Raw genomic sequence first — 576,716 nt, forward strand, 5'->3', positions numbered from 1 at the left:
TTCAATTTTTAACACAGTTGATTGAATTTGATTTTAATTAGTAGTAGTGAGATGCATAAAAATAAAACAGGAAACATCAACACAGACACATAATCACCATTTGTAGAACTGCTAGAAATGTGTCTCCTATTACACAGAAAATTCTGATATATGCCATTTGTAAAATTCCCATCAAAATAAAAATAATGTAGAGTACATTTGAATTTTTTAAAATGCATTACTGAGTATATTCATGATAGGTGAGAACTTTCATTTGACTGAGTGTTGATATTCATTGAACTTCCACTTACAAATTTAAACATCTAATGACTGGAAATATTTTCTATAAATCACCTTCTAGATATATATGCTTCAGATCTTGTTTCTCATCCTCTACCCATATATTTCTGGTGCTGACCACTCTAAGACATTCATATTGTGGTAAGACCTATGACCCTGCACCTAGAGAAATCGCCCAATGGCATTTAGAGTATTCCAACTTTACTTGGATAGCCAGTAACTTAATTAACAGAGAGATTAAAACCATGTAAATGTACACCACTAATCCCAGGTTTACTGTATCCACAATTCACCAATCCCTTGGCCTGATCTGAGACATGCCCCCACCATTCCAGGGCAATGTGACAAAAAAGAGTTGTGAATGAAGAGAAGTGACAGTGGGCAGAGACATCACACCTCACGTTAGCAAACTATCAAACTGCATGACCCATGGACACGTTGCTAGGGCATCTCCTATTACCTTCGAAGTAACTGAAGTTCCATTAGCTTCAAGGTGAAGTCCTCTGCAGAGTTCAAAGATCTGGTAGAGTTTTTGCCTCTCAAAATTCCATGATTTGAGGCACACATATATATGTGTAGAAATGTTAATACTTTTAGCCCTGGCCTATTTGGATCAGTGGTTAGAGCGTCGACCCACAGAGCAAAGAATCTCTGGTTTGATTCCATTCAAGAGCAGGTGCCTGGGTTGCAGGTTTGATCCCCAGCCCCAGTTAGGGTCGTGTGGGAGGCGACCAATCAATGTGAGACACCTTGATGTTTCTCTCTCTCTCTCTCTCTCTCTCTCTCTCTCTCTCTCTCTCCCTCCTAACCTTTCACTCTATATAAAAAGCAGTGGAAAAATACCCTCAGGTAAAGATTTAAAAAAAAAAAAAAAGATTTAAAATTAAAATAAAAGCATAAAATAAAAAATTTGGTAAACTCACATAGAGAATATACTCAAATGAACTGTTAAAATTAACCCATAAAAATCTGTAAAAAGAGGGGCCAATATTAACTTCAGTTTCAGCATCCTATGACCCTAGAATTTCAGGGTTAGATCCAATTTATTGGTACTCAGGCATCATTTTCTGCTTTGATTTTTTATTTACATAATTATCTCCTTGCTTTTCAGTTATTTGCTAACATGTAAGCTCTGTCTCTGCTTCCTACAGTTCTATATGCATCCTTTAATGGGGCAGTTTAAAAGCAAAATACATAATTCTTCCACCAAACTAGTAGGAGTGAATCAAATGTATAACACTCGAGAGTTCCTGCTCTGCTGCTATTTGATGAAAGCTTTCAGGCTGATCCTCTCGTCCCCAGAAGAGGGAAGGGAGCCAAGGGCTGAACTGCTAGACAGAGGGCCCGACTGCCCACTTGGCTTCTCCTGCTCCAAGCTCAGCTTTCCCGAACCCCTAGCCTTTCTTCTCTGGGCACAGCCACCTCTGCCATCCCGGCCCTTCTCTCTACAGCAGTAGCTCAATAGCTGATCTCTCGTGACTATGTCATCCAATGCATATAAGACTATTTCCAAATGGAACTTTAATGATTAAAACTTGGATATTGTGTTTTATTAAGCACTTAACATCGTTGCTTTAATGAGATAGCTCAACACCGAGTAGCTGATACGTGAATTGCGTGAGGCAAGCCGCGTCCAGGCAGCATGTTACTTCCACAATCGCATCCCTCTGCACTCTGCTGCCGGTCTCAGCCTTGCCAGGGGATGGACACGGCTTGGAATCAACATGCTGGGAAGACCAGGATGGGAGGGCAGGGGCAGGAATCTGTAAGGCCAACACTTGGTCTCAAAGATATGAGGCATTTGGGCAAAGAGGCTGTTTGTTTGATAGGATTCTTCCTTTAAAAGGATTGAAATTATCCAACTAGACTGAATCCATTTATTTTTTCCCCACAACTTGGGAAGCCTCACAATTTGGGACTTCATCATGGAACTCAGGGTGGCTATAAAGAAGTAAAGAAGTTCTAATTTCTTGCACATATTAAGGATAATAGAAATAAACCTGCAAACAGACTCTAAACAATTGAAAGGAGAAAGGGAGGGAGGAAGGAAAAGGAGAAGGGGAGAAAAGGGAAAATGGAGGAAGGAGAAGGTAGGAGGAGGGAAAGTGAAACAAAAGAGAAAAGTCTATCACACTTTCATAGAACAGAGAACAAGGAAGGCATTCCAAAATCTGATGACACCATGAATCTTAAAGAAAACCTTCCCAGGGGAAACCCAATTACAGAGCAATTGTCCCCAAAATATCTTAATTATTAATACTATCCTATTTTTTGAGCTAGAAGTCATGAGGTAATAAATCTAAATATTTTTAGCTTTTAATGGTTGACTTTCTTTGTTTGATGTTTCTTTGTTATAAAGACAGAATTTGGCTCCTGAAGAGGTTCATGTACAACAATTTATTTCTCATCACATCTTTTCTTCAGTAGACCCTTTGCAGTAGCAGATTTCTCCCACACCGAGTGGTATCATGTAACTGGTCCATTCAATGAGCAGCTTGAATGTGAATGAAGTCGTCCATAAATAGCAACTAAAAACTATTATAATGTTATCACTATATTCAAAATACACAAGATTATTACTAAGCCAAAGGAAATATTTTAAAGGCTAAAAACCTCAAACGGTTATTGAATCTAACTCCATATAACCAATTCTTCAGTTAGATATTTGGATGTTATCAAAAATCTCTGTAAACGAAGTTGAGGAGACATATTAATTTACATTTCATTCATTCACCTTTTCAATATATCTAATTCACATTTTACTTATCTATTTACATATTCATTGAGAGCATGGTATGTGCCCAGCATTGTTCTAGGAGATGAGTGAATTATATCAATGAACAAAACTGACATTCACAGCCCTTATGGTTTTACATTCTACTAAGACAGTCTAGTTGTACCATCTGAGAATTTTACTTCAAAAAATGGGAAGCATTTAAACATCACATCATTTGTATTAATCAGACATTGAATGCAAAAAACCTTGAGAAGTCTATGTCAGGTAAACCTATGTAAAGAATATATCGGTGGCTCTGGCCAGTTGCTCAGTGGTTAGAGCATTGGCCTGCAGACTGAAGGGTCGCAGGTTTGATTCCTGGTCAAGGGCATGGACCAGGGTTGCTCTGGTTGGGGTCATGCGGGAAGCAACCAATCGATGTGTCTCTTTCACATCTTTCTCTCTCTGGCCCTCTCCCACCTCCCCTCCCTCCCTTTCAGTCTATCTGAAAAGTCAATAGAAAAATATCCTCAGGCAAGGATTAAAACAACAAAAGAGAATGTATGGGTGATTTTAAGGATTTTCTGACCATTATTAAAGAAGGAAAGTGTGTTGTTTGTTTTTTTCAAGAGTAAAAAAGTATTTCCAAGGGTAATTTTGACAATATGCAATTTCAAATTCTTGTTTTATTCGCTGGTTTAAGTGCTGAATCCTTTGAGGAACATAACACTTTTTTGTGATTTTGGTACAAGAATCAGGAATTACATTTACAAGCTCTTCCAAAATGGAGTTAGTTAAGTATTGGGAAAGTTGTTCTCATTGTTTTTAAAGATAAACACGCTGTTTTAGAAAAAGTACTGAACATGTCTGACATGAGACCAGGGTTTAAATTCCAGCAGGAGCACTAAGTGACCACTCACAGTGTGATTTCTCTGGTTCTGATACAGGTCAGATTAGATGATCTATTTTAGCAAGTATTTAAACTCAACTGAATACATTTGAATACCTTCAACGACTTATTTTATATTTGTGAAAAGCCTCCTAAAATTCAATTGCATAGTATGTGCATCACCAAAGTAGCTTTAATAATAACCATCTATAGTTGCTCTAGATATGTTATGGATTTTACATTTAAACAGCTCATTTTAATGTGCTCGAAAATAAAATTTGATTGCTCTGTAATAAATACCTTATATTACTATTCATACTCAATATTCAAACAATGTTAATAACTACAATTCAGTAGTCCTTTGAATCGTTCAAAATTATATTTGTTTCATCCCTTTCATATTTCACAACAAAACAACCACTGGAGATTTTGAAAGCTAAATTTAAAGGGCAATTTTTAAAATTCCTGGTAGACATTATTATTTGGTGAGAAGAATCCTAGGAAACTTTCGTAGAAGACATAAGTCCAGGTGTGTAAGTTCCTGACGTACACACCAGATTTCACATTTTACCCATGATAGTTATGGGCTTCTCATTCGATGTTAATGAAATTGTAATCTCTTCCTCTTCCATTTTCCCATCTAGAAAAAGACTAAAATTTTACCTACCTCCAAGAAATTGGCACTGATAAGTGAGAAAATGACCCAAGGCTCCCATGGCAAACATCATACCCTGGAAATAAATTAAGCACATCTGGAAGCAACATTAAAACTTTCAAGCCCCGTGGGTACAGCTGCAATCATTTGTTAGTAAATGATACTCTAGCAGCGTAGATGAATGCACTTTTAAGAACCCATTTTACTCCCAAGGAGAAACTGAAACCTTAGGAGATTCCCACTGACTATTCAAAATATAATGAGATTTAAATCACATTTGGAATAGACGTGTTTTGTGTTTTGTTTCACTTTGCAGTTCTGCATTGATACATTGTTTTTGCATCAGCTCTACCTAGGTTATCTTCAGAAGTCAAAAATTAATCTCTATTTTCATACCCTTTAATACCCAGCACCAGCAGCTGTATGAACTCTTACTGTTTTCCATTTCTACTGGTTTTGTGGTAATTATAGTTCAGGTAATCTGAACCATTCTCAGATTCTTTTAAAAATACTTTAGATTGTTTTCACTGCTAATACATCAGAGTTTTCATTTAAAGCCAGAGGATGCCCACTTAATTTGTCACAATTTTAACAACAATCACTGGACAGACAAGTGGTCACATCATTGACAAATGGGCTACGAGGCATTGGAAAGATGTCTAGGCAGTTTCCTGTTGCTGTGGTGCTGTGTTGCAGAAAGAGTCCTGGGTTACTATGAAATTTCTCAGGAAAGGAAAGGAGCGAGAGAGGCAAAATAGATACCATTTCAGAATACCAATACAATGTAACAGCTTCCAGCTTATCCGTAGGTTCTTCCCTTTTTTTTTTTTTTTTTTTTAATTTGGTCACAATAGCAAAGGTAAAATGACAAAAAATAATCTCAGCAAAGACACTCCAACTCTGAAAGAGACCAGTAATAATGATTCTGTCATAACCTTTTTTACTTTAAAACAAGAAGTAGTTATTTGGCAAAGTTAATATGGAATGCTGCATTTTACAAACATACCTTATCAAAGCATGTATTATTCAAGTATGTTTTTTAATTGTAGAAAATTATCACCTGTCTCAGAATACCCATGTCATTGTGGTCTTCTGCCTATCACTGGACTTTTTTTTTTATCCTCACCCGAGGAAATTTTTCCACTTATGATCAGATAGACTGGGGGAGAGAGAGAGACAGAGAGCAACATCAACATGATAGAGCCACATCGACTGGCTGCCACCGTACGACCGACCAGGGCTGGGGAATAACCACAACTGAGGCACGTGCCCTTGACCGGAATCGAACCCGGGACTCACTGGTCTGCAGGTCAATACTCTAACCACTGAGCCAAACCAGCCAAGGCCTATCACTGGACTTTTAACTGAAAAACACTTTTATGTCCTGTGAGTGACAGTTTTTAAATTAACAACACCTTCATGCTATTGAGAAAAGAGTACAGGGAAAGAAACACACAAGCATGCTTCTCACGGGAAAGCTGGGCCATGTTGTCATTCAAGAGAGAACTGTGGAACTTGTATGCCCTACAGGCCTCAGAAAATATGCCAGTTCTCACTTTCTAAGCCTTCACTGCTATAACTCACAGCTTAATGCGAGACAGTCACAGGCTTCTACACATGAAATTTGGCACTGGATCCTAAAATATTGAATTTGTCTATTTTGGGCTTTCAACCTGCTGAACACCAAAATTCCTATCAGATCCCAAAATATGAAGGGAAGCAATATATTTTTTCCTTTAACTTTAATGACTTTGGTCTCTGACAGAAGCCTTAATTTATTATAACTACTACAAGAGACTACATTTTAGCATCAAGTACTGAAGTCCGCTCCAGACACACAGGGCTGCCAACTCTAATTCATTTGGAATGAGGTGAGATTCGATCATTTATTTTCCCACTGGGAAGATTTGTGTTGCCTTTAAAGCAAAAGAACTCAATATACCTTCAGAAGCTGTTGAGGATTCATTGAAATTTTGTTGACAATCGAGCTTTTAGGAATAAGTAAATAGAGTATGGACTAGAATAATCAGATGTTACAGCCAAAAACATCTTTCATTCCTCTGACACTTACCTCAGTGACCCAGTCAATGACCTAGAAAAGCTGACTGTGTAGAAGTGTCAGCCCACAGTCTCCTGGAAGAGACAAAAGGGTGCTGGGGAGGTAGGGAGTCAATCATAAATGAAGGTAAAGGATACAATACAAAAAATAATTAAAACCTATGGACTCAAAAAATATTTAGAACTTTCTGAAAATACTCAGATCACCAAACTAAGAATTACTTAAAGTCAGGTAATATTTTCTCTAATAAAAATTAATCAAAATTAAAATGTCAGTTGAATTTCTTTAAAACTGCAAAGTAAAGCTCTTTATTAAATGTGCATAGAAGCATTTATAGTATATTTGAAGACAACATGAAAAGCACAAAATAAATAACATTCTAAACAACAAAAGAAAATAGGCAGAAAATTATATATAAATAATAAATGAATTTTGTAGTCAATAAATGCTAAAAGGCTAGGGAGGAAAGAAAGCTATAAAATGTAAGAAGCAAAATAGCTTTAGAATTTGAGGAAAAAAAGGAAAATAAAAATAGAATCCTTGTAAATATCTTTATTTTATTTTTTTTTAATTATTTTTTATTCATTTGTTTTTGTTACAGATATTTCTTCTTTTTTCCCCCATTGACACCTTCCTCCCCATCCCCAGCTTTGTTGTCTATGTTCATTGGTTATGCACACATGCATATAAGTTCTGTGGTTTATCTCTTCCTCCTCAACACCCCCTTTTCTGAGGTTTGTTAGTCTGTACTCTACCTCTATGTCTCTGGGTCAAATTTTTCATTAGATTGTTTAGTTCATTATATTCCACAAATAAGTGAGATCATGTGATATTGGTCTTTCTCTGCTTGGCTTGTTTCACTTAGCATAATACTCTCCAGGTCCCTCCATGTCATCGCAAGGGATAAGAAATCTTTCTTTCTTACAGTTGCATAGTACTCCATGTGTACATGTACCAAAACTTTTTTATCCACTCATCTACTAATGGACATTGGGCTGTTTCCAGATCTTAGCTATTGTAAATAGTGCTGCTATAAACACAGAGGTACATATATCCTTTATGATTGGTGTTTCAGGCTTCTTAGGCTATATTCCTAGGAGTGGGATAACTGGGTCAAATGGAAGTTCAATTTTTAACATTTTGAGGTAACACCATAGTGTTTTCCATAGTGGCTACACCAGTCTGCATTTCCACGAGCAGTGTACTGGAGTCCCCTTTTCTCCACACCCTCGCCAACACTCATTGTTTGATCATTTGCTGATGCTAGCCATTCTGACAGGTGTGAGATGATACCTCATAGTTGTTTTAATTTGCATCTCTCTGATGATTAGTGACGTTGAGCATTTTTTTATATGTCTCTTGGCCATTTGTATGTCCTATTTGGAGAGGTGTCTACTTAGGTCCTCTGCCCATTTTTTAATTGGGTTCTTTGTCTTCTATTTGTTGAATTGTATGAGCACTCTATATATATTGGAAATTAACCCCTTATCTGATATATCATTGGCAATTATGAGTTCCCTTTCCATTTTGATGGTTGTTTTTTCTGCTGTGCAGAAGCCTTTTAGTTTGATGTAGTCCCATGTGTTCATTTTTTCCTTTGTTTTTCTTGCTTTAGGTGTTGTATCAGTGAAAATTCTGTTGTGTATGATATCTAAAATTTTGTTGCCTACATTTTCATCTAGAATGTTTATGGATTCACGAGTTACATTGTAAATATCTTTAAAAATAAGTGTTGCCAATGTCCAGAGACCATAATTCTTCTATCTTTCTCTTTATGAAGTTTTGAAAAGTAATCTATAGAAAAAAGTACTTTTATTAGGAAAAATAGCATTAAGATTAGCTTGCTGGCAAAATATACAAATAGACAGTGGAAGAAATTACTTATGAATATAGGTGCTAAAATCCTAAACAAAATATTAGCAAAATGAATCCTCCAAAGTTTCAAAGAAAAATTAAAATTTAGCTAGGTTTATTTTAAGTATTCAAGAATGGCTTAACTTAAGAAAATGTTTCATTACAATTTACTCATATTTAAAAATTAAATCTGGCCCTGCCAGTGTGGCTCAGTGGATTGAGTGTCAGTCCCATGAACTGAGAGATCCCAGTTCAATTCCCAGTCAGGACATATGTCTGGGTTGCGGGCATGATCCCCAATAGGCAGTGTGCGGGAGGCAGCCAATTGATATTTCTCTCTCACATCAATGTTTCTATCTCTCTCCCCCTTCCTCTCTAAAAAAATCATTAGGAACATATTTTAAAAAATAAAAATTAAATCTGAAAAACATATTTATCTTAGAAAATTATTTATTAAAATTTAACTCTCATTCATGAAAACTTCTTAATGATAACAGAGCATTTCTAATCTGATGAAGTATAGGTACCAAAAATTTGCTGCAAATATGATTTTCAATTGTAAAACTTGAGCAAAATTTTTATTTAATTCAGGAGTAACAAAAGAATGCCAATAACAATGAATTATATATTTTTTAAAAACTTTAAAATTTTTTATTTACAAAAATATCAAAAACAATAAAATGCCTAGGAGTAAATTTAACCAAGGAGATGAAAGATCTCTACATTGAACACTGTAAAACATTGATAAAAGAAATTGAGGAAGACAAATAAAAAGATAACCCATGTTTATGGTTTGGAAGAATTAATATTATTAAAATGTCCATACTAACCAAACCACCTTAGATTCCATGCAATCCCTATTAGATATTCCAATATCGCTTTTTATGGAAATAGAAAAAAAAAATCCTAAATTGCACATGGAATCTTGAAAGACTTGAATATCCAAAGCAACCCTGAAAACAAAGAACAAAGAGAGAGGTATCACATGTCTTGATTTCAAACTATGTTACAAAGTTATAATAATCAAAACAATGTGGTATTGGCATAAAACCAGACACAAAGATCAATGAAATGGGATAGAGAGCCCAGAAATAAAACTTTGCATACACAGGCAACTAATATTTGTCAAAGGCGTCAAGAATACTCAGTGGAAAAGATGATGCTGGGAAAATTGGATATCTACATGCAAAAGAATGAAACTAGACCTCTATCTTAGACCGCTCACAAAAATCAACTTGAAATGGATTAAACACTTAAATATAAAACCTGAAACCATAGGCCCCTAAAGGAAAACATAAAGCTCCTTGCTATTGGGCTTGGACATTAATTATTGGATATGACACCTAAAGCACAAGCAACAAAAACAAAAATAAACAAGTAGGACCAGCTCAAATAAAAGCCTTCTGCACAGCACAAGAAATGATCAATAAAATGAAAAGTCAACCTTGAAAATGGGACAAAATATTGCCACCAAATATCTGATAACTCATACAACTCAATAGCAAAATAATAATAATAGTAATTCCATTTAAAAATGGACAAAGGGCCTGAATAGACATTTTTTTCCAATGAAGATATTCAGATCATCAGGGAAATGCAAATCAAAATTATAATGAGATATTACCTCAAACTTGTTAGAATGGCTGTCTGTTATCAAAAGGACAGAGATAACAAATGCTGGTGAGGATGTGAAAAAAAGGGAATTCTTGCACACTATACTGGAAATGTAAATCAGTACATTCACTATGCAAAAGAATATAGAAGTTCCTAAATACACACACACACACACACACACACACAAACCCACACACATATATATATGATTCAGCTATTCTACTTCTGAGTATATATCAAAAGAAAATGAAATCACTATCTCAAAGAGATATCTGCATGTTGTGTTCATTGCAGTATTATTTGCAATCATTAAGATATAAAGCATGGAACAAGACACTGCATTAGCCAATACAAAAAAAAATAAATAAACCTAATTATCCATTAATGGATAAATGGATAAATTACTGTCGTACATCTAAACAATGGAATATTTTTCAGTGCTGCAAAGAAATGAACTAACAAGCCATAGAAAGACACGGAGAAAACTTAAATGCATATTACTAAGTGAAAGAAACCAATCTGAAAAGTGCCAGTAACACACTATCTTGATTACTGTAGCTTTATAGTAACTCTAGAAGTCAGGGAGTATCAGTCCTCCAACTTTTGCCTCTACATATAAATTTTAGAATTAGATTGTTGATATTCATAAAATAAGTTGCTGAGATTTTTACTGGGATGTCATTGAATCTATAGATCAAGTAGGGAAAAAGTGAGATATTGGCACTATTGAGTCTTCCTCTCCATGAACATAAAATATCTCTATATTCATTTAGTTATTTAATATTCTTCATTGGACATTGGTATTTTTTCCATATATGGATCTCATACTTGTTTTGTTAGATTTATGCCAGAGTATTCCTTTTTTGGTGCTATTGTAAATTATATTATTTTTTAATTTCATATTACATTTGTTCATTGTGGGTATATAGCAAAGCAATTGACTTTTTATATTAACATTGTTATAATTACTTATTACCTCCAGGAATTTTTGTCAGTTCTTTTAGATTTCCTACATAGATAATCTGCCATCTGTGAACAAAGAGAGTTTTATTTCTTTCTTCCCAATCTGTACACTTTTTTTCTCCTTTTTCTTGTCTTATTCCACTTGTTAGAATGCCAATATAATGTTGATAATCAGTGGGGAGAGAGGGCATCCTTGCCTTTTGCTGATCTTAGTGAAAAAGTTCAATTTTCTCCCATTAAGTATGATATTCTCTAGGTTTTGAAGATATTCTTTACTAAATTGAGGAAGTTCTCTTCCATTCCTACTTATTTCATGATAACAATGATTGCATGGGTGTATATATATAATAAAACTTTTCAAATTGTACACCCTAAATACTTATAGGTTATTACATGTCAATTATACCTCAATAAAGGTTTTTTTTTTTAATAGTTCCAAATAAAAAAATATGGACTCCCACTTTTTTTTAGATAACCCCATACTGACAACTTTGTCTTTCTTTATTCCTGGGGAAAGGAAGCTCTGCTTTAGTATAGACAATATTGTCAAGCAATGAAGGCTGTTCCATCTGTGACAACAGGAACACTGGCTAGAAAAACCAATCCCCACACTACAGGAGCTCCATCCTCTCTGTCTTAATTTCCTGCCTCTCCAGCAATGGATTTGAGATGTGCAACCCAAAAAGACTAGGTAAATCCAAAATAACTTTAGATTATTTGCTGACAATGACCTCAGCTATAGGAAATACACATACTGGGGGTTCTGTGATTTCTCAGAATCATAGTCACTCGGACATTTGTGGTTGCACTTTTACAAGAGGCATATTCCATCTGATTTGCTTCAGGCTCTTCTATTCCATCTTCACTTGTTCATTTTCCAGAGTTCTTCCCTTCCTCGTGTAAATCTGAGTCTTTTACTTATATCATTTTCCTTTTCTCTAAATAACTACTTTTAACAGTTATATTGGCAACAAATTCCCTCATTTTTGGTCTAAAAAAAATCTTTACTTTTGAAGGATAATTTCACAGGGTACACAATCTTAAATTGGTAGGATTTTTTTCTCTCTCTCTCAATATTTTAAATATTTCACTCTACACTCTACTTGCTATGGTTTCTAAAGAGAAGTCACAGGATCTATCTTTGCTCCTCAGTAGGAAAGATGTCTTCCTACTCTGGCTTCTTTCAGAATTTTTTTCTTTATGTTTGATTTTCTGTAATTTGTTTGGCACTTATCTTGCTTTGTATTCTCTGAGCTTCCTGGATCTGTGGTGTAATTATGACATTAATTTGGGGGAACTCTTAGTAATTATTATTTCCAGTATTTCTTCTCTTACTTTTCCTCTTCTTCTGGTATTCCCATTATGTGTATGTTACACCATTTTTTCAGTTGTACACAATTCTTGGATGTTCTCTTCTCATTTTTTTTAGTATAGTTTTTTCTTTTTGTTTTTCAATATGGGGGTTTTCTATTGAGTAATCCTCAAGCTCAGACATTCTTTACACAGCTGTGTCCAGTACTGTCCAACAAAAGCATTCTTCATTTCTGTTACAGTGTTTTTTATCTCTAGCACTTCTTTTGGGGTCTTTATAGAACTTTCATCCACACTCACATTGCCAATCTCTTCTTTTGTGCTGTTTCCTTTATTCATTAGAACTCTTAGCATATTAATCATAATTGTGTTAAATTCCAGGTCTGATCATTCCAACATCTCTGCCATGTCTGACTCTGGTTCTCGTGCTTGCTTTGTCTTTTCAAACTGTGTCATTTGCCTTTTAGTATGTCTTATAATTTTTTCATGATACCCAAACTTGATGTGTGAGATAACTGCTATCAATGGGTTCTAAGTAATGTTGTGGTAAGGTATGGGAGAGACACAAGTGTTCTGTGGCCCTGTGATCATGTTTCAGTCTTTCGTAAGCCTTTGTCTCTGGACTGTGGACTTCACGCACGCTTCTCAGTGTTCCCGTCTCTTAGGCGGGACAGAATGGCTTGCATGGGCTGGAGTTGGGTATTTCTCTTCCTCCATGTGGATGGCTAGAGCCAGCTGGAATTGGGTATTTTCCTTCCCCTAGAATGGGTAAGCTCTGGTAAAATCCCAGCATGTTAAGATCTGGTTGAATAGTTTCTCCTAAGGGAGGGCCTTGTTAAGAGGAACAGAATGCTTTGGCATATATCAAAATGGGTTCTTTTTCCACTGGAAGCAGAAGGGGATTTGTCTCCCATATTCACTGTAGAGTTTCAGGAGGTAAAACTTACAAGGTATGGGGGCCCCTCAATGACTAGTTCCCTCTAGAATTTTTATCTTTCAGACTTACCTACACTACATCCCAAGCAATTCATCAATTACGGTGTAGGTTTTTCTATCCTGGCACTGGTTCCTCAAAATATTTCTGCTTTAATGGGTTGTGATTCTCCATATTCGCCTTGTCTGTTTCTCCATTTTGGGTGGCAGTTTGTTCAGTTTGATACCTGCTGTGAGGATGGAATGGCAACTTCCAAGCTCTTTACATGCTAGACCAGAAACAGAAATCCCAGATAAGATTTTTAAAGAAAAAAATTCATAAATTCAGTGCCTAGAGATAACTTCTGGCTGTATATCATTCCAAGTAGTATTCTGTGTGTGTGTATGTACATTCATGCATGTAGATGTGAGTATATATGCATATACATAAATATGGATATATACATATACACTTGTTTTTCCACTAAAATAGGATCACTCTTCTTTGGGAACAAAACAGAGCATGAAAAGCATCAAACAATGAGACATGGACCAGGAAAAGGTATAGGTAACACATGTAACTACAAATGTAACATAGCTTTTTTAAAATTTACAAATTAAGAAAGAAAAGATAAAGAGCACAAATAAAAGTAAGCAAACACTATTAGCTAAACAATTTAAAGAAGAAATATGAGTAATCAATTAATATATAAAACATTGGCTCATCCTTTTATAGCATATGGAAAGCACCACTTAAAACACCAATGAACTAATATTCTAGCCTAATCAGATTAAGAACAAAGTAATCTGACAATATCAAGAGTTGACAAGAATATAGAAAAGTAGAAAATATTATTCACTGCTAAAAATCAATTTGGCAATTTATAATGAAGCTGAAAATAGAATTTGGCAATTTATAATCATAGAAAATTCTATGACCTGGCAATTCTACTTTTTTGTATCCTGGACATACTAGAGAAACTTTTATGAATAATACAAGGGTAGTAATATAAGACTGCTCATGGTGGCAATCTTATTTGTTTGTAATACTGAAAAAATAAATACAGTTTATGTCCACGTATAGGAAAGGAGATACATAAGTGACGTACCTTTATCAAATGCACAGAAAATGAGTAGAGTAGACTCATTATGAACATGGATGAACATCAAATATTTATATCAAACAATAAAAGCAAGAAGTAGAAGTGTGCATCAATTTAGAACCATATACATAAAACTTAATCATATTTATAATATAAAATTCTAAGAACGCACTGGAACTTTAACTATTAGATTCAGAAGAGTGGTGTCCTCAGGGAAGGACAGAGGTGAAGGTCGGTAGAATTGGAGGGGATGCTTTTTAGCATTAATTGTATAAATAATGTATTATAGTCTTAAGTTGTGAGGTAGGTGCATTGGCATAATGATTTTTATTTATTTCTGAATGCCTTAGATATTTCTAATTAAATTTTTAAAGAAAACAAAACATATGAAAGTAGGTTCTTATGGTTGTGATATAAATCAGGAGATAAAAAATAATATTTAGAGTAGAATGATTAAGAATTAAAATCTAGCATTTGAGTAAAATGTTGTCTGCTGGCAAGTTGGAAATTTGTGGTATTGTAAATATTTTTTATTGTTTTTGTAAGCATAGTGTTACGTGCTGATAGTTATTCACTATAATCACTGACTTGTACACTTCTCCCTGGTTTAAAAAATTCTTGTTCACATTCCCCTCTGTCCCAAAGACATGTAGAGAAATATTACTAAGATTTTGATGTTCCTAGTCAAATCTCAATATCTTATGAATAAAGAACAGAAAAATAAAGAGAGGAAGCTGGGTATAATGGGCAGAGGATTTTTGAACTGAAAGTGTAGTTAATATTATTTTTAACATATTGTTAATCAGAAAGATTCGTATCACTTCCATGCCTTAGATAAACAAAATGAGTCAATATCTATTCAAAGTCCCATCCACCATCCTTGCCTGCCTAGTTCTCACATTTCCTTAGAAACATACACAAATATTGGCACATTCAATTTCTTCTCTGACAAATATGAAATTGATTGTTATTTTTATTTACTTTTCACTGCATTCATTGTGCCTGATATGGTTAATAACATAAAATAACAATGTTCTTGTGCCAGAAAAGAAAATCTTGTGTAAGTGTGCAAAAAATAACAATAATAATAATGTAAGCACAAGTGAATATTTCCAGTGTAAAACATAAAATAGAACAGATGAGGACGTTCTAATTGTCTATTAGTAGAAAAGATGGGGAATTCACAATCCGTGTTTATACATAGCCACTGAATTTTCTGAACATCTGAATGAATTCTCAAAAAAACAGATTATATTCTTTAGAGAACATGAGCCATTTGGGTCATAGTCATTGCCAAAGAAACATTCAGCAATTTTTATACTTACACTTAAATATGAACAATTGATTATTGCTTTTATAAATTGTGTCCATAAATTGTGTGACTTCCTAATTATCGATCCTTTTTTTCTGAGAAAGTATGGTGTAGAACCTAGGCTAAAGTGTCTCATGTAGTTACACTCAGGGTCAGCCGAATGGCAGAACAGTGGCAGGGAACCTTTCAGTTCAATCTGTTCTGGAAATTGTTCATTGTGCCTGGAAGAGTTACATGGTGTGTCAAATCAGGCGTAAAGTACCCTAGAGTCTCTCTGCCAGCAGTATGCATAAATATTTCGGTTTGGTTGCCTCACCTCTTCTTTCAAGGATAGAAGGAGACACATTTTCATACCCCTATTTTTCTGTCCATTCCCAGAACAGATATTCTCTATGTGCAAATCGGCTGCAAAGCAGGGTCTGCTTCACTTGTCACCTTCTCCACACACAGTGTCCTTAAGGCAAGATTTGGGTGACCGGTGTCTTAGCAAAACTGACTCTTTAAGGACTAAAAAACTAAAGTCACGAGCCTTTGCTAGATCCATTTCATCAAACTTGCTGACATCTGACTGAACATTTAATTTAAAAGTGGGGTAACAACCTTATACTGTTGTCAAAGATTTCTATATCATTCATATTATGTGGGGATATTTAGATTTTAATTTTCTTGGCAGCTCAATGAAACATCACCCTTTTTGTTTTAATCCTCACCAGAAGGTATGTTTACTGATTTGAGGGAGAAACATTGATGTGAGAGAGAAACATGGATTGGTTGCCTCCTGTAAGTGCCCCATTAGGAACTTGAACCTGCAACCTAGGTATATGCTCTGACCAGGAATGGAACCTGCAACTTTTTTTGGTGCACGGGATGATGCTCCCACCAACTTAGCCACCCAGCCAGGAACAAAACATCACTCTTAAAGTTAGCTGGTGACTGTTATCTTTAAATTTTAGTATTCTTATTTCCATTTATTTATTGTACAAGCTTTTATAAAAGACATAGGCTGTGTACTTCAAGCAAATGCAATCATTTTTGAATTTCACAAGAAGCACCTTGTTGGTTACACCTGATGACTCATCAGAAAAAGAAATATACCCAAGAAAACGTCGTAAAGTTCTGACTCGGGGCACTGACCCACTTGAAATTTCAACCAACTAGCTTCAGTTTTTCCTGCAGTGTTAATAACAGATTATTGTAGCTATTTCTGTTTTCACTCTTGTCATGATGTGTATCACCAAGCACATTTCCCAAATTATACATTTTTTTTCTGAGGATATCTGAGATCATTATCCAAGTCATTCACGACAAAAATTGCTTTTCTATAAAATATATACAAATATAAAAATAAAGACTCCAGATGTATAATTATGAATCATCTAGCTGTTACCAGCCTGACTGCTTTATATCAGTCATGCCTCTCTTGCCTTTTTCAATGAAATAATCATTTAATAACTGGAGGTGCTTTGTTCTAAATCAGTTGATCTACCACCCAAGTTTCAAGCTAGAGCATATGCAAAAAAGTAATGTCGAGTTCAAAGAGATTTATTTATTTATTTATTTATTTATTTCCTCACCTGAGGACATTTTTCCATTTTTAGTTCAGATAGAGTGGAAGGGAGAGAGAGAGAAAAAATCATTGACGTGAAAGGGACACACTGAGTGGCTGCCTCTCGCATGACCCAACCAGGGCCAGGGACAAACCGCAACTGAGATACGTGCCCTTAGCAGGAACTGAACCTGGGTCTCTCTGGGTGCAGACTGATGCTTTAACTGCTGAGCCAAACCAGCCAGGGTGAAACTCATTGATTTATTAAGTTCATAAACAAATCTTAGAATGAATTATCTCAATTTTTTAAAATAGTTTTTCTTTAATGATTTTAGAGAGAGAATAAGAGAGAGGGAGAGAGAGAGAAACATCAATGAGAGAGAACATCAATTGGCCGCCTCCTGCATGACCCCCCACTGGGGATTTGGCCCACAACCTGGGCATGTGCCCTGATTAAGAATCAGACTGGTGACCTCCTGGTGCGTGGGTCAATGCTCAACCAGTGAGCCACACCAGCCTGGCGAATTATCTCAGTTTTCCATACATGTATACCTCAGCCTCACAGGCAGGGTGATACTGTCAATTCCACCCTGAATTTGTTCCTCCACTCCAAAGAGAGCATCGTTTTTTTAAAATAAATAATTAGAATGACACAACCACACCCCAAAAAATAAAAATAAAAAGATTTATGGACCAGAAAGTAGGTTCAGATGTAGAGGATGAATCTGTGGGCCTGTGTAGATTCCTGGAAACAGGTGAGGCATCCTTACACCGGCTGCTGGCCAGCGAAAGGATGCTGACAAGTTTCCACTGCCCGAGGCTCTCCTTAAAGAAAGCTGGGACCCATCAGCGGTCAGAAGGTCAGGGGCTTTCCTTAGGCACGACCTGGGCTGTGCTGTTCACCAGCTCAGTGGTGGGATCTGGGTCAGGATCCCAGGGCAGGGAAAACCACCCTGAAACTAGAGGGCAGGTAGTAATGAGTCTGGGGGGCAGGGGAAGGCAGGCAGGCAAGAAAGACAACTCACTTATGATAAACTTAGGAAGGATTCTTCCAAAGCTCCTAGGGATTAGCACTAAGAAAAAGAACCACACAATCAATAGTTGACTTATTCACTACTAATAAAATGGAATTATTTTTAAAAATTTTAAATATAATAAAAAGTCTTTGAGTTCTTTATAAAAATACTTTCACCTTTAAAAAGTGAAAAAGTAAGAATAAAACCAAAATAGATATAAACAAATCAAGAATAGATGAGATATAGAACCAAGTAGAAATTTAAGACAAAAGTACTTATTGAATTTTTTAAATCTCTGCACTAACACAGATTCAATCAACTAGAAGATAAAATTAACCAGCCCACTCAGAATGCAGCACAAAAGGCAAATAAATTAATACGGTCCACCAAATGCCAATCAAAGATATACTGTATTTAAAAGAGATAATAGCTGAGTATTTTTCAAGATTTAAAGTGCAAAACTGTAAAGAAAAATAGATCCAACCTAGGCATGATATGTTTTTTTTAAAAAAGTACAATAAGGAAAAAGAGAATATTAACGCTCAGTGAGAGAAGACAGATAATTTTTCAAAAGAATAAAAATTGACATGCACCTTACCTGAAAGGGTACTTTACTTAGATTGTTAAATATTCTTCCCAGTTTTTCAGTTTATTTGTGAACACATCCTACAGACAACTGTATATGTTAATGTAGCCAGTTTTGTTTTGATTTTATAGCCAACGGATATAGATAAGAATAACACTAGTACCTTGACAAAAATAAACAAACAAACTTTTACCACAACTACAATAATTTAAAGTTGAATATAGATTGTCAAATACGCTTCATCAAAGGTAGCAATATTTTGAATGTATTTCTGAACTATGGTCACTAGGAACTCAAACATAACAACCTGGATGGCATAGGAGCCCGAAGATGTGCTCCTGTGGTGTGAAGTCCATCAACTCTTTGTTACTTGTGAGCCAATGATTTACTAATGTGAGCCCAACCATGAACTATATTATAGCTACAGTCTAGTGACAGAATAGTTATAGATGAGAAAGTATTTCCAGCCAAAGCCTGAATATTCAGATGTATATAAATTAGAAAAAATTACCCCCTTAGATTCAAAAGCTCCCATGTTTAATATTTTTTTAAGGATTGTAATAGATCTTTCTTCTTCCAGTCCTAGAACTTGTAATCATTAATGTTTATATTCTTCAGCAATGAGTAAATGCTTCACAATTTTTCTCGAAGATAAGATAACCATAATTAAATTTCTCTTCTTGACAAAACTATGAACCCACTAATCAGCAGTTTCTTAATATGACTAATTACAAAAGTAACTTTTCTGAGGAGAGAGGGAGTAACTGTTATTTAATGGGTACAGACTTTCAGTTTAGGATGACGAAAAGTTTGGGAGATGTACAATGATGATGCCTGTACAACACTGTAAATGTAGTTACTGCCACTGACCTGTACATTTAAAAGTGGTTAAAATTGGCCAGGTCAGTGTGGCTCTGGTTGAGTGTCGACCCATGCACCAAGAGGTCATTGGTTCAATTCCCAGTGAGGGCACATGCCCAGGTTGTGGGCCTGATCCCCAGTGGGGGGCACGCAGGAGGCGGCCAGTCGATGTTCTCTCTCATCAGTGTTTCGCTCTCTTCCTCTCCCTTCCACTCTCTCTCAAATCAATAAAGAAAAAAAATAAAATAAAAATGGTTAAATTTTTAAGTTGTATGCTATGTGTATTTTACCCCAATTAAAAAAAATAACTTTGGGGAGAAAGTAACTTTATCGATGTTTTAAAAGAACCAGGAAATCAGTATTCACAGAAATGACAGTTCGTCCACATGGATAGAAATGAGGATGAAGATTGTTTAGCAGGTTCCTGGACTGTGACTGCCCTGACCGGTATTGTCAGCCTTGTCGCTCTTCCCAGGCTACGTGGCACTTGGCCAGCGGGAACCTTACCTCAGAGCAGTCCATGTCACCAGTCTTCCTACAGCTCTAGCCTTTCTGCTCCAAGTTAAACTGAAAACCGCCCTGCCTTTCTTTTAGGCTTTGAGTCTGAGACAGTTCTGAGAACTTCTTTGACAGCAATTGTCTGTCCCTCCTGCACACCAGACAACTAGGCCTCACCATAGAATACTGGGGTTGAGGAAGCTTCCAGGCACTGTGACCTTTCCAACACTGGCCACAGCCCCTCAAACACCACCGCAACAAACATAAAGGTCGTGTAGCCTTTTATTTTATTTTTTTTATCCTCACCCGGGGATATTTTTCCATTTTTTGTACAGATAGAGTGGGAGGGAGAGAGAGGAAGAGAGAGAGAGTGAGAGAAACATCGACGTGAAGGGACACATCGAGTGGCTGCCACCCGCACGACAAACCAGGGCCGGGGACAAACTGCAACCGAGGTACGTGCCCTTAGCGGGAACCGAACCTGGGTCTCTCCGGACCGCAGGCCGACGCTCTAACTGCTGAGCCAAACCGGCCAGGGCTCGTGTAGCCTTTTAAAGCTACATAATTCTGTTCTTTAGGATTCATTCTTCTAGAAACATCGACTTCTGATGCAAATCTATCAGACTTCATATTTAAGCGCATTTCCCCTTGTGCTTGCGAAAATTTAATGAGGACAAAAAATAATGACCTTCTTATTAAATTTTATATTCAGTTTTTGGGGGCCGTTACTAAATTGAAATCAGATCCCAACCGTCTCTTCTACAACTAAGTAACTTTAAACTTTATTCTTTGAACTTCAACATGTACGGTCAGATTTCTGTTCTTACAAAGTCTGTGACCATTTCTTTTTTCTCTTGCATAGTTTCGTTTTCCGTAAAATAGGGAGGGTGTAACACTCAAATTCAGGTCTGGACATTCTTTTGATTCTTGCATTTTTCTTATAATGTAGGAGCATGCCAATTTTTTATGAGACATTCTATTACAGAGTTATATACAGGGCAGGGCAAAAGTAGGTCTATAGTTGTTTGTATGAAAAAGAATACGATAATGAATAAATAATAATACAGTCATCCCTGGTTTACTGAGGTTAATCTATTCCAGACTCTAGCAGTTGCATCTGGCGTTGAAGGATTCCTGGGGTGCTCGAATACATAGGCCTACGGTCCATACGTACAGTAATTATCATTTTAATTTTAATACAGGTGTGTATAATTGACTCAGTCAACCGAGCGCGCACTGTATCATTTTCATTGTCTCGATCAACTTTTTAACAAATATATTTGAAAAAAAAACCGCGATACAGTGAAGCCGCGTAAGTCGAAGCGGGAAGTGAGGGGGAACAACTGTATAAGAACAAACTGTTTTGTGTATTCACAACTGTAAACCTACTTTTCCCTCATTCTGTATAGCTTACGATCCACTGTATCTCTAAGGTGGCCGCTGCTACACTCGCTGTCCATGTTCACATTTGCCAGTCATTTCTCATATTTATATCAATTAGATTCATCCCGTTACTACATATTTAACCACTAGCAATCATCTTTTTCCAGATGATACCAAGTAACTTTTCAGTGTAACACTGATCTGAAAGGAGAAGGTGGTATGGGCAACATTCATTGATCTCACCTACATGTCAGGATCGCTTAAAGTAAAAAAAAAAAAAGCTTGTTTCTGTTTGTTTGTTTTTGTTTTTTACTATCTTGATGAATTGTAACTTTTGAACATAACCTACTGCCAGTAATTATCCAAATGATGGGTACTTGCAACCTATGAATCTCTGTGTATCCGTTTGCTACTCTATTTTTAAAATCAAGTTACTAAATAAAGACATTCTGAGTATATATCATTTATCAATAATACATTTGATACAATAGCACAACATTTATTTTATTAAACACCTTTATTTCCCTTAAGATACTAAAGCTATGCAGAAGTTGAAACTCCCCATTATGCAGGTAGAGTGAAATGCACCCTGTAGAGAGCCAGCCCTGTGCAGCCAGGGGCAGGAATGGATTTTTGAGGCATAAAAGCCCAGCAAGGGAGAGCAGAGTCATGGTGATCATCACAATAGTGATTACTTTAATAGTAGAAAGGTTCAGAGATGAGTGTTTTTACAGGAGGTAGACTCAGTACACCCTGCAGCTCGTACATTATCTCTGACCTGGTCTGGGCTCCAAACATCCCCAGTCAGGAACAGCAAACACTCGTTGCCAAGCCAGACCTACAAGATTGCTAGGCAGTGATGACAACGAGGAACGGAGAGGGCAGGGCACTCAGGCCACAGGAAAACTACCTTGCCCAGTCCCCCAAGGTGATGAAATGTGCGACTGTCACAAGACTCAGTAATACTATTATAATTGGGATGTACGGGGAATAGATGCCAGCTGCAGAAACAGTATGTGTGCTTTGACAAGGAGTGTGTTGCAAGCCGCTGCCAACCTGTGCCTGCTGCCAACTCCACTCAGCTACAAATAGAAATGACGACGCACAGTGGGCCACATCTCTCGCAGCAGCCTTCACCAAGCACTGCTTCCGGACCACGGCAGATCTGGAATTCCAGAGTGGTCATGGCAGTCTTCAAATTAGTTACACATCAAAGAGCGATACTTCTCCAAGGGTGTCCACAGGTCACCTGCACCGGCATCAACAGAAAAGTTTATTTAAAAATGCAGCTTCATCCCTTCCCACCCCCACCCTAGACCTATTAAATCAGAATCTTGGAGGATGAGGCCCAAGAAACTACATTTTTTAAGGTCCCTGGTGTTTCTTTTGAATACTTTGGTTTGCGAGCCAAGGTCAAGTGAGCCAAATAAAAGATACCAAAAGCATAAGTCAAAAAAGCATATAAAGTAGGAGAAAATATCATCTTGCATTCTTATTATGCTTTCTAATTTAACAAGTGTTTTTATAGTAACCTCATTTCTCCATAAGTGTATCTTACAGAAAAGATAATACCTAGGAGATCTGAGTTGCCCAAGATTAGAAATATAGTTTTAAAATGTTTTAAAGGATCGGGAATACTGATACTTTAGTAATGTCTAGAGTTCTTTCCATTCTACTCTTCTGAATCACTGTAATAATAACCATAGTGACATAAATAATGATAAAAAGAAAACAAAAAAGATAGCACCCCTTTCTGTGTGCCAGGTATTGTGCTAAGTTGTGTTCATTACCACATTTAATTTCCATAACAACCCCTGAGATATTAAAGCCTCCACTTATACAGTTGAGGAGGTTAAGGATCAGGAAAATTAGATTAGATTGCCTGAGATCATAGAGCAAGTGAGTGTGGTGCCAAGATCCAAATGTTCTGCTTGACTTGAAAGCATGTGCTCCAACCCCTGGCCACAGCCTCTCTGGTCTGACTCACTCTAGCTACAAAATTGCTCCATTGTTCAAAGATTAAACCTGGCTTTACTTTCTCACACTAACCAGTGTCGTGGGATCTAGCCTGACGAAATGAATGAACTTCTCATTGACTCCCTGAGCACCATATCCTCATATGTTCATTCATTAGCGGTCCCATTGGGTGCCATAGATTGTGATTGGTGATGGGAATACAATGGTGAGCAAACTGAGGTTGGTGCTCTCATGGAACTTACAGCGAGGTGTCGATTTAGGGCTTTACTGGTTCAAACTAGGCTATACTTCCCCTGACCGGAAACAAACGGAACCCTCTCTTCTCAGTTGTCTTCCCTTCAAGCTCCTGTGTTCTCCGGGTGGGGGGTGGGGGGTGGGGGGGTGACAATGTAAAAGCATTCTCACTCACTGCGATAAATAGATTTCCAAAGGTTACTCCTAGAACAGACAAAGTCTTACTCCCAAAGAATGACTACTTGATAGGTGCAATTTCAGGAACAAGGACAGGAAGAAAAGGGAGAGATTTTGGATCAGTGAACATTCCTGGCTGCCTTGAAGTCAGCCAGCATAATTTGCCTTTTTACGTCCGCAAGCTTAGAAACCATATTTGTTCCTTCTCACTATTCATGGCACCTTTGGAGCGAGACTGCAGGCTTGTACTTATTTCCCCTCAAACCTCACCCCATAAGCTCATGTCTACTGCACCTATGCTCAAGGTAGCCCTTGTCTCTGTCAGACAGCTCTTCTCATTTACCTCCGAAGTACATCAATGGACATGAAAACTGCCAATTCTCTAGAATGCCATCTGAGGCACTCTGTGAGTTCTGACATGCTGCAGAATGGCCACAGATGGCCACCCAGGGACAACCATACGACGGCATAGATTTCTGCAGAGAGCAATATGTGCCGGGAAGTATAGCCAAGGTCCACGTCTACATGCCCACACTGGAATCGAATAATTGTGCCGCTGCCAGAAGCTTCCTGAGGAGGGAGGAGATGAAGCAGGTGTCCATTTTGAAAAGTCCCTCCCCTTCTGTGACAAAGAGATTAAGGCCTGGGCCCACGTAGAAACCGCTTCTGAATCTCAGTCGTTTATTTAGAACACAGCACGGCAGCACAATCTTCCCTCCTCGTCGCCACGATTTTCTACCTATTAGCATTTTTATATCCTCTTTTCTTAACAGGTTAATGGAGCTTTCCTCCCTCGTAATGCCACCAGAAATGCAATGCTACCTGTAATAAATTCTGCCCAAATACACATTCCAACCAGGTTCTTAGTAATCGTTCCCTAATAGATTGTGCCGGAGCACTGATCACAAGCTTCGTGCCTTGGAAACCTCATCCCTGTCTACAGAGCCACAGAAGGATCTTGTTCTCATAATGTGAAGGCAGACATTGGGAAGGTTATGGCATGATTCTAAATGTATTTGCTTGTGTGGTCAAAATCATATATTTTAACATTCTTTTATAAAATGAATAATCAGATACCTTATCGCAAGCTGAAGTATTACTTTGCCATGTCTTTTTAGTGTTCTAGACGCTACAAATAAATCTTTTTTTTATCTGCCTCATTATTTCTGGTGCTGATCACTAAGGCAGTTAATGGCTCCAAACTATCTTTACTATAACATTTCATTCTCTTTAGCTTTTTCTTTCATTCAGTTTTTTAAATCTATTTATAACTACTTTACCATCTACCTGGCAGGTTTATTTAACTCATAAATGGACTCATATTTTCTTGTTTCATTTGGATTAGATAAATGAAATACATTGTGATCTTTTACTCATCAAATTTACCTATATTATCTCCTGTTTAATTATTTAAAATATTAAGAAAAATTAAAAAGTATGTGTCCAATAATACAATATTTTTTTAAAAGTAGTTATATTTAACTAGCTTTACCATTAAAAAGTAAAGAACTAAGATATTTAATATTCATTTTACATATGATTGTTTAAATGCTATAGGAAACCTGAAAATATGTTTTTTGTTATTTTAAACTATCTGAATAGTCATATGGATAATGTTTAAGCTCATATTTCTTATAAAGGTTACCAATCACTTCAAGAGAGGTGTAATTTTAAGTTCAAAATGTAGCTCTGGAATTCTTTTTTTTAACAAGTCCTTCACTCATTAGAGCCACAACTTCTATAGGTATAACAACAACATTTATATGTAAAAAAGCAAGATATTTTATGTATCCTTTAGAATTTGAGGGCATTTCTTGAATGTCTCATTAATATTGTTAGGTTTATCCCAGGGAATAAAATGCAGCATGATGACGCACATCATTTGCTTTTGAAGTACTGACGTGAATCACAGAAGATTCCCTGTTAATTGGAGTGTGCTTATTCAGCACTTTATGTGCCAGTGCAGCCTGCTCTGAGTTCATTACATTGTTGCATAGGTTTTGAAACATTAGTAATATTACACAAGTCAACTCTTGTGCAACAGTGAAGGAACTGTAGAAAAAAATCATGCTAAAATGAGATTGCTCCATTGGAGATGGTATACCTATTAGGTCATGCTAATTAGGTCATTTCTGAAACAAGAGGTATTTGTTTGAACTAAAATAGGTGTTATTTTACACTGGCACTGTGAATTCTGAACTTGAATCTTATAGTGAGCAACTTCGGATGATAGCTAAGAGGATAGACACATTTTCATCCATCACAAAAGAATCTGTGTCTGGTACTATGGGGCGTCTATTCTTAAGAAGTTCCAGGTGCTTTAAGGGAACACTACTTCAAGCTAAAATATTTATCTTAAGCTATCACTTTTAGGTTAGGTTTTATTTTCAATGTGTATATCCTCTTTTACTGAGAAAATAATATTATAGCAGCAACATAAACTTTTCATGTTTTTGAATGGAGAGGATCAGAAATAGCATAACATGACCACCCTGTTGTTATAGTTTATTTACTTTTCTCTTCTTACATTTTAAATTTCTAGTAATGTGAATATCAGAATTTAAAATTTTAAACTGAAGAAAAGAATCCAGAGCAATCATCTAATTGGTAACTACTATTTCAATACAAATAAAGTAAGTATTCTGACACCCAATGAATAGTGCATAGTGAAAAGAAAAATATCACCCATAACACATTTAAAGTTGTGGTTCTTATAAAAAATGTAGCAACAATAACATCTCATTTTTATGCCATCTATATTTGTTAGCACTAAGAGAAAATCAATTTGAAGAATAATATATTAACCTCAATTTAAAGCAAAAAAAAAAGTAAATCACCAAAAACCAAGAGTTCAATATAAACTATAAGTATATAGACTATAACAATTTGAAGTCCTATTCTAATCTTATATAGTGTTAAACTAGTTTTTGGAATTTGAAATTTGATTTATAAAATACCTGTTACATATTTCAGCTAAACATATTTCCCATAGGTTTATGATTGAAATGGAAAGAGAGAACAAGGAAAAAGAGAAATAGTTCTAAATGATATTTTATCATAAAACTCTCTCCTCATATAACTCGTTAGATAAATCTACAGAGTAGAGTTAGAGTTAAAAATAAGGATGCTTCCTATTCTTCACTTTGCCCCTTCTGGCAAATGTACCAGTTATTTTAACAACAGAGCCTTCCGGTACTCTAACCTTGGTTCTTGAACCTTTCCTGACTTTGCCTTCTGCTCTGTTTATAAATCTGCCTAAGGTCACTTACATTATCTTTACCATTTACTAGATTTATACCACTTAAAAGCTGTTTGGCTTTGCCTATGTCAGCTTCCTCAAGTAAAACAGGAATAACAGCAATACGAACTCTTGGGACAATTGTGATGACTAAATGACTTGATACAGTGGCAGGCATAGGTACATGTTTGATAAATGTCAACTACTGTTATTTCTATCAAAAGAAAGATAGACTCTGTCATTCCCATATAAATTTTTAAATGAAATGTATCCTAAATATGCCCAAGTATTCTGCTTTTTGTCTTTTCTCCCAGTTCTCCCAGTCTTATCCTCCACGCTGCCCCCTACCCTGCCCCACAGTGTTGGCACTCTGCAAGAAACTCAATTACACAATCGGGGACTCAGGCTGGGAAATGTGGGGGAGCAGATGGAACATTGGGTAAGCATCAAAATGTTTGCCACAGTCTGCCTTTCTGAGCACCAAACATTCCTTTGCTCCCTCCTTTCTACACATGGATCCCATTCAAGCCCTCCTCACAGGAGAACGCCGGAAGGCCCATCCTCTTGGCATCCTCATCAAAGTCCATTATCTGTGAGCGATTCGTAGTCATCTCTAAATCACTTTCAAATGTGAATCCATCTGTCTTACAGCCACTCAGTGCACAGTGATGGAACAGTAACCACAGATTCTATTGGCAATAGGCTGGTTGAGAGACACACAGAACCTGCTGACCTGTAGCAATTCTGCAATCCTCCTACGCAAATATTACAAGGCCTTTCAGTCAAGAGTATGAGGATATTTCTTAATTAGGTACTAATTCCACACCTCAGGAAGATATCCCTGGCTTCCTCCTCTAAGATATTTTGTTTTTCCTTTTCAGTATCCTCTTTAGCTTCAACTGAAGTAGTCCTTAGAATAAGCCCCCAAGGGGCTGCACAGATTCTCAGTCACCAGCATGAGAATGGAGTCCCAAGACTCGTTTTAAATCTTGAGCTATCATAGGCCTTTAGTCCAGAGTCACTGATTCTTTAGCAACAGTTTTTTCTCAAAAAAACTGATAGGTTTCTTTAATGGAATGAACTGTGGTCTCACATTTCCTTTGGTTCATTGTTTTAGTTTTTGTTTCTGTTTCTTGCTTTCTCCATGCCGCCTCCATCATCGCCTCCCTCTGCTGCACACACACGCACACACAGACACACACACACAGACACACAAGCAGCCTATGTTTTCCCTTCAATTGAAGGGCACTTCTTGAGATGGCAGCCTTTTCCTGTAGAAAGCTAAATCTCTCACCTGCTTTTTCCCATGAGCCATTTTGTCCAACTGAATGGTTTTTCTGGGTCCATATACTTAGTCTGAGCTTCTCCCAGATGCAATTGAATTAACTGAAAGATTTTACTGGGGATTTTCCCACTGCAGGCTGGGTGCTGAGGACATTCCTCGTGTTCTAGGAGATTACGTATCCATGAGATAATAGAAACCTCGATCCCTGAATCACTCCCTGGAGGAAAGATGCCTGCAGATCAGAAACACCTGCATCAGACTGTTTCATGAGTATGGAGTAATTGATATTATTTATAGCCACAGAACTATAGGGGTTTATTTCTTACTACAGTTAGAAATATCCCACTTCATACAATCAGCTACTCAGGAATAATGTAAAAAATTATATTTTATTGATCTAATAGGTGGAATTGTTGCTCAATGGATAGTAATTGAGATAGTATTTTTGTAGAGTACATGTAATGCATTCAATAATAAACAAAATGAAAATTAATTATTGCTAGGCTTTGCTAAGAAATGTAATTTGTTTGCCATTCATCTGGTTTTCTGGTTATCAAATTGAAAACTGAATCATAATAGACATTCCTAAAATGCATGCAAAGCTTTATAACATGCAACATATAAATTTAGTAGCTAAAATGAGCCTAAACTATATAGGAAACAAAATATGTCACATAAAAGAAATATCAATGTATGCTTTCCAAGTTTCACTGAACAGTATGTACAGATTAAGCATAATGATTTTTTTTAACATAGCAATGATTGCCACTAGGCCCTATATTTAGTCTTTGAATCATTGACGGCATCAGTGTCTGGCTATAAAGCATTTTTTTGTGTGTTACCCACTTTTTGTGTCTAAAAAGAACAGTTTATCACTAGATATGAAGTTAAAAAGAAGAAATTCAAATTCGCTTTAAATGTAAAATACAACTCTCAACATGGATATCTTCAAAGTTTAGTACTCGGACACTGGTAGAAAACATTGTGTTCACTTTAATTATTCCCCGTTTACCTTACTTGATTTATCTGTGCCATTTGACCTTTGGGCTTGTTTTAATACTTAAGCATTCTCCTCTATGATGGAGTAGTTGTAACAAAACCCTGGAAATGAAAGATGAAGCTGGGTTCCCAGAACTGGCTCTGTTTCTTTTTCTTTTAAATCAGTGGTTGAACGAGGGGACTGGTGGCAGCCTGGATATTGTGTGTGGGAATAGGTTTGGACATCCCAAATTCGCATTAGTGTCTTCCAAGAGATAAAATATACACTGCTGGATTAAAATATTAGGGCAAAGAAATGATCCACCTTACTGATGACCAAGGAAATGCAAGTTAAAACTCCACACGATGCCTGGCTGGTGTGGCTCAGTCCCGTGGACTGAGAGGTCCCGGTTAGATTCCCCGTCAGGTCACATGCCTGGGTTGTAGGCTTGATCCCCAGTAGGGGGCGTGCAAGAGGCAGCTGATAGATGTATCTCCCTTTCTCTCTCTCTAAAAAATCAATAAAAACATATAAAAAATAAAACTCCACACAACTATTTTTTTTACACCTCTCACAATGGCAAAATTTTGAAAGATTGCTCATTTGGGGGGTTGAAATGGATGTAGGGATTAGGCACTAGATTTTCTGGTGTTGGCTAAGCATCACTACCCCACCCCCTTTTAAAGTCCTTTCATCACAGAACAGAAACCAGGAATTGCCTTTCTCCAAATCCCCTTCATTGCATTCCAGGTACCATGCTAATGAGACACACTTGTGCCAGGTCGGGGTAGACAAAGGGAGGGGAGAACCATCATTCTTCAGAGGTTATTGCACCCAGATGAGTGTGCAGATGTGAGATTTCAACTAGTTCTAGAGACCCACCCATTCTCCTTCTGCTGGCTGAGGTAGTTGGTCAGGGCTTCCCAGAATCTCTTAGAGATTTTAGCAATTTGCTGGCAAGTTCTGAAGAGCCACCCACATTGTTGGTACAGCCAGAATTCATTGCTGGCCGTTAGGGTCTGGATCTGCTTCCAAGGTTGTAAACACTTCTCATTTAAGTGCTTAAATTTCTAATTTATGGAATTCGTAAAGTGACCTCTGTTTTCCTGACAAAACCCTGACTGATAAAGGCCTCCTCGAAAACGTTGGTGAGTCGTATCGGTTATTATAACCCTCTTTAAAATGCTGTGGTACAAGGAATTCTAACATGGCCTGTAATGGCCCATGCCTGTGTATACTCCCCTCACATTTAGTGTGGATGAGACCTGGAACTTGTTTCTAATCAATAGAATATAGCAAAAATGATGGGATGCCATTCCCATGATTATATTACATAAAAGAGCAAAGGTCAAATAACTTGCAGGTGTAATTGATCGGTCAACTTTAAGTTAATTTTAAAAACATTATCTTAGGTAGGCCTGATCTAAACAGATAAGCCCTTTAAGAGAAGCTCTAGAGTTCAGAGTCAGAAGAACTAGAGAATCTCTCCTTACAGTCTTGCAGAAGCAAGACAGCCTGAGTTCTAGAATTGCAAAGAAATTAATTCTACCAACAGCTCAGTGAGCTTGGAAGAGGGCCCGAGCCTCAGATGAGACCTCAGCCGCATCTGGCTCCTGATTGCAACCTTATAAGACCCTGAGCAAAGGACCTACCTAAACAATGCCTGGTGTCTTGGACTATAATAACTATAAAAAAAAAAAAAAAAAACTTAAATTGTTTAAGCCACTACATTTGTTATACAACATTCAAAAACTAATATAAATATCATTTGATAAGTCACGTTAAAACTTAAAATGTGCCCTGGCCTGTTTGGCTCAGTAGTTAGAGCATAAGCCTGTGGACTAGAGGGTCACGGGTCCGATTCCCAGTCAAGGGCACGTACCTGGGTTGTAGATTTGCTACCCAGCCTTGATTGGGGTCATGTGGGAGGCAACCAATCGATAGGTCTCTCTGACATCGATGTTTCTCTCTGTATATCCTTCCTTCCCTCCCACTCTATCTAAAAATCAATGGAAACATATCCTTGGGTGAGGATTAACAAGAACAACAAAAAAAATTTAAAATGTATCTGGTTTTTACCTAGTAATTCTAATGCAAGAATTTTTTAGGATTTATCATATATAAATATTAACAAAAGAGTGTCAGATTATATGTATAACTACATCCACTATACTGTTGTAAATAGCATCAAAAAAATTAAGGTAAGTTAATGTCTACTAATAAGAGACTATCTGCTAATAAGAATGAGATAATTGGCATGTACAAATATTCTATATTTACAGAAATTTAAAAGCACATTGCTAAACAATGCATTTAATGTTGTTCCTGTTTATTATACTAATTTATGAAATTTTTTCTATATGTATATGTGTATTCTTATACATGCATTGAGAACTATCTAGAAGTATACCATTGAATATCTGAAAAATGGTTAACCCTGGGAAATTGCATACAAGCAGTGTAAGGTGAGGAAAACCCTTTATTTTCCCCTTCCAACAATTGCGCATTGTGTAATTTTTTGTACCAGTGTGAATAATTCACTCCTGTAAATGTTTTAAATAAAAAAAGTTGTTCCAACTGAATGATGGAATCCGTAATGGCTTTATTTGCATTAAGTTCCCAGAACAATGCTCTACCCGAGGTAGGCTCTCAATAAACAGTTGTTAAATGAATAAATCAAGCTGTTACATTCCGAACATATCTGTCATGAGAGAGGGAAGAGTTAGCTAATGTTGGATTTCACCCATAAAAAGATCTGAGTTGAGATAGAATTGACAGCTGACAGTTGCTTTCCAGGGACAAATCATTAAAAAGCTTTGTTCATATTGTACTTGAAAGCTGATAATAAAATTAAGCTAACTATGATCAAAATAGTTTTAATTATTAGGTGGAGGAATTTTTTTAATATTCCTTGGAAAATACTAAAGATATTAAGATTTTAAAGCAAAGACTATGCAACCTGTTCAATTTTATACAAAGAAGTTTTAGCTCTACCATATTTTTCTTAAAATCTCTCAAATAAAATTTCGAAGAAAGGGCAATATATGTTCAATGAAAAAAGTTCTTACAAGTAGTGTCTCAGTAAAGAATCAGATTCTAGCCCTGGCCAGTTTGGCTCAGCGGTTGGAGCGTCCGCCTGCAGTACAGAGAGACCCGGGTTCGGTTCCCGCTAAGGGCATGTACCTCGGTTGCAGTTTGTCCCTGGCCCTGGTTGGTCGTGCGGGTGGCAGCCACTCGATGTGTCCCTTCACATCGATGTTTCTCTCTCTCTCTCTTCCTCTCTCTCCCTCCCGCTCTATCTGAACAAAAAATGGAAAAATGTCCTCGGTCGAGGATTAAAAAAAAAAAGAAAAGAATCAGATTCTGTGTTAGACTGGAAATATACATTAGCTAAATCTGTATAGATCAGAAGGAAAGAGGCTCATTTGAGATACCTTGGGTTTGGGCAGTATAAAATTTTAATACAAACAAAAAACAAAAAACCCATGAAATCAGAAAAGATGTAGCAATTACAAAGTGAGCCTGTGGACTAGTGAAATGCCTACCTTCAGGGTCTATCAATTTTACTTTAATAAAAATTCTTACCCAACAGGTACCAGCATTTCTAAACACATTTTCTAAAAATTTAATTTTCATTTTAGGCCTATTAATGATGTGTTCACTCTGAAAGCAACTTTGAGGGAGTAAGCAATATCAAATAAAGGAACTCATGGTCAAGCCATGTCAATAAATACTAACACCACTTGCAGTGCTTGCTCAAGAGTCCAGGTGCAATCTTGTACAGTACATCCAAGAGTTACAAATAAGGGCATTTACATCTGTGTATGTCTATTTGTCCTGAAAGAGATCTTAGAAGTAGTAACTTGTCAAAAGCATTCCTGCTGTTTGATTTGATTCTTTGTACTTTCAATTGGTGAGATCTTGAATTTTAAAGGGTATGTAGAACACTTTTGCTGGCTATTTTTACTGACTTGTTCTAATGCCCTAGTACTCGATTATTGGCATCATACTACTTCTATGTGAAAATTTCTCAAAGGGCATTCTGGAGCCATCTGCATTAGAACCTGGCAGGAGACTGCTTGAAAGGCAGACCCAGACTGTGACCCAGTCACACCTGCAGAATCAAATTCTGGATGGTGAGGCCTAGGAATCTGTATTTTGAAAAAAAGATACCTTGAGAACATTTACATCTTAAAACCTTTACACGTGCAGTGAGTGTTTTTGCAAAGAAATCTTTAGTTACATGAAAGAGCAAAAAGAGAGGGAAAGGTGGCCGGAAGCAACCAAGGTGTCCTTTAAGGGGGTAAGTGGGTGAAGAAATTGTGGTATCCAAAAAAATGGAATATTTGTATGTGCTGTAAAGAAATGAGCTATGAAGCCATGAAAAGATGGGGGGGGGTGAATATTAATAAGTGAAAGAAGCCAATCAGAAAAAGGCCATATACTGTATGATGCCAACTATCTGACACCCTGGAAAAGGCAATACTATGGAAACAGTGAAAAGATCAGTGGTTGCCAGGTGTTAGAGAGAGAGGGAAGGATGAATAGGAGGGACACAGAGAATTTTTACGGCAGTGAAAGTATTTTGAATGATGCTACAGTAACGGATACATGTCATTACAAATTTGTCCAAACCCATGGAATATACAACACCAAGATAAACCCTATGGACTTCGAGTGATAATAATGTCAATGTAGGTTCACTGATTGTAACGAATGTACATCCCAGTGTGTAGGAACACTCTACTTTCTGCTCAATTTTACTGTTAACCTAAAATTGCTCTATAAAATAAAGTCTATCTTTAAATAAAGGCAAACGGGGTCTGAATATGGAAATAACAAAAATGTTTTACCCCCAAATCCTCTATAACTAATTTTCTTAAACTCTTAGAGTAATGCATTTGAGACATTTAAACATAGGTCTTTCCAGGGCTCTGTTATCATGGATTAATCAGTTCTTTCTCAGCTTAGACTCAATGCCTGTTATTAAATCAACACAAAACCAGATTAGAAGGACCCTAAATCATGTGATTAGAACACTATTTTAATTTAGAAGAATATTTTATTTTTCCTTCTCAAGACTTGATGTTTCAGCCTCAAACCTAAATCAGCCTGACAATATTGTATAAAAACCATTTGCCCATTCTCATTCAAATTTACTCACCACAGATTCCCCATCCCTTAATTTTTTTTTTTTCCCTGAACCATCATGGTGCTTATATTAGCTAAAATATAATTAAGTGCTAATAATTTAAATATTTTGGGGGTAAGAGTTCTTGGGAAATGATGCTTTGTTCCCTGGGAGAAAGAAGAATGTCAGACTGTTGTCAAGCACTGAGTTCACTGTCGGTTACCACCGCAACTGAATATGTCCCCGGGGAGTTGCCACACATGTTTGTTATATAGTTTGTGTTCAGCATAGCAATCTCTGGTAGTTTCATTCATTTGATAAGTGGAATGTATTTGATATGTTCTGATGAGTCTCAGACATTCTAGCATGATGAGCTGAGAAGTTTTTATCAGGTAGAAAATAGCTTTGGTATGTTTCTGAAAAGCAGACTTAGCCATATTTAAGAAGACATTGTTATAAAAGGTTGTAGATTGAAACTATATTACAAAACATTTTTTCTATTCATTTCATGAATATCCATTTTTCAATTCCAGCATTAAGCTTTTACAGTCTCTGTCATTTTGTACTAAGAAGTGAGAAGTAGAGGAAACTCCAAAGATGGTACTAAGTCTATTTTTAACTTTCCAGTGACTTTTTCTTGAAAGGCCAATTATTTAAGCCCTCAATTTTTTTTTTTGTTTGTTTGTTTCCACTTATTGAAAAAAACATAATCATTCAGATTATCCTGATCACACAATTCTTTAACTGTGTTAACAGAAAGCCTTATCAATGAAAGTTTTAGATTTAATTATGGTATGTTTTATGTTTCTCTTCTTTGCAGAGAACCAGTAAAAATAGGTGTAATTCTTTAGAAAATTAAGGTAAAATATTAACTTCCTCTCATTCTCTTTCTAAATTTGTAGATTGAAAGCCACTTTGGGAGATTCCCCCACTGCCCTCACTGCACACTTCTCTACTTGTTGAAACCTGCCCATCCTAAAAGATGTTTCCCTCGGAGCACCATGGATTTCCCCTACCAGTTGTGTCCTCGCCATGCCTTGAACCCCACTGTGGTTTTTTTACTTTTTATGTGGCACTTTACACATTCTACCTCCTACTAACGCTGTGGCCATATCTGCCTGTTCCTTATTAAGAAGACCTTCCTTGTAAAGCTGGGGCTCAGTTTCAGGTCTCGTTGGCCTCCTCTACGCTGTAGACATATTAAGCATAAATTAAGTATGTGTCTAAATGACTTGGTTTTTTTGGATTGGGGGAAGGCGTGGGAGCAATTTAAAATAAAGTAATTGTCTTGAACTGTTTCAAACTCTTAATCATATGCACCAAAATTGCTTTTTGAGTTTCATTTCCTTGTTGACCACGGCATGTGCTTTCACAATGCTTCTCCCTGGAGGAGCTAATTCTTCTCCGATGACCTCAGCTACTACTTATGAACCAGATTCTTCCAAAGTATTACTTCTAGCCCTTCAAGACTCCCTAGCAATTACTTATTAAATTAATTCATCAAAGAAAAGTTAATTTGCTTTTATATTTTCTTGTCTTTAAGAGAAATGTTAATGATATTTTTTAAGCACATACATACTACATTAGAACATTCCATTGTTTGTCCTAGGAAAAGTGCTAGTCTCTCTAAAAGAAATGAGTTGATTAACAGGTAACAAGCCTAAAGTAGAAACCTGGAATTTGGTCCAGTCTGTCACAGATTTTTTTTTTTTTTTATGAGACCCCCATACAAGCCATTTAATTGTTTGTGCACCTTATTTTCAAAGTAGGAATAGTTGTGTTTATTGCCCTCCTCACAGTGCTGAGACGCCCAAATGAGATAAAGGGTGTGGCAGGCAGCACGTGAGAAGGTGCGCAGAGGTGGCAAAACCTAGGTGAGTGGCTGGGCACGGGCTCCAGAGTCAGACTTCCTGGGTTTGAACTTTGCTGTTGCCCTTGCTCCCTATGTGTGTCTGTCTCTGATGTTGTCTGTAAAATGGGAGAATAATAGTAGGTATCTCTAGAATTCATGGGAGGAGTGAGTGAGAAAATCATAGAAAAGCGCTTAGCACTATATCTATTATTAAATTAATGGTGCAGTTTCCATTGTGAATTGGTTAAAATCTCTTCATTACCCAAAGAACTTTCACCTATGTCCCATGACCCAAGCAAATGAGTAGTATATAAATTTCCTGAAAGGACCTAAATGAATTAACAGTTTTACAAAAGAGAGTTTGTCTGTGTCTATCATACACCCACAATCTCTTAAATATTGGTGAGTGTAGAAATAATACAACTACCTTTCATACTCTAAATACCTACCATTAAAAGCAAATATGATTTCAGCTCCAGCAGTGAAATTTGACTTTCAACCTGTTTCTGTATTTCAATTTATGAAACACTCTCCTCTAGACCTCAATCCATTGACTTTCAAAGAGGATTCAACTTCCTTCGCATATGTTAATTACTCATCTCGTGTGTACATCCCCCGAGCAAGAGTGGCCTATATGTATAATACAACACTCTACACATTTTTGGTTAGCTAACTCTAGAGCAAAAAAACCTCCTGGTAGCCTGTTCTGACAATTCTTGTAATTTGCGGCGATGTTTTCATTCCAGTGTGTCACACAGGAAGCCACAAAAGGATTAGGCACAGACCAACTTGTCCACATTTCTTCCAGCCAGTAATCAGGTTGCTGCCCGCCAGCAACCCAGACTTCCTTGGTGCTAGCTCTTCCATTTACCGGAGTGTGGCCCCTGATTTCATTAAGAAATGGATGCACCACATAAGCAAAAAAATGCCATTATCTGTGTTTTAGTAGGCTCCATGATTTGATCTTCCAGAAATATATGAGCCCACAACCAGACAAATGTCAAATACTACAAAAATATGCCAGTGGGATTTTGAAAACCACAGAGAAACTCTATAGGAAATACTAGGAAAGAGGAGGGCAAGAAACAAGCGACCTGAATAAAATAGAGAGATAGCATAAAATTGGACCCATGCTATACTCTCTTATGGTTGTATACGGTAGGTGTTGAAAATCCAGAAATCATGTGGACTTTATCCAACCCCGAACACCTGAAAAGCCACAGCTTTTATTGGAGTAATAAAAACTAGGTAATATGTTTGCTGACACAATGGAAAGACCACATTGGAAACTTTATATTTGATTATTATTTTTTCTATAGCTGCTGAATTACTCTTTGTAGGTATGACGGTACCTACTATTCTAAAGAAGAATAAAACCACTTTAAAACTTTGAGTCTAGCTACCATTTAGAGAAGCTATGTATAATGTTGTCTTTTATTATTAATACTTCATTTTAGTCATTCCATTTGATGTTATGAAACTTTTGACAGGATTGGGATTTCTTCAAATTTTCCCTTCTGGATATTTAAAATGGGTCTCTAGGCTTGATTCCAACTCCCTACATGTTTGCCCACCATTTGTGTCACAGACTTCTCTTCCAGCATCCACCCTTAAACATGTGCATGTGTACACACACACACACACATCATATGTACATAAAGTATTGGACCCTCTTCTTTCTCTATACTCTCTAAGTAATCTTGTTCACTTCCATAGCTTTATTATCTATAAATCAATAATATAAAAATGTTGGTTTCTAGTCCTAGGCTCTGCCCTGAACTTCAGATTCAAATGTTCAACAGCTGAACACAGAGTCATCTACAAGGATTCTGCATCATTCATAAACTCAGCTCTCAATCTGATTAGTATAATGCAAAGTTATACTTTCACATATTCATTTTTATATTTTATGTTACTATAAGGCCATACACACACACACACACACACACACACACACACATATGTATACACACACACATATATATGCACAAGTCCACATATACTGCTTTTTCTTCTCACAGTTACATACTGGATACCACAAACAAAAGGCCTTTGTGATTGGATGTTTTCTTCTCACTGCTTCTCATAGCATCTTTTGTAGAACTCTATCATAACATTTTATACAATAAAGTAATTCTTTGTTTTGCTGGCTGTATCCCTGATTACAGTGAGAATTTTATCAGCAGTGAGCATTATTTTTTTTAACCTCACATCCCTGCCATCCAGGGCAGTGTCTAGCACAAAGGAAAAATTCGATGTTGACAAATGGATGAACCAGTCATACAATTCATAAGACTGACTTTATCTTCACCTTTTTAACAGTTGCGATTCTTCAGTCCGGACATCACACAACTATAAGGTTTTTTTTTTGTTTTTTGTTTTTTGTTTTTTATTGATTAATTTTTGTTACAAATGATTCTCCTTTTTTCCCCCAGTGGTTCCCCCCTCCCCCTTCCCTCCCTGCCCCTTCCCCCGATTGTTGTCCATGTCCACTGTTCATGCCTACATGCATATAAATTCTGTTGTTCATCCCTCTTTCAGCTCCCCACTCCTTAGGGGATTGTCCTCAAACTGTTATGTTCATTATATTCCAGAAATCAGTGAGATCATATGAAATTTGTCTTTCTCTGCTTGGCTTGTTTCACTTAGGATGATACTTTCCAGGTCCCTCCATGTAGTCTCAAAGGATAAGAGATCTTTCTTTCTTACCGCTGCGTAGTACTCCATTGTGTATATGTACCACAGCTTTTTAATCCATTCGTCTACTGATGGGCACTTGGGCTGTTTCCAGATCTTAGCGATTGTAAATAGTGCTGCTACAAAGATGGGGGTACATATATTCTTTCTGATTGGTGTTTCAGGCTTCTTAGGGTATATTCCTAGAAGTGGGATCACTGGGTCAAATGGGAGTTCAATTTTTAATTTTTTGAGGTGACACCATATTGTTTTCCATAGTGGCTGCACCAGTCTGCATTCCCACCAACAGTGTACTAGAGTCCCCTTTTCTCCACACCCTCGCCAACACTTGTTGTTTGATGATTTGTTGATGGCGGCCATTCTGACCGGTGTGAGGTGATACCTCATTGTTGTTTTGATTTGCATCTCTCTGATGATTAGTGATGATGAACATTTCTTCATATGTCTCTTAGCCATTTGTATGTCCTGTTTGGAGAGGTGTCTATTTAGTTCCTCTGCCCATTTTTTAATTGGATTCTTTGTCTTCCTTTTGTGGAGTTGTATGAGCACTCTATATGTATTGGAAATTAACCCCTTATCTGATATATCATTGGCAATTATGCTCTCCCATACAGTGGGTAGCCTTTCCGTTTTGATGATTGTATCTTTCGCTGTGCAGAAGCTTTTGAGTTTGATGTAGTCCCATGTGTTCATTTTCTCCTTTGTTTCTATTGCCTTAGGTGATGTGTCAGTAAAAATTCTGCTGCGTATGATGTCTGAGATTTTGTTGCCCACAGTCTCCTCTAGGATTTTTATGGATTCATGAGTTACATTTAAGTCTTTTATCCATTTTGAGTTTATTTTGGTGTAGGGTGTAAGTTGATGGTCTAGTTTCATTTTTCGGCAAGTAGCTGTCCAATTTTCCCAGCACCATTTATTAAAGAGGCTGTCCTTACTCCACTGTATGCTCTTGCCACCTTTGTCAAATATTAATTGAGCATATTGCCTAGGGTCCATTTCTGGGTTCTCTATTCTGTTCCACTGGTCTATATACCTGTTCTTGTGCCAGTACCAGGCTGTTTTGATTATGGTGGCTTTGTAGTATAACCTGAAATCTGGTATTGTGATCCCTCCAACTTTGTTCTTCCTTTTCAAGATTGCTGTGGCTATTCGAGGCCTTTTTTGGTTCCATATGAACTTTTGAAGTAATTGTTCTAATTCTTTGAAGTATGCCGTTGGTATTTTGATGGGGATTGCGTTGAATCTATAGATTGCCCAGGCCCAGATGGCTTCACAGGGGAGTTTTACCGAACATTCAAAGAAGAACTAATACCCATTCTCCTCAAACTATTTCAAAAAATTCAAGAAGAAGGAAGACTGCCAAACTCGTTTTATGAAGCCAGCATAACTCTAATTCCAAAACCAGAAAAAGACACAACAAAGAAAGAAAACTACAGGCCAATATCCCTGATGAACATAGATGCCAAAATCCTGAACAAAATACTAGCAAATCGAATCCAGCAATACACCAGAAAAATTATCCACCATGACCAGGTGGGATTCATCCCAGGGATGCAAGGCTGGTACAATATTCGCAAATCCATAAATGTGATACACCACATAAATAAATTGAAGAATAAAAACCACATGATCATATCGATAGATGCTGAAAAAGCCTTTGACAAAATCCAGCATCCATTTCTGATAAAAACGCTCAGCAGTGTGGGAATTGAGGGATCATACCTAGACATAATAAAGGCCATATATGAAAGACCTACAGCCAACATCATACTCAATGGGCAAAAACTAAAAGCATTTCCCTTAAGAACAGGAACAAGGCAAGGATGTCCACTTTCGCCACTCCTATTTAACATAGTACTGGAAGTCTTAGCCACAGCAATCAGACAGGAAGAAAAAATAAAAGGGATCCAAATTGGAAAGGAGGAAGTGAAATTGTCATTATTTGCAGATGACATGATACTGTACATAGAAAATCCCAAAGACTCCACCAAAAGCTTACTAGACTTAATAAATGAATTTGGCAAAGTAGCAGGATACAAAATTAACGTCAAGAAATCGATGGCATTCTTATACACCAATGATGAACTCACAGAAAGAGAAACTAGGCAAACAATCCCATTTACCATTGCGGCAAAAAAATTAAGATACCTAGGAATAAACTTAACCAAAGAGATAAAGGACCTATTCGCAGAAAACTACAGATCTTTGAAAAATGAAATAGAGCAAGATGTAAAAAAGTGGAAGAACATACCCTGTTCATGGATTGGGAGAATTAACATCATTAAAATGTCCATATTACACAACTATAAGGTTTTTAACCTACACTTCATTCATTGTGCGAGACACATTTCCCTAAAGCTTGCAGTTCATGGTCACATCACTGGTGAATTCTTTGGAAACGTAAGGAGAGTGATGACGTATGTTGTCATATGATTTTCAATGTAAGGGTTTAGAGTGCAAAATAGACAAGAATTAATTCCTTTTTTCTGTCTCGAAGAAGAATAAATATAAGTAGATCTTTGAGCCCTTTAATAGTTTGCAAGCTCTTATCACCTTCTGCAACCAGCTTCCCAATGCAGACGTGGAATTCAGAGATGGCAGGAGGGTCAGGGACCACGCTGTGTTTCAGGGCCATACTTCTTCTGCTACCTTCTCCTGGAGCCTCCCTGTAACCCCAGTTTTTTAATCAACAATAACTAATGTCTTATTATTAATTTATTACTTAGGTAATGAATTTTCAATGTTTAACCGCATTTCGACAAAGTAATGAATAACACTGTTGGCTAATGAAGATCTTAGAGTATTTCTCAATGTGTTGATTCTTACGAAAATAGTTTTCCCCATTTTATCCTTTTTGTTATAGGTTGTAGTTCCCTGAAACTTGTATTCTTTCAACAAATATTGATCAATGGCTATGTGTCAACCACTCTTCAATATAGCATAAGATTTTTTTAAATTTCACCTTTCACAAAGTTTACATTCTAGTGAGGAAAACACACAATAAATAAGATAATTACATTTAAAAGCAAGTATATTAGACAATGAAAAGTGCTCAGAATCAAAGCAAGCAGAGAAGAGGAAGGAGTCATGCTTACTTTATGCAGAATTGCCAGAGAAGCCCTCTTTGCGAATATGACACTTGAGTGAAGACCTAAAAAAAAGTGAGCGCGTGGAACCATGCAGATTTCCAAGAGAGGGCCTTCTCAGCAGAGACAAAAGCAAATGCAAAGGACATGAGGCAGAAGTATACCTGGTGTATTATAGGAAATACAAAGAAGCCAACAATGCTGGAGCTGAGGGTGGTGGATAAAGGGTCATGAGTGTGGATGTGTGGATGAGAGAGGAACTGGGGATGGCAGATTGGAGAATCCCTTGTAGATCATGTGAGAATTTTGACTTTACTCTGAGAGAGGTCTAAAGCAATTGAAAGATATTGAGGAGAGGCTTGTCCTTATATTTTAGCAGGGTAATTTTGGCTGCTGCATTGAGACTAGTATACAGAAAGCAAAGGATAGAAGCAGAAACACTAGAAGGCATTGTAACAATCCAGGCAAGAGGGGCCAGCAGCTTGGTATAGAGAGAGTACTAGAGGAGGAAGTCATGAGAAGCAGTTGGATTCTGGATATTTTTTGAGGGTGAAGGCAATTTTCCCCCCAGATTGGATTTGGTGAATAATAATCTAGATATATAATACAAATTCCCCGTGCCCTGCACCTGTATGGCTTCCTCAAATCTAAGCAGCATTGCTGAATTTTTCTTAAACCTTCCAATCATATCTATATCCAGTCTGTCAGAGAATTTACCATTTCCAATTCTAAAGTAGTGTCAAATCTGTTCCCTCCTTCCTTCCCATGCCTAGTGTTCTACTTACTGACCCTCACTATTTCTCACCTGATAATTGTTACAATCTTTTAATGGGCCTCTACTTTCCAGTTTTTCCCATCTCTAATCCGTCCTCCCTGAGGTTGATAGAACTGTATTTCCAAAGCCCAGGGGAATCGAGTCCCTCCTTTGTGTGCCATCATCAGCAGAACCACAACGCTACAGAACAAGTTCCAAAGGCCCTCCTTTTCCAGCCTCATCACCCAGAAATCCAGGCACCCATGACTTCCTGCCATTCCTCAATCCTTTCCTGTCCATGTGTTTATTTGCCTTTGCTTATTCTTTACTCTGAAAATCACTTTGCTTTGACATCACCTTCTTTCTGATTCTTCTCCACAGGACTGAAAAAAACTTCATCACACCCCCTTGTCATATCGCACTTGTCTCATATCAGGGTACCCATGACTCAGTATTACAGCTAGTAGTATAACCATCTCCCATTCTCTCCATTTTATTTAAGGCTTAGTATATAAAAGATGCTCAAAGAAAATATCTAACAGATATTTATACATATACTAAATCTAAAATGTGTCATGTCTTTCCAAGCTCCCTTTGTCCTGGGCTTACATGGGGCCAGCCCAGCGATCACCCTTTAAAATTATATGGCAGCAATATATACATATGTAGGTCCATCACGGTCATAGTGAGGGACGTCCCTGGAAGAGAGCCTTAAAAATTCAGAGTAAATAGCCCTGTCTTACTCCCTGTAGTTTTTGATTACCTGAATCATTTGTCAATGTTAAAAAAATTACTTCATATTCTTTTCTGCCAATACATTGCTCTTTTATTTTCATTTGTCTAGTGGTTATTTTTCTGTCTTCTTGACCGATGTCTCTTTCTTTCTAACAGTAGTATCCTCATCTGTGCTACCATCACACTTCTCATCTACCATTCCTCTTTTTTCTCTGCAGACGTTCATGACTCATAAATCTAGAGCTATACCTGAGCTCTCACCCAGCTTGTGTCCAGTATTTCCAACTCCTTATATTACTCATGTGATGAACGCCATCCACTGCATCCACTTGGTAGTCACCTCCACATCAGTTCTTCTTCCCAATTATCCCTTTTCGTCTGAGGTGACTACTATTCTAATTTCTCAGCTTAAAACATGGAGGTTATCACTTTTAATTCATCTTTTACATCTGAAATAATAAATATTTCTTCATAATTTTTTTTAGTCTTTATTGTCTCAACTCCAGAGTCAGCCGATATTACTTTAATCTCTTCAAGAGCAGCCCAGTTGGTCCTATTGGCTCCGGAGGCTTCTCCTCCCTGTTCCCCTTGCCTATGGCTAAAAAGCTCATTAGGGTAGTCATACTAGTTGTTTGCAAGTAAATCCCAAAACCTCAATTGCTTAACACACCCACACACACTCAGGTTACACTCCAATACAGGTGTTTCTGGTCAAGTAATCTTTATTCAGGAATTTAACATCTTCCTGTCTCATGGCCTCACCCATATCTAGGTCCTCAGAATGCCTCCGTTCAGCTGGCAGATGAGGAGGACACACCCACTTTTTAATCGTTCTGACAAAGAAGTGACACACAACACTTCCATTAAAATTTTATTGGTCAAAACTCTGTCATGTAGCTTTACCTAACCACAGAAAGACTGGGATATGAGTCTAGCTGTGTCCCTAGGGAGCGCAGAAAATGACTTCTGGTAAATGCATGACAGTTTAGGTTGCATTCCTCTTCCTAAAACAGGACTCAGAACCTTGCACAGGGACACAATCTTTCCTGAAAGAATGAAGTCCTCGTTGCCGGTCCAAATGTCAAGACCTTCATAATATCATACTGCTCTTGTGTGGCTAACGATAAGTTGTCTGAGCCCTAACCCAGGTGTGCCAGGAAAAGAGATACCTTTTCTACCTACTCCAAGATCGGATCCTGAAGAATGGCAAGTCTCCCCAAATTTTAAGAGGTGTTGAACCAACCAAAGCAACTATACTGCTACTAACCTGGGTCAGTGGCAATGTAGATGTTTTCACTTAACATCACAGGACACTTGAGAGAAAAAAAACAGCCCTGCTAAATGCTCCTAAAAAAAATATCAGTTCATTGAGTATCACCTGTGGCCAATTAACCAGGCCCCTTCATTTTCAAGCTCATCCTGGTCCCTGTCCTGACCCCCAGTAATATCAAATGAGAATTATAGTCAAGTCAATCACACAGTGATCTCCACTCTGAGTGAGATGACAGATAGAATCAAGTTAGCACAGCCATAGTTGTATTCTTTTCATTCAACTGAGTTAATATAGAAATGTTATTGAGGAATTAGATCCAAATCTTAGAACAAGATAAATCCTGTCCTTACAGACCATGTGAATCTGCTTTTCCTTTTATAGAAAAACAAAAGCACAAATACCAATTACCTATCACTTTTTCATTTTATTTTTTAAAAAGAGGAATTATGTCTCTATTGGCCATGGATATAAACACTGCAGCTGGGGATATGCCTCAACTTGCAAACGCTCAGTGCTCTCTGTATTATACAACCCTTCCCTTGCAGCATCAACTCCAGTACGCAGTCAAAACATTGGAGGTTGAGAGGAGATATTCTGAAGGCAAAATGACACACAGCCTCACAACCACTTCATTGAATGAACAGAGTTACAGTTTTTGCAAACTGGAAGACTGTCACTCAAAGTGACACCTGGACTTTTTGCTCATAGGACAGTCCGTGAGTATATGTAATAGCTCCCCTAATTGTTGGTAAGAAAAGAGCAGGTGGTGAAGCAGTTTTTGCCTGAATTCCAAACAGCAGGAACATTTTAGTGTTGGGTTCTGTGGTTTGCAATACCAGTGGTGTCACAAGTGGAAATGAAAAGCAAATAATTATAAACACTAAAGTAAAGCAATCATACTTCTATTTTTTCCAGCTCTGCCAAGGCATTCTCCATTATTTGGGGTGCGGAGTGGGGAGATAAGAACCAAGATGATTTTCCTAACTACACATCCTCGAAGATGTCACCCTGAACATTTAGGATGGCAGAAGCTAAGATCTATATATGTATATGCATGTGCATGTCAAATATTTGAAATCAGCTTTGCAAATGAACTGAAGTTCCCTCATAGCATGCAGGCATACCTGTTGACTAAGTTCCTCAAGGCTGTAGTAATTGATAGAGTGAGGTACCCAAACTGTGTCTAATTTATAAGGAGTAAACTAATTTTTCATTTATTCAACCAGTGACTATTGAATATCATGTTGCTCAGGGGCTCTTTTTACCATTTACCGAAACTGGACCCCCATTCTAACACTGGAGATATAGCAGTGGTCATAACAGCACCAAGTGTTGCCCAGATGAAGCTTAAATACTCCAGTTGGGCAGATGTTAGACAAAATAAATAATTTAATCTTAGACAAAATTAGTAATTTACTATATTAATAGATGATAATTGCTCTGCATAAAAACAATACAGTCAAATGTCTTAGTCTAATTTAACTTCATGGGGAAAGATGGGATAATTAGGGGTTACCACTGCAAGTTTTCAAGGAAGAGAGAAAAACCAGTGCAAATGCTCTGAGAAAAGAGTGAGCTTGAGCTACTCAAGAAGAGCAAGGAAACCACTGTGGGTAGAGAGAGAGTGTGAAATGGAGAAACGTTATAAAAGTCGAAGGGAGCCCTCACTGATGTGCTCAGTTGTTTGGGTATTGTCTGGTACACAGGAAGGTTGCTTGTTTGATTCCTGGTTAGGGCATATGCCTGGGTTGTGAGCTCAATCCGTGGTATGGGGTGTGCAGGAAGCAGATTTTCCACTCTCACATTGATCTCTCCTCCCCCTGCCCCATTTCTCTCTCTCTCTCTCTCTCTCTCTCTAAAAGTCAGTTTAAAATACCTAGGAATAAACTTAACCAAAGAAGTAAAGGACCTCTTCACAGAAAACTACAGGTCAGTGAGAAAAGAAATAGAGAAAGGTATAAAAAAGTGGAAGCAATCTATGTTCATAGATTGGAAGAATTGACATCATTAAAATGTCCATACTATGCAAAGCAATCTATAGATTCAATGCAACCCCCATAAAAATACCAACAACATATTTCAGGAACTAGAACAAACACTCCACAAGTTTATATGGAACTAAAAAGACCCCAAATAGTCACAACAATCTTGAAAAAGAAGAACAAAGTAGGAGGGATCACATTACCAGATATCAGGTTATACTACAAAGCCACTGTAATCAAAACAGCCTGGTACTGGCACAAGAACAGGCAGATAAATCAATGAAACAGAACCCAGAAATTGAGCCTAGACAATATGCTCAATTAATATTTGACAAAGGTGGGAAGAGCATACAGTGGAGTCAAGACAGACTCTTCAATAAATGGTGTTGGAAAAATTAAACTACTTGCAAAAAAAATGAAGCTAGACCACCAACTTACACCACACATAAGTATAAACTCAAAATGAATAAAAGGCTTAAATGTGACTCATGAATCCATAAAAATCCTAGAAGAAAATGTAGGCAACAAAATTTCAGACATCATACGCAACAGAATTTTCACTGATACAACACCTAAGGCAAGAGAAACAAAAAAAGAAATGAACACATGGGACTACATCAAACTAAAAGACTTCTGCACAGCCAAAGAAACAATCATCAAAATGGAAAGGGAACCCACTTTATGAGAGACCATAATTGCAAATGATGCATCAGATAAGGGGTTACTTTCCAATACATATAGAGTGTTCATATTACTCAACAAAAGGAAGACAAAGAACCCAATTAAAAAATGGGCAGAAGACCTAAGTAGACACCACTCCAAACAAGACATACAAATGGCCGAGAGACATATAAAGAAATGCTCAACACCACTAATCATCAGAGAGATGCAAATTAAAACAACAATGAGGTATCACTTCACACCTGTCAGAATGGCTGCCATCAACAAATCATCAAACAAGTGTTGGCGAGGGTGTGGAGAAAAGCGGACTCTAGTACACTGCTGGTGGGAATGCAGACTGGTGCAGCCACTATGGAAAACACTTTGGTGTTACCTCAAAAAGTTAAAAATTGAACTGCCATTTGACCCAGGGATCCCTCTTCTCAGAATATACCCTAAAAAGCCTGAAACACCAATCAGAAAGAATATATGTACCCCTATGTTCATAGCAGCACTATTTACATCACTAAGATCTGGAAACAACCCAAGTGTCCATCAGTAGATGAGTGGATAAAAATGCTGAGGTACAGTACACAATGGAATACTATGCAGCTATAAGAAAGAAAGCTCTCTTATCTTTGAGATGACATGGAGGGACCTGGAGAGTATTATGCTAAGCAAAACAAGCCAAGCAGAGAAAGACAAATATCACATGATTTCACTTATTTGTAGAAAATAATGAACTAAACAAACTGATGAACGAAATTGACCCAGAGACATAGAGGTAGGGTACAGACTGACAAACCTCAGAAGAGGGGGTGTTGAGGGGAAAGAGATAAACCACAGAACTTATATGCATGTGTGCATAACCAATGGACAGAGACGACAAAGCTGGGGTGCAGCGGGGGGGATGGGGGGAGGACGTCAGTGGGGGAAAAAGAAACATCTCTAACAAAAACAAATTAATAAAAATAATTTAAAACAATAAAATTTTTATTTAAAAAATAATTTTAAAAAATATTTTCAGAAAAGAAGAAAAGTAGAGGGAAAAGGGACGAGACTGTACAGAGTTTTGTAGATTAGATAGATGATAGATAGATAGACAGACAGATAGAATTTGTCATTGGTCTGAGTGACGTTGGATGTGGACAGTGGATCACTCTCTACTGTGTTGAGAACAGATGGGAGAAGGCCAAGGTGGGAACAGTGAAGCCAGTTAGGAGGCAGTTGTAAGAGTGAAAACAAGAGGTGGTAGCAGCTTGGACTTGGACGATAGCAGAGGAGTTAGTGAGAAGCCGTAAGATTCTGGAAATAGTTTAAAGGTGGCATCAATAGCATTTCCCGACAGAATGGAATAGATGTGGAACAAGAGGGGAAGGGAACCAGAATGGTTTCAGGTTTTCTGGCATTTTTTGTTCTTTGCTTTTGTAGTAACTGAAAATAGGGAAGACTGTGGACAGAGTAAGTTTTAAAAGAAAAGCCAAAGATTCTATTTTGAGCATGATTAGTTTGATATGTGTATTAGACATCTAAGTGGAGGTGTTAATAAGCAATCGAATATATGAGTCTAAAATGAGTTCTAGTTTGGAGCATGAGTGCAGAAAAAGAAGAGGAAAGTTCCAAGCACGAGGCCTTGGCACACCTCAAAATTAAGAAGATGGAAAGATAAACAGAATCTAGGAAAGAAGATAAGACAAGTGGCGAATGTTTAGGAGAGACATCGGAAGCCAGGTAAAAAAACTTACTTCAAAAATGAGGTTTATTGATATATTGATAGCTATTCCTGACTATAGCAGTTGGTTCTCACAGTCAAATCACAGGGTGTCCAGTCTAACTTCATGTGTTCTGCAACTCAGGCTAAAGCTGATATTAGCAATCAGGAAAAAGGTATGCAAATAATAGTAATATGTTACATTATATTCTTACTATATGCCAAGCATTTTACAACCACAATCTCATTGACTGCTCTCAAAAACTCGATTAAATACAAATTATTTTCCCCCTTTTACAGAAGACTATTCTCATGCTCAGAGAGTCCTTGTGATTTTCTTGTGGTCACATAACTCTTAAGAAGAGGAACTGGGACCCAAAACAGAATAATGCAGAAACATTAAGTATAATTTCTGCATATTGTAACATACTCAAAAAGTTTTTAAATTTTAGACTGAATTTAGACATATTGTATAGATTTAAAAATTGATGATAAGCAGGTAAACTTTAAAGAATCACATGTCTTGGTTTTGCCAGGATGACAGAGGAAACAATTTTACTAAAAATGTCATCAACATTATAATAATAATTGTCGAGCATCTACTATATTTTTACCAATATTGCCTATTTAATCCTCATGACAACCAGGATAGGTAACCAAAATTTACCTGTAAAAATTACAGGTAAAAAATAAAATTATTATTTTTATTATTTTTAAATTAATTTATTTTTCTTACAGCTTTTTCTTCTTTTTCCCCCACTGACACCCTCCTCCTATCCTGTCCCCTCCCCTCACAGCTTTGTTGTCTATGTCCATTGGTTATGCATATATGCATGTAAGTTCTTTGGCTTATCTCTTCCCTCCACCCCGCCCCCCTCCTCTGAGATTTGTCAGTCTGAACCCTACTTCTATGTCTCTGGGTCTATTTTGTTCATCAGCTATTTTATTTATTATATTCCACAAATAAGTAAAATTGTCTTTCTCTGACTGGCTTGTCTCACTTAGCAACAAGTAGATGGCCTACATTTTCTTCTAGGATTTTTATGGATTCACAAGTCACATTTAAGTATTTTATCTATTTTGACTTTATTCTTGTGTGTGGTATAAGTTGGTGGTCTAGTTTTGTTTTGGTTTTGTTTTTGTTTTTTTGCATGTAGCTGTCCAATTTTCCAAACACCATTTATTAAAGAGGCTGTCTTTACTCCATTGTATGCTTTTGCCACCTTTGTCAAATATTAATTGAGCATATTGTCTTGGGTCAATTTCTGGGTTCTCTGTTCTATTCCATTGATCTATATGCCTGTTCTTGTGCCAATGCCAGGCTATTTTGATTATAATGGCTTTGCAGTATAACCTGATATCCAGTATTGTGATTCCTCCTATTTTGTTCTTCTTTTCCAAGATTGCTGTGGCAATCAGGGTCTTTTTTGGTTCCATATAAACTTTTGGAGTATGTTTTCTAGCTCTGTGAAATATGTCATTGATATTTTAATGGGGATTGCATGGAATATATAAATTGCTTTGGGTAGTATGGACATTTTAATTATGTTAATTCTTCCAATACATGAACAAAATATATACGTCCACTTTTTTTTATCTTCCTCTATTTCTTGTTTCAGTGTCCTGTAGTTTTCTGCAAACAGGTCCTTTACTTCTTTGGTTAAGTTTATTTCTAACAATCTTATTTTATTTTTGCTGCAATGGTAAATGGGCTTTTTTTTAGTTTCTCCTTCTGTGAGTTCATTATTGATGTATAAGAATGCCATCGATTTCTTGGAGTTAATTTTGTATCCTGCTACTTTGTCAAATTCATAAATCTAGTAGATTCCTGATGGAGTCTTTAAGATTTTCTATGTACAATATTATGTCATCTGCAAATAATGACAGTTTCACTTCCTCCTTTCCAATTTGGATCCCTTTTATCTTTTTCTCCATGTCTAATTGCTGTGGCTAAGACTTCCAGTACTATGTTAAATAAGAGTGACAAAAGTGGGCATCCCTGTCTTGTTCCTGTTCTTAAGGGAAATGCTTTTAGTGTTTGCCCATTGAGTATGATATTGGCTGTAGGTTTTTCATATATGGTCTTTATATGTGTCAAGATATGATCCCTCTATTCCCACATTGCTGAGCATTTTTATCATAAATGGGTGCTGGATTTTGTCAAATATTTTTTCAGCTTCTATTGATATGATCATGTGGTTTTTGTCTTTCATTTTGTTTGTGTGGTGTATCACATTTATTGATTTGCGAATATTGTACCAGCCTTGCATCCCTCGGATAAATCCCACTTGGTTATGGTGAATAATTTTTTTTTTTTTTTTTTTGATGTATTGCCTGATCCGATTTGCTAGTATTTTGTTAAGGATTTTGGCATCTGTGTTCATCAGGGATATTGGCCTGTAGTTTTCTTTCTTTGTAGTGTCTTTATCTGGTTTTGGAACGAGAATTATACTGGCCTCATAAAATGAGTTTGGAAGTCTTCCTTCTTTTGGGATTTTTGGGAATAGTTTGAAAAGAATGGGTGTTAGTTCTTTGAATGTTCAGTAAAACTCCCTTGTAAAGCCGCCTGGCCCAGGCTTTTGTTTGCTGGAAGTTTCTTGATTACATCTTCAATCTCCTTAGTTGTTATTGATCTGTTCAAGTTTTCTCTCTCTTCCCGGTTTCAGTTTTGGGAGACTGTGTGATTCTAGAAATTTGCCCATTTCACCTAGATTATCTAATTTGTTGGTGTATAATTGTTCATAGTATTCTTTAACGATCCTTTGTATTTCTTTGGTGTCAGTTGTTAATTTCTCTTTCATTTCTGATTTTGTTTACTTGAGTCCTTCTCTTTGTTTCTTGTTGAGTCTGGCTAAGGGTCCATCATTCTTGTTTATCTTTTTAAAAACCAGCTTTTTTTTTATTGATCTCTTAATTTTTTTTTTTTTTTTTTTTTTTGTCTTTATGTCATTTATTTCTTCTCTGACCTTTACTATTTCTTTTCTTCCACTTGCTCTGGGTTTTTCTTTTTGTTTACTTTCTAGTTCTTTAAGTTGTAAGGTTAGATAATCAATTAGAAATTTTTCTTGTTTCTTGAGGGAGGCCTGTAGTGCTATGAACTTCCCTCTCAGAAATGCTTTCACTGCATCCCATAGATTTTGTGGTGTTGTGTGTTCATTTTCATTGGTTTCCAGGAATTTTATAATTTCTTCCTTGATCTCCTTGGTAACCCAATTACTATTTAATAACATGCTATTTAGCCTCCATGTGTTTAAATGTTTTTGCGTGTTTTTGTTGTAATCGGTTTCTAGTTTTATGCCATTGTGATCTGAGAAGATGCTTGATATGAGTTCAATCTTCTTGAACATGTAGAGACTTAGTTTGTGTCCTAATGTTTGGTCTGTCTTTGAGAATGTCCCATGTACACCTGAGAAGAATGTGAATTCTACAATTTTGGAGTATATTTCTCTTTATGTATCTATTAAATCCATTTGATCTAGTGCATTATTTCACTCTGCCACCATTTTTTCTCCTCCCATTACCACCATTTTAGAGATGAGGAAAGTAAGATGCCAAAGCAATTAGGTTATTTAAGTGGTAGGAGTGGAATTCAAACTGAGGTATTTGTGACTCTAAAGACTTTTTTCTTTGCATCACCCTACAGTGTTCCTTTACTTTAAACACATACAGAATTAGTTTTGTTTTCTGTCAGGCTGCTCTATGTTCTCAGTAGACACTAATTCTTTTTAGGTTCTATTTATTTGTCTTGGTGGATTTCTCAAAATTAATTGAAAGTTACTTGCTGTTTCTACCTTTCCATGTGTTAGATAGCTTTTTGATTCAATATATACTATTTCCAAATATAAATATTGAATATTAATAGAATAAGAATATACATCTGAAGGTATTTTTTTAAAAAGCAAAATAATGCCATGCACTGCTTATAACGAGTATGCCAGAGTGATACCACCTCACATTGCAGTTTTATTATTCTGAATTTCCAACTTTTAAAGAGCTTTAAAAACTTTGAGAAAAGACCTTTTGTAAAAGACAAAGAAAGAGAGCACTGCCCATCGAACAATAACATTTCTTCAAAACTATACCAACTATTGCAACCTGCATGTAGCTGCTCACTCTCATAGACTTCATATATAGTACTGCATTCAAAGGTAGAGAAGTTCAGTTACAGAAATCTTGAATAACAACATCAATTTTTACCCACAATTTCTTAAAACTAAAGTCTGGGGGTGTCACAGACAGGGGATACATAGCAATCAACATAAAATGCTTTCTAAATATCTTATTTGATGTGTTTCCCCCTTCCCCAAAAGTAGAAATACCTTTCTCATAATAATCAATTGTGGTACTGTGCCCACTGAAACTCTGCTGAATAAAATTGTCTGCTTCATTTGTAAAGCAGAACAGCATGGTAAAAACACAGGCTGAGTTGCTGAGCCCTACTGTGGGATATTAACTTCTCTGTGCCTTGGTTTCTTCACCTACAAAATACAATGTTACTATGTCACTCTGGGTTATTATGTGGATTAAATAACTTGGTATATGTAAGCATTTAGAACAGTGCTTGACACATGGCAGATAAAATAAATGTTACTAGCATGTATTGTTGCAGCATCTGGTTATGTCTTGGTAGTGTTTTGGGATGACTAGCATGATCTCTCTCGGTGCCACCCTGGGACTCCTCCTATTCGTGTTACGGAATCTCGTACTCAGGTTCCTTCGCCTTCCTTGATTCTTTTCAGGCAGTATGACCTTTCAAAGCTCCTCTTAGCAAGTCCAGGAACACAACTTTTCAGCTTTCTAAGGTGACATCAACCTCCTGCAGAGTCTGTGTGGCTGGTAATGAAAGGAAAAAGGTGTTTTCACTTAATTATTTCCCTCATGGTCTGAGAGCCACTAGAAGCCCTCATAAAAACAGCAAAAGCAAAGATGGTATCATCTGTTTCCCCCAAATTTCTGAGCAGCCTGAGCATGGTGAGGTCTGCAAAACCCTAAAGAATGGGTAGCTAGAGAACCAAAGTAATTCTGCTTATGGTCACCATGCCACTCCTGAAACGAATAAGAGGGCATTTCTCCAATTTAACATAACCAGCCCCTTCAGGGTTTGCAATCTGTTTGTCCCTGTCTAGGAGACCTTGTTTGCAAGGGATTAGACTGAAACTGAAGCAGAACCATATTCCAGCTGTCCAGGTCATGCCAGCATCTCAGGCCTAAACTTAAATAGTTGTTTGTGGTGCTGGAGGTTTGCTAGAGTTGCCTCGTTTCCCTCCAAAAAGAATTGTGATGGGTCCTTGGTTTGGTAATAAAATTGGGAAGGTTGCCTATAAATAGTAAAACTGTTTCAAGTTCCCGGTGGACCGTGCTTCAATTTACTGCCCCCTGGTGGATGGCCCACGGTTCCAGCTGCTTTGATCTGAACACTCAGGTTCAAATATGTTGATTCATAGTGTCAGCTCAAAACATGAATCTCAGCTATTCTCCACGGCAGTTCCTGGTGAGTTTGAATCTATGGATGGTCTGAATGCCTGTCAACTCGCAATTAGTAGGTGGCATTTCCCTGATCCTAGGCTATTTGTCTTTGTTTCATTTCAGTGGCATTTCTAATCACATTTAGAGACCTTTACTCCAGGCCCTGGCATAGCACCTCCTACTAATTTCTCAAGTTTCTACCAGAGTTGGCCTCTACCCGTGGACTCAAAGCCTGCTTAATTCCAGTCCCAACGCTGCAACCAGCTCCCCAGGTGTTTGTTCCTGTCCCGGGAAGTAATGCAAGGCATTGAAGGGAGCCAAGAATGGCTGTCACTGAGCTCTTCTCCCTTTCCATGAACAACCCCAATTTCCTTAGTAAATGGGTGCTCATTGAGTCTGCGTTAAAAATCAATTTTCAGTCTGTTTGTTCTCAAGTGAATTTTTAAGACTTCTATGCTGATCCGTGGCCATTAATCTCAAACCAGCCAACATGATGCTACAGGACAAAGACTGATAGCACCAGGTCCACCCACCAGACACTATTCCCCAGCAAGCCAGAAGCAGCACCCATCTCCCCACTTAAGAAATTGAAGGCAACTCACAGCCTGCCTTAGCTTTATCTCACTGGAGAGCTTTATCTTTAAAAACAATCCTTAGTTAGAGTCGGCCCAAGAATCAATGACACAGAGAGTGATCCGGCTTACACATAATACAAAGAAATTGTTCTCTTCTCCTCTCTCTCCTTTTCCACCTCAGTTTCTCCCCCAGCAACTCACCACTTATCCCCATGACCTTGAGTTCTAGCGATCGGATACACCCTCTTACTTTACTGTTTTCTTATTGATGTCCCATGACCTGCTCATCCAGAGACTTTATCTTCTAGAAAAAGTCAGCTCTTTTCAGTCAGCTCTTGTCCTGCTACTTTTGGATAACCCATTATCTAATAACATACTGTTGAATCTAAGGTATAGCTGGACATTGTGTGTATTGATACTAATCAGTTCCTCCTGTTTTGTTCCTATTTTAGAACTATATGACTTTCCCCTAAATCTCTCCCAAACCTCTGCATCTGTCTTTTCCTATTATAGAAATATTCTGTAGTCAGGTAAATGCATAATAGGAAAAATTTCTATATGTCTGTATTTTGTAAAATTGTATAATACTACATTATGCAATTTCTTCCATTGAAATAATTATCATATCCAACTTTCAAAGTACTTATTTCCATATAATTTCAAAACATAGATGGTCATAGTGAAAGTACACTTTTAACTCAGTTCTAGGGTAATGATTTAGATACAAAATCTTATATGTAGCCCAGATATAGCCTGCTCCCACTTGGACCAGTCTCTGTATAGTGCTACATTTAATGAAACGGCCTGGCCACAGAGGGCCTGAAATATTATGTTGATATTGATTGTGAATTGCCATTAATGGGAAATGTGGGTAATTTACACAAAATTTCACAGAAATTCTTCCTTAAAATTAGAGTGGGACATCTCTCTTTCACCCTAGATCTCTCTCTCTCATGGAAGTTGCCTCTTACTGGCTCTCCAGGCTCACCCACTGCCATGTTCCTATCTCCCGTACTCTGTCCAGCACAGCGTGTACACTAGAGGCCCCAGGGTTAGACTCCACACCGCCTGCAGTCTCCATGCGGCCGAGGTTGCCTTCTGCTCAGAATGCTCTTCGCAAAGCCAATAGACCTCACGGGAATTATTTTGAACAAAAATACAAATTATCCACCTTGTTACACTTTCAGTATATGATGTGTACGGTCATTCACCCAACTGCTGAAATTATTCTACAAATAGAAATTATTTTCAATCACTTCCTCTGGATGTCTTTTCTTATTTTAAGCTACAAAATCAATTTAAGATGACCCTTTGTGGGGAAAAAATCATGACAAATAGGTGGCAACGGGCATACTCTATCATTGAAATTATCAATGAATTCAAAAACTATTTTAGATGAACAGATGATATTGGAGTATGATATTTACATCTTTCTTAGATTGTGTGTATGTGTATGTATTTTATCAATATAGAGCTTCTCTTTCTGTACTGATATCCACATTTCTAGTTGTTCATTTACATCTTCACATTTGGCAATACTTATGCCTGATGCTGTATTTCTGACTCTATATAGGATTTTATGGCCCTGAGGGCCAATTTTTAGAGACCAACACATCTTGTCAGACTAGACTTGAGACTAAGGTCTGAGAAGAATACTAAGGACTTTGATGGGTTATCACTAAAACTGAACTGTGCTGAAAAGTTATAAATCGTCAACTTCCCTCAGGCTTAAATGGGACTGATTGCTAGAAGGATCATCAAAGTCACCAAGCTGTCCTGAGCCCTAAAAAATACATTAGAAAGGGCGTCATCTACCAAAAATGTAAACAAGCATAACACATTCCAGGCACATGAAGTTCAGGCACTAATCATCTCAGATAAATGATAAACAAATGATGAGTTACATGTAAATCAACAATGTTGTCAAAACATTGCCCTTTTAATCCCAGATAAATGATGAAGTTTATAAAAGGAGATTTTTGAGGGTCGTGGAAGATTGTTTAAACATACGTGGAGAGTGGTTTAAGTGCTAATCCATTGCCATTTATGTAAACTGTGTTTCTATCATCAGTCTCGGCTTCATAAAATTGCCTCATCATTTTATAAATCCGTAGACCTAGTTGAAACTGGTCCCTGCTGAGAACAAATTTTTCACATTAAGCTTGAAAGTTTTAAACTCCCTTCTACATACACATAGTGACACAGTCTTGAAAACCTCGGCTCAAGACACAACCAAGTTAAAAAGCACTTCACAACTTTTATAGGGTGTCACCCTCTATTCAGCTCTAAAAGATCTAACACTATAGAAATGCACCCTCTTTCCAACTCTAAAAGATCTAACAACACATCAAGATGTTTCACAAGATGCTTTATAAATGAGTCTGGATTCTACTGAAGATGTTCCACATCTGCTTTACTTTACCAGTGGAGAACACAAACATGCTGATGGTTTCAGACCAAACCCTTTTTGCAAGTGAGAAGGAAATGCAGAATGTTCAGCTAATTGCTAAGAGGAAATCCATATGTGTTATTTGCTTTCCATGAAAGGACAGGTCCTCTTGCTATGTAATTGATGAAATGTTGTACACAAAACTGACAGTGATTAATACCATTCTAAGATACCATTTTAAGAGCTGTAAGTATAATGCACTGGAATATGTTCTTTGACATTTACATTGCTATTTGCTAGGTATAAAAACTAGTTCTTGCCGTAAGCATTTATATTGGGGGGTGGGGTGTTAATAATTTCAAATGGCAATGTCTTCCTGGGGAGCCAATGTTTTAAAAAGCTGAGAATTGATCACTTTTCATCCCCAATTTCCTTATTGAAAACAGCCATTGGGCTACTAATTCATCTTGAAATATTTATCAAGCATCCAGAGGATAGTTTACGTGATTTCCCCTTGATCTGTCTCTTCCCACAAAGAGGCTGGATGAGTACAGAATGCCCCAAATTCAAGGGCATATAGTAAAGTGAACAAATTTTTGTCAGGTTCTTCCATCCATGGTCCTCTTCCCACATACACACATAAAACTCATCTGGGCAGTCTGTACTCCAGTGAGCCTCAAGACAATGGACAATGGCTCCCACATTTCCTTCTTTGATACAGTCTCGAAAGGAGGTAAGGTTCAAGCCTAGGTTTTCCTTTGTAATCTCCAGCATAGAGAAGGATATGAAGGGCTTGATTTTTCTTCAAAGGATTCACAGTTCATTATACTTGAGCTTTCCACAGTTCCATGACCTCTCAGATCCCTTCCTGCCCTGGTGCATTACCTCCATCCTGAATCACTTACATCTAACAGAGATAAGAGATTCTCTTTTGCATCTGCCTTAGACATTACTTCTGACACCACAAGCATTCCAACCCCAGAATTTTACAGAAATGAACCATACAAAATAAATCCTAACAGATTATAGTCCCTGAGTGTCTTAATACGAGGACACCATGGTTTTCTGCTCTGTAATTCCTGAGCCTTGGAGAGAGATGAAGGCAGGCACCAAAAATGCAAATATTTTTAGGAGTCGAGCAGGTAAATATAAGGGAGAAGAGGACAGTGATACGGGCACAATATTTAAGGTTTCTAATGCTCCCTTTAAAAAAGCACAATTACGCCCTGGTCGGTTTGGCTCAGTGTTTAGAACGATGGCCCGTGGACCAAAGAGTTGCGGGTTCGATTCCGGTCAAGGGCATGTACTTGGTTGCAGTTCCGTCCCTGGCCCTGGTCAGGGTTGTGCGGGAGGCAACCAATCGATGTGTCTCTCTCATTGGCGTTTCTCTCTCTCTCTCTCTCTCTCTCTCTCTCTCTCTCTCTCTCCTTCCCTCCCTCCCACACTATCTAAAATCAATAAAAAAATATTCTCAGATGAGGATTGTTTTTAGAAAAGCAAAATTACAAATAGGATGAGTGCACTTAATGCTGCCTCAGTGACTGTCATTCATGGAGCCCGTGGCAAACTTGCCCATCTCAAAGGGTCGGTGGTTATTAACCTCCGTCCAAGTATTTTGCAGGTAAGAAAAAGTATTGCCCAACCTTATGGTTTCCCAAGGAGCTAGAATTCAAGAATCAAAATTCTTTCAATTTTTATGTTTTTAAATGATGACAGGGAAGCCCACCGAAAGGGCGTTGGGGAAGCCGTCACTTGGTGAAGTGTAACTGTTCAGGTCAAACAAAATCTCCTCTGCGGACTTATAAAAACCTAGAGGAAGCTGTCTCTTGCCACCTGTCATTTATCTTGAACATCAGAGGATGGAATTTATCATAACCAATATAAATACCAATAATCAATTACAGATCAATTCAACTTCCATCCACTAATCTCTTCAGATATCCGGAAGTTCTTTAAGACAAAGAACAAATCGTAAGAAAAGATGAAACACGGTTGGGTTTAGTGATCATAAAACTCAGAACTGGCAGCGTAAGCCCACTGTGTGTTTTGGAAATTGGAGAAACAGAGGGATTAGTGTAGGCGAATGAAAGCAGGCTATGGTGGCAGTGTCAGCAACTGAGCAACCATACAGCCCGGATGGGACTCCAGTGCTCCCACGGGCCACCAACCAACCGAAAACTCCTCCTCCTCCGATGTCATGTGTACAGGACTGTGTATCCACAGTGTGTGTGTGTTTCCTACCATGTCCTGCTTTACTGGTCTACAGTCCCCGCTGCTGGCACACACACACACACTCATCTGCACCCACATGCACTCTGAGTTCAGGGACCGAGCAATAACATTCCAAAAGCCAAACAGAAGCCTTCTATGCCCGTTTCAGCTATACTCTGAAGATGCTGACCAGGGGGGAAAAAATCCTCCATCCCAAACCCTCTCCTTGCTAATGGGAGGGCCAGCTGTCTTGTGCCAGCCCCTTTATGGTTTATCTTTGACAGATCAGTATCAAACCAAATAGCTATAGGCCAACCCATTAAAAAAAAAAAATGTGGAGACCAAGAGATTCATGCCTGCTGCTGAAAACTTAAGCAGGCATGTGGGTAATATGAGTATGACAAGCTGGCAGCCCACAGTCTTTTTGAAGTGAAGAGCAAACAAGTTGAGGATTTTTATAATGCAGGCTTTGTCCGGTAATTCAGCCAGAAGCCTTACCAATACAGCTGCTTCCAAAAACTAAAACACATGGGGCCTAAAGCATTGCGACTTAAAGCAAACAAGATTCGCAGCCAGGACCAGCACCCTCAACAGCTGAAGAGTAGACACGCTCTGCCACTAAAAATAAAGCAGTGGCTAGATTTTGAATGTTTCCCAGACAGACCAGAAGTAAATGATGATGGACAATTATAAACTGTAAAAAGAACAACTGAAGGAGACCGTGATCAATGTTTGAAGTAACCGCTACAGAGAGCTCTCTCAGGGTGGAAATGTGAGGGTCAGAGGGCATCTGGGAAAAAGAGGACTGTTAGGAAAATAATGCTTGAAGTAAGAGAATAAAGGTTCCATAATTATTTTCTTGTTACATATATAGCACCTAAAACCTTCTCCCCCTACTCTCAGAAACTATTTTATATATCTTACAATTTAGCAAAGATAAATGGACTTGCATAGTCTAAGCATATGCAATTCTAAAGTCCACATTCTAGGTAAAGGTCACCTACCTCCATTTTTGTGTTGCTCCTCACAGATTTGTTCATCCCTCCAGGGCCTTTTCAAGGGAACACAACTCCCAATGCCACAGCAGCCTGTGGCCCAACGGAATTGGGCCTTCAGTGGCATAGGTAACATAAGAGGCCCTATAATTTCCATTGAAGACAAAAATGTTGCTGTCCTAACACTAGATCACAAATACTACAAATCAATCAATATGTTCTCAAATGGTATGTTGCAACTGACTAAAACCCAAAATACTAGAGAAAAACTAGACTGAGAAAGAGCTTGAGTTCCTACTGCAAAATGGGTCAGTCATGTCTGTCTTCAAAAGGAGAAACTCTTGGGCTTCCAATCGGCAGCCTGATAAAGCTTTAAATCTGCTGGGCAGCTAAGGGATGTGCACTAAGGGGTAGGTAGACTAGGAGGGCGTGAAAGGCTATCTCAGCCAGAAATGCATTCTTCTGGGGGTGTAATTTGTGTTCACATATCTATCTATACAATAGATTCCCCGTTACAGTACTTATTATGAATTATAGATAAGCACTCTGTGTGTAATGCTCTGCTCTCCATTTCCTACAAATCAAATTACATAGGGTTATATTGGATTGTGGACATATTTAGAAAATCCTTTTATGGTGTTTAAGCTTCCTTCTGCCAAGGGCTCCAATCTGTCCTTTGACCAGATGCCCCTAAAGTGCCTGCCTTGTACAGGACCAGGCACTGCAGTGGGAGGCTGGTGCAGGGTGGGGCTGAGCAGGCCCCAGATCCTTCATCCAGACCAACATGGGGCTGATGAAGCCATCTTGACTGGGAAACAGTGGAAGCACCATAAAGTTGGGCACATAGTAGGTGTTCAGGAATTACTTGAATGTTCACACTGGTTATTATCCCAAAGAGGCTGCCAACAGAGATCGCCTTTGCAGTGTGACCCTGGAACCAGAACACTTAACCACTTTCTTCTTTTTTTTCCTTTTCTTTTTAATTTTTTTCTTTATTGATTTTAGAGAGAGAGAGAGGAAGGGAGAAGGAGAAAGAGAGAGAGAAACATCGATGAGAGAGAACATCGATTGGCCGCCTCCTGCATGCCCCCCACTGGGGATCAGGCCCACAACCTGGGCATGTGCCCTGACTGGGAATCAAACCGGTGACCTCCTAGTGCATGGGTCGATTCTCAACCACCAAGCCACACCTGCCGGGCTTAACCACTTTCATATGACAATTGACACTTTATAACATAAAAATAGACATTATTTGCATCATTCTCTAAATGTTATTATCCTGGACCAGTAGCTCTTGAACTCCCCCTGTTCCTCATCTGTAAAACTAAGGGATTTTAACCATCTCAGTTGTTTTCAAGGTTTGGAAAAACTCCCTTTGGACTTAGTTGGGGTGGAAGTAGAAGATGAGGGTAGCAAGGTCCTGTTTCCTCATCTAATCTCAACCCCAATTCTTCTGCTTCTGTCTTTTTATCATTTAGATTTAGGCATGAAATTTCATTTGCAGGAAGGTTCTGAATCTTTAAACAGGTTGAAACCTACTAGTCTAGAACAGAAACCATATGCTGCTGACCCATGTTGCAAAAACAACCTGCAGATTTTTGTTTGTTTGTTTGGCTCCAAAGATTTTTGTATTATTTTGTTTTAACTTGAAATATACACCAAAATTTAAAACTTAGGGTGTTTTACATAAAATTGAGCCTCTCTTGAAAATGTTGATGTATAAGCATTGGGCACGTCTTGTGCCCAGAGACCATCGTGGGACTGGCCTTCTGGATGGTGTGCGCTTTCTGCAGTTCATCACAGCTCCGGCTCAGCCCACTGAACCCAACACTCTGCTTACCCGACCCCTGTAGACATTTGAGTTTACAATCCGGGATCTAGATTATTTTTAAAGTTCTTTTTAGTCCTGAATATATCCCACGGAAACTTCGAAGGGAAGGGGCTTTGTCTTATGCATATTCCATATTCCTCAGCACTGCCTACCTCTGTCCCCCTTAACCCCACCTCAATCCTAGCGCACACGTGCATGTGTACACATACACACATCACAGGGTCAATGCATGATAGAGGTTCAGTAATTGTGCTTTATGTTGAAAAGTGGCCTTCTGTACCACCCAGTAATATTTACATTTACCAAAGAATCTTGAGCCCCCAATTTCTTAGCCCAAAGGAATTCGTTTCTCATGGTGTATTTCATCATGTTGTGATGTCAGGCAAGCCCAGTAGAAATTTGGGGATTAAAGGATTGTTAGGAAAGCAATTTGTTTCCAATAAATATAGACTCACTCTGGTTACCTTAATTAGATCTTATTATAAGAATATTCAAGGACCAAAAAGAGTACCATGGAACACTTTTACAGATGATAATATTTGGGAATGAGAAAAATCCAACATGATTCCCGTGGCCACTAAACTTATTGGCCGTTTAGTAGCAGGGTATTGTTGATCACAAGTCTTTATGGTGGTCACTTAGCTCCTTTCTGGCTATATCTGTTCCTTCCACTGGTTAGTCACCTTACCCTCTACTCTCTGTCATTTCTGTTTCTGTTTCTGCTTAGTCATAAATTTAGTTTACTTACACCATCAGTTTATTCATTTCTCTTGCTGCCACAAAGCCTCTTCTTGTGGTTCTTTTAGCTTATACTACTTCCCAAAACCAACTAATTGACTCCCTCCCCAGATGCCCTAGTTCAAATTCCTGAACTAGAACATCTGACCCAACTAATCACCATTTTGCCTGTTTGGGCAGTTTTTTATGCCAAACCATCTCATAGCACACTGGTCAGCCGAGGGATCGGTTAAGGGTAGGACCACCCTGGTCCAGTCAGATAGGTCTGTAAGAAGGGAACTCTCGGCCACCCAAGGCGGCTCCCACAGCCCACTGTGGGTAAGGCCCTTTCCCTTAGAAGGAAGCTATTGGCATGGCTGGCACTAGAATGGACTTGTCTAATAGGATCTTTAGACTGTAATTTAAATCATGCTAGTGTCTCCATCTTTGAGAATGGCTTTCGTCTGAGACATAAACCAAAGCAAAGATCAAATTTTGATAACATTCCTATTCATGTGGACCTTGAAGCAGCAGCCATCAGAGGACCTCAGTGGTTCTTACATGCTCTTTGATGACAACCTACTTTAACTCAATAAGGCGTAGTCCCTCAGAGCATGGACCTCAATTGCTTTGGAGGCCTCTGAACCAACTTTTTTGCCCAGTATTACCCAGGCTTAAGCTCCAGTGAATTAAACTGACCTTCAAAACTCTTTATCGAGTCTATCCATGACTTCAAATATGGATTATATGCTGAAGAAACCCAGCAATGTAAGTCTAACCCAGATCTTTCTCCTGAACTACATGTTGATCTAACCCATCTCCACCTAAATGTCCCGTAGTTATTTTATGTTTCTTCAATGTTGCTAAAATTCATCACGTCCAAACTAATTTTCCCTGCCTTGTGCACAATGAACCTATTTTTCTTCAACCATCCATTTGCTCCTATAATAAATTAGGGTGTCATCCTTCATGTTTACCTCTCCCAGGCTCGTATCCAATTAATAATTACATTTTTGTTGAATATTACTTCTTAAATATCTTTTAACTATCTTTCTAGTGCTTCACCTCCCCTACTGCCACTAAAAAATTTTAATTTTTCAGAAAATAATACTCTCTGTCACCTTTAGTCTTTTGTATAACAAAGCTGTTCCCTCTGACTAGAATAATGTCTTCCCATTCATTCTCCTCATCCAAATCCAAACTCCTTTTGGATGACTAATTTCTATTTCTCCTTCAGGTCTCAAGTTGGAGTCACTTCCTCCTGGAAGCCCTCTCTTACTGACCATTTCTGGGGTAGATACCCTACCCTGTGTGCCTCGATGCTGCCACCTGTGCATCACCACGTCATGTTTGTGATTGCCTCTTTGCTCCTCTGCAACCTGCACTAAACTATTTGCTCTCTGGAACAGGACCACATCTGCCTTGTTTATATCTGCGTTCCGAGTGCCCAGTACAGTAAGTGACACATAGCAGTTACTTGATAAATATTTGTTAAGAAGGAATAACCGCCCTACTGTATAAGACCTATATGCCTTTAATATATATTCTTTTTAAAATCCACTCAGAGAATAAGGTTGTGATTTTGATAAAGTTTCAAAGACAGTTGGAAACAGCCAAAGACATGCACAACCCCAGACACAAAACAGAATGAATAACATAAAAATAAAAAGATGTAAAAATCAAATAAAGATGCGAGTCACACGCAGTCATGTAAATCACTAAGATAAGCAGAATACAAATTCTGTACCTAAATGGGTTTCCCAGCCCATATTTCTAAGGACGGTAGCACACCATACCCCTGAGAATGACAGAATACCTTTTTACTTTTTCCACCATTCATACACTGATTTATACTTCTGAAACTCAGATATTCAGATAACAAATAACCAAGTGTTTGAAGGAAAGTTACAAATTATAGTCATATGTCACAGTCCAAGCAAATGGCAGCTAAATTTCACTATATAAATTGCAGAATTCTCTTATGATTTCACAAGATGTATTGAAAAGAAAAACAGTAAAAAAGAAATTCATTTTTACTCAGCTAATATAGTATATGGGTAAAGGGTTCATGTTTAAACTGTTACAGATGAGTGAGTTTTTCCAGAAATGCAATTTTAACAAAGCATAATACCACTGAGATATTAAAGGTGAATTTAATTTTTTTTAAATTAGGTTAACACCCTCAGAGCAAATAACACTTATATCATATGCTTTAAATAATGCTTTGTTTTATTTAAATAAATTACTTAGCAACAAGAAAACAGATTTCAAAAAAAAAGACAATAGAAAAATAGAGCTGGTCAAACTTTAGGTGTAAGCTAATAATAAAGAAGTTTTTACTTAGGTGTGCCTTTTGTTTTTTTCATGATGTTTTTGCTATGGCTATTGCTGCTAATTATTAAGTCCAAAGTTAGCACTTTGAGAGCGAGACAATAGTAAACAACCCGTATTTTTCAGGTCAAATTGTTAGAATTTATTGCTGAGGGAAAAAATACAATATTTAAGGCAAAAGTCTTGTTTGTTTTAAAAGTGGCAATTAATTATTGCTAATTCTCATTATCCTGCCAACATAATTATGTAAAAGAACCCGAGTGAAATACTGATGAGGGACCACCTCAAAGAAAACATATGAGAAGCCAAAATCTGCAACCTGAGGCTTCTATAAGTAGGTGAACGCAACAGTTTTGCCTTCGGCCAACTAAAGGGTAATTATTTGCAGGTCAGCAAGATTTAAGATTTTCTGTCACCCTCAGCCCTACCTCCCCAGGTCAGGCGCCTGCCGCGACACAATACGCATCCCCAAATGCTCCATTTCTCAGCCTCTGGAAGCACAAATCCTCCAGCAGCTCCTACTGAAAGGCTACATCTGTTCTGATCATTCAAAGACGTGAGTTTTGTCATTTGCATATTGTTCTGCCCTGATCTCAAGTTAAAAAAATAAAATAAAATGTATTTTGCCTCATCCTCATGTAGAAACACTAAATGTTCCAGAAAAAGAAGAAAAGAAAAAAAAAACACTTGTTCTGGCAAGGCCATTTGGAGATTATTAGTTGGCATCTTTCGGTTGTAGTCAGAAATAAGCGAGCATCCATTCGTAGCAATTCTTATAACATTATCTCTGTTTGCATTGTTATTATGTTTATAAGCGCTTTTGGAATTCATGCTAGTCTTTTAAAAGAAAGATCAAAGATCTCTTTTTTCTGTCAAGAAAGCAAAATTCCAAAAGTAACATGTTTTCATAGACTATATAAGGGACATGAAAAAAAAAAATATGAGTATAAGTCCTTGTGAAATGTATTTGTGATCAGTGAAATTAGACCTCTTCCTAGTGTCCCAGTGACTATCAAAACAGATGTGTGATACCTGTGTCGGTCAAGTGCCTCTTTAAAGCCTTACATGGTCGGCTTGTCCTTGTACAGCTCAGTCATTTAAAAAATATTTTGAAAGCTAGCCATGAGAATTACAAATCATTTTTCAAAGGTATGTACAGCTCTGCAAATTACAATGAGTTTACAGGTGCCGTCTTATTCTGTGTAACCTAGAGATGAAAGAGTTATCAAGGACACTGATGCTCATTGCTGCATCAATGAATCCTCATAAATTCAAAAATCCTGGCAATAATCTCTTTTGTGGAAATAGATCTGTGGAGTTTTCAAGCAGATGGCATCTGATTTCCTCCCAAATGAAAAGGCCTTGTAAAATAGGGTAAGGCCTCCAACAGCAAAAGCAGAACATAAAGATTGCAATAGTCCTCGATCCCTTCATGACCTGCTGGAAACAGGAGGGCTGAAGTGGGGCAGACACAGTGCTGGTCACTTTCACACACATCGGCTCACGTAAAGCTCATAGCCACCTAGTCGGGTATTATTCTGTTCTGTAATTTAAAGTTGAGGAAGCTTAAATAAAAAAGGTTAGGTGACTTTCCCAAGAAGATCAAGCTCACAAATATCACAGCAGATTCTCACACAAAGGGAACTAAAAAGGAAGAGGCACCTGCCCTCATGGTGCACACACACACACATTTGTACAATCAACACATTCTCAGGGCTCTAAGGCTGGTTATTATGCTTCCCATCCATCCCCTCCGTGCATGTGCTGTTCTCTTCTGATACTGCCGTTCCTCCTTTTCTTTTCCAGGATTTTCTGTATGTAGATGTGAGCATGAATTTCTCTTTATCTGCTCCCCAAAGCTGACCCTGGCGGTGGACAGTAGGCATGTGTGTGTTTCTCATTCTCTCTAACCTCCCATTTCATCAGCTTCGCCACTGTCTGTACTTCGGTGCCGTGCTGATGAGCTAAGCACTGTTAATGAAAACCCAGGAACCCAGCTGACCTAGTCTAATAAATTCTACATCATCACACTGTCTTGCTTACTGAAAAGCAACATAACTACTACTCCCTGACCACAGATGGCTCTCCGATCAATATCTGAGGTCTTGACCCCTGACCCTCTTTCTAATGACATATTTTGTGCTGTCTGAAAAATAACTCTCCTTGGTGAACTGCCAAGATCTAAAACTAATTATGACAAAACTGAACCCAGAGTCCTCTCCCTCAAACCCCTGCCCCATTGAAGTTGCCCACTGTGACCAAGGGGCACCGTTGCCCATCTGGGCACACAGCCGTGTACTTATGGGGTGTCCTCTTCAGACCCTTCTCTCTCACCTGACTCCAGGTCCCGGCATCAGTTCATCCTAACTCGTTTGAGGTCCATATGCTCACCTCTCCACCTCTTTGTTCCCACAGCTAAACTACAATCACCAGCATTAGTACTGGAAACCCACAAACACATGTCTGCGTTTCCAGATTCTCCTGATCCTTTCTGCCCAGCACACAGACACACCTGCTATTTCCTCATGTCTAAAATATCCCACGCGATTGGGGCTGGGCCCCACTTATTTCTCCAGCCTCAACTCACGCCACTTACGCTCACATGCTCTGTCCTTTTTCTTCCTTTCATGTACCCCGACTTGGCATGCTCTTCCTTCCTCGGAGCCTTTGAACATTGTCACTTTTTCTGGATTGTTTTTACTCCACACTTGCCAATACCTGCTCAGCAGCTTCCTCCAGTCTCCATTCTAATGAGGTCCCCTTACTGCTCCCTGTACTTTTCTTTCAACACACTTATCATGGTCTGTAAGCATCTATTTATTTCTGAAGGAATGAATACTCCCAATTGTTTCTCCAAGTAAAGGAAACAGCATTTGCAAAAGGTCAGAGAAGAAAAGGACGGCGGCTGGTCTGGGACACTGGAAGGAGTCCTGTGTGGTAGCTGCAGCGGGGACTGGGCGGCAGCACTGCACCAGGTGAGGGTGAGGGGCTGGTGGGGCCAGAGTGGGAAGCAACCGCATAAATCCATGTAAGTTTCGGTCGACCTTGTACAATGGAAAGACAGCCGTTTTACACAGAGTAGTAATCTGCTCAGACTTGCATTTGTAAATCACTCTAGGTAAAAGGTTAAAAATGAACTAGAGGGCATAAGAGCAATTATATAAAGACACAGTTGGAGGTTAATGTAGGTAGCTTGAGCTAGAAACATGGCTGTGAGGTTGGAGAGGTGTAGATAACAGGAGTTTCCTGCAGTAAATGTGATAGGATGTATCCACTGATTGGAAGTAGGAGTGAGGGTGTAAGAGTATAAAGAATGAGTCACAAATTTATTCCTTAAAGGGATGGATGGATGGTAATATCCCACACTGGGAGGCAGTATGGAAGAGGGGTAGAAGGGAGGATATTGATGAGTTTTGTTTTATTTTTATTTTATTTAATCCTCACCTGAGGATATTTTTTTCATTTATCTTCAGATAGAGTGGGAGGGAGGGGAAGAAAGGGGGAGAGAGAGAGAGAGAGAGAGAGAGAGAGAGACAGAGATGTTGATGTGAGAGGGACACATTGACCGGTTGTCCCCAGCGCATGACCCTGACCAGGGCCAGGGAGAAACTGCAACCGAGGTACATGCCCTTGACCTGAATTGAACCCACGACTCTTTGGTCCTCGGGCCGATGCTCTAACAGTTGAGCCAAACTAGCCAGGGTGATGAGTTTTATTTTAGATAGATTATGTTTAGGTATCCTCTGGAGAAGCCAAATAAATGCATCAGTAGACAATTAGATCAACTGGGTTGTATACTCAAATTTAGGAATATTCAACATATAAAAAATGTTCAAAGTTGTGATGTGGCCTAGCAATGTAGAAAGGGTGTAACATGAGAACAAGAGATTGCCTAGGACATTCTCATTGCCTGTGTTGCCCAAAAACAATCTTTCTGCCAAGACTTGTGCCTTCAAAACATTTAAAACCGTATTCAAAACTCACATTTTCCATGAAGCCTTCCCAGATTCATGTTGCCTTTATCCTATCATTCTAATAACACTCATTACCCTTGAAAAAGTTATCATTGGCTACACATATATGTTTATGGGACTCTCCTCACGCCAATATTGTGTTGCAAGCTCCCAGAGGACAATCTTCTTGCTTCTTCTTTCATTAAATATTTACACTATTTAGTTGATATTCTTGACAAGCCAACTCTCTATCTGCTAGTAATAAATACCTACTTGAGTTTTATAAATTTTGATTTCTCTATTGTCACAGAGCAATTTTAGTAATTTATGTAAATATTTTTGTTTTGGCCAAGTGATGTATGTAACTAAAGAAGATATAATCATATAATTTACTCAAAATAGAGGGTTGGCATTATAGCTAGCCAACACATTGACCAAAGAAGAACACGAAGGCAAAAATGCTATCAGAACATAAAGCCAGCCAACATCTTCTGGTTCCATTTCCAACTTCATCCCATTGACATGGTTCGGTGCTTAGAATTGTCATTTATAGCCCTGTTTGTGATCCTACATAATGTAATCTACACAGAGAGTTCCCCATTCATTCAGGTTTCCCTAAGAATTGACAGCTGTCGAAAAGCATTACCAACAAAGTCATGCTGAGCACCCCTGTGAGCCACAGGATGTCTTCTGGAGCACACCACCAGAGCACGTCACTGAGGCAGTGCCCACTGGCGGCTTGGCAGAGAGAGATGGCGCTGGGGCTGTGGTGGCAGACCACCAGGCCAGCCTTCCACTCAGACTGTTAAGTTCCCCTTGGCTGGATGGTTGGAAATAGCAAAAGAAAGGATGGGCACCTCTAAAGTTGTTGTATTTTTTTTTATGAGATTTTCATATCCTCCAACATCATGTCAATTAATTATCCTTTCTTTCTGAATAGCACATAGCAAGTTTTCAAAAAATATGTGTTGAATGATTTAAAGAACAAAATTATCATTAATTGAGTACATACATATATGTTAGGCAATGCACTATGTGTTTGGTGTTGTGTTTTGTTTTGTTTTGTTTTAAACAATACCAGGATTTTTCATCAGTATGTTAAGATGAAGGAACTGAAATTCCAAGAAGTTGGTTAACCCGCTCAAGTCTCACAGTTAGTAAGTAACAAAGTGAGAATTTGAACACAAGTGAAAATTTTTCTTCAGTAAGATTTTCCATATTGGTAAGGTGAGGTTCTTGTTCCAACCATTAGAAAAATATACCAACTAAGAGACCTTCAATGTCTGGAAGTAAAAGGCTCCCACACTCTCATCTTTGAGCTATTCAGCATTGATCAGTGCAGCCACAGATCACGTTATGTCTCTGGCAGCCCACACTACACCATCGGCATAATTTCTCTAAGCCCCTGCCTCTGTATAGAAACAGACAATGTCCTGTAGAAACATGTATAAGGCTTCAGTAAATAGGAGATAGCTATTCCATTAAACTGTACAGTCAGCCAGATCACTGAATCAGATTTCAATTTTCCATCTGTTTCAAGTGAGTTGTGTCCTACGGATCCAGGGTCAACCTTTTGTGTGTGCATGGTAAGCACTTTCATGTCCTAGATTGGCTTTAATTCAAGAGGAATGTCCTCAAAATACCGTCCCCTATTAGGAGTTCTGTTATGAGTGCTTCATGCCCAGACACTTTTTCAAAACTAAATGTCTCCCTTGGGGAAATATTACATTACATTTTTAACCAATTAAAATGAATGGGTTTTTCAAGTCACTTTCCATAACTAATAAAAGGGACATAGCAGCATCTACCACATGGATTATGGCATCTTGGTTAAGAGCACAGAATAGTTAGACAGGTGCCTACTAGTGCTAGGGATTCTGTGGGTTACTTTGTTTCTGTGAGCCTCCATTTTCTCACTTGTGTTATTAGCAAAAATGCTAACCTTGTATTCTTGTATTAAATAGTGAAAATTATTGTTTCATTACAACTTATTGCTAAATCTATTTAAACGTCCCCTTATGCACAGTGAAAAGTGGAACCCATTCAGAATAATAATTGATACATTTATTTTAAAGAAGAAAAATCTATAAAAGTAGGAATCACTGATAGAAAAAGAGTTTTATCTCAGCAAAAAAAAAGTGGTAATTGTGTGTGTGGCGATGATAATGAGTATCACAACATAGTGATGTATATTCTGAATTAGTAATGTTAGGATTTTACATATATAATTTTTTTAAAATCCTCATCCAAGGATATTTATCCATTGATCTTCAGATAGAGTGGGAGGAAGAGAGAGGGAGAGAAACACTGATGTGAGAGAGACAAATCAATTGACTGCCTTCCGCACAACCAGACCAGGGCCGGTGACAAACCGCAACCAAGGTATGTTCCTTGACCAGAATTGAACCCACAACCCTTTGGTCCACGGGCCAACACTGAGCCAAACTGGCCAGGGCATATACACACAATTTTTTTTAATGATATGAACATATTTATACTAAAAAGTTGCTGAAAAATTTAAAATTTAAAATGCTAGTCTTCCAGAACGTAGAAACTTTGAACGTCTTTAGGACCAGAGTTCACACTGCTGTATTAGTTTCCTGAAGCTTTTGTAACACATTAACACAAACGGAATGAATTGAAACAACAGAAATTGGTTCTCTCGCAGTCCTGGAGGCCAGAATTCCGCAATCAAGGTGTCGTCGTGGCCCCAGTCCCTCTGGAAGTTCTGGGGAGAAGTTCCTTGTCCCTTCGAGCATGTGGTGGCTGCCAGCATTCCCGAGGCTGCAGCGCCCCCGTCTCTGCCTCCACTTTCACATGGTCCTCTCCTCTGTGTGCCACGCGAACTGGGATGCTCTCCACTCCAGAGTCTTAATTACATTCCGCAGGGGCCCTTTTTCCAAATAAAGTCACATTCACAGGCTCTGGGAATTAGGACATGGACAGACAGACTTCTTTAGGGTCCTTCATTCAACCCACTGTACCAATCACAAATTATGGTATAATCTTATCATTTTAATAATAGTAAGTTATAAAGTGTGGCAACTCTTACCTATTAAATAAGTCTATTCTTTCACCTAACTAAGTGCCCTTTTCATGCAGACAGTGTTTTTGGCAACAGATTGGAAACCAAGCAGCCATGATCCATGCTACCTTCATGGAAGTTACAAGTTAGTCTGAGAGACATTCAATAAACAACTGAATATAGGTACACACGACACACTATGGCCACTCCTATGGGGAAAAAGAACATGGCACTATTCAGAGGATAACTCTAGGTCTAGTATTCAGGGGAGGCTGCACTTACTGGAAGGTCTGAGCTAAGACTTTGGAATATGAAGGACCCAGGCACACAAAGAATGAGGAGGTAAGGGACCGCGCAGAGAAACAAATTATCAAAGTCCTTGAAGGAGTGAAGAGTGTGGCAGTTTCCAAGAACTAAAACAGATAGCAGTGTTGGAGAGGGGAGAGCGAGTGAGTGAGAGAGTGGGTGAGTATAGGGAAAGAGGCAAGAGATGTGTTCGGAGGGGTCTACAGGGACCAGAGCATGCATGACCTTGTAAGTAATGGTAAGAAATTAATTTTTATTCTTAGAGAAATAAGCAACTTTTGAAGACTCTTTAAGTAGAAACCTGGATGTTTAAAGATGACTGTTTGCCAGGTTTAGAATGCATTGGACAAGGCAAGAGTGGAAACAGAGCAGTAGTTCAGATTAGAGGCCGGGGCGGCTTGGGCAAGGGTTGTCACAGTGCGTGAGAGGAGGGTAGATTGGGTAGAAAGTGAGATACACACAACTTCCTGAAAGATCTGATAAGAAGACCTTAACAGTTCCAGGTGTCTGGCTTGTACAGCTGGTTAGTGCTAGACGTGAGACGGGGCAAGTTGCAAAAATCATCGATTAGGGAGTAAGAAGTCATTTCACTAGCAATTAGCACACACACACATTTATTGTGATGGTTAATTTTGTATCATGGCTAGGTCATAGTCCCCAGATATTTGGTCAATACCAATTTAGATGTTGCCATGAAGGAATGTTGTAGATGAGATTAACACTTAATTCAGTCAAATTCAAACAAAGCAGATTACCCTCCATAATACAAGAGAGTATTATCTAATCAGCTGAAGGCCTGGAGAGAAAGAGACTGAGATCTCTGAGGAAGAGAGAATTCTGCCTCCAGACTGTCTTCAGACTCAACCTGCAACACCAGTTCTTCCCCAAGTCTCCAGGCTGCCAAATTGCCCTGAAAATAATGAACTAGCCAGATGACACATGAACCAATTACATGAACCAATTACTTAAAATATTTAGAGAGAGAGAGAGAGAGAGGAAGGAAGGAAGGAAGGAAGGAAGGAAGGAAGGAAGGAAGGAAGGAAGGAAGGAAGGAAGGAAGGAAGGAAGGAAGGAAGGAAGGAAGGAAGAAAATATTCTATTACTCTGGAGAACCCCAAAATACATTTAATAATGATATAACTTTGTCAGAAAATATATTTGCATATGTGCATGAAAACAATACTTATAGAATTTATAACAAATATTAGGATTTTGAAAGCTTTAAGACTAGGGTGCTTGCCCTGGCCAATTTGGCTCAGCAGTTAAAGCGTCGGCCTGCGGTCTGGAGAGACCCGGGTTCGGTTCCCACTAAGGGCATGTACCTCGGTTGCAGTTTCTCCCCAGCCCTGGTTGGGTCGTGTGGGTGGCAACCACTCAATGTGTTCCTTTCACATCGATGTTTCTCTCTCCCCCCCCCCCCACTCTATCTGAACAAAATATAAAAGAAAAGAAAAGACTAGGGTGCCTGGGAGACATCAAAATCGAGATGTCAAGTAGGAAAATGGATTTGCCACTCAGGAACTCAGCAGTCAGTTCTGAGCAGGGCTATGTTGTTGTGATTTGTCAGTATGCAAATAAATGTTAAAGCCATGAGAATGGGTGAGACAGTCAGAAATTTCCAGAAATTGTTTCGATTGTTTTATATACCTCATTTTATTCAAAGCCTACAGCAACTCTATAAAATAGGCATTATAATCCCCAACTTACGAATGTGGAATTGAAATTCAGAAATTAATTATTTGCCTGAAATCATGTAAAATTCAAACCTGGGAATGAGTAACTAAAACTCTTAATCGTTGTGGTATTATTTTATTTTTTCTTTGGTTTCAGGTTATTTGGCCAGGAGTTTTAAATTTTTAAACTGTTTTAACTTTGTAGATAAAAGAGAACAAATAAGTAAAACAGCAAAACCTTTTTGGAAACTAAATTTTGTACCCATACAAATAGCCTAGATTATTTGAATGCCGTTTGACACAGTCGTTCCACTTCTAAAATGCACTCTAAGGAAATAGAGAGCAAGAGAAAGGTGCTTTGCGTAGGAATGGTCATTACGAGATTACTAATAATCCTGGAAACCTGGAATAACCTAAACATCTATGAGTACGTGAATAAACAATTGTCTATTCACCTAGTATTCATTATATAGTAATTTAAAAAACTAAGTTCCAAAATATTTTACATTTGAAAATGTTTTAAATATAACATTAGCTGAATATACACATACATGTAAGAATAATATTGTAAAAATATATTTGTATATGTGCATTTAAAGAGGATTTGAAGAAAATATAGCAAATATTAAGAGTGCTTCTATGTTATAGGAGTGTCGGTAATTGTTATATTCTTCTTGACACTTTAAGTACTTCCCAGATTTTTCTACAATGAATATATATTACTCTGTACTCAAAAAAAAAAAGAGATTCTTTGTTTTATTTTTAATAAACACTGAATTTCAAAATCCAGTAGCAAAAACTGTAACAGTTTCTATTCTCTAAAAAACTAAGCCATTTAATAAGTTAGCTCCAGCTATAGCAAGGATTTATATTTTTATTAAAAATTTTAATGAGTTTTAAAATACTGATCTTCTAGAGAATTTTTAAGAATTAATATTTATATTGAGTATTGGGATCACTGGATAAAAGGTGCTACATTAATGCAATGTATTATTATTAAGTGTTATTAAAGTAAATTGAAGGCAAAGCATGTAATAAAATTTTCCCTGTGGCAAATATCTGAGGTCCCTATGTGGTCCCATAGTGCTTAGATCACATTTAACTGTGAAAGTACCAACATTAACATGAAAATGTTTTTGCTCCGTCTGGGATCAGCAATGAATACACACTATGTGGCATTCCATTTTTAATTACATATCATATTTCATAGTCAATATTAGAATTATAGTCCACAGAATTTTATATTACTTAATAGGTGCCAAGATTAGAAAAATGAAAATATTTTTTTTATTTCATAGAACTCACAAAGCTAAAGTTTTATTTGGTAAAAGTAATATTAAGGACATATTGATGGCAATGGAATTTTTAAATCTCAAACTACCATCAAACCTTCCATGTGTACAGTCATATTTTCAGTCATGTCCTAATTATTTGCATGGGAAGTGAGTAAGAGAGAGCGTCTGCCTATCTGGTCCTCAGATGTCCTGACCTACAATCATCTAGAGATTAGTGAGATGCAAGTGAGGAGAAAAGGGGGTGGTATCTACAGAAACTATGACCATCTAAATAATAGAAAGAATTAAGATAGAATGCGAATTTAGAATTTATGCTTTGGGATGCTTAGTAACAGCCTCAGGGTAGCAGGGAAACTGGAGAATTTAAGAAGGAATTTTAAAAACCTAATCAAGGGATTCCCCTTTAACATGCTATGAAGGAGGTGGGTAGACACTGGAATTTATTTTTAATAGCATTTGTAGGTTGAACACTTTTGAAAAATATGTTTTTATTGATTTTGGGGAGAGAGAGATAGAAACCAATGTGAGAAAGAAATATCTAGCAGCTGCCTCCTGCACGCCCTCTACTGGGGACCAAGCCCGCAACCCAGGCATGTGCCCTGACCCGGAATCGAACCAGGACCTCTCAGTCCATGGGACATCACTCACTACACTGAGCCATACTGGCCAGGCCAGGACACTTTTTTAAAAATATGATTTGCTCTGGAAACTGTGCTATCTGAAACTCCAAGATTCATTTGCGTTACAAAGGAATGTAATTGGCTAAAAAACAGATGACTTATACCGTATAATCACTCTAGTCAAATGTATATATTAAAGCTCCTTTCCCTTTTATTATACAAATCAAAGGAAAATAGTTCCATGTTTTAAGAGCTTAATTCTAGTATTGGTTTACAAAACCATACTTGCAAATTGAATTATTAGAATTAGTCAACCTTGGGAAAATATGGGTGAAGTGAGGCAGCCATTCTTCATATCATGTGAACTATCCTGTAAGACGTAGAAAGCCTTCCAGAATGTATATATTTTTTAATTCTTTTAGTAGTCTAAACTGAAGTTAACATTTTTTTTTTTTTTTATGAATTTTTATTTATTTTTTTGTTACAGATATTTTACCTTTTTACCCCATTGGCACCCCTCACCCCACCTCCCCTCCACCCTGTCCCCGGCTTAGTTGTCCATGTCCATTGGTCATGCATACATGCATATAAGTTCTGTGGTTTATCTCTTCCCACCCCCCCACCTCTCATCCCCTCTTCTGAGGGATGTCGGTCTGTGCCCTACTTCCATGTGTCTGGGTTTACTGTATTCCTCAGACTGTTATGTTCATTATATTCCGTATATAAGTGAGATCATGTGGTATTTGTCTTTTTCTGCTTGGTGAAGTTAACATTTTTTAAAAATTAATAAAATTATGTAAATTATATATAAGCTCAACGATAGTTTCAAACAGCAGCAAATTAAGTATCTTAAGACATGATGAGGGTAAGAGAAGCGTTCTGAATTGTAGTGTGTATTAGACTCATCTGGACAGTTTATGTCAAGTGTAGATTCCAGGATTTTGTACAGCGGTGAAGATTCTGATTCAAAAGTTCTGACATGGACCTCGGTTATCTGGCCAAGTGTTTCAGAAACAGAAGACTCGAAAATCACAATCTGAGAATCACTGAGTTAGGTTTAATTTTAAATAACTGGAGACTGGGGTACACGAAGCTATATATGATATTTTCAGCAATATTTTACACATATAACATCCTAAAAATTATTAATTGTAAGCCAGTTCCAAATTCTTATACATAATTTCAGAACCACATAAAATTCCCATGCAAATTTTGGTCAGCTCATTCTTAAACTTGGCTCTGCATTTTTAATTTCAGAAACCAATGTTCATGTGAACTGTTTTTATAGCATATTTATTATGGTAAGTTATTGGCATAGTGTTGAATAATAAAACTGAGGTTATGAAAAAGGTTGTTATTTACAGTAGAAAAATTGAAACTCATTTTCCTCTGCCTTCTCAACATTTTCTCATTGGTTTTGTCCATCTGCATAAAGCGAAAGAGAAATGTGTGTAATTATTCTGTAAATCTGAGTAATGGGCCCTTGAGTCTGAGTAAGAAAACCTCAGATTTTTTCTTGACAACATCCTTTTCTTCTACATTGTCTGGGTAATTTCCTTGACTCTCCAGTTTACATAGTATAGTACAAACAACCATTATATTTATTACTGACTGGACCTGTGTGTTTCAGAAAAATAATATCAGAATCATCAAGTTTTGTCAGAAAATTTGACCATAAGTTATCTACATATGCATCAAAGAAGTTCAGTTGGAATTCAAAAATTCAAATCTCAAAATACTTAATAAGCATTTCTTAAAGCATTGCGTAGATTACTATTTCATTAATGAGTCCAGATGTTTGGTCATATTTCAATTGGAAAAGATTAACACCCAGCTCCGAGCACCTCCCACACTGGAATCTGATCCTAGTCACTGCTCTATCTCAGTTACCTAGACTAGGTCTGACAAATAGTGGGAGTTCAATGTGTATTTGTAAGAGCATAGGCTGTATTGGTAAATTTTTCTAGATCAAGGTCAAAGACTGTCCTGCTTGGAAGGGTCAAGCAGATTCATTCTTTTATGTGCAAGGGCTGCCTTATCGGTGGTTTGTGAATAGAAGATGGCAAATCATGTCAAGATGTTATGTAATGTCTGCAGTCACAAAAGTAGTTCAGGGTATGGTTTACTTGTCTTTCTGCTTTCATTGCACGTAATCTGGAGCTGGTTAATAGTAATTTGAAATCTTTGTCAGAAGTATCACAGTAAACTCTCGGCAATATAACAGTCAAATCTATGATGCATTAGTCGCTTTGTGCGTTGTTCACAGAGGATATTTGAGTTATATGTTCTGCTGACTTAATCTACATATAACCTCTGCAAGATTTTAGAACATTTCTCTCTCTTTCTTCTTCCTAAGGTCAGACATTGCATAAAGCCATGGAAGCCAAACACATCATTACCTTCTAATATGCTCCTTAAGGAAGATGTGAGTCAGACCATGGATTAGCTTAGAAAGAGATAAGGTGAGTTCCAGATGTTGTGAATCAGTCAGAACCAATTCAGCATCTCTCTTGAGCATGGGATCAGTAACAGGGAAGACTTGGCAAGTGATAAAACAGAACTGGAAGCAAGGGAATTTTCCAAATCACATATTCAGAATATGTTTTTATCATTTGAATGGAAATGGTGTAAACTCCCAACATATCAAACACCTGGATTAAATAGAGTACAGAAATATAGAGCAAAGCAAAATATAAATTGTTTGCAATTTACCATTCTTTCATTGTCCTTGTCAATATTCCCCACCATTAGAATGAATAATTCAAACTTTCAAAAATAATTTGTGCCCCAGTATTTAATTGTAAAATAATTGACTATATTATGCAATATTTAAAAATTGGGCTATGCGTAAAATTTAATTGTGCTATTATGTATTTAGATAAACTGGATGTATATTTGAAAGAACATTGTTGGATTCGAGTTACTCTTCTATGTATATTAGTAATCATTTTAATTTGGTAGGATATCTAAATATACTTCTCACCAAAGTCTTGATCAAATGGTCACATTTGGATTTTCTTTGAAGTTTGGCATCAACAAAAATTTTAATTTTCTCTTTAAAAAATAATTTTGGGAACTCCATTAAAACAGTTATTCAATGACAACTCTCTGTCACAATCCAAACATGCAAAAATGATACACAAAATGGAATAAGAGAAAGATGAAATTTTACAACTAAGCTCAGAATAAGGCGGTCGTCACCATGGACTAGAAGCACCAAGAAGGTGGTGGGACAGAAGTGGCTGTCGTGTTGGGTTCTGTGTCTAGTCCCAGCCAGGGGCAGTCGGGAATCTGTTACCTGAAGAATAACTGTACTACAGAATGTGGGGACTGGCACCTGTTTCTCTTTGAAAACAGGGCCAATATAAGTTTCTATGCCCATGAAAGGAAGCTGAAAAAAGCTGAAATTTAATCTTTTCCGAGGTTACAACTTATATCAAATGTCATGCCTGTAATGAGCTGAATGTATTTTCCCCGAATTCATACACTGAAGGCTTAACCCACAGTACCTCAGAAAGTGTTTCGAGAGAGGGCCTTTAAACAAGTAATTAAGGTTAAATGAGATCATTGGAGTAGGTCCTAATCCAACTTGACCATTGCATTTATAAGAAGAGATAAAGACACGCGCACACACACACACACACACACAGTGAGAAGACCATGTGAAGACATATGGAGAAGATGTCCATGTAGAAGCCAAGAGGAGAAGCTTCAGAAATAACCAACGCAGCTAACACATTGATCTTGGGCTTCTAGCCTACAAAACTGTAAGAAAACCCTTTGTCTCATATGGTCTTCTGTCATGTACATCTGTATCCCAGTCTTCTCTTCTAAACACACCAGTCTTATTGGTTTAGAGCTCACCCTAATGACCTCATTTTTACCCTAATTACTTCTTTAAAGGCTCCTTCTCCAGTTACAATCACTGGGGGTTAGGCCTTCAATGTATGAATTTTGGGGGCACCCAGTCCAGCCCATTACACCAGATTTATCTTTAAATATCAGAACTATCCTAAACCAGTTTCCAGCAATGACAATGAAACTGTCTTGTAGTGACATCAGAAAAGAGGCACTGAGGAAGCTAGGCAAGCCTTGGGAGGAGACTCTCCATATTTCAGCAACTATAGAGACCTGACCCTATGAGTGTATCAAAGGCCGGTTGGAGGAGCCCTAAATCACAAACTTGGTTAAGTTGTACCTTAAAAAAATTTGGGAAGAGGGTTGGTAGGAAACATGCATTTCCTGTTAATTTGAATAAATGGAAGCTCAAATGAAACACCCCCCAAAAAAGTGACTTTTGTCCCAAGGCGGGAAAGTGAAACATGTCAATCATCTCAGAATGTGAATGCAACATTTTTTTTTTATCCTCACCTGAGGACACTTTTTTATTTTTTTGCTTTTATCTTCAGATAGAGTGGGAGGGAGAGAGGGAGGAGGGGAAGAAGAGAAAGACAGAGAAACATCGATGTGAGAGAGACACCCACACGACCCCAACCGGGGCCGGGGACAAACTGCAACCAAGGTACATGCCCTTAGCGGAAACCGAACCCGGGACTCTCTGTTCCGCAGGCCGACGCTCTAACCGCTGAGCAAACTGACCAGGGTGTGAATGCAACTTCTATTGCTGAAGGAGAAAAAAGTGAGAGGTGGAGAGGCTGAGAGGACAACTAAAAAGAATAGGGTTTAGAAGCTGTAGCCCGACTACTTCCTGCACACTGCTGGCAAATCGATGCTGCAGGGTCTGCTTGTGTCTAAGGATGATTTGGCATGTGAGGGGAATGTTAAAAACAAGTGTTTGTCGTATTGCAATTCCTATGTCATATTTTAAAAATTCCATATAACTTTAAGAATTTGAAAGTAAATATAATCAAAAGGGACAGGGCCTTCATTCTTAGATAAAGTTAACCACAGGGAGCCCACCATTGCTCACACAGTGTTTCCTGATAACTAATCAACATCTTTAGGTCAAGTGTACAAATGTTGCCAAGGAAGAAGAGGCTCAAACATTTATTTATTTGCTTATTCAGGAAATATCAATGAATATACAACAGCAAGTGAGAGAGATGGGGTTCTTGTTCTCACAGTATTTCTATTTATGCCAAATAACAATAATCTAAGAAGAGCTGTTAATAAAGGACTACTTACAAAATCATGGGCAGAGTGGAGGGAAACTATAAGCAATAATGCTGTACTCTGGGTCCAGCAATACACAGCTGTTGCCATTCTCAATCTGGTGAAGGGGAAGATACTGGAGGGGGGAATAGATGTCTGGCCAGGCATCCTATCTCTGTAGTTCATCTGCGTGAATCAAGTGTACAAAGAAACTCATTCCCTTTTACACACACCATGCTGGACCCCACCTCAATTAATAACCTGTCCAAATATTTGATGTTTTATAGTAATGGCAAAGAACTTCACTCTCAAGGAATTTGGACACTCATAAATGAGATCAACACTTACAAATTTCAAAGCATTTGCTTCAAACACTCCCAAAGGGTCTCGAATGAAAGTCTGGGAGTTCTTTCTGGCAAGAATCAGCGATAATAACAGCTTAGTCAGGGGTGGCTCCCACAGCCTGTGCCTGGGTAAGAAACTTCAAAAACATGGATTATGAGTTGAAATTTAGGCTCCCACTAGAAAAGAAAGCCTTTAAAAATTATCAAGGCCAGTAAAATGAACCAATATAAACTTTTTGTGTCGTTTTTTTTTCAAAGCATCTAAAGGAAACACGCCAACACGGAGCCGCCCTCACCACCACCTCTGTTCTTGCGCAGCAGTATCTGCCCTTGTTCTGAGACAATTACTGAAACTTTTTAGAATAGCCATTTATTCCCTTTGTATATTTTAAATGTCTTGAATACCCTTTAATTCATGGGCCTCAAAGTGTTTTATAAACATTAATTTTCCCAACAAATATGTGAGGTTAAAACATAGTCATCCCTTTCCTCCCGATTGTTTAAATATGAGAAAGTCAACAACGATACGAAACCACACTCCCGGTCTCCGAGCAAGCCTGCTGCAGAATGGGATTCCGTTTGCCCGATGCTAGCAATCCTTGCAGTTCTCATACCGGAAAGAATGTCAGTCTTCCATTTTTCATTACCCTACTCTGATCGTTGAGGAGCCTCCTAAGGGAACTCATGACTGTGGAGCGCATAACATGAGTCAGGCACTGTGCTTTAAACCAGCGACTCTCAAACGCACTGCCTGTTCAGAGCACTGGGGAGCTTTACCGGGTCCTGATGCCCCAGCTGCACCCTACGCCAATCTAATCAGGAACTTGGGGGTGGGGCCCAGGCATCAGAATTTTTAATTTTAATTTTTCATGTGACTCCAATGTGCAGTCAAATTTGAGAACCAGTGTTTTAAATCCTTACCACATCAAGTGTGGAAGGCAGACCAAGCGCGTCAACATCGTCTGGGAGCTCCTTGAACACTCAGAATGCCATGTGCCACCCCAGGCCGAATGAAACGGTGGTCACTTTAACAAGCTCCCACGTAGTGAACACGCACATTGTAGTTTGAAAAACAAACAAACAAGCACTGCTTTAAATAATCAGATAAGCCAATGAAGTCAGTGACACTATCCCTATAAGTGAAGAAATGTGTTCAAAAAGATCAAATACAGCAGGTGCGCTTAAATGATATTGTTTCATTCAACGTCGTTTTGTTATAAGGTTGATGAGGAGAAAAAGTGTATTCCCAGCTGGGGCTACTGTCCGTGTGGATTTGCACCTTCTGCTCACGTGTGCGTGGGATTTCTCCACATATTCCATTTCCTCCCACATCCCAGAGACGTGCAGTGGAGGTTCCCTGCGTATCTAAATCATCCTAGTCTGCGTGAGTGGGTGTGGGTGTGGGTGTGAGTGGCCCTGTGATGGAAAGGTGTCCTGTGCAGTCGGAGTCCCAGCTCGTGCCCTGAGCTGTGTGTGGGACAGGCTTCCGTAACCCGCAACTGCAACCCTGAACTGGAATGAGCAAGTTGCAAAATAATGATCTTAATTGTTTTAATTAATCTTTCTTAAATGTATATATAGCTCGCGTTTATTTCAGTGTTTAATATTAAAAGTGTTTTGGTTCTTTATTTAGAAATTTGGGGATGTTTTTGTGACCAGAAATACTCTATAAGAACTAAACTCCCACTTATATCTATTAGCCTGTGGTAAAATTGGTTTTGTTATAAATTGTTAAGCTTAAAGTTGTAGTTTCCAAGAATCTATCGACGACGTTAAGTGAGGACTTACTAAAATAATGCAGAGAGCTGAACACAGGTCTGATCGACTTAGAAGTTCATGAGTTTTTGACAGTATCAGTTTAAAACTGGGGAGAGGAGTCACCGACTCTTTGAAAAACCTCATGAAAGCTTTGAAACCTTGCCCAAGAATTAATGCCAATAATAATAATAAGACTTCTTTTTTTTGGTTATTGTTTCAGTACTTTTTATTTTATTTTTTTATCACCATTTGTCCCCTCTATGGCCTCTTCCACCTCCACACCCCCCATCACCATGCTGTTGTCCATGAGTGCTCTGTCTTTATTTCTTTTTTGCTCAACACCCCCCAACACCCACCCCCTCTGAGCTGTCTGCCTACTCTTTATCTATGAGTCTGTCTCAGTTTTTCTTGGTAGTAGAGTTTGTTCATTAAATCCCACATATGAGTGAGATCATATGGTATTTGTCTTTCTCTGACTGGCTTATTTCACTGAGCATAATGTTCTCAGGTCCATCCATGCTGTCACAAAGGGTGAAATTTTCTTCCTTTTTACAGCAGAGTAGCATTCCATTGTGTAAATGTCCCACTGCTTTTTTATCTGCTCATCCACTGATGGACACCTGGGCTGCTTCCAAATCTTGGCTGTTGTAAATAACGCTGCAATGAACTTAGGGGTGTATATATTCTTTTGAATTTGTGTTTCAACTTTCTTCAGATAAATTCCCAGTATGGAGCTACCTCAAAAAAAAAATTAAAAATGGAACTGCCTTATGACCCAGTAATTCTACTTTGGGGTGGGGGGCACTTTGAAGAGTTTATCATCCCAGAAGCCCTCCATGCAAACCTGTAGGTCCCCGGACCACAGTTTGTGAATACCAGTACTTCTATTCCCCTTCACCCATGACACCATGGCCTCTGTAATATGAATACTTAATTTCTGTTCACTTTAAAAGGAGATGTATAAAAAGGGTCAGCTTTATCTTAGATGGACACACACATACACATGCACACGCGCGCTCACACACACACACAGCATCTCCTCCTAACAGCCCAAATACTCTGAGAATTTTACAATCAAAAGTCCTTTCAAAGGCACATTGAAGAACAGTAACATTACACGTGGACTCTTCCACACACCTGTTAGTAGTTGAGCCTAACTGTTCAGCAGATGGTACTGGTTTGGGATTCTTTCACTATATCTCATTATTTCTTTTCCATGATATTTTCTGTCTTGGAGCTGTGGTTGCAGTTTCTGCACAATGTACATATATTTAAATCTAAAAAGACATACTTTCAAAGGACTCTGGAGAGAGACATAGAAGTTACTTCTTTGTGTTCCATTTTGTAGTTGAATTTATTTGAACTGACAGTGCTGATTATTAGGTGTGGAAAAATCTAAGGGCAAGCAAAGAAGTAGCTAGTCAGCTATCCTTCATTTTTAGGTCTCTTTCGAAACTTGAGATAGTTTGGCTAAATTCATATATATCTGATTTGCAGATAGTTGTGGATTAGAAAACAAAGGAATATTGTCATGGGGAGAGAAAGATGCTTTTCCTCGTTAGAAACCATCTGAAGCAGAAGTACATGTGCCCAATGATTGCAAGATGCCCTTGATGGAACATTCCAGAGAGTAAACCTTTACAGAAGAAATATGAGGAAATGATAAAAGCAAGAGATTTTAAATGTATAGAATAAAAAGAAATAGTTGCATACAAGAAAATTCAAACACACAATTGAGATGACCGCATATCAAGGAAATACTGAAGAGTATATTTGCAAGTTTGACATGGCTCTCTTGAGTGTGCATTTGCAGAAGCAAGACCAGTGACTACTCCGAAACCAGAATGCCACCTGGATTGGACAAATAGAGATACACACAGACCGAAGCATGAAACAATCATGAATCACATCTTTTATTTTTTTCTTTATTGATTTTTAGGGAGAGGGAGAAAGAGAGAAACATTGATGAGAGAGAACATTGATTGGCTGCTTCCTGCATGCCCCACACTGGGGATCGGGCCCACAACCTGGGCGCGTGCCCTGACTGAGAATCCAACTGGCGACCTCTTGGAGTCTGGGTCAATGCTCAACCACAGAGCCACCCCAGCCAGGCATGGATCACATCTTAATAAATAAAATAAAAATAGAAGTCTTCAATTATATTTAAAATAATCCACAGAGAAAGAAAATAAGCCATCAAGTAATTTTATCTATGTAAAAAACTATTCTTAAAAGCACATAATTAATGAATTTGCTTCTTTAAAAAAACTGAAAAATATGCCCTGGACAGTTTGGCTCAGCAGTTAGAACATAGGCCCCGGATCAAAGAGTCGAGGGTTTGATTCCGGTCAAGGGCACATACCTCGGTTGTGGTTTGTCCCCAGCCCGGTCTCTCTCTCTCTCTCTCTCTCTCTCTTTCTCCATTCCTCTTTTCCTCCCTCCCTTTCTCCTTCCCACTCTATCTGAAAATAAATAGAAAAATATCCTCGGGTGAGGATTAAAAATAATTATAAATAAAAAACCTGGAAAATAAAGTAGTTTCTCCTAATTATTCTGATTTGGAAAGCATATTAATTATTTGCAGACTCATAGTGCAACAGAATGCATGTTTGAAATAAATACTTCAGAACACAAACGTGGTACTGGAATTAAGTTAAAATATCAGGCATGTGCTCATTTTCATCTAAATGAATTTTCATATTTAAGGGCCACAGAGACCTAATAATAAGGTAATGTTTTATCAAACAGGACCTCCAAGGAGAGCTGTAAAGTAAGATATTCATAAAAAAATATTTTGAAATGACTTGGATTTTTTAAATCACTCAATGGCAAAGTTCACTAAGATATTCAGTGCCATGATCACGAACTTTTATAGTGTGGACTCAGATTCACTCTGCCTACACAGAACTCTCTCCCTTCAGACACCTACTGAATGTTGATTAATCATGCGCCACGATACATTTTTCCGGTTTCTCTATGCCTGAACTACTCTCCAGTATCATTTTTTAGTCTCCTCACTCTTCGCCAAATGACTGCTCCTCTGAACCCAGCAGATGGTCTTACAAGTACTGCTCGGGCTGCTGACAAAGACTGTGGGTCAATGGCACTGAAAGGTGTTGGAAAACATTCTAACTGTCTGTCCTTAAATCTCTAGTTGGTAGTACACATTTCTCTTCAACGAGAAAAGCAGGTGTGTCGCTGGAGGTTATCAGTTTAACTGAGATCAGAATACTTACTCTGTAGCTGATAGTTTGCTTTTGTCATGCTATCAACATATACATCATGTTCTTCTGCAGACATTTAAAACATGTAGTCTGTGTTCATTATAGTAGACAATTTGCATGAATATTTATAACTCCAAGTTGAATAGTTAGAATTACATTAATTTGCATCACTTTTGATGGAGTTAGGTTTGGATTTACCTATTAGTGTTCTTATAAATCTCATTAATAGATGTAATAGAGGTCCCCTTAGCAATGTGCCCTCAAGTAATTCTGCAACCATAGCAATAGAAGCATTAAAGTGTCTTGAGACAATTTTCTTTTAAAATAGTGTCTCTCTGCCTTGCTAGATATTTATTACAACACTGTGTTTTATGTCTTTATCTTTCTTAATGCGGAATTAGCAATGATATTGGCTTCAGAAGGGTATTGTGTTGAAAGAATGCCCAAATGATGAAGAAAGAACATATTTACACACTCTTATTAAGGTGAATAGCATATTATAATAACTTATCATAGTAAATACATGCTTGCTTAAAGATTATGATCTTCAATAGAATTAGGTAAACATCTCATTCATAGTCTAAGTTGTATTTTTGGCTGACACTTGAGCCGTTGCTAGCATAGAGGAGGACATCTTTTGAGAGACTGAATGAAAACAGAAGGTTGATGACCAAATTAAAAATTTGTATCCATACTTTCTTAATTTTATAAGTTTTACCACTTTCTCCTCCAAAATCAATATCTGAATGCTGATGATCCTGGCCGCAGCAAAGAGGCAGTGAAGTTGTGGAAAGAGTCTGAGTCAGACTAGATTCCAGTCCTGCTTCTACTACCATCTAGTCGCTGTGACCTTGGACAGGAACCGTAGCTGTTGCGGAATTCTGTTTCCTTGTTGTAAAGCCATGCTTGTAGGACAAGATGATCTCTTCAGTCCCTTCCAGTTGTGTCCTTCAAGGCATCAGCGACTTTGTAAAGCCTTAAGAGAAGAGAACCAGGTAGCAGCTATTCTGCCCCACTTCCTTACCTGGTTACTCACTGTGTTAATGTAAAGCTTATATTGTAATTGGTACAAGTGGGGTTCTTGGGGCACCACTTGAAGAAGCATTTCCAGAGGCCCCATGGTAGAAAGTTTTATTTTCATGGAATTGCACCCCTGGGTTTCCTAAGTCCCATTTCCCTTAGTCCAGTCATAGAAGTGTAGCTGGGGTTGCAATAGAGCTAGAACCAAAGCCAGTGTTCAGAGTTTCCTTTCTGAACTGGAGCTGGATCCAGTTCAGCATCAGGTTAGTTACAGTCTCTCAGTCCATTGGGTGGGGGGTACACATGGCCATGAGCCACGTGGTGAATGTAAGGACGCAGAAGGAAAAGAGTCCTATAAGCCTAGAGTCACTTGAGTCCCAAGAGTGCCAAAAGAGAACGCTTCTTTGTTCAGGGAACTAAGTATCCCAAATCTTTGTGCCCTTGCAGTGGCCACATCTATTCTGACCAACCATCTCTGTCCCCGGGTGTGACTGACCTCACATACCTTCACTAGTCCCTCCAACTTTACCAGGCCTGAATCTATCTTTCCTCTGTTGGACCCCTGGGGAGTGTAAAGTTGTACCTTCCTGGTGAAGCTGCACAAATGACATGCCTGTAATAGCTGGCCTTCCTTTTGCTCCTTTCCGATTATTAATAACTAGTTCATTACAACAGTATCAACATGAGACAAGGCTCATTAGAATTTTTGGAAATGTAAGGAGTATGGAGCAATGCAAGACAACAAGAGACAACATTCCACAGTTAATTATCTCTTAACCCATCGGTCTTTGTACCCTGCTGCCTTCTACTCTGGGTCTATATTCTTTATCTTATTTATCTTTCATTTATTGACCCACACTCAGAGTCTCAACCTCAACCCAAAGGAGGACACCTTTTTAATGTTATACAATTTCAAGAGGCAGCACATGATATTTGTAATTTCTCAACCTATTGGTTGAGAAAATATACTTAATCAACATTTAACAAACGGTTTTTTGAGTACCCAGGAGCTTAATAGAGTGTAAAAGCAGATTCATGGAGTTTACACTGTAGTCGGGAGACATATAGTAAAATAATCACACAGGCACAAGTAAAATACAAAATGATAAAGAGACACAATGACTTTAATAACTTTTGTATTTTATTAATCACAACACCTCCCACATGCATTTAAAAACAGCATGTATAAGTATGTACAAGCATGTCATTTGTTCAGACTATATTTGGTGTATCATCGCAGCCCCTTAATAATAGAAGTTCTGCCCCAGGTTAGGAATGTCTACATTGTGTGACCGCTGTGTCCCAGAATGTAAGCTGATTGAGGACAAAGATCTTGCATATTAATTATTCACTCTATTAAATATTTGCCAAAAACTTGTACTGTGACAAACTGCCTGCTGCTACCTCTGACAAACCCCATATTAATTATTCACTCTATTCTCTTCATTATGCTGAGTGCTGACCAGAGGCAGGGGAGAGTAGGGCTGAAGAATGTGTTCTGCATTGGTCAAGCCAACAGAACTGCCACCATTTGATATCTGTACCCTCTGGGATACATGCCTTCTGCCAGGTAAGGGGACGCAGGTATGAAGGAAGTATTCCAGTTTTAACTACCTCGGCACAGAACTGTATGATCATGTAAAATAAACCATCCATTGCCTCAGACTTCCCAACCTCACTGGCATATCTTTAGTGCCTAGCATGGTGCCCACCCAATGAAATCTTATTCAATGAACCAATGAAATGTATAAAAGCAAGTTCTTTGCAAGCCAGCATTACAAAGGGATGTTTAGTCCTTTCTACCATGACACAACAGACTCTACACCACTGGCAAAAACAACATTTTGTATCAGTCACCACCTGGAAATGTTGCAAACAGGCCTGGGAACCTCAAATTGGTTGTCTGTGAAGTGTTCCCATGACGCTGGAAAAGGAGGTGACTGGTGGCAGTCCAATGGCAGCTACCTCACTGTGTCCCTGTAATAAAACTCGGTCATATTGTTTCTCTGCCTTTTGGCTATGATCTTATCAGTTTAAAACTCAGTCCTGTTCTCGGTTCTTGAAGGAGTAAGAGAAGCCTGCTATTTCTTGGCAACACTGAGTTTATCTCCTGCCATTTGAAAAGAAAGGTAACAGAAGTCCTTTCGACAGAGGGAAATATTCACACCGACACCCAACACACAAAAAAGGGGAATATTATTTTTGCAAAGTAAATAGTTCTGTTACTGGTCAAAATTCTGGAGTTTGGAATGAAACTGTCTTATATTTCCAAAAGTCTTTGAGTTTTCAAAGCCCTTTTCTATTAGTGATTGAATTGGATCATGAAAACACCATGCAGGAGTTTATTCGAGAAGTGAGGAGAGTCGCCATGGGTCACACTGCATTGAAGAGCTGGAGCTAGGGAGAAATTGGGCTTCTGACTTCGAACCAATGCTCTTTCAACATCACATCGTGATTCTTATCTCCAAATCGACGACGATCCTTTTGACCCTGGGTTGTGGTTTGGGCACAATTGCTTCCACCTTTGCGATTACTGTCAGACTTGGTTATTGTCTCCAATGCTGGCTATTTAAAATGGCCACAGATGGCTAAATTTAAAGGGAACAGTTAATAAAAAGGCGGCTGAGAGAAGACCTCTATCTTTCTACATTCCCTCCTATAAAGTCAAGATCAGTTTCAGACAGTGGACAGACATCCAGTCTTTTCAAGCTATAATGCAAGATACCTACAAAATAAACAAAGAAACAACTTGTTTATTTCTTTTCAGGGGAAATTAACATTATAACTGTTTCCTTCTAAATCTGAATGTTCCCAACCTCTTATTCACCATGTAGCTGGTTCTGAGAATGGCTTTAATTTCCAATATTTTTTTTCACAAACACTAAAACTCACCCTGTCTCTTTTTATTCCAAAACATTTATAACAAATTCACAACTCAGCACAATAAACAGGTGGCGTTCTTCCTGTCTTCCCTAAAATGACACTCTGTGCATTATAGGACTACCAATTTTTTTTTGGTTTTACTTCTTCAATTCTTAGGAAAAGGACATAGAATTTTTAGTGGTTAATAATAATTAATCCTGTTTAGTTTGCATTTAAATCAGGCTACGTATATTAGTTTTGCAGCGGCACAGTGCCATGCTTACATGGGTGCTCAATAAATATTTGGTGAATGATTGATGCAATGCTCTGTGAGTACTCATTGTCTTTGTCCTGCTGTATATCTTTCAGTAGAGAATATAAAAAGAGAATTATAAAGCATAGAGTAGAGAATTAGGCCTTTGAAGACAAAGATTCTAGTCATTAGCACTATATAATGAAATGACTTAGGGCAAACTGCTTGACTCATCAGGCCTTTGGATTTCTTAACAATAGAATAAGAGTACAAATAAGAATTTAGATGGTCTCTAAGGTTACTTCTAGTGCTAGTATTTTCTAATTGCAGATTGAAAAACCATCAGACAGAGCAAAATATTGCTCTCACCAGAAAATAAATGTGGAATGAAAGGGGATCCCAGAAAAAGCTTTTAGCTTTCTAAGTTTAAATGTGCCTGAGTGGGGGTGGGGAGGGTAAGAATTTTAGAGTCTAATTGAAGACAAAAAGAACTTCCCAGAGTCTGATCGAAATTGCTTTTAGCACATTACTATCCACTACAGAGCCTTAAAAATGATTGTCGAGGAAGGAGCTACGTGCAGACTCTAAGGACAAAGGAAGGGTGCTGAGGAGAGCTGAAGTTTCTTTTTCTTTAACAAAGTAGAGGAGGGGAAGGTCTATGATGAACTGTTCTGAAGTCTCAGAACTTGGGGAATGACTAATAGACACCCGTAGGAGTACCAAATAGAAGACAACACGAGAAAATGCCATTCGTGGAACGTGAACCCAACACAGGGCTTTTAATTTTTTAACAAACTGGCACTTCAAATGAGTTTCAACCATTCACAAAAAGCTACATCTGGGATCCCAACAAGAAAGGACTGTGCTCTTACAAAGGCCACAAAGAAGCTGAAGAAGTTACCTCAGCCTTAGAGGAGAGGATGGAAAGAGACTGCTAGCTGCCCCCCTAACCCTGGAGAACAGCACCTTGAAGCTCAGAGAGTAAGTAACAACCATCTGGAAGGAGCTGAATCTTTAGCCCAGCACCAGGCTGTGCAGGTTTTATCTGCTTCAGCCTGCGATCCTGACAGTGCCGACTTTTCTCCCTCTGTGCTAGAACACTTGAAGCAACCATGCAGCTGTGTGTGTGAGAATTCTGTGGGCAGGAGCACCGCAGGAGAAGAGAAGAAGCAGAGAAGAATGTGACTCCGCAATATGATCTTGGAAGGAGACATTCTCTTTCTTTCTCCACCTCCCATCACAGCCCTTCTCCTTCCTTTGTTTCCTCAGGATGGCAGAGAAAGTGGGATGGTATATAGGCCAGAGATCACTTAGGCCTATCAAGGACCCTTGGCTCTGTCTCTGGGGTGGGCGTCTCGCTAGCTCATAAAGTTGCCCATCAAGAAAATCATAGATCCCACTCAGACACCCACTGTGTTTAAAGTTAGGTTTTTTTAGGGGATAAAAATATGAGCGGGACATTATAATTACTATAAAAGACTTCCAATCCAGCGGAGAAAATAAAACAATGAACAACTAAGAATAAGTAAACAATGTGCCCTGTGTGTGAGGTTGAAACAAAGACCTAGTACAGGAAGGGTCAAGGTCAGGTCCAGGGTGACTGGAAGGGTAGGGTCCCAAGGAGAGGTGTGAGAGCCAAGCTTGGAAGGATCATCTAGGTCCCTCCATTCTCGGCCACCACCTTCTTCTAAGCTCTAGTCTTTTCATCTCTTGACTGGGTTGTTATGTCCCACATTTGTTTCTACTGCCTCCTATCAATTCTCTTCTCAGGGGGCCAGAGTGACCTTTTTAAAATGCAAGTCTCATACCAGTCCACTGTTTTCAAACTTTCCAGTGGTACCAGGCATACAGTTCTAGGTTCATAACTTGGCTTCAAAGGAGGCCTTCCCCAGTCTGGCTTCTGTGTACTTCTGTCAGCCTCATTTGAGCCCCCTTTCCCAGTGCAGTCTAGCTCAGCCATGCTGGTCTTCCTTATGCCTTCCAATCTACCCTAGGCCTTTCTGTTTTCCATGTTCTCTGCCCGGAATGTGATTCTCCCCTCCCCCTTGCTTAGTTAACTCCTGCGCCATGCCCTCACGCCTCCCACATTCTTTTCTTGACATAGCCACCTCCCCTGCTCCCACCGGGTCAGGATCTCCTGTGAACTGTTCCCGTGGCACTCTGTGCTTTTCCTTCCTTGCACTTATAATTGATAAATACATGTTTATTTGTGGAGTTATTCATTGACAGCAGATACCCCCATACACCATAAGCTCCTAAGGGCAGAAACTATGTCTTTGTTCTCACCATTTTATCCAGAGCACCTAGCTCAGTGCAGGCATAAAGCAGGCACTCTTTGGCTACTTCTTGAATGAATTAATGGGCATCACAGGTCAATCATCCAGCTCTTTATTAGAAGAAAGGACTGAGGCTCAGATAGGCAAACAGACTTGTCCGAAGTCCCACGTTGCTGAACCAGAAAAGTATTCTTGCTTCCAGACTCTCGATCCACAGCTCTCTTCCAGTTCTACCACGTGGCCCCGAAGCTTGTTCAAAGGCCAAGTCACAGCCTCCAATTTTATTGCTGGGACAAAAGGTGATTGAGAAGAAAGACAAAAGGAATTATTCACTAGGTCACGTGAGCAGTTGAACATAAGTGAGAAATTGAGAAATAAAAGACTGAAACTCAAAAGAAAATGTGATGAGTGGGTGGTGTGGTTAAGGTATTGACACACAGATGAGAGATTGATCTGGCTGACTAGTCTATGATGTATACATGTAGAGGCGCAGCGCATGAGGCCGCACCAAGACAATGCATATACCTGGCCAGCACCTAATTAAGAGGAGAGATCTTCAGGGGAACAAGTGGGAGTGCTGGGAAGTACAAGGTCAGGTTTTCTTTAACCCATTTTGGATCATGAATTCTTCGCGGGTGCTGGGGAAGAGGCGATACAGGACTAGAGGACCAAGGTTGAAAATAGGCGATCTATTGATGTTTTTATATTTGAGAAATTGTATTTAATAAGTAATGAGGATGATGCTGAGTTTTTAAAATGCCAAGTCTAAAGAATGATGGGAGGATTGGGAGCCAAAGAAATAGCTATGTCTGATGAAGTGATGGGGGCTGTGGATGAGAGAGGGGCTCCATGCTGGCACCACACCCTTCTGTTCAGCCAGATCACATCTTGGCCATAATCCTTCCTTTCAACCAGTGCCAGTCATGAGGAGGAGGTGTGAATACGGGGCCAAGGCTGAAGTGTAAGGTTGATGAGCCCACAAAGTGTAGGGCCGCCTCTGCCTGGGCAGGGAAGGCCAGTGTTCTTTCATATTTCCGCTGAAAGAAGCACAATGCTTTAACTCAAAACTGGAGGGTTATTAGTTTCCTGACCAAAAGAAAGAGAGTCTCAAATGTGGGATTCCACATAGCAGGGCTGCTTTTGAACTCCCCAGCCCTCAACATCTGCAGCCATTTCCATTCTTCAGTGGTTGCCAACTTCTGAGCTAAGGACTGATATGTGCACAGACACATGGGTTCTGGCAGCCTCCGTCCAGTGCAACAGGCTGGGGGAAGCAGAGTCAGCAAAGAGGGGCAAGGAACTCTTAAAGCATGGCCCGAAATCTCCACCCACAGCACAGCTTCAGATCACATGGACGCAATGCCCAGGCTATCAGCACATGGAGCCTCCCGTCCGTAAGTCTGCTGCCAGACTTACATACGGTGCTTAAATAACAGGTGTTAAACACAACAAACTGTCTCAGGGCACTGTAGGTAAAACCAGCTTTAGATTCTAGAAGAAGAAGAATCCATTTTTAAATTAATTTTTACACAGAGAAAAATCAGAGTGGAATAGTGGGAAAAGGACAGACTTTGGACTTAAGCCCAGTTCTGATTGTGGGCTGGGTAACCATGAAGAAGTTGTTGAACCTCTCTGAGACTCGGGGCTCCTCCTTCTCCTGCTGTCCAGAGAGAACCGCAGCACCCACTTTAGAGATTCGGGGGAAGACTGGAGACGATATTGAAAGCACATACACAGAGCCTAGAATGTAACAGGCACTCATTAAGCGGCAGCTGCATTTACACAGAACTTTGAAAAAAAGAAAAACAATGAAGTATTTTTCCTTGTTAGTGTTTTTAACAATTGTTAATGCAGTTGTAAAGCTTCAGTTTATAAAAACCAGCTTAACCTAGGTATGCCAAGATGGGCTCCGACGCCACAGTCTTCATTTTCATTCCAGTTTCCAATGATCAGCTTTATCCCCAGTATCCCTTCGTTCATACAGGGCTGGTGAAGAGAGGTTCAATATCCTTCGAAAAGTATGAGGTTTTCTAAGGTGTGCTTTCAGTCACCGCAGAGTGAAGGCCTCCGAGTTCTTGCATCACCCGCCTTGACGGGGTTTGCTCACCTGCTGCACTTACAGTTGCTGAAAAATCTACCTTAGAAGAGGAGTGTATTTGGCTTCATGCTTCAGATTCTGTGTAAGCACCAACACTTGCATATTGTTAGCTCTCACTTTTCTGAAGAGGAGTCCCCAAATCACATCTCTCTCCTACGTGCCAGCCACACGCCTTCAGCTTCCCGAAAGGCAGTCATGCCAGCGCACTCAGGTTTTTAGCCTTGAGCGACTAATGAGAAATTATAAAGTGCTTAGAAACTATACAGTTCTGTGGATAGAAACACATTGAAGCATTTTTTGTTTGTTTGTTTGTTTTTATTAAAGAGTTGCAGGTCCTTTGCTTAGTCACAGATTTACTCATTTTTCAGGAACACAGGTAATCATTCTTCCTTGTAACTCTTCCATAGAATGTCTTTTTCCACCAGCTTTATTGAGGTATAATTGACAAATAAAATTGTATATATTTAAAGTGTATAACATGATAATTCGATATATATTGTGAGATGATTACCATAATTAAGTTAATTAACACATTCATCACCTCACATAGTTACCATTTGTGTGTGTGTGTGTGTGTGTGTGTAACATTTAAGATCTCTCTTACCAAATCAAGTATACAATACAGTATTATTAATTATGCTGTACATTAGATATCCAGAATTTACTCATCTTGTAAGTGAAAGTTCACAAAGCATTTTTTAAATCCTATCTCTTTAACAATCCCTAAACCTGAACCAAGAGTCAGCTCAACAATTACAACATCCACCATTTCGGAGACTTTGCAACCATTCTAACCCTCAGTGACATCTGCTTCCTGAGAATTCACTCACAAATATTTCTTAAATACCTACAGTGTGCCGGGTGAGGCCCATGGTATTCACTACCTGCCATTCTCCTTTGACATTTAATCATCTGCTTTGAAACACTTTTTCTATCATAGTTTCTCTAGTTATATAAATGGTCACTGTGTCTGTTGCCTATTTGTTAGATTTTATTTTTTATCCTCACCCGAGGACATTTTAGCATTTATCTTCAGATAGAGCAGAAGGGAGAGAGGGAGGAAGAGAGAGAGAGAAACATCAATGTGAGAGAGACACATCGAGTGGTTGCCACCCACATGAACCCATCTGGGGCCGGGGACAAACTGGAACTGAGGTGTGTGCCCTTGGCGGAAACCAAACCCAGGACTCTGGTCTGCGGGCCAATGGTCTAACCACTGAGCAAAATCAGCCAGGGCTACTTGTTAGATTTTAAATATACTTCTATTCTCCATAATCCTAGCATAATTCAGTATGGTAAAGAAGATACTTATTAATGTTTTGAATAAAAGAAGCAATGAATTTCCCACCAGATACTTCTTCAATATGTCATTACTTACTCTTTTGCCCAAATAAATTGCGCATACTTATTCAATATGGCTTTTACCAGGTGTGGTGAAAGAGTCAGAACTAGAGTGGTTAGAAGCCAAGTACAGGTGACTCTTGAACACTGCAGGGTTTAGGGGTGCCAACACCACCACTCCTAGCACAGCCAAAAACCGACATGTGACTTTTGATTCTCCAAAAATTAAGTTGTCTCTTGGTGTCCGTGGAGGCAATAGGTTCCAGGACCTCCTCATAGATTCCAAAATCTGTAGATGCTCAAGTACCTTACAAATAATGGTGTAGATCAGTGCATATAGACTGCCCTCTATATCTGCACTCCCAACCACAGATCGAAAACAGTACAGGTATTGAAACAATTCTACACATAAGTAGATTCATGCGATTCAAACACCTGTTGGGTCAACTGTGTTTATATGAGAAAATTCTCACTCTGACTAATGCCAGTTCTGGCTCCGTTTCTTCCCATCCCCTCAATTAAGTGAAGCTCACATTTTTCAGAGAGATGTCTAGTTCCTATCACTTGAGACATTTCTACTTCTATTCTTCACTGTTGCAACTTTTTAAAGTAAAAAATATGCCCTCCACTTATTCTGACTTAGAGGTTTTGTGTTAAAAGTAGAGATACAATTTGAGAGTATATATATATGTAAAAGTGGGGTCTCTCCACATAGACAGAGGAAAACTTGCCCAAGAATATCTGTGGCGAGAACGTAGACCTGCAAACAAGGAGTTTTGGTCTCATGAAAAGGAACAGAATCTATCAAGGAGCATCATATAAACAAGTTTTACATGCTTAGGAAGGTGAACGGAGAGCCAATGTGCCTCCTCTTCTTTTCAATAAATATAGAAAGAATTTATGAAAAAGGGAGTTGTTTGTAGTCATTTTAAACACCATATCCATAAAACAGATACAAGTTATTTGGAGAGAGGATACTTCCTTTAAACCAAGGAATGTACACTGATTGAATGAGGAAGGTAAAAGAGAGAGGTGCACGCCCATTATTAATAATAACAAAAGGACTTTGAACTTCTCCAGACCCATTCATCTTAGAATTTTTATTTGTTTATATTAACTAATTAAACCTCACTTTTCCTTTATCACCTCCTATAGGAGAATAAGACTACAAGACTTAGAATTCCCACATTCTCTTGTAGTTAAGTACTTTGTAATCATTCATTTGTTGTTCAAGACTACATCCTACTGAGTAAGCTAGTATTGTAATTACTCCCTTTTATACAGGTAGGAAAACTGAGACAAAAACAGAATATCTTGCCAAGACCACACAGTGCGTTCTTGGCAGAGCCAGAATCCAAGCCAACTAATGCTTGAATCCAGGGTTTCTGTTGAAGAAACTAAGTCAGTGAGTTCTCAGCACTCTCCCTCCTAAATAGCTTCCATTTCACACGCAGTAGCCTTAGCAGGAGGAACTTCAGAAGTTTTAAAAATCAACTTAGAAGTAATAGAGGAATGTTAAATCTTCTAAACACTTCAGTTCGGGAAGACTGGAGAAAGTGTGAGTAACTCACAGTGGACAGGAGGAGAAAAAGAGCATGTGGGTATAGCATTCATTGTTTTTGGTTTGGGGTTTTGTTTTGTTTTGTTTTTTAAAGATTTGCTCCTCATTTTCATAATGGAAAATAGAAGACAATAACCTATGACCATTATTTTATATATACCTTGATATTTCTTGGTCCTGGCTCAGATCGGCTTCTATCCCAACCCACCAGGTATTGGGGAGACCCTCCCATTTAAGTGCCAGTGGCAGCATCAGTAACAAGTCTTGGAGAGCACTGAGCTTTTCTAGCCCCTTGGAACCTACTCGTTTGAAGTTAGTGAACTTCTGAAGAATAATTACTTTAAATACCATATTTTAAAATTCAAATATTGTACTAAAAAAAAAAAGCAAATACTTTATCAGGCATTTGTGGTCACTTGACCTTTTTCAAACCAAGAATATTAGCCTTATTTAAATCCACAGCTTTTCTCTCTCTCGCTCCATTGGGAAAGGGGCGAGAGAGCGACCTAACCCATAGACAAGTATTTTATTTAACTTCAGAGGCAACTGAAGTGCTTTATTTCCCTTGCAAACTTTCCAAGTTCCTTCTGATCCAGGCAACAAGCAAGGGGCGGATTTAAGAAGCAATGAAACCAAAAGCGGCTTGGCTGCTCCTGTCAAAAAATAAAAATCAACATGTCCAGCAGTTGGGATAAATAAATACCCTCCAAACTTGCATCTTCTACATTAAGCAGGGTCAGATCAGGCCAGGCCATCACTAAATGGAAGTTATTGCTGGGGAAGCACTTCACAGGCAAAGAGCAATGGACCAGATAGGGCCCCTTGCGTCTCATATCTCCAGAGGCAGACAGTGCAGTTGGGCAGCGTCTTCAGGCTATCTACAGAAACACAAAATCAACCAATCGCCCACCCCTTGACGACGAATCTCAGACTGTAGGCAGCGTATGAATGAGATGCCGTGAATGCACACCGAATGGCACATTCCTCAGCATCAACCTTGCATCGCTTGAACTTCTATTAATTTAACATGGTGATAGAAAGACTAACATCAGAAGCCAGGAGACTAATTTTCTGTAAAGTACAATCAGAACATGTCTACTGTGTATTAGCCTATTCTGCAACGTCAACAGTAGAAAGATGTTCTCTTTCTGGTTTTTAATTTGGCTTTCTGCAGAGACTGTCGACTTTGCCAATGATGAAGCTGTGATTTCCCCCTTTCCAAAAACAAAAAACAAAATAACTCTGCAAAACAACAGTTGTAGACTTGACAAGGGCATTGCAAAAGGAGTCAGAGGAAGTTGGTGGTAGAAATAGGAAATTATTTAAAGCATTGAAGTAAACATCCCTGAAGCATTTAAAAAATATGCACACACTTCCAATTCAAAGGATACTTGAAAACTTCTCTTAAGGAAATATAATTTAGCAAGTGACTGCCTGGTAGAAATTTATACTGCTGGTAAAAGTTATTCACTGGATGCAGAACAGCTAAACGGCAAGTTCATAGGAGAAGCCAGCTCTTGAAATCTCAATAAAAAAGTTAGAAGGCTGTTGCCTGTTGGCTTAGCTTTAAATCTGCCAAGCTGGCCTGAAGGCAGCTCAATTTTTTTTTAAATACTAGTCTTCATTCAAACACAAATTGGACCTAACTGTCCCTTGCAATTACATTTCAGTGGCTCAAGCTGGGTGTTTGTGTTTTTTCTAGGTGATTAATAGCGCTCACATTTAAATGGTCACAGTCAGCTTCTACAGTCATTAACACCCCATTAAGATGGATGAGAAGAACTTCGCACCTTTTGTTTCAGTCCACTGGGCCATGGACTTAACAAAACAGCAAGGCATTGATTTAGGGAGGGAAGATTATCTGCACAACCAGACAGGCTAAAACTTCCTTTAAAAACAAACAGATTTTTAACAGCCCTTATAAAACCCTATTTTTGGAAACATGCTTCAAATATCATTTTAAGACTGCTAAACCTAGAGTTCCCCCATACCTGAACTTATGCACGTATTTGACCTGGTTCCTCAGTAATGTTTACAGAGCTCTGGGTTTCTTCCCTACTGTTTCCTTTGCTCTAAGCCTATAATTATGATTGGGAGACTTCTGTTTCTAGGGAAAAGTGGTAGTAACATGAAGATCGAGTTACCTTTGAGGATAAATACTTCAGTGGAAGTCAATGTGTGACAATCTAAACACTGGCTCCATTTCTTCCAAATGGTAGCAGAAACCTCATGTTTTGGGAAAATTCAAGTAAGAGTTAATTGATTCTATTTAAATAGGAAATGAAAAAAATTTAAAAGTTACGCATGCTGCCTGCAACTGTTTAACCAGTAGAGTGGCCAATGACAGTATTTTTAATCTCTCTTCAAAAAGCATCCCCTTAAGAGAATCCTGAGGAATCACAGCAGTGATTTTTGTAGCAAAATCACTTGTTTACAAACTTGCAAAACACTGTACATCTTTTGGAGTTGAAGTTTTCACAGACAGGGCAAGGAACAGGCTCCTTTTGGAATCAACCTACACTCAGCTACGGGGGTAGGTCTTATGTGAACAGGTGCTTGTCAATCAATCAACATGGTATCACCATTATTATCATTTATACTTAGCAGTTAAAGTGACTTTATTGAATCAAAAGTCACTTATTACTATCATCTTTGTTATCTTCCGAAAGAAACAGAAAACTTTCAAATTATGCCACAAAATGTAAATTTTGAAAAATAACGGACAACATGATTACTTTAACCCGGTCATGTCAGATCCATAATCTATGAACATTTCACACCCTTCACACCCTTCACACACACACACACACACACACACACACACACACACACACTCCTCTGACATTCTTTGTTCTATTCAGGGTGGGGCAAAAGTAGGTTTACAGCTGTAAGTACGAAGAACAGTGTGTTCTTGTATTATGATTTATTCATTATTATATTATTTTCCATGTGAACAACTGTAGACCTACTTTTGCCCCAGCCTGGATTCTGAAGAAAGTCTTTCCCCAGGGGCACATGGAGCAACCTCCCTCCAGCATGCTGACAAGTAATTTGCATCCAATTTTAACAGAAAGCAAAACTATTTCCTTCTAGCTATTGGAAGATCCCAATAGTTTTAAAAATTGCTAGGCCTATATTTTTCCCACCTCTAAAATGACAAAGTTATCCATTTCTCTCTTCTCTCTTACTTCATTAGAAGGTCTGCCCTGTTGCTATGAAGGGCCAATCTCTACTAGTGCTATACAATGCTTTCCCTACATCCCCTGTAGGGTTTAGTGCTCATTTTTACTACATCATCATTTCTTCCTCTCTATTGGGTTTTTCCCTTTAATATATAGGCATGCTTCAGTTGTGTTTATTTTATTTTTTAAATATATCTCTTTAGATCTCATATTCCCCTTCAACTGTTACTTCATTTCTTTGCTTTAATTCACAGGAAAAAATTTTTCAAACAAAATTCTTACATTCTTATCTCCCATTTACTGCCCCCAACCACCAAATTCCACATTGTTAATTCTTTGAACACTTTTCTGACCTCTTCTTCATCGGGGTCTCGGTAGCATTGACGATGATTGCCTGTGCCCCTGTTCCTGAAACATGCTTTCTGCTCTCCATTCTGCGGTAGGTTTCCTCCTCCCTCCCTCCCTAGCCGGTCCTCAGACTCCTTTCTTGGTTCCTAGGCATCTAGTTGACCTCGGATTTTGGAACACTCCAGAGCTTATTTCTGTGTTCATATATCATCTTCCAGCGGGAGCAATAGATAATAACATACGAGGTGAAACAGGGAAGTCGTCCAGAAGAAATAGAACATTCTGCTCGTTTCCCGTCTTCTCGGCCTGGGGAGCCAGCCAAGAAGGCCAAGACAGCGCAGTGGGGCAGGAAGAAACCTGTAGTGTGTGGTATTAAGAAGGTGGAAGTGACCAACAGTGCTAAATGCAAGCAGAAGGTAAGTGAAATGAGGAAAGAGATGTATGCACTGGCTTTTTGACACGAAGGTTATTAATGACCTTAGAGAGAACCAGGTCATTGGACATGAAAGTGGAGGACAGCTGAAATTGGGTTGAGCTGTGAGTGGCGAAGGAGCAGAAATAGGGAGGAGAGACCACTATTAGACAACTAGGTACTAATATACTTTAAAATGCTTCAGAATAAGTGGTGTGATTTATGTGTATATGTACGTTAACTTTAATCAGACCCTAATGGGAGGTTAGTTAGCACTTATGGGAGGAATTCATTAGCAATCTAGACTACAGAGGCAAACGCTTCAAATATTATCTTCATCTGCCCTTGTGTAATTAATCAGTGTAATGGATCTTAGAAATAAATTTTCTTTTGTTTAATGAGTAGTATTCATGATATTATGGCGAACAAAAAGGATTGCATGGGTTCTGCCATCTCCACCTGAAAAACACTAAAAACTCCAGCAAACCCAATAGCCTGATGCCTTGCAGCTAGACCCTGGTCTCCAGCTCCACGTGTTCCTCCATCCTCCCCCATGGGGATGCGATGCCTAATCCAGCTAGAAATCCTGCAGATTATCTTGGTGTCTGCTTTAGTGTCGATTTTCATACAAGTGCCGAAGGACAGCAATTAAGGACTTACATGAACTGGGTGAATAAATTTTTTGCTAGTTTTCTAATAAATATTTGTATAAGTAGCAGATTCCAGACTGAGACCAGCATTCAGTGAAGCACACCAGCTGGAAGTGAGGCTATCAGGGGAGCCACGAAGCCCTATGTATCAGAGCCTGCCTTGGTTTGCCAAAGTAACCTCGCCATGGTTGAGGTGCAAGTGTGGCTTGAGGTCCCCTGCTAACAACTGCTTAAAGAAGTGTAGCTATGAATGGAAGCGAAAGGTAGGCAGTACAGGGAGGGAGAGGAAGCCATAATTAAGAAAGTTTTTATGTTTGTTTATTCATGTTTTGAAATGGAAGAGATACAGCATGTTTAAACATTGGTGAAAGGGGCCTGGAGAAGGCCAAAGATTTATGATAAAGAATAAAAGATAGCCTGGCCGGTGTGGCTCAGCGGTTGAGAGCATTGAGCCATGCCCCTGGAGGTCACTGGTTCAATTCCCAGTCAGGGCACATGCCCAGGTTGTGGGCCTGATCCCCAGTGGGGGCATGCAGGAGGCGGCCAATCGATGTTCTCTCTCATCTATGTTTCTCTCTCTCTCTCCCTCTCCCCTCCTCTCTCTCTAAAAATCAATAAACAAAAAAAAAAAAAAAAAAAAAAGAAGAAGAAGAAAAGATAGCCACCTGGGCAGTGTGGCTCAGTGCATTGAGTGTGGTCTCATGAACTGAGAGGTCTGAGTTCGATTCCTGAGAGGTCCAGGTTGGATTCCATGCCCGGGTTGTGGGCTCAGTCCCCGGTGGGGGGCATGCCGATGGATGTTTCTCTCTCACATCAATGTTTCTCTCTCTCTCTCCCTTCCTCTTTCTGCAAAAGCAATTAAAAACATATTTTAAAAATAAATAAAAAAGAAAGAACAGTACACGGCAGCCAAGAAGCAGAGGAAGAAGGGATTAAAGCGAAGGCCAGGGAAGCCTTAGAAGTCACAGGTTCACTATTTTGAACAGGGAAGGAAAGGAGGATGGGTCAGTATTGGGCGGCTTGGAAGGTTTTATGGCAAGGATTTGAAAGCAACCTTATCTATTTCTCCCTCAGGTGAAATACAAGGTACAGTCATTCTCTGGGGTTGAGGGGGATGATAGATAATTCACAAATCTTAAATTGCCCAAATATAGAATTGATCAATGGCAATTTGGTTTAATCTTTAGAGTATCTGGTTATTCTGGAGATATCAGTACTGTGTTTGGATAAGAAAAGAAAAGGAAAATCTGGCCCTCGCCGGTTTGGCTCAGCGGTTGGAGCGTCAGCCTGCGGTACTGAGAGACCTGGGTTCGGTTCCCGCTAAGGGCACGTACCTCGGTTGCAGTTTGTCCCCTGCCCTGGTTGGTCGTGCGGGTGGCAGCCACTCGATGTGTCCCTTTCACATCGATGTTTCCCTCTTTCTCTCTTCCTCTCTCTCCCTCCCACTCTATCTGAACAACAAAAAAAGAAAAAGAAAATCTGTAAATTCATAGTGGCAATTTTACTTTTTCCTACAGTTTTGTTGTTTCTAGTGCTCAAAATGGAGAAGGTCATTTAATCAGTGCATTTGGGAATTAGGTCCCTGCCTTGTGTCAATGTTCACTACCACACAAATACACAGTAAAGGTAAAGGCACTGGCTTCCGGTGGGGAGGGGCGGGGAGGGGGGAAGGTCAGCAGGAAGAGTCTAGTTAATTTTATTTCTTTTTGCTTTGCTTTTCTTATTGCATTTCTTAAGTAAAGTAATTTGGGAAAAGGAGCTTGCTTGCTTTTACTTGATTTTGAATATGTGTCAGTCTAGCTTTGGAGTATGGTTTGTTTTACAGCTGTCATTCTAGCTTCTATTATATTCCATTTCAAAACCAATATTTTAAATCACTGTCTTTGAGTTACCAGTCATGTGGGAAAGTACCTGCTCTACATTGCTGGACAGCAAACTTTTTTGTTTCTATAACCACAACTATTTCTTTTCCTTAACATTGAATGGACATGGTGCTAAGCTTTGTTATTTTTTCTAACTTTTTGTTCTATTGGAAGCTTCAGAAAAGCAGCGTTTGACAGGGAGGTTATTTGCAAAGCGCAAAGGTTAGAAGGTATATGAATTACCCGTCCATATGGTCTGGGGTTTGGGTGTTATTGAGACTTAGAAATCTGGAGTGTTTCATCTTGATTACAGAGCTCTGCGGAGCGCTCCGGGTGTCTCTGCGCAGGGTGGGAGCCGAGAACGCGGGCCGAGGCGCTCTCTCCTCACCCAGGTTAGCCGGCTGCACCGGGCAGTTATGCTGGGAAAGCCTGCCGGCCACGTGCGGGGCTCAGCTTGCTCCTCTGTGCCTTGCTGAGAGGAAGGGCTGTTGGAAGCGAATCAAGGCATGAAACTTTTGCTGCTCCAGCTTAAAGCTCATGAAAGCAAATGATCTCCAGGGCACTAATCCTTTCACCTTGGTAAACACGCAACAAATCTACAGGAAAGAAAGGCTGAAAGACATCCCATTTCTCCTCCTGCAGCAACCCCGACACCTGTAGGCTCCAGACTGACTAATAGGTGTCTCCTGAGCCTCCACGGGAGGAGAAACGTCCTAAGAAAACAGAAAAGACAGAAGTCTGAGGGTAAAAAATTCACAGATGCCCATAAAGCCAAACTTACTCTGACAAGAAGCCCTGTGTTATTTCTCTGTCCTTACTGCAGGAAAAAAAGAGGGAGTTTGACAGAAATCAACATGGGTTGCTAATAGTCATTTTGCTTTATTTATTTATTTCCAAACTCACAGCAGGGTGTCAGGTTTTGCGTTGTTTTACTTTTCAGTCAGCCCCGTTCTTTCCCAGTTACTGGCACGACCGCCCCTCAATGTGCTGTATCCGGGACTGACTCCCAGAGGCGATCTATTGAACTCGAACTGAAGGATGTTTCTTCCCCTGCAGATCTGTTTACCCTTTTAAATTATTGATTGAAAATTGTTTGCAATGGATAAAAATACACACTGAAGGTAGGGGGTATAAACGAAGCACACACCCAGGCCGAAAGATTTTTTTACCCCTGAGTCATACATTTCTTTTAAAATATCAGCACAGACCATCAGTGTATCTGAGGACACTTGGCAGTCAGTACCAGGGCTTCCATCTCCGGAAATCTAATATCAGGGCAAAGCAGTGGTTTTATCAAGCCCTTATCAGCAAACAGGAACATGAAAAATAGCATTTGATATAGAGTCCCTGGCGAAAATGGTGAGGCCACCTGGCACCAAATTACAGGAAAACTCCAATTATGGATGTTATATCAGGATTTTAATCAATAAAGCCGTGACTTTTGTCCACCAGGGACACATCACCTGATGAAATATCTGAGCTTGCTTTAAAAACCGGGATTTGGGGCAGTGGGGAAAGGAGAGAGAAGGGCTCGCTCTACATGTAATCCTAACATCTTTAAAGAAAATAAGGGAAATTCACTCTGGGGACAAGCTAGGAAACCTTCAGAATAAAAGTGCCCTTATTGAGTAATAGAAATAAAAGACACCCCCTGCCCCCACTGCCCCAAAATAAAGATTTCGCCAGAGTAACAACAGTTTTATGCCCCTGCCCCTTCTACCCCCTTTCCTCCAGGATAATGATGAGAGATCCTTTGACAACTGTTATTACCTACTAGAAACCATTAGTGGCAATGATGTGAATTTTTTGTTATTTGCAAATGAAACAGTGTAGCTGGAGAATTGAGTTTTTCCCTTTGCTTCTCTGGAGACAGACTGAGACACTGAGAACCCTCGATTTAAAATGTAATGAGGACTGGACAGGCTGTCATTCCAAAGTCATGGGAATGGGTCTTTGTCTTACAGAAGGGAAGGGGTAAGGGCGACTAGGAAGATGGAATGGGAGATCAGACCACACAGTACACATAGAGGGTAGGGTTCCCTGAAAGCTGGTGGCATGGTCAAGAGTAGACATATAAAGCACCCAGTTTTGCCAAGAGACCTGAAGAGAAGATCGCAAATATTTATATAAGAAGATTTTCTTGAGGGACCCTGGACACTATTATACAAGAGCTTCGGATGTCCCCCTACGGAGCTGTCACTATCTTTTGTCAACTCAGTCCATCTTAACAGCAGGCATGCCTCGTCCTCATGTGGCCGTGGTGTGGAGAACAAAGGGATGGGGTGGCAAAGAGATGTGTGGGCGTTGCACAGCCAGGCTGTGTTGCCAAAGAGTAGGCTGTCATCAAGTCACGATGGGGCCTGATTGTAGGAGTACAAGAGGGCAACCCCAGAAAAGGAAGTGCTGGCCCAGCGGAAAGGGGAGTGACAGAGAGGAGCTCTGGGTGCTGCGGAGGACAGAGAGGCCTAAGATGAACCCACCTGCTTTCTCATTATGGCCAAAATGTGACTCACGAAAGCAAACATGGGACAGCTGGATGCTTGGGTTCCCGACTATCTCCTTTCAGAGCTTTCTTCGCTGGAGATTGGACAGCATCTTCCAAGTTATTCAGTTTCTAGCCAAAATGTTCAGCCTGGAGATGTTCTAAGACCGTGACTGTCCGCCCACCAGTGGTACGAGGACCCCGAGGTGGAACCTAGAAGAAATGCTTGAGTTGAAAAGACCTCCCCAGCCCAAACCTTGATAGTCTCTTCTGTTCCCGCTCATTACTCATTCATTCCATAAATATTTATTTATAATGAGACTGGAATGTAGCAAGATAATTTTTTGGAGTATTTGTGTTTTCCTTCTGAATCTTGCAATTTCCCCCGAGTCAGCCAGAGGCAAGCACATTGCCTTGAGGAGAAGTCAATTTGGGGTATTTGTTTTTAATTTTTAAAACAGTCCCTAGAGAATCAGAAGAGAGGGCCTGAGGGAAGCAAATAATGAAGTTCAGGCCCCAAAAATAGGACAGATAAAAGAACAAAGGCATGAGGAAAACAGGCAGGAGGGAGGCAAGGCGGAACAGGCCTGGAGGCCCCAGGAAGGAGGGGGTACAGTGGCTGCAGACAGCCACTTTGGCCAGTGGCAGAGGCCTCATGGAAAGCTGAAGCCCACCTCCCAGGATCCCAGGAGCGCTGCACAGACGCTGGGACGAGGAGTGCGGGGGATGTTCGTCGTGATGCTGTGAGGCCAGGACCTCCGCTCAGCAGCTGCCTGCACAGTCCCGTGACTCCTCCGCGGAGGGGCCCGCACCGTGCCTGGGACTTTCAAAGTTCATCTGGGCTGACTTGCATGAACTACTCTCCCCTTTGCTTTTGCATAAACCCCACACATGCATAGCCCTCAAAACAGAAAATAAGGTTGTCCATCACCAGTCAACAGTGGTGGCTTCGAAATATAGAGGGAACCCTCAGGGCAAGATGACAGTGGCAAAAGAAGCATTACAATCCTCCTGAGCCTGTGTGTCAGGCATTTTTCTGCCTGGGACTCAGAGAACATCAGACACATTATAGCTCCCAAGCTGGGTGTAACTGGGCGAGTGCAGTGTGAGGAAGAGAGAATAAATAGACAACCACAATGAAGTAGAAGGAATATTGTGTTAGCTGTAGAAACATAGAGGAGACTCCCCTACACCAAAAGTGTTTCTTTAGCTGAGTCTTAAAACAATTAATAGAATTTAGCCACAGGGGAGATGTATTAGTTTCCTACTGCTGTTATATAAAATTACAACAAATTTAATGATTTAAAATAACAAAAATGTATTATTTTAAAGTTCTGCACTTCAACTTCTCTTGGTACATACTCTTCCCATTAAAAGTGTCATTTTGATGATTACCAGAGGGGAAAAGGATGGGGGAGGTAGAAGAGGGTAAAGGGGGACAAATGGTGACAGATGGAGACTTGACTTTGGGTGGCAAACATACAGTACACTATACAGATGATGTATTACAAAACTATGCACCTGAAACCTATGTAATTTTGTTAACTAAGGTCACCCCCAATAAATTTAATAAAACATTTTTTAAAAATGTCATTCCCAGGTATTTTACTATTTTTGAAGCAGTTTTTAAAGAGATTGTTTTCTTACTTCCCCTTTATAATAGTTCATTATTGGTGTATAAAAATGCAACTGATGTCTGGATATTTATTTTATATCCTGCTATTTATCAGTTCTACTAGTTTTTTGGTGGAATCTTCAGGGTTCTCTATATACGGTATCATGTCAGCTGCAGATAATGACAGTTTTACTTTTTCCTTTCAAATTTAGATACCTATATGTTTTCTTCTTGTCTGATTCCTGTGATTAGGACTTCTTGTACTATGTTGAATAAGAAACTGTGAACATGGACATCCCTCTCTTGTGCCTGATATTAAGGGAAATGCTTGTAGATTTTGCCCACTGTGTATGATGGCTATGGGTTTGTCATATATGGCCTTTATTAGGTTGAGGTATGCTCCCTCTATTCCCACTTTGCTGAGAATTTTTATCATAAATGGGTGCTAGATTTTACTGACTGTGTCTCTCTGCATCTATTGATATGATCATGTGGTTTTTATCCATCATTTTGTTTATGTGGGGTAGCATATTTATTGATTTGTGGATATTGTACCAACCTTGCATTCCTGGAATAAATCCCACTTGATCATGGTATATGATCTTTTAGAGTATTGCTGGATTCTGTTAGCTAATATTTTGTTGAGGATTTTTAGAATCTCTGTTCATCAGGGATATTGGTCTATAACTTTCTTTCTTTGTTGTGTCTTTATCTGGCTTTGAGATTAGGAAAATGCTGGCTTTGTAAAAAGAGCTTGGGAGTCTTCCCTCCTCTTGAATTTTTTGGGATAGCTTGAAAGGATACGTGTTACTTGTTCTTTAAGTGTTTGATAAAATTCACTTATGAAGCCATCTTATCCAGGACTTTTGTTTGTTGGGAGTTTTTATTTATTTATTATTACTGCTTCAATTTTGCTAGTTGTAATCTGTCTCTTCAGAGTCTCTGATTCTCCCTGATTTAGTTTTGGAAGATAGCATGTTTCTAGGAATTTATGCATTTCATCTAGATTGCCTAACTTGTTGGCATGTAGAGAGCAGGCTGACATTTGTGTGTGGCGGGGGTGAAGAATGGTGGCAGGATTAAGCAAAAAAGAGAGAGAACTCATTAACAGGGACAGTAGTCTGTGATTGTGGGGGTGGGGGTGAGGGGTTGGAGGTAAAAGAGGGTATAGGGAAAAAATGGTGATGGAAAAAAAATAATAATAAAATAAATAAATAAATAAATAAGTGTCATTTCCAAGACCACTCCCAATAAGCCAGCTGCACAAAAATCTCCACTGCAGAGTCAGTTTCCTGTGGAACCAAAACTGTCACAATTGACTGTTTTGTTTGTGTATTTATTTATTTGTTTTTGTTTTTGGCATGACTCAATCCATAATAAAGCCTTCTGTACATTTACAGCACTATATAAATAAGAGCTCTGGTATCCACAGTTGCATACATTTGAATACCTCATACTTTTGGTATTTTAAACAATATCAGGTCACTACTGAGCCTCATTGTTCGCTCTTGTTAGGTAAAACTAAAGCTATTTACACATTAACAAAATATAATACACCTGCAAGAATTCTAAAGAATGTGATATATTCTGTCTGAACCAAAGCTAACATGTTTTAGAAAGAACTTATTGCACACATGTATGCTTGCATATATTTATCAGAGTATAATCTGTTACATTTTTGTTCATCATTCTTTTTCTTGTGTGTGTGGTACGTGCCCCTAGTGGGAACCGAACCCGGGACTCTCTGGTCTGCAGGCCGACGCTCAACAGCTGAGCCAGACTGGCCAGGGAGATTTTTGTTCATCATTCTTTAGCTACATTCAGGGCTTGCAATACCATTTGGTCTACAGACAGTAGCTGAACTGCCATTATTATAGAAGAAATTATTTTCTTTTGTAAATTTCTACCATTTTCTTATAAACATTTCTTAAAACAGATCTTTAAAATGTGCTTTGCTATATAAAGCCCTATCAGTACAGAACAATATTTTACATTGAGCTCTTAAAGATAATTCAGACACCAGACATGGTATCTAGGATCAACTTGCTAGATAATTCTGAGTCTCAATAATCTTAGTTTCTTCATTTTAAATATCCCATGTTTTAAAAGGTGACAAAACATTAGCATTTTTATACTATCTGTTTGCTTTGTGTTGTTTCTATGACTACTTGGATTTCTATTTAAATGTATCATAGGCTTTTCTTAAAACTATCGTGATCAAAACAAAGTCTTGACTTCTCTCCTGTGTCAAAAACACTATTCTTCCCTAATTTCAGGAAGTAGCGTCACCACCCACCCTGTTAATCCAGTCAAAATTCCATGTGATTCCTCATTTCCTCATTCCAAAAAACAATCCATCAGCAACTTCTTTCACCTCTATCTTGAAAACATATCCTAAATCTACTTCTTACTACCTGTCATCACCTCTCTCACCCTTGTCAGCCACCATTGTTTCTATCCTGCAATAACCTCCAAACAGGTCTTCTTACCTCTATTCCCACTCCCTTTAGAACACATTAATAATCAGGAAAATAAAACAAAAACGTTTTAATGTAAAGCAAAACATGTTATGATTCTGTTTAGTTCCAAAATGTTCCCCATCAATCATAGAATAAAACAAAAACTCCTTCTCATTGCCAATAAGCCACTCTACCATATCTACCCTTCCCACCATCCTGAGCTCATATCATATCATCTCCTCCACACTCTCTTTGGCTTTAGTTGTTTTTGTAGTTGTTCAAATGTGCCAGTTTCCTTCCCACCTTGGAACTCCTGCTCTGTTTCTTCTGCCTGGACCATTCTGCCCTACGTGAAGGTCTCAGCTCTACTGTCATCCCTTCAGAGGTTTCCCTGACCTCTGACCTCATTGGAGCGAACTTCAAAGTAGATTGCTCCTCTTCCCAGGCACCTGTTAACAGATTACCTTGTTTTATATTTTGTGGTCTTTTCACTATCATTTATTTTAATTTTATATTCACTGTTGCTGCCTTAGTGGTGAATGAATACAGGGAGTTTATCTGACGTTCTGCTGTTGAATATCTTTACCACACTTAGACAGGACTTGCTGCTCCACTGATATTGCCGAATGACTATATAAATATGGTAAATAACAATATAACTATATTTATATGTATGCATACACTTATGTGCATGTATATATTATAATCATAAAATACATAATAATATATAAATATAATATATAGTTAAAATAATACAAGCATATACTATATAAATGAATGAATAATAGCTCCGTACATAGGGCAAGCAGTTTAATCTCATATAGAAAATAAGGTTTAGATTTAATGAAATGTGCATAAATTAAAGGTGTCTCTATCAAAAATACAAAATATATACATCTGTGTTGTTTTCTTATAACAGCAAGGGGTTATACTTCAAACCGTATTTTCTAAGTTCTAAGACAAAATATGTTCTCACATTTTAAATTTCTATATATATTTGTAATCCATGGGTTTATTTCATTTAATAGGTTTCTTTTACTTACAATATTAAAGTGATGGTGCATCTTATCAACGGTGTCTTTGAGTTGAGGGAATAATAATAATGAGAGTTTAATAAGTATTGTAAAACTGAATGCATGAATGAAGCCCCTACCTTGCAAACAACTGGCCACATGCATAGGATAGATAACCAAAATCACAGTAGAGTCAGTGATTCCAGAATAGCCTTCTCTGTGTTGATCTAACTTACTCTGACAGGAAGACAGGGAACTGAACCACTGACTATGATCTTGTTAATGCCAAGCTTCAACCAACCAATTTAAATGATACCTGGCTCAGAAAGAGAAAAATGCAACTTCAATATTACAAATTAAATCTCACTACATTGTAAAAAAAAATCAAGATTTTCTAATAATAGGAGCTTTCTCCTATAAATGTTTTTGATAACCTCAGTGTCTTTGAGGTTTTCCATATATATAAATTTTATTTTATTTTATTTTATTGTGGTTTTTTAAAAGTGAGAGAAAGCAGTAGTACTTAATTTTCATATTTAGGCAATGTTAACACCTAAGGAGTATAGAGTGAATTCAAGTTTACACCTCTTCTGTTGCTATTGGTCAGGTGAAAAACATTCAATTAAAGCAGCGAGATTTAATAATTTCTCATATTCTTTCTATCTGTGATCTGAACACACCTTACCCACTAACAGATAAAACAAAGTCCCACGTTTCATGGGAAGAAATCAGGAACAGCAGACCTTATTTTTCTCATCCCTGTCACTTCTGAGTGGCCAGTAAGAAGCAGGGACAGGTAAGTCATCCAGATGAATATGGAATGGTAACCAAACTTTATATATATATCAGTCCTAGAACCAATATATTCCCTAGACCTTAGGATGGTAATTGGATTTTGCTTTGTATGCTTATTCTGATCCATGTCGTCATCCTAAAATACTGGTTGGAGAAGGATTTCTAAGGGTCAGCCAGATTTAAGAAGAAAGAATATTATTATCAATTAACAAATTAGAGCAATTTCATGGACTATAGTAACCAGAACTGGGAAACTCCAGGCATAAGTAAATGTGACTTTTAACCATGGAATTATGACTTAAAGAAGTGGTACGGGAAACAGTAAAGGAAATTGGAAAAGCTTACTCTCTAATTCCTACTGTCAATATAATTTTTTAAAGGATATTTTATTTTATTTTATTTATTTTTTTATTTTTTTATCCTCACCCGAGGATATTTTTCCATTTTTTGTACAGATAGAATGGGAGAGAGAAAGAGGAAGGGAGAGAGAGAGAGAAACATAGACGTGAAGGGACACATCGAGTGGCTGCCACCCGCACGACCAACCAGGGCCGGGGACAAACTGCAACCGAGGTACATGCCCTTAGCGGGAACCGAACCCGGGTCTCTCCGGACCGCAGGCCGACGCTTTAACCACTGAGCCAAACTGGCCAGGGCTTAAAGGATATTTTAAACAATTTTCTCAACATTAGATTTTGAGTGCCAACAATGAACTACATATTGTTCTAGGTTCTAAGAATTCTCAATAAACAAAATAACAAAATTCTGCCCTCATGGTGCTTATATTCTAATGAAAAAAAATCAAATATTTGTATAGTGTGCATCATGTGCCAAACTTTGTTCTAAGTGAAAATTTTTAATGTATTAGCTCATTTAATTTTCATAAGAACCCTACAACATGGGTGATATTGCTTCCTATAGTCATGCAGCTATTAGGTGATAGTGAGGCAGGACAGCGAGTAGGAAACAGAGACCCTGGGCTGTACCCCTCCCCTCCCCTCCCTTTTTGGGTTAAGGCACTGCACATATGACTTCTGGCTATACACCTGTCCCCCCATTACCACCCTGCCAATTTTCTGGGGTAAGAAATAGTTGAGACAAGTAAGAATCGGTCTCAGCCAGAGTTGACAGCCATGTTGACTTAATCATGGTTTTGAAGCCTCTTCACCCTCCAAAAAAGGAGCCACCACTGGGGGAGGAGCAACCGAGATGAGCAGTGTCAGAGACCATGCATCGCCCCCATTCCCACAGTTGATAAGAACCTCCACCCAGACAATCCACCCGCCCCCACTGGGCGACTCACTTCCTGAATTTGCCAGCACTTCCCTCCTCCTTGAGTGTATACTGTCACTTTAATAAATCTGCTGTGCTTTGCTGAATCAGTCTGTCTTGCTCTCAGATCCTTTCTTGGGACCTCCCTAGGCCTCCTTGTGAGCCCTGCATCATCAATAGTACCGAGCTTCTAACACAATTTTCTAACTCTAGAGCCTGCATATTAACCACTACTCCATATTGCCTCCTCCACCCTGTGCTGCTTCTCATGCTTTTAAGTACTGGGTACCGTGGTGAATAAGCCAGAAAAAGTCCCTGTTCTCACAAACTCACATTCTTGAGGAAAGAGACAGACCATAAACAAATGATAAAATTATTATTATTATTATTTTTTTTTTTTTTGATACATGCCCTTAGTGGGAACCGAACCTGGGACTCTCTGGTCCGCAGGCTGATGCTCCAACCACTGAGCCAAACCAGCCAGGCCGATGAAATTATTTCACAGAGTTATTAGAGCTTTGGATAAACCAAAGACTGCCTGAAAGGAGGACAGTATCAGACAGGACAACCAGCAAACAGTTCTCCAAGGAGATAAGAACTAATGATAGCCAGGATCATACAGACGATATTCGGAACAGAGACAGTGACACGGGCAAAGGCCCTAAGGCAAGGCAGTGTATCTTTGGAAGGCCAGCGCCAGGTACAGAGTGAAAACAGGGAGGGACAGTATGAGATCAGATCAGAAAGGAAGGCCATGGCCAGATCTTAGAGCCTTACAGGTCATAATTATGGTTGAGGATTTTACTCTCAGAGCAAAGGGAAGCTACTGAGTGTCATAAACCAGTGGAGACACAATATAATTTAGGCTTATAAAAGATTCTAGGTGACAGAAAAGAGAAAATAGCATCCATTAGAAATGGATGCTATTTGGCATTTTCCTTCATTTGCTCATTAATTAATTTTTATTTTCTAATGTTTTCATCTTCTAAAATAAGCTTAAAAGTGGGTGGGCTGTTAACATTCTACCCACACTTTCCGGCATATGCTCATTAGCAGGAATGCTCTACCGTGGAACTTGAGAGCAATTGCTATAAGCTCTGAGAAGGACTGTAAACAAAGCCGCTTCCAAAAGTGGAGGCAGAAAGAATGAAGAAGGACAAACTAAATCACGTTCAATGTCAAAACTGTCCTTAAAGAAGCATGGGGATCTGAAGGCTACCCGATTTCCTTCCAGGGTCCCTATTCTCTGGCTTGATTACTGTCATTATCCTGAGGTTTGGGGTCTTCAACTGATGTGCTGAAATGACATTTCCCTAGCTTTTTGTCAGGGTGTTAGTCAATAAATTCAAGACCCAGAAGCACTCAGGCACTGGCCCATCAGCACAGAAGCTACAGCACCAGAGCAGAGGGCCTCTGTTCTACCAGGAATTATGTCTTGAATTGCTGTATCATGGAGGATGTAGGGGTCTAAGGTCTAGGAAAAGGTGTACAGGGGTTGTGGTGAGGAAGGCTACTCAGGACAGTGGCTATATATCAGACTAGTACAGAAGTAATTCAACATTTTAACAACTCTCATGGCCGTATGATACTACTGTCTGCATTGCCTTCTCTCCCAGAACCTGGGTAATTTAACAGAGAGTATTCTGAACTGGGTGTGAACAGCAGAAACAGGCAGGAGCCAGTTTCACATAAAATTATGTCAGTTCTCTTCTACTACTTGGGCTGTTTACACAAGAACAGTCAAATGTATTGGCTGGAAAATTCTCCTCACTCTGAGAGAACAGACTGATTCTCATAATACATTTTTGCTGGAGTAGCTAGCTGGGCCAAACCAGCTCTGTTAAGAAAACACCACCCACCTCAGTCTGGTCAGCCTTGAACCAGACTGTTGTCCTCACGCAGACACCAAGTCATAGTACAATAGAGGATAGTTTGCCAATGAATGTTAGTTGGTTGGCCAACAATTTAGTAATAAAGGCATTGTATCAGACATACTCCCGGTTATTATTCTTGAATGCCAAGCAACACAGCATCTACTTTGAATAACATGTAAGAAGCATATATCTTTCTTTCAAGGAGTTTTTATAAATAACCACACCCAATTGAAATAATCAATAACAAATTTTCTGATAAAAGTCAAAGACATCTATCTTTAAAATCCTTAAACCATATAACTTTTCAAGTGTTCTTAAGCGATTACTTTATAATTCATATAAATGAACATATCAAATACAATAAAACATGTAGATCCATGGAACACAAAGTAAACTGTTGTATTACTAGATGATTCTCATAGATGTTTGGGGACAAATTTTTGCTGGAAATGCCCCATACTTCAATGTAATATCTGGCTCTGTACTTTCTTCAGAGACTTTTTTGCTTCTACTATATTGCTTGTGTATTTCCCTTACAGAGAAGAACTAGGAAAACCATTTACATTAGCCTAAATTTAAGGTTTTCGTAACATTTTTTCAGCAGCTATCGAATCCTTTTACATTGAGTCTATTTTGTCTCTAAAGAGAAGTAATGTAGTAAAACACGATTTGTTTTTAGTATAGTGTGTAAACTTTGGCACCATATATTTCTTTCTTTATATTCATTATATTTATGTATATGTCATTGTAGTCCCTTTTTTAAATGATAGTTTATAAAGTCCATAGTAACTAATGTGAGTTTCTATAACTTTTAATCATAAAAATATAGATCTACACTTTTTTATTTAAATTATAATTATTTTTTAGCTGCCAAGCTCAGCTTTTAATCAATTTAAATATCTGCTTCCTATTACATTAACACTAATATAACACAAATTCAAGAATGAAAACATTTTAAAAGATCAAAGCCAACATTCATGTCCAAACCACTTGAAAAACTGATTTTAAACATTTCAATCTATCATATTTAAATTAAAAATTTAACAATGTTTCATTGTATTTTGATATGTTATAGACAAGAAGCATTCATAAGGTTTATCTAAATATCCTTTCAATTCTGTGACTAAATTGAATCCAAATTTTGCAATGAGAAAGAATAAAGGTGGTCATATTCGCAATCATTACCTCATCCAAACCCACATAAAGCAATCAGTAGCTAGATGCCTAAAATTAAGAGTTGTATTTGTAATAACTCAAGGTACATCATCTCCTAGCACTAGCCCAGAATAAAATCTATGCTTCCATCCTATACAATTTTCTTATAATTAGTTCAATAGATAATCATGTCAAGGGGATTTTAAGCAACTGTCCATGATGCATGGGTCTTCAATGGGTATTTGATACTTGCTTTGCCAACAGCATCCACCCTCCCTTCTTCAACAACAGCCCTAAATTTTACTTGGCTTCTACCTTTCCTTTAATCTCACTCTCTAAACTACTCGAAGGCAATCAGCACATCATCCATCCCTGGCCACAGTAATTGGTTCAAGGATGAGGTATGACCACAATTGCTAAATCAGTGAAATTTAGATCTGTTGTGGGGCTGTTATTCTTTTTTTTCAATCTTCACCCAAGGATATGGTTTTATTGATTTTCAGTGACAGAGGAAGGGGGGTAGAGAGAGAGAGAAAAACATCGATCAGTTGCCTCTCCTGTCTATGCTCTGACTGGGGATTGAATCTGCAACCTTTTGGTGTATCAGACGATGCTCCAACCAACTGAGCTACCTGACCAGGGCTGTCATTCTTTTTCTACTGAATTAATCTTGAAATGATGAAGACTCTGAAATCAATGCCGCTCTTTGGCACTGACAGAACTGAGACAGGAGATAGCAGAGAAGAGGTAAAGCTAGGAGATGGAGAGAAACCATTGACTTTTTTAAAAATTGAATGCATTGGGGTGACATTGGTTAATAAAATTACACAGGTTTCAGGTATATAATTTTACAATATATCATCTCTATATTGTATTGTGTGTTTACCATTCCAAGTCAAGTCTCCTTCCATCACCACTTACATTATTTAGGTACTAAATTCAGTTATTTTCCCCTTGCTTAAGCTGGTTTCAGTGGGGTTATGTCCTACTTCCAATAGAAAATATCCTGACTGACTGTTTAAACAATTTCCCATTTATGACTAATCAAGTGATTATTAAATGTTAAACTCAACAAGATTCACAAATTATGTGTGAGACTCAAAGAATAAAATAAAACTTTTGACAATTTCAATAATAGAAAAATATATTGTCTTTAAAGCTGAAGACCTTAGGCTCACAATCATCACGTAAAGTCTCTTCTCTTTTTGTACTCTTCCAGCTAAGGTAGGCCTCAGCTTCCTAATCTGTAAAAATGCCAGTGAGCAGTACTGAAACCCACAAAAATGATTGGTCCTACCACATATGGAGTCCATGAGTTCAATCTTAGCTAGGTACACAACAGTCTGGTAATGTTTTTAAAGCAATCTTTTGTTTGTCCTTCAATTTCTTAATAACTCACTACATTGAATATTTTTAATATTCACTGACTCTCCTCAGGTCACCACTACACTCTCACCTTCATCTAATTCTGTGTGTCCTTCTTCCGATTCTATCCTCCACTCCCTACCACCCATAAACCTCCAAACTTTTAGAGCTACATAGATTGTTTGTGTCCAGTTATGTTGCATATATAAACTAACATCCTGTATTTCATTGTATTCTAAATAATATATGTTCCAGGCACTTATTGGGGAGAACTGAGCTCCAGAATGTTTGTTAATTATCATCTTCAATTTATAAACTTGTAAAATCCTCTTGACAATCTTGGAAGTCTTCATTTTACATATAAGTAAACAGAGGCACAGAGTAGTCAAGATCACACCTTAGTATATGGTGGAGTTGAAATTCTAAGTCAGTTTTATTAAGAACCTATGTTCTTTGCCTCTTAAAGTCTCCAAGAAGACATTGTTCAGAAATAAATTCTTACGTTTGTGTATACAACATTACAGTGTATAAACAGCTGTTATATTAAAATGTTTTATAAAATTAATAGTTAAGTTACAATTATTTCTATTTTACAAATGCAGAAAAAATTCAAAGATTAATGGGCTTATTTACCCAAGATCATTAAACTAATGAATGGTGATTCCACCTCTTCTACACAAAGGAAATTTAGATCAGAAAATTGTTTTCCCTTGGGCTCTTTCTATAGAGATGTTTGAAATTTCAATGAAAATATCTGGTCAAACTCATTCTCTGTAACTTTATAGCATAAATGGCACCCTCTGGGCTATCCGAGTGCCATCAGCATTAATGATCAATTAATATTGTAATTTATTTTCACTCTTCACATTGATACCCTAGCCTCTGCTGAAACCATTTTCTTCTTCCTTAAGCATATTTTGATTTTCAATATCATTGTTTCTGAGTCTGGTCTGACTCCACAACTGGTTGGGTGAGACAATGAGGAGACTGCAGCACAGTGAGAAAGTCAAGATAGAAGGTAGATTTCACCGATTCTTCAACTGACCTCTGCCTTTCCTTTTCAAGTCACAAGTAATAAAGAGAGAAACCCAGTCTTGGCTGCTTTTTATCTGTAAAAACAAAAGGTCTGGCTTTATATGACTCTTGATTGTATAAAGTTTGACACTCCCCACCAAGCAAACAAACAAAACAAAACATCTCCTTGTTATGGGTTAAATTATGTTCCCCGAAAAGATATATGAAAGTTCTAACCCCAGTACCTCAGAATGTGATGGTATCTGGAAATATGGAGGTTGCAGGAGCTGGGAGGGGCAAGGAAGAAACTTCCTCCAGACACTTAGCAGAGGGCATGGGCCAGCCAACACCTTCAGTTCAGACTTTAGCCTCCAGAACCAGGAAAGAAGACATTTCTACTGTTTAGAGCTATTCCCTTTGTGGCACTTAGTTACAGCAACCCTAGGAAACCAACACACTTCTCTTCACTCCTCTTATTTCTGCATTCAAAATTTATTCAGGATATGTAAGTATATATAATAAATACACAAGATGCATTATATATTTTAAATGTATCATATATTTTATAAAACATAGGATTTCAGTGAGAAGCTTTGAATTCAGACATAGAGAAAACAATGAAGATTAGGAGAAATGGTTATTTGTCATTTGACTTTTGACAGAGAATTAATAGAAGCAGAAATATGCATTTAATTTCACACAACTATCTCCATATTTTATAGAATATAAGACAATAGCCAATAACAGCATGTAAGACAAAGTGCTAGATAAATCACTTTAGTGATTTTATGACACCCACTCCTGCCCCCAAAACTATTTCCAAACTATTCTTAGCATGTTCTTATCCCTATAAAATTAGAGATCTAGGTCCTTCATCATAGCCACTAGTTACAAGTGGACACTCTTTGTGATCTTAATTTTAGCTGCTGGATCTGTTGGGCATGCCCTTTAAGCTCAAGCTGCAAACTGATTTCTAGCAGCATTGTTTAACTTTCAGTGTCTTGATCCTGCCGCCCTCTTAGCTCACCCATCTTTCTTCAGTCTGTGGGACAAACAGCCCAAACTTGATGTGGTCATTTGACCAGAGTGAATGAGTGGGCATGTGCATCATGGCAAGCACTGGTCTGGTTTTACACTGGTCTCCAAGAGTGCTGCCTGCTAGTCTCACTGCTTTCGTTTTTTATTTGTTTTGTTAATCCTCACCTGAGGATATTTTTCCATTGGTCCTTTAGAGGGAGTGGAAGAGAGGAAGGAAAAGGGGAAGAGTGGAGGAGAGAGAGAAAGAGAAACATTGATGTGATAGCAACACATTGATTGGTTGCTTCCTGCACAACCCTGACCAGGGCTGGGGATAGAACCTGCAACCCAGGTACAAGCCTTTGACCGGAATCGAACATGCAACCCTTAGATCCTGGGACTGATGCTCTAATCCCTGAGCCATACTGGCCAGGGCTACTTTCATTTTTTTAACTACACAAAATGGTAAACCTATTTAATGAAGAAGCTGTATTCCCTCCCGCTACAACAAACAATACCAAAATCCTCCTTTATGTTAGACAAACAGTTGAGTTTTCTCAGTTGAAATGAGATTGTAAAAATCAAAAGAGGTCACTTCGTCTCATTTCCATCAAAATTGATAACATCTGGTAGTCATCCTCTAACATTTAAGAAGATATTTTCAAATAATACCATTAAACAGATCTAGTTCTGTTGTACATATTTTGCAGCTCATTCTTCCTGGCAGGGTTATCAAAATGTTCTGCTTAGAAACTGGACTTTGCACAGGTAAGATAAACATTTTTCTGGCTAATTCAGATCCATCATGCTCTACGATTGCAAGAGCTGGGAAAATAGGAAAGTTTGGGAAGCGTGTTGGCCCTATCTTCAAGCATCAGAGCTGCCCGTGACTGTGCTAAAACACACAGTGCTTTCTGGGTGAGCGAGAATGCAAGTTGGACTTTCATAATAGAACAATTGTTCTTCATCCCACCTGTGGGTTTCTGGTTAGAACTGACTGTGCTCCAGTACTTACTAAAGGCCTGCTTAAAGCATCTGAAATTTGAGAGAGACTGCCCAGGGGACTTGAAAGCACTTCCTCCTTCTGAATTCTCTCAGCTCTATCCCTGTATTAAGCCAGATCTTCAACGAGTGGAATACTTACATTTATTATCTAAGCCCCTTAAGGATGCCTTCACTGAGTAATGGCTTAATATCTTATCCTCAGCCTTCAAAAGGACTGATTTAAGAAGGGTCAGTTTGAACAATGTTTCTATAAGATGAAGCTGGAGTTGAAGATATTGTTTACATTATTATTAAACTCTACAAAGAGTCACATAAAAATTGTCTTTGAATTTACGTCCTGAATTAAGTTTTTCTGCACAGACTAATGCATATACTTGCTTTTGGATTAGACAGTGAAGGTTGTGTAGTCAATCTATTTCCATTATGCCTCAGATGCTAAAAATTTCATATCAATTCAGTTCAGTAAATATGTTTACGATACTCAGAGACGTAGCACCTCTGTTTCTTTCTACATTTATTTTATATTGCTGCTTATATTTGTCTTGTTACATGTTATGATTCCACTTTACAAGGACTTATAAACGTTTTGGATGTAGGATGATAATTAATCCTAAAAACTAAAATACTTCTATATAATTTTCTTTATTTTTTTCTTAGAAGGGGAATTCAAAAATCCCTTCAGGGAACCACAAGTAACAAATACTAGTCTGCCTTGAAAGTACAGTTGACAATGGAAGAAGAAAAATTATCACACTACTGTATATACTAGCAAAGTGACTGATAACTCTTCGTACCCTGCCTTTTTTTAAATCTTTTTTTTTTTTTTGTCTTGGTGATTCCCAGAGACATACAGAATTCAAAAGAAACTGAAGATAAATGTATGCTTTTGCTCTCTTCCACAGAGCATGAATAGCTTTTGGAATTGAAATTGTTTTATTAATTTGATTAGGTTGAAGGAAAATCCAAGGCTTTTATGAATAATTCAAGTTTCTGTCAGATCCCAGAAAGCCTTATGGAAAGTACTGTTAAACCTCAAAAATGCCCTCACAGTAGACTATACATTTAATTTTCAATAACACTGATTTATAGTTTTATAAAGAAAAATAATAAATATAATGAATTACCTCCATATTTCCTGATCTCAGTCACTATAAAATAACTGCTGTAGTTTTACATTTCCAGTGTGAAATATTAAATGCATAAATCAAAACAAAATTATTTTTCATCTTAGAGAGAGAGACTGGATCCTGAGACTGACAAATTCATTTTAGTTTAAAATTAATGTTTTAAGAAAAAAATCTCCATTGACTCCCTACCAACTTTTAAAAGAAAAGAAAAGAGCTTGAGTTTTACCCTTTTGCTTATGATGTCTTCCACAACAGGGACTGTGTGTAAAAAAATTACTGAGGTCCCTACAACTGCAAACTTATCAGGAGCCGAATTATACTTCCTTACATGAATCATTTTCCTTTCCCACTTCCTTGTTCATGGTATTTCCTTTTTCCACAATTGTTTTACCCCGAGTGGCTACCCAGAGATAAGCGTCACCTACAATATGTTTCTCTAATACTACCAGACTGGTATTTTTGTAATTTAAATATTCCCTTACAGCTACAACTAAAGTAATCATGTAATGAGAGGAACGTTATCAAATAAGAACAATTCAAGAGAGATACAGATTGTCAAATAGGCAGAAACAGATGCGTTTACTTTTACATTTTCTCAACTTCATCCCCTAAATTTCATTGAGAACAAGAAACAGTATTTTGCATCCTTGATTAAAAAGAGTGAATCTAATTATGAGAATTCATTTTCAGATTTAAATACCTCTCAGCTTTTGTGAGTGTTCAACATTCAGCTACAAGAAGCCTTCAGAAGGGAGTAACAAAGGTTGAATACTAAAAGGTGCCAAATCCTTGAACAAATGGGCAAACGCTAAGCTAACAGGCCAAGAAGAAAAACTAAATCACCTAAAGACCATGACATTGGAAACCTGGAAACAACGTAAGTGAATTATTGTCTCTAAGGTTTAGTTTACATGCTAAAAACAGATAAATTTAAATGACCCTCTTTTGTGAGTTTATCTCAGGGCTTAAATGGTTCCTTAAACTATCCTATACATTTTTTTTGTTAATTATGAATACAACCCACTCAATGTTTATAAAACCAAATAAGCTTATTTAAAAAAGAATTCTGTTTGTCATGTGGTTAAGTACAAACTAACTGCTATTATAAGACAATTAATGTGAATAAGACAAGGAACCAATGCCTTTTCTTTAGTCTTCACAGTAACTCAGTATAGTTAAGAGGTGGTGTTTTCTAGGGGAGTTTTCATAAAGAATCTCTGGAGTCCTGAAATAACCGTCTGGCAAAGATCTGAGCAGGCCTCTCTAAAAATAACCACGGCTGTGGACTTCATAAACATTTTTAGAAATTAAATAGCTGCTAACTTGTTCCATATGGAAGCAAATTCACAGAATCCAACATGTTCATTGAGATCATCAGAACACATATACCAAAGGAAGAGGCAAAATTGTCCACAGTCCTTCACGAGAAGCCAGAGGAAACAGATGATCCTGAAACCTCTTTAAAAAAATAAAATAAAAAAGCAAAGGGCTCTAAAAACCACATGATACTCTTGCCCTGAGACTTCCTAGAGTTTCTAAGGTCAGAGTTTCGAAGATCTCCGAATAATAATGATCACTCATTAAACAAGGGCAATAACAAAATCGTTAAAATTTTGGACAATAGTTATAAATAGAACAATATCAATAGTTATATAGTTTATTACTAGATCAAGGGTTATATATAGTTTATGTTAAACCATAAATGAATTTAATTTTTTTTATTCAGACCCACAGGATGAAACAGAGATTTTAAAAGGCTGATTAATTGATGATATGCGTAGAGAGACATATTCAGTTATATTCAAAATGCCCCACTTGTCCTTTTACTCAGAATTCTAAGTAGTCCCAAGTCATCTTCCCAAACGCTGTTTTGTGGTTTTTATAAATTCTTCTCATATAATACAAGAGAATGAGAAGACGGAAAACGAACAGCACACTGTCCCATCTGTTAGTCTGTTTACCAACGTTTCAGCACCAGCTTACGCACGCCGAGGGTTTATTCGTCCCAGCGTTGGTGAGTAAATTGGGAAAATTGGTTTCCTCTGGTAAAAAACACTTACACTTCAAAGTATTTTTCCTACATTCATACTCCTAATTTTCCCTTTTTGATCTCTACATCTGTTGTTGTATAGATCCAAAGACCCAGGGTTGCCTACCTCCCCTCCAGCCCTCCCAAACACATGGTTAGTATTTAACATCCAGAACTTCATTTTCGTTTGCGATTTTTTTCCCCCTACTTATAATTTTGAACGAAACTGTCACAAGAAATGAAATTCAAAGAAAAGATAACATCAAATACATCTTTAAGACTAAATTTATCCGGGGTTTTATATTCAGATCAAATTGGTTTTTCTAAATAAAACGAGGGTTAAATTTCTGGGGCCGTTGCCATAGAAAAAAGTAATAGGAAAATCTATAGGAAAGAAATGTAGGAAGTCTGGTACCGCTGATTGGATTCGCGCTGGGGAAACACAGCAGGGCTGTGATATTATTACCTATGTGATCTTTACAGCATGTTTGTTCTTGGATACCAGCCGAAGGATAGGAAACATGTCTGAGGAGAAGGGATAAGATAAATACGTAATCTTTGTCACATGTTACATAGATTAAAATTGCTCAGAATCAAAATTTGCTATGAGTTAATAGTTGGGTGTTTATCTCAGCAACAAAGAGCTTAAATTAAACTCTTTTAATCTGATGGCATGGAAATCAAGTGGTTGCTCTTAGATTGGTGGTGGGGTGCTGGGCGGAGGCCGTTTCTCAATGTTTTCTCAATTTTAGGACCATTTTGCAATAGTTGGAATAAAAGACCACAACACTGTGAAAGTGTATAATTTAAAGAGAGCATTCGCTGTCTTAAAATCTCTCCCACCTGCTATTGGGAGTTTTGTCATTAAAGCTTGCTTTTACATAAAAGCCTAGTAAAAGTGTTTATTTGGAGGAGGTGGAGGAGGTGATACAGAATGTATACAGGTTTTTTTCAGTGTATATTAGTTTCCTTTTGACCCCTGTGAATATATTACCATGCATTATCTATAAAAAAAAAAAAAAAAAACTTATTTTCAGATTAAAAAAATAATTTTCTTGAAATGATAGCAATCCTCTAGAAGTGCCAATTGAAATGTAAATGCTTCTACAAAAAGAGGCACATTTTAGCTGATAGCCAACTGGGAAGGAGAGGAACCCTCGACCCAGCATGATCCTTCCTTATCTGTGAATTCTTCTCTTTTTTGCAGAGTTTTCCCAGCAACCCTGGCTATCTGTGCTTAGGACTATCAATGTCATAAACAACACAATTTTATAAGTGAGAAAAAAAGGGATTGGTACTGGGCAAATAGAACATGGAGGGGTCATTGCAAGGAGAGTTCAGCAAGGAGGCCGAACGCTCCACTGTACTACCTATGCTGGCCCTGCCTGTGTGCTCCTCATGTAGATAGCTACTGTGGGTACACACACACACACACACACACACACACACACACACGCACGTGCACGTGCACACTCAGATACCATGTCTAAGGCTATAGAGACCAGGGCAGATCCAAGAGTCACTCCCAGGCAGAAATGTATAGGCTATTTTTGGCATCTTCTGGTTTCTTTCAGAAACAGTCTGTCCCCTGCTAAATGTTCACTGATCCCATCATGGTCCAGCTGCCTTCTCCTCCATCGAAGCATGTTCTAAGCAGATCTTAGAAAAAGAGAATAAAGACATTAATATGTATGTCTCTCTGACTCTTCATGAGTTATGCTAGCTACGATGACAATTCCAAAAAATCTCAGTGGCTTAACAAAATAAAGGTTTATTTGTTGCTCACATCACAGTACAAAAAGGTTGGGAACATCCCTGAGCAAGTCTCCTCTGAATAGTGACTCGGGAAAATAAGTTCCTTCCATCTTTGTTATGCCACCCTCTTCCACAGATGGCCTTCATTTTCACCAAGAAAAGGGAAGAGAGAGCATAGACAGTAATATGGGAGATTTTATGGCCAGAGCTGGAAGTTGCAAACATTACATTTGCTCTCATTCCATGGCCCATAAATAACTTCAAGGGAAGTTAGAAAATGTATTTGTGCTCAGGAGAAGGAAACGGGATTGATGAACATCTAGTGAGTCTGTTACACAAATCGCCCTTCTGGACATCAAATATCCATTTCAATCTCCTCGCAATATCCTCTGGTCATTGCACCAAAAGTAAAATTCTGTATCTCTGGGAGAAACACAGTCCTCTCCCCAAGGCTGGATATGACAAATCTAGTTGCTGCTACATAGGAACTAAAAAGACAAGTTTTCTGTTTCTCACAGGCACATTCCCTGCACAGTGGTGGGACGGGGGCAGGAGAACTGCACTGAGCACTCCGTTTAGAAAAAGGAAGCAGAGGAATCGTAAGAAGCAGAGGAATCACAAAGGAGTCGATGGTCCTTTCCAGTTCCAAAGTGATGCTAGACAGATGGGGCCATTCCTCCACTTGGCTTTGATTCTGTTCATTGGGAGAAACTGCTTTGCCAGCTGCTCTCCACGGACCTGATTCCATCTTCTGGGCAACCTGTACTTGCCCATTGTCCTCCTTGGTGACGTCTGATGGAAGTGTCCAAGGGCACGGCCTCTTTGGGGGCCATGGAGCATTTGAAGCCCTGCCTGCTGTCCATGGAAGGCAGAGACCTGTCTTAATGTGTTCCCTAAAAACAAGACCCTGGAACAAGGATTTAGGGGCAGGCACTTTATCTGAGAAGAGATCCTGAGAAGTACTAGGTGGTCGTGGAGAAGACATGAAAGGAAGAAAAGGTGGTAGAAGAAGCGTTCATGAGCAGGTTACCACTAGAGATTTTTTATTAGAAAATGGGAGCTCAAAACCTCTGGGGACCCTCTCGGAGACGGTGTGGAACACAGTTTCCATAAGCAGAACCTCGTTGGTTTAAGATCGCTCCTGAGACACTGCTAATTCCAAACAGTCCTGCAGGTAAAAGTCCCCGAGAGCAGGGATCTGGGCACAGGATGTGTGAATTGTGCTCTGGAACAGGTTGAGGAGGTAGAAAGAGACAGTGCCAGCCAGCATCTACTCTGGGGCCCAAGAGTTACTTAACATTCAAACAGCCAAGGGGTTTTTTAGTCTGGAGTCATTGTTTCTTTGGCAATACATTTCCCTCAACAATTTACTAGGCTTCCAATATATTTGCCATGAGCAGGTAAACACTTCTAACTTGCTTTCTGGGATACAATTATTAAATGAAATTTGTTACTTTGTTTTCTCTCTCTCAGACCTCTCTCCTCCAATTTAATGATAGCTGTCTTGAGGCTATGGGCACCCGCAAGGGTGAGGTAATCCTCCTTATCAGTAAACCGCCAGCAAGAATTAGTTGATAGTCAGCTAAGGAAAGCACACTCCCTTAATGTAATCTTTGCCCTGAGTTACTTGATTCAACTTTTCCTGTTTAGGCTTTAGAAACAACTTTTCCAAGCAAACACTTCTGGTTTAGCTTTTTAATGGCAGTTCTTCGCTTCTGACATAAATGTCCCTATTAGGAGAAATAGCCTTAGCTACTATAACAAACAACCTCAGATTCTCAAAGGCTTAACAATGAAAAGGTATGTTTGTCTTTTGCACGTAGTCTGCTGTGAGTGGAAAGCTCTCCTGGAAGGCTTTCCTCCAATAGGTCTCCGGGGTTCGGGCTACTTCCACTTTGTCATGGCACCATTTCCAATAGAACTGTCTCGATCATCGAGCGAGGAAAGAGAGCTTGGAAGAAGCAGGGCTTTTCAATCCAGGCCGGGAAGGACAGTCATTGTTTCCACTGACATTCCCTTAGTGTAAACCTAACTGCAAGGTGTACATCACTCATAGAGAAGAAATGGGCGTTTCTCCAGCTTGACTCCAGCACAGAGACGGGCAAGTCTAATGTGTTACCACTCTAAGGCAGGTCTAACCTGGAAACAAAGAAATTAATCTCCTGTAATAAAATTCCATATTGATTATAGACTAGATTAGGGTGGGGGATGGGGTCCCTGATATCCTATCAATCATACCACAGTCATTAGGTTTCTCATTCAGTATTTAAATCCATTCCCATACAGACTATCTCTGTGCTTCCTAGGAAGTAACGCACCAAGAAGAATTGAACAAAGATGCTCACTCATTTTGGTGACCTATGTTGAAATGATGGCATGTTTTCTTCTTTCCACTAATCTCCTGAGAAGTATGGACACGAGAAGTTCTTGTTTTGCTTCCCTATCTGTACCTTTGTTAAAACTAGTATCCAACTGCCTATAGCAGTGGTTCTCAACCTTCCTCATGCCGCGACCCTTTAATACAGTTCCTCATGTTGTGGTGACCCCCAACCATAAAATTATTTTCATTGCTACTTCATAACTGTAATTTTGCTACTGTTATGTCTTAGGCGACCCCTGTGAAAGGGTCGTTTGACCACCAGAGAGGTCGCGACCCACAGGTTGAGAACTGCTGGCCTATAGTATTATAAATCTTGGAGAACAAAGTATCCACGTGTTATATCACCTTTCACCAACTGCCTTTTTTTCTGAAAAAATACTTTAGACTTTAGGTGTCAATATGCATTAAAAAGTAGGCAAGCTAAGAAAAATGGTAGAAGAGAGTACACTGCCCAGAGAATAAAAATTAGCCCGGGGCCCAACCACCGTTTTAAGAATAACATAAGGGCATTTTACTTAAGTAGATATAAGTATCCAGGGTCAATATTCAGTTTTAAGTACTATGAAGTGCTATAAAACTACATTTTGTGTTTGTACTTTTTAATACATTATTTAATTTTATATATATTACATATACTATGTAGAGTGGTATCTACAAAAACGTCTATATTGTAGTTCATGAGGGCTAAAAAGGATTTTCTTAAAGGTCCTTTGAACTGTGTAATTTTTACAGATGTGGGCTTTTGCATCAAACTGCCCTGAGAAGATACAATTCCACAGTAACTTTGTTTCTGCACACAACCTGCCTCCCTGCACTCTGAACTTGTTTTCTCTTCGCTGGACATCTTCTGTCCTAGTCCTGAGTCCACCTCCAACTTTGTAACAAACATCACTCTTTTGTATGATGGCCTGGCTTTAGCATTCTGTTAAACAATATCCTAGTGAAGACTTGAACTTTGTCAATGTTTTCTAAGCCAGTTATTTCCTACCAAATGACAAGATATTGATAATGCAATATACACATCACACAGAGGCCCAGACTCAAAAGCAATGGAGGTCAGCTGAGGCTAGCACTTGCTGATAAAGGAGAAACAACTTCTTTTGCTGCAGCTGCTGGGTTCTCATCGTCAGTCAGTTCTCGTCCATTTGCTTTCTGCCACACTTTTCTGTGCCCTCAATACATTGCACCATAAGCTTTGCTAGAAACAGCCTTAGTCTTCAGCAGCAAGAATGCACTTGACCAATGTTTTCCAGCTCCTGGTTCCAGCTTCACGTAGGAGTCTGAAAGGTTTGTCTCTTTGAATGAAGAAAGACTCACAATATTAATTTTTTTTAAAAAAAAGTACCATTTATTGAGTGCTTACTATGTGCCAGACACTATACTAAGAGATGCATGTATAGCAGCCCATTTAATCATCACAACAAACCTGTGAGGTAGTACTATTATTAGCTCCATTTTATGAATGAGGACATCAAGGAAAAAGTTCAGTAATTTGCCCAAGGATGCAGTGGAGCTGGGATTTGAACTCAAACATTTTGGCTCTAGGGTCTATGCTGTTACACGTTTCTTCCCTTGTAGAAGACTAGTTTTATCTGCCAATAAACGGTTGCTTGCTTGTAGTAGTCCCAGGATTGCTGTCAGCCATGACAAAAAATAGAAGGAAATTAGCATTTTACCTAAAAAAAAACAACCACCTTCCTTTCAAGATTGATACCTTCTGGATGTTAGACCTAAATAAGTTTTAGGATGTTTTCACATTGATTAACTGAGGATGATCACTTAGTCCAGCATTATTATTTTAAAAATTACTTACAGCTATTTACCCTGGCAGAAAATCAATAGGAGTTGTCATTATTTAAATCTGTTTCTGAGGAACCACAGTCATGGAACTATTTCCTGAGTGGGTGCTCAATGAGGGAAGACAGATATTCAATCACCTAGACCCCAGAAAACAGGAGCAAAAATGCAGTTATGTAAGAGTAGGTCACATTAGATAAGCAATTAGCTTTGGGCATCTGTCCCTTGAATTGGGCCGTGTCTGTACAATGGCAGAAAAAAACCATCTGTTAATTTGCTCGTTCAAATTAGTAAAAAATTATAGACGATTTAGTAGCACATAAGTATAAAATAAATGGATAAGTGTGCATGTATATATACACACCCCAAAAATGTTTACTAATAAGACTTTGTGGCTATTTATTTGAATGTTGATGAATTAAAGAAACCTACAGTATAATTGCATTTGGAGGTAGAGGGAAGCACCTCACAGAAGACCAATTTTGCAAAAAAATAAAAGCATCCAATTATGGAGAAAGTAAGATAGAAACAGCACAAGGACCGTGAACTGACTTTAAGCTCTTACTGTTTAGGAGGCAATTATCCCACTGTGATCTATTTAGGCTCCTGGACACTTCTTCCTGTAGCCTGCCCTTGGGATAATACTTGAACTCCCACCAACAGAGTTCAAAAACAGGGGACAGTAGGCGGTTGGCTGTGTGATATAACCTGAAGGATATGACAGGTGTGTTTGCCCCAAGATATCTGCCCTCTCATTCACCCACAAACTCCCCATCATGAAATTTCCACTTCTGGCTTCTTTTTTTTCCCTGCCAGTCATGCATAAAGATGGACTGTGTTCAAACAAATTCATTACTTGTGAGACATTCCATCTTTAACTCAGTAATGGTCGCTTATACAGTGTCCCAACTTACTTAGCAGATGAAATAACGTCTTTCCTGGCAGAGCGCAAGGTTCTGAAGCAACATGAGACTGGGCAGGTCTGTGTGATAGCGAGAGGTGGAAGGAGGAGAAAGGAAGTCATGGGACCATTCTGAGTGTGCACTATTGAGCACGGGCCCTGAGCAGGGACAGGGCGATCAGGGTCTAGAAGACAGCTCCAGAAGGGGCCCCTGGAAGGGGGCCAAGTAATTCAGGTAGTTGGGGTTTGTGGGAAGAAAGATTTTGTTCCTTTCTCCCAGATGCTAGACAAAGAAAGGGAAAAAGCATATATGATTTGTGAAACTCATTCAAAAGTTTTATTGGGAAAGAGATCAGAATATAATGACTAAGACGGTTAGAATTCATCCTTTGGCCATCCACGTTTTTACCATCGTAAATGCCATAACAAATCTCCACAAGCAGGATGACTTAAAACAACAGACACTTCTTCTCACAGTTTTGGAGGCCAGAAGTCCAAAATCAAAAGGTTGCTTAGGGTCTTGCTCTCTCTGAGACTCTAAGGGGTAGTCTAGGTAGCAGTAGATATGCAGTTAACTTTTGGCATCTGTCCCTTGAATTGGGCCTGGTCTACAGAATGGCCATATTTTGTTCCTTCCTCCTATCTTTTGGTGTTGCCAGCAGTCCTTGTCATCGCTGGGTTTATAGACAAATCAGTCCAATCCTCTGCCTCTGTCATCACATGACATTCTCCCTGAGTGTCTCTTTTTCTCTTGTCCTCTTATAAAGACACCAGTTGTTGGATTAGGGCCCACCAAATGGAGCATGACCTCATCTTAACTTAATTACTTCTTCAAAGTTTCTATTCACAGGTAACCAGGTTTAGAAATTCAACACATGTCTTGGGGGACACAATTTAACCCATAATAATGGTGTTTTTCCGAAGAGCAACAACGCTAACGTGTTGGTTCTCAGTCTTCCCAAAGCCTTCCTGCAGTTTAGATGGGACCATTCACAGGGGAGTAGTGGCCACTGCATGGAAGGAGGCACTTGAGGAAAACTGTATCACTGTCATTATGAGACTGAACAGCTCTTAGAAATTTAAGACTATATTCTTATTATGTTCTTCCATTTGGAGCTTTACTGGCGTCAGGACTTCCATAAAGTTTTCAGAGTTTCACCCTTGGCCACAATCCAGTTCATGAGCACAGCAGGAAGATGTTGGCATAGATACATAAAGGGCCATTGTTAGGAGGGGAGTGGCAGCCCAGGAATAAGGAAGAAAGCGAGGAGCTAATCTCAGGGGCAAAGTAAACTGCACACTAAATCATTGATATCCATACTATCAAGTGAAGGGAGGCTAAAAAGACAGGTTCTTGTTTTTAAAAGAGAAAAAGAAGAGGGCTTGAACAGGATCAGAATTTGGAGTAGCAACTGGATGTAGTTAACGTGTAAATATAGTTTTGATTCTATAATGTTTCCCATCTTTAATCTTTACTATACACACACCTAGGTTCCAAGTAAAGCAAAGAAACTCATTAATAGGTTATTCATTGAATAAATAAAACTCAGGTTAACCGATGGCATCCATTGAAAATGGGCCAGCATTAACACACCTATACATCCATGCCAACTACAGTCAGCTGAGATGAATCAGTCGACTGTCCCTCGATGTTTAGGGTGTTAGCATTAATAATGGAAGTTTCAGAATAACACTTTTACTTAACTTTATTATTATTGTTTACACTATTATAGATGTCCCCACCTCCCTCCACCTTTGCCCACCCCCACACAGCCCCCACCACTCCCTTCCCTCTGGTCATCACCACACTGTTGTCTGTGCCCATGGGTTATGCATATAAGTTGTTTCGCTAATCCCCTCACCTTCTTTCATCCGGTTCCCACCACCACCACCACCCTCTGACAGCTGTCAATCTGTTCCATGTATCCATGCCTCTGGTTCTATTTTGTTCTAGAGTTTATTTTGTTCATTAGATTCCACATATAAATGAGATCATATAGTATTTGTCTTTCTCTGACTGGCTTATTTTATTTAGCATAATAATTTTCAGGTCCATCCATGCTGCTGCAAAAGGTAAGAGTTCTTTTTTTTGTACAGTTAAGTAGTATTCCATTGTGTAAATGTACCACTTTTTTTTTTAATCCTCACACAAGGACATTTTTTTGCACTTATCTTCAGATAGAGTGGGAGGGAGAGAGGGATGAAGAGAGAGAGAGAGAGAGAGAGAAACCTCGACATGAGAGAGACACATCGAGTGGTTGCCACCCACACGACCCCAACCAGGGCCAGGGACAAACTGCAACCGAGGTACGTGCCCTTAGCGGGAACCAAACCTGGGACTCTCTAGTCCACGGGCTAGCACTCTAACCACTGAGCCAAACCGGCCAGAGCATGCTTTTTTATTCATTCATCTACTAATGGGCACTTAGGCTGGGCTATTTCCAAATCTAGAGACACTATTACAATCAAGATTAGCCATTAATAATACACACCTGAGTTAAAAAACTTTAGTGATTTTAGGGGTAAGAGTATTCTCTCAACTATTAAAATTTGATAGCAAATGACTTTGAGATCTGAATCTGTAAGAACTTAGACTGAAGCCCCCTGCCCCCGATTTGCAACAAAGCTAGGCTGAAAAGCTTTCTGTTTATGAACCCATCTAAGCTAAGGCCCCCGGAAATTAAGGCATCATTGCCAAAATGACAACAAAATGGGATTGAATACCTACTGTGTGCTACACACTGTCCTAGAAGCTGGTGATTCAAAAGTAAACAGAGTCCTTATTGCATGGAGATTACATACTAGTGGTGAGACAGACCAGGACTTTGTTTCAGAAACAGGTATTCAATTGGGTGTAAAATAGATTTTAGGCTGTTTTCCTACAACTTAAGTCTTTTTATATAAGCTACTTCTAGTAACTGGAAGTTTATTCCAGATTTTAACTTTTTTTTTGACACCATAAAAATAAATGTAAAGATGTTACGAGGTATTTCCCAAACTATATTAGGAGGCCCAATAATTAATTTTATCAGGTCAAAAATTTCGACAGACTGTTGTTATTTGTTACTAAGAAAACAATTGCAGCGTGCAAAGTGTAGTCACAAGCCACAAGATAAGCAGACCCATGTTTTCATCCAAGACCTCCTCTGTCTTCCCAAGGTCTCTCACTGGGCTTTCATTTCACAACGTGTGGCGCTGATTCATCGTCTGTAATGAATTGTTCAGATAGCACTGGAATTCCTCAGAGAAGCTTTGGGTCTTGCAAAATTTTGACTTAAAAAGTTAACTTTGCAAATAACTTTAAAGCTATATTTAAATACAGTAAAGCAGATCCCATAGCCAAATAATGTTTTATACTAAACGTTAGCCCACTGGAAACTAACTACCAACATGATAATTTATGCACTCAGGTTAACAAATGTTTGTACAGGCCTCATAATGATCTCTGGGCATACATTTGAACTTCTTGAAATTGAATTATTGATCAAGTAGGTTGTAACTCTGACCTGGTCTTTCAATAAATGTGTTTCTTCCTACACACACTTTGTGAAGAACGATTCGAGGAAGTACCTGCTGCGGCACCAGCCAGCTGTGCTCTGCCCATGCGGTCCAGGCTCAGCCACATCCGGTGGGTGTACTTTCTAGCCACAGCGAAACAGCTCTAACAAAAAAGCATGCCACACATCCTGCGACACCGTTCATGTAAGTAGCTTTAACATTTTGTAAGTGTGTTTCCTTGCTTTCCTACTCGTTATAAAGGATGCAAGTATGTTAAATACAAGAATCCAATTTTAAAGACAATTAATCATTGCTCCACTTTCAAGTTTCTAGATCAGCTTACCTGAAAAAAAACCCTGTGATTTCAAGGTGAGCTGTTAAAATCATTTATCATTCACATCTATTTGTGTGAATCGGGGTTTTTTACAATATTATGCAATTCCAAATATAAAAATAAAATTGAAGATGGAAACTGCATCTCTCCTCTAGAACCCAGAGTTCACATTTTTTTTTTTTTTTTAATCCTCACCTGAGGATATTTTTCCATTTTTTGTACAGATAGAATGGGAGGGAGAGAGAGGAAGGGAGAGAGAGAGAGAAACATCGATGTGAAGGGACACATCGAGTGGCTGCCACCCGCACGACCAACCAGGGCCAGGGACAAACTGCAACCGAAGTATATACCCTTAGCGGGAACCGAACCTGGGTCTCTCCGGACCGCAGGCCGACGCTCTAACCACTGAGCCAAACTGGCCAGGGCCAGAGTTCAAATTTTTTGTGCTCATTAAAACAATGTCCTTTTTCTCATTACTTTGGCTTCATAGTAATCAAATGTCTCAAATATGAACTTTTATAATAAGTTTTTAATAATAACACTGCTCTCATCTCTTTCATATGTGAGAGATTTTACATGATCTTAGATTAGAAAAAAAATGATTCTCTTATGAAAAATGTTTTATAATTGTTCTAGTCAGGGGTTGTTTGTTTTCAAGAAATAGAAACCTGCTCAAGCTAGCTGTAAGTGAATAGTCACAGTTATCAGACCATTATTACTGGAAAACACAAGCACTTTGAATTCATCTGTTCAGAGTGTCTTCAGCATGGCCTTCAAGGTCTTACATCTGCAACCTACTTATCCCTCCGATCTCAAGGTCTACAGAGCTCCTCCTGCATCTCCTCTGCTCCAGCCACACCGACTTGCTTTCTGTCCTCCAGCACCACCCGTCTTGGCATTCTCTGATCTCTCTCCGTGGAACCCTCTCTTCCCAACTATTACAGTAAGCTACTTTCTCACTCTTCAATGGTCAAAGGTCATTGCAGAGACTCAGACCTTGGTCAGGCAGTAAAAATACATCATCTACATTTCTGGGTCACTCCTCCATTTTGATCCTTCTCCATTTTTTTCCCCCAAAGTACTTCTTATATTCGTATTCTCTCTTTTTCTCCATATATGTGTAGGTTTCCTTCATTCTTTTCTTACTGTGTTCCTCCCTCCTTTCCTTCCTTTTTCCTTTCTTCCTATTTTCTTATCTAAATTATAAGCGCCATGACAAAGGTAGTGACTTTACTTGTACTCTTTACCACTATCTGTAGAACCTAAAACATACAACACAGAGCTCCGAAACGGTTGCTCAATGATTATTGTTAAGTGGATAAATAAAAAGTGAATGGATGGCCCTGGCCGGTTTGGCTCAGCGGTTAGAGCGTCGGCCTGTGGTCCCAAGAGACCCGGGTTCAGTTCCCGCTAAGGCGGTTGCGGTTTGTCCCCGGCCCTGGTTGGGTTGTGCGGGTGGCAGCCACTCGGTGTGTCCCTTTCACGTCAATGTTTCTCTCTCTCTCTTTCTCTCTCTCTCTCTCTCTCCCCCTCCCACTCTATCTAAACAAAATAAACAAAATATCAAAAAGTGTCCTCGGGTGAGGATAAAAAAAGAAAAAGAAAAAGAAAAGTGGATGGATGAAAGAGAGGAAGGAAGGAAGGAAGGAAGGAAGGAAGGAAGGAAGGAAGGAAGGAAGGAAGGGAAATTACAGATGGAGTGAAACTGGGAAGTCAGTAATTTAGATAATTTCTTTCATCTATTGTAGAACTCCACATTTCTCTCTCTCTCTCTCTCTCTCTCTCTCTCTCTCTCTCGCGCGCGCGCGCGCGCGCACGCGCACACACACACACACACACACACACACTTTTTCTTATCAATTGAAGTCTCCTGCTCCTTTTTTCAAACTTGTTCTTTCTGCCTATTAGTCAATTTGCCCATAGATGAAAATTGCCTCCAGACTAAACATGACCTGAAGTTCAGGTGCTCTTTCTCCAGATGGAATCCTGTCTTCCAGTGCAAATACTCAAATGAGATAAAGCATGTGGCTCAGCTTGACCTCAAGATTGACCCACTCTTTGTCAGGTCCCCAGAAACAGATGACATGGAGCTCAATATCACATGGAACCAACATGGCCTAGGTTTACCACTTTAGCAGGTGCCATCAAAGATATTGATGACAACCTAAAAGGGGGGCTTCTGCGAGGCCAAAATAGTGTCTACTAAAAAAACACAACCACCACCACTGAGGAAGATGACTTCACATGGTCCTACCTAATTTTAATACCTTAATATAATAATAGAAAAATTAAATATAGTTTAAGAAGTATATTGCTTTGTTTCCTTTTCCACTTCTTTTTGTTTTTATATTTACAGTTCTTTCCATTGCAAATCATTGAAACCTTAATTCAACTTTGCTTAAACAAACAAAAAATATACCTACTGACTTGAATAATTGAACAAGAAAGAGGTCTTTCTGGATTTAAGTAAGGAATGATCCAGAGCTTGGATGGTTTTATCTATGCTTTTGTGTTGTTAGTGTTGTTTGTATCATTTCTCAACTCAGTGTCTTCATTGCGGACTCCAAACTGGCTCTAGAAGCTCTCATGGCTCCACCTTCAAAAGTACAGGTCCTAAATGTACTGACTTTGGCCACACAGATTAATTATGCTAAAGGAATGTGATATGTTGATTGGCTTAGGCTTTGACCACATGTTTCACCCCTAGAACCGGAAATAGAGTCAACTGTATCAGGTTCCTGTGAGCTAAGACTCGGGGAGAAGAGGTTCTACCAATGCACAACCTGAATGCTAAGCAGTAGAATAATACATGTCCCCCATAGCTTTGACATAGTACTCAACTAGATGCCTGGAAATAATTGCACACCAGACAAGAAAATCTTCTAATCTTCTGATTTTGCTCTACTAACCTTACATGAACACATACTATCAAAACCAAATTGTTTTTTCAATGGTATTTAGCTAAAACACTATATACTTGATATTCATGCTTTACCCTTTACTTTTGACTAAATAACTAATTTTACCAATCAACCCACAGAAAAGTATCCACAAGGCCCTACTCTCTAGACATGTACATCAGGAAGGAAAGTGAACATTTAATCAATTAATATTTGCTGGCTAATGCTTTGACATTTACAAAGGCTGGACACATCTGCATGAAACTCTAAAATAAAATTAGGGAAGTGATCCAGAATAAGACTTGATGAAAAGCAGCCAATTGAACCCTCCCAAATAGATGCATTTTTTAATGGTTATGGGATTTCAAATGACACTCATTGTCTCTCCATCGTGAGAAAACTATTTGTCAGTTCATTCCACTCACGACTAACCAAACAAATAGCTCCATTTCATGGACTCATGGTCAAATGATTTGGTGAAATATTTTAATGTTCAATAGATTGTCTAGCATTTTGTGGATGTATGCCTAAACAGACAGAATGTTCAAGCTCCAATTCACTTTGTGTTATGACTATTTTAAAAGAGCAATCAGGAATGTTTAGATAGAAAACATACTATAGCGGTTTGAAGTTGGACTCTGGTGTCAGGCTGCCTGGGTTTAAATTGTAAATCTGTACTTAACTCACTGTTCCTCAATTTCCTCATCAGAAAAAGTCAAGATAATAATAGTAGCTGTCTCGGGGTTATTGTGAGGATTAAATGAGTCAATACATACGAAGCTCTCACAGGCTCCTGGCAAACAGGCAGTACCCAAAGAGTGTTAGCTATAATCTCTTTTTACTTCTTTTGCCTCTCTCTCTCTCTCTCTCTCTCTCTCTCTCTCTCTCTCTCTCTCTCTCTCTCTCCCCCTTCCTCCCTCCCTCATTCTCTCCATTTTTTTCACATGTAGAAATGCTATTAAATAATTTTATGAACACCTCTCATCTCTATAATGCATACTGCAAACTGTTCCAGCCATGATTGATATATAATCACCAAAAAGATGCGTTTGACAGAGATGGAGTAGCTGGCAAGTTGCTAAACACAACGTTAAATTGTTTGTTATTATTGAGGAGTGGGAAGCTTCTCTTTTAAAAGACTCCCAAGTTTAAAGCCAAAATGATTAATATTCTCAGCGGACAGACTGGTTTATATAGCCAGAGACACTGAGGTCAGTGTGGATGATGAGAAAGCATGCTGGTTCCTGAGCCTGTAGTGACACATACTTCCATCTCTACCAAGCTCAGGCACCTCGGGCTTGTCAAAAAGAGGTGTGCCTATAAGGTTGTAAGAATTTGAACCTTACAAATGAGCATCATGTAGTCATAAGCATCCAGATGAGTCATGGCTTATTTTATGGGTGTAGCTCATCTTCAAAGAAAGATTGAACTGACCATAAACATCAGATCATGGAACATCAGCTTCCCAAAGGCTCCTCATAAAAAATATAATAAAAATAAATACAGTTTTTGCTTCAAATTCAAAGTCTCACATAGATTTATTGTGACTCAGATGCGTCATTGCTCATCTTCTCTTTTTGGATAATATCTATCTCACTGAACTGAGTTTCTAAAATGTTGATAAAGCTATTTCTGCTAATGCACGTAATCAGTTATAGGAGACAGCCTCAATACAGCATGGGATATGAGAGAGTTTGAAACACTGCATTTTGACTATGTTTTCTCATTTTCATCTGGCTATCAGGAATCTTGTTGACATATATCAGTTCTCAGCCTCTCATCCTATAATTTGACATGACCTCAATAATACCCACACTTAGAGTGGCCAAAATGCCAAAGATTTTGAGGTAAAAACAAAATTATATTTGTGTAACTTTCTGAGGGCTCTCAAATGTCACAGAAATTAGAAAATTTTGTCTCATCACATTTGCATTTGTCCCATACATTTGCATCCTCAGGTGTTAGCCCACCCTGAATTTTTTGAAACTAGACATGAGAATCATTTTCATGGAAAACATAAACGATGTTTGTGTTAGATTTCAGTAAATGTGAAATCAATTTACACATACTGCTTTAGCGTACCTATTACTTCCCCAGCACTACCTAGGTTCTGGAGGAAATTTAGAATAACTATCAGAGGCAATCTCAGCATTTCAATGGGGACGATACTGTGTGCAAATAACATCAAACATAATAAGGCAGGCAATAATGTAGGGGGGGTTGGGTGTAAATTGACTATTGTCAAGGTTTAGAGGAGAGCAAGTGTGTAAGTTTGGGTAAAATTCAGCCAAATTACATGGAAAAATAAGTCTTGAACTGATCCTTAATAGATTCATAGAACCCAGAGGAAAGATAACCAGTGAATGAAATCTCTTGATATGAGATGCTAATAGGTTATTTAAGACATTGCCCTAATAACAATAACATAATAATAAAAGAAAAAAGAGTAAAGAATACAGCTGGCTCATAGAAAAATTCCCACATTTTCTTGATAAAACAAAGGCATAAATGAGGGATAACTCCAAGATTTCAAATTTGGGTAATAGAGATCTTTGTCGGAGATCTGCGGAGTTAGAAAACAAAGCTCAAAAGCAAGAAAAGTTCCATTTAAAAGATATTTCAGTTGAGATGACACCAAAATGTGTCATTGTTGACACCTGGCAAACAAAAGGAAGTGATACTGAGAGTACAGTTTGGAAAATAAATCTGGAAATGATAGTACTAAAATTATAACGTCACTGAAATTCTCCTTATGCAGCTTCCTCAATAATGTCCAACCTCTGCTGCCTCCACCCCTGGGAACAGTATTAGTGTGCTGTTTTTGTTTGTTTGTTTTTGTTTTAATGAGCTCCATCCTATCACTCTAGAATTATTACAATTTTATCTACATCAATAATTATTTAACTCTAATGGATCATAGCCAATTGAGCCATATTTGCTAAATATACCCCCCAGAACCCATGGAATTTATCAGTATCATGCATTAGATATGCCATATTTTTTTATGATATCCTTCATGCTACTATCAGCTGACTGCTGTGATTCTGAAGCATTAATATTTTACACACACTATTATTTCATGTGAGTGTTTTGAAGCATAAGAAAATTTCATTTTCATTTTCATGTTTTCATTTTTTTATTCCCATTACTTGAATCTCAGCAATTACACTGAAGTCATTTTATAACACCCTTATTAAAATCTAGAATGTATACCCTAAAATGAATGGACAATTATTTAAAACTATATTGTATTTTCCAATCCTAGTCAAATTATTTGAACTTTCATTGAACACTCTCAAGAATCAGAGATGGATACCCTAGGTGGATAAAAGCAGGGCTGAGAGACTTATAGGATGAGAGACTTGGGGATTGGGGGAAGAATGTTCTATATGTGAAACATAAGTAAAGCATTTTGGCAAATAGGATCTCCCCACATGCTTCATCATGGAATCTTCGACCTCTTAGTTGAAGAGTACCTTGGAGATCCTCTACTGCTCATATTTCTTAGGAGGATTAGGGCTGGGGCAAATGCAGAGGGATTCTGTCAGGGGAGTCTCTTTCTTGTGCTGTTCTGCTCCCGCTTGGAGTATAAATTTAAGCTTTGTCTTTGAGTATTTGTAAAAAGTAACATTCAAAAATTACAAGACCCTGGTTATTAAACTTAACCACGCTTCTCCCTGAAGAAACTTTGAAGGATTATTTAATAGAAAAAGGTCAGTCCTGGCTGGATGGCTCAGTTGAAGCATCTTCCCATTCACCTAAAGGTTGTGGGTTCAATTCTTGGTCAGGATACATGCCTAGGTTGCAGGTTCAATCCTTGGCCATGCTCATATGGAAGGCAAACAATCCATGGTTGTCTCTCACCTCTCTCTCTCTCTCTCTCTCATTCTCTCTCTCTCACACACACCCTCCTTCCCTTTCTCATGTCCCTTCCTCTTCCTCTAAAAAAAATTAATAAAAACATATCCTTGGGTGAGGATTTTTTAAAGAGGTCACAAAAAATAGCAACAAAATCACTAAGATCATTGCCTTTCATAGCTGACACTCCGAGGCGGCCTTGGAGAGAATTCTAGCTACAGGTAATGGGGGCAGCTCTGTCCAGCTGCCTGCTCAGCTTCACCAGACCTGTCTCCCTTTAGTTGAGCTGGATGCTCAAAGTTCATATCCAGCCCCATCATTCTATAATTGCAGGCATATTCTCATATAGTCTCATGAAGCCTGTCAAAAGGGTTCATGATGGAAGAGTCCAGATTCCATTTACAGGTGAGATCACATTTGGCAATTTTATGAACCTGTAAACTCTTGTTAATGCCTTGAAGATAACTCCTTAAATGTAGAGAAGCTGCTATCCAAAGCACTTACTTAACATTTGATCAATTCATGAGCATAATATAACAATCCATGAAAATAATGTGAACACTAATTTTTCAGAGAGATAAACATAAGAAAAAATTAAGTCTACTTATTCACCTACAGAGGCAATTTTGATCAATGGCATAGTCCTCTGCAGACTTAGAAGAAACTTATTGCCATGATATTTTCCTTTTACCTCAGGTCAGGCAATTTGCTCCAATATCCAAAACTGTGTCACTAACTACAGCTTCCTGGTTTCCAGGCTTTTTTTTTTTTTTTTTTGCATTGAAGAAAGAAACAAATTGTGAATATATGCAATCATTCTATTTCTAGTTATTTTTCATAAACAGAAACATTTTGTAATTGTTAAATAAATACCTTTCTCCCCTCCATCTGCTCATATATTGTTGAAAGTTATAGAAATCGGGGCTGGTAATCATCACTAGAGATTTTTATTTATTCATCTTATTACATGGAAAATCAGATTGCCAAATTAGACCATTGAAATGTATTCTTACATGTGTCAGACCAAATAAACGTTTGAAAATGAGACTCTGTCTCCCTCCCTTAAGTGGTACCCAATGGCAAGCTTTTGGACCTGCCGGGTGGCAGCTAAGCCTGCGGAAACAGCAAGGAGTAGGGAAGCCTGTGCGAGCCCTGGAAGGCGACGCCTGTCCACACTGTCCACACCGGGAGCAGGGCAGAGAAGGCTGGGAGAGTGTTTTACCACAAGCTGTAGTTAGCCCTGCTAAACACAGGTCAGCTTTCACCGCCTCATCTTCTGAGCCACAGGCCTGGCCTATTGTACCCAGATTGCAGTTTTTCATTGGTCACAGTCCCTTGCATTCCAGAATGCTCCCTTGGATTCCAATCCTTTTTTTCCTTTTTTTTTTTATCCTCTCCTCACCGGAGGACATTTTTTCCCGATATTTTGTTCGATAGAGTGGGAGGGGGGTGGGGGAAAGAGAGAGAGAGAAACATCGACGTGTGAGGGACACATCGAGTGGCTGCCACCCGCACGACCCAACCAACCAGACCAGGGTCGGGGACAAACTGCAGCGGAGGTACGTGCCCTTAGCAGGAACCGAACCCGGGTCTCTCTGGACTGCAGGCCAACGCTCTAACCGCTGAGCCAAACCGGCCAGGGCTTGCAGCACTTCTTCATCTGGACAGACAAGCACTGTCCTTCTACCTGAGTTTTCATTTCAGCTCAGGGAGTCAATTTCCTCCTCAATACACTTTCCACATTTTTCTGACTGATTTCTCCTCACTTAATGGAACTTTCAATTACTGCAACCCCTCATCTGTCCACACCAAAGTCAGGGAGGGGCGGGTTCAAACGAGCATCTCCCCCACAAAATCGTCCTTCTTCAGTGCTGAGCAAGAACGAATAAAGCAGAGGGGCGTCCAGGCTCCGAACCCCTGTCTGACAGGGACAAGGCTGCTCCAGCTCAGCCAGATGATGATGCACGCGGGCTCAACGTTGCAGACTCTTAAATCTGGAAAACAACTCAGCTGAAATTTATCTACAGCGTGTAATGTGAAGCTTGGCAGAAAGCAAAGCTGCCCTTGGAAAAAGACGATTTTAAACAAGACGAACTTAAAAATCCAAATCAAAGATAGATCAGCTCTCCGAACGTAAGGGGGGGGGGGCGGGGGCTCCGAAGCAGAGGTCCGCAAGGCCGTCCAGCGGAGGAGTCTCCCTCCCTCCAGGCCAAGGACACAGCCGGCGGCTGGGGGGACCCCTCTGCCAGCGAGCCCTGCATGGGGAGAGCCGGGCGGGCCCTCAGAAGGGCATCAATCACACATGCTTCCTCCTACCTGAGAAAAATAGCTATCTATGGGATCTGATTTTTTTGTGTTTCAAACTGGAGAAAGCTTTTATGATGTCTCTTGATGAAATATAACCACTCTCTCATTCTAAGCAGCCTCTAAATTCTTAAATGTGTGTAAATGGAAAACATGCTATGGGTCTTTATTCCACTGAGCAGCAAGAAATAAATCAGAATCCTCCCCCCTTCTCACGCCCCCACTCATCTCTCCCCTGATACCTCCCAGATGTGTAGCGTTAGAGGGAAGGGCAGAAATGTTTTATAAAATTAATATGTGGACACTGGTTTATTTACCATTAATGCCCAGCCCGGGGCTTCCTCTACAGTGCCCAGCCAAGGTGTCAGGCGGAGTCTTTGCCATCTGCCTTCCAAAAGTCCTCCCCCATTTCCATCAGACAGGATGGTCTCCACTTGCCACAGTTGGTGGTGTCCTGATCTTTTTGTTGTTGTTGTAAATCCTCACCAAAGGATTTCCATTGATTTTTAGAGAGAGTGGAAGGGAGGGAAGGAGAGAGAAAGAGAAAATCACCCATGTGAGAGAGACACATCAATCGGCTGCCTCCCGCATGACCCCAGCCAGGGCCAGGGGTCGAAACTGCAACCCAGGGAGGTGCCCTTGATCAGAATCGAACCCGCAACTCGTCTCGGTTTGGGCAGATGCTCCAATCACTGAGCCAAATGGGCCAGGGTGGTGGTGTGACCTTCACGTCAGAGGTGAGGTAGCTACAGGTTAGTGGTAAACAAAACATTTCATCCATCACGTATAAAATGTGCAAATCATTTTAGGATCCTGCTGGGTTCAAAGTCCTAAATAAATATTTATTATTACTATAATTGATATTAAACTGGATGCTAGAGGTCCAGCAGATGAATACAGATGCTAGAACTTGTCTCCATGGTTCATGCATATCTAAAAATATGTAGAAGATATACCACAGAGCTCGTGAAAGGCTTTTAACTGATTTTAAGAGCAGTCATTACATTAGAAAATGAGACTTCCCCTTGTAACAGAGTTGAACTGGGGAGAAACAAAGGAGGAGAGGTAACCAGTGCAGCACCCCAGAATTACTGTTGATCGTTCTTGCTTTCAGTGGTGTGGACATAAAAGGGACCACATACTAAACCTGACAAGCTCAGGGGAGGCCTGTCTGGCGGCCCTACAAACTCAGAGACCGAAAGGCACCACATAGGGTGGTCTGAAATTATATCCTAGGCTGGTGTCTTTCCTGACAAAGGTCAGTCTTGACCTTAACTGAACCTATTGTCTTTTTGCATCTAAAATAATGCAAAGGAATGTCAGGGTAATTTCCTCTTCCCAGACTCTTTGGGGCACAATGGCTGCACAGGAGCAGGTGCCCTCAGAGCCCCTTATTGTTATCATGTTAATTGTTAACTGTCTTATACTCACAAATGTAAAAAAGTATGTTTCTATTCCTTTCACTTTTTATCCAGTCCCAGAGATGCTCCCCTTTGCTTTCTCCCGCCTCCCTAATCTGTCCCCAATGGATTTCATGTAACCCTTCACTCCTCCTCCTTTGATTCTAATGCATAAAATAAGGTGCAAAACTGCCATTCTCTGGGGCATTTTCTCAATCCATTGAGATTTTTGCTTCCCAGCAAGTGTCATCAGTTTGGCTCAAAGAAACTCATAACACATTCTCTACAGGTTCAGATGTTTCTTACTTGAACAGCAGTTAGCCAGCTCGTTTTGTCAAAGACTACCACCATCTAATGAAACAATTAGGGCTGGACAGTTTGAATATGCGTGTTTTGTTCTTTTCCAGCGATAAGTGCCAGCCACTAAGACAAACTATACCCACCACCTTCCTTATCAGCAGAGCCATTGTTATCCCAGATAGAATGCCCTAAAAATAAAATTCATTTTGTATGTGAAGCTTCATCAAGTCAGGTCATGTCTGCTCCTCGGGGCAGACTGCAGTGTACTAATTTCATTATGCTATTTTTAACCGTGGCCTCTTTGGATCTCTTAGTATGGCCTACATAGCTCAACAAGGCCCTGAGTTAATGTTTAGGGCTTTCTTGCTAATCATCGCTGCCCACCCACCCTGCCCTCAATCCTAACCTTTCCAGGCCTAGATGGTTAACAAGAAATAGGCACACTAATGAGGAATGTGTTCACACTTAGATCAGCATCACCTACCAGACACTGTCCACCATGTGAGCTATTAGAAGTTCAAATTGACACTGGTTTCTTGAATTCATTACTAAAGTTACTACAGCTTAAAAAAAAAAAATCTACAAAGAAGGAAAGTGGCTTTCTAAGATATTATTTTAAGCTATAGTTGAGTCTTCTTTGAATCTATTTCTGTTTTGCCTCTTGTATTTTTATTTTTATTTTTTTATTTTTTCTTTATTGATTTTAGAGAGAGAGGAAGGGAGAGGAAGAGAGGATGGAAACATCGATGAGAGAGAACATCAATTGGCCGCCTCCCGCATGCCCTCCACTGAGGATCTGGCCCATAGCCTGGGCATGTGTCCTGACTGGGAATCGAACCAGTGACCTCTTGGTGCATGGTTGATGCTCAACCACTGAGCCACACCAGCTGGGCTCAAGTTCTTGTTTTTTCCAGTTGTAGAGTTAACACGCATAGGTATGTGAGAAGTGTAGAGGAAAAGCATATCATTATTCACAACTCCTAGTTGAGACTGATAGAAACCCAACTCAAACTTGTTATGCAAAATAGGATATATTGTTCATGCAATCAGAAGTGGCTGTGGGCACAATTGAATTCATTATGGCTCAAATTAATGCCATAAGAACAAGATGTTTCTCTCTTAATCTCTGCTTTAGTTTTTCCTGTTTCAACCTACATCTCTAGCAGGCTATTTCCTTCTGGTGGCCTGTGACACCCCCTGGCTTACACCCTACCAGCTGGGTTATGCTGATGAAATAGCATCTTCTCAGTTGTTCTACTCTGAGGCCCCAAATTGAGTCTCATTAGCATGGCTTGAGTATGTGCCCATCCCTGGCCTTTCGGGGTTCAATGTGGCCAGAGGAAACCCCTGATTGAGCAGGTTTCTATTGCATGCCCACCCATAAAGCCAGAATTTTAGCTCAGCGTCACATAAACCATATGAACTGAGAAGGAGTAAGGGACGGTTCCCCAAAGGACACCAGGTATATCATCATAAGAAGAAAGAACAGATGTAGAGCAAATAACAGATGTCCATGATGGAGAACTATGCCCTCACACCTGAAACCAGAATCCAAGATACATACTTCATCCTAGTAAAGGTGGAAGGTCCAGGGGTATCTTTGATAACTTGGATGAATTTGTATTAATTGAAGTAGTAAAATATTTTCTATACAAAGATTTTAAACCATCAGGAGAGAACACTGGAGAATAATGAAAAAAAATTATGCAGGATAGAGAAAAACAAATGATGGACTCACTGGAGAATAACCTCCACAAATTTCTCTTTCCTGTTGCACAGTCACACAGTTTGATGAGAAGTTATTAATCTTGTTGGAGTTCCTTTGTAAATGATGTGTCGTTTTACTTGCTGCTTTCTAGATTTTCTTTTTACCTTTGGCTTCTGACACTTTGATTATAATGTGTCTAGGTATGTATCTCTGTGTTTTTCCTACTTGGAATTTGAAGGAAAAAAAATGGCTGCAAACCTCCAACTCTGATGAAAAATATTATATGTCGAAAGAGTGCAACATTTCTCCTCCTCCTCATTGTATTCTCCCTTTTACACATACGTTGGTATGTTAATGTCGTCGCACATTTCTGTGAGGCTCTGTTTAAGTTTTTTCATGCTTTTTTGTTCTGTTCTTCAAATTGCATCCTCTCTATTGACCTATCTTAAAGTTTACTGATTCTTCTACCAGTTCAAACCTACTTTTGAGCTCTTCCAATGAATTTTTCACTTTGGTATTTTCGTTGATTCAGAATTCCCATTTGGATCTTTTTAACTTTTCAGTGTCTGCACTGACATTCTCTATTTGATAAGACAGTGTCATCATACTTTCCTTAATTCTTTAGACATGGCTTTCTGGAGTTCTTTGAACATAGTTTTAATAGATGCTTTGAAGTCTGTGTCTGCTAACTCCAAATTTTGGCCCCTTAAAGGCAGTTGCTGTTGCATGATGTTTTTCCTGGGTATGTGCCACACTTTCCTGTTTCTGTGCAGAGGTTGCAAGTTTTTATTGAAAACTGGATGTTTTAGATGATATATTATAGCAACACCAGATACCAGTATCCCCCAGGGGGTTGTTGTCATTGTTTACTTGATCATTTGTTTATGTTTTTTCAGTTATGTAGTTGAACTAACTCTGTGGTGTCTATTTCCCCTGTAAGACTCTTCTCCAATGTCTCTTCAGATTATTTTTCCCTGGCTCTCTAGGGGTTGCCCTTGAGCCTACTTGTTGGTCAAAGGTTGTTGTAAGCCCCCATGGTCAGTCAGATTTTAGCCTTTATCACTGGATGTCCACGTGGCTTGGAGGCTGCTATCACAGTTTTTGCCTCACAATCAGCCTTGAATAACTTGCCTCATAATAACTTGGAAGTCCCCTCTCCGACTGCTCCTGAAAGGGTGCAGTTTGGGGCACGCACACAGTCTGTCAAACTGCCAGGGATGAATGTGATTTTATTTTTAAGCCTGGTTTCCTAGGAGTTGCCCCTGGGCTAGAGCAGTTTATTGTTTAGCCAGTGTTTGGTCAGAAGTTGTGCTTAAATCTCCTGTACCAGTGAGGCTTCCTCCCTGTGTTGATGGATCTGTGTGCAGCTTGGGAAATGATTTCAAAACAGCCAAAGCTCCTGCTCTGATTGCTGTGGAGTAGGTTGCCTAGAACATGGGCACAGCCTTCCCAACCCAGAGCTGATTTTGATTCCAGGAGGGTTATTCTTGGCTGTCTCTATGGTTCTCTCTGTTAAACTCCTGGCTCTTCTGCTGTTTCACTTGTTGCTACCAGTTTCATGGAGCTACCAAACCCTCTTCAATACTCTCCGCCAAGATCACCGTTGTTTTCAACAATACCCTTAGGCCTGGAATTCTCCAAACTCTGTTTCAAATATAGTCAGACCCTTTCCACAGAGCTGTTTACAGCTTGCCTCCTCCCTGAGCAGGACCTCTACACTGCTGCACAGGAGCTAGGATCAGGAACAGTGGCCTGCCTCTCCTGAGTGCGGTAGCCCCTGGTCTTCTCCGTCTGCTCCCCCTACACACTGCTTGTGGAAGGGCATTCGAATCCCCTGTAGTTCTGGTCTGCCACACCTGGAGAGAGCTTTTGTCCTATGAAAAAGGGCTGGTTGGGGTGGGAACCTCAGCCCTTTCAGCCATGCCTGCTCTCAATAGTTTCTGTAACACGGGAAGTGGGCCAGGGAGATGGTAGCACCTGCAGCCTGCTCCGTGCAGACTAGAGAGATAGTCTTGACTGGGTGGGAGCTTGGAGGAGAGGTTGCTCTCTTCCCTGCCCCTACACAGCCCCGTGTCTTCTTGGCCACAGTGCCCAGAGTAGAATTCCCAGAAAAGTTTCCCAAACAGAAAGCTGATGGGGTTAGGGAGGGGGCCCATGACTCAGATGCCAAGGGCTCTCACAGTTCTTACTAAGATTTAGTAGATTTTCTTGAATGAATGTTTCTCCGTTTGCTCTATACCCTTAGGACAATTTCCAGGGCTTTAAAATGGTTATTTTTCATAATTTTCATCAGTGAGAGGTGGTTTTGCTGGGAAAGGGGTCTGCCAGGCTCCTCACTCTGTCATTCTGGAAGTCCTTCCACACTCAAATTTAACTACCATTGCTGTTCGTTACAAATCCATGAGTCAGAAGCCATCCAAGAGCTTAAAAAGTTATCTAGTCTATTTCCTCTGCCTTTGAGCAGGATAATACCTTAGCCAGCCTAGATAGATGAGAATCTATACTGGTTTTGAAAACCTCCGGAGAAAAAAATTTCACAGCCTTCTTTAATAACCTAAATCAGTGCTTAACAACTTTCACTGCAAGGAATTCCTTTCTTGCATTTAACCGAAAGCCCACGTGGTAGAGTTTAATGGCCTTCGCTCTTCATCTGCCCTGGAGGTGATTTAGGAACAGCTGGTCACCAACAGCACACTTCCTCTTTAAAAAAAAAAAAAAAAAATCCTCCTTTGGCTCTGTCATTGGAATAAATAATCTTAATATTTCCTCATACTATTTTTCAATCCATAAATATTCTTTGTGCTCTCGTCTGAATTCTTTTCACTGGAGAGGTTCCTCCAAGTGAGGTCTAAGCGCTCAGCGCCGTCGGAGCACTTATTAACTATGCAGATTCCTTGGCCTCACCCCGAGTCCGTGAATCCTAACCCTGGCTCTGCATCTGGGCATCAGCAGGCCAAACACATCCCCTGGGTAATTCTGATGCACTGACGTTCAAAGCCCTCCAGGTGAGATTGTAGCCTGTTTGCTACCACGGGATCACAGGTCGCAACACTTTTCCTGCGTGGAAGAATCATGTGGGAGCTGTTAAAAACCCTCATGACCAAGCTGTACCCTAGCCCAGTTAAATAAGTCTCTAGGCATGGCGCCTTGGCCAGCACTCTTTTTGAAGCTCCCTAGCTGAGTACCAAGGTAGACAGAGTCTCCAAGGAGGACTGATAGACAGGCTTTGTGTCCCAGCACCTCCTAACACAGAGCCTAATTCGTGGGATATTTCATTATAAGCATGAACTTGTCTTTGTCGTGCTGAAGATCACTCTTTTAGCTGCCGTTTGTTCTGGAGAAGAGCTCACCTTGAAGAGAGGGCGGTGAAGACTTCTGGTTTGGAAACCTGTAAGGTCAGCCATGCTGGGCGGCGCCTGCGTGAAGATTCCTGCTAGCCATTGTGGGCATTGGAAATCTGGATGGTGGATGTTAAAATCTTCCCATGGGATCATCTCAAGACTCCTTTCAGGCACCACCTCAGACACACGTGGCCCATCCTGACTCTCATTCCATTGTCTTACTGGGGAACAGCCTACAAGTTGTATGGCACACAACCTGCCTTCGCCATGTGCCTCCTCCTCTGACAGAGCTTCCCTGAGGACACAGGGTGAGGTAAGACAGACGCCCAGGTGCTCACTTGTGGGCAGCGCCTAAGGGTGAAGGGGTTAGTGCTCCAAGGAGCAAAGCTACAACCAGGGAGAGAAAGAAGCTGATAGATAACGTTGTCATCCGTTCTCTATAGCCTTCCAGTCCCTACCCTGTAATGTTCTGAAACTAAGGTTGTAAAGCTTGTAGAGCGTGGTTCTAAGAGATCCTCTGTTAGTAGCACTTAATGTTAGCCAGCTCAGTATTGCTTCCTCTTATTTCTCTGCCTCCTTCCCTGCTTCCCTGCCCTCATCCTTCATTCCTAATCCCAGGGATCATATTCCCTCATGAGAGTGGCCTGAAAGGACTATAACCCTTCTAGGGAACCCAAGGTAAGTAGATGGTATTGGGGTGTAATTCATTTTCATATCCTTTACCATCACCGAGCCTAGCACAAATTAGGTACCAAATAAATATAAACTAACATGAACATAGAGCAGAAAACTGAACAGAGGAAGGGTTGTAAATTATCCATGATGAGAGAGTATTGATAGAATAACCAAAAAAAATGTGACTCAATTTACCCATTTAATAGCCCTGGGATCATAGGCCAGCTGGCAGCCTTTGGAATATTTAGCTACTTTACTTTATAAAATGGGATTCAGACTGGAATCTGAACCCCATGAGGCTCAAGTAAAAAATTGCATATAGCAGTGTTCTCAAAATTATAAAAGCAGAGTGTTAAGTTATTGCTTTAGTTAAGCATTGCTTACATGGTGGCATTTTTTTCCTTCAGATTTTGAAAGTAGTTCCATATATTTGCAATTAACACTTTGAGAAAGCATTAGGAACCACTGTGTGAGATAAGATAACCATAATCAAGAATTGTGAGTCGTCATCTGAAGTGAACATTTTCATTGTTGCTTCATGTTATATTTCTTTTTTAAAAAAAACATGTAATACACTATAAACTATAGTTACCATGCTGTACATTACATCCACAGTACTTATTTTATAATTAGAAGTTTGTATGTTTTGACCACCTTCACACTTTCACCTACCCCACCTCTGGCAATCATCCATCTGTTCTCTGTATCTGTGCACTCAGGATTTTGTGGGGGGAGGGGTTGTTTTAGATTTTGCAATGAGATCATGCAGTATTTTGCTCAGTGTAATGCCCTTAAGGTCTAGACATGTTGCCACATATAGCAGGATATCTTTTTTATGGCTGAGTAATACTCCATTGTATATATACCACATTTTCTTTTCCTTTCATCCATCTGTAGACATTTGGGTTGTTTTTATGTCTTGGCTATTATAAATAATGTTGCAATAAACATGGGAGTGCAGATACATTTTTGAGTTCATATTTTCCATTCTCCTTGGATAAATACCCAAAATTGGAATTGCTGCATCACATGGTAGTTCTATTTTTAATTTTTTGAGAAACCTCCATAATGTTTTTCATAGTGGCTACACTGATTTACATCCCTACCAACAGTGCAAATGGTTTCCTTTCTTCCACATCCTCACCAACACATTTCTTATTTCTTTGATAATAGTCATTCTAACAGGTGTGAAGTGACATCTCATAGTTTTGATTTGCATTTTCGTGATGATCAGTGATGTCGAGAACCTTTTCATGGATCTGTTGGTCATTTGTATGTCTTCTTTGGCATATATCTATTCAGATCATCTGCCCATTTTTAATGGAATTGTTTGATTGTTTTTTATTTGTTTGTGTGATTGTTTTTGCCATAGAGTTGTATGAATTCTTTATATATTTTTAATATCAACCCTTTTATCAGATATATGATTTGCAAATATTCAGTAAATTGTTGTTTCTTTTTTCTTTTTCTTTTTTGATGGTTTCCTTTGCTGTGCAGATTTTTAGTTTGATTTAGTCCCATTTGTTTACTTTTATTTTTGTTGCTTTTACTTTCATGTCAAATCCAAAAGATCATCACTTAGGGTGATGTCAAGGAGCTTATCCCCTATGTTTTCTTCTAAGAAGTTTTATGGTTTCATGTCTTACAGTCAAGTCTTGAATTCATTTCAAGTTGATTTTTATGTATGGTATAAGATAGTGGTCCAGTTTAATTATTTTATATGTGGTTGTCCAGTATTCCCAGTATCATTTATTGAGGAGACTGTCCTTTCCCCATTGTATGTTCCTGTGTTTTAATTAATGGATTATATATGTGTTTTTGTTTTCAGGTCTCTCTTCCCTATTCCACTTATCTATTTGTCTGCTTTTATGCTAATACCATACTATTTTGATCACTGTAGCTTTGTGATATACTTTGAGAACAGAGAGTGTGATGCCTCCAGCTTTGTTCTTCTCAAAACTGCTTTGCATATTTAGGGTCTGTTATGGTTTCACATAAATTGTAATATTTTTTTTGCTTTTATTTATGTGAAAAATGCCATTAGAATTCTGATAGTGATTGCAGTGGATCTGTAGATTGCTTTGGGTAATATGGATTTAATAATAGTAATTCTTTCAATCCATGAGCATGGAATATCTTTCCATTTATTTGTGTCTTTGATTTCTCTCATTAATGTTTTATAGTTTCTGGTGTGCAGGTCTTTCACCTACATAGTTAAATTTTTCCTATGTATTTCATTCTTTTTTATTAAATTGTAAACAAGATTTTTAGTGATACATAATTGATATATAACATTATACTAAGAGTTTCATTGTACAACATAATGATTTGATATTTGTATATATTGAGCAGTAACCACAGTAAGTCCAGTTATCCATCACCATACATAGTTACAAATATTTTTTCATGTTACAACTTTTAAGATCTACTGTTGTAGCAACTTTCAAATATACAATCCAGTATTATTAACTTAATGACCATGCTATACATTACATCCCCAGGGCATTTATTTTATAATAGAAAATTTGTTTTGACCCCCTCTGGCCACCCTTCACCCATTTTGCCAACACCCATACCCTGCCTCTGGCAACCACCAATCTGTCATCTGAATCTTATAAACTTGTTTTTCATTTTTTGTTTTGTTTTCATTTCAAATACAAATGCGATCATATAGAATTCTCCTTTGTCAGACTTATTTCACTTAGTGTAATACCCTTAAGGTCTATGTTGTTGCAAATGGCAAGGTTTTCTTCTATTCCATGGCTAAATAATATTCCGTTATATGTACGTGTGTGTATATGAATATATATGTATATATATATATTTTTTCTTTTATTTTCACATTTTCTTCATTCATTCACCTATGGACACTTAGGTTATTTCCATATCCTGGTTATTGAAAATAATGCTGCAATAAACATGGGGGCAGTACAGATAACTTTTCAATTAGTGTTTTTGTTTTCTTTAGATAACAAATAGAATTATTGGATCATATGATAGTTCTACTTTTTATTTCATGAGCATCTTTCATAATGTTTTCCATAGTGGCTAAACCAATTTATATTCCCACCAGCAGTGCACAAGGGTTTCCTTTTCTTCCCATCCTTGCCAGCATTTATTATGTCCAGCATTTTTTTATAATAGCCATTCTAACAGTTGTGACATCTCATTCTAGTTTTGATTTGCATTTCTCTGATAATTATAGATGTTGAGCATTTTTTGTGCACCTGTTTGGCTATGTGTCTGTCTTATCTGGAAAAATGTTCAGATCTTCTGCCCATTTTTAAATTGGTTTGTTTGGTTTTTACTTATTGAGTTGTACGAGTTCTTTATATATTTTAGATATTAACTCCTCAGAAATAGATTAACAAACATATTTCTCCATTTAGTAAGTTGCCTTTTCATTTTTTTTCAATCCTCACCTGAGGATATGTTTCTTTGTTTTCATTTTGTTGTGTGTGTGTGTTTTATTGGCATGAGAGACAGAGAAAGAGAGAGATGTGAGAGAGAAACATTGATTGATTGCCTCCCACATGCACCTGAACAGGGATGAGACCTGAAACCTAGGTATGGATTCTGATTGAGAATCAAACCTGCAAACTTTTTGGTGTATGGGACGATGCTCCAACCAACGGAGCCACCCAGTCAGGGCACCTTTTCATTTTTTAAATTTCCTTTATTTAGAAGATGTTGACCCACTTTTTTTTTTTTAATATATATATATTATTGATTTTTTAGAAAGAGAAGAAGTGAGAGGGAGAGAGAGAGATAGAAACAACAATTAGAGAGAACATCGATTGGCTGCCTCTGCATGCCCCCCACTAGGTATCAGACCCACAACCCTGGCATATGCCCTGACCGGGAATTGAACCGGTGACCTCTAGTGCATGGGTTGATGCACAACCACTGAGCCACACCGGCCGGGTTTAACCCACCTTTTAATTTTTGGTTTTGGTGCCTTTGCTTTTAGTGTCAAATTCAAAAAAATCATCACTAAAATTGTGTTAAAAATTTACCAACTAGGTTTTCTTCTAGGGATTTTCTGATTTCAGGTCTGATATTCAAGCCTTTGAGTTGATTTTTGTGTATAGTGTATAATAATGGTCCAGCTTAATTGTCTTGCATTATCTTAATTATCTTGACTGTGCAGCTTCCCCAGCATCATTTATTAGAGAAACTACTTTTTCCCTATTGTATCTTTTTGGCTTCTTTATTGTAAATTAATTAACCATACATGGATGTATTTATTTCTGTTTGTATGCTGTTACCTTGAAATCAGGAAGTATGACACCTCCAGCTTTTTTTCAGATTGCTTTGGCTTTTGAGGGTCTTTTGTGGTTTTATACAAAATTTGGGTTTCTTTGTTCTATTTCTGTGGGGAAAAATGCTATTGTAATTTAAATAGGGATTGCATTGAATCTGTAGATTGCTTTAGAATATATGGACATTTTAACGATATTAATTGTTCCAATCCATAGCACAGAATATCTTTCCATTTATTTGTGTCTTTTTCAATTTCTTTTACCAATGTCTTACAGTTTCCAGTGTGCAGACTTTTATCTCCTTGGTTAAATGTATTCCCAGGAATTTTATTATTTTTTTATACAGTTTAAATGGTATTGTTTTCCTAATTTCTCTTCTTGATAGTTACTATTATATAAAAATGTAACTGAGTTTGTAAATTGATTTTTGGATCCTGCAACTTGACTGAATTTACTTAGTTCTAACAGTTCTTTGATGAGTTCTTAGGGTTCCCATATAGAATATCATGTCATCTGTAAATTTTGACAGCTTTACTTCTTCCTTTCCAATTTGTATGCCTTTAATTTCTTTTTATTGCATAATTGCTCTGCCTAGGACTCAACTGTGGTGCCAAAGCATGGATATCCTTTTCTTGTATCAGATCTTAGAGGAAAAATTTGAGGTTTTCACTGTTGAGGATGATGTTAGTAGTGGGCTTGTCATATATGGTCTTTATCATATTGACATATGTTCCCTCTATTCCCAATTTCTGAGAGTTTTTATCATAAATGAATGTTGAATTTTGGCAAGTGCTTTTTCTACACCTGTTGAGATAATTATATGATTTTTACCTTTTATTCACTTAATAGGATATATCACATCCATTGATTTGTGGATGTTAACCATACTTGCACTTAGGAAATAAACCCTACTTGATCACGGTGTATGATCCTTTTAATATATTGTTGATTTTGATTTACAAATATTATGTTGAGGATTTTCTCATCTCTGTTCATCAGGGATACTTGCCTGTAATTTTCTTTTCCTGTGGTGTCCTAGTCTGGTTTTAGTAACAAGGTATTGCTTGTTTGCTTTGTAAAATGAGTTTGGAACTGTTTCCTCCTCTTATATTTTTGGGTTTTTTTTTTTAAGAGTTTGAGAAGAATTGGTATTAATCCTTTCTTAAATGTTTGATATAATTCAACAGTGAGGCAATCTAGTCCTGATGTTTTGTTTGTTGGGAGGTTTTAATTACTGATTAGTAATCAGTCTGTTCAGTTTCTCTATTCATGATTCAGTCGTGGTAGGTTATATGTTTTTAGGAATTTATCCACTTCTTCAAAGTTGTCCAATATGTTGGCGTACAATTATTATAGCAGTCTCTTACAATCTTCTGTATTTCTATGGCATCAATTGTAACATCTCCTTTTTCATTTCTACTTTTATTTATTTGAGTCCCCCGCCCCCTTTGCTGGGACTAGGTAAAGGTTTGTCAATTTTATTTATCTTTTCAAAAAATAGCTCTATTCTCATTGATCTTTTCTGTTGTCTTTTTAGTCTCTATTTCATTTCTTTCCACTCTGACCTTTATTTTTTCCTTCTTTTAACTGTAGGCTTTATTTGTTCATTTTTTTTCCTAGTTATTTAAGGTGTAAAGTTAGGTGATTTTTGAGGCTTTTCTTGTTTCAAGATATAGGCATTTATTGCAATAAACTTCACTCTTAGAACTTCTTTTGCTGCATCCTACACACTTTATGTTTTATTTCTATTTTCATTTGTTTATAGGTATTTTTTATTTCTCTTTCAATTTCTCCTTTGACCCATTATTCAGTAGCATGTTGTCTAATTACCACACATTTGAATTTTTCAGTTTTCTTCTTGTAATTGATTTCTAGTTTTATAGTATTGTGGGGGGGGGGAAGACGCTTGATATGAAGTCAATCTTTTAAAACATTAAGATTGTTTTGTGGCCTAACATATGGTCTATCCTGGAGAGTGTTGAGAAGAATGTGTGTTTTTAAGCTTCACAGTAGAATGTTCTTGTATAAATATTTTAAGTGTATCTGGTCTAATGTGTCATATGAGGCCAATGTTTCCATAGTAATTTTCTGCCTGGATGATTTATCCTTTTGTGAAAGTAGAGTATTAAAGTACCCAAATATTACTGTTGTCTATTTCTTCCTCTAGATTTGTTAATATTTACTATATATATTTAGGTGCTCCTATGTTGGGTTCATAAATATTTACAAGTGTTATGTCTTCTTGTTGGAATGATGCATGTATCTTTATTTGATGACCTTTCTTGTCTCTTATTAAAGTATCTGTCTTATATTATATTTTGTGTAATATGCAGGGTGGGACAAAAGTAGGTTTATAGTTGTGAATATGCAAAAAAAAGTTTATTTTTGTAATATTATTTATTAATTATTGAATTATTTTCCCTATAAAAACTGTAAATCTACTTTGCCTCACTCTGTATTAATCTCTAATCAGATGTATGGTTTGCAAACATTTTTTCCCATTGAGTAGGTTGTCTTTTCACATTGTTGATGGTTTCTTTTGCACTGGGAAGCTTTTTAGTTTAATATATTCCCATTTGTGCATTTTTTATTTTTTTATTTTATTGCTTGTGCTTTATGAGTTATACCCAAATATCATAGCCAAGATCCATTTCAAGGAGCATTTTTACTGTTTTCTTCTAGGAGTTCTATGATTTTCAGTGTTACATTTAAGTTCCTTAATTCATTTCAAGTTAATTCTGTGAGTGGTGTAAGTTAGGGGTCTAGGATTATTTTATTTTATTTTTTACATGGGAATATCCAATTTTCCCTGCATCATTTACTGAAGAGCCTGTCTTTTCTCCATTGAGTATTTTTGGCTTTCTTATTAAATATTAGTTGACCTTATATGAATGGATTTTTTTCTGGGCTCTCGATTCTGTTCCATTGGTCTGTGTGTCTGTTTTTATGCCAATATAAACTAATGTGACTACTAGAACTTTACAATACAGCTTTAAACTAGGAAGCATGATGATGCATCCAGCTTTGTTCCTCTTAGGATTGCTTTGGCTATTTGGGGTCTTCTGTGATTCTATGTAAATTTTATAATTGTGTTTTCTACTACTGTAAAAAAAAAAATGCCATTGGATCTTAATAAAATTGCATTGAATTTCTTGGTGTCTTTGGGTACATTTTAATATTTTGGGACATTTTACAATATTAATTCTTTTGACCCATGAACATGGGATAACTTTTTGTTAGTTTTTGTCTTCTTTAAATTTTGTTGTCTTCTTTAAATTCTTTCATGAATGACTTATAATTTTTAGTGTAGAGATCTTTCACTTCCTTGGTTAAATTTATTCGTAAGTAATTTTTGTTTGTTTTTCATGTTATTGTAAATGGGATTGTTTTCTTTATTTTTTCAGATAATTTTTGATACTATAAAGATATGCTGCTGATTATTGCATATTAATTTTATATTTTGCAACTTTACTGAATTTGTTGTTTAGATCTAGTAGTTTTAGTGGAATCTTTATAATTTTCTGTATATAAAATGGTGTTATCTGAAAATAGAGCCTAATGTACTTCTTTCTTTCCAATTCTGATAACTTTTACTTTTTTTTTTTTAAATAAACCAATTCTTAGGTTTGTTAAATTTTTTTGTTGTTTTGTTTTTCTGTTATATATTTACTTGTCTACTCTAATCTATTTTCTTTCTTCCAGCTTTGGCCTCAAGTTGTTCTTCCTTTAATTCCTTGAGTTAGGTTATTTATTTGAGATCTTTATTTCTCAACATAGGTGTTTATCGCTATACACTTTTCTCTTAGAACTTTTTTGACCACATCCCATACATTTTGTTATGTTGTGTTTTCATTTGTCTCAAGATATTTTTTATTTTCCTTTTAATTTCTTCTTTAATCTATTGATTGTTCAGCTGTGTTTTTTTAATTTCCAAGGGTTTGTAAATTTCCCAGTTTTCTTCCTGTTATTCATTTCTGACTTCATACCAGTGTGGTCAAAGAAGATACTTGGTACCTTTTTAAATTTGCTAAGACTAGTTTTGTCCTAACATATGGTCCATCCTAGAAAATGTTCTACATATACTTGAGAAGAATGTGTGTTCTGCTGTTGTCAAATAGAATGTTTTATTTATGTATTTATTTTATTTAATCTATGGGGGTGACACTGGTTAACAAAATTATACAAGTTTCAGGTGCACAATTCCACAATATATTATTACCTGTACAATGGATTGTGTGTTCACCACCCCAATTCAGGTCTCTCTCTATCACTCTTTATTACCCCTATACTCTCCTACACCTTTCTTCATACCCCTCTCCCCAGCAATCACCACACTGTTGTTTTTGTCCGTGAGTTTTTTCTCTTTTTTTTCCCCACTCACTCCCTCCAACCCCCCCCCCCCAATGCAGCCTGCATGGATTGACCTCTTGATTATTTTTGACTCCTTTGTTAATAAGTAATTTTCTTTGTCTCTTTTTATAATTTTAAGTTTAAAGTCTATTTGATATCATTATAGCTATATCTGCATTTATTTTGTTTGTTTATTGTTTTCCTATTTGCTTGAAATATCCTTTTTCATTTATCCACTCTCAAGCTATGTATGTCTTTAAGGATGAAGTTAGTCTTACAGGCATCATGTCATTGTATCTTGTTCTTTTATTCATTCCACCATTCTATGTCCTTTGATTGGAGCACTTAATTTATTTACATTTAAAGTAATTATTGATAGGTAAGGACTTAGTATTGCATTTTGTTAATTGTCTATTTTGTAGATTCATTGTTTTTTTGTCACTTATTTTTGCTCTCTCTCTCGTGTGTTTTAATATATTGGTATCAGCATGCTTTGACTTTTCATAATGTCCTTTTGCGTAACTACTACCAGTTTGTCCCTTCTGGTTACCATCAGGGTTACATAAACATCTTAAAATTAAAACAGCCAATTTTAAACTGATAACCTCAGAGAAGGAGAGCGGGGAGGGCTGAGATAAACCAAAAGACTTATATGCACTTGTGTAACCAATGGACATAGACAGCGATGTTTGGGATGGGGGCAAGATAGGGAGAAGGGTATTGGTGGGAGGGGGGAAACATCTGTAACAAAAATAAATTAATAAAATAAATAAACAGACAACTTTTTTTTTTTTTTTAAATCTTTATTGTTGGATGTAAAATGTATTACAGATGTTCCACATTTTTTCCCCATTGACCAGCCTCCTCCCCACTCCCGCCCCCCTCCCGCCTTTTCCCACACTATTGTCTCTGTACATTGGTTATGCATATAAGTTCTTTGGTTTATTTCTTCCCACCCCCCCAACCCCTTTCCCTTTGAGGTTTGTTAGTCTAGCAATGAATTTGTACTTCTTAATCCCTTCACCTTTTTCACCCATTCCCCCAACCCCCCTCCCATCCGGCAACCAACAAAATGTTCTCTGTATCTATGAGAATGTTTCTGTTCTACCTGTTCATTTTGTTTGTAGATTCCATTGTTGATAGATATGTATTCATTGCTATTTTGTTTGTTCATATATTTTATCTTTTTCTTCAAAAAGATCCTTCATCATTTCATATAATAACGGTTTGGTAGTGATGAACTCCTTTAACTTTTTCTTGTCTGGGAAAGTCTTTATATGGCCATCGATTCTAAATGACAGCTTTGCAGGATAGAGTAATTTTGGTTGTAGGTTCTTGCTTTTCATCACTCTGAATATTTCTTGCCACTCCCTTCTGGCCTGCAAAGTTTCTTTTGAGAAATCAGCTGACGGCCTTATGGGAACTCTCTTGTAGGTAACTAGCTGCCTTTCTCTTGATGCTTTTTAGATTCTCTCTTTGTCTTGAACCTTTTGCATTTTGATGATGATGTGTCTTGGTGTGGGCCTTTTGGGGTTCATCTTGTTTGGGACTCTCTGTGCTTCCTGGACTTGTATGTCTGTTTCCTTCACCAAGTTAGGAAAGTTTTCTGCCATTATTGTTTCAAACAGGTTTTCGATTTCTTGTTCTCGCTCTTCTCCTTCTGGCACCCCCAAGATGCGAATGTTGGCATGCTTGAAGTTGTCCCAGAGGCTCCTTACACTATCCTCATTTTTTTTAATTCTTTTTTCTTTCTGCTGTTCTGATTGGGCTTTTTTTGCTTCCTTATATTCCAAATCGATGGTTTGCTCCTTGGATTTACGTACTCTATTATTGAAGCTGTGTAAATTATTCTTTATTTCGGTTAATGCCTCCTTCAATTCTAACTGTGTATCCATGATTTCTAACTGGTCCTTTTTTATGCTCTTGAGGCCCTCACTAAGTTCACTGAGATTCTCACTAAGTTCATTGAGCATCCTTCGAAGCAGTATTTTGAACTCAGCATCTGTTAGGTTGCTTATCTCCATTTCACTTAGTTCTTTTCTTGGGGTTTTGTTCTGTTCTTTCATTTGAGACCTGTTTCTTTGTCTCCTCATTTTGGCTGCCTCCCTGTGTTTGTTTCAGTGTATTACTTAACGCGAGTTATGGGGCTAGCTGAGACCAGATGCTGCTCGTTTGAAAGAATTTAGGAAAAACCTGAAGCAGGATCCAAGACAGGCCAATCCTATCGTTAAGCAAGTGGCAACAGCTTGGGTGGGCTTGAAAGTAGGGCGGGGCGGGGCAGGGCCTCAGGGAGTCAGCAGGGCGGGGCTACCAGTGTGAGCCAGGTTGCTGGAGTCCCAGATATGGCTTCTGTCTGATGCCCCCGGGAAGGGCTCACCAAAGGAACAAAGGCCTCTGACAGCACGTTTGTCCCGGAGAAAGCCCCCTCTCCAGCCCTTGCTCCAGTGCCAAACAGCTCAGTTCTTCCCTGTATGTCTCTGGCGCCCCTCGAGCTGCCTCCCCTCCAAGCTTGGAGGGAGAGAGTCCAACAAGTTTGTGCGCGGGCCCTTTAAAGAGCTGCCTGGGGCTCCAGCTGCCTCAGCTTCCCTGAGCCTCAGTTCCTGCTGGTTTTTCCAGCCAGAAGTTATGGGGATTCTCTTCCTGGCACTGGAACCCTGAGTGGGGCACCTGGTGTGGGACAGGGACCCCTCAGTCCTCACAGAAGACCTTCCCAGCGGAGGTGTCCTCCTGATTTTTATCCGCCACACTTGGGTGTGGGACCAGCCCATCGCACAGCTGCCACCGCTGCTGCCGCCCTTCCTACCAGTCTGGATGTGGCTGCTGCTTTAATTCCATAGTTGTAGGACTTCCATTCAGCTTGATTTCTGGCAGTTTTGAAAGATGGTTGTTCTGTAGTTTAGTTGTAACTTTGATGTGGTTGTGGGAGGACGTGATACCGCATTTACCTACCAGCCATCTTGACCGGAATTCTGGAGACAACTTAATTTTGATAGCATTCCTAAACTTTACACTTTTATGCCCTCTCCCCCTCACATTTTAGGTTATTGGAGTTAGAGTTTACATATTTTTATATTGTGTATCCAATAACAGGTTACTATAGTTTATGGTTATTTTTACGAGTATTTTTTTTTTTTTTAATTTTCAAGCTAGAGTTGTAAGTGAATGAACATTACCACGTTACAGAATCTTTTACTATATATTTACTATTATCAATGAGTTTTACTCTACCTCTTATGTGTTTATGATGCTAATTAGCATCTTTTGACTTTTACTCAAAGAACCTCTTAGCATTTCTTGTATGGTCTAATGAGGATGAATTCCCTCAGCTTTTATTTATTTAGAAAAGTCTTTATCTCTCCTTCATTTCTGATGGACAGCTTTGCCAGGTATAGAATTATTGGCTGACAGATTTCCCCCACCCCAATATTTTAAATATATTATCCCAGTCTCTCCTGGCCTGAGAAGTTTCTGTTGAGAAAACTCCCTATAGGCTTATGGGAGTTCCCTTTTATGTAAGGTTTCTTGCTGCGCTCAAAGTTCTTTTTCAGTCTTTGACTTTTGACAATTTAATTATAATGTGTCATGGTGCAGCACTTTCCAGGTACAACCTATTTGGAGTTTTTTGGGTCTCATGAATATGGATGCCCTTTTCTCTCCCCAGGTGTGGGAGGTTCTCAATCATTGTTTTAAGTATACTTTCTGTCTCTTTTTCTTTCTCGTCTCCTGAATGTCCCATAGTGGTGATATTGTTTTGTTTTGTTTTTTATTGTGTCCTATAAGACCCATAGGTTACTTCATACTTTTTTTGCTCTTCTAACAGGATAATTTCAAATATCCTGCATCCTAGATCACTAGTTTTTCCTTCTGCATACTCAAGTCTGTTTTTGAAGCTCTCTATTGAGTTATTTAGATCTCTGTTGAGTGATTGCATTTTTCAGCTCTAGGATTTCTGTTTGAGGGTTTTGTATTGGATAATTTTTATTTCTTTGTTGAACATTTCATTTTGTTTATGCATTGTTATCCTACTTTAATTTAGCTATCTGAGTTTTTTGTAGTTTACCAAACCTTTAAGAGGATTGTTTTGAATTCTTTGTCTGATATTTCTTTTTTATTGTGTATCCATTAATAAATAATTGTAGTTATAGTTATTTTTACTACTTTTGTCTTTTACCCTTTATACTAGCTTTATAAGTGATTAATTTACCACCTTTACAACATTAAATTATCCTGAATTTTGCTATATAGTTACCTTTACCACTGAGGTAAAGGTAAGGTAACTATATAGTAAATTTTTCTATTACTAATTAGGAAATAATTATTTTCCTATTACTAATTAGGCAAGTCCCTTTAACATTTCTTATGAGGCCTTTAGATGTGTGTTAAATTAGAAGCCTGCCCCTCAGGCTGGAGCTTTAAGATGAGCTAATTGACCTCTTCCACAGAACAAGGAACACATTTAAGGCTGCTGCTTCTGCACTGTGCCTTGGGGGCAGCCAGTTCTGAAATGTTTCTCCATTTGTTACAGGTGTGTGGAATTTTTGAAAGTATGCTCCCGGTGGGGGGTGGGGGGCACTAGAGTCAGACAATCAAGGGATAGCCCCTGATAGGCATCTGCACAAACTGGGATGCCAGATGTGTGCGCAGTCTCCTTTCTGCAAGGTACCAGTGACCTGGAGTGAGGTAGAGAAATACTGTAAGGGGTGTCAGCTAGCCTTTACTCTCTTTAGGGAATATTTCAGTAGACCCCCTAGATGTATGTTAAATTAGATGTCAGTGCCCCAAGCTGAAGCTTTTTGAAATAAGCAAATAGTTTTGGGGTTTTTTCCACAGAAAGATGACATATTTCATCCAGCTGCCTCTGCACTGTGTCCTGGGGCATTGGCCACAGTGAGTCCATGGAAGCCATTTAAGAGCTGTTTCTCAGTTTATTGTAGCCTTCTGTGGTTTGTGGACATAAGCTCCATTGACTTTCAAATCTAGATGTTTTGGGAATCTGTCTCTAGGTACAAGTCTTAAAAATTGGAGCTTCAGATGTGTAGTTCAAACCCTTTGCTTCTCAGAGAAAAGCTGGCATTTGTGAGTTTTTTCCTGATTTTGGCTCACTGCAAAAGGGTTGGGCTTTATGGAAAACTGTGTTTCAGGCTCTCTTATACTAGATGTATAGAAGTTGGTCAGCTAGATTATTATTTCTTCAGAGGGAATTATTCTGTATGTAGCTTGCTGTGGATTCAGTGTGTCCATAGGAGGAGGTGGGTTCAGGATCCTCCTACATCACCATCTTTAACTGGAACCTGTCTTTTTTTTTAGGAGACAGAAGAAAAGCCTAACAAAAAATATCAGGACATGCAAAACTTATTCTTTCTTCATTTTTAAGTAATAATTCTAAAATATTGTGTAATAGTCGTTCACTGAATTACATAACAAATGACTGGTACTGAATCTTTACAATCATACCAGCTAGCACTATGCTTGCCTTAGTTTGTCTAACTAAGCATATGAATAAACATATTTAGTAATTATGCTATGATATTTGTTAGCTATTACCAAAAGCTTTTCACAATCTGGGAACATTTCATTAGGTGGCAAAGAGATGGTAAACTTGCCGAGTCAGAAGTTTGCAGAAGGGCACCCCAATGATGGTAGAAATCTATGCCCAATCTTTCCAAAAGTTTGGGACTCATACCCCTATATTAAAGATGGATGATAATTTAAGTGTTAGATAAACATGACATTAAATAACTTCAAATGTCATATGAAGAAATGTTCTTCCCTTTCAAAAGTTTTTAGAAAAACTCAGATGGTACTAAAATGTCTCCTCTAAGCTTGCCAGTATCTCTTTCTCCCTCCCCTGACCTCTCTACTGTCCTCTGGTCTCTCTCTCTTTGTTTAAAAATAAATAGCAAGGTTAGGGCCCAGAGCATTTGAGCGAAACACTTCCCAGCTAAAATGGACTAAAATTGGTTTATTTTTTATCATTTTTATTTTTAGTTAATAAGTCAAGTCTCTTTATCATAGTAACAAAATTTTCTTTAAAAAATACATATAAGGCCCTAGCCAGTTTGGCTCAGCGGTTAGAGCATCAGCCTGCAGTCCAGAGAGACCTGGGTTCGGTTCCTGCTAAGGGCACGTACCTCGGTTGCAGTTTGTCCCCGGCCCTGGTTGGGTTGTGCGGGTAGCAGCACTCAATGTGTTGCTTCCACAATGATGTTTCTCTCTCTCTCTCTCCCTCTCTCTCCCTCCCACTCTATCTAAAAAAGAAAAAGGAAAAATGTCCTCAGGTGAGGATAAAAAAACAAAAACACAAAAAAACATATAGGGCCTGGCCAGTATGGCTCAGTGGTTGAGCATCAACCCATGTACCAAGAAGTTGCTGGTTCAATTCCTGGTTAGGGCATATGCCCAGATTGTGGGCCAAATCCCCAGTGGGAGGCATGCAGGAGGGGCCAATCAATGTTCTCTCTCATTGATATTTCTATCTCTTTCTCCCTCTCCCTTCCTCTCTCTCTAAAAAAGCCAATAAAAAAAAAATTTTTTTTTAAATACATAGAGTTTGTTTTTTTAAAAAAGTGAGCTATTTGCCCTGGCTCATCTGCTCATGGTTAGAGCATGGGTCATGGGTTCAATTCCAGTTAAGGGCACATACCTGGGTTGCAGGTTCGATCCCCGGCCCTGGTACAGGTTGTGCAGAAAGCAACCTGTTGCTTTATCTCCCTCTCATCAATGTTTTTTTCCCTCCCTCTGTCTCCCTCCCTCCCACCTTCCATGCCTTCTACTCTGTCTAAAAAACAATGAAAAAATATCCTAAGGTGAGGATTTTTAAAAATTCTATATATAAAGAAAAGTGAGCTATGTAAAGAAATATGTAAGCAAACAATATAGATACTATACAGATTTTGTTTTTTAACTATAAGAGAAAGCTTATTTAGAAAGTCACTGAGTTAGAAGAAGTGAGAAGAAGAAATGGGTTCAGGGGACAAGTTACAAAGGCAAAAGAAGGGCCCATGGAGCTCAGGAGAGAGGAAGGCGAAGGGGATGCTCCCAGAAGGCAGAGGAGACAGACAGGAAGGGCATCCGCGTGTTCCCAGGGAGAACTCCTTACACAGATTTTTAGAGTGAAAATATGAACATGGTCCAGAACTAAAGCTGAAGAATCATTATCTAGGCCTCTGCAGAATACATGAGATCTCTTGTTCTCTGGCCTAGACAATCAATTAATGCAATCTTTCTTGTTTTGTATGGTTGCTTCAAATTTTAATGAGTAGTAGAAGAAAACTCTAGGTTCTTTTTTTTTTTTGTCTTTCAATCCTCACCTGAAGATATGTTTGTATTGATTTTTAAAGACAGGGAGGGAGAGGAAAGAAAGATCAATGTTTTGTTTTGTTTTAAATCCTCACCCGAGGATATTTTTTGCATTTATCTTCAGATAGAGTGAGAGGGAGGGAGGGAGTGAGAGGGAGAGAGAGAAAAATATCAATGTGAGAGGGATAACATCTGTTGGTTGCAACCGAGGTACATGCCCCTGACCGAATCTAACTGGCGACTCTGCTCCGTGGGCTGATGCTCCAACTGCTGAACCAAACCAACCAGGGTTCTACTGGTAAAGTTTTGTTTTTTTCCTCAAAACAGTCCTAGAGCAGCTTGAGCTAGAGCTTCATGGAACTCAGTTATTAAGCATAGCTCCTGATCAATGCTCATCAGAGACATTTTCGAATGGGAATTTTTTTCCAATTTTTATTAATTTATTTTTGTTACAGATGTTTCTCCTTTTCCCCCTCTAGATACCCTGCTCCACATTCCACCCCACCCCCCAGCATTGTTGTCTATGTCCATTGGTTATGCATACATGCATATAAGTTTTTTGGTTCATCTCATCTACCCCCACCCCCACCCCCTACTCTGAGGTCTGTTAGTCTGAACCATACTCCTTTCTATGTCTCTGGGTCTATTTCATTCATCAGCACATCTTGTTCATTATATTCCACAAATAAGTGAGATCATGTGGTATTTATCTTTCTCTGGTTGGCTTATTTCACTTAGCATAATACTCTTGTGGACCCTCCATGTTGTCTCAAAGGATAAGAGATCTTTCTTTCTTACAGCTGCATAGTATTCCATTGTGTATATGTACCACAACTTTTTTATCTACTCATCTATTGGTGGACACTTGGGCTGTTTCCAGATCTTGGTGATTGTAAGTAGGGCTGCTATGAACATAGGGGTACATATATTCTTCTGATTGGATAGGAATTTAATTGCTTTAAATTGAAGGAGGACCTCAGTCATATCCTTTTACATGTAAGATTGTGATTATAATATATACATCTATATTCATGTTATCTTTGTTCTTCTGTATATGTCTTAGCTACACTCTAACAGTGTATGTACAGAGACCTAGAATGGCTAATACAAAGTAATCTTTAAGAGAAAGTTTCACATGCTGCAAAACTGACGACATTAAAACTTGTTAGAGGGAGGAGATTAATTTAAATACAATTTTTTTCAGAGCACTAAAGAAATAGCTATGTGCAAGGTACACATATTAAATAAAAATGTATGTTCTAAACCATATATAATTATTTTGTTTTATTACCTTACCTTATCTATTGTTTTCTCTCTGTCTCCTGGTTTGAAATCTACATTATTTATTTGTCATGTGTTTTCTGTCTGGTCATTTAAATATGCCAGATGTCTTTAAACATATCAGAATGAATAATGGCAAATAAAGCTATTTACATAGCAAATAATTGCACAAACAGATTTTTATAAAGTATAACATCTCTCTGAACCAAACAATTTTTCTATCAATAAGTATTCCAGACAACTCTATGAATGAAGAGCTTGGTCAGTGTTAGAAATAAACTCAGAGATGGCAAGATTGAAGGACTGGCTGATTACTTGAAAAAGCGAAGTGTACAGTTGAAATACTTATTTAAGAGTTTTGATAAAATAAAATAACAAGAAACCTGCTGTAACATAAGAGAAGGTGATGATGGGAGAGAGAATGTGATTTTGGCCTAGTTATTGTAATCAATTGTTCACAATGATCAAACTCATTGGATAAGTGTTGACACTTTTTGTCTGGTACCGATATAATCACAAATTCAATGAATTTGTAAGACAGAAGATATAAATATACCCTGAACCGGAACTGACTTGGATAACCACTAGTAGTGTTAACAATCCCCTTTGTTACAGTTATTGCGGGATTAACATTTTGAGTGAAATGATTCCAGTTTATATCCCACAGGAGCTTATTTAAAATTGTGGAATTGTGGGAAGGAGCTCCCTCCTAGGAAGTAGTTCTCTGTGAGACCAAACCACATTTACATCAGCTTGCAAAGTCAGACTGAGGACTTTCATGAGCTCCTAGAGTGCCCTTTTGCCAACTGGGAGAGGTGCTTCCTTTGGGCTGGTGCAGCCGTGAGCACCCAGTTTAGCAGATGGGGTGTAGGCTGGATTTCAGTCAGTACTTAGCCCCTCCCTTAGCCAGTAACCTGCACAACTATGGAGTGGTCCCACACAGAATCAAAAGATTTCTAAAGCATCATCAGGAATATAGCTTTTTGAACATTTTCTTGACAATTTATTTGAATGTTGAACACCAACATTATCAGGTCTTTTCAATAGTTGATCAACTACCTTGACAAACTAGGTCACTTACTTCTATGTACTACAAACCTTTCTATTTTTTTTTAACAAGAAACCCACTGCTGGTCTCATTTGTGAAAGAGATGCCCTGTTATAGCAATAATCATTGAAATTTTCCTCAAGGAAAGCATTGATTTAAGACTTTCATCATTGACCCAGTGCCCCGGGAGCAGGAAGCCTCAGACAAGAACAGAACTTATATGACAACTCAATTTCTATCAGGCGGATCTGTACCATAAACCCAACAGACAATAATGGTTAGATCCACTGCATTAACATCTGTGACAATAAATATAATAAAAACATTTTCATGCAATTTGCTCTGCCAGTCCAGGATTCAAATGTGATTGATTTTTAAATTGAAAACTTCTTTAAAATTAGATTTTTAGCATTAAATTCTATAGTTCTGTGAAAGACAAGTGGGGGAAAACATATTTAAAATATTTTCAGCTGGTTTAGATGTCACTGAGTATATAATGTGTATATTTTTTTCTTCCAGATCATTAGGATTCTCAAAAGCATTTTTTCTTAATGGGGGTGGGGGGGTGGGCAACAACACAGAATCAGTAAAGGAAGTGACCTTTACTTTAAGAAGGCTAGAATTACTATATCATGTGGTATATTAAACTTGGAAAAATACAACATTCTCATCTGGCTTGCTTTTGGGAACCGAGTAATCTATAAATTTGATATTATTTGTATAAAATACATTAAAACAAAAAAATGCAAGCTGAATTGTTAATAAATTTGTGCACATGCAGTCACTAACTTATAACTGAAGCATTATTATGCAAATTACATCTAATGTTACAATATCCCTATTTAATTGTTTACAGTGCAGTAAAATTATGGCACCGTTAAGCAGGACAGAATGTTGTGTGAAAGAGTATGTTTTTAATCACAGAAGTAAAAGTGGTTTGATTTACTTATTTCTTTCTCTATTTTAGTTGTAGTAAGCGTGGAAGAGGAATTTGGCATGGAGAAAACAAGGGCAGATGTCTCCTGCAATGTGTACTCAAGGACTTGGCTAATTAATATTTTCCATGTGCTTCAGACTCAGAGTTGGAGACAGGTCCTTTGCAGAGGTGCACAAGCTTTCCTCAGCCTTTATGAGATGTCAGTTAGAACAGCCTACAAAGATTCCCTCCAAGGAATATTTTTAAGAGATTGTTTTGAGATGAAGGGCGTGCACTTGAGTGTGAGGCGCACCCTAAGTGGCCCTGAGCCTCCAGCTGTGATTCTCAGCAGTGGGTTAGAGGGGGCTGCTGGGATGTGACCGGGCAGAGTTAGGTTGTAAACGTCACTTAAGGAAAGGTGTGGAGAAGAAGACAAGACCGCTTTCCATCCCGTGGAAAAAGCACATTGAATAAACATTTTGAGCCAGAGGTTAATGAAGGCTATGTCACAGGAAAGACGCATCTTTTTGGAGAGGCGATAGTCAGGATCTGCGATGTGTTTGTGGAGGGCGCTCTGCTTTCTGTTTCTCCTACAATCCTCATTTCATCCTTCATGTTACTCAGCGATTTCATGTAAGTTAAACTGTCAGCATATGAGAAACCTCTCTGCCAATGAGATTACTTTTTTTTTCCCCTCCAGAAAGCCTTGCCAAGTTTATGAGCCAAGAAATAGCTGAATTATAATGGCTGGAACTTCAAAGAGAAAGAAGAGGGAAAGGTATTAAAATATTTTTGTAAAAATCCCTGACTCTTAAAATCAGCAGGGGCTGATGGATATGAGAATAACATAGTAAATTTTATGGATGGGACAGGGAGGGGGCTGACTATCTGGTGATAAGGAGGAGCCCCCAGGTGGGGCCCCCTTGCCTAGTTATTCTCCATCTCCAGAAGGAGAAATGTGACTATAAAATTCAAAGAAGAAACGTGTCAGGTGAACAGAATTGCATTGTTATTGCTTTAGGCTTAGCACAAGTTGCCCTGCTGATATGATTCACTTTTTTTTCTTTGTTTTGGAATCTTCCAAAAACCTCAATACCAACTCTCCTGACCACTCCTCCATTTAAATTAGAATGCGCTAATTTTTTAATAATCTTTTTAGTTGTTTATGAAGTATGCCTTCCATGACAGCTATAAGTACCTTTCTTTCTTTATTGATTTTAGCAAGAGAGGAAGGGAGAGGGAGAGAGAAATAGAAACATTGATGAGAGAGAACATTGATTGGCTGCCTCCTGCATGCCCCTGACTGGGGATTGGGCCCACAAACTGGGCATGTGCCCTGACCGGGAACCAAACCAGGACCTCTTGGTGCATGAGTCGATCAATGCTCAGCCACTGAGCCACACCAGACGGGCTTCTATAAGTACTTTCCCCCACTGTATAACCTTCTGTTTCTACTTTGCTCTCTTTGCAAAGCCTTCTTTACAGATATGACCTTAAACTCAATAGTGTTACTGCTACCAGGAGACTGCACTGCAACAAAGATCCAAGTTTAAGACTAATAAGACCCATTGTCTTCTAAATTTAGACAGTAGTGAGTATTTTACTAGAGACATCAATGAGGAATTGTGTTTGACTGCCAGTTACAGACTAGAAATAACAATGGCTTAATTGAGCGGGTTTCTCTCACATAAAGGACACCCAGTGATAGGCGTTTCAGGGCTCTGGGTCCTCCTTGGTCATCAGGGATGTAGCCCTTTTATTTTTCTGCCTCTTTATGCTATAACTTATTTTTGAATTCACCCTGTGGTCTAAGATGAGTGCTGTCATTATGTCCACATCCAGGCAGGAAAGAGAGTACAGGGAATGTGATGTTGTGATTTATAATAACATGTATATAAATGATCTTCATCCTATTGCTGGCTGAGCTTCTGAAACCCTTGAAATTTTCTAAGTGGTGAATTTGTCTAAGTGATGAAGTGATCAAGGTGTCTTTTGCTATGTTAATGCAGACATGGGTTACCTTTTTTCTGCCAAGGGCCATTTGGATATTGATAACATCGTTCTGGGGCCATACAAAATTATCTAATTAAAAATTAGCCTGCAATATTTGGTCAAACATGTAATTAGCTCACCCCTAATCTGATGACTGAAACTGCTCCTCTTTGGTGAGGCAGGTGATGTTAGCTGGTATGGATGGTGTTGCCACTCGCAACTGCTTTTCCAGGGTTTTGTCGGTCAGTCTGGAGCGCAGTCAATTCTGTGATGCTAAGTTTTGAAAAGAACTGCTCACAACAATAAGTTGTTTGTAACACAGATGCATATTTCAATGCATGTCTCCTCTAAGTGGGAAATTTGTCACTGCTTATGTAACGTTTACAGAACTCAAGCAGTGGGAGGTTGTTGTACCTCGCTTTCAGCTCATCATTGCTTTGCAGATGAATGACTTCATGGTGTAGGTTATCAGGCACATCATCTGGTTTCACATTGAATGGTGTAGCAGAGATGCTCAATTCCATTTGTTTCCTTTTCACGTCCTTGAATCTTTCATTAAATGCCTGAATGAGTTTTACACATCACCAGCATATTCAAGTGACGTAGAAGGCTTTTGTCCTTCTAGAGTGGGGAAATGCACTGTATTATTCCTTTCAAGTTTCACTTTCCACAGCCTTAATTTAGCTTCAAATGATTTCATGTTTCAAAGCAGGGAGCCGAGAAGCTGGTTGGGGCCCTTCAGCTTGACATTCAGTTCTAAGAGGGACTTGGTAATGTCCACCATGAACAGTAAATCACACAGCCACTTGCTATCATTGAGTTCCCTGACAGGTTTTCCCTTCATCTCCATGAGCTACTTGACTTCATCCCACAGTTTATAAAACCTCATGAGCATGTTCCCACAACTCAGCCACCGTACTTCACAGTGATAAACAAGATCACCATTCTCAGAGTCAAGATCATTCAGTAACTCCTTAAACTGGCGGCTGTTAAACCCTCTGCTTTTGACAAAATTTATATATGACACTACTGTTGACATCACATTGTTGAGCCGCAACAACTGTGCCCAGAGACTTTCCTGGTGTATGATGCAGTGGCATATAATTAAATCACTTGGATCAAGACTGAGATGATTCAGTTCTTTCTTGACAAATGCAATTAACCCTTTTTGCAAGCCAACCATGGCTGGAGCTCCATCTGTAGTATGGCCAGTTAACTTTTCAAATGTTTGCTCAAGCTTTTCATTGATAAGACAAGTCTCTCAAACAAGTCCTCACCTATTATAGTGCCTGCATAGCTTCCAGTGACAGCAGTTTCTCTCACGTGTCAAACTCTGCAGTTATCCCAAGAATGACAATGGCCAATTAGGCAGTATTTGTTATGCCCATTGTCTCATCACAAGCCAGAGAGAAAACTTGGAAATCTGCAGAATCCTTCAGTGTTTTTTTTTTCAATATCTTGTGCTAAATCGGTAATCTGATCAGAGACGGTTCTCTGAGATAACTAACACTCTGAAACAATTTTGCTCTGCCTGGTGCTACCAAGTCCACAGCAGCCACCATGCGCTCTTTCTCAAACTCTCCCTCTATGTGAGGCCTCAGCTTCTTTGCGATTAGCTTGCTTATTACGTAAATCATCTGGAAAACATTGTCTCTGTCACAATGAGGCCTACTGAAAGTGGCTTGTGATTCCAAACTGCTGAAGAGCACTGAGTTTATCTAGATATATTTGGCCTCTCAATTTACTGAATTTAGCATGTTTTGAGCTGTAATGATGCTCCAGATTGCCTTTTTTCATTACTGCTAATGCATCGCCACAAACTAGGCACACAGGTTTACCTTTGACTAAAACAAAAAAAAAGTAATCATTTGGCCTTTTGTGGAAAGATCAACACTCTGCATCAACTTTTCTGTTCTTTTAAGTTGCCATTTGTAGGATGTCACACCACTTAAGTTTTAATAACCATCCAATGTGTGTGTTGCCAGCAATGTAATTATTTTGCTTTGATTGCTATTCTAATCCTGCATCTTGGATTTGGACCATATCCAACGTTTGTATTATCAACTCTGAGGTCTTTTCTGTGCACTGTAATTTCCTTAGTCTTCATCTGAGATTCCATTTTGAGGAAGATTGTTGATCATGGACATGTGGATAAAGGTTGGATTGGAGTTATCATCATCAATCATTGGAAGCAAGGTCATCAATATCTCAAGAAATTATCTCATCACATCTCTTCTCATCGTCACCAGAGCACCATAGTTTTGCCACAGTGTGTTAACACTTAAGCAGCTTATACACTCCCAGCTTGCCAAGTACTGACTGTCCTTGAAGTCATTGCAATACAGGCAGACGGGCCATGGGCAGTCAGCGAGAAATATATGTGTCTGTCTCCATCATGTATTTGTATGTGTCCTGTCTATCCAGTAATGGATGTTCCTTGCTTGTCCCTCAAAATTTACTTTATTATGATGATTCACTTAATATAAATTTATGTTGCTATGAAAAAAGCTCCTAGATTTATTGAATTTATTGGATTTTGTGTCTCACCTGCAGTTGCCTGGGCAGGGCCAGACCAAAGGGTTTCACTCAGGGGCCAGATGTTTCCCCTCTCCTGTGTTAATAGGATGACTTTTGACCACCCCTAAGAAGGGGGGCTGGTTGACAAAAGATGCAACCAGGTGTTTAGAGAGTTGGAAGTCTCATAACTCCACCCCCAACCCCAAGGGTAATTTTAGTGGTCTAGAAGTTGAATCAAGTACCAATGGCCAATTGGTAAGAAATCTTCATAAAACCCTAAGAGCTTCTGGGTTGGTGAACACATGGTGATTTGGGGAGAGTAGCATACCTGGAGAGGACATGGAAGCTTCCAACTCTTTTGCAATACATTGCCCTATGCTTCTCTGACGTCTGGCTGTTTCTGAGTTATATCTTTCATAATAAACTAGGGATTTAGTAATTAATATGTTTTTCTGAGTTCTGTGAGCCACTCTAGCAAATTATTCTAAACCTAAGGAGAAAATCATGAGAATCTCTGATTTATAGTCAGAAGAACAGGTAACAGCCTGGCTTGTGATTGGCATTTGAAGTACTGGGGCGAAAGATTTAGGACTGAACTATTAAGCTGTAGGATCTGATAGTGTCAACATTTAGTTGAATTCTTAGATACCCTTCTGGTGTCTGAGAATTGCTTGTTAGAGGTGTGGGGGATGCCCCTTCCACATTGAAAACTAAGTCTCAGGATATCAATTCAGGTGGTATAAATGAATCCTAGCTGGTTGTCTCCCTTTTATGGTGTTTCCTCAGAAGTTCTCCAAACAATTTGGCTTACGTCTTATTGATCATAACTTTTTGCTTAGGAATATCTCAGTACTAAATAATGTCAGGGATTTTTGTCTGTTTGTTTCTTTTTAATATTTTTATTCTTTTAAACTTTTTTTTATTATTGAATGTATTACAGATCTTCCTTTTTCCCTATTAACCCCCTGCTCCTCCCTCCTGCCTTTCCCCACACTGTTGTCTGTGTCCATTGGTTATGCATATAAGCTCTTTGGTTTATTTCTTCCCACCCACCCACACCTTTCCTTTGAGGTTTGTCAGTCTAACAACCAATTTGTATTTCTTAATCCCTTCACCTTTTTCACCCATTCCTTCAACCCCCTCCCATCTGACAACCAACAACATGTTCTCTGTATCTGAGTCTGTTTCTGTTCTGCTTATTCATTTTGTTTGTAGATTCATTTGTCTAGATATATATTTATTACCATTTTATTCATGTTTTTTATCTTCTTCCTCTTTAAGAGGAAAAAACACACAACAGAGAACCTGGAAATTGACCCACGATAGTATGCTCAATTAATATTTGACAAAGGTGATAGGAGCATACAATGAAGTAAAGACAGCCTCTTTAATACATGGTGTTGGGAAAATTAGACAACTACATGCAAAAAAATTTAACTAGAACACCAACTTACAACATACACAAGAATAAACTCAAAATGGATAAAAGACTTAAACGTGACTTGTAAACCCATAAAAATCCTAGAAGAAATTGTCGGCAAGAAATCTCAGACATCACACGCAGCAGAATTTTCACAGATACTTCACCTAAGGCAAAGGAAACAAAAGAAAAAAATGAACACATGGCACTACATCAAACTAAAAAGCTTCTGCACAGTAAAAGACACAACCATCAAAATGGAAAGGAAACCCACTCTATGGGAGAGTGTAACTGCCAAATATACATCAGATAAAGAGTTAATTTCCAAAATAAATATAGAGTACTCATATAATTCAACAAAAGGAAGACAAAGAACCCAATTAAAAAAATGGACAGAGGACCTAAATAGACACCTCTCCAAACAGGATATACAAATGGCCAAGAGACATATGAAGAAATGCTCAAAGTTACTAATCATCAGATAGATGCATATTAAAATGACTATGAGGTATCACCTCACACCTGGCAGAATAGCTGCCATCAATAAATCATCAAACAATAAGTGCTGGTGAAGGTGTGGAGAAAAGGGGACTCTAGTACACTGTTGGTGGGAATGCAGACTGGGGCAGCCACTATGGAAAACAATATGGTGTTTCCTCAAAAAATTAAGAATTGACCTGCCATTTGACCCAGTGATCCCACTTTTAGGAATATATCCTAAGAAGCCTGAAACACCAATCATAAAGACTATATGTACCCCTGTGTTCATAGCAGCACTATTTACAATTACTAAGGTCTGGAAACAGCCCAAGTATCCATCAATAGATGAGCTGATAAAAAATATGTAGTACATATACACAATGGAACACTATGCAGCTGTAAGAAAGATAGATCTCTTATCTTTTGAGATGACATGGAGGGACCTGGAGAGTATTATGCTAAGCAAAATAAATCAGAGAAAGACAAATATCACATGATCTCACTTATTTGTGGAATATAATGAACAAAATAAGCTGATGAACAAAATAGACCCAGAGACATAGAAAGGAGTACGGTTCAGACTGACAAACCTCAGAGGAAGGGGGAGTGGTGGGGGGAGGGATGAGATAAACCGAAGAACTCATATGCATGTATGTGTAACCAATGGACATAGACAACAGTGCTTGGGGCAGGGGGGATAGGGAGGAGGGTTTCTGGGGCGGGGGGGGGGGGAGAAACATCTGTAACAAAAATTAATTAATGAAAAAAAAAAAAAATGAGAGAATACTTTTAGATAAGGGCTAGAAGTTCCTGCTGTAATTCTCAATGCACACTCTCTGACAGTTACCCACCTACTTTGATTATGTCCAAGCCCAGTGTTCTTTGTTAGCCCTTTCCACCACTTTTTTTTAAAGAACTAAATTATAGTTAATATATGGAATGAAACACGTGGTCCCATAATCATGAATATAGTTCATTCTTCATTCTCAGCTGTATTAAAAATAGCCAATTGAGCATGTTTGTTGCTCATTAGTCTCTCATGATTAGGCAACCCTTAATTTTTCACAGTAATGGGACACTAGATTATCATGGATAACAACAAACAAAGGAAGCTGGCAAAATGCCCAAATTAAACACCAATTTTCAGAGTTAAAAAAAATCCCCATTTAAATTGTCAATTGAGTTTTACACAAATGAAAGTAAATGGAGAAACTGAGTACTTTTCTAAATAATCAAATTCTGTGCTTGTAGACAAACCCACACAGAGAAGAAAATTATAGTTTGTGTAAGTGAAAAAGATAAGGAATTCTTGTTATTTAAAGAAGGTTGTCAAAATAAGTGTCTTAATATTTAGTGTATTGGTGTAAATTGTATAATATTTAGGGATAAATAGGTAGTATCTTTTCAGTTTCTCTCTCTCACATTTCCCTGCTCAAATTGGGGTTAATGAAGAACCAAGTGGTAAACTTGAAAGAAATCCGAATGTCAAGACGGCCAGAAATGCACCTGTGATGCTACCTGAAGGAGAAAGGGGAGGGAGGACCTACTCAAATTCACAGAGCATGTTATTTAAGCCTTGAAATTCTTGGATTGGTTGTATACTAGAGCCTCTTCCCCTTGTTCAGTTGTGACTTCGGCAGAGGCCAATTCATGGCTTTTGCTCAACCCAGTTTGAGTTGAGGGCCTCTTTATTCACACACAGCTGGCTTTAGACCTTGCTCTACTCCTTCCATGTCAGAAGGCTCTGGGCAAAGGACCAGACTTTTGGAGCTCAGTTCCACCTCTGTCATGTTGTTATAAAGGTGATGGAGAGAACATGAGGGAGAGACCTGGCACCTTGTAGTGGCTCAAACCTTAGTTGATGCCAGGGAAACAAGGGGAGAACTAAAGGCCACTTGGAAACTTGTAGAGAAAATATGTTTTTGCTCCTTTATGGTTCCCTGGTGGGATACAAGAGGCAAGTGCAATGATTGAAATTTGCTGTATATACTGTACATAAATCATCAACATGAATGATCAATTTTGAAAATATATAATTATAAAAAATATATAGCTAATACCACAACTATAATAAACATAATTTAAGTGAGTTATAATTGACAGGGAACATTGGTTTCAGGTGTACAGTATAACATTTCGACATTTGTGTGTGTGTGTGTGTGTGTGTATTTAAATGATCACCCAATAAGTCTAGTTAACATCCCTCACCACACAGTTATACATTTTTTATCTTGTAATAAGAACTTTTAACATCTACTCTCTTAACAACTTTCAAATATAGAATGCTATGTATATTATATCCCCAGTACGTACTTATTTTATAAATGGAAGATTATACATTTTGACTACTTTCACACCTTTTCCCCACTTTTCACATACCTGCCTCTGGCAATCCTCTCTATCTATGAATTGGGGGTAGAGGTGGTGAGATGATTGATGATTTTTTTTTTTTTTTAGATTCCATATATAAGTGAGATCACATGGTATTTGTGGTATTCATTTACATTTTCTTGATGATTAGAGATGTTGAGCACCTTTTGATGTCCCTGTTGCCCATCTGTAGGTCTTCTTTTTAAAAATAAATGTTCATATCCTCTACCCATTTTTTTTTAATTGAATTGCTTACGTTTTTTGCTATTATGAGTTTTTATATTTTAAAAATATTAGCCCCGTATCAATTATATGATTTGCAACTATTTATTCTCATCCCAGAGATTGCATTTTCATTTTCTTGATAGTTTCTTTTGCTGTGCAAAAGCTTTTTGGTTTGATGTAGTCCCACTTGGTTATTTTTGCTTTTTGTTGCCTTCACTTTGGTGTCAAAGCCAAAACAAAACAAAAAAATCATCACTAAGACTTATGTCAAGAAGCTTATTCCCTATCTTTTCCTCAAGGAGTTTTATGGTTTCGAGTCATATATTCACATTTTTAATCCATTTTGAGTTAACTTTTGTGTACAATGTAAGATAGTAGCAGAATTTCATTGTTTTGTATGCAGCTGTATAGTTTTCCCAACATAATATATTGATTAGATAGTCCTTTCCCCTTTGAATATTCTTGTTTGCTTTGTTGTAAGTTAATTGACCATATATGTGTGAATTTATTTCTAGGCTCTCTATTGTATTGATTCATGTGTGTGTGTGTGTTTATGCCACTACCACTGTTTTGATTACTATAGCTTTGCAATATAATTTGAAATGAGGATGCATGATGCCTCTACCTTTATTTGTCTTTCGCAAGAATGCCTTAACTATTCAGGGTCTTTTTGTGGTTTTAAACCAACTTTAATATTTTTTTGTACTGTTTCTGTGAAAAATGCCATTGGAATTTTGATAGAGGTTTTATTGAATCTGTAGATTGTTTTGTGTACTATGGACATTGTAACATTAGTCTTCCAATCCATATGCATGGAATATCTTCCCATATTTTAAGTTGTCTTCTATTTGTTTCATCGCTGTCATAGTTGTCAGTGTACAGGTCTTTCATCTCCTTGGTTAATTTTTTTCCTAGGTATTTAATTCTATTCTTTTTGATGCAACTTAAATGGGTTTGTTTTCTTAACTTCTTTTTCTCTTGGTTTGTTATTAGTGTATTGAAACACAACAGATTTTTGAAAATTGATTTTTGTCTCCTTCAACTATTTGGAACTTGTTCATTAGTTCTAACACTTTTTGGTGGGTTATCTAAGGTTTTCTATATGTGATATTATGTTATCTGCAACCAGTGACTTTTATTTTTTTTTCTTACTTTTAAATTTGAATTACTTTTATTTATTTTTCTTGCTTAATTACTCTAGCTAGGACATCCAGAACTGTGTTGAATAAAATTGCCAGTGGTGGACATCCTTGTCTTGTTCTTGATTTTAGAGGGAAAGTTTTTAGCTTTTCACCATTGAATATGATATTAGCTGTAGGCTTGTCACATATGGCCTTTATTATGTTGAGATACGTTTTATTATACTCATTTTGTTGAATTTTTATCATAAATACATGAAATTTTCTCAAATGCTTTGTCTATTGAAATGATCACATAAGTTTTCATTTATTTTAATGTGATGTATCACAATAATTGATTTGAGGATGATGAACCATCTTTGGATCCTAGGAATAAATCTCACTTGATCATGGTGTAGGATTCTTTTAATGTATTGTTGAATTTTGTTTGCTAACATTTTGTTGAGGATTTTTGCATCTAGGTTTATCAGGAAAATTGGTCTGTAATTTTTTTTCGTATGGTGTCTTTGTTTGCTTCTGGTATTAGGGTGATGTTGGCCTCATAAAATGAGTTTTAAGTATTTCTTTATTTTCTGTTTTTTGAAAGGGTTTGAGAAGAATTGATATTAGTTCTTTGAATCTGCTAGAATTCAACAGTGAAGCCATCTGGTCCTGGACTTTTCTGTGCTGGGAGGTTATTGATTACTGATTCAGTCTCCACACTGGTAATTAGTCTGTTCAGATGTTTTATTTTTTCATGATTCAGTCTTGATAAGTTGTATGTTTCTAGTAATCTATCTATTTCTTCTAGGTTGTTCAATTTGTTGGAGTATAATTGTTCATAGTAGTCTCTTATAATCCTTTGTATTTCTGTGATAGCAGCTGTAATGTATTCTTTAATTTCTGCTTTTTATTTATTTTAATTTTCTCTTTTTTTTCTTGGTGAGTCTAGTTAATTTTGCATATATTAAAAAAAGAGCTTTTAGCTTTATTGATCTTTTCTATTATCTTTTTGGTCTCTATTTCATTTATTTCTGCCCCTGTATTTCTTTCTTTCTATCTACCAGCTTTGGGCTTTGTTTGTTCTTTTTTTAGTTCCTTTAGGTATAAAGTGAGGTGGTTTATTTCAGATCATTTTTATAACTTGATGTAGGAATTTCTTGCTATGACTATCTCTATTAAAACAGCTTTGGCTGGATTCCATAAGTTTTGATATGTTGTATTTCCATTTTTATTTGTTGCAAGATAGTGTTTGATTCCTCTTTAGATTTTTTATTTGACTTATTATTCATTCAGTAGCATGTAGTTTAATCTTCAGTTTTTGTGAATTTTCCAGTTTTCTTCTTGTAATTGGTTTCTAGCTTCATACAACTGTGGTCAAAAAAGAGGTTTAATGATTTCCATCTTCTTAAATTTATTAAGACTTGTTTTGTGGACTGTCCAAAAGAATGTCTCATGTGTATTTGAAAAAAAAAAAAAAAAAAAATGTGTGTTCTGTTGCTTTTGGGTCAGATGTTCTGTATATGTCCAAGTTCATCTGGTCTAATGTGTCATGTAAGGCCAATGCTTTTATATAGGTTTTCTGCCTGAATAATCTATTTTTGTACTGCTGTCTGTTTCTTTATTAGGTCTGTTAATATTTGCTTAATATATTTGGTTTTCTTATGATGGGTGCATAAAAATTTACAACTATTATAACCTCCTGTTGGAGTGACCCCTTTATCATTACATAATGATCTTCTTTGTCTTAAAGTTGTTTTGTCTGATGTAAGTATAACTACACAAATATTCTTAGTTTCTATTTCATGGAATATCTCTTTCAATCCCTTCACTTATAGTCTGTGTATATCCTTATATCTGAAGTGAATCTCTTGTAGGCAGCATATAGATGGGTCTTATTTTATTGGTTGTTTTTGTTTGTTAGTTTTTTAGTCCATTCAGCCATTCTGTCTTTTGATTGAATAATTTAGTCTATTTACATATAAATTATTATGTATTGAATTATCATTTTGTTCATTATTTTCTTGCTGGTTTGTAATTCTTCTGTTTTTTCTTCTCTTCCTGTCTTCCTTTATATTTTAAAAACAATTTACACCTTTTTTTTAAATATTTTTTTCTTTATTGATTTTTTTTAGAGAGAGAGAGGAATGGAGAGAGAGATAGAAACATTAATAAGATAGAACATCGATTGGCCGCCTCTTGCATGCCCCCCCCCCCCCCCCGGGGACTGGGCTCACAACCTGAACATGTGGCCTGAGCAGGAATCAAACCAGTGACCTCTTGGTGCATGGATCAATGCTCAATGACTGAGCCACACCAACTGGGCAACAATTTAGATCTTTTGTTTTGTGTATTCCTCAACAAATATTTGCCTTACATTTTTTTTTTTTTTTTTTTGCTTCATTGTCTTTTAACCTTTATGCTAGCTTTACAAGTTATTAACCTACACCTTTTACAACAAAGGGAATTTTACTATATATTTCCCTTTACCTGTGAGATTTATATGTTTATAGGTTTTCCTGTTACTAATTACTATTTTGCTACTTAAAGAAGTCCCTTTAACTTTTCTTTTAGGCCAGTATAGTGGTTATGAACTATTTTCATTTTTGCTTGTCTAGAAAACTTTCTATCTCACCTTCACTTCTGAAGAACAACCCTCCCACAGAGATTATTCTTGGTTAATAGTGTTTTTCTTTCAGCACTTTGAATACATCACACCACTTCCTTTTGGCCTGCAAAATTTCTGCTAAAAAATGTGTTCATTGTCTTATGGGGATCCCTTGTATGTAACAAGTTGGGTGTTGTGGGTTTTTGCCTTCACTTTCTCATTATTTTTTATTAAAGTATAGTTGGTATACAATATTATATTAGTTTCAGGTATACAACATAGTGATTCCACATTTATATACCTCATAATGTGATCACCATGATAAGTCTAGTAACCATCTGGCACCACACAAAGTTATTACAATATTATTGACTAAATTCTCTGTGTTGTACATTACATTCCCATGACTTTTAATATTACTTTTTTTTAAATTTACCATTTGTTTTGTTTCAATCATTTTTAAGTGCACAGTTGAGTGGCATTGAGTACATTAACATGGTTGTGTGACCATCACTACCATCCAGCTCTGGAACTTTTCACCTATCCAGATTGAAACTTCTGTACCCATTAAACTATGACTCCCCCAGCCCCTGGCCACCACCCTTCTACTTTCTGTCTCTATGAATTTGACTACTTGAGAGACCTCATAGAAGTGGGGTCGTGCCATATTTGCCCTTTTGTGTCTGGTTTATTTTACTGTGTGTGATGTCCTCAAGGTTTACCATGTTGCAGCCTGTGTCAGATTTTGTTCCCTCTTAGGCTGAATATTATCCTATTGTATGGATAGACCCTATTTTATTTATATATTCATCCATCCATGGACACATGTTTTCACATTCTGGTTATTATGAATATGGTTGTGCACTATGTCTAATTTATTTTATAAATGGAAGTTAGTACCTCTTATTCCCTTTCAACTTTTTTACCCATCCCCCATCACCCTCTCTGGCAACCATCTGTTCTCTGTATCTATGAGTCAGTTTCTGTTTTGTTTTGTTGGTTTGTTTGTTTTGTTTTAGATTCCACATATGTAAAATCATATAGCATTTGTCTTTTTCTAACATTTCACTTATAATAATACTCCATAGGTCCATCCATGTTGTCGCAAATGGCAATATTTCTTTCTTATTTTTTGCTGAGTAATATTTCATTGACACATCTTTACACATTCAACTATTTAGCAACACATAGCTTGCATCCATATTTTGGCTATTGTAAATAATGCTGCAATAAACATTGGGATGCATATTTATTTTCATTTTTCTTTTCTAATAATTCAGAGGGCCGTTTAGCTTGGACCCCTGAGGAGCAGGGCTGTACTATGCTGGTAATACTTAAAAAAAAATTTTTTTTCTTAATTGATTTTAGACAGAGAGGAAAGGAGAGGGAGAGAGAGATAGAAACATCAATGAGAGAAAACATTGATTGGCTGCCTCCTGCATGTCCCCCACAGGGGGTTTGGCCCACAATCTGGGCATATGCCTTGACCAGGAATTGAACTGGCAAACTCTTGGTGCATAGTCAGTGCTCAACCACTGGGCCACACCGGCTGGGCTCTTTTTTCAAATTAATATTTTTGTTTTCTCAGATAAATACCCAAAACTGGTATTGTTGGATTGTATGGCAGCTTTATTTTTGACTTTTTATGGAATCTTCATACTCTATTTTATAGTAGCTTCAAAAATTTTCAGTCCCACCAACAGTGTATGGGGATTCCCTTTTCTACAAATTCTTGCTGACATTTGGTTTTTGTTGATGTTTTTGGATAGTCATTCTAAAAAATGTGAGGTGATATCTCATTGTGGTTTTGCTTTTTATTTCTCTGATTATTAATGATGTTGCACATCTTTTCATATGTCTTTTGACTATCTGTAGAGTCTTTGGAGAAATATCTATTCCTATCCTCTAACCATTTTTTTATTATTGTTGTTTATCCTCTCCCAAGGATATTTTTCCATTAATTTCTAGATAGACCAGAAGAGAGGGAAAGAGAGAGAAACATCAATGTGAGAGCGATACATCAATTGGTTGCCTTCTGCATGGCCTGATCGGGGTCAAGGATCAAACTTAAAACCCAGGCATGCACCTTTGACCAGGAATCAAACCCCTAACCCTTTGGTACTCATGCCTACACTCTAACCACTGAGCCAAACCGGTCAGGGCACCTCTACCCGTTTTTTAGTCAGATTGTTTTATTTATGTTGAGTTGGTATGAGTTCTGTATGTATTTTAGATGTTAACTCCCCATTGCATGTATTATTTGCAAGTATCATCTCACATGAAAGGCTGTCCTTTAATTATGTTGATTGTTTCCATCACTGTGCAATAGCTTTTAATTTTAATATGGTCCTGATTATTTATTTTATCTGTTATTGCTGTTGCCTGGGGAGAGACATATACAAAAAGACATTACTAAAACTTATGTCACAGAGTTTGCTGTCTATGTTTTCTTCTAGTTATTTTATGTTTTCATGTCTTATATTTACATCTATAATTCATTTTGAGTTTATTTTTGTATATAGTGTCCAGTTTTATTTTTTTGCAAGTATTTGTCTAGTTTTTCTAACACTACTTGAAGAACTGTCATTTCCCATTGTTTATTTTTTGTCGAAGCTTAATTGATCATATAATTGTGGATTTATTTCTAGGCTGTCTATTTAGCTACACTGCTCTATGATTTTATGCCAGTACCATACTGTTTTGATTACTAGAGCTTTGTAGTATAATTTAACATCAGAGAGCATGATAACTCTCTTTCAAGATTTCTTTTGCTGTTCAGGGTCTTTTGTGGTTCCATGTAATTTTAAGATTATTTGTTTTAGTTCTATAAACATTGCTATTGGTATATTGATAGGTTTTACAGTGAATCTATAGATTCCATTATGTGATGTTGTTACTGAAGGGATGAGTGTGCCAGAGTTTTTGACACTTGTGGGAGTGGGGTGGCCTTTGTGATATCTTCAGAAAATTAATTTTCTAAGACTCGCAAGAAAGAATAAATGGATTTTATTGGCATGGAATAATATTCTTGGGGTTGTAATGTCTCAGCTCCCTTAACCTAGTTCCCTGGAAAAGGGGCAACTGTAGAGTCAGTAGAATTAGAAACAAGGCCAGCATCCAGTGTCTGTTCCATGATGAAACTGGGTCCAGATCAGCATCAGTCTAGATTCAGTCCATTAATCCATTGTGTGGGGTCCACATGGCCATGAGCCAGGTTGGCAAATGCAGGAGAATGTTCCCCTGCAACAGGAGTCCCAAGAGAGCAGGAGGTCCAAAGACTGAGAGAGAGAGAGAGAGACAGAGAGAGAGACAGAGAGAGAGACAGAGAGAGAGACAGAGAGAGAGACAGAGAGAGAGAGAGAACACACATGAGAGCACTGCACTGCTTTCCCTTGTCTAGGAGAGTAAATATTCAGGTTTCACTTGCAGTGGCTATGTCTATTCTGACCAATGACTCTCTTGCAGGTGTGATAGACAGGCAGGTAAGCACTTTCCCACATCATCCAGACTTAACTGGGCATGTGTCTAAATTGCCTTTGTCCAATTCCTTCCCCTATTGATCAGCAAGGAACAGACCTGAAATGTTAAACTGCTATATCCCCCTTTACTCTTTTCCTGGTAAATAATAACCGAATTATTGCGATGGCATCAATGTGGACAATTTTTTTAATCCTCACCTGAGGATATTTTTCCATTGATTTTTAGATAGAGTGGGAGAGGGAAAGGGGGAGAGAGAGACAGAGAGAGAGAGACAGATTGATGTGAGAGAGACACATCGATTGGTTGCCTCCTGCACAACCCCCACTGGAGCCAGGGATTGAACCATCAACAGAGGTACATGCCTTTGACCAGGAATTGAACCCTCAACCCCTTGGTCTGCAGGCCAATACTCCAACCTCTCAGACCTACTGGCCAGTGCAATGTGGATATTTTAATCCTTCCGATCCATGAGCAAATTATATTCATCTATTTGCTTATGTTATATTCAATTTTTTAATCAGTGTGTATTTAGTGTACAGTTTGTTTTTACCTCCTTGGTTAAATTTACTCTTATGTATTTTATTATTTTTATGCTATTGCAAATGGAATTGTTTCTTTCTCTTCTTGATAATTTGTCATTAGTGCATAGAAATATGACAGACTTCTGCATATTAATTTTGTATTCTGCAACTTTAATGAATTCATTTATTAGTTCTGATAGTTTTTTTGGTAAGTCTTAGGTTCTCTATATAATATCATGTCAGTTGCAAATAGCGACAGTTTTAAGACTTTTATTTTCCATTTGGATACCTTTTATTTTTGTTGTTGTTTGTTTTGTTTGTTTTTTGTCTGATTATTGTGGCCAGGGCTTTCTATTTGGATACCTTTTATTTTTGTTGTTGTTTGTTTTGTTTGTTTTTGTCTGATTATTGTGGCTAGGGCTTTCTGATTATTGTGGCTAGGGCTTTATTGTTGAATACAAGTGTTAAGAGTGAATATTCTTGTCTTTTTCCTGATCTTAGAGGAAAAGCTTTTAGCTTTTCACCATTGAGTATACTGGTGTCTTATATAGCTTTTATTATATTGATGAATAATTCTTCCACAGTCACTTTTATTATGAGTTTTTATTATAAATGGATTTTAATTTTGTCAAATAATTTTTCTGTATCTATTGATATAATCATATGATTTTTATCCTTACTTTTGTTAATGTGCTGCATCACGTTGATTGATTTAAGGGTATGGAACCATCCTTGCATCCCTGGAATAAATCCCTCTTGATCATGGTGAATTCATTTTGTTAACATTTTGTTGAAATTTTTTGGACCTATATTCATCAGAAATATTGGCCTATATTCTTCTTTAGTCTTCTCTCTTTTGTGTGTGGTCTTTTGTTGTCTGGAGCATACACAGGGTGAGGTGGCCCCAGGGCACACAGCTCTAGGGGTGCCCAGATGTGTTTGCTAGCCATGTCTGGACTGGGCATGGTGTAAGGTAGCCTGGTGCATGCTGAAGCAGCCTTACAAGCCAGCTACAGTATTTGGACTGAGCCCACATTTATGCATCTAGGTGGAGGAGAATGTAAACAATGGAGCTCACTGGCACCTCCAATCCTAGAGAGTGTCCACTATTCCACATTTGTTTGACAGGCACCTTGAAGTTAAGAAGGGGATTTTTTTTAAAACATATGGCCTAGGTGCCTTGTAAATTACTTTTTTTATTTCTGTGTTTCCACCAGGCAAGTATGGATGTAGGTCCCTCCCTCAGAGCCTTTCTATTGCATGTTGTTCCACAGGTTAGGGTTCCTATGGTTACCGCATCTCCATCTCTCCTGCATTTCTCCATATAGTCCTTCTCTCATTTCTTTTGCAGAAGCTATTCAATCTGCCCTCAGTTGTTCTTCAGGAGGAATTGTTTTATGTGTAGGTGTATATTTAGTGTGTTTGTAGGAAGAGGTCATTTTAGGGTCTTCATATTCCACCATCTTGGACCCTTCATTTATAGCAAGTTGTTTTTCTCTTAACTGCTTTTAAGATACTCTTTAGGCCTTCAACTTTAGACACTTTAATGATCATATACCTTGATGTGGTTCTCTTTTGGTTCCTCTTGTTTGTAACTCTCTGTGCTTCCTGGATAAATGTATGTTTCCTTCACTAGGTTAATACGTATTTATTTATTATTTCTTCTAATAATGTTCTGCCCCTTTCTCTCTCTATTCTCTGTCTGGAATTCCTATAGTGCAAAGGTTGGTCACTTGAGGTACCATAACCCCCTTAAGCCATCTTTACTCTTTTTTTCTTTTTGTTGCTCTAATCAGATGTTTCACCACTGTGTCTTTGAGTTCACATTTCTTTCTTCTGCTTCAACTAGTCTGCTATCGAACCCTTCTATTGTTTTTTAGTTTAATTATTGTGTTCCTCAGTTCTCAGACTTTTGTTTAGTACTTTTTTATAGTTTCTATGTCTATTGAAATGTCCACTTTATTCATATATTCTTATTCTGAGCTTGTGAGCATCTTTATGACTGTTTTTTGTGTGTGTGTGTTTGTTTGTTTTTACATTTTGTCAGGTAAATCACTTTTCTTCATTTCATTAAAGACCTTTTCTGAGGCTTTAGCTTATTTTGGAACATATTGCTCTCTTTCTTCATTTTACTTGACTTTTTTCATTGGTTTCCATGAATTAGATTACAGCCACCTTTCTCTGTCTTTAAATTTTAGCATTATATAGGGAATAAACCTTATTGTTCAACCCTGCCATATTTCAAACCCTTATGATTGTCCAGTCAGCCTACTTTATTTTTAATGTCTCCCAATAATTGAGCTTATACCAATACCTGTCAGTGACTTAAAGGGAAGGATCTCAGTCAGCACCTAGATTCAGGCTTATTGGAAACCGGACTATCAGGATGCAGCTTTTAACACCTGCAAATATACCTCTTTCAGGAAAGACTTGGAGATAAGCATTTTTGTCTGTTTCCTCTGCACTGAACTATAGGGTGATCACCAAATAAGAACTGTTTTATTCCCTCTGTTACCATCCTATTGAACTCATGAACACAGCCCTCGTTAGCCATTTGAGCCAGGTGATCAGAGGCATACCTTGGGCAGCAACCACAAAAACTAGGGCACCAGATGTAAAATCTGAGTTATATGTACAGGTGCGTGTACAAGCTCCCCTCCAGGAGTTACTGGCACTCTGGAATATATCAGAGAGGGAGCACAAAGCAAGTGACCACCCTCCTAGGATTCTAGTCAGCCCTTAAGTGTGTGTTTAATTAGAACAACTGTGAAAAAAGCTAATAGGTCTCTTTCACTAAAAGACTGTGCCACAGTCTGTTGGCTCTCTGCTGTGTCCTTTCTCTGGTTAGATCTCTTTCTCTGTAGCTGGTTAGATCTCTTTCTCTGTTTCTCTGTTACAGTCCTGTGGGACCCACCAGGCAAAGCCCCGCTGGTTGGCAGAGCCAGATGATCTGGAGGTGTCCCCTGGGTAGCAGTAAGCAAAAATTGGGGTGCCAGATGAAGATACAAGCTTCTTTTCCACACATACTGGTGAGCTGAAGCAAGGCAAATGGAGAGCTAAAAGATGTCACCTGCTGGCCCCTGTCTTTGGAGAACATTTTAGTAGGCTACAAGATGTGTGTTAAATTAGAAGCCTGCCCCTCAGGCCAGCACTTGGAGATAAGCAAATAAGCCTCATTCACCTGTCTGGACACTTTTCAGTCAGCTGCCTCTGCATTGTGTCCTGGGCTGGATGAGTTCACATGTACTGGCCTTTTAAGAACTGTTTCTTCATTCACTGTACCCTTCTGGATCTCATGAACATAAGCCCTATTGGCTTAAAAATCTAGATGTTTTGGGAGCCCATATCTCAGGTACAGGTCTTAAAAATTGGTGTGTCAGATATGGGCTTCAAAGCCTTTACTCCTCAGAGAGAAGTTTGGGGTTTTAAGGTCTCTCCTGATTGTGGGTCACAGAGCTGGTGGTGGGATTTATGATAAGAGTGTGTCTCCTCCTCTCCTATCTACTATGTGGGGGTTTTTTTTGTTTGTCTGATAGGTAGGAGTTGTTTGGCCGGAGTTTTTGTTTGCTTGTTCCATTTAAAAGAAATTGAAGTCCCTTATGTAGCTGTAGATTCAGTGTGTCCATGGGAGGAATCGTGTTGAGAACTCCTAAGTTGTCATCTCGATCAAGAACTTATATCAATGTTTTTGATGATTTTTAAAGACACTATCCTGTACAACCTTGGGATGACCATGATTTTAGGATATTTTCATTGTAGTGCCCCAAATTATTGGTTAATCAGATGCCCAGGAACAGAAGTTTGCTGTGCTTAACTCTACTACCTTCTCATGCCTTGCAAGTATCAGCCTGTTTCTTGACCAAGATGTTTCCACTTTCCTACAACATGTAAAATGCACTTCTTGAGCTGATGGAAATAAAAGGTGTCTGATCCACTCCATAGTGAGCATTCTAATTGTTAAATTTTTCTCACATTTTTTATTTCTTGGTATATTATAGATGTAGGAAATGTTACCCTCTCTGGGTTATCAGGGGTGTCTATAAAATGATGACTGATGACTGTATTTTAAACAAGCACAAAGGGAGGAAAACAGCCAAAATAGTTGTCCTTCAAAGTAATAACTTTAGAAACCCATATTTATTCCAGAAATTCTGAATTTATTCAAAATATCTTTGGACTTTACCTCAGAAATGCTTAAAATTCATGAAAGAAAATTACATTGATGCTTTACAAATTACATCTCACTTGTGCTTAGAAACAGTACTACCCACATAGATCACCCTCTCTGCTTATCCGTTTTGCTTTCGAGGACTTTCGGCTATTTCTCAGAATTATATGCACCTTCAAAGTACAAAAATGGATCATCACTGAGGACATTGAAAAGATTCTTAAAACAATTACAAAAAGGGAGTGTTTTACAAAGTTTTTTTACACAAAGGTAGCAATGTTGGGAGTACGTGTATGGCCTCCAGAGGACTGTTCAGAAGCAAGAGACTAATCTGGAGGGACACGTTCTGATAGATTTCTTTTTACAAAGCTGTCATCTCAGGTGTATCATTTGCAGAGCCTTCCTGATTCTGTCAGACAAGGACATTTTCATCATTTCCTCCATTCTTAGGGAGTATGACAAGTGATCGGGATCAGGGTAGAATTTGGGAAAGCTAAACATTTGCGGCTTTGGCAGAGGAAAGAGAAAACGGGAAGATAGGCACTAAAAGGCAATGTAGGAAGAGAAGTCATGTGTTCAAATATTTCCTAGGTATTGTTTCAAGTGTTCTTGTTGGTGCCAGTTATCACTGAGCGTTTACCATGAGCCAATTGCAATGCTTGTTACTTAACATACAATGTCTCATAAACTCTTCTAATGACTGTATCTAAGGGAGGTGTCCTTGCCAGTCCTTTATCAGTAAAGAGGCAGAGGATTTTTTTCTTCTGTTAGTAAATGGCCTAGACAGGATTCAAACTCATGTTTCTCTGATTCCAAGGCCAGTGATCTCTTAAATCATACCAAGAAGCTAACAGAAACCAGCGTTTCACCCTTGATTTTTAGGAAGATGGCAAGTTCAGATACAATTAAGATGCTTTCTTAAGAAATTAGGACAAACTGTCTCTTTGAGCTGTCTCATGTGATTCCTGTGGGTTCCAACAGATACCTTTATTTCACATCTTTCAGGACCTCAAAGCTCGTGCTTGGGATCAAGGGAACCATGATTAGCCATTATGGTACTACTTGGTACTGTTTTATTTAATTAATTAACTTTCCCTTTAAAATTGTATTAATTTTTTTTCTACATAGGTTGTTGGTCCATGTCTGTTTTCACTGTGACCTTAATAATTTTTTGCCCTGGTAGGCCACCATTAGGAATTAATTACCTTAATTAAATATCTGTTGAATGGAAATAGTTGACATAGACTAATATTGATATCTCTACAGATCATCATTGCCTTAGGTTTTCTATGCTCTTCGTCCCCCCCCCCCCCCACCTCCATCTCATCCCACATACCACTTTCCACTCTTCCTTTATGAGCTGACATACAGGGAGCAAACAAGCAGGAAGATGTCTGACCACACATAACCTCACAGCCTATTTTAATTGGTCAATTTCCTCCAATCTCTGTCACAGATGTTTTATCTGTGGATTTAGGGCATCAAATCCTTGATGGGACATAGAAATCATCCAGCTAAGTGTTAATCACAGCTCTTGACAAAATGCAAGAACCTCCAACTGACCAACTGGAACCATGTTGCACTACTTAGAAGCAAATGCCAAGCCTGGACACCTGCTCTTTGTCTTTACATTGTATGTTTTCCACATCCTGTCTACTATTACTGGACATGGTACATAAGTATATTGTTAGGGCTCCTGGCCCTTTGGAATGAGGTGTATTAGAATGACAATGTACCTGCATGGATTACAGCTTTTGGGGTGGGGGTAATTAAGCTTTTTGTTTTGTATAATAAAAAAATAGAAGTCTGCTTATTTCATCTAAGAGACTTGTGTTTTTTCTGTTAGTTGGATGGCATGGGTAGAGAAAGAAAGAGGGAGAGAGAGATAGAAACATCAATGAGAGAGAACATCGACTGGCCACATCCTGTATGCCCCCCACTGGGGATCAGGCCCACAGCCCTGACCGGGAATCAATATGGCAACCTCCTGGTACACGGGTTGATACTCAGCCACTGAGCTACACCGGCCAGGCTCCTTTCTATTGGGCTTTCCTTTCTCTTCCTTCCTCTCTTCTGCCCCTTCCCTTTTTGCTTCCCTCTTCTAGCGCTTTTTATAATCCCTGGGGAGGCGATCCAGGCCCTGTCTTCTGGGAGTCCCATTCTCAGTTATACTTTTTCTCTATGAAACGCCTATCATTAGTTTCCTAGGTTTGGTTTCTAGGCAGATGCGTGTGCCCCACTACGGGAGAGGTGCTGTGGAATGTGGTGTGCTGTGTGCCAAGGCCAGTCTGTTCCTGGGATATGGGTACTCCCTTCGTCTTGGTTGACTGGAAAAGTTCCATGTAACTTTTGCTTAATGTCTGAGTAATTGGAGGGAGAAGGCCTTTGGTCTGTCTTTCTCCTTTTGTGACTTCCTCTTCTTGTACTTTATTTGAGATTATGAGTGAGTGTGATTTCAGATGAGGAACACTTAATACTGAGGCAGGGAGATGAAATTTCACTGAGATGCAGAACACAGGAAGAAAAAATGTGTGAAAAATCACGTTAACGGGGTTGTCTTGGTAGCTAGTGCAGCAGAGAAAGGAAGTCCCCTCACAGCAGGGTTTAATAAAGTTGGCAGGCAAGGATGTTGGACTGTGTGAGAATGCTGGTGAGGAATACAGAGATGGAGAGCAAGGAAAGGAATCACAGGGGCCTTTTGGACATTCTTTCTCTGCACCTAATTTATTCTTTGAATGAATTTCCAGATGAGAATTGTTTTCCCATAAGTTTGCATCAGTCGATTTAAGACCACGGTCGTGCACTTCCAGCACGGGGTTAACCAAATATTTGGCAATATTATGGTTTGATACTAAAGATTTCCAATCCTAGGGATAGCTCAACAAGAGTGGACATTTATATCTGTGTACCCCAGACTTTGTATTTGGCAATTCCAATTCCCAAAGGAGACAAAGCAGAACATGGTCATTATTTAAGGAAGAGATTCGCCATGCGATTTTATTAAAGACACACACACTCACAGTACACACTCCTCGGGACTTTAAAAATATTGCTTGATTTTCATACAACTTTACTGGAATTTTTATATTTATCCAGTTAAACAAGCCTATTACCAAGATAAATATAGAAGTCCTATTTTCTTGTTGCCTGAGTCACTTGATCAAGGATCTACCATTCATTTATTTGTTTTATTTTTTATATTTCCTCCACCTACCAGTTTTTAAGATTCTTGAGAATAGAATCCTGTTTCTTTTATTCATAGATGTATCATACATGCCCAGAACATTTGGGGCACATAATAGGTTCCCAATAAACTTTTACTGAATGAATGAATGATGTTGACATATCAGGGAAAGTCTGCCTCTCATGAGTAGATCACCTAAGCCAAAGGTGGCAGCTGGCCCAGAGCCCCTTGACTCTGTCATGTCTGTGTCTGTAATTTGGGTCACTGCCAGGGCTGTCATGTGAGAGGGCAGTGCATGCCCAGGGCTGTCTGCGGGAAAGACAACAAACAAACTGGGTCATAGTGTGTCCCTACATGCCACCTTCATGAAATATTGGTGGAGATAACAACTTTACCATTTATGTTTTAGAAACTTCTGCTGAAAGGCTCTCTTCAACTTGAGGTTGGTGCCTGAGAGATTTTCAGCAGCTTCCAGAGCAAGGGACCAGCAACGCGAGCATCCACCAAGTGCTATTTAACTAGCTCAGAACGGGAAAAGCAGCACATGCTGGTGGCTCAAGGCTGAAATAGATACACTCCTTAGAAGTGGAAAGTCACTTTACAAGGGTGTCCCTCACTCTGAGCTTCCTTTACCTCCACGGGGGGACCGTGAGCTTAGGCACAGGGTAGGGATAAAATGCCTATTTTAGCTGAAGATATCTATGAAAAGGGAGGGGGAGTAGGCTAACCCCTGTGCCCTGCTTTGTACTTGGTTCTGGTAGAGGGAGGAGAGGCCCTCCGTTCCTGCTGTTCTCAGTGGGGTCTCTCTGAGAGCAGTTCTTGTATTAACCACTTTACTGTTTTGTCCCCATCTCATTATCTGTTCTTGTTAGAATGTTTATTATTCATGGATGCAAAAAAAAAAAAAAATCCCATCATTAAACCATCATAAATATTCATAACACTTTGCAATTGTGTGCATTTCATTAGCCACTTGGCAAAACTTCCCTGAAGTACCAGAGTTTTAAGAAAATCTGGTTAATGAGACCAGAGCCTAGGAAATGCGGGGTGGCTTCCCTACTTTACGATATTTGATTTTAACCTGAAAACAAATGCAGACTATAAATAATAATTAAAGGAGACAAGCAGGGGAGGCACCCCTCGCAGTGAGGGCCACGGTTCCTCGGCTGGGTCTGGGTTCTGCTTCTGTGTCGGGCAGCAGATCGGATAAGCACGGCACCACAGGACGGGGTCAGCAGGCTGCCTTGCTGATGGAGTCACCCGGGAACCTACAAAGGCCAGATAAACCCCTGCTTTCGTTAACAGGGACTTCTCACGTTCAGTATAATTACTGACGTCAGGTTGGAGTTGAGATAAGCATGGTCCCTTTGTTGGACGTATTATAGCAGACGGATGTCCCATCTTTAGAGTCTAAGAAAGAATTGTATCCAGCTCTGTCTCGTCTTATAATCCAGTTTATCTGAATGGCGCACCCCCCATCAGCACTGGGATCCTTTCACAGGAGAGAGGGCCCAGGAACGTCTGCGGGGCCAAGTAGAATCAGAATCCTGTGCTTCCCAACTGCCGCCCCCATCAGGGTACGCCGGTTTAACCAGTGGGGGCGTTTTGTTTCGTTTTGTACCACACATTTGTACCTTGAGACATTTCTTTCACCTTCAGGATTCTCAATACTGAAAAGGAATTTTTTAACGGCCTGAGCGTGAAGCCAGAGAGTATGCGCACCAGTGTGTTCTGTGGCTCTGGCCTGTGCTCCTTCCCGATGCCGCCACGCCGTTGCTGACGGCACTTTGGTTCGGTAACCGCCTTCCCTACCGCTAGCAGGTGCAGGAAATGCTGGTAACATCCGAGACGGCTCAGCGAGCTCTGCTTTTCCTGAGGCCAAGCAGAAACGAGTGACCACCCATCCAAGTGTTAGACTGGCTGCTAGAAACATCATTCTGTTAGGAAATGTCACACGTTACGGGAGCGCCCGCCAGATTCCCAGGCAGAGGACCAATGATGGAAGGTTCTCCTTGGTCTGCTCCTGTGGAAGAGGGGGGTCCTTTTGACCACGTTTGATTCTTGAGCTCACTGGTGGTGGTGGTTAGCGTTCATCTCATTGTTTGCTCTCTCATTAGTCTTATTCTGGTAACTCCTCCCCGGGCCAACAGATGTGGGCTATCAGCAGAGAGAAGGGGCTCTTTTCACTATTTATTTTATATTTTACCCATCAAAAAAAAAAAGTCTGAATCTTCAAGAAAATCAAGTGTGTCATTTTATATAATTTACTGTGTCAATTTAGAGGTAGTAACCTTTGAAATATGGCAAATTCCTTCAGTACCGTAACATTGAAATTCAAACTTGGGTTTTAAAATTCCAGCAGTGTTAATTACTCCCTCTGCGCTCCCACCGCACTGTCTTCATCGCCCTCTTATCCCAGAATATTTGTTTAATAGACTGTTTTGCTTGCAAGGAACTGTGATTCACTCAGGCTAACTCAAATAATGAGGGCTTATTTTAAGGATGCCTATGCTAGTCATGGAGTCACAATCTCACGAAAACCTCAAAGCAGAAACCAGGTAATGACCGGGCATCACAGTGGCTGGAGCTCGGAAATGATTCTGGGTTTCGGGAAGCAGTTCTGTGCTTCCGAGCAGGCCGAAGTGAGGGCTTTTCTGTGCACCTGCCCCTTCAGGTTTATATGACCCTTCTCTTCTGACTCATTCTATTTATATGAGCTCTCAAGAGGGACTTCCTAATTGTCCTGGGTAATTACTCAATGGCAAGCAAGGGCAGAGAGGTGTCTTCCTTGCCACAACACATGCATAAAGGACTCCGCCTAGCCTGTGGATGGGCCACAGCCAGCTCCGGCCCTCGGAGGTGTGATGTGGCATATCATGTGGTTTTCCATATTTCCTTGGAAGAAACTGTGGCTGTGACGAGCCCCATGACTGATGTGTATAACCCCATCTTGGCTGGGAGCGTGACCTGAACGAAGCCAGTGTCCCATTTACAACACCCAGAGGGCTGACCTAGCATAGGTTCTGGCCAATAGCAGGCGCTCCATGCATTTATATAAGTGACTCGGTGAATCTTTCTATTCTTCTTCCTGGGGCTAGTTCTGGATGAAGTGGAGTAACTTGCAGGCTGCATGTGATTTTATACCATTTATTTGCCAACAATGGGGAATTATAGAGGATTCTGGATTCTAAAACATGATATATCTCACTTTTCCTCTGTCCTGTCCAGATTTTTTTTTTTTTCTTGATTTATAAGAGTCAAGCCATTGTGGTCGAGTCAGCAAGTCAGTAACCTATGACTATGGGTTGCTGTCGCACATGCGTAGACTGGGTGATTTAAACAATGAAAATGTATTTCTCGTTGTTCTGGAGGCTGGGACATCTGAGATTAAGGTGCCAGGCAGCATGGCCAGGTCCTGGGGAGACTCTCCTGGTGCGCTGACAGCCTTCTTCTCACTGTGCCCTCATGTGGTGGAGCATGCTCTCTTGGGTTTCTTCTTATAAGGACACTAATCCCATCAATGACTCCACCCTTGTGATCTGATCATCTCCCAGAGGCCCTGTCTCCAAATATCCTCACACTGGAGATCGAGTTCAAACTTAAGAATGTTGGAGGGATACACTCAGGCCCTAAGGAGGCCAGACCTCATTTTAAGATGAGGAGCTTGCTGTGATTCCAGCTGCTCTCTCTAGTGCCCCAGAGCCCCTTTGCCCTAGGAAACTATCGCTGAGCCCCCACTATCATCCACAGGAATAGCTGTTTTGAAAAATATAAACTGCATTCCAGTATCGAGGGGGTCTGGGCCTATTCCTTTAGGGGGAAGGCTGGAGATGCCTCCTCAGAATGTGAGCACCTCCCACTAAACTGTGTGTTCCTCAGGGCGGTGGACAGACAGCCCCCTCCTGGGGGTGGCAGGCATGTTACATAACTGTGCTCGACTCCCTTGTACAGATTTTCCTTTGGGATTGTCTCCAAAGGAGACACAGTGGGCGACACAGTGGGCAGCACAGTAATGTGGCACCAAGTTCAAAATTAGGCTGGGCAAAGGCTTCTTCTTGCCTGGGCGAGCCTCCCGTCACAGTCATCATTCAGCTTTTCCTGCTTGTACATCTGTAACCTTGATCAGGGCAGAGAGGGGGTTAGGAGCAAAAATACTGTACTGATGGGAAAAATCAATCTTCCTTTTTGCAGATCTCCCACCAAAACAATGCGCAATTTTTTTTGAGGTCTGTTCTTGGTTCTTTCCATATGGCTTGGAAGGGAAACTCGAGTACTTGGGGGACTGCTTCTGAACATCTGTGTATACCTGCTGCATACCATGAGTCGGTGTCCTGATGACAGTGACCTTTGCTTCCTTCTCTGCTGTCTCGTGCTTTCCCGTAGCGTTCGGGGAAGTACGCGTCAGTCTCTGTGAAAACAGTACTCATCTGCTCTTTCTTCCTCCTCTCCACGGAGCTGTCCAAGTTTGGGCCAGAGCAGTGTGGTGTCTGAGCCTGCTGTGAACAGCTCAGCCTAGGAGCCTGGTGTCCTCAGTAGACAGAGTAGATAATAAGGCTTGCGAGCAGGATCGATGATAAAAGGAAGAAAAAAAACCCAGAACTAAGTGATGAGGACAGCCAAACAGATTCCAGCAAAGCTGATTCAGCTTGCTAATGACTCCACCAGCGAGTCTTGAATTCTTGAGCCTCTTCTCACTTCTCAAATCAAGTTTAAAAATTGATTCCATGCCAGTTGCAAGGGGCAGCGCTGTCACTTACCAGGGAGATTAACTGGCTCTGTTGAATACTGACGGGGACCAGAGAAGGGCAAGACCCACACAGAATGCAGGGTGCTCTAATTCATGGCCACTGCAGAATTCGAAGGGAGAGGAAGTTGGTTTGTAATTTGCACCAGTGTACCGTCCACCGAACGAGGGGATTTAAGGAAGTCACAAACCAACATGCATTTTGATCATCTTGGTGGAAACTTGTGCCCAGACTGGTCATCCTCGGAGGCTCAGACCCCACTCTGTAGTGCTCAGTCTGTACGCTCCTGCTCAGCCAGCTAGACCACTGAGCAGAGTGTGGGGTACACACATTGTCATGATGGTTCTGCCTGATTTCAGAACATTGGGGGACTCTGTGGGTAGGAAAGTCAGGTGAATTGAGAAAAGACAAAGATCCCAAATGCCAAGCGCTGTTCCCTGCCAGTGGAGAGTTTTCCATTTACATCTGGGGCTCTGGGGAATTCTCTGCACTGTGGTCAGATCGGAAAACACCACAGTGCCTGGCAGGCCACCCCCTAGCAGGACTTCTTTTAACCATCACATGTGTGCCCTGTGGCTTTAGATGTTTCCAGATGATGCTTAAATGTATCTGAAGTGAACCCCACTCCCCTTTCTAACACCACCCTGATCGGCACAGACAATGCCAAGGGAAAAGGTGCCGTGAATCCACGGTCAGAAGACAACGCGGAGTGTGAGTGGAGGACAGGGAAGCGACGGAAAGAAGTGACAATACAAACGATTTTCTCTTCAATTCTTCCCAATTTGTTCACAAGTTCAAATAGGCACACACACTGGGGATGTCCCGAGACATTACAAAATTAAAGTTACGTTTAAAAAGTCCACTTTTATAACGAAACCACTGACTCGTGGGCAAGGAAATTTGGGAAGCTGCCTGGTGCCCCTCTCCCAGTCACAGTGCTTTGGAAACTCCCGACGAAGGGATGAACGTGTCATTTGTCCTCCTCCGGCTGGAGCTCTTAGTTGGGTTCTGAGAATGAAGAGGAAGAGAAATGGGGGCTTCTGTCCAGATGCCGGATCCACGTGACGCCAGCTCTTCCCTAGGCCACCTGAGGTCAGGTCCTTTCGGCTCTGCTTCTCCAGGACAGAAGGATGACACTCTCCTTTCCCTTCAGTTCTTCCCCAACTTGTTGGAAAGAGCTATTAGTTTATGTTTTATTCTCTATGCCTGTATGATCTCGGGATGAAATACTCTCGATACACCACAAAGCCTATTACTATTTTAAGTACCTGCATCTTTCAGGAGAAGGAACACACTGGCTCCCTGCAGGAGAAATAAATGGAGTCAGCTTTCCGGCTGGCACACTGTCTTTAGGAAGAAATTTAAAAAGACACAGATATTCTTGTTCTGTCTACTGCAGAAAACGTGTCCAGAGCTAGTAAAGCCACACACAGAATTCGGAGGCGTTAACGTGTTCCGCACTCTGTGCTACACAAATGTATTGGGTTTTTTTGTTTGTTTTTTTGTCAAAAAGAACAAGCTCTGAACACAAAAAAAGTAGAAGATACTAGAGTGTTGATAAAATGCATTTTCTAAGATGTGTGTAAGAGGAGACATGTTCTTTCTCTTATTTTAGTGTCTTGCTCATGGCTATGAAGGAAATGACTTGGGGGTACCTGCATTTCAAATGATCTGTGCAGTTTGAGGGGATACCTGGACCTGGTGAAGAAATGGCATGCAGAAATATTTTGTTCTTTCCCCATTGTAATCTTAGAGATTTTTTTTTTTTTGGTCCCTTTTTTTGTCAAGACTGACACACATCCGTGTGTTACCGAGTGACATGAAGTTCTTGCTTGAATAGTCTTTACTAAAATCCAGGATTTTCAAAGCACGTTGTTGACTCAGAGAGCCACCCACTGGGCTGGATTCTTCTGAGTTAACTCTGACTGACAGCATCCATGAGGGGTGCTTTTACCCCAAGGGGTCCGGTGCCCCCTGCTGCCGCCGCCACCATGGCTCTGGGGTTGGAATCCTCGTCTCAGGGTGTGGTTAGTTGTACTGCTAAAAAGTTTTCTTTTATTAATGTTACAAAACACCCCACATTTAGGAATTAAACAGAGTCAAGAGGCAGACAGTAAGAAGAGAAAATGCAAGTTCTTATCTGAAGTGAGCAGCACTGTCTTGTTGACCTCTAGGCTGGAGCCTACGTCAGGCCACTGCCTGGAGACAGAGGGCAAAGCGCATGGGCGCTTAGAATGTAGGCAGAGGTGGTTTTAATGAAAAGTAATGGAATCAGGTTGGACTCTCAGCACATCCTGAGGTTCCTGGGAAGAGAGTGAGACAATCTCTAATGGAAATCGTCAAAGGGGTTCTTATGTTGGTATATGATGACCAGGAGGCCTTGGGTCCTTTTTCTTCTGCCTACTGCTAAGGGGTGGCTCTAAAAATTCTACAGGAAGGACTTGGAAGCTGCATTCTGTTTAGAAGGGGGAAGGGAGGCAGGGACTTGCCTGGAAGCAGCATTCATACAAGCCCGCTGTTTTCACTGAGATGCTGTGTTTTTTTGTTGTTGTTTTTAAAGTGGTTTTGGCTAATCACCTCTCCCAAGCCAATGGTGATGCTTTTGACCAATTCTTTTGGCAATGCAATTCCCTGCCCCCCCCCCTTTTTAATCTTGTGCATTCATGTATCGTTTATATAAACAAAGGACATGCAGTGATTGCAAATTTACTGCTCACAGGGTCCATCAGCTGTTGCAACTCCATTTTTAAAATATGCACACATGTGTATTTAACTACTGAATGGCCCTGGCCGGTTTGGCTCAGCGGTTAGAGCGTCGGCCTGCGGTCCTGAGAGACCCGGGTTCGGTTCCCGCTAACTACTGAATGACTTGGAAAACAGAGCAGACTATGTCAAACTAAAAACTGATAGATAATATTGGTTTGATTAGTTATTTGTAATAATTTCGGAAGCACTTGTTTTCTGGAGAGACTGTGCAAAATCATAATGCTTTTCACAGCCGTTTTGCCAATGCTCTGATGAAAGATACTCATGTTATCAGCAAAATATGAAACTAAGCTTTGCAAACAATCTCTAAGACATGATTTTGCAAACAATTCCTAAGAAACTGTTAGACTTTAGAATGGTCAATTTATCAGAATTTTCTAATGACACCTCTATACATTTTTCTATAATGGGATCAAAGATTTGAATCATCACTGGGATAAGTACATATATGCGTTTTAGTAACCAAAATTCCCTCTATGGTTCTTTTCATATAGCACTTTAGATGACTCAGGCATTCCAAACACTGTTACCAAGCAAATGGTGTGGTTCATGCAACACTCCTCATAGTGCCCCCTCTGGTCTGGCCTGCCTTCCCATTAGAGTGTAACACTATCTATATGAAGCTGGCTTTTTAATCACAGTCACCTTGAAATCATCTTAGTCCCCAGTTGTGCATGTTTTGCACTGTATTCCTTTTCTCTAAGTGTGTGTTGGGTCGCCTCCACCCTGGTAAGGCCCGGACCTCACGATTCGGTGTACGTGAAGATGCAGCTTCAGAAGTATTTACCTGATTGTCCTTTACAGCAACATCTGAAATGTCATCTTTTCAGCAATCCCCCTGCTTCCTTAGGGCACTCCGGTGATTTCTCTGGACCAGTCTTCAAATTTGTGTCAGTGACAATCAGATGTTGTCTTGAGTTTTTTCATTTCTACAGTTACCTTTGTAGCTGCTATGACATTTATTCCAGGCATTACCTCGTTCTCTTACAGCCTACAGTGGTCCTTAACTAACCATTTTCTATTTTGTCAGAGGCTCTTAACCCCATTTCAACTATTTGTAAAGATCATTTCCTTTAACTGTTAGCTTCTTACTCTTAAAATCCCAAACTTCCCCCCAACTCACTCTGTGTGTGTGTGTGTGTTTATACACACACACACACACACACACACACACACACATATACATATTTTTTTAAATCTTTACCCGAGAATATTTTCCCATTTATCTTCAGATAGAGTGGGAGAGAGAGAGAAAAAAACATTGATGTGAGAGCGAAACATCGATTGGTTGCCTCCCAAACAACCTCGACCAGGGCTGGGGACCAAACCACAACCGAGGTACGTGCCCTTGATCAGAATCAAACCTGAGACTCTGGTCCATGGGCTGACGTTCCAACTGCTGAGCCAAATTAGCCAGGACTCACTTTTTATTAAAAAAAAAAATCTATCTCACCTCTTATTTATGCATAATATAAATGCTTGAATAAATATTTTTCTGCTTTATCAATCATTACTATATTATGCTCATGTCTGTCTTACATTGTAAACTTTCAAAGTACAGGTTATAAACAGAAACTTGATTCTGCACAGCACTGGGCACAATGTCATGATCACTTAAATGCTTTTGATGGCGATGGTGATGATGATGACAATGTCATGCTGTTCTGGTTTGAAACTATCACATAGGTGGTCCAGTACATTTTTTTAAAAAATATGAGTTGTTCCTCATTCTATAAAGCTGTCATTCTTTATTAGCAAAAAAATGGTTATAGTAAGTTATAATTACTATTTAGCACCCTGTCAAATAATTAAAAATAAAAACTTTCAATGAATTTAATGTTAACATGGTATAATTAAAGCAAAGTCTTGAAATGCATTAGGTGTCTATATGTCAGATATGTGAGGCTTTTTCCCTCTACATATGCAGTTTTCAAAATGTGTGTAATGTCATCCTCAGAGACAAAAACTCACATCACTAAGATGCAAAATGGGCTTGACAGTAAGCAGCAAGGACAATATTCAGAAAATCAAATTAGTTATACAACCCTGTTATTTACTGATGAGGAAACTAAGTCCTGGAGATAATGTGTGACTTGCCCAAGGTCACACGGTGCTAAGTTATTTCTTCCTTGATAATAAGAACTGAGTTGTGGGTTGCACTGAAGGGATTATTATTATAATTCATTATTTCTTTCAGAAGTTTAAGATGTTTGCTGGGGGAAAAAATAGTTTATTATGTCTTTTCTTGATGGATGAAAAATATAGGCCAAATAAAAGAACGTAATTCATATTTAGCTCTCGTACTTAATACTCATTGTAGGTTGCAGGGCTTGTCATAGCACCTATTTTAGGGCTGAAATACGGAGAAAGGCTGAAAGCTCACCATTCTTCTCATCAGAATACCTGCAATGTGCCTAGATACGGGGCCACTTCTCACCCTGCACTCTTTGAGCTTCTGAGGCCTTCTCTTGTGCATGTCCTATTATCTTTTCTGTCCACACAGATTTTGAAAAATCAGAGTACAAGTAGCCCCCGAAATAAAGGCGTCATTCAAGGAACAAAGAAGTAGAAGGAGGGCTCCAATTAAAATGATGAAAATCTTTCATTTTTATTTAGGTATACTTGTACGGACACGTGTATATACAAATACAGATCGTATGGGTTTGTTTGTGTGTGGATTTTTGATGATGATGATTATTTTTTTTACATTTTCTTTTCTGTTTATATAATGTCAGCATTTCAAAACAGCACTCGATGAGGAAGTGCAAAGGAGCTGCAGAGCAGGGCATACAAGCACGGGACCACACGGAGCTGGACTGCACACCCAGACGCACACACAATGAGTGGCTTCAATGGGGTGTCGAGAGGAAGCATGGAAAGCGGATTTTGACTCATGGGTAACCTCCAACATGCCAGCATCTATTAAACTGTACAGACAATGGGCGCAAGCCCATTGTAGGGAGATTTGTCTCACATCCGAGCAGCTCTGGGACAAGGCATGGGAAAAACTCATTGATGCCAAACCAGAGACAGACCTGCCCATTCACAGCGCTGAGGGGAAATAAAACGTGGGAGGAAGGCGAGAGACCAGAAAATAAACATAAGAAATAAAGGGGGTTGTAGGCAAATGGAGTGTTGGTGGAGGTGGTTTTCAAAAGAAAAACTAATGACCACAGCTCTGAGAGCAATGCATGGAGGGGCGGCATTTAAACTGTTCCTCTGATTTGGGAGAAATAATAAATATGGCTGCTGCCGCTGCTAAGGCACCAGAGACAAAGAAAGTTCCTGGGAATTCACAGGCCCTGTGCAACTTCTTCCACAGTGACACGGGAAACATTTAACCTTCCTGAAGGGATGGTTTGCCACCTTTCCCACACCTGGGCTGCGTGATACTGGTCAGACTTCCTGGGGGAAAATGAAACTCTGGAAACCACCGCAAACCAAACCAAACCAAGTACAGACTGTTTCTCAATTCCCTAAACCTTTTCAAACCAACACACCGGGGCGGAAAACACGCACACGCGCGTACACGCACACGCACACACACTACAGGGCTCCAACATCAGAGCTTGAAAACAATGAGGACAAAATAGTTATCCAAAAAGTCACATTGTTCCAGGCCCCAACACGGTGGAGTCTCAGGAGCGGGAGCATGAAGACCACACGTGAGGCCCGCGTGGGGCAGTGTCTCGGTCACTTGTGACTCTCCTGAGGCAAGGACACACTGGAAGTTTCAAAGCCTCATTGCATGTTTTGTATCCTGAAAGACTATTGTTCTCACTTACAAAAGACATAGAATCAAATTAATACTTTATTATCAAACACTATATACAACAGAGGTTGCTAATAATACAGAATTTAAAGAACGCAGTTTTTTTTTGTTTTTTTTTAATGTTTTACTTTTCTTTCCTCTGCCACCCAAGAAAGTACAGTACAAAACAATAGTCTAAGCTAACACAAACTGTTACCTGGTCTATTAAAGGATACACGGTATCCACTAAACAGACAGATCCTTATTTCCCTGCTTCATGTTGCAAAGCCCTAGGCAACCAGGTGCAAAGGTCGCTGGGGTTTGACTAACTGGGGCTGAGAGGCAGCTAAGGCTGCCCTTCAGACTTTTGAATTGTTTTTGAAATTAAAAGCTGCTACAAAGTTGCATCGACATCTTCCTACGCGAGGGTTGTAACACCACCACAAAAGGCCACCAGCACTTTTTAGGCAAGATGAAAACTGTCTGATACCAATCATCTTCTTGAAAACTCTGCGGCAAGCGTTACCTACAATGACATCACTTATAGGTAGAGAAGCACACTGTCTACTGTGTGGATAGTTTTGCTACTTTTTTCTTTAAAATTGGTAGTGGCACAATGGTGAAGGAAAGGGGTCTACTTCCACTGTGAAAAATGAAAGAGTGGCAGAGGGGGCCATGAGTAATTATTTCATCATTTGTTAGAGACAAATGCTAGAAAAACCACAGAAGTCACCATTTCTACAATGAAATTAGCACTGCTAATGTAGTTATGACTAACTGGAATCATTACAGGATCACCTGATTTCCTTGTGGTTACAGAACATGCAGTACTATTTTGGTTCTGACTATTGATCCATTTTAGAAGGTATCTCTTTCCCCCGCTACTCAAATCACGCTGGACCAACAAGCCTGTAACTATTAATAAAAAGAAGTATTACTGGACATTACTGAGAGTACTGAGCATATAAATAGTTAAAAGAAAAAGGAATCCAATGCTGTGAACTTTTGTTTCAGCGAAATGGTGGCTGCCTTCTGTGATAAGACTCTGCCACTCCAGAGAAGGTCCTGAGTCTGGGGGAATAGGACTGATGGGATCTGTGAGGCTGGCAGCCCCATTCACTTGGTCCAAGTGCTGCGAACAGACCCTGCAGTAACTTCCACTCCAGACGGACCAGGTAAGCCCACGTGTACCACTCTCCAGGGTGCAGTACCTTCTCAGCTGCCTTTCGTTCACACACTCTTCTAATTCCGAACTGCTCATAATTCTTAAGTTCCCATTCATGAAATCTGTCCGTAATACGACCCCCGCCCACTTTTTCTTACACATACATTTAAAAAAATGTATTAAAAAAATCCTTATTTTGCTGGAATTCTTCCAATTGTTCACATCTTACATGATCATTGCATTTATTTTCTGTTTTGTTCAGAAAGGCATGGTTTCTGTTGATATGTCGTGCAATAGCAAAAAAAGGCAAGTTTTCTTTTCCGTTGGGCTGACGCTTTTCCCTGTCTAGACTTCGCAGTTCAAAGTTCGAGACAGCCTCGCCAGCAGAACCCCCCAAGGCTTGCTCTTCCTGGTACCTGACAGGAAACATCCCTTGCTGGTCAGGCTGCGATTCCTTAAACAGGTCTTCCTGCACGTATTCTCCTTCCACCCCACCCCCACAATGAAACAAGATAGCCCCCCATATTTCTAAATGTATCAAGGGATACCACTTTTTCTCACAAGTTTAAATAGGACAAGCATATATACTCACTCTCAGCATAAAGTATATCTAAATAATGTATTTTCTATTCTAGTGGATTTTTAAAAAAATATTTTGTTAAAGTCTTTGGGACTCCATCTTGTTTATCTCCCACAGATAAACACATGTTCCCCCTACGCTTCAGGCTGTGTCAGAAAGGGAAAGAATATAAAATCAACACTTGAACTTCTTTAATTCCACACTTTGGAATTTTTATTCCAAATTTCCCTTTAGCCCTCCCAAGTAGTGCTGACTGACTCTCCAGGGGACAGGGGTCGGGCCCCTGGAGGCGCGGAGTGTGGAGCGGAGCGCGGGCACCGGGGCGGGACTCGGGGGAAGGCCACAGCACACTGGTACTCCAGCAAAGCCAAAGCACGTCTCCTCTGGCCACGGACATCTTTTCCTTGGTACAGATTGTGCCCCAGAGGAGTATCCAAAGCTATTCCATTATGCACTCATCAACCCTGGCTTGTCAGCCTTGGGGAAGGTCACTTTATTCATAAAAATGCCTCTTTGAGTTTCTTTAAAAAAAAAAAAAAAGTTGTAGCACCATGGTGATCTGTATTCAAAGGGAAAAAAATCTGGTGTACACTGCCCAGTCACCAAAAAAATTAGAGGCACTCACACATACACACCCCCACCAAACTTTTCTCTGATGTCACACTTGCTCTGTGCTAGCATCCCGGCACCCTACCCGCCACCTGGGAAAAAAGGCTTCTTTCACGAAGCGTGAGAGTCGCTGTCAAAAATGCTTTAAGACAGTCATCTAAAAACAAACAAACAAACAAACAAAGTGTCTCAACCTTTTAGAAGCCTGTTCATTTACACACCCTAGAGGAAATGGTGTAATATTATATCTGTTCTTAATATCTCCCCTCTGGACTTGACATGATGCCCTGCATGGTTCTCTTCCAGTCCTGAATGAAAAGGCATCAATATTGTATGGGAGAGGAACCCTCCTGGGCCTCGCCATCCCTGGCTGCATCTGCCACTGTCTTCCCTCGTCCACATACTGCTGACACAGCGCGCTAGCAGAGGTGAGCTCTTAGAGGAGAATGCTCAGGAGCTGATGACCACTGGTGTCACTACGACAATTTGGCATTTTCATCTGGAGTCCATTTAATTTGGAAGGGGTGAGAAGAGTCAAGGGCAAGGGCTGGGAGTGGGGTGAGGGAGGCAGCAACTACTTTAGCACCCCTCCCTGGCCCCAAGTTGTTGCTTAGAATTCAGGCTGAAAGAAAGAAAACAAAAATCTGACATCTGCCATAAAAACCAATAACAAGTCCCTTCTTAGGATGAGCAGTTAGGTGGATCTCTGGTGTTCCAAGACCCTGACGTTTTCTGTGACAGGTGACGGGAGGAAACTGTGCTATAATGTCAAAAGCATCGCCAGGAGGAACAGTAGGATTGCCAAAAGGCGGCTGGGTATCCTTGGTGTCTGTGCCGCGTTCTCGCCGCGGGATGGCTCGGCTGACTCATGTACGGTGTCATCTGTTCGAACAGAAAGCACACATTCCAATGAGATTTCACATCCGTAATAACTCTCTTGCTGCAGCCTGCTGTTAACAGACCTCGCCACCCACTGCAAAGTAAGGTAATGAACCTTGTGCCACCATTGACTTTCATGTCTGCATAATCACTCATTATTTACAGCAAACAAAGGAGAGGCAGAGCAAATTGCACTTTCTCAGCAATATTAATAGTTTCCTTGAAAACTGAGGTGGGGGTGGATTATGCACACACTGTAACCTTTGGCACGTGAGCTCCTCTGGTTTGCCAGCTGTCAGACACCTTGCACAAAGCTGAGATGTCTGAATGTAACTTTTAAACTCAAGATGCCATGGAGAAGCAAGTAACATGTTCGGGGTGGGGGCACTTCTGTTGGCATATTAGCAGTTAACCGGAATGGGCTGACGACTTCCCTCATTCTAAGCAGTTTCATAGGATTAGTGTTGCATGCCTGGTTGTTGGAAGCCTAGATGAATTTTCAAATATGAAAAATAAAATGCCAAAACAAAAGCTTTTAAAATAAACTATACTTGTGCCCACTAAACCTCAATACACCAATGCCCACTGGTTTGCTTACAATTAGGCATCAATTACTGTGCTATTTCCATGACAAACCCTGTAGCTCCAGGATTAAATTACTTGAACTTAAACTATTTTTATCAGGCTGATGCTTGGCACATAAAAATTAATGCAAAATTTCCTCTAAATAAAACGGATTAGGTGAGGTAAGCTGCTTTTATTTAACTATAAAGTGTTCTCTGAGGCTGCCTCTGACTTTCCAGAGCCTTCCTGATTGGCATGATTAGCAGGCTTAACTTTGAAACAGGAACTTTGCAGCAATTAGTACCCAAAGATAGAGCGGAGGCTTGCCTCGGAGCCGTGCTGTGCTCTGGGTCGCACATCCCCTTCCTTCCACCTGGCCTGGCTTACGCTTTTAGACTCAGCCATCTATGCACTGCACGTTCTTGGGCCCTACAGTGGGGTTCTGTGGTCGATCTTATTTCAGCACCAGGGGCCCTTCCTGTGGGAACTCGGCCATTGTCATCCTGGCTTCTCTCAACAGTCATTCAGAAAGAACGATGACAAGTGACACTCTAGTGGTTGTTCTCAGTGTTTTAGACCTCAAAGGATAATCCCTAAATGACCACCCCTCAAACCCCTTAATGGATTAACTATCTGTTGTTTTAAATTTGCTTACATTTTCATACCACACAACATGTCACAATCAGGCTGCTTCATCTTCACTAGGTGGAGTCACACAGCCTATTGTTTGTCTTAAAGTGACCCCCTTCAGCCTATCACACTCATTCCCAGTTTGAACTGAGATGTGTTTTCTCGGCTTTGCATCTTCTGCCCTGGAGGGCTCTTAGTTCAGCCCGTCCTGTGTAGAACCTGCTGCATCCCTAAGCCCGAGTGGCTCCTCTCTGCTGGCCCTTCGCAAACCTGCAGAGTGGCTATTAGCATAGGAGACTGGAAAAGGTTAGAAGGAAGAGTGGGAAGTTAGATGGATGCAGAGGAAACTATAAAGCCCCACATAGGTTAGCCAGGTACTTGAGGACGCTTCTTTTTTCCTCTGCTCTTTCTCAGCTTTGCAAAGGTATTACATCTGTAGTTAACAGGAGGTAGAAGTAAATGCCTTTAATAGCCCTGGAATTAAAATCCAAATAATTTCTTAAGAGCACCAATATGCTGTCAATCAAAATAACAGAGTATTACAGTCGTAACTGTGGGGAAAAAACCATCAACCCTGAGGATTGAAGAGTTCTTTTGAAATACCGCTTATTTCATACACCTGAAATTACATCAGCTATTGGGTTCTTCTCCACCATATTTTGACTAAGCTCAAGGTTGGACGTGTACTGCTTAAAGGTACTCAAGTAACAGGCACTCAGTGTGAGCTTGAAGGGGGCAGCCCTGTCTGTCCCTCCAGGGTGCTCAGCAAGGGCTGTCCATTGCTCCAGGCCCACAGGACACGAAGAGGAAAGCATTGGGTTTTTTTTGGTATAAGGGAAGCATGAGGTTAAAGGTGCTTTTCAGACCTGCAGCCATGTACCGTCCTGCTCCTACTGCAGCTGGCTGGTCCTGGCTCAGGATTCGACCAAGCATTTAAAACAGAGCCTCACCGTTGGGAGATCCTACGGCCCCCAAGAAGCGGAATGAGAAATGCACTGCCATGTGGGTAAATCAGAACAACGGCAGAATTCTACGCGAATTCATAAGCAAAATCTATCCCAATGGAAATTACACCTAAACCTGAAAGAACGTCTAACACCTCAAGAAGCCAAATCAAGTCTTGCTTCCTGGCTACAGGATTCCGCCACCTGGGGTTTCAATGGTTAACTGGGAGGACGCTAGCAATATTTTGGAGCATATTATGTGGCGTATGTCTGCCCTGAGATCATCCTGTATCCCTGATGATAGGAAACTGGCAGGCAGAGTGTGCAAGCAAACATCAAAGACAAATACATTCCAAAGACAGGTGAATTAGTACACGTTGCTGAGAACATGCAGTGGAACCCTTTCAGGCCTGACAGATCCATCAAGTCCGGGCCTACACTCAACCATTCAACACTGTGTTGCAGAGCTGCAAAGCTGACTGGATTTTCTAGGGAATAAGGTGAAGTCCTCAAATCTAGCACTGCATTTATACAGCCAGGGACGGTAGTGCAACCTTGTCTTATGTTTTCAGTGAAGATGCTCAGCAGATAAGCCCTTAAGCACAGTCATGGCTGACAGAAGGAGCAGGACCTGTGCAGGTCCACCTGCATGTCCTCTCCTCCCCTCCCCCTTTCTCTGACTGCATTCTGTCCAACTTCCATCAGCTATATGTGCAGGGACTGGGGGGCCACCATGGATTTTTAAATGCTCAGTGAAAAAAAAAAGCCTGTTTCCCCAAAGACAGTGTAATATGCTCATGTATGAATGCATCCTAGTATGTTGCATTTTCCAGAGTAGTCCTCAGTAGCAGAGAAAAACACACTATCTGCTATGTTTCTAAACAGCCTCTTGCTTCCTTGATAGGCAATGGAATTTACCTGGAAAAAGAGTATTGGAAAGAGATGCCTACATCTAAGAGTGAACATCAGAAAATCCTAATTCTACGTCACTTTTGTTAACATGGCTAACTTTGCTGGTCATTCTGCACATGACAAAAGGAAGAGGGTAGATTCTGGTCCTTCCAAGAGATCCCATCGCCCAGATCCTGTGATGGCCCGAGTCCTGGAGCTTGGGGGGACTCTGGTACCTTGAAAAGCCAGAGTGATGTTTCCGGGTTTCCAGGACACAGTTATACTGTCTCCACATCAGCACTCATTCCTTGCCACTTTTTAAAGCGGCTAGCTGACCCCTCGGGAGCCACCAGGGACTCTGAGAGCTCACTGTACACACTGTACACACTTCTCACTTGTGCTCTGGCTAAGATACCTGCCTTAGAAAAACAAGGACACTTGGGGAGTAAACCTGACTCCTCCTGTCAGTTACACTGAGAAAGCCATTGTATGTCCCGAGGCACCACATTTACTCAGGCTAGGTTTCCCTAAGGCTCACTGCCTGTCCCAGTAATAGTACTCAGAGGATAATTTCTAGGAGGACAAGAAAGAAATCCTACTGCAAATAGGACTGTTTACCTAAGGCAGGGAGCTCACAGCTTTCTATGGAGAGGAAATAATTTTGTTTCCCTTAAGCTTGGAGCTGACCATAGGAGATGGGTGAGTAAAGGAGTCAAGGTCTCGAGCAAGTAGGGCGAGGAAGAGAAACCACAGGAAGTGAGCACAGGGCACTGAGGCACACACCTCACCATCAGTCTCGAGTTGCAGTAAGTAGCCAGATTGAATTTATAACCAAATGGACAGTTTACATTATCTATAGTAGTCTACGGTATAAATGCTTCAATGAGTGCTTTCGTGGGTTTTATTTTTCTTCACAGTGATGGGAAAGTTTGAGTGCGTACAAGTTAGTAATAGGGAAAAAGTCTATTTATCCTGAGTACTTATTTTGCCTCAGTGATCAAGGATCACATTTGGCTCGACAGACTAATACATTTGTGGGAGCAGCAGGTGTATGAATGTGTGGTGTTAGGAGGCAACATGATAATACTTCTCCAAATCAATTACTATCAACAATAGCACAAATAATATTTGAAATAGGATAAAGTTCTTTAAGATCACTTCAGTGATGCATGTGAATTTCTAGAGAAAACTAAAGATGTTGAATTAGTGGCTATTTTATGCGATAGTCTTACTACTTTTATCCACAGATTTGGACATAATATCAAAGTTTATAAGCATATACAATAGAAATGTTGTTGTTGTTTTTGTCTTATATGAAAACAGATCCATTAATATTCACAGCGACTCACCAGCATGCTCCGAGGACATGGTGAAAAAAGTAGTGAGATTTTTAGCATTCGGATGGGGTTCTACATTAGGATACTGCATTATATCAAACACATGCCCCAAAAAGAAAAGTCGTTGTATCTAACATGCACTACACAGAGGTACTGGAGGAATGAGGAAGGATATAAGTAAGATTAGCACCGCTAGCAATGAGCAACTCTAACATGCACACATGCGGAGAGGAAGAAAGGAAAAAAGCACTGACGCACCGGAGAGATGCACTTGTTAAAAGAGATTCTCTAAGCATACTAACCTGCTGGTTCTAATGAATTTTCTACTTTGTCGTTAACATCGAAAACACGATCATGAACACCTATAGTTTTCATACAGCTATCTATAACAAAAATAGAGATAACAGCCAAATATGTTAGTGCAGACACCCTTAAACTCCCGATTCTTTCTTCATTTCTTTCTCTCTATTTTTTCCTTTTATTGATGTAGAGATTGCTTAACAATCACTGGCATGTATCCAGATGCCAATCTTGTCCCCATTTGTTGTGACATACAACAGTCTAAGAAACAACAAGTTAGCCACTGCTGCGTACTTCAAAATAAAAGCATCATGAAGAAGGATGAGAAAAAACCTGATGAAAACTAAAACGTGAATGTTGATATACAAAACAGATACCACACAGAATTTAACAGTAAAAAACAAAAACAAAAAAAGTTTTACCGCCGTGAACCAGACCACACAATAAAGCATGCGCAGTGAAGCCACCCTCTGAAGCTCAGTCTGGGGGACTTACTTGTCGGTCTCACAAAGACTTTGAGCTTTAGACAGGACCTTCTTCCATTATCTGGGATTGCAGAGGCTGTGGATAAAGCAGAAAGAGAGCGAGAGAGGAGAGAACAACAGATTACTCTTCATTTTCAAATGCAAATGGTCTGCAATCAATGCCTTCTGAATTAAGAGGAGCACACTGGAGTTCTCCCCAGAAGTTAAAACACAAATACTTTTCAGATTGACACAGACTCTTACAGAAAGGGCTTCTTTCCTACCCCTGTTCTCTTCTCAGTAAGATCAAGAATCGTGCAAGAATGTTGGTAATCCACAGAAAATACTTTGGATTTTTATTTCAAAGGCTCTTTCACTTAACTCGATCTGTTATCAATTTTCTCTAAAAGAAGAAGATAATGCTCGAGCCCCTCCCCCTCCACCGCAGGCAGAGGGGCCCAGGTGAAATGCTGGCAAGAACCAGTCACAGACAGTTACAAGGCCAACTTAAACACGACCTATTTCTGCTGGGGAAAGCCACGCTTTGTCTGTCCTGAAAGACTGTCTGTCAGTGCTTTGCAGGTAATTCAATTAGAGGGTCTGCTCAGAACTTGGCTCCGCATTCTCTCTGACTAAACGGAGCCCAGCAACTTCCATCACGCCATTATAAATACAATATGCTATTGAGACAGGACTATGCGGTGGTACGTTTATTTTTTTTAAAAATTTGCCACAGAGAAGGATGGAATTAATAAAGTAGGCTTACCAAAACATGACAACATGTTTCAAGTTATAAATCATTTGAGGAAGAAACTTTCTTCTCCTCTTCAGGATAATAAGACCATAAACTCGCCCTGCGTTTGAAAGATTATCTCCCCTCAGAACACACAGCGTAACGTCAAAGGGATTTGCAAGGGTGGCCGGACCCTTAGCAATCACATGTGTTTACCAATGCATTCTAGAAATGACAAAAATTACAGAAATGAGTGCCGCACACTTTCCTCCCTGTGTGCTTGCTTCAAGTGGTTTCTTTGTTCAGACAGAGCAGATGACATCAATCAAAACACACATGGCTTGCAGTTCGTCCTGCGATGCCCTCGGTGACAAAGAGACGGCTTCTCTCCCCTTGATTTCCACCCTTTGCTGTTCGACGCAGAGGCGGGGCCCAGAAAACAAAAATGCTTATTTTGTAGGTGAGAGGATTCAAGATTCAAATCCCAAACTAATTTCACACGAATCTCCTCCTGTCATTCCAGATCCCGTCCCAGAGGAGAATTTGTACGTTCACCACCTAACAGACATCACGCCGCAGAGAACCCAGGCGTTGCTATTCAACACCCGTAGAAAACTCTTAATTCTCAGACAGAAGTGCACAGAAAAGATGTTTTCAGCCCTTCCCATCTCCCCCGTTCGTTCTGACAAGCAGTTAAGAAGTGTTAACAGCTGGCTTTGCTGTGGGCTTTCATTAAATCAAAGTCGGAAAAACTCCCTCTACTGACATTTACAGTAACTGGTGTGTTATTTAGGGCACAATATTTGCACTCTGTGGTTTGATCCAGGAAATGGTGTCCTTCCTGTGGACCCCAGCTACAAATGTGTGTCACAAACACAGCACACACAGGTGACTCCAATTCATTAGAAAAGCCAGCAGTTCTGGAGATCATGCCTTATTCATGAGAGGCGGTGTGAAAAGGGGCACACGATACCCACACTGCCGCTGTATGGGTTTCGGAGATTCCTGAGCTGGCTACCAACCTTGTGAACTGGATTTGCCACGGGCACGAACTGATTTTCTCAACAACACTGCAAGAAGGAACAGGCTCAGGGTAGCATCAAATGTTTCAGTGGGGGAACTTGGAATTAGTAGAGGTCTTTCTGATTTACATGTAGGAGAAATCCTTTAAGTCCAGGACATGAAAATCACTAATAACTAAACAGCAACAGATGATAAGCTGTCCAGGAAAAACGGAACAGTTCTCCCACCAACTCTCCAAGAGGGACAATTAGCCTTAGCTACTAGATGAGTTACATTCTTCTGCAAATTAGGAATATAAAATGTACTTGTACTTATACTTATATAAAATAAAAACCTGTTTCCCATCAGACTTCTCCACTAGTTCCTCATCTCCTCCCTGTCATCAGAAAGGCTGTAGGGATGTAAGCATGACTGACACCCTATGGCCCTGTTGGACTGTTATCCTCTAATCCTTAGAAAAAATGGTGAACAAAGAATATAAACACATACTGTGAGTACACAATGCAGATCACATCGAATCAATGGACTCTACAGTCTCTGACCTGAGCTCATAAAGTAAATTCTTAACCTTCAGAACCAACCTCAGTGGGTGCGCCTTGCTCGGTCAGTTTAACTCAGGTTCCTTATTTACCATGCTGAAAAACAAAAAGCTTAAAACCTTTTCCCACATATCATCTAAACTCATTTTTTTACGCAAAGCTTAAGAGTGATAGCATGGCTTTATTCCATGTCACGTTCCAGGTTTCCGAACCTCAGCCCTTGGCTGACTAATGAAAGATGCCTTTATATCATTTAGAAATATATATGATTAGTTATCAGTGATATTTGAAGCTATGAGGTAACATCAAAGTGCTTTACTAGTCACAATAAAAAGCCAAGGATTAAGCATGAAAAACCCAAAATAACAGAGAAATTGAAAAATATAATATGCATACAGTAAGTTTACAAAAAAAAAAAAAATCCTCTTGGGATCAATTACGAGGAAAAGAATTGAAGATGAATGTAAGGGAGAAAAAACTTAAAATGTGGCTGTTTTTTGTCAGGAGGCAGGTAATATTAATCCCTATGATTCCAGAGACATCGCTGTATAATGGCCAACATTATCTTTATCTTTGTTCAAATAAAATTAAAGTTTTTATGCTGCTTTCCTTAGAAAATTAATAGTGAGCATTTGAAAACTGATAGTAAATAGTTACCAACATGCATTATATATTCCTGCAGCTTCATCCATCCATTCAAAGGCTTTTAAAATCCCTACCATGTGCTAGTTTCCTTATTAGGTGCTGCGGATGCAAAGATGTACAAGACAAACTCCCTACCCTTCCTTGTTCTGTGCTTTTCCCAGCGGGAGCCATAGATCTCAAGCACAGCTTGGGCATCAGGAGGGTCTGTGTGGTAACTAGGTCTGCAAGTATTGCCAACACAGCTGGGCAGGGAAAGTTAGCTTTGTTTGGGGGTGTGAGGTGTCCCAGACATGTATCTCAGGGGGAAATTTATCAAGGCTTCTCAGGTCCTCAGGAAGCTAACCAGAAGCTACGGGTAGAATGAAAACAATTTGTCCCCAAGTTCCCAAATGGGAGGTTTGAGCAACCAAGAAGAGGTATTAACAGATGAAGAAAACCTAGACCTGAACTCCTCCTATAAAGATAGATGGCTTTTCTAACAGAATTTGCCAAATTAAAATAAGAAATTCAACTCATGTCTTAAACATGTGTCACATAATCCCAAATCCTCTCCTTTACTCAGTTTTCTGCTGAAAATGTACACTTGGAGTCAGGAAGCCAAGTGGAAGGGGGACCATTAAAACAAGGACAACCTCCTACTCCACGATCTTAATAGCAACTTTATAAATCAAACCATAGAGGCCCTTCCTCCTAATGATCTGCAAAGTACCAATCAAAACCTTATAACACACAATGAAACATTCCCCCGGGGCCCTCTGGGTCTGTGTTTAGAGCAACACGCTCACCCGGCAGTGAGGGCTGCTTATCTTCCCTCTGCCATGACCTCAGACCCGCCCCACCTTCAGCGATTCCCGAACACCCACTCCCGAACACCCACTTCCTAGTCTCCCTGGGCCCAGGTGAGCCCTGCTCAGCACTCGGCAGCCAATTGGATACATAAAAGGAATCGCAGCCAATGCCCCCAAGCCAGTATTCCCAAAGGCTGCATTTGGCATGGCTCAGGTATGTGATATTCACCTCACAATTCACTAAGGCCTCCCGGTCTGACCTGCCAGAGAACACTGGCATCCTTGTGGCAGGCAGCGTCTGACCTGGCTCCAGTGACCCCTCCTCCTTGTATGCCCCTCCCCCGAGTGGGCTGGACCCAGGGTCCTGCTGTTCTAACAGAATATGGCCAAAGTCATGGATGTCACTTGTGTGATTATGGTGCAAAAGACGGTGACTTCCTTCTGGCTAGCGCGCTCGCTCTCTCGCTGTCCCTCCTGCTCATGAGGCAAAGTGCCATAATGTGACATTCTCCACGGAGAGGCCCGCGTGTCCCGTCGTGAGTAAGCTGGAATGAGAATCCTCGCTGAGGCACGAACGGACTCTCGCCTAGTGAGAGACTCGGACCCAGAGGACCCAGCTCATTTGCTCCTGGATTCCTCACAGAAACTGTGAAAGAGTAAACGTTGTCTTAGCCACAAATTGGGGAGTAACTTGTTTCTCAAGAGCTAACCGATTCCATGCCATCGAAGGCTCCCCACAGCTGACTTGCGACCTCAGGACGCAGACCCCGGAGCTCTCTGCCCAAGGCCCCTGGCCCGTGCCCCCAGGAGCAGCGTCCCTCGACCTCAGGACGCAGACCCCGGAGCTCTCTGCCCAAGGCCCCTGGCCCGTGCCCCGAGGAGCAGCGTCCCTCGACCTCAGGACGCAGACCCCGGAGCTCTCTGCCCAAGGCCCCTGGCCCGTGCCCCCAGGAGCAGCGTCCCTCGACCTCAGGACGCAGACCCCGCGAGCTCTCTGCCCAAGGCCCCTGGCCCGTGCCCCCAGGAGCAGCGTCCCTCGACCTCAGGACGCAGACCCCGCGAGCTCTCTGCCCAAGGCCCCTGGCCCGTGCCCCCAGGAGCAGCGTCCCTCGACCTCAGGACGCAGACCCCGGAGCTCTCTGCCCAAGGCCCCTGGCCCGTGCCCCCAGGAGCAGCTCCCTCGACCTCAGGACGCAGACCCCGGAGCTCTCTGCCCAAGGCCCCTGGCCCGTGCCCCCAGGAGCAGCTCCCTCGACCTCAGGACGCAGACCCCGGAGCTCTCTGCCCAAGGCCCCTGGCCCGTGCCCCCAGGAGCAGCTCCCTCGACCTCAGGACGCAGACCCCGGAGCTCTCTGCCCAAGGCCCCTGGCCCGTGCCCCCAGGAGCAGCGTCCCTCGCTCTGCCGCCCTGTCTGAGCACCTGGGTCCTTCACCAGTTCGCTTCACAGGCCACTGTTCCCACTTCACTTAAAACACGCCTTGAAGAGGGGTAATGGTCAACTGCTGTGGAAGAAATACTAGGGGACGTATCTATTTCTTTCCACTCCGGCATTTAAACTGGTTTTCATTTGCGTCCCATGCCACTTAGCTTGTTTCTGCTAATGGCGCCAACCTACGCTGCTCCTTGCAGTTAGCGTGATGTCTCAGTCACCCCACACTGCTGGGTGACCCCCACTGCTCTCTCATACAAAATGGACACTGAAGTCACAAGGAGGGGTGCCTTTCCTCAAACAGGAGAAAGAGAATGTGAGCACAAAAATACCTGAAATAAAAGAGCTTTAATAATAAGTTAAAACCTCTCTTCATATCAAAAAACTCCTCTGAGTTTTCCTTTTTTTTAAATCCTCACCCGAGGATATTTTTCTGTTTACCATCAGACAGAGTGTGTGTGGGGGGGGGAGGATACACCCTCACATCGCCTCTCTCCTGGAGGCACAGTGACTGGTTGCCGACCCAACCAAGGCCGGGACAAACCGCAACCTAGGTGCGTGCCCTTGACCAGAATCGAACCCATGACTCATTAGTCCATGGGCCAATGCTCTAACCGCTGAACCAAAACGGCCAGGGCCTCACAGTCACCTTTTCCACAGGCTATCACATTATGAGATTGCTCTGCTGCACTAAGAAGCTGCTGTCAAATGAGATACAAACACATGAGATTTCAAGCAACTCAAAGGTAATCAAGGTGACCATCTTCTTCAAGAACCACGGGAAGTTAACAGGAGGGGGTGAGACTCTTATAGTATATATGTTTACATTTTCAGGCCCAATACTGCATGCGTTCGTGAGCTCTACTATCTCTGCCTCACCGTATTCATCTCAAATCTTAATTCCAAAAGTACAAATTCTGCTCCTTTTCTGTGTCCCTTGTGCATCTGGGTACTTTGAGAAGTTTTATTTTTAAGGATAGCTACTTTCTTTCCTTTTTTTTTTTTTTTTAAAGAAATGAGTGTGTGGAAGCATTAAAAATTGCAGTTTTCCATTATGTTTGCCACAGGCAACATTTCTCCATTTGTGAATGTCAGAGGAAAAGATAGGCTATTCGTTGTTAACAGAGCCCAGTTTTCCCTCAGTAGGTCTTCATGGGGTTCAACATACAACACACATATGTGCCAGTTAGACAGGTGATGGCAGAATTAAGCATTAATATTCCTTTCACAATAAATGCTGAAAAAGTAAAACCCATGTGAATAAATGGTACTATTTGAAAATGTCTTCCAGAATATAATGAATCAATAAAATCCATTCTGTGTATGTGGGCAGAGGGTGGGAACAGGAGAGAGTAACTGAAGCCAAGCGACTGCTCGGGAAATGGTGACCACACTCTCAGAAGCAAGTCTTCCAAGTCAGGCCTCCGGGAGGCAAGAAGACCCCAGCAACCGCTTGCAACGCGCTGCCTGCCCCTTTTAAACCGAGCACAACACGTATTCTCACACGAAGGACAAACTCACCAGTCATGACGGAATGCATCTGCCCATTCTACCTTTGAAGATTTAAAAGTCCCCTGTGTTAATAACCTGCTCTTGGCCCCAGGTTTATCAAAGTTGCACCCAAGGGCACCCACAAAGGCTGGCTCCATCTGCCCACGCATTTCATCTCCTGCAGCCCCAAGTGTCTCAAGACTTCAATCACTGGCAGGTTAAGGTCAAAGTCCCAGATGTAAAGCTTGAAAATGAGGTTACTAAGTGAGGGTGGAAGCCTTGGAGAAATGTAAAATATCATGTAAATATTAGATACTTTGATATGGCTCTGGGGACGTTTCTTTTTAAGAAATTAGAAAAGGAAGAGGGGTGTGTTTCCAACAGTAAAATGGGGGTAAAACAATGTACTCTGCAAACTAAAACTTGGTTACAACACGAGGGAACTGTAACAGGGACAAATAATTAGAGGAAAGTTCAGGGCAAGGGAAGTAAAATGAGTTCCAGCTGTGCAGCCCCAGACAAAAGAGAAAACAGGAGGTAGCACCCTGCACCCATTGCCCCCAGCCCTCTGCTCCCTCAGGCACAGTTCTCACTGCAAATGCTAACTTAAGTGTTATTTAAATTCCTGCAGCTAAGCCTCAGTAGATCGATTACTTTTTCTTAGCAACCTCAAATAAAAGGCTGAGGACAAGTTTCTTTCCACTGATTTGTAGGAATAAACAAATAGGATATTATCATGCTTTTCATGCTTTTATACACATGTATTTGAAGTGTGAGCAAACTTTTCCTTGTTTTTTAAAGCTCAGCGTTGGCAAACTTGTTTCTCCTGCTTCCTGAATAAGCATATGATCTGTCCCATATACTTTGATATCCATTAAGTCATGAGCAAAAAAATAACCTGGATTTCAGAGAATGCTTTTAAAATATCCTCTATAAGAAGAATTTCTAATTCTAGTTAAAGAAAATTTAAAGTCAGCTTAAATCTCAGATTCTGAATCTAGTTTTGATTGCACCCTTCCATGATGGGACTGGAGAAATCCAGTCCACATAGGCACAGAAAGCGAGCTAACATTAGATGTCATTTTAATTGTTAACCAAACCCTAAACACAAAGAGCTTTATGGGATATTTTACTATTAAAAAAAAAATCACTGAATATCTTTAAACAGTTAAGAAAAAATGAGTTTCTTACTATTAACTAGTGTTGTAACTATTTTCTGAGACCTGGGCTGGCCTGAGACCACACTATGGAAACGGCAGTCCCAGACCATTAAGGTCAGATAGTTCTTTTCTCTTGTTTGTGGTAACAGATGAATTTCACCTGCTGTCCCAGACAGGTACGATCTCTCAGAAGCAGACAAAGAAGCAGAATGATGGGTTTGCAAAAACTCCCCTTCACCTAAAAACCACATATAAAAATATCAACAACAAAAACAAAAACTCAGACAAAGGGCAGAATTCCTAAAATCCCAGAGAGGAACTTCTCCACAGGCTCTTGTGCCACCTCTGTGACATGCTGTTGGGGTGACTATTAACTGGTAAGCACAGAAAGCCATGAATCCTATTACTCATTGATACAGTATTAACAGAAACAATGTTATCATATCGCACTAATGTAGCATGACAGGAAATTACTAATAAATCATCAAGTTAATACAATTCAAAGACGTTAATATTTCTCTGAATCTTTCATAACCACTTACATCCTTATCTTCCTGGGTGAGGGGCCTTGGAAGGGACATGGTTTAGTGACCTGAACTTGTTCTTGCTTCACTCATTCTGACTTATTTTGTACCTTTCAGTCGGCTGCTTAACCCACCTAAGACTTACAGTTTCCCTGTAAGTCTTCCCCTTTGGGAAAAAATAATTAAGCATAACGTACTTTCGAGGGGCCCTCAACTTTACTTTTCTTAAAATGTTTTTCTTAATTTGTTTTTATTACAAATGTTTCTCCTTTTTCTCCCATTGACACCCTCTTCCCCATCCCCCACCCCACCCCTACCCCAGCTTTGTTGTCCATGTCCATTGGTCATGCATATAAGTTCTGTGGTTTATCTCTTCCCCCCAAACCCCCCTCCTCTGAGGTTTGTCAGTCTGTACCCCACTTCTATGTCTCTGGGTCAATTTTGTTCATCAGTTTGTTTAGTTCATTATATTCCACAAGTAAGTGAGATCATGTGATATTTTTCTTTCTCTGCTTGGCTTGTTTCACTTAGCATAATACTCTCCAGGTCGTTCCATGTCATCTCAAAAGATAAGAGATCTTTCTTTCTTGCAGCTGCATAGTATTCCATTATATACATGTACCACAGCCTTTTTATCCACTCATCTACTGATGGGCACTTGGGTTGTTTCCAGATCTTAACGATTGTAAATAGTGCTGCTATGAACGTAGGGGTACTTATATTCTTTCTGATTGGTGTTTCAGGTTTCTTAGGGTATATTCCTAGCAGTGGGATCATTGAGTCAAATGGCAGTTCAATTTTTAACTTTTTGAGGTAACACCATATTGTTTTCCGTAGTGGCTGCATCAGTCTGCATTCCCACCAGCAGTGTACTAGAGTCCCCTTTACTCCACACCTTCCCCAACACTTGTTTGATGATTTGTTGATGGCGGCCATTCTGACAGGTGTGAGGTGATACTTCATAGTTGTTTTAATTTGCATCTCTCTGATGATTAGTGATGTAGAGCATTTCTTCATATGTCTCTTGGCCAAGGGGCCCTAAACTTTTATTCTGCACTCGGGAACTCAGGTGATGGGTCCCAATAGATCTAGAATATCATTCCCGACTACACAGATTAATGTCCTCAGCTGTCCAGGCTGCTCCATCAGCAAGCAGGCTCTAGTTCTGACTGTGACTCTGCAGCAGGCAGGGGGACTTCTGGTTAAATAGTTGGGATAAAAAGGTATGACTGAGTCATCAGGAAAACCAATGGGACAAGTGGGACCCTTCATTTCTAGCCTAAATTAGAAAAATGAGATTCTACCAGAGTTTTTGTGTTTTAAGGGCGGAGGGGGGAGATACGGGGTGGTGGTGAAAGGGTTTATAATGTGAGGATGTGAACTGAGGCTGGGGTGAGAATTTAGAGAATTAGAAAGGGCACTGGAAAATCCATTCCTTTTGAAAAGCATGCTAAGGTTCTGGGAGTTGTTTTTTTCCATCCACTTGAAGAATATGAGCATGCTGTGACATCCGAGGGATGCTGACCACAGGTGAGGACGGAGGTGCTGCAGACAGGCAGCGCGGATGGCAGCTGGCAGGGGGCCGCCTCTGCAGCTGCACAGACTTGCTCCAGCCTCGGCCCTCGGTAAAGCCAGCCCAGAGGTGATGCCAACACTGCACCATGCCCACACCTGTCCATGGGTATGGTTTCTATTCCTATCTTCAATATTCCTTTGCATCATATTTGGGTAGTTATTAATTTACACAAATCAATTATTTCTTTGGTTGTTTCTCTTGGCCAGTAGGCCACATTCTCCGCAGTGTTGCCATTTCTGGTGGTAAGTATCCAGGCAGGAGAAGCCACTCCTTTGCACAGCAGGCCCTTAATGGAACCCTAGAGACCCGAACAAATTAATGTCTTTCTTTTCTTTCTTTAGAGGACGAAGTCCTACCAAGGAGGGAGTCATTTAGGTACCGGGATTATACAATATGTCTCACACCAGAAATCTTTTCCTAAGAGAAGATTATTCACAGAGTGATAAAGCCAGTGACACGGCCACATTCTAGTTTGCTCTGGTGGTCTTTGAGTGGGGCCATTTCCCCCAAAGCTGACGGCTGTGCAGTGTAGGGCGTCACCCCGCAGAACAGCAGTGAGTGTCTACCATAATCTCCTCCAACGTTCATTCCCTTCTGTGTCTCTCCCGCCCTTCTCCCCGCTTCAGGCCACATGAATAGCTACTCTCAACACTGTTTCCTCCCAGGAACTGCCTCCTCTCCCTTTTCTAACGTGGCCTCTCCTTTGCCTCTCGAGGTCCCAGCTGGCTCTGGCCCCTTGAGCAATTTCCCATTTCTCCAACACAGGAACTGTCTTCTGGGACCTCGCTCCAATCTTGCTGCCCCTTGACGGCGTGTGCCCCATCCGTGTTGCTGTGACATAGCACTTGGCAGCTAGAGTTCAGGTTCCCCGTGATCAGGAGCTGGCAGGGTTCTCGGTTCTGAGGGTTCCCACGGCTTTGTTCATAGCATGTTCAATAAAGATCGGAAGAACGAGACCAGAGGTGGAAAAAAAATCTGTGTAGCTGCATCATGATTTGTTGACAAACATGAACCAAAACTCAGGTTTAGAATGAACAGGGAACACGAAGAGAGGTGTAATGGCGAAGGTCAAAGACATTTTTGTTGTTGTTGTTCAGAGTGGGAGGGAGAGAGAGGAAGAGAGAGAGAGAGAGAGAGAGAGAGAGAGAGAGAGAAACATGGATGTGAAAGGGACACATCGAGTGGTTGCCACCCACATGACCAACCAGGGCCAGGACAAACTGCAACTGAGGTACGTGCCCTTAGCAGGAACCCAACCCGGGTCTCTCTGGACCGCAGGCCGATGCTGTAACTGCTGAGCCAAACTGGCCAGGGTGACCTTTTTTTTTTTTAAATCCCCCTTTTTTGGAATGGTCCTCTCCCCTCTCTGCTGGCTCCTTCTTATGAAAGGATCTCAGAAACTGTGACCTGCTGGTCAGCCAAAGCTCGCAGTGACACAGAAAATTCAAACATATATCATTTTCATATCTGTGAGTGTGTGGTCCCAAGAGATAAGAAGTAAATGGAACGAATGTGGGTATGTTTAGAGCAGAAATATGCAGAATCTCCTCAGATGATCAGCCTGCCCCTCCAGTAAGCAGGAGAATAAAGGCAAGAGGATGCTAGAATCTGAGTGCTCTGGGGTGACGATGATCGGAGGGGAGGGAGGAGCCCCCTGGCTGAAACCCTCTGCTCATTCCGAAGCCTCAAACACGACCCAAGAAGATAACCCCTTCAACTGCAGTGACGGGTATACCTCTACCTTAGCCAGAGCTGAGGCCAAAAACTAACTGCAGGCATTTTTATACGAATCAAAACCACACAGCTAGTTTCTTTGGGTGTTAAATAAGTATCTGAGAATATGAAACTAATACTTTTAAAGTGTAGGAAAACTTCAGCCATTGAGCGTAATAGGTCAGACATATAACTCCAATTTAAAATATATAATTGGAACAGTTGATTCAGACTTGTGACTAAGTGAAATCTTAGGTTTACGCAGTTTGAAAACATTTAAATAACTAAAACTTCACATTTTTAAATTAAAATTCTTACGATGTTAAGAATTAAGTATTTGGAAGGTTTTACGGTCAATGTAAGTACTTAAAAAGAATATGTTAAATCTTTAACGGTTAAAGGAGTTTAATTAAGCAAGTTTGTAAATGGAGCCAAATATTTAAACCTACTCGTCTTAGATACAGAATCATAAGATGTAAAACTAATTTGAATAGGCTAAATTTGACATTTTAAGGAAGACATATTTTTTTTTTAATTTTAATAAGTCAAATATCAAATTTTAAATCCAAACTAACCCTTTAAATAATCTTTCCTAGGGACAAAAACCATCCTCTGTGCACCAGAAATTCACACTGATACATCCTTTCCTGTCGTGGTTTCAAATGCTGCCTCCCCAGGGCGGCCTTCCATGATCACGACATCGAAGGCTGCCTGCCTTCTACTCTCCATATGTCTGTCACCACCTCTGACTACTTTTATAGGTCCTGGCATAACTGGCAGTTTCAGAGATTTGTTTGTTTGCTGGTTTATTGTCTCTTTCCCATTTGAACTGTAAGCTCCAGAAGCAGGAACAATTTTTTATAATACACCAACATGTGTCTAAAACCTAACACAGTGCTTGGTGCAAAGCAGGCACACAAAAACTATTTTTGAAGAAATGAATAAATAAACAAAGTAAAAACGGAATAAGCCAGAAATATTCAGGCCCATATATTACAAAAAAATAACCAGAGACCAAGGCGTTCCAGAAACCTGAGATCTCCTGGGACGCTGGGCTGCGCTTGTCACTCTCTGTGCACTTTACTTTGATGTTTCCTCTTGCTGGCGGATAACCTCAGCCAGATGAAAACGGTGCCCACTTTATTGCTGCAGCAAACTTTTTATGAGACTTGTTTACGGTTTGATTTGCCAAAGCTCTGGTTTAGCAAGCAGATAATGCACAGATGGTACCAAAATGGATAATAAAAGGTTGATGAATTACAATTATAAATTTAACATGAAGCATATTAAATAAATCAATGATGTATTTTTAGGAGCTTATAGTATTTGAAAAGTCCACAGAATGAAGAAAAAGATAACCACCCTTCAAAATATGTTCCTGTTTCTTAAGAAATTTGTGAAGCCAGCATATAAATGCAGGTATTCTAGCCACTAGCCATAGATTAATACTGATGTCCTATTTAAGTTTTAAGAAATTATTTACATTTGAGTGCTGACTCTACATGTCATACAAATAGAAAGTTTTTTTGCATAGCTTTGCACTTCGGGCAAAATAATTAATTCTATTTCTCTTCTGCTTTTAGTGGAAGAAGAAGTACAGACTCCTGGGTCAACTTATCTTTTTAATCGAAGAGGTCTCAGTTGAAATTGGCTTTGGGTTTGCTAATTACAAGACTCAACAGGGGGTTTTCCTTATTTGGTGTAACTCATATTTCTATTCATTAACCCCAGTTTTAAAAAGATTAAAAAGGTCTGAAGAGAAACAACTTAAAAGTTTAAAGAATATCCTTTCCCCTGTGATACCGTCAGATACTTCAAAGTGCAAATTTCCCCCCATACTATCTGATTACAAATCTCTCCTGGTTGCCATACATTTTGAACTTCCCAACTACACTGTGCTGTGGGCAGATGAGAAATTGGTCTTTTTTTTTTTTCATTCTATAGATTGGGAAATTTTCCGTCAACCTGAGTTATAAGGAAATCGGGGTTCTGAAGGGCAATCCTGCTAGCTGCTTTTCGTGGGGCCGGGCCACTGGGTTCAGATGCTTTCATTCTGGTGAAAAGATCATTCCCAGGGGCTCTGGGAAGTCAGCCCCCCTGTAAGTGTGCTCCTTTGTTATGAATATGGAACAGATGGAGCCAAATCTATCTGCTCCGTAGGAACAAAAACACTTACAACCCAGCTCTCTCTATTAAAGACTCTACTTAGCTCCTTTATACCATCGGCTTTCTGTGCACTGCTGTGAGGTTTTGACTTTATAGAAAAAGGCACTTCATAAAAGCAACAGTTCTTACTCTTAAACCAAAGTGGCCTAAGAACTAAAGAAGATGAATACATGGTTTCACCCACAGGACTCCTCAGAGATATGCAGATATTCAATTAGGGAGTGTGTGAGTGTGTGTGTGTGTGTGAGTGTGTGTGTGTGTGTGTGTGTGTACATGGGCACGTATAGGAGGAAGACTGTTATTAAGTCTGGTAAATGTGTGCATTAAAACAACATGAAAATATAGAGGAGAGCGATGAAGATGTCATGTCTCGCATTACGAGGATGGCATTTAATTGCTGTGGCACAATAAAATGCCAGGGTTTAATTTTGTATGTGTCTGGAAGGCTAGTGGGGGTTTTCTTGAACAAAATATATGACTATACACAACAAAATCATGTGGGTAAATATAATTAGTAATCGGGATTCTACAAAACAAAGGCTATATGATGGTTCCTCACTATGAAAAGTAGTAATAATTATATGCAGCTTCATGCCAATTTGCTTTCCTAATCTGAAAGATGTAAACACTGCAGCTAAAACCACATGGTGTTTGTTTACCACATCGATGGGCCGAAATACAACCAAAGGCCATACCTACAATGGCCTGTTGCCAAGACAGGTGTGCGGGCAGGTAGGTAGGTGAGTTTCACAGGCTTCCCGGGGTGGGTGCGCAGCCGTATAGGGACCCCTCCTGGTTATGAGCAACAGGGGAAAGGAGTTGTCTGCCTTGTTTCATTGCATTTATGATACTGATACATTTAAAGTCTGGTTGCCTCTTCGGAGATAATTGAGAAAAGAAATTCTGTGGCAGGATGCTTTGATTCTGACTAAATCAAGTCTTCGGGCAAATTTCCTCCTGCCAGCGGAAGCACAGCTTGCCTGAAGTCGTAACCTTTGTGGGAGGAAAGGAACTGGCCTTGAAGCAGATGTTTTATGCCAAATCAGAGTCTGGGGATACGTAGGCTACTGCAAATAAGACTCTTCTTCTGTCTGTTCAATCATTTCAATTCCCCGCAGTGTGAAATATGAACTTGCCAACAAATGGCCAGCGTGCTGTGCCTCCCAGCAGGGGGGGTAAAGTGCCACAGCTGTGCCAGAGACCTGAAAACTCGAGACGCGCATGACATGTTCATTAGTTCTCCTGTCCCGTCAGGGCCCGAACCAGGCCGTTCTCCAGAACCCATAGGCGGGGCAGGAGCCAGGACTGCTTGCTATACCCAAGAGCCAAAGACATGATTTCTACCAAACGAGGTGCACAACTTATACTCATATCTTGGATGACCCCAGAAGGTTAGTCTTTAAAACAAGAAACCATAGAACAGATCCTCTCTGGGTACAAATGGATTGAAAAAATGCATCTGCTGCTCTGGCCAGGTAGTTCAGTTGGTTAGAGCATTGTTCTGATCTGCCAAGGTTACAGGTTTGATCCTGGTCAAGGCACATACAAGAATCAACCAATGAATGCATAAATAAGTGGAACAACAAATCAACTCTTTCTCCCTCTTTCCCTACCCTCTCTTAAATCAATAAATAAACCTTATATATATATAAAAAAAATATGCCCTGGCCGGTTTGGCTCAGCAGTTAGAGCATTGGCCTGCAGTCCAGAGAGACCCGGGTTTGGTTCCTGCTAAGGGCACGTACCTCAGTTGCAGTGTGTCCCCGGCCCTGGTTGGGTCGTGTGGGTGGCAACCACTTCATGTGTCCCTTCATATCAATGTTTCTCTCTCTCTCTCCCTCCCACTCTATCTGAACAGAATATAGAAAAGAAAAAATGTCCTCCGGTGAGGATAAAAAAAAAAAAAGAAAGAAAAAAACACATATGTCTGCCAAAGATGACAGCTTTTCCCTTACTTTATTATCAGCCTGCTCTATGAGCAATAAGAAAATGAAATAGTGAGCCCTGGCCAGTGTGGTTCTGTTGATCACAGGTTCAATTCCCAGTCAGGGCACACACCCAGGTTTCAGGTCGGATCCCCAGTCCTATGGGAAGCAATCAGTGTTTCTACCTCTCTCTCCCTCTCCCTTCCTCTCTTTCTAAAGCAAATAAGAACATATTCTCAGGGGAGGATTTTTAAAAAAGAAAGAACAAAATGAAATATTCTTTGAGTCTCAAAGCATCCTGAGGAGTTTGAAATGGTCCAGGGAAGAACTCATCGGAAGGATTATCTTGCCTTTATCAGAAAGATGCAACTGCAGAAGGATCTGGCTCACCTGTGACCGGCACGTGGGGCACTAGCTCCTACCAGTGCACTGGCCTTTTAGTTCCTTCCCATTACAGTTACCCGATAATGAAAGTTAATTTATCTAAATTGAAGAAAAGTAAAATTAGACTAACAAGTTTCCATGTGAGGTCTTTTGCAGCTCCTTAGACATACATAGTCACACGCACCCGTCTATCTGTAATCCTAGATTTAAAACATCCCAGATTCAGTTCTACTGTGAGATCTTTCAAAGGTTATTCAATGCTTTCTAGCACCACATTCTTTCACGTTTTAATCGAGCTCCTTAAATAGAAGTCATTTGCATCTGTAAACATTCCCTCGCAGTAGTATTCAGCAGTACATTCTCTGTGTACAGCTATTTTAAAAGGAAAAATAAACCTTAATATAGAATAACAATCAAGCATATAGGCATCAAAAGCTAAATTAGAGGCTTGAGAAGCCTCCGTGACCCCTTTATGCAAGTTCAAAAAAAGATGTTTGAAGTTTCTCAATTTTAAAATAGCCCAGAATCCTCTAGTTTATTTTAGACAATGGATTATAGGAATACTACTCTGATAATCCAAAGCATGACCTAAATCATAAGGACACTTTCAAGAAATGAAATGAGTTTGAAATAATTCATTATTTTGAAATGAGGCCAAATAAGTACACATGGTACATGCTCCAAATGATAGGCCATTATCACAACTAATGGCCAAGTTCTCATTAGCCCAACATTTCCAAACGAATGCTGCAGTCAATAAATCTCTCACAGAACGGTTACACAGGATTGTTTTAAGGGATTAATAAAAAGACCTATATTTTTATATTTTAGGATTTTTTGGCACCAATTACTCTAGAATATTATTTTGCCATAATGTTTCTTTTTCTCTATTTAACCTGACCAAATACAAATTAGAAACATGAAATTATTTCTTAATTGATGTGGAGCTTGGTGGGAGGGAACTTCATTTCAGGATGCATAATAATATTACCATAATAGCTTCCATTTATCTACTATTTCTATATACTAGGCACTGTGCCAGGTTTATTAAATTTAATCCTCAGCACAGTTCTGCCAGGCAGGTAGTATTATCCTCATTTCAGAGACAAGGAAACTGAGGCTTAGAGGGATAAGTAGTTACTGATGACATACACAGCTAGTGTATGGCAGAACGGATCTTCAAATCCAAGTCTTTCTGATGCCAAAATTCTACAACCTCAGTTTACGGTATAAATCATACTTTTCTTCATGACTGCCATACTTCAAAAATCTGTTTCACAATTTCCCAGAAGCTTTTAAGAATCCTTCCAAAAAAGTCTGGGGATACGTTACAACTTGGTAGAACTTGACTGCCCAATCTTAAGCACGCACGGTAGGTTTCAGTAAGAAAACCGAGCTGGGATTTTGCCTGCAGGGACATGCCTTATGCATCTGTCCTAATCAGGTGCAGGTCAAGAGAATGTTGTTTCATATTTGTAATCACATTGCATTGCTGTAACGGTTGGCGTACTCCTCAGTACCCATATGCACGGCTGTAGGAGGAAACAGGAGACAAAACAGTAACCCGATGTTCCAAAGAGAAAACAGGGACCGGCAGTGTCCTCAGCACACACTCCCCTGTGGAAGGAGAGATTTCGCGGCGGGGCGGTGCTGTCCCTGACCTCAGGGCATCCCTCGGGATCTGAGCAGCTCTTGCCTGCTCCTGCCTCTGTGGGATCTTGGCCGGGAGAAGAAGCGAAGTAGCTGACAACTTTATGGCACAAGAACTTAAATTATCATGTAAAGCAGAAATTCCCTTGTCCAAAATCCAACGTAGAGTGTTCTGTCAGGGCGAAGGACTTGCTGAGCCCGTTCCACCTTCCTGTTTACATATAGACAGAGCCAAGGCTTTTTCTGATGTCTCAGAAAAACAACAGACGCAGCAGATGACCTTAAATTCAATAATTACATAGGTTCCCAAATAAGGTACACCAAGGGCTACTTTGTATATTCTTTTTCTTTTTCTCTCATTATGTAGATATCTGATCTATAAATGTCCGATTCACCAGCACATAGAACATTTTCCTGCACCGTCTGCTTTCCTAAAATTCTTCCCCTTAATCACCAGAATCCACAGGATTCCATCCAGAGAAACAAAGGCTTCTGCTCCACTCTGGACAGATGGACAAGAGTCGAGAGTGATCCTGGTGGAACCTGAGTGCGATCATCCTCTGCTCAGAACCCTCCAGCGTTGCCATCTTCCATCTCGCTCCGAGTGAAATCCCGGGTCTTTATTATGACCCCCCCCTTACACATTCACAGAGCTCTCCATTCATCTGCCCCAACCACCGGGGCACACACCTGTCCTCACACCCTTGGCTTTCTGTTTCCTCTGCCCGGGAAGCCCTTCTGACAGACAGACACATGACTTCCTTCCTCAGTCCTTTCAGCTCCCGTATGTGTTAGAGGAAGGCCTTCCCGTTGTGCATATATATATATATATATAGAGAGAGAGAGAGAGAGAATCACCCTGTATCATTATATGAGTAAACTGATCACCCTATGTTATATATAATGATATAGATAGAGCACCCTATAACTATATATTTAAGTATATTTATATATTTATATATTATATATTAAATATATACAGTCGCCCCTCATTTATTGCGGTTAATCCATTCCAGACTCTAGCGGTTGCACCTGGCATTGAAGGATTCCTGGGGTGCTCGAATATGTAGGCCTACAGTCCACACGTATAGTAATTGTAATTGTAATTGTAATTGTAATTGTAATTGTAATACAGGGGTGTATAATTGACTCAGACAACTGAGAGCACGCTGTATCATTTTCACTATCTCGATCAACTTTTTAATGAACATATTTGAAAAACCACGATAGAGTGAAACCACGACAGTCGAAGCGTGAAGTGGCGAGGGATGACTGTATATAAAATAGCAATTTCCCCACCTTTATATTCTCTAGTCTCCTTACTGTTTCATTTTTTCATCATAGCATTTACCAACTACCTGGCATGTTTCACATTTATTTATGTGTTTGTTCATCCCCCTCCCCAGCCCTGCTATTCCAGAAGAGTGTAGGTTCTATCAAAGCAGGGCTTTTGCCTACATTTTTCCTACTGTATTCACAGGGTTGAAAATACTATCTAGGCAGCAGTATGTACTCAATAAACATCTGCTGAATGAAGGAAGGAAAGAAGGATCAGTGAATGAAACACAAGGTCACTCTAAGAAAATACATGTTTGCTCGCTGATAAATGCCCACAAATCATAAGTTAGGAGTAGAAAAAGAAAAAGAAAAAGAAAAAGAAAAAGAAAAAGAAATCAGCCGATGACCGAGTAGGCATGTGTGTTCCCTACATTGTAAGTAGGTCCTCAAGCTTGCTATAAATGTGGGCAAGTGGCTTATTTTTCCACAGAGAGTGGGGTTATTTCTCCCAATTCAATTAAGATGCACTAAAACATATTTGCATAAAGGAAGAAGATTTTAAAGGACCTTTGAAAAAGGTGCTACTAATAACCTGGTGGTTGTTTTCAAGGCATTTCTGTGAAGAGTGAAGGCAGGTGACACAAAATATAAGCCACGTATGAGGCCCAAGAGGGAGGTCAGGTGTTGGTGGTCCTTATTTGGAGTAAGGCTGAAGGCAGCCCTGAGTACCTGAGAATGCACACAGGGGTGATGCCGACCTGGAGGTGCATCTCTTCACCATCAGCATCAAGAGCTGAACACCAGGCACTTTTGCTTCCTTACAACAATCTGTGAACTTCAACCACTGACTCACAAAACTCAAGGCTGTGAACCTTAGGGACCATCTAATTCGGTCTCATTCTTAACAAGTCGAAGAAACTGAGCTTCAGCATTTCAGAGAGGCCAAGCAACCCCTAAAAGTTCAGCTGAATTAAGAGAAGCATATTGAACAAGCTGATTTGGCCCAAGGACAGTTAGCCAAAAAAGAAACAGTTTGCCCAAACTACTGAGGACAGAGCTAGGGCCAAGAAATTATCCCCAAAGCTCCTCTTAAATACAAAGAACCAAATTATCACACATTAAATATTTAATGAATTTATAGTGTAGCTAGTTCTGCTAAAATTTATGAAACAGTTTAGTTGAACTTTTCATTTGCTGAACATATTCTTTAGAGTGCATGTAAAATCAATGTGTATAATACATTTATGTCCCTTTTATAGGAAAGAGTAGAATTTTACTATTTTAAATGACTGTGGAAGGTTATGGCTACTGCATCTCTGTAAGGCTGGTCATAGTTATGATTTATTTTTTCTCAAATACATGGTCAGAGACACCGTCTCAAGTAAGGTATTAACTCCTGCAAGAAAAAGGAAGGCACTTTACAACTCTCTGCTTTATGGTTCTATTTCTAGAAAGCACAGTAGAGAAAAGTAGGAGCTGTCTGTATACTAATTTGAAGAACTAATGAAGTTGTAGAGCTGTTATTTCTCATAAGCGGCTACCAGCCCCTATTCTCTACACAGTGTAGGACCACAGTCTACACGTACAACTTCGGCCCGGCCAGAGTGGCTGCCCCCACCGCCCTCAGCAACGCTACACACGCATTCCCACCCCACCCCTGCCCCCACCGCCGCTGCCATCTTGTAAGAAAGAGGTTTGTAAAATTGTATTTCGATCCGCAGGCACAGAGAATGTCATCCACTCTCGGAGAAATGTTCTTCCACTCACCAACAGCTATCTTTTCACACATTTCAACTACTTTTGTTTCTTGCAACCAATTTGATCCCGAATGGTAAATGTAGACTGGATTTCCAGAAATCAAGTCATTTAAAAAATGCTCCAGGGCTATTGAAAAAATAATTCATTTCTATAAATGGAATTATCATTCTGTACCTTATGTTTCTTAAAATCTTAATTTTCATATGCCATGCTTGTTTAAAATGATATAGACCTGTTCATAGTTCCTCAAGGGGATAAAATCAACATTCATTTTTTTTTTCTTCTATTCCATTTCAGTTGAAAAGTTCCTCTAGCCTAGAAAGTATAATTTAAAAAATACTTAGTATCTGCCTTGTCATTTTCTTTAAGTCTGTGCAGATTAAAAAATAAATAAATAAACAAACAAACAAACAAACAAACAAACAGAAGGCCGGAATCCTCACCGCCAAAGCTTTGGTGGGCTCTGTTGGAACCCTTTACCCACTCCTGCTCCCCTTCCTTGTGCCCCTATGTTTACAAACAGAAGGAGGAGAGGCACAGCCTCTGCCCTCAGGAGCCTACATTTTAGAGAGTAAGATTCAAAATGTGAAGAAGCAGGGAGCCTGATAGGCAGATCGAGGTTGGCGGCTCTGGGGTGGATGGTTCCATCAACTCTGAATCAAAGGGCCTAGTCCAAGGTGCTAAATTCTATATAAAATTTGGCACAAAGACATTAGAGGCCCCCAAGGGGGCAGGTTCAATTAGGGCCTTTGGCAATCTGGATATACTTGCTAATTAGAAGAGAGTACCAGACGCGAGGCAGTTAAAAAAGCATTCTTTGAAAACCCAGCCATGTTCACCCAAGAAGCTGAGCTCATGGGGTTAGGGACTATGCCTCACCTTTCGTTTTGGATTACCAGCACAGGAAGCTCCTACATAACTCCATGCTAGAGTGGCTTCCAATGACATCAGGTTTTGGGGACCCTTTGGGACCAGCAGGCACAATTGAATAACCCAAAGCACCAGAACCACTTTCCACACAGGCCTGTGGGAGAGCAGAAGCAGGCCTGAGGGGCAGTGGGGACACGCCCTGGAGCAGCTATGTAGGCAGCAGGATGCCTTTTGTAAAACAACGAGAAGCCAGAGGAGACTAGTACACAGTACTGGGGAGCATGGAACTGGCCAGTTATTCTTTGCAAGAACAGAGTTTTCAACGTAGAGGACCAACTCTGAAGGTATGTTGTGAGTGCCTCCCTTCTCTAGCACCCACCCAGCTCAATACTTCTTACATTATTACTTAACATTTGCCTCAAAGGATGTGAGATGGACTTGAGAATAGGTTTGTAAGTGGTACTATTTGGGTGGGATCACTAGTCCTGGAAGACACCTAGTAAAACAAACTCACAAGGGCGGTGAAGTTCAGCAAAGCACAGAAGGTGGCAGAGGATGCACAGGTGTATCTCGGGGAAAACACAACCCAGCAGACCACCAGCTGGACGTGCGTCATAGTGGTCAGTTTATTGGTCAGATATAATCTGAGTGTTGTGTTCATGTTTTAGATCTACATTCAAAATAAGACCAGAAAAGTGACCCAAGTTATTTTAATGACTTAAAACAGCTCTCACAGGATCAGCCCAAGAAATATAAGTGGCATAATTCACTACAAACACATAACTCTTTGAAAGAAGCAACAACAAGCCTATATTTGTTGCTCATCTCAAATGAGGAGTAGATGCAAGGGTGTAAGTTCAACTATTCAGAAAGTCTGGTTATGCTGACCAGACAGAAAGGGCTGGATCAAGGATGATGTTCAAATACATTTCAGATTTTTCATGACTCAGAGAAGTATATACTTAGTATATTTTAAAGCCGAATAGGATTTTATAAATAACCAACCTCATCCCATGGAAACAATGTCTCTCAAGATGCTCCAATGAAAAATGGGTTTCAAAGTCTAGCAAGTTTGGTAAACAAAACATACTGTATTACTCTCTTCAGCGCGGTTCAATGCATAGTATCACAAGAAGTCTTTCAGGGGAAAAATTAACTTTATTTAATTCAGAATTTCCCAAAGTTAACTTGAACTTAACATCAGAAATTGTAACATCTTAATAATTTCCTTGTTCCTTGGAACCACCTTGGGATCCCCAATCTAGCCCAACCTCCTCATTTTTAATTAAAAAAAAAAAAAAAAAACTATGTTTTTTATGGATTTTAGCGAGAGACAAAGGGAGAGGGAGAGAAACAATGAGAGATGGGCTACCCCCTGCACGCCCCGTGCTGGGGATCGAGCCCAAAACCCTATCACATGTCCAGACTGGGAATTGCACCTGCAACCTCTTGGTCATGAGTAGATGCTCAACCACTGAGCCACACTGGTCGGGTCCAACCCACCATTTTAACTTTGAAAAAAACAGATACAATTATATGACTGATCCCAGGTCCGACCAGAGTTGGAGAGTAGCAGAAATGGGACGTAAATCATTCCAGAGCATTTCTTGTATTCTGTTGACATCGATGAAATAAAAGTGGGAACAAATAAATAGATTATTTTCTTCTATTTGTCTGGAGTCTTTGCTTTTTCTTATTATCTCCATTAAAAGAAAAAAAATCAATTAAATGTGAGAGGAATATTAACTGAAAAATGAGTCATATTCTTTAACCTGTTGGAATACAGCAAAGCCTGCAAAAGTACTAGACAAAGATAAAACATTACTATACAACAAAATAGAAATATAAACATTAAACTGATGCTCTGGCCCTATTGTAATTAAAGGATTTATTACAGATTTTTTTTTGTTTTACACATTTTTCCCTTGTTTTAAACAATTTCTCATATTCTATACTACTATTCATCATTGAAATACACCCTTGTTTTGGCTAGTGGTTATTTTTGCCTACTCAGCATCACTGCCTATCTTCCTTAGGCTAAAAACCTAAAAAAAACTACAAAAACTTTGACGAGCTCTTTCTTTATTCCATGCAGACTTGGTGGGGTTGTCAATCAAGGTGCTCTTTATCCTTTCCAAAGGATAGGCATCTACGCCAATCAAATCCTTCTCCCAGAAACTTGAATCCTGAATAGAGTGACATAGGAATGAAGAAATGCAAGAGTGGAGATCAAATGGCTGGGTCCTGATGAGATCATTTTAACTATCCACTTGTTTCTATGCTCTAGATACCCAGCATTGTCAAGGCTCCTGTCCGTCCTAAGCTCTTCAGTTAAAAAAAAAAAAAAAATCAATGTCTATCATAGGTACAAAGTTCTTTATTTTATTTATTTTTTTGTTTCAGTTGGCTAGAAGAGATAAATCTTGTTTACAAGTAAATGTAGTACTTATCTATGGTGTACTTGGCAAATGAATGGGACATTATCAAGTACTCCTAATTATTATAAGGGTCACACAGCTGGCAATGAATTATTACTGAAAGATAGCTGAAAAGTAATATTAAAGTAATTTAAGTGTGATGGATAAAGATATAGCTACTAAAATACCAGGATAAGATAGGCATTTTGGTTATTTTATCTATAAACAAGGCTTGTCAAAATTTTAAAAATATGAGGCAAGTGATATGAACATTGGGCTGCTTATTCGTTAATCTATTTCTGATGATGGCAAAATTATATTACCTGTGTCTTTATTTTATAAGGGAGGTGACAAGCCATGCTTTCAGATATGCCTTGAACTGAAGTAGAATGTACAGTAAAATATGGATTTCCTCAAACGAATTGCCAAAACCATTCATCTTTATCTAAGGACCCATAATCATAGTTTGTTCTGAGTAGCAGGTGGGGGAGGGAGAGATGTGTCTTCCAGAAAGCACTTTGGCAGGCACTCTGGCTGATAATAAAACTTGATGAAACATCTGTGATTAATATTAATTCTAATTCTCCCTTTAATGGATAATTGTGAAAAAGATCATTTATCCCATTCAGTCTATAGCTGAGTTTTTTCAATTTAGAAAAGAAAATTTCTCCACGTTTCTCAGGTATGAGCTTCTTTGGGGAGAAAACAGGTGCATAAAACTTGCCAACAGTGAAGCAGTTTTCGAGTTAGCCCTAAAAAATATTTTGTACACGCCTAGCTGGTGTGGCTCATTGGTTGAGCATCGATCCGTGTACCAAGAGGTCACCAGTTCAATTCCTGGTCAAGGCACATGCCCAAGTTGTGGTCCTGATTCTCAGTGGGGGGCATGCAGGAGGTGGCCAATCAATTGATGTTTCTCTCTCTCTCTCTCTCTCTCTCTCCCCCCCCTTCCTCTCTCTCTAAAATCAATAAGGAAAAAAAATTTTCAAAAATATATATTATACAAATTCAACTGACCCCTGCAATCTTGGGTGTGACCCAAAAAACGACTCTCCAAGTGACAGGCTGGCATTTTTGCATCTTCACCACCATAGAACATTCTAAATGAAACATAGCGAACTGACTTAATATATTTTGGTCATATGTGATTCATCAAAGAATGTGAGAAAATGTCCGTGTGAATGAATGACAGTGAGCTATTTCAGACCACCAGTATATTCAAATAGTTGGTGATAGGAACTATTTTTGACATATGCAAATGTATAATTTAAAGTACCCATAAAAATTTGTCATGGAAGCTATCATTAATTTTGACAGAAACTAGAAAAGTAACTAATTGCCTTTCAAATATCAATATTAAGAATACCATTTATTAAACTAGCATTTTAACTCATTTTTATATGAAAAACTTGAAACCTCCTGCCCAAATTAACACACTTAATAAATGAGGGAGAAGACCCAGCTCCTCTCATTCTCATCTCATCTTTTTCTCTAAACGTATTATTATTTTTAAACCTATTAAATAATGGTCTAATTTTCTGGGAATCAGGACATATTATTTGGTTAGATACATAGTGCTGTCTAACCCAATGCATCAGTAATAAATAGTGATTAAATATACATCTCTGTTGACCTTTAATCATAACCCAATCATGGCTTCATTCAGATATACTCCTTTTTCATCAGACTCTAACTAAGCAGCAGGGAAAAGAGACCGTGAACTGACGAGCACGAAAGGTCACGGACAACAGGCACTCACTTCTTCAGTGTACCTTCCCACAGCCGTGTGCTACAGAAAGAGAGTATTACAGGAACACTGTTCTTTTCATTTCTCCCAAGCACGCATCTTCCTTCTGCACTGTTGGTCCAAAATTAGTATTTCTTATCACTAAATATCTTGCCTGTTTCCTCTGTTTTTATGTGGCTTTCTGATTCTTATCCTCACATAGTATACCATTTTGTAAAAGGAATTCATTTTATTACCAAAAATTAAAAATTGTATAAAAAATACAAAAACCCCAGAGGATTACCTAACTTTGTTTGCATGAGCCTGGTGAAGTTGTATCTCATTTATGGATGAAGCAAATAAGGCAGTTTGGTTAGTGAGGCAAAAGGAAGGACCTGTTATCACCATCATGAAGGAACCGAGTCCCAGAACCTTCGTCTACTTAGGCTTTATCTTAAGACGAGTTTGGTCTCTATCTAACCAGAGTTCCCTGGGTTAGATGAACATTCGTGTAATAAAGGCTGCCCTTGCTCGGCACCCATGATGCTGTTCCATTCCTGCAGAGATTCCAGCACCCAATTCCTCCTTGTCTTGATCTCAGACCCACCTATACCCATTTTAAGCCATGGTTCCCATAGTATGGAAAAGCGAACCTATAGAAGAAATTGCCGGAGAGCTTGTTAAATATGAAGATCCCGACTGCAACCTCATAAAATGTAATGAATCAAACCTTCTGGAACTGGGTTCTATGAATCCCCTTTTCAGGTGAGCTGCTGAGATTAGGACTATCTGAATTCCACTTCGCCCTCATGCCAGCCCTTCCGATCTCTAATGCCTGCTATCTGAAGCGCTCTTCTCTCCCTCTTTGCTATGAGCAGTGTCAACCTTGTAATTTACTTTATTTCTCTTTTTGTTATTCTTCTCATGCATCTATTTTTCTCAGACTGGGAGCTCCTGGGGGACAAAGATGACAAGGAGTATTTTCTAGTGTCCCTCTGTGGTGTCTGCCACATTGGCCTGATGGGTACACATAGCTCAGGGATAGATGAACAACAGATGGATGGTTTGCCTAATGAGAAAATGATAGGTAATGCTGAAGTGTATCTGTCTATAGCCACTGCGGGTTTTCTACAAATTTAATAATGCACAAGTACCAACAGCCCAAGCAGAATTTAAGAAACACATTTATATAGCATGTTAAATATAACCATTTCAGGCAATAACCGCAATAAACCTTCTCAAATGAACTTTAATAATAAACTAACACTTCATATCAAAAGGTCAGAAATTCTGCTATTTGATTGAATTAATAATCCAGCACACCTTATTAACTTAGCAATTTCACTTAATAAAAACATCTGAAAAGCTATGCAAAACAAAACAAAAACAAAAGCAAATACAACTCTGCAGCCATGGCAAAGAAACTGAAGGCTATACAGAAACAATAGGAATTCAGCTAAAGGGTATTACTATCTCTGAGAATAATTTCTCCATAAATACCAGTACTATTTATAGAATGAGTCTGAACATTACTTGCTGTACGTGAAAAACAGCTAAGAGCATGAACTTTGGAGTCGGAATGCCTTTGTTCAGCTGGACTCCACCACACGGGAACAGTGTGATTTTAGACAAATTATTTGACCTGACTGTGTGTCAGTTTCCTCATCTGTGAAGTGGGAACAATGACAGTGCCTAACACAGAGTTGCACTAAAGCATGGATGAGATAATATATGGAAACTGGTGTAATAGAAAAGTGTTCACTACATGTTAGCTATTATTATATAACCAGTCCGCATCTAGCCCTAAAATAATTTATTTCAATGTATTTATAGATAAGAACCAAACTGGCACCACCTTCAAAAACATACTACTTCCTATCGCCTGCTAGAAAAGTTCCAAACTCTTCAGACCAGAAGTAATGGCCCTCCACAATCCGGCCCAACCTATACAGTGTTGTTTTCCAAAGAGTCTCTTTCCAGGCGAGTCAGACCTGTCTTCTCATTGGCCCCCGAGTCTGTGCTCTTCCAATTTTTATCAGCAGAGGGGAGGCAGGTGGGAGAGGAAATGCGTGGGAACTGTGTGAAGCTTGTTCTCTGGGGGGCTGCTTGGAGTGGGGGGCAGTCTCCCCAACTCTGCCAACCACCCCCATGGCCCCTCCTGTGTAAAATGGGGGCAGCTGCACAGGCTGCCATAGTTCCCGAACTTCATTCTAAAGATTTCAAATGCTGTAAGTTCTCCAATGTGGCGCTCCCCTTTGTAGAATCTCTACTCGTCTTCCTTGAATTTGTAAAGATGTGTGATACCCTCAAGTCTGTGAAATACTGGTGGATCTTAAAGAACAAGAACAGCAGCGACAAGAACTGGAATAATTGAAACAATCGTTTGCGGCCGCTGTGCGGCTGAAGGACAAGGTAAGGCAGTCCCCAACGTGTCATATTAACAAGCTGCGGTCCTGAGACAGCGGGGCACGAGGTTTGCAATATATCCACCAATGCCTGTCCTGTGCTGCTGCTTCTATTCATCGAATTTAAACCTGAAAAAATGACTCAGGTACCGAAGACATGTATTGCTATCCAGTAGTCTTGCTATTCACTAAATGTCTTTGTCACAGTTGAAGGAGGGGCAGTGTAGTACCCATTCTATTGTGCCATCACGTCTGACCCCACACACCATTCAGCAGTGCTCCACTTTGTCTTAGAGACCCATACACCTCCTAGGGCGTGCATCTCAGGGATCAGCGAGCACGAAGCGTTCCTCTTCGTGTCACGGTCGCCATGTCTTGAACTGGGTCTGCCTTAAATTCTAGGGTGTAGATGGGACTTACATAATGACTTGTCAAGGGTGCTTGAAGTCTGTCTCCTTTTAAGTTCTTTTAAAATATGCATTATGAAGTAAGTGAATAAGGAGCTTAGATTTGAAGTCAAACTGCATGGGTTCGAATCCTGACTCCATTGCAAACTACATCATCTCAGGCAAGTTACGTATCCTCTCTCAGCCTCAGGTTTCTCATCTATACAGTAAGGATAATCCTCACAGATGAGGATTCAATGAGTTGAAACAAGTATAATGCTTGATACAGTGCTTGGCACATAGTAAACTTGCAATAAATGCTAAATCTCTATAATTATGATGATCACAACAAATGTTAGGGGAGGAATTATTGACCAAAGTCTGAGCAAGCCTTTACAACAATAATACCTAAACTTCTAAGTCATTGCAGTATTTATTACGTGGTCTCAAAATTCATTGAACTGCCCTGGGTGTATATAGCAAGAACTTTAAGCAATCTGTTTTTTAAAAATTGCTTATTCATATTGTTGGCCTCTATGTTATATATTTGTTTACATTTCTGCCTTTAAAATTAGGCCTAAAATGGAGGAAGAAGTGACAAAATCAAGGTTGAGGACCGACTAAAACTGTTAAAGCGACACATAAAGGAATCCCTGGCCGGATGGCTCAGGTGGCTGGAGCATCGTCCTGTACACCAGAAAGGTTGCAAATTCAATTCCCAGTCAGGGCACATACCTAGGTTGCAGGTTCAATCCCCTACTGGGGCACATATGGGAGGCAACCTACAAATGTTTCTCTCTCTAAGAAAAAAAAAAATCAATAAAAATATATCCTTGTGTGACAATAAAAAAAATAAAATATGGGAAAACTTCAACTCAAATTTTAGTCAGAGCCTATAATGGACTTAAAGGAGAAAATAAGCTTTATAAAATGTTTGTAAAAAAAAAATTTAGATAAAGCTAATTTACATTAGAAGCCAGATATTGGAGCTACTAAAATCTGGACAAGTTTAAATGAACAACAACATGTATTATTTTTTAATGATTCAGAGACATTATATATTTTTAAACATTTGGAAGCAAAAGGCAGTGTTAACTGTAAACTAAATCTCACCTAACATTCAGTAGATAGACTCGCTGGAAATACTGTCCATATCTGAAAATGTCTAATTTTCAACAATTTATAATTCCACTTTCTAACAGCAATAGACTGGCTGGCTATTCTCCAATTCATGATTATTTTACTTTGGGAGCTCAGAATGAATTTATATTTTGTAAAGCTTTAAATTTTAAAAACAAACCTGGACATAGCATGTATATTAAAGCTCTGTCCCTGACATGAGTGTTCTTTGATCTGTCTGAAAATATTCAGCGGAAAAGCAGCCTGTTGCCCAAGCCCACGTATTTCCCCTATTACACGGAGATAAGCCGTGTCCCCAGAAACCATATTTCAAGCCCACAGGACACTCATGAACTAAAATAATGAATGATAATGCCTTGTCCTCTGCATTAATATTAAAGAAAAGAGAAAATAAAAAACCTTATAGCCACGATCAGCACCCTGGACCATAAATCTCAAGTTTTGAGAACGGATTCCCAAAAGAGTAGGGAGCAGGGATGAGTTGTGAGAGACCCTTGGAGCCTAGAGATATTTTTCAGCCAGCCAGCAAAGCCCTGACACAAATTTCTACATATCTCTGGCTGTGAAAAGTCTCATTTGTGGTGATTTATATTTCCTCATAAAGAACTCTGTAGATAATATAAGCCTGCTGTGAGGCTGTATGACAACTTTCAGACTAAGAGTTACACAACCATTCTGTTAAAATAGAGCACGATTAGATGAAGGGAGGGATCTGTAGAAATAGTATTTCTTCTGATGAAAGGCTAGAGACTCTTCTTCCGGCACGCACAAGGCTCGGGGAGTCGCCCGTCACTCTGTGCACGTCTCACGGATGGTATTTTGGTCGTCTTCGTAGGAAGTGTTTTTTTCTCAAGATTGACTATGCGTTTGGTGTGTGCACGCTTGTGTAATTTATAACAAATGACACGTAGACAGCATCACACTGGAGTTCAGTTGCCTTAATAAGTTACTAAGGGAAACCCAGAGAATAGCACGCTGACAACCTGAAGTCAGTGAAGTATAAACAGTTATTCCAAGTGTCACCAGTGCGTTCGTTCCCCTTCTCTCGGCACCTGCTCTGGTAACACCGCACATGCACACCCGTACACAGCTCATTAAACTGTTTGCAGTTACCTCTGAAATCAAATTAGTCCGGTACATGTTTATGAGGCTGAGAATTACTGCTTCCCAGTGACATTACACAATTAATCAGGTGCGTTATTGCTCTAGGAGATGGGGCCACTTTTGACATTTAGGGATGAAAAAGAACAATCCTTTAATTTGTTTCCATTTCAGCATTTAGTCTCCATGGGGGAACAGGAAGCCGAAGGTGACATAATTCCTTCTTCCTCCTTAGGAGGTCAGAACACCGCATGTTTCCTCGGTCTCGCAATAGCATTTTAAATTTATAAAAGGAGCACCAATAAAAACCATTTGGCTTTTGAGCTTCTTATCCGAGCATCACAGCCTTTGAAAAATGCAAACAATGGGAAGAATACTTAGGAGTCTTCAGTTTCTTATGACCGATGCCATGGATTTCCAACAAGCCCCAGTTATTCAGTAGCTTTTAAGGCTCCCTTTGTGAACTTCAGGAAAGCTCCCAACATCAAGGAAGCAGTGATGTCTGCTCCATTCTCCTTCTCACAGATGTGTCTACCCTTCATTTCTCTGGTTCTCTTTAATAGAACCTCCTCCTTTCGTCAAGTCATTCAACGGGGCATGCATTTCTTAGGACAATTCTCCCCACGTGACCAAATAATAGTGTCCCAAATTTACAAAATAATAAAGCATTTTCAAATAACCTGTGTTCCTTTCTACTGCCTCTTCCCCCTTTGGTTTGACCCCGACCATCTGAAATGCGCCATCTGAAATGCACCCGGGGATGGGGGACGAGTCGGCCCCAGCCGCCTGAGCAGAGCGTTCCTGTAAGAAGGCCACAGGGCACCTGGCTGTAAACAACCGCTTGCAGAAGAGAAACTTAGAATTAACACAGGAAAATATCCTGAGCTGCCTAAATATCCTCTTTCTTGTTCTTTATTTAACCTTCATTTAAGAGCCCTTGAAATCCATTCATGCTTCCCTAAAAGACGGCTAGGGACAACTTGAAAAAGACACAATTCTCTAAAACCCATTCTTTAAATAAAAAGGTGCATTCTTGCAGGTTCACGAAAGACCATGGGAAATATATAAAGGGAACAGAATGACTATTTTCAGGAAGAAATCTGATATAGTCCCAAACTTCCAGTGTCCAAGTGGGGAGAAACTGTTCCATTATGTGTTCAAAATAAAATAAAACAACAACAAAAAACCCTTCAAAGATTTTAGTGACCAAGATACGCTCTGTATCTATATCTGAGCGATTACTATTTGATGTTTGTGCCATATTCATTCTTTTTCACTATAAAAATATTAAAATTTATAAATTTCCTAACATTGCCCTTCAACTCCCTTCTGAATTAATACAAACATGCCGTGCTGAATACCATGGCCTGAGTCCACACACCCGAAAATCACACGGGTGAACACAGTCTTCACAGAAATTTCTGTTATAAACCCTTGAATCTCAGCAGAAGTATATGCTAGCGCATTTAAGGCCAAAATAAGATTCCAGTCATCAAAAAACAGTTTTCAATAATGAAATAAAAGTGCACACACACTCTGAAGCAAATATTGAGTGGTTCATTTTAAGAAAGTAATTGTATTTACAGGTCACCTCCCCTGAAAGAGTAAAAGACTTTGAAAGATGGAAAAGATTACCTCCTGCTTTGATAAATGTGCTGTTTTGACACTCTTCTATTTCAATAAGAAAACCCAGGAAAAAAAGGTGGATTGGAGTGAATTGTCAGGCCACAAATAATCATTAATGTAGATTATCACTACAAAAAGCTGCTGAAGAATCAGACTTCTAAAAAGGAATGGAGACTCCCTTTAGCATCTATAATCCTAGCATGTAATTCTTTCAGAAGATAGGGCATGGACTTAAAATGTGAATCTCTACTAGGCATTTATGAACTTTTTTACTAAACTAAAATATCAATCAGACTAAACAAGTTGCCTTGACTTTTTGCAGGATGCAAACATTTTTGGATGTGGATAATTGAAGTTATCTATTTGGTAGTCAACTGGTCCTTGAAAAAATACGTCTTTAATTATGTCCTAGAAATAAAAATTGTGACAATAAACTATTACCATATACACATTTTACAGATGAAAAAAGTGAGGTTTGATGACGATGCCACCCCAAAGCCACACAGCTATTAAGAGTACGTAAGGAGGAGCTCAAGGCTGCATTTACCAGGGTAGGTGCCTTGAAAAAGCATGTGCATTCTCTATCCCCAGCATATGATAAAAAAAAAAAATATATTAAGACCCTAGGGGACTGATGCAGTAAAACCTGGGGCTTCTGCCCTGGTCAGTTTGGCTCAGCGGTTGAGCGTCGGTCTGCAGACCAGAGAGTCCTGGGTTCAGTTCCCGCAAGGGGCACATACTACCAAAAAAAACACAAAAAAACAAAAACCTGGGGCTTCTAATTTATCTGCTTTTCTCAAACACCAGCATTTAAGAAATAAAAAAAATAAATTTGCTTTTTTGTTCTATTTATTATACTAATATGGCATTTATTCATTCAACAAATATTTATTGAACTATACATTTTTTACAACTTTTTATTAAAAATATAGTTTTAAATAAATATGGTTAAGTAGGTTCCCCACACTATGGTGGGTTTACCTGATTCTAGAAACACTTCTATGAGAAACTACATTCTAAGTTCTAAAAAACTCACCTGCAAATAAGCTTTTGGAACATATCTAGTTGGCAAGTGGAGGACTTTCTTTATGTTAGTAGTTTCTGGATTTGCTTGAGTATTCTTATACATTTTAATGAATAATCAATAACTGTACTGTACAAACAAATGATTTCTGAAGCTAATCTTGATCAATAAGATATCTCTTAAGAATTTAGGTTACTTATTCTGTCAGTTTCAAAAATTGTATAGTACATATTAAAATTGCCTCACGACTTATGACTATAAACCTTTTAATTAAAGTATATAAAGCCGAGCATGAGCAGTTAATTACTGTGAATTCAAGTTGTTGAATGCTATGGATTTAGGAATGATGCTCACAGTAACATAGATTGTTCCCATGATTTTATTTCTAATTTTGAAAAATATGCATCTCAAGAAGACTGGAGCAGAATTCTCCAGCTCCCTAAAAGTTCTTTTCATTAATGAGATTTTCGGGATTCTAGTATCAAAAAATCTGACATTTTCCAGCTCTGTATTTCTATCACCATACTGATATAAAGGGATAAACCAATAATTTTAGGAAGGATGCATTCCCTAACAATCTCCCAGAAACCCTGGCTTCCATCTGGGTGTTGTGATGATAACCCATCTTTACTCTGAGTATCTTCTGAACAACATCAGCTATACCTCAGGTACAGCAAATGCTCAAATAAGTATCTGTTGTTTTAGTATCATCTTCAGAAAATGGCATTTGTCCTCTTATTGTAGGTCTCTCATTAGAACTTATTCCTAAATCAAGTGTGGAATCATGATGCCACATGCTGAATATCTAGTGGATTTAAAAATAATTTATTTGAAAACACAACTTTTCTGCCTTCTGAAGTTATCATATTAAAAGGGTCAATCATCACCTGGCCGGGATGGCTCAGTGGTTGAGCATCGACCCATACACCAAGAGGTTGCCTGTCAAGGCACATGCCCAGGTTGTGGGCCTGATCCCCTGTGGGGAGCATGTAGGAGGCGGCCAATCAGTGTTTTCTCTCATTGATGTTTCTATCTCTCTCTCCTTCTCCCTTCCCTTCTCTCTAAAATCAATAAGGAAAATATTAAAATAATAATAACAAATAAATAAAAGGGTCAACCATCTAGGAAGATACCACTGAAATTTCTTTTGGGGATGGAAAAGTATCCTTCGGAGAGCTAAAAATGCATAAATGTGTTTAAAATGTATTTTGTGACTTATCTGATTTGGGTTTCTAGCAGTTTGTAAAGTAGTATTTTCCAAACAATAGTGCTAATTGTTCCTAATATTTTTAAATATAGTATAAAGTATGCCCCCGCCCCCCTTTAAGCATTTGATACCTAGGACTTTTATCTCTTCATCTCTTTTTAGTTGCTCACTCACTTCATTTCCTCCCAGGTCAGCTACTTCTTATCTGTATAAACCTGTTTCAAGTTACCTAAGTTTTCTGTGCCTCAATTTCTTTATCTGCAAAATGGGAAGAACAGTACCTCGTGGTGCTGTTTTGAGAATTGAAGGGTGCATAGAACAGTGCCTGCAACAGAGTAAGTGCTATGTAAACACTAGTTATCACATGCCAAACGACATAACACAGGGCACAGAGCAGAAACAGTTGTGAACAAACAACCATAAATATCTAATGCCAGGGGTGCTGACTGCTTGAGCAAAAATAAAGCTGGGTAAAAGCGTAGAGAAACACAGAGGTGTTCTCTTTAGACAGGGAGGGCAGGAGAGCCTGTCTGATAACAACATTTTTTTTCTCTTAGTGTAGACTTAAGAAGTGAGAGCCGAGGACAAGGATGCCTGGAGCAGCGAGGTCCCCAGGCAGACAGACGAGGAAGTACCAAGGCCTGCTGTCCGGGGTGCGGACAGGTATGCGGAACAAGGAGGAGGCAGGCGCTGGAGCAGAGACAACAGGGCGGAGGGAGTGGTAAGAGAAGTCCAAGAGGCCGAAGGTGGGGGAGAGGAGTACCTGCCAAGGAGAACCTTGCTGGCCAGGTCAGAGACTTTGGATTCTGTCTTGGTGAGACAGGAAGTCAGTCACTGGAGGGCTTGGAGATGGTGACTCCAGTGAGGATAACAGACAGGTGTCGCTGCACTAGTGGAGCCACAGGTAACGCTGGTTTAAACAGGGTGGCAGGGCTTTTATACTTCCGATACCAAATAGGTCTCTCTGCTCTGCATTTCCCTAATGATATCCCTTTAACTGGTGTTTACTGAACACCTACTAAGTAAGGAAAAGGCATTAGGCTGGGCCATCTTACAGATGTCCTTTTGTACTCTAGTGGTGCAGACCCTTTGGTAAAATGGAGTTAAGTCAAGAGAAGGACCCAGGACTCAGGTTATTTTACTTACAAAGGAGGACATTCAAAATCGGTGTTTCTTCTGACTTACAAAAACAACTTATTGCCCTGGCCAGTTTGGCTCAGCGGTTAGAGAGTCGGCCTGTGGTCCGGAGAGACCCTGGTTCGGTTCCCGCTAAGGGCATGTACTTCCGTTACAGTTTGTCCCGGGCCCTGGTTGGTCTGCGGGTGGCAGCCACTCGATGTGTCCCTTCACGTCGATGTTTCTCTCTCTCCCTCCCTCCCACTCTATCTGTACAAAAAATGGAAAAATATCCTCCGGTGAGGATAAAAAAAAACAAAAAACAAAAAAAACTTATTGTGCCTTATTTATTTAATCCTCACCTGAGGACATTTTTGCATTTATCTTCAGATAGAGTGGGAGGGAGGGAGGGAGAAACATCGATGTGAGAGAGACACATCGACCATTGATCGGTTGCCACCCATACAACCCCAACCAGGGCCGGGGACAGACTGCAACCAAGGTACGTGCCCTTAGTGGGAACTGAACCCAAGACTCTCTGGTCCACGGGCCAATGCTCTAACCACTGAGTCAAACCGGCCAGGGTTTATTGTGCCTTATTTAAGTTATTTTCATTTGCCTCTTCTAATTTAAAAACAGCAACAGCAAAACTTCTTTCAAACCTCTTCTCATAGGTTAATGTTTATGAGAATCATTTCTAAAATGAGTATTTTTGAAGTTTCTAAAATAACTCTTTGCCTTAGGAAGTCTATGACTATTGCCATAACCTATTGGTGGGCAGCAGTTCTGCAAATCTATCACTGATAGACATACCACCACCTTTCTCTAATTTAGTATGCCAATCATTTACCCAAATAACTCCTGTTGATTAAAAACAGTCTATGTCAGATTTGAGAATGGGCTCAGTCTGCCTTAGCAATAATCAGTTATTATAACAACACAATATATTGCCTGTTCCCAAGGAAAGGAGGATATAGCATAGAGTCATTTTGGGACAAATAAAAAATCTAGAAATGTAAAGAATATTTTATTATTATTTTTAAAATTATCACTCAAGGATATTTTTCCATTGATTTTCAGATAGAGTGTGAGGAAGGGTGGGAGAGAGAGAAAAACATTGATGTGAAAGAGACACATCAATTGGTTGCATCCCGCATAACCCCAACCAGGGCTGGGAACTGAACTGCAACAGAGGTACGTGCCCTTGACCAGAATTGAACCTGAGACTCTGGTCTGCGGGCCAGTGCTGTAACCAATGAGCCAAACCAGCCAGGGCAAGAATATATATATATTCATATATATACTTTTTTTTTTTCTCACCCTAGGACATTTTTGCATTTATCTGCAGATAGAGCAGTAGGGGGAGGGGAGGAAGAGAGAGCAAGAAACATCAATGTGAGAGAGACACCTCCAGTGGTTGCCACCCACAGGACCCCAACTGGGGCTGGGGACAAACTGGGACCGAGGTACGTGCCCTTAGCGGGAACCGAACCTGGGCCTCTCTGGTCTGCAGGCCGATGCTCTAACTGCTGAGCCAAAGCAGCCAGGGCAAGATTATTTTATTTTTAAAGTAAATTGGAAACTTCATGAGATATTCCCAACTACTGTATTTCTTAGTCGTGCAGACCGCATTGGAACGAGAAGTGAATCTCGTGGAGGATCAAGCTGACCTTGATGAGAACGCTCCGGTTTGCGTCCTGGTGTGATGAGGAGGTGGACATCCTTTGGTGAACTACTCCTCTCCCCACAAATCCCAGTGTACATTCCAACCGGTTCAGGCGCCACCAAATGTAACGCTGCCTCCAGCGCCCCAGAGCAGGACCGCCTGCCTTGGGCAACAGCTTTCCTGTTTCTCTTGGCAAACGTGGAAGAGATTTTAAGGCCGTGAAGAGCTGAACTAGACCCCCGGCCTAGTAAGAACATTTTATAAAACCGACCGGGGGGCAGTCAGCCTGTTCCCGAGATGAGCAACGGATCTTCTGGTGACATAGTAAGTGTGAGACGAGCTACTTCCCAATCATCTGGTTCCTTCCACACATGTTAGGAGAGAGAAGAATTCAACTGAGGGCCAAGTCTCCTCTAGGAATTCTTTAGTTTAATTATGACCACGGCATATTAAACGTCTTTAAGACGTCCACAGGAGCGGGCCACTCCAGCTCTGTGCAGGGAGAGAGGAAACCCCTCCGCCACTAACACAGGGGAGGGTACACGGTTCAACTTTCAATTTAACTGACTACAGGCCACTGTGCTTGCTTCTTATAAATGAGCATCTCCTCACTGCTCATTTTGTGCTATTTTACCTTTCATTAAAAAATGTAATTCAGGTTAAACTCAGCTGAACAGCAAAAAGCTCTTGATATTTTGAAGCATTTTGGAACAATTACTTTGACAGGAACCCTTGACAGTTAAATGACTCCGTTAAATGAATGTTATAGAAGACACATAATGGTTTTTAGTGAAATATTGAATTTAACCATAAATGAGGAAAAAACGAGTCATAAGCACTATGGGTATATTTGAATAATAACATCTTGCTTATGAACCTCAATGGATTCTATAATTTTTAATAATCATGCAATCAACCAGTTAGCTGGTGAGTATGTTTCCCATCATAGTGCTCTCTGTTCATTTCTGGGTTTTGCTCTTCTTGTTTTTGCAGCCTGAGAAACCAATATCAAAACTTGGAAATGCGATGATTTCCTCCTGTGTCGGTATAATATTTTAGAGTGAGACAATTAATGAGTTGCTGTCCCACACTGAAGTCTTTCTCTTTCCTTTTGTTCATTTGCCAAATGAGATTCTTTCACAAAGTAAAAAAAAATCAGCCAAGGGCAAGAGCCGGCTGCCTGAGAACGTGTGAGCTCACTGTGCCCGCGTTTCCTCCAGCCGTGGGACTCAATATTCCTTTTCTTCCTTTATGGATCGAACGTGAGATCGTATCAAGGCTTTCGCATGTTTTCTCATGACTAACGACTGAAATATGCACTGAAATAATAAAACGGGTACTGTTCAATTTCCTTTTTAAATTCAATTCCAATATAAGCGAGAGTGCTCTTGTGATGATGAAATCGGGCTTATTATAAAATTCTGTTTTCTGAAGAAGGGAGCTAGAAATCCTTCTAGACCTAAAGCATGTGGGTTAAGGGTAGGTGGGGACACTGGAACTGAAGCCATGAGTCAGCACAGGAATGTTCTTCATCGTGTTGGTCTGGCAGGTGGGGTGGAAAGTCATGCTAAGCACACTGGGTGGTATAGCTTGGACCTCTACACACGTGTGCAGCTGCGTGTCCTGCTTCTTCGGGCAGGTGAGGTACGTCCTCCACCAGGGCCCACTGCTCCCTGCATTCATCTTGACTCAGCAATTGTCTGTTTACACTTTAACTGCCTATGGACATGTCTGCTCCCGGCTAGACAGTCCTCGAGGACAGGGAGTGTCTTTCCATCTCATGTCCCCCAACACTTCCGACAGGATCCTCTATTCAATAAGTATACTTTAAAAAAAACATTTAATTCGTTTAGCTGACAGTGAAAACAGGTGGGAAGGGCCAAATTGCTTACACATTTGATATTCATTCAAGGAAAGTCCAGATAGAGACCCAGCAAGCTACCTAAATTAGGTAGGACCTGTAACCTTGCTAACTCAAGGTGTGATCTGTGGACCAGCAGCATCACCACCCAGGAGCTTTATAAACACTGAATCTCGGACCCCAGAGCCAGAATCTGCATTATAACATGATCCCACAACTCATGCACAGAGGTTTGGAATCTATGACTAGTCTGAGGACTAAAGAAGTGATGGTGTACATGACGTGGAAACAGAGGCCATGGCCATGTGGTTACAGCAGAGGTCCACGCAGGAAGCATAGAGCTCTCTCAGCACAGGGTCCCCCATGCTCACAGGTGGGAAACGCACTTACACCAGCTCCCTGGGAACCCCTCCTAGATCCTTCGTCATGCTCTTGCCTGTTTAAAACCACAGCTGCTCTTAATAATTGTCTTTTCTCCTCGGTGCAAAGAGAGTATTTATCGTCAGCATGCTGACATTTGCAGGAGTTTTAGCTTTCTCCACTGAAAATGTGGATGATTGAAAAGATATTGCTGACACCTGAATAAGAAATTCAGTGACTCTAAGCTATGTAAATTTAATTATTTCCATTATTTTTTTTTTCTTTCAGGAATCTCTTTTTCTTTTCCTCAGCTTTGGAGAAGTCCTAGCAATTTTCATTTAAAAGAAATACAAGTCAGCAGTGGTTCACCGAACAGGGGGAGAGGCACGGTGCCTTTAATCTAATCTGTGCTCTCAATTCCCAGCTAATGTGTCTGGGGACCCTGATGTATGCATTTGCGAGGAGACATCTGTGATGCAGAGTCCCGCTCGCTGCAATTCTCTGGAACACGGGTAAAAAATTACTCCGGATTCCCCCAGCTCCCCCACAACATGAGAGATCTGCATATACTCACAGATATAGAAATATTCCCGGCCTGGCCTGAACTCAAATCCTAGAGAAAAGGGCGTGAAGAGCTGGAATTTCTCAGAGAACTTCAGTGGTCCATTTGGAGAGTGAGGCCGGTTACATTCCCATCTCTTGAACCCTTTGGAAGTGTGGTCACAGGCACTGTAGCCATCAAAGTTCACCATGTAGAGGACATAACGCTCCGTCTTGTCTTCCGGGACCGAGTCCTCGTAGTGAGGGCAGAACACATCCAGGTAGTCATTGATGCAGACGTCAATGTGGTAGTCACCCCTCTGGAATCTATGGGAAGAAGGAAAAGCGGACATTATTCATACCGGAAAAGCTTTCTGTTTGGAACCAGAGGTTGAACCTGTAATGAGGCCAGGACTAAAAGATTTATTATAACTTGTTTTTGTCGCATGCCATTGTGATTCGTGGCCTGGTTTGAAATGTTACTGTTCAAAATCAAAGACACGACAAGCCGTGTTACAGAGAAATTCTATTATTTTTGTTTTAAAATATCCTCCTAATGGAATCCTTCACATTCATTTTAAGCATCAAAGATACCGATGTGCTGTTTTCCTTTCATTCTGAACATCACATACACTGAAGCAAAGTTTTATTTCTAAAGTAGTGTTTCATTTACTAAATATTTTTGAATAAATGAATAATTTAAAGAACAAATAAATGACTGAATTGTTTTTTGTTATAATTGAGACCATTCTCAATTTTCTATGCAAACTGAGAGAATTAGAGCCATCAAATTGAAAGAACTGGAATCGTAAGATTTAAAAGCAGGAATGAAAACTAGAACAACATGTACACTTTAGAGGAAGGAAAACCTAGGGCATAAGGGTGAAGCTGTGAGTGACAGCTAGACCTGGAATGCAGACTTCTGATTCCAGTTAGGTGCTTCCCTTAGTCAATCTGTGTAGGTCACAAACTTATTTTAGTCCATCTCTTTTTCTGATGCCCTGTCCCTTTCTATAATAAGAAAACTGAAACCATCTCATTGGAATGATTTTCTGGCCATTTCTTTTAATCGCATAGGTCTTGTTCTAGGGCTGGACTGACGAGTAGAGAAAGTAACAAGCCAGGTGAAAAGAACAAAAACCAGGGCTACTTCATCCCGAAATAGTTAAAATGCACACACGCACATGTGTGTGCACACAAACACACACCACTGCACACAACACACTGTCTGCTCCAAATCTTACCTAACAAAAGTACTGCTTATCTGTTTTAACTAATATGCCTTTCCCATCAACTGGACGGTATTTCTCAGGACCCAGTAATGTGTAAAACAGGAACTGTTATGGGTACATCTTACACTTTTCTAAAACCAGGGTGGAAAAACTAGGGGAAAAAAACTGTTTTTACCTAGTGAGGAAATTCTCTGAGCTCTTACAAATTTCATCATAAAACTGTGTTACTGCTGAAATACAACACCCATAAAGTCATATAATCTTGAAGTCAGACAGTCTCAGTGTGAACACTTCCCAGTGAGGGTGAGCTAGTCTATTCCATTTTTGGACATCTCCAAATGTTAGAAAGTCTCCTCTTATATTGAGTATAAATGGGCTTCTGTATAATTTCTATCCAGTGATCCTACTTCTGCTGCCTGAAATTACAAGAACAAATCGAATTCTTCTTCCACCAGGTAGTCCATAAAACACCTGGAGATGTCATTTATATCACTCTGTAACCTCCTTTCTCCAGCCTCGAAAATCCTGATTCCTTTGGTTATTTCTGGTATAGTTCCCAGGCTCCTCACATTCTAGTTTATTGACACTCATGTCCTCCAGTTTCCCAGGGCTCTCCTTAAAATACCCAAATGTAACAAAGACCTTCCACAGGCTGTTGTGACCAATGTTCAATCCTGTAGAAATACTACCACCTTCACTCCAGATGCTAAATCTTCATTGACAAAGTCGAGATTCTTCTGAAATACAACATGATAAAAGTGGAGGCACTAGTTTTAAGTGAGTAGACCCATCTTAGGCACTGGTTTCTGCTGCAGGTTGAGTGGGAGAGTCAGACACCATCCTGAGCCTCGGTTTCCTCCTATGTAATCTGGGATAATAGTAAGAATCTGCCTTGCTACCCTCACATGGCTGCTTCGGGTCTCGGATGAGGAAATGTATGAAAAGCGCCATGTGGATATGAAGCACTGTTATTACCATCAGGATAGATTAAAGCATATTCAAATGGGTAATAATAGTCCTGGCTGATGTTACTCAGTGGTTAGAGTGTCGGCCCTCACACTAAAGGGTCACAGATTCAATTCCCAGTCAAGCAGTTTCAATCCGCAGCCCTGGTCAAAATGCATGCAGCAGGCAGCTAATCAATGTGTCTCTCTCACATCACTTTTTTTTTTCCCTCTCTTTCTCTTTCCCTCCCCCTTTCCACTCTCTTTGAAGATCAATGGAAAAATTTTCCTTGGGTGAAGTTAATAAACAAAACAAAAACAAATGGGTAATAATAAACTATTAACTTTTAAACATCAGTAAGAGCATATAACACAAATAAAAATATCCTTATGTTTCCCTTGTTAAAAATCCTAAATCTGTCCTCAAATATCAAATGGTCTAAAAAAAACTCCATTTGATCCATACTTTTGAAAATCAGCATGCTGCTTTATACAGGGGAAATTAGAAAAGATGATCAGATTACTTTTCAGTGAGAAGATCTCAAAATACTAACAACTTTTAAAAAACAAACCAAAAAAAAAAAAAAGGAAGTATCTATTTGTGTATATTTACAATGATCACAGAACCAAGTTTATTTTTCTTCATTACTGGAAGACAACGATTTGTCAAGATGCAAGCAAAGTCTGTGCTGCTTTTAAAAGATTTTTGAACATCAAGGTAACATCACTGCCAAAGTACAAAGAAAAGCCACTGCTACGTTCAGATAAAAGGGTGCTGGGCTATGAATCATCAGCACTCAAGAGTAGCCTGACAAGTTCTGGATGAGAGCCAGACAAGAACGGCAGCAGAAGGCAATGCCCAGATGCACTTTGTATTATTATATTATTATTATAGATTTTAAAGACATTCAAGGGGATGTTTTTCCTTTCCCTAAGTGTCACTCATCTTAGCTTCGACTAGCACTCGACACTGCTTAAAAGTGAAAATAAAAATTAAAACCGCCATTGGCCGGATCCATTCCATTATTGCTCTATTCTACAAATTGTCATAGTTATTTGATGCCTCATATTTAGCTTTTTCTGAATTTTATCCTTTAGTCCTGTTAAACTTGCTAACATTTTAATAAAACAGACCATGAGATTGAAGACCTGGTTTACATTGGGTTGACCAGTTATCCCTTCTGGGTGACATTTTACTTTGTGCAGGGTGTTAAGTAAATTATTGTGGAACCTATTTTTAAAATGGGTTTGCCAAGGAATTAGGATTTCTACTCTTCTATTCACATGACAAAATAAATATGGTGATTCAGCATAGAACTTACACTTATGTTTCAGATCTTTTATTTATACAAGTCAGTTCAGTAATGTAAACTTCATAGAAGGGCCAATATAAACAAAAACCATGATAAACTGAAACTCATAAAAAGCATCTGTATAATGTACCAAGTACAATCCAAAGAAAAATTTAGGGTTAAATATTCTAATACTATCCCAAATCATGCTCTCTGGCTACAAAGTAGCAATGAACCATTATTTTCTGGCTTTACTCTGAAAAAGCACATATGTATGGCAAATATTATTGAATGTTTATTGTGTTACATTCATTATCTCAATTTAACTTCCATCTCCAGTCCCACAGAATAGACATTACTTGCACAACCTTTAAAGGTGAGAAAATTGAGATTAAAAGTCAAGCTCTCTGCTCAGTGTTACACAACTGAGGAAAAGATGGAAGCAGAATTCAAACCTAAGCAACTTAAGTTCTGACCTCCGAACTGAAGCTCTCCACTATTCCACTTCCTGAGAGAGCACGTTGCTAACGTCAAGCTCTTAGGTCTACTCTGCTTTCCCTGCAGGGAGTATTCTCATTCTTGATGGGTTTCGGTTCTCTTCTCCATTCACTGGTGCAGCAAATATCTTCCACATCCAGGAGATACTATGCTATGGCTTTACAAATGTTACATATGAAATACTTATTGAGTGGGTATAATTAGTTTCATTTTACTGAGAAGTTGTTATCCTCTTAGTTTAATTTTTTCCCCACAGGAAATAAATAGCAGTGTTAGGATTTCAACCCAAGTCTTAAATGGTTCTGAAGCATATTCTCTTTCCTGCTCACCACAATGGCTGTAAAGCTTTACCAGTTGTAAATGCCCTCACCCAACTTTCACTGTTCATCTAGGAAAGCCTGCTGCAAGGTTGAGTGGGTTGATCCCAAACTCCTAAACTGGAGGCCAAAGGGTGCATCAACATTAGAATACGTCTCAGATCACAGGGGTAACACCCAAACACACACATCATTTCAGTCTTTCCTAGAATAAAGTGCTGTTAGGCACACGAAGGGATCTTTTTTCCATCAGGAAACAGCTTTAGCTCATTTTAAAAGAGCAAATTCACATCAAGAAAGAATGATTCTACATGCCAATATTGACAAATACCATGGGTAGTACGGCCTATTTTAAAACACGGGTAAATTTCTTGGATATACGTCCTTTTCACTCCTCATCCTTAATTTCTATCCACTGTATCTATGGAGCTCTACCTCTCTGAGATCACTGCATATTATGAACATATTCCCAACAAGCCAACAATAATTATAATATAATCTCTACTAGATTATCACAGTGGTTTATAATGCAAAAGCATGCATAGTCACCACACTTAGAAAAGTGATTGTGTTGGAGTGAAATGAATACTGCCCTGGCTGTGTTCTCACAGTTCAAGTCTCAAGTGCCAGGAAACATCTCCTAGGCATAGAATAATGGCCCTTGTTCTTGCTGGGTATTCAGGTCAGTGCTCCTTATAGCACATAATAAATAGTATATGTACTCTGTTATGGCAAGAATACATTGTACACATTAATCAAAATTTGGCAGAAGACTGGTTGAGAATGTCATACATATTACAAAAGGGTCATTTTAGTTAATTAAGAAGAATAAAATTCTGCATGGAAACTTGTTCTTTGTAATCAACTCAATTACCAAAACTGAGTTATGTACTTTATGATAGTTCTTGATGACCCAGAGGCTGCCTGGAGGATTGGGGGAGGCGGGGGGACCCACAACACATTTCAGGGCTATTAATAGCACAAAATAACAACCAAAGTTGGGATTTGAGCTAGAAAGCCTTTCTGCGGATGTGTGTTTATCTTAGTTTGTCTTCATATTTATCTGATTTCCTAGGTAAATACAATTTTGATTATAAACGTAAAACTATTATGATTGCTCTCCTTATTTAACTTGTCTGGAGAAAGTGAATTATGACTTGAGTCTCGAAAATCAAATGAAATAAAGACAACAGAGGTGAGGTAACAGTTGATCATTTGCCTTTTCCTTGCATTATCAACAACGGAGCCGCAAGGTTCTACTGAGATGGGGCCCAAAACATTGTTTCATGATCCCCGTTAACCCAAACTATAAGGACTTTGCTCCTCCTCACTAAATAATTTATTTTGAAACATGGGTCCCTCCACTGAGGACGGTCGTATTAGAGCGTTCTAGTCCTTTACTTCAAGCGGGAGTTCTCAACGCACTCAGTGTCCTTGGTTCTTCTCAGCTACGGCAAATAGACACCACCTTGCTTTCTTCCTCAGTGGCTGGTTTTCATGTCAGTGACCTTCCTTCCCCTTCTACCACCATATGGTCTTGTGTTGTGGGATTGACAACAGGAGAGGCCACGTCCAGAGGACACACAGGCAAGGCGTGGGGTTCCGGCTGCAGGGCAGCCGCCTCCCATGGTCCCCTGGAGTCCATCTTCAGCCACTTTGCCCTGCCGTGTTCCTGCCCTCATCTCATCACATTTGCTGAAGCCAAATGCATTTTCAGGAGCTGGGAGGGGAAGGGAATGGTGCATATTTAAAATGTTCTAAACTGGCCTTTGGCTACGTTGCTGGAGAAGCAGACAGACTGCTTCCAGGAGAATACGTACAGAGTTGTGTTTTGTTTTTTATCCTCACCCGAGAACATCTTTCCATTTTTTGTTCAGGTAGAGTGGGAGGGAGGGAGGGAGGGAGAGAGAGGAAGAAAGAGAGAGAGAGTGAAACATTGACGTGAAAGGGACACATCGGGTGGCTGCCTCCTGCACACACGACCCAACCAGGGCCGGGGACAAACTGCAACCAAGGTACGTGCCCTTAGCAGGAACCAAACCCATGTCTCTCCGGACCGCAGGGTGTGTACTGAAGTATTTTTATCAGGCAGCTCCTGAGTGAAGTTTTTCTACTCCATAAAGTTAGAAACAGTCTTACCGACAGGAGACACAGTGCTTATTAGAAGTGAGGAAGCCGTGCGACACTTTATCCCCCTTCCATGTAACATTTTAAAGGGTTCAATAAGGAAGATGTTATTTATCATGAACTGGATAGTTGATTTTTACATTTTCAATGTATTTTAATCTGTCAAAGTGGTGACTGTTTTAATATCCCTATTTGAACAGAATGACAATGTCACTTCTTTAATTGCAAGGTGACTTAATATATTACATTCTGGAATTGAAATGCAGAAGGATATGATTCATGGTCCAAGATTAAGCACATTTATCAGCGAAGGGTTCCTCCCAAATTTTTAACTAAATCTAGGGTGAATATCTTGGCAGCATTGTCTTTGGATTCTACTGTTATTGATTTAAAGGCTAATTCCAGAAGAAGAGGTCTCTTTTTGAACCAGCAGGGTTCCTCATTTGTCCTGAGGGCCGACGGGCCCCGCAGCAGACATGGGTTCGGTTCATGAATATGTTTTGTGAGGAGTGAGCAGAATGGCAGCCTCCGTTGCGCAACACATCTCTTCTTGTCTCCTGTTCTTCCTTCGAAACGCAAGCCTTAGGGCTTTCGTACCCTACAGCCGAAGATGCTCTTTTTCTGTTGTTTCCTTGCAGGGGTTAAAGCATGGAATGTAAATAGCAAATCAAACTTTGGGTAGATAAATAATATTAGCATCCATGGGGGGAGGTGGCTGAAGAAAGATTTCCTGTACTGATTGTAACTGCGCCCCCCTGTCATGGGCTAAAACGTGTCTGTCTTTCAAGTGTGTCGGCAACTGACCTTCATTTCTCAGCTCTGAGAGAGTCCGTATGGACAGTCTCACTGTCACCAGGCCAGCTGTTAAGGCTGAAGGAGGCATATAGTACATGATGAATGCAACACATCATTTCAGGAAGTCTAATCCAGCTCTTCCAGGCTCTAGAACACACCAACCACAACTGAAATCCCCACAGAAGTGAAGAGTTACATAAGGGGAAAAAAAAAAAAAAGCTACACAAGGATGAATTTCAGAGATATTTCCTACGTACTCTTGCAGTTGAAACGTTGTATGCTACAACGCACACATTTTTTTCCCAATGAAGCACAAGACACTGACAAAATATTTAGAGCCCAGAGCTGGTGCTCTATTTATCCATTAATGAACATTCCAGTTAAGTTCTTACGCATACATGTTTTGATAATTATGAATTCTGCAGCATGAGAGATTTGCTTTGAATTCAGTAACGGTTGGCAGTGGGAATAAGACATATTTCACTTGGTCCGATATTTAGAATTCATTAGTGGTTAGGATACTAACCTGTCGTCCCCCCCACCCCCCACCCCGCATACGTGAATACGCACAATAAGCTTAAGCAAGTGATTTAAAAATCCCGCATTTAATACTAATTCTTTGTATCAAATAGATGGATAAAAATCTCAAATAGCTTTCACTTGTTGCTTTTCAAATACAAGACACATCAGTCCGAAAGACTTTTTAAAACTGATGTGTCCCAGGAGTAATACCTGTTTCAAATACAGGGCCCACACATTGTGCTCTCCTCCAGTGTTTTAACTCATTTGGAGTTTGTTTTATTAGCTTGACGGAGGCACTCCAAAGGAAACAAAGCATTAAATTGGCAGAGCCTAAACAAGACTTTCCTTCAGGAAGGGACTGGGAGCTCGGGGTGACAGTCTAATTGCTTCTAAGCCCCCACCGAGGCCTTGGGCACGGAGTAGGAATGTGTCAACGTCAATAGGCCAAGTCAGCCAAAGAATTAACCAGGCAGAGTTCTACAGACCCAACAATCACAGATCACTTCCAATGGTTTTGAAAAGGGGATTAAAGTAAAATAAAGAAGTATCGTCTGGCAATCGGCATATGTCCTAAGAGGTCACTTCCACAATGCAAAACAGGCATCTCTCGACTTCTGCTGGCCAGGAGCTTCCTGACAAAGCTGCCCTCCATGCCCTAAGTTCTCCCGAGTTTTACATCGTGCTAAGCACACAGAACAGAGTACCTGCCACATACACACAGATCCAAAGCCAGACATAGGAAATCATTGCACAGGTTATCCAGCCGCTGTCCCGGGAGAAAAGGATTAAACAAACTGATTCTGTTCAGTGGACTCAGGAGTCAGTCAAACAAATACGCCCCCTGCCAAAGAGCTGACACACAGGTAGTCCTTCTGCGTCCTATTGGGATGGCGTTACCCAGTGGAGTTCCAGGCTATTTCTAGTTTCAATAATAAAAACATAGCCAAAGCGCACTAATAAATGTCCTTCCTGTTAACCAGCTCATATAATGATTTAATAGTTCTTAAGTGCTGGTGGGTAAACAGTGAAATAAATATTTGTATTATGGTTTGATGATAACTTATTGGAATCATAACCAACTAAGTCTGAAATTTGGCCCTGACTTTTCAAAAATCAGGCTAGGGTATTTGAGACCTACGTGGCAAGGAACTGAACTCTATTAACCTATCATTCAACAAAGAAACAACAACACCCTGGAAGAAAGAAAATACTTGTTCATGGCTTTGTTGGGTTTGCTGGACACAATAACAACAAAAGTGCTCCATACAGAGTTGAGGATGCAAAGCAGGCATTGGTTGCTGTTTCTATGTAAATCAGCATGTGAAAAGTAGTTCGTTTCATCCCTGCGGTTAGAGCCCTGTGAGCAGCTGGAAGCAATTCTGGGACCAGGAAAAAGGCGAAGGTGGGAAAGAAGAAATCTGGGGTCATCAGAAATCAGGTGGTGGGTGCAGTCATAAAACGCACGGAATTTATTCAAGGTAAATGCATCGACTTACAAGAAAACTGGGACTGTGCTGAAAGCAAACCACAGAAGTTACTCTGTACTTTTACGTAGACCTCTATTTATTAGTACAGTACCGAGCCTCTTGAAAACAGGGCTGGTGTGGACCCCTCTGAGTATCTCCAGCACTTAGCACAGTGCCTGCCCACTGCGGTGACTGACAGGTGTCTAAGAAAGGGAAAGTGTAGCTGGAGGATTTTAGACGTAAGGCTTATAAAACAGAAAAACTGTGTAAAGTGCCCAATAATCTCCTTCTGTGTTCTGGGTCCCATGTCAAATTCTGAGTGCTGCCCAACGGTGTTATAAACAAAGGTCAGGAAAGAGGAACAAAATAATGGCCGACCGCAAAGAGGAAAAGGATCATCAGGACCGCTGTTCGAGCGATGCTAGAAAACGATGCCTAGCCGAGTAGACAACTTAAGCACCTAAGGCAGAATGAAAGTTTCTCTCTTGTCATTAAGTCCTCTATTCAATTACCATTTATCGGGGTAATTAAACACTGGAAAGTGATGCCAGGCTAATTGTTAGATTATGATAATTACATGTCTTTGCTATGCTACAGCTGATCAAAATAAGATGTGGTCCCATGCACTTCGCTAAAGCTGCTCTATAATCGTCAGACTTTCATAGAGCGCTAGGCCATTTATTACTAATTCATTACAAATCAGGCGGAGAAGCTGATTATTTGTAATGCTTCTTTCTGCCCCCTCCTCCTGCCCCCCACACAGTCTCTTGGAACAAAACTCCCAAAAGGTTAAGCACAAACTGCTGCCTCTCATTGGCCCATTTCCATCCCAATTACACAGCCGAGCGGCCTAAGGTGCCTCTATTTGAGAGGGTTCATCAGCCTGCTTCACAAAACCCTGCAACCGCCTATCACATTGGCAGGAAGATCCAAGGCTCCCTTTCAGCCTCTGCCAACCACTGTTCTGCTCTGAGCTGTGTCCCAGCAACCACGAGCTGGCTGCCCAGAGGATCTTTTGGTTCTGAGGCCCCCTTCTGCCCAGGTCAGGCCTAGGCTAGGCTGGGATGTGCCCAGAGCTGGGATATCCCCTCAGCAAGCGACATGGGGAGTGCAGACTGCACCCCTCCTACCAGGACATCCAGTCTCTGTTCCCCAAGCCAGGGTCAGCAGAGAAAAGCTCCTTCCTCGGGAACAGGCCAGAGTCACCTCAAGGACACCACACAGAGACAGACCCTTGCAGAGAAAGACGAGAAGCAGTCCTTTGTCCTTAGGCACTTCTGGGGGCGAGCAATCCCTCCTTCCATCCCTCAACTAGCCTCTCCAGCTCCCTGCTGAAAGATGGGAAAGCAAACAGGTATTTGAGATGCTTCATTTGGCTTTTTCCTGCGACGTCTCAAGCTCTCCCTGCAACCCTCCTCAGAATGTGTTTGCATGGGCTATTGCTAGGTGGAGGAAGCACAGAACACCCTGCTCAATGTTTAATAGCGGCTACAAAGTTCGGGGTGGTATGGTTTTTCTATTTTAGGATGTCTTTTCTCCTGTGGTTTGGGCAGTGTTATGGACTGAATGTTTGTGTCTCCACTTCCCAAATTACTATGTTGAAGCCTTAATCCCCAAAGTGACTGTATTTGGGGACAGGGCATCTGTGGAGGTAATTAAACTCAAATGAGGCCATAAAGGGTGGGCCCTTGATCCAATGGCATTAGTGTCCTTCTATGAAGAGACATACGAGAGTGTCTCCTTTCTTCTCTTCCTTTATGTGCCTCTGTAAGCCAGGAAGAGAACTCTTACCAGAGACTGACCCTGGAGAACTTTAATCTGGGACTTCTAACCTCCAGAACTGTGAGATAAGTAATTTCTGTTGTCTAAGCCACCAGGTCTATGTTATGTTGTTATGGCAGCCTGAGCACTTACACAGGCAGTTTAAAATTTAATTAATGGTCAAGTTGGGGGCGGGGCAATACTGAATTACTTTACTGCCATGGACAACAGATATATAAAGAATCAATGGGAGCCCGGCCAGTGTGCTCAATGGACTGAGCATTGTCCCATGGCCTGAGAGGTCCTTGTTTGATTCCCACTCAGGGCACATGCCCAGGTTTCGGGTTCGATCCCTGGTAGGGGGCGTGCGGGAGGCAGCTGATCATGTTTCTCCCTCACATTGATGTTTCTATCTCTCGCCCTTCCTCTCTCTCTAAAAAAATCAATAAAAACATATTTTAAAAAAGAATCATTGGGAAATAATGGCCAGGAAGGAAGAGAATAAGGAGGAGGGAAGGAAGCAGAGTTAAGCCAATGCCGGTACTCCAATACCCTGAACGTGGGAGATACTCAATGGCCATCCACTAATCTGAGCAAATGGCTGGTCTAAGGGGAGAATGCACGTTATTTTCCTAAGTAAGGATAGCTCCACCTCTGAAATTAACTCACAGCACCATGAAAATGACTGTATTATCACCCTGCAACTGTGTTATCTCACTGTTCAACAAGGCTTTCACCCAAAGATAGAGTGGAGAGTGTTACAGAAAAGTCACATACTGCATGGTACCCTTCCGTGACCCTGTAAATTAAAATAGAACATGCCACTGCCTTTCAAAAATCATATTAATTGCATTCTGGGGACAAAACAAACTGCGAGGTACCTCTGTTAACACCAGAATACATAAAACTGTCATTTTACACACACATTTACTGGTGGCCTGTGGCTTAGGACTGGGGAGCAGGGGAGCAAAGGTACTTTGGTTCATCACATAAAAATAGTTTTGCCATACTTAGTATTATTATTTCCTCCCCACACTCACTAAAGGGATATTCATTCATTCAGCTGGATCCTCTATTTACTTTTATAGCCTGTACCACAGAAAAGATATACGCAAGAATAATGCAATCATAAAAAATAAGTAACCAATTGTTCTGTCTCAGGGAAAAGTGAGGCAGGGAAAGAAATAAACAATTCACTATTTATTTTTTAGAAATCAATCTCAGCACTTCGGGGACCCCCGAGTGCTCTAATATCTCTATGTACTTAAATGCTTATCTATGGTAATGGCAGAGAGCATAGCTGTTGTTTTCCCCTTTTTATGTTAATCAGTTCTCCGTTCAAAATGTCTACCTTGGAAAAGAACTCGAGTTCAAAGCAAATGCACATGACCTTCCTCTTGAACTTTCAGAAATTTGGTGGCGCGACAAGCTCTGAACGAGCCACTTGTGGGGACCATGAGGTTTCAGAGGGATGGTTAGTGCCAAGACACAAAGATGATGAAATAAGAGGGTGATAATGGGCTCTCCACACTGAGTGACAACTCAGCACCCTGAGCCTTGAGAGTCAGGGTCACAACTGGCTTTCTGTAGCACTCAGAAGTACAACCCCAGATCCCAAATCTTCTTTTACACGCACCTCAACATTTTATTTCTGTTCAAATGGTTCAAGTCCAAGAGAGAGAGACAGCATGAACTACTGTGCAGTTACAGACTCAAGTGTTGAGGAGCTGGGTAGAAAACCACAAAGGCACGTATGAAATGTACTAAAGGAGCTGGGGCTTAGCACAGAATCTTACCCGGTTGAGGACAACTGTAACTCAGTGATTGATGTATTTACAGGATAGGGCAATTTCATTTATTGGTATTTTAATTTGACATCTGTGTATCTACTCTGGGCACATCAAATATTTAATTTAAATCATAACCCCTTTTGCAGTCTAAAATGTAAACTGAGATTTTTTTCCCCCGAATCCACACATATCAAATATACTTTTCAACCATATCTCTGGAGGTGATGATATAGGCAAAAAGGAAAGTCGTCTTGGTCCTCCGGATTTTCTGTCTTAGAACAACCTATAGCTCACAAATTCACAACAGCAAGTGCCACCCAAGGATGATTTAATGAATCGAGTCATTGATTGAAAAGCTCCAGTCTTGCCCTCGCTGTTTTGGCTCAGCGGTTAGAGCGTCGACCTGCGGTCCGGAGAGACCCGGGTTCGGTTCCCGCTAAGGGCACGTACCTCGGTTGCAGTTTGTCCCCGGCCCTGGTTGGTCGTGCGGGTGGCAGCCACTCGATGTGTCCCTTCACGTCGATGTTTCTCTCTCTCTCTCCCTCCCGCTCTATCTGAACAAAAAATGTCCTCGGGTGAGGATAAAAAAAAAAGCTCCAGTCTTGGTCGCTAAAGGTGCTGGTTACTATGGATTTATGAGCATGATCAGAAAAGATAACATATGACATGCACAAGCCAACTGGGCAGCATAGAAGCCCCATCTATGAGGCCAATGAAGAGTATAGCCACTGTGGGTGCCGCTGACCACCTGAAACATGCATGGACATGCAGACGATATTAGAAGGAGAGGAGAACGGTGTCCTGGCTGCAGAAACTCCTTTTCCTTCTGCCGGGCGGACAGACAGTAAGGCTGAGCTGGAGCTGCGTTTACTACGGGATTGGGCGTGGTGTGCAGTGTCCACACCTCAGCTCAGGGTCTGAATCCTGAGAGGCACTGAACTATTCTCACCCCCAAGAGGAAATAAACTAAAAACTGGGAACCACGGGAAGTGCTTTTTGTTTTACTCTAAATATGAATTTCTGGCAAAAAAAAAAAAAAATACGGAAGCAATACACATATATTCATAGCAGTACTTTCTGGTAGAGTATTAAATTTAGGTGTGTGTTTTTTAAAAAAAACAATCAGGGTGGTGTCTTCAAGATTAATTAATATCTCTAAAATGTCAGAGATGTTTGGAAGTCTATGGGAACATGAAAAACTGCTCTTTTCTGTTAGACAATTAGGACATTTACAAATTCATATCACACCAGAGGAAAACGTTGGTTCTAATGACTAGGAAAATTTATAGGGCAACTCAAAGTTAGACACATCACTCCTGTGTTTCGTAATGGTAAATCGCAACCCAACATCCCCAAGCACTCGCTGAATTAAGAATGGGATTCTCGGCACCCTACTTGCAGCTGAGTATTTATGTGCACTATGGAATCTACGAATTTCGCTCACATAAAACTTCCTGTAATTGGCTTTGATGCAACCACCACCACAACCAAGCTACTAGAGTCGAGAGGGACAAACTCCCAACTCACCCCTACTGAAAAACACCAGGTCATTTGCCTTTGTCATCCTAGACACTACACGTGTTTTCCAGTGTAACCCTACGGTAATTACCAGTTCTTCCCTGCACACAGCACGCGTGGCCGAGGCTGGGGAAGACACAGCCTCTCGTTTTCCCTCGGCTCCCGGGACTCGATAATCACTTCACAGGAACCCTACCTCTGCAGAATGACTGCAGAGAGACACACTAGTGGAAGGAAGTTGGGGGCACCATCTCAACCAGCTGTTTCCTTTCAGGACTGTTAATTATCTAGGCTCTTTTTTAAAACCTCCAGGGAAAATTTGAATCTTAAATAGTAGCTCTTCCCAGGACCTGTAGATGTCATTCAAAATTCAGTGAATAAAGAAATTCTCTATTCAGGGACATCCAGCCTTCCAGTGTTGTTCAGGGCATTTCCGTCACCCCCGCCCTATAACTAGGTTTGAGAGAAAAATAGAGGAAATTTAGCTCATGTTTTCCTAGGAAAGCCGAGCTGATTGTATTATCGACTGTCTACTGCATAAGCAATTTCCAACTGAATTACAAACTGTTTCCCTGCATTATATTGCTATTGTTCAATACCATTTTCATTGCCCTAATGAAACAAAGCTATATAATATAACCATAAAGTACTGATTACAGTTAACCATAATGGAAGAGAGCGAAGGAAAGACCTATTTTTAAAATATGCAAAGAAAAAGATAAGAAATGCTGATACTCAGCAGACATCGTCGTTTTTTAAAACTCCTTTGGCTTTCTGGATTGAGATCCAAACAACACTGATAAATTAATTCTTCTTTCTGTTCCAACAATACAGATGCTATTTCCCCGAGGATAGTATTTCTACAAGATTTCCCAAAGAGCAAAAGTTGTCCAGGTGCCAAACAAACAAACAAACAAAGAACAATGTGAATTTTGTACATGTCTTTTAAAGTGCCTACTCCAAACCAAAGTATTCCCTAAAATCATGAAAGAGGGTATCTGAGTTCCCCCTGGCGGCAGGCCTCTCTCTGCCTAGGGGTGAGCTCCTCCAGGGAGGGCCACTAGGAAACCACTAGGGTATTTCTTACTGGCCTCCATTAAATCAACCAGCAACACAAATGATCAGTTGCTGTGCTGGTCTGAGGCAGCCCAAGGGAGACGGCAAATCCATGGCCGAGATTTCTGCCTTTTAGCGAAGGCAGCGAAGGTCACGTGGCAGCCCCTTAAATGCTCAGATGAAAGCAGGAAAGAAAGGGATGGAGGGAACAGGAAGAAGTGGTAGAGAAAATTCTTTGGTATTGCTAATTACATCATGGCTAGAAGCTACAGTGCCAGACACTTGCTACCCTCTGACATTCACACCATATCTACTACCCCTCACTCCCAGATCCCCCCAAAACAGTACAATTGGTACAGTCGACCCTTGAACAATGTGGGAGTTAGGAGCACTGACCCTCCATGCAGTTGAAAATCCACATGTAACTTTTGACTCCCCCAAAACTTGACTACAGTCAGCCTTTCCCATCCGTGGGTTCAAACCAACAGCAGATCAAAAACACTATTTTTTATATGCAGATAGAAAACCACAGATGAAGGGCTGACTGTATATATCGGGAAAAAAACAAACAAAAAACCCTCCACATATAAGTGGACCCGCACAATTCAAACCCATGTTGTTCAAGGGTCAGCTGTATAATGGGGAACAGAGCACACCGCTCACTCCTCAAGAATTCCTTGGGTTGCGATGGGGATGGTAATAAAAACACTGTAGGAGGTGCAGTGGCAGATGATGACCTGTGGCTGCCCAGGTCCCAGACATCTGACAAGCCTGCCTGCCGCCTCCCCTGTGGATATGGTGTAAATGTGGAGAACGCTGGAAAAGTCCAAATGTCAGGATCAGAGACAGTTCCTCCAAGATCAACTCTGGTCACAGAACAAACCTTCCCCTGAAGATCTCTGTTTGTATTTCTAGGAGCAGTGCTGACGACAGTGTCATCCATGTGGACACAACATGCTGAGCTCTACACACTGCATTTGACACATTGATCTGATCTCAGTGGTTCAGAACAGTCACCTCAATGCTCAATTGACTTGTATTTTCTAGTATTTGTACCCCTGTAAAAAGGTAAAAAAAATAAAATAAATCAGGGTGTTGTGTTAGACCTCTTTCAATCAGATGTATTACGTGAAAGATGAGAGAATATGCATTTCTCTTTTCCTATTAGAGTGCTAATTTATGCAAGTTCATTTGCCTTTTGCGGCTATTGATTGGATTTCTGTTGTCTCATCTCCCACACTCCATTAGAATCCTTGCTGACTTAACAATAATGCAAAGCCGGACACATTTATACAGATTTTTATATGCTCTTGCATCCACAGCCTGTTTAAAAGTTTGCATAAGCAAGACAGTGGGTGACATGAAGAAGTATTTCACTCTATCACATCAAAGCAAAATTCTCAGAGAAGAGGAGAATGCTCAATGGTTGAACTTCTCTTTTCAATTTTGGATAGTCATATGTAAACATCTGAAAGGAATCCTGTGTTTTGGGTACGCTGAAATGAGAACAGAACAGCAAACTGAGGTTACGGATTGTAAAACCAGTAAGCACAGCTGCCCGATGCCAGGCAGGAATGGTTCTCCATTTCCAGGTTCATTTGTGTGAGCCGGGCAACCACAGAAGTCAGTCAACTCTCCTGTTCGGTAAAAACCAGAGAGGGGCTAACCCCCAGGAGAACGATTTGCAGACATAGTTCGCTATGTATTTGCTCCCTGTCTCAAATAATGCTTTTATTTAGTGCTTCATTCTGGAGAAGAAAACAAAATATATATGTAATATCCCCCATGTGTTTCAATATTTATTAGTTTACATGCTTTCTGTTTATGAGCTCCAGTAAACAAATCTAATTTTAGTCTCAGGACTAATGACTAATGATAAATAACTTATGAAGTGATCCAAAAGCTGCTGATCACAAGACAAAAGACACGAGACACTGCCATCCTGAGATATGATTTTCAACCCCAAAGGTTTTCATCCAGTTGGCGCAGAGCACACAAGTGCTCTGTTGAAGGGGTGGTTACTTTCCCCTTGTTTTCACTGCACTAATTAACCTAGCTCCAAAAGGAAGAGGGGAAACGTCCAGTGAAAATCTGCCCTTGGTTACTGGCACCATAGATCTGACCACGGAGAAGTCACAAGATGTAGAGCCTACCAGTGGGGAGACTTCTCAGCTTGTTGGGCATCCCAGAACTCAGGCACGGATGTTCCACAGGGGCAGAGGGACACCTGGCAGGTGTGGCGTTCAGCCACCCAGCCCTCTCTGAGGATGTTTGCAAACCGTACAAGATGTCCAGGAACACTAATAGGCATTCCCTGAACCACTTGGGAGGTGTCACTAATAAAAAGTGGAAATGAGTGGAGAGAGAATGTCATTCCCAATTCTCCTCGTGGCACCTGGCTTTTCAGCACATATGGTTTGTTAAGTTTGCGAATGTCTGGTGGTTATCAAGGAGATCGGAGTTGATTCAAGATATTTCAACTTTATCTTCATTTCCCAGACTTTGTAGACACCCATCTGATCACTGAGAAGAAACAACCAGCCTTATCGGTTGTGGCAGGCAACATAAGAACAAACTCAGAGAAAGGGACAGGGAGCCACCTGCCTGGCTTCGTGTCTGGGCTCTGCTACGACAAACTGTGTAGACTTGGCCTCAGTCCCTCATCTGTCACATTGGAATAATAATAATGCCTCGATAATGCCTCGCTGCTCGGACATTTGTGTTAGAATTAAAGAAATTAATTGAATGAGTAAATATAAAGAGCTTAGTGCTTGACAAATAGTACAGGTAAAAGAAATAGGTGCAATTATATTATTTACCCCAAAAAAAATTTTGACCACTAAAGACAAAGAATTTTACGACTTTGAAAAATATCTTGAGAATCTCAAAGATCTTTAGAGATAAAAATTGATAGTCATTGCAACATCACTTGATGATAGAGTGTAATTGTAACCAATTTTTGTTTATAAAAGGAAAGTGATTTCTAAAAGAAGTTTATAAAATGGAGAGGAGACTATGTTGACTCATGGGAAGGACTGCCTATGATACAAAAAGACAATTCAGTGGTCTTCTAGAAGTGTGATGAATATATAAATACATGGAGGACAGATACGCAGTTGCCTATGTGGTGTGATTTTTGGGACACAAAATCTATCTTAAAAAAAAAAAAAAAGCCAAAAAGTGAATTTCAGTTCTTAAATATGTGTCAAGTGTTATTCTGCCTGGGAGGGAAATTATACCTGCCAGCTAACGAGTTAACATAGTTTCATTTCTCTGACTCATTAGTACCTGTCATCTAGCAGAGTTAAGAACTGTGGGAGACTAAGGAGCCAGGTGAGTGAATCCATTTTGATGCGAAAAAGTAAGTGCTCTGCAGGGTTGGGAGAACAGGCAAAGGTCACGGGACAGAATGACCGAGATGCAGGGTGAGACACTAGAGAAATACTGGAGATGTCGCGATTCTGCCGAGGTCAGCTCTACAGATTAAGTGTCATCACAGTGAGTTAAAATAAATGACATTACTCTACAAGAAGGTCTACTTTACTTAAACCTTAAAATTACTCTTCACTTAAGCAATATGATATTAGATTGACCTTCCATTGTTACTTAATTTGATTGACTTTTCACATATTTATGTCCTGTCTCTCTTTGTTAATTAATTCATTCATTCAATACAAGTATATTGATTGCCTCCTGTGGCTCAGGCATTGTACTGAAGGTAGAGAAACCAAAATGAAGCAAGACATAGTCCTGGCCTAGAGGAACTGACAGTCTAGTCGGGGGACAGTCACACAATAAATCAGTGCAGTAAAACATGATCAAGGTGGTAAGAGAAATTCATACCAAATCCTTGTGGAAAAGAGGAACCAGCAACAGGCTTTCAAAGGGTTCATGAAGACCTCACAGAGGAGCCAGGCCTTGCAAGATGGACAGAACTAGCCCCAAGAGAAGGGGAGGAAGGGAGCTTTCTGGGCGAGGGGGAGAGGTACAAATCCCAGAAGGCTTGAAAGCAAGGAGTTTGTTCAGAGGGCAAATGAGGCTACCACAGGAGGTGAAAACTTTATTTTGAAAAAGGAGTTAGGCAGGCAATGAAGAAACCAGAGAACAGTTTGGAGAAGGTACAGGGCATGATTGGATTTGTATCTCAAAGTGATCACTCTTAGCCCTCAAGAAGACAGACGGGGTGGGGAGAAAGCCTGGAGAAGGAAGATCACAGGGAGTCAACTGCAATCGTCCTGGCAAACACACACACAGACACCGCAGGCTGGAGCTGAGGATACTTCCCCCCTGCACCTGACAATCAGCTTTTCACTTACTCATCCACTCAGCAGTTATCTGTAGGGCCCTATTTTGTGCAAGACACTTTGTGTCATGGAAGCTACAAAATAAGACACCCAAACTCTATACTTCAGCTCCTCATGACTGTCTGGATATGATGAGCTTGAGTAGGGCATTCACGGGATTGAAGAAAAGGACATGAGTAAGAGAAGTTAGAGAGAGGCAGAAACATCAGATGAGGCTTAAAAGTAATCCCTAACATTTTGTTCATTATCTTGCAGCACTTAGATGACCTCATGTGCTAACAGTTAAAGTGCAGTGCCCAAAAGAATAATGAATATGAAGTTAAAAGTCTTGGGTTAAAATATTGTCTCTGCTTATATATGGTGAGAATAGGGCCAGTCATTTAATCTCTCTGTATGTTAGGGTTTTTAAAATATGTTTTTATTGATTTTAGAGAGGGAGGGAGGGGGGGAGGGGAGAGAGAGAGAGAGAACAACATTGGCTGCCTCCTGAATCCCCCCTAGTGGGGATTGAGCTCGAAACCCAGAAATTGAACCAGCAACTTCTCGGTGCACGGGACGACACCCAAACAACTGAGCCACACCAGCCAGGGCTCTCAGTTTTAATAATAAAAAACTAGGTGTCCTGGCCCTGGCCAGTTTGGCTCAGTGGTTGGAGCTTCGGCCTGCAGACCAGAGAGTCCCGGGTTCGGTTCCCGCTAGGGGCATGTACCAAAAAAAGAAAAACTAGGTGTCCCACAATGCTATTTCAGCTTAGCACAGGGACCATGTAGAACAGTACTGTTTTTGGCGACTGGTTTATTTTAGAAACTGAATGATAAGACACTGTAACACACAGAGGTTACACATAATTCCACTCCATGGTGTCCATTCATTACATCTCTCTCATTGGCCTGAGGAACAGCTCAAAGCTGGCATAGCATCATCGCATCTAGCACTCAGGGGCACAAGGAGGTCATGATGATTGAGAGTTTAGTGTCTGGTATGGAAGGTTGGAAGGACAAAAATACAGCTAAAATCATGAAAACAATTCCACTTTTCCCACAGGGACAGTGGCAGACCTAGGGACCATTTAAGTGGTGACAACTGATAGAAATGTCACCACTGATTAAAAGCTACAAGAGAAGTTGTAGTTACAGTTTATTACATCATCATTTCCCCCCGCACCTGCTCTCAACCCTACCGAGGGCCGAAGCAGCCCAACAGGAAATGGTGAGCAAAAGGATGAGAAAAATCAGTGAGGTCACCATTCAGAAATTTCCTCCCAAGTATCTTCTGAATTGCTTCATAGAGTCTCTTAACAACTACAGTCCTTGAGGAGCTCTCCAGGTTCCAACATCCCCATTACAGGGATATAAATATATAACGTGCACTTAATCAAAAATGCTTTACACCTGTTCCCTCCTACTAAAACCGATAGGAAAAAAAATCTGTATTACTCTCTCTGGACAGATAAAACTTCTCTTCCAAAGTCTTTCGGAAGGTAATTAGGTACCTTAAGTGTGGGGGTAATTTAAGATTTTGTCCATCTCCAAAACTGTTGACAATATGTTAAGCAGATGGAGGTCATTTCTTTTATTTCTCTAACTTCCCCTTTTGGCTCCCAGGTGAAGGATATGCTGACATTCATGTTGTGTTGTTATGCATGGTAGATAGACCGGCAGGTCCCAAAGGTGAGGCAAATCATGTCCTTTCAAATGATCTGTTATTTTTGGCAATACATTTGGATTAACTATGACAGAAAATCTTGAAATATTTTATATGCCTCAACTTTAGCATTAGGATGAAGGGTGGGGGTGGCTTAAAAGACATGAAATGAGATATGCCAAACAAAAATATTTTTTGGTCATTTTGACTCCCTGTAATAAAATGGCTTTTTGAGCACCCTGGGACCTCTATGTCTTTGGGCTTAGGATTACAAAGGCAAAGCTCTTGGCGTCTCTAGATGGTAGAAAATATTCAGTTCCTGGAAAACTGGTGCTATCAGCCTCGTTGTGACTGGATCTAAAATCACAGATCTTGAATTGTGAAATGCCTTCTGCCAAAACCCCTTTCGTCTTCCCTGCAGTTTTGCTGACTAAAATGTTTTCTCCTCCTGATGTCTTTAAGCATGTTTAAAGCTATAATTCATACATCAAATTCATGAAAGCCTAATGCCTGAAAGTATTGCTCAGTAACTCAAATGTTTTTTCTACTTTTGCTCCTTAAATGTTGCTTATAATGATAAACGCATGAAATGCTGAACAATTAGAGGGCTAAGGGTGAACACCAGGGCACTGGATGGATGTGGTTCATCTACTAAATCCTCCAACAAAGTAGTCATTATTTCACATGAACTGGACTCTGTTTTGTAGAAGACACTGGGGGGTGTTTAGAATGCTAAAATTATATAGTATTTTTGAGGTCAACCAGAGACCACTCAAACCAATGAGGATGTGAAAGTTTTGCTTATATGTGGCAACTCATAAGAAATATTTTAAAGGTCTCAATGTTTTATCATTCATCACGTTTCTTAAGAGAACAAAGGTAATAACGATTTTGGAGGCTTTGCATGTTCTCTAGACAACTGCAGGAAACTGAGAGCTGCTTGGTCTTGGCATTTGATCCCTTGGTGTTAACCCCTTGGGAAGCCAGGGAGCTTTCTTCACAATGCATAGAGGACCACACTGTTCTAGGCATGCAAGCTGTGGGTCTCACCAAGACGGAAAACCTCAAATATTAAAAGTGTATGCCATCACTTCTCTATTCTCTGGTATTCATCAGTACACCCCCATGGCTCCCTCCAAGAATCTTAACACAGCTTCCTGTATAGTAATACCTATGTGCTCAAGCTGCAAAGATCCATTTACCACACATGTGTAACATGCCCACTTATCCCTGCTGAGATAATGCTCCTGGTTTAATTGCCCAGAGAGCAACTGCATGAATCAGCAATGTTAGCTTGTATTACCTGTCTCTGCATATGTGTAAAGCAAGGGGGAAAAAAAGGCAAGATTATTCAAGCTATAAACTATAAGAATTGGGACCAAAAAAAAAAAAATTGTTCCCATGAATCACAAATAAACCCAACAAATATTTCTAAATTTTGCAAAATAGAAAAAAAATCCTTAGAAATACACTTGGAGATATCCACTCTTTCGGAGGTGAAGAATAAATATTCTTAATATATGCTTATATAGATGTAGATTTATGTATATATAAAGAGAGAATGAATGATGGTGAATGAATTAACAAATAAATAACTAACGATGTAAATTAATATATAAATGCATAGAGAAACATAGATTACTCGAATGTGGATCCACTTAAGAAACATCAGATTTATGAAGCTGACATGTGCTTGTAAAAAGGCAGGTCTATACTCACGTAATAATCAGAACTTTTATGAAAGAAAAATCTCTTCATATAAAGCAAATTATTATCTCTATGTAGTAAACCCTTAAAGGGTCATTTTCTAATGGATCTTGCTTGTTCAGGTCATTAGTGAAATACAGAAACTACACTGCATTCACTTAGGAAAACTCATGCACACACAGACATGCACACACATAACCACCTAACTCAGAAACATAATATTTCAGTAAAACATCTTCCTCCTTCAAATAAGAAAAAGAGAATGCTTGCCTGGTTTTCCCATTCTTCCTTTTTCAAATTTATATGAACCTCATAAGAGCTTCTTATATGTGTCCGCATAAGACAGACGATCCCCACGTTGTTTTAAATAAATCCCTATTTGATCTTCTGGCTTCCTTCTAAAAACGTGTTCCTTCTAAATGATACTATACTATTAAAATGGATATTGAGTAAATGGTATACATGTGACTACAAAACCCTAGAACATAGTTACATTCTAGCTTGATTACTACAACTGGCAGAATTTGCAACTAGAAAGATGTAAAGTCTGTTCAGACATATTAGATATTGAAAGAATTGATTCAAGAAAAAAAAAAAAAAAAGCAAGAAATGCCTTTTATTTAAAAACATGTAGCCCGGCCAGTTTGGCTCACTGGTTGAGCATCGACCCATGCACCAAGAGGTCCCGGTCAGGGCACATGCCCAGGTTGTGGGCCCGATCCCCAGTGAGGGGCATGCAGGAGGCAGCCAATTGATGTTCTCTCTCATCAATGTTTCTATCTCTCCCTCTCCCTTTCTCTCTCTCTAAATCAATAAAAAATGTTTAAAAAACAAAAACAAAACATCTAGTATCTGGTAAAATCAGACAATAACCAGACCAATAAATAAATGTTATATTCAGAACAAAATTTCTTTCATAGGAAAAAGGTATTATTGCCAAATGGGTTTTATGTCATTCTGATTGCAGTGAGACCTAAAATATGCTAGGCCTGCCATACGTGGAGCTGTCGTGTGCACTGTGTGTATATGTAGAAATAAAATTCTAAAATTGAGTTCTATAAGTACATAAGTACAGAATCAAATAGAAACCTATATATAGATTATTGATTTCAAGATTTCTAGAGCTGTTAACTAGGTGATTTTAAAATGTTGCTAGGTTTCTACTTTTGAAGATTTCGTACCTTGCGGTTCAGTGTAAAATCTACAAGAGCCCACAAACTCAAGCAACTCCAGAGATAAAAGGCAGGCCCAACGGCTGCAGGTGGAGTGGAGTAGGTATTATTGAAATACTTGTTGATAGGATTTAAGAGTGCTCAAGGCCAACGGATGCTATGGGCTACGGGCGAAATCAGCAGAGGCCTAACCTGGCTAATTGCTCACGTGGTTGTGACAGCTTTGTTTAGAAGAATAACCAGCTCTCAGCAGCCTGTGGGCAAAAATGCCAGCTGGGGGGTGTGTGTGTGATGGATGCACAAGTGAATGAATATAGGTCGTGTGTGTGTGTGTGTGTGTGTGTGTGAGAGAGATGGATGCACAAATGAATGAATATAGGTCGCCATTAACCCACTCTTCAAACATTAAAGGGTTCCAATATGAATGAAGCCGACAATTGCCTTCATCATTAGCATGAATGTTTTCTTCCTGTCCCTTTGCAACTGCTTTTATACAAACTCAAGCTAACACTGATATTGGGGCTTTCTATAAGAAAAAATATATTCATATTTTGTCACTAAAATTTTAAAGACTGAAAATCAAAGTCATAACCCATTCTATAACCCACTTGAGTACTTCCTTTAAAGTAGTTTATACTAAATTCAATGAGAAATCATTTTAAGATAAATAAAACTTTTCCTTAACTGTTTCTCCTTATTTTCATCTAAATATTGGTGAAAACATATAAAAACACAGCTTTATTTCAGAAATTAAGAATAAACATTGAACCACGCAAAACACTACTTAAAATCAGTTCATCTCTTTGTAACCTGATTTTTGCAATTGCAGATTTAAATGACTTCAGCCTCTTACTAGGTCTGTGCAAGAATTTTATTGAGAATGGTAATACTTTAACTACTATTCCTATATAAGAGATATTTTTAACCTCCAAATTTAGAAATAGAAAACTTCCAGAAGTTATTAAGCTCTTAAAAGTGAAAACTAAGGGAAATTTTGTAATATGCAAATACTAACATTTTAAGTACCTATAATAAATGTAAGGTCATTTTGTTAGTATGAGAATGTAAAATGTATTATGTATATCTTTATGTGCTCATAAATTTATCATGTTTAGTATATTTAGAGATGGAACAAGGCAGAAAATATTCCAGGACAATATTTTTTATAAATGTTTTGTAAATATAGTTTTTACTTTTTAAACTTTCTTCCCAGGTTGGCTACAAAAATCAGAGAGTGAGAACACAAGTGAGCCAGTGAAAGAGAGTGAACCATTTAGGTTATTTTAAGTTCAATTCCATGGACCGGGGTGGTTTTATCTCCAGTTAAGTGTTTGGCATGTGATAACATTAAATGCAGATTTCCATCTACTTGGTGGACTTGACAAAATCTCAAACCCTCAAATGGTGCCTCCAAATGTAACTGTCAGTCAGCTGATGTCAAAACCTAATGTCTGTTCCATGGCCTTACACATCTGGTCCCTGTCAGTGTCAGCAGGTCTGCTGGATGTGGTGTCGTGGCAGCCATGATGATTTACACACAGACCCACAGATCTCAGAGCTCATTTGGAGGATGCATTTCATCTGATCTACGTGCCATCAACAAGTGATTGACTGAAATTAAACAAAATCTCATATCCTGAAATCTGAGCAGTCTCTGCTCCTCCCCTCACTCAGATCATGAATATATTTAGCCAGGGAATTCACAAAAGACCCATGTCAACAGTCTATTAGTGAGAGAGAAAAGCATGCACATTAAACACCTCCATGTTTTAGCCTCTGACCTCCTTAAGCTGGCACATTTTAAAAATTCTTTATGGGATAAAGAATTACTAACCAGCCACATGGGGTAGCTCATGAATATGTAGTGTTCAAATCTGACCTGCATTTTCCTTGAAAATCTTTGATGAAAGACCAGACAATATATATATATATGAAGTGGGCATTACCTTTATCAAATATATTATTTAAAATACTACATCAGCCCTGGCTAGTTTGGCTCAGCGGTTAGAGCTTCAGCCCGCGGACCAATGAGTTGCGGTTTCGATTCCAGTCAAGGGCACGTCTCTCGGTTGTGGTTCGACCCGGCCCTGGTCAGGGTTGTGTGGGAGGCAATCAGTCAATGTGTCTCTCTGACATCGATGTTTCTCTCTCTCTCCTCCTCTCCCCCCTCCCGCCCCCCCAACTGAACAAAAATGGAAAAATATCCTCAGGTGAGGATTAAAAAAATAAATAAAATACTGTAGCACATTAGGATGGAAAGTTCCTCACTCTCTGCCTTTAACCTCTCTTGAGTCCATCTCCCCAGGACAACCCACAGGCGTGTAATACATGACATCCAAAGAGTCTGTTTTTTTGTTGTTAAAGCTCATCACTGCAATCTGGTAATGGATCCTTCTCTCTACTTTAATCAGTGTGAATTATTCTTTTTCACCAGCCTTGCGATGATCTGTAAAACTAACACTTTGGTCCAGTTCACATTAGCATACATTCAGAACAACTTTACTGCACAGCTGCCCTGATTAGGTGCAACCAAACTTCTGATTCTGAGTACTTCCTGCCGAGAAATGCCATCCACCGGCCAGGGGATGCTTCAACCTCCGTGATTGTTTGATTAGCACCGTTTTAGTTTTGATAGGCATAATACAAACTAAAGATGTTAACTGTCCTTTTAACTTAGAACCCGTAATTGAAAAAGAATGAGGACCCAGTGAATGGCTGCAGCCCCATATTCCACGTGGAGAAGGCTAATTAAGAGCTCTGGGGTGCTGAGTGTGCTTCGGCTCCTAAAAGGAGGTGTCCATACGTATCAATCTAAAGTTAATTTAACCACCCGGCGGGTGTGGTTCAGTGGTGAGCGTCCACACATGCACCAAGATGTCGCCAGTTCGATTCCGGTCAGGGCACAGGCCCAGGTTGTGGGCCAAATCCCCAGTGGGGAACATGCAGGAGGCGGCCAATCGATGTTCTCTCTCATCGATGTTTCTATCTCTCCCTCTCCCTTCCTCTCTCTCTAAAATCAATAAAAAAGTATATATTTTTACTAAATAAATAAATAAGTTAATTTAACCGAAGCGAACCAGGGTATGACATATATTTTTAGCCTGGTGCTCTAGGCCATTCCCCGCGTATCTCTTTTCTAACATGCTAAAACTTGCTTAAGCATTGAAGGAAGCAAAAAAGTAAGTAATGATTGTTTAGGTAGCGTCAGGGCAGCGCAAATCAGCGCCTGAAGAAGCCAGCTGTTCCCGCGCTGTCACCCATCCAAGCAGGCTTGTTCGAACACGCGAAGCAGTGGGTTACAGGGCTTCCCGTCTAGGTAAAGGTGTATAAAGTGGCATGCGTGGCAGCCAGCATGAGAAGCAAAAGCTTTTCAGATCTTGCTAAGTCTCTAGAGAGCGGAAAAATACTCCCTTTTAAGAAAAGATGTTCAGAAACCAAGTGCTGCCGCAACCATGCGGTAGCTGGGGTATCCATCTGCCAGCGGAACACACGGTGCCTGGCCCAGCGAATCAATCTGGCCTCTCTCCTGCTTCGGACAGCGCTGATCCACCCCTCTCTGGCTTCCTGCCCTGCTCCCTGGCGGTTCTAGCTTTCCCCTTGCTCAAGAGTGCCCTGCAAGAACTCTGTTTGGGGTTTTAGAATCCATTTTCTTTAAGGACAAATGCGTCTATATTCAGAAAGCTTCTCAAGAATCTGCATGACCCTGAAGGTCCATTTTGACTCCGTGCAGTGGCCCGACCCTTGTACTATGCGTCCCTTCGCACTCACTCTGGGTTCCCCACTGGGGAGCCTCTTGGCAAGTCAACGGCTCCACACCCCTCTCCTCTCCTTTTGGGGTCTGCTACAGGCCCTCCAACCAACCAACCAGTGGAAAGCCTCAATGGCCCGCTCAATTCTACTTGAAAACTCTTCTTTTTAAAAACAGATTTACAGTGTATAAATTCAAATTTCAAAATGTTCACGACTTTTCTTGCTTAATTTTTATTGCTGACCTGTTATGATCTAAGGCAGCGGTTTTCAACCTGTTTCATCTCACAGTACACATAAACTACTAAAATTCTGCAGTACACTCAATAAATATCTACATAATTTTTGCCAATCTGACAACAGTATACAGGTATAATTTTGACTCGTTCACACCTGATGACTATTGTTCTATTGGCTGTTGTCGGTTTTGTTCACAGCCTAAGGGAAAAGAGGTCAGCACCTCTGACTAAGCAGTCAGGTATTGCATGTTTTAAAAATTCTCACTGCGCACCACATGCCTGCCTCGGCACACCGGGCAAAACTCACTGGTCTAAAGTTTCCTTCTCCAAAAGAAAGTTCATTTGCCACAGAGAGGCGAAAGAAAATGGCAAACTAGCCTTTTTATTTATTTATTTATTTAATCCTCACCTGAGGACATTTTTCCATTTTTTTGTTCAGATAGAGTGGGAGGGAGAGAGAGAAAGAGAAACATTGACGTGAAGGGACACATCAAGAAGCTGCCACCCACACGACCAACCCAGGCCGGGGACAAACTGCAACCGAGGTACGTGTGCCCTTAGCAGGAACCGAACCCGGGTCTCTCCAGACCGCAGGCTGATGCTCTAACCGCTGAGCCAAACCGGCCAGGGCGGCAAACTAGCCTTTAAAGATGAAGGCACTTCCCTGGCCTCTGACCCTAGTAGTTCTATATTTACCACATGCTTTAAATGCATTACCTAGTTCACAACAATAACAATAAAACAACAGTGGACCAGGGGAAAGTGGGCGCGGGAGAAGGAAGGCTTATGGGAACTCTGTACCATCCGCTCAGTTTCCATAGACCTAAAGCTGGCGTTTTCCGAATGCGGAGGAGTTGAAGACCCTGGCGCACAAGTACCGAGTGATCAACTGAGCTGTCCAGCGTGGGCACAGACAGAAGGACGTTCTGAGCTTCAGTGAGCTGGGTGCGTTTATGTGACTTCCTCAGCGGGAACACACCTGCATCTCACATGGTGACACTGGATGACAATGAAGGACCTTTCACTGGGGGGAGTTTTCATGGCCACCCCTCTGTCTCCAGCTGCCAACAGATACCAGAACCTGGCTGACCTGGGCAGCGACAGGTGGTGCCAACCATTTCCTATTCTTTCTTCTACTCTGATGCGACTCAAATGCTTGTCCTTAGAAACTGTTTAGCCACTGCCAAGGTAATATTTTTGTGTGCAGTTTTGGCTTTTCTGGCTCGTGCTGTCTTTCAAATTGGGAAAGGCTTCTGTCCCACACAGACGTCTATGAAGGCCAATGAGGAACCGCAGGCAGGAAGGGCCTGCTCTGCGCATCGGAAGAGACAGACACCCTCTCTGTCCCCTTATTCAACAGTCTGCATTAGATCAAAGCAGAATGACTTTTAAAGGCTTGCAAAGTATCTGTGCGTTTTTTATTTGTTTGTTTTTTTCCGGAGGCTGTCCTCATGTTGATGGGACCAGAATTAAAAAGCACAAAAAATGAATTTTAAAAATGCACCCAACGCCACGGAACAAAGGATTATGGGCCCCCTCCATTTGTGCTCTATGTCTTCTATTATTGCCTGCTGACTATTTCTGCTCATAAGGGACCGTGAACTATCCATGAGTGCAAAATGGATACAGCACAAATTGATTCAGTAACATCACACAGACATGTATGAATAATGAGGCTCAGATGCAGTCTGTCACACAGCAAGCATATCAGTGTAACTGATTTATCGAAAACTTGACTGGGTAAAGCCTCATTCTTTAGAGAAGGTATCAGCTGTTTCTTTACTTTATTGGTTTAAAAAAAAAAAAAAACCCACACATTTGAGCAAACTCAGACCCTTTGAAATTTAAAATGTACAAAAAGCTGAAACTGGCATAGAGCTGACCTACTTCCTCTCTCTTAACCAAAAAGGAAGAAAGGAGGAGGAAGAGGAGGAAATGATACCAACATTACCATAAAGCTTGAAGTCTCCTCGAAGATGCTAATCAATTTCAAATTCCCTAAGGAGAGCTGTGTCTTCCTATGGGTGCCTGTACCCAGCAGAGGAACATGGCTAAGTCATTAAAACAAGAGAAAATGAGCTTCTCCTTAACCCTCCTTTAGAAATATCCTCGGATAGTCAGTGAGAAAAAACAAAAGGACACCTGCCTTCACTCTCCATTTTTCAGGCAGAGGTGGGGACGCCAAGCACCTCAGCAGGACAGCCCTCTAGCTCCACAACTTGCTCCTATTCCTTTGTTTTCAGAGTACAGAAATGTCACCTTCTGACCATCTGTCCATTTAACAGACAGAGGTAGGAACCAGGTGGCCTGACTCCTAAGGTTTCTTGCAATTCTCAGTTCTAGGAGACCTTGAGATTTAAAAAATAAAGACAGAACAAGGAAGGTTAAGATTTTCTGGAGCGAGAGATCAAAAGTAGAAGCAAGGGCTGAAATAGCCATACTTAGACCATAGTTCCACACAATTTTCACATGAATCAGGGACAGAGTATATAGAAGACTGAACTTGCCAACAAGCAGAGAAAAAGCGACTCAACAGAATTCTCGAAGGGTACAAAGGTACCACTTACTAAGTCACTGAGTTCAAGCCCCAAATAGCATCTTTGTGAAACCAGTCGATGCCCCCCTAAAGGGAGGCCCTCTGTGCCAGGTATTAAATACAGAGAAAAAGACTCTTTCTAATGGCTGTAATGTAGGCAGAGAGTCCAGGGGAGGAAGGCCCACTCAACCAAACAGACCTGAACAGCTCAGAGACGCAGCACTTCTTCTATAGGTCAAAAGTGTTCAATTTTATACAATAATAACAAAGAACCTTAGAATTACCTCTTTAAACATGGCATTCTGAAAAGGGGGGTGGGGTGGGATTAAGCAAATCCAGCAATAACTTGATTAACCTATTTAGTCATATTGGTTCATAAAAATCAATTATTTAATATAGGCATTAAGTAAAAAAAATTTTAAAAAGCCTCTGTAATTTATTCACGGGCCCTAGGCATATCTTTAGAATCAAAGACAGCTTAACTGAGTTCTGAAGTTCTCACCAAGTACTTGTACAGATTTTCAAAGGGCCTTGAAAGCAGCCAGGCACTTTCTGCTTCAGGCTACACATTAACTAAATTCCAATGTGCCCTGCACAGAGCAAGCTCTTAATCAATTATTTCCTGCAACTCTTCAGAAGGCTCTTTTTGCAGAGTATGTGGTTAGACCCTGGGATCTCCGCAGAGATCTTAGCAGACATCCACACTCTGAAACTCCATGGTCCTAAAACTCATGCACTTCTCATCCTCACAGCAGAGTGAAGAGCTGAGAGAATTCGGAAGAGATAAGGAGGATAGAAAGTGTGGGGCAGGGTGTGCAGAGAGGAAGAATCACAGGGGAGAAAGAGAGGGGAAAGGGAGAGAGAAGGAGGAATCAAAGAAAACAAAGAGGACATCTTTTGTTTATAGAAGCATTTTCTGGAATGAGATCTAATGTTGAGAAATCAAGTGAACAAATGGAACCAATGCTATAGTCAGGAACTGATATCACCATTCCAAATAGAAACTTGCTCCACAACAAACACCCACAATGCAGAAAGGTCCATAGTAAATGGCCCCAAGTGCATGGCTGGATCTGAAGCCTCACGCACAGCTAGTATCTTTCCGAATTCCAGAATTTAAGTCACCAGTGCAATGAAAATGCCATCCCTACCAATATTTGTGACGATCAGAAAATGAGACTAAAGATGAAAACACCTGGCAAAGAATAAACCGTGTCCTGCTGCAAGGAAGGGTACCGCCCAGGTGCCTGCTTCCCACACCTGAGGGGCACTGCCATCGCCCAATAAGCAACTCCATAGCCTCAGCTCAACCAAGTTTGATTCCCTTTTCTTCCCTCTGCTCCCTAATCTGTTGTATAAATGGTTCACATCTTTTATGTGTCGAGATTCGAAAGGTTCATGAATCTGTAAGTCCATACATGCAAGGAAAGAAAAATACCATACAAAGACTTGTACTGGAGGGAAAACAGCTGACTGTGAGGCTGGAGACCTGTGTCCAGTCCCCATTTTGTATGACCTTGAATACTGCAGACACTCCCCAGGGCTCGGTTTCCATACGGATGAAGAGAGGATGCTGAAATGAGCTGGGGGTGGGGGGCAGGGGCTCTAGTTCTACATTCTTTAATTCTGAAGTAGCAAACTTTTTATGTTACTGAAAATAAAACCACGCTAATTCTCAAAAAATTTTGAGGGAGTTCAGTTTGGTCATTCTCCACTAAAACAAGTAATTGTCATATATCGCTAAATAAAAAAGCAGATCACAGTGTAATATATAAAGTAATTTTGATTACGTTCATGCGCATTCTAGAAGATGGTAGTATTACAAATAAAGTATATATTTTCATCAGTGCACTTCAAAATATTTCTAATTTACTTCAATGACAATGTATTTCTTTTCTAATCACAAAACAGTATTAGAAGTAAAAAGCTAAGCAATTACACCTAGTTATTTTCAGGGCTATCTTCCAAGATTTTCCCAACAAACATTTGTGATATACATGTGTGTGTGTGTGTGTGTAAAGAGATTTTATTTATTTATACACACACACACACACATATTGATTTTTATTTTAGAGAGACAGGAAGGGAAAGAGATAGAAACACTGACATGAGAAATATTGATCGGTTGCCTCCTGCACGCCCCCTACTGGGGATGGAGCCCACGACCCAGGCAAGTGCCCTGACCAGGAATCGAACTGGGACCTCTCAGTTCATGGGACAACACTCAATCCACTGAGCCACACCAGCTGGGCTGAGTGTGAGATTTATAGGGCACTGAGAATTCAGTGAAAAGATTTGGGTAAAAACAATTAACCTAAAATTTTAGAAAGCAAATAAAAATCTGTTAGAAGGCTTAGGAGAATTTTGATAATCAATGGAATGATCAACTCAGATACAAAGAAAATTAAAACTATTGCTTGAATTAATTGGGGGAAGCTGTATCTATAAGAATTTTCTTGTAATGCCCTGGCTGGTTTGGCTCAGGGGTTGGAGCATCGGCCTGTAGACCAGAGAGTCCTGGGTTCGGTTCCTGCTAGGGGCACATACAAAAAAAAAAAAAAAAGAATTTTCTTGTAATCAATAAAATGTATTAAGATTGAGCTTTCCTATATTCTTTCATATGCTTCCATATCCTCTCTTTTCATAAAACCTATGCACTTGCTTCCTTGTGAGGATGACTGGCAGTTACTGCTGTTGACTTCAAAGGCAGAAAGTCACACCTACCCATCTGGACAGTAGCACCCAATTTTGAGCCCCTTGCATGTAGCATCAACTACCTCACATTAGATCAAGATTTACTCGGTCTGAGAGCAGCAAGGTAAGTGGGCTGAAAGCACTAAGGAAAGAATTTTAGAACTCAGGACAGCTTTTAGAAAGTCTTAACATCAATCTTTGAACCAGAAGCAATGACTACAGAGAAAGGCTAATAGAAACTTTGTGCGCTTTAAATAGGAGGCAGGGGAATAACTCTGGCACTCTCTGCGCCGGCTTCCTCACCTGGGAGACTGGGCTGGCTTCCGTTCAGCCCCACGGCCAGCACACTTGGAACCAAGACACGCTTGGTCCATTCTATCGTCCTCAGCCTATGCCCACACTCTCCATCACCCGTCACCACTCAGGCCCTGGGATGCCTTTTGATGAAGATGAAACAGAGTCCCACCATTCCTTCCCCAGGACAGAGCAGAGCGGGGCTGTGCTCGAGCAAAGGTGGGGGCAAAACACAGAGGTGATGCTGCTTCCCAATCTATTGTCTCCTGTCCTAGGGGGACAAAAGGCAGACATTCTGCACATAACTGTCCAGAGAAACAGCGTATCACAGGGGATTCCAGGTCCCAACATTCTCCTTCCCGGCTGCAACTCCTTTCTCTGGGGTGGTGAACAGTTTCATTTCCTGCCGAGCTTTCCACAATGAACTCTAATAACTCAGCCCTCTGCCTTCCTGACAGTTTAGTTAAACCCACTGAGCAAACTGTTACAAATAGAATCCTAGGCAAAAGGGGAGTTGTCCATAGGCTCAAATTAAGTACCAGTCCTCATGCAGCTAGCCTTCACTTATCACACAGAAAGAACTCTGAAGCAACACCAACCCCATGAGCAACATTTATCATGCCAGGGAAGAGGAGAGGGGAAAATAAACACCTCAAGTCCATAGCTACTGTTTCCAACTCTGTCTCCTCACTCCAGGTCCTGACAGAGACCACATTCATAGCCGCCCCTCAGCCTGGAGAGGCAAACCTGTTTTTAATGCAAAACTTCTTTTTTTCTTTCTCATTTTTGTCCTTGAGACCAGCACTGAGCTCACTGAGGAAGCAGGGCCTAAGGGTTTACACCTGTGACCCAAACTTGCCATTCTGAGTATTTTAAAGAAAAACAAGTTTCTGAACCACTGCCTTTCCTTAGGCCAATGGTTACCAACAGCAACAGTGCAGTGTTTTGTTTTTTTTTTCAAATGTGACCCAAATTATGACTTATAATACACCAGACTTCACCTTGACTTCTTTCCAAGTTCCTCCCAAGGCCATCTTTTCCTACATACCTGGGGAGAGGGATCAGCAACAGTTAACTTCTAAAGATAATGGCTGAAGATTACCTTAGATGACAACCCGACGTGATTTCATTGTTTCCTAGATCTTGTTCTGTCATAACTTATGCAGAACACTAGAAGAATTAGTATGGCCAGGTACACCCTAGAAACAAGTCATGGGCTGCTCCTACAAGGGCAGAGCACCAAGGTTTTATTTACACCAAGGACACCACAAAAGATTTGTGGCTTTGCCTCATAGTGTGAGCCAATGATAGTAATGCCAGCGTGGTGTTCATGAAGTCATGGCCATCAGTGTGTGAGAACCTCAGTCCAACACAACTGAGAATCAAATAAATAGGTGGTTAAATAATTATGAGGTTTTAAATAGGAGGCAGGGGAATAACTCTGGCACTCTCTGCGCCTGGCTTCCTAGCCTGGGAGACTGGGCCAGCACACTTCTAGAACCAAGACACGCTCGGTCCATTCTATCGTCCTCAGCCTATGCCCACACTGTAGGGGGTGGGGGTAGGCATTCCCAGCAATACACATGCTCCAAGCAAAACAAAGCCTGAGATCCTTAAAGAAAAATCAAGAGAAGGAAAGTGAGCTAGGTTTCATACCTGCTAACGTCAGACACAGTGCTGTGTGCTCTGTAACCACCCTGCCTTCCCTGGGCTACTCAGTAACACCTGAAGTAGGAACTATGATCTCATCATCATCTCCGGCTTACATGAGAAAAGTCTGGAGCACCAGGAAGCTGACTAACTCACATCAAGTCATCCAGCTTCTAACTGTGGGACTAGGATTCAACTCCAGGTGTCTCTGACCCAAAGGACATTTTATGAGACTATGATTCCAAAGATGGTGCCCGGGGTTATTTAAAGATGCATCCTTTCACGATGCCAGTTTGCCCTCGCACTGCCAATACTCCACTATGATACCAAAGTCCCACTGTGGATTTAGAGACAATAAGCAGCTCATAAATCCTAGTAAGCCATAGTCTAAGTCAAAGGTGCAGGTATTAATGCTGAGTCACTGCTATGCTTTGCAGAGATAATACCTGATCTTCCTTGTCCACAAATGCTAGCCAGTCAGCTACACTTGGAAAAAGAGTTCAAGTGGAGCTGGGCACCTGAGCTGAAATGATAGAAATGGCTTCTCTGTCCCAAATTCCCTTCCCCACTCCCACCCTCAGCACACCTCAGTGCCTGCCAGTTCTGATGAATCATACTCACAGGAACCCAGCTGGTTAACTGGGTGACTGGAATACTGCCCTACCCAGCTGTGCTGCATGAGGACGATTCTTGCAAAATCAGCCTAGAGAAATGTGCTTTGTGACACCCACTTTCTGACACCATCCATGAAGTCAGGTCTCCTGTCCTGACACCACTGCGATGGTATCTACTAGACAGAGGGGATAAGGTGAGCTGGAAACCAGCTCTGATGTAAGCTAGTGTGGTGACTTATGTCAGATGTGCACAGCCTTGAACACCTGAGGCGGGCCACCAGGGAAGGGCGCGGAGGTGCTGGCATTTGAGCCAAGTGGTTGTAGAAAGTAGGACATCCAGAGTTGAGGGAAACAGAGAGACAATCCTAGCCTGAGAGAAATGCCTAAAAAGACACTACAACCCTAACTTGACGGAGAAGAGTATGTTTGTCTGAAGATTTTTATTCTCCCCAGCCTGAATCTCTAACCTGTGTCCTTCTTTGGGGGAGCCTAGTCTTAATAAGGGAAACCAATCTTTAGAAGACTACTAAGAGGTTACAGAGTAATTTACATTTAAATAGGTAATTACTGAACAAAATCGAAATATAAGTCTAAGGGAATGATTATAATGGTGGAATTGAGACAACATGACAAGTGAGGGCCCCCGCCCCCCCAGAATCTATCAAATCTCATCACTTAAGGCAGTGTTTTCCAAGCAAATGAGCTAGACTTCTTGCAGTATTACGAGAAGTACAGGTGATATGTGGATATAGCATTAACAAACAATGGGTCACAGAATGAGAAAAGGATTCCTTTATGGGCCTCCTCCTTTTAAGTTCAAGGAGAAAATCTCAGTGTGGTGCTAAGAGGTCTTCAGCACCTACAGTCTCCTCTCTACATGAACAAGAGAGTAGGCTTCAGAAACAGACCCTCCCCTCGTTTGCTTACTTCTGACAAGTAATATTACTCATGGCAAGTAATATTTAGGAGAAGAATATAAAGTTTTCATTCAAAAATATTAGGTCTATATATTTTTTAATTTTAATTTTTTTCAATAATTTTTCTTTATTAACTTGAGAGAGAGAGAGGAAGGTAGAGGGAGAAAGACAAGAAACATCAATGAGAGAGGACATCTACTGGTTGCCTCCTGCATGCCCCCCACTGGGGACTGGGCCCACAACCTGGGCATGTGCCCTGACCGGGAATCGAACTGGTGGCCTCTTGGTGCATGGGTCGACACCCAGCCACTGAGCCACACCAGATGGGCTAGGTCTATATTTTTAAAAAAAATTAAATAAACCCTGGCACATAGATGATCAAAGTTTGAGAAACTGGGTCATCTAAGCAGCTTTACCTTTAGGCTTCAATGACCCAGAAGTGAAATCTAAGAGGGAGAGCCAGCAAGAGCAGCCAGCCCTGAGCACTGACGGCAGCACCTAGAGGCAGCGAATGGAATGCAGGACACTTCACAGGCAGGAGCAGGAAAGAGATCTGGGATCCACTGCCCAGGGTCCTTCCCTTTGCACAGCAGATCAAAAACAATCAGAAAGGTAGCAAATGTACGTACGCATACATGCTGACATCAAAATCAGGTTTCCATGCAGTTTGCTTTTTTTTTTTTTATGGTAAATTCACAATCACATTATAGTTACAGGAATGAACCATTTAAATCCAAATTTTCAAATGCAACACAGCATTTTGTTCTCTTTTCATGACCTATTTACGCTTCATTTAATGCTCAACATCACTGACATCCTTGTAGAACTAATAACACATAAAGCCATATAGCTTTCTTTTTTTAAAAAGCAGAGTTATGTAAAACGTGCTTTAAAACATGTGCAGAGAAATGTGAAATCACAATGTTTTAGAAGGGAAGAAATCTTGACTGTCTTTTGTTTTGGCAGAAAGTTAGTTGAGTACCCAATAAAAAAGAAATTATACTTACAGCTTTAAACAGGCAAGACTCACATTGTCACAATGCACATATTTTGTTGAAAACAGTCTCCCTTAGGCAGGGAAAACAAAATTGCTGTTAATGACAGAACTTTTTAGATTGTACTTGCAAGGGAAGTGTGTTTATGAGAAATAAAGCTAATGAGTCACAGAGCAAAATAAAACGGAGTAGTTCCTCACTTGGTGCAGAACTTGATAAGGCAGCGTTCAAGGTCCATGCTGCACAACCCCACTGGCAGGTGACCTTCCTGAGAAGGTGCTTTTGAAATCTTCCAGGTCTAAATAATCCCACCCTTCGAACTAAGGAATGTGCCCCAGGGTGTTGGAGTGTTAAAACCTCACCATTTTTTTGCTATTCCACCAGCTTTAACAGTTCTTTTGGTTGAAGTGTGCATTAAAACGTGTATGAAACTAAACTAATTAATCTGTCCTTATTTCAACATGAATCCGTAGTCTACATCGGCTGTAGAAATACCCAGCTGAAAAGTTAAAAAATATTTAGGTCAAACAGGTTATTTGGGATCATGTAAGCATTAAGGAAATACAGCTGCTTAACTAAAGGACATTTTCAAAGGAACAAGCTTTCAAAGTTGTCAAACCTGTTTGTGTGTTGATAAGAGTGCAGAATTTAATTACTCATGGGTGGCTGAGGAGAACCTGGCTTCTAGCACATTTGGTGAAATTTAAACCACATCTGCTCCGGCGACCAAGGAGTGCTCAGCAGGACCAACTACACAGTGTGCAGGGCCCATCGTAAAATTAAAATGTGGGACTTCTTGTTCTAAAATTATTAAGAATTTCAAGACAGCAGTGGCATAACATTAAATCAAATGCCAGGCTTTGTGAGACGGACCCGTCAAATGTCCATGGAGCCCGTTATTCCTTTTCCAGCCCCTGAAAAACTCTCTTTCCAACCCAGTGTCACAGAGGTGCCCGCCCTGCATTCAAATTAAAATAGATCCTCAAATCCCCCGAACAATATTCCCCTTAACAGATTCAAAGATTGATATAATTCTGGTATTTCCTCTTTCTCTTGATTTTTTTTTTTTTTTTTTTTTGCACGTCTGAATCAAGACTTCTCAAAATATTTCAGTTCCTGCTGCGAAGCTAAGCCAATGATTCGCTCAGTTATAAACAACAGGCAGTTCAGTATATTGTGAAGGAAGAGGTTAACAATCATCTGGAAGCCAAAGCCTGGAGCCCACCGCTTTCGGGCTGACCTTGCCACAGTGGCCGCTTTCTTTTCTTGTTAATGTGTCTTTCAACACTCAAACAGGATGTCAGCTCTCAGAGAAAGTTCCTGCCCTTTTCCTACCCTGAACCCAGAGCCGTTTCCACGCCACACAGGAATCCCTGTTACTTTCCAGTGATCGGCTGTGCATTGAGGCTTAACTTCAAAATGAGGCAGGCGTACAATGCATTAGGAGTAAACACACACACACACACCAGAAAGAGAAGTCACTCGACAAAGTCTGCCTCTGAAATTCTAGCATCTTTTCTCATTTCTCCATTTGGATGCTTCAAACGATCCTTTTTGAATTTAACAGCTCTTCCTGGCAATGAAATATGAAGAGGTGATGATTTCCTCCCAATCAGGAGGACATGAACAATTAAGTGTTAATGCGAACACCCGTTAACAGTAATGCAATTATAACCGTATTCCACAAAGGGCAATAGGAAATAATTACTCTGATTCTCAAGTGATAGTTCTAGGAGAATGAGATTCTCAGTCTAAAATTCATTGGAGGCGCTCTGAAACGCAGAAGCGCACCTCCAGCTGGAGGAGAGCCTCTCCTTCCCTGTCAAGCAACCCTCTCGCTGACAATGCAGGCACGTGCTGGCCACCTGCTTCTGCGGCAGTGGTCCTGGGACCACACTCCCTTGCTGCTCCTGAGCTGCCATACTGTCCTGAAAAAGGCTTATCTGAATAGCCAGAGATGCCGTTTTAAGCCTCCACGTTGGACCAAAAGCGAATGACATCCAATCATCGTATGGCTTCTAAGGGTGATGAAGTATATCCCAGGATATGACTGATCTCCAATTGCCATGTGCGTGTCAGCAGTGAGCCTGCACCATTAAGAGTGGTATAATAGCAGATAAACCATTAATGCCGATCTCAGTCTTATTGGATTAAAATTGGAGGACTGACCGGAGAAGCTCATAGAATCAGTCAGTTGCTAATGTTTTCTCCTAATGATGCATAGATGGAAGTTTAAAGTGTCTCAATTCCATAGCAACCCTCAATTGTAGCAGTTCTTCAACAATCCATAAATCCGTCTCCCCTTTCATTCATCAAAGATTAACATTGCGAATAATGGCTAAAATGAACTTTTTGAAATTTTGTTTCTCTATTTCCCTGCTCTCTGATGAAGGTCCACAGAAGAATGATAAAATGAAATCAGGAGAAAGATACCCACCCCCCATTTCTTTTCTTCAACAGAAGCCTGTCTGTTAACCAATTCTGATGAGTTCTTGCTTTGCTATCTGCTCCGAACTATCAGGATCTATTCTAATACCACAGGCTCTTTGGGGCCTTACGTCACAGGTGTGGATTAGCATCATGAGCTCTGGAAGTGTTCTCCCTCATGTCCTTCCTTTCTCCTCTCCTAACCCATCAGGCTTTCCTGGGTGAAGAACCCACGTGACTCCCTTTCTACAAAAGCAGACCTAACTCATGTTTGGTCCTTCAGTTTGGGTCCCCTGCCCCTATCCAACCACAATGTCAGGACTCCCTCGTCAACCTGGTCTTCTCACCTGCCCGTGAACTCCCAGCCCAGGCCTCTGTTGATCCTCCCTTGGCCTAGCCTTCCCTAATGCTTCCGCTGGGCTCTTCCCAATGGTTAAGCTCCTCTTTGAAGCTTTCACCACCTTCTCGGCCCACAAAGAACTCTTCCTTTTCTGAGATCCAACTGGACTGAGAATGTTATTACACTAGAGCATGTATTTATAGAGATAATCTTTTGTAAATCTGGGACATGATCCCAATTGCATTTCCTATTCCTAGGCATTGATGAGGACCACGTCTCCATAATCTCGCTCTCTCTTTTATAAAAATACGTTTTTATTGATTTTTTTTTTTAAGAGAGAGAAAGGGAGAGATAGAAACATCAAAGTGAGAGAGAAACACTGATTGACTGCCTCTTGCATGCCCCCTACTGGGGATCGAGCCCGAAACCCGGACATGTGCCCTGATGTGGTATCAAACCAGGACCTCTCAGTACATGGGACAACACTCAATCCACTGGGCCACATCGACTGGGCTCCATCATCTCTTTATCCTTCATTTTGCGGTACATGGCCTAGAAATTCATGCTAGTCAGTTGAGGACAGACATACCAATCCTCTGATCGAATAATGCAGCCTGGATAATTGATAATGAACTTCTTTTTCTAGTAGGTTAATCCACTTGCAAATTATGGTCAAGGCACTGTTGCTTAGGATGCTGAACCACAGATTGTGAAGATTCATGCTGGTAAGCCTTCTACTGAATGGTGCCAAAAGTATGCATTTGATAATTGGTTCAGATATAAACAGTAACCAATGAAAACAGAACTTAAAAGTAAAAAAAGTAAAAGAATGTAGTACTCTCCTTCACTGCTTGACATTATACCTGTAGGGAATAATAAAGTCACTAATATTACACATATAGTTCCTATATGTAGTTGAAGATTTCTCTATTGTTTCTTTCAACATTTAGTAAGTGATTTCTGTGTGAGGATATTTTAGAAATAACTGCTATAGGATATTCTTGCAGAGAGTCAAAATAAATAGCCCTAAGTCTTGACTGGTAATACAAAAGATCTGGAAATTCTAGAAAAACCTATAGCTATTCAAAGAAAACACATGCACACACGTGAAAACAACAACAACAACAACATACACGCAAAATACAAAATGTAACTGAATAATTTATTACTACCGAATAAATGAAGATGTTGAGGGAAATAAAAACAAAGCCAATCTTTACCGGGCTCAGAGTCAGTTTCAACTACAGTAATGGGACAGCTTACAGATTTCAGAACTAGCAAAACCAGTACCTCCAAACACTTGCTTTATCATAATAGAATCACTGAAGGGTCTATGTTTACAATGAGTTAAGACCATGTTTCTCTTAGCTGCTACAAATAACAATGTTAATAGTATTAGTCATGACAAAAACTGTAACATTTTGGATGTTAAAACACTAGAAGTTAGTAAAGGTCTCTTGAGATTTTTTTTCTCAGAACCTAAAGGAGAACATGAGATAGTTTTTACAATCCTGGTTGCTCATTAGCAACCATCACTCCACAGCTTACATATTAAAAGCATGGGCACTTGAAGACTTTAGTTCTTAATAAACTTTGCCCAAAGGACATTAGCAAGAAGTATGCATCAGGTGACAGGATAGTGCCTCCCAGGACAGGGGTCTTGTCAGACTGTGCAACAGGATCCCACGGACCTGTCTCAATCAAGTTAATTAGAGACATCTGCAGCACAGAGATCAAGCAAGGCTAGCTCTGGTAGCTTATTTGCACCAAAAAGGTACAACTCATGTGGGAGGTAAGAGGGCTAGAATGACAAACAGATAGCAATCAGTAACATGAGCCAGCTCAGTCATCTGAGCACACTCACTGCTGAAATAAAGCTGGTAGGACCAAGGGATGCAAATGTCAAGCCGATGAAAAGGCTCAAGGATATCTGAACAAACCTTTGATATTCTTAGCCCCTGCAGGAATCTCAACACTGTAAATGGAGCCCCCTCCGTCCCCAACCCCAGCACCTGCTTGAACTCTTCATTCACCTATGCATTACCTCCTCGGGCTGTTCACACTCATTCCAGGGATCCTGACCACTGTTTTTCTGCAAACAACTCTGCCCTCTTCCAAGATGTTGTTACTGATGGAGATTCAGCTCAGCAACACACTGTTTGAAGTTATAGCCTTTGTACAGCTGACACTTTGAGACTTTGCCTCTGGAACTCCCACTCCACAACTCAAATTTTGGCTCAAGTAAGCCACATCATTCCCCAGTGCTACATTCCAGACCTGGGTTTTAGCAGTCTAACACGACTGAAGTTAGTAGGGTTTGAGTCTTCAAAGTATTTCCTTTATTCATCCTCTTTTTTGGATAGCATTCTGTTTTTTTTTTAATTTTTTTTTTCTTCATTGATTTTAGAGAAAGAGAGGAAGGGAGAGGGAGAGAGATAGAAACATTGATGACAGAGAACATTGATTGGCCGCCTCCTGCGTGCCCCTCACAGGGGATCGGGCCCACAACTTGGGCATGTGCCCTGACAGGGAATTGAACTGGTGACCTCTTGGTGCATGGGTCAACACTCAACCACAGGCCGAGCTGGATAGCATTCTTAATTTTCTCAAAAATGACCAGCCAGCTTCTCACGGATTCCCCTGATTCTCTTTGCAACATACACTGAGAAGACCTAGCTCTTTCACCAATGACACGCAGGCTGCTCTCCAGGTTATTACTATGGATGCTGTCTTGTGTACACATGTTAACTACAGCTCACTGGAGAGGCTGACAGAACTATGCCCAAAGTCAGGAACTGTGGCTGTGATAGACCCAATTCTCAAAGCTGAGTGGATCTGAAAATATGGTTAGCTTAGTCATCTCTAATTTGGTGCGGAATGGACGTCATACCATGACACACTTCTTTAGCTCTGGAACACATTTTGGTTCAGTGTTCTAATTCATTAACAATTATGTTTTCCTGTGATTTTAATATCCACGTGGTCAGTTCACTACTTTCGTGGTTTAGCTACAGAGCTCCATAAATGACTGCCTGTCAGCCAGTGGCCTATGGCCCGATTTCAGCTCCATATGTGTTCAGTTTTGGCCAGCCTGGTGTTTCAGAATAATCTGAACAACATTTGAAAATCCAGAGGTTCCATGTAAAGCACCGATTTCTGCCTTCTTGTGAAAAATGAGCCCTGGCTGGTTTGGCTCAACGGTTAGAGCGTCGGCCTGCGGTCCAGAGAGACCCCGGTTCAGTTCCCACTGAGGGCGCGTGCCTCGGTTGCAGTTTGTCCCTGGCCCTGGTTGGGTTGTGCGGGAGGCGGCCACTCGATGTGTCCCTTTCACTTCGATGTTTCTTTCTCTCTCTCTCTCTCCCTCCCACTCTATCTGAACAAAAAATGGAAAAATGTCCTCGGGTAAGGATAAAAAATACATTAAAAAAAATAAGAAAAATGAGAGGATCTGGCATCACTGGGTCCATATTCACCTCCCATGGAAATATTCTGCTGGAATAGGTAGCAGACATCCCGTTCAGCAGGGCCCTGACCACCACCACCACCACCACACACACACACACACACACACACACACACACGCACGCACCAGGCCTGCATTTCTCACGTAGGCACCTGCCTGGTAGCAGTAGCATGGACGTTCACCTCCCATGCCAAAGAACCTCTCTCTTTGTCACTTCACAGAGTTTGCACATAATATTTTATAGATTGTTTTCTACTTTAAGAAATATTTATCAACACAGAACAGCCTGAATCAAGTTTTCAAGGATTCCAGACAGTCTGACTTTGAATGTAGAACTTTCCCAGAGGATCAGAAACGCCCGCTGAGTTTCGCTGCAAGCGTGACTGAGGGAAGGCGCGAGGCGTGGTCCTGCAGCCGCGTCTCTGCTCTGCAATGAGGGACGGCTCAACTGCGAGTCACCACCCAGGCATCCTGGGATGGCTTTACCCTGTGGGGGAGCCTGTCTCCAGGCCACCAACTTTCTAGCCTGTTGCTATCAAATATTGGCTAATATGGGGGACACTACTTCAATCTTGTTAAGTCTGTTTTGGAATGAAAATCACTAATATTCAGCCACCGTGTTTCAGCCAAGAGTCGCTCATTTTGAAGATGGGGTAGATAGACCAGCAACTGTTTCAGAATGATGCTGGCTGACCAGCCAGGGGTAGGGAGCCAGGAGAAGCCATGAAGATCAGACAAGGTAGACACATGATTATTCAAGGCCATTCTCAGTGAAAGGGCAAAGGATGTAACTCAAAGCCCATTCAAGGGCTATTACATTTCCATAAAAATCACTGCCTATTAGAAGAATAATGACTGCCCCTCGGTTCAGATAGTGATTATGCACTTTGAGCTTCCTTCCTGCGTCTACCTGAGGAGTGCACCACACCAAGTCAACTTCTGGCCTAGGATGTTTGCCTGTCCAGGAAGTGGTGACTACTAAGTTATCACAGACGTATCCTCAAGTTACCACCTGTGGCATTTGGAACACGGTCCCTGTTGAACAGAGGTGTCAGAGTGGCATGATGAATAAACAATCCTTTTCTCTCCCTGTAAGTTATACAGCATTACATGTTAATAATTAATTTGTCTCTGTGAATTAACACACGATCTATTCAAACAGGTACTGGTACGCACCCCCCCCCCCCCGCCCCGCTCTTGTGAGGTGGCTAATCATTTCATACACTTCACACCTACCTCGTTATCAGTATCGTCAACTTCAGCTGGCTAAGTGTGAACCGGCAGATGGTCTGCAGGGCTCATTAATGCCCTATGGAAATTTAGCATGGGAAACTGTATCAGGGTTTTGGTGGAGGATGGTGGTTTATGTGAAATTTCCTAGAAACTCAAGAGAAAAATGCTACTGCTGTCCATGACAAAGGACATGGTGAGGATCCAGGAAGAAAAATGTCAAGAAATTTTAAGGCTTTCAGTAGCACAATATTTTCAAAGTGCTTTGGAAGTTATTTTAATCTGTAGCATTGATAAAAGAGGACCGAGGCCTGAAAAGCCAGTAATAATGTTGAGGGCTGCTCACGGACTATGCCAACAACACCATAACCCTGCATATCTATCTGTAGATAGATTTTTCTAGGGAACTGACAACCTTGTTGCATATTTCTCATGAGGATGTCCCAATTATACCACCCAAAGTGAGAATGCCCTCTGGATTGTTCTATCTGAGATTACACAACTTCAGAGTCTGAAAATGCCCAGGCTGAACTGTTACTGGAGCAACGGGAAGTTGTTAATTAATATCAACACTTCCCAGATCCTTTTAAAATGTCTAATGTCGAAATATTTTACAAGGGTGAATTTCCGACTGTGTTCATGTTTTTCACAGCATGGCACCTGTTTGAAATGGTATAGTCTGAAAATCAATAAAACATGAGATGGGAGATACCCGGGTGGCTTGAGAGTTTATGAAGAACTACACTCTTGAGAGCAAAGCTGCAGTACATAACACTTGGAATGAAAACATGTGAACCTTTACCAGTCTATGTTTTCAAAGCTCCCACACGGAGCACGGATCCAGTGCTGCTTTGCTGATAAACAAAGCGATCAGCTGGCTTGTTTACAGTTTCAAAGCAGACCCCACTCTTCCTGTGTTTCTCCCCTCTGGTTCAATTAACTATAAAATAAATGACAATGACCAGTTCAGTGAGAATATCTGAGTAGAATTGGGGTTGGGGGGAGGGAATACATTATTACCTTTTCATCAAGTCCAATTCCTAGAATTTTATGTGTCAGAATTCTTCAACTCTAATTCCCTAAAGAAATGTTTTCTTCTTAGTCCATTTTATTATATTTAAAATGCTTTTTACACACACACACCATGTTGCTACTATGTACAACAGAAGCATATTCCTTTCATGTTTATTCTATCCCGACTCCCACATGAAATTATTTGTTGTGGTTCACAAACAAGAATCAAACCTAATGAGACCATTACATCTTAGCTTAAAAACAAAACAAAACAGAAGGCAAAAATAAAGAGGATGGGAAGTCAGTTATAATGAAAAATGACTTTAAGTCATACATTTGCTGCCTGAGTATTTATTTAGCCTGTATGACTATGTGCTAGGTCTGCTGGGTTTGTGCAGGGAACAAGAGAGGCTGTGTGGCCACTGAACACAAAACCTAACTGAGCTTCCTAGTGGCTGAAGCAAAAATAAACACAACGCATCACACAGTTTCAAAGGGGAGACACAGGCTTATAGAGAAAGAAAGTTCCCCTTGGTAAGAATACAAAGAAACATTTAATGAATAGGTCAATGTATATAAAGAAGATACTACACAGAATAGTGAAGAGTATTAAAATATGGATATTTGCACACCTACCCTTAAGGCTTTATCTTCTCCTAAAATAGATTAGATAATAAATACCTAATTTTCTGAACTAGGCGATCAGTACAGTAACCCCTGGAGAAACCCTCATCTTTCTGGAGTGTTTACAGGTATAAATCTAGACCTAAAATGGCATGTGCAACTATAAAAGAACAGAAAGGTATTCCTGCTCTAGAAAATTTTCTATGTTGTATTTGTGGCAATTACACTGATTATATTCCTTTGCTTTTCAGGTGTTTGTTTTTTTCAAAATATGTTTTTATTGATTTTTTCCAGAGATGAAGGGAGAGGGATGGGGGGGGAGGGAAGGGAGAGAGACAGAGACTTGTGAGGAGGGGATCATGCACCCCAACCAGGCATCCAACCAGCAACCTGTTGGTGCATGGGATGACACTCAATCAACCGAGCCCCAATGGCCAGGCTGTTATAAGTTTGCTTTAAATTCTCTATATAATCCTACTTTTTTTGTGTATGGACCTGATATTAATAACCAAACTACCAAAGGTGTGGCTTGACTGATTTCTACCTGCCCGGGATGGCACCCATGACCGATCTAGGTCACAAACGAATGTCTTCTTCTGTTTCAATTTAGGTAAGAGTAAATATCTCCCGGCCTTTAACTGCACAGTACTTTATTTGCTAAATTATGTAAATCAATACACCCTAAATCAAATACATACCTACTCCAAAGAGAGTTCCCCTTGGTTTTGAAACTCACTTTAACAAGCTATCAATCAGAGGATGATTTTAGAGGTAGCATAACTGATTGGTAGCAGTGGGATTTCTGGCCATTTTTAGTGATAACCACTGCGATATAGGGGCAGGTTTTCAAGCCTTAGGAAGGATAAAGCTTAACAAAAACAAACACATAAAAAAAAAAAAAACTTAACAGATATGTAAATATATAACTCCATGATCGAAATACTACTCATTATGTCATACCTAATAATCCACATGTGCCTCATCGCACAGCTGTTCGTTACACCCCATTGCCAAAGAAAACGCCTCTGTTCTCTTCCTCAGCCAGCAATTAATATGCTCATCAAGCACAACAGCCAGCCATCTATGGAAGAAGGACGGGCAGGCAGGGGATCTATAGGCATAAAGACCTAGGCAAGTAATATTCTCAGCATTATTCAGCAATGTTTAGTTGCTTGCTCAAATTCATCATTAACAAAGGGCCGATTTCCCAAAGGTTTGCACTGTGTAATTAGCAGCAACAAACACTGCCCCTGCTCAGGTCAACCTATGGGATTAGTTACAAAGGTTTTGTAAATTTCAGAAGCTATCTACACAGATGTCTGAGAAAAAACACACAAACACACAGAACAGCATAATGGATGCAGCCAGAGCCATTAAGTAGTTTAGGATTTGTGAGACTCAGACAACCAATACATTTTATGGGGGAAGTCATAAAAGTCAGACAGGAAAAAATATATAGCATGAAAGTTGCAAACTTCTAGACAGCATGTAAAAAATGCTGAAAAGTGGCAGGGCAAAGGAATAAACATACCAACTAGAGCTCATCGGTCTTAATAAATAAGACAGGGTCACCTGAGTTTACTTCTGGAACCAATAAAGTCTCTTAGTATCTAATTATTTTTGTAAAGGGATTGAATTTTTTCATGCCTCCATTTACTATTGTCATTAGATTGGTTCATACTTCATTAGTCTGCTTTCTAAAAGGAAACTTCCATTTATTTATGGGAGTTTTTATACTTCCCTAAGGAATATATGCTCCAAAACATAATTATGTTTTATATATAAATATATAACATATATGCTCCAAAAACATATAATTAAGCAATGCTAACCTTTCAATCACAAAGCTAATACTATATTAAAAGAGATGCAAAATACAGGTTGATAATTAATACTGATTAAAAGTTCTCTAATTAAATCATCACATTGTACATTTTAAATATCTTACAGTTTTGTCGATTATACCCAAATAAAGCTAAAAACATAAATAAAAGTCCTTGATCCAAGAAGGGAATTTTATTTGAGATTTTAAAAATAATTTATAAGTGAAGGGATCCAGAATAACACTGTGAATAAATGAAGGCTAATGGCCTCATCTTAACGATGAATTACTCTAGTTTGTAAAGATGTGTACAAGTTTAGGAAATAGCACTCTCATATTTTTGGTCATTATTGTTTAATAAACAAGTTGGCAATTTGTAATTCCAAAGTCAAAACTATTGTCTTGGTTGCCAACAAAAATAATAATAATAATAATAATAATAACAATAAAAACACCTCTAACCCCGGGATAAATGTGTAAGCAAGTGCATGATAATGGATAATAAAAATAGCACTTCTTCTACAACTAGTGCTAATTAAAATCTGAGCAGAGTAATAATTGAGCAGTGCCCAGGCTACCCTTGATTTTTCTTGTCAGGTTTCATTGTTCGACACAAATGCACTGACCTCAATAAATGAAAACATATTTTTACAAAACCTAAATTATAGCTACCCTTATTCAGGACAAAAAGTGATTTACTGGCACCCCGGGGTTCTGAGGTTACTGGAGACATACGTGTTCTAGGGAGTCACTCCCTGCCACTTCTGTTCATGAACTAGCAAGTACCAGAAAAGTCCATGAGACTTGTCTCCAGAGGTTCCCCTCCAAACACACAGCTCCCTCCCTATACAAAGCCAATGGGAACAGAAGGATAACATGACCTAACCACATCTGAGTGTGTGCCGGACACGCTGCTGAGCGCTTTACAGGCGCTATCTCAGATCTTCCCCGTTTCCCGATGAACAGGATTATTATTGCCCCATTTTACAGACTAGGGAACCAAATCTCAGGGAACTTTGACTCCAGAGCCCTCACTGTTAATTTCCTACACACACACACACAAAAAAATGCATACCAGTATATTTTGCAAAACAAAATAAAGTAAATAGGGCTTCCAGAATATAATACTTGGCAATCTGAAAATATTCTTTCATAATAAAGGTAAAATACTCAAATTTAGTTAAATAGTACTGCTTTAATTCTACAATGTAATGTCCAAAAAACCTACAAGTACCTGTTTCTATGGGTTTTTTAGGAAGTCATTAGAAAATATAGTATACGTATGCCCAAGTGCCCCACTGATATGCTCCACAGCTACAAGGCTCTACTGAAATGGGAAAACCTAACATATTATTTTGATATGACTACTAAAATGCTCAAATTGAAGAATTTTTTCCATAAATCAACATATGGCTAGAATTGTCTGCATTTTTACCCAGTTGAATCTACTCTTTTTACTTAACATTAAATTCAAGCACATTGTGTGTGCACCTTCTTGCCCCATGAAAGGGTACAAAGATGTATGAAGATGCTCTCTGCCCCTAAGGAGTTCAGTGACAGGGACCAAGAAATGCCAACTACCAATTATGAATTATAATATATGGTAGAGTATAGTAGAGGTGAGAATTCCTTTTTTTTTTCTTCAATGTAATGCACCAGTCTACATGTTAACGTTGTCCTGGGTGATATCAAGTCTAATGACACAGACTCTGCCCTCCAAAGCTTTTGTGTTGGAAAAGGAAGGTGTTCAATAATCCAGCCACGTGAACACCTGGTTCCCTTTGATAAGTGCGTAAAAGGCAAACACCTTAAAGGAGGGCTTCACAGGGCCTTCTCAGAAGCCACAGTGGAAGCAGAACCAAGCTGCTGAGACACTGGAAGACCAGGCTTGAGTGTTGAAGGCAGAAACAGGAAGGAGTGAAGTGAGGAATATAAACAAGGGCCAGACTGAAAGATGCTTTGGATGCTATGAATCATGAACCGTCTTGACTTTGTTATGACCAGGAGTGATCTTAGGTTTTTCAATATATTCGGATTTGAGGTTGGGGAAGTGGTTCTGATGGAAGTCAAGGAAGGCACTTGCGGCCTCTTGGAGGAAGCAGGCCGGGAAAGACTAACTGAAGGCTTGCACAAGGGCGGTGAGGGGCTGAAGAGGCGTGGAAGGACTGAGATGGGGGAGCAACCTCACAGGACAGGTGACTGCTTAGAAGGGAGCAGAAGGAACTTGGAAATGACCAAAATCGGATTCAAGGGAAGGAGGTGAGGTAGCCCTTCATGACAGAACACACGAGAAGTAGATGTGGCAGACAAGAGAAATAGTTTGAGGAGCTGACCGGGGAGCCTCCTGGGAAGTCATACATTTCATTCATTCAGCATGTATGTACTGAACTCCTATAATGGCAGGCACTGGAGTCTGGAGATACAACAATGAACAAAACAGACCTGAGAGGTGTGCAGCAGGGAACAGGGAATTCATATCTCCTGCTGAGAGGCAAAAGCCAGGAATGAGGACTGAGATGTGTCCATGTGTCCACCCCATGGTTCTCCCGGATTCAGGAGCGTTTCAAACAGGGAGAAGATAGGCTACAGCGCTGAATGCGGGGCGGGCAGGAGCGACAGCTAGCTCTGTGAGAACTGGCATCTGACCATGAGGACGTTCCCAGTTCCCGGAGACAGCCTTCTCCATAGGGTTGGGCCAGGATCCAGTGAGGAAGAAATAATAGCAAGTGCCTTTAAGATGTTTGATGGAAAAATACAAAGAGGATGGTACTTTTATGCATGGTTTTATACCTACTTCTCTAGAATTCAGAGGAAGTGGTGATTCCTCCTGAACTGGAGATCTGGGAATGCTTATGGTAGCAGGGAGTGAGGATGGATCCTGTTTTTGCAGAATATACGCAGAAAGATGAAGAATCAGGGGAAAAGAGTTCACCCACTGTCCTAATAATATAATTTAAATTTCTGAAAAAGACAAAATGTGCTACATTAAAAAAAAAAGAAAAAGCAAACCGTTCTATTTTAAAGAAATATACTTATCTATTATTTTAGAAATAAAAATAGCCTCAGCTGGTCCTCCACCTAGAAAATATCCCATGTTAGAACAAGAAAACAATAAAGCTCTCGTTCCAACGAGGGCATGGGAAACTGAGGAGGGTGGGCCCCTGGCCCCGCCCTCCCTCTGGGTCCTCTTCATCTGCTCTCAGCAAAACCCCGCTCCTGGGACCCCAGTGAAGGACGCATCAGCTGGATTGGGCCTGTCTGCGCTGGTAGCTGCCCGCGCTCCGAGCAGCAGGAATTCCTCCGGGCCTTGTCATGACATCATTTGCGCAATGTAGCCTGTGATGGCAGAAAATGAAGCTGGTATTTATACAGGTTATTGGAGGTGGGCCCTCCCGTGCCAGGCTTAAGATGACAAAATGTCAGCCTCCATCATCTGACAGGCTCTGGTCTCCCTCTGTAACCTCTTTCTTTTCGGCTGCTCTTTTCTTATATACATATGACACTAACAGAAAAATAAATTGAAAAGAGCACTGAGGCAGAGTGTATTTCACGCACTGGTGCCAATGTTTCATATCTCATGAACCTCGGAAAACAATTCGTAGAGCTAATTAGTTTACAGTGTTTAAGCAGCTTGTTCCTGCCTTTAATCTCCTTTATGTAATACTGTGAACAAAGCCATATTATCTTTCTGATTTTTTTTTATACAGTTTAACAAATATAATCTCCCTTTTCTTTCTAGAGATTACTTCATTTAGACATCAAACTATGTTGTTGTTGTTTTCCTGGGGAGAAGGGATATAAATAGATTGACATCTACTCACACAGGTCCCAATGGTGGGCCAGATCCACCCAGGCCCTAATCCTCTTTGTTGTCATGGAAGCTACCTGGCTTAATTATATTTACAGTTTGCAACTTTACCTCGTGGCATGTAGGTTTTCCTAAACTCTGCACATATTCCTCAATCCCAGCCATACTTCACACCTAGGCTGCTGTCTCGGCTCAGATTCGGGGTGATGACAAGGCAATCTTATGTTGCCTGAAACCGAGCACCTGGTCTTGAAGAATGGAGGTCCCTGAACATATTTTTATAGCCCACCAAAAGGGCAGGATTTAAGGACCCTCATGACTTGAACTCGAGTGAATAGAAAGAGATACATGGGTGCACAAATTAGTCGGGGGGGGGGGGGCAAGAAAGAACGGAAAATTTAACCTGGGAAAGTTTTATCTTAAAATATGGCTCATCAAGTATGACTTTTAAGAGAAACTCAACTTTTTGTGCGTTCCTATTCTAGATAGCTATTTAATTGCTCAGCTGCTCTCTGACTAGGACATATCAGTCAAAACCCAGGCATCCGAGAAGGGAGAATACATTTGTTAAGGCTAGTGTTGGAATAAGTATGTATCCGGCGGGCGGTGCAGCACACATGTAACTACGTGCTAAGCATCTGAAGCAGTGTGACTCCCTGAGAGCCCTTTTCAAGGGGCAGAAAACCTACTTTAGACTTTTCTATACATTTGAATTCACATTCTTTTTTCTTTAGTGATTTTAGAGAGAAAGGAAGGGAGAAGGAAAGAGAGAGAGAGAAACATCGATGAGAGAGAATATCGATTGGCTGCCTCCTGCATGCCTCCCAGTGGGGATCAGGCCCAAAACCTGGGCATGTGCCCTGACCGGAAATCGACCAGCGACCTCTTGGTGCATGGGTCGACGCTCAACCACTGAGCCACACCAGCCGGGCTGAATTCACATTATCAAAGAAATTTTATAGTCTCAGTAAAACACTACCCAATGCAAATTTTTATTTCACTTGCCTGAGAACTATTTCCTGTCCCATGGTACCCATCCGCTTTAAAATTCACTCTGTCCTTAATTGTCAAGCAGATTCATGGTAACTCCTAATTAGTGCAAAACAGGTAACAGAGCTTCGACTCTGCAACTGCTCAACACCTTTAGCCTTTAGCATCTCTATCAAGCTGAGCTCAGGCGCTCTCTCGGCTCCCCTGCCAAGGTTAATGGTTCCGAGTCTTCTGAGAATCATGGAGCAAGGTGCCCACATTAAGAGGTCCCGGCTGGTTCTCCAAATCGCTGCGTCTACTACTCCTGGAGTCAGCATAAAAAGTTGCCAGGTTTTAGCAATGATAACACAGGAGAAATTTCTTTCTCACTGCACACTCTCCAACTCACGTGAAGCTTTGATCACTACCAAGAGGGAAGATTTAAATAGAACTAATGCATCGGATGTTGTGTATGTAGTCTGCTGAAATTAGAAGAACTGATCCAAAAGCTAGGATGGTATCAGATGATCTCTTGAGAAGTTGTCTGAGTTTCAAATGTATGAGTCAATGACACAAACTATAATTGCCCCAGGATTTTATTCTAAGAGCACTGGCACTGGGAGTAAGGCCAGTAGGAAACCCAGGGCTGCCACTTTCCAACCCTGTGACCTCAGACAAATTAATTACATAGGACAGTGGTAAAGGATTACAAAGAAAGTACATCAAAAGCCCAGGGCAGCTGGTAGGACACAAGGAAAATGTTGTTGTGTCAGTTACGGTTCTTCTGCATTTGCACAATTCTGAGAGGCAGCAGTGTTTGCAAGCAAATGCAGTAATGACCCAACTGAGGTATATATAGAAAAGGAAATCATATCTTAAAAATAAAGGTGCCGCGCGGTTGGTATGGCTTAGTGGTTGAGCATTGACCCCTGCACCAAGAGGTCACTGGTTCGATTCCCAGTCAGGGCACATGCCCATGTTGTGGGCCCAATCCCCAGTGGGGGACATGCAGGAGGCAGCCAATCGATGTTCTCTCTTATCGATGTTTCCATTTCTCTCTTTCCCTCTTCCTTCTTCTCTCTCTAAAATCAATAAAAGTTCAAAAAAATAAGAATAAGAATAAAGGTGCCAGCAAGAACCAAGAAGTAGAAAAATGGAAGATGAGAAAGCAAAAAAAGTTCAAAGAAAAAAAATCTTTTTCATGACAAGGCAAAAGGTAAAAGGCAAGAAATAAATATTTACGAGGAGGGTCGGCATTCCTCATCCTGTCCTTGGACTTCTGGTCAAATCTTTCCTGCATCTTGACTCTATCTGCCCCGTCTGGCGCAGTTTCAGCCCAGATTCAACGTGTAGCCGTCCCAAGGCAGAAATGAGTAGAGAAAAGAAAGTTCCCCCTTAGCAGTAAAAACTAAAAGTGTTAAAATGTAAATTCAATGTAAAAAAACCAGCAAGACTATGCACACATTTCATATGAGAGAATTCTCAGGCAGACATGAAAGCCGGCAAGTAACCCCCCAAGGTGAGCTGGAATAATGTGAGTGTTTCAAGTTTGCGGGATGACGGATAAACAGCTAGCCCTGCTCCTACTGAATGAATCTCCCTTTTTTCAGGGCAGAAAATGTTTGCGGTAGAATTGGCCCTTGAGAAAGAGCGAATTGATCTGTGAGCTTTTTGTGTTGGCCCAGAAATAATTATTGCCATACCCACTTCCTATGGATTATGTTCAAAAGCTACAGATACTCATTTATTCTGTCTTTACTGTAATCTATAGGGAGCTAATCGGAACTGGGGTTTGCTTCACTGACTCTCACTTATTTTAAAAGTCAGGCTTAGTAGGGAAGAAAAAGTCAGAGAGATTGACCAAGAAAGGATGAAATATGCAGGCTGGGTTAGCAAGCACTGTTTCAGATAAAGTGCTCCATGTCTCGACCTCACCTTCTCAGCGTATGAATTTATCTCGCAATATTCCTTTTATAAGTGCGATTTTTGTGTGCTCACTTTCACCAGGGGATGGCAATTGATTTGTTTTCGGTGGAACACTGCCCACCAGATGCTGAAGAGAGGATGGCATAGTTAGATGCCCTTAAACTCTCAGATTCGCCTTAAAATGTGCCAAGGCTGTGTCACATTCAGGGTAAATGTTGTGCAATTTTTGCTAGATCAAGACGAGAAACAAGGGTCTCACAGGCGAAATGACATTAAAGGCTTTTCAGTAAAACAGAGTCCAACCTCTATTGATTCATTTTAGTCGAATCAGATTCCAATCATCTGATGGACATGCAATCCCAAACAAAACGAAAAACAAGTCAGATGCTTTCAGAGTGTGTGTACAGGAGCACCTAAGCCCAGACAGCAAACAAGCCGAACCTGCCAAACTCAATCCAATGTGTTTTCACGAGCACCCACTCAGCTTCCTGGCTTGTCCTTTGGTATCAGGACCCGTGAGAGATGATAAAAGTGAAAGGATGTAGAAGACACGACCTATCCTTGAGAACATACCAAGTTCAGGTAGCTAGAGAAACAAGACATAACAAGATGATAAGTCTAAGGATATGCATAACTACATAGTAAAGAATAGGTCAGGTCAAACTTAGAAATCCTGAGAAAATTAAAGAAATAAATGCCAGTAGATATGGAGTGATAAGGATTTCTAAAGTTCACCCCTATTCACTTCTCTTTCTGAGCACATGACATTATTACCCACCCACCCAACCCCCTGCCACACACACACTATAGTTAGGCAGAGTTGTGAGCAGAAAGAAGGTGAGTTGCTTGTGAGTTAAAGCAAAACCCTTAGCATTCTTTACATGGAGGCTGTGTTGAGATGACAAAGCCACAGTATTAAAGCAGCCTTAGAGGTTGCTTGGAGAACAGGGACAGGCAATCATCAGCTTTGTCATGCTCCCGAGATCCTGGGGCTGTTTGTTACTGAAGCACAACCCATCCTGTCCTCGAAATTATATGTATACCACAGCAGGGAAGACCCAGGGGATGTAACTCTGAAAACGCCTGTAGGAGCTCCTGCTGCCTTTCCCATTCTGCTGGGAGTAGTCCAACACTCTGGCCTGTCTGCCTCCAGCAGCACGCAAATCTCCTCACCGCTGCCAGAGCATTCTAGGACCAACATCTGTTCACATCTGTGTTCGAAGCTCCCGGTGGGTTTCCTTGATACGAAAGATAAAGAACAAACTCCGTGGCATAAGAGTCAAGGCCCGTGAGAGTCCGGCTCCCAGATTTGCTGGTGTTCTTTTTGCCCACGAGCTCCCACGCTCTGTTCCTGCCACGAGCATCCGCATCGAGCCACATTCTGCGGAGCCTCCATGTACCACCCGCTTCTGTGGGTCATGTGCTCCCCTCCGTATTCTTGGTGAGCCTGTTGTCAACTTCTGGCAACATCCCCTTCCTCCGTGAGGCCTTCATCTCTGCCTTGCTCAGCACTGTGTGCATTCTCTTACCACACAACACGCCGTTCCTTGAAAAGTTTCCTTGTCTGCCTCCTCCCACTAGATGGTGAGTTGCTCCAGCAGGGATGGATTCATTTTTGTTTCTCTCAAAGTACCCAGCCCAGTATCGGACAAACAGCTGGCATTTGCATAAATAATGAAGGAATACAGGAAGGAAGGTGTGGCTGGATGTGCTCATGACAGTATCACTGAGAGGGGCAGGAGTGGAGTAATGCTGGACAGTAGTATCACACGTATTTAAGCAGCTACATGGGATCCAGTTATGAATATTGAGAATTTTTTATTTGAGCCAAAAGGCGATGGGGAGTCATTGCAACTTCTTGAGCAGGGAAAAGATGAAATCTGTTCAGCCTCATGGCACCCGGTGACCTGAATGAGCGTTCATGTACTGCCCTTATACCCCTGCGACTAGAAAATCTCCCTGACAACAGGGGCTATGTCTTAATCATATTTGTATCCCCTACAGCTACAAGCACAGTGTTTGTATAATAGGTGCCAACAAATATTTGCTAAATTTAATTCTAGAAAAATTACTCCCTACGCCGTGAGGTTGGAGAGACGGGCTAGCAGACTACTGTGTTATATACAACATTAGATGGGAAATAGATTTGAAGGGGGTAGTGCCTATGGAAATATAAAAGTAGAAACCCAGGGCAGTCTAATAGTCCCTTTCAGGGTCTCTAAAAAATATTAATGTTTGAGCCCGCGGTCCTGCAAAAATGGTGGTATACTTAGAACACAAATGTCTGGAGGAAGGTCTGTCTTCCCCACGGAGTCAATGAGCTTGGTGCTGGAGATGCGGCACAGAAAGAAAACATACTCTAGTCACGAGCAGCTAGGATGCTAATTACTATACACAAGTTTTATGCCCCGTCCGGGGATGTGGTTAGATTTCACATTCATTAATCGAATCGTCTTGTCACTCGTTCATTTATTTAATATTTACATATTGCATACATTGTGCAAGTCAGTGGTGTTTTCAGAGCTTATTCAGAAGTCTATTTGGATTTATCGTCTGTTTCACCTCGACCTTTGTCACTTTATTCCACAAAGGCAGGCATAGAAGTAAATGAGGCATAGAAATGATGTGCCTGTTCCTTCTCATACTTGGTGACCAAATGTCTCTGGTTATTCATTCCCATACGGGGTTTGCAGAGGCCTCCTCTTGTTGAAGTATTATTTAAAAAAAGGGGGGGGCTACGGTTGTCAACATGTAGTTCTAAAGACATCTACTTATTTTGTGAATCCCAACTCAACACAGAATTCCATTCAGAGCTATGTCGGGTTTCATGGTCTCAGCCTCTTTGGAAGACACACACACAGAGATCTGGGAAAAGGATATCCTTAAAAGAAATATTAAGAGTGAAAAACAGGAAATATCTTTTTAAAAAATTGTCCAAAACTAGAATCTCAGGGACTCAGTCTTAAATCTCCCCAAAGCAGAATATGTGTTGGAAAGAGAATCCAAGGTATACATAGCACAGGGTGGGGCAAAGGTAGGTTTGCAGTTGTGAGTACATGAAAGACATTCTCATGTTATTGTCCATAAGAACAACGGCAAACCTACTTTTGCCTATTCCTATATATCAACAATATAAGCATTATCATTGTTACTGACGTATTCAATATACCATTTCATCTATAGCAAACTCACGTATTGAGCCAAACAACATTTAAAGAAAACGTCACAGATTTAAATTTGCCTTGGGTTGATCTTAAAAGAATACCCGAGAAAGCATGACTCCAGTGTGGCCTGAGAAGGTACTTAGAACTTATTTCATTGGACCCTGAAACTTCTGAGCATTTCTTGCTGACATGACTCACACCTACCACCCATGCGTTCCAACATCAATGTTTTAGTCCTACAGCGGAACACAATCAGTTTTTCTAATCATTTATTTGTAACAAAAGGAGAAGAAGACGCACATGCTTATGGGGAAGACCACGCCTTCCCAGTATATTTGTTTTTAAGCCATCCCACCTACACTTTCAATTACACAAGTATTCTTTCTCCATGAATCACACTGCACTTTATAATAAAGAAACCCCAAATCAATCATTTCACAGGCATTTCTTGCATGGTCACCCTGCCGTACAGAGAAGCCAGTGGGGAATACACACGTCACCTCACCTGCAGGGTAAGGCCAGCCACCACCTGCATTCCAGAGTTACTGACATGGGAGTTGCCTGGGGGCAGAGGGGCACTAACTGTTACCTCCTGTCTGTCACTATACAGGTGAAGAAAGCTGTACAGGTAACAAAGTCAGCATGTGCTCACACAAGGCCAACATGTTATAGTGGAGCCAAAATTCATCCATACTTGCTGGGCCACCCACCATTCATCGAGGACAAGAAACACTGTATTAATCCCAGTTGCACAAATTCCATCGTGATGTTATTTTAATCATTCCAGCAGCATTATGGTACCTTTCAGAGAGGCTACTCATATACATTTGAAAACAGAATGAGATTTCATTCACTCTTTTACTCGATAATCCTAAACCCCAGCTCCAAGTCAGCAAACGCAGCTTCCAGGCTGCTTAGGACTGAAGAACACGTTTTACCTTTATTCTCATTCAAGCCATAGCTGGGCATGATTTATGAATTAGGGAGCACAAGTGTTATCAGAATTCAGTTATAAATGTTCAGGGCCCCTTGGCTTTGTCACCACTAGGGACAGGACAAATGCTGGCTCTCCAAGGTCTAGCTAAACTGCCTCCTGGGTAGTGGTTAGAGGACAAGGCTCTGTCTCTGGGTACATTAAAATTATGGGATGGGATGTGCTCCAAGTGGCAATTCTAGTATTTTCTCAATGGCAATGCAGAACGCTTCCACTATGCTCTCCACCCCCGCCTCCTTCTTGGGGAGTGGAACAAGGAAAGCTTGGAATTTTTATGATTTATGTGTGTACCCACAGAATCTATGAACAAAAGTTGCCAACTGAGAGAGGAGCTGGATAATTGGAGAACGGGAGTGGGAAGGAGACATAGTTTTTGCTGTGCGCAAAAGTTTTTTATAGCTTTTGAATTTGTTCTGTGCCACGTATTCCAGTAAAAAAACCATACTTAATTTTAAAGGAATTAAAAGCATAAAACTTTCCTAAACTATATTTAAAGGAAATCATCTAGTCTTACAAAGTTATACAAAAATTTTTTTTTTAAATCTTAAAAACAAACCAATATTTATGACTGATTTTGGAAAAATGCTTCAGAGAATTTATATCTAAACCACTGCACTTGGGCAGACATCATATTTTAAAAGAGTCATGTCACCATTTTATTATAATTACTATTCAGCTAGAAACACCATTACCTACTTCAATATTATAAAAGTTCAAGATTTTAAAAAATAATGTTTTTAAAGCCAAGCATGTTATTTTTCCCTCTAGGTATTCTTGACACATATTCAGCATTTCAAGCAATACCCATTACTTCGTTTGCCTATTGTAATCATCTTATTTAGTCACCACAAACTTCCAAGACTGTGTTTGCACATCATCCATTCTCACACACTGCAACCTGTTACAGAAGGAAGCCACCTCTAGTCCTTATAGAACATCAGGCTGATGATAAGTTAGATCCCTTAATTTGCCCTGAAAGAAAAAGTAGCCTTAAGGCTTATTCTTGTGTTTGCTTTTCAACTGGGAACCATAAAAATGCTAATAACAACAACAACAACAACAACAATAATGATGTCAAGATTTGAAGCTACCAACTAAGGAAAAGTAAAATATATCTTATTTCTTACTTACTGCCTCTCTGCAATAATTACCTTTATTTGTTTGTTTTCTGGAGCAGACACAATAGTTTTGCAGTTATCTTTTACAACCAAACACTTTTTAGTAAACAGGAGATAAAAGACCAATAAAAGCCTTTGTTCTCGCTCCCTTCAGCCAAATGTTAAGTCTCATTTTATCTCCACAGTTGTTATCTGAAGTGAATTACTGATAAGAGAAATTGAAGGGCCAGAAGCTCAAAGTGTGTGATAACTGCACAGTGTTGTCCACACCTTGCTTCTGGCCCTGGGGCTGGCGGAGACTCCTGCATCCCCACCAGCCTGCTTTGCAGGCAATGCAAGAAAATTGCCTGAGTGCAAGGGCCCCAAGGCCTAAATTCCTTTCCCAAGAAAAACCAAGGAAATAACAAGACTTTGGAAAACCAAAGTCATACACTTACATTGTACTTATTTGAATTTGCGAAGTGGTAGGAGAATAATACCAACTTGTACTTTTAAGGGACCATCAAGTGCAACTAGGTTAATAACCACCTGCACAAACTTTATGAGAAGCTATTGGTCCTTTTTTCCCCCGACTCCCCTGGTCATAACTGGTATCCTTTGCCTTTAGGATACTAGCAATCGTGTATGTTTATTGAACACAGGCAGTTTTAAGTGCTTTACATGTATTAACTCATTTAATATTCACAACAACCCCTGGGGTTCATATGATTACTGTCCTCATTTCATAGATGAGGACAGGAGGCAGACACCTCCCGAGGTTGTATCGCTAGTCAATGTTAGTGCTGAGACCGAAACCAGGCAGTCCTGCGCCACAGCCTGCATCTGAACACTAGTTTGCAATGAGTTTAATTATGCTGAAATGCCCAGCAACGAAGTAGAAAACAACCTATTTATTTTTCACCTCAGTAATCTTTTTTATGATGTCATTGACTCAGGCAGCAAACATCCATGAATTCCTAATCTATTAATATTATTCATTTTAGTAAATAATTTATTGACTCTCTGGAACATGCAAAATGGCAGGCATGTGAGAGGGAGGAATGTGAGGAGGTTTGACAAATACCGCGTGTTCTCAAGCAGTTTGAAACTCTTGACTTCTTCTCACCCCCAAAAAGGGCAGGAGGGGGGACATTAAAAAAAAACCCACATATTTCGAATGATCTCTTGAAGCCAGGCTCTTTTAATACCCATGGTCTTGGCTATAAAAAGGCTCCGGGCCAGGCGCTGACTGACTGCTGGGTCCAGTCAGGCAGAGTGAATTCTAGGACAGCCTGGGTCACCTCCAGTCCTGGCCTGAAATGAGACCAAGAAGTTGACCTCCTGGCTGCCTGCTAACATATCTCTTCTCTCCTCTTCCAACCTCAATACAACCTTGTTTTCCCCAGACTGATTTTGAAAATAAAACCAGCCCTGGCCGGTTTGGCTCAGCGGTTAGAGCGTCGGCCTGCAGTCCTGAGAGACCCGGGTTCGGTTCCCGCTAAGGGCGCGTACCTCGGTTGCAGTTTGTCCCCGGCCCTGGTCGGTCGTGCGGGTGGCAGCCACTCGATGTGTCCCTTTCACATCGATGTTTCTCTCTCTCTCTCTGTTCCTCCCCACCCCCACCCCCCCCCCCACCTGAACAAAAAATGGAAAAATGTCCTCGGGTGAGGATAAAAAAAAAAAAGAAAATAAAACCAAAACATACTCCACTCTGCAGATCTTTGCCACAGATAAGATGCGAGCGTCTGGTGCAAATCAAGTTTCTGAGGGGTCACTTCCATTTTAGGCTACTTCCATGTCAAAAGAGGATGATATTTGGCCTAAGGAGGGGAACCTACCTTATCACCACCCTACTTACAGGACAGACACGTGGGTACTACCTGTTCCCACAGAAAGATTACAGCAGAAGGAGAAAAATATGTCTTTTGTGGGAAAACGTTACTCTTGCTCCTTGCAAAGATTTAATACAGTCTGTTTGGGGCTTGCTAAGCAAGAGAGTGTACTTAAAAAAAAATAACTGCAACTTCCTTAAATGCCTAATTCCTAGGAAAAATAGGCTGGAAAAGATATTGAGGTCAGGAAACCTATGACAAAAAACAGATCAAGGGTAGGGCTTTTGGCTTCTTCTCACCCTGGGCCACAATCCCTCCTGCTGAGATAAAATGGTTTTAGCAAAGTATCAAGTAGACCCTTCATGGGGTTGGCTCCCGAGAGCAACTCATTTGGAATTTAGAGTCTCGGTTTTAATGTTAAACTCTGGGAGACAATGCCCCCTGGACTCCTTTGGCGTGGCTCGCTGCCTGCCCTCCTCCTGACCAGCGCTCTCCCTGGCCCAAAGCAGGGACCTGTGGTTTTAGACCAGCTCCTGGAGGTTACTTACATGTACTAACACAGTTTGGATCCAGAAGCTGGTTCATAAGTCACCTTGGGCCAGGGTGTCATACGGGCTTAGGTGATACCATGAGGGAAGCATTTGTCCAGCTGTGTTTCTGTCTATGGTAGTAGGCCTGCTTCTATCAGAACGGTTGATGTTCTCCAGGGCAAATAAAGCAACCCACTCCCATCTCCTAACTCATTTGCAGAAACAAGTCGACATTCTGCTGAAAACAGAACAGTCAAGAGAGGGGCAGAGGCGGAGGGATGGCAGGATGAGCTATTTAATAACATTTCTAGGCTGCTACAAAATCCCTCTTTTTGCCAACCACAACTACAAAGTAAAAGGACCCTGACACATTATTGGAGAAAATAACAGTCATAAAAAGAGGTTGCCTGGACATAAGTCTGCAAACATTTCTTTGAAAAGGTAGAAACTTTGAAATACGGTGGAAACTAATGAAATGGGAACCTGTCTGGTCGATCCTTTGCCTCAGCTCACCCCTAAAGAAGGTGCAGATGAGTATCTGTTTGGTGTCTGCATGCCACAGGCCACCTGGGGAGCATCAGGAGACCTTAGCACCCTTTTCAATTTGATGTGACCCAGTTATCTCTGAACCTATGACCACCTGAGTGGGGTCCGTGACATAATTTGCACGTCCTGGTACAAAACAAGAGAAGGGTCCCTTTCTCTAACAGCAGGAGTAAAGTGCCATTAAGGGCACTAGAGTATAAAGCTTTATGTCTTCCATGGTCTCTCACTCTCAATTTCTCACGATTTTGGTTTATTTATTTATATATTTTTTGCCATTTAATTTTCTAAATAAAAACTAAATATTTTATTGTTAGCATGAATTTTATTACTCATCTTTCTATGACACAATGATAGGTTTAATTGCAAATATAAGAGAACTTAAGTTGTATGTGAAATCGTCAAAATCACGCAACCTGCATATTATAGCTTGTACATGCATGCATCTTTTATTCTTACTAGGACAGTGGAAACTCAAGTTTTTAAATTTTGCTTCCTGATGTACGCCTATTCTACCAACACTATGAAAATCGGCGCTTCTACGACATGCCTGTGTTGTCCCACCTTGCAGTCTCCTCAAACTCCGGAACAACGTGGTCTGTGTTACGTAGCACTGTGCACACTATATGCAAATTGTCCCCCAACAGGTGAACACATATTTTATACCACTTCCGCTCATGTACATGCTCACTTACAAAACACTGGTTCAAAGGTAAAATGGATAATTTGGAGATGGTGACAGCAGAGACTTAAAACAAGTGCAGGGTGCTTCTGAGTGACTGTGTCACTGAACTGGTTGCAGGCCCAGGAGGCTGGTCCTGTACTCCAGACCCCTGGCCTTTATTGTGAGAGGGCCTATTCCTGATCACCAACAGTACCTTCCAAGAACAGGTTTGATGGCAACAAAAGGCATTGTGGTAAGACTGCAGGGGATAGATTACACGTGGTGATTACCTTGTAAATTACCTGTTCATACAGTTTCCCAGGGTTGTGTGCTTGGGGCTATAATTATATGAGGCTCTTCTCCTTAAGGAGGCTCCATCTCATTGCTAGCCCAGGAAACTATCCAGAAAAGTATTTACAGCAGCCGAAGGAATCTTATTTTTCTTCCTGTGAGCTCTTCTCTCACATTGGAAGCAAAGACAAACACATACGTCCTCAATGTCCTGAATAGGTTTTGCAACCTTAAGCGAAACAACATAACGAAACCAGTTTTACCAAAGCTAAGGGGTATACACAAGAGTTAAGTTCCTATGGCATCTCATCAGCGTTGACATTTGAACGTCATTATCGGAGGACCTGCTGCACTTTGCTTTCTTCTCTTTGTTTTCAATAGGCCATAACCAAACAGCAAGCGCACAGATTTCAGTCCGTCATTCTTAATCAAACAAGACACAGAAAAATATGTAGGAAGATATCGAAATAATCGAAGGCAAAGAAAGATGAATAATATCATAAGAAATCAGGAGAAAGTCAAGCACACCCTAGACAATAAATCCCCCACAAATGGGCAACAAGAAGCTCCCCCTGCTATGGGCGGTGCCAGAGGTACATTCTCCTCCTCCTGGTCTGAACAGCAACGGGTTTCAGCTAGTTTGAATTAAGGAGCCAGGCTGCTTCAGCAGCCAACAGCTGGAATTCAGCAACTGTTGTTAATCCACCTTAATTGCTTATTATTCTATCAGTTCTTGTTTGTGCTTTTGTTATTCAAAGTAATTTTCCCTACACACACAACCAAGCATGGTTTCTGCAAGCTCTGGCCAAAGAATTCTGTGTTTCAATCCTAGGGCTGTTATTGTTTTGTTCTGAAACAAAAACACATTGACACTGGATTAAAAAAATAATAATAAAGTTAGCAGTGATGCCCACAGATGAATTAACGTTGGCCTACACGTACACAGAGGTGCAAGTATTAGCCACCTCTAAATAAGAACAAGTCTTCTTTTGGTGTTTTAATTAGAGTTGCAGTTAGCAGGGTTGCTATTTTCCTTAAACAATTCTTCCCCTCCTTGCTTTAGGGAGGAGAGTTCACTCCACCACTTTATTGCACTAGTGAATAAATGAGATCCCAGGGTTCCAGGGAGAAAAAGAAATCACCAATATAAATGCATCAGGTACAAATTACCAAGGTAAATAGGCCCATGGAGACTGTAAAGCTGGCAACATCAACTGGAATATCGGAAAGGGGCCAGCAGGAGAAAGCCCACGGGTCACAGTCCCAGTTCTGCAGTGTACTGTGTGAGCTTCAGCCCCGATCACTCACACTGCAGCCCGCAGGAAGGAATCCCTTGCACAAGGCAGCTGTGACTTGGCATCGACAATATTCTTACTAAAGCACCAGTTCTAGTTCTCTCTCCCTCTCTCTTTTTAATCCTCCCAAATGCCACTCTTGGGTAGCATCTCTCCAAGCAGAGCCCCCATCCCGGGAGACCACTTCAATATAATTTCCATCTATAAATTGATGCCGAGGAATAATTTGTTTTGTGGGGCTTTGTTTCTAATCTGCAATAAGGCAAAACTAACACAAATGTATGATTAGTAACTGTGATCCGTAGGGCATGAAGGCTGATCTTTTTATACCTTCCCTGCAACTTAAACATGTATGCCCTAAAGAATGTATCCATGGCTTTGCAGATTCTTCTCACCGTAGTACTTTATTGCAAAGTCTTTCTTGTTCTTTAATGATTTCGTCAGCACAAGCCGAGTCCCCCTGTAAGCTTCTTACAAAGCAGAGATCTATCATATACTTGTCTCCCCCACAGTGCCTCACCATTTACTGAACTGAATTCAATTTTCTCTACATGAGAAGAGACAAGGTTCTCTGTTGGCCCTGTGTCCACCCAGCACTGTCCTCCTAAGGTGTGGTTGTCTTGCTTCTCACCATCTTCTAGATCTGTCCTGAACACTTGTTAGTCGTATTCATTTCTCTTTTTGTGTCGCTGAATCATGTTTCTTAAAAACCAGCCTGCTCTGCCCCGACTAGAGCATGACACACTGCAGGCAACTGAGCACGTGTTCAAATATGATAAAAGAGCTATAGTATGACAAAGGTCTTTCAGGGATATTCGCCTGGCCCTTAAATCACCTTGACTCTGTTTCTTCACACAGCAGGAGCCTGAAAAGTATTCCTTAAAAAAGTCTTTCCTGGGAACGTTTTGGCCAGGATCATTCATCCTGAAGCCTGCAGGCAGGAACCCGTGAGTCAGTGGAAAGAATTCAGTGCAGTCCCTTTAAGTTCCAACTGAACTATTTATTCATACCTGGTGTGGTCTAAGTTTTATGCTTCCTGTTTTAGAACATGCACCAGGCTAGGTAAAAAGATACTGTATGCATAATATAAACTAACGTGAGGACAATTTCTACAATCCTTCTTTAGCATATCCATCAAGTGTCATTTCCTAAAGACCACAGACCTTTGTTAAAACAATTTATTTGTATGGGTTAAGCCTCATTCACAGAGCACTTTGGCATATGATTTTAAGATGTCTTTACAAATACTCTTGTTCATTCAGGATATTTCTTACTGCCTTCATAAAAACTACATAACCAACAAAATAGAGCCTTTATCTGTAAATTAAGCTTCTTATTCTGTTTGTATAACAATTATGTGGTTGGAGGATGATCTACAGTTTTAAATACATTATATCCTGTTATATCAGTTATGACATGTAAATGCAACTATTACAGATTATTAAGTCAACCTCTCATTCTTCAGTTCGGTGGCAAAGAATCAAATTACCCTGATTAGCAAAGGAATCCCCAGAAACTATTTTTCTATTCAAAATTGATCATTTTAACCCTTTAAAAAATATTTCAGTATTTTGCACAGTCACTTGCTATTTCTTTGAAAATTTTTAAATTATAATATTTTAATAGTTATTATTAGCTAAAATTTAAGGTATATACCATAGACTCCATTTCTGTGGTGGTACCTTAACCTTCGACTTGGCTGAACCTGCAATGAGGTTCATAACCTGAATTAAAGAATGCTGACTTTATATGAGAGATAGGGATGGCGTGAAATGCCCCATTTATTTGATGATGCTCAAAAAAAAAAAGACCATAACATCAATATGATGAGTGGCATCTAGGTGAAAAAAGTAGTGGATCTAGAATTCAGTGAAATTTTATCAAATTTAAACTCTTTTTTTTTTTTGACCTTAAAGAAAAGTACTGCAGCTGGGATGCAGCTACACTCAAGGAGAAATACTCCATATGATGAGGACCCTGGGCATTTCTTACTGAAACCGGTTTATTACCAGTTAATTACACGAGTCTCTGCTGTTGGCACTGAGACACTGTTCCCTTTCCCCAAACACAGGGTGGAAGCCAGTCCTCACTTCACGGATCTAGTTTCAGCTTTCAAGCACACTGGCAATCCACTGCCTCCTCCAAGTCTCCCAGAAAACGAGATGAAGCTAATTTATGTTCATTTTCTCCACTTCCCCTCATGCCTCACTGCAACAGGAAGTTGCTGCCTCGGCTGGTTTAGCCCCGTCTCATCTCGGCAATGCGCTGAGGATACCATCATCATTTAGAAAGAACCCTCATCATACGCAGTCAGCATCGAAACTGTTCCTCAACATGCTCAGTTTTTCTAGCACATCTTCCCATCTGATGCAAATGAGCAGGCAATAATTTTAGTCGAGGAAGCAGCGCTTCAAAGAACCGTGAGCCTGACACGGAGGAGCTGAGGCAGTGCCTTGCGGAGCCCAGCTGTGTCCTGCTGTGTGGTCTGTGGGCTTTTGCTCGCACCTGACCATCGCTGCTGGAAGGCATGTTGGGATGCGAACACATCCATACTCGGGACAGCCCAAGGAGAATGTGGCTGTGCTTTAAGTGTATCAAACTATGACTTCTAAATTCTTTTCCATCAAATGCCAGCAGAACCACTTGATAAATGGCCCCTAGGAGAGCACTTCATACTGCCTCAGGATGGAATGACTCGCAGGCACACGACACTCCATCAAGATAGAGAGGCGGCAGATTGAAAGGCGGGAAGAGCTGTTCGTGATACGGTGCATCTGCTTACTAATAGCAGCCGCGCTCCAATCCTCTTCCCATTCCTCGCCGACAGAAACCACTCCTGCGAGAGGCACGCCAGTCAACAGATGGTCTCTGGCTAAGGTGTAATCAGGAGCAGCTTGCTAAATTTACCCAAAACAAATAGAATTACAGGCTTTTGCCCGAGCCTGAAATTGAATTGAGAACTTGGGTGGTGGATAATGGAAACTAAAATGGAACAGCTCGAAATGTATCACAGCGCGTTGGAAAGGGCCGGCATGGGAACAGACCTCCGCTGCGAACTTCACTGTTGACTACGAGGTCACCTACTTCCCCAAATCTCGTCTCCTAAGCAGGACCCGTTTGCCCTATCAACGTTTCCAAAATGGGTCCAATTGTCACCAGCAAATGAAGTCATCTGCCTTTACCTGATGTGTAGCGAACAAACGACTGCCCAATGTTTTGAATATGTTTTGCCCAGTGGCAATGCCTTCAACTTCAGGATCACTGTCAAATGGCAGCAGTTTTAACCATTTTTGCATTCTGGAGGTAAGGGTCATTAGGGCATTGATCTTCAATGCCCCTGGTGTTCTTAAGTCTATCCCCAGAATCCTTCCCTGTGTCGACTTATACACTGCTTAGAATAACGTCTATGTAAAGCCTTAGAAATCGCTGGGGGGGAAAAAAGCATAAAATTAAGAGTAAATCATTCAACCTATGTCTGGGTGTCACTGCCTACAGAGTAAGAACTGTGCTCTTCATGCTAATCGCGGGGTAAGGGCACAGTTAACGTAAATGGGGCAAAATATGTAAAGATACAAGATACAAGTTCTAAAGAGATAAGGTCTTAAGAAGTTAAGACTATTTTTAACCCAAACTATCAGCAGTCATTTTAAAATTATTATCCTCATAGATATTAATATTTATCACTAGAGAAACTCGTTCACCCATTAAAAAAAAAAAAACTAAAAACCTTAGCAAGCACATGCAGGAAACTAACTACCTTTAACCTAATAATCAGACAGAAGAATCTGCTCATTCTTCATGATTAAAAATATCACATTATGGAAAATTTAATTTTCGTACATCAGTGAGACTAACATTTTCAAACATCAGTTATATGAAAAGTGTCTTAAGAGCGTTCTGATTCCTGTAAGTATTTTGGATGTAAGGAACGCTCTGCGTGCCAGGAACGGAATCCCCGAAGAAAGGTCTTCCTTGTGACAGTCAATGTATTTGGGGAGAGGATATTTTAAAAATCATCTGAATAAGAGCTTCATTTTCCAGGTTTGCATTACAGACTGATGTGTTAAAATGTCTTTTAGCATAACTGTTTCAGAAGGTAGCTGATTTGAAATGAAACTAACTTTCTTGTTAAATGTGTGCCATTAGGTGAATAGGACAGAATGTGTCCCTACTCTCAGGGAGGGCACATTTTTAGTGCTATGTTACAAAAACAACTAGATGCTAGACCCACTTTACTCAAAAATGTACGCTCTCTATAGAGAACTTTATCTGCTATCTTCTCTTACCTTCTCATACAGAACAAAGAAATGAATTCTGGGAGTACAAATAATATCTATGCTTATAGGAATAAACATTTGAGCAGAATAATCTAATGGAAAGAACACAGATACAGATATCTAATTACTACATAACCCTGGGCAAATCATTTAACTGCTCTGTGATTCAGTTTACCCATCTGTAAAATCAGGAGAACAGGCTCACTACCTGTCCCCAAGGTAACTGGTGACAGCCCATGAAAAGATGTTGATGAAGTCTATTTAGACACCAAGCCTAAAATGTCTGGCACATGTTTGTGGAAGTACAGTTATAATGATTTTCATTACAATTCTAGTAGACTCTGAATTTTAAACTTTAAGAATAATTTTTACTATTTTATCCTAAAATGCTTAAAATATATAGCTATAACAGATAAAACCTGCCATACAATTCTCAGTAAAATTATGACACTCTAATATTGTCATGTTTACTATTCAATTATTGCTTCAATAAGCTATTATATGCATAAAAAAGTAACATTTGTTTTCTGTATTTTTAAGGCAGTTTATCCTGCAAAACTACTGTGACATTAATAATAAAAGACAAATACTATAGAAGAAAGCACCTAATAAGTACTTGGCACTAATCTCAGTTTAAGGCAAAAATGCTATTAATTTTAAGATATGGTACCTGTTATTTACTAAGTAAATATTCATAGTTTTTGATTTGTGAAGCAGTAGGCATTGTTTATCTGTGGGGGAAAATACTGTTCATTATAAGAAAGGCAATTTTAAATAATATTAAATGATTCAAGTTAAAATGACTGAGGAGAGCTTCATGGCACCCCCATGTTATTAATTTCATGTACGTATCATTAGAGAGAGAACCGAGTCCTACACAAAAGATGTGAAACTATAAAGTGCACTGTGTACTGATTCTCTATGCAACAAATCTGCAAACACCGCCTACGGCACGCTGTATCCGAAATCCAGGCAGCTGGAAATCACAGCAGACAAGGAGTTTCAGGTCATTGATCTCAGAATTGGAAAATTTCCCCTAGTGAGACAAAATGAATCCAGCACATATCACTCACACACACACACACACACACAAGCACACGCGCACGCACACACATATCTCCCATATCCTCAAAAAAGTAGCACACTACTGAGAGATACCATTGGAAAATGTATGTGTCTGTTAACTGGTGGCAATGTTCAATCATTCAGAAAATATCCACTGAACACATCCTATGTACATGGCACTGTGAGAATCAATAGTAAGAGATATAAAAATAACTAGCATTAAGCACTTGCTATTCTAAATTCTTTGCTTCATTTAACTCATTTAAAACCTCCTTCCTAATTTTCCCTCTCCCTCTCTCATGTTCTTTATCTTTCTCCAAAGTAAATTATCATCCCTATATTCCATTTGAAGCATAAAACAACTAAGTAACTTGCCCGCATTCATACAGCTAAAAGTGGCAGAGCCAAGACTTGAACCCAGGCTGCACACTCAATCACCACAGCATACTGCTATAAAGCAGAACCATGAAGGAGGCACAGAAAATGCTGAGCTCTTGGGCATTCATGCTTTATTGGTGTAGTTCCCACTGTACACAATGATTCCCAGCTTAGGATTTACCTGCCCCATGGACCCTCCCCAGATTACCCTCAGTAACACTACTACATCTTTTGGTCCATCAAGGTGCCTTGTACATATTTCAATTTTTATACTTATCAGATCTATCTTCTCATTGCTTGTCCACATATTTGCCCTTTTTATGTTTGCGGTCTGGTCAAGAATCCAGAATCCAATAGAGGCAGTAAATGAAAGATTAACTTGAACTCAGAACATAAAAACTTAGTTGGAGAACTTGTCCAAATCTATAGGGATAAATGGTTGTGTTTCTTAATGGTAGCATGTGATAATGACAAATAAGAAAAAGCTATTTCAGCACAGGTTGCTAAATTATGGATTGGTTGAAGACAGGGCTCAGAGCTGACTCTGACTGGCCTTAAACAACAAGAATGATTCCAGTAATTGGAGGAGAAGAGAGGCTGTGTGTGGGGGAAGGGGAGGGCTGAGCAGGGGCAATGGCATAGAAAAGGACGGCTCTAACACGTGTCTAGGTGGGATGGACAGAGCAACCTGCAGGCAGAAATGGCTGATTCATGCATGGACTCAGTGCAAAGGAAAATGAGGAAGGCAGGCCAAGGAACCAGAATGAGCATCTAGTCAGTCCCTCTGATGCCAAGATAAGGGGCCTCAAATATATTCTTTGGACACTGAAGAGTTTTGAGTAAGAAAGTAACATGATCAGAAGAGCAAGATGGGAAAAAATATTTGGGTTTCAGGAAAAACAAAGATGAATAAAGAAAAATGTGCAGTATCTAGTTTTTGAGGGTCAAAATCTACTCAGAATCTCTCTTTGGTAATTAAAAAAAAAAAAGCAGATAAAACGTTCACCATTTGCTGACATATCCCAACTTTCTCCACCAAGCAAACTATAACCAATAGTTTTTAATGTAAGTAAAACTTCATTTAACATTCATTGCTGCCTTGTTATCCTGTGTGCTAAGGGTACATAAATAATTCCATCATCTTCCGGGATAAGAATTTCAATTTTTGAAAATAAACATAATATGAAATACAAAAGAAATTCATAGAAATGATTGCATATTTGTTTGCAAAGGTCAGCAAAAGAGAGCTATTATTCTTCTGTAATATAATCTGTCAAAAGAAAAAATATGCATTTGTTCTAAAACAAATTATACCATCAGAGAATGGGAAGGATGTTAGAAGTAATGTAATCCCACAGAATTTAACAGGAGATTAGATTGAGAGGACCAGAGAAGTTAAGCAACTTGCTCAAGGTCACACAGAAACTCACTAGTATAATATGGATTCTAAGTCTAGTCTCTCAACCCTACTTTACCTCTGCTGTGTTTTACAACTACAACATTACTATATTAGAAAAACAATGTGTAGTACATATTGGCTCAAAACAAACTGTAACTCTAGTAATGTCTACGTGAACTTTAAACGATTAAAACAATAGGGCCAATGAAAATCATTCATTTCATTCAGCAGCGCACATTAATTAAGAACCTAGTGAGGCAATGTGGGAGCAGAGAAAGGATTCAGATTAAATATGCAAACATTTGAAACCCTACACTCCATATGCTCACAGTCTATAAGTTGTGTTTTAAACTTTGAAAAATGTAGTTATTAGAAAACTGTGAATTACATATGTGGTTCCCATTCTATTTCTATTAGACAATGTTGCTCTGGAGAAGGAGCAAGGAGACTAAGCTGTGGGCTCTGGCGTGCCTAAGAAGGCTGGGAAGGGAGAAAAATGGAGGCTGATCATTACAGAGATAAGGATCTGGCCCTGGCCGATTTGACTCAGCGGTTAGAGCATCGCCCTGCAGACCAGAGAGTCCCGGGTTTGGTGTCCACTAGGGGCACTACTTCAGTTGCAGTTTGTCCCCAGCCCCAGTTGGGGTCATGTGGGTGGCATCTGGTTGGTGTGTGTCTCTCACATCGATGTTTCTCACCTCCTCCCTACTCCCTCCCACTCTATCTGAAGATAAATGCAAGTGTCCTTGGGTGAGGATAAAAAAAAGAGAGAGAGAGATAAGGATCTGAAGAAGGGCAAAAAGACTAGTCTTCAGGGCATTATGTTATCTCATAGGAAAAAAATCTGGGGAGTTACCCAAGAGAAAGGAACCTCTCCCACCATCTTCGAATAGGATGCCTTTGGGCAAATCAGGTTTCCTCCTTCCTCCCACTGAACTAAGCCTTTCTGTGTGTTCTTGAGGAAACATGAGCCAAGTGAAGTGCAGGTGATGGCTTCTTAGAATATAACTGAACACACTCCAGTCTTTATATTAGAAAAGCATCTGTCTTCAGTGGCCACTGTTACCATACGAACATTCTTGGTCCTCAAGCAAGAAGTCACCAGATTACAGAAGTAACGCACGTGCTCGCTCGCTCTCCCCCCCCCCCCATCTCCCTCTCTCTCTCTCACACATACACACACATCACAGAGTTGTTAGGTATAAAGCACTATTTCCATGCATGTCTTATGCTGCATAGTTTATTCAATTCCTTAATATGCTTTTTAAATATAAATGTGGGCCTCATCTATATTACACCAACCTCAAATACATGAAATCGTAGACACACTTTCAGAGTGGCTCCATGGTTATCAAACTAGCAAGTGTTGAATTATCAAGGTCAGTTTTACCATTTTCTAACCCTGTTTGACTATTGAGATATAGTGATAACCTTAATTTAGTAGATTCCTCTCAAAACTAAGGGTGAATAAATCAAACTTGAACCAACACTATTTTCAAACAGAAAATTATATACTAAAAGCTAATGACATAAATATATACAGTGAATAAATCCAGTTTTCCTATTGAAAAAATTCTAGAAGTTAATTTGACATAAAGGTGTTTCACTAATTTTAATAATTAAACTTGTTTTAAGAATTAAAATAAATTTTAATAATTACATTAGTCTAGTATTATTTAAAAATTAGGCTTATTCAGCCCTGGCCAGTTTGGCTCAGCAATTAGAGTGTTGGCCCAAGGACCAAAGGGTCGCAGGTTTGATTCCTGGTCAAGGGCATGTGGCTGGGTTGCAGGGTCTATCTTCAGCCCTGGTTGAGGTTGTGCAGGAAGCAACCAATCAGTGAGCTTCTCTCTCACATCTATGTTTCTCTCTCTCTCTCTCTCACTCTTTCTCTCTCCCCCTCCTCCCTCTCTCCCTCCTTCCTTCCCTCCCATTCTATCTAAAAAGTACTTTGGTTATTGTAGTCTAAATTATCTAGGAGCAAACTTCAACTTCTTATTGTATTTGGAATAGTGCTATTCTTAGAAATTTATTTATAGGGTGACTTTGTTCTTGAGCTAATCAGAATTTGTGTCACTTATATAACAATGTTAACTAGCACGACACCTTAGTCTTCAGTGCAATTTTGTCTAAAATTTTCTTATGTCCCCTTAAAACACAGATAGCTTTAGAGACCCCTTTCGGACTCTGCAACTACCAATTCTGAACCAACACAAAATAATAGACATGGTGCCAATTCTTTCCACATTCATTAAAAACACACTTATATATTCATATGAATGGATGTCAAATGACATTAAAATGTAGACGAAAAACACTGAAATGTGTCTTCACTGCAGGCAAAACATTTTGCCTGTTATATTCATTGCTATATCCCTGGAACCCAGAAGACTTGACACAGTAGATGCTCAGTAAATATTTGTGTATTGAGTGGCACATAATAAGCAGTCGAAATATAAATATTTAATGACTGAATGATTCATGCTAATGGTGAGGGCATTAGTTATTATCAATGTGCTACCATTTCACTGTATGTTACAATGTGAACATTTTAAATGGTAGCTGTCAGAAATTATTAAATGTAATGACAAGAAGGTACTTAATAAGTTTTCTTGGATAAATGGATGAATAAATAAACTTCGAAGACTGGGTCAGGGTTTAAAAAAATGAGTCATTGAGACATCATGATTTCAAAACTACATGGTTCTGTTGAAAAGCTATTTAAGACCAGAAGAACTGCCCAGTCTTTCTTATAAAGCTCCCGGGATACAAGCTTTAACAGGGTGTCAAAGACAGTTGTGAGAATTTCTCCAAAATTTGATATAAAGTCTAGGATGACAATGAGCCATCCAGTTAGGAATCTGTCAGGATCAGTAATCTCTTCTTGACTTAGAATGTTCTCAGATACAAAAAAATTTAAACTAAACTGGTAAATTCAACCATGTGGGCTGGAAGGTCATCAAAATGATTACATAATTATTTCAACATAATTACATGCCTGGATATAATCTTCTTACACAATCCGAAAATATAGTGTTGAGATCAGGACATTTTGTTCACTTATTTTTTTTTTTTCCAAGTAAATGGTATAATCCATCTTGCAAAATACATTTTCTTTTGAAGTATTTTGATGTGGTAACTCCCCAGGCATATCCATTTAAAAAGGGTTGTATCCCAACCTGACACAAAAAAGTACAAAATCCCTTTAAATAAAAATCTATAAATTGCCTTAAATAGTCTGAGAGCACAGCTCTAAATTCATCCTTACCACCCCTGACTATTAATATCAAAACTGTCCATTAAAAGCAAACTCAAAAACTCAGTTATTATCTATCAATGTATATACATATTACTTTTCTTAAAAAAAAAAAAAGAAATTAAAAAAAACTAATAACGAGGCTTAGGAACATGTTATGTGCAGATGTGATCTGTTCAAAGGGCAGAGAAACAATTATAGCCTCATCCACTCACAATGCGTTCCCCACAGTTTCCATTAGCTTACATCATAGTACGACTTTACCAAATTTTCATTTGAAAAGACCCACTTTCCTTAAGATCTTGTGCACAAAACATCCAAAAGGTGCATTTGAGGGAAAAGGAGAAAACGCCATGATGCTATCCATGGCTGCTGCAAGACTGGTTTCACTTCCTTTTGTAAGAAGTAGAAAGTCAAAGGAGATTTCAAACGGTGGGCAGATGTAAATGGCATTTGGCTGAAAAGACATAAAGCAGCATTCAACAGGGAAGTCCCACCCCACTGAGCCTGTATAAGCGCTCACTCCATCTCTGTTGTAGTTGAAGACAGCGGCTGTCAATCAATCCATGCTCTGTGGTTAAAGAACTCTACTCTGCTCCTCAGTAGGGTGTAAATTGCTCCAACAGTCTAGGTAGAAGCAACTGATTTGCAAGCTGAGGGGCAAAAAAACGGGTTTATTCTCACATATTCTGAAGTCAATACTCTTGCCTGTTTTCTAGCTTCCCTAGGAGCTTAAGGCTTTCGTAGGAGCCACGGAGGGCACGAAGCTGGAGCATCTCACTCAGGTTAAGAAGGTAAGGACATCATGCAGATTTTCAAGATTGTTGCCAGTAAAATAGAGCCACGAGATAAAGTTTTACCAGCACACTGCAAACACTATGGTGTTTTCCCGGAAGTTCACACAGGGAGGCAGCGACATCCTGTAGTCAACATCAAGAATGATGCTCTGAATTCAAAGGTAACCTTGCCAACCTCTACTTCTGAGTAAGTCACTTAACCTTCCACACCTCAGGTTGTTCATTCTGTACTACCTCCACATGGGTTGCTCATCAAGAAAAAGTAATAACAATAATTACAGAGCTCTTTGATGACCTAAGACTGTTGTAGAGAAAATCAACTGTGAATTGAAGTCTAAGCTTTTTGGTGAAGAAGCCGCAGAGTGAACTGGTTTGGATGAGGTCTGGACTTGAGGCTGTTCAGCTGTTAGAGGTACTTCCCCTTGCTATTGGGTACTCATGTGTGCAGTAGCCTGCAGCCAAACCAGGACCCAAGGGAGACTGGAGGCAGGCTGGGCTGGGGGCACTTGCGCCCCAGGGTGATGTGTACCTCGTCTCTGTTTGCTTGGGACCCCACCTCGGCAGCACAAGTGCCCCAGCTGGAGGACGAAGAACATGCTCCAGGTCCAGCTGCTGTGCGTGAGCCCAAATGTGCTCAGAGCTCTGGACTGGGAAGAAGGGAGGTGGTTTTTTCCAGAGAGGCTGCTTGGTACCCTTCTGCGCCAAGAGGAGAAAGTGTGTGTTAAACTTGATAAAAACAAAATGCCTATTGAGATTTACAAGGAAACACTTACTTGTAGCTCAATTAATAATAAAATGTGACGAGGGTGTTGATTCTATTGATTGTTTCCAATGTGATTTCATAACACTTGCTCACCCACCTACCTCTGACCTCAGATCATTCCAGAAACAAGTACTGTCCCATTGCAGAGATGGGGAAATTAGCCAAAGTGTCTCTATTTTAAAGCAAGTAGAAGGCAGATGTCAGAAGCCATATGCTGGGCAGATGTTAGAGTTTTAAAATGAGAACTACCTGAGCAGCCCCAGATAATAACCTGGCATTCTAAAAATAGGACGCTGACACCCCACTGAAATCCACTGTTCATTTATTTATTCTACATGGCGGGTGCTGTGGGGCACTGGCTTCTTGAAGCCTGCAAAACTGCCCTCATTTATTCATAAGATGCTTCTAAACAGAGAGGCCTGTTGAAAACAGACGCGCCGCTGGGACAGATACAGAGCTCCATGTTGTTTTTCCTTGAATTCCAAAAATTCAAATGGAGGGACAGAAAAGCAGGCTGGATTGCTATGGGTGGACGAGCAACGGGGAGAGGGAATGAGTGCCACGTGAAAGCTGGTCAGTAGGGGGAGAGGAGGTTGCAAGACAGGCCCAGGTCAGCGTCACACAGGTGCCGGGCTGGAATTCGTTTCCTGAACATCTGTGCCGAGCACGGAGCAGGACCAGGGGAGTAAAAGAACAAATCTCGCACCGCCTTCACAGAAACATTAAAATAAAGCATATTCCTGTTTTCTGCTCTGTCTGTCATACTAAATGACACCCTTGTCCCAAGTTTAGCCATGTGTGTTGCTACCTCGTAAAACCCAATCAACCCGCGCCTCTCTCCCAGCACCGAGGTACGAACACCCCTGATCTCAGCGCTAAAGAAAGGAGCACTGAGACCAGCTGCCACCCCCAAACTGTGGGGGAGGTTTCCTTTTTCTCATAATTTGAGACGAAAATACAGATTGGGGTATTCAAGTGGGAATTCAACAGAGATCCGTCTTAAGGAAAATTCCAAATGCACAATCGGAAAGAAAGCATTTGTATGCTTTTCTGCGTGCAGACGAGTGTGGAAAGGAAGGGTCACTGTTTCAGCAGAAGCGACTTCCCCTCCGTGTGGGAGGCCGAGATCGCATCACCCCACCTGGAATGGGAGTCATTTGTGAAATACACGTCTTTAATCCAGACTTCTTTTACAACCTGGGACCCAATGAAGCGGACGTAAAAGGGCAGATTTATTTTCCGCCAGAAAGGAACTCTCAGTGCAGTGGCTAATGGTAACCCTAAAAACTGGAACGTGCCAACATTTTTTATTGTTGAGCAACAAAACAAAACAAAACAAAAAAATGCCTCCAAACCCATCACTCTTCAAAAGGAAGAGAAACAAATGCTCAGAAGCCTCCCATGGATTTCAGCCTCTCTCACTGTAAAAGCCCAGTTCTTCCTTACCTCTGACGATCTTCTACTCTTCCTCCTGGAAGCTGTTTCAGTCCAACCACACTAGGAACATGCTTCAGCCTTAAAACTTTTTTAGGGTGTGTGTGTGTGTGTGTGTGTGTGTGTGTGTGTGTGTGATTTTGAGAGAGAGGAAGGGAGAGGGGGAGAAAGACATCAATGTGAGAGGGAGCCACCTACTGGCCGCCTCCTGCACACCCCCTACGAGGAACAGAGCCCCGCTATCTGGGCATGTGCCCTGACCGGAATCAAACCAGCAACCTTTCGGTGCACAGGATGATGCTCACCACACTGTCCAGGGCTCAGGGCACTTTACTCTACCAGTGCCTGCCACTGTCTTCCCCAGAAGTCACCATGGCTTTCGTGGTCCTGGCTTACTCTGAGACTGCCCAGGTTTCCTGCCCAGGAGCTTAAGTTAACTCCCCCGTACCTCCCCCGTCTCCCCATCCCTGCTTTGTGGCTCTCAGGCTCACTCGCGGCTGTATCCCAGCGCCGAGGACAGTGCCCAACTCCGAAGAGGTATGCCATTAGTTGTTCTTTTTGAATGGAAATTTACTCTCTCATGAAGAGGCCATCTTCCCAAATAGTATGCAAGGTAAAATGTAATTCTCCTTCCACATGAGCACAAGACGTGGGCAGCGGCTTTCAGAGTGCTCTGTTTTATCCACTCAAGGCCTGGACTCCACAAATCAAATCAATGAATTATAATATAGAACTCTGGGTACTTCCTAATCTCATAACCTCTTCCTAATCATGCTCCTGCCCCAAAGGTATCTATCTTCTTTTGAGATATATTGTATACAGGAGAACCTGACACCAGGAAAATTATGGCAAAGTAGTTTTTAAATGAACAAAGTTGATTTCACTATAAGCTTGTTATAATCCTTCATTTGTCGAATTACCCCTTATGTTGCGTTACTCATCCTTACAATGCAAATGACCTATAGTTCTAGACACTGCAGAGTTGTGTTTATTTAGGCAGCTATAACATACAGGAAGCAAGAGAGCATAATTCTCAAAAGTCAAACAAACAAACAAAAAAGTATAGGGATGGGATGATTCGGCATGCATCTACATAATGCAGCCCTCCCCCAAAAAACACCTGTTAGTCTGCTAATCTGTTAAACAAGTTTTTAACTTTTTATAAGAAATAGCCACCTCCAAGCGTTTCTTTCACAGTATCGACAGCGTCTGTTCCTCTCAAACCGCCCATGTGACCCAGTGCACACGCAGCTATAAAATGGGAGGATGCTTTAAGGAGCATGAAGCCCGCATAGGAGCCCCTATTTAATGATCTGGGAAGCTCATGATGATGGTGATGTTTCCCCCCCAATGGTAAACTCCTCCGGACTCTGGGAGGCCCACCCACACCTGGGGTGACAGCTACAAGCCACAGTGTTAGTGAACAGACCAGGGCTCCTTTGCTTCCATGGAGGCACGCTTAAAAGACATAGGAAAAATGACTGAACATCACAAAACAGTCCACATAAAAGTCCAGTATCTAGGACCTCAAAAACACTGTGCTCAGTGAAATAAGGCAAACATAAAAGAACACATGTTGTAGGTTCCATTAATATGAAATGTCCAAAAAAGGCCAGTAGAGAGACAGTAGATTAGGGGTTGCCTAGAGCCGGGGTGGGAATGAGGATGACTGTAAATAGGCACAGGGCTTCTTATTAGGATGATGGAAACATTATAAAATTAGATTGTGGTGATTAGATTGTATGACTGTACACATACTAAGATTTATCAAATTACACTCTTAAACCCCTTGAATTTTATGGTATGTACAGTACATCTCAAAAGAACTGATTTTTTTAAAGAGTGAAAAATAATTACAGCATCTATAAAAGCTTATAACTTATGATGGGAGGTGGGGTTCATCATGCACATTATGGCTTCTGTTCTCCTCACTCCTGTGCACTGGTGACGGGCCACGCGATGGTGATGGGCCACGCGAGGGTGACAGGGGTGTTAAGAACTGTACAGGCAAAAGCTGCCTTGTCCAACGGGAGTAGACCACCTTGCTCGGTGACCTCAGGGAAAGTCACTTTAAGGCCCTTGCTGTACTTCAGTTGCCTTGTCTGTAAACAAAAATACTAATAGTGTGTGCTCATAGGGTTGGAGCAAATACTAAATTTGGGATTTGAAAAAATGTTTCAATTGTCAGATACTTCTTAAGTGTTTGCTGTTATCATTATCTTTTTAGTTTCTTCCAGTGTGCTCTATAAATACTACAATTTTCTGTGTATGCCATGGCACGAGGAACACTGGGAAGCACGGCTCACGAACAAACTGCTCATGCATCAAACTGCATTATGTCTGAGTTATTTTCTGGGACAGCCATATTGTAAGTGGTACCATTATATTATTCAGTGAACGTGATAACGTGAGAAAAAAGTTAGTGGGCTGCATAAAATAGTTTTTACAAAATTAAGAAGGTTGAAATTCACTTAGAAATCCATTTCTAAGGATCTACTAAATTCATATTTTCATTATAAACTAGTAAGTATGAGCCTTATAAAAGTACCTTGTCTACTCAACCGTCAGGGTCAGAGTAGAACTGGGTTGGGTTTACTGGCATGTCTTTTAAGATGACTGTATTTTTTTCCTTCTTGCAATGAAGTGTACCCAGCAGGGATCCAAACTATATATGTAGCAACAAAACACGATTAAAAGCTTTTTAATGAAGGCACTGTAAACAACATTTTCCTTCTGTTGTAGAATATTTCACATACAAAATTAGCAAGCCCCAGAGACTGGAATTTCTGCTACAAGAGAGATGAAAGGTTAACTGTTTAAAAGAGAAAGAATATGTTTGACATATTCTATTTAGAAAATAAAAGGGTTTCCCAATAAAAGCAGAACCCCACTTGATGCATCTAATGCTCCTTCAGTGTTTGCATACACAACTGAGTAATTAGAAAGCCCCACTCCAAAAAAAAAAAAAAAGTGAATAAAGAGCTATTGCAGACATCGGTCCCTTGTTTACCAGGCTTGCTGGAGGCCCCTGGAGGTCACTGTGATTGACAGGATTTTGGTGCTGGTAGGAGAGTTGATAATGCACACACATCTCTTGAGAGGAGAGCTCCCAAGTCCTGGCCATGCTTAACAGAAGGGCAGCTACTATGGAGAACAATGTAACAGGCAAAACCCGGGGGAGTACTGGGCGGAAGGATGTTCAAGGATTGCAAATGACATTCCCAGTCAATTAGTACCCATTGGGAAGCCGAGGTACACCGTGCCAAATAAAAAGAAAACTAAAAATTCCCAGGGCAAGGATCTTCTTTTGCCAAAGGCAAGGCGTCCCATATCCATTAGGTACAGTTCAGTAACCCCAGCTTCCAAAAGCATCCTTCTGAGCTGCTGAAGCTAAGTCATTTCGGAGAAGCAACACTGGTTTTTATAACACATGGCAATATTATTTTCATCAGGCATGTCTGAAAGGCAGAACACCACAGCTTCAAGTCACAACGCCAACTGAACTCTACCTCTTTGTCATAATTGAATTCCTAGAAACTCAATGAAAATATTTTCTATATTTCCATTTGTTGAGATGAACGATGCCAATTATTCCCAAGGTTCTTACACTTGAAGATCCCGGTGATCCAAATTTAGCAAGCACATCCACCCTGTTTTGTTGGCTATAATGATGCTTGGGGTACGTGATTACACAGAATGAATCCATTTCTTTTTAAAAAAATTTTTTCTTTATTTATTTTAGAGAGAGAGGAAGGGAGAGGGAGAGAGACAGAATCATCGACGAGAGAGAACATCGATTGGCCGCCTCTTGCATGCCCCCCACTGGGGATTGGGCCCACAACCTGGGCATGTGCCCTGACCAGGCGTCGATTCGGTGACCTCTTGGTACATGGGTTGACGCTCAATCACTGAGCCACACAGGCCGGGAGAGAATGAATCTATTTCCATGATATGTTATTAAATTAGTTTAGTAAATGCAACTTCAGTCAAGGAGGATGTCACCCTTCGAGATACACAAAGACAGTTGCATAAGAACTTGCGTTTTTCTGTCACTGTGCTAGACTTCCCCTTATTAATGAGACCACCTATCAGTGGCTGCCCACACAAATTGTCAAACCATCACAAAACCGTCTCTCTAAAAGTCAAAGCTTGACGAGCAGAATCACAGTCCAATTGCTGATTCTGCTTCACAGAACATCAATTAAAACTACAGAAGTATCTATGCTGAAGTGTAGATTTTTCCACAATTGGAAATGTACCTTTTCATGACTCTTTCACCCCAAAGCACAAGCCATTTCTGGAGGCGAAGAAATAAAAATAATCTTGTCTTGACAAGGTCACACCAGGTTTTTCCTAGCTTAATCCTTTTGGAAAACTTCTCACATAATCCACTTCATCCTGTAGAAAGCCCTGTTCAGAGTTTCTATATGATATTGAAACAATAAACAGACATGTAGGGTGTCAAAGTTCTAAGCGAAATATATACAGAGGTTTTTAAAAGAGTGTTTTCTCTTCCAAAATATATATTAAAAAAAAAAAAAAAGAGTGTTCTTTCTTTCTTTGGATTACTATGTGCTCCCCTTAAAAAAACACACACTGCAGAAAAATATAAAATGGGGCACCTAGCAGAACACCATCAATAAGCCACCAAGCAGGAATTCTAAAGATATTCAAATTTTTTAAAATGCCACTTAGATTAAGTGAATTTATTTGAATATTTTCACTTGGAAAAAGAAAGTAATTTTAAGGAAAGAGAGGACTGTTAAAGCATTTTCATTCTGATCGTCAACACTGAAACTCAATCTCTGAATGAAGCCTCCTTTCTCCTTTGAACTCTCAGCACTGCTCGGGCGGCGAGGTGTGACGGAGTGCATGCCACAGTGACACGCACGGGGACTCACTTCCCGGTTCTCTCCTGATTTCTCATTCATAGCTTGTTCCCCTCCTTAAAAGGGGGGAAAGGACCCTCCACCATCCATTTGCCACAGGTCCACAGAACTGTTCCAGGGCTTATGGGGACAGTGTGTCACCAGGACAACTGAAATAAACACAAAAGACAGATGTGAAGGCCAGAATTCTTCAAAGGCAAGAGGGTCTGACACTTCATAAATCACCGTGTCACTCTGGTATAACAAAAGCTGTTCTCATGTACTGTACTCGAGGCTGGCTCTCTCGCTGCACTTGCTGGGGGAGTCTGTTTGCATACCACATCTGGCTTGTCCCTAGAAGCGCTATAAACGCAGCAAATCAATGAGAGTGCGAAATGGGTGAGGTCTTTGTTCTTCATACAATAAAGCCCTGTTTAATAAAGGACTCAGGAAACCAGTTATGAAATAATTAGAAAGCTAAAATTTGCTCAGGTATGAATGAAAATACTTCCAGTTTTAACGTATATTTAAAAAGCATATACACGGTAAGTTTTATGGTCTTGGTTGTCTGGCTACTTTTAGTGTGCTCTGCTACTTTCAAGTCCATAGGTACAAAATACTGAGCATCTGTTGGTACCTGGATTCAGGTTGGTCCCAATCAACTATTCTGTCTTTCATCTGGTAGGCAGCTGAAAACTCCTATTGAGCTTTTAAAGAATTCAATAGACGTTAGACTGAACTGAATAATTCTTCCATCTTAAGATTTTCCTCTGAACAGGCCACAGTACAAGAAGAGCTGGTCTTCAGACTGTAATTAGCAAGTTTTCAGGACTGTGTGAGATCATGTTTCTGTCTGCTAGGTACCAGTCAGGTCTGCCGAAAGCAGAGTGAATTGATAGTCATGATTACAGATCACAATGTTTTTGCTATTTCTTTTAATAAATTATCTATACAGCAATTGCTCAGGGTAGCTGGTAGTTATTCATATCTTGGTCATATAGTCATACACAATATTTAAATGAATCATACTGAATAACACACCCTTTTTGTCTACTTTCCAAGCTTCCACCCATTTAAGTCAGTCTAGAAATATCAATGATCATATGCTGTAACAGGATTTGAATCGAAGTGGAAGAGGAATGGGTGCCATTTTCTCATTAGGCCTCCATGTTAGTTCACGCGCCCTCGTTCTGCTGAAGAATGGGCAGGACACCCCGTGCAGCAGAAACGCACCTCCCGGTAACTACGATACGGCAGTGGTCCCCCCGCCCCTTCAAGAATGAAAACTCCTACATGAAACAAGTATTTCTTTTTCCTGAACTTTAAAAAGTGCAAACTGACAAAAAATACTCTAAGGGAAAGTCGCATTTTCATATGAATGTGTATTTTGTTATTCCCAACAGTGGGCATATTGGTCTGAAAAATAACGGTACCTATGTACACAGACTCCATGGTCCAACATCAAATTCTGTGACGCAAGGTTGTGACCACCCCCTTGAGACAGCCACAGGTCACTCAGAACTCTATGCTCCAGAGCCACCTATGTCCCTGGCTCTTTGTCATCTTTCCGGTCGCAGTTCAGATACTCCCACCCCGGAGTCGTCATCTCCATTGACCACCCGTGCCATTTTACCAGCTCTCCTACACCTCTTGGTCCCCGTCACAGCTCTGGTTCTTATTTACTGTATCTTTCGTTCACATCATCATCATCTCCACTTCTCTTGTTTATTCATTTATTTGAAAGTTGTCTATATCTCCCTATCCAAATAAAGCTCCATGAGAGCAGGAACCCTGACTTGCTAACAAACAGAAGGGTATCTCCAACCCCTCAAGAGGGCTCACCAAAATTAAAGTAATTTCCACTGCTATAGGTTCCATAAGACAAAGAGACAAAATAATTTAATTTACTAAGTTAGTGTTTTAAGCTCCATTACTACTGTTTAAAAAAATAATAAAAATAAAAAAAAATAACAAAGGCAAGTCTTTACCTAGCCTGAGAAATATTGTGGGTTGGGTTTTTTTGGCCTTTGCTTTTGAAACATTTTACATATGCCAGACCCCTAGGGAGGGGCTGCTATCCTAGTGTTATCTAGAGTTGGGAAACAGCCACGATCTCAAAGCAATCAGGAAATGTGTGCTGCTTCTTTTTTTTAAAGAAATAGTCTCAGATACTGAGCTTGTTTGCCTTCCATCCGTGTACGCACAACACGATCTGCGATGTGTTTAGGGCGCCTGCCCTCCCACGGCTCCGCAGCAGGCACAGCGCGCGCGAACGGGCCTGGCCCTTTGTGCGAATACCCAAAAGGCTACATCACTCAAAAGCTCTGGTTCACAAGGGGGACCAGCAGGTGGAGAGCAAAAGAATCAGCAATGAGTCTGTGCCTCCTGCCTGCTAAGAAGCAAAGAAGTGGCATAAAGAGAGGATTATGGTCCCAGGCACATCAGTCGGACCAAGAGGCTCTATCATTAACAGAGAATAGAGAGATCATATTCAGTACCCCTATTCTACAAGCTTACTGTACCGCTCAGAAGGTTTAAGTGCACTTATCAGACATCCCTTCACTTTATTTCTTTACAGAAATAAATCCCTTTGTAATAACAAATGAGAGTCTCCTTGTCCTATGCAGAGGAGCGACACGTGGGTGCTTTCACATTTGGTTGGTCGGGAAGGAGACAACAGGTATCAGAGGGGACTGTGGATTACTATAGGCAATTAACAAGCACAGATATTTCTTCACATTCCTTTGTCTCCTAACAGGACTTAATTAAATTGTATGTCCATGTAAAGTTAACAGGTTGGTTTCTGAATATCTTGAAGGTGGTATAAGATAGCTATTTAAAGGTTCTATTTCAATGCCAGTGTTTTGGATCTTGAAAACCATTCTCTTGGGTTCTTCTGTTTGGTAATTCAGGTAGTTAATCAACCAAAAGAATACTGTTTAACCTCTTTCTGCCCACGTCAATCTTTGCTGTGGATGTGGTCGCTGAGCCATGCCTACTTGAACTTAAAATTACTATGGGTGACTCTTTAACTTGAAGTTATTCACCTGTGTTCCTGGCGGACCAGATCTGTGAGCACCAAATTCACTGGAGGTAGTATAAAAGCTGTTCTTGGCACCAGCCGCATCAGTAGAAACAATTACTCAATAGGTGGGAAGGGATATTAATCGTGGCAAAACGACATTAGCCTGGTCACAAAGAAGGGCCCTGAGCACAAGCTGAGTGAGTCACAGCAGAGCAGAAAGTGCCTTGAAATAGCCGGGCCCAAGTCCATTAACAATGCAGCCTCAGTTTAAGGTTGGTGAATACAAAGGACGTTCTGTATTATTTACTCATCACCTACCACCTACTTCATTAATGTAAGCTAAATGCATGTCTAATGACATTGCATATACAGTGAAGCTAGAGAAAAACCCCAAAATTATCAGCTTCACTAAGCCTGGGTTTTTATACATTGGGTACAGTCAGACCTCATGATGAAATCCGAGGAGAGGTAACTTCACTTGGTGTCCTCTCAGGCCTATGGTGAACCAGCAGAACACTCCTCAGTGCAGAAGGGACTTTGGTGCTACCTGTATCGCCTGCCTGTGCCTACAGTGACGCCACTTCACGTCTTTAACAACTGTTTGAATAGTGGTTTCATCCTCATAAGACACGCACCCTAGAAATTTTTATTGTAGTTAAATAAATTTATAGAAAGTAGTATCATGTAAGCTTACAGTTTCAAATTACATTCATAGTTATGCCTACGTGTGTGTGGCATTGCACAAATAGTATTATTTCTTAATCCCAGAGTGGTAGCGCAGCGTTAGAGAGAGGAGCGTGAGCTGTGGAGTCTGAGACCACCGAAAGGGGGTGCTTCACATCCAGCATTGCCTCAGGGGCCTTAGAAAAGTTAACGTCTCCGAGCCTCTGTTTCTCCTGTAAATATGAATATAATTATAGTAGAACTTGAGACTGTGAGGTTAATGAGCAAACGCAAGGGAGGAAGCACAGTTCCTGGCACTCGGGATATGTGGACAGCACATTCATAGTGCATAAAACACGGATAGCGTGGCATAGTCATACGTTAATGTCATATGTTAATGTGCATATTTCAAGAGTTTTTTTGAGCAACAAGCACCTCACTTAAATTTGAAACAATGGGTAGTGCTCTGATTTTCCTAAAACCTACTTCTGAATTTTCATTCAAAAGTTTCATTTATTTAGCAATCAAATTTATATTGCCCTTCAGAAGATGTTCAGGGGGGGATATGCAAAAGGACCAGAAATTGCTCCAAAAAGCCCATTGAAAGGAGACACAATGACATTTTGCTGACAACCACCAATGCAGGATCACAGGAGAACAACTTCACTCGGGAAGTTAAGAGAATCAAGACCTTGTAACTTCATTCTGGAATGATTCTAGATTCTAGAATTTAGAATGACATTGGTTTTTGAAGAACAGCTGATTTCACCTTGAAGACTCGAGGACCCAGGAGGGAAGCCTGGTCCTGGTTCTAGATTGTGAGTCTTCAGCCAGAGCTGCACTTTCTCTGCCTCAGTTCACCCCAACATAAGACTGACACGGAAATATTCTTCCGGAAGTGAGGACTGGGCTTCACATGTGAGTTCTGCTCATTCTGACGGGAAAGCAAGACTTGGTTGGATCTGAACATAGATACTTTCTGCTATGGGTGACTCTGTTATATTCCATAAGGCAAAAGCGATTTGAACGCCTCTCTAGAAATCATCTTTTTTGTGCTGTTATATTCAATCACGGGTTATAAATAGAGTCTCTGATTAAACAGTTTCCCAAGTGAAAAGTGTATAGAGAAGAGTTCACTTCTGAATGTGCAAGTACATTATATTATTCCAGCAACGACATCAGTGGAGTAGCAAGTCATCCCAAGGAGATCAGGAAAGCAAATTTCTAAATAATAAGGCATCACTGTAAAAAGGGGAGTATGAAAAAAACTGTAAATACAATGGGAAATTCTAGTTTCTTCATTTATAGTAATACAGTAGCTTAGAGAAGCAGAAAAATACTGGCAAGCCATTAGAAAAGTCTACAAGTTACGACAAGATGGTTTAAAATGAATAGAAAGGGGCACTACCTATGCTGTTCTTTCAATATAATGACTACAGATATCACAAGGAGTTACATTTTTATATAGAATACCCAACTATATTCACTAGAAAAATGCCAAACTCAACTTTATTTTCTCCTGGGTTAATCAGAAGACAATACTTTTGTGTTGGGAAAAATTATTTGTGCTTTTTCCCCTGTAAGTTTATGGCCTATAAATATGGCCTTACTTAAATTGTATCTAAGACCCAGAAAACTCAAACATCCCATATTCTTGTTTTATTTGCAAATTCATCATTCATATGAACTTTATTTGCTTTTAAAATGACTAAGATTCACCCTGGCCGTTTTTGCTCAGCAGTTAGAGAGTCGGCCTGCGGTCCGGAGAGACCCAGGTTCGGTTCACACTAAGGGCACGTACCTCGGTTGCAGTTTGTCTCTGGCCCTTGTCGGTCGTGCGGGTGGCAGCCACTCAATGTGTTCCCTTCATATCGATGTTTCTCTCTCTCTCTCTCTCTCTGTTCCTCTCTCTCCCTCCCACTCTACCTGAACAAAAAATAGAAAAATGTCCTCAGGTGAGTATAAAAATGAATAAATAAATAAAATGACTAAGATTCTTCTAGGTTGGTGAGTGTGTGTGTACGTGCACAAGCGCGCAAAAATGGGATGAGAGAAAATAACAATCCTAATACTATTCTATTGCTAAAATTAATGTACCTTTTCAGGGCATTCTCCAGTACATTGTTTTATTTCGGGTACATAGCAGCCATAAGCAGCAGGTAAGGAAGTTTTACAATAACCTCATTTAACATGTGAAGACTAAGGTAGAAGCACGTGAAAGGGTAGAACGGTCCTATAATGACTCACAAGGACCACGTCAGGCCACCCAGTTTGACATCCAGGCCTTCTCTCCACCCTTAGAACCTGAGAAATGCCACAACTTTCTCCTCCTAGGTAAACCTGCAGAACATTCTCCACAGATGTTATTTCAGAAACTAGGAAATAAAATGATTTGCGGGAAACAGAGCTTGGTGGGTAGACAGACTACAGGAAATAGTGTTGTCACTGTTAACATACAATTCTGACTGTAAATTGACACAGAGCTGGGAATTTACAGGAAGGGCAGAGGGTGGTACTCTTCACTTAGTGGTACCCACCCTATTCACCTCACGGGGCGGCTGGGACAACGGACGAGGTGACAAAGGGAAACATCCTTCTTTAACCACAGAGCTCCTATCGAAACTAAGCCTGAAACAGGATGTCTGGTCCTTACTCGACAGGACGTCAGTTATTTTGAGAAAAAATAACAATGGCTTTTACTGAACACACAACTTACTCGTGATGAGGAAACAGGTTTTTGTTTGTTGTTTTTATTGCCATCATAATCAATATCAATTTAATATACTCAGAGAATCTCCTAAGTGCACTTAAAATTCCACAATACAAAAAACAAAGAAAAATTCAGAATTTAATAAACATGGAGGGGCGCAATGTGTTTGACTACTCAAGCCATAGTTAAACTCCAGTAGCCTTATTTATGTGTGCAGTGAGTCTAAAGGGAGTCTCAAGAATGAGAAACCCTCTGGCTAACTTCCATATACTTCTATTCTTGCTTGTATTAATAGTTCATTAATTTTTTCTATCTTCTCACAGCTGGAATGTTCTTCCTAAATACAACAACAAAAACCACTGGAAAATTCAATGTTTAGCATTTCTTTCAGTGATGTCATTATGGTTGAAAGTATTGCAAATAGAATTTAATATTTTAATTATACCATACACACAGATTTAGGTGTAAGAAGGTTACATTATCACTTACAATAAATTGTTATAGACAAATAAATAGATATGTGCTAGGCTTTTCAAACTGTGGGTTATGACCAATTAGTGGGTATTAGCTTATTTTTTAATAAAACTGAATAGAACACATCACGGTTACATGTGGTAAGGGAAGTAGTCTTCCATAAAATTCTTATTTCAATTACGTGCATATGTGTTTTCTCGATTGTTATAAAACCAATTTCTTACTATGGATCATTGTAAAAAAAAAAAAAAGAAGAAGTCTTTAACAAATACTCTCTAGGATAAAATTTCATCATTTTTTAAAACTGTTCAAGGTTCAAGTTATTTTTGTTTTCTCAACAATTAAATCAGCTGACTGATGATCTCAGTATTGGTAGACAAATGGTTGGTACAATCTGGAAACTGCTCTAAAGCATCAGATTGTTAGAAATAATGAAGTCTTTCAAACCATAGTCCAATGTACTCTGTTCAGGGGTGTGGAAACAGAAGTCCTCAGGAGTGATGGCACCTCAGACCAGGTTGGTTTCTGTCTGTACCAGACCCAATTTAAGTGCCAGGCCAGATAAACTCTGGCTGCCACCACTCACTACACCACAGCCCAAGGCAACCACCAGGAAGGGGAGCCCACCGTGCCTGGCATTGTGCAGACGGTACCCTCGGAGACTCTGGCTGCCTGGGAGGAGGCACACGTGGCAGGACTGGAAACATGTGGGATTTTGACCAGAGAGACAGGAACAGGCAGAGACCCAGCAGATGGTTTGCTCGCCTTTTGTCTCTCTGATGGATTGGTCCAAGGCACCAAGGTTTTGAAATGCAGCCTCTCCGATGCCATTCCACGGGACCACGGGACCACTTTTGCTTGGTGCTGAAGCTACGGGCAGCTTAGCAACATCACCTTGTACTGCTCTCCCGCTTTCCTGACTCGAGTCGTTTCCCTCGCTCCTCTTCCTGCAATTAATCACCTGCTCAACTCCCCACCCCCAACAAAGTGTTAGCACCTAAGCTGTTGATTCATACTCTGCCTCCTAGAGAGCCCAGGCTAAGACAGGGTCCAATAACTAATGCAGAGTCCACTGTGCATTACCACAGATAGTAAGAAAATAGAGGTTTTAGGTATTGCCTATACATAGGATTGCCTTATGTGTTTTTATATCAGGAAAGTATTTAGGCAAGTGCACATTTTCTACCTTTTAGGCTTAAGCAAGTATTAGGATTCATTATAAGTACCTCTTCCATGTTCTAGCTATGGTAAACTAGTCGTAATAATCATAGTAAATTAGATTATGAAGGAGTAACAACCAAGTCCCAAATTTCAGTGGCCTAAAGCAATAAGGATTTCCTTCTTGCTCATACTGGAACCCACTGCATTCAGCAGGAGCTCTGCTCGCTGTAGACAGACCGCTCCTGTCTGAGAAAACAGCGTGTCCAGCACAGCAAAGCACATACCGCTTCTTAGTGCTCCTGCCTACAGGTGACACGGGTGATGCCCACTCACATCAGCCTGACCACGGCTAGTCACGTCGCCACGCCAAACTTCAAGTCGGCAGAGAAGTGCGATTCAACCGTTTGTCTGCAAGGTAAGAGAACCCCAACCTTTGTAGAAAGTCCGAATGACTACCCTCGGTGGTGTACAGGGAACACAGATACCTTCTATTCTTGGTCTCTAATCCACTGACTTGATGTGGTTTGTTGCCAGGCCGAGAGATAAAGTGTGAGGTTGTTCCTCACAGGGCGGCGTACCCAGTCAGAGGCTCCGAGGACAGGGAGCTGGTGTGGGTGGTGGTTTACCAGGAGCTGGGCAATGCTTCTCCTGTACAGAAAGTACCCAGGGGTGTTATTCCCTTTTGCCTGACTTGTATACCCTACTAGTACAGAGGCACCACTTCAGGAAGAAAATTTTAAAAATTAAATTTGTCAATGGACCAAAACTATAAAAGAGGACAGATAGAGAATTCAATAAGATGCTCTTTCATAAAGATATTTTTTCAAGTCCTGCACTCAGGTTTAAAGGAGTCAGCTGCACCAGAACCACAGGGCGGTGAGTCTCTATGTTCACTAAGTTTGTGGGAATTAGTCTGAGGGACTTTGAGAAACGGTCATTTCACCATGAGCCAGTGAGACAGGGTTGTGCCCTAAACCCTAGTAATCTTGGCCACTTTAATCAAAACTTAGAGTCTGGATTAAGAGATATATCTACACCTTGTACAGCCAGATACCCCCCTTGTGAACCTCTGCTGACAAATGAAGGGGGCAGCCAGGATGGTGGGCTGCAGAGAGCATGACAGATGAAAAATGCCTGAAAAACGAGAAATGTTTAGACTGGAGGAGAGTCTGTCTCGGGAAACCCGATGCCCACCATCAATACCTGAAGAGTTGTCGTGCAGAATAGATGTCCTCTGTGCTTCTCTAGGGAGCAGGAGGATGAGGCCGTAGGAATCACCCCTTGTCGGCTGCTGAGATCACAGCCAAGCAGAGGCAAGCCGCTGGCCTGCTGAGACGGGGCAGTTCCAAATGGGAAGGAGCAGGAGCTCAGGCCGACTCACGTGCTTTATTTCCAACCCTAAGAATCTATCAGCTTGTGGACATGTTGGACTTGTCCTACACAGGCATCCTCTCTTTTCCTTTTTTAATAAAGACATTATAAAAATAATAATGTAATATGCAGGAATTCATTTACACTGCTTACGCTACAGAAATCTTGATTTAGTACTCATCCTTTCGGGTTACGATTTCTGCTGCCGGCTGCAATATAATAAAGATGCTGACAGTTGTGAATTACTTTACTGAGTTCTACAAATTATCAACTGCAATGGTAAATAGGAGAGAAATCAAAGGTAAAGTAGGTGGCTGGGTCAACGGGGCGATGCCTCACTTTTCTGCATCATTCAAGAGCTCCTGCAATGACGGCAAAGAGATGCCACTTCTGAGGAAGAAGAGCAGCACAATACGACTTTCCGTTTCAGGACATAGAGGTTAATGGAAAGTGGGAACGCTTTGTTTTATGGGCCCTGCGGAAGATGGATGACCAGGGAGACGGGCAAGAGGAATTATTTCTTATCCAGAAGAAGCTGAGGTTAAGAGATGAGGCAATGGCGTGTGAACACTGCCTGGCACAATTATTAGCGGAGAGCTTGGACTAAAGGTGAACAGCCTGCTGGGAGATGGGAGACATCTGATAGGTAAAGTCAGTCTCGCCCTGAGGCCGTGACCTCATTAATAGTTAACAACAGCCCTGAGAATTAATGACCCACACCTGACTGCCCAGGGAAATGGCACTCCTCTTCCCCACCATCCGGAAACCTTCACCAGCACACTCCAGCAGGGAGGCTGGCCCGTGCTTGCAGCAGGCCCCTTGGGGACTCGCCGGCTTCCAGGAGTAGTGGCCAGACAGCTGAAGGAACAGCCCCTATCCATGATCCAATGCGGGACAGAGGAGACCTGGCGTTTTTAAGAAGTCGAGACTGACCATATTGAAGGTATTTAGAAAGGAAACACCATGTACAGTCCTCTGTCAGAATTGGACGTGTGGACCAAATGGCACTAATCTGAGGGAGGGGAGCTGGGCACCACGGTGACCTCCATCCCATCTGCCATATGGCTGTCTGACAAAAGCGATTCGTCAAGCTTCCTGGTTGCCAAATATGCTGGCTTTAAATCACCAGGTGGAGGAAAGTACATTTTAAGAGAGCAATTTAAACAACCTCCAAATTTTTAACATCAGAAGACTTTTCTCTTCGCCACCCACAAGGTAACCTATGGGGCTCACACCACCTTTAAGGACTGAGAAAACAAAAACCAGCCCCTAGTCTCCAGGTTGCCTTTCCGCTTTCTGTACAGATTTTTGAAAATAGAGTACAATAAATTCCATGCACGACAGCTTACTGCAGCTCACGAGTGAGCTCCTGAGATGCACCTTTTTATTTATTGGGGTTGGGGAAGGGAGGTGGTAATGTTTCCTGTATTGGATGCCTTATACTTTGCAGACCTTTGGGGACTCATCTCCGCTGAATTCTTTAACAGCTGAGATGACAGGGATGTCCATTACCCAAATGGGCAGCACTCTCTATTGATCAGGGCTCCACTTAGCCATCTCATTTGTCATGCTATTGTCTCTCATCTTCTCTGCTCTCTATATGAAGGGGGGCTCTTTTTTCAGGTGTTCGACAGTTAATCTACATTCCAGGCACAACTGAGCAATTAAAACATATAATGAGCAGAACACTTTAGCTCTTGCTTTACCTACAGAGAAGCCTGAACTGGGTTTCTCCCTGTCTCCTCTACACAGGCCATAGGAAGTTAAAGAGGCAATCCACTCCTGGAAAAGCCCAGAAGAATAACTATAACGCTCTTCAAATCTAAGCTGTGTCAAGTGCTTGCTTTGCCTCTATTTCTGCCTTCAAAAACTCATTTTAAAGGATAAAAAGGAATATTATAGAAAGAAAGCTCAAATCCCAACAAAACAAAGGAAGGTCTACCTAATCTTGCCAGTTAATCATTTGGGGAAAGTGTTGCTCTGCATCTAATTAGATCTATGCAGTTAAACATCCATCAAGAATTCTCCCACAAAGAGGATGTTTTATGTAGTTCTCATATGAGGGATTAAATTGGGTATGTGGAGAGCAGTGTTGATCCATTTAATGGACACCCCCAAAATATACATCAGCATCCGTGTCATGGAACTGGACAGCTTCTTTATCCTTTCGCCAAAATGCAAGCACAGAAATAATTAAACATCTCTCAGGCCTTAACTATGCAGTCATTAGCCAGCAGTCAGTGACTGGAACAGCTCGAGAGCCTGAACCCACTGTACCCTGGCTTTGCTAGCCATTTCTATTCAGAAAGCTTTCCATCTCCGGATTTCCCCTGAGAACCAGTTTATGATGCTATAAAGACTGTCAACCAGAGGCAGGAGCTCCCCAACACCTGAGCCACATATACAACTATCAAATAACATTTAATTGCTAGATGACACTGTGTGTCAGGGCTTGAATTCTGATCCCCAAATATTATCCATGCAGCTTTCTGCAGAGATAAGTTGTTATAACAGCAGACAAAACCAATTAAACTTGGGAGTGGCAAACATATCGAGATTTTGACTTAAACCATCAATAGAGTTTGAGGATACATAAAGTATAAGAGGTCTCGTGCTATCTCCTTTATGTAAGGAATATTACTTGAGGCCTCTTCCCTTCTGTGTATGTGGATGTATCCATGTAAACACATGAGCTAAGAGAGAGCAATGCATGCAAACTGCATGAGCTATTAATTACTTTCATATCTGGTGTTAAAGAACTAATCATGGCCCTGGCCAGTTTGGTTCAGCAGTTGGAGGGTTGGCCCACGGACTGGAGAGTCTTGGGTTTGGTTCCTGCTAAGGGCATGCACCTCGGTTGCAGTTTGTCCCTGGCCCCTGTTGGGGTTGTGTGGGTGGCAGTCAGTGGATGTGTCTCTCTCTCTCTCTCCCCTCCCCCCTCCCTCCCACTCTATCTAAAGATAAATGCAAAAGAGGTCCTTGGGTAAGGATTCAAAAAAAAAAAAAAGAGCTAATCATGATAAAGACTATAAATCTAGTTCGTTTTAAATACACAATACTAGTTGTGTTTTCACTGACAAACTCAAGCATGCCATCATAAATGCACTCAGCACAATTTTCTCCTTTTCAGATTTCAGAAACTTTCTTGCTTTTTAGCCGGCAAAGTTCTACTGGTGTCACTACCTCTTTGTACACACATTTTGTCTGTTTTGTGATATGTTTGCAGCGCCAAAGCCAGAACACCAGGAGAAAAGTGCCAAACCTTAACCCAAGTTACTTCTGGTAGACCACAGATAAGGAAAACAGCATTGAATTGGGGTGAAATGAACAGTGCATGTGAGCTCCCCAGAAAGCTTATCAATATCTGACAGCTAAACAGGATACCAGGAAATTTATCAACCAAATGATGTTCTAAGGAACACAAAATTGATAGAAAGGGGAATGGTATAGCTTCAAAGGGAGCCTGATTCTATAAAGCATGAATTTCTTTCATGAAAAAAATAAATAAAAGCATAATGGAAGCTTGTCACTAAGGAAAATATTCCATTTTCTTTGTAAAAATGACTTTCTATACTTTCATGAAAAAAATATGATATACCCTCCTACATGTATGCTTTTCTGAGGAAAAAAAGAAAAAAACTGTAGGACCTATTTCATTTAGCTCTCCCTTATACCTGGGGTATAAATAGAGGATAATAACCTGTATTGTCCAAGAGAGAAGAGGAATAGCAGAATGGCACTCAATAGTGGTGGGTAGGTAGGCAGACAGAGGACTATAAATTTAGAAAGCAAAAATAAATGTCACATACACCAGATGAACAATGACTATTTGTAGATACAGGAGGATAGAGATCAGAGAGCTCATGACCCCCACCTAACAAACAACACAGTGTGCAGTTTAAAAAGCAAGTAATTTACCAGTAGCATCAGACAGTAAATAGTACTGAAAATCTTCAATGTAATAGTCTTACAATATGTGGGCCTGATTGCATCCTTACTAAAACTATGATGATCCTAAAGGAAAAATACAAAAACAGTGGAGTCAAGACTGAATAACAATTTTCAAAGACTACAAAATAAAACTGATAAATTAGTAAAATTATAATCAAGTTTGAAAAGAAAAAACATACTGGTCTTCATTACATGAAAGAATATTTTATAGAGAGAACATAAACTAAGAATTCTTAAATTCAGGATGGACTACAGAGTTCTCTCATAGCAGCACAAATAATGTTTACTGGCTATAAGAAGGAATTTCCAGATTTGGAGAAATCATATGCAAAGAATGTAGTGTCTGGTTACATTTTTTACAAATGACGTCCTTTGGGTCCTTTTGGACTAAAGAATTAGCAATTAATTTTTGTCATGAAGATCATTACTATCATTACGCATAATTAATATTTATGAAACAGCCACTGTGTGCAAGGTCTAAAGGAAATGCTAGCACTGCTTGTTTTTGCAAATAGAATTCCTCACCCATCGTCTAGTCTACACTTTTGTCTACCTGGAAAGTTCCTATAGTATTCTCTACAGCCTTTCCTTATTCTTTCATGGCACACTGTGCCCTGTCTTCCCTTCTGATTTCATAGCATAGTCCACATTCCCTCATCCCAGCAGCCAAACACTCATCACTGGCAGAGACGATTACGTGAACAAGTTTGCACACTTAGCACAGTGTACCTCTCAATGGAGGAGGTATTCACCGACAACACCGTTTTCAACTCTCCTTGTTCTATCCAGTTCTTTGCAACAGAGAAGCAGCTATGTTTCTTACCACCTTATATGATAGCACAGGGAAACCTTCAACCAACCTGCTCGTTTCATACCACTTACCTGGAGCAACAGTGGGCTGACTTTCTACACAAAAAAAGATATCCTGATTTAATTGGGGTAGAGCCCAAGAATCTGATTATTTTTAGGCAACTCAGAGGTAACTCTTGGGTAGAAAATGACTGACAAAGAATTATAACTACTTTGTAAAAATCCTCTCCTCTTCTCTTGCCACAAGCCATTCCATTCACCTGCATCTTTATTTTGCTTATGGTCATATATATTATTAATATAAATTATTCAATCTTTTAACATTTATTCCCAGGACATCTTTGAACACTGTGTATAATCTATTATTTCTAACGAATGGTCAACATACCAGCCTTGAGATGAATAGACAATATGCCCAAATTCTTAAGTCAGAAAGTATTTTGTAGTATGAAATATGAAAAGAAATATGTAAAACAGAAGCTTGTATCTTTTCCAATCAGTCTACGATTATGTCAGTTAAAAAAAAATTTTTTTCCAGTACTCACATGTGCCAGGCATGATTCTTAGCTTGGAGATACAGAGAACAGACCATTTCCTCAAGGAACTTGCACTCAGTGTAATAAAAAACCAATTTCTTTGTCAAGTTAATCAACAAGGTAGGACAAAAAATATTTTCCATTAATATGTTGGTTTACAGTTTAAGATCGCTTGCTCAACCATAATCTTATTTAATCTTCACGACATTGCTGAGAGAGATTATGATCATTTTTTGAATGAGAAAACTTAGGTTCAGAGAGGTAGAGTGATTTGTTCACTCACACAGTTATTAGGTGAAAGAGTCATGTAAACCAAATTTCCGATGCTTTTCCCTAAATCCAGGGGCAAACATTACGCTAATTACTGTGCTATATGCAGAAGGATTAAACTAGGGTCTCGAGACCTCGGAGGAGGCTGCTATCTAGTTATGGAAGGAAGCCAGATACACACAGATGATTAGAATATCATATCCTCTAGTGTTTACAAATACTAAATAAATGATGGCGGAAAGTCAGCTGTTTCCCAGGGATGCAAAGAAGGAGCAGATTGAGATGACAAAAATGGAGTTGGCCACAGGGCTGAGTCTTAAAAGGATGGGTAACGCTAGACAAGCAGGAAAAGGGGAGCTAGAAGCTCTACATAGAATGTGTCTCATTATAGTCAATTTGGAAAGTTCGAGCTAAAAATAGTTCTGCAAAGTATGCAGCAATGTTCATTTACTACGTAACTTGAAGCCAAGAAAATTTCACCACTATCGACAAATTCGGTCAATATAGAGGAGGCACTTGGATTCTCTCTCAGACCTATCCATTCAAATTCATTTTCTTCCAGAAAATAATTAATGAACTAGTCGTCGAGGTATTTACTGAGTCTCTACTATGTGCAAAGTACTGTGCCTGCCACAAACGGAAGCCACGCCTTTACTCTCTAATAGTTTACAATCTCACTGAGCACAGACACAGAAATTCAGATGCTCACGTTTAGTATCACGTGACTAATAAGAAACCAGGAACGGTGAAGGAGTAGGGGCACTGATGTGAGCCGGATGCTGGATGGTAGTCCCGGCCAGTTAAGAGCACAAGCAAAGGTGACAGGGAATGGGTGAGCAACATGTATTCAGTGAACTCATCTGATGGACTGTGTAGGGTCTACTCTGCGTGGGAACTGTGGGAGACACTGCAGATCAAATTCCACCAGAGACGTAGAGGAGGAATAGAAGGTTCAAGGAGAAATGAAACCACTAGCCTATGTTACATTCATAATTTTGTATTTTATCAGGAAAGTCTTGGCTCAGTGGCAATGACAGCACCTGAGCATCGGGGTCTGGGTGTAGGGGTTGGGGAGAGCGTGTACCCCTCTCTGCAGCCGTCCCTTTGAGGCACTCAGCGCTCTCTGTTGTTAAGGCTGCCTTCCTTGACATGGTTTCTGCTTTTCCGGCTTAGACAATTAACAACTGTACACATGGGGACAAAAGCCACCATCACAACCCTCACAGCTTTCAAAGCATACTACACAGCATGTACACTAGTATACTAATGAAAAGGCAGATTTTAAAATCCCACTTGTGCCCAGAAAGGTCACGCCACACCATGTCCTTGAGAGCTGCCTGGAGACACTGAGTTCTTTGAGTGTGCCCTGATCACTTTCTCAGAAAGATAATCATGCCTTCCACGCCTGGACTGTTTTAAGGCCTCATGTGCTAATTTATGGCATTAAGAAGAGCTGCCCCATTTGGGAGGGAGTGGAATGTGAAGGGCTATTCCCGGCTCCATACCCACAAGGGATTCCCCTGCTTCCCTGAACACGAGGGAAGAGAGTAATGAGAAACACTAACCAGACACTGACCGCGGCCCAGTGGCCGGTAATGCACTTACTCCATGACCACCGCAGGCATGGAGACGAGGCTTCCCGGGGAAGGGAGATTTCTTGTGGGAGCAGGGAGTCACCTGACTTAGAAAGCTCTTAAAAATATTTAAACCAGCCAGCATAGCATGGGAAGAGAACTCTGGTTAGAAGGAAAAGTGTGTGTGTGTGTGTGTGGGGGGGGGTGTCACTGAAAGAATCATTGGTTCCAGAAGCAGAGGTGGGAATAGGCTTCTGGGTGTGGTTTTTGGAATCACACCTTGGCGGATGGCTTTCTGCCTCAGACTACACACAGGGACGGCTAAGGAGATGTGTCTGCCTTTCAGGTATAGATGCTCATCGGCTCGTCTTTAACCATGGACTCTCTGTTCTGGATGATTCTGAGAGGGCAAGGGAATGCTACCTCCTTAGACAGAGGACCTGGGGATGGGCTCAAGGAAGGCAAGGATCTCCTGGGCGGGCGGTGCGGGAGGAACCAAGTCAAAAAGCAGACAAGAAAAACACAGAGAGCATGCTACTCTTTAAGCTTTATGAACATATATAATTATGCCTATGACTAAAATACACAGTCAAGACAAAAGAAGCACAAAGTAGTTATTCTAATGTGTAATCTAAAACCAGATTGAGAACGCATGACAAAACCTCTTATGTAAGTTTGCTACTATAAAAAGAATCCAATTTATTTTTCACATATTTAAGAAAGGAAAAGTCTTATTGAAATGAAAATGATGTCACTGAAAAAAGTTGATTATCCACAATCTTTTTGCCCTAACCTTGTGAAGATATCATTGCAAAGCCTGTGAGCAGATTGAAGAAATAATGCAAATGAAAATGCCCCCTCTTATCGTTGCGAGCATCAAAGATGTGAAAAGTTAGTCACTTTTGCTACAAATTATTAAAGCTAATGAAAAGCTCACTCAACACTTTAGATGCTTTCAGACTATAAATCTGAAGGAGCTTTATTAAAAGCAATTAGGCAATATACATTTAAAATCTTCAATTGTTCATAGGTTTTGACCAAAAAAAGTCTAACTCTGGGAATCTTCCTAAGGAAATCATTAAAATATGGATAAAGACTTCTGTTTAAAATTTTTAATTATGAAAACAACTTTATAAAGATTTTAATGGCTGTGAAAATAATTAAGTGAGAAAAATTAAGTCACAGAATATGTATACAGAAAAAAATACTGGAAGTTAATGCACCAAAACTCTAATAGCAATTATCTATGGTTTCTTATTTAACTTGTAATTTGTTAGAATTTAATAAATATATTACAAATGATAAATATTATAATCAGAAAAGTGAAATCAAAATCTACAACTCCAAAAATAGCAATAAAAATTACCAAAGCTACTCCATGAATTATTTATGAAGGAGTAACAAAAATATTAGATTAGAGCCGATATGGTCAATTTCCTTTCACACACCATTGCCCTAGGACTTGTTCTGGTTTATAGATGGTCGAGAGAGGGCCCGGTGGTTATACCTCACCTTTTGTCTATACACACATACAGATTATGGCAGGTACACCTCAACCTCAAGCCCAATAAACTGTAATGAGGGAAAAAATAATTTTCTAAGTATCCAGAAGCCAACTCTATAGATTTTGTACTTGATAAGAGGATAGGGAAACATTAAGAGCTATCTTTTGGGAACCTCACTGACTTAAACGTGCGGAATTTTCTACAGGTCGGCCAACATTTTAATTATTTTCTCTGTTCTACTGATATCTTCAGACACCTAAATTATTTGTGTATTATAAATATTTGGTAGATACACTACAATTTTACATATATTTATATTTTACATACTCTGTTGATACAGTACTGAGTGAACATCCTTCGAAGTCACATGTTCCAAGCAAATGACAGGAAAAAATAACTTTCCAAAAAGCTGCTGGCATTCTATTAAAATCTGACCACCTGCAACCCTTTCATTTCCAGTATACTCAAATAATTGAACACACAATGGGACCCCACTTTTTAAGGGGGAAAAACAACACATTGCCACAGCATGTCTTCCTAAGTCTTGCCTAATATAAAAGGGTTTAATGTCATAAGACCGCTTATAAAAAGTTGGTCTTAAACAACACGAGAACCTTCCTGCCCCCAAAACTGTACAGAAAGGAAATTGCCCAAGAGAACATAAAGTCAACTCAGATAAGAGCTCCATTTTCAATAGTGCTGCAGACACAGGGAGAATTTCCTGTGGAAGGGACAAGCACAGCTGGTGTGAAATTAGTAAAAGATGGGGATGAGGGGATAGAGTTATTTAGGGTCTGTCCTGTGAATATAGAAGTGATAAACTCCGATTTTCAGTACAATGAGTGCTGCTTGCGTGCAGGCTGCTCATAAAACCCCATTTCACTTTCCTTTTTAAATCTGTGTTGTTGTGGGATATGGGTGGGGTGGGGGGCACCAGGTCACAGCTTTTCTGTTCTGTAAATATGACTAATGTGTGTCCTGAAAGGAGGAAGAAACCACTCACCTGTTACCGGCCAGCCTGACTCATGCCTCTGCATTTGAGAACACCACGTATCCAGAAACTCTGGTTGGTGTTTAAAGAGATATCTATCAGCTTTCACAATATCTGAGCAATGAATGTGCTACTAATCTCGTGTGGAATAAACATTAGTTCACTTGCTGGAAGTGGTTTTAATCACCTGAGCAGCAGTAAACAGGTTCGCTTTACAACCGAACAGGAAGCGCATTGGTGACTTCATGCTGTCTATCCTGACCTGCCTGGCTCAAGCTCTCATGGGGAGTGTGGACTGTCACAAATGAAAATAAAAGTGATGGCCTAACACCAGGCCCACTGCTGTACTTCACACTATTGCTCACAACTTGGCAGCACCCGGAGCTGGTGCTCCCAGGAACTGGAAGAGGCCAGCAGGGAGGTACCCGAAGGCCCGTCCAAGCCCATCTGGGCTGGGCTGCCCGGCAGAGTTGCACAATATTTGACGCATGTGATGTACATTCCCGGAGCCTCCATTCGGGGAAGCCAAACTCACTTCTCACCTATCAGTCTACAAGAACAAAGTATAAGAAAAAATAAGTTAAGGATGCCAGGTTAAAAAAAAAAAAAAAGAGACAGATTTCAAAGTAACTTCTTCAAAGGAACTTTTATATTTCTTTTAAAGGAGACATTTGAATTTAAGTGACACTGTCAATCATTTCCTTTTTCAAATATGACAAAGCTATTCTACCACCAACTCTTTCTCATGGCTTGATGAAAATGGGGGAGGGGGATTATTTTCCATACCCAGAAATTCACACAAAGAATATCTTGGCAGGGGCAAATAACTCAAATATTGTTTGGTGTTCTTTTTAATTTCACCCTTTTCCATTGATTTAGGATTAAACAATATTTATAGAGAGAGTATACAAAACTTTCTGAGGCTATCACTGGGGACTACAACAGACTAAAAGAAATGAAGAAATGAAGAGAGTCACCAAATGATAAATACTACAGAGTATAACCATTTCTTTCTTAGGACTTCCAACTTTTAGAAGCTACTAAGCCAACATATCCACTACAACTACAAATTTCATACCCTAAATGTCACCGTGTGTGAGACTTTCACTTACATGGTTTTAAAAAGAGGTAAAAACGCCTACCACATAACTTCTGTTCATTCTACAGATTCTGAAAATTTAAACAAAAATCAAAAAGTACAGGGAGGCAGCTCTGGCTCCCTGACCCCATATGCGGGCAGGAAATCGGACCGGTCAGGGCGGCTGTGGGTTCTGGACAGTGCAGGTATCTGAGAGACAAGAAGCTTGTCAGGTGGGCCCCAGAGAGAAACCCATTATATCTGCGGGGGTCCTGACATTTGGAGTAATCTAAACCTTGTTACTGTGCAGATCACCCCTGGTGGGTCGGAGATTTAAAATGGATGCCTCTTTACCCAAGCAATTAAGATCATTTAGAAAACAGGGAAAATGGGCAATAAGACTCTCCCTCCTAGAGAGCCCTTGCTGGTGTTCAATCAGACAGCTCCAACACGACGGCTCAGTGGCGGAGACAGGACGTCTGCTGAATAAAACACCCACGTAAAGGAGGGGGCTCGGCCCCACGAGGGATTTGAAAATCTCTTAAAGGGCCCTGCACAGCGCATCAGAGGGCCGTCACCTCGCGCCGATGATGTCCCTGGGCACCTGAGAACCGGGCGGAGCAAGGGCGGGTTCTCTGTGTCCACCACGGAGCCTCCTCGCAGACGAGGAGCAAGGCGGTTCTTGGGGAGAGGTTGTGCTCTGTGTGTGACTATGAAACTTTGAACTTCGAATCACACAGAAGCATCACTTGGAAAGAGCATTTATTACCTTCAGAGCCCACTTAAACAACCTGAAGGGAGAAGCGGAGTTCGAGGGCTGGTCCCACAGAAGGAGCCACCCCCCAGTACTTGGAGTATTCTCGGTTTCGGCCCTCACCCAGGGCTGTAATCACTTACTGGCTTGCCACCCTCCCTGAGGGCCTCCAGGGAACGTTGAGCACTGCACCTGGCACATTTTAATTGCTAGATAAATAGATGGCGAAAGAACTCTGAAGAATTTTCTCAGATATGTGGTAAATAAACCCCATAAAACGACCATCATCTCTGATTATTTTTTCATCTCGTAAAATGTCTACACGTCATTGTAGTTACTGCTGTCCACCTCTCTATCCTTGACGTTGTCTCTGAAGCCATGTAACTCATAAAAAATCACCAATGACCAGCATAACTGACAACTTCAAAAAGGTGAATGACAAGCGAAAACGCGTGTCCTTCTCTACCTCCTGAAGCCCTGCCCAGGTCTCAGCTAACTGAGGCAATAAAAGTCACACATCAAGCCTTTTACTTTCCCTCATTCACCAAACCCGCATCTTTCACAAACGTCACCTGCCTGTCGTAGTCAGGGCTTGGCCAAAGGCCTTGGTGTTGGTTCAGTGACAGTAAAACAGAGGCTACAGCCCTGGCAGGTTTGGCTCAGCAGTTAGAGCATCAGCCTGCGGTCCAGAGAGATCCGGGTTCGGTTCCCGCTAAGGGCGCGTACCTCGGTTGCAGTTTGTCCTTGACCCTGGTTGGTCATGTGGGTGGCAGCCACTCGATGTGTCCCTTTCACTCGATGTTTCTCTCTCTCTCTCTCTTCCTCTCTCTCCCTCCCACTCTATCTGAACAAAAAATGGAAAAATGTCCTCGGGTGAGGATAAAAAGAAAACAGAGGCCACAGGAGCATAACAAAACTGTTTCATCTCCCTCTGGGCTTTAGCATGTCAGTCCTAGCCCTGCCCCAGAAGCTAGCTCTGCTTCTATATTCACCTCAGTTCATTAAAGAGGAAGATGCACTTTCTTCCCAGATGCCCACAGAGGACGATGTGGCTCCTAGACAGTTAATTACTTCAGGCCAAGGTCAAGAACCTGTGGTCAGAAAGCCACGCGGCGCTCCTCAGCAACTTGTGTTCAGCTCTTCAATCTGCTGGCATCAGACAGTCATTTTCAACAGTACACAGTGCAAAGGAGCTCTGTTGGCCAGAAGGGCCTTTGATGGCTCTGTAATCAACTCGGCTTCAATAGGCCTTTTGCACAGACTGAAAGCAAGTCAAACTTTTGGAAAGCGATTCGTTTTCTCCAAGTGAAACACTCTCTCTTGCCCCCTAATGTTGTCCTTGTGGAAATGACTTCTATGGACTAAGAGAAAAATTTGTTCATAGCAGTTTGCCGACAGAACAGATTACCCTTCAGGAATCCTGACATTCGTGTTTTCTTCTAAATTGAAATTGAACAAGTAACATGTTTGTGATCAGGAGAGGAGAGTGAACCTTCGGAAAAACTGATGTTCACTTGATTTTGCTAGGCAGAGAGACTGCGGATGTTTTCCCCTTCCATTCAGCTACCACCAAGTGCGCCGTACTTTCAAATGTGGAAGTGAAAAGCAGAAAAAGACAGCCTTCCTTGTCATCCCACAGTACAGAACAGAGCGAGTAGCCAACAGTCTCCAAAGATAATACAATTTGCAGGGCGGCCCTCTAGCACTACTGCTGCTCTGCTCATCCTCGTGGATCAATCTGGCCGTCTCCAGCACATCTGCTTGTGAACTGACAAATGATGAATTCCATCGCCGAATCCGTAAGCAGAAAGAGGCGGCTGATAAACAGCTATGAGCGGAAATGTATGCACCTTTCATAAGCAAGACAAATCACTCATTCTCACCAAATGCTTCTAACAGGAACACTAATTTTGTATTTATTTGCATGGCATATGTACTGCGTCCGAAGCAGTGCATTAAAAAAGATCTCAGGCAGCCAACTGCTCTGATTACATTTATCCATCGCAGTATTACAAGGGCTCGATGGCACAGCAATTAAACAGGAAGCTAGTGAAGATTGAAAACACCTCATCAATGGCTTGTCAGGGTTGGGGATTTTCTGGTGCATTAACACACATACACACACACATCCCTGATGTAGGGAAGAATTTTCTTTTTAAAGAACAAAATACTGTAGCCATACATCTTAAATCTGCCATATGCCTTTCCTGTCACCCAGCAGTTATTTTTATTAATAACTTCAAGAACATATTGTGGAATTCTTTTTTGTTTTCAGATCCGGTCATGTGACTCCTTTGGCACCAGGGAACACTGGGTAAATTGTAATGTTCTAACATGCCAATGAATGGGCCTTTTTAAAGTCAAGCTGGTGATGAATTGATATTTGCTGAGGCCTAAGCAAGCATGGGGCACTATATATCCTCCTCCTCTGTGCTCTCTGCAATGATGGATGGAAGTGAGAGGCAGAGAAGAAGTCACAGGGACGAGCTCAAGCTGACAACCAAGCAACTACAAGTGGATTGTTTTAATCAAGCCGCAGAAGAAGTAGCTTTTTGTACTCCTTACTGTGGCTTCATTCTCTTACCATATACATAGATCGTGGAGAGCCTGCACCACACTGGCCTGGCTGAAAATTGGAATGCAGTTACAAAAGCAGAGAAGATCCAGCTTCCTTCAGGTCCCCAGAGGAAGGTCACTGAAGCAAGGCATTTTCCCAGAGATGCCTGAAGTGGAAATTCACACTTTAACTTCCGGAGAGAGCTGACTTTCTAGATGGGTTTGCCATTTTCCTTTAAGAACATTCGTTCCTCCCTGCAACAGAAATCTCTTGAGTGATACAGGTGTGAGGGCGTCACACAGCATCCTCCAAGCCATATAACAACAAAGCTCCTTTGGTTGGGGGTTTTCGATTTACAGTTTAAAATGTTGGGGCAAAGAAACAGAAGTCGACCTCATAAAACCAATGCATGCTGTGCAAATAAACACAGAGTTCGTGTTCACCCTTTGCAGGGCGTTTTTGGTGGAGTTGGTTGCAGAGCATTGAAAAGGACATTAAGTGATTATATAATCATAAAGTCCCCTGTGATTTTTAACCATAAAAAAAAAAAAAATTTTTCTTTTTGATGATGCACACTAATTGTGAAGCTTTCAAGAGGTGATTGTGTAATTGCATATTTTTCCCCTCTCAGAAAGTGTGTGGTGATATAACTTTGGCAAAATCATTCAAAAGAATCTTATTAAAATAAGTGTTTTGGCTTAGATGGAATCACTATTTTTTGAACAAACAAAAAAACAGCATTCCATTTTAAATACGGTGGTTAGTCCCCTTTATGTAGTAGGCTCCAATTTCCTACAAAGGTCTCTATAAAATTCTGTGATGATACTTGTCTAACTTCAGAGCCATATAAAATAAATTTAAAAACTGATCTAAACTTTTAATTTTCCAATGAGGAAAATGAAAAATAGTGAGGCACAGTAAACTACCCAAGGAAACACAGCTAGCAGAGCTGAAATTAGATTTCAAGTTCAACCTCAGAATGCAATTCATTATTTAAGTTGGGGTAGAGTTGGGTAAAGCTAGCCGTATTTTCTTTCCTTTTAAACTTTTTGAAGTTTAGAACCAACATAAACCCTTTGAAACAATGAACTTCTAAAGTAATCTCTTCCTTTCCCACACTTGGAGTGTATGGGAAAATCGGATACTGCATACCCACATGCTCATTAATGATCAAAATAGTTCTTCCTACAATTTAGCCTCACATATTTAACATAAGATGACTACTTTTATCAAAGCAGCAGCAAAAAATAACAGAATGTTGCAAAAATACCTTAAACCTTTTTTTTTTTGTAGGGAGAATAAGTTTCTGAAAAGACCAACAGGTAAAGATTGAAACTTGGGAAACACCTGCTTTGATTCCTGTTAGACAAAGGGCTAGAAGACACTGTCACATAAATAACCTCGTGCTGAGAGGCACAGCTGATGTGAGATGTGAGCACAAGTCTCTAGTAGAGGTAAAGAGACGGATGCCGAGTATCTGTGAATCGGCCCTTTGTTTTAGAACCAGATGTGCAAAATGTGAGACCACCTGTCAATTTCCTCTTCTGTAGGAAGCAGTCCTCACAAAATGTGTTGGCTTTAGTGGATTATGGTGGTAGGACTAATGCTCCAACTTCGACAGTGCAAAATGGAATCTGGTCCAGACCTAGCCAACGAAAGTCTTTGAGAGAAATTTGCTCCAGATAAGATAAAGATCTCCAAACCCTTCAAGTGTCTGAATTAACTAGAATAATATAATTCACACACCAAACAGGAAGACTACACAAAACATACACACTTGCACATATGCATTTTTGCATGCTGGATATTTTGTTTTATACAATCAAACTCAAGGAGAGAAAAAATTTCATTTAAAGTTTGTTTTCTAAAATAGTGATTCTGATAAATCTTAGAGTAAGAAAAAAAAAATAAGTCCAAATTATACTTGGCTTACATGATAGTTTCAAGAATGTTTATTTTCTTATTGATTAGCTCCTATCAGTGATCAAAAGTGCTAAGGTTTTCAAATATACAGGCATCTCACCAATCTCAATCTTCCTGGTAATTAATCAAGAAATAATTGTATGCCATAATCCTTCTACTTAGATAGAGCACACATTATTTCACTTGATCCTGACAAAGTCTTTATGACAGGCAAGGCAAGAATGATTCCCATTTTACAGGTAAGGGAATGGATATTCATAGTTTGCCAAACTCATAGAACTAATAAGTGGAAACTCTCCAGTCTCCTCGAGAAGATGGAAAATAAAAGGTAACTATATAGTTCCTAAGAGTAAACTGAGGTTTTTGTGAACAGATGGGCCTGAGCTATCACTTGCATACTCACCCAAACTTGGCACCTTCAGCTTTTAGTATCTCACACCAAATTCAGTCTTTTCAGACATCATCGGAACAGGATGAATCCCAGGTTCTGCCAGTGGCAAGAAGGAAGAGGTGGCCCTGTGTGACTCCTTGTGGTGGCCCTGGGCTAAGGTGTGGCCTCCCTGAGCCCTGTGCTCTCTAGCCATGAGGAAGGAGCAGCCACACTTCTTTCTAGGCCAACGATACTGTCACAAATCTCACCACCCACAGGGCTGCCTGACCCAGAAGAAAACACTGCCTATCTCAAACGTCAATAGGGATTGGTTAGTACTTGCAGCTCTCTGGAAATGAAGTCATCCTTATAAGGTACATGTCTACCTTTCAGCTTTTAGACTTCTGCTTCTTAGACACATTCTTGGGATGGGAAGCTATACTCAAGTACGGGACTGCTTGTTAGAGGGTCTTCTTACAACAGAAAAGACATTAGCAAAGAATCCTCTAAAACAGCTCTCATCATGAGTCAAGGGCTCTCATGCTTCTACCAAATGCAGAGATGCTTTTAAAATGCACTCTGGACTCTGATGGGTACACAACTTTATACGAAAGCAAGAACTCTTGTCAGAAATAGTCTCAAGAGACATGAAACATCAATTTCACATCAAAATATTGTTATAACCCAGCAATTTACAATGTTTATTTTTAGTATGTAAATTAAATAATACTAATAATGTGTCACCATTTATCGCATCGATCAGGGTTTCTTGTGTTTATATGTATGAGAGGTCGTGCTGGGACTTGAATATGGGAAGCTGAAGCTTGTTCCCCTGTGATGGTATTGTATAGAACAATGATTGCATGTGCTAACTATCTCCACTTCAGGTGAACTGACTGATCTTTCTAAGCTTCGATTTCTCCCCCAACTTCTCAAATGGAAAGAAAAGCACAGGCCTTGTGGTACAGGCATGAGAGCTGAGTGATGAAATGTAGGTGGTGTACCTTGATTATAAAACACAATCTTTGCTGTTTTCTCTATTGGAATAAAATGTATACATTGTCTTAGACATCTCGACTCACACACCGAACGTTGCAGTTTTTTGTTTTGTTTTGTTTTGTTTTTTTAATCCTCACCTGAGGACATTTTTCTATTCTTTGTTCAGGTAGAGTGGGAGGGGTAGAGAGGAAGAGAGAGAGAAACATCGATGTGAAAAGGACACATGGAGTAGCTGCCACCCGCACGACCCACCAGGGCTGGGGACAAACTGCAACCGAGGTACATGCCCTTAGCGGGAACCGAACCCGGGTCTCTCAGGACCACAGGCCGACGCTCTAACCGCTGAGCCAAACCGGCCAGGGCCCGAACGTTGCAGTTGTAAACAATTTGTTCATCATCATCACAGGGGAACTTGATCTCAGTGAAGCCACCTCAAATGTCATTACTTGGTAATCTTCAGTGTGACTCCCACAGTTCCTAGAATGCTTCTGGCCAGGCCAGTACTCTAGTATTCTAGGAAGACGATCACAGCCTTTTAGTAGGAGCCCTGCTACGTACAGTGGAAAGTACATATAACTGTCAATATAGCAAGTCTAAAAAGCTTTAGTGTGTAAATAGCAATTGTTATAGAATCAGAGTCCTATAAAAATGTCACCCTAGATTTACAAATGTACTTTAATAAATACCACATAAACTTTATATAGCATATGCTAAGAGCTCTTTACGTGTGTAATTATGTCTATTAACTCATTGGCTACCCTATGACATTGGTCCTGTCCTTACCTTCATTTTACAGATAAAGAGACTGAGCTACAGAAGTTAATTCAGCAGCCAAGGGCTTCGTGGGTGGCAGAGCCAGGATTCAAACCCAGGCCGACTGGCATCAGAGTCCGTGCTCTACAGCCGGGGTCTGCCAGAAAGTAAATACTTCAGGCCTTGTGGGCCACTTACTGCTGTAGAGAATCCATAACAAAGTTTATCCTCTCCTGCTCAAAACTACTACCCTAGTGCCTGTCGGGAGCTTTATAATTTACATGTAACCCATTTGATTCTCTCCACAGTCTTCTGTGGTAATGACATGTTCTATTGTTTCCCTTGGGTCAGCAAGAACACTGACCACAGTGTTTATCTCCCTTAAAGCTGTAGCAAAGACTAGATGAGACCCATGTGCCTGGACCCTGGATGGAGGGATTCACCCAAGGAGTTGGTCTACTCTAGCAATGCCCTACAAACCTCATATTCTCCTCCAACAGTACACTTACAAAAACAAGATGATCCAAGTAGGAGGCCGGCATTATTCTAGATGTATCTTAAAGCATTTGATCTTCAAGCAAACCCCAAGGGAGGTACTCTCATCCACCCCCATTAAACAGGGGAGGAAATCGAGGCAGAGAAAAGTCAGCTAACTCATGAGAAGGAAGCTGGGAGTGAGGCTCAGCTGTGCCTGCCGGCTCCCAGGTCTGTGTTAACCAAGCTCGCTGCTAATGAAACGGTATCTGGGGTCTTCTTAGAGCGAGGCTGTGAACATGCTAATAACTCAAACTATATTGGTCCCAAAACCATATATAGGAATGGGCTAAATCTTATCACAGAACCCAATATATTCATAAAGCTCTCTATTTTTACAAAAGCAAAGCAATAAAGATTTTTAAAAATCCAGAAAAGAGTATGTTCTGATGCTGTCCACGTGGACTAGATACTGCAAACAGCCAGGATTGCCATGGAGATGTGGAAAGACCAGCCCATGTCGTGGAAAAGGGTTTCTGGGTCCAGTTCTGCCTCTTTGAGCCCCAATTTCTATAAGCTGGAACACAGAGACAGTAATAATTTACCTCTGAGAGTTAAGAGAATGTCTATGGGGATACGTTGTAAACTGTGAAAAGATAAATAAATGCAACCTGTTGTTTTGTTATTACACTTCTCCTCAAAGGAATTCGGTTTTAGATATAAATTTCCCTCCAGAGGGGAAATCCTGACTATGAGGCAATACAGATACACCAAGAAAGAAAGCGTGATGGAGAAAGGAACAGTATTGCCTCTAATCCATTACCTACCCCGGAACTTAAGGTCTTCACTTGGCTGCCCAGAGGCCCTGTGAAGCTGTGGTCCAGGAGCAGCTACCACTAGAATGAGGTGAGCTCTAAATGCTGCCTCCCTAATAACTAACTGGTGGCCCTGCTGTGGTTTAGAAGAGTCTGTGACACATGAAGGAGAAAGACGGGAGCGAGGAAAGATCTCATCCCTACGCCACCAATGAGTGCCCTGCAGGTTGCTGCATTCAAAGCTTGGTGACAGCAAACTACTCCAAAAGGTCAAGGTCATTGTAAGCTAGGGAAGATAGATTTTATATCTTTAAAGGGGAGAACCCATTTCCATTTCGCATCACCCCAAGGGACAATTGTTTTAACATTCAAAGGAGACCTTGACCTTGAACAGAATCTTTCATTGGCCTAACACAGACTGTCTTCTCCTGGTGGTAGAGCAATTATCTGGCAGGACACTATACTTTGTGGCCATTGCTACTGACATTAATGTATCTTCAGCATCCAATGGGAATTCCACAGAACTCACTAAATAGATAAGAGAAAAATTGATTCCACTTATGATTTCCTTCTACTAAATGAAGTATATTGAAAAAATTTTTAAATGGTATATACATCAGAATCATTCTGTGGGATGCTTTATTGAGTCAGTGAAAAAGTATTTGTTTAAAAATAAAATTCTACACCTACTAGGTTCTTCCACACACCATTATATTTTCTATCGATCTTTGCAGTTGTTGTTTTTTTTTTTATTACTATTTTACCTAATATAGATGCAAAAATATCTTTTATGACATTTTATAAAAGAAAATTAACACTTAGAGTTGAGAAATAATTCTTTTAAAAAGTAAAATAATTTTATGATACATTCTATATGTAGAATAAAGAGTTATTTCAAAAGACAGGCAAGTTGCAGCTGCCGTCCAGGATGTTAGTGGATCACTCCCTCGTCTGTTAGCACTGTTTTAAAAATGGTACTGACAGCCCTGGCCGGTTTGGCTCAGCGGTTAGAGCGTCGGCCTGCAGTACAGAGAGACCCGGGTTCGGTTCCCGCTAAGGGCATGTACCTCGGTTGCAGTTTGTCCCCGGCCCTGGTTGGTCGTGCGGGTGGCAGCCACTCGATGTGTCCCTTCACATCGATGTTTCTCTCTCTCTCTCTCCCTCCCGCTCTATCTGAACAAAAAAATGGAAAAATGTCCTCGGGTGAGGATAAAAAAAAAAAAAAAAAAAAAAAAAAAAAAAGGTACTGACAATAACAGCTCATTTAATGAAGCATTTAATTGTTTTCATATAAAATATTTCAAAACTAACAATTGTAGAAAGGGATAAATTAATTACTCTAGAATATAAACAGATGTATATTTAAAGCACACATTTAATTTATATTAGAAAGAAAAATACTTAAAGCTTTGAGCACCTTTTTAAGAATCCTACCATTTTGGTGCTCTAGTTGAATCTTGTACCAAAATAAAGTATTACTACCAGTGATTTTTCTATGTCATTGATATGGGGATAATTAATATTTGCATAATACATATAAGATCCTAAGAAAACAAAAACATGCTAATAGTAATCGTGAGGTTTCTCTATTTATCCTCATGGAAACAATAAGTTAAAGAAGGAAACAATTAATAATCACACCTCCACCCCCAAATAAAAGGTAGTGGAAGAAACTAATTGATAGGCAAATAAAAATATCAGTGATGTGCACAGACTCCTCCATCTCACCCTTGGATTATACCTTCCAAGAATTATGTGCCAAAATACTGTGAGATAAATTTTAGGCACTCCCAATCACCCTATGAATTAGGCACTATTATCTATACTTTGCAGATAGAAAAACTGAGTCTCACAAAGGTTATGTATCTTGACCAAGGTCAAAGTGCTACTACACACAGAGCCAAGACTCAGAAGTCTACACTGTGCACACCTTTGGAGGGCACGTGCCAGGAGACTCAGCAACAGCAGCAGCTGGCAGCGGGGAGGTACTGAGGTCGGCGTGCTGTCTCCCAAGCAGCTGTGTGTTTCTCTAGCTGAGCTCTGAACAGTGGGAAAATGCTTAACAATCTGGAGCCGGGCTGAAGCCACTGTCTGCAACCTGGGCCCTCTCATGGTCCCCCATCCTTTTCTCTGCACTGGACACTTCATCTGACGTATCCGGCACAGGCAGATGTGCTGAGGAGAGCAGCTTAAAAAATAATGAGTCTTGGCAAACTCTTGGCTTATTAGCCCACACACCAGTTCACAGATGACTGGAATCCTCAAATCAGATTACCTGACAGGCAATTTTATTATCTTGCTCTGGTGCACCTTCAGAACCATGAGATAGCCAGATATCCATCACCCATTAGTCTGTCTGGTCAGGCAACATGCAGCTTTGTAATCCTGTTTGTGCAGTTCCCCAAGTTCAAGGCTGTGTCTGCTGTTATATGTTATTTCAGGTATAGAAAAGGAATGGAGATTTTCTTGTAGTTTCTTTTGTTTACATACTTAAATGCGTTATTCTTTAATTCTACAATTGAGTCTTAAAGTCACTGAGTTCCTACCCCTGTGCTTCTCAGCTAGCCATCTTAAAACTGAATGTTAAACACTCTGCCATAGAAAGTAAACTCTGACCACAACATGAGTTTAATTAACCTGTGACAGAAGAAAGGAATGCAAGGAATGGCTAATAGCTTCGAGTTAGATGTAAGATATACACATTCTTCTATAATGGGAGTATATGCAGCTAATCTGATTTTACTACAACTCTTCATTAAATCTCAGCCTAAAAATAATGGAAAGGAACTTCTTCACAAGATACCAACTTACTGCAAAGCTCCACTCGAGAAAAAAAATAAAAATAGTGTTCTTTCTGTTTTGCCATCTTCCATGAAGGAGCTGAGAGAACAAGGGAAGCTTCCTCCGTGGTGTAGGGCGGAATGTCCTGGCCCCTGTGAGTGTCGCCCTCCAGTTCACCACTCAGCCCTGCCCTACAAGGACCAGGCATTCAGGAAACTGAGCAACTTAGTCTGTCTGCTGGTCATAGCTATGTTTTCTCTTCACCACACTTTTATTCCCCCCTAGAATATCCCTCTCCTGAGGCCCTATGCCACTTATTGACTATTTGGTAAGTCACCCCAATAGCCACTTTTTGGCCAACATATATTATAAACTGCCCTTTCGGTGGATATATAGCATATCTCTACTGAGGCTGCCCATGCCTGGTATGCAATGTCTTATCCACCTTGGCTTCTCCCACACCAACTACCAACAAGGAGAAATAAATGTAATCAGCACTCACTATGTGCCAGGCACTATGGGGAGTATTATATGTGCACCTGCTTTATTGATTGTCACAAGAGTCTTCTTAGAGTTTACCCCAAAAAAGTTATTTGGTGACAGAGAGCAAAATAAAATTCATACTTTCCTTCTGGTCCCTTCCCCACAATTGTCTTCTTAAATAAATGTCTCAAATTGGTGGTCAGCAGCAAGAGGAAGTTCACCTGAATCACGTCCCTCAGGAAGCCAATTCATCACTCGCCTCCACATTCTACTAATGAAGATCCACAGGAAGGCAGTTTTTGATCAACATTTTTTATCTTATTTAGATCTCTTCAGCACATCTCATCTGCCCTAAATTATTCACTATGTGGGAGACTGTTCATAACAAGGTTGGCACACTTAGGAGAAATTAAATGACTGCCTTGGCCCAAACCTCAGGCTCTTGGCCCAAATCTCCCTCCTTTCACTACCTGCATCTCTCTCTTTTATTACTATCAGTATTCTTATAATTGTATGTCCCTTTGTGTGATTATTTCCCTAACATCCCCCTCCTTCACTGAACAGTAAGCTACAAAGGGGCAGCAGCCAAGTCTTTTATCAGTCCCCTTTTAGCCCTGGTGCCTGATATGTGGTAGGTGCCCAGGAAATATTTGTCAAATAAGAAGGGGTGAGAGAGTCAAGGATGGAAGTCAGGTGACAGGCATCCTAGCACGAATCTGAACCAATTGTTACCTTAAAAATTTCACAGCCCAGTAGCTAATACTAAGCCCAAAGAGGCCCACACCCAGACACATCTTAAACAAAATGCAAAAAAATGAAAGAGAAAGAGAATCTTAAAAGCAGCAAGAGAAAAGCAGTCTGTTACCTACAAGGGAGCTCCCATTAGACTGTCAGATGATTTCTCAAAAGAAACTTTGCAGGCCAGAAGGGAGTGGCAAGAAATATTCAAAGTGATGAAAAGCAAGGATTTACAACCAAGATTCCTGTATCCTGAAAAGCTATCGTTTAGAATCAATGGGCATATAAAGAGTTTCCCAGACAAGAAAAAGCTAAAGGAGTTCATCACCACCAAACCAGTATTATATGAAATGCTGACTGGTCTTCATGAAGATCATCAAATATATGAACAATAAAATGGCAATAAATACATATCTATTAACCACTGAATCTACAAACAAAATTAACAAGCAGAACAGAAACAGATTTATAGATAACAGAGAACTTTTTGTTGGTTGCCAGATGGGTGAAAAAGGGGGAGGGATTAAGAAGTACAAATTGATTGTTAGACTGACAAACCTCAGAGGGAGCAAGGTTGTGCAGGAAGAGATAAACTAAAGAATTTATATGCATATATGCATAACCAATGGACACAAATAATAGTGTGAGGAAGGCAGGAGTGGGGTAGGAGTGGTGAGGAGGGGGTCAATGGGAGAAAGAGGCAGGGACATCTGTAATACTTTCAACAATAAAGATAACGTTTAAAAAATGCTGAGGATGGACAGGAATTTAGAGACTATGGTGCCTAGGGCAATATGGTAAAATTTATTTTTGCTTTCTCAATTCTAAATGATATTGGTCACATGATATATACAGAATTGAACTCAGTCCTGGTTGGTTATGAGGTTCTTCTATGTTTTGCCAGGACTTTATTCTTCTCTCTGTGCGCTATGGTTCTCTATACAATGGGGATTTTTAAAACAGTCTTCCAATTTTTCTGAGTTCCTTTAAAGTCAAACAGTTTGTGTATCAAAGTTTTGTTACTATTGTATATATTTAGAAATGTATTCACCTTTGAATAACTGAAATATTCTGCCTCATAATAATGATGTAAAAAAAAAACGAGGCAGTAAAGCATAGGAGTTCAAAGCGTTGAAGCATTGAATTACAATTGAAGAGACTTGGGTTCAAATAATTTAACTGAAGTGTTAGATAAGATAAACCAAGAACTAAATTGCAATCAGATGACAGTAGCATTGTTGGGAGGATTAGGTGATCAGATGTGGAGGGTTTAGAATAGTGCGTGGCACACGGTAAATACAAATGCTTGCTATTATTATTATGCATTAAAAAATCTGAACCCCCTAAAAGACTAAATGACTCATCCAAGCTTATACTGCAAGAGTCATAGACAAGTGTAAAATTCAGGCTTCAGCACCCACCTTTGACTCCATCACACCCCCGTGGATTATGCTGGTAAAAAAATAAAAATGTAGCTCGCTTATTTTTTTTCTTTTTTCCTTAATTCTTTTGCCATTTTACACTGAGCAAACAATTTCCTGGCTTTCAGAAAATAGTAATTTTTAAATGCTTACTACCTGGTTAGATTCATTTAAAATTTCCAAATGGTCCCGAGTCTAGCAAAGTAGAAATTATACCATGATTATATTGTTACAGAGCTGAAGGAAGAGAATATATTTCTCTTTCAAAGTTTCTTTGAGAGTCAATATAATTCCCATTATATTTTCCCCACTATTTTATTATCCCTTTCTTTATTAGAGGTTTAGATTGGAAGCTGCTCTTAGAAAAAGAATAGGAAAAGAAAGAGATTTAAATTGCTCTTTGTCCAAATCAAGGCCAAAGAAGCTTCAGTAGATAAGGGCAAAGGGAAGGTTAAGTCACAATGGTCAAATGCTATGACCTAATTATGTCTTGACTTATTTTCTTATCCTTTCATTAATGAAAATCATCCAATTCAGACTCAGTTATTATGCAACAATGAAAGCCATATATGTACAGATGTCTCTTGATGTAATTTCATTCCAAATGGGGCATATTTAGGGAGCAGAAGAATCTAGGCTGAATCTAAGGACAGAGAACAAAAGAAAGTTGGTTTATATGAGGGTCATTTTTTTTTTTCTTGTACATGTTCTGGTACTTTTATGTTTAAGCAAAAACACTGAAGGTCGAAATAAAGAGAATTTTACAGCCAGATAATAATTATCTCTATTATTAGAGATAATTTTACATTTGGAAGAACTGACACAGAAAAGGTTCAGTAAATCACTGGATCATGAACGACCAGGGCTGGGTCAAGTGCTGGGACTCCCCAGCATTCCTTCCCCTCGGCCTCTCCAAACGGCATCACCTTGGCGGCCACACGCAATCCACCTCCTCCAGAATCCTTCTTCATGGTGATTTCTGCTGTCAGGGAATTTATTTTGTGATCATTTATTTATTTTTTAAATTTGTTTTTCTTTATTGGTTAGAGAGAGAGGAAGAGAGGAAGGGAGAGGAAGAGAGAGATAGAAACATCGATGAGAGAGAACATTGACTGGCGCCCCCTGCACGCCCCCCACTGGAATTGGGCCCACAACCTGGGCATGTGCCCTGACGGAAATCAAATCAATGACCTCTTGGTGCATGGGTCGATGCTCAACCACTGAGCCACACCGGCTGGGCTCTGATCATTTACTTAGACTCCTCTTAAACCATCATTTAACTCTTGCCTATATATCTGTCTCATTGAACAGAAAAATAATTTATACATATTTTGAAGGTGTCTTATTAATTTGCAACCCTCTTGGGATATCGTAGAATGGTAGGCCCATAAGAAGCACTGCGTGTTGACTGATCCAGTAAGAGGATGGAATGACGGGTTCCTCTTGACAAGAACGATGTCTGTGCACAGTACTCTTTAAAGGCCCCTTCACAGTAGTTTTCTCCCACTGTATATTTCATGACAGAAGGTTAACTTTAAATTTAACAAAGACAAGATTACATTTGTTTGTAAGTCTATTTCACTACACAGATAAAATTTTTAAGTAATATATACAATCCAAAGAATACTAATGTTCTCACCAAAGGAAAACATGGTCCAAATAGAGCTGTTTAAGGTCAATCATTCATCTCTGGAAGGAGTCCTCCTGCAGCCTTGCTGAAGCTAGGAGTAAAGTTACTGAAAGAAAGAAGAAATGTACTACACTACAAAGATAAATATTAAAATATACATTGATGCCTCTAGAAGAGCGATTATCCTTTAGAGAGTTTATATGCTTTAAAAAAATACTTCTAAATGCCTCCCCCCTCCAAATCTGAGAACATTGGATTTTCTTTGAAACAAGGATTGTGCATATATTGCTTTGCTTAATATGTGTTCTGAAATTGACTAAAGGAACAGGCTTGCTGTGAGGATAATATATTCATATTGAATTCTATCTCAAACTTGTTACTGTAAAACACGACAGTATTCTAAGAGTATTAGAGTAGTTATATAAAACTAGTGCTCAATTTTCTCAAATGTCCCAACACTAAAGATTCAAGCATCTTAATGCTACAAGTTTATTTTTAAAAGATTGCTTTTACACTGAAAAATGAATTCCTTCCAACTCCAAATTTTATATAATGCTTATCAGCCAATATATGAAGATTTTCCATTTTCACTCAAAAGATAGTCATTCCTCTTCTGTTTAGGTATTGTATATTCCAATATTGTGACTTACAAGAAAAATATATGTTTGGTCATTTCTCATATAGATTTGGTTTTCCTCCATGGTTCCTGGCTCATAGCTCACCAAACCCTTGCAGTTTCCAAAGGGTTGAGAGTGATTAAAAATAGTTTTTGTAATGTTAATTAGGTGACTTTTGGAAAGTACCTAGAAATGGGGGCTGGTTGCCAGTGTAGCCCAATGTATGATGAGAGGGTTGGAACCCAGAACTCCTGGGAGGGGAGAGGAGCTAGAGATTGAGTTCAATCAGCAATGGTCAATGATTTCATCAATCATGTGTTTGTAATGAAGCCTTCATAAAAGTCCAAAAGAATGAGGTTCATAAAGCTTCTAGGCTGGTGAACACTGAAAGATTTGGGAGAGAATGGTATGTCCAAAGAGCTCTGAAGCGCCTGCCCTTTCCTCCTACCATGCCCTGCCCATCTCTTCCACCAGGCTTTTCCTACATGATATCCTTTTATGATAAACAGGTGATGTCAGTAAAATGTTTCTCTGAGCTCTGTGGCCACTCTAGCAAATTAGCTGAACCTAAGGAAGAGGTGACAGGGATCTCTGGTTTATAGTCAATCAGAAGAAAGTCAGGTAACAACCTGGGCTTCAACTGGCATGGGACATGGGGGTGGGAGGTGGTGGTAATCCACTGAGCCCTCCGCCTGTGGAATCTGATATTGTCACCAGGTAGACACTCTGAGAACTGAGTCAAATTGTAGGCCACTCAGCAGGTGTCTGAGAATCGCTTGTTGGTGGTATGAAGGAACCACCATCCTCTACACATTGGAATTAGGTTCAGGAACCCCCAAAAATGTAGTGTCTATCATAAAGAGCAGGTAAATTTTGCTCTGTGTAAAAACATGCGAAAATACCCTATTCCTCAATTTTACATTACTCAAATAGTCACACCTTTGTTATTACCCACTTGTCCTTCTTTCTACTGAACTATTTGAGTGTCTCCAACCTGCCTTTGGAAGAGGACTCGCTGCCTGGCTGGCCAGAAATAGAAGTCAAGCTATTTATTTTTATTCATTCTAGTTTCACATATGCTGCTACCTAGATGGGGGCATGGATGTGTGCCTCAGTGCCCTTGAATATCTGATTCTTCGTCTGTCAAAACAGAGGTTAGATGAGAAGTGGGCTCCTCTCCTTGTCTGCCCACGTCCCCAACCACCTTCCCTCTACATAATACTGCAGGGACAGACCACATCCCTCCTAACAGCTGCTGGCCGCGGGGAGGCTCCTGGAAGTCAGAATCTTAAATGTGAGGCAGCAGCCTTGCTCTGAGGAGCCTAGTTGGGTCTGCAGTTCGGTACACGAGTATGGCCTCTACATTAGCTTCTAAGACTGTGCGCTTTTCCAGCCAATAGAGAACTGTTTTAAGCACCTAAGAAAATGTAACTGTCTGTTAACTACTCCTTGGTGAAACATTAGATGGCAGATGAATGAAGTACAAGAGAGATAATCCCTGTTCCCTCTTCTAGGTTCATCCTAAACTCTATCCCTTTTCAGGCCAGAGGATCAAATTAAGCACACCTGGACATTCTCGGCGCATTAAAAAACTGCAACCAACCTGCCTACTAAAATGTGTTGTTCTCTGAGTTATGATTCAAAGCCATGAATTTGGTCTTAAGAGGGTCATTAATAAGATATAGCCATAAAATACAATTTACCAAACTCGAAGTAAATTCTGCTCTCCTACCTGGTACTATTTATATTAAGAGTCATGTGACCAGTGCCTTTTGGTCTTTAGAAAGTGACAACTATATAAATAATCAGGTTTCCCTTTTCCTATACCAACAGGAAACTAAAAGCCGAATTTAATCCTTAAATAGATACTCTGGATTTCTCCACTACATTCTTCCTAAAGTATTCTCATCAGGTTTTTTTACCTCTTTTATAATCTTAATTTCAACTGACCCTTTTTCGAGATATTTTTCACCTACAGCTTCAAAATATAACTGGAAGTAAGTTAGGATATATAAGTATATGCCTCAGCTGATCCTCTGCCCAGGATGCAGACAGGTCATGCGGGCCAGAAAGGTAACGGAAGCACCAGGAACCTAAGGCCGTGTGGACCACAGCCTCTTTCCCACCCAGGTCTCTGCGTCTTGCCATCCGTGGCAGCTGTGGCCTGGCCACGTGAGGGGACCACAGCCTCTTTCCCACCCAGGTCTCTGCGTCTTGCCATCCGTGGCAGCTGTGGCCTGGCCACAGGAGGGGAAGTTCCCCACGTCTAGAAACAAAGTCCTGTGGACTCACGGTGGAATTTCATTAACCACACCGGTGCTTCAGACCTAACTGGATTCAGCTAAGAATGTTCTTTGAGCTCAGCAACGTTGCTTCTTGATCCCTTGACAAAATTAATGATGGAGCAATTCATTACTGACAGGGCAAAAAATTTTGCCGCAATGTTTACACGCGCTAATAAATTATGGATAATTTACCAAGTTAATACCAGGGAAACGAAGCCTGCCTTTTTAGATTTTTATTTATCATTCTAGCTAGCTCCCCTTTCTCTCTCTCACATCTCTTTCCCCCTCCCCCTCTTCCACTCTAATAAAAAAGAAAAAGAAAAAGAAAAAATTGGATTATAGTATAATTGTTGTGTTCTACTCTGGCCTCATGGCTAATAATTGGAATTATACCAAGTTATGAATGGATTCTATAGCAAGTGAGCATCCATGTTTTAAAAAAACAAATAATTTTCAAAATGCACAGTAGACTCCCCAGAGCACAGTAACGACAACCTTGGCTGCCTACCCGCTGTACAGAAGCCTGGCTCCTCCATCAAGATATTTTTAATCTAGTATAAGACATAAAATTGAAAGAAGAGCTTTCCTTCATTTTTTTTTTTTTATGTTTTGGTTTGGAAAGAATATATTGGTGTATGACCTTATAAAGCCAAATTATTCTTAGCATCCAGATAATTTCTTGTGGTAATAATGGGAAATTATACCCATAATGTAATATTTACATTGGAAGAACCAGCATTAAATTACTGGGCTGACTGTGCTGTAAAATGTGAGGGGAAAGGCCTCATTTTCAGCGGATTCACAAACCAACAGAAAAGTCAGTGGGATATGAAAATAATTGCCCTCTGGCTCTGCAACTGTGTGATGATGTCATGTGATGAACGCAGATGTTTTCTTAAAGAGGTACCCCAATCTTTGTGGAAAAAACAGTTTCAAACTCCTTTGACAAAATGGGCCTTAATAATTCATTCTCTTAATGATGAAATCTTTTAACGAGAGATGATTTCTATTCTATTTTGAATTAATTCCACACCAACACCTCACCCCCAGCTCCCTGTCTGAATAGTCTGACATTTTCCAAACACCCCACTATTAAAATGTCGGTGTCACCACCTGCTCCTTTGGTGCCCACTCCTGTGGCCACGTGCCTTCTCTTCCAAGCTTTTGGACACACTTTCTTTTTCTTTCCCAGAGGTTACTTGTATCCACACGCACATCCCTTTCTTGTACTGTTGAAGCAGCCTCCTAACTAGGCTTTCTACATCCCAACTCACCCTACAAGATCCCTCTTTCTCAAGCGCAATTCTAAAAATATCACAGTCCTGCTGCCAAGCCATCGGCACTCCCCACTCTGTGCCTGGTACAGACAATTTCTCAGTCTGTTGTGTGAGGACTTCCTCAGTGGCCACTGTTTACCTCCTCCACCTCCAGCCAGAGCATCCCAACCACCATGCTCCAAAAGCATTACTCTTCTGAAGACAGATTTCTCTCCCCTGCTGCAGACAGGGGGTAGGACAGGGGCTGAGAGGCCCCAGGGGACTGGAGAAGGACACTCTGCAGGACTAGTTGCTCCCCACTTGAATAGCTGTGTCTTTTACCCAAGTGTCCTGTGTACATTACTTTCAGGAAGATGCTCCAGGCAAAGCAGCCTGACAAATTCCAGTTGCGGGCAGATCTTTGAGTCTGTCTTGGCTCCTAACCTTCCCTCCATTCTGCATTTCAAAATCTCACACTTCACACCCATCTCTGCTAAGAAATCCTTCCTGACCACTCCAACATATGAGACCGCCCCTTTCTTTAAATCCCAACAGAATGTGATACATATTTGACAGCAGTAATTATACTAGACCTGCTATTAATAGATAGTCTCCTAGCCCTGTTCCATTAGGCTATAAACTACATTGTGGTCCCAAAAGTATCTAACTGATACTATAGACACCTAATAAACATTTGTCAAATGTCACAATACTGAAGAAAAGATGGTTAAAACCACAGATGCGATTTTCTTATTTGCTTTGACGGGTTTTCTGATCTGATACTCTTCATGAGACAACAGCCCAACCTAGTCTCCTAACAGCATCCTCAGTAATGATCTGGGCAGGTTCACCTAAGGCCTCTCACCCTGATCCTTATTCTCTTCCAGTTTTCTCGAGGGTCCTTTCTTAGGTTTAGGGCTGACTATTAATGTGCTATGGATACATGATAATAAATGTCTAGCATCAATGCACTGTGTAAGATGTCTTCCCTGGAGGGTTCCATAAATGATGGCCATAACGGCTGAACAGGAAAAGCCCAAACTTCCACTTCTGGTCATCTGCCCAATAAACCACATGTCCCCGCACATGTGTGCTTGGCCATCAGGTAAGCTGTATGTGACCTTTTTGGGATTTGGTGCTAAAAGATGGAACAGCGGAGCTATTCTGGCCAACGTGGAGACCAGCAGCATGATGTCACTCCAGCAGAAAGCCAGCGTCCACGCTGGAACTAACTGCCACCGGCCAGGAAGCGCGATACAACCCCTCCCACCTCCGACAACCCTCCGGTTCCAGGGTGAGGACAAAAAGAATGAAGAAAAATAAACACAATATGAAACTTGAACCATACCGGGAACAAAAAATATGAACTGCAAGACTTCAGAGTAGTATTTTTATGGGTAACTTTCAATTTTATCAAGACAGTCAGGACAATAGTATATGCGTAGCTATGCGATCTAACTTAAATGCCAAGTTTTCCTTTTGTTTTTCCATTAATATAAGGACTTCTCATATTTCATCTGTTTATGTTTACATAAATTACATTTATATCAAATCCAGATTTGGAGCATCTCAGAATAAATACTTAGGTAATTCTTATTAATATTTTCATAGGAGTTCAAGTTTTTACTTTTAATGTTTCTCTGGAAAATGATCCCTGTGTGTACGAATTTAATTCACTCACACTATACTGTTGCATTATGTTTTCATCCTTTGCACAAAAAACGTGCTGTACCTAATGTATAATCTATGTCCATCTAGAAAGAGGTATTTTTCCCATTTATAGAAACAAAATACTAGCAGGTGTATTAAATACGAAACAACCTCAAGGGAACTTTTTTTCTCTATCACATTCTTTTCCATATTAAATGAGGCCTCATCGTAAAACTTTAGTGGCTAAATGATTCAAGTTCTGTAAATCACAAAATAGGTGAATGACACCAGAAAAGAGCAGAATCGATCAACTTTCAAGCCTAAGAAAGAGGAGGGAGGCGAAAAGGTTAATTTTACATGCTGCTGCATAATTTTAATTTAACTGCTGTTTCATTCAGCGCCCCAAAACACTGTTTGGCAATATCCCTTTGTCATATGTACAGAGGGCTTGGCTATTGTCCCTCAGGAAGGCTGGCAGCTGGCCCTGCACTTTGACCCCCAACCCTGCCTCAGCAAGGGGCTCATTGATATTCCCAGAAGCTTCTCTCAATGGAAGAAGACCCTTATAAAAGGAAAACCCCACCTCAAGGGCTGGTGGTCCTTCCCCGCCCCCCTCGCTGTGGTGGCATGCAGGTCCAGTCAAGCCCGACAACCCCTGGGCCTTCATAAACTCACGATTTTTCATGTGTATTTGATAGGCCCTTTCCCTCTATTCACAGCGGCATTCACAGCCACGTTAGTGGGTGAGAGCCTTCTGCTCTGGATTCACATTTGATTAATTTGTGGCATTCATGTGTCTAATTCTCTCCACACAAAGGGAATGGACTAGCTGGGACTCTATCGACAAGCCACTTCTAGCAGGAAAGTTCAAATGGAAAGGAAAGTGCTGTGTCAGTGGAGATGGTTCCCAGCTTGCTAAAAGCAGCTTGGAATAAAACAATAACACGGTTCAGCTTAACAAACACGGAGCACGGCTATCATCTCCAATGCTGTTGTTAATGATGTTTTTAAAGCACGTTAACAAATTCCTAAATGCTGCATTCCTTGTCGCTCATACGTAGATGTTCACAAGAGGGAGCGCCCCAAATTACTGCAGGTTTGCAGACATCACACGCACGCGAAAAAAGACTCCTGGATGCCTTTCAAATCCCATCAGTCAACTTTGATCAACCCTGGGGGAAGCAGAAGATGATAAACACTACCTGCAAAGTCATCCGAGTTTTCAGCTTTGGGTCTCCAGTGGTGTTCACAAAAGTGTGAAACTATTAAGCAAGAGAATATTGATACATTTCCTTATTCTTACTGTGTAATAAATACTTCCAAATACATCCCTAAATGCAATTCTCTGGGATCCCCTTAATCTTGACGAATCCTTAAGAAATAAGGACAGCAAAAAATTTAGTGTCCACAATGACCTGCTTACTACAGTTTCCCTTTTTAAGTTCTCATTTAAATTTGATACATTAAAATGTTTACTCAAAAAAATCCACAAAATTATTTTCAATAGTACTTGAACTTTTACAAGATGTTTAAAAGAACTAACAACTAGATACAAATTATTTGGAGTCAACAGGATGAGAAAGAGCTGTCCTATATGTAGCACAACCTTCCATGTGTCCTTTAATAAAAAACAGGACCCTGGTATTCCATGATGTCACTGATATTCTGTACAAAAAAGTCCCCACAGACCAAATTTCACTTCCTTTCTGTATTGCCAAAGATGAAATAAATCTCTAAAACACAGGGAAGAAAAAAAATGTATATGAATTTTACAAGAATATATGAGTGAGCCTGCAGGGAATTATGTTAGGAAAAATAAATAAATAAATAAAAACCCTGGCTTCCACTTTCGCTGATTTACTTCTATGACCTTGGGCTTACCCTCCTGCTAGAAGTGTGTGTACACATGCATGGGTGTGCATATTATCAGACCCTGGGCCCTGAACACATCATGTCTACTCTGGAAAAGTAAAAGACCACCACACCAGCTCAATGGAGTTAGAGACCAAGTGCCCCGCCCCCAACATCTGCCCCAGGTTGGGGTGCCTGAAACCAAAACACAGGAGGTCCCCAAGGTGGACATTCCCACACAGAAGTCTAGCAGCAGTCTCTCCCATTTCACAAGAATAACAGGCCCATTAACCTTAAAATACCAATAACAGGTTCCCTGAAGAACACAGAAAGAACGTAGGTTGCGGTCTCGGCGGAATTCCTAGGCTCCGCTAGAGAACCGAGCCCTGAAGGTGTGAGCTCCTAGGCCAACCAGTGAGGCTGAGAAAGAAGAGCAGGTTTCCCATATTTACATTCAAGTTTTATATGAATATACATCTGCCCCTGCACAGATTCATAGATACCTGTGGATAACAGTATATACATCCACCTTCCTACAGGGGAGGGGAGAGGAGGGGAGAAGAGAGAGAGGAAAGAGAAAGGTCTCGGGAGAGAACAACAGCCCATGGGAGAGCGGAGACAGCCAGAGAGCAGGGCCGGCGTGAACCCTGCAGCGGGGCCGGCGGGGGGGAGGATCCCCCTCAGCACACTGAAGTGATCAAACAATCACAGGGTATAAACCAGGGGTAAAAATCCATCTCAGTTTCCAATTCAACAACAGATTCTTTTTAGCCTGGAGACCATCTTCTCCCTGCTAAACGCATACATACATACACACACACACACAAAGTATGCAAATGTGTTCTATAGCATCATAGATATCTATACACATGTATGATTCAGTCCACACTTAGCATATTAACTACAATGTGGGCATAAAGACACCTATGATCAGGCTCACAGGACAGAAGCCAATTCTAACCAACTTAAGCATAAATGGTGTTTCCCGAAAGAAAACAGTTTCTAATAAAGTTACTGTTAGGTTAGAAGGAAGTGGAACCAAACCTAAGAATTCAGCCGCTGGGGCGAACGGCCCTGGTCCTCTTGCCGCTTCTGCCTCATCGGCAGACGAAGGAGGCCACTGCCAGCGGAGGGAGCCCTGCAGCGCCCATGATTCCGCGTCCCTCTCTCTAGACTCCACGTTCTGGGCATGGACATTAGAGTGGTGAGTTTGGGCCACATGTCTGTGCCCTCACTGCTAGAGATGCCAGAACGAGGACCTGGACTCTGGAGCTTTTTGTACTGGAGGTGAACCTCCAAGTGCCTCCCAATGGTGGATGCTCCAGCCTTCTGAAGAGACCTTCAAGATACTAGGCACAGGCTGGTGTGGCTCAGTGGTTGAGCATCGACCCATGCACTAAGAGGTCACTAGTTCGATTCCCTATCAGGACACATGCCCAGGTTGTGGGCCAAATCCCCAGTGGGGGGCATGCAGGAGGCGGCCAATTGATGTTCTCTCTCATTGATGTCTCTATCTCTCTCCCTCTCTTCCTCACTCTCTAAAATCAAGAAGAAAGAAAGAAGAAAGAAAGAAAGAAAGAAAGAAAGAAAGAAAGAAAGAAAGAAAGAAAGAAAGAAAGAAAGAGAAAGAGATACCAGGCACCCCCAAAAAAGTGACAGCTCTCAGACACTTACACACTGAGCAGCAACAACACACTACTGTTTTCACATAAAAAGTGTGGTGTTCAACTTAGTAACAGAAAGCATTGCAGATTCCCCCTTTCACAAAATGTAATACTAGAAAAAATGATCTGCCAGAAAAGGCCAGTGAATTCCTCTTCCTAGTCAAGTCTATATTAACCTTTTACTTTGAATTCACACATGAGACAGTCTCTGGCAGGGAGAAAAGTAGGCCAGAACCATCTGGATTTTTGCCCTATCTCCAGAAACTTGGCATAGCATAACCAAGGTCTACTTAAAAGCTGGTCGTATCTGTTTAAGAGTGAACTCTGAGCAGAGAGCTATCTCCTAATGGTGAAAGAAACCGTTTCCACATTTTGAGAAGCAAGACCCGTAAAGCAAGGTCCTCTAATTTCTAGTAATTACCCTGGTACCTTAAAGTCAGTAATTACATAGGAAACCATGCCCTGAACTGGCCTTCAGTTTGTTCCAAACCCAGCGCGTGTAATTAGCCTTGATTAATATCCCACATTTCACATCAACAGAAACAGTGAATCCAAATGATCCCCATATTCTGCTGCCTCAGGAAAACTCACTTCGAATCCTGTGCCTTTACCCAGGGAACGTGCTGAGCAAACGGGGTTGAGCGATGCCTTGGCGCCCACCTTGGTCAGACTGTTCGGAGGGAAGCAGCAAAGCCTTTCATGTAATCATCCTAATCCCTTGTATCAACTAATTAATACACAGAGAAAGCTTTTACTTGCGTGTGAGCAATTATAGCAAGTTCCTGGTCGGTGTCCAAATGGATCCACAACCTAATTCATGAACAGTGAGGGTCTAGGAAAGAAAGCTTCCAAAGACGAATTTTTAAATGAAAAGGGGTTGAAGGTGGGAGGAAGGGGAGTAATTTTGTTGGTAGTAGGAAAAAAAAGAGGACAGAAAATAAATGTCAGTTTCTCAAAAACATTTTTTTTTCCAATTTCAGAACCCTGTTTTGCACATGACTTGCTGAAACAGGTCCATTTATGTGAGCAAAATAAGAGCCAACAGATAGTAGGAGCTTTGAGCCTATGTCCTCAGACAGCTGAAATGTCACAGAGTTACTTACAAAGGGCTTGAAAACAAAGAAAACTGATGCCATTGAATAAGTAGCTTCTGTTAACGATAAGCCAAGAGAGAATCATTGCACACAAACTTCTGTAAGCCAACTAACATGTGAGCTCAGTGATCTCACATTCCTCCCTGGGGCGTACCTGTTGCACAGACTTTTTTTTTTTTTTTCCAGTGCAGGAGACAGCAAGTCAGTATTTGCAGATGCCTGAGGACTAATCCAAGAACTGGGAGCCCAGGGCGCAGGGGTTGGGGGGCTGTGAGCAAATAGAGAAGAGGGGCTTGGGGCCTGCACAGAAGTACAGCCGGAGCATCAGCACCTGCTGTGGGGTCTGCTCTGCAGTTGCCCCAGTCAGACTTGGAATCACTCCAGCATCAGGGCAGCTTGTAATCCAACAGGGGGCAGAGGGCACAGAGATCTTAGTGGCTCAGGCATTCAAGAAAAGGCTCTCAGTCATGAAGCACCACACTGTGGGAACAAGCCCCGGGCGTGCGGGTGGATTCCCCTGCGCAGATGGCTCACTGTCTGTGGAAAGCATTGCCCAGCGCAGTGCAGTCCACGAGCGCACGGAATCCATGTCTCAAGAAACAAAACACTCCCTCACATCGCCCCTTCTCACCAGACTATGCTGAAGCTACTTAAAAACTGCCAAGGCTCGTCCTTTTTTTTAAAGAGTAAAATGCTAATCACACAGGTTTGTGCCATCTGAATTAAATTCTGAGCCACCCTGGGGACCAGACGGTGCCCTCCGGTCTACACTCTTGTCTTCAAGACTAAAGAATGAGCAATCACCAGCCCGTGGAATTTTCCTGATCCAGTTTCCCCACCTTCCCGTCGCATACCCACTGGCAGGAACCAAAGGGCTGTCACCCTGATGAGAGAAAACAAAGCTTTGCACTGCGTTATGAAACAGGTTTTTCCTTTCCCATAGACATTCCTTTACGGCTAGGTCATGTAAAACAGCAAAATGCTCATTGAACACACTCGGGCCTGTTCCCTGCAGGTGACTGTGCTCTTCAGCTTGACCCGAGATCCACGAAAAGGGAAAGAAAACGACTCTCCAATTCTAAGTAAAAGGTGACCCTTCAGCAGCTATGGCAAAGCAGAGCCTACCTACTGTTAACAACAAAAAGAAATTGAAGACAGCAATGTGAACAGCACAGTCATACAGGTGTGGACTGGGACCTGAGAGGGCAAAATTAAATGCTTCTGGGGTCAAATCTCGAGCCACATTGACTAAAAAGGACAGACTGGCAGAAAACGTGATTTGTGTTGCTCTGGCACAGAAAAACCTGTTCTTATCTGGCAAGGGCACCCCCTGCTGGCCGCGGCGCTGAACTCCGCCTCTTGGTCCAGCTCCAGACAGCCTGCAGATCTCTTTGGATAAGGCCAGCAAGGGGCAAAGAGCTCTGGTGAGCAAGTCCCTTGTAAAGTACACAATGGGAGCAAAGGTCCCGTCATAGCAGTAACCGCCCAAAGCCACAATCTTTGTCCAGTCACGGTTCTCTGCAGTCAGATAATTTCCAAGCAGGCTGAAAAGAATGAATATGACCCTAATTGCTGTTTTGCCTGTGAGTTTAGAAGAGGGGTAGGAGGGTGAGGAGGAGGGGGAGAGATTCACCACGAAAGGGATCCCACTATTAACAGATTCTAAGTCACTGGCATATACAGTGCAGGGTCACTGGAGGAACTCTGGACTGCCCTTTTAAAGGTAAGGGTTAATTATGACATTCTTGATAGTACGCATTGAAATCTTTAGCATATGACATTGCAGCCCTGGATTCAAATGCATTCAAACACTAAGGCTGACCTTACTGCCAACAAAATATAACACTAAAATCAGTTTTGTACCTCCACTGTGTCTCTTTTACATGATGCTACTGTACATACAGCTATTTTCATGTTCCTCCCTCATTTCCGCTCCCCGTCCTTTTCACCTAATTCTGTTTTCATTGATTTTGCTGTTGGGCTCTTACAAAATGATCCTGATGTTTGGCCATATCAGCTTCCTGTCCCTACGATTCCCCCCAGAATCATAGCACTCAATGTCTTTGGCAGAAAATCCTATGTAACACGGGCAACTGGGGACACTTACTTTAAGGAAACCGCCAAGATATTCAACAAGGTCCATTCGCTAAGACAACCAGAGGAAAACCTGTTTGCAAAGGCCGGGTGGGTCTCCCCCCCCCCCGGCACAAATGCCATACTTGAGTATCTTCAGCTCCCTTTATCTGCCCTTCGTCTCAGTGAGTTCACCAGTTCGGGCTGAACTTGGCTTCAACCTGGGACCTCAATCTCATGTCTGTTCCCAGCTCTCCACTTCAAACACTGGGGACAGGGAAGGCAGGGCATCTGGATGCGAGCAGAGAAATATAATGGGCAAAACAAACACGCTTCATCTCCTTGGGGTCACTCGGTCTGGTTTTCATTTTCTAGTTTACATATGAAACCAGGGGGGTGAGAGGTGCCAGTGGAATCCAGGCCCCAAGGACAAATGCTCTTATTTCAGAATTCAAAAAGAATTTCAAAAGCTGGAAATCTCCGTGCTTGTTCTTTATTTAATTGACCTTGCTGAAATGTTTAGGTTTTATTTCTTCACTGTCCAGGTAAAAAAAAAAGGGGGTTGTAGTCAGTCTTTTATTTATTTGTTCATTGAACACTTATTGAATGTTAGACCTGTTTTTGCCAAAATATTCTATGTGGACAATATAGACTACAACAGTAGCTTTTATTCACCACTTCTTGCAGCTTGTACTATAGATGTCTGTCCCCGGGAATAACATGATTATTTGGGCTTCCATGCTGAGGCTTAGAGAGTTCAACCTTTACCTATCAAAAGGCCTGAAAGTGAGTGTGTGGGTCTATTTTTATTTATCAGAGGGGAGAGCAGAACAGTTTGGGAATGAATAGAGCTGCCAAGACATTCGCAATCCGTTTGGCCCCGTGTTGCAGGAGGCTAAAGGTCCCATAGTCAAAGTAAGGGCTTTTATTCTTTACTGCTCCAAGAGCAGCAGCCTCGAAACACTTGGGGTGAGGTTCACTGTTCTATTAGACCCTAAAGCACAGAACTGCACATCTGTATTTATTCTCACATGTACATATGTGCAAAATCATCTATAAGACACACAGAATCTTAAGCTCACTATTGCTTCATTTTAAGTGTAGGGATGAGCATGATGGCTATCAACAAGCCGCCTTATTGAATGTAAGACGCATTCAAACTTTCCTCAATAAAGTCAGGTGGAAAAGAGTTGCTTGGAAGAAGTCTGAGGGTTTTTACTCATAGCTTCAAACATCACTAAATGGTAAGCAGCATGTAGCATGAAGAAAAGTCCTTCATCAATCAAAAGCCTCCTTTTTAGAGACTTTCTCCTATTGTAACAATACTAAGACCCCTCCCTTGAAAAAAAAAAATCAATAAATAAGCTCTGACTGATACCAAACCCCTTTAGATTAAGCTCAATATGCCATTAATATGAAAAGAATTTGACAGTTTACATAAGGGATGTGACCTGGTGCCAACAACCTCTGGCTTCTCCATTCTCCAGATGGTAGCAGATTAGTAGGCAGCCTTTATTCTCATAAGAAGATTTTTTTCCCCCATGGAAAAACTATAAAGGCCAATTCTGTTCCCAACTTCAAGTCTCCTTCACAAATGTCTACTCAATTCGGGGCCTTAACTAATGCCTATTAAAAGAAGCCCTTGGGCCTGAAGCTGTGGAAGGGGGGAAAAAAGACTAAGGCAAACTTAACTCTAATGCCTGCCTTTAAAAGATCTATTGACAGAAGCAGTGGGGAGAGTTTGAACTAATGTTAACTTAAAGAAAAAAGGCTGGTGAGATCCAATTGTGGATGTGAATGCTTGCTCGAGTTTGATCTTGAGGGGGCTTAAGATAAGGGAGATAAAAACCTAAGCCTACTTACATATTAAAAAATGCAGTTGTGCTGAATTCACTACATACCGCTGTTCTCAATTTGATTTATGCCCATCATCACCCAAGATGCTGAAGGACATCCCTGTCTAATACGGCAAAGGGCCCCGCAGAGGGCACTTGCTCTGCTTGGCTAATGCAAACATGAAAAATCCTTTCCGCACAACCCTCCGCCACGTTAACTCTTCAAGCATAAGGAAGGATACAAATGGCATTTTTCTTTGATCCTGGTCTGGAGGTAGAAATATAATAAATGGTTAATGAAAAATATCTGAGAGGTGCAAAACAGCACTTCAACTCTAAAAAAAAGTCTTCCCCCCATGGATAGGAAGTGATCTTGGAGTAATCAGGGAGAAAAATCATATTTTATACACAGATTGACTTCAGTAAAAAATTTTAAGAACATTCAGCTGCACTTAAAATCCGGAAAGCAAGGTAGATACCTCACCAAAGCACCTGGCTTGTTTTGTGGTCCCCTGGATACGTACTATATTTTCTGAAGGGAAAAAACTGTTTTCTAGGAATCTTTTGAACACATGTAGACTTCTTTTTGTTCCAATTAGTTCATAAAACATGAGATACTTTTTATGCAACTTTTAATATTTCTATTAATATTTTCACAATGAACACAACTCATACAGCACATGGTCCTACCCTCGAGGACTTCACAGCCCCCTAGAAAAAATTGGACCAAAGAAACGAGAGGTTTTAATAAAACGAGAGGTTTTAATAAAAATTCAAGACATTAGAAAGAAAGAGATCAAAGAGAAAAAAGGCACAGGGTCTAGGATTCCAACTATTTAGCATGACCTACTTCTACCAGTTTCCAAGGTCATTTAGTTAAGAACATCAGCATTTGGCAACTGTAAATCTGCTCAGCAGTCCCCAGAAATAACAGTTTTCATGAAAATCTCAAAGACAATAAAAAAAAAAAGGCAGGGTTTATTTTATTTCTTTCTTTTCTGCAAACTGTCTCATTTCCTTAAGAAGGAAATACCGGGCAAGCAGTAACTTAAACGGTCACATTAAACACTCACCCAAGGATACCTACCCTGTAGTGACGACAGCTCAGAACTCCTCTAAGTTAAACATCTAGTTCTCCAAAGGCATTGGTGTGCTACAAAATGGGTTGTTTTCAACGGATGTTTCCTAGGCTTCAACTCTTACTACAGTGTTCTACACAGACTGCCCCTTTCCACTGTCATATTCTTTTTAACTGAGAAAAGTTACATCCAATAAAAGAACTATCCCCCAATCCAATAACTGGGACCATCCTGGCAATCAGATAACAAGTTTAGGAAACGGCTTAAGGAAATGAGCTAATAGCTTGACTGCACACAAGCAGATTATCTCTGATTGCTACAGAGAATGCTATTAGGGGGTACCATGTTTTCAAGGGATCATTTTTCCAGCCTGTTACAGAAAGGTTAATCTGCAGGCTTATTCATAAAATCAATTTTGAAACATGCCAAGTACAAAGGAATTACATTAAAAATCAGGAACTATGCTGACATTTCTCTCAATTGTCTTAGAGGAGACTAATTCAGATATTTTCCTGTTCATAAGTTTACCCGTGAAAATAAAGGCTGTGTGTGTATGTGTGTGTGTGTGTGTGTAGATATGACTTTATCAATTAACACTCCATTTACCCAGCAAGTTGGAAATAGACTCGTGTAAAAGGAAAACACCATGGTTGTTTATAAAGGCTCTTTTAAAGCTGTTATGCTCAAAATCCTTTAGTTCGTGAAGATGAAGGAACATGATTAGAGAAGCCTTCACTGTTATTTAACTCTCAAAATACTGAACCTCTTTCCTTTAGAACGTCAGGAGAACTGCTTAGATTGTACAATTTCCAAGTATGATGAAACCCTGTCTCTAATCCACCAGCATTACACACACACTCCTGCCCTCCCAAAGGGTAACATTCCAGGGTTATCTCTGGTCCAAGCCAGAAATCCGTTTCAACCTGCCCACCTACCTGAGCTTGACTCAGAAAATGTTACCTAACTAGTGAGTCTATCTATTTCACTTTTGGTTAAAAACAATCCAGTGGCCAATTGTCTCAGCTTTTCCCCCTTCGGCGGGCAGCTGATCAGACTGGGAAATGTAAATCAGGACACCTTTCACCTGCAAAATGACTAACATAAATGCCAATCCAGACTTCCTCGGGCCCTGAGGGTTTTCAGAGGCACTTTAACCACCTGGTCACTCTGAAACCAGTTGATTATGAACATAAAACACAAACCTTGCTGAGAAAGGAGCCTGGGAAAACGGGAAATCTGCCATTCCCAGATGAAGTCAGTTTCTCGGCTGGGCTGTTGTGTCTATGAACAGCATTTCGTAGTTCCTATGAAATCTAAATATCAGATATTACTGCAGGCCAAGAAAATGAAGAGCCGGGTGCCCTTTTGTGATACAGAAAACCCAGTGAATGTTCAGTGATAAGGGTTAGACCCAAAGGGCACACTGAAATGGGGAAACTTTCGGACGCCTTGCTCCAGCTGGATTACATCCAACACCCACTTATCGGAGATAGAATTAGACCAAATGTCAGGAGGAAAGAATGGACAGGCTCACCCCTTCGTGTATCGGGAAGAGCTCGTCTCAGTGTTTTGCTGACATTTTAAGTATAAAAGGGTCTTATTGTAAACCCTGGACCCCCAGAAGGGCTGCTTCTAGAGGACTCTGAAAGGAGAGATTAGTCGGGGGAGCTTCAGCGTCGGATGCTACCTTTCAATCACGTTAGACACAGAGCTTTAGCCACTTTTTTTGCTTAAAGTCATGCATGTGGTCAAAAGTTTAATTATATCACCGGCTGCATCAGCAAGCATATTGTCTGCTGTCTGCAGGAGGGATAACCCTTTCTGGGGCATGGGATTCAGACGTCGCTGTGGAAGGTTTCCTGAAATCTTGGGTTATGCCTGACAGTTGGTATTTTTCCCCTTAACTGATCAAAGAGCATAGCATGGATCCTGATTAAGATTAGAGAAGGTTTCTCTCAAATTGTGAACTTTGGAAAGAGAGTAGGGGCCCCATGAAAACATTGGAGCTTTTAAGGGATGGAGTCTGAACACAATCAGATCGGCACCTGTGACATAACCGCCTGGTTCTTTGCCAGCCACTTATTCCTTCGTCCCATCAACAAGAATTTATTGAACGCTTAGGTGTTGAGACCATGTGAAATGCCTCTCCTCGAGAAGGCTGCAGTCTGAGCCAGCTAAACATCAAGTCAGTAAACCAGTTATGAGTCGATCGAGCTGGTTATGCACGTACATCGGGCCTGAGTCCACGAAGTCTGAAGTAACCACGAGTTTCATGCAAGTTGAGAAATGCCGACTGTAATCCATTTTTGGTTGCGATTCGAGGGGAATGAGGCAGAAGGGGCTACCCTGTGAACCAGCTTCCAGGCCAGAGAAGACCATGAGGGGGCCACATGGGAGCAAAACCAGCTGCCAGTTCTAATCAGGAGAGGATCAAGACTTTTTTTTAAAAAGTGAAAAACTATTCCAGACCTTTCTATAAATAGCTTTCAGTATGAACATGATTGGTCTAAAAGTTCTATGATATGTCAAATACCAGAAAAAGATAAATGCTAAACGGCATAAGCCAGACTAATCAGTCAAGAGCCATCCTTCTAAGCATCCATTGTTGAGAACATCTGTCCAGCTAATCCCAGTGATGACAGATTTTTGTCCCCCACAAATACACTCACACCCACATACACTGGCCAAGCAGAATTCATGTTTCAGTTAAAGGACGTAATAGCAATAACACAAAAGAAAAAGCCACTGGTCTGAAACTGCCAATGGGTCCGTGATGATACGGTCCGACGTATAATTGGGCACAGTTGGCCTAGTCCCTAGGGCCAAAATAATGTTTTAATAAAATAAAAACAAATAAAATCCAGCCTCGATTATATTCATCTTTCTACCAATACAGTCATCATAAAGTAGAATTTTTAATATTTTTTTCTTAATGGAGCAAAGGGCCCGTGAAGACAAAGGTGCTGGGGGTCATGCCAATCACACTGTGGTTCTGATCAGAACTGGTGCTTTGCGCCCACTGAGGTCATGACTCTACATAATCGCCCTCTTCCTTCCAGAACCTCTAACGTATTCACACTGTCCACATTTTATACATGGGAACGCCATAGTGCAAAAAGCTTCAGTAATCTTGACACCGAAGAAAGAGCGTGGGTTTTCGAGGCGAGCACAGCTGGATTGGAATTCTGGCTCCTCCATTAACCAGCTGTGTGACATTGAGCAAGGTACAACTTTCCGGGGCTAAGAATTAGACTCAATGTATGCAAAGAGCCGCACACAGAAATAGTGAAAATAGTGGCTATTACTATAATCATTATTATCACTCAAGGTGAAATAACTATGTCTGAACCAGCAGGCTGACTCAGGTCTGCTGCTGAGGTCTGTTCTTCATGCTGCCGTGTCCTCTTCGGACCTACAGAGACAAGAAGTCCGGAGAATTCTAAAGGTGTCACCCAGAGCTTTAAAAAGAGAGACTGTGCTCGAATGAAATCATTTTATGCAGAATAAAAAAATTTTTACAGCCACAGTTCATAGTGTCACGGTGCTTCTTTTGCCTCTTACTGATCGAAATCAGCAATAGGACTTGGTAATGTTAGTTCAAAACCCACAGGGTGCGTTCATCATTCAGTTTAAATGCTTTCTTCCACCAAACCGGCTGCACCCTTGATGCACTTCCAGCAACACTTCCTCAGCCTGAGCTGCACCTCTGACCTGGGTCATTCAGTAACTTCATGTATTGGTCAATCCGGCTCTCCCCCGTTGTTTACAGTATTCCAGCTATCTAAGAAAGAGGTGGAATCATTAATCAACCACAACTCCGAATATTTATAATAAAAAAGTCTTTATCCATAAATCTCTTAACAGTTTGCAGTTGTCTGCAGCACTTCCTGGACCTCTGAAGGCTGATTTTTATATGCCTTTGATGAGGACTTGAACAATAATTCAGCCTCTCAGAAAGGTTTATTAGAGGACTAGATAATCACACTTCTGAAGGTACATGACAAATCTATACGGCTACACACAAATTACAATTTAAAGAGCTCTCTTCAGTTACCTATTGCCATTGCAATTGAAGATACTTAATTCTAAAAGTTACATCTCAGCCCAGACCCCACGAACTCCATTTAGAGGCAACTCTGATAATACACCAAATTCTCTACTTGAATTTAAAAATTAGGGAAATTTGCACAAGAACAGACTATATACCTTAATGCACCCATTTTCTCTTGCTATTTATAGCCCATTGCAGGGATCGTTGCTTCCTGATTATCTAAAATGATGATAAACTGGGGTAAATGCAAAGCAAAAAAGAGAGACAAAACTCATTCCCTTTCATAGAAAAAGAGAAAGAAAAATAAAATCAAGCACACGTGTGTGTACACACACACACACACACACACACACACACATTATGTTGTACCACTCCATTAGCTGTGTCCACACAAAATATTTGGCTGGTTTGGTCAATGTGTTGCCTCCCTAATAGTAGGAATTTCTGACCTAAAAATCAGTATGTTCAGAAAAAGTGAGCTTAGAGAATTTCCTGATCTCAGCACTGAGCCAGCACATTAAAAATAATTTTTACTGTAAATCTATGCTTGGGGTGAATCTGCAAAATGACTTGGAACAAGAAATTTTGAAGATGCGTGCATGTATGCATGTGTGTACAAAATATATCATAGTGTAGTTGCAGCAAGATCTAGTCAAAGTTGAGCAATTCAGGCTGAGCAACACAGTCAGCCAACCCATGCAACTCAGATCCAGCTCCTTCCTCCTCAACATGCCCATCTGCCAAAATTTCATTAATCACATCCAGAAACATATTTTGCACCTTGGAACGAACTAATACAAGGTAAACTGTTTCATAGACACAGCACTGTCTGACACTCTAGAAATAATTTAGTCTTCTTCTTTCTCTACTTGCTAAAGTTTCATCCCCCTGTGATATGATCCTGAGAGATTACTCATGATCATGGTCCTTTACCCCTGAGATACATAAATAACAAGCAACAGAGATACAGGGTGCCAGTAGGGATGAAAACAGACAAAAAGAGCAAAAAAACAGTTCCACTAGTCAAGAGCACCTAGAATATCTGATTAAGCTGTAGAATTATACTCCAGTTCCAATGAAAAGTGTTTAAAATCAGCTCCAAAGCCATTAACACCGGCAAGCCAGTGCCGCTGAAGCCTCCACCACCAGGCGCAGGGCTGGGATTGAATTTCCCCAGACAGCTCACGAAGGCAGACAATAACAGTTGCCACATTGAAGTTTCATATGTTCTAACACCCTGTGATTTAGACTCAAGTTCCACTCGTACAGCTGCCTGCCTTCGTGAGTCAATACGAACAGAGGGCAGAGTCTGGGTCCCACTGCAGGGAAAACAGGCCCTTTTATATCTTAAGAACCGAATTTGCTGTCCCTGGGCCTCGGGAGCACCAGGACGCCTGTGCGTGTGAGCAGCCCGGACACCCCTGCCGCTGGTGAGAAGGACGTCAGCGGCATGTGGGAGCCTCCTCAAATCACCCACATCAACTGGGGTCAACGCAAACATGCAAGGAAAAGAGAATCAGAGAGAGAAAGCACCTCAAGTCCTCTCTCTTCAAAGACCGGGAGACAAAGAACTGGTTTCCTTGTGCATTTGGGAAACAAAACCGGGAGACAAAGTCTCAGTCTCAGTACAAGAGTATACATTAATCATAAGTGGAAGATGAGTGTGAAAAAGACTGAAGACTTTCACAAAGATAACATGATAGTAGCTCGAACAGAGGGATACAACATTCAAGTTGGTTTTCATTGCACACTTTTGCATGCTAAGGCACTCGCTACCCAGTGAGTACCCAGCCCAGCAGAGGGCAGGTATTCAGTGAATACTGGTGACTGAACAGTTATTTTAATTACTTGCACTTATGAATCCTTCAATATATCTTCCTAAGGATTTCAGTTCCTTTGGGATTATGTTTTGTTCACTACAGCACTTAGAAACAGCATCTATTACAAATAATAAATGACCTAATAAATGTTCGAAGAACAGAATGTGGGCCTTCTGAAGACTTGAAGACTAGGAAGTTACACATCTTTTGCTAGTTTAGGAAGTTAAGCCAAAAGTGTTTGGGTGTTGCTCAGCCTAAACGAGTGGAAAGGGCTTTCCACTGAATCCTGCTACAGGCCCCAGAATATAACACTCGGGAGCAAAGAAGTGACTCTTCCATCCTTGTCCAGATGACATTCCTTTGTGCTCATTTTTCAGTGTTATTTTTATTTTTATCCGGCCCCATAAAATAAATGATTGAGAATGAAACAAAGCATATTTTCTAAGAAAAATATGAAGATCTTACACACACACAAAATGAGAGTAAAAATAAATGGAACTCATTCCCTTTTTCTGTCTCTGTTCCTCTCCTCTCTCCTCTCGATCCAGATCGATGTCAATAAATTCCACATTCCATCTTGAGCAACAGATGAATAGAAGATTAGCTTTTCAAGGAAACAGCTGTAAATAACTATAATCTAGTTAGTAGGATTCCTTTATGGCTAGAAAGGTTGTAACCACAGGAGTCCTAAGTTTCCCTGATCAGAAACTTTAATTCCCTCCTATAGGGAAACAACAGGACATCTTCTAAAGTTCAAAAACAAGGTCATATGTATAACATTTATATATGAACTAGCAATAAAGACCTAGGATAAAGAATTTTAATCCTATAAACTTAAGCTAAAGCTCCTAGGGTCTCATAACTAAATATTTTCTGAGAAAAACTGAGACATTCGCTTAATGTGAAGTAGTCTTCTTGGTCCTAAGAGTGACCCTCACCCCATAAAAAATCCAGCAGGCCCAAGAGAATGTCCAAATACATTTAGTTAAGTTTAAAACAACTCAAAGTGACGTAGGAATAATTCATTTGGCCCAAAATTCTGGTTCAGAATGAAGTACCTAATAAAGGGGAAAAAAGGGAATATCAGGTTTTAACAGAACACTAACAATTTGGATATAAAAATATTAATTGTGCACTACTATCTACCAGGCATCGGCAAGGCAGTGGGGAAATGAGGGGTATGATTTCTTCATTCTTTAATGTGAACTTGCTTCTTCAGACCTCTGTCCAGTGAATGAAGGTTTCAGTGGAAATGCTTGTTGCTTGGTAACAACAGAGAGGGCACTCAGTAGGACTGGGCCCACCTGTGAAGGCCAGCCTGGGTCACACTGTAGTTACAGAGCAAAGGCAGAATGGACATTAAGAGAGAAAAATGATCTGTATAATGGAACATCAGCATTGCCATGGAAAATCAGTTTGGATCTTAGATGTATTTGATTTGGAAGAAGATAGCTTTTATCCAATAAGAATAGAGAATGTCTTTTATTTGAAGGTTAAATGAGGCACTAATAAATTGAGTTTGTTTATTCCTCTGGAAGACATTCAAAGCAAACCAGATAGGATAAGTTCAGGTCAAATACAGGTAGATTATCTGTGGACCACTGACCTGCACACTTAATCTACACCTCAGAGCAGAGGTGAGGGCCCTACTTCTACTCAAGGTTCCAGAAGAGTCCATCATGGTTCCCAGTAGCCTCAGTGTCCATGGGGCTCACACATCTCTAAGGAAAGACCACATGGAAACACTCCCAAAGGTTCCAATTAGCTCTATGGGAATACTAAGAGGCCGAGGGTGCTCTGGGAATATCAGGATTGTCCCCACAGAACCAATCAGAATCCCCTTGGAAGTTCACAGAGCAGAACTTTGTCCCTAAGATACTAAGGAATTGGGCAGCAAGCCAAGAACACTGCTTGTGCTATCCTCTGACATAACTTCAAACTTTCAAGACGACTACAAACCAGCGTCACCATATTCGTCTAAACCAGAGGCCTCTCCTCTGAACACTGAGGACTCCGGCTCACTGAAGACGAACCCTGTTTCGATGTCCCTATAGCAAAGCTGGCTGTCCAAAATTCAGCCATTTTAGAAAAAGAAGCACAGCCAAGGCACAGTCCAGGTGGCTGGCTGCAACATCCTCCCGGACATTTATCATTCCCTACGTCTGTTCTTTAAGCATTAGTAACTTTTAAGTGCAATTACTGGACATTGCTATGTCAACTCTTATTTGAGTTGTCACCTTCTGAGCATTGCGACTCTCTCTTTCCCTTACTATAAAACTCCACCATTGAGAAATGTAATGGGCACAACTAATGTCTGATTTGTTTTCCTTCCCAACTGATAGTATTTTCTAATAGTTATTGCTGATGAGCAGCTTGCTATCAATTGTCACATTAATTTTCTTGCTTGCTAGCTATGGGATCTTGTAGGAATTTCCTAGTATATAGTAGTTATTCAATAGATATTTATGGAATGAATGAACAAATGAACTGTTATTAGAACACTATGAAGTCCCATATAATGAATGTAAGGAGTCTGAAATGTTACAGGTGCTCAGTTATTGTGAGGCAAGACCAGAAGTGGTGGAAATGGAGAGAAGGTGGTCAGGGTGGTCAGGATAGTAGCAAGTCTTCGGGTATTCTACCATAGGGACAAAAGACACATTAGATGGCAAATATTCCCTGGTCAGGAGGAAAAGTCATCCTCCAACAGATAGGATTGGAAGAACAGTTTCATGTAATAGCCATGGCAATAGGTAGTGGGTACAATTTCCTGTTTCCATTTATATATAATAAGAGCTACTGAATGGAAATTCTAAGTTAACTTCTGTAAAATATAAAAAGCCAGAGACCCTCTTACTGGCACCCAAGCAGCTGGCTCATTTCCTCTTGTACCACATAAAGAACCAAATGGGGTTTTCCTTATACCCTCAATTTCTTGCCATTTCTAATAGCAGTGACGGCCAGTTCATGGCAAGTAGAAAAGCAGTTTGGGGATCTGGAAATATAAATTCTTCCAAGAGAGAGTGGTATTTCAGTCACCAAGTTAAGGTACTGAGAAATTCCAAATGATATTAGGCCACATGTAGAAATAGAAAAATCTGTAAATGGCATTCTTTTTGTGCCCCAAAATTGCAAATAAAGAAACAGTTTTTATAACGGTCCTGAGATGAATCCAACAATGATACTAGATCAGATACTACACCCACCATCCAAGACAGGTGAAAGTCACAATAAAACCAAGGGAGGGAGGTTTTATAGAGCCAGCAAATCCTTTAAAATCAAGTCAATCCTCAAATATAAAAAAGATCTCTCTCTTTCCATGAGAGAAGTTGAGACAGTGCCATAGCAGAAATTAGTACTCAATGTCTCAGAACTGTGGTTAGAAGTTACATAAGAACATCTGGATGGTGATAAATCACTGGAAGATATTATAGGGTAGAAAATAAAATTATATTTTGGGGACAGTTTAGTTCACTGGTATGTTTAATGCTTTGACTAGCACAGTAAGTAAAACTGCTGAAATGAAGACTACTATCTAAAGCAGATCACTCAAAGAGAAAAATCAGACTGACATCGAAATCCCCATCACATTAATGCTGGAGTGGGCGCAATTCTTAAAAAGCGACTTCTCATGCCACTGGACTGAAAAATATTATGTTTACAATACTTTCCTTTGTGTCTGAATTCTTTGACTCGCAGAACTGTTCAAATTCAGGTATTTCTGTTTTATTCAATCATGCTCAAATAAGAATAGAGCTTGCCAAAATAAAACTCACTACATAGAGAACAGCAATTATGAAAATAATTGCTCACAGGAATGATTTTTCAAGGCACTTCACACCTAGAAATCAGGAAAAGTAAGCTAGCCTTTCCTTTAAAGAACAAAACAAAAGAGGGTAAACAAATATATCTCCAGACCTAATTGGGCCTATTGAGTAAACAACTGCAATAACAGACCTCATAGATCCACTTTCAGAAAGAAATGCTAAAAGCATGAGATTGAGAAACAACTGAGAGCCATGCATTAAATGTAAAAATGTCGGGCACACTTTTGTACCCACGCACCTGGACCCGAGGAAATGGGCCTGTGCTGGTGTACTGCAGGCATTCCCTGGAGTGTTTTTATTTAATGATTATTTTTATTAGCCCTCTCCCCAAAATAACTATAATCCATTAATGTATCCATTTTTAATGCAGGGAGTGGTTTAAATTGTATGATACAAGTCAATGGGACAATAGCACCAATGGCCCTGTATTTACAGAAATGCATCAATCCTTTTTTTTTAATTATTATTATGCATTGGTTTGGGATGTTCAATTTAGTGGTTAGACAATCATACTTTACATAGTGTCCACCTTGATATTTCCAGGACCCCAACTGGTACCATGAGAAATGCACACATCTTAAAGGAACACATCAACTCGGTAAAGTGGAGCCTCTCAGTGCTGAAGGGAAACCAACACCACTCCTTCAGAAATTAATTACTTTAAGGGAAGAATTCCGGTTAAAAATTAAGACACAACTTTGTCTTTAAACGTGTTTAAGCCTATCAGTGCATTACCAAAAAAATACCACAGAGTCTCTATTTCTAGAAAAATAATGGTAGGAGTTACCTGCCTTTCAGATATGACTAAGTGTAATCTTACATGGACATAGAAGGATCAAGTAGATTATTTCTTCCAGATCCTTCCCAGTGTACACTCAATGGATACACCAAATCCCTTCAAGATCACATTTATTTTCACCTGTATCTTAGCAAAATGTAGAAGGCAGGAGAAAATATAAGACGTAGGTTAATTTTCCAAGCAATATCATAATATCATTCAAGAGACACTTAAATGATTAACATGCACGCAACAGAAAAATGCTTGATAACGCTTAGCCAAACCAGGCACTTCTCTTCCTCCTCCCTGCCTGTCTTCATCTCCTCCTCCTTTAGATGGAAAATTAGGGAAGTAGTAAAAGTGGAAGCCTCTTGGCCTTCAAAGAAACTTGAAAATTATTTCAGGACTCTCAGAAGACGTCTTGACCTACTTGTATGCTAGGGGGAAAAGGGGAGAGGAGTGGAGGGAGGGAAAGTGGCAGAAATAATACCTAAGATTTCTAAGAGGTATGAAAATCAAGCGTTTGCACTTGAAACTGTATCTATAATACTGCTTATGCTCTAGACTTATGACTCTATCTATATGACAAGGTCATAAGTTTTTCTCCTTGTCTTTGCCACCTACAATTTTAAGACAGGATAGTTACTCCTCTCTTCTGGGGTTGCCACTCTCTAATAACTAGGAAAACATTCCAGGTAGCAGGAGATGCCACAAGACAGGTGGACCCATAGTACACGAAACGAATGACTGCAGGCCCTATGGTGCCAGGCATGAGGCTGCAAACCAACATGCAAAAAAGTAAAGCAATCAAAGCCAGATAAACCGGGAGTAGCCCAGAACTTAACATGTGCAAGGATGAAGCTACAAACTTGCAGTGACCTTCTTCCTCGGCTCAAGCAATAACTCATTTAAAAATATGGGTTGGCAAGAAATTAGTCAGACAAACAAAACCCCTGTCTGGGAAGAGTGATCTAATTCTACTTGCTGCTCACATAGTCAGAATGAGTCTTCAAAACAACCAGATTTTATTTTTATGAAAAGCAAAAACAGTCGAGGCAGCCACCAGGCCTTTTGGCACAGTGCTGCACAGTTAGAATACAGAACTTGGAGGCCCTTTCTGGTCACCCCAATTATATCCTTATGTCCTGGAATAAGGTCTTCTCATGATTTTTCTTTTCTTCAAGTGATATTCGTTGCCTATTTATCCTGGTCTCTCTGCACTGACACTAATCTGCCTTGAAATTGGCTGATTCCGCTCAAGCCATGTTTACAGGGAAGCGAGTTTCATCAGGCCGTTCTTGTTCATAGACCAGTTTATGCTCTATAGCAGAGATATTATTAAAAACTATATATTACGTGCATACACTTTAAAATGACTCAACTTGGGGAAGATAACTGTATCATATCTGCATTTCATTGCCTGGGTTGTAGAAAGGAGCCAGGTAGCATTACAATCTTGAATAAAAATTGTTTCCTAAATATATTATCCTCCATAAGAAACATTTAGCAACTGTTAGTGCCCAGGAGACAAAGGCTAAGGGGGAAAATGTGTGTAATAGAATGTAGACAGAGATGGGAAGAGAGGGGGAAAGACTCATTCAAATACCAAGCTGAGCATTAACCACAAGGAGAGAAAAACAAATGTTCTATGTTTTGCACAAACATAAATTACGTCTAGTAATTTAGCTAATTCCTCTTACTGAACAGGTGCTCTGGCTGCAATGCATTGTGAAAAGCGTGCACACCACTCTGGCTTCTATAAAAGGCGCCAAGGGTCCTCAACGGACTCTAAAAAGATTTCCACCATTCCCTGGCACTGGCATTATTGACAGTGTTTCCCAAGCCCTTGCCAGGTATGTGGCAGTGTGAGATAGCCTACAGACTAGCCATTTCAAGGGGCTGCAACTATGGGGCAAAGAGAACAAACTCAGAGAGAAATTATGCAGGTGGTCACAGTTTTAGGTGTGTTAAGCCGATTGAACTATGCTTGAAAAGGAGGAGCAGGACAAATGCATTAAGTCGACAGAGAGCCACAAACGCTAAATGTAAACAACAGATTTAACTTTTTCATACACTAAGCCCAAAACTGCTTAAAGAACCAGAATCAGTCATTTAATTCTCAGACCCTGCTCTATTCAGACTGTAACAGCAAAGTGACTGAATAACACATTTGGGGGCGGTGGGGTGTAATCAAGGGCCCTTCCAGTATCCAAGTGAGTTAAGTAGCCTCCAAAAAGAGAAAACTAATTATAAACACACAGGCTGACACACGTACATCAGTCAAGAGAAAACAATATTCCTCCTTTTCATAGTAAATGTTCAAAAACTATAGAATGAAGTTGAACTACATGCAATTTCTTCTGCAAAGAGGTACAACGCTAATAAATGGAACATCTCCCAAGTGGGACTTGAAATGAATGAGGCAATTTGCCTGTATCTTTGTTATTTTATCATCATTTAAAAAAAAAAGTCTAGAAGAGACCCTTCTTTAACACTCTTTGTTTTCTTTCCACCTTGGTTATCGATGCTGAGCCCAAAGCAGGTGAATGCTTCCTGCTGCGAAAGCCATTGTCTTCGGCAATAAGGCGTCTGTTTGCCGGAGCTTTTCCCCTTGCTAAGTAACCCTAAATGACTTGGGTTGTTCTCTCCTTGCTTACAGTTCTTAATTCCTAAATGTGTTCGTCTATAAACTCTTCAGGAAAGGAATTCCCCTGGCGCTCCTGCCTTCTCTTGACAATGAATTGCTATGTTCCCTTGTCTTATGTAAACATATGACCGACACACTATTTACATAGGACCAGAAAACACAGCCGTTCATTCTCCATGCCCTGGCTCCACTCACAGCTCTGCACACACCAGGTTCCACACCTCACTGTAAGTGTGCTCCAACAGGAGGCAGACCCAGACAGAGTGGCCCAGAAACGCCTTAAGGAATGTTAACCTTGGCTCTCATCGAAGATGGGGATCTTGGACAGGCAAGTCAAGCTGCTATACCTTGGTTTCCTCATCTGTACAACAATAATGCCTTCTACCAAATAAGTTTAGAGGATAAATGTAAATGACTAAGAAAGCTGTCAAGATCTTTATAAAAATGCTAAAAGAAACAGACATAACTCATCTCCTCTCTCTTGCAGTGGTAGTCCCTCCGTCTATCCTAAACTCTACCCTCAAAACCACAACCTTAGGAAGGACATTCTTGAAATGCTTCCAACTAAGTTCCATCCAGAGGGAGAAGAGTTTATAGTTCAGTGTCAAATGTCAGTGATCTGGGATCTCTCTAGTGACCGGCGTGATTTTATCTTCAAAGGAAGTAGTGTGCACACGTAGGCAGAAATCTGACATGTTCCCGAGACATACAGCTGGAGCAAGCTCACTGCAATCACAACTGCTTTCAGAAATTGTTTTGAGAAATAATGGGACCAAAACTCATTTAGACAGTCATTTGGATAGTTTATGTGCCCATATTTATGAGCATTTTCCACACCAATAATCATAGACGCTTGTAACCAGTTTGGTTCTTAATGCAAAAAAATGTTAACAGTCGTGTGGGTGGGTCAAGAGGGGAGTGTATGTGTGAAGTGAATCTATCATTGTACTCATTTTATTACCATCTGTTGTTGCAATGACTTTTAATTACTTAACATGCAATTCTCAGGGCTGAGATTGTATTTAAAAGTAAGCTACCCCCTTCAAATAGTTTCCATGTGTTGAGGGCAGGTGAAGAGCAGGGAACAGAGTTACCAAAATCAGAGGTCACACAAAGTCCTCAGCCTATACCTGCTTTACTTGGCTGGCACAGATTAATTTTTTTAAACTTGAGCCAAGACTTAAAAATCAGTGTAGAATAGACCCAAAACATCTAGATTACCAGCTTCTCATAGAAATATGGTAACATCTGGCAGTACTGTTTTTATTAATATTCATGCCCAGCCATACAGCTGAGCAGCAGACACCCCCTGAGGTAGGGCCTGTCCTCTCCCAATGACCACAGTCCCCATTTCTTCGTATAGCGCCCTGCCTTCCTCACTTGGCATTAGTGGCATTTGAGTTGGAGGCACTGATATTCATCAAGGAGCTTCACACATGGCAGATGCTTAATAAAGTTCTATTTAATTAATGATCCAATGAAGAACCAAACTTTAAGAACATCTGAGTAGACAAACCCAAAATATATTCCAGTCTGCTTCTCAAAGCAGTTACTTTTTCTACCGTCAATTTTATGGCAGCGTTAAGGTATATTTTCAAATGGATTTCTGACATTTAAAAGTAGTTTGTGTCGAGGAAACTTCAAGTATACCAACATTCAATCTCCACTAAATCACAGCACACACCTGGCACACAAATTCGACCGTGACATCTGTTGATGGATGTAAATACGGGCCCCATTCTTGGGCACAGCTAAGCCAAATACTGCAGCATTGTTTCTAACAAGACAAGCTATGCATACTCAATGAATTCTTTTTTTTTTTTTTATCTGAAAAACTGACCTTACCCAAACCTGCTGCTTTAAAAATGATTGAAAACTGATCTTGAGTAGAGAAAATGAGGCGGACCAACATGTTTTTGCGTGCTTTTTTAGGTGGCTTTGAACTTATTCCATCTAGTTTAGGGGAGCACCAGGCCTCCGTCAGAACACCACTACCGAAAGCTACAGAGACAGGCTCGTGTAGAACAGGACCCGTTAGAAGGGGAGGACCCCAAGGTGGGATAGGGCCTTTCAACCTAAAGGTGTCGGCATCGGTAAGCAGGACATGCTGGGAAGCTGTGCACAGCTAAGGAGGAGAAGGGAGACCTGTGACTGTGACTAACCATCACACTTCCCAATGTTTTCACCAAATGACAAACCAGGGAGCCCTCTGCCATTTTTTTTTTCCCCGTGACTGAGCCAGAGTGGAGACAGGAAAAGAAAAAAAAAAAAAAATCAAGCTTCTTTTGACTCACTTTTTCTGAGTAGCCCCCAGAAAGCATAAGTGAAGCAACAAAATCTGTCCAGTGGAATGTTTCACAAAAGCAGCAGTGAAAAATGTGGAAGGGGTTATGAGAAACTGACCTGCAGAAGTTGGAGCTGTGACCTTTGTTCGTGCCCCTAGTTAGCAGTTTCTGTGTTAAGTCCTTCTGTCCAAGGAGGTGCATTACCACCTGTTCTGAAACAGCTCTGAGAGCAACTGGGAGAAGACACTCTTCAGATGCAGCCACTTGGCCGATCTGTGCACTCCGCGCTGTCAATCATCCATCCCAGGCTGCCCAAACCAGGCCGGACTGCTTCCGGGGAGCAGCCATCAGAGAACTGGGCCCTCGGCGTTGAGCCATCGGGGCCAGGCACCAGAACTCCGCTCTCTCTGGATGGCAGAGAGATTTCCAGACCCTCTGCTTGATGCCACTAACGGTGTTGATAGTGCCAAGACTACAACGGGAAACCGCGGTGCTCCGGACATCAGAGCCAGCCTCCTCTGAGGGTCCTAGGGCATGCCCAGGTCATCGGGGTTTTTAAACCTCCGCGGCAGGGATGCTCCATTCCGGCTGCACGATAGAATCACCTGGAGAGCTTTCAAACCCACCAACGCTCAGGCCTCACCTGACTCAAATGAAGTCCAATGCTCTTCCTTCCCCCAAGGTGATTCTAAATGTGCAGCCCGTGTTGTGGAGAACAACAGATCTAGGAGGAGTCCAAGAAGAAAAAAAAAAGGAAACAGAACCAGAAAGGAAATGCTAAGTCAAAAGAAAAATGCAGAATGAAAGACAAAATGTTGCTACAAAAATGCCCCCCCCCCCAATTATTACAAATGTACCCCACGCCTCCCAGGACAGCCCGGCTACCACCCTATTTCCCCCTGAAAACCCTTCAGTTACTTAGAATCCAGTTGTTGTTTTTAAACCTACTAAACTAAAATTACATTCAGCCTTCTGGAGAATCCTCGATTATTCTAAAATGGTTACTTAATTAGTCAAAGAGGTAAGACTAAATAAGATATGTGCTGTCCTCTCCTCGTTACTGGCTCTTTGAACAATTAAACGAATGAAAAAACAGGCATCTTGTTTCGTGTAACGCTGTAAGCTCGGGGGTAGCGGCCTCCCTGATACAACCTGCTTCATCCGTACTGCAAAGGCCAGCATCCGTGAGGACTGCAGATAGTCTAAACAAAGATCGATTCGGGAGGGAAGATGGATTGTTAAAGATTATGTCTGCTGACACTTATTCATAGTTAGCGTCTAAGTAATGTTGTCATTGGGTAAGGAACCAAAGCTGCCGCGGGCTAGCAGAGGGGCGCGGAGGGGAGCGGGAGGGGAGCAGGAGGGCAGGCGGGTGGCGGCGCAGCAGGAGAAATGAGCTCTGTCACTGCAGGGTGTGCCCGTGAGGGGTCTGGGTAACGCGCCCGCTGCTGTAACAACCACTGTCCACAGGCCAAACCCTTACACATCAGCTCAGAGATTCAACTTTTGTCAAAAGTTAATTTTTTAATGCAAAACCCAAGTTAATAAAATGTTCCAGTAATCCCCTATCATCAAGTTTGACTCAGTTTGTGGTATGGAACTTCATTGATTCATATTTTTAGCTACGAAGTCAGGGCCTGCTTCCTGCCAACCATTTTCTCATCCTCCCCCCACCCCCGCACTGGGCGGTCCACAGAGGGGCCCGGTTGCAGGCCCCGGTTGGGAGCCCCTGCGCTCTGCTCGAAATGAGGAGGACAAGCAAAAATGGAACCCAAATCAGTGTCCCCAAAGACAGGTGACAGGCCTTTCCACTGCCCCTTTTCGTGGCCTGGCACGAAAGCGGAATTCTGGCCGAAGCGGGGGCTGAGAGGGTGTGCCACTTCATTTCTGTGTCTCATATCACATGGTTTAATTCTGTCATTTGTGGCCTGTGGCTGGATTACAAGAAGAAACAAAACTGACTCAAAGAAAACAGGAAAGAAGAAGGAAGTGGAGTCACTGGTCCCCCTCTGTAGTAGCCAAAAAGTATATTACAAAACCAAGATTAAACCTTTGGTAAAAAAATAATAATAATAATAAAATAAAATAAAAACTTATATTCGATTACACAGTTGGGTTGGTTTGTGAATATGTAATACATATAACCTTTAGAATGGAAGGCAAGATGAGCAGATGGAACCTAATTAATAGAGAAAAGGCATTAATCTGTCTTCCTAAGAGGAAGAAAAGTCAGTCATACTCTACAAAGGAATTTCTCTACAATTTAATAAACACAGGACCCACTCCACCACGGGGGGCTCATTACGAAATGGCCATGTTTGATGTAAGCCTGTAACAAATCCCAATAATTAGAATCACCTCACCCTATCCCATAAAGCTTAAATATACCATTAACACAAAGCCCAATTGTTTTATATCACCATGTACCCTTTTAAATCCATTATTCAATAAATAGCCTTTTACAGAAAAAGAAGCAATAACTCATTGTTAGGAAGCTGAGAAAGGGAAAGATAAAATTAATTTACTATGAACTCAACTTTATTATTTCTCGGAAATTATAACACTTTTTTAAAAGAGAAGGTTCATATCTCGGCAGCCTCCCTGCAAGGCTACCAGGAACACCCATTTTGTTCAGTGTCCACGCTACAGGACAGGGATGGGATGACAAGCACAGGGTCAGAATCAGAGGGACTGAGAGTTCATCCCAGCTCTGCTACTGCTAGCTGTGTGCCACCGGCCAGTTAATGAAGCCTTCCAACCCTCCATTGCCCAACCTCTAAAATGGGGGTGAAATGCATATGTACTTCGAAGTGTCTGGCACCTTGTATTCAATAAATTATACCTATTGCGAGAAAATGGTATATACATCTGAAAAAGTTAAAGTGAAAAAAAGGGCACCTATATTGCTAAGTGATGAGCAAAAAGGCATCTACTCCTAGCATGTGATAATGAAAAGACCCCAAATACTTTTTTATAAGTTACCCAGGAAAAAATACTTCCTGCCCTGGCTAGTTTGGTAGAGCATTGGCCTTTGAACCAAAAGGTTGCAAGTTCCATTCTGGTAAAGGGCACATACCTCAGTTGCAGGTTTGATCCCCAGCCCTGGTCAGGGTCGTGCAGGAGGCAACCAATCAATGTGTGTCTCTCACATAGATGTTTCTCTCCCTCTTCTCCCCACCTTCCACTCTATCTAGAAACCAATGGAAAAAGTATCCTCGAGTGAGGATTAACAGAAACAGAAACAACTTCCTGATTTCTACTACTGCTTGTCAAAACAACATTAAGAATAAAATTCAAGGGTAAGAAGTAAAGCTACAATTTACTTAAAACTATTTTGTTATAAGAACATGTAATGTTCTTAGTAGAAAGTGGTAAGAAATATTTTTCATTAATTATCAATAATAATTTCGGTGATTTGGAAGAGGGTCCAAATTTATCTTTGGCCTCAAAATGTTGGAAAGGTTATTCAACGTGTAAAATTGACATGTCTCCATGTCCTCACAACAGGAGGCATATATGGAATTAGCAGGTTTGGGCCAAGTCCTCCATCCGCCCCTGTCCAAAGAAGACAAAAAGGAAATACTGAGGACTCTACTTCTATTTCCACCAAAATGTTATGTTCTGAGAAAATCGGCAAAAAGTAAGCCCTGACATGAAATTTCACTGGCTCTTCACTAGACAGACAAGAAAACAAAAATCAATCGATCAAACATTGGATCAGGTAGATCAGGACCACAGAACTCCAAGACCCGTATCTAGTTTCGGCATTTTATAAGTTGTGCGGCCTTGAGCAAGTTACATGAACTCCTCCGAGCTTCTTTCCTCACCTGTAAACTGGGGTTAATAATGCTTTTGGCCGGACTGGTGCAATGATTAAGTGCGATAAGATAGCTGAATAGCTAAGCACATCAAAATTATTTTAGAAAATAGCTTTATTATTTTTAACAGATGACTTAAAATATTTTTTAAACACCAAAAAGGAATTCAGTAAAGGGAATAAAAGCTACTATTTAAATCCTTTTAAACCTAAAATGTACTACAAAATGAAGCGATATCCTATATAGATGCACAGTGTAAGGTATACATGAGTAAGCAAAGACAAATAAAGTATATAGACTCATCTTGGTCAAATTTGGTTGCTATCAGACAACTTAACAAATTCCAGTGTAAGCTTCTACTTAGCCAACATTACTTGGAAATGGATCCTCTTCCTCAAAATTATTTCCTTCCACTGGCACTGGCCCATCACCACAAACATCATCGAGTGTTTTCACCGAATTAGTAGCTGGATGCAAGAGCTGAAGAACATCTTGAAACACGGCCATATTGTATCACATAGAGTATAGCTTGGAAAAATATTACTTTTCACAAACAAAAATCTTGGCTGGAGGAAAGGAAAAGAGAAGATTCAAACAAAATATCTCCAAGTAAAAAGTGTAGAAAAGGAACTGAAATAAAAACACTGAGAATTAAGTGTACTCAAGCCTCGTGCATTGTGGCTGCTTCCAGGAGATGCATTTTGAATATAACAAGATGAATTTCAACAGACCATGAACCAGAGATTTTCAACATGATAAAGGGGAAACGATATATATTCAATTTTTACAAGCACAGAGTGAGCAGAAAACGGAAAATTCTTCAGCTGCTGATAATGTGCTGATAGAAGTGCACCCCCACAGAATCCCTAATGAACTGCCAGAAAAGTGGGGGAGGATTAAATAAACCAGAGAGAACACATGTTATATAAAGCACACTAACAATAGGTTAAATTATATATAAGCACGCTGGCACAGATCTCTAATAACTTTTATAGTCATTTGCTATTTTTAAATGAGGAAATCATTAAAGATCATTTGAATAATTTATTCAACCATTTACAATAACCTTTGTGAGCCCTCAAAGACAATGGAAACTCTTTACGTAATATATGTAGGAGATGATGTAGAACATCTACTGTTTCTACTGTTTAATGAGTGCCTGCCATGAGTCAGACACCACGCTTGGTCCTCACGTCCCTCACTAGCTGTCTCTCAATAACACGAGAAGAGACACAGTACTATTATCTGCATTCTGCAGATGAGGAGGAAGAGGAGTTAAGTAATTTTCCTTACATGAAGTCCTGTCCTGGGTTCTGCCGTATTTTTAACATCTTGTCCATAATGACTAGCTCTAACACCGAAGTGAGTGAAATAGTAAAAGGACAGATGATAAGCAATAAACTGAATTTATCTATGAATGGAGGGAATTAAGTTCTAGGAAAAGACTAGTTATGCCTAAATATAGAAAAAGCAAGGTTCATAATGGATGACAGACTCTGCAAAACCAGATGTGACAGGAAATACAAGAAGGAAAAAGAGCCCAGAGAATAAAACAGAATTTTTCACTTGAAAAGTTTACAGTCTCCCATCCCCCTTCCCATTGCCCTTTCCTCTCCTTTCAAAAAAGCCATGTATTATAAACACACCCACAAAGCAACTCCTGAACCCATAAATACATAGATATCAACCTATAAAAGGTCTATGAAATTCAGAATTCAGAACCAGAATTATGGACCCTGCCTGACCAGTATACCATAACACTATTGTGTTGCTCATCCAGTTACACGTACCTTCTCCACTCTTAAACTGCAATATAACATGTTTCATTTTTTTCTCTGAAGTAGCCAATAATCTAATTTAAAGTTTAATGTTTCATTGTATATTTTGTGGCAAAACACCACAAAGCTAAACTCTTTAGCTAAATCTGAATATGGAATACGTCTTCTTAATTATATTCATTCTTTTAGTTCAATTCACTGAGTTAAAGATACCCAAAGAGGCCAGAATTGAAACACAAGAAGCCTGGATTGGGGGCATCCTGCAGTTCAAGACATTGCTTCCTCAGTCAGGAAGTACTGTGGATCTATTAAGGCAGATAAAGAATCACGCTGACTCAGTTTCATAGTGGCTTACAAAGGTCTACAAGGAAATGGGCAAGGAAACAGGTTAAAGATCAGTAGGCATATACTTGAAATGATATAAGTACCAAGGTTATTCATTACCTAATTATTTGCACAGCAAAATTCTGCAAACAACTCAAGGGTCCATCACTGGGGGCCACCTAAGTAAACTCTGACACATCCCCACAATAAAATGATATGATGGTACAAAGAATGAGGAAGCTCTCAAGGTACTGATATGGAAAGATCTCCAATTTAAAAAGCAAGTTACAGAACAGAGTATATAATATGCTTTGAGTAAGAAAGTAAGGTTTATAAAAATATATATTTAGTATGTGCTTATATTTGCATGAAAATTAATAACTCAAAAAAACTAATAGAAGAGTTTCTCTGTTGGAGACAGTGGGAAATAGGGGAATAAAGACCGTGGTGAAAAGCAAGATCTCTCAATATGTACTGTTTAATATGTTTATTTTTTTAAACATCTTGATTGTATTAACTATAACAATGTAAAATAAATTCTGCAGGCGATTAGAAATTGCTAGATATTTTTTTATCATATGTACCACTGTAGCCTAAAAGGATTTATCAAGTATTTTATAAAAAGTAGCTACCTAGCCCTGGCTGGTTTGGCTCGCGGTTGGAGTGTTGGCCCACAGACCAAAGAGTCAAGGGTTCAATTCTGGTCAAGGGCATATGCCTCAGTTTTGGTTCATCCCTAGCCCTGGTTGGGGTCGTGTAGGAGGCAAACAATTGATCTCTCTCTCTCTCTCTCTCTCTCTCTCTCTCTCTCCATAGTTCTCTTTCTGTTTCTCTCTCTCTCCCCTCCCTTTCTCCTCCCACTCTATCAGAAGATAAATGGGAAAATGTCCTTAGGTGAGGATTTGAAAAGAAAAGAAAATAGTTACCTATAGAGCATGTAACAAAACTTTGGAGATTTGACAAGGGAAGAAGAGAAATTGCCAGTGTGTGTTTCCAAGACAATCTTATTGCAGTGACTGCTCTATCTTCCATTTTCAGAAATGCAGTTCCCAAAGTGTGCCTTGGTCTGGCAGCTGGCTGTAGGAACATACCAGGAAAAACCTAAGAGTGTTGTCTAGTCCAAAACAGCAGCTTCCTTTCAGAACTCTCCCCGATCTCTAGAAAACCTTCCAAACCCCATAAAAATAAATATGAAGTAGGCAGACTCAAGGAGTGATGATTACAGAGAAATCCAGGATGACAGAAAATCTTGGAGGCTGAAGTTGCTTATGACATCATCTGGATGATGAGCATGAGTGATCAGTGTCAGTCAGGGTTAATCACAGGCTACTGCCCAGAGGAAGTACATTTGTGCCAAGGTTTGAAGGTGACAAAAGGAAAAGAATGCCAAGTTGACAAGAGATGAATTGCAGTAAGATTTCGCAGGGCTATGTAAACAGACAGAACTGTGGCACAGAGCTGAAATGTGGGCAACTTTAATGGCATGCATTTAAGGAAAATGAAAATAAATTACACTTGGAGGATGATCAATGGGCTATGAGGTGTCAGTAACAACCCAAGAAGAGGAACTGCTGGCCACTTGATGACTATTCACTAAAGTTTACAACCTAGTATATTGCTGTAGCCCAACGACCAACAATAAACTGAAGGCTATCAGCTGAGTTATTAAAAATGTTTCCCTCTTAATGCACAAATCTGAAGTAGGCTTACACCTGGCATTCCATCTTAAATCTGGACCTTACCCACTAAAGTGGGGAAGCCAATAAAGAGGAGAGAAACTATATCTAACAAGATAGAAGAGGCTGAGAAGACCTATAAAGATTAGAATTCCTTTGTGAAAACTGAGAAAAGTGATAACCAAGTTCTTACTTCCTTCAAACCTGGCAAATACAAGAAATTAAAGCAAGCAATCTTTATAAAGTATGTGGCAAACTTAGAGAACTCATTACCCTACGGGAGGTACAAGCTGAATCTAAAAGTGACTTCCAAACAGGTTTAGATGGTTTCATGGGACATACATGCATAATATAGTACTACTAGCAACAAAGATCATTTGAAGTATATTCCAAGGGAGAGAATCCTTGGCTGTCACCGTCTTTTGCCCTGTTGACCAGCAAAGAACTCATAATGCAATCCCACCTCTATTCCAGCTCTTAAGTCCACTGGCAGGGTGGACAGAGCAAGATAATGTCAACCACAAAACGTCGCATTAGAGTAGCACAAAGGAATTCACAACCAGTCTCTGTTCAGCTCTGGGCTGCATCATGTTCTTAGGACTGCAGAGATGAAGACTATTCTGAAAAATCAACTCCAATGAATCAAGTATACAAAAATAATCAAGGTTAGGAAATCTGACGATTTAATCTCAAGAAGACTATGAAATAATATGAAAAACTTCTCAGTGGATTGGGTAGATAAGGCAATGATCGTCATTGTAAAGAGTCCTTGAGACTTAAATAGGGAAAGGGTTGTCTACACCTGACATTAAAGACACTGCCCAAAGCTGAGGGTGTGAACTGAGTATTTACCAGTTGCCATACACTGTGCCAGGTGCTCTGAGTTCTCCAGCTCATGTTTGCTCCTTTCACTTCTGATTAATACCTTTACAGAAACAAAGAGAAAAAAAACACCCTAATTTGTAGAGGTGACCTGGAGTCTTGAGAATGTGACTGTACGATGATGACTCATTGAGGTAATAAACTATACGTGCCATTAAGCACATTAGATGTTTTCTCAATAACTTATGTTTTTGGATAGAGTCATTCCCAGCTTTCCAGGAACTAATTATTATTCTCTTCCTAGCCTCAGTGCATGTATTTAAATTTTCCTTAATTTACTGAATACTTACAATGAGCATTACTGTGAATTTAACACTCCAGTTAATCTTGGGAAAGAGATGAGAGCTCACAAGAAGCAAAAATAAAATGGGAATTTATGATCACTCAGGAAATGTGCACATTATTAATGGCATTCGAAGCAAAGACATGTTCAGTATGAGTAACCCTTTTCAACACTTTCCATTCAATACAGGAGTTAAATTGGAAAAATCAACAGACACTTCACCTAACTATCTAAAACCCAGCCTTTTGTAAAATATTGGTAACCCCTAACAGTGGAGGGGTAGTGGGCAGGGTTTGGGCCTTCATTACTTCTAAAGGGGCCTGTTGATGTATGTGGGTATGTAGTCCTAACAAATAACCATTCAAAGAAAGAAAAAAGGCCGAGAGACTATGGGGCAAAGACAGAAATCAGAGCCCATTAACTGACTGCAGAAGGGAAAATGAAATTGCTTCTGGTTCTGGAGTCAAAATTTAATCAGGAAACCCAGAATGTCAGGAACAAAACAAAGGAACATTCAAGCTAAGTGAACAGGGCAGCTACAAAGCCCACGTACTTTATTTCACAGTCAAGTGGTCAGCCCTGCTTCTCCTCCCAGCCAAACACCTCGAAAGGGGGGGACAGGGCTAATATCTGACTTAATTACCAGGTAATTCTTACCTGGATGCAACCAAACTGGTCCTAGATTATAAACGGAGAAAGAAAAGAAAAAGCAAGTTGGGATTCTCAAAGTGGGAGCAGGCTCCTGGTGGTTAAAAGTGACAGAGGAGAAAAGAAATTATCAAAAGGGAGCAAAAAGAAAGATAAAAAAAAAAAAAAATACTAATTAGAAGAGCACAGTGACCAGAGGCTGTGGGCTTTGGGATAAAAAGCCCTAACGTTGGCAGGAGGCAGGAGAACCAGCCATCTGGGAAAAATCATAAAAACGTCAGGCTCAACCTACAGACCTCAAAGGCTCCGGGGTGCATTCCAGTATTACCAAAGAGTTCAATAACTGGTGTTCTTAATGAGGGTCCTGGTTCATTGAGAAAACTCACCATACTTTACCGGACCATGTCTGGTAATGACTGTGACATTTTAGAACCATTTGCAACCTAAGTAGCTATAACTGTTTCATTGTTTAAAGGATTAAGCAGATTTAGGCAGAATTCCTCCTTCCTGAACACTAGATAAATGAGTTACTATAAAAAAGGTTGTAGTTTTAGGTGTATCAAAGGGTCCCTATTCCTTCCAGTGGAATTCTCCCCCTCCCCCCATTTCATTCTTAGCTTAGAAGGGAAAGAATACACAGAATTAATTACAGATCTCCAAGAAAATACCATGGCGATTTTTACCCCTTACTTTCACATAAATTTACAGGCTTTTCTAAGTGACAGGATAAACCACAGGCTCCGTTACATGAGGACTTACACTTAACAGAGATTAATAGGCCACACCTCAGGAGAACAGTGCTGTCATTCAGAACGATACCCATGAACCAAAGGTAAGGTTCCAGTTCAGACACTTACGTCCATAAAATGCAAGTTAGTCATTTCAGTGACTGCGGTGACTCAGCTACTAACTACTGGCCCCAACAACATCAAAAATAGAAATCATCAAGTCTGTCCTCGGTGTTTTTATACATGTTTGCCCATGCTTGGTAAACTGCACGTGTTCAGAGCAGAGAAATATTAAACGTGGAAGCACAACACAGACACTGCTGTCGTTCATCCGACCACTCTTATCCATGAGGGACTGTGACATGTTAGCAAGCAAAACCTGGTAGGCATGAAGTGTCTTCGACAAGAGCCAGCCAGAACGATAGCAGACATTTACTTTTTACGTGTAGTTTTACAGAGCTGCAGCATGGTTCCTGCTCCTAGAACAAAGTGAGCTAATTTGCTTTGCAAGACAATGACCTTTTAAAGCAAGCTGCAGTTGGTTTATTCCTTCCTCAAAACGAAGATTCTTTAGCAGAGTCATCAGGACAAGGTGATTTTGTAAGGACTAATTCAGGTATTCCTATTTCAAGGTGAAGAACACACATTTCTCACATCTTAGAGGACATGAGTGTAGTATTCTGCATGCATGCACTAAAATTCAGATAATTAGTAAATCTTGAACAAGACATTATTTGAGAGCTCAATACTGTAATGATAAGTGGATGCCTGTTGTCTGTGACTAACACTAACCTCAATTTTTTTTTAAATTTTAAATCCCAATTTCATTTTTTAAAAGTCACAGGAAGAGGGCATTGTTTATGTAGATTTCATGTCTTAGTTCTCAGCAGCAATAAGATATAAACAGGAGCTGAAAGGAAGAAACAGATCACTAGTTTCAGTGTAGGAAATAATTCAGCATTCTGCCTGCCCTAGAAGCATCTGTCTTTAGCCTCACTGTATTTAAAAAAAAAAAAAAAAAAAGTAAGAGGGAATGAAGACATGAATAAAACACAAAGAAATAATCTAGAACATTAAAAAAAAAAATGACTAGCGCAAGTTGCAACCCGCTTCCTATGGAGACGCGTCGGAACACAAACCTATGAAAGTCTCCAGTCCTCACTGTCAGGCATACTGAAATAGAGGAAGGATGTAAGGGGATGTGAATTTTGTAAACACCCTAGAAGATTCTGTTACCCACACCCACACCGCCCACCCCAGGTCAAAACCCATCCACTCAGTGACTCACAGACTCATTTATTTGGTCGACTAATTTCATGGAGTACTTAACTGGGGAATATTCTAATAGGTCCAATGGCACCAAATGGGTTCAGACTTCGTTCCAAGTCTCTCCCAATCGACAAATGGTTATCTCCTTCCTAGTCACAGGCACCTGCACACCAGCAGCCTCATAATGACCGTGACCTGAACTACGAGCCCTAGTGGATTCTTCATAACTGTTGGCTTTCACTCAGACAGGGCAGCGGGAAAAGGGACAGCAGCTCCGCTGGGAAGAAAGCCATGTGGGACAAATTAGGTGCCGCTGTAAGATTTAAAAGCTGGGGGGAAAATCGAGCTAACTAGAGGCAGCTGTTAGGATGTGGTTTCTGTGTTTATATTCTTCTCTTTCCCCCCCTAAAGCCTCTTATGGGTATTAGGAAGGAAAGCATGTGTATGACCCAACGGAAAGGCTCAGCTCTCCTGACTGTACATGAGGCCGGAGACCATAACTCAGCATGTTAGAGACGAAGGTTACCTGCCAGGAGGATGAGGTAAACTGCTGTAAACCTTTATTTGATAATGTTTTAAAACCCTCTCTATCTGAATACAGTAGTGCGGCAGAAAACTGCACTGTTAGCAGACAGCAGCCGGGACAACCGAGAGAAACCCTACAGGAGCAATAAACCTGAGTTAACTGGAGTTAATTTAAGGTTGACCTACCAATCTGCACATGGTACATCCTGTTGCTGTTGTGACCTTTGCACCCCTCCCCCCACCCCCTTCCACCTTCCAGCTCTTAGCCTAAGATTTCAATATGGCTCATTGCCAGTACCTTTCTCCCTCTTTGGGTGCGAAAGTGGTTCTGTTGATCCATACATATTTCACAAGGCTTTAACTTTTGGCTCTAACTGATAATTAATGTCACATACTATTTAAAATAACACAGAGAATGTATTGTTCTCACAAGATCCTCCCTTTCCCCTGCCTGCCCTGACCTCTCTTCCCTGCAATATTGTCCTCAATAACAGGCTTTCTTCCCTCCTTGCAAGGCCAATATGGGGGACAGAGAGGAAGCCGGGGGAAGGGAAGTATTTCTATTTCTCTTGGCAGTGAATAAAATGGTTTTCTAGGGGATGAAGTATAACTCCCCTTTTAATAAAACTCTTGTTTCCTATATAATATCACTCAGGTCACTTCAAGGTGAGAAGGTGATCAAAAACAGAGACCAGAGCAGGAGACTACACTTGTGAACAGTAAACAACAGCCCACATGCTGCAAATCAACACGGCAGACCAAGCAAGCCCTCTACCTGATGCTGCAGCTCCTCAGATCCAGCAAATATCACACTTGCATGTGCTCAGAAAAATAGCTGTTGCAAATACCTAATGCAGCAAAGCCACATTTTACTTAGCTTAAAAAAAAAAAAATCCACTGACTTTCCCAAACTCTGGTATTGTCACCTGTAACATAAAAAATAAGCATCCATCAAAGTTGACTTTCTCTGGCTCATGTGATTTACTTACACCATAAGCTTTAATGCAGAATAAAGAACAGACTGGAATAGCATTGGTCTTAACTTTTCTCTTCCCATTGGGTAAATGAGGAAGTTGACTCATAAAGGGAAACTTTTACTCCTCCCTCCCTCCTTTTCATCCACCTACCTATGCATCTACCTGTTTTGTTTTTAATTGCTTTGATGCTTCAGTCTCTGCTATGCTACCCTGATCACAGACACACATACACGTATGTACAACACACGCACACACACAAACACATCACCCACAGCTAGTAATGTGATGTGGCAGAATTTTTACCTGAACCATAGACTAGCTGTATGACTTTGGCAAGTTGCATAACATCTTCAAAACTTCAGTGTCCTTTCCGTAACATTAGGATGGCAATTCCTGCTTCATAGGGCTACCAAATAATATCACAGCACAGCAACAGTAGGCACTCTTCAAATATTAGTTCCCACCTCTTCCCCTCACCCCAGGCACAATGCACTTGAATATCCTTTAAATGTAAACTTTACATATCAGTTGACTACGAAAGGGTTTCTTCTGGTGTTTGGTGCTGGGGAAAGTCCTAAATGTTTCCTTTCTGCTGTCAGTTTCTTATTTGAGTACTTCTTACCTTTTCTTTCACAAATCTATATTCTCATATCCTCAGTGGATTAATGTTTTGGTTCTCTATCTAATCTTTCTTAAAGGTAAAAAGATGTAATATAACTATATTAATAATAGGTACCAATTCCTGTCATTGGCCTTAAAATTTAAAGCTATTTTAAAAAGTGTTAAAAATTTCCCTCCGCAGTGAAAGCCAATATTAAGTTGATGTCCTAAAAGAATTGTCCACACGTTCAAATGAAAATATTTATGAACCAGACTTCTGTGACAAATAACACATTTCAGCACATTAGGATAAAAAACAGGAGAGGTTGGTGATCTTCGCCGACCCTCAGGACAGAAGCGTGCTCACACACAGAGGAATAAAACGTGAGCCCGCTAACCCACCACCTGGGAAGGGCACAGCACTCATTTCTTCTCCATCTCCAAACATTTGCAGTAGCGTTTGAGTCCAGTTCATCAATATCTTGAAAAAAAAAAAAAAACTGCTTCAAGACAATACTGCCTATTTCACTTTCTGGCTATTTAATGTAGAAACTTTTAAAACTAGTGATTTTCCCCCCATGGATGTCAGGTTTTACTAACCTAAAGTGCAAACAATAAAAAAATAATCTGGTGCTACATTTTAAATCAATACTCATCATGCCGGAGACGGATACATGGGAGCTGAACTTGCATCTTTTTGGCTGAAAATTCAAAGCCTGTCTTCTTTTTCTTCTTTGCCTCTCAACAAAGTTTGGGGTGGGGGTGGATACCACAGGAGAGAAGAAAGTAAGACACAATCAATCTTCAGTGTCCAGCAGGGCCTCACTTTGCTTACCATGCTTGGCCCACATCTAAAGAGAAAGGACCAGACCAACCTGCTACATCCCTCAACGTCTCCTGGTCTCCTTGACACTCTTCCCTCCACCCTCCCCAAGCCACCTCCTTCACAATAAATGCAGATAAGCTGTCAGAGCTTGACAGTCGCAGACATCTATCCATCTGCTCACCACTTTCACTGAGTTTTTAAAATTCAGCGCCACAAGAGGAAAATGGCGTTCAGCAGGGAACACAGACCCGGCTCCTGTCTGCACAGCGCTGGCAATGCCCTGATCGCTGCGGCGGTTCATGCTGAAGCCGGAGTTGTACTGTAATACAGAAACATGTAACCTTCACTGACGGAAGACCTTCAAAAACTAGATGACTGATGCCGGCCTCTAGGTGTCTTCTTTGCCACTAGAATACATGCTTCTCAGTTCAGTCCCCAAATGGCTCGGCATTTCCTAACCCACTCTGTGATCCACTTGTCCCCACTCCTGAGCAGCTGTACTAGGAGACCTGATCTAGCCATCAGTGAAACAAAGCAAAGCCAGTGTCCCATGCTGTGGCCCACAGCCTCATACACAGTTTAAAATGTTAAGTATCATTCACCATAGAAGTACACCACTCGAACCCTACGCTTCCCTCTTGCTCACGCAGACATACATTCAAATGTTATGTCTCATGCAGTCAGGTCTTTCTGCCTGACTGTTTCAGCTGAATATGCTCTTTGCAAAATGTTCTCTTTGTCCCATGCATGTCTCGGTGTCCGCAGGCCAAGAGCAGCGGGGTCCCAGGTTCCCGAGCAGGGGCACCCTGGAGATGGAGGCTCAGAGGCCCAGCCTGGCCTGTCAACACACACAAAGCATGACCCAGCTCTTCCCAGAGGACTGGGGGGGGGGGGGGGGACTGCAACCTCATGGCTGGGCGTAAGCTCTCCGCTGGGCTGGGGGAGACAGCAGCACTCCTCGGCAGGGCTCGCCCACCACAAGCGACAGCAGAGCCCTGCGTGGCCACAGCCTTCCTCCCTTGTCCACAGTGGTGCAGAGGATGGCCACAAGGAGGCTGCTCCGAGCTTGGCTGATTCCAGAAGCTGAACGAAGACCTCAGTCTCCGTGAGTGCCCAAATACCCACCCCACAGAACACTACTACGTTTGGAGGGCTTTTAGAATTAACCCTGAACAGTGCTTTCAGGTTACAACCTGCTCAACGAATGGGCGCCACAAAATTTCCTGGTCTTCTTTACACACGAACCCTGAGTATAGCATCTCTTCTTGTGAAACACGGGCTTTCTAATTCCACACACATCTCTGTGCAGCTACGATGATTTATAAAAGAAAGAAATCTCAAATAATCAAGGGGCTGTTAAATTAAGTAAGAAGGAAATTGGAAGGAGACCAACCAAAATTACACAGTGTAATTAAAAGGGTGTCCTCTCTAAATTTCTAATAAAAGGCACTTGGTTGTTAGCGTTTATGACTGTGTTCGGTTTTTACGCCGGCATTCAATATCACACAGAGAACAAAACAAAAACAATGAAAATTTACTATCAATAATTTCCATTCATTTAAACAAAAAACTGAAACCTGGCATTACAAAAATTACCTATAAAACTGGTCATTAAAACTGTCTGCCCCGCCAGCCCCGCCTGCCCTTCTCCTGTCAGCCCCGGGCTTGGCCTCCTTTGATCTTTCTTCCCCAGTTATTCACATCAGTGGCAGAAGTAGTAGATCCCCGTCAAAATTAGGAAAATAATTCCTAAGCAGAAGAGGGCTGAACATGCAGCAAGCACCCCAGATGCTGATCCCTGCGAAGCGGGGGAGCAAAACCACCCCAGAGCCCATCTGGGACTCAGATGCCTTGCCCTGTGTCTACCGTTCCATCAATAGCGTTAGGCAGAGAGAACGGGCCCTTGTTAGAACTATTACCACCCCAAATTATCTGCTTCCCAAGACCAGAGGCCTCCGAATGTACAGCCTTCCGGCCTCCCACCCCAGCGCTCCGCGCACCACCGGCCCCCGCCGGCCGCCGCCGATTAAAATAAGATGACTGAGCGGTGCCTCTTGAAAGGTCGCGATAACAAATCCAATTTATGATTCTCAAAGGGACAAAACCAAAAGGTGGAAGAGTCTGAATAAGTGAAAAATGGTATTATCATTTAATTGTATTCATCAACAAGATCACCTCTCATTTAAGAAGCGGGGCTAGATAGCTGTGCTCAATGGAACGGAAAGGGGGGAGGTCTGCAGGGCGGGCTGGGGGTGGGAGGGAACCCCACCTGTCCTTCAAAGTACAACCCTGAGTTAAATTCTCTCCTATTATTTCCGTCCTTAAAATAGTCAGATAGCAAGTCGTTCAAAGGCACACAAAGCAGCCCGGCGGAGCCGCCTTCTTTCAAAGCGCCAGCGCAGCCCATTCGAAGTTATTCAGGTCACAGAGAAATTACACGTCTTTATGTATCTATAAAGAATTCAGAGTTTTCCATTTTTATTAGCATTATTATAACACGGAAGGTTTTGAGGCCTATCACGAGCGGAGCGCTTGCAGAGAAGGTGCTGAGCAGGCCGGCCTCCCGCGCACCGCCTGGCTTTCCGAGGTGCCACAGCCCGGCAGACACCGCAAAGCCTGATGAACACCCCACTCCAGCCCTTCCACTGCAAGGTCCTGTTAGCCCATAGACACGCACAGCCGCACACTTCCGTGGGAAGGCTGCCGGTCCGTTATTTTTGTCAACTACTCAGTACACCAGGAGGCCTGGCCCGGAGGGAGGCGGGCGGGGGGGCCCGCACCCCTTCACAGAACCGTCTCGCTGTCACCGGGTCGGCACAGGCAAAAAGGCCCCTAAGATCCTTTCTTAAATGTTGCTACTGGGAAATTAAAATAGTCTTTTGATTCCTTTTCCAACACAGATCATGTCCGAGTCCCGCATTCCTGATGCAAATTCCGCGAACGACGGAAAAGCTGAAGACGGCTGTCTCACCGCCCGCACCTTTCCCTCGGCTCTCGCCTGCCTGCGCCTGGCACTTTCACGGCAGCCCCGGGCCTTCCAGAGAGGCACCGAGGCACAGACACACAGTCAGAGTGGACGCGCAAGAAGGTCATATAGCAAGAGAGAATATTCTAGCAACCAGGGCTGGAGCTCTGCTATTTCAGCGTTACACCCCGCTGAGCCTCGCGAGCCAAAAATACGCCGGCGCTGTTCAGAGACACTCGTGATGACTCAATGGAGAATCGGGAGACCTGGGCACTTAGCGATGCGCCTGTTCCCGATGATATTCTGTCTCCACTCATTTCCATCCTCACAGAAACATGAAAGTGGGGCAATGACAGAGAGGGAGCCCAGCAGGAACTGCCTGGCAGAATTCTGCCTAGCAACACAGCTTTATCACTCCACCACACATAGGAGGCCAGAGTCCGTGGACAAAAATAGTGACATTGAAACCAAGCTGAAAATGCCACAGTTTAAGGAAAAGCTGCACAATTCATATCCCCGAAACAAACAAACAAACAAAAAAAAAAACGTGTTTGGTTTTATATTTAATCAGTAAGTTCAAATGAACCGTTAGTAGATATTTTAACCCACGATGAACCAACTACTGTGACGGCATATGCTCTTTGGCTATGTAAAACCATGCACTGCCTACAGAAACCCGAATTTGTACAAATTCCATAGAAGGCAAAATAAAACGATTTGCTCAAGTCTTAACTCAGGTTTGCCCTTAATATGGGAAAAGAAGGCTGAGGTTAAGTCAACGACCATTCCAATTTTGCATGTAAATATGTTAGGTTTTCTTTATTCTATTTCATTGATAGACACATATATTCAGAAGGCTGTTTCTTTTAGTAATTTTTTTTCTTTAATGATTCCAGGTTCGAACTGCAAACATGTGAATATGACAGGACACAAACACGAGCTTACAGTTTTCTCTTTTCTGAGAGGATATGGGGTCGTAGTCACACTGCTCTTTCCATTGGTTCCAGTGATACATATTGGTGATGGGGCAGGCTGGGGAGGGTGGGGGGGGAATTTTTAGTCTTAGAAGGGAATTAAACTAGCTTGCCTGATGCAGCCTGAAGCCACATCCTTGACCTGATTAAGAACAAAAAGCACTTTAGTAGTAACCAAGGAATGAATGAATGTGCCAGGAGTAGTTATTTCAAATCATTTTCTCCCATCAATTTCATTTAAAGAAACTGCAGAGGTAACTACATTTGTACCCAGCTAGGCAACAATTCTTGATAACATACTAACATAACATTAAGGTAGGATATAAAGTGGTGAGTTAGGGAAAAGTAACAGATATCCTTCAAATGTATCTACTTTCTTAGAAGTTAAAGGATTGTCACATAAAATTTACATTCCTTACATGTCATCAAGTTCTAGCTATTTCTGTTATGTTATATACAATAAAGCACCTGTATGAAAATTATTTCAGGTTATTTAATTAGAACTGTGTTTCTCCTATTCATTTCCGATGTTTCTTAGGAAGTAAATTTTACTGACAAATATAAAATTTGATTAATTACAACATCTATGAAATTTATGAGTTGTTCTATAACAACATAATGAAATTGTAGAGAATCAGGAAAATGTACAAATCATTGAAGAATGTCTAGTCAAGCCATCCTACTAGGGACTCTGGATTCTTCCAGACAGTAATGTGTGTGCAGTCATCAATACCCAAGCAAGCAAAAAATTGGCCAAGAAAGTAAAATTCTTTTTTCAAAACATAGTTGACCCTTGAATAACATGAATTTGAACTGCATGAGTCCACTTACATGAGGATTTTTTTCAACAGATACATACAGTATTGTCAATGTATTTTCTCTTCCTTATAATTTTCTTTGATAACATTTTCTTTTCTCTAGCTTACTTTATTATAAAAATACAGTGTACAGTACATATAGCAAAAAATATACGTTGACTCTTTTTGTTCAACAGTAAGCTATTAGTTAAATTTGGGGGGGGACTCAAAAATTATACTTGGAATTTTTTATTGTTCAGGGGTGTTGGTTTCAACATTATTCAAGGGCCAACTGTAGAATTTGAAAGATAATTTTTAAAAAAATAAAAGCTCATCCAAAAATACCTACATTGATTGGACCCTAAACCACCTACTTGGTAACTGTTGAGGTTCATGCAGAATTAGTATTAAAATTTAATCATGGAGCGCATATTCTTTGTTTAATCGGAACACAGACACAGAGCAGCGCTCCTGCAATGCACAGTGAGGATCTGAACGAGCTAGCAGCGCTCCATCATAGAGGCCCGGCTGCGATATTCCATCCATTTATTAATACAGGGGAGGCCTACTTAATGAACTGCTGAGGACAGAAGACAGCCACTACTAGAATACATGTTGTGTTTACCAGACTGTAAAAGCTGCAATAAGATCCCAGAATCCTCTTAGATGACTTAAAAGTTAAAGGGAATAACCTTCTAGACACACAAACTCAGTAGCAAAACAAGGAGTACAACAAATCGTTTCCAAATAAAATTTCTGAAAGACTTATTGCTTTGGCAAAAGCCACAAAATCTGCTTCATCTTCTATAAACAGTGATAAAGTAACACAAACAACTAAAGATAATTTCCTAAAAGACTTGAACCATTTTCTTCTGCAATAAAAAAAAAAAAAAAAAAAAAAAGTAAGTAAGATGAAGGTAAACCTTGGGAAAAGCTGTGATTTTGTTCTTTTTATTAACTGTGCAATCTCAACTTGAATTATATCGCTAAGTTTATTTGCTAGTTACTCATTTCTAAGTGTCTCACACTAATAAAAATAAAATCTCAAGTGTTTTATAAAAGTAACGGGCCTGGAAAAATTGCTGAGGGTGTTTTTTAATATCATATAAGTTTATTTTATTTTTATGCCTTTGGGGTTGCAGAAATGACATGCAAGTCATTAACTATAATGTGGCCAGTATAATTCCTACCACCAAATTAAAATAAATATAATCTTCAAGATGTTTCAAGTTTCCTAAAAAGGAAGAAAACCCTGAAAACCCGTTATAAATCGGTGATCGGATGGCACAGCATGTCCCTAGCTGTATGAACTTCTGTTCTCCATATCTTCCTGGCAGATCATGCTTTGACAGTGAAATAAATTTAAAACAATTTTTTAAACACAGTGCACCTTGAAGGAAATCATTTACATAAAGTACTTCAAGAGTTACTTGCTAAGTTAAAAATCAAAGTAATGACCCCAATAAGAGATTCCTGAATCACTAAGTAATTTCATAGAAATGGAAAGAGAATGAAAGGCATTTTTCTCACTGGATGATAGACTCCTGATTAAATCTTCTTCTGACACCAAAGCGGGCCTTGTAGTAATAATAACCCTTCATTTCAACGAAGGTCATCATGAAAAGAATGATTATCGAATAAACCCAATCAGAAAAGACCTCAGCATTTTTCAGAGCCTCCAATTCCTTGAGATTTCTAGGCACCCTGATTGACAGTCTTGTAAAACATAAGGGTAATTAAACTGACATGAAAAATCACTACGCTGCATAAATCCTAAAAGCAGTTTATCTAACCTTTTGATCCTTAGAGAACTTATAGTCTTCCTAGCACCTGTTCCTACTCACCATCCAATGACTTTCATAAAAAGATTAACACCCAACTATCACACCCTGTATAGTTTACACACATAATCCACATCCCCCACAGCATCGTTGCTGTGCTAATTACGCAGATAATACTTCTTGCTGGAAGTGATTCACAGCAACTTCAGTCTCTTCTCTAGCCATGGGTAGAACAGGGTCTTCCAGAAGCATTGGGATGTTGAGATAAAATAAAACTTTTCTTTTCAACCACGAACCCCTGAATAGTTAACATATTAACTTGGTGTTGACGGTGTTTAAATGTCAAGTGGTTTCATAAAATCGGGTGGTGTTTTAAAGAATCTCAAATTATGACCTAACGTAAAATCTCCAATTATTTTTAAACGGCCACTGAAATATACTGATAAAAAATAAGCTGGTCATATGTGGAAACACTTAGCTTTCACTGGCTTTCTCCTAGGTAGAAAGGTGTTCAGCCCATTTATCATGTGTCCATGCATAATTCTCTGCCTTATTCTGGAGGCAACACACACACACAATCTTTGAGTACCTGCAACTGACTTTAGATAAGGCTCTTTTCTCTAGCTTTTGGGAGAGACACACAGATACATTTACATGAATTTCCTATAAGATTCCTGACTGTGTAAACATTGTCTCTTTCAAAAACCCAGAAGCTACTTTTGAATATTTGTGTGATATTAAAGAAAGGCAAAAATCACAGGCATGGAATCAACCAACCTTATTAGGAAGTGATAACATTATGAACAATATATTTAAATGCTCAAATGGCTCCTCAACTTTTTTCAAGTGATGCCCCAAAAAAGTACCATATGTGAAGAGACAGCTCAACATTTATTTCTGCTTTCTTGTTCCACATGGATTTTTTACTTTATCTTGATCTATTCTGAATGAAAACAAATTATTTAGGAACCACCATGTTTTGATGTTCAAAAACACTTATGTAAACCGTCGAGAGAAAACCAGGTATCTACTAGATATTCATGCAAAAAAGCGTTTAGAGAAATGGCAAAGTCCCACTTCTAAAATAAATTACCAGTAACCTCTTTTTCTTCTGCCTTTTTTTTTTTTTTTTTTTTTTTTTGCACTCTTTAGAATGACATGGTAATCTGAGGTTTTAAGGGGCACCTGACTGGCTTGTCAGGCTAAAGTGGCATATTAACTACACTCATTGTTGCACCATAGGGGCCTCAGTTTTTATCATTTTGATATCCTCTCCAGGGTTTCACTCTCCTCTCTGAGAGCTCAATCATACTTTGTGATGCTCTGTTCCTATATGAGGATGCAAGAGAGTTTCTATTTAAAAATACATTTGGGAGGAGGGGTGTCCGGCAATACTGATTGAGAAGGCATTCCATGATGATCCCTATTTTCAGTTAAAATGCACACTTACGGTTTTGGATTTAACACCCCTGCCTTTGCAGTCAGACAGTCATTTAGCTGGAGTCAATCAAGCGTGTGATTAGAAATAATAACTCAAAAGCAATGAATTCAAAAAGATTAGATCTTTGCCGAAATGCACAAGTACAGCATCCTATTATGCGTTCTTTCCTCTGGTTTTTAGACAGCAGACAAAAAAACAACAACAAAAAACAATTCTCTTGCACTCTAAACGCCGGCTTCACCTAAACTCAGACTAATAACTCTTCTATCCCACAATCAGTAACTCGGTCAGCTGGGGATCTAATCAGTGAAAAGTGGGGTGTCCCTTTCATCTTTTGTTTGCCCTCCCAGTTATGCAAAAGCTGTGTTTTATACTGAATATGTCAGAAACGAGACACACCTTTTCTTATTTACACAAAATGAGAAAGATATACAGATAGAACATGATTAAAGGCCAAAGATGGTTAATATCCCAAACAACAAAGAATAATTTTCCACGTATAAATTATTCTTCAAATTATATGTCACTTCAGGATCTAGTATTTTATTTAAGGTGTTAGAGAGGTAATTAGAAAAAGTATGCTTGGATTTAATATGCATTATATTAAAATCAGTAACCCCAGTTCAGTCTTTCCATGTAGCACCTTATATCAAGTCAGGAGGATGTAATTTCATCTAAGAAGTTTGGAGAATTAAAGTGAATCATAAGATTTTAAATTATGTGGTGCTTTATCTTTAATCAGAGAGCCTATAATTCATAGTCAACAGTGCTAATAATGGGTAGAATAATTCTAAAGGGAAAAGGATTGACAAAAATGATGAATATTGTGCCTTAGAATATAATATAGAGGGGATGGTTTGATTTGCCTTCCCAGCAGTGCCTGTGTAGGCAGCTCTATCACAGCATCCGATGACGACACTAACATAATTCACACAATGAGGATAGCAGAAGCAGCCTGGAAATTGACAAATTTCTGCAGATAATTCCCAAGGTTGAATAAACCACATGTGGGTAACTGGGAGCTAATGGAGGGTAGGGGAGATATATGGATAAAGTCCACAAACACTCTTAAAAAATAAAAATGAAAAGTTCCAGAGTTTATATTTTTTTAAAGGAAGAAATAATAAAAGATCCACGTTTCCATTTCTAATAGAAAGTATCTTGCCAGTTAAGAAGTACCTGAACATGTTGAACCACTGGTTGCACCAATAAAGGCTTCACATAAAGGTCTACTATATTCACCACCAGTTGTGGTCTTCGAAAATGCTAGTAAGAAGAATTTTAGGGGCCCATCCTTTTTGTTCAACCAACAAAACTCATAATTTAAAAAAGTCAAAATATTAATTTGGACAAACTTGGGTATTTTCTATGGACTATTTTTCTGCATTTATTAAGACAATTAGAAACATTTTCCCTTTATTCTGTGAACAGGATGATTTACGTGACAAATTCCATGTGTTCTTGGAATATCCCAAACTGTCCATGATACTATGTGTGTGTGCACGTATGGATATAAACTCAGTTTGCAATGTTTTATGTTGGATGTTGCATTTTTGTTAAAGTGGCAGACTAACCTAAATTGCTCTTTTTCAATCTTTTAAAATATTTTTCAATTATAGTTGACATACAATATAACATTAATTTAGGTGTACAACATAGTGATTAGACACTTATATATCTTACAAAGTGATTATCCTAATAAGTCTACTAGAGTTGGGTATTTTTGTTGTTGTTATTGTTAATCTCACCCAATGATATTTTTCCATTGATTTTTAGATAGAGTGGAAGGGAGGAAGGAAGAGGGGGGAGAGAGAGAGAGAGAAACATAGGCATGAAAGAGACATATCAATAGGTTGCCAACTACACTATCCCAACTGGGGCTGGGGATTGAACCTGCAACCCAGGTACCTGCCCTTGACTGGAATCAAGCCCGAGACCCTTTGCTCCGAGGGTCAATACTCCAATCACTGAGCCAAATAGCCCAAGGCAAGTTGAGTATTTTTTATTACATTTGAAGATAGCCAGAACTGAAATTTTTATTTTCTTCCAGGAGATCAATTAGGGGATCAATTTCTACCCCTTTGCCTGATCGTAATATCCATGAGCAGAGGGCACATCAGTGGTCTTGCAGAGGGAACACGGACCACCCTTAACTGACTTTTACAGAAGGATCCTTAGAGCCCAATCTAAATGCTGCATCTCTCCAGCTTCAACCTCGAAAAATCGACCCCGACTCAGCGAGTAGCATTACTCCCTACCTTACCTTACCATTACATTTCAATCCAAAAAAAAATCTGTGCGTGTGTGTGTGTGTGTCTGTCTCTCTGTCTCTCTCTCTCTCAAACACATACACACACACACAGTCTCCAAGTATAGTAGAAAATGGAATGGAAGCCACGCTCCCTGTTCCTTCAACCATTCAGGTTAAGGTTCCATTCAAGAAATATTCATTCAGTACCAACCAGATACTGGTCACAATACCAGAAACTGGAAGAGATGTTAATATCGATGAAAAGATTCCCGCTCTGGCAAATGTACCTCCGAATCAGAGAAGCAGGTAGAGTCACCTCCAGCACCACCTTCCTACGCTCACAACTTGCCCAGCTATGAGCAACGTTAGACTTTACAATAACAAGAGGAAAAGGAAGGAAAACAGAAAGAGAGCAAATTCATTCTGAGAAGCGAGTTTATCCCAAAGAGTTTCTATTTGTTCAAAAATGAAAAAGAATTTAAAACCACTAATAAAATAAATACCATTCTTCTTTTCAACCTTCTACTGAGAGAAACATGAGATGTGTAATACAAGATAAGCCCTGAAGTGCTCTGCTGGGGCCACGGTAATGCTGGGATGACAGTGAAAACAAAATGCAATGTAATTGTTTGCCACACAGAAAGGCATCCACTTAAAATAAGTGAACCTATAAATATTTAGATTGAAATTCATGCATTTCAAGAAACAAACAAAAAAAGACATTCCCCAGCACACTAGCTACAATCCTTCATTTACTCATTAAACAGAGATTGGCTGAGTTCCTACTATGTGCCAAGTAATTAACATGGCAGCCGAAGATTTCATAGTCAGTCCTGCCAGGAATTCTCCTCTATCTCTTTTGAACCAGTAAGGCCACAGGAGGAAAATTTGAAGCTTTCGGTGCTAATTCAATAACAAAATCTTATTTATTTCTGTTACTTTATATTGGGAAGAAGTGTGTGAGCATAAAATTCATTTTACACAACATTCATTATATGAACTTGTGACATTTTCATACACTGGTTTTCCCCTCCATTTCCAAACACTAATTGACAGCACTTGAAAACAGTGATTCAGCTCCCGCATGTCACAGGATTCCCAGGGACTGTAGATTCCTCAGGCCAGCAGACTGACAAATCAAAAGATAAGAAGTACCTCTCAGCTTGAATCAACTGAAATGTGTCAGAAAATACATTTGGCATAATCTTCAGAAATGTCAGGTTTGGCGGTGACAGGAGAGGCAGTTTCCCTGACAGTTTTAGCACACCAAAGTTTTAGAGTCCAAGTTAGAATAAGGAGGGGAAAACCCACTTTTGTCTGCTATTTTGGAGAAAACTATACATGCAACAAGAGGAAATGTCTGACATGCCACCTGAGTCTCTGACAAAAATGTGATAAAATGCCTGACTGCCTAATTAGTGAAACACACTTGGAAAATGCCCACTAAGACTAAGCAGATTGAGGGGTCTTTCAGTGTCTCTGCTTATGCAAACCATCCTGCTCACTCTTCAAGGGAGGTGTCCAGCTTCACTTTCCTTCCTATTTCCAGCATGCCTTGCGCTAACCGGGTACTTTCTTTTAATCCTCACTCAAGGATATTTTTCCATTTATCTTCAGATAGAGTGGGAGGGAGGGCGAGAGAGAGAAACATCGGTGTCAGAGAGACACATCGATTGGTTGCCTCCCGCACCACCCTGACCAGGGCCAGGGATGAACCACAACCGAGGTATGTACCCTTGACTGGAATCAAACCCGCAACTCTATGATCCATGGGCCGACGCTCTAACCACTGAGCCAAACCAGCCAGGGCTAATCGGATACTTTTACAACATGTGCTGAATGAACGAATGAACCAATAGCATCAAGCGAAAATGTTGAGACACCAAAACATAGCTGAAGAGGATACCTGACTTGCGTCTATTGGACCTTGCATGTCATCTATTAATCTTGGCAGGTTAAAAAAAAAAAAAAAAAATCAAAGTAAATTAACACCCAAGTAGGCAAATCCTAATCTCTATCAAATTCAGTCCTTTCTGAATTCAACATGAGCTGGACTTTCCTCTATCTTTCATCACCCCCACCCTGCCCTCCTCACCCAGAGCACACTCACATAATCATATTCTACAAACTGAGGCTAACAGAAGAAACAGCTTAATCAGTTCTCCAAGAGGCACTACACAGAGCCAGAACCCATGTTTCCACCTCTGGCTACAAAACTCTTGACTCCTCCAATTTCCCATTTGTAAATAGATCTCCAAAAGAAATCAGCCCGAGGGCACTAAATGGCTGTGGGTCTCTGCAGGAGCACTGAACTCTGACAACCGGCAACCGGATGAGCCTCTCAGAGGGGAGCAGCACCGTGCCTGATTCAGACATACTCCTCCAAGTAATCTAACAACTCCAGCGCTGTCAACCTTCATCCGATTTTCATTTATAAATGACGTTGCACAAATCTGCAACAATAAAGGATATTGACAAAATCTTTGTTAACACTTGGCATCTCTCATTTTTTAAAATACAAAAACAAGATCCCCGTTCGGGCAACTCCTAATTGTGCCGGCCACGTTTCATTTACTTTCACCACCAATTCAGCAGCAATCTGTCAATATTTGTACCGTAAATTGTAAATTACCAAATACTCAAAATTACTTATTCCAAACTGATCATGCATTTACATATTTATGAATGTTGTGCACTGAAAGGAAGTTAAAAATCATTTCTTTATTGCCTAAGTCTACACATACCTTCTTCCAAATGAGAGCAGTACCAAGTCAATTAAGAGAGATACTTAAAAAATACAATTTTCTGACTTAATATGGGTTCTGTATTTTCAGCCTGGCTTCACAATCATTTTCCTTTTCAAAGGAGCAAAGTCACATGTAATTTTTCACTGTATTTGACAAATGTAGCATAATGTAATATGAGACATCACTGCAAAAGACTGTTATTCCACCCTTTTCCAAGTTAGACATTTCAGGGTATGTGTTCTTCAGTAAGTATTTACTGAGCATGAATGCTGCCCACTACCATGCTTGGTTAAGGAAACAGTGGAAAACATGGAAAACAGACTGAGAAGTCCCTCCTATGAACTTACAGGCCAAGACATGAAAACAAAAGCAAAGGGGGCAAGCAATCATAATATAAAATAATGAGTACAATTATAAAGTTCAGTGTAAAACTGTAGGTGCATGGAAGCAGGATAACGAATGCGTCCTGAGCCTCGAAGAATGAACAGGAACAAACAAGGTGAAGAAGGGGACGAATATGCCAGATTTGGATCACGGCGTGGGCAAGGGGGTGAGAAGCGTGGACGTGGAGAGAGGGGTAAATGATTCGGTATGTCTAGAAAATAGTGGGTAGGGAGGCAGTAGTACATATGATTATGAGAAGGTGGGGATAAAAGGGACTCTTCCTACTATGAAGTTAGGAGCAATGAAAGGCTTTTAATTAAGAAAAAAAAGATCAGATTCATATACTTCAAAGGTAACAAGATAGGTTGCCTTCAGCCAGAAAGGCCTGACAGAAGACAACATTAGCAGAAACATCTAACAGAAAATGGGTTAGGGAAACAGAAGTAAGGACAAAGAAACATTAAGAAGCTACCACGAGGGTCCAAGGATTCAAGATGAGGTTCTGCACGCAGCCCTTCTAGCCCTTGCAGCACTGACAAGGGTCCTGGTCCCAGGCAACAGGGCTGGACCACTTACCCGGAGGAAGTCAGTCACTCATCACACAAGCGACGGGCACCGGATCCAAGGGCAAAATTCCCTAAGTGCCAATACTTCCTAGTTTAGTCTTCTTGACCAAAAGAACCCAACGAACACAATGTGGCCTGGTTAAGGTCAAGTCTACAAAATTTAACAGCAGCTTATGTGCGACAGGCCAAGGAGTACAAAAGTATAGAGAATGTATTTTGAAATTGCCAAGACCTAAACATCTCCTGGCTGCTGAGCCCTCTGAGCTGCCTGATGGTAAGAGTCACTGCCCATCCCTTTCTTATCTGTCACGGAGGATCATACCTCGTTCACTGGACTGTTGCAAGGATTACACTAAAAACACTGTAACAATCATCAGGTACTATTTTGGTAGATTTGAGCTGATGTTACTATGGAAGGAAAAAACAAGTTAATGTGACTTTAGTTTTAGAGCAGTTGTTTTTAGAGTGGAGAGAGATAGGTGTTGGAGACAGAGATATTTAGATAGAAGAGAATACCCTCCTTCTCTCCTTGACTTCTTTTTTATTTGAAGTTCAGTTTTCAGAATGTTGTACATCCTTGTATCTCCTCAGTTTTTAAGTGAATGTGTGTCTGCCTAAAAACACACAAAAAAACACCCACCTTCATTTCATAGCTTAGTACCATGCTCCTTTGCAGCTAGGTGACTAAGGAATAAAGTAATGACTAACATGTATGTATGGTGGACGTGGAGGGGGACGTGTTCCTTGTCATTCTTTTATCTATCCCGGCGTCTAAAAGGTGAATCTCACGTCTGGAGCTTAAGCAGTCATTGGGAACCATGAGGATACAGGCCTCATCCAAAAAAGAGACAAAATAGCAGGGTTCTTCACTTGTCTGCAACCCTTGGCTGCACAGAATTACCTAGGATACTCTTTGAAAAAGTACCCATGCCCCACCCTCAGATACCTTGACTTAATTGTCTGGGTTGGGACCAACACTCGTATTTGGTATGAGTATTAAAAGCTCCCTAGATGACTAAAATGTGAAGGTCGAGTTAAAAACCACTGATTTAATTAAACAACACATCATTATCATCCCATTATATTACATGCTATCTTAGTCCATCAAGACTTCTGTTAAAATGACATATTATGAGACAATAATAATAGCTACCACTTATCAAACATCTCCATTATGCCACTGTGCTAGGTAGGCTCCTTGCAAACCATTCTACATTCATTCTCTAACTCCATCCCTATAACAACACTCTGGTGTCAATATTATCATTTCCTTTCTACTCCCTGGAAAAGTGAGGTGCGTTGGGGTTCCATAACTGACTGACGAGTCCCACAGGATAATATCCCAGCCCAGAACGGACTAAACCCAAGGCAGCTCTATGCACAGCACCGAACTGCCCCTCCAGATGTTTGACTTCCTTTCACTGCATCTGGTGGTGCCAGAGTAGGGGTGGGCAGGAAGGAGGAGGGAGAGAACCTTGGTAATATTTACATCAATCTCTGAATACCTAGTAGTTAACTTCACTTCTTGGGTCATATAATTTGCTGAACTATGCACCTAACTGAAAGTCGCTTTCCTTGAACCATTATGTAGAGCTACTTGATAAAGGTTTACATTTGTTTCCACACACACTTCTCTCTGATCTAGATCCAGAAATGTATCAAGTTCAGATTAAATTACAAAATGTGAACAGAAGCATCAAATCCTCACCTATTTTCAGCTTCCTGGTTTAAAAGTTTAAATACATGGTGTGAAATGCATAGGAAAAAAATCATCCCTTTCTCTCTCCTAATGGTTAATAATAATTTATAGCCCTAGAACATTTGTAAATTTAACAGCCCGTCAAAGTGTCTGAGAGCACACCCGTTCTAAGGACTCATTAAATGACATTAAACATAACTTTTCATGAAGTACTGTACAGCATGAATGGGTGGGCAGGCTGGTGAACAGCCACCACTACTGTAATTTATCCTTTGTAATTTTGCCTTATTACTTGCAAAAACATTTGTTAAAGGGGGACAGTCAGCTACAAAAAAAAGTACTTCACTTTGGCAATGCTATAAATGACAAAGGCGGAGAAATCCTTACGAGCCTAAGGATGTGCTAAGTCTTTCTCCAGCCACCCCAAAATGGCAAGAAAGAAGTTTTGTGGGAAAGTCTTATAGGATTTTAAAATCTTGTTTTTTTGAACAAGGGTGTACTGTTTCCAACTCACATCCTCCCCATATTCCAAAGAACATCAGTGAAAACAAAGCAAATATGTGCCTTTTTTTTTTATCCAATACACAAGTGGGAGAGTTCCCTACTTTATCCAACTTATATTCTTTTTTTTTCTTTCCTTTTTAGCAGGAGGGAGAGGGGGAAAGAGAGAGAGAGAAACATCGGTGTGAGAGAGACATATTGACTGGTTCCCACCCACATGACCCCAACCAGGGCCGGGGACAAACTGCAACCAAGGTTACATACCCTTAGCGGGAACCGAACCTGAGACTCTCTGGTCCGCAGGCCAGTGCTCAACCACTGAGCCAAACCAGCCAGGGCCCAACTCATATTCTTAAAGTGGAATTTCCTTTGCTCCACAAACATGTAAAGAGATGAGGCCTGGTACAGGCTTTCTGCAGTATAAATGGACTTCACCATACCATAAAGGACCCCAATTCTGCCAAGGCATTCCTCCACCTTAGTAAGCACAGCTGGGACAACAATCAGTGCTGTAATGAAAAGGGAATGTTAACTTGAAGCGGACAGTGACCACAGACTGTCAGGGTGACTAGAGTCAGTGGTTCTAGTTTAGCATTCCTACCTGCACAGGAAACACCCTTCATGTTTTCCTTAAAACAACCCAGCCATGCAACGCCCATGGTTTTCACTCCTTCACTACATACTCTGTGACTGCAGACTTAATAGAATTCAAAACCCTTCACCTCGCAGTGCCTGAAGCATAATACAGTAATTGTGCTGATGGCATAATTTTTACTGCTATAAAGTAGATCACTTATCTGGTCTAAGCTTAGCTTACAAGACTGAGTTTTTCCCTCTCCTTCTAGACATGTGGTCCCAGAGTCCCACACAGGAGTCTGTGTTTCTCTGCCAAATTCTGTGTATCTCTTTGACTAGCTTTATTGACCAAAAATATCCTCTCTCGAAACTTCGATAACTTGGTGGTGGTTTTCTGCAGCAGAAAGTGTTTTCCTGCAGGAAAGTGAAGTGATGGGATTAACTTCACCTAAAAAAAAAGCAGTCATTTTGAAAATGACCCCACCAAAGTCACAAATAACCATAGCTAATTCACTTCAGACTGTTCTCATGCATATGTGACAACATATATGACAGTCCCAGCAAAATTAGTGGCTGCCATATGTGAGCCGTTGTTTACCTTTAAAACATCCTTTCTGAACATTACTTAAAGGAAAAAAATAAGGCTTTCACAAAGATTATATTTTATATATAAACATTCACTTGCCAACCACTTAATAGAGTCCCAGCCAAACAATTCAAAAGTAATTTTAGTGATTTTTCTTGGATTAACTTCAGTGTTTCCATAAACTTTCTGTGCTTTCATCTAGCATGCAAAAGGCTGGCCCCCACACAATCCAAAATGCGAATATCTAAATAAGGCAGAGGGTTGATCAATTAACGGAAGAAAAACTCACCAAAATAACTTCTGAATTTATGCTGCAGCAACAAATTTTTAAATTCTACTCAGAGCTAAAAAACAAGAGAGCTTCTTTCCCCCCCCCCTTGAATAACCAAACCAGTGGTTTCACTCAATTGAGGGAATTTAGTTGGCTGCTTTGACTTCGGGTGACTTAGCTCACACACATGCTTGGACTTGACAGGTGAGGTGTTGTGAGACTGTCTCGTGGGCACTTCTGGTTTTAGCAACCGCCATTAGGTTAGCACCACTATTAAACTCGCAATTAGCCGGTTTCTTCCAACATATATGGGCAAAGCAGAACCAAGACAAGAGAAAGAAAATCGTCATCAGGCAGCAAGCCTTCTTGGTCTTTCCTGTCACTATATCAATTTATACAAACTACCCAACATGTGACAATTTCAAACACATTGTTCACATCGAAAATTCTAATTCTAATTCCTTATTAACCGCTGTTAAGTAAGAATTACCAGATTATTCCAAAGCTAATATTCCATAATAGCAAGCAGACACAAGTTGAACTGTCATCTAAAATTAGCTTATTCACTGTAAAATAAAGATCGAATGTTAAGGTATAAAATTATTCTAAATCCCCAAACACACCAGAACCAATTGTGAAATTAAATGTGACACTTTCCATAATTCAAACTACAGTCCTTGGTTTTCGGCTTTCTCCTCTGCTACCCCTAAATTAAATTAGTCTTATTGATTATAACTCAGAAATCCCTGTCTTGTTACCATGATTTTCAAATTTTAATAAAAAGTACAATTCAGTTGTACATAGTTAAGCTAGCTTTCTTAAATTACAATGTAGGAGATTAAGTATAGACTCAATGACTCTCAGTATTATAGCTTACAGACACAATAAAGCGAATTTCTTTGCTAGCTTAAAACAATTGGTAAATTAATGCATCACAAACCTGTTTTCAGTCTACTACCATGATGGATGATCACTCATTATTGAAGTAAGATCATATGAATTGATTAGCAATGTTATTTACCTAAACACTGGCTACACATAGGCCCTGGAATTAAATAGAGGTCCTAGTCCATTTAGAATGTGTTATGAGGTACAAATGATGCTTAATAGCTTTAGTAAAAGTGGAACCACCAAATTAAAATTCAAAGATCATTGTACTAGAAAACTGAAGAGTACACACTACATTTCCTATAAATTTACTAGTGAGACATCCATACTATGCTCAGCAGCTTTGCCCACATTGGGTGGGCATCGTCCTTATAAGAGATCTCTTTGATGTAATAATAACTATATAATAAACAGCCTCAAAGAACACGTTTATTAAACTCAGACTGCTTGAGCATTGCTTTCAATGTACTGGGATTTAAATTTGATTTTGATTTTTCAAATTAAGGGAAAAACATTTCTTAGCAGCTCTCCTTAACAATCACGGTTGATGGAGCTCTGAGCCCTATTCTTTACTAAAAACAGAAAGGATTTGGGAACCCCCACCCACCTCCAGGCCTTTCCTCCTGCCTCCGCCGTCCAAGGCTGTGTCACTAACTAATCTCAAGCCGTTCCGATCTGTGAGCAGTGCTGAGCAACCTCCCTTCAGGGCTAATGCTAGATTTTATACAGCAGCATCAGATACACTGTAACAACTCCCGTTATTGCACTGGCGGTTGCTCTTTTCTAGGAAAGAATAGATATGTGCCCCTTTTCAGTCTTCTTGTCATAATAATATTTAAGTAATTTACTTCTTTTATTTTTTGTTTATTAACTTTAGTGGAATTAATCTAAAAATATTACTGAAGAGGGATATTAGAGTACCTGGGTGAATTGATTTGAGCTCTCATCTCTCTTCTTCCCCCCAAATGGAGATGAAACATTCATTTTCCCTACATAGATATAACAATAAATGTTATTGGCCACTTTATCACCTGAAGAATTGTCACCAAGGGAATGTTTCACATGCAAATGCCTGTATCAGAGTTGCCTCCTTCCTCAACAGAATGCAAGCCAAGACTGCATTGAACAGTGCCTGGTCATGTACCTCACACACCGAAAGCTGAGGGTGCTTCTTAAGAGGAGAATACATTAGCAGTTACAGAGCATTAAGCCATTGTTTCTGTGTCATAAGGCACCGATTCTCAGCTGTAAATACATTTACATGTATTTAAGTGTAATGTTGTATTTATTAAAGCATGTCTTTTATATGATGATAAAATTCAATTTCAATTCCACAATGATGTTTACACAAGCTGCGAACACTTGTTTTTACTAGAGAGTGAGTCCTATTCATTATCACTGCTCACTGTCAATTTCTGAAATACATTTTTTTTTTTTTATCCTCACCCGAGGACATTTTTCCATTCTTTGTTCAGATAGAGCGGGAGGGAGAGAGAGGAAGAGAGAGAGAGAGAAACATCGATGTGAAGGGATACATCGAGTGGCTGCCACCCTCACGACCAACCAGGGCCGGGGACAAACTGCAACCAAGGTACATGCCCTTAGCGGGAACTGAACCCGGGTCTCTCTGGACCGCAGGCCGACGCTCCAACCGCTGAGCCAAACCGGCCAGGGCATGAAATACATTTTTATTTTCACCCTCAGAGCTATAGAAAACTAGTTCCAAAATATATGCCATTACTCAATGAGAATAAGTTAAAATATAGCATCAAGATGAACTAGGCTAGATCTACAGTAAACTATAATTCAAATAAAAAATTAATGCTTATTAATTTCTTTTTTTAAATATATGTTTTATTGATTTTTTAGAGAGAGAGGAAGGGATCAGAAGAGAGAGGCAGAAACTTGATCAGCTGCCTCCTGTATACCCCCACTGGGGATCGAGCCCACAACCTGGACATGTGCCCTGACTGTGAATCAAACCAGTGATCTCTTGACACATGGGATGGTGCTCAATCCACTGTGCCACACTGGCTGGGCAGTTATTAATTTCTTACCATGTGCCATGCACAGAGCTAATCATTTCACATATACGAACTCAATGTCATCTGTAAAATAGCAGTGTGAGGTAGGTAGTATTATCATCCCTATTCTACAGATAGGAAGAAATGATGCACCAAGAATCTGAATTACTTGCCTAAGACTACATAGCTAGAAAGTGGCAGATAATTAGTTCTAGAGCTTATGCTCTAATTTCTAAAATAAGCCAGTATGTCATGATGCCTCTTAAGAAGCCTTAAGATGCTGCCTATTACCAGCACCAGGAGTATTTTAATTTTAAAAAGAAAGTAATCAGTTTATTAAGTTATGCATATGGTAGCACTTTACAAAGATCATATTAGACATAGTCTCAAAAATGTATTAGCACCTAAGATGAAACATAAAACAAAAAGTAACCAGAATAGTTTGTATAAATTGATTACCTCTTGCTTCACTTTTCCAAATCCATTCATTATGAAAATCTGTCAGGAGGTCTATATAATATTCAAAGGAATTCTTTTTGTTTCCTACTTAGACTACAAGCTATTCATGGTCTGGAAAAGCAGCTAATCTATACATTATTGAAAATGCCACACCATATTGTACCCAGAGAACCTTTGATAAATACTAAATATTACATTGACAATGAATAATGGCAACTGAAAACAAAATTACAATGTAGCTCAAAGATGAAATATGAAGCCAAAGTAAAATGGATGTGAGTCCCATTCAAAATGTCCCTTCGTGTTTCGAGGTCTGTGAAAGAGAACTCCTTCTTTCGGACAAAGGAAGGTAGCATTTTGAGGTCTAGGAAAGATGATGACATCACTCCTGATTAATATTATAACACTAAAAAAAACGAATCATATGAAAAGGACATGAGGAAGGATGGACAAGCCAGCTCATATAATTGTTTTATTTTTTGCATATACAGAAACTAAATGCAAACGGGCTAGCCTATTATCTGAAACTGTGGTTTTTAAATATCCTTAAATGATTTTCTGAAAGTCTCATTTATTTGCCTCTGGTGAAAGGAAGAGGGGAAGGAAGGAAGGAGCTGTTTTCATTCTATATCTCTGAACTGCTTGTCTATTGTTTGAAAATTACTTTGTACATATATTACCAATTATTTTAAGAATAAAAATGTGTCATTCAACACTCAATCGAAATTTGCAATATTTAACAAATTCTACTTAGAGTTAGTTATTTAAATAATAAAGAGTTATTGAATAATTCTGTATATTTTCATCTGAAGTAACAGGCCACGGAGAAAATATGAAACTATATTTAAATATAGACAATAGGTTTACAGTTGTGAGTACACAAACACAGAGTTTATTCTTGTGTTATTATTTATTAATTATTGCATTGTTTTCCTTACAAACAACTTTTGCCCCACTCTATATATGTAAGCTCTATACTTTCCATGTACATGATATATACAGATATACATGTATATATATACATATACATGTGTACTTATACAGATACATATGTATGTATATACATATACATTTTGCCCCTAGTAAAACTATAATTATAGACATCCCCAGAGCGAACAATCTTCCCAGACACCAAAAATATCACTGGTTTATGTAGAAAACAAGAACAATTCTTCCTACTGAAGACTGATAGGTGTGAAATAAGTAGCTGATATCAAATGTTTATTGTACCTACTCTTTTTATACAAACAAATTATAATTTGAAGATGCAGAGATATATATTTTCATAGTAAGATACAGAAGATACTTATTTAAATCCTCTTAAATGATCTCTACAGCACAAAATATTTTAACCATTTTCAATTTAAAAATTTGACCAAGTATTATTTTTTTCCCTATAAAGAAGAAGAGAAAAAAGAAAGATACCCGACAAGCTTTTCAAGGCTTCAGTTGAGGTCAGATTTCACAAAGTAATACATGTATTGGGGTGTTTTGCATTATCTGTAATTTCTTACGTATCACTGATTCTCTTCAATAGTCCATAACAGGATGGGTGCCAGGTGCGAAAGGAAGCGATGGGCCAGCCACTTGAAAGGGAGCCCCCGGGGGCCTTGGAGAGGTGCCTTCCAGCCACCAGCGCGTGGCCCAGAGGAGGGACGGACAGGGTGAGGTGAGGAGCAGCGGCCTCTCTAATTCTTCCCATCTCTCCCTGTTCAGTCTTCATTCTCCTCTCCCCTCCTTTCCTATCTCTTTCCTCAAGGGCCTTGTCTTTTTTCCTATCTTTATCCTGTTCTTCTCTTCTTTCCCTCACTTGCTCTCCTCTGCTCCCTTCCCCAGTTTATTATTTTCTCTCCTCTAACATATAGTTCACATAGTTGAAGACTGTGACCTTCCACAAAAGCCTTGGCGTACTGACAAGAATACACAAAATTATAATTCTTTGGGAACATTCCAGCAGGGAAAAACGTCGGTCACAGTAGATGAGCAAGACCAACCTAGATATTGGACCTTGCAGCTGTCTTCACCTCCACCCTCCTCACCCCTTCCTTCCTTCCTCTTTCTAAGCACAGTTCTCTGCCTGCCTGTGCACCCCCTTCCCGCATCCTGTCCCCCTTTTCTTTGTTCTCTTCATCTTTATTACTCTAGTTGTGACATGTTTTCAGAATTAACCAAGTGCTCCACAACCCTCCCCTCTGAAGACACATAAACCCTCACCAAGTTTTACGCAGAGAACAGTTCCTTCTCCCATCATTACCCTGCCCCTCAGCAAGTCCATAGCAGTCAATTTACAGATGTCTCTCACTCCCCTAGGACAGAAACAATACTGTATGTATCAAATGTTTTAATCTACCGTAGGAGACCCCCAATATGGTTCTTGAAGATATTTTTTGAAAGTATTTTCCCAATCTATTCATGTATCCAAACACATTTCATTTAAGCTAAGTTTAAAAACTGTCCTTTCAAAATAACGGCCAAGACTACATTTCAGAATTCACCTCAAAAGTCAGTATTTTATGTTTCTTATACACACTGAATCTGCACTAAACGCATTCTCATTATAAGTGCACTTTCATGTACAACGCAGAATATTTTCCCTACCTCGCTTTCCAATAAAAGCACACAGAGGTATAACAAGAAGGAAAAGTCCTTTAATAGCCGAAATTGAGTTCCCTTTTTATGTGCACTCTGCTTTTTAAAAAGTCCTTCCCGCTTTCACTATTTGTGAGTCATTTGTTCATCTTAATGCCAATCACACCAAGACTCAGGGTCCCTTTCTGAAATGAACTCCTCCAAAAACATTATAAATGTGTTTTTCCTGACGAATTACATATAAACCAGCTAGCTGTACTCAAAGAGCCAGGATCAGACGTGCAATTAGGCCGCAAAAATGTGTTGTGCTGACTCCATTTTTCCTTTCTGCATGGAAAAAGTAAGAGAGGAGAAATTTCCTGACCAGAGGCCAAACGAGCCCCGGAATTTGTGGGGCGTCCCGGGCGGTGGCAGCGGCCCCTCTCCCGCTGCGAGCCCGGCGGACTCCGCGCACCGCTGGGGCACATTACTTCCGCTTTTCTAACTTTTCCACTTCTGAGCACCATCAATTATGCACTAGAATAACAGAGGCCTGGCGAGGCAGTGTAACAGAAAGGCCGATTATGACGATAAATAATTTAAACACGTGCGTGCCATGTTCCTTTTACCACTGATAGGAGGCCAGGGGGATGGGGTGCCCGTTGAAGACTCAAATGCAACATAACGACTCGTCGTCTGGGCAAAGCAGACGGTACACTCAACGGGGAACCTCCCTGTTCCCTGCCCACTGGGGAAAGGGGCAAAGTAAATGAACTGTTTGCTCAGCCACTCATACTGGCACAAACTGATTGAGAATGGAAAAGGCCACAGATCCTAACAACTGATGTGTATATTTGGCCCTAGATGGGAACATCATTTTGGAAGTTTGGGTCATCTTATACCTTCGAGAAAAGGGTAAACAAGGACATATGCAAAGATTTTAAGAGAAAAGGCACACAGTTTCGATGTAAAGGTATTGAGTCTAGTGAACTTCAAGCTTGGAGACTCATCAGTTGACTAGAACATACCTGGGAGTTGGCAGAGGATAACATATGTAGAGATTGCTGATCTAATCTCCTTTAAACTTCCCTCACGGTCTCTCCACTCTGATTCAGAAAAACTCTTTGAGTTTATTAGTATTCAATTTTTTAAACTGTGATTCGAAAATTCAGAGCTGAGAAGACACTCCTCTATGTTCATATCCTGCAAAGAAAACAGGTACCCTCCCTGCAATGCACTGGCAAGTTCAAAACTCAGCAACAGTGACAGCATCTGAAGGCCAGAAGGATGGTGTTCCTTCATCACACTGGCAAACTAAATTTCAACCCGGGTCTTTAAAGGAGTGTGCCCAAACTTAAAAAATAAATAAATAAAGACAATTTCAAATTGAAAAAATTCAGATAACTGCCTTAAGTTTATTGATCTTCTTCATAAAGACAATGTCCAAGGTATAATGGTGACATTTTTAATGCTTTAAAATGATACAATATGCAAGATTGAAAGGAGAAAGAATGAAACTAAGGACCTGGGATACTGATAAATTAAAAGCTGACCTTAAAACATATAGAATTCAGGAGAACAGCCGTTAATTCATGTCAAATGATACTCAACTTCAATTTTAGAATGAGGCTCCCATTATCTAGAAATATTCCAAAATTAATCCTTAGTCTACATGAGAGCTAATATTACATTTCTAAATGCAAATTGACGAAAACTCTAGGGGAAAAACCATTTTGAACTGTGGTTTCCAGAAGGCTTCAGGTTCAGTCATGTCAAATTAAAGGGGAGCAAAGCGTCTTAAAATAACATTCTTCTTAAATCGCATCCATATGATTTAGCAAATTGATATGGCCAACGTCAATAAATCATGATGCAGAGTTTTTATTTTAATGTATGACTGCTTTTATTTTTGCTTTAAGCCAACTCCTTGTAATTTTTTGCCCAAAGTTGGACGTATATTCTTATCTAGGTGAAACAAGCTACTTCTCATGTAATGGGTTGCTGCTTTTCCATGTCAACCTGCCGCTGGTGAGAGAAATTGTCCCAGCAGGTCAGCAGGGCACAGAGCTCCTTGCTTCTGTTATTGCACCATTAGCTGCCCTCAGTCCGCAGTATTTGAATTTGTAGGGTTTCCACCACTTTTCAATGTGTACGTTTTTCTTAACTCCAGGGATTTCAGTTTGTGCTGACACATACCCTAGAAGCAATCTCCATGAAGCTATCCTTTTAAGGCAAGCATTTTGTGCACTCCTTAATGATGGGTGTTTAACAGAAATGGTAATTATGATAGATTTTGAGCCTTAGGTAACAGACATCCTCCCAGTGAGAGGGTTCACTACATTTAAGACCAAACTCCTCATTAAGAAACATGGATGTGTCAATTCATTTGGGGGCAGACACACTGAAGGGAAGCCCAGGTTAGTGAGAGCATTCGTTCTCGTGACGGATGGCCCCAGGAGGGGGCCAGCGTTCCACAAAGCCAGGCTCGTTTTGCTAGATTGTGAGCCAATAATGATTCTCAGGGACAATTAAAACTAAGAGACATTGGTTGGAAATATTATTAAAAGCATCAATGCTTTAAATATCATTCCCCTCTTTCTTATCCTTTGTCTGACTTCAATTTTTTTGTTTTTCGTTTAAGTAAGTCATTTAAGTGACCACATTAAATACTCTACATGCTACAACTCTTATTCTGAAATCACAGCTTCAGACCAAAAGCAGTCTACATGTTCTGAACTAATGTTAGCAATGAAACTAACATGAAAATATATCTGTCTTTTATATACGTGTGTATATTTTGTGTACATAAATCTGTGACCCGTATGACTCTCTCAAGTCACATTCCAGATCTACATTACTGTTAAATGAGAAGGAAAAAATCCTTGAACCAATATGCCATGACCTCAGTCCCTTCTCACCCATGTGTGTGCATAACTTTTCCTGCCCAGCTCTTCTGCAGAGATGGCAAACAGAATTTAATATTTCATGGAGCCCAAAACACAAACCATGTTCAAATTCAAAACAACGAAATGCTTTATCTCATCCTTTGTAGATTAATAATCCAAAACTGTGAGAAACTTCAGAAAGCCATGACAAGTGTTAACCAAATGACAAGTAAGTTTCTTCCAGACACTCCACCTATTAATAAAATGGAAAATCCGAAATAAAAGATTTCTTAATTTATGAGTTTACTTTAAGATAGTTGTTTCCAAAAGAGTTGCTATATCAATTTACATTATTTATTACAGCTAAAATAACTTAGAATATCATATTCAAATTTTATCAAGAAGATAAGATCATGTTCCCTAATATGGATGGCATAAGCCACGTATTTTGCATAACACCACCTCTTTTAAAAGCTAAACTCCACGAAGACTGTCTAAAGGGGAAAGAGTGAAACATGGGCCAACACGGTCCCATAATAACCAGCTGTGAAGGTTATAAGGCTGTGGCAGAGGGGTGGGCATAATGGCACTGATACCAGGCAGTAATCTGTAAACCACCAGAAAAGAGCATGAAAAGTATTCAGCATTTTATAAATATTTGAGAGCAAAGCAAGCATCTCTGGTTTAAATCAACCAGATCTTAAGCTTTCTGGTTTTATAAGAATATCCTACTATAAATCTCTCTAAAATTTGCCTGCTTTTTGTTTATTTTATTTTACTCAGGCCAGTAATGACCACGACAAATACCTAAATGCTGAACTAAGCAAAGCTTCTATCCCTAAATTTTATGTGGGAGGCTTAAATTTCGTCCATAAAAGCCAACAACAGTAAATACGTTCAGTATTGGTTACTTTCTTTTTGTTAAACCATAACCAAAAAAATAAAATCTTTGTAGAATTTTAAGGGGAATCAAAAGTTTGGAAAAAAACCAAAATTATTGCCATATCCTCTCAAATCCTTAATCCACTCCCCCAAAAAGGTTTTTGGTTAAAATAAGTCTTTTCAATCTATAATATTTAGAATGACAAGAGAAGTCCTGTGACTCCATCCTGCTTCCAGCATCTGTCAAGAAAATCACAAGCTTAACTCTCAGTTCATGGGAGAGTGCTAACAGGAGATGAATACTGCTTCAAGGGAGAAAGCATATTATTAGAGGTTCAAGACCAAATGTTCACAGAGAGCAGCAAGCACTTTTTTTTTTTTTTTGCTTTTCAAGTGTGAGTTATTGAATTAAAAATGCAGATGAACAAGTTATTTTTTAGTGCAAATCCTCAAAATAGAAAAAAAAAAAAAATACATGATGTGTGTGTGTGTAATACACAGTTTAAAATTTAATAGCCCCTAGAAAGAAAATAACTACATGAATAGTTGCTTTTGGGGGGTCATTTTTGCATTTCAATTACTTTTAATTATAAAACTGCCTTTAAGGGCTCCTACTGTCCAATCCACACAGCAAAGCTTATCAAAGATACGTACATGTTCTGCACTGTAGAATACTGTAGAAGCTTATAGTCTGCGCTGCAGGTGGTAAGAATTCGGACTGTAGTTATAAAAGTGTTTCCTTGAAAACACAACATCTCACTTTGGGCCCTTAACACTCTCCTGCTTTTCTCCGACCCATATCCTCACGAACATAAGAATAACATGCACAAACTGGGATTGTAAAATATGGGCTATCATTTACACTTTCTAGACGATGACTGCTTGAAATGGCAGGGGACAGGCAGCGACACAGCCCCTCTCATTGGCAACTTTAATAATGCGACACATACCTGCTTAAACAATAGCAGCAGCAGGATGCGAGTTCAGAGCACCGTCTCTGGAATCGACTGCCAGGGTTTATAACCTCAGTTCTGCCACTTATTAGCAGTGTAACCTTCGTCACTGCACTGAATGTGTGTCTTAGTTTTCTCATCTGCAAAAGGAAGATAGCACTAGCACAGCCTGCCTCACAGGGTCACCACTATATAAACGATCTCACTTAACAAATGGACACCACTTGAAAAGGGCTTGGTACACATCAAGAGCTGTGTACATGTCTTCTGACTTTAAGGCCGTTGTGCAGACCACAGATGCAGTGAGCTTTCAGTGCAGGGCCCGGTTCCGAACCGTGATGTTTTATTCTAACGGCACAGGTTAATCAGCACGCTTTACCCATTACCAGTGCCTTTATAAACAGTGGACAAATACACAAGCACTTCATCTCACTTACTGGTCACTGAAATGTTTATTAAAACAACAGCTCTTTCTTGTTTATTAAATGCGATCCCTTAAAAAAGCAAACAAATCAACAAACAAAAAGCCCAGTTCTGGTAAGAGTATAATTAAACTATAAAGCAATCTGACAATGTTGTCAAGAATTATACAGTGTTAATACTCTCTGACCCAATAATCATACCACTCTAACTTAGAGAAAAAACAAAATATAAGGAAAGCTTTAAGCAAAAAAAAAACAAACTTGTTACTTATACGTGATTTATGTTATGAAAAATTGGAAACAATACATATGTCTAATAATAAGGAAGAGTAATTCTGTATTTTTAAATAGTCAGCAGGTTTGGGATAGGCTACATATTAGATTTCTCCATCTAGGCTTGTCAGTGATTATTCATATGTTAAAGGCACTTAAAGGCTCAGATTTAATGTGATTTCTTTACTCCAGCATTTCCCAAACATATTGGTAACAGAAACTTTGGGGTTGTGGGTAGTTAGTATCAACTCTTTCCCATTGAACTAGAGTGCCATGGAATAGGATGGAAAAGCACTGATTAAGTTAGCGATGCTAAATCTTCCCGATGAAAATTTATACAGTCATTGACAAGGATAGTTCTCAGTGTTACACAGGCTGCTTCTGGCAATATGGGGGGAAAAAAAAATTTATTACATATGTTAAAGGGAAAAAATGGTTAGACTCAAACAATTAATTAATACTCAAGCATCTGAGAAAAACTCCAATGGAAACATCACAACATGACTTGTAGAATTATGTGTACATGTTTCTGTAATGTGATGCTACTTCTCTAATGAACACAAATTCATAATAATAATAAAACCAATGCAAATCAGCGGTCTCAAGTCTCATCTTCCTTCTTCCTGACTTGGAAGTTTAGTTTGTTTATCTGGTCGTTAGTGTAACAAGGCCTGAGGGGAGAATCTTACTGAAAGTGACCTGTAACAAGAAAGTAGAAAACAGTGATCATTCAGCTTCACCAGCAGACTGCGTGGAAGCAGCCGGCCCTGTCGATTTGAAAGAGGCTAATGAAACATCATCTTCAGGTGAGTGGACTGTCTTGCAGCAGTACCCCTCTAAGCTACAAATGCTTTCCTAACCACAGAGGTAACCACTGTACAGATACTTTAAAAGACAAATAAGAAGACTGCCACATGGGTCAATCACAAACCTCTCAGAAAACCTGGATGTGTCTGTCTTTTTCTCCAGAAGACAGTCGGGGGGCCATCGGGCACACCTGAGCAAGCCACACAGTCACTTCTCTTGTATTTCCTGGTTTGAATTTTAGCAGCCTGTATACATACCTACTTATATTTACGTATAAATAAAGAAAATGATGTATATGTAAGCCAAAGTTCCCACAAACTATGAAAACTGTTATTTTTATTATGTTGGAGCAGTGATTTTCAACCTTATTCATCTCAGGGCACACATAAACTAATTAATAAAATTCTGCAGAAACGTTATAATTTTTGCCAATCTGACAGAAAAAAAAAAATAGGCATAATTTTGATTCATTCACACCAGACGGCTACTGTTGCATTGCTGTTGTCGTTTTTTTATTTGACAATGTAAGGGAAAGAGGTCAGTGCCCTGGACTAGTCAAGTATTGCATGTTTTAAAAATTCTTGTGGCACACCAGTTGAAAATCGCTGTGTTGGAGAAATGAATGAACATCAATTTCCAATCCTTATAATTATTTGATTATGGTTAAAATAGTTTCAGAAAATCATTATACAAGAGAACAATCAGTTATGAATTATGGGGAGAGAAAAACAATGAAACCTAATTAATAATGGACAGTTCGCATTTATCTGTGAACTTTATTAGTACATCAACACCCCGGGTTCATTGGGACCATGATTTTATTTGATGTAATACCGTCTATTCAAGGATTTTTTTTATGAATTTAATTTTTAATTAAATTTCATTTTAAAGTACAGAGTATGTATAAAAGCCAGAGCAAGTGCATAGCATCTGTTCACTGCATTTGCACTACCACAAAAATTAACCTTAATCTAAAGAGGCACACATGGGTTTTTATGCCATCAGGAGGCTCAAGTATTGAAAAATCAATGACTATCCACCCAGACAAAGAACAGCTGTTTCCTAATATTCCCGCTCCACAATGAGCCCAGGCTCAGGCCCCAATAACCAGCCTAAAACTGCCCACACTCCCACTGTCCCCAGCTGAAACTGTCAGAAGGATACACTCTAAAAGCCTGAACTGGATTAAGTAGAAAGAAGACAGAGAGGACATGGCCCCTACCCAGACGGCATTTCAAGACATCTTCCTTCCCCATCACTCAGTGCTCTTGTAAAATCAAAACCAATCACACTCCCTGTGTTCTGAAATCTACATAGTGAGACTCTACACCCACTTGTGTTAAAAAAGCCAAGGAGCCTGGCTGGTGTGGCTCAGTGGTTGAACATCGACCCATGCACCAAGAGGTTGCTGGTTCGATTCCCGGTCAGGGCACATGCCCAGGTTGTGGGCCCAATCCCCAGTGGGGGCATGCAGGAGGCAGTCAATTAATGGTCTCTCTCATCAATGTTTCTGTCTCTCTCTCCCTCTCCCTTCCTCTCTCTCTAAAATCAATAAAAATAAAAAAATAAGACCAAGGAATGTTGAGCATGGACTGATTCTCAGCTCTCTAAGACAGGGGTTCTCTCCCTGCAGCCCATGAAACTGCGAAAGAATGAAACATAATCGGGCAGTCGGAACATTGTCTGAAACGTGCGCTTTTTACCTTCCTAACGGACATGAATCAGGTTATTATAAAGCAGCGGTTCTCAACTTATGGGTCGCGACCCCTTTGGGGGTCAAACGACCCTTTCACAGGGGTCGGCTAAGACATAACAGTAGCAAAATTACAGTTATGAAGTAGCAGTGAAAATAATCTTATGGTTGGGGGTCACCACAACATGAGGAACTGTATTAAAGGTTGTGGCATTAGGAAGGTTGAGAACTTTATAACATAAAGGGAAAGAAAAGTAACATGTGGAAAATGGACAAAAAGAAGAAGATATGGTGAGTGGCTGTTTTTCTGTGGCACATGGGGGTTTCCTAAAAATGCTTTCAGGGGTTACTGCTCTCCACAGGACAGAGGAGGGAGAAAAATCTCCGAAATCACGGATGAGCAGACTCGTTTCAATGTGACATCAAAAATGTCAATTTGCCTACTATTTTCCCCACCTAAAAAGAAAGACAAATGTTACAAACACTGAACTATAGGAACTTGAAAAACGCATGTGGCACCAAGTTCACATCGTTTTCCAGATTCACTTTCAAAACTAAATTTTCAAAATCATATACTGGGATAAATGTCTAGGTAATACAGGAAAACTCCTAGGAGGCCTTCCAAAAGAAGTAGGAGGCAACGACACAGTTCTCCCCCTGGGACACTCTGCACAACCTCACTACCTAGAGGCTTAGCTCTTTCAAGAACACCTCTAACGAATGAGGTCACCTTCTTGCCATCTTAGCGTCCCCACCATGGGTTCTGAGAAGCTCTGGACCATGGGACTTCAGTGGTGACAGATTCAAATCCAGCAATTTAAGGGAGCAGGAGACAAGTAGGTTGACTGCACTGAAATCCACCCCCTGTTGACTGCTTTCCAGTCCACCCTTTGGGGCATGGGCTCCCTGCTGCAGAGACACCCTGGGCTCCGTGCATCCTCGGGTACTGCCTGGACACAGCTGTTTGCACCCTGAAAGGGTTCACGGTCCCCAGCCTGAATGGTGATTGTCTCCAGAAGCGTCCTGACTGTGTTTCAAGCATCAGAGCTTCTTAAAACCCCAAAGGGCAGTAATCCCTGAACGCCACCCAAAGATCTCCAGCTGCTACCATTTATGAAGTGGGTTTGACAAGAGAGCAGGGAAGAGGGGAGCGGGGGGGTGGGGGTGGGAAGCAGGGAAAGGGAGAAGAATTTAGACAAGGGCAAGTTATCCAAACAGCCCCCATCAAAAAAAGAGTCGTGTTTTATCAGCTTAAGCTTTCCTGCCTCCTTTCCCAAAGGTATTTCCCCCCTCAACTCTCCTTAATTCTTCTTTATAGCTGTCTACTTTCTTTAAAATATAATAATAAAGGCAGACTATGGCCAGAAAAAGTCCATAAGTGTATGGAAATTAGAGAGACTAGCCAGATGAATTACCTGCAAACAGGATTGAATATGTCTTCCCAAAAAATCTGAGAGGAAAATGTGTTTGTTTTTTGTTTTTGTGTGTGTGTGTTTTATTTTCAGGGAAAAGAATCAGAGTAGCTCTCAGTATCAGTCTCTCCCTTCTTCATCCTTTTGAAAAGGTCTTTTCATCTCATTAAGTTAAGCTGATTAATAAAAATTCAGCAGTTTGCCCATGGATGCTTTAGAAGCGGTGATACAAGCGGCAAGATGCAGGCAGAAGGTTTTGTGCTGGAGACAATGAGGAGCACGGCTGCTGGGCTGCTGGACTCCGCCGTCGTCCTCCATCCGCGAGAAACAGCTACCTTGGCAAACATTATATTGCTGCTTGTTATCTCCCAGTAACCCCCAGAGAAAGTTTAGTGCTTACTTACAAATAAAAGGAGAGAATAAGAAATTTAGAAATACAAGTACAATGAGCACATTTTGCTTCATTTCAAAATTATTTATACAAATTAATGAACAAAATATGGCCTGTAGAAAAGGGAAAAAGCTATTTTGTCCAAAGAGATTTTAAATGTAAACAGAAACTTGGACTTTTTTACTGTAAAGCAAAGCAAACAGATTCAGTCAGTTATTTATTTATGAATAATTGTTTACTTTGTCATCCAAAAATATGCCTTAATTACCTAGTCAGTACCTAACATATAGTGGATACTCAACAGTTAATAATGAATTTCCTCAACAAATTTTAAAAGACTGCTTAATTTTAAAGATAAAAAAAAAAAAGTAAGATTGTGAGTTAAATTCATCCAGAAAAAAATTGTCAAATGTCTACTATGTGACGAGTTCCAAGCAAGGGACGGACAGAAAGATGACTAAATCTGCTTTGTAGGAATTGAAGTGTTTTCCTTGCCACCTATTACTTGCATAATACTAAAATGTTCATGTGTGTTTTATGTAAAGCATTTCCCCAGCTGACTAAATTTAAATTTATACTACCATTCTGCCCTGGCCGGTTTGGCTCAGCAGTTGGAGTGTCGGCCTGCGGTCCAGAGAGACCCGGGTTCGGTTCCCGCTAAGGGCACGTACCTCGGTTGCAGTTTGTTCCCGGCTCTGTTTGGTCGTGTGGGTGGCAGCCACTCGATGTGTCCCTTCACATCGATGTTTCTCTCTCTCTCTCTTCCTCTCTCTCCCTCCCACTCTATCTGAACAAAAAATGGAAAAATGTCCTCGGGTGAGGATAAAAAAAAATAAAATAAAAATTTATACTACCATTCACATTTAGTTGTAAAGTCCTCCTCAATGGCATTCACTATGTATACGTTAACAATGCCACTACACGTATTTCTAACAAAACTTTGTATGTGTGTGATAGTGTTTTCAGTGCCCCCTTACCCAGTTTGCACATAATATACTGGATCAAGTTTTAAAGTCCATAGGGTTCTATCATTAAATTTGTCCTAAAACACCAGACCAAAGAATTATTTTTTAAAATTTATTTATTTTTATTGATTTGAGAGAGAAGAAGGGAGAGAGTGAGAGAAACATTGATGAGACAAACATCTATCAGCTGCCTCCCACACGCCCCCTACTGGGGACCCAGCCAGCAACCCGGGCATGTGCGGGACTGGGAATAGAACTGTGTACTTCTACCTGCATAGGTCAATGCTCAGTCAACTGAATCACACTAGCCAGGGCCCAAATAATTATTTTTGTCTAAATCTCACTTCAAAGGGATCTTGGGGAGAAATGTTATTTATTCTTTACCCCTATTATGTGGTTACTTCAAGTCATTGTCTTTACGGAATAGCCCCCAAATATTTAAAAGTGTTAGTCATTTTTAAAAATGCAGTTCTTGATTAGAAGATTGCTAAAACAAAAATAATCACCATTAAAGGAACATCCTAAGTTTTGACCAAATCATCTATTTACCTATTACGTTTTCTCCAGCTAAATCTGGAGAATTCGGTACCGTTAAGAAAGCCAAACTCATTTGCCCACAAAGTCCCTGTTGCCTGAAACCTGTCATCTATTTTGCCATCACCAATTCATCTTTTCAAATACCTAAAAGGCTGAGACCAAACAATGCAGCTGAGAAAAACAATGAATAAAGATCTACTTACACTCCTAATCATAGGTTAGCTGTGGCTTACATTATCCAATAAAAACGAGCTAACTAGAGCATAGCTCCTTTTCTATGAAATGAAAGATAAGCAAAATCTTAACAGCATTATCATTCTCATATTTTAAAAATACTACAAAGTACCTACTGTGTGCCAAGCACTATGCTAACTACAGCAAACACAAAGATTAACAAGGTGTGACAACAAGGCCATCAAGGTGATTACAATGTATCTGGTGTAATGTCTTTATTAAGGTGAGAAGTTACTATTGAGGGATAGTGGAGGGTAATGGGGAAGACACCAATTAGACATGTTGGTGCTAGCTCCTTTTTTTTTTACAAATCTACCTGGGAGTCCCTGTAAATACGGAGACAGGAAGGGCCACACACATTCACTCATGTTGTGTGTATGTTATCAAAAGAGGTAGCTGTTGAGAAAACATGAAAACTACTGCGTCTGAAGAAATAAAGGATTTACCGGGGGTAGCAGTGAGGAATACTGCCACCTACTACCAGTAGTTACCGTCACTGAACGTGATTCTTAAGATGAAATTTCCTAGATTCTAAAGAAATGTGAAAAAATCTTATTGAAAAAGCTTCATCTGGTAGAATTTTCTTGGTAAACTATACACATTCAAGATCAGTTCTCTACATTCCTCCAGAAATAGCAATGTTATTACATAAGTTCCACTGGAATTGGGTCTTTTGAATATTATTATCAGTACATTGTAGCCAGCTAATAAGCATGTTTAAGTGAAATATCATGTAAATGGTAATTATGACATGCAGAAATAGGACCTTGTAATACAAATTAATGGCTTTTGTCCAAACATAGCATCTTTGTGATGGGTTACTTTGCTAATGTAAAACATAAGCAAATGACATAGTAAATAAGATAAAATGCAATTTATGTGTGTATTTAAATAAAATGATTTGTTTTACATATCAACTAATACCAATACATTTCTATCTTATACAATTGTGGAAACTTGAGCACTCAGACTTTTCAGGAGGTATATAGCTACTATATATACACTTTCTTCAGCATCTCACAACTGCAGCATGGGTACAATGGTATATAATGGATTAATAGTAACTCAGTATTTGTTAAAGAAACATAGTTTAAAATCATGATCCCATAATTAGCATTGTTATTACAATGAGCTGTTTTAAGAATGCCTTTCAATAAACAACTGTATTGTTAATTTACAAAATGAACATACTTTAATACTCATTCTGATTTTTAAAAGATTACAGAAGTACAAGCTAATAAAAGAATCAGATTCTGCCCTAGCTGGTGTGGTTCAGTGGTTAAGAGGTTTAGCCTGTGCACCAAAGGGTCTCAGGCTCAATTCCTAGTCAATGGCACATACCTGGGTTGCAGGTTTGATCCCTAGCCCCAGTCTGGGTGTGTTCGGGAGCCAACCAATCCAAGTGTCTTTCTCACATCGATGTTTCTCTGTATCTCCCTCTCTCCCTTCCATTCTCTAAAAATCAATGGAAAAAATATCCTTGGGTGAGGATTAACAAAAAACAGATTCTACAAAAGCTAAACTTGGGTTCCTAAATATAGTCAGACTGCTTTTATTAGGTAACAAGAAAATGAAAAATATTAAATTCATGTTCAACAAATTACTAAAAGCAAAGACACACTGGCAAACACACATCCCACTATTGGTAATGGTTGCTACTCACAAATCAATCTTCTTGTATGAGGGTAAGACCTAACCTCTAAGAGGACACATCTTTGTGGTCTGTGATTGCAATTTGTCCACTGAAAACTCACACTGCCACGGGAAATGGGGTGAATCCAGTCCAATCTACCCATGAAACTGATTAGGAATAATTTGACTGAAAACTGCTGAGAAAATAGACCCTGAAGTGGGCCAGGCATCTCCAAATAAATGAGACAATTTCTCCTCTGTAAGCAGGTCTGTGCAATGCAAGGAAGGCATAAAACAGGTGAGTTGGGTAATAATTGCTCATACTGTTTATATACCTATCTCTACATTTGCCATCATCTTGATGCAAATGCATTTAATAATTTACTTAAAAATTTAATTGATTTTCTGGCTAAATCATTCTTTCTTGTATAGTGAAATGACATCTTGGAACTTACTTTAAAGATTTAGCATGTCTTCTCCACTTAAGTTTTCACTGGTTATTAAAGTAATTTTTGAAATGCTCATTTCATAATATAAAGTCTACCATAACATTATTTATATATTTTTAATGATCATATATGAAAAATAAATTGGCAAAATTAGATGAGCTATATAAAAAAAAAAAAAAAAAAAAAAAAACAGGACAAAAGATTGTGGTAGTGAAGTTGTATTCAGAAAACATGACAAATATTTGTATTGCATATGCTATACTATGTTCCAATAGTTATACATTTATTCGATTTTCTAAAATCTTCCCTATTCTACTTCATATCTCCTTCCAAAGGCAAAAAAAAAAAAAGGAAACCAAAGAGTTTCAATAAATCAACTTATGGCAGATCTTATACTTATGAATTGGAAATATTCTTTATTTTAGGTTCTTCTTTTGAAACACTTTTAAAAACTCTCCTTAATTTTTAGAACCAAACTAAACAGAGAGTGTCATCGCACACAATTCAGTCAAAACCTCCTTGTGTCATATTTCATGATTGGACTCATCCACTTGCACGAGTGTGGCTGGCCAGTTTGGACAGCTGGATATATGTCAAACATTGTTTTTCTTACTGATTAACTATAGTTTTCCAGATAAATTTTTAAAATCATGTTTAAAGTAACTCAGAAAGAAAATATTTTAAAATAGTCTTTAGCCATGTCTGAAAGAAAGCTAACCTGTGTGTTCTCTTCAAAAATTTATACTTCTTGTAGACACACATGTATTAGTTCCTCTGTGCTGATAAAACAAAATGGGAAAGGGGAGTAAATTATATGTTTTAACCAAAGAATTCAAAGAGACTAAAAGATCGTGAAGTTGAAAATGACCTTCCAGAGGACAACAATCCTCTCCTTTCACAGATGAGGAAACTGGACTTAGCCAAGGTTAAACGACCTGGCCAAGGTTAAACAGTTAAGTAGTGTCAAAGCCTTGACACATCTCCGATCTTCTGAGTCAGATGCTCCAGCCTGAGAGATCAACTAATTCAATCACCAAGAAGACAACAGAGTCCCAGAGCACTCAGTGATTTGCTTAAGGTCAAACATCTAGTTGCTAGAAGAGAAAAAGTGACATCCACATTAGCTGACTCCAGACCTTAGTATTTTTTTTTTTAACATATTACTTTCAAACTGAAAAAAAATCAAAAGAAAGAATTTTCACACAATTAACACATGAGTTCAGTTAGGTTACCAAAACATTTGGCAATAGGCAAGCAAGAAAATGAAATGAAGAGAAGAAGTCTATGGGGCAGACAATATATCTTACAGGTTAATACTCAAGTGATTAATTCTCCAAATTAACCAGAAAAATAATAAGACCTAGCTTTCACTCAGGGAATAGTGTGCACCAGGCATGTTGTATGCATTTACTTTCTCATTGAATCATTGCATATTATACATCCTTACTATCTTACTCTAATGGAAACAGGGTTGAGTTGACTTTTGAACCAAAAGTAGTCAATGATCTCTCCTTGATATATCTCTGTATTATAAAAATTTTTGCACATAAGAAGATAATGAAAAAATACAGAAATTCATTTAATAGTATTTATTAGCTAACATTTACAACCCCCATACTATATGCCAGGCATTTTTTTAATGCAACATGTCATTTAATCATCACAATAACTCTATCAGATAGATACATCATTATTCGCATTTACAGATGAGGAAGATGAACCAGGAAAAGGTTCAGTAACTTGTCCAGGTCCATGGCATCTAGTGAGTGGAAGAGCTGAGAACTATACCCAGAACTTCAGACTCTTAACCATCATGTGCTAGCCCTGTGTCTAGTGTTTCTGAATGTAAACCACAATCCCTGACCTCAAGAACCCTATAATCTAGTAATGGGAACAGAACACATACAAGGATGCAAACAGCACACACAAACTACAGTATGATCCATATACCAACACTATTCATATAATCAATCGAAGGAGAAAGCGAGATGACACCTTCCACTGCAGAGACACAAAGGGCTGTGCCTGAGAGATGAATCACCTAATGTGTCCAGGCACACATTTCAACTACAAGACCTGGGTTAGTCTAGGAAAGCAGATGTCCATAATGGATAAGGTGCCAAAACGCTTTCTTCTCTGTCCAGTTGTCTCCCTGGAGATTAGATGAGAACCTGATCCATCTACATCCTATCAGGAGACTTTTGTCTTTGAAACTAATCAGGAAAAATTTACTGGCTGTTACGCTATATAGGGTATAAACTCCTGTGATGAAGGAAGAAACAGGAAGGGAAGGGGTACGGGGGTTGGGGATGGGATTTGGGACACAAAAGAACATAGAGTCAAGTCAAGCATTCATATACTGCTCCATACGGCTTTAAAAAAATCCTTTTTCTTGCTCAGAATGTGCATACTTTGGAGTATGCAAAAGCTGCATTTAAAATTTAAGTGAATCCGTATTATCATGCAAACCAAAAATGACTGAAAGTGCAGGAATTTAGATTAAATATAGAGACATTTTTCCTGACCATATGATTATTAAACTCTGAAACTTTTATTCAAAGAATATTCAGAATTTCTTCTGAAATTTTTCAAAAATAGCTTTTTGCCTCAGCCAGACGTGGGGAGCTCGGCTCACCTGCCTGCGGAGGAGGAGCAGCTGGTTTGTGAAGCCCTCGCAGGCCGATCATGCTTCACATTCGACACACGTTGCATATGCACGTGGCCTCACGATGAGCTAAAAAGAACAAGTCCACAAAACATTTAGCCTCTGGTTGTACTAATTATCTGCTGTGGGAGCAACAGTTGTGGCTTACTACCTCCTCAGTCCATTAAATGCTCAACAAGAAGAAATACATGTGCATTTTTCACCCTTTCATATTAGCATACAGTGTCTTTCACTTCCCCCACTGTGCCTCCTCAGAAATTCTGCTCCAATGTCACCTTGCAGCATTTTGCTGAGTTCTATCAGACCAAGTATGTCACTCCGTACAGCCCAGCTAAGTGTTTAAGGGCCACTTATCAAATTCAAAGTCTATAAAACTCGGATTTCTCATCCACAAGACAAGGATCATTATTAGACCTCCCTCCTAAGAGCTGTCGCACTGTGTGTGGTATACAATAAGTGCTCAATAAATGGGCTATTCAAAAATGCCACCATTCCTGGCGGGGCACCGAGCCCTCCTGTGGCCTGTAAAAGCAAAAGTGAACCATTCCTGCTCACCTTGGAGTGAACACCGAGGCTTCACTGGGGGTTCTGAAAACAGGATTCAAAAAGCCATTCGGGCTCATCACAGCCCCTCAGTTTGGGAAGAGAGGCAGGCCGAGCCTCAGACAGCAATCTCTCCCAAATACAGCCTGACAGTGGGTTTGGGTTTTTTGTTTTGGGGGGGTTTTTTTTGGCTTAAAAGAAGTTTGAAAACAAGTACTCAATCCATAAATTAGTGAAACAATGCAGATAAAATAGAGCACCCCTACATTCCACCTGGAAACATTAAAATCACCCTGAGTTTTTCCATTACCCAACCACTGATAAACCGAACCCAATTAGAAGACATTCAATATTTTCTAGTATTTGGTTCTATTTACAAAGCAATTCGAGAGTAGCTGAGCTCTGGCCAGTTTGCCCTGTGGTTAGAGCATCGGTCTGGCTGAATTGTTGAGGGTTCAATTCCCAGCCAAGGGCATGTACCTTGGTTACAGGTCCGATCCCCAGCCCTGGTCAGGGTTATGAGGGAGGCAACCAATCAATGTGTCTCTCTCACATTGATGTTTCTCTCTTTCTCTCCCTCCCTACCACTCAAAAAAAAAAAAAAAATCAATGGAAAAATATCCTTGGGTGAGGATTAAAAAAAACAAAAAAAAAAACAAAAACAGAGTGGCTGAGATACAGAATAGTGCAGAACAATTATATGAGAAGCTTGTTAATTTGTTCATTATAAAGAATAATCCATCATAATGACCCTCCCCTTTGACACTAGAAATGAAGCCTCCCAGTGACATCCTACCACGTGGCTAAGCACCCATATTTCTGATACTTTCACCAGATCCCTTTCACTCTGAATTAACTTTTTGTCCATCCCCCAAGTCCATCTACAAGGTGTCGGTCAGCAGACCTTGATTCTTGCTGCTAAGGATCCCTGGAATTCTTCTACTACTTCTATCTCTATAAACTCATACCCTTCAAGGCCTAGACGAAATTATTCCTCTTCCAGGAAGTTGTTCCTGATACCCTTGAACAGATGTGCTTTCTATCTCAGTCCCCAGCATTCCATGCTCTGTTGTGACATTTGTTTGTTGTTCATTATTAGCGGCCTGAGTGAAGCAGAACATTTTGATCACTGCCTTGACAATTAATGAATTTTCTAATTGTCTTGGTATTTGCCCGCATGTGGTCTTTAGTGCTGACGTGTTCACATCAAATATCACAGAAGACCCCGCATTTAAGATGAAGGGATGCTTACACTATCAGTCAAAATGAATAACAATCCAAATACGTGATTGGTCTTACTGTGTGTGTATTAAAAATCACTTTGCAGTCAGGACACATGAGAATTTCTTTTTAAGGATGTTTACTTTTCCAGTTAGTAAATGTACTGGGGTGGTTTTCACTAAAACATAAGTCAGCCAGCTGTTTGTTTTGGTTCTTGAGTTGAATGGTAAAAATACCGCCAGCTTTTGCTCAAAGTACTGCACTTTAAACAAGGGAATCTGTTCCATATTTAAATGATTTAATTAAAAAAATATTTTTTTTCTTTTATTTTTCATAGAATGAGAACATCTCCCCTTCAGAAACCTCAGAACTCTCCTTTAGATGGGCGTGTGGTTCTCCCTCACCCATCTGATCCCCGGGGTGCCGAAGCAGTTCGGAGACCCAGAGTGTGTCATCGACCCGCAGCTGGAGTGGGGGAGGCTGACAGAGCCTCAGAACAGGTATCAGGGAGGGAGAATTCTTGTCCTGGAACCCAGGTTCGCCCCTTATCTTCCTTGCACATCCACAAACGCTACGTTTCTTTCGCTCTGGAGGAGACGGCTGCTGCGTGGTTTCCCTCGGAGCCGAGCTGGACCCACCAGGACAGCTTCGGTACCTCGGACTGACTGCTCTGAAATAGACAGGGCAGTGTTCGCATTTCTGTCTCCGCGTTCTCTGTAACCAGCGTAAGCCCCTGGCCGCTTTGTAGCCAGCTCCCCTTTCCTGTGTGTGGCGCGTTTACGAGTTCAGCTGTGGGCCGGGTCCCCCCCCCCCGCACCCCCCACCCCAGCCTCTCCTCCCCACACATGCGCCCCGCAGAGGAACAACAGGAGGCTTTGAGCGCCTGGGCCCAGACCCAGTCAATATTTACCTCGGTGTGGAGCCACTGTTGTCGAGCTCTGTCCAAGCAGAACTCAACAGTTGGGAGTCCCCAGAGGTTTCTAGATTTTATTTTAGCAAGGGGGGAGAGGGGTGTAGCGATAGAGTATATAGATTACTGTCCAATCCACTTTGTCAGAACATAGGGAGTCTCTTCAACAAAACAGGTTAGACTTTCAATACTAATTAGCAACTTATAAGAAGAAAAACCAATCACCTTGCAACACTGATTACTGCAGTCCTAAAACTCCCTATCAGGCTGCAGTGCAAATTCACTTATCGGGACCCCCGTACATCTGGTGAGCTGGGCCCTCGTCCTTGCCGACCTTGGCCTACTCTGCCTGGAGCAGCAGGCGAGGCCCTACGCGAACTGAGTCCAGCTCTCTGACTGACTTCCAAATGGATCTTATACAACCCACCAAATGTTTCCTAAATGGTGTGATTACCAAACATTCTGAATTAAGAGTGTGCTGTGGTCAGTGCTAGTCTGTGTGTCTTCTGTCTTGGCAATATGGGGAAGGCTGATCTATGGCTTTGAAGATAGTGCCTGGAAAAGAAAGTCACCCCCTCTTTCTGACAGTGATGTGGCTTACCGCCAGGTGGGAGGTGGGAGGTGGGAGGTGGGAGGTGGGAGGTGGGAGGTGGGAGGTGGGAGGTGGGAGGTGGGAGGTGGGAGGTGGGAGGTGGGAGGGGGTGGGACCAATAGCAGGTTCCAACTCCATATTGGAGTAAGCCGAGTTTTCCTGTGGACTTGCATTGCCTTTTGTTGAGAGCCTCTGTTAAAAATAAAACTACTTAACTGTAAATATTTTTGTATTTGCCTAGTGGGTTTAATTATTTTTTTTTCAAGTCAACGGCTCACAATTGGGACATTTTACTAAAATGATTAAGGCCATATAAAATTAATAGAGACTTCAGTTAGATACCTGAGGAAAGAAATTCATAGTTGTCTGCTGTAGCCAGTTGCTCATTATTCCATTTAAATCAGTTTCTTTTTGCTTAAAGACCTAACTATACATTCAATTCACATTTTACAATATTTCTATAAAGACAGATACAAATGATCTGAAATTTTAATATAAGAGAAACTGACGAGGACTTGCAACTATCCAAACTTAAAATTCTAGCTTATGACAACCTAGTATTAAAGGGCAGTTCATCACTATCTATATACTAAACATATAAAATACACGAACATAATTTGGCATTGCCAAAGAGAATCCAAAAATTAAGAGGTAAAAGGTTAGATACACTTGAATTGGCCTGTTCTATTATGTTTCTCTAAATTCATCAAATGTACTGGAATACTCAATCTAATCATTTCAACATCTTAAGGAATTGCTGGATTGCTACACACTCAATTTGATCAATCAACATGCTCTCCTGGAAAGAAAATATTGTGTCAGCCTAGCTGAGATGGTCTCTAGCTGATACTTTTAAACTGATATATAAGAGTATATGGAATTATTTTTTTTAATAATACAAAGTGTCAATAAGTAAGTCATCAAAATTTAAACTTCTTGACTACCCTGTTGCCAAGAAGGAAAGCCTGGAACAGGAGAGATTGTAGCCATTAATCATTCATCAGACACCAAATCCAAGTAACATAAAATTACAAAGTTTTAAACTTGAAATAAACTCATAGCAAGCTCATTCCCTTGACAAATCTTAACTTCCAGTTTAGCAGGACAAAAGAAACCCATTTTTGTACGGAATAACAAAAGAGCAACAAAGGTCTGTCTAGCATTCTCATGAGCATAGCAGTTCTAAATATTAAAACACTGTTTTGTTTTTTGTGTGTGTGTGTGTGTGTGTGTGTGTTTTCCAGGGAAATTGGTAGTGCACTGTTTTAGTTGCTCTTTCAAATCATTTTGGTTATTGCTGGCTAAGTGCTGCCCTTGGTCATCACTAAATTTCTGGGCACCACATATAAGGATCATTGGTAATTCCCCTTATGAATTACCTTCTCTGGGGGTGGGGTGCATAAGTGAGGTTTATACCTTCAGGAGTAAAATAACATTATAAAATAATTATGTGAGTATATGATTGCAATTTTAAAACAAGGAACAGGCACATTTGCTGTTCTCTAAATAACTATAAACACATGAAGTAAAACCTGCTTTGAATAACCACTAGACAATTGTACAGGAAAGTGGCCCTTTGACAGTAACGTGTTACTCAGGTTTCAATGCATTAAAATATGTGTTCCTTGACAAATTCTGTTTCCTTTCTCAGCTAGATGCTGTTATGATCTATTTATGCTCCGAACCTCAATGTGTGTATAATTAATATGTACCAAGTTGAAAAGCAGTTGATAACAAGAGTGTTTTAAGCACAGAGGTGTCAAGAGGTTAAAACATGTTCTTCTGGCAGGAGGATTCAGAAGAATTCAAGGGTTCCAGGGACAGTGGAGCTGCCTGTAAGAAACAGCCCCAGACAGGAATTGATTTGCTTCAACAAGCTCCTCATTGGAAATACGAGCATTCTCCAAGAGGGTGTCGGTATTCATTAATTTCTCCTTTGAGATGAAGATATCTCATTATACCTGGGAAGTCCAAAGCAGAATATTAGGGTTTTAGAAGTCTAAAGAGGAAAACTTACAGAAGAGACAAACTGAGAGGGGACAAGAAGACATTAAAAATAAACTTGACTGACTTGACAAAGGAACTCCAAATTCCTTTCTGGGAAAAGGTCCTAGCAGACTGGCCTCTCAAGTGTCATTCTTCACACATTATTCGTCTTACAGAAATCACAAGATAAAGTCTAAAATGTGAATTTCTTTGGAAGAAAACCAAGTTAATGCATAATCAGGGACAAATAAGTACAAATAATACAACTTTGCCTATCTTTTAAAAAGTCAACTCTTCCATGATACTTTGAAAATAAGTGTTCATTTGTGAGAATATGTTTTCTATGCCACTTACAAGAATATATAGAATTATAAAGGGAGATACAGTACAAAGTAAGGTGACCTTCTTAATCTCTTATTCTTTTCGGAACGGTTTTTCAAGTTTCTAAAGTCCTGTAACAGATATACTTTCCTTTTCACAAATCTGAGGAATACATGACTTTTTAAAATATACACATTTTTTATTTTAGAGCAAGAAGAGGGGAGAGAGAGATAGAAACATCTGTGTGAGAGAGAAACATCCATCAGCTGCTTCCTACATGCCCCCTACTGGGGATCAAGCCCAAAGCCCTGGCATGTGCCCTGACCGGGCATTAAACCAGCTACCTTTTGGTACATGAGACTATGCTCAACCAACTGAGCCACAAAGGCCAGGGTGGGATACATTATTTTTATTATGCCAATTGATTTATGATGGTGAAAACTGAGACTCAGCTTCATCACTATGAATGGCATATATACGACTCAACTAGAATAAAAATTTAACTAGATCTAAAATATAACCTCAAAAAAGTTAACAAAGACCATTGAAAAATCCAGTATGACAGGTTTTTTGTTTTTTTTTAAATATCTCACTCTCTGAGCTCTTGCCTGTACAACACCCAAACCCATCTGAAGTTTTATCCCAAACAGCTGTTACTATAAAAACTCAAAAAAGGGGAGGGAATATGAATTCAATGCTTTTGCTTTATGCAGTCCAAACAATCTTTAAATGTATACATATCAATGTACCTAAGAACTTGGTTACAACCTGTTAATCTGATGACAAATTAGTGTTAATAACCTTGCATTAAAAATAAAAACCATTTAATGTATTTCTCCTTTTTTACAAAAACGGAGGGGAAAAACAATAAACAGAGCTCTCTTGAGCATCTTCTACATTAACACAGCAATGACCACACTTCGGTATATCAACTCCATTCTCAACAAATCCACTGCTTAGATACACCATGACTTCATTATAATGAATGAAGATATCCTATTTCTAAACTTAATAAATTATCTAAGTACACAGCACACTTCTCTTTTAGGAACCACGTAAGTTCAAAAATAGTCATAGAAGAGTCTAGCTTTTCTTTATCTACCTGAGTCATAAAACTAGAAACTCTAAGTGGCTGTCCCCTCAAAGTCATTGTCTCTGTGTGCTAATTTACACATGACAAGTATAATAAACATAAACCTGCAAAACACACACGAAGCAACAAGGTCTTAGTTTACTCTCCTTAATGTTCATAGTTCTTACAAAATGCTACCCAATGTTTTAATTAAATCCATTTACCAAGAATTTAAAAATGAAAAGTTTGGCTTCTGTTCAATAATTAACTATAAAAAAGTGTTGGTGAAAATTGTTATGAAAACAAAAGTATACCTGAATTAAGAGTGCTCACCCTCCTTTCCCTCTTTTTGCAAAAATATCACGTATTTACAGTACAAACAGTTTCATCTTCCTTCCCATAATCATTTCATAGAGGTATACTGGCTAAGTACGTCTGCTTACTGATGCTTTCGCAGCCCCGAAAGTTCTTAGGAGATTAGTCACATTGTATTTATACACACACAGTGAAGAACAGCAGCAAGAAGTAAGCAGGCAGCGTAATCTGAATTTAACTAGTTCCAGTCTTTACTTGTTAATACAAGCATCACATAGTTGTTTTGCGAGAGCAAATGAAATATATGCTGTGAAAAAGCAGACGCACATTTACAGACTTGACACTCCCTACACTCCCCAGGGACAGAGATTTCTCACTAAGGGCACTAGCATCATATAATTTTAGAGCAGGAAGGTATTTCCCCCCAAGTCATTTATAACTCCACTGGAAGTGTAGGATCCTGAAAGCCACCCACTAGAAACCCAGCCAGTGGGAGCCGAGAAATGGTTAGTCATATTCTATGCTGAACGCAAAATGAACATTTTGAGTTCATTTAACCATATGGATTTAAATTGGAACGTGTTTTAAAAAAATCTGTTTCTGAGGTATAATTCTGGCATTACCACATAAAATACATCTGGGGAGGGTTTGCAGATAATATCTTTGGACTTTTATGACTGGATCCTCCTTAACTTCCAACAAAAAAAAAAAATCTCTGGCCTATTTCTTTTGTTAGTGGTGTATTTTTAATGATGCATAAACTTGAATGTAAGAATCCATTTTATTTGTCTGAGATTTGGGAGAAAGTGGCTAGAAAAGAAGACCACTAGGCCTTCAGACAAATAACTTCCATTCATGCAAATATTAGAAAGTGTAGAACCATAGAGAAAGTTCAGGGCAAATACAACCAAGAGTCTTGATGAAGAACGAGAAGGATCTCTCTCCGATTGACTTATCTAGAACCTTGCTGCTCGCACTGTGGTTCAGGGCTCTGCTACACCAATACCACCTGGGAGCTTGTTAGACCTGCAGAACATCAGGGCCCAGCCCCAGATCTACTGAATTAAAATCTGTATTTCAATAAGACACCCCCCTGCAACAAAGGATTTGTGTGCAGATTAGAGTGTGAGAAGCAGTGATCTAGAAATCACTAACCGAATGCGTCATGGCAGGAAGGATGTTGTCTGTACTGTTCATCTCCAGCTCTGAGAACAATACCTGGCCAACACGGGCACTCGATCATTATTTGCTGAATAAATCCATATGTGAAGATTTCTTATACAGTATTTTCTACTTTGCACTCTGGCTGTGTGTACAAAATTCTTACTTCAGCACAAGACTGCAGGTTCCCTCCGGGCAAAGGTTCTCTCATTCATCTCTGAATCTCTGCATGCCTCCCAGTGTTTGCACATATCACTCAATAAATACTTGATCAATTAACTTTTAGATATTCAATAGAATAATATATTATGATTGTTAGGTATTAGCTAGACTATTGCTCTAATGTGAGAACTTTGGAAAAATAAGTTAAAATCAACACATAATTCCTGAAACCATCCACCAGTTTTAGTTTTAAATATAGCAAAGATAATTCACCCCGGGAATCAAAATAATACTGGGAAATATTACATAGGACCAAGCCCTGACCCGACGAGGTCTCAGAGAGCAGGGATGGATGGGTGACTGAAATCCAAAACCGATTCTAAAACCTCATGTTATTCAATAGCCTCAAAGTGTATTCTAACAAATCTCATACCAAAGCTGCTCCAACTTTCAGAAAAGTCACTTTTTAGTTTTATTCTTTCTCAAATCCACCGACACAGACCCAAAGACAGTAAAGTAGCCTAAGCCATCCAAAGAGAGAGAGGGAGATCTACGTAATAAATGAACTAAGAGATTAGTCCTCAAATAGCCAGAAAAACATAAAAATCTAGAGCCAAGTGAAGAGGTAATCTATGAGATAATTATAAGAAATAATTGTATACATCAATAGCATAGACATGGCAATGACAAGACCATTTAAAAGTAATACTCATAATAATGAGATAGTCATAAATGTTGCTGATTCTCTTGGCTCATGTTACAGTGGATACTAAAGCAAGGACCCCTACTTCCCCAATAAAGAACTGCTTTTTATCTTTTTAATTAACTAAATTAGATTGTCCTTTATACATTTTTTTTCTTCAGGGAACCCAGAGTTTAAAGTTAAACTATCAGATATGTCTGACCCCACATATATTACACATATGTACATATATATTCAAACAGAATATCCTGTATACATATATGTAACCCCACACACACACACACTGTCATGTTGTTGTTTCCCCAAGAGTATAATTGACAATGGTGACAGCAGAGTGTAATTAGTTGTCATTACTCCCGTGACAGCTATAGTTCCATACAAGACCCTTTTCTTTTTGTGTTGTAAATGCTACAGAAAAAATACAAGAATATTTAATCATGGGTCCATCAACCATAGTGAGAACATTTCCAAAGGAGACCAGAGTCTCTGGGACAGCTAAAAGATGTATTTGCAGAGGGAGAAATAGTTTTGTTCTTCAATCACAGTCACGCTCAAAATATTGATGACAGGATTGGGATAGAAACATTTAAAAAAATTTTCCCGAGACCCCATCGACAATAAAAAAGTGTATGCGAGGTTATATCAATAATAAATCCAAGGATACTATCATATCTGTATTAAAATGTTAATAAGAATAAAGGCATTACTTATTAATAATGGAAATACTCCTCAGAATGGCTTTATGCTTTGATGCTATTATCAACGAAGACTATAAAGCTTCAGTTTTTTACTTTGCTTTACACAGACCTAAAAAAAAAAAAATACTTGCGATATCAAATATCTGGGTGCTACATTCCTGGAGGCTGACTTTAATTTGTTTGATACAGTATTTAAAATGAAGCAGTCCCCGAGCTGCTGCGATGGCGGACACCAGACCCGCCACTAAGGTCCTTTCTCGCCTGATTAATTAGTAATTGGGAGACACATTTTGGCAGCTTTCATTTCCCTATTATTTTCTCTAGTTTGACACAAAACCCTGTCAGAAGCACCACTATCTGAACTGTACCCCTCTTAGTGCTGGGTCATTACATTTTAATAAATGGAGCCCCTGCCAGAAAACTACCAAAATAGGCATAAAAGTTTACTGAAGCAGTAACAGTAAACAAATATATGAAGAAAACACTGAATGCCACAGTATCCCAACATTAATGCTCTGAACCCAGGGGTTACTAGAGAGACTGCAGAGCAGAGACTATAAGAAATGGCCTTTTATCTGTCTTTTATATATACAAATATAATTAATAAAGCCAAACACTTCGGTGCAGCAGAACCATACACCTCTCTGAGCCTCCTCCATTATCCCAAGGAATAAATTTATTGGGAGGCAAAGACTGCCAGTGACTACAGGGACATCGAACCGACCCAGAAGTGACGAAAGCTTTGTCTGAGCCAAACAAAGAAACACTTTTTATAAAAGGTAAGGTGGGGAACTGAAAATTGAAGCTCAAAGGCTGACACTTTGGAGAACTACAAATAACTATGGCATCAGTTTCAGGTTCTCCATCTGAAAGTGTCAGTCACTTCAGAAAAGCATCCTGCTACCACGGTGGCTCAGGGCACTTGTGTGCCAGGGCAGTGGCCATGCTGGGCGGGTCAGAGGTCACAGCTTCCACATTCCGACATCTGTCTGTATTTTTTCTTGACCTGAAACAATAGAAGGGGAACTGGGCTCGTTTGCTCCCACTTTGTTTAACCTAATTGTTAAACACAAAGGATCATTTCTCCATATTTAGAACTATTTTTCCTTTTTGCCCATTCCCATTTGTCTCCATAAAATCAAATACCATAAAAACTTAACCAAAAGGTTAAGTCCTCTTCACATCGTTAAAGTTCAGTAAATGTGCCAAAGTCACACATCCCACTGGGGTCTGTGGAATATGAAACAGCAAGGAGCATGTCCACCACCATCAAAATCTAGATAACAATTTGCACTCTAATTATTCAACCAAAATAAGCCAGGACCTGATTTTATTCCAACCGCAAAACTGCATTTTTAATGAGAAAATACTTTCATTTACTTTTATAATACATATTTTCACAGTAAGAGGCAAGAGCTAATTGTTAACTATAGTTTCTACATATATAAATAAATCACCAGTAAAGCAGAATGGACAGCCATTCTGACAGCTCAGAAGCAGCAGAAAACAAAAGCCAACCAAAAGTGTTTGTTAGTTCATTTAAAACAAAAAGGTCACTTTGAACACTCAGTTATTTTCGTCTTCTCCAGGAAGGCCAAGAAAAATGGATGATGGATGTCAGGAAAGCTATTTGGTACAAAAATTGTCAACTCATACCTGGACTTTAACAAGGAGTCCACGCTCTGTATATTTGTTCTTAAAACATGCATTTTTATTTATCGTTTTTACACTGTATCTACAACCCCCAAAACTCTACTTCTCATGAACAGAAGCAATCTGTGACATACTGGTATTCAAGCTGTGCCCAGTTTAATCTGACGGACTGAGTCAGGTTACCCTGAAATTAATTTTAAGAAAGTTCTGTTTTCACTGCAGGCCATGGGAATGATGTTCCCAGACATCAACAGACAGATGCAGTAGCAAGCAGTGTAGTATACATTTTGGGTCAAGTTTACTAGGCCACATGTCCTTCCAAATGTATCCCCAAATACAAAACATGGTGGAAAATACAGCAGACTCAGTTTATATATCTTATAAATTTTAATAACAAATATGAATTTACTTCCAAAATAAATTTTTATGAGAACTCACGAGAACAGTTTAGTAATGAGATAGTGAGAGCCTATATTTCAGAGACAAAAAGGTTCTGGCTTCATACAATGCTTCTTAGAGCACCTTAAATGCTTCATGTTTAGTGGTACCTACATTTTCATCAATACCTCGCACTGAAGAAAGATTCCTGGTACTGCAATTTAGGCGGGGGGGGGGGGGGGGGGGCAATCAACAAATAAAAAGGACTACTTCTACTTTGTAAAGTCAGAAAATGGAAATCAGGATGGGGGGGGGGTGGTCATAGGGGCTATTAATGTATTACTTGGAAATTAACAATAATTTATAAACTTCCAGAGAAAATTACTCATGTAAACATGGTACGGTCCAACATTTAACACTGAAATACAACAAGCCTGAGTTTAAAACATATTATTACTAAGTTAAAACGTCCCTTTTTATCAACTAAGTACAAGCAGATAGCATTTTAATGAGCTCACAAATAACACGAGATGGAGCTTTAAGTGTAGAGAGCCCTGACAAAATGATTATAAAGTGGTTTAGTCCTTTTCTATCGTCCATATTCATTTCCGGACCATTTTCATGAAAGAAATAAAATCGGCCTTAAAACAAGATGGCTGCTTCTAGGGGGAAACAAGAAAAACGCTGATTTAACTGAAAGCCAAAAACCTAGCTTTTCTAAATCAGGAAACAAGAACTGAGTCATATTTTCTAATCTCCAAGTATGTATTCATACCCTTCCACAAAGAAACCTATGGATTACACTGTGCAGTTATTTAAAATTATTCATAGCAAAGCAGTTTTTTTGAAAGGTCTAATTTTTATGTTCTGATAACATGATTGTCCAACGCATATACATAAAGATATCACATGACCAAGGTTTCTATTTATACATTACATCAGAATCGTGACCATCAGTCATGACATCAGGTCACTTGATTAGGAATAATATCGATATCACATCTCTTAAAGAATCCCATCAAAAATGTCCATTGACAGTCCTGTTACAAACATATCAACTGCATTTGGAACTTAACTGTTAGACAGTCTCTCCTTGAACTGTACTTTGCTGACCTTCCCTGAAGCAAGTGGCAGAGTAATTCTATGACATATACATAAAATTTAAAAACATTTCCTACATTTTGAAATAATGTTTAAACAGATTTTTTTAAATCACTCAAAACTATTTTTATTTCTTACTTGAGTGGAAAATAAGACCTGACAGTAACATTTTCTTCAAGCTGTCAACTGTCAGTTGTATGAAGGATGTTTCTAAAGATGACAAAGGTTTATTTTTCCTTATTGAAAATAATAGAATTCTACCTGAATGAAAGTGAGCTAACTATCACTGTGGTAGACTACTGTCTCTCTGCAACCAGATAACTTTAACTAGCAGTCTCTACTATTTTAAAATAAGGTGTTTTTTTAAAATCTATGGCTCACTGTTTGAAAACATTATTCAAAAGCCTCAAAAATCGGAAGTTTACATCCACACACATTTCAGAAAAAAGTGCAGAGATATCAGTAATTTGCAATACATCCTTTGAAGTACATTAAGGAGTACAGATTATCAAGAATACTAAGATATAAGGAATGTTTTTCATTTGTAGTGAAAACTATGTGTAATAGTAATGATACAGAAAAACCTGCATCATTAAAGATATAAGGAATGTTTTTCATTTGTAGTGAAAACTATGTGTAATAGTAATGATACAGAAAAACCTGCATCATTACTTTTTAATTTTAAACTAAGTGCTTCTGTGATATTGTGCTGTCTTGGTTATAAGGGACTTAATTTTGAAAACATAAATGCAGACAAATTTAAAAGGAAACAGGTCTGGTAGTGAGTAATATCCCATTCAGAAACACTGGAAGTTCAAATTAATCACAAGAAACTTTTCTACCAAACAGCTCAGGACATAGCTTGAGAAGCAGATGAAAATATAATTTAATAATATAAATCAGGCCCTTAAAAGAGACATTAATTTCTTGATGCTATGCTCTCTGAGACCACCATTGTAAGACACAGTAGTAAATGTGAATATTAATATCTCATTTCTTATATTCCTCTTTGAGGTTTTTATACCTGCATATGAAGGTGTTATCCATCACAAATGATCGAAAGGCAATTTTTCCTCAGTTCGGAAGGCTGATACTGACTGAGAATCCATTGTAAGTGGCCAGGGCCTCCCTCATTGTACTTAGGGACATTTAGGCTTACTTTTCAACATGGACATTCTAATCAGAGTTGCTATTTTAATAGTCAGTGTACTGTGTCTGAAAAGAAAGTTTTTAAAATATAATCAGTCAACATAGACTGGTTCTTTACTTAAAATAGCATGGCTTTTTAGATCATCATTGCTATACTGGAAGGTATTCAAAACAATCACAAAAATGAAGAAGGTTGAGTAGCTTCTTTTTTAAAAGCTATTAAGCAAATGATTTATATTGTGGGGGGTAAAATACTAAGCAATAGACCAAATGCTACCCATATATAAAATTTCTGTTCTTAACACTTTCTTATGTTTTGTTCATTTTATATTTTAATGTCTACTCTTTCTCAAAGGTACATTCTTTTGCCATATACTTCTCCCAAGCTTGCAAAGACCAGGACTCCTGAAGGACTAATTGTATTCATTCATTTTCTTGGCCCAGCATGAAGCTGGTAGCTTGCTTGGTACATAGCAACAGGGGAGAAAAGGAGGCGTTCATCTTTATCTGTCCTTATCCGAGAGGAAATCGGGCCAGTGGACAGAATGCAATGAAATCCCTGTTCAGAAGGCATCTTGCAAGATTAAATGGCAAGAAATTCACAAGGTTAATTTGTCCCCAAATAACTATGTGCTCCGTCCAAACCTGATCTTCAGCATTCAAAGGTGGAAGTCTCTAAAGCTTCCTGGGTATCAGTCTGGTTATCAGCCAGAAGACACATGGCAACAAGATATTCATTCAGGGAACCAATGGTTTAGGTAATACCACTGAAATCAACTAAGAGTGAGTAATAACTGCTGAAGGCTCTCTCTGATTCTTTTAATCACAAGGAATTTATTAACCTCGGTCTCACACTGGAAATGCCCAATTAAACTGCACAGACAAGTGTGCCCCAGCTAGCACTGAGGTTTCAGTCACCTGAAGACAGGTGACTACTGCTGATAGCTTATTATAAATATATAATATAATGCATAAAATGGATGAAACATCTCAGGAGCTAACTTTGCTTTTCAAACTTCTATGGAAAACTGACCAAAAACAAGAAGGATACATCTCTTTTACAAATTTCTAGATAAAAGAGGGTAAAAGTAGGAAGATTCACTTCAGGTCTCCTAAATGATAAGGATAAAACATGAGATATAAACCTTCATCATACAGCTTTATTTTTATCTGGGTGTTTATATAAATTCTGATATAAATAAACATCAAAGTAATAAAATTACCTCATTATACCTACTAAACTGATATATGGAGATTCAGAGTTAATAAAGTTAAAAGATTCTAAGTAATGCCTTTTACTTGAAGAACTTATGTTTCTAACACAATACAATATTATTTAAAACACTGAAAATTTCAAAAACAAACCTAATCCTTTACAAGTTTGATAATAAAACTTATTCAAAACCAAAATCAACTTTCCACCTTTCCTCAAAACAAATTCTTAAAATTAAACCAAACCAACTTCATTTACTCGTCTGTGGAGAAGGCACAGTGCCGGCAGATTGGTATACATATACTGATGGGTCAGATTTTAAAAAATAAAACAAGTGAATTTGGAAAGAGTAAAAATACCCAGGAATTATTATTAGGAAAAAAATTATTTCTTTCTATTTAGCCACATAATATATGATCTACACTGCCAGAGATTTGGGTGTGTTAACCTAGAACTCACATCACTTTTGCAACTTCAAGATTACACATGAACAAAACTAAATGTTGTCAATTATCTGCTACACTCACATTAAGTATTACAAATCCCTACAAGAATAGAAAAAGTCCAAAGAAAACATATGATTAGGATAAAATTGAGTAAATCCCAGCTGAATTGTAGAGGTATGTTTTCTTGTAAAAGAATACATTTTAAATTGGTGATGCTCAAACTTCAACGGCAGCAAAGCACTAAGTGAGGAGAATCAGTATTCTTAAAGTGTGCTGGTTGTATTTGCCACCGTTCCATCTATTAATGCCAACCAGTAGGAGACATCTTTAATTATCCTAGCATCATTGTTGCAACCGGTCGAAGGAATTCAACAACTTTTCAATATATGACAATATTTGAAAGAATATTCTCATTGGAAGCAACAAACTGTTTATAGCATGCTTCATTCAGATAAAGTGGGATGTTCTTAAGATTGATAATTAGTATCTTTGTAAGAGTAGCTACTTTGGGAGAACGTAAATAAAGTTTTATTACTGAAGGACTTTTTAAAAGTTACGTAAAAGCTTTCTTAAAGAAGTCAAGGACAAACAGTTATATTCTCTTTGATTTGGATTTTCTTTACTCCAAGTTACTTAGTAGCATGCCAGTTTAGGACTCAGCATAACATTAAAAAGATAATTCTATTACTCTCACTATGTAGGCAAAACTCATACAGTTGTGTGGTTTTGGGTTTTTTTGTTTGTTTGTTTAATTTTTAAAATATGAAAGATGCATTTAGGCAAATGTTATCATATATTTCTATTCAGACTGATAGTTTTCAGTTACTACTTCAGAAATTTGTGCCAATTCAACACATGAAATTAGTTTGGCCCACTGCCCAATAAATACTGGCAACTAAAAAGTTATCAGTATTTGAAAATTGAACATCCACTTCCCAGAAGTGAATACCTGAGAAGATAGATTCTAATAGTAAAACTCTCTGACAGCAAATAAATTCAGTATTTTTTCTTTATGAATCTAAATCAATGCATGCTTATAGTATCAATGAAGTCAGTAATGAAACCCAATGTAGCGAATAAACTCCTATGACTACACCAGTTACAATATAAAATATTGAAATCCTGTGATCAAGATGTGATTGTTAATTCTAATTTTATCTAAACATAATTTAAATTGAAGTCCACTGGTATAAATTGAAGTCCATTGGTATAAGTGAAAATATATTTACTTCACTTGTACAGTGTCATTAGCGGCTTAATGTGTTGTCCCCTGAACTTTGAGTCTTTAACAGAGAAAAAAATATTTTAATCTATTTAAGTTGCCATTAAAGTTTTCAACTTTTTTCCAAAAGATTGAAGTTTTGATTATATTATTAGTTTAGCAAAATCTTAAAAGATAGGATCTATGCAAAACCAAAAGGTATGGCTAAATTACCTTTGTAATGATAACATATAAAAGGGAAATGTAAAACACTGAAGTTAGTAAACTGGTGCAAATGTTCTGAAATACTTATTCACTATCTTTTGTGATAAACTGTGTTTATTTCCAAATTACTTATTTTGCATTTGGCTCCTTTTAAACTACATCTAAGCAGACTTCTTTTGATGACTCAAAAAAGCACCATCGTATTTAACTCTTCAGAGATAAATCTGCCACCCAGATTTATAAAATAATATTATTTTTAAAGTAGGTTTTAGTGTAATAACATAGCAAGATGAATAAGTTCACAAACCCCTAAGAATTCAAAAGTTAGGGCTGAATCTCTTGGGAAAGGAGGTATGTTATTCTTTCTTTTTAACATTATCAAACTGATAATGACCAAATAAAAAGGTATTTCCACGAACCTCACGTTAGAATACTGACTTGAGAATACTCCTGGACTTTTATAATTCTACAGATTAACTTTGTCTGGGCTGGTTCAAAGCTACCATGGCCTCCTGAGCAGAAGAGTGTTCCGCAGACAGGGCATATCTATTAAAAACATGACCTGTGACAAAAATCAATGTGCTAATCTTAAACCAAACAACAGTATCAAAAGCATAAAACAGAGATAACCTAAGATAAAATGTCCTCAAACTAACTCAGACTAGCTTGACAGGTTAAGAAGGAGGGGTAGACCTGGGGTATGGTTGCTTATTTCTGTTTTAACCCAGATGACTGGATCATCCAAGTATCCAAATAAATTAATGAGGAAAAGATCACACTGTGAGGTTTGAATGGGAAAGAAAAGACGACCAGGAGCAAAATGTCCCAAATTCAACTAATCAATTTCACTGTTATTTTTATTTAATAAGGCGCTAAAGTTTACAAATATAAATTCCACCCTTTCGTCTATGCTGTCTAATAAAGCCCAAAAGGGAATAAAACCAACCAGCATAATGAGGCTTGCTTTTAACACCATCACAACTGGAAAGCTTGCTCTATTTGTCTTGTCAGCTTTAATAAAAGGCATTTCCTCTGGCAGGATGGCTTCTTTTTCTCTTTTTCTAATAGTGGTAAGTGGCATGTCAAAGAAGAAATAGCTTTCCATCCCACCACCCACCTCCACAAGACTGTTTTTTTTTTTTTTTCTTCTGTTTTTTTTTTGTAAGCCAAACTTTCAGGGATGTTCCCAATTCTTCCAGGCGAGCAATTAGGGCTTGGTCTACCTGGGTGCGCCTATCTTTCCTGGGGTAGCAGGACTGGGGGAACTCTTTCTACGTTCGGCAACCGGTGCACCGCTTGTGGGGAAGTCTGCCCATCTTCACCTGAGCTGACATTACTGCAAGTGGGGAATCCCTCCCATGCCTGCAAGAGGGAGGAAGGCGGGAGGACCGCGGAAAGGTCCACTGGGAGGGAGGAAGCACTGGAAGCGCCTCCAGACCTCTCTCCCCAGGCGACCTGGGCGCCAGCAACCATAAACTCTCCCCCTTGGAATCCCGCCACTCTCGCCAACTTCCACTCCAGCCCAGGGAAAAAGCTGAGATTTGGGATATAATCGATGCTATTTCCCTCCTGGGCGGGCACTGAGGCCAGCCCACAGCTGGAAGCTGGCCTCGGTCCCGGAAAGGCAAAGCAATTTGGATCCACTGGGGCAGACTCCTGCCCACAGGCCTGGGAGAAAGCAGGGCTCGGAGGCTCGGAGCTGTTCTGGATCGGGAGGGGTCCGCCTGGCACTCTGGACAACAACCACTCCAACCCCACATTCAGTGTCCGTGAACAAGGGGTGTCGGTGAACAAGGGACGTCTGCTGGTGGCCACGGTCCAGCAGCTGCACTAGGGCGGCCCCAGGCGCCAACCCCTAGCCTCCCGCGCACACATCGGGCTTTGGAGACCGCAGCAGAACGGTTTCAGGTAACGCGTGTGCTCCTCCGGCTGCACACAGCCAGGCCGCGGACGAAGGGCTCCCACCGCCCTGCTCCGCCAACTCCAGCAGCTCTCTCTGCACACATGATGTAACCCCGCATTAGATCAAACTTTCTGGCACCTTGAGCCCACCCAGGGGTGGAGGAGGTGGGACAATCTTCTCCACTGCCAAGTGTGCCGGGCCCAGACTGACCCAGGGGCCAGATAATTTCCTCGCAGTTAAAAAGGAAAATAACCTAAAGCTTCCGCTTCCCAGCCCCCCTCATTTCCCCCAGCCTGTGCGCTCTTCGAGCGCACCGAGAAAATAAAAATAAAAAAGAAAACAGAAAAAAAAAAAAAACTTTGGGTTTGTTTGGCCGGTCTCCCTGTAATCCCTGCGCACCTAAACTGCAGACCGTAGCTCCTGGCGGGCGCACCCGGGGCTGCCAGTGCCCAAGCCCTGCGCCGGTTTCGGGATGTTGGCCAGCCTGCCCGGGCGGGTAAGCGGGGAAAGTCTTGACTCCCCGGCTCCCGCCTTTTCTGAGTCTCCTCACTCTCTGCAGAGGCAACCGGTCTGGTTAGACCCGGGTACTCCCAGGGGCGCCCGGCCTCTCCGCGGTGGTTTAACAAAGAGTGGCGCAACGGGAGCGCTTCCCGCCGGCGCCTCGAAAGCCATCAGCGCCCGGACGACGTAGGCTCCGAGAGTGCGCGCTGCCGGCGGCCGGTGCGCGCCGATCCCCGCTGACACTGCCACTCCTTCCACAGGGCCCCGAGGCCCGGGTAGCCCCGAGACCCGAGTAGCCCTGACTCTTTGCCCCCTATGGCCTTACCTAGGGTTGCTGCTGTTCCAATAGACAGCGTAGCGGTCCGCGACGGCCTTGGAGCCCGGGTCCTGGCTGAACACACACATCCAGAGCACCAGAAACATCAGCGTCAACATCTCCACGTGCAACATCACGCCTGGCCAGCGGCGGAGCCCCGGACGCGCCACTCCGGGGATATAGCAGGGATCCGGAGAGGGGGTGGGGGAAGGAGAGAGCAAGAGCGAGAAAGTGGGAGCCAAATAAATATGAATAAATAAAAATGAAGAGGGATGAGAAAAGAAAAAGGCACACAACAGGCTGGGGAGGGGGTGGAGAGCGAGAAGAAAAGAGGCAGTGGAGTGGATGGGCGAAATACAAACTCGCACCCCCCACTAGAGGGTTCAGAAGGAAAAAAGAAATCACAAGATGGAGAGAAGCATGCAAGTGTGTGGTGGCGGCGGCGAGGGCGGGGTAAGGGGTGCCAAGCTGTTCTAGGGCGGCGGCGGCTGGCCGTTCACCCCGGGAGAAGGAGGTGCGCGCTTGGCCGAGCGACGGCAGCGCGGGTCGGGGCAGGCGGCGGCGCACGCTGCACAGTCACCGGGAGCTGCGCGCCGCGGCCGCGGGGAGACATACACTGGCCCGCCGGGCCCGGCTCAGCGTAGGCTGCACAGGTCTCCGCCGCCCAGGGCTCTCGCACTGCGCCCCGCTTCGCTCCAAGTTACTTTGGCGGCCGGTGGGAAACTGCAGGAGGAGGGCTCCTTGTGGATGGGGGACTTCACGCTGATGGACTCCTCTGTGCCTTAACTGGCAACCCCTAGAAATCTCGGAGGAGTCGTAGGTGTTGCGGATTCGGGGTGGTGCGCTGAGAAGGGTGGGGATCCAGAGCCACAAACCCAGCCCCGCCGGCGTCCTGGAACTGGTTAAGCGGCAACTAAGCTGGCGAGGAGTGATCGTGCCTCGCAAACCTCAAAAAAAAAGTTTGGCTCTCGGTGTCTTCCAGCAGGTCCCCGGTTGAGTCGGACTGCGGCGGCGGCGGCGGCGGCGGAGGCGGAGGCGGTGGCGACGACACCGCAGGCGCTGGCCTCGGGGATTTCTCGCGCGTGCTTTTCTCAGCCGGGTGTGGGTGTACCAGAGTGAATGAAGAGCAGAGGTTACCACTAGCCAGCCAGTAGGAGCTGGAATGCCCAAACCTGCAGGACGATGCCAACCCAGCAGCTCGGATGGAGAGCGGGAGGGGAAACAATCACTTTAAAATGAATCCCTCCAACTCCTGGATGGGCTGATGTCAGTCTCCGATCGCCTTCCGGGAGCAAGAATGAGCCCCCAGACGCAGTGCCAAGAGCCCGGAGTTGAGCTCTCAGAAGTGTCCCTGCGACTCCGACGGGTTCGGCCCCAAGCCCAGCAACTTGTAGAGACGCATCAATCAGTTTGAAATGGAAAGAGAGGAGAAAAAAAAAAAAAAGCGCACCAGCGAGTGGCACCTCCCCGATGACTACATCAGAAAACCTTTCCGATCCTCCCGCAGCTGCTCCCCTTTTCCCTCCTTAGACACAGCAGCAACAAGAGATGAAAACCACCAACCGAATCCTAAAACCCCTGTCAGGCGGGAAAATAAACTTGAGTGCAGCAGCCGCAGCCCGGGCAGCCCGGGAGGGATTGAAACGACTGGCGAGAAGTGGAAAGGGGTAAAAGTCAGTTTTGCAAAAGAGGGGGGAAAAAAAAGGGAAAAAATGCTTTATGGGAAAAATCTCCTCGGGCACGCCCCCTCGTTAATGACCTGCGTGTAAAGCCGACAGCAGCGGCGACCCAGCAGCTGCACGAGAGCGCAAGGCGGCACGAGTGAACGTGGACGTGGGCGGCGCGGGAGTGGGGGCGGGCGTGTAACGCAGGGCGCGGGGCAGGCGTTCGGCGCGAGCACGGGTGTGAGCTCTGTACCGAGCAGGGGGAGGCGCCGCCAGCCAGCGCTGCTGCTGCCAAGGCCCGGGTCATGTGGGCTGCTCCCGTTGGCCCCCCCTTCCCCCCAGCAGTTTACTTGGGAAGGTGGGTGCCTGGAGCAGCCAGTCAAGAAACGGCCTGCTGTTTGCTTACAGATAGAGGTTTTTTTCCTCTCTCTTAACGCCAACCGGATTGGTGGCTCCACGAGAAAGAGGCGTTTTCCTAATCTCCTCCCTTCCTCACGCCTCCTACCCCCTCCCCGGCCCCACCTACCTTCTGACTAATTGAATTACTGGGAGTGCCGAGGCGCCCTCTCCTCCGCCCCAACCCAGCAGTCTCGCGTAACCCTTTGGATGCTGAATTCCGTCCGAGCTGAGGAATGATTTGACATATTTTCACCTGAGTCGGGTATTTCAATTACAAAGGAACCGGTTCTCACCCGGTAGCCGGAGAGCGGAAATCTGTCTCCCAGACCCCTCAGGTGACAGAAAGTCCCTGCAGACCCGCTGGCAGAAAGCCTCGGTGAATTTGTGTTCTTGTAAATCTCTGCCCTGGTCTTCACGAGCAATTGCCCGGTGCTGTGTTATCTGGGGAGCTGAGCATCTCTCCTGTGCCTTTCAATTCCCCGCTTCATACTAGGGATTTTAAAGGTTCGTGAGCAAGTCTTTCCATTAAAGTGGTGAGCTCTGAAAACACTTTTTTTTTTTTTAAATCAAGAGCATCACAGCGTATGTAGAGTGATTCCATCCAATGCGAACCTTCAGCAGGGAGGAAATGAATGCGGCAGGGGAGCCCATCAGAAATATGTTCCACATTTTCCATTTCAACCCCGAGGTTGGTTCGCTACCCACTCCCCAAAGGATTAATGCTTTGAACAAAGTCGATAAGGGAAGACATCGGGGAACAAGTTCCCTTATTGGAAAAGGCCTCGCGTTCCCGGACTTCTAGAGCAGGTTGTAGTACTTCGGCCTCCGGCCACCACCGAAGCGCGTTTGCCTGACTGCGAGGCGGAGCCAGCGCCCCGGGACGCGTGCCCCTGTCCTCCAGCGCCCGGGAAGCTGGCCAGGCGCCGGGCTCAGTGGGCTAGAAACCCTGGAGACTCGCCCTCGCGGGGCTCCGCGGGCTCGGCCTGCGTGGTATTATTCATTCTCTCCTGCTCTCTAGGGAGTTTGCTGCCTCTGTGGAAAAAGACTGATCCCAAGAAAGAGAACAGTTTAGTTTTTCTCTGAAAGTTGTCTGTTCTCCCTTTTATTAGCCCAATACAATCGAGTATCACGATATCTGTCCGGCGCTTTCCAGTCCTGGAGCTCGGCATTTCCAGGAGCTTCGGAGCTGTTTGGAAGCGTCCAGACGCCCTCCAGTGGTGGGCCTGCAGTGCGCACCCAGCGCGGGCATTGCCCGCAGCTCAGCCGGATTGAGTTTGATGGAGAATCTGGGATCATGATCAATCAAGACTTGTGGGAAAGGGAACAGTTCACACTGGCATGGAATTACCTGGCTGTTATGGGCCCTTGCCTGATAATTGAGTAGTTTCTCAAGTGCTGAGATTTTTCCCACCTGAAGAGATCCTGAAATTGTCCCAGGAAAGTAACACTTCTGTTTGTGACCAGACATTAATTACCATCTGTTTAAATAGACACTAGGATAGATCACCCAAACAAACAAACCACCTTTTTAACTTAAAAAAAAAAAAAGCGAATTCAGAATATTAACCCAAATGTTTCTTTCTATTTCACACAATTCCAGCAGTGAGAAAGAAGTGGGGAAACTTACACTAGAGAACCAAAGGATACTCTTTTATTTTTTAAATCAAATTTTTCCTTAAAAAGTTATTTACTTTTCCCTCCTAGTCTCTAATCTTGCCGATGTTCAAGTTCTTTGCCTGTTTTGGGGTGTGTTTGTTTTTCTGTTGCAGGAAAATGCATTTATTTCTTCCCTCAGCCTTTCTGATAGTGGTTCTAATAGGTGATCATCTGACTGAAGCAGTTTTGCAGGAAATACTCTGGACCCTTTTAAGGGACATCTGTATCTTTCAGAAAAAGAGAATGCACAACTTCCGTCTTGGGGAAAATGCTGATCCTCATCAGAGAGCCTTTTTATTCAGGGAAATATCAGGTGTCAAGGAGTTAGCAAGCTGGTTTCCTGTGCTTTCCAAACCAAAAGGGGTAAGGGGGGATTTATATCCACTTATTTTCTATCTGAAAACACATACTGTAACCAAAATCAATATGTGAAAATTCAACATATCAAAAGAATATGGATGTCCTACTATTTTATATGTCTCTAATTGTTTAGAATCTGGAGAGTCCCATTTTAGACAGAATAACAACAAAAAATTATACATTATGGCCTTCCTTAAAATGATTCAAGGAGGCAGAATAAAAGATATTCCTTATAAAGAGTCAAGGAGTTGGAATAAAAGCAAATGTTAAGATAACTCAAATGTCTGTGTGAAATAATTCATAAATCTAAATCAAGCACTTTCTTCTGGGATTATATACTTATGTAATTACTGCTATTAGAGTAACTAAGCAGCAAGAGATACAATAGTGATTTTCAACCTTTTTCATCTCATGGCACACATAAATGAATTACTAAAATTCTGTTGCATACCAAAAAAAATACATATTTTGCTGATGGATCTGACAAAAAAAATAGGTATAATTTTGACTAATTCTCACTGGACAGCCATTGTTGTGTTGGCTGTTGTTATATATATTTTTTTTTATTTGACAGTTAAGGGAAAAGAGGTCAGATGGCCCTGACTAAACAGTCAGGTATTGCATGTTTTAAAAATTCATGAGTCAAAGTGCCTGCTATGGCACACCAGTTGAAAATTGCTGTGATCGATACATACTTGGATAGAGTTTGAAGAAAGGTATCATTAACCATGCACTTATTGCTAATAACGTGATTTATATTCAAGCCACATTATTCAAGTGATATAAATTTTACAAATCAGTATTATATAAAATAATGATATTATGATTAGCGCAGTGTTAACAGAGGCAATGCCTTTCAAGCTGGCCTTTAAAGGATAAGGAGCATTTCCCCCCAGTATAGAAGGAGATTCCAGTATAACAGAAAGAAACCAGCAAGGAACTAAAAACTTGTAAAAATTAAAGTGCAGGGAGTATTTGAAGACTTTGAGATTGAAACAGGGTTGTAGGTGTACCACAATTTTTTCAAAAGCTTTTTTAAAAGCTGTGGTACATTTACACAATGGAATACTATGCAGCTATAAAAAAGAAAACTCTCTGACCCTTTGAGACAGCACGGAGGGACCTGGAGAGTATTATGCTAAGTGAAATAAGCCAGTCAGAGAAAGACAAGTATCACAGGATCTCACTTATATGTGGAATCTAATGAACAAAATAAACTGATGAATAAAATAGATCCAGAGACATGGAAGCATGGAACAGACTGACGAATCTAAAACAGGGCCGGGGGGGGCGGGGCAGGAATAGATTAACCAAAGAATTTATATTTGTAACCCATGGACACAGACAATAGTGCAGTGAAGGCCAGGGGTCGGGGGTGGGGGAGTGGGGTAGAGGAGGTCAATAGGGAATAAAAGGGGGGGGACATCTGTAATTATTTCAACAGTAAAGATAAATTTTGAAAAAGAAGCAGGGTTGTAGGAATTTGAGACCTGAAAAGTTGAGAATGGACTTTAAAAGGGCTTCACTGCATTATAAATGTTTGTATTTAAAGCTACAGGCAACCAAGTGCACCAGTGGTTTTAAAATAAATGGCACTGAAGCAACAACAATCGTTATCCCTCAAATTACTACACAAAGAGAAATGTATTTAATTATTTATTTATTTATTCATGTATTTAAAAAATTTTGGCCTTGAACTATCTAGGTGGATGTTCTAACCTTGGCTATGAATTAGAATCACCTAGGGAGCTTTTAAACAAAGAACAATGCCAGGGCCCCACTCCCAAGTTTAGTTGGTTAGGGGTGGGGGACCTAGGATCTGTAATTTTTAAAAGCTTACCAGGGAATTCTAATGAGCATACAGGATTGAGAATCACTGATCCAGGTAATTTATTTTTACCTTAACTACTTCAATATTTCAGGCAAAAAAAAGAGTAAGTTCTAAACTTATTTGTCTGGAAAAATGTTCCTGTTAACCATCAAGGCAAGAATGTTGATACTTTAGAGAGTTGAATTTTATGATTCTCTATATTAAAATAAAATGATACTTTAAAAATAATTCTGGCCCAGCTGGTGTGGCACAGTGGTTGAGCATCGACACATGCACCAAGAGGTTGCCAATTTGAATCCCAGTCAGGGCACATGCCAGGTTGTAGGCACAATCCCCTGTGAGGGGCATTCAGGAGGTGGCCAATGGATGTTCTCTCTCATTGATGTTTCTATCTCTCTCCTTTTCCCTTCCTCTCTCTCTCTAAAAATCAATAAAGAAAAATTTTTTTAAATAATTCTTATGTAGCACAAAACATAATGCCATTACCAAGATATGGTTTCAGAAACAAAGCTTAATTTTAAATATAGGTTAATTTATTTTTTATTTTTATTTTTTACTAGCTTGAACTTCTTTTGAAAGCATTAGCCGACATCGACAGAAGTGGAGTTCTGTTGGGGTAAGTGTCCAGACAAATAAATGAAATAAACTGGTGAAGCAAACCCTTTCTTCCTCCACAGACTAAGAAACTGTTGTTTAATATGGCAGTTAAGTGAAAACTGATACCCAGAAGAGATAATAAAGGAAATAAACATAAAAGTAAAGATTAAAGCAATAATAATGAGACACAAAACCACGTAACAGATGACTAACATATAATGGTATTCAAGTTAACCCTGCTGTCTTTCTGGAACACTAAGAATTCAATCCAAAGCCCCAAGAAACCCTAGTTCAGTCATCAAACGGTCACCCTGTTATCCTGCCCACAGGCCGTTTGAAGTTATGTAATGAAGTCTTCTTCCCTGTTCATTCCTCTAATAACAGGTTACTGGGAATCTTTAGAAATAACTCTTTGATAGCTTTTTTCCTTAGAGACCTTAGGAAATGGCCTTTTTAAAATTTCTGATCAAGCTGTCTCTTCTGTGAACAACCTAAAAGAGAGAGAGAGAGACAAACAAAAAACTTCTATTAAATTGAGTTACAAGGTCTTTATTTTTTATTTATTTATTTTTTAATCTGTACCCAAGGACATTTTTCCATTTTTTGTTTAGATAGAGCTGGAGGGAGGGGGGAGGGAGGGAGGGAGGGAGGGAGGGAGGGAGGGAGGGAGGGAGGGAGAGAGGGAGGCAGAGAGAGACATCAACGTGAAAGGGACACATCACCTGCACGACCAACCAGGGCCGGGGACAAACTGCAACCAAGGTACATGCCCTTAGCGGGAACCGAACCCAGGTCTCTGGACCACAGATCAATGCTCTAACCGCTGAGCAAAACCGGTCAGAGCTACAAGGTCTTTAATCTTGTGACCTTCAACTTCCATCATGAATGTTCCACTTTTTCTCATTCTCCCTTTACTTTCCTGGGGTTTGTTTCACAGTAACTCTTCTCTTGAATTCTGTGGATAAGTAGAAGCAGTTTTATAAGTTGCTACAATATTCTGAAGAGGCATTAAATTTTGTTAGTACTATGTGTTGTTGTTTTGCCCACTTCAAAACACAGCTTAAGACCTATATTAACAAACTTTTTAAACATACAGAAGTTTGAGCTATCATTCTGATAAACAACTAACCATATTGCTGGGCATGTAGGTAAATGTGTGTTATGTTTCTGTGCATTGCAAATGTGTATGTTCTTAAATGTAATTTTAAAAGAAGCAAACAAAAACTGGTTGATTCAACCAATTTCCAAGTCAATTTTTATTCTCTAGACTTTGGTCTAGATACCGTAGAGTTATGTGGCCAGTTTTCAACCATGAATCAGAAATTGGTAGGTGATTTTTTTCCCATAAGAAATTTTTAAGTCATCTATCGTGTTTACTTTTTACTGTTCTGTATTTCCTCTCTTCAAATTTTTAAATAAAAATCACCAAAGAAATTACTTGCATTTTATAAAGCTAACTGATCAACTAGCATACTGTATACTGTCAGTAAAGTATATTGTCCTAGTATGTTCATTGTGAATTATTAAACATCACTACATTCCTTGTTTAAAAGAATATACATTACCATGAAAGAAGATTGCTAAAATTTTATTTTTTCTTTATTGATTTTAGAGAGAGAGGAAGGGAGAGAGAGAGAGAAACATCGATGAGAGAGAACATTGATTGCCCACCTCCTGCATGCCCCCCACTGGGGATCGGGCCCACAACCTGGGCATGTGTCCTGACCGAGAATCGAACCAGCGACCTCTTGGTGCATGGGTCGACACTCAATCACTGAGCTACACCAGCAGGACCAAAAATTTAAATATTGTATTTGTTTTATCATAATGGCATCTACAGCATACCTTTATTGAAATATAGATCATATAAGTAGCCTTTTCAAAAATAAAGTTAGTTTGTGCTTTTTTTCCATATTCAAACTAATAATTAGGATTTTTCTCCCACCAGCTCCATTTACCATCACCCAAAAAGCATCTAAGGATGCATTTTTGTTTTTCTATACTTGTTTAGGAAGCCACTAACAGCTAGGACATCTTCTATTTCATTGATGCCATTACACACACACACACACACACACACGTACACACACACACATATAGCATATGTATGAGCATATATGGAGACAGAGAAAGTGAGAGAACTTATTTTTCAATCAATTTCACCCAAGATTTCATCAACTTCTGAGAGAAGTCTATTTAAAGATGAGTAATGATCTAATCCTTAGTGAGCATGATTTCAAGAAATAGGAAATGCTGCCCCTTTTTGAGCTTTGGCTTTACACCCCCCCCTCCCCGAAATCTAAACTGACAAGCAAAGTGTAAAATTATGGCAAACTAAGAAACTCTTTCCTCAACTATGTGCATTTTATTTTATTTTCCAGATAAAAGCCTCCTTTAGGGGACTTTTCATCCTGGTATTTTGGAGTGTGAAATTTTTTTCTTTTTTGTAGTCTGAGACTTCCAAACACCTTAGGCCAACGTTGTAAATTTTATTGTGATACTGTAAAGTTACAGTTAAGGTATAATTTTTTTATTTTGGTATGGCCACTAGCGAGAACCAAATGAGGGACTCTCTGGTCTGCAGGCCGATGCTCCAACCGCTGAGCCAAACCGGCCAGGGCAGGTATAATTTTTTTAAAGCATTTCACCTTATAGTTTAGAATAATAGTTATAAAGCTGAATAATATTTGTAAAGCTGGTCTCTTTAGAAGCCACTGTAATTTATGATTCTTGAATATCAAATAATAATGCAGAGGATTATTGGTCAAAACTTTTTTTAAATGAGAGATATTTTACTGAATTGTCTCTTTCTAAACTCAAGTTGGGGGAGGAAAATATGCTCTTAAAATGACTACCTTTTAATCAGAGATTATCATTCTCCATTTCCATTAGTTAATCTTTCTTTTGGCAGGGGCATACAATGTATACTAAATTAAATAGGGTTTATCGGTCCAGCTAGATTCTGAATTACCCTCTTCCCCTGTGGATTAGGAAAGTTCATGTCCTAGCCTTTTTTCTTGAAATCCATCAGGATCTTTTATGTGGTCTATCTAGTATTCTGCATACTTCCAATGCTTAATAAATATTACATTACAACATTAGCATAATAATAAATCATCTTAAAGTACTACATGGACTATTAAGTGAGATTCTATTCAGTTTGAAGCAAGACATCAAAAAGTTTTATTTTCTCTCTCTGCATACAAAGTAATTTTAAAACTCCCTTTCCATGAAATGTCCTTGCATCCATAAGATGTCTACATGTTACAAAGTGACGTGGTGAAAGTGTCTTCCGGTTAGGTGTTTCATTTGTTCAATTTATTTTGGAGTCTGTATTTGCCATTTTAGAAAGAGAACATTTAAAATTGGGCAGACAAAAACAGAAATAGCCCCATTTGTCAAGTCAAGGGCCTTTTCCCAACGGCGGTTCTAAAATTCAAGTTTGCCAGGCCAGCAGCTACGTAGTGTTCCTCGCCATTGAGAAGTTCTGCTTTGTCTGTGATTGGTTATGTCACACAGACCTAGACTAGCAGCACTGGAAATATGAGGATTTTCTTTACAGTTTCAGAAACAAAAATGAAGTGAAAGATATTCAGTTAATACAGTCCTACCCTAACTGGTTGCTTTGAGGGAGGTCCTAGTTTGACACTGGCATCGAGGAAAAGAAATTTCCCCTCCAAAAGTATTATTCAAATATTGTACATTTTACCTATGGATATGTGAATCAAATAGAATAAAAATGATGCATCATCTGTGGTAGATAGCAAAATGGCCCAAATTCTTCCCCCCTCCCAGTGTACTTTGGCAGTGAGCCACTCCCACCAATTGATGGAGTCGGTATTTCCACCCTTTGAATCTGAGCTGACCTGGGGTCTTGCTTTGGCTAAAGGAATGTGGCAGAAGCAATATTATGCCAATTGTGAGCCATGCATTGGAGCTTCTGCTTTTTCTCTAGGAACCTGCCCAACTGCCCTGTGGATAAGCTGAAGCTAGCCTTCCAGTTGGTGCGAAACCTAGAGCCCATTCACCAGCATCGTCCCCACCGATCCCCCGAAGCAGAGCTACCCAGCTGACTGGCAGCTGCCAGCAGATGCATGACAAGTTCCCAGCCAAGACTAGAACTGCACAGCCGAATCCAGCCTCAACTGCCAACCCACAGAATCCTGCCCGAATAGATGGTTCTTGTCTTGAGCCACTAAATTTTGGGTTGGTTTATTATTCAGCAATAGATAACAGATACATCTTCTTCTTAAATTATTATAAATAGCCATGGGCAATTTGGCTCAGGAGTTAGAGATTAAGAGTCATGGGTTCCATTCCCAGTCAAGTGCATACACCTGGGTTGCAGGTTCGATCCCCAGCCCAAATCAGGGTGGTGCAGGAGGCAACCAATCCATGTGTTTCTCTCAAATCAGTGTCTCTTTCTCTCTCTCTCTCTCTCCCTTCCTCTCTCCCTTCCATTCTATCTTTAAAAAAAAAACCAATGAAAAAATATCCTTGAGGATTAACAACAAAAATATAAATACAATTTTAAATATTATTCAGCTCAAATAAATGTTATTCCTTCACAACTTGGATTTCCATTACTGAGTTACTTGGTATTAAATCTATAATTGGCAAACATAACTTTCTGTATATTTCCTTTTTTTTCTTAATATGTTTTTATTGATTTTTTAGAGAGAGAGAGAAACATTGATGTGAGAGAGAAACATCAGTCGGTTGCCTCCTGCACCCCAACCAGGGATCAAATCTGGGTATGTGCCCTGACCAGGACTTGAACCAGCAACTTGGTGCCTGGGATGATAATTAACTGAGCCACATCAGCCAGGGCACTGTTTGTATATTTCTAACAGGAATGTTTGTCTCTGCTACTTTGCAGATTTCAGAAGGAGTATCTTCTCTTCAACAAAAACTGTACCTGGAACCCTAAATGAACACAATTAACAGTCAGGCCCTGCAGATCCTCTTAGGATAATATCATTTGCTTAGAATAGCAAACCTGAACAGATGATTTATCCAGAGGTGATTCTTCTTCTAAAGTGGTGCCTAGCAAGAAAAATGAAAAGGTAAAATCAAAGGAAGCTATGTTTAACTTCATCTGAAATCTCCACATCACTCACTGCTATTGATTTAACACCATGGCACCTCCATATTTCAGCAGGAAAATCTGCCACAAGACAGAACTGGTAGTGACCCTGCAATGGTCATCTTACTGTCAACCTCAAATTACAACATCTCTGCTCGTGCCTGCCACCCACAGTAGGACCAGGTATGTACAGCTCTCTTTACATAGATGGAGCAGGTGTGTTTCGAAGAAGTAAGATATAAAGTGAAATCTTACCTATCATTTAAAGTTCTAAAAGTCCCCCATCAGTTCCCAAAGGAGAACTCCTAGCTGACAGGCTTGATAAAGCAGAGGACTCCGTATTCTGTTAAGGAATGTAAAGAAGTTCCCCAATTTTTTATTTCTATATTAAGTTACCTCCTAACCAGTCTCAGCCACCCACTCTTACCTCTGTTCAATGTATACTCCATACTCCGTATCCTGCATGGAGTGTAAGTGGCTGCAAGATCTGTTCCAGAGGGAAACCTGATGTGACTGTCCACTACTTAAACAGCTTCTCATGCCTCTCAAAATAAAGGTACTGTTCTCACCACAGCTACCAAGCCCTGCATGAGCTGATCCCTGCCTTCCTCTCTGACCTCATTCAGCCGCTGTGCTTCCTCCTATGTCCTCGAAGAAGCCATGCATCTCCGTGGCTCGAGTCTTTGCTTATGCTGCCCCTCTGTCTGAAACATTTGGGCTCCCACCTGTTAAACTTGTATTCATCCTTCATATCTCAGCTCAGGGCAATCTCTTAGAATTGACCCCACAGAATAGAGCAGGACACCTCTAAATAATCACACGGCACTGAATTTCTTTTCTTCGGATCACCTGTCCCCTTATTAAAAGTGTATTTGTGGGGCATTTGGTCTGCTTCCCCCTGGTTCAATTGCTCTCCATCACCTCTCCAAAGCTCAGCGTGGTGCACAGCTCAGAGCAGACACTTTGTTAATGAATATGGAGTGAATGAATGCATGAAAACCGTGTACTGGGACTTTACGTTGTGTTTTCCCCTGTGGTTCGTGTGTGGAATCAAGGTTATATAACACGCAGTGGGGTAAGAGGGAGGGAGAGTCAAATGCCTCTCCGAGATTTGCAAATAAAGGATTTACCTCAAAAAATTTAATCAGAGAAGCTCCATGCAATGAACTCCAGCAAAGATATGCAGAACCAACCTTAAGGAAGTGCTTGCACTAGAACCAGACCTAACTGAAGGTCTCTCCATTTCTAAAGAAGGAATGTGACAACTTCAAAGGTAGCCAGTCAGAAATGGAGCAAAGAAAATGAAATAAACTGAGGCACAGTCACAGTTCTAATCCCCAGATATGCATGTGGGGTGTGTGTGTGTGTGTGTGTGTGTGTGTAGCTGGAGGAACTGCCCGTCAGACTGGCACATAAACACAAATTGTAAACAGCTCCCCAAGAGCTGTCACATAATGTCCTCCTTTGTTCTGAGGCCACCAAACTGTTAATAATCTGCCTCTCATGTAGCAGGCCATCCATGCACGTGTAGCGTTATTGAGCATCTAATACGTGCTCTGTCTTGAGGATATAGTGGTGAGCAAGACAGAGCTGGTTACCACCCTCATAGAGCTTATATCAAGTCTATCAAGTCACAAACGACTAAGAACATAACTTACCAAAAAAGTATTGGGTCCTGCCTGCCTACCTAGGGTCCTTTCTTCAGAGAACCTCTCCTCTCGTCCTTCTGATTGGCTGAAGCGATCTGTTGCCATGGTGTAGCACACTGCAACTCCCCATACCCTTCTCACCACTGCAGGGCTCATCAGGGTCCCAACTAACATTTGTAAATGGAACTGGGATTGAGAAGGCCTCCCCTCTTTGGGTATTTTGAGTTACATAGATATAGATTTGGGGCATGTCAGCAACCATCTTTCCTACTCCAGGGAATAGGGTTGCTAGCTTGAACAAATGAAAATGCAACAGGCTCAGCCTGGATGTTCTGAGAATCCACGGCAGAGCAGAAGCTGGGAAGGCCTCCAGAGGCCTCACGTTCAAGACAAGTCTGCAGGACAGTTGCGACAATCATTGATTACATCATATTCACAGTGGGTAAGTGCTACACGTCAGGACTTCAGGACTACTATTTACTTGTTTATTTTTAATTAACTGGTTTTGTTTGTTTGTTTGTTTGTTTCTTTTCTTTCCTTGGTAACATTCCACTTTGAAGCCCAACAATGTATAATTTGGGGCTGAAGAAATGGTAATGAAGATACTTGAACGTCAATAAGTGATTCTTTCCCCAGGATTTCTGCTTTAGAAGTATCCAGGAAACAAGAGAGGAGATGTTAATCGGTTCCCTCATTCCTTGATGTCACAAGCCTGCAGCCAGAAGTGAACTTAGTTGCTGGTTTCTGTGCAGGTGAATTATGGCTTAAGAAATAAAAAAATTTTAATTACTAATAACATACATGGAAAGAAACAAGAAGGGAGGAAAGATGCATGAGCTTAGGGAAAGGATTTTATAATGTTTCCTAGTCAGCTCAATGATAAATGTACATAATTAATCATAGACACCATTTTGGCAAATGATATTTTTAAATGATAGAGGCAATTATCTGTACGATTACATATGCACAGGAATGCATTATTTTCTGACTTTCAACAGGCAGCCTACCTTACAGAATAGGTAAGGAAGAGTCTTAATTTAGCACCCTAATTTGTAACCTCGATCTAGAGAGGACCTTTTTTTTTTTTTTTTGGTGGTTAGAGGAGGTTCAGAAGAGGAATATAATAATGGTAACTTCTTGGTTCTACTCCTAATATCTCTGTGAAACTATATAATCACATTAGTTCAAACCATAAAATATGTTATATATTCTCTCTCTTTCTCTTTAAAGAATATAAAATACTTTTAAAATGCTTTTCCAATAAAGATTCTGGAAACAAATAGAAAAACTTGTGAACATAAAAAAATATTTTCTGCTATTATTCTATGAAAATGAGAGAAAATTTCAGCACCTACAGCACACAATGGTGTGTTTTCTCACTTGATGGGATGAACACATACTCTCTGGGCTATTTCTTTAGCCTGCCGGTCTTATCTTACGAAGACAGTGTGGTGCGGTGAAAAGTTCAGGGTAGAATCAGACTAATGTAGTTGCAAATCTGGCTCTGCACTTTAGCATGATTCTAACCTTGAGCAAGTCATTCAATGTTGCTAAGCCTCAATTTCTTTGTAAAAGTGATTCTAATCATATCAATCCAATAAAATATACTGGAGGCAGTACATGAGATATTGTTTATCAAGTATCTGGTCTCATGTCAGAGATTCAATACATGTTCAATACTGTAGGTATTATTGATGCCGTTATAACAATCTGGTTATTATTTAACAAGAAAGGAAAATGGGGGAGACAAGCAGTTTAACACCAGATCTGCTCCCTGAAGATTGATAGGGGAAGGGACTGGACAAAGGCAGTTTAGCCTCACGCCCAGTAAGGTCTGAGTGATATGGGAAGGTGCCTACCTGTCTGTCACACCTGGGACTGAGTCAGTGGCCAGAATAGGTGTGGCCACTGCAAGTATAAAATACCTGAATATTCAACCTCCTAGACAAAGGAAAGCAGCTCTCTCTCTCTCTCTCTCTCTCTCTCTCTGCCCCCCCCCCCCCAGCTCTTGCCCCTCCTGCCTTCTTGGGACTCCTGTTGCAGGAGGCCTTCATAAAATGAATTAGTGGACTGAGTCTAGACTGATGCTGATCTGGACCTGGTTTCATCATGAAACGGACACTTTAGACACTGGCCCTGTTTCTAGTTCTACTGAATCTACAGCTGCCCCTTTTTCAGGACTGGGTTAAGGGAACTGGGACATTACAACCCCAGGAATATAACTCCACACCAATAAAGAGCATTCATTCTCCCATGCAAGTCTTAGAAAATTAATTTTCTGAAGATATCACAAGAGCCACCCACTCCCAAGTGTGTTTTGAGGGAATCTGGCCCCCTGATCCCTCCAGTAACATTATTAATGTTAACTCCTCCCTCTCATTGATGTTCTTTAATATCTTATCCTTCTAAAATAAATCATACTGTCATTCAATCATTCACTTATTCTACCAATGTAAATTGAGTGTCAAGCATACAAACAAGATTTTTGTATAATAATAAATGAATCATTTTGGATATAAGCAAGGAAAGGATGGATTGTTCAGAAAATGACTTGGAGTAACCAGTTACTGACTTCAATCTCTAACTCAGATGATCTAAGACTATTGTTGTCCAATACAATAGCCATTAGCCACATGTGGCTACTAAGCACTTGAAATGTGATTATTTAATCTGAGATGTACTGAATATGTAAAATGTACTCCAGATTTTCAAAACTCAGTATGAAAAGACTGCAAAATATCTCAGTAAGAATTTTTTATATTGCCCAGCTGATGTGGCTCAGTGGTTTAGTGCCAACCCATGCACCAAGACGTCACTGGTTTGACTCCTGGTCAGGGCACATGCCCAGTTGTGGGCCCAATCTCCAGTGGGGGCATGCAGGATGAGGCCAATCAGTGTTCTCTCTCTCTCATGGCTGTCTGTATGTCTCTCCCTCTCCCTTCCTCTCTAAAATCAACAAAGAAAAATTTTTTAAAAAAAGAATTTTTCATATTGATTGCATGTTAAAATGACATATCTATATATATATCTACATATATATATATACACACACACATATATATATTGGGTTACATAAAATATCTTATTAAAATGAATTTCATCTCTTTTCTTTCAGTTTTTAAAGTATGTGGCTATGAGGATTATTATAATTTTGCCGCTCACATTTGTGACTGGAATTATGTTTCTATAGGGTGGCACTGGTCTAAATATTTAGCTATAACAAGAAAGGGAGGGAGGGAGAGAGGGAGAAAGGAAGGAAGGATGGAAAAGGAAAGGAGAGGAAGGAGAGAAGAAAGAAAAAAAGAATCTTCAGGAACTGGAAGATATAAACCTTACAAGATCTTATAGTAGAATAATCCTTTCTATGCATTACTCAATGGCAAAAAAATCTAGGAGACTGAGATACTGTGCCAGGCACTTAGCAAATCCCAGTTTGTGTTATTTATTTATTTAATGCTCACCACTCACATTTTAGGCACCACATCAGGTACTACAGTTACAAGGTGAGCAAAACAACCCAGACTGTCCAAAAGTACTCAGCCTAGTGAGGAAAACAAAATGTTTGCAAATTCCATATTTTATGTTGTTCTTATAGACCTAAAAGATAGATTTAAATTTTCCATCGACCTTTCCACATCTGACCCTTATTAGCACAATAAACAATAATTTCTACTTTGTTACTGTAAAAATGAACAACAGTGGAATACCGAAAGGCATTTTTGTCCCTTTCGCAAAAATTTAATTTACCTTTATACTGCAAAGGTGTTTGTTAGCAAAAAATTAATGTAGAAAGACTCCTCTGGCAGCTATTTCGATATCATGCAAGTCATTCTCACACAAAATCACTCTGCGTCCTTCCACAATATTTCCTAACAACTGTCTGTGGCCCTCGGTAGTTAAGCCTGTGTACATGCGGGTACAAACACATTTGCATACAAATACACAGAACAAATAGCCGGTTGTGGAGAGGTCCCAGCGCGCACTGCCCCGCCCACCTGCAGGCCTGCGGCAGGAAGGAGCCTGCGGCCCCGCAGCTCCGGCCTGGGCTTTTGTCATGCTGATGAGGACAGGAGCGGAGCCGCAGCATTTACATCTTAAAGGAAACAGAGCCTGGGCCCCAGAAACCAATCCCAGAAGCAGGAGAGAAAAGGAAGGCTTAGGGGAGCCAGAGTTTGGGGGAGAGAGAGAGAGAGAGAGAGAGAGAGAGAGAGAGAGAGAGAGAGAGAGAGAGAGAAAGAGAGAGGAGGAAACAGAACAGTTACCTTGGCAAGCTGTGCAAGATACTGAGATTTGAGATGAAATACTGATGTATTGATAAGGGATGAAGCGGAGCCGGGATTCTGAGGGAGAAGAGAGAAGGCAGAATGAGCTGAGGCAGGAAGATCCCAGGAAGCCTTCCTGAGGGCTGTTATATAATCCCTTGGTGATTTTCTAAGAGGCTGCTATGAGGATTTAAAATGCTTTTCATTAATTCTTGCCTGTCGGACTGGTGTTTCTACTGGTTTTGTAATCATTGACTCTGGGGTGAGAGCGGCTTTGTTAAATTAATTAAGCAAGGAGGCCACTGCACACATGCGGCTCCAGGGCCACGAAAGCTTACGGAGGTGACCCGAAACCTCAGCCTCGTCCTGCCCCGGCGTGAGGAGAGCCAAACGCTAGGAACCACCCATCACAAACAGCCGACTCGCCTTTAGACCAGCGCCTGTCGAATGATGTCTTAGCTGCACACTTGCTCTGTATAAGTCTGTCCCCGAGCTCCTGGGGTGGGTGCTCCTAATCCCTTCTGGTGTGGTGCTGCCCGGTACCAACAGATTTTTGCTTAAACCCTTAAAAATTGCAGTAGGCCCCAGTGTATCGGTTCAGAGCAGGCAGCTCTGAGTTCCCTGTGTGTGTCCAGGAACTCGGCCTGCGGGTGACGGCTAGGCCCGCCGCCCCACAGCAGCGAGCGCGGCCTCGCGCACTCGAACCCGGCAGATGCTCCGTGAATACGCGCTCCGGGTCTGAAGGTGGATCCCACCTGGCATCTCTGTGCACTACACAGCACGCAACCAGCTGATCGAGTGCGCCTTCGTGGCCCTAGGTAGCGATAAAGCACTAACCCACGCGTGGCTGCTAAACCTCCACGTGGGTCGTGCCAGGAGCTGTGCCAGGCTGGGTTTACCGGTTCTGCTCAGGTTTCTGTTTTATTGTTTAATATTCAGTTGTCCTTGACAAGTAATATACACTCTCAGCTTAAACACATAAGCTCACTTGACTGCAGTCCTACCCGCTCCTGCCCCAGATTGGAGGAGGAGGTGCTGGGGAAGAGGGAGGAAATTCCCCAGATACGAGCACCCCGCCGTCTTAGCACAGGCTCGTGCTGGGCAAAGGGAAGAGCAGGGTGGGCTCCCCTAGAAGCCTGGGGACACTGTACAGTCCAGGGTAGGTTGCACATCAGAATCAAAAGACAGCTTTAAAAATAAAAAGTACCCTTCTTTAGGCCCAATCTAAAATAATTAACATTTATTTCCGGAGCATCTGTAATTGTTTTAAAATCCCTGGGTGGTTCTGCTGTTTAGTTAGAGGAGAGAAGCCCTCTCCCCTCTATCCTAACCAAGTCTGCGTGTTCACTTTCTAACCATGACACCACAGGTTAGGGGCCCAGTTCTCTGCAACTTAGTCAGTAGCCTGGGGCCATGAGTCTGAAGAGCTTTCTGACTTTGTCCCTAAGATCGAGACCTCCCTGGTTTGCTGGGCCACTCCTGGGTCATGCTGTTATCTTGGAAAAATTATGAATAGCTCCCGCTCTCATTCTTGGAAGAGCCCAGGTTGGGATGGTAAATTATATGGTCCCCCTCTACATATCAAACAAGGAAATCCAAGCCAAGCCTCGACTAGTATTTTCCTGGGATTCCTTCCAGCAGCAATTTTAATATTCTTTCACTCTCTTCCCTCCTCAAATGTCTTTCCTGCCAGTCCTCTCTTTTCTCTCGTTCATCAGATAAGGCTTAACCACCCTCCGCACAGTCCTTTCCCACACTCTCCCTCGCCTCCACACCCTGAGAATGTCCCCCTCCACGTTTGCAGAGGGCAGGTGGAGGCTGCAGCTTGGAAATGATGTTATCTTGTTTGCTCTGACTGAGGGCAAGGAGGGTGGGCGAGGCCCTGAAGCTCTGCGGCTCTTCTCCAGACCGGAAAGGACCAGAGAACTGCTCCACCAAGTACAGTGACATCTTTGCAGCCAATGAGGTAAAGAGACACCGTCAGACACGCACCAAACTCTGGGCCTCAGACCACGACAGAATTCCTGCAACGCCAAGCCAGGGCAGCGACTGGCATCTACCCCTTTCCCATCCCGACCTTTCTTCTGGTTTAGACCCTAAACTTGAACTCCCAACGCCTGCACCTGATGCTCCATGTATCTTGGTACTGGGTCGCCCCCCACAACACATTACAAACTAATCCCAACACATTACAAACACCACGGCCCCACCCCCACAACCCCTGCAGCCTGGGGCTGACTCCTAGCTCCAGAAAGCTCTTCCTGGATTCCATTCCCAAGAACACAGGCCAGGACTAGGAGCTACCACTTGGGGCAAAGATGTACACAGGCCAGGTGAATGCCAGGAAGCCTCTGACATGGTCACAAATGTCATTGGTTTTCTTCATTTTTTACTCCCTGGCCTCCTCCTCTCTCACCAAAGTTCAGAATATTTCTTCACAGAGTGGATACTAGGAAGCAGACTGGAAGCTCCGAATCTGTTTTCACTATAAAGTCTGCTTCCTAGATTGACCCCTCCCCTTCCACTCAGGCGCGGCTCTGGCTCTCTATTCTCATATTTTCTACCACCATCCTAGCAGCCTCAGCTCTCCAACTTATTTAAAATATGAGCTGCTAAATTAGTTTGTGCACTAAAGGTTGGGTTATACTAACTACCCACGTTTGCAGTTACAGTACTCAACTGGAATGGAACAGGGCTCACAGACTCATATCACCAGGGAGGGGACAGACTGCAGGGCGACCGAGTGACGAAGGCTGGCATGGACCTTACCTGTCTCAAGTGTCCAGCTGCTGTTCTCTCTCTCTCTCTTTTTTTAAAGTTTTATTAAATGTATTGGGGTTACATTGGTTAATAGGACCACATAGGTTCCAAGGGTACATTTCTATGATACAAGACCTGTATATTACACTGAGTGCCCACCACCCTGAGTCAAACCATCTTCTGTCACCACATAGGAGGGCCCCTACACCCTACACCTCCCCACCCCCACCCCACCCCTCTGGCAACCACCACACTTGCTGTTTGTGTCCACAAGTTTCAGTTTTATGTCATACATCTGAGTGAAATCATATGGTTCTTAGCCTCTTCTGACTGACTTATTTCACTTAGCATAATGTTCTCAAGGGCCACCCATGTTGTCACAAATGGCAGCATTTCATCTTTTCTTATGGCTGAGTAGTATTCCATTGTGTATATGTACCACATCTTCTTTATCCAGTCCTCTATCACAGGACGCTGAGGTTGTCTCCAGGTCTTATCCACCGTGAATAATGCTGCAATGCACATAGTGGTGCATACATCTTTGTGAATAAATGTTTTCAACTTTTGGGGGTAGATGCCCAGGAAAGAGATTACTGGTTCCTATGGTAACTCCATCCTTAATTTTTTGAGGAATCACCAGGCTGTTTTCCACAGTGGCTGTCGCAGTCTGCATTCTCACCAGCAGTGAATGAGGGTTCCCTTTTCTCCACAACCTCTCCAACACTTGTTATTCTCTTGCAATGAACTGTTGGCAAAGAGAAATGCTGGTCCCCAAATGCTGGACCTTTTCATTTTTTTCAAGAAAAAAAGAGATATAGGGATTCCCATGACCAATGTATTAATATTTTAAATATTGGCAACTAATTTATAAAACTTTCATTGTTGTCCTGGCTAAACAATGCTTATCTGTACGTAGGATCTAGCTCTGGCTGCCAGCTTTCGATGGCTCTCCTAGTACATGTGTGTGCTCCGTGCCTTTGAGTCAGCCCCCACGCCTGGCAACTCTGTGAACAGTGATGGCCACAGTGTCCTGTCTTCACAGCCCTGCTCAGCTCCTGTAGACTCATGCCCAGGGCTTCTTTAAGGAGTCAGTCCATCTTATATTTGGTCTTCCTCTTTTCCTGATGCCTTCTATTTTCCTAAGCATTATGTCTTTCCCAAAGAGCCCTGCCTTCTCGTGCTGTGCACAAAGTCGGACACCTTCTAGTATATTCTCAGGTAAACTTTTGCGTAATGTGATTTCCAGATGGAAAAGTCATCTGAGGCAACCCAACAGGAAATCAAGGGGTGTGAAATTCTACAGCATACCCTGGCAATTTACATATGATGGTACATGTGTACAAAAACAACATTAGCAACAACAGGCATTCCTGTTAAGTGACAGGCAGTTAAGAAAATCTTTTAATGAAAGGAGATCTGAAACATTCTGTAAGAGGTCCGCTGTGCATGCTTTGGTGCCTGAACACTTCATTTTTCATAAACAAAAAGCCTCTAATTGTCTCCTATTTTAAAACATCTTCATCAGCAAAGATATTGAGGAGGTAGTTAGAGGGGAAAATAATGACACTATAAAGTTGGCAGTGAAATCAGGTAATCTCTCATCCCTTATGACAGTTTACATTTTGAGTGACAACTAAGGTTATGTACTTTGCAAATATTGCAGCGTTATTCTTGAGCAAGGTGAAAGGAAAACAAATCATTTTCCACTATTATTGGACCTTATCATCTTTTTTTTTTTTTTTAAATCAAGATGCGAGGCGTTACTATTTCAACAAATGTAATACTTTGAAATGCAATGTATTTCAACATGGGATGGCAAAAAATGGCCGAAGGACTAACACTCCATCCAGGGACGGGCTTCTCTACCTCGGTCTTCCTTATGTTGTGAGCTAGAGACCCTTGTGCCAGGGAGGCCTGCCCTGTGCCCTGCAGGCTGCTCAGCAGCATCCATAACCTCTGCCACTAGATGCCCACAGTGCCCTCCCCTCCTTATAACCACCAAAACTATCTCCGGACATTGCCAAATATCTCCTGGGGACCAAATTTTCCCCCTTTTGAAACCAGTGCTCAAAGGAAGTACTGTACATCACAACTTGGATTTTGATTCTCAAAAAAAAAATGTCTTAAAATGAGGAAAGATACTGGAGAAGTCAACATCGCTGCCGACTTCATTGAAGCCCTCGGGGACCCATGGGGGTTAGGTGGGAGGTATCTGAGGCAAGAGCGGTGAATGTATGCTGACAAGAAAGTCGCCGTGGGGCCAGCTGGGGGCAGCCCTAGATGTGAAATCCACTCCTCCTGACAGTGATGCCTGGCAAGCATGAACCGCTAGAAATCAATGGGGCCAGGCAGCGACATCTGGCAGATTCCAGACTACAGATGGGGAACGCTGGCCTTTCTCTGGCCAAGTCTGGGGTGAATTTTCAACATATTGAAGGATAGGATGACACCAAACAGTTAGATATTTAATAGGGACTCTTTTTTTTTTTTGAAAGAAAACATTTTTCCAGAAAAAAATGAAAGGTTATAATAATGGTTTGAAATCAGTAACCCTCAATTTTTCCTTTGTGGTTATAAAAGAAATCATCAATTGCATTTCTCAATAGAACCTCATAAACACAATAGGCCAAACGCCAGAAGAGAAATTAAATGGCTGTGTGATCCTCGAGGGAAGACATACTTTCGCTATGAAGTATTCACACCAAGCCTTGGGAGCAGCTCGCGGAAGAGAACGCGCTAGAGCATGTGGTGTTCGGATGTGCTGTTTCGACAGCACTGTTTCAAAATAACTGCAATTTCAAAGAAAAAAAAACTACTTAATTTTTACTATATTGCTTTTTCTGTCTTGTAGGAACTATAAAAAATAAGTTCACTAAGTTTTTGGTTGAGTTTTAGTTCATTTAACTTGTTTTGCCACAGTTAAATGTTTCAAAATGGTATCTTCTAGTCTTCTTTTTATAATCTATATTTTGTGAGCTTAGAATGTGTTTTGATGATACTGTAATGGTGGTTATATATTATGCATTTGTCAAAACCCATTGAATGTACAACACAAAGAATGACCAGTAATTAAGCTATGAACTTTATTTAATAACCGTGTATCAATATTGACTCAACAATTATAATATATGTACCACAGTATTGGCAGGTGCTAGTAATAGGGAAACTGGGGGTAGAGTGGAGGTGGGTGGGCAAAAAGGGGGTATATTAGAACTCTGCTTTTCTTTTTTTACCCAATTTTTATTAATTTATTTTTGTTACAGATGTTTCTCCTTTTTCCCCCCTAGACACCTCCTCCCCATCCCCCCCAGCATTGTTGTCTATGTCCATTGGTTATGCATACATGCATATAAGTTCTTTAGTTCATCTCATTCATCCCTCCTGCCTCCCCTACTCTGAGGTTTATCAGTCTGAATCATACTCCTTTCTATGTCTCTGAGTCTATTTCGTTCATCAGCCCACCTTGTTCATTATATTTCACAAATAAGTGAGATCATGCAGTATTTGTTGTTCTCTGTTTGGCTTATTTCGCTTAGGATAATACTCTCCAGGTCCCTCCATGTCGTCTCAAAAGATAAGAGATCTTTCTTTCTTACAACTGCTTAGTGTTCCATTGTGTATATGTACCACAGCTTTTTTATCCACTCATCTATTGATGGACACTTGGACTGTTTCCAGATCTTAGCGATTATAAATAGTGCTGCTATGAACATGGGGGTACATATATTTTTTCTGATTGGTGTTTCGGACTTCTTAGGATATATTACTAGAAGTGGGATCACTGGGTCAAATCACAGTTCCATTTTTAATTTTTTGAGGAAACACCATATTGTTTTCCATAGTGGCTGCACAGTCTGCATTCCCATCAGCAGTGTACTAGAGTCCCCTTTTCTCCACACCCTCGCCAACACTTGTTGTTTGATGATTTGTTGATGGCGGCCATTCTGACAGGTGTGAGGTGATACCTCATTGTTGTTTTAATTTGCATCTCTCTGATGATTAGTGAAGTTGAAGATTTATTTATATGTCTCTTAGCCATTTGTATGTCCTGTTTGGAGAGGTGTCTATTTAGTTCCTCTGCCCATTTTTTAATTGGGTTCTTTGTCTTCCTTTTGTTGAATTGTATGAGCACTATATATATATTTTGGAAATTAACCTCTTATCTGATGTATCATTGGCATTGATGCTCTCCCATATGGTGGGTTCCCTTTCCATTTTGATGGTTGTCTCTTTTGCTGTGCAGACGATTTTTAGTTTGATGTAGTCCCATGTGTTCATTTTGTTCTGTTTCTGTTGCCTTAGGTGAAGAACTCTGTTTTTCCTGTATACTTTTTTTATAAATCTTAAACTGCTCTAAAAAATAAAATCTATGATTTTCCTCAATCTATTTTGTAAATTTTATAATTAAAAAAAGCTAACAGTATTAAAATTCTTTAACGTTTTTTAAATAGGCCTTCTGAAGATGGATCCATTCCCTGCTTATTCACTCCTGAGAGATGACTGCTCAAGGCGAAGCGGAGAGACTTTCCGGTGTCCAAGCCTGGCCACTGCCTGCTCTTATCCAAACTCCTGGGAAATACTGTTTGAGCACTGTGATTAGTGAACCTGAAATGCCATTATACTTATATGTTTTCTTCATTGTAGCAATTTCACATGACTTTACATTTTCTTCTCACAAAATAACCTTTGAAGTAAAATTCACTAACAATTGTTTACAATTCATTTTACATGATAGGCCAGATTTGTTTCTAATCAACAGTATGTAATATTCGCTAGAGAAATAGTAAAATAGTAAGTTACAATGAATCAGAGAGCTTTTTCTTGGACATCATCTATGCAACAGCAAACTAGTTGTGCTGAAATACAGTAAATTTGTTACAAACTATCAGTTGCAGTTTTAATCTCTGCCACAATGGAAGATTTCCTGGATGGTTGTTAGAGACTCTCCAGGCTGATGAGATTCTCATCACTCATGGGAGGGCTCAGAGCAGAGATTCATAGTAGATGTTCGGAGGAGAGAGGTTAGCCTAAAGAAAGCTTTAAATTATCTGTATTCAGAAGATATACAGTCTAGTTGTAAGGCTAAAGTTTACACGTATGACAAATGTTAAAACTATACCAAAAGCATCTAAGAGTAAGTGCGACTGAGTTCAAGAGAAAATCAGTGCTGGAAATGTCCAAAGATACAGTTAGGAGGCACAGAGCAAAGCTTTAGACTCATGGTCTCTGGACTCCTGAAGACTCAGGTTCTATTCTAGGCTGTAGAACTCAGGGCCGGTTACTCACTTCTCTGGGTCTCAGATCCTACATCTGTGGAGCAAAGCAAGGTGAGCTCATATCCTTCATTAGCTAGATTCCTGATAACTGTGCAGTAAGTGGTGGTTTTATCACTGTTGTTAAGAGTAGTAGTAGCAGCAGCCATACATTCTGTAACAGATGCATGTTTCCAAGAAGGTGAGACATAGTGCAGTGGAAAGTAAGGAGACTGAATTTCAATATGAACGTTGTGTTTCTAAAGCAGTAGGAAGAAACATTTTGAGGCATGACTGAGAAAGGGAAGTTCCTTTGGGGGCTTTGTATGGAGTAACATAAATGTGTTGCTATATCATTTAGGAAATAATATCTGAAGATTCAGTGGCAGAGATAAAAGGTAAGAGACTTGGTTCAGGAGTCAGAAGACCTGGGTTTGAGACTAGGTTTTACCTTCAGAGTCATATTTCCTCTCCTGATTAGCTGTGTGACTCAGGGGGGCGGGGGGGCAAACCCCTTCACATGCTCACCTGTGAAAATGAATATGTGGTCTCTGAGGACCACTTAAGATCTGTGGTAAATACGAGTCTAAGTTCTTGAGCATAAAAGTTGCTTGATTAAAATGGGAAAACAGTTGCTCTGCCAGACCTTTGTAGAATGGATTGGAGTGAGTGGTCAGACAGAGGAGGCAGAGAAAGAGTTACATTTCTCATCTCCCCCAACAAGACACCAGGAAGAATTGAATCTGTTAACTTGGTACAGGAATAGATATTAAGAGGGCTAAGAGCTGGGAGAATGGGAATGACATAAAAATTACTGAAATTGAGAGAGAGTAATATTTGTAGAAGAAAGAAAACATGATAAACTTATTTTTCAAAGAAGTTGTGTCAGGACATGGCAGGATATCTTTAATATTGACTAATGAGCAACAAATTAGATTTAGTGATTTGACATAAGTAGAATAGATTATATTATACATTTACTACCATTTTATCGTATTAAAGATTTTCTAAAAACTGATTATAAAATTCCCATGAGACTATAAAGGTCTAGGGATAGCCAAGACAGATTTGAAGGAGGAAAATAAGAAGGAAGGGTTTGCTCCATTAGATATCATGAATTAATGGTACCACTACATCAACTAAAATTAATGTGGTATTAGGGGAAGGTCAGCATATCAACTAGCACAAATCCCTAGTCGCCCATCAGACCTCAGTGCATACAGAGGTGACCTTAAAGGCCAACAGGCATTGGAAAACAGTATCATTAGAACCCTACTTCACATCATGCTTAAAAAAAAAAAAAATCCAAATGAATTAAAAGACATATATGTGAACACACAATAAACATCTTTTTATAATTTTGAAAGGGAAGGAATTCTTAAACCAAGCTCAGAAAGTAAACATCATAAAGGAAAAAAATGGATTAATTTGACTACATCATTTTGGTGAGAGTATAAATATAGAGAGCAATCTGGCAATATCTAGGAAAACTGAAGATGCATATATTCTTCTATATTTTTTCTTTATTGATTTTAGAGAGAGAGGAAGGGAGATGGAGAAAGAGAGAAACATCAGTGAAAGAGAACATCGATTGGCCGCCTCCTGCATACCCCTCCACTGGGGATCGGGCCCACAACCTGGGCATGTGCCCTGACCAGGAACCAAACCAGCAACCACTTGGTGCATGAGTTGATGCTCAACCACTGAGCCACACAGGCCAGGCCACACATATATTCTTTTTTTTTTGAAATTTTGGTTTGTTTGTTTGTTTGTTTGTTTATTTTTTGGTACGTGCCCCTAGTGGGAACCAAACCCGGGACTCTCTGGTCCACAGGCCGACGCTGCAACAGCTGAGCCAAACTGGCCAGGGCCACACATATATTCTTGACCCAGGAACTCCAATTGTTGTTGTAGACTTTAAAGAAATTTCAACATTTGCCCTGGCCACGTTGTGGGTTTGATCCCTGGTCAGGGCACATAACAAGAATCAACCAGTGAATGCATAAATATATAGAACAACAAATTGATGTCTCTCTCTCTCTCTCAAAATCAATTAAAAAATTTTTTTAAATACCAAAAAAAAAAGAAATTTGAACATTTATACATAAGGAGATGTGCTGTATAGCCTGAAATGAAAAACCAGAAGCAACCTAAATGCATATCATTTGAATGAGTAAGTAACGATGGTGAATCCCATACCTGTTACCTTCACTTTAACCTTCATCTACATGTGTTGATACAGATAGAAATCAACAAAATGTTAAATGAAAAAAGCAGAATTGAATATACCATTTATGGACGTTTTAAGAACTCACAAAAATACTATTTACCAGTTATGGATCCACATACAGGTAGTAAAAATGTAGACAGCAGATGGGCAGAGCACTTTACAACAGAAGTTACTTTGGAGAGGGAGGAAGGCAAATATCACCAGGGAGGGGTTTAAATATTCTCCCACTGTAGGTACCTCTGTTTATTTTTATAAACAATAATGAAAATCTGTTAGTATTTTAAAATTCTAACTGGTGGGTAATGGATGTGTATTATATTATTTTTTAATATTTTTCTGTGGGTTTGAAATATTTCAAAGTAAAGAATTAGCATTAGTAAGGTACAATGGGGAAAATGTTATCACTAATAATTTAAATATGACCTACGTGTAACTGTTTAAATTTTAAGGCATTGTGATGACGGCTTTGGGAATGTTTGGAAACTTTACTTCAAGTTTTCAGAATGATTGTTGGGGTAGGGGGGTGGTTAGTTCTTCATTTCCCAGATTGTTGAGTGAAAATTATACAGGGAGGAAAACTTGTCATAAAACACTAATAATTATATTACAAAAGCATTCTTAGCTTATAAAGAAATTCCATGTATGGCTCCACTTCAATTTTGATCATGAATTAAATGATCAGGGGCCACAACCAATTGATAATATTAGCAGGTTAATAAAATTCAATTCACTAAAATTGACTTTCCTATATGGTTCAAACATGGAAGTTCTGTGTAAAATGAGGTACACCTGTAAATTCCAAAGTGTAACTCAGACTCTAGGACCATAGACCCCTTTGATCTTGTCACAAATTGGCTCCTGGAAACCAGAAGGCCTCCTGGACTCAAGTCTCTAGGGACCTTACCCCTACAGCATCTCAAAACAAATAAAGTGGCTGAGACAGATGCTGGACCCAGACAGAATGGCAACCATTTCACAAAATTAACCCCCAAACGATGTGAACAGACAATTCTGCACATGTCATTATGGCTTTTGTTATTTTCCCCCTATGAAAGTATTCTATTGCTTTGGTTTAAATGTAACAGATAGAGGTATTCAGCCTCGGCTGGCAATATTTCTGATCCATATTTTAATAGATTATCCTGAATTGGCCTCCTGGAAGCATTTATGCTGACCAGTTTTGAAAACCTCTTTGTCAGCCCTCGCCCTTACCTGCTAACGCCCAGCTCTAATGGATGAAAGTAGGGGGTGATGATAATCGCTGTCTGCCCAGCCCTGAGTGCAGGGCCTGAGTCTGCAAAGCAGTCTGTCTGGAGGGAAAAAAAAAAAAAAGGAAATAAAGAATGTAATTCAATGAATACTTGGGAACCAAGCTTGAGGGTTTCTTTTTAAAGGAGAAGTGATATCAGAAGCAGGATTATGAAAAAGAGTTAGTAAAAATAGGATCTTTGTGAACTAGAACAGCGAGGCCATTTCAAATTGAATTACACAGGATCACGGCAATTAGAACTGGAAGAGATCTCTGGTCTTTCTCTGTCAAAGCATGATTACTCCCAATGGCACATTCTCCCGAGCTTAGTCCCGTCCAATTTTAAATGACTCCAGTGATGGAGCTTCCTCGGTTTCTCTTGGGATATCACTTCACAGTCGAAAATAGCTCACTGCTGGGAGAGCCCTCCTATATATGGTGTGCTTTGTTTTGTTTTGTTTTGTTTTTGCTTTATTTCCATTATTCTGTTTTGTATTTCTCCAACCCATGTTAAAACTACTTGAATTTAATTTTAAATGGGTACAATCGACATTTCAATTATTAAATCCGGCCGAGTCTGGGTCTTGTTGGATAGGCTAATGTCTCTCCCTCTCTCTCTCATACTCTCTCTCTCTCTCACACACGCACACTTAAATTTATGCATATGTACACACACAAACATATACACATCTCACATGTACTCACATATCATTACAAAACATTATATAGCTACGATGTGTTTATAAGAAAAATTAATAAAATTAGGTCATTCACTGATATAAACAATCATAAAAAAAATCAATAACCTACTGGGGTATTTATTTATTTATTTTTTTGGTGTGTTTTTTAATCCTCATGCAAGTATGTTTTTTTTAATTGATTTTAGAGAGAGAGGAAAATACTGATGTGAGAGAGAAACATTGATCAGTTGCCTCCTGTACACACCCCGACCAGGGCTGGAACCTGCAACCTAGGTATGTGAACTGCCACCTTTTGGTGTATGGGATAACATTCCAACCAACTGAGCCACCTGGCCACAGCCAACCTACTATTTTTATTTATTTATTTATTTATTTATTTATTTATTTTTAATTAATGTATTTTTGTTATAGATGTTTCTCTGTTTTAACCTACTATTTTTAAATGGGTAAAAAGGCAACAAACAATAAACCCAAGATATTTTCACTTTATATATATTAAATTTATTGTACATGAATAAAATAATATAGTTTTTAAATATAGTGTTTATCATAGATTATTCGGTATAAATAATATAGGTATACAAGATGGAAAAATTCCATAAATACATTTATAGAAATTACTTTATTCAAAAAATTTTTACATGCATTCAAACAATAGGAACTATACTCATTCCTGGACTAAATTTGGTTTGAGCTTTGAGTAAGTTGTAGGGCCTCGGGGAAGAGCTTGGGGTGTTCCAGGTTAATGGAGGTTGCTTAAGGGTATTTAAATTTGATCAAGGAATTAATATAGCTTTACATGTCCTTTCCAAAGAGCTGCCCTAAAGTGTTTTTCACACCTGTCAATCAACCAACCAATATCCAATCAGTTAGAAAAATGAGAACTGTGGAAAAGGAGCAAAAAATGTAAACAACTTGAGCTTTCTTTAAAAGGATGGAATTCACCATTTTCATAGGTGTTATTTTTTATGTTATCAATTCATAAACTATTTGAGCTAGAGGGAATCTTAGAACTAGGAATCTCTGGGATATCGTCATCCTGAATTGCTAGAATCATCTAGCTCAGTGGTTACACAGCTGTGGTCTGGAAATATTATAAAGGGAGTCTATACAACAATTGAAACTTTAAAATTTTTCAATTATGTATATTTTAGTTAAATATGTGGATTGAATATGATTTTACACCAAATTCCTCCAGAAATCTTCTAAAAAATACAACAAAGACATTAAAAAGGTCTAGCCAGTGTGGCTCAGTGGATTGAGCGTCATTGCATGGACATAGAGGTTCTGGTTTGAATCCCTGTCAGGGCACATGCCAGGGCTGTGGGTTTGATCCCCTGTAGGGGGCGTGCAGGAGGCAGCCGATAGATGTTTCTCTCTCACGCAGATGTTTCTCTCTCTTTCTCCCTTCCTCTCTCTCTCAAAAATCAATAAAAACATATTTAAAAAAAAAAAGACATTAAAAAGAACAAAGAGATTATGAGAGAAGACAGTAGCCAAGGAGACATGTCTATGCTTTTTTTTGTTTTAGAAGAAGAAAATAAATGGAATGGTAACAGAATGAGTTGAATGGAGGAAGCTAATAATAGCTAATGATTTTTGAGCACTTATATGCTAACCGTTATTACAAAAGCTTCACATAATTAAATTCAGTTAACCCTCACAACACTGTGATGTAAGCATTATTAGGTGATGATTCTGAGGCAGAATGAGTTAGTAAAAAAGCTGCTATGAGGAAGAAATCCAGAGAATGTAAATCCCATGTCTGTGCACAGGAAAATATTAATGACAAGCAAGACACATTGCCCCACCAAACCCCAAAGGCAAAGTACGTGGAGGCCCCTTCCCAGCGAAAGGAGTGAGGGGCAGAGCAGAATGACTGGTTGAGAACACAGAGAACACGCTTAAACCGCTAGCTCCCCGTTACCACGCCAGAAGGGAGGAAATTATAAGCATTCAAGTGGTCAAAAGATTGGAGGATTCTTAATGGCAGAACTGAATCGCCTTTAAAACAACACTTATACTAACTAATATGTAGGTTCCCAGAAAAAGCCAGATGGCCACTCAAGGCCCACACAGTGGTGTTTAGCTGTCTGCAAGTCCCACCCAGGTACTGAGAGCTTATAATCAGATTGTACTGAATCACTCATGATGCCTGTTTCTGTTGACAGTTTTCTCTCTTGCTAATAGGTTGCATTTCTCTTGCTTTTTTGGGTTTCATTTTTCACTGAATACAGAACACCAATGGAGACTGAGGAAAATTTCATGTGAATATTCAGACGAAAAAAAGAAAAAGAACCTGGATCCCTACCTCACACCATAGGCACTGTTGGCAGAACTACCTGGACTCTCACCACTGTGAGAAAGCAATGACCACTAAAGGGTGATTGATGTCTTGGTGTGCCAATGGTAGCGGCATGTGTACAAGTCCCTCTGCCCCATTTCCTGGTGTCGGCCTGGGATGACTGCCAGAGAGACGGGATGTTTCCTGGGAAGATTTGAACTAGCTCCACCCCAATTTGTCCCTGTTCTCTGGGTACGACTCACCCTGGGATCCTGAATCATGGCTTAACTAATAATAAACACTTGTTGGAAACATGTTTTTTAAAAAAGGTACTAATCATATAAGAGTAACTTGATATATTGGATTCATTAGAATTAAAGAGGTGATTCATCAAAAAATACCATTAAGAGAGTAAAAGGTAACCCAGCCAGTGTGGCTCAGTGGATTGAGCATTGTACCATGGACTCAGAGGTCCCAGTTCAATTCCCAGTCAGAGCAAATGTCCAGGTTGTGGGTTCGATCCCTAGTAGGGGGCGTGCAGGAGGCAGCTGATTGATGTATCTCTTTCACATTGATGTTTCTATGTCTCTCTCCCTTCCTCTCTCTCAAAAAACTCAATAAAGAAAAAAAAAGACATATTTTTTTTTTAAAAAAGAAAGAGAGCGTAAAAGATAAAGACCCGAAAAGGAAAAATACTTATGAGAATATGCAAAGAATTCCTTCAAATAAATAAAAGACAACCTAATTTGTAAAAATTAACTGAAAGGCTTGAAAACAAATATCACAAATGGATATAAGCAAATGTTCAATAAGCATATGAAAAAATACTCAACGTCTCTAGTCATCAAGGATATGCAATTTAAAATGACAATGGGATATTATTGTAAAACCACCAAAATGGCTAAAATTAGAAAGACTGTCCATATCAAGTTTCAGTGAGGATTATGAGCAATTTGAACTCTCAAACTTTGCTAGTTGATATGAGTATAAATTGAAGTAACCACCTAGGAAAGTCGTTTGGCAGTTTTCTAAATACATACCTATTCTACAAGTCAGCAATTCTACTTATAGGTGCATACCCAGGAGAAGTAACTTTATATGGCTACCAAACACATGTAAAAAAAATATATTCAGAGTATTTATTCATAATAGCTTCAAATTGGAAATCATTAAAATCCCCATCGACAGGAAAATGGATAAAGAAAGTGTAATATATTTATATGGTGAATTTGTAACCAGTATATATATATTTTTTAAAAAAAAGAATAAACAACTACTATATGCAACAACATGCATAAATCTCACAGGAAATATTTTTAGTGAAAGGCAGATGTAGAAACATAAATACTACATGAATTTATATGAAGTTTAACGATAGGCCAAGCTATCTATGGTATTAGAAGCTAGAATAGTGATTACCTCTAGGAGGGGTTCCTATCTTGATCATGTGTTGGTTATATGAGTTCATACATGTGTAAAAAATCATCAAGTTGTATACTGAATATTAGTGCACATTACTGAATATACATTATTCTCAATGAAAAAATTTGAAAGGCTTGCCCTGGCCGGTTTGGTTCAGCGGTTAGAGCATCCGCCTGCGGTCCGGAGAGACCCGGGTTCGGTTCCCGCTAAGGGCATGTACCTCGGTTGCAGTTTGTCCCCGGCCCTGGTTGGTCGTGCGGGTGGCAGCCACTCGATGTGTCCCTTTCACATCGATGTTTCCCTCTCTCTCTCTCTTCCTCTCTCTCCCTCCCACTCTATCTGTGCAAAAAATGGAAAAATGTCCTCGGGTGAGGATTAAAAAAAAAAAAAAAAAAAAATTTGAAAGGCTAAAAAAAGGATCAGCTAGTATCACATCACATTTGAAGAACTCTAAAAAAGAACACAGTGAAACAAGAGACCATCATTTCCCCCAGAAACTTAAGGGGGTATATACATACCCATGAAATAAAAAGAATTAAAAACAAAGAACAGAGAACAAGAAATCGATTTGGGTCGGGGGGGGAAGAAAGTTAAAATATAAAAATACACAGAAAAGAAAGGTAGTTATAGAAATTCTCTAGAAAGCAGGACCAAAAATTGGGAGATAGTAAAATTTCTAAGATTTTAAAACAACTTAGTCCCTCCAGGCAACACACTCATTGCACAAGGCCTTGGTGGTCCTTGCCCTTCATGATTTCACTCTAACTTGGGGAAGGACCTGGGCATATTTTCCTGTAACAAGGCTTCTCAGTGACTGCAACACTGTATTTTGCATTTTTTATGCAATTATATCAGCTCAGCTTGCTAACAACTATTTCCTCAGCTATAATTGATAACAATAATTTTTTGAAGAAAACTGAGAAAACACATTAATTAACCTTTACTTAATTTTGTTTGGTAGATGAAACAGTTCAACAAATAAGGTCTATATAAGAGGGAGAGAAGAACAAATACAGTCCCTAAATAGCAAGAGAGGTGGGAATAGTGGCCTTTTATTTTTTTAAATCCTCACCTGAGGATATTTTTTCATTTATCTTCAGATAGAGTGGAAGGGAGAGAGAGAGGGAGTAGAGAGACAGACATCAATGTGAGAGAGACACATCTATTGGTTACCTCCCAAACCGCAACTGAGGTACGGGCCCTTGACAGGAATTGAACCTGTGACTCTTTGGTCCCTGGGCTGTGGCTCTAATTGCTGAACCAAACCAGCCAGGGCTATCACGGTACTTTTTATCATTTAACCCTTTGTATTTATTCATTTTAGAATACTACACTTCAAAATCATGCCTGCTTTTCTATTTTCTTAGATAACTTGGGTAATTGTGAAATATTTGGATAATACACTAAGACACAAATAGAAAAATCAACCATGATTCTTCTGCATGGAGATGTCACTAATGATATTTAGTTAGTTAAGAATTCTCATAGCCTTCTTTCTCTCTCATCTTATATATATATATATTTGGGAGACAAACTCAAGATACAAGCTTGAATCTTTTTTCACTTAATAATGTATTATGAACATCTTTCTATAGACATGACCATTTAAAATCCATAATGTTTCTTATTATGGATGGTTCATGATTTACTTTCCATTACCTTATTGTTAGAAATTTAGTTTATTTTGATTTTAAAATATTATAAATGATATAATTTATGATCATGGAAAACATATGTACATTTTTAAGATTCTGATTGTTATTTTCAAATCGCCTTTACAAATGTCATCTAAACTTACATTCACACCGGGAGGCACGGAGTGAAGTACTTGCTTCACTGAGCTCTAGCCAAACCTGGACACTTTCATTTTTATAACATCCTCAACAATCAAAAGAGAAAAAAAGGTAATATTTTGAAAATTTGAATTGTATGTTTCTAATATTGTTGAACATTACTTCAAATGATTATTGGCATTTTTAGTTTCTTCTTGTATGACTTGCCCATTCAGGATATTTTCCCCAAGTTTCAATTGAGGTGTTCTTTTTTCTTTATTAGTGCATCAGAGCATGTAATAAGTTAAAGCTGTTAAAAGAAATACTTTTCTTTTCTTTTTTTTTTTAATCCTCACCAGAGGACATTTTTCTATTCTTTGTTCAGATAGAGTGGGAGGGAGAGAGAGGAAGAGAGAGAGAGAAACATCGACGAGAAAGGGACACATTGAGTGGTTACCACCCCCATGACCCAACAAGGGCCGGGGACAAACTGCAACCGAGGTACGTGCGCTTAGTGGGAACCGAACCCAAGTCTCTCCGGACCACAGGCTAATGCTCTAACTGCTGAGCCAAACCGGCTGGGGCAAAACAAATACTTTTCAAAAGCTTTCTCTTGTGTTGTTTTCATTTGTTGGACAACTTATGTAGGTCTACACGAAGGGACATTTGTGAGTGGGCAGATACATGGAAGAACAGGGGCAAAGGGACTAACAGCTTATACTACCAGAGGCATGACCATGTTTGAAAACATAGCTGAAAATGGCTTCAGCAAAAGAAGGAAAGGATGGAGGCTAGAAGAAAGTGATGTTCATGGATAAGATGCATTTGGGGGAGTTTCTCGTGTGCTTATATTATGTAAGTAGGGTATTAGCAGGATAAAGGCTCTCTCAAAAATCTACTCAGAAGTCAACGCTTTGAAGGATGATAGCAATCTTTCTTTTGCAGAATGAATAAGTCTTTTGGCTAGACATGGATAAAAGCTTTTGCTCAAGATGGTATAATAACTCGAGTGGGCTCACAACAGCAAAACTAAGTTTGTCTCAAAGAGTCTTATTACAATAAAATAAAATTTAACCTCTTAAACCCAAGACATAAATCGCTCACTTTTCTTTTCTTTCAAACAATTTCTGAGTGTATTATCATAAATGCTACCTGTCACAAGACTGATAGCTTTCAGTAGCTCAAAAATATGGATAAAATTGAAAATGCATTTGAATATGGAAACCATAATAGCGTTTTGTAGAGAGGTGACAATAATAAGTTATGGCAGACAAGAAAAATTCTCAGAAATAGAAAAATCAAGAAAACTTTTAAAAAATTAAAAAAGCTCCCAAATCATTCTCACCACAGTTGTATTTCCACAAAACATACAGTCAAAAAAACATTTATTGGCCCTGAAATTCTGTAGCAATGGCAAATTGAATTTACCTTGTGAATTTTTATATTAAAAGTATTTACATTAAAAGTATCAAGTTGCAAAGCATAATTCAAAACTGCACAATCTGAATTTATATTTCCTTCCAAGTGATACCTGAAACTTTCATTAATATTTATCCAACAATGTAAAAATTAATATCACCTGAATTTTGAAATATGCTTTTAATCATTAACTAGCATAAATAAATCCAGAGGCCTTTTAAAAGCTCCAAGCAATTTATTTCACATAAAAAAAGTTTTATCCAAATTTTAGAACTTAATTTGTATCTCTTACACTTTCTGGTTTAAAAAACATAGCATTACATGAAGCTATTTGGATGAATCTCAAGGGTATTATGCTGAATAAAAATAGCCAAACTAAAAAAGTTATACACTTTATGATTCTATTTATATAACATCCTTGAAATGGCAAACTATAGAGGTGGAGAAGAGATTAGCAGTTGCAGTTTCGGGAAGGGGGGATGGAGATGGGGATGATTAATAAAGGGATAGCATAAGGGAGTTCTTTTGTGTCTCTGAAACAGTTCTGTATCTTGATAGAGGTAAAAGTTGCAGAAATCTATACTCGGGATAAAATGCATAGAACAACACATGCACATGCACACATATACAAATAAGTACATGTAAAAACTGAAGGAAGCCTGCAGAGGTCATCATCAATCTCTGCAGAAGCCAGGAACAGAGATGGGACTATACCAGCCCAGACGCTATCAGTTTGAACTAAGAGGGCACAGAGCAAGTGGGACCAAGAAGGAAAGGCTGCTGGACTTCTTGGACTTTGCAGGACCAGACCACAGACTATTCAGCTGTGGATGTGTGTTGTTCTTCAAGTGAAGGGAAGAATGACCCTGAGGGCACTTCAGAGATCACAGGGCTGCCACTCCCAGCACGGGCCCAGGCCAGGCTCTTTCCCCCTTGGTTTCAGAGGGTAGGCGGAGCTCTTGCAGAGGGCCTCCTCAGAGGACCTGGGAGGTGGGGCATCTAGCCAACGGGAACTATTCTTTATTTTATTTTATTTTTTCTATTTTTTATTAATCGTTATTGTTGAAAGCATTACAGATATCCTATCTCCTCCCCCCCCCATTCACTCCCTCCATCCTGCTCTCCACCTCCCTCAGCATGTATGCAAATCAATTCTTTAGTTAATCTCTACCCACCCCTTTCTTAATCCTGAGCATCTAATGGAGTTTTCCTTGCTAGGTTGTGTGCTTCTATTATACAAAGTCCCAAACTATTAGAAGACAAAATAGTGGTTACTTTTGTAAGGGAAATGTCTTCATCTGCTCAGGCCACTGTAACCAAAAATAAATAAGTAAATAAAAAAGCTTTAGTGGCTTAAATAAGAATCATTTATTCTCACAGTTCTGAAGGCTGGAATGCCCAAGATCAAGGCATCGGAAGACTTGGTGTCTAGTGAAATCCTGTTTCCTGGTGTATAGATGGCTGTCTTTTTGCTGTGTTTTCAAAGGGTGGAAAGGGGAAGGGAGTTCCCCAGGGGTCTCTTCTGTAGGAGCATTAATTAATCCCATTTATGAGGGCTTCACCCTTATGACCTAATCACCTCCCAAAGGCCTTGCCTCCTGATACCATCACACTGGGGATTAGAATTTCAACATATGAATGTGGGAAGGACATAAATATTCAGTCCATGATAGGGAGGAGATGATAATGACTGGAAGTAAACACAGGAGGCTTCTGGGTTTCTGGTCATGTTTTGTTTCTTGATCTGGGGCTGATTAAAATCATATATTCACTCTGTGGAAATTTACTCATCCACACAGTTATGATCTGTGCAGTTTTTTTCTGTGTATTTAAATAAAAATACAACTCACCAAAATTTGTGGGATGCAGTAAAAGCAGTGGTAAAAGGGAAATTTTTAGTAGTGGATGCATATATTAGTAAAGAAAGATTTAAATCTATAATCTAAACTTCTATCTTAGGTACTAAAAAATAAAAAGCAAATTAAATCCAAAGTAAGCAGCAGAAAAGAAACACTAAGAATTAGAGTAGAAATCAATGCAATTAAAAACAAAATAATCAGTTGAGAAAATTAACAAAACCAAAGCTGGTTCTTCAAGATCATTAAAATCCATCAGCATTTAGCCATGCTAACTCCGAAAGAAAAGAGAGAAGACACAAATGACAAATAAATAATATCAGAATTGAAAGTGGAGACATCCCTACAGATCCCATGGATATTGAAGGATAATAAAGTAATATTTTGAACAACTGTCTTCCCCCAAATTTGATAGCATAGATTAAATGACCCCATTCCTTCACAGACACAATCTACCAAAACCCACATAAAAAGAATAATCAATCTAAATAGGCCTATATCTATTAAAGAAATTGGAGTAATGATTAACCTTCCAATACAGAAACCACAGCAGTAGATGGTAACTTGTACCAGACATAAGGAAGAAACTATGCTAATTCTGTACAATCTCTTCCAGAAGATAAAAGCAGAGAGAATACTTCCTAACTCATTCTATGAAGTCAGCATTACCCAAATACCAAAACCAGACAAAACATTACAAAATGAAACTATAGACCAATCAATACCTTTCATGAACATACATGCAAAAACCCTCAACAAATTATTAGCAAATCAGATCCAACAATGTAAAAAGAGAAAAAAGAAAAAGGAGTTATACACCACAATCAAGTGGGATTTATACCATGTATGCAAGCGTGGTTCAACATTCAAAAATCAATTGATGTAGTCCATCACATCAACAGGTCAAAGAAAAAGTCACATGATCTCATCAATAAATGCAGAAAAAACATTTGACAAAATCCAACACACATTTATGATTAAAAAAAAAAAAAAAACTCTCAACAAACTAGAAATAGAGGGGGAACTTCCTCAACTTGATAATATCTACAAAGTGCTGCCAGCTCACATACGGGTGAGAAATTCAAAGCTTTCCCACTTTGAGGGCAGGAACAATTCACATGAAAACAGCAAGATACCACAACAAACCAACCAGAATGGCCAAGATCTGCAACACCAGATGCTGGCTAGGACGCAGTAGAGCAACAGGAACTCTCATTGTTGGTGAAATGCAAAATGGAAGATAGTTTGGTGGTTTCTTATAAAACTAAATATATTTTAGCAGGCAATCCAGCAATTGCTCTCCTTGGTATTTACTCAAATGAATTGAAATGTTACAGTCACATAAGTACCTGCATCTGGATGCTCATAACAGCTTTACCCAGAATTGTCAAAACATGAAAGCATGCATGATGTCCTGCAGTGGGTGAATGGATAAATAAACTGTGGTACATCCAGACAATCAAATACTATTCAGCACTAAAAAGAAAGGTGCTGTCAAGCTATTAAAAGACATGGAGGAAACTTAAAAGTCTTACTAACTGAAAGAAGCCAATCTGAAAAGGCAACATACTGTATAATTCCAACTAAACAACTGACCTTCTGAAAAATACAAAACTATGGAGAGAGAGAAAAGATCAGTGGTTCCAGGGGCTAGGGAGGAGAGAGGAATAAATAGACCAAGCACAGAGGATTTTAGGGGCAGTAACACTACTCTGTATGATACTACAATGGACACATGTCATGATACATTTGTCCAAGCCCATAGAATGTACAACACAAAGAGTGAACCACATTAGCGATGGAGTTTAGGTGCTAATGATGTGTCAGTGTGGGTTCATCAAGTGTAACAAATGTTCCACTCGGGTGGAAGGTATGGATAGTAGGGGAGATTGTGCCTGTGTAGGGAGTAGACTGAAACTCTGTACTTTTTGCTCACGTTTGTTGTGAATCAAAATCTGTTCTAAAAAATGTTTATTAATTTCAAAAAAGTTCGTTCAGAAAACCTTTTCACATTCACATTGACATTTAGAACTTCCCTACACAGTGAACTGTATGAAAACTAGAAAAAGATGGTTTTATTTAATTGCTTTAGCATCATTAATACCTCTTAGTTCTCTTATTTTTTGATCCTTGAAGTAATGTTTATTTTCATGGCAGAAACATAGAGAAATTCTCTTCTTCTCATGCTATTTGAGAGTTAATATATACCATTTCCATTATTAAATAATTTCCACTTCATATTTTTATATAATCTTTTATGATTTTTAGATTTTTTTTTGAGAAAAATACTTTAACTGTCTTAAAAATGGTGCCTTGGTATTTCTACTGTGGTTGTAAAAATATAATGTATATGCTAATAATTATTTTATTAATATCTTATTCAGGCTAGCATGAATATAAAAGTATATGTAATTTCACTGTAATACTAATACATAATACATTGTGTTTAGATTATAAAATAAAATTTTTTTTCACTGTTTGTTTTTTTTAATACCTTACAGAAGGAGTAATTCAAGTATCAGAAGAAAAACAGTGCAAAGTATATGCTATCAGGTATATTTTCTGATTATCTGTAGGTGGTAATGTTTATAAAGAACTCGGCAAGTTCTTTTCTTTTAAAAGTGTTCATCCTTGAACAGATCCAGTCTGCACCCCCTTCTACCTGCACCTGTTATATTTAGAGATCATGTTGCATATACTTATATAATTATCTACTTTGGGATTTTATTGATATGTTATGAGTGAAAGATAATAGATCAGTCACTGTGCATGATTATAATTTTTAAAAAATGTTACCAATAATATTTGCACAATGAACTCCATGAAGAATGAGTAGAAATCAATTTTCAAGACATAAGAAGTTCTGAGAACCAGTGGGGGGCATATTAAAAGATCTCCAAGGCAGACATTCTAGCAGCTCACTAAGAATTTTTTCACATATAATTTTTTTTAAAGTAACTCCTAATGTATTATAGAAATAACCATCTGATGTTTCAAGACTTCATTTTCCAATAGAGAGTATTCATCAAATTTACTGACCTTACTTCCAATTATTTTCAACCTCATTCTTCTCTGATTTTACTTAATCATCTATCCTCTGAAGAATTTCTATAAATGGTCTTAATAACTATCCTTTACTTATCTTCCATAATTTTCAACTACTCTTCTATGCATTACTCTCTCTTCTGACTCTATGGGTATAATGAGCTCCATGCTTTGACTCACCTGCTCAGGTCTCTTGAGGTATGTTTGAATGTCACCATAGTGATGGGGTACCAGTCAAAACCCTGCTGGGAATAAGATATGTCTCAAGGGCTGAGGCATATGTCTGGCAGAATGAGTTTAAGTCCTGGTGGTTGGGAGAAAATAAGAGATAGACAGAGGTACACAAAACTACTTTCTGATGCTAACAGGCCTTGGAAGTAAAATTCAATTAACTGATTCAAGAAAATACATTTTGGTTTTCCAGCTTATCTCTCTATTCAAATGGAAGGGTAGGCAAAATTCAGCCCCAGAAATATTGTGTTATCCCGGTGTTAATGAGCTTGGAGGATGATAGGTGTGTGTGTGTGTGTGTGTGTGTGTGTGAGAGAGAGAGAGAGAGAGAGAGAGAGAGAGAGAGAGAGAGAGAGACTATAATGTTTTTAAATATACTAAGGTGAATATTAGGTTCTGAGTCTTCTATTTATAGAGGTAGTTTGGGACTAGTTTTAGAGGGAATAATTATTAGCAACCTCATTACATCAAAGTGCCCTAACATAGGACAAATAATTCAGCTACTTTTTCATAGACTCATTTAGATCAATAGCGTTACCAGATGTTCCCCCAAATGCTAAAAATCTAGGGAAATGTACTTTATTAAGAGGTCATAATTAATGGTATAGCAACCCTTTCACAACTGTGGGCTGGCATATAGAAAAAACAAAATCTCAAATCTTCAATACATATTTAAGTCTAAGGTTTTCATTGCAAACTTCTAGATTCTAAACATGGTATTTCCTAAAATGTCAAAGCCATTCCCATAAAGTTCTCAAATGGCTGCAGAAGGTGAAAGAAGAATCACTTATCGATTAAAACCAAGAAAAAAGAGAATCACTGGCTTAAAGGCCAAAGTTAAGAAAGGATTTGAGGTTACAAAATGTATTTTGAGTTTTGAAATGTAAAGGATTAACAGGCTACATAGGTAGTATTTTGTAATTCTGATTTCAAGGATTTGGTGTGAGAACTAAAATTAACATTCTTATCTATAGGAGAAACACTATAAACCAGCATCTTACACAGTTTCCTCCTAACTGGTTCTTGGTGGGTCACTTTCCAGCTAGACACTAAGTCCGTCTTGTCCAGCCTGGTGCTAAGTTTTCTATGTCTGGAGCAGGCCCTGCACAGATATTTAAGGATGAGGAAAATGTAAGGATAATGACTGGACGGGAGTGCAATTTCCTTGAGTGCTGGAGCAGTTCTCAAACTGCAGCCTGTATCAGAACCACCTGGAGGGCCTGTTAAACTAGAGATTGCTGACTGCCCCCCTCCACCCTCCACCTCTGCGTTTCTGATTTGGAAGGTTTAGGGTGGTCCAAGAACCTGCATTTCTGACAGCTCCCCAGGCTTCAGGGGACTGTTCTGGACCAGCAGCCTCCACCTCGGCTGCACGTTCCAGTTGCTTCAACCCCTGATGCCCAGATTGCTGCCCAGATCGCTACCCAGATCCACGGTGTCAGGTCTACGTGGTCATGCCCAGGCTTCAGTATTTCCAAAGCTCCCCAGTAGGTGCCAGTGTGCAGCCCGGGTTGGGAAGCACTGTCCAGTCTCATAGTGGTTCTTAGCCCAGGCTACACGCATTGCAGTGACCTGAGGAAGTTTTTTTTTTTAATTTGGGTATAATTAACATATCATAAAAATGACCCTTTTAAAGTGTACAAGTCAGTGTTTATTTATTCAAAAATTTCTACAATCACCTCCATTATGTAACCCCAGAACAATTTTAATCATCATCAAGGGAGATTTTAAATAAAGCAGGTATATGGGTTCTGCTCTCAGAGACTCTGGTTTAACGGCCGCTGGGTAAAGGCGTACGTGTTTTTCTAAGTGCCTCAGGTGACTCTGCTGTCCAGCCATGCTGAGGACCCCAGTTCCTGAATTTGGCTACAGACCTTCCACGACTGTTTTAGGAGTTAGGACCCATTCAGGAGCTTTCGCTGGTGGTGTTAATACAGAGAAACTAGCAAACATTCTCTGTCTAAACTCCTGCCTGTCCATAAATTTGGTCAGTCACAACACAGAGAAACGTCATCCTCGATTTATGGCTCTCAGAGAGCTGGGTGGCCTTTGAGAGATGGACCTGGATGCCTGGCCAGGATGGCTCAGTGGTTGAGCGTTGACCCATGCACCAAAAGGTCACGGGTTCAATCCCATCAGGGCATCTGCCCAGGTTGAGGGCCAAATCCCCAGTGAGGGGCATGCAGCAGGCGGCCAATCGATGTTCTCTCTTACTGATGTTTCTGTCTCTCTCTCCCTCTCCCTTCTACTCTCTCTAAAATCAATAAAGAAAAAAAAAAAAGAGAGAGAGAGATGGACCTGGAGGTAACTCTGGAGGTGAGCTTGTCTGCACTCCTGTGGCATTTCCCAGCAAGACAAAGAAGAGTTTTAGTTTTAGAGACCACAGGGGCATCTGAAGGGCTCAGTGACCCTCAGAAGGACTCAGCTTCTGGTCAGTTTTTAAACATTTGCTTCTTCACTTCTTAGAGACCCTAGGTCTCAAGATGTTTCACTGTTGGCGTTCTGTCAAGTAAGGCACAGAAACAGAGTTTGAGTTCTGGCTCCTGAAATTTCTATTTACCTAATTTCGGGTAAAATCTTCTGAGCTACAGTTTCCTCTTTTTTCAAATCCTCTCCTCCCAGAGATGTCTTTCATTATTAAGAAAAATAGCCTATTGGGTACATTCACCTCTGTAGTGTGGAATCACTGGTAAGATCATGAGATTTTAGGTCATATGATCTGGATTCAATCCCTTGGCAAAATCTGAGCATTTATGATCTATAAAAAAGGAAATCAATAATGATAATAACAACAACAATAATAATAACACCTGACTCACCTTTAATAATATATTTACATATTTTTGTGAACATTCAATAATATAGTTCAAGTGAAAATGCTTTATGTACTTTGGTACTGTATACATGATTATGCCTTAGGATGTAACTAGATGGATATATATATAAAAGGTAGAAAGAATGCATAATTTCTAAATTAAGTTGACTTTTTGATATGTTGACAGTTTGAACCTTAGGACATAAGAAGCAAAAGGATACTACCTCTATCGATCGTTCAGAACCAGCTATTCCCTAAAATCTCGATAATGAAACCTCATTTAAATGTTTTGGGGAAAGGAGATCCTCAGTTGGTAGTCATTTTTTTAAGTAGTCACTTTTTTTTTCACTTTCCTTGCTTCCCCCCTTTATTTTTGGTCTTTGCCTACACAGAATTAATTATGCTCTTTAGTTCATAGCACTTAATTGTCTACGCAAGGCATCTCCTTTTAATTTATTCGATTCATTCAGCCCCAAACCTGATCCCATTTTCCATCCTTTCATAGGATGTTTCTTAAAATATCCATCTTACGTTTGCAATGTGAATTCTTCCAATCTACCTTCTGTACATTTGTTTATATGTATACATATGTATCTTTAAAAATATTGTTTGATATGTGTGAAAATTTTTTGAAATTCACACAATTGTTATTGTGCTGTAAATTTGATTTATTTTACTTAGCAGCATGTTTTGATTTTAATTTACAGTAGTAAGAGCATTTACATGAGACCTACCTTGAAGATCTCTAGAGTTTATTCATCTTGCTTAATTAAAACTTTATGCCCACTGATTGATAACTCCCCTTATTCCTGTTCTCCTAGTCCCTGGCTACCACCATTGTACTTTTGAGTCTATAAATTTGACTACTTTAGATACCTCATATAATTGGAATCATGCAGTATTTTACTTTCTATGATTGACTTATTTCATTTAACACATTTGTCAAGGTTCATTCATGTTGTCACATGTTGCAGAATTTCTATTTTTCAAGGCTGAACAGTATTGCATTGTATGTATATACCATTGTGAGATCCGTCCATGCAACTTTATGAAGATCTAATTCACTTCTTTTTATTACTGCATGTTATTCTATCTTATCCAAGTACTCTCTCTAACTTGCCTATTTCTCCAGTGAGGGACACATGTTGCCTCCAACTCCCATCGCCAGAAATAATAGTGCAGTGTCCCTCCTAATGTAACCTTATACATCATTGTACAGAGTGGAGTCCCTGAAGGACATACTTAGCATCACTAAATTGCAATCCAAAATGATCACACCAGATTATGCCCCTAACTGGTTTGCAAGAAGGTCCCAATTTTCTTGCTAGCAGGTGGTATATTCAACACTTAATTTTTCCCAAATAAATAGTGTCAAGTAATAGTGTTAAGTTTGCTAGTTATAAGTGAGATTGGACATCTCAATGATGTCCATTCATACCCTTTGCCCGTTTTTCTGTTGAGTTTCTATCTTTTCCTTGAAAAAAATTTGAGAATTCCTTATATATACTGAAATGAATGTTATGTCTGACTTAGATGTTGTGGAGGTCTTCCATGCTGTGAGTCACTTTTAAAAAAAAGAGTTTATTGATTTTTAGAGAACGAGGAAGGGAGAGGGAGGGAGGAAGGGTGGGAGGGAGGGAGGGGGAGAGGGAGAGAGAGAGAGAGACATTATATGAGAGCAAAACACCCACCAGCTGCCTCTTGCATGCCCCCTACTGGGTACTGAGCCCACAACTCAGCCATGACCAGAATCAAACTGGCAAAGTCCTGGTGCACAGGATGGTGCCCAACCAACTGAGCCACACCGGCCAAGGCTATGAATCACTTTTTAATATTGTGCACAATTGCCTTGGTTCAATAGGAACCTTGAATCATTTTGATGGAGTCAAACTCAAACTCCATCTCTACTCTCTTTAGAATTATACTTTGAGGGTCTATTTTAAGACATTCTTTTCTACCCTGAGGTCCCAAATGTTCTCTTGCAGGGTCTGTTTCATAACTCTATTATTTATTTGTCACTTGTTCTTTTATGAATAACATGTTGTTTTAACTAGTATAGTTTTTCTTAATATCTGTAGTATTTCTAATATCTGCTAAGTCAACCTCCTAATAGGGAGCTTATCCTTCCTTTTCAAAATTTTCTTAGCTGTTTATGGACCTTTATTATTAATCCTAGAAGCAATTTATCCAGTTCCTCCAAAATATCCGGCTGAAATGTTTATCAAAATGGCATTGAATTTATAGGTCAATTTGTGGAAATCTGTATCTTTAAATTTTTTTTTTTTTTTTTTTTATCCTCACCCGAGGACATTTTTCCATTTTTTGTTCAGGTAGAGTAGGAGGGGGAGAGAGGAACAGAGAGAGAGAGAGAAACATCGACGTGAAGGGACACATCGAGTGGCTGCCACCCGCACGACTGACCAGAGCCGGGGACAAACTGCAACCGAGGTACATGCCCTTAGCGGGAACCGAACCCGGGTCTCTCGGGACCGCAGGCCGACGCTCTAACCGCTGAGCCAAACCGGCCAGGGCTGTATCTTTAAATTGTTAAGATATCACATCCATTTACATGGTTGGACTTCCCATTTATTCAAATCTCTCTCAACAGAATTTTAAAACGTCCTCTATAAAGATTTTCACTGGGTCAGCTCCTGGATAGTTTTTAGCTTTTGTGCTTTTGTAAATGATGTTTTATTTTCTATTGCCTTTTCTAATTGGTTATTAATGGCATAAAAATGTTACTTGTCTTTATTTACTAATATTTTGCTGCTTAATCTTGATGACCTTGAACTCCCTCATTACTTTTCATTTTACTACTTCTCTTATATTTTTTATGCAATTATTGTATAATCTACAAACAATGGCAATATTATCTTCTTCCTTCCATATTTTATTCCTTTTATTTCAATGTATTGTCTGGTTGTAGTATTGGCCAAAACCTCCAGCACTGTGATGATCAGTAGCATTCAAAAAAATCAGTCTTGTTCACTTCCAGGCCCAGTCATGGTATGTTTGTGAAACTCAGTCTCATATCTTCTTGGTTAGGAATATGGTAGCTTTTCCCATGGGCTTTTTATCTGCTTGTGGTGAGGAAGGGGTCGGGGGCAGGACTTTGTGGAAAGGAAATACATGAAAGTTTAGGTAACACAAAGCCAGGTATACTCATTATACCAACAGCTGGGTACTTATGGCAAAAAAGCATTCTGTTTATAATTGAGTGATTTCTACAATTCAAATTAAAGCTCCTTCCTTTCCTTTCTCACTGTTCTCTCACACCTTGAAAGAGCTCTGGGTCTCCCCGACTCTAAACATCCCAAGATTCTTCCATGACGTGCTCTCTGGCTCTATTGTCTCTTCCTCTACCCGCTCTCCTTTCCCACTTTATTACACAGCATAACTGAACTTCTCTCCCAGGTGAAAATAACCCTTCCTCTTTGGGAAGGGGGCAATAAAATATCCAAATAACAAGTGGGGCCAGAGAGGGCTGTGAACATGCCCACTGGTCATTTTTATCCTTTATGCTTACACGATTTGGCACATTGGGGCAGATCATTAGGTATTTAGGTAAAAATATCTGGAAACTTTAGTTCCTTTAGCCCGTCTCTATCATTCTTCCCTACCAACCTAACTGTGACATCTGCCTCCGTCACCATTGTGTACTATTTATGCAATTGAATGCAGCCTTATTTATTTATTTAGACAGCTGCATCACACTGCTAATCCATTTATAAATTATACTTAACTGACCTTCTAGTGTTACCAAGTTATTTGTATAATTAGCTTTGGGATCTCATTCAAAGATTTTTACATTTGTTCTTTTTTAAAATTTCATGATGATGCTCTAGCTCATGAAGAGTTTTAGAAACTCGCCTCCGTTGTCCAGTCATGATGGACTAGTGCTCCAGTCTTCTTGTCATCTATAGAATTTGATAGGAAGGCCATCAGTGTGCTCATCCAAACCTTTAATAAATATGTCAAAAAGGACAGGGCCAGGAAAGAACCCGGAGGCACACCACTATGAAATTTCCTTCAGTTGACATGGAATTAGCATTCTTAGACATGACTTTTCAATTATTGATGAAGTCACCTGACTACTCCACATTTTTGCACTTTATCAACAAGGAATTTATAGGAAGCACTGTCAGATTCCTTGCTGAAACACTAACACACTCTGTGGGCAGCATTCCCTTGACCTACCCGATTAGTAAACCTATGTATTATTCAGTTCTACTTGAGTTTCAAATGACAGAATTTCATTTTAAACTAGATTAAGCAAAAGAGATCATTTGTAAGCTTACCCAACTGTACACCCTACACCATGAGAGCATTGGGTCTCTCTCTGCTCTACATCTTCTGAGTTGACTCTACTCTGACGCTCTCTCGACTCCTGGAATCAAGAGGCTGCAGGAACTAGAGAGAATTTTCTCCCAACTGCTCCTTTAACATTCTAGAACTGAGTCTCATTGGCTCTGACTGGATCATGAGCCCACCTGTAAACCAAACCCATGAAGAAGGGATGATCTGGATGGCTAACTCTGGGTCAAATGCCCACCTTTGAAATCAGAGCTGAACTCTGCTCCATCAAGATTACATGAAAGCTTCAAAGGTATCAATGCTATCAAAAGAAGAAGAATGAATAGATATTTTATGTACCTAAGAAAATGTCTTACTCTCAGTGTAGGTTTCAAAGTGTCACCTGAACATGCTCTCATCCACAACTCAAGGATTATTCACATATATCTAGATTTATATAACCAATTATTTTATTTATATATAACCAATTAAATACATATGTATAAAATTATGCAGCTGGAAGCAATTCTCTTCTTGGACAAACAGTGTATCACCAGAAGTTTATTTCTATAGAGATGACTAATGAGTGTTTTCCATTGTGCAGCTATCCAACTGACTTTAAACCCATTCACCACAGACGTCTGGGCAAGAGATTCCTCTATAGATGAGGGATAGGGGAGGCATGTATGCATTTTATGGTGAGCTGTTCTGCTACAAAGAGATACTTTCTTGGTCTTAATTCATTCAGATGGCAATGGTAACATACAATTCAAAGTATAGTGGTCTTAAAGCAATAGGAAATGCCAGGGTTGAAAGCTATAAGTAAAAGAGCTATATTTTGGCTTTAATGTAACTGTTAGCATCTGAGGCTAAATTACTTTTTCAGAGATGGATTCTCCAAATGCGCTTAATGATCTAACTGGTTTGTCACCAAGGCCTTTGCCAAGCACTTAATTTTATCTATCCCAACCACATTCAACTCCATAGAGAAGTGTCACCTTGTACAAATTTGCTAATGAAGAGTACAGCAGTGTACAACTGAGAAGATGTTCTTTTTTTAAAATACTTTTTCTTTATTGATTTTAGAGAGAGAGGAAGGAAGAGAGAGAGAGAGAGACATTGATGAGAAAGAACATCGATTGGCCACCTCCTGCTCGCCTCCCACTGGGGATCAGGCCCACAACTGGCCATGTGCCCTGACAGGGAACTGAACCAGTGACCTCTTAGTGCGTGAGTCAGTGCTCAACCACTGAGCCACACCAGCGGGTGGAGATATTTTTAGGGAAAACTTTAAGGGGATGATTTTGAAGGAGAAATGTTGGGGACTTTTATATCATGACGGTGATCTAGAATCATTTGTAACCACACTCAATGGCTAAGTGCGGGCACTTCAGGTCTGACTGCCTGATGAGAGCAACTTTCCCATTTCTCTGCTGTCGGGCATCCAATAAGAAAGCCACAGCAACAGATGCAAGACTGTACTACCCCCACCTGACCACCCAAAACAATACAGTATGGCCTTGGCTTGAACCATACACCTCTATACATATCAGACAGTGTCTGTCTCTTTCTTGTTCTTATCTTACAGAATATCCTGTGTTTTGCATTAGGTTAACTTGATGTTATGTCAGAGTCCGTCTCTGGGCAGCAGCAGAATCACTATCTTACACTGAATGATAACTAGCAGGCAGCCGAGAAATAACAAGAGGATTATCAATTGTCAGGAATATATCAAGCTTTCTCTTAATGTATTAGATGTAAAAATGAAAGCGAAATCTGTTGGGAATTTTGCTGATATACCATGCATGTTAGGACATGAGGAACCACCCCTCAGAAAATGTGAAGGAAACAGTGGTATTTCAGGAACAATGGAGAAGACCAACAGGCCACTCTTTCTCTTTCTTTCTTTCTTTCTTTCTTTCTTTCTTTCTTTCTTTCTTTCTTTCTTTCTTTCTTTCTTTCTTTCCTTCCTTCCTTCCTTCCTTCCTTCCTTCCTTCCTTCCTTCCTTCCTTCCTTCCTTCCTTCCTTTCTTTCTTTCTGGACAAGGTAAAGCCAAGCCATATAAACATGGGAGTGTTAAGGCATCCTAGCACTTTCCAGACTGATCGATAACATTAAATGCTGCAGTTAAGTCTGACAAAATGAAACTAGCAAGGAGCTATCAATAAACACAAAAAACCTGATCGTTATCACTCCTAGGATGTGAAAAACAACAACAAAATTGTAATTTATCTGAGTGTCCTACTATTAGAAAATAGTGAAGAGTCCCAATTTCCTTTCCCATTTTCACAATAAGAAAGTCAATCCAGTGCTCCAGGCACCATTACATTAAATCTTCATATGAAGTCACTCTGCAGTAGGTTTTCCTTCTAAGACATTAGTAAATTCTTAATGAAGAGTAGGGAGACGGAGCCCAACGTGAATGGGTAATTCGTTCAAATACAGTTGACTTTGTCTTTAGAGTTTTTCTCTTTCCACATTACATAATGAATAAGGTTCTTTGGAATTTAATTTTTCTGACACTAAAACATACACACCTAAAAATCTTTCTGGTTTCTAAATTAACATTCTTCAGAAACTTGCATTTGGAACAAATAAAAATGAAATAAAGGAACTGCCTTAAAACCTATACTTTAGGTGAGGCCAAACAGTGAGTAGTGCCCACTTAGGAATCTGTGGTTTCTGCTCCTACTGCTTTTTCAACACTTTGGAACTATCAACATTCTCTGTGCTCTAGATACATTGAAGAAGTAGACAATGGAGTTCTGACACTAACAGAGACTTGAGATGTCCATCTGCATGAGCACTGCACAAAACCGTCCAGATGCATGGTTGTCAATTCTAGGGATCGAGTCCTTGCACTTCAGCTCAACATTTTCATTGAGCACATAAAGTAAACAGGTGAAATGAGAAAGGTGGAGATAGGAAAGGTGCAGAAGATGTGATTCCAGTCCTGAAGATGTTTATCATCTTGGAGGTATTCAAATTACATACACATGAGCTTAATAGTTAAGCTCAATGTGTTATAATAGTATTTCTTGAGCTACATGCAGACATAAGTGGGTGAAATTAACTAAAAAAATTGGGGGGGGATCATCTTTTGGTCCCAGCTAATGGGCACTCATGTATAATATCACTGAAAGAGTATCTCAATCAGACAGATGTGCAGTAGGAGTTATCTTTAAATGAAGAAAGCCACTGGACAATGCTCTTGGTAAGTTAAAAAGATGTGTTTTCTAGAACTGAGTGTGTATTATAGTAATTTCTTTTTATTATTATTATTTTTTTATTGAGAGAGGAAGGAAGAGAGAGGGACAAGCACAGATTTGTTGTTTTACTTATTTATGCACTCACTGGTTGATTTTTGTATATGCCCTGAGTGGAGATCACCTGCAACCTTGGTGTATTGGGATGACACTCTAACCAACTGAACTACCCAGCCAGGGCCTGAGTGTGTACTTTTATAGTGATCACAGCAGAGCACTGCTCAAAGAATGGCCAAGAGATGTTGCATACAACTTCGTATGACTTCTAACTAGACAATTGGTACCTGGACGACAGCCCAGTCTGTGCAACAAAAACAACAGTGGAATAAGTTAATTCACTCATAAAAAAAAAGACTACATGGGGGAAGAAAAAGAAAAAATAAACACCTAAGGCAAGAGAAACAAAGGAAAACATGAACACATGGGACTACATCAAATTAAAAAGCTTCTGCACAGCAAAAGAAACAACCATCAAAACGGAAAGGGAACCCACTATATGGAGATCATAATTACAATGATGCATCAGATAAGGGGTTAATTTCCAAAATATAGAGAGTGCTCATACAACTCAACAAAAGGAAGACAAAGAACCCAATTAAAAAATGGGCAGAGGACCTAAATAGTCACCTCTCCAAACAGGACATACAAATGGCCAAGAGACATATGAAGAAATGCTCAACATCACTAATCATCAGAGAGATGCAAATAAAAACAACTATGAGGTATCACCTCACACCTGTCAGAATGGCCGCCATCAACAAATCATCAAACAAGTGTTGGCGAGGATGTGGAGAAAAGGAGACTCTAGTACACTGCTGGTGGGAATGTAGACTGGCGCAGCCACTATGGAAAACAATATGGTGTTACCTCAAAAGTTAAAAATTGAACTGCCATTTGATCTAGTGATTTCACTTCTAGGAATATACCCTAAGAAACCTGAAACACCAATCAGAAAGAATATATGTACCCCCATGTTCATAGCAGCACTATTTACAGCTAAGCTCTGGAAACAACCCAAATGTCCATCAGTAGATGAGTGGATTAAAAAGCTGTGGTACATATACACAATGGAGTACTATGCATCCATAAGAAAGAAAGATCTCTTATCCTTTGAGATGACGTGGAGGGACCTAGAGAATATTATGCTAAGTGAAACAAGCCAGGCAGAGAAAGACAAATATCACATGATCTCACTTATTTGTGGAACATAATGAACTAAACAAACTGCTGAACAAAAATTAACCCAGAGACATAGAGGTGGAGTACAGACTGACAAGCCTCAGAGGAGGGGGGATTATGGGGGAAGAGAAAAACCACAGAACTTACATGCATGTATGTATGACCAATGAACATAAACAAGAAAGCTGGGGATGGGGTGGGGAGGAAGGGGAGGAGGGTGTCAATGAGGGAAAAATGAGAAACATCTGTAACAAAAACAAATTGATAAATAAAAAATTTTAAAAAAGAAAGAAAAAATAAACAAATGGGACCACATCGAACTAAAAAGTTTTCACACAGCAAAAGAAACCACCAACAAAAAGAAAAGACAACCTACTGAATGGAAGAAGATATTTGCAAATGATACATCTCATAAGGGATTAATATCCCAAATATTTAAGAAACTCATACAACTTAACACCAAAATTACAAACCATCTGATTAAAAAATGGGCAGAGGACCTGAATAGACGTTTCTCCAAAGAGGACATACAGATGGTCAACAGAAATACAAAAAGATGCTCAACATCTCTAATCATCAGGGAAATGCAAATTAAAACCACAATAAGTATCACCTCACACCTTTCAGAATGGCTATCATCAGTACATCCACAAAGAACAAGTGTTGGTGAGGATGAAGAAAAGGGAACCCCTCATGCACTGTTGGTGGGGTTGTAACTTGGTAATGCCACTCTGGAAAACAGTATGGAGATTCCTCAAAAAGTTTAAAAAATGGAATTATCATTTCACCTAGCAATTCCACTTCCAGATATTTATCCAAAGAAATCCAAAACACTAATTCAAAAAGATATATGCCACCCCTATGTTCATTGTAACATTATTTACAATAGCCAAGATATGGAAACAACCTAAGTGTCCATCAGTAGATTAAGGTATAAAGAATAGGTGGTATATGTATATAATGGACTATTATTTACCCATAAAAAAGAATAAAATCTTACCATTTGCGATATCACAGATAGACACAGAGGGTAGTATGCTAAGTGAAATAAGCCTGACAGAGAAAGACAAATACTGTATGATTTCACTTACATGTGAAATCTAAAAAACAAAATAAATGAACAAACAAAAAAGAAACTCACAGATATAAGGAACAAATTGATGGTCGTCAGGTGGGAGGGGAGCTGGGGGGAAGGATGAAAAAGTTAAAAGGGATTAAGAAACATAAATTGCCAATTATAAAAACAGTCATGAGGATATAAAGTACAGCATAAAGGAACCGAAAAATGGCGGCGGAGTGAACGGAGCTACACAGACCGTCTCCCAGAACCAAACTGGAATTACAACTATAACACAGACAAATCGACGGGAAAAACCAACAGAAAAGCAGCTTGGGGGACCATACAACGAGGGACACCGACTCGATCCCGGTAGGCTTGCGAAGGCACGAGACGGGGGCTGGGAGCCCACAGTCGGCAGCTCGGCAGCGGCCTCAGCTGTAAGCGGCGCCCTCGGGTCACACTCCCAGGCGGCCCCACAGCGCAGCCGGGACAGAGGCTGAAACAGCCACAGCCACTCACCTTGGGCTCCGGCGGAGGGAGGGCGGACTGGACTGGAACTGTGTCGGGACACTCGGGGTTTGGAGGGCGCTCAGAGCTTTGGCTGAGTGCAGCCACTCAGGACGGTGGCCACATTGCTTCTTCCCAGGGCTCTGAGGAAAGGCAGCAGCCCCTCCCTCGGAGATCCGACCCCAACCTGTGGGCCATTGAAGTGCTAATTGAGGCTCATTAACAACCAGCATCTGCCCCACCCTCCTGAAAGCCCCTTGGCTGAGCACCAGAGGGAGTTTTTCAATCAACTGACAACCCAAAACTCATCAATTAACCTAGACTGCTAGCCTCCAGGCAAAAAGCTAGAGGATAACAGTACGTTTCCTGGGCTGGCAACTTTGACCAGGAAAGTAAGACTTGACAGTGGTGTTCAACGCGGGTCCTCCCTCGCTCATCTAAACACAGGAGAGGGAGCCACAAACAGCAGAACACCAACACCCACAGGGAGAACTTGACAGGCTCCAAAGCCCACAGTGATAGCTAAAATGGTGAAACACAGAAACAGAAGCCAAATGAAAGAGCAAGACACCTCCACCGAAGATGAGATCAATGTGGAGCAATTAGGCATGTTAACAGAGCTAGAATTCAGAGCCATGATCCTGAGGAAGCTGAACAGCATGAGTAAGGACATAGAGACACTGAAAATAAGCCAAATGGAAATTAAAAACCAACAAGAAGAGATAAAAAATGACATATCCGAAATGAAAACCACATTGGAAGGTTTAAAAAGCAGAGTAGGGGAAGCTGAGGACCGGATCAGTGAATTAGAAGACAGGGTAGAAAAAATCAACCAATCAGAAAAACAAAAGGAAAAAACTATTAAAAAACAGGAAGACAGCTTAAGAGAACTATGGGACAACTGGAAACATAATAATATTCGCATCATAGGAGTCCCCGAAGAAGAAGAAAAGGAGCAAGGGATAGAGAATATATTCAAAAAAATAGTGAGAGAAAACTTCCCTAATTTGGTGAAGGAAGAAGGCATTCAAGTTCAAGAAGCACAGAGAGTCCCAAGTAAGAAGAACCCAAACATGCCCACACCAAGACACATAGTAATTAAAATGCCACAAATTAAAGACAAAGAGAGAATCCTAAAAGCAGCAAGAGATAAGCAACAGGTTACCTACAAAGGGAACCCCATAAGGCTCTCAGCTGACTTCTCACAAGAAACACTACAGGCCAGAAGAGAATGGCATGAAGTAATCAAAGTCATGAAAAACAAGAATCTGAATCCAAGACTACTCTACCCAGCAAGGCTATCATTCAAAATAGAAGATCAAATAAAGAGCTTCCCAGACAAAAAAAAGCTAAGGGAATACATTAGCACCAAACCAGCACTGCAAGAAATGTTAAAAGGACTGCTGTAATTAGCAGTAGAAATGGGAAGAAAAATAGAACCACACTAAACGAAAATGGCAATAAATAAGTACATATCAATAATCACCTTAAACGTAAATGGATTGAATGCTCCCATAAAGAGACACAGAGTAGCTGATTGGATAAGAAAGCATGACTCATCTATATGTTGTTTACAAGAGACCCACCTCTCAACAAAAGACTCACATCGGTTGAAAGTGAAGGGATGGAAAAAAATTTTCCAAGCAAATGGAAAGCAAAAAAAAGCTGGGGTAGCAATTCTCATATCTGATAAAATAGATTTCAAAATGAAGACCATAACTAGAGACAAAGACGGCCACTACATAATATTGAAAGGATCTATCCAACAGGAAGATATAACCTTGATAAACATATATGCACCCAATATAGGAGCACCAAAATATATTAAAAGTCTTCTGGAGGACTTCCAAGGAGAAATCGACAACAATACAATCATAGCAGGGGACTTCAACACCCCGTTGACAGCACTGGATAGATCCTCTAGGCAAAAAATTAGCAAGGAAACAGAGACTCTAAATGAAACACTAGACCAAATGGATTTAATAGATATCTACAGAGAATTACACCCCAAAACTACAGAATACACATTCTTCTCAAGTGCACATGGGACATTCTCAAAGATAGACCACATGATAGGACACAAACTAAATCTCTACAAGTTCAAGAAGATTGAAATCATATCAAGCATCTTCTCAGATCACAATGGCATGAAACTAGAAATCAATTGCACAAAGAACATGCAAAGACATTTCAACACATGGAGGCTAAATAGCATGTTATTAAACAATGAATGGGTCACCGAGGAGATCAAGGAAGAAATTAAAAACTTCCTGGAAACCAATGAAAATGAACACACAACAACACAAAATCTATGGGATGCAGCGAAAGCAGTTCTGAGAGGGAAGTTCATAGCACTACAGGCCTACCTCAAAAAACAAGAAAAATTTCTAATTGACTGTCTAACCTCACAACTTAAAGAATTAGAAAGCAAACAAAAAGAAAACCCCAGAGCAAGTAGAAGGAAGGAAATAGTAAAGATCAGAGCAGAAATAAATGACATAGAGACCAAAAAAACAATTCAAAGGATCAATGAAACAAAGAGCTGGTTTTTCGAAAAGATAAACAAGATAGATGGACCCTTAGCTAGACTCACCAAGAAACAAAGAGAGAGAACCCAAATACACAAAATCAGAAATGAAAGAGGAGAAGTAACAACCAACACCACGGAAATACAAAAGATCGTTAACAACTACTATGAACAACTATATGGCAACAAATTCGACAATCTCAGCGAAATGGACAAATTTCTAGAAACACACAGTCTCCCAAAACTATTCCCGGAAGAGATAGAAAACTTGAACAGACCAATAACAACTAAGGAAATAGAAGAGGTAATCAAGACTCTCCCAGCAAACAAAAGCCCAGGCCCAGATGGCTTCACGGGGGAGTTTTACCGAACATTCAAAAAAGAACTAACACCCATTCTCCTCAAACTATTTCAAACAATTCAAGAAGAAGGAAGACTTCCAAACACGTTCTATGAGGCCAGCATAATTCTAATTCCAAAACCAGAAAAAGACACTACGAAGAAAGAAAACTACAGGCCAATATCCCTGATGAACATAGACGCCAAAATCCTGAACAAAATACTAGCAAATCGGATCCAGAAATACATCAAAAAAATTATTCACCATGACCAAGTGGGATTCATTCCAGGGATGCAAGGCTGGTACAATATTCGCAAATCAATAAACGTGATACACCACATAAACAAAATGAAGAAGAAAAACCACATGATCATATCAATAGATGCTGAAAAAGCATTCGACAAAATCCAGCATCCATTTCTGATAAAAACGCTCAGCAATGTAGGAATAGAGGGATCATATCTCAACATAATAAAGGCCATATATGAAAGACCTACAGCCAACATCATACTCAATGGACAGAAACTAAGAACATTTCCATTAAGAACAGGAACAAGACAGGGATGTCCACTTTCGCCACTCTTATTTAACATTGTACTGGAAGTCTTAGCCACAGCAATCAGACATGAAGAAAAAATAAAAGGGATCCAAATTGGAAAGGAGGAAGTGAAACTGTCATTATTTGCAGATGACATGATATTGTACATAGAAAATCCTAAAGACTCCATCAAAAATCTATTAGACTTAATAAATGAATTTGGCAAAGTAGCAGGATACAAAATTAACGTCAAGAAATCGACGGCATTCTTGTACATCAATGATGAACTCACAGAAAGAGAAACTGAAAAAACAATCCCATTTACCATCGCTCCAAAAAAATTACGATACCTAGGAATAAACTTAACCAAAGAAGTAAAAGACCTATTTGCAGAAAACTACAGGTCATTGAAAAAAGAAATAGAGGAAGATATAAAAAAGTGGAAGCACATACCCTGTTCATGGATTGGAAGAATTAACATAATTAAAATGTCCATACTACCCAAAGCAATCTATAGATTCAATGCAATCCCCATCAAAATACCAACGACATATTTCATAGAACTAGAACAAATACTTCAAAAGTTCATATGGAACCAAAAAAGACCCCGAATAGCCACACAATCTTGAAAAAGAAGAACAAAGTTGGAGGGATCACAATACCAGATATCAGGTTATACTACAAAGCGACTGTAACCAAAACAGCCTGGTACTGGCACAAGAACAGGCATATAGACCAGTGGAACAGAACTGAAAACCCAGAAATGGACCCAAGGCAATACGCTCAATTAATATTTGACAAAGGTGGCAAGAGCATACAGTGGAGTAAAGATAGCCTCTTTAATAAATGGTGTTGGGAAAATTGGACAGCTACATGCAAAAAAATGAAACTAGACCATCAACTTACACCATACACAAAAATAAACTCGAAATGGATAAAAGACTTAAATGTGACCCGTGAATCCATAAAAATTCTAGAAGAAAATGTAGGCAACAAAATTTCGGACATCATACGCAGCAGAATTTTCACTGATACATCACCTAAGGCAACAGAAATAAAGGAGAAAATGAACACATGGGACTACATCAAACTAAAAAGCTTCTGCACAGCAAAAGAAACAATCATCAAAATGGAAAGGCAACCCACTGTATGGGAGAACATCATTGCCAATGATGTATCAGATAAGGGGTTAATTTCCAATATGTACAGAGTGCTCATACAACTCCACAAAAGGAAGACAAAGAACCCAATTAAAAAATGGGCAGAGGAGCTGAATAGACACCTCTCCAAACAGGACATACAAATGGCCAAGAGACATATGAAGAAATGCTCAACGTCACTAATCATCAGAGAGATGCAAATTAAAACAACTATGAGGTATCACCTGACACCTGTCAGAATGGCCACCATCAACAAATCATCAAACAAGTGTTGGCGAGGGTGTGGAGAAAAGGGGACTCTAATACACTGCTGGTGGGAATGCAGACTGGTGCAGCCGCTGTGGAAAACAATATGGTGCTACCTCAAAAAATTAAAAATTGAACTTCCATTTGACCCAGTGATCCCACTGCTGGGAATATACCCTAAGAAGCCTGAAACACCAATCAGGAAGAATATATGTACCCCCATGTTCATAGCAGCACTATTTACAATAGCTAAGATCTGGAAACAGCCCAAGTGTCCACCAGTAGACGAATGGATCAAAAAGCTGTGGTACATATACACAATGGAATACTATGCAGCAGTAAGAAAGAAAGATCTCTTATCCTTTGAGACGACATGGAGGGACCTGGAAAGTATTATCCTAAGTGAAAGAAGCCAAGCAGAAAAAGACAAATACCACATGATCTCACTTATATACGGAATATAACGAACATAACAGTCTGAGGAATACAGTAGACCCAGACACATGTAAGTAGGGCACAGACTGACATCCCTCAGAAGAGGGGATGGGGGGTGGGGGGGTGGGAAGAGATAAACCACAGAACTTATATGCATGTATGCGTGACCAATGGACATGGACAACTAAGCCGGGGACAGGGTGGAGGGGGATGGGGTGGGGGGTGCCAATGGGGTAAAAAGGTAAAATATCTGTAAGAAAAAAATAAATAAATAAATAAAATTCAAAAAAAAAAAATAAAGTACAGCATAAAGATTATAGTCAATAATATTGTAATAACTATGTATGGTGTCAGATGAGTGTCAGACTTATCAGGGTGATCACTTTGTAAGATATATAAATGTCTAATCACTATGTTATACATCTGAAACTAATACAATATTGTATGTCAACTATAATCAAAATAAATGAATCTCAAAAGATCACTTGGAGAATAGAACATATTGAGAAATTAGACAACACAATGAAAATGAAAATGAAAATATATACAGTATTTAGAAGAAGACAAGTGTCTTGAGAAATTCCCAAGGGTGTTTTGAATGAATCACCACTATAGGAGTAAGGCTTAAATTAAACTAATTAAAATAAATTAAGAAAAATTGCTAGGTAAGATTACAAACTAAAATTAAAAAGCATTCCTGTTCACCAGTGTCAACCCTTCTGGATTGCATCTGAATGAGACATTTAAAATCTATCTTGAATTTACTTTAGAAAGTTCTGGCTTTGGTATAGTGAATGACTTGGCTTTTGAGTATTTCTTTTCTCCTATGTCGTTCATTGCTTGACCAAAACTATGGCTCTATATGTTAGTTGCTTCCATCCATGAAATTTCGTTAGTTATTCATCACTTCACACCTGTAGACTTAAGCCTCCCTGTAGTTGACTCTTCAGACTCTTGTCACCATTGGGCCGTGTGGAAGGTTGACAATATGACTTTGGAGTCAGGCTGCTGTCTCCAAATCATGACCCCATCATTTAGCATTTGGCTTACCTTAGGCAACTTATAAGTCTGTCACTATGGTTCCCTATTTGTCAAATGGAAGTAATAAGAGACCACGCACTATGTGTGGTTGTGAAGATAACAGTGATAATGTAATAAAAGCTAAGCACAATGCTTGGTCTACAGTAGGCTCTTTAAAATATGTGCTATCACCCTGGCTGGTTTGGCTCAGCGGTTAGAACGTCAGCCTGCAGTCCAGGGAGACCGGGGTTCGGTTCTCGCTAGGGGCACGTACCTCAGTTGCAGTTTGTCCCCAGCCCTGGTCGGGTTGTGCAGGTGGCAGCCACTCAATGTGTTCCTTTCACGTCGATGTTTCTCTCTCTCTCCCTCCCTCCCTCTCTATCTGAGCAAAAAAATTGAAAAATGTCCTCAGATGAGGATAAAATAAATAAACAAAATAACATTTGTGCTATTATTATCATTAAAATATAAAAATAATCATATTAACTTTAATGAACATGGATACAAAGTTAACATTATTACTCTATGGCTTAATGTTATCATTGAATACTTCCCTGCCTGGTGGCCCCAGTTGTGGTCAGTAAGTAATTTTCAGTGGGCTTCCAAATTGTTTGAGGTGTTTTCTGAGTCCTTTAAATGAGACTGATTAAGCCCTGGCCGGTTTGGCTCAGCGGTTGGGGTGTCGGCCTGCAGACCAGAGAGTCCTGGGTTCAGTTCCCACTAAGGGCATGTACCAAAAAAAATAAAATAAATAAAGATTGAAGTAACATTTAAAAAAAAAATTAAATGAGGCTGATTAAAATCCAGACCTGACTTTCGAGGACCTAGCCCCAGCTAGACCTTCATTTTTGGAATGACAAGAACTGGACCAGATCTGCAGGCAAGAGGTTAACTTCTTTTAAACATTTACCCTTTGCTCTTCTTTTTCTCCTATAGAATATTCTACCTTCTAATTTTTATCTTTGTGGTGTTTATGGTTTACTATATGTTTCTCCCATTAGATTATAAAGCCCAGGGAGAGAGGAACCTTTGTTTTATTCACAGATGTACCCCAATTGCCTAGAAAAGTTCCTGGCACATAGCTGGAGCTCAAGAAACATCTCTGGAAATGAATCTATTGCTATTAGTTGTAGGGCAGTGAGCATCACACAGATGTGGAAGTTCTCTATTTCAGTTTTCCTGCTTTAGACAGTGTTCATTCAATAAGTCTGCATTAATTAGGGCTGGTATGTGTTCAGTGTTTGTACACGGAACAGCCCTCAGAGGCGCCTCTCACAGAGGATACAATCTCTACCTGCTCCTGAGATGTGCATATCAGAGGCTTTCTGGTTGACTGCCAACCAAGTGTGCCTTACTTTGGGCTAGTATAAAATACAGTCTTGTCAACTGAGGTGTTTACTAACCAGTTGAAACGACAGGGCAATTACAGGGAAAGAGACAACGAAAAATGTAAGACTCTTCATAACCTGTGCCTCAAGAGTGATGGGAAGGGCAACATTGCCATTGAGGTCGGCATGCAGTTAGTTGTGGGAGAGTGGTAAAGGAAAGGGTTAGAGGCAAAAACCATTGGCATGTTCTCAAGACATCAAGGAGACCTATGAGACCATGGCAGAGGCTGTGAAGAGCAGAGCAGAAGGAATTAACATGGAAAAAGAAAATATTCCCCATGGACACTGTCTCCTCCAAACATTTATTGCTCATAAACTGACATGTCCTCTGCCTTCATGGAACTTACAGTCTACTGGGGGGGAAAGGGGGGGAGGCTGAATTAATTAAATAATAACTTAAATGTAAAATCATCTCTCCTTAGAAGCACTTAACACAGTTAACATATGTCATTAAAAATGTGCATAAGGGGATTTGACTAAGATCAAGGAAGTCATGGGAAGGCCTCCTTGGAAGACAAGAGGGGATATGCCTGTATCTCTCACTATTATGACTTAAGAATAGAAAGTGTTCTACTTTGCCTTTGTGTTCCCAAGCAACACACTAGACACAAAGTTCATATTTGTTGAGTGAATAAATGAAGGCAGAGGGATCTCAGAGAGCCTTTGATGTTGAGTAAAGGTTATGAGTCTTGTTCCAAATTAAATCCCACTCTGAACACACTTCTACCAAACTGGTAGGGAAGTCCATTTCGAGTTATTATTTTGCTATCTCCCATTCTAGGATCACAGCAGAGTCTGGGAAGCTGATCTGTTATTTATTCCAGTCCAAAAATGCTGACCATTTTTATTCACTGTGCCCATAGTAGCCCCTTGAAGTCCCGTGAATGTCTGCTCCTTTGAGACACCCTGGGATAGAAGAATTTTTGCCAAGACTTCGAACATTGTCTTACTTCTTGGAGAGACCTTAAAGCCAATCTTTTTGATATCTTGCCTCCTTTTGTGCGAATTGCCACAGAGGAAACACTCTATTTCCTATCTCAGTAACCTCTAAAGTCCTTTTCTGAATCTGAACCTATCATCCTCTCTCTTCTCTAGTTACCTTCAAAGTCTTCAGGGAATCAGGTTTCAAGAAGGTTCCTTGCAGCCACCAGTTAGTACAAAGTTCCCCGCTAAGGAAGAAGAGAGTCCAAAGGCTGAACTGAACTGCCTTGGTGGAATGGGGCAGGGGAAAATAGATGGAGGTATTTCAAATTAATTAATATCTTGGGTGTTTTTTCTGTATCACCTGGATATTTGGAAAATTTCTTATAGAAAATAATGTTCTCAAGTGGTGAAATGATTCTTCTCACAGCAGGATGCAGGATGGGCTGAACAGGGAAGACACTATTGGGAAACCAGTTAGAAACTGATTGTCAAAATCTAGACATGCTGTGAAAGACCCTGGACCTTAGTAGTAACAGTGGACACAGATGCAGGGAAATCATTAGAAGCACATAAAGACTGTAGTAAGTGATTAGAGATAGAGATTGTTTGAGAAGGAGGAAACAAAGAAAACATGAGCTTTCAAGTCTCAGTGGGTGGAAGCCATTAGTTTAGAGGGATGGAAAGGGAAACAGGGAATATGATGACATGAAAGTGTCGGCAGGACAGTCATTGATGTAAACACAGTCGACTAGATGATAAAGTTGCGAGGGTGAAGCTCTCTGAAAAAGAGCTCAGTTCTAGGGAGAAAAATTTGGGAACTCATGTAAAAATTCATTAAATAATAACTTAAATGTAAAAGCATCTCTCCTTAGAAGCACTTAACACAGTTAACATATGTTATTAAAAATGTGTATAAGGGGATTTGACTAAGATCAAGGAAGTCATGGGAACGCCTCCTTGGAAGAGAAGAGGAAATATGCCTGTATCTCCCACTATTATGACTTAAGAACAGAAAGTATTCTAGTTGAAATAAAAATAAATGAGAACTCTGAAAGAAAAAAAGAGAGGAATTCAAGACAAGAAGACAAAACTGGGCCTTGGTGTTGAGTGGTGTTTGGCCACAGGCAGCTGAATTCCCGAAAGCAGTCTCATGAGGAGGAAAATAATTTCTCGAGAGCACTGTTCCTGAAGCCTCGGGGTCAAGGTAGGGTCGGTGAAACTAGAAACTTTAGGGAGGACAGCAAGAATGAGAATGGCCAACACCCTAAGATTAAATTAGGAAAATAATATTAAAAAGTATTAGAGTAGGTTTCTAGAGTAGGTTTCTTTGTGAGAACAGATTTCGTCATTAGGTGGGAAGACAAATGAAAAGTTCAGGAAAAAAATAGGTGAAGAAAAGGAGACAAAGCTCGTAGACTCATTCTTGAAAAAATCTGGCAGTGAAAAGATGAGAAATATAACAATAACTGGAGGGTGTTGTCGACTAAAATGAAGGGTTGTCTCTCTTTTCAGGTACATCAAGAAAATATCTTTTCTGAGGGGAAGTATCTGAATGATATTGTTAAAGGCAATAACCAGGTTTCTACAACATTTTGCCACTTGTAGATAGCCCCAGTGGAAGCTGTTTGTCTAGATTATTTGGCTTGGGCTCTACTATGACTCAATAAATGACTAAATGTCCATTTTTGTGGCTTTCGGAAAGAGACATTCACCACCATGGCACAGTTAGGAAATGACAATGGATTCTTTCTTCTGTGTTGCCATCATGGTCACTAATGCTGACCACTCTTGCCCAGGGCCTGTCAGCTCCCTGCAGAAGAACTAGGAAAGAGAATGAGAAGCTGGAAAAAAAAAAATGTATACTCAGTCCCACATGGAGATCTAAGGGGCTGGATCCAGACTGTGTTCAGAATTTGGATTAGAAATAGGCAGAGATGGAGTCTTGGAGAACAGCGCTGGCATTATGACTCACTGTTTGAGGATTTCTTTAGGAGGAAAGCACATGTCCTTCAGCCAGTCATCAGGAAATCATGCCTGCCTGCTTATTCCACCAAATCCTGCAAAATTTAGCTGGAGAGGATAAGAGTCTGGGGGTGGAAGCTTCGACACTATAATGATTTCCTTGCCTACATTCAATCTTTTCTATTTCAAATCATGAAAACACGTATTTTTAGATGAATTGATAGACATACACACATACAGAGTCTCTCTCTCTATGTATTATCTTTTCATAAACATTTACCTGTCAATGTCTGTAACTTAGGGTACCTTTAAATAAAATCTCAACTGAATTAACCTAAAATAAAATGTTCTTTATACAAGTTCCCAAAAGAAGATGAATCCTAAGAAGGACTACTCAAATTCATTCCAGAGAAAATGAGGAATAAATGAGAATACCAGGTAGAGTTAGAGGGTTATTTTGATGAACTGATTTCTATATAATATGAAGGAAGATTAGAGCTCATAGGGTTCTGCATTTTAAAATCAATCACTGCATGAAAGCAGAGAAAATATTACTCAGAATTTTGGTCTGATGTCTGGTTAACACTTTCCTCCCTTTGTAGAATCCAGCATTTTGGGAGGAAAGTACACTTTAGACAGTCTTTCCACTCATTCAACAAAAAAGGCATGTGGGCTTCCCATGAGCCAGGCACAATGTTGGGCTCGGGACAGGATGTAGAATAAAAAGAGAGCTTTCTCACTCGGGGAGCTGAGGGGCTAGTGGGGGTGGGGAGAGCAGTAAACAAATAATGGCACTGATTAATGTATAATTACAAACTGAGATAAGTGCTTTAAAAGGAAAGAATGGAGCCCTATAAAAAGCAAAGAACAAAGAACTCCAGGTGGGGGTGGGGGTGCAGACACAGGAAGGCTCCCCTGAGAAAGGGCTGTTTGAGCTGAGATCTAAAAGACAAGGCTGAGTTAAAGCTAACCGAGAAAGGCTGGCGGGGAGCATTCTGGACCCAAACAGGAGCATGCGCAACGGTGGACCCCCACCCCCACGCTCCACCCCCACAGGGGCCAAGCTCTGCAGCTTCTAGTTAAGGATTTGGTCTTTATTCCAAGAACAGTGGGAAGCCATTTAAGGGTTTTAAGCTGGTTGGTGACATGATCAGATCTGTGCTTTGAAAAGAGCACTCTGGCCGCAATGTGAAAAACAAATTGGAAAGACATTGTCTAACAGCCATTGTTTCGCTAAGTGAATGCTAAGGCCTGCAGCTGTCACAATCACTTTCCTGTGGTCATCTGACCCTACTGATATTTTTCTGCACCCCTGAGGACATTTGGAAGCTATTTTAGGTGGAGGATTAAGAATTTCTTGATCTCAGATTATTATATGATTATGTCAACATTTGCGCTAGAGACACAATGCCTTTCTGTCTGCTCCAAGTTTTGATTGGCACAACTAATCACCGTTCTCATCAGTGATAGTACAAACAAGGCCTAACAAACAAACTTCCACGTTTTATAGTCAGGAGGACGATCATTTCACCCTTCTGCTTTCACCTCTGTCATTGTTCACACTCACCACCTTTCTGGTTTCCCTGCCTGCACTCGGCTCTCCGTGCGTCTCACGCTGTCCCTGACTGGCTGGTTTCCATCATGCCTAGACCTGGTCAGTCACTTCAGCAGTGCTCTTGCCGTGGTCCCTGACTGCGGAGGGCAGGGAGAGGACGGAAAGAAGGCAGAGCTGTTCATGCCAGGCAGGATCCAGTCTTCCGGATTAGTCTGTAGCTTTGTCCAAGGCTGATTGCAAAGGCCCATTTACCAGTTCTAACTAACCAGGACTGAAACAGTGAGGGCACAGTGGCCCTCATCAGAACCCTGAGTCATCCCAGGTTACCTTGGTCCTGGAGCCAGGGGAGGGCTGAGCAGCAGTATAGGGTTGGTGTTCTCAGCCTAAGTACATGGAGGGAAGCAGGGACAGGAAGCCAGTGGGTACTCACTGCCCGATGACCTACGCCAGAGAATCCACTTTTCACCACAATTGCTGCAAAATGTTGTTGTAAAGCTGTTGTATTTAGACAGCATCCAAAATATGCCTTCTACCAGGTATAAAACTCTCTTAGACATTCCAGGCAAGTGACCGTCACTTGGTGTCAATAATGTGGCTTTCTTTGTCATGTCTTCCTCATATGGAGCCCAAGCAGACTCCCTTTGAACTTCCACTAATTTAAGCTAATTGTGGCCTCTGCCCACTGCACAGAAGGCTAATCCTTCCTTGTCAAGATGGCCCTTGTGTACTGTGTGTCGTTACATCTCCTCAGTCTTCTCCGGCCTGAAGCTCTGTGTTTCCTGGCGTGGGTGCTCCCCTGGTGTGGTTTCCAGGGCCCTCCTACCCCGGCTACACCTCTATGGACCTGCTAAGTGTTTGAAAAATACCATTCTAACACCTGTGTAACTGGCTGATTAAACAAGGTGGACTCAATCAACTTTATCCTTGTATCCATTCTTTTTCAAACCAGTTCCCTTTCCATCTATGTACAGAATTAGAAACATACTTCTGTAGTTTTTCCACTATGGGAAATAATATTAGTTTCTTGGTTTGGGCACTAAAAATCTAATAACTCTGTAACTCTAGTCTAGTCTCATTGGTTTAGTCAACATTCCAAGTGCATGTCCAGGTTAGGGTGTATGCCCTGCTCCCGCTCAGATCTGACCGAGTCACCAAAGCCTGGAATTGGAGGACAGGGTATGGTTGCCTATTTTACTGTTTTATAGTGCTTCCTCTTCTCACCAGCTGCTGTTTCTAACCACCCCTGGCTGGGGTGGGAGTAGGAGAGAGACGGGGAAATTGGCGGGTACAGTTAAATCTGTTGAAGACTTCTAGGCATAATGGATATTTAAAGATGATTCTTGCTCTTCTGTGGCACTTTTGCATGTTCCTCTGAGATGCCCTGCTGGTGACATCTAAAGCAGTGCTTGTCAAAGTGTGGTCCACAAATAACAAAATTACCACCAAGGAGCTTGTTGGAAATACACACTTTACGACCCTTCTGTCAAAATCGCTAGTGGTACAGCCCAGTGATCAGTTTTAACAAGCCCTCTGGGTGATTCTAATGCAAGCTCAAGTTTGAGAAGCGTTGGCCTAAACATGGGTTGGTCACTTACTACCATCAGGCTATGGGTTCCGGGCACATTGGATTTCCAGGTCTGTGTTCTCCTGTTGAACTGAGCCCACAAGTAACCCTCAGAACACTATGCTCCTCCTGCAGCCAGTGACAGCACTGGCCCTCCCAACACACCTTATTGCTGTACTCGAGTTCCCTGCACTGACTACACTGTCCATCTCAGACTTGGGGGAAATGAGAATTTGTTTCTGTGCCCCAAACTTCAAGGGATAGGGGTCAACCCTGGCTGGGAGGCTCAGTTGGTTGGAGAGGCATCTCCTACACCCAAAGGTTGCAGGTTCAATTCCCAGTCAGGGCACATACCTAAGCTGTGGGTTTAACTCCCTATCGGAGAGCATGTAGGAAGCAACCAATCAATGCTTCTCTTTCTCTCTCTCTCTCCCCCTTCCTCTCTTTCTAAAAATCAATAAAAACATATCTTTGAGTCAGGATTTAAAAGAGAGAGAGAGATGGTCAACCTTTCACAGAAGCGTCTCTCAGCCTAAAGGGTGGAGTTTGCACCTCTCTTTTATCTCCCATTGAGGTGGGTGATGGGCGTGCCGACCTAACTGGATTTAGTCTGTTACTATGTTCCACTAAAGTGATCTAGTGGGATCTTTGGGATATGGGAGGATTTTATATCTCTTTATTATTCCTAATCTTTGGGGTCTGTTTAAAAAATCCAGGACAACAGAAGAGTTACATTTCGCATCTTGGACATGGCACCAAAAGTTAACCTTATAGGGTGGCTGTACTTGGCTCCGCGTGCTACTTGTAGTAATATAGTCCAAGTTCACATTAGTCACATCATGTCACTGTTAGACAGGGTGGGTCAAAAGTAGGTCTACAGTTGTGAGTATGGGAAACACAGAGTTTGTTCTTGTATTATTACTTATTATTGCATTATCTTTCATATGAACAACAGTAAACCTACTTTTTACCCAGCCTGTATAAAGGATATATTGCCAATTCCTTTAAATCATTTTCACTTATGCTCCTGTTAAGTCATGTCTCCCCAGATTTATTCTTAGCTAGGTCTTTGTGCCAGTTTTAAAGTAGATTTATGCTTCTTTTCTATATTTACCATGGTTATGTGCTGCTTCTGCCTTCTTGAATTCATATATTGCTGAGCTCAAGGAACTTTCCAGACATTGACTTGCCCACTATCCAGGCTACCTGTCTGTCTATGCTTCCCATTTGCAGGTGAAATAAACACTACTCCCATTATTCCTAACATTTTCCCTTTTGGTTGATCAGAATTAAGGAGAGATTACTCATTCCCTGGTCTATTCCTCTACATCTGAGAGATGAAATTCTCATCAAGCAAATGAAGAATTTATCAGATGTTCTGCTGTCACTGCATTAAATACCCCACAGATGCTCATTATGCATATGTGCTATTCACTCTCCTTGGCTGGGTACCCACTGCTTCCTGGCAATTGATTTCTTCACTGCTCTTTACGGCTTCTCTGTGGAGCTTACACCAGATCTTCTTCACTCCCTAAAATTTAGGCACCATTTGTTCCCAACACTCCCCGCAGATGACTCCCCATCTAGTTAACGAAAATAATTGATGTCAGACAATATGAGCTCCCTGAACTCTTTCTTCTGGACCTCAAAATCTCTCCATAATTTGACTGGTTTACTTTCTCCTTGTCATCTTAGAAGACGTCTCTTTTATGCTTGCCAAGACCATGCCTGCATCTTTGCTATCTTTTCTCATTCCCTTTGGGACTTTTATTTGGCCTCTTTAATGTTTCTCTCTCCATTAGCCACCTGACATTAGCTAACAAATAGTTTAAGTCTCTTATCCTACAAACCAACCGACCAACCAACAAGAAAACATCTCTTGACCCTCAAGTTGCTATCATGTTGCTTTTCTTTTTTTTTTTTTTTTATCCTCACCTGAGGACATTTTTCCATTTTTTATTCAGATAGAGTGTGTGTGTGTGTGTGTGTGTGGAGAGAGAGAGAGAGAGAGAGAGAGAGAGAGAGAGAAACATCAACGTGAAAGGGACACATTGAGTGGTTGGCATCCAAACGACCCATCCAGGGCCAGGGACAAACTGCAACCGAGGTACGTGCCCTTAGCGGGAACCGAACCTGAGTCTCTCTGGACCACAGGCCGATGCTCTAACCGCTGAGCCAGACTGGCCAGGGCTCATGTTGCTTTACTTTGCTTCAATCCTGTTGACCTATCTGTGCTCACTTTCTCCATTCTCCTGATAACTGTCCATCCAAAGTCGGTCAATAATACCCTAATCATCAAGTGCAAAGACCTTCTTTTATTTTTCATCTTCTTGGAACTCCTAACCTTTTCATGTTTCACCTGATACTCCTGACTCTCCCTTGAGCATATAAGTCTTCAATATATATATATATATATCAGGCCCAGTTATCATAATTGAATCAACTTCTAAACTGATCTCCCTACTGCTGATCTTTATTCTTCCATTTCCAGAGTTACTTTCTTAAAGAAAAATCAACTTTGCTTAAATATCTTAAATGATCTCACCTCAATATTCATTTCAAGCCTATTGCCTAATGTTTCTTAACACACCATCCAAAGTGGAGGGCACAAAACGAAACCGTTTCCTCTTTTTTCAAACAAAGTGTTCTCATTTCTTCAAGTTTTTGTTTGTGTTGTTTTTCTCTTTAAACTTCTTTTCTTTCCAAATTCTTTATGTCATAGTACTACTTATTCTTTAAGATCCATCACAAGTGCTATCTCGTCTGTGAAGCCTTGCCTGATTCCTTTATTTTTTATTTTTTTATCCTCACCCGAGGATATTTTTCCATTTTTTGTACAGATAGAGTGGAAGGGAGAGAGAGAGAGAAGCATCGACGTGAAGGGACACATCGAGTGGCTGCCACCCGCACGACCAACCAGGGCCGGGGACAAACTGCAACCGAAGTACGTGCCCTTAGCGGGAACCGAACCCGGGTCTCTCCGGACCGCAGGCCGACGCTCTAACCGCTGAGCCAAACTGGCCAGGGCATTGCCTGATTCCTTTAAATGAGTAATTTCTTTTTCCTCTAAATTTCTTTTCTTAATTAAATTTTTGGAGTGACACTAGTCAATAAGGTCATATAGATTTCAAGTGTACATCGCTATGATACATGATCTGTATATTGCATTGTGTGCCCAGCACCCAAAGTCAATTTATCTTTCGTCACCATATATTTGGGCACCTTTACCCTTCACTACTCTCCACCCCCTTTTTTCTGGTAACCACCATACTGTTCTCTGTGTCTATGAGTTTCAGTTTTATGTCCCACATATGAGCAAAATCACATGGTTCTTAGATTTTTCTGACTTATTTTGCTTAGCATAATATTGTCAAGATCCATCCATGTTGTCACAAATGGCAGTATTTCATCTTCTTTTATGGCTGAGTAGTATTCCATAGTATACATGTACCACATCTTCTTTATCCAGTCATCTGTCAAAGGACACTGGCTGTCTCTATGTCTTGTCCACCATGAATAATGCTGCAAAGAACACAGGGATGCGTATATCTTTGCAAATAAATGTTTTTGAGTTTTTCTAGTGGATACCCAGGAGAGGAATTGCTGGGTCATATGATAACTCTGTTCTTAACTTTTCTGAGGAAATGTCATACTGTTTTCCATAGTGTTTATACCAGTTTACATTCCCACCAGCAGTGAATGAGGGCTCCTTTTCCTCCACAACCTCTCCAACACTTGTTATTATCTGTCTTGCTGATAATAGTCATTCTAACAGGTGTGAGGTGGTTTCTCATTTGCGTTTCAATTTGTGTTTCCCTAATAGTTAGTGAAACTGAACAGCTTTTCATATATCTGTTGGCTGTTTGTATATCCTCTTGAGAGAGGCGTCTGTTCAGGTCCTCTGCCCATTTTTAATTGGGTTGTTTGTCCTTTAAATTTCTATAGCCTACTGGCATACCTCACATTATACATTCAAATACACAAATGTGCAAAATAGCTAAATTTAAAGAGCACAACGTCTTTCCAAAACGACATTTCCACCTCAAGGAAAACAATGTGAACTCCTCCACCTTTCTTGTCTTGCATTAGTTTAGAAAAAAACACCATCTGAAAACCTGGAAAACCATAATTTTCTTTAATGTTTTGCCTGTAATTTGTAAAACAACAGCAAATATTCCTGTGGACAGGTTTAAAATTTTTCCCAGATGCCATAATTTCAGTGCTGTATGGCAATGTCTTCATGACACTCACTGAACATCCAGATGCTGAAAGAGTCTTGAGGACAGGAACTAAATGGTTAGCAATTTTGGAAATAGGTCCTATGTGGAAGTAATTTATATATGGAGGAGGAGGAAGACGGTGGATGATTTGACTCAGAAAAAAAAGGTGGGGGCAGGAAATGTTAGCAATTAGTATTTGAGCATCTGAAAAAACTATTATGTGAGTGACAGTGAGCAGCTGTTGCATGTTCCTACTCAGAGAGGACAAATGCTTTGGGCTATTGCAAGAGAGATTATGAAGAGATATTAGAAAAGTCTCCAGATTCTAAATTTGGTAGAAAGTATTGTCAAAGGAAGGGAGGAGAGACATCTTTCTACCCTGGGGTCAGGAGGGCATCCTGTCTAAATGATGAGATACTAGAGATAAGGCTCATTTAGGGTTTTTTATTCCAATGAGCTCATACATGTAGAGAAAGAAGTGATTCTATCACACAGTATATGAGAAAGCTCTTTGAAAAAAAACCCATAAATTAGGAATCTAATCTATACCCAAGGAAAAAAAAGAAGGTTCTGAGAATATGGCAGCGTGGGTAGGCATACAGTCTTTAAAATGACATTCTGGTTGCTTCGACTGGATCACTTGGTTCCCAACTTTGAGACCTTGGATACATTATTCAACTAGTCTAAAAATCAGTTTTCTCATCTGCAAAGTGGGCATAATAGCTGTGCCTCCTTCACAAAGATTTGAGTAGTCGCTGAGATGATGCTCAATGAATGTTAATTTTTATTATTTTATTAGATATGGAACACCTTCTAGGTACTAGGTTAGACATATTTCTAATCATTATCTCCTTTACTGAGCAATCATCCAAGCCCTATATAAAATAGAATGATATGATGACTTTTCACCAGAGTTATGTTCTTTAATTAAAAATGAAAGCCCTAGGTATCAAAGACCAGCCTGCTGAGTTTCCTTACCTTTCCCAACCACGAGACATTTCCCTGATGTCTGCAGCACGTCTTTGACGTCGGGGACAGAAGACCAATTTGCCTCCACCCCCACGTGGCTCCACCTGTCACCAGTATTATGTGATCTTTATAAAATTAAACTGAGAATGAACCACCGTTTTTTTCATTATGCTTTCAACCTAAAGCCATTAAGCTTACAAATATGGTGTCTGTTTAATAAAATGAATAGATACAAGGAAGAAAATTTCTGTATTTAATGTCACATCTTCAAAACAATGTTTATAGCATCTAAGGTATTCATGTTCAATTTGTGCTATAATGTATTTCTCACCATCTGATGAACTTGTGATAGAGGAACTATTTGTAACCAGTGATTAATACAAAAAGTATATTTTCTTCTGAGTCATTGCTCTTTTCTTCCTCTACCATTTACTTTCAGAAAAATCCATTTTCTCAAGGATCCCAGGGTGTGAATCCTTTAGCTCTTCTCTGTTTATAACAAGGGAAGAGATCATCATTCTGATCTTGGCAGTAGTTATTGTATATCAATATAGACACCTGGTAAGCTTTCAATTCCCTATTTGAGAGTCATTTTAAAAGAACAGAATAATAAAGTTACCTATGCAATTGTATTAGAGAGTTTGGGTGAGTGTGTACACATATATTTCTTTCTGTAAGGAAAGTTTAGATTCTCGGGCACAAGGATAATGACGCATAACATCCACTCTTAGCAAAACAAAGAGTTCAGTACAAAATGTTATTTATAGCTTAATGCAAAAATATACTAATGACTCTTTCTATACTAATACTGAAATTTAAAAATTTAACTTGTGGGGTTGAATGTATATGGCTGAGTCAAAAACAGCCATCATAATTGGAATTTTGGCAATGTGTTTGGATGATAGAAATCAGCGGGGCATTACGATCTTTACTTTGAGTTATACATAAAGATGGCTTAGGACTGGAATGAGACATACATGATGTATAAAGGAATCCTTAGGCACTATGAAAATACTTTACCACTGTGGAGAGAAAGGGGGAAGGTTAAATTACTTTGGCTATAAAACCCCATGAAATCCAAAAACCAACGGAACTAACTTTGTTTTCCAGATGTCTTCAGAACTGCATAATGCAGAAGTTAGAGGAATATAGGAGGATGATTTGGGGGTGTGCCTGACACTGCTTCAGAAACAGCAATGACAATGATAAAAGTTTTGAATGATCCTGGTGTGGACAAAGGAAATACTATTGCATAGATTTGACAACACATTCTTTTGTAGCGGATGCCTAAAATGTGGAGCTTTGGAGGAAGAAACACTTGAGTCTGAGCCCCAGCACCACCTCTTACTCTCTCTTGGGCCTTGTGAAAGTCCTCCACCTCACTGAGCTTCAGTATCCTCTGTAAAGTGAGCATAATCACAAACTGACTACATGGGGCTTAAATGAGTATAAAGACCTTAGCATAGGGGTGGGGCTCAGAGTAAAAGCTCGATAAATGTCAGCTATGATGTTGATAGTGACGAGGGTGAAAACAATGAAGAAGAGGAGAAAGAGAATGAAGAAGAAAATCAGCTAGATTCTGTAACTATAATCCTTGTTAAAAGAGACTACTGAGAGGAAACAATTACCTGGTGATGAAATGGGAAAATCCTCTCCTTCCGAGGGTAAAATATACCATAGTAAAGCATTCGGATGCATTCCTTTATTTGTCTGTAGAAGAATATTCATTGTAAAATTGAAACAGAGTTGTGTGCCTTTTGTCAGAGAGGAAAGAAGAATTTCTTTAACCTAGAATTAAGGACAAACCTTAAATACGCTATTAAAAATTTCTGACCTTTGGCTAAAACCTCGGACAGCTAAGAGTGTGTTAAAGGGAGCAGTTTCTTTACTTCCTGGTCGGCAGGGACAGTGGAGATGGAATGTGGAACATCAGAAGTTAAGGTTCGATAAACAGGCTTTCCTGAAATGGACAAGCTGATCCTAGCATTTGTATGAAAATGCAAAGGACTTCAAATATTTGAAACAACCTTGAAAAAAATAACAAAGTTGGATGACTTACACTACCTGATGTCAATACTCTGGGAAGCTACAGTAATCGAGACAGTGTGACGCTTGTATAAAGACTGACAGCAAGAAAACAGAAGAGAGAGCACTGTGACAGACCATTGGGTGGCCATTTGATTTTCCATAAAGATGCCAAAGCAACCCAATAGAAACATAAAATTCTTATCAAGAAATGGTACAACAAAACAAAAGCAAATAAATATGATTAAATTAGATACCATATGGAAAAAGGTAAACCTTGACCCCTACCTCACATTACATCTACAAATTAATTCAAGATGGTTAGTAAACCTAAACATAAAGACCAACACCATACATTTTTAGAGTGAAAACACAGGAGAATATTTTCATGATTTGGGAGTAGGCTAAGGGTTTTTTTCTGTGATAGGACAAAGAATCACTATCCATCAAGAAAAAATGAGATAAATTAAACATCAAAGGAAAAATTTCTCTCATCAGAAAACACTGCTGAGAAAAGTAATAGGCAAACTGAAGACTGGCAGAAAATGTCGATCTGGCACAGACTGGCATGCAAGACATAAAGAACTTCCCCAACTCAGTGATACAAAGTCAGATAACTCAATAAGAAATGGGGCAAAAGAGTTAAACACATATTTTCTAAAAGAAAATACATGATTGGCCAGCAAGTACATTGAAAGATGCTTAACATCACCAGTCATCAGGGAAATGAAAATTAAAACTACAATGAAATACCATTACATATCCATAATAAAGGCTAAAATTTAAGACTGACAACACCAAAAGTTGGCAAAGATGTTAAGTGATTGGAACTCTCAAATGTTACTGGTAGAAGTGAAAAATAGTATAATATAGAGTAGGTACAACCTACTTTATGCCCTAAAAATTCTACCCCTAGGTATTTACCCAAATAAATTAAAACACATGTCCACAAAAGCTTATTTAATATTGTTCATAGATTTATTCACAATAGCTAACAACTGGAAAAAGTCCATCAACAGAACAATGTAGAAATAAACTATGCCCTGTTCATACAGAATACTACTCAACAATAAAATGGGGAAAAACTACACTGATTACATACAACAACATGAATGAATCTCAAAAACAATATTGAGGCAAAGAACCTTTATACACGATTGCACTTGTAGAAGTTTTAGAAGAGGCAAAACTAATTTACGGTAGAATATGTCAGAACACTGAATACCTGAGGGGGGTTACAATAGACTGGGAAGAGCCATGTGGGAACTTCCTGGAGTTTGGCAATGTTCTGTATTTGCATAGGAGTTTGGGTTACATAAGTATATTAATTCGTCAAAACTCAGTGTATGTTTACTTAACATTTGTGCATTTCATTATATACTAAGTTTACTTCAAATAAAAAACAACCCTGTAGCCCTGGCCAGTTTGGCTCAGCAGTTAGAGCATCAGCCTGTAGTCCTGAGAGACCTGGGTTCAGTTACTGCTATGGGCATGTACCTCAGTTGCAGTTTGTCCCCGGCCCTGGTTGCGTCATGCAGGTGGCAGTCACTCGATGTGTACCTTTCACATCAATGTTTCTCTCTCTCTGTTCCTCTCCCTCCCTCCCACTCTATCTGAACAAAAAAAAAAAAAAGGAAAAATGTCCTTGGGTGAGGATTAAAAAAAACAAACAAACCTGTAAACAAATATTGAAGCCTAGTTGCATGCTGAAATGTTTGAGGGGAAGTGTCCTGATGTTCAAATTAGCTTTGATAGGTGTCAAAAAATCAGATGGATGATAGAAGACAGAGGGATGGACAGTTATGTGATAAAGTAGGTATAGTAAAATGTTAATGGCATAATGTAGGTAGAAGGATAATGACTGTAAAATTCTTTCAACTTTTCTGTACATTTGAACATTTTCATAATAAAATGTTGGGAAAGAAATTAAGGCTGAATGGGGTCCAAGACCCAGACGGGTGAGTTTGGTCCTTCTGTCGAGTACAGGATGGGAGCCATGCCAGGTCTAAGCAGGGCAGTGCTATCATCAGATTTACATGTTAGCATGATCTCTCCACCTGAAGTACACGGAGCGCACTGTAGGAACTAACTTCAGTCTAAGAGAGCAGTTAGGAAACTTCCCGCCGTCCACATGGGAGCAGTAACAGGGTGAGATCTTTGGAATTATAGTGGTGATGATCAGATCCTGGGGGGAGGGCCAGAGATGGCTCCCAGGTTTCCAGCACTGCTCATAGAGTGAGTGGCAGTGACCACCTCTATGAGGAAATAGAGATGAAACAAATGAGGGGCTAGGGGGTGGGCTGGGGGTGAGAAAAGATGTTTCATCCCATATTAGACATGTTGAATTGAGGGTCACTGTGGTTCTGAGGTGAAGATACCCAGGTAGCATTAGTAAGTAATACAAGCCTAGGCTGACGATGCGGATTTTAATATCATGCACTAGATGATGGTAGCTGAAGCCATGCCAGCGGGTGAGATGGTGCAGAGAGAACCTAAAGGAGACAGCCTGAGGTTACTGACACCTTAGGGGTTAGCTGAGGAAGAGAAGCAAGCAAGCAAGGCTGAGGAGCAACCATGTAGGTCAGTATTTGTAGTTCTTAAAGGTACTAATGAAAAAATTCATATAGTGGAGGGTGCAAATAACCCTACTCAGGCTTCTGGGGTGGTAAGGAGAGGAGTCAGAAAGTTTTCACAAAGGAAATGTTACTTGACTAGGACTTTAAAGGGTGAATGGGAGTTTTCATGCAAACAAGGGCAATAGAAGAGGGGCGGGAGAGCAGCAGGGAGGCCAGGAGCTGCAAGGAGTATTCAGGGACCTTCGGCCGTGTCTTTGGGCTCTAGGTTGGGGGTTGCAGCATGGCATTTACACCAAACGAGACTGTTGGAATAGAGGGAAGGGCGACCCCTGTACTTCTTCCTGATGCAAACCACTGGCTCTCAACAGCAGTGGGCATCAGAATCCCCCCGAGGGCTTGTTAAAACATAGATCTCTAGGTCTCACCCCCAGAGCTTCTGATACAGTATGTGTGGGTTGGTCGTTAATTTAATCTAATAAGACCCCAGGGGATGCCAACGCTGACTCTCTGGGAACACACTTTGAGAACCACTGAGGATTCCTGGAAGAAGAGATGCCATACCATCCCCCTGGACCAGCGTCTCAGGGCAGGCCTCTCTTGTCAGAGGGGTAGTAATAGTGGGGATACGGGACCGTTCCCACCACACAGTTCTCACTTCCCATTTTCTTGGTAGACAGATCCTTCTTATTAAACTTCAACTTATAGAAATTTGGGAAATTTTTGAGGCTGATGTCTCTTTAACCAAATAGGCTAATACTCATGCCGAGTCCCAGGGCCTCCTCTGTCCACACACCTGATGACACACAGAAGAGTGAATGACTGTCCTGCATTTCTTTCATCCGTGGCCAGGCTGAGGTGACCAGGCTGAGGCTACCTGATATAATACCTGCCGGGTGTTCTGTACATTTTCAAGTACATTTACATCAATTCATCATTTTACCTTCCCGATGAGCCAGCGCTGTTACTCCTGGCAGATAAAATATATGAGCACAAGGAAATGATGATGTGTCCAAGTCCTGATGATAGTTTCTCTTCTAGTAGGGACTCCAGTGACACCACAGCTTCTCCTCGAAACTGGTGACAGTTTTATTAATTTCAGATTAATTTCTTCCATAGGTCTGCAATGTATCAACAATGCAATCTAATGAAAATGCCCTGAAATTAATCAGGTACTGTAGTCCTCCACCCCACCACGTCGCAGGGTTTTATGGAAGTTACATTTAGAAAGTCTCCGGTGTTGCCACGGCATGGGAATATCATAGCTGATATGTCTGCAAAGTGAGTACCAATGTACGACCCACAGCCTCGCTGAGATTGTGCAGGAGGAGAGCCAGGCTGTCCCTGTGCCCAGGGGAACACAGGAGGGATGAGCAAGGGTCACACTGTTCTGCAGCAGGAAGGACACAGCATGACCCGCGGGGCCCATGACAAAGGACACAGTCAGAAGGAAACTGAGTTTTCAGATGACAGATCATAATCCAGAGAGGTGTTTTCACCAGTTAAGAAACTTTAAATAGGGAGAGTTACATGCAATGGCAGAGGCAGGGCCAAACTAGAATATACTTACAAAACATTTCAGAGTTGTAGAAGGCATTCAACTCACACTGAGCCAACGGAGAGGCGAAATGACCCAATTCTAGGATATACTAAGACATGATTACTAAAATATGAGACTCCTGTTGTCCAACACAGTCCTCTGCCAAACTAGGTTCAGTTTATGATAAAGATACTAAAGGGTGTGTGTGTGTGTGTGTGTGTATGGGGGAGGGGTTATTCAGAAAATTAAAGAGAGTACCCTATCCCATATAATCTGTGATCAGATAGAAAAAAAAAAAACAATGATACTGAGTCACAGAAAGAGACAACCAGGGGAATGTGATATTTATCACTGAATATTTAAAGGTCTGTCATGTGAATGCCCAGGTTGTGGGCCAAATTCCCAGTGGGGCGCATGCAAGAGGTGGCCAATCGACGTTCTCTCTCATCGGTGTTTCCATCTCTCTCTCTCAAATCAATAGAGAAAAATAATTTTTTTAAATAAATAAATAAAGGTCTGTCATGTGAAAGGGGCCTAGAGTTGGGTGGCGGGGTGGATGTCACAGGAAACAGATTTCAGAGCAAGTGCTGCATGAAGAGATTTCCCAGAAAGCATGAGGGTTAGGAGCACGAGTGTTAGGGCAGAGCTGCTTGGGTCTGAATCCCGGCTCTTCCAGGCTGTTGTGACCTCAGAACATCGTTTATCCTCTTGGTGCCTCAGCTGTCTAATCAGCAAAATGGCATTAAGAATGGTATCCTCTCACCCTGGCTGGTTTGGCTCGGAGGTACAGCACCAACCAGTGGACCAATGAATCACAGGTTCAATTCCGGCCAAGTGCACATACCTCGATTGCAGTCGGGGTCATGCGGGAGGCAACCAGTCGATGTGCCCCTCTCACGTCAGTGTTTCTTTTTCTCTCCCTTTCTCTTCCTCTCTCTCCCTCCCACTCTGTCTGAAGATAAATAAAAAAATATCCTTGAATGAGGATTAAAAATAAATTAATTTTAAAAAATGGTATCTTCTTGCCTGGCTGGTATGGCTTGGTGGTTGAGCGTTGACCCACGCACTACGAGGTCCCTGGTTTGATTTCTGGTCAGGGCACATGCCCAGGTTGTGGGCCCGATCTCCAGTGGGGACATGCAGGAGGCGGCCAACTGATGTTCTCTCTCATCAATGTTTCTATCTCTTTCTCCCTCTCTCTTCCCCTCTCTCTAAAATCAATAAAGAAAAATAATGTTTTTAAACAATGCTGTGTAATCTTTTAAAAAATGGTATCTTCTAATAGTGTTGTGAGATTAAATTAATAGTTCTAGAATGCTTAGACATTGTCTGGCACATGCTAAGTGTACAATAAATACCAACAGTTAGAGTTGTTATTACTGATGGAACTAATGATGGGAGGATGGCTTTGAGGGATGGTGTTTACCAACCAAGGAGTTGTCCCAGCAGAAATGTGCAGACACCAGGCAGGAAATCATGGAGGGCAAGCAGTGGAAGGAGGGCAATGGCACCAGACTGAATCTTCGGCTGGTGGGCTGCATGCCATCTGTAGGCTGGAGAAGCAGTACAGGTGGGCCCAGGACTTCAGAACAACTATGATGATGTATTCTCTGCAACCTCTATTTCCACCTGCAACATCATGTGACTACTTTTATATTCTAAATGGAAATATTTTTGGTTTTACCTTGGCAAAAGCACTGAAATTCACTCCAAAAAGTACTTCTGCAATTTTAATATTTTTAAAACTGTCCACTGATAATACATATATTCTTATAAACTAATAATTGTCAACCTTGAGAAAAAGTGAGCCTTTGGATCATGATAAGATCCATTCATTCATTCAATACTTACAGAGTACTTCATATGTCAGGCATTGTGCTAGGCATTGGAGATATGTAGATTAATACTAATAAGCTGTTGTTCCTGCCTTCAAGGAATTTATAATTTAGTCACATTTGTTGGACATAAAATACAAAAGATTAAGAACCAAGACATGAAATGAAGCTATGAGAAGCCTTTCAATACCAAGTAAATCTTCAATTCTATAATTCTTGGCATGATAAGTAGCAATAGCACAGTGGACAAATTTAGTACAGAGAAGAGACAAAAACAAAACAACCCCCTCAATCCTGGCAGCCTAGAATCAGCCCTGAGGTTGTGTAAGCATATTATACAATATGTTAAAGGCACTGAAGGTCACTATGCTTTTGTAAAGAAAAGTGTAGCCTGGCCAATGTGATTCAGTGGTTGAGCATCAGCCTATACACCAAGAAAGAGGTCACTGGTTTGATTCCCCATCAGGGTACATGCACAGGTTGCAGGTTTGATCCCCAGTAGGAAGCATGCAGGAGGCAGTCGATCGATGTTTCTTTCTCTCTTCTTTCCTCTCTCTCTCAACAATCAATGACATCTTTTTTTAAAAAGAAACATATTTTTTAAAAAAGAAAAGTAAACTATAAAGTATAAAGTATAATGGCCATGTGATGAAGCAGAGAAATGACTTCTTCACAAAGAAAACAGAAATTCTTTAAAATAAAATATAATGTAGAAAATAAAAATCTACCGGGCTATATTTATAGGCACTGAAATGTTAAATACAGATATTGAATTCAGATGGGATGGGGTAAAATAAACAGATGATATAAAAGATAAATTGTTGAGAACCTTTAGGAAAACTACATAGTGTAGTTTAAAAGCTGGATGAAACACTGTTGCTACAGATTTCACAAAGAATACTAGACAAAGCTGAAATTTTAAGAGATTCAATTTCAACAAAAGAAGTTTAAGGTAAAACAAAAATTTTCTCCTGCAATTGTTTTTAGTACAATGTTGATGGAGAATAAAGTCTCAAGGAAGTCATTACGTAGCACTTAAGACATGTAAGTGTTTGGAGTCTCCAAAGCCAGATGGTATTCATTGTGGGGTCCCAGGAGAGCTCACATGTGAATGGCCATAGTATTGGTCAGAACATAAAATACAGCCTCACTGCTACATTCTTACCTAAACGTTTGTCTTCACTGGGAGTGTTTGTCTTCAACAAAAGTTGGAGACTTGGGTCCTATTATCTATTAGTGCAAAGGAATTATTTCTGGACATCGCGAAGGTATTCTGTTCTTGGGAGACACAAGAAGTTAAAAAACTCCGAGCCTCTTGAATTCTAAAACACTTGCTTCAAACACTAATTGAATCAATATGCAGTTATAATTTTTATACATTCTGAGGTAAAAAATAAAATCAATATTCAATTTAAATTCTTCCTGGGGAAAGAACAACAAAATGGGGAGAAAATAACTAATCCAGTACCACTTTCTAAAAGTGATTTCTATTTTCTGGGGTTCCCCCCCAAAATGTCTATCATGAATACGTATTATTTCTATAATCAAGAAAGAACTGTGATACACCAATATTAAAACATTTCTTGCTCTGCGGTGGGCGAGGAGGGTGGGGGGTGGAGGATCCAGGGCGGGCCACTGTGGAGGCGGATTCTCGTCTCTCCCCACAGTTCTGGAGACCCGAGGAGCATCCAAGTGCCTGATAGCTCGGGACAAGGACAGAGCCAAGGAAAGGTCGCTCTTGCAAAATTGGGAAATTCAAGTCACTTCCACCCTTTCCTGAGCCGACTGTGTGCCTGTCTTGCAGTCTAGTTGAATGATTAGTCTCCCTGCGAGACCCAATTCGGATTTCACCATGGCCCAGATGCTCGCTCTGTCGAAGCAGCACCTAGTGTCTGTCTCCTTAACCCAGCATGACACCATTCAGCCGTTTCTACAGAGGTGACAGCCCGACAGATTCCTGGAAGCATATGATTGAAATCCCTCTGCCTCCATGGCAGGAGCCAGCTGATGGGTCCAGGGAACGGGAAGAGCCCACCGGCTCTGCGCGAGCAGGAGGGAAGTGCTGGAGGGAACCGCGTCCTCCTCCACCTCTTTGCTCAAGGATATCTGCACCACATCACACTGAACAGCTGAACCTCTGTGATCGCCTGATTGATGAGCCCAGTAATGACTGGGATATTTAATACTGGGCTACAGAAGCAGAACCAGCACCAGAAATATTTAAAAATGAAAATAGTACTGCCGAGAGTCTTTGCTAAACATAAAGAGCAGAGACTGTGTGTCCAGACCTCGAATGTCCTTTTGAAAAGCCACGTTGAGCTGTGCACCACCACCTGCCTGGGGCTCCTCCACGGACCCTCAGTGCTAAAGATGGAGAGACACTGGCTTTGACTTCCTGCTTTTCCTTAGACACTCAGCTTACCCGCCCCAGGCACCCTGCCCCAAACGATAGACCCGCCCTTTCCCAGGACATGTAAATGTTCAGTGTCTCATTCTAACGTTTTGTTCAGTTCTAGGCCTCAAAAACGGCTTAGAAGTTTGAGGACTTCCTCTAGCAACCCAGATATGAGTGACATTGCCTTGAAAAGTAAGATTAACCTATAACCAACAATGCTGAATTTACTTTCACTAGTTTTTCTGAAATCAAGTATTTGCAAAAGAAACAGATTTTCTGTTATTTCATAAATGTGTACCATTTTACCTATAGAAAACAGTGATTTAAAAACAGCAATATTTAGCCCTGGCCAGTTTGGCTCAGTGGTTAGAGCATCGGCCTGCAGTCCAGAGAGATCCGAGTTCGTTTCCCACTAAGGGCACGTACCTCAGTTGCAGTTTGTCCCCGGCGCTGGTTGGTCGTGCGGTGGCAGCCACTCGATGTGTCCCTTTCACATCGATATTTCTCTCTCTTCCTCTCTCTCCCGCCCACTCTATCTGAGCAAAAAAAAAGGAAAAATGTCCTCGAATGAGGATAAAAAATAATAATAATAATAAAATTAAAAAAAGCAATATTTAAAAAAAATTTTTTTTTATGTTTTTACCTTAACGAATATAATTAATTGTGGTGTCTTTACTCAAAAAGATTTAGGCTAGCCCTGGCCGGTTTGGCTCAGTTGTTGTAGCGTCTGCCTGAGGACCAAAGAGTCCTGGGTTCAGTTCCCACAAGGGGCACATACCAATAAATAAATAAATAAATAAATAGGCTATTAATCCACTTTGGATTAAGACTCCAGAAAGAGACTGTAAGATGGATGGTCCAATATACATGGTATAAAATTGAATAGTCTAGCATTATTTTATTCTAGAATAGAGAAAATTATTAGAGATTTTATTGAGTTATATAAACTCCCAATAAAATCTGAGCAACTTCACATTTTAACCTATCTGTTCTAAGGGGGAAAAGGCACACTGTATGAAATTATTAACTAGGAAAATCAGTAAAAACATGAGCTAATATTTTATTATGTATAAAGCTAAATTATATAATATTGTGTCAAAAATTATAGTAGAAAAATCATGAGGTATATATATTATGATCATTAATTACATTTGATGCTACAAGTATTAAAAATTATTCTGGCAATCTTATACATCATCTGGAGCTACTGAAAGCAATAGGTCATTAATTACCTACAGAAGAGATTACATATATTTCCCTTGTTCAGCAATATTACACATACCCATGGTTTACTGTATTATGGGACCAATGACCAGTTTATTTTGGAATTATCAGAGAGTGCCTACTAATGAAACTGGAAGCCTGGTGAGGGGATAAAATAGTTGATAATTTATGGGAGACCTTTATTTCTTCTGCAAGATTTTTCTGTAAGAGAAGCTGCTGTCCTTGGTCAGGAAGACCAACAGATTTCCCAGGGAAATGAAAGCTCTGTGTAAAATAACCTTTATTAAGCATGAGATAACATCTGTCTCCAGGTCAGAGAGATGACATACCGTGCTGGAGGACACTGGTTCCTTTTGTTCCCATTGGATTAAGATAAAGTCAGACACTTGGCGTTAAGTGACTGTCTGCGATGTTTTCCCGTGGCCTACTGTCCAGTCAACTGTCTAGAGGGCAGAGTTCTTTCTATGCAACAACAATGCTTCATTTTTAATTGAGAGCTGACATCTTCCTTAAGCACCATTGGCACATTGAAAACTCGCAACAATTCATCTGGGGTGGGGGGAATAAATAATTACAATTAATATCGTTACCAGGATGCTCACACTCTTAGCTAATGCATTTTATTGTGCTCCCACCCTTAGCCAATACATAGATTTTTCTATTAATTTGCCGATCATGTATAACTTCAGGCTCAATGTACATATTTAAAATTTGTGGAAGCTGATTCTATGAAAACCATTATCCTGTGACAGCTTTAATAGAATTAAAATGCCTAAGCAGCCCTGCCAATACAATTTTCCCTTTGTGTATATGACTTCTGAAAGACACACATTCTCTTTGTAGTGTTCGAGCAAGTAACCTTGAGCTCGAAGCAAGAGTGAAGGTCAAATAAAAGAGGAAATCTTCAATAAACCAGTTACATTTTGCACCAAGAATTTTCTATCTCATTCACCGCTATCAAAGATCAGCCTATCTCTACCGTTTACTTTTTACCTGGAGTAAAAATTAGAGTTTGCAAATTGTAAACAGAGGGGGAAAGATATTTTCGCCCTCTGCTTTGTCACTGTCAACCAGTGGTTTTCATAACCGAACCCTACACAGTTTGAGAATGTCATTCCTGCCTCGCCGTGATTACAGAGCAGAGTGGAGCAAGCCTACCTCCGCCAAAGGTCAGAGGGAGAAACCAAATGACCCGGGGAAGGACAGAATGGGACCTGTTTGTGATTAAACCCTGAAAAAGATCAATTGAGTTAGGACTGTAGCCAGAGTGGGAGGGAAGTAAGACGCACATTTAAAGCACAGTCATATTTCCCCAGCCTCTGCGTCCCCACCCTCCTGCCCTGACGATGCCACGGTTGATAACTGTTCTTTTAGGTCAGGGCATAAATCCTCTTGTTTTCAGCGCGGTCATTAAATCCAGGGAAAGGTAAGGCTCTGGTTTAGGGATGCCAGGAGGCACTTCTGCTGACTCCTTTGTACTCAGAGACAGTAAAAAGCAAGGGGAGTGGACTCTGGGTTTCAACATGTCAATATCCTGGCAGAAGTTTTCAGCAGCTGAAGTCAATCAAGTTTCTGGAAAGTGCTAAGCAACTATACCAAGCGCTCCCAACCAGCATTACCTCTGAGTGTGCACGGCCAGGCATATTTCAGCGTGCGCTGCCCGGCGGTGTCAGTAATGCGAGCAATATGCAGCCCACTCGACTTGCTGACTGGCTTCAAAAAGAGAAAATTAAATACATTTCTCATAAGGATATTTTGTGGAATTTTTCCACATCATTAAATAAAACGCAGCCCTGGTTTAAAGGCATTTCCTGAGAGAAAACATTTCTTAGCTTAAACTAACTGAACTATGTGAAACAGTCCGCCTGTACACACCATCATATTTTTTTTCTGATTATGTGTAATGGCTCTCCTATCATTCCGCAAGCTTCCCCCTATCATTGAACTGTTTCAGGGCCATCGGAAAAAAATTGACTGCAAACTTTTAAAAGCCGTTCCCGGGAAATGGCTGGTTATTCAATTTTCTCCTCGGAGTTACAAAAGACTGGATGGTATCGGAGATGACATTTCTGAAATAATTAAGAAAAATAACGACATGCTTCTCCGGCTAGGTACATACTTCCTTCACAACTTTGACATAACAAGCTAAAACACTGCTTCCTTCGTGCTGGGATAAGGAAGATAAGCTCAACTGTGACAGACAGAAAGCAGCAAATGCTACAAAGCATTACTGGATCAAATGGAAAGCTTTCTTGTTTGCCATCAGAACGCGTATCTTCACCTTCTTCCCACGGAGGCGTGGCGCACCTCCAGTGGGGGCCTAAATCCATTCCGAGTGGGGCTTTGCCCCACCCGTTTAACTGCTTTAGATCCCAGTGCAGTGAATTCTCACTCCAACCTCCGAAGTTCATGGTCCTGCAGAGACAGAGGTGTGGTGCAAGGTTCCTGTTTCTTCTTTCTTTTCCATGGGAATAGCCACATGAGCTATTCTGATTTTTCAACAAACTCTACTGGTTTCTTTGTCTCGGTCAGAAATTTTCTATTAAAAAGGAAGGAGAAAAAAAAAAAAAAAGATTCTTACAGGAAGATACCGCACATCTTCTGTTTAATCCCAGGAGCCCTCTAGCCAATTTGAAAGTCAACATCAGACAGAGAGATAATGCTTTTTTGTTTTGTTTCCATCTGAACTCTCACAGTTGTTTAAATTGAATCAAGAAGCAAGAGTTTTAAACTACAGGGTGAGCTAAAATAAAACGGGAGCCATCCGTTTTACAAGGTTGTATGTGAGAACTGTTGAGTACACCCTGACAGGAGAATAAAGGAGGGGTGCAGCTTCCCTGAGAGGTGGTGGCTACACAACAATCCACAGGGCGACACGGAGGAAGAGAGTGCAGGTACCTCCCGCAGCAGGATCCGCGCTGCTGTGATACAGCTCCGCTCGTGAAATCTTAGTGATTCTCATCCCCAAATGGCCACACACACACACACACACACACACACACACACACACACGGCAGATGTGCCATCGGGACAAGGGTACTGTGTCGAGAAACACAGATCAATTTTCTCTGTGGGATGCTGGATCAAATTCCCAGTCCCCTAACTAGGTTAGGACTCTGTCCCTGCTCTGGGCACTGCCTTGTGGCAGAGAATAACCTCCTGCTCCATTCCTATTCCCTGAAAAAATAAAACCTTCAAGAGGAAAGAATGTCCTATTGTTGGAGCAGAATTATTCCTCCAGCTCCTCAAAGAGGAGGTATTTTTGGCATCTGGGAAGAGATTGTGTCCAGAGGGGCTTCTTAGTTTTACAGCTGGGTCCACTCAAACCAGTCCAACAAGCCAGCATTACATAGAGGAGCCCAGCCAAAAGCAGGCACTTCAATCATGCTCAATTCACTTGGGTTCTGGTAAATGAAATAAAACCCCAAAGCTTGGCTTTTTATTTTTCTTAGGGCAAAGTCCATTTAGAATTGATATAATCGCTTGCTATGGTTACATATGCCACATTTATTTTTAAATAGCTCCACATCCCAAGGGCTCCTGATTTCCATCCACATGGCAGGTAAGAAGGCTGCAGGAAAATAATTTTCAACACAGTCTACATTTTACGAGGCTCGAAAAAAGCACATCTGGAGATGCACACCTAGGCTGGCAAGAAGCTGGGCCCCGATGTAAATACACCCTGTGTTTTGTGTCTTGCAAAAGGGCACCCAGCCAAAGACATGGCTGGTAGATGAACTCCATCTCATAATCTGTTGGCCAAGCTGAGCATCCCGCCATGGGGTTGCAGATGGCCAACTCTGTGTGATATGCCATCCACGTGTAATCCTCGTGTATGTGGTGCTGTGTCCACCAGTCACCTACTAAGCTGACGGTGGCCCTGATTAAGAAGTCCTGAGTCTACTCTCAAATACTGCATGGAGGTGGGTGTGTTTCAGGATGTTTCTCTGTTGGAGAGGACTCAGACTTTCCTTGGCCCCTGTCAGAAGCCTCAGTAAGTTGCAAACAAACACTGGAATGAGACACGTGCTCTCCTGATGCTGTTTGCTCTGCTTCCTACCTGAATGGTACTTTCTGCTTCTCCTAAGGCGGTTTACCGTATCGTGCCTAAGGGTACCCAAGTTTGGTGCTTTCCTTCTCCCTCTTATCAGTCCCTTGCAATCAGGGACTGGGTCCCACTCATCTGTGAATGCTAAACAGAGTCCAACTGAGTCTTAGTTCATCTTTTGTTTAATCCAGAGGCCGCACACTGTGGCCTGCAGACCAATCTGATTGGTTGTGTATCACTTGGCACAATGACATTGAGCAAATTGTGAATTAGATTCTATGTTTTACATATATTCTTGCATTTTTAAATGGAGCAGTTCTGCATTAAAATCTGCATTCCCCGTTTCTTTGGAAAAATTGGGAGGGCTGGCAACACCGGGCTTGCTCTCTCTCCCGGCAGCCCGAGCCCGAGCAGAGGTGCGGCGGCCCTTTCTGATCTGGTATGTTCTCCTGTTCACCGTGGTCTCTCTCCCCCTGTGAATGATCCGTCTTGCTCTTCTAGGCATATGCTATAATTGAATAGGAGTCCCTTGGAATAAATGATCCCATAATCTCCCTTCTATTCAATTACTGGATCCGATGCTGTAACATGGAGTTTGTCAATGTTTTTTTCGTCCTTATCATCCATGGTAGATGGCTCTCACATACGCAACACACTCTTAAGGGTGCTGTCAGGGTTATTCCAGCTGTAACGAGACTGTGAGACAGTTGCTATAGCCTAGAAAACTCTCTTCTTAGAAAAAGAAAGCCAATACTTTGCAGGCTTCAGCAAAACTATTAGTGGTAACAAATTTCTTGTGACACCTCACAACTGATTGTGACACACCTGTGTGGAGGGAGCGCGCGGTCGAGAACAGCTCTGGTAGCTGAAAAAGGAAAAGCATGAACACGTCCAGAGAGTTGTATTTATAAAGCATGACAGAAAGCAGCAGCAACAAGACCTCCAAGTAAATAATGTTAGGCCAGGGTAAATACTAGGTTTCCTAACTTCAGTTCCGTTTCCCACACATATATTTATGTCCAGGGCCAGCCCACTACATGGGAGAAATTGGCAGCCACCTTCTTCTTGTGACTGGGCTGGTAAGGAATCTCTACTATTAGACTCATTTCTTTTTAAAATAAATTTTTTTCTTCATTAATTTTAGAGACAGAGGAAGGGAGAGGGAGAGAGATAGAAACCTCGATGAGAGAACATCAATTGGCCATCTCCTATATGCCACTACTGGGGATCGGGCCCACAACCTGGGCATGTGCCCTGACCGGGAATCGAACTGGCGACCTCTTGGTGCATGGGTCGACGCTCAACCACTGAGCCACACTGGCTGGGCTAGTCTCATTTCTAAGATTTCAGTAAAGAGAGGGTCTTGGAGACTCTTGAAGATAGAGAAAACCAACAGAATTTCTCCAGATGCCCTCCCCCCACCTCAGAATTTGAATTAGGAGTGATGTCTTAGACTCAGAGAGTGGCAGGAATCTTGGGTGTGTTTCAAGAGAGGTGGGGAAGCTGGGAGCTTAGCAGCAAGAGGAGGGAGAAGCGTCTGGAGCAGGGGCTACAGAGCCAGATGAAGGATTGACAAGAGGCCTGGGATGCTGGGTGCTGACTTAGGAAAGAGACCCAGGAGATGAGCTTTTGAGAAAGAAGAATGGAGTAGTGGAGAAATTTATGGGGGTTGGTTACTCCATAAATTCTCTCCAAAGCTGGCTTTGTTAGTGATTTTGAAATTCACCAGTGTTATACCAGTTCATTTAAAAGCATGGTTGATGGATTGCATGAGCAGCCGGTCTTCATCTGTAGGCCTAGTGGAAAGAGAGTCAGATGCTAGTCCCTAATGCAGAGTGTGGTTTTTGTCTTGATCGCCAATCAGGATTTTTCAGGATTTTTAATAGGGTGACTGGCATTTTGCCTGAGAGCAATAGATTATTAGAGTGAAATATTGAAAGCCCGATGTTTCTAGGAATCAGATTGTTAACAGGCGCAGTAGGTGAATCAGGTAGCTCATTTTTCTTTATAGGCTGGATTATTTACAAGTTGGCCTGAGTAAATTAGGAACCATCTATTGAGAATTAAGGATTTCGTATTCTGCCCAAGTTTTAATTTCTTCAAATTCAAAGTGGAAGAATTTTGAAAGAAAAAGAAGGAATTTGGGAGACTTCTAAAAATGTGTAGGACGCTAATGTTTTCCGTTATCGCTCTTTACAATGTTTTTATCACCTCTCAGGGGGACTTCAATTTCAGCTCTCTGAGGCGGGCTAATTACCGAGGTGAAGTTAAAAGTTCTGAGCTCAGAGAGAAAGAAGGGAATAAAAGCAGTGAACCACAAAACAGTGTCAGGAAAGTTTACTTTTCATGGTCATTGAATTAACGAAGGAACAAGCCAGCTCGAGTCCATATCTGTCTGTCTGTGTCACCCGGGGCCTCCCAGCCACAAAGGGAAAGACACTTGTCAGACCAAAACACCTTTCCACCAGAGGGGAGCTGACGACACCGAATGCACCTTGATCTGAAAAAATAAGAAAGATTGGAAATTTCTAATCCTCACTTTCTACCCACTTGCTTAAAATGTGACAATTGTGTTTCTGGGGTGTCCTTCTATAGACACAGGGATGAGAAGTCATGGGGCAGAAAACACAGAGTGCCTGCCTTCCCCCCTCGGTAGAAGTGGAGGGTGGGTAGAATGTCCTGCAGGTGGCCGCATGCGTTGCTGAAAAGAATGCAATAATTTTGGAAAACAGCCCTCCTTTTTAAAATTTGATTTGTAAAGAGAAGGAAAGGAAAAGACTGGTAGTTGCAGCTAGAAAATATGCCTGGGAGAAGGGCCTTTATCATCTGCTTTTGAAATAGGAGCTAAGGAGACGAAGTCAGGGCGAGAAGCTGGAGAGTTCTGGGCGCCAGGACACATTTGATTCCTGGGGGAGAACCTGTTCTGGAAAGTCATTTCAAACTTACTCAGGGGTTTGGTAAGACGAATTTACATAGTCATCTGAATGGTATATCCCTGTTTCATCTCTAGACAAGAATGCGAGAGATGTTTATAAAGATCCTAGCCTCTGTTTCGGGATGTCTAAATACATTCTGGTAATTAGCTTAACTTTGATCCAAGGCAGTGCTTTCTCTTGGTAAAATAAATAAATCGGTGGAAAGCTCTGGAAACTGCCCCCTTTGAGAGTCCCTACCCATTAATATCAAGCTGAATTATTTCAATGGTCATTGTTCAATGGGATGTTTATTTTTAAAACCCTCAGGTCCAGTCTTCCTGGTAATAAATAATATTTAGTATTTACCACTAAGAGTTCAATGTGAAAAACTAATTTATTAATGCAATGCCTATTTTTTTACTCATAAAACAAAACATAGAAGTGTTTTAAATAAGACTGGCCAAACTTTGGTAATATTCTTATTGTAATCTGCATCTCCACTTCTCATTTTTTGTTAGAAAGGCTCAGTCACAGGGCACAAGCAATTAAGAAAGAAGAAAGAGTTTGCCTTCCCTATCAATGAATGAATTACTTTCGACTCGTTGGTCATCTTTATGCACCTCCTGGGTTTCAGGAGGGAGTGAGGTAGAACTGCTATTTAGCTGGAAAGTATCACAGGATAATATATGTGATATACATTGTCTGCCCCTCTTGTCCCTGTTTCCTGGTATTTCCTCAGTTGTGTAGTCTGTGAAATGAGCTGGCCCCATATCAGACATGGAGATCTGAAAGAAAGTCTGATTCCTTTTATTATAAAGGGAGAAATAGATATATTTAATTATTTGATCTGAACATTGAATTTCATTAATATAGAGCATAGTGTCATTATACTAACAGCTTATACCTCTTTAAAGAAAGATTTGAGAATGCTATTTCAATTTGTATAATCATAAGAGTGTCTAGAACAACAGTCTCACATAAAATAGCCCTGACCCAAAAATCATAAACAAAGTATAGTTTAAGAGAGAAAATGTACTTGTCTCCTACTCCTTAGGGATAATCACAATTAACATTGTGAACTCTTCCATTTCAGACTTTTTACATGCACATAAAATGCCATTTTTGTAAAAGTGGATTGCTGCGGGATACATAATATTGTACCCTGATTTCTCATTTAAAGTTAAATTTCTTCTCCTGTATCATCATATATTGTTTTAAAACTAACAGTAGTTTTTTTGTAAGTGAAAATGAACTTTTATATGGTGGGAAAATCAGCGCAGTGTGAAATGTGACCAAACAGAAAGCAACTCTCCCACTGTGGATCTCTTTGCGCCCCGAGGTTCAGCAACCACGGCCAGCAGTTTTCCATTTTATTTTATTGTTTAATTACCATTTGCCTTCAACATTGTTTGGTATTCATTTGTATTCGTTTCAGGTTCAACAGTTTCTTGAAGACATCAGTTTTTAGTGACTGGGCTGTATTACATTGTCTTACGAGATGAGCATCACACACAATGCAACGAGCATATCCCACAGAATTTTAGTTAGTGAAAAGGGGAAGTTCCCAGACTGTACTTTTAAGACGATGTGAAGGTAAGTCCACTGCTAAGGTGAGCAGGATTGTCTACATGACTGTGCAGGAGAACAGCCATGGATTTGAGTAGGTAAGTGCCAACAGCTCCGGAAGTGTTCTCGTGGTCAACGGGGTTGGGGAGCAGCAACACTGGCCCCCAACACGATGAAGGTGAAACAGGCAAGGTGCTGCCATGCCTGACACAGGATACGGCACCCTTGCGTCTTCCCAAGCATGCTCTCATACCTTGGCCAGGAGCGAAAGCTCAGTGACTCAAGTCGGAAGGTGTGAGAAATAAATAGAAACAGGGGTGGGGGTGGAGTTGCCACTCAGACGAGTGCTTTATGGAAACACAGGCTAGTATTACTCTTTGGATGTTTTAACGAGAAATAAGGATCCTAAATTTTCATGTGAAACAGCCCGATTTTTAAAGGTTGGCAATTTATTTAAAGATTTAACAATGTGGAACGAACTAAACTCGTCTACAGGGTGCCTTACAGTGCGGCCTCGTTTCCTGTTATGGAAGGCTCCGCGCAAAGGACACCCCTTTCTCTACGTTCACCTGTGAGCCCAGGTGCATCCCTAAGCTCTGGAACAGACCTCACCCCGCTCCTTCCTGGCAAGAAGCCGGTGCCACACAGCTAGGGGGCACAGGCGCCACCACCACGTCACAGCGCGAGTCAGCATATCCAAGACAAAACATGAGCAGGGTCGTGTGCCACAGACAGAAAGTGGCATTTTGACCTTCTAGTTCTGCCACTGTGATCACGTAAGGGGACTGAGGCTGCAGGGCTAAGACCCATCGCGACAACACCTGCCCTGTGCCTCCCGGGTGGGAGGTTTGTTCTTTTGACAGGAACGCTCGGGCCTGAACTGTTGTGGCTGCTCTGTATATGGTGTAATGTCCTTACAAAAATCTCCTTCATGTGGTCTAAAACCCTTTTCCCACTCTGAAATATTCTTTCTGAAATCCAGTCCAACTCCCTTTATTTGTGTTAGCAGACTTGCCCTTGAGTGTGCCTCGGTGAATTTACTCTGTCACCTAAGAGGCAAAAAGAAAGCAAATTCAATTTTACATAAGTAGTGAAAGAAAAATACCATCAAGAAGCTTCAGGGCAGCACTTGTAGATGTTTTCCTCAAGGGGATTTTGAGAATACGCTTTGTAAAGGTGACAGAAGGTTGCTACAAGAGTCAACATACTGGTTCTGAAGCTGATGTCCCATAAAATGATGGCTACCTGGCACAGTATGGTGCCACTATAGGGCCCTGGAACACATCTGAGACCTCAGACCCTGTCTTTGTGATGAAGCAGACATCAGTTTACTCAAAATGGCTTACAGTTCATGTCTTTGCTGTTTTCCTGTCTAACAGGGTGTCCTATTATTTGAATATTGAAATATGGAATCTAACAAACCTATCAATCTATTTCTCCTCAGTATTTGCATTAAAAAAATATGTTATATATAATATATATATATATTATATATATATAGGGAAATGCAGGCTAGTATTACTCTTTGGATGTTTAATATATATGTTTTTATTGATTTTAAAGAGAGAGAAACATCAGTCTTTTGCCTCTACATACGCTGACCCACAACTGGGCACATAATTAGTAAGATCTTTTACAATATTTATGTGCTGGCTGGGCTGGTGTGGCTCAGTAGATGAGTGTCAACCCATGCACCAAGAGGTCGCCAGTTCAATTCCCAGTTGGGGCACAATTCCCAGGATGTGGGCCCAATCCCCAGTGGGGGGCATGCAGGAGGCGGCCAATTGATGTTCTCTCTCATTGATGATGTTTCTATTTCTCTCTCGCTCTCCCTTCCTCTCTGTCTAAAAAAAAAAAAATCAGTAAAGAAAAAAATAAAATAAAATATTTATGTCCTTTGACTTGCTAATACCCCTTGCAGAAAGTTATTTTAAGTATCAATTCTAAACAACAGCAAAAGTAGAAAACAAGTTAAATAAGTAAATTTGATAATAGTGGAATGGTTAAGTAATCCAATTTATGATCTCAGCGAAATGTTATACAACCACTGCAATGATTATAAAGATTCTGCAGTAACATAGACAATACTTACACTAAAATGTTGTTAGGAAGGCAAGATGCAAAATTCTAAATAAGCATGATTATATATTATACAAGCCACCCAGCCAAAGAGCAAAAAAATCCTTTGTATAGAAAATATAAGATTAGGGAACAATTCACTGAAAAGTTAACAATAGCTGTGTCTACATGATATTGGTTTTTCTTTTCTTCCCTTAATTTTCTGCATTTTTGCAAATGAGCATGTATTACTTCCATATAGAATAAGAAATGTAAAGTTTTAAACTGGGCTTAGCCCTAACACTTGAGAAAATGACAGCCAATGCCAAAATAAAGCAGTCTCTTCAACAAAGTGGATCTCGGGGTGTCATGAACAGGAATTTTCTAAAGCAACAAGCTTTATCCAGCTCAATAATGACCCAAAAGCACTGCTTCTGAGGAGAGAAATAACTCCAGCCCCAACTCTTCCAACACTGTGCACCGAATCAAGTTAACCGTTCCAAGGATGGTTTACAACCCAAGCAAGAGATTTTCTTATTTTTATCATAATCTCAGCTGAACCTTTTATAAGTGGCACAATCAGTCAGAAAATTAACCTTATTAAAATCCAACTACAGTATTAAAATGAGGGATTTCTGTGGAAGCAGCTTCAGAAGGTTGAATGAATGTAATGTGAAGTGGAATTTCCTTTCATTTTGTACCTCCTCCCCTCATAAATCTCTGCCCTTCAATTCCATCAAGTGATCCTTTGTTCTGACACTCTGGGCAGGAAGAGGGAGAGAACTGATCAGCTTTCCCAACACCTCTCGTGACTTTTGAATATGCACGTGTTTGAATACATCAAACACA

General features: G+C 40.2%; 1 protein-coding gene across 2 annotated transcripts; it reads right to left on the reverse strand.

Moving 5' to 3' along the window:
* Positions 1-209,189: 209,189 nt before the first annotated feature.
* On the reverse strand, positions 209,190-480,444 carry EFNA5 (ephrin A5). Of its 2 annotated transcripts, XM_036280869.1 has the most exons (5): positions 480,004-480,444; positions 255,517-255,809; positions 215,287-215,352; positions 214,794-214,874; positions 209,190-210,128 (listed from the first exon to the last, which is right to left on the reverse strand). In XM_036280869.1, the coding sequence occupies exons 1-5, from the start codon at positions 480,126-480,128 to the stop codon at positions 210,007-210,009; spliced, it is 687 nt and encodes a 228-aa protein (XP_036136762.1). In that variant the 5' UTR covers positions 480,129-480,444; the 3' UTR covers positions 209,190-210,006. The 2 variants fall into 2 exon arrangements, with proteins under 2 accessions (XP_036136762.1, XP_036136763.1); XM_036280870.1 differs by lacking the exon at positions 214,794-214,874 and having other exon boundaries at positions 209,838-210,128.
* Between the last annotated feature and the right edge of the window lie 96,272 nt (positions 480,445-576,716).

This window comes from Molossus molossus, unplaced genomic scaffold (assembly GCF_014108415.1).
Source record: "Molossus molossus isolate mMolMol1 unplaced genomic scaffold, mMolMol1.p scaffold_m16_p_3, whole genome shotgun sequence".
In the NCBI taxonomy this organism is placed as follows: domain Eukaryota; kingdom Metazoa; phylum Chordata; class Mammalia; order Chiroptera; family Molossidae; genus Molossus; species Molossus molossus.

What these genes read in the sequence shown, in the direction of transcription:
- EFNA5 (XM_036280869.1), bottom strand. Translation starts at nt 480,128, where the DNA reads ATGTTGCACGTGGAGATGTTGACGCTGATGTTTCTGGTGCTCTGGATG. An exon ending in TGGAACAGCAGCAACCCTAG is followed by an intron (nt 255,810 to 480,003) that starts GTAAGGCCATAG and finishes TTCTTCCCATAG; the next exon opens with ATTCCAGAGGGGTGACTACC. An exon ending in CCGGGAATATTTCTATATCT is followed by an intron (nt 215,353 to 255,516) that starts GTGAGTATATGC and finishes CTTTATCCACAG; the next exon opens with CCTCTGCAATCCCAGATAAT.